We start from the raw sequence: 576,716 nt of genomic DNA, 5'->3' as shown, positions 1-576,716 counted from the left end.
ATTTCTAGCCAGCAGCAACCGAGGCCACGGAAGTCTAACCAAGAAAGACATGCAAGACGCTACGAACCATACCAAAGAAGTGTACATATAGGAAGAACACACAATTCCCCATTTTGTGGACTTACAAATGATGGCAACACCTGTTACTGTATAGCAGCCTTACAAGCTTTGAAACATTTGAATATTCAAAGACACTCACAGCGGCATCTTGTGTCTAGAAACTTGGACAATGTTTTCCAGACAATGTGTAATAACATGCCAAAGGAATCTCCCTTCTCTGTTATCCCACTTGTCAATGCCATGAACGCGAGTTTGTACAGACCTGTGTTTACCGTCTCCCAGTATGAGGATGCTGGTGAATTCTTGATGTTTATTCTGGATCATCTCCACTTCAAGGAAGGACTGTTTACGTCATGGCCATGTCAGTTTGACTGTCCAGCAGGACACAGTTCTCTTCGGATGGAGGGGGGTCAGCGTCACATTCTACATTTGACATTGCCTGAAGTTGCTGCCGATGCTACCATTGAGAAAATGTACAACAATCACTTTGCCCAATTAGATGTAGTACCGCTATTATGTGAACATCCAGTTCGCAACCGCATTTGTGGTAAACGGGGCAATGGCCTACAGATTTGCGTTGAGGGTGACCTTACTATCTTAGGCATCAACAGGCACACTGACCTCTTGAGCAATAGAAAGAATCTGATGAACATATTGCCATCACCTGTCTTCAACCAAAAAATCGCAAAAGTGATTATATGTCACAGAGGTGACAGGGTAGATGCTGGCCATTGGTAATGTTTCTTGAATGACACAGTTGGTAATACTGGGTGGTGGCTGCTTGACGACAACCATCTTCCCGTACAATCATCCCCATGGGAAAATCAGAGTGTTCTGACCCACAGCGGCTACACAATTAATTATCTTGTGTATGTGTAAAGGAAAAGTTCGGGGAACTGGAAAGGTCACGGCCAAGGATTGCGACTCACAGGATATAATGTGGTTGATTATGACTCGCAGGATATGGATTGTGACTCGCAGGATATAATACAATGGATTGTGACTTGCAGGATATAATACGATGGATTGTGAGTGTGACTTGCAGGATACTGTGATGAATTGTTACTCATCGAATATAATATGAGGGATTGTGGATAGCTAGCAGGTATGTTTCATTTAGCAACTGGACCCAATTCACTTGGCCAGAAATGTGTCAGGATCTTTTCTATATTTTGAATTCCAGCTTTTACGGTAATCAAAGGATGCCTTTGAACCGGGCCGAGGCTTAATAGACCCCGTAGACTCTATATATACATGTGGAGTGCTCAAGACAAAATATCCCAAAGATTTACCTCTTATAACTATGCATGGTATATGGGCAGTTACATACCAACAATATTATGATAACAATCTTACTCAAGATAGAACGATTTCTATAGGCATTATTGTAACTGACTGTATTCATTGCTTGAAGAGCACCACACAATAGGAATGGATAAGCAATTCAGAATGTCCATGTTTCATTTCACTTGCTGTAGTAACTGATTAGTCAGTGGCTGTTCCAGTGTTGCTTCACACTCAAAAAATGGCATTTTTCAAATGATTTTTTTGGTACTTTTTACCCAAAGGAAGGAGAATATTTCATGACAGATGTTTTCAGCTCAACCCATTCAATAAACATGACGATTTTTAGCTCATTGCTAGTATTAGTTCACTGAATTTAAGGCTCTGTTAATATTCAATCGTCTCCTAAATCAGTCAGGATAATTAGATTTCTTTATTTTCACCATATTTGATCATCATACAATGGAATACACCATCCCTGCAGAAATGAAGTGAATCAGACTTTCAGAAGCGAAAATGCATTTGATCAGATTTTCCTGCCATCACCTTTCATTGATTTTTCACTATTTTTTACATTTTTGAAGAAAAATATATTGTAACATGTCCATCATGTTCTAAGGATCAAAATAAACATTACTTGTAATACATCATCTCCAACTTGTTCTATCTCATTTGTGCAAAAACCAAAGCATGGTCGAAAATGTGAAAAACTGCAAAAACCTCTGAGAGAAAAGCTGCATTTGATTTTAGACGTCTGGCGCCTAATGGGTTAAACTATGGGAGCACACCCTCAAAATCCTTAATTTCAGATACACAAACCCTCGAAGGGCCTCTTAAGGGTTGGCAGCTCTGTTAAGTCATTATACTTCCTTGGCACATTCTCCCCCCACCCATTTCAAAGGCCACAGGGGACCTGTTTCACCTGTACTGTACTGCCATTGCAAATGCAGCTGACACTGCCTTCTACTCTCATATTATAATAAATTCTGCTTTCCTCAATAATAACATTTCTTCTTCTTCAATGCTTTCATCATTCCAAACTTCTCCTCCTCCGACTTTTACAGGGGTACAGTCATGGCAATCAAAACCCAAATACTGAGACTAAATGCCTGTTGACTGCGCTTTAAGAGAGACTAGCGCCATGCCTAGTCTCTCTTAAAGCACAGTCAACAGACACCAACCCCCTCAGACTCAGAAACCACAAACGCCCAACCCTTCCTGCTACCGGTACCTTACTTCTGGATCATTTGCCAGTACCGGTTTGTCAATATTATTGAAATTTCCAATGATAAAGAATTTCTGTAATTGTTGGTACAGCAAAAAGCAGGTACGGAAATGGTTCATTAGTGTTGGCCAAGTGGAATTTGGATACACATTTATGAAAAGGACATGGCATTGTTCACAAGAATTGGAATCTGGAAGCTGTAAGTGCAGAAAGATTGTTTCGAAAGTGTCTGTTGGATGGGTTGTTGTGTTTTTAGGGTTTGACCTCTGTGACCTTGAACAGTAGGTCAAATCAAAAACCCGTGCGACATTGACCTCATTTTTTGTCAACATGTAGTGCTGCCTTATCAGGGTCTACATACTAAATTTAAAGACAAAACATGCCACGATCGGTGAAATTTTAGGGTTTGACCTCTGTGACCTTGAACAGTAGGTCAAATCAGAAACCTGTATGAAATGTGATGTATCCTTGCTAGAGGTAACCACCATAAAAGTTTTATCAAAAACAAATCAGTAATAAGCGAGATATCACACTTTTAAGTTTTGTGTTTTAGCCCCCTGGTGGCGAAGTCAAGAATCAGACCCGAGCAAAATTCAGTGTCAGGGTACATATGACCTTGGGCATGATGTTATCAGTTTCAGGTTCATAGCACAAACAGTTAAGAAACGTGCCACTATTGGTGAAATTTGAGAGTTTGACCTCTGCGACCTTGACAAATAGGTCAAATCAAAAACCCATAATGATAGCTAGGGGTAACCACCATAAACGTTTTATCAACAAGAGGCCCAAGGGCCTGGCGCTCAGCTGAAATGGATAGGTGAAGGCAAGGGTCAAGTGTGTGTCGGTACCGTTATGAGGCAACGAAGAAGATAAAGAGTTGGTTAACAAAATGAACTTTATTGGTGCGGCAGATATTTGATGCCTTTCGGCAGATATTTGAAGCGCCTTGCGGCAGATATTTGTTGCCTTGCGGCAGATATTTGATAACGCTCTCCAGGAATGGAAAGCAGTAAAACGAGTAAGCACACCTTACTCTGAATGTGGGAACAGCAAGTGCTTTCCTGGACTTGAAATGTGCCAACGACTCCTCTTGCAATAACCAACAACAGTTAATCTGTAAAAAAAGAGAAGAGAAATTAACACTGACTGAATAAAAAAGGGTGACATAGACGGGGAAATGTACACCACCGGATACAGTCTGTGCTTGATCAGGCATCGGTCAGATGATATCCTGAACAAGGCATCTATGGAAGCAAATCCAGAAAGAGACTTAACCTTCGAAGGGCACACTTATCACTCAGTGAAAAGTCAGTCCTGGGGGTTGTTTTCCAATTCAAAATAAAAGTGTAACCTCTTTGAATTAGTCTCACAGACTGAACCATAACACTCAACAGCCAACCGTGCCCACATGATGTGAGCCGTGAGCGAGTGGTGTACCGGGTACTACATTTTGAAAATTGTCTATCGTCTACGACATGTGACAGAACAGGATCTAGTGGACTTAATGATGAGGTACTATCAAATAAGGTGTCCATCAAATGAATCATGAGGGCCTGTTGAGTTATACTCTAAGCGTGCACAGCGCAGTGTACAGACAGTACAGGATTGCAAACCAAAAACATGAGCATTGCTGCGTAAGGAAACTGCAGTGGAATTCATACTACGATGTCATAATGTGACTTTCAAAATAATTGTAAACGAACGTAAATCATAAATGGTGAGATTTGTTGCAAAATTGCCAACCACAACAACTCCGGGACCGTCCCAAAATGGTCGACGGCGAATTCTCCGGTCGCTAGCGCAGTCCATAAACAAGCATCAATTTTACCAACTTTGGGTGCAAGCTTGGTCATAAAAGTTACAGAACTGTTAGAAATACATCTAAACAACATATATATACAGTTAAAAGTGCATAAAAATCCCGTTCCAACCTCCGGGCGCTACCTTTTTTCTCCGCCACACGCCGGGCCCTACCGGTCGTTATTTAGTGCGACCGCCACCAGAGTGTTTATCACGATCTTTCGCCGTTTTAATTCGCGTTTTAGGTAGATTAATCAATTATTACATGCATGCATTATATATCACCGAAATGATAATTGCGTAGGCTATTTGAAACTAAGTTCAGATATCATTTTCGATCTTTGAATTGAATTTAGGCGAGTGATTTTTGACACCCGGTCGACATATCAGGAAAATTCACGCGAGATCGCTTGCATCATCGGCACGTTTGAAAACCGAATTTCACAAATTCCACAAATATTTATCACATACCATATGTATCACCACAAAGGTAACTCTCTAGATTATTTGAAACCAAATTCAGATACTTATTTTCACAAAAATTCGAAGCTATGCAAGCGATTTTTCAGTGGTAGAGATCGACGGAAACAAATTTCTCGCTCTAAAATGACATGAGACGAGCACCAACTTCCGCTAATTTGTGCACAAAATTTCCGGAATATTATAAAAAACTATTGATAAATCTGAATTATATAGACTCTTTTCAGTACCTAAACAAATTTCAGGTACATGGTCATGTTGATTAAAAGAGTATCAACCGATTGAACATGAGAAAGTTCACTCACCTTCATTGAAGCAGCGACTACCGCCATTTTTAAATGGTGGCATCTCTTCTATCGATCAGCCAATCAGCGGCACTGCTTGCAAAAAGTTAAGCCACCGCCAAATTTGAAATCGCCAAAATTCAGGCAATGTGCCTGCAGCACCAACTGGCGGTGAAAACTATATTAATTCCATTAAAAGTAAAAAATGAAAAAATATTTAAAAATATTCAGCCACATTTGAAAACAATATTTGCTCTGTGGACCGAGGTAAAAAGGGAAAGAAATTTAAACGCGAAATGACCTCATTCTCTTAATACAGGTCGGATCGCGCCGATTTTTCGTTTTTTGAGTTCACCTTGGGCAACTCCTAATTTAGCACCGTCAACAAAGTGGCTAGGCCTTCCCGGTCAGAAATGTCCAATTTTGTCCACAGATGGGTCCCTAGATGGATGGATTGCAGGACGGACACCATTTGAACAGCTATACTACTAGCTCCGCTGACTTTGTCAGCTGAGCTAAAAACAAATCAGTAATAAGCGAGATATCACACTTTTTAGCGATTTGACCTTTATGACATTGACACGTAAGCAAAATTGACCTCATTTTAGAGTTTGACCTCTGTGACCTTGAAAAGTACGCGACATTGACCTCATTTTTTACATATGACCTTGGCCAGGATGTGTAAGAAGTTTCAGGTTCGTAGCAAAAGTGGTTAAGAAACGTGCCACAGGATACGACGGACGACGAACGACGACGACGACGGAAACAGAGCTATCGTATAGACTCCCCTTATGGTGAGCCAAAACGAGACAAGACCACAATTGATTTTTCAAGCCTTTTAGCATCAAATACTGCGTGGGGTTGTGAATCTGAAATTTTGATATAAATTCCGGACAGTCGGGGAAGTAAATGGTGAAAAATAAACTGGTAGTTGACCACGGAAATTTTTTTATAATCGACAAATTAGACAGACATTGATATTTCCAATCTTTTCAGCCAACTGGCAGAAAAATCTCAAAACACGCCCGCTATTACCAAATTAGCAAAATCCGAAATTAATGTTTTCATCAAATAATAGAGACGCGTTGCAAACCTTCTTGGATGGGGTGAGAGAGCAGGAAAGAAATCCAAGAAGGAGAACAAGAGCTCGTCAACAAACTCTGACCGCCACTCTCCAGAATGTACCATAGGGAAGCTTCTACTTCTGATGGGAGAATTGTTTTTGTTGAACCAGCCGCAGCTCCATCGGATGATGGAAACCGTCGCTCAACAAGGGAGAGGAGACGCATATTTTATGAGACCTGAGGTCTGAATCCATAGAATCCCCATTATCTTAACATAGCCAGGCAGTAACCCGGGGCAGTAACACCCATGAAGGATTCTACTGATATTGCTGTTTAATTAATGTGCAAGTTACTAGTATTTTCTGAAATTATGAAATAAAACATGAGACTTTGATTAATTATGATCTCTTTTTATTATTAAAGTGTTCTGAGATTTGACCACTGATACAATGACAATGACCAGAAGTATTTTGCACTGTTTTCCACAGGTTATATCATTAATTGTGTTCCTTTGTACTGCCAGCTCAAAATCCTTTGGAAAACCCTGTGGAGGACCAGTACCCGTTCATTGTCCTTGGATAACAGTGTCATGACTAGCAGTCCTCTGTTTTTCAATCCCTCAGACCTCATAACATGTCATCCATTGATTGGAAATCTACAAGTTGGCCTGATGACATGTATGGGCTGACCCTTCCTTTAGGGGGTAGGGATCCAAGACTCCCTTCAATTAGGGGGTAGGGATCCAAGACTCCCTTCAATTAGGGGGGTAAGATCAAATCCTTCCTTCAAATAGGGGGTCAATTTCCTCACAAAAGCCCGCAAATAGGGGGTACAAAAAAATGCTGTTTCCTTCCATAAGGGGGCGATTTTAAAACTTGGGAACAAGCCTATGTACCCCCTTAATAAAGGGAGTGGGTAGGTATGTTACAATACCGCATTTTCCGCACTCGCGAGTTGTGCGCCACCTGTGCTGGCTGCTGACCACATGTGCACTAAGTCAGCATTGCGCATCGGTCAAAAATCCCGTTCTTGCGGTCGAACTGAACCTCTCATGAAGCAAAACATTGTTTGATGACGTAGAACACATCTTTCTCTACAGCCTCGTCTTCGAATTTTTAAAAATGGAAGCAAGGAAAATTTCCAATATTTTGACTGAAGAAAAAGTTACAAAATACACTTCAAAATCAACAATTTTCAGAAAAAACTAAGGTAAGTGGTACAATAAAGATATATACACTCGATAGATCTACCTTTTAACTATCTCTATGCTAAATTTCAGTGAATTCTATGGCTCCGAACGATCATTTCATGGGTGCGAAAAACCCGCATGCATAATTTGGGTCAGATGCATTGTATCTGGGCCGATCGATAATGACATGGAAATGAGGTCACGTGACCTCAACCGCGCTTCCTGATTGGCTTGGAGCGGTGTTTACCTAACATGTGAGCACATGGCATCTTGTGGAAGCATGACTGAATCTGCTTTTTTTCTGTTTGTACCCAACTTTCTTAATTTTTTTACAGTTTTTATCTCTTTTGATGACTTTGAAGTGAAGATTTATAGAATTTATTTTGGTTATTGGTAATGAATTCAGAGTTTATAGGGTTCATTTAAAGGTTACTATTCATTTCTTTTCTAATCTTTCTAATTCTTTTTCACTTTAGGTATTCCTTCATTATGCCACCTAAGAAGAAGAGGAAGCCTCCTCCAGTTGCCAAACCTGGCATTGCCAAGCAGTACCTCCAAGAGAACTTTGACTGTCATTCTCAGGATGGTGATACGTCAGCAAAGAATGGACATGTCCTCTTTGTCTACCTCGAGAACGAAAAGTCAACGGCAAAGACATTAGTTCAGTTGAAGGAGTTGATGCCTGCTGCTCAGATCCAGCCTCATCATGTTACAAAGCTTGTGGATCGCTCAATTAATTACTACAAACATCTCAGTAACGAAAGTGAAATGGCCAAATTTCGCGATATTTGTAATGCTGTTTTTAAATGTGGTGTGAATGACCCGAACCAAGCTGCCACTCCCATAATTGACTTGCCTGACACTGGCCCCTTCGCCTCAATATCCGTACCGATGGTTCTTGACTCACCTGAAGCAGAATTTCTTACACCTCTGAATTCTCCACAACCCTCGACTTCTAGGTCAACTGAAGACAACGAAGCTGAAGCAGTCATCCCACAATCACCTCCAACACAGAAGACAAAGACTAGACAACGTTTGAAGATGACACCACAGAAGAAACAGATGCCAGAGGCGACTTGATTGGCTGTCAGAGCTCAGAATGACACAACAAAAGCAGCATGCTGATGAGATGAAAAGTTTGAGGGAGAAGCTAAAAACACCTCTGAGAGTGACTAACCAGAAGCTTAAGCGCAAGGATGAAACAATTTCAAAGAAGAAAGTGAAAATTAAGATACTCAAAGGACAGTTGAAGGATAAAACATTATCTGTGCAGTTGGCAGAAACGAAGGCTGAGCTTGCGCGGTTACAGAAGGCACATGGTAAACTCAAGGCATATAATAAACGACAAAGGAAAGCAACTGTTCCTGTTTACAAATATAGTCTGTTGCAAGGAACGTTGAAGGAAAAGAAGGAAATTATCAAGACGCTAGAAAATGACAATATAATTCTCCAGGAAAAATGCGAAGAACAAAATTCAGAAAGTGCCAGTGTGAATTTGAAAAGTGACGGAAAGACGTATTCTTCTGATATCAGACTCCTTGTCTTCGTTTACCTGGTGAACAAGGTGCCAACAGCAAATATTTCAACAATCATCGAACAAAGTCAGATTAGATTAGGGTCGGGTGGTATAACATGTAAGTCTAGTGACATTCCAAAGCGAACTACTGTCGAGCTTATGGCACGAGAGCTTGGTGCAATTTCCGAACTACAGACGGCAGAGGCTCTTCTCGCAAACCCAAACTGCACAATTGGGTTTGACGCAACCACCCAAGAAGGGGTCCACATAAATGAAACCCATTTTAACACAGTGAAAGAGTGTTTATCTGCGGCAGTTGATGAGTTGCCAGGGGGAACAGCAGAAGACTATTCAAACCACATATGTCAAACTGTTGACACCTTGGCCAAGACATACTGTTTTTTCAACGAAGGCGCCTCTTTCCAGGAAATAAGGCAGAGACTAATTGACCACATTGCAAACTCAATGTCTGATAGATGTGCCGCAAATCATGCTGCCCTACGTATCGTCAGTGCCATCTGGGAAAAGCCATTGAATGAGATGAACTGCCATCTTCATCCCTTAGATTCCATTGCAAGTACCTGCCGTACGGCCCTAAAAAAGTTAGAGGAAGGATGGAAGATTAAAGGCAAGCTGTTCGGAAGAGATTGCTTGGCATCAAACCTGGTTCTTGCAATCAATAAGATGAGGTATAAAGATGGTAAAGGTGACCCTCGGGCCTCTGTCACCTTTTTAGATAGGAAGAAACTGCCGAGGGGAATACTGCCTCGCTACCGTGGAAATCGACTTCACGTTCTCTTTCACATTGCTGGAGTTCTAATACAAAGGAAGGAGACCTTCATGGAACTGTTCAAGACAGGTAGTGCTCTGGGTGGCCTTCGTCCCAGCGTCATGGTGGACTTTGGCAATGAAATATCACTTGCTGAGCTTCAAGTTCTTGGGCTCTTGGGTAAAAGCCTAACAGGACCGTGGATGAAGAAGTTTTACACCTCGGCAGACACTGAACTGGATCACGTTGAAGGCATCAGAATTGCAAGAGATGTGATCGCAAATCTCCAGCGCGTACTCCAGGACCCACAGCATTTGCTCACTGCCTCAACAGATTTGTTGGGTGACCCACTGACAATCGACACCACTCTTGATTCGCTTCGAGCACTACCGCTCCACGACAAGTTCCCTGAGATGTTGTCAGCTTGTGTGCAGTCCTGTATCAATGTTCTGGAGCGCCAGTATAGTCGATACTTCAGCATGGAAATCACTGAAAAGTTACGGGAAGAAACCGCTTCCACACGTCTTCATAACATTGACTCTGAAGAGATAATGGTAGCATGGCCAGCTCACCAACGTTTTCTTTTCAGCAACGTCGCGCCGTCGTAACGTAACGACGTAGGCCTATGCACAAGCGCAACGCACCTCGAGAGAAATTTCTGACACTCCAAAAAAAGTCTCAATAAAAGTAGTATACGTTCATCAAATAGTTAATTTGAAAATATCAGCAATATCTGCATTACCTAAGCTTGCTAATACTTTTTATCTGATGAAAATCTGTTCACTAATTTGTAAGTTTCAATTAGCAGAACTTGAACAATGCCCGGCGTAAAAGCTGCTTGACGTCATCTGTGTTACTTTTGCGTTATGGACGAACTTGGTCGCCAACCGTTCACTATGTCCATCTAAAAATAAATCTGGGGAATTCCGGTGGGACTGAATATTTTCAAATTTTATGACCAATCAGAGCTCATCTAGGCCTTCAGTCCGGTGCAGTCGCATTTGTTCTAGGACGTAAACTTCCGAAGTAAAGTTTTCCCCAAGTTTACCCCGTTTTCTACACTTTCCGGGAATCAAATTCAAAATGCGACGCCACACACATAAAGGTAAGAGTCAATAGATACTTCTGATCATCGTTTCAAAAAGATCTAAGCAGATTTAGCACCGTACACATCGATTGAAAGTTGACACATTTCAAAACCAAAATGTGGTCACGTGATCGTCACTCGAACTACTCTACTCGCATCGCGAGATAAGTCACGTGACGCAAGTGCTTGTTGCTTATTGGATCGACGCCATTCGCGTCACTACTCGCCTACGACTCGCCCTGTCTAAATTTAGATCAAAACAACATGGTGAACACGTGGCTATTGTTTACACTTTGGAAATCAATGTTTTGGAGTGGATTTCTGTACTTTCGCACGTTTGTTTTGAATTGTTGGTTGTGTTTGATTGATGGATACGCTCAAATTGTGAAAAGTCTTCATTCATGATGGTAATTAATGCTAGATTTAAAGGGATTCTGCATCCAAAAGTTGAACTTTGTTGAACTTCTTTTCAGTTGGATGACACTGACACACATCTTCCTGGACCCATGCCAGTGTTGGGTTGATAGGATTGTCCTTGCACCTTGGTTGCCTCTTCTCCTTCATTAATGGTCTATCACTGATAATGGTAAGTCACTGATACTAGTAGTACCTGGACCCAAGCACACAAGTAGCCAGTAGCTCCCCGGCTAAACACCTCTGCCCCAGGCACAGGTGGATGTGCCGGTGTGCTGGGGGGGGGGGGGTCCTCTACTAAGAAATACTAGTATTCATTTACCCCCTCTGTCTTTCACTTCGAGTGTACTTATTAGTTTTATAAATTTTCTTTTCAGATGGGGTAGCTTGAATTCCTCTGCTGTAGTCCTACCTATTCTGCCGAGTACTTGATTGCTAAGCACATCTTTTCTAGAACATGTAAGTAAGGAGACATTACTTTACCATCAAAACCAAATGGATCAAAACAGTAAACACAAGACTCATCATGACCTGTACACCTTTTTATTGATAAAGACATTTTGATGTTACATCAAAGTACAATTGAATTGTAGGCCTCTGTACATGTACTTGTAACACATTGATACTGATGACTAGCAAATGCGGGAGCAAATGTTTAATTCAGTTTCTTTCTTCCTGATTTTCAGAACATGTCGTTCATCCCTGATTGTGATGGTTGTACTGTTGATGGAACAGATTCAACGGTTGCCAATCCTGTTGAGTCACTGCTTGAAGAATTCGGTCCAGTAGATGCATCTTCTCTTTATCTGGGGCCATACTGTGAAGCCGCTGGTTTAAAAAAGGAGCATGTGTTGAATCGTCCAGTTGCCGCAATTTGTGAAGATGCCCTGAACAATGGTGTTTTGTTTGAATTAGCCACATTCTTTAGGCGGAACTCCGTACCAAAAAGTGAACTTGTCAATTTAGCGTTAGATTTAGGTGGCCATAGGTATACTGCCATGGTTATAAATTGACATATGGGCCATTTTCAAAAAGTTCAGCATAATAACGGTAAAGACCAAAATATATTTTTCACCTCATTTTTAAGCCAGGGAAACAGCAAAAATGGATTTTGAGGTTTGGTCACAATAATCTTAATCCTTTTCAGTTTGCTGTTCTGCCCCAGGTGTATAAACTGTTAATTACACGAAAGAAAAAAACACTTCAAAGTTCATTTGTCTTTACCATTATCATGGTGAAAAGGTTTCGGTCACTGCAATCTCCTGGTTTTCTGCATAAAAAGGAGAGAAATACTTATCAATGCAGCAGCCCATTAGAAATGTTATCTTTATTGAATGTATTTTATATGTATGGTCTTTATTATTCGAAAAAAATGTATTTATTCGTGATTTGGACTGTCTGTCTTTACCGTTATCAAGAAATTGTTGGCAGAAATTTTAGTTCATCTGTATGATCATAGAGAGTGCTGATCATTTTCCAGAAGTACCAGGATGTAGGGAGGCCATTTTGAAACTTTTTTTGTGCACAGAAAGTCAGTGTGGCAAAATTTTTAAGTTTTATGGTAAGTGTCAGACAAATAGGTTGTCTTTACCAAAATGGTAAGAAGTCATTCAAATCATCAGTGACCCCCAGGAAACAAAAAGGGGTTTGAAAAGGAGTTGTCCACGCAGGTTATAGGCCTTGAAAATATTCATAAAATTATCATACAATGACATACAGAAGATAGAAGTGTCTTTACCGTTATCATCAATGGTCTTTACCGTTATAAAATCCACTTACGGAAAAGACAAAACCCATAACGGTAAAGACAAATATGGAATTCTATCCCCCTGGCACCTACCAAGTTTACCTAGTTGGTCACCCCATGCCACTAGACTGTATATAGGCCTATGGTTAGCATTCTAGTGGAATCAATGGTGCCATTCCACCAATGGTTCTCAAACATCACACCATTCTATCTCACAAATGTTTTTACCTTTCAGTGAACAAAAATGCCTCCAAAAAAGAAGTCAAATGTTGAGGCTATGCGACGCTACAGGGAAAAAATGAAGTCTGATCCTCAGGCCCATGAAGCCTACAAGCAAAAAGAAAGAGAGAGGTATAATAGAAGAAAAGAAGCTGGAAAAATCCGAAACATAAAGAATATGAAACCAAGAGATCAACGTCGCCTCAGAAGACAATGGAAAATTGATAAAAGACTCCAGCGTCAAAAAGCCAAGGTGGGTAACCGGCTTTAAACCCCAAAATTTTTTGTTTCCTTTAACCCTCTAGCCTCCAGGTTTAGGCTGGGTTGGTATAAAAGTGAGAGATGCACAATGTTTGAAGCAGTTGCTTTCACCCCTCAGATAGGAGAAGATTTTTGTTTACACTGACAACTGAGTGGCCTGTAAATCTGATTAATCATGTATGATAGGAAAAAATATTTCATGGGCCTCTGTGATTTGGAAATGGTTTGCTATAAAGGTCCACATTAGCTTTGACTGTAGTAAAGCTAGGAATATTTTCTTGTTAATCTTCTCCAGATCAATGAAGAAGCAGATACTGCAGCTGAGGAGGCTATGGATACTCCACCTGCAACCCCTGAGCCCTTAGTATTGGAACAAGGGCTAGTGGCTTCTCATCAGAAACGAGCTGGTCGAAGAAAGGTTAGGAGGGAGGAACGAAAGGCTTACAGAACTATCGACAAACAGAAGGCCTACATAAACAATCTTGAAAAAGAATGCCATGACATGAAATTGAGATTAAGAAGGTTGAAAAGGCAGTTTCAGAGGGAAACAGGTAATGAAGGTTCTGGACTTGCAGCTGAATCTCAAAGAAATGAAAATAAAGGACTTCAATCAGAGTCTATTGAATTCTCCCCAGCCTCCAAGGCAAATGCTCTTTTAAAAGTTGGGAATAGGGAAGATGTAAGAAAACAATTAGTTTTCAGCTATACAATCTCTGCTGAATTAAGAAGTAAATTTAAAGAAGGAGCTAAGAAGCATAAGAAAGCTCATGTTCTCCACCGGGCCTTGTGTGGAAAACTGTTGAAGAAGTACAAGCTGATATCAAAGGCCAAACAACAGATTGGCTTGACAAGGTATGGAATTGAAAAGGTTGTTAAATCCACCATTGGTTCTAACAGTTCAGTCCTTGATTACAAAAGAAAACAAAGTGAAAAGCAGATAGCTAATGAAATCGAGGCATTCTTTTTAGAAGACATCAACAGTGTTCCAGCTGCTGGCAAAAAAGAAACCATCACAAGAAATCAGCAGAAAATGCAAAAGCGATATCTTGTTGACACAATGATCAATCTACACGCTAAGTTCAATGCAGAAAAGGGCAGAACTATTTCCTACACAACTTTCACAAGGCACAGACCATTTTATGTTGTTGCCCCCAAGGTCAATGAGAGGGACACTGTGAAATGCAAGCTGTGCCTAAACTGTGAGTTGAAAGCCTCCAAGCTGCATTCCATGGGAATACTGAAGTATGGGGTTCCTTACAAAGTAATGAAAGAAATTACCTGTTCCACAGCAGAAAAGTCCTGTATGTATCAGGACTGTGACAAATGTAAAGGGAAATGGGGGCAGATGTACAAGGTTGAAATTGATAATCCAAATTTGGCATCTGAGACGGTGATCTATTCAGAAGTGCAGACAGTAAGTGAAGAGAGAATTAACCCACAGGGAAACACAATTTCTGTTAGAGTGACAAAGAAAGTCGAGCAAAAGCAACAGCTCCTGAGTTATGCAGGCTCTTCGAGAAAGAACTTGCACTGCTTATGCCTCATCAGTTTAGAATTCTCCATCAGTACGAACAAATCAAACACATGAAACAGAATCTGAGGGCAGACGAGTGTGTCTTGCAAATAGATTACAGCGAAAATTACGCGTGCAAGGGTGGAATAGAAACTCAGTCTATGCACTTTGGTGGCAGTAGGAGACAAGTCTCCCTCCATACATGCCACGCAACACTCAAAGATCATGTCACAAAGTGTTACTGCACACTGAGTGCAGATCCACGCCACTGTGCGGAAGCCGTTTGGGCACATCTCACCCCGGTTTTAAATGATCTTTCTGAAAAGGGAATTAAGAGGCTTCACTTTGTTTCTGATGGCCCTACAACACAGTACAGAAACAAAACTAACTTCTATCTTGTTTCAACCCTACCATTTACAAAGTGGAACTTTGACCTGGTCACGTACAATTTCCTGGAGGCCAGTCACGGCAAAGGCCCTGCTGATGGCATTGGGGCAGCTGTAAAGAACAAGGCAGATCAGTTAGTGGCCCATGGTAAAGATATTATTGATCTCAAGCAGTTGTTGGAATCAGTGCAAAACACAATCAATATTACAATGTATGAGATAACGTCAGAGGAAATAAGCACTAATGTAGATTCCTTGAAAGATGTTTCCCTAAACCCAGTACCAGGTACTATGAAAATCCATCAGGTGATGACCTACAAGGATTTTCAGGGAAAACTCTTCCACCGCGAAATTTCATGTTTCTGCTGGTCAAAATTAGTTGGCGACGAAGTTTTTTGCTCATGCCACTCGCGGAAACAAGTTGAGTTTGATCATGGCAAGCAACAAAATAAAGCAAACCAGATTGTCTCAAAATTAGAAGCAAATCTAAATTCAGAGACAATTAGAAAATTTGAAAAGCGTTTGGCTGAAGGCTATGACATAGTCATTGAAGATTTGAATACTCTGGATGTCAATGCTCGAAATGAGTATCTTCAGTGGAAAGCGTGGAGGGCTTCCAAATTTATGGAAAATAAAGATGAGGGCATGAGCTGTGGTGATGAGATGGAATCTGATGATGACTCTGACATTGAATGGGTACCTGAAGTCGGGTTGCCTGGTAACATCTGCAAAACACCAATGTCTATAGAAGTCAACAGGTACTATGCCGTGCTGTTCTATGGTAGGGGGTTCAAAAAAGGGAAGTTTTATATTGGGCGGGCCATTGAAAAAACTGCTGATAATGCAACGTTCAAGTTCCTTGAAAGGAAATGTGGGACTTCGACCTTTGATTGGCCACGAAGAGATGACACAGAAATTGTTGATTATAGGTACATACTAGAGGAAGTCAAATTTCAAGGCCCACCGCCATTTACCCTGGATGGCGTCAAGGAAAGTGCCATAGAAAAAATGATTCAAAATTTCCAACTGTAAAGGCTTGCTATTTCATGAGCAGTCAAAATCGACGTGTTGATGTTTGAGGGTTTGACGTTTTGAAAGCTGAAAAGTATCGTGAAGGTGATGGGGACTTAAGGAAGGGTTCCCCCAATGTGCAAATTTCTGAAAATTTCTATTTGATAAGGCCTTTTATTAAGGAGGTGTCTTTATGAGGGCAATTTTGTTCACACATGTGACAATACATTTTAAAATTGACAAGGTTTCATAAAAGATAAATGAATTCTTTCTCACTGATATCCCAGTCATGCTCTATCTTCTGTCAAAGTTTCACAGCAAAATACTTGTCCTTTGATCAATTTTGAAGGCCTTGAAATCTAATAAGCAGAACATGGTAAAACAAAAGAATGGCCCAATCATTGTTTTATCAAAGATGAGGAAAATCGATACAGTGGTTGCTTTGCACAGTTTGAACTTTTCTTTGGAGTTGTAGTTTTATCAGGCTGTTTTAAAGAAGTTTAACAAAGTTTTTTTAGAATATTAATAGTTTTTAAGTTGCAATAATGGGCAAGTAGTCCCAAGATTTTTGTTTGAATCATTTAGCTCAATTTCAAATAATTTCATGCATCATTGTTGTTGGGGTATTATCTGCTCCCTGCCCAAGAGGCCAAGACTAGTCACCATAGACTAAAAAATCAGAGAGTGCAATCTTAAAGCCTAACCCACTGACGCAATTTCCCACTACGTTTTGTCGCTTCGACAGAAATGCTTTGTTGGGAGGCAGCCTGCCCAGAAATTAACAAAAGAATTTGTCACTCAATGACAGATTTTGGAGCAGTTTCGGCGATAAATTGCACCAGTGGCTTCAGGTCATATTGTTATGTGTTCAAACTGTTGGTGGACGGACAGTCAGTCAGGTCACTTGTTTATTAAAATATTATTTTTGTTATTCAGTGTTATTCAGTGAGGGTTGGTTCAACATTTTCTTTTCAGAATCTTTTTTTACATTTCCCAAAATTGTATGATGATAAAGCTATTTATTAGTACAGTACATCCACATCAAACATGTCAAATCACCCCCTCCCCAGAAGTATCTCAGTACATATTATAGTAGCCTACATGTGATGATGTTGAAAATGTTGAGCCGCCCCTTAGTTTCGCACCAAGATGTGTTATGATAGTTACATGAACTGCTGATTTTATTTTCACTAATAAAAAGTTATGTTTTGCATTTCAAGTGCATCTTTGACTTAATTCTTTACCGTTATGTCTCTTCCGTTAATGCCAAGTGCCACAGTCTTTACCATTATGTCTCATCCGTTACTGTCATGTGTCAGAGTCTTTACCGTTATGTCTTTACCATTACATGGAAAACGGTAAAGACACTGCCCAAAAATTTAGAATTCAGGTTTTGGAAAAAGTACTTAAAATCTAGCATTGCTGGTTGAGTGTCACCTTCTGCAGACCCTACTTTGTCCCATGATGCCTTCAAGGACATGAACTGAAACAAATTTTTTAAAAGTTTGTCTTTACCGTTATTATGCTGAACTTTTTGAAAATGGCCCATATATTGTACATTTAATTAGTTTAAATTCCATTTTACCTACAGAGTCTTTATTCTCCTGTTGAATACCTCCGTTTTGATACCCCACATGATATGGTTTGTAAAAAATTTAGACATCGCAGCATTTTAGCACGCAAAATGGGCGTGGCTACCAGTGTTGCCATGGTTACTTACCCCTACCCCTTTTTAAACTATGCTTCATTGACTTTGCCTATCGATGAATCTTGAAGGCATTTGAGATATTTTTTAGGAGTTGTATAGAAGATCCAATGTTCTCAAACAACCAATTTTTCAGTCAATTATGCTAATTTTCGGGGTGTTTCGGTAACCATGACAACCACATGGTAACCAAAATAAGGGGGCATCGGTGTAGAAAGTTTTGTGGAGGACAACCTGTTATGTAATAAACATGAACTAAGACTATATTTGTGTGGAAGCATCTTTATTCACTTGTAAATTTGCATGGTTATGTAATTAAATCACCTAATTAGCATAAAATATGCTAATTAGTCGTTGAAACGAAATTTATGTCGCAACGTAACCAACACGCTTGCGTTGCCGGGGAAAAATTACATAAGTATGTCAAATCTCGTTATGATCAGACAGGTCTAAATATCACTTTGAATCATCCAATGTACTATTGTCAGTGTTAACTCTGATAACCCTGTTTTGATGAAAATGACCATCTACCCAGACCAATGTCCAACGCATTAACCATTGTCCCCTTTCTTGGTTTTGTCCTAAAACCCGGGCTATTTCGGACCCTTAAAACTGGTGCTGCATAGCAATGCATGGTCCGATTTTCAAAATTTAAAGTTCTCTGTGTTCTGTATGAGGAGAGCTATCTAAGTATCTAAAATTCAAAGCATTTTGAACACATTCAAATTTTGAGCAGGCCATGCTAATAATGGGTATGTTTAGTTCAGCACAAGCAAAATCCCCCAATGCAACCCTCTGTTTCCTCTCATCGCGCATGAGGGCCTTCAAAAACAAGACTGTAGAGTACTTGGACAGCCTCCCTGATGAAACAAGGGAGATGGTGCTAAAAAAGGCAATACGACTTGGGCGTATGCAGAGGGATCACAAAAGAAGTCTGCAGAAAGAACTCCGAGATGAACTAATCAACAGGCAGAAGAAGAAACAACAAAGTAAAGATGATACCTAGAGAAGAAAAATGGAACGGTTGCTCAAGGACAAGGGCTTTGAAGAACTAAAAACTGCATATCCTGAACTGGATTATTCTAAGTCCGACCAAGTCCATCAACTGCTTGATGGAGAAGCAGTGGGAAAAATGGTGTGCCACATGTGGTCCCTTGAGCTTGAACTTGTCCCATACAATGGATTGTTAAATGAAACGGCCAGGGGCCATTGTGCTCACCGTATACATCTTTTAGTAGGCAGGATCATGCTTAGTTTAGAGGTGAATATGGTGAACACAATCAGGCATGAAGACTTTTTTTAGATGTGTATTGATGTCAAGTAATAAGACAGGGCAGTATATATAAGTTTATGATCCAACCAATAATTGTCTATGACATCAACAAGATCAATATCGTGTGATTGCTAAGAGTCCCTGCAATAAAAAATTCATCGAAAAAAAGTCATTAATAAGCGAGATATTGCACGTCCTACTTTTTCAGTTTTGACCCACTGGTGGCCAAATCAAGAATCAGATCAGGCCAAAATTCGGTGTCAGAGATTATCTAATGTAGGGGGTTACATGTACCAACTTTCAAGTTCATAGCTTCAGCAGTTAAGAAACGTGCCATAGTTACACTCTAATGGCCAATTTACGCCATTTGACCTCTGTGACCTAGAAAAGGAGGTCAAATCCAAAAATCGTAGGACATGTGGTGTATCCTTGCTAGAAGTCCCTGCCATAAAAATTTTATCGAAAACAATTCACTCAAATAAGCAAGATATTGCACTTCTTCCTTTTTCCATTATGGCCCCCTGGTGGCCGAATAAAGAATCAGATCAGGCCAAAATTCGGCATCAAAGGTTATCTGATGTAGGGGGTTATATGCACCAAGTTTCAAGTTCATAGCTTTACTGGTTAAGAAACGTGCCATAGTTTACACTCTAACGGCCAATTTACGCCATATGACCTCTGTGACCTTGAAAAGTACGTCAAATTGAAAACCCGTAAGACATGTGATGTATTCTTCCTAAGAGTACCTACCATAAAAATTTTATCGAAAACAAGTCACTTATAAGCGAGATATCACACTTTTTAGATTTCCACTTTTGGCCCCCTGGTGGCAAAGTTGAGGATCAGATCAAACTGAAATTCAGCACCAGAGGCTATGTGATATAGGGGGTTATATGTACTAAGTTTCAAGTTCATAGCTTTAGTGGTTAAGAAACGTGCCATAGTTTACACTCTAACGGCCAATTTACGCCATATGACCTCTGTGAACTTGAAAAGTAGGTCAAATTAAAAACCCGTACGATATAAGATGTATATTTGCTATGAGTACCTACAACACAAGTTTCATCGAAAACTAGTCACTAATAAGCGAGATATCACACTTTTTAGATATCAACATTTGGCCCCCTGGTGGCCAAGTTGAGAATCAGATTGGACCGAAATTCAGTGTCAGAGGTCACCTGACCTAGGGGGTGCTGTGTACAAGTTCATAGCCCTAGCGGTTAAGAAACGTGCCACTGTTTTTGAAATAGGATACGACGACGGACGACGACGACGGACGACGGACACTGCGGTATTACATAGACTCCCCTACGGTGAGCCAAAAAGCAATTCAAGAATAAGGATTACAAGGTGTTATATTGGACTCAGGAAGAGGGAATTGACAATGCAGTGGACATGAAAATGTCACCATACTCTCTTGCCATTGATCTGTTGCATGGGGATCTAGTGTTTGATTCCTGCTAAGGAAAAGACAAAAGACAATAGTGGCCTTGAAATGTTGTACCAAGTACAAGTACTTTGTGTGAGTCCTGACTGTGAATCACTTTTTTTAAATGACTGTGGTTTGGTTGAACAAAATCTAATTTTTTCAGTTGGAAGTTTCCGTATAACTGGCTGTTTGTGACTATGAAATGTTGAGACTAGTTGATTAATTAGAGTTATTAGTTTCTTATTAATTAGCTAATTAAGGCCAAGGGATTAAAGTTTGAAGTACACGTTACTAGTTCCTTGATTCAACACAATACCTGTGCTTGAAAAGCAGCTTTTAAAACTTTATTTGACAAAAAAAACGACCATTTCCGGTGAAGCGAATGATAATTAATTAACTGATTGATTAATTAATTAATTAAATAATGATGAGATTACTGTAATTGATACTTTAATGGCTTCATCACATGATATCCTGTTTGTATTCCAAGTTTCAAGTCATTATATTGAAAAGTAAGGAAGTTATGATCAGTTTACTTCTTCATCAGACCAATTAGTGATTCAATTCAGTCACACTTTTTGTTTTCTCTAATGTAAAATCAATAGAAAAACAAAGGCGTTTCTGAGAGGACTAAAAATGCCATAACTTCCTTGTTTCTCAACCAATTTTCATAATCTTGGTGCCATTGTCTTTGTTTTTCTCTGTTCTATCCATTAAAATTAGTTTAAAGTCATTTCCTGATACTTCATTTTTTTGTAACATACCTACACTGAGTAGGATGTTCAGGTCACGTGACTTTCGACGTTCCGTAAGCGCATTTTCGCGTCACGCACAGAAAATGACGAAAAAAACTTTTCACACCTCTTGAAGATCGGTTAATTTCGGTGTCTTATCGATGATGTATGAAGAAACCAGGAAGACCCAAGGTAAACAGGTATCTAATCTTTCATTGTCTCAAATTTCAATGAAATTCATCGAGTATTTGGGGAGAAATTAGAAATTACGCACAACTTGGGCCGCCGTGGCGACCATCACGTCCGCCATAACGTTATGCTAATGAAGACGGCACGGGGGCGTGGCCAACTGTCACTTGCGCGTCAAATCTTTGGCGCCTTTTCCGCAAAAGGGCATATGACCTATGTAAATTATCTATCCGGAAATGAACTCTACTGCTGAAACTCTTGCTGTTCGTCCAAAACCAGATGAAATTCCGTCAATATTTACCGATTTTAGGCATTTTCAAGATTTGACACTCCTAAACAACACCTAATTATCCCTTCTGAAATCTCATAGAAATGATAATTAAACGGATTTAGTGGTAATTGTAAGTATAAACCTCCGTTTTGATGAAAATAATTTGACATCTCCAGCGGAAACAAGAGTTTATAATTTATTTTGTAGTTCCAACTTGGCCGATGGTGGCGCATGCCCAATTTTCGTAACATCCGGGCACTTTTCCAATTAAATTAGCATTAGAAAATCAGCTGATTTCAGTCAGTTTGGGTAGGTTTATTGTATATTTTGACAATGTTTTCATTCTTGTTATCTCGTGACAGTTGACTAATGTTGTTCTTGACAGTCCTGAGACTCGAATGCTCTGTATTTAAAGGTTTTGTTGGGTAGTTTGGTGAAAATATCAATGTTTTTCTTTTCATTTCCTGGTTCATGCATTCAGCATTGCATGGTTTTAGTGACAGTGTGACAGTGTTCTGTGAGTGACCAGGCCATGTTTGGCTATAGCTGTGTGTACTATATCACCATCTGTAACTCTGAACCAATAAAGCCTTGGCGGAGATGTCTCATTGACATAAATGATATAATTGAATACCAATACCGACTAAGATAATATTCTTTATTTTGAGGTATTATTCTTCATTTTTAGGTATTATTCTTTATTTTCAGATCTGGCTGGATGAAGAGAATTGAGGCAGATTCAGCACAATGAGGGATTGTGGTTGTCAAGCAGCGAATACATTAGATGGTACTTGAGGCGTATTATCCGTTACTTTCATCTGTAATTTTCAAATGAGTTGAATAATAATGTATGAACTTGATTTATAACGCTTCTAGTCGTTCTGTGTCTGTTAATAGCCACATTTCAAACAGTTGACTGGCGTCCTTACTCTCATCCGATCATTTTGATATATTACAAGACTGGTTCGAATATTAATGGTGTTGGTAGAGTTTCACGGCCATCTTGGTTTCAACATGGCCGCCTGATGGCGGTTGCATCAAAGTGGATAAAAATAGACTGACCTCGAGCTGCATATCATACCAGTGTCTTAGTTTAAGAAACTGAAATGATATCTGCCAACATCCTTATTACTAGCAGCCATATTTCAATATTTGTCCTTGGCGGCCATCTTGGAATGCCGCCATATTGAATTCCAACCCGAAGATCCGTAATTATCAAGTTTTACAACTCCTTTGGCTTGCAATGGGAGTCAGAGCTGCAGAAAAGGTTGCCAAGTTACCTAGTTTTGGTGGCCATCTTGGATTATTGGTAGCCTGTACTAGCCATCTTGGATTTTGGCAGCCATTTTGGATTTGTTAGGACGGACATCATAATATGACTCCGTTCTATAAATTTTGCTGAAAAATATTCATAAATAAGATTCCTACAGCTAACTGATCATTTTCTCACCCCGGCAGCCATTGTTTTGAATGTTACTGAAACCCAATGTTTAAATCGCGAGTTCCGCGTGTAATTGTTTTACGGCCAATTTGAATTTCGCGCGCGTTAGTTTGAGATGCGCCCTCTTTTCCGCTCCGGAGTTGTGACGTCAGCGCTTTCGCCTTTTTGTGTGTTTTGAGAAATGTCCTTGCGGACCTTTCGTCTTTTTCGTGGGAGTTTCTCCCTTTCGTGCTCATGTTTAGGCCAAGAGCATTTATAAACGAGGTAAATGATGATGTATAGATCTCCCATGCCCCATGCTCAAACTTCTCAATATTGTAGAAGTGATAATAGAGACCAGTTATCTGTGACAAAAAATAACATTCATGGACCATGAGGATGTGATGATATGGCTTGGAGTGAGGTCAGAAAATCCATTCCTCACTTTGGCCATGTTCTCCACCGATGACCTTGACCTGTGACCTTCAAGGTCAAAGTTGACCCCCGGAATTTGAAAGGGTATTTCATTCTCTACAAGGTGGTGTATGGTTCTGGTAGGCTCCTGGGCTTCTTTCATGCCACAAATTGACTTTTCCTGCAGGACTTAGAAAAAGTGGTTTTAGCAAAAATGGGGGTAGACTGGAAGGGTTTATCCACATTTTACAGTAGACTTCATAGAGTTAAAACAATCTGCCAAAACGAGCATAAAAAGCAAATCATAAAATGTCATAACTTGCTTAATAATTGTCATAGGAAGCTGGTTCAAGTATCATTGGAAAGGTCTTTTAAAGACCTTTCCAGTGATATGCATCATCATGTTGGGATATAATAACTTTTATTTTTTTTGCCACATACCTAGATAATGGTTCAAAACACTTCTAACAGTAACAGGACACAGTGATACTCAGGTTACAAAGGAATAGAAATATACCATTGGGTTAATGAAACATTGGTAGCAAAGTAGCGAAATTGGTCATTGGATCGGCGCAATTACGCTCCCAGCGTAATGATTAGGCGGCTTGAACCGTGAACGGTCTACGAAACACCACAACATCATGACGATGCACTGAAACATCATTAAAGCAACTGTCACTGAAAGTGAAGATACCATAATGCACACATTCGTTTGCCTACAATATAAATTTGAAGGTTCATTTGATGAAAAAAATCTCTTGAGAACTCACCATTCAGGCAGAATATTACGTTTTTGCGAGTGAAATGTAACAAAATCCGAAATCATACGACCCACCGTAGACGGTAGGTAGTCTTGCGCACATCTGGGTCTCATATGCCAGTATCGAGGATCAGTAGCCATAGGTCTCGCAAGCCAGTGCGGAGAATATCTCCAGCTGAACAGGTCTGGGTAGCCCATTGTATATACTATATATAGCATGTACATCGCTGTACGTATTGGTCTAAGGTCTGGGATGCGAGGCATGTTCTGAAATCGCCACCTTTTGTACCACAAATGGTGTGAAACTGGTCCAAAATAGGATGTGTGTCTGGGTCTGGATTTGGTTGGTTAATTTGCAATATGTACCTTGTGGGATATGGCTGCAAAATCTGGCTGTCGTTCGATCGATGCGCCGATTATTCAAAATAGACTTTGATTAAAAAAAGGGGTGCAGCAGTATGTACAGTGATGGATAAAATCATTCTTCTTGGTTTACGAGTCTGGGTTTGGAGTTGTCGTCATGTGATCTTTAAGGAGCGTCTTGAAGCTTGGTATCTTCTGCTCTGACGACATGCTCAGGGAGTTTGTTCCAGTCTCGGGTGGTTTGAACGAGATAGTGGCGCCACATAACGGATTACTTTGGAACTTCTATCCCTCACGAGATCTATCGCTCACGGTTCTAGAACGTGCGGATTCTAGAGCTCGCGGTATCTATCCCTCACGACGATTCTAGGAAATGCAGATTTTAGAAATTACAGCTATACGCGCCACGAACCATACGCTTCATCGGCTTCTAGGAGTCACTTGCTTTCCCTCGCGCGTTGGTGAATATTTGCGGCAATAACCGCCCATATTCGTGGCGCGCATAGCTGTAATTTCTAAAATCTGCATTTCCTAGAATTGTCGTGAGGGATAGTAGCACTCCGTTTGGGTTCAGAGAGGACCTTGCCTGATTCACAAAGCACTCTTAGATTTCCGATCTTAGATCACTCTAAGAGCACTCATAGGGTGAACTTACGTGAAAGGTTAGGGAACCCTAAGTGTTATTCATGAAGCTATCTAAGTATTGCTGAAAGGGTGGATGTCGTCCTGGGTGCCGACAAATGGTACCCAGGTTCGAGATCGACTGGACAATAAGCACCCTGGGTGCCATTACACTAGACAAAAAGCACCTAGCTTCTTTTTGCCTGGCTTATGGATCTTAGGGACGACGTTTCTTGCAATCTCGTTTTATCTCGCGCCGTGGTACTTGCGGCATTAGCAGTGCTCGAAATAAAAATAACAGATAAACAGAAAAAAAGCGTTTAGGCCTATAGGTCATTGAAAGCACATTTCGGATATATCCCTCCTATACACCTTTTCTGACTAAATCATCCAAAATGTGCTTTCAAAGACCTTTAGGTTGCCTTTTGATTGTCTTCGAAGAGAATGAACTAAGAACTAACAGACATTAGTCGGTCAATTTGACAAATACAAGTATATGGGCGATATTGCCACAAATATTCACCAACGCGCGAGGGATAACAGTTACTCCTAGAAGCCGATGAGGCGTATAGTTCGTGGCGCGTACAGCTGTAATTTCTAAAATCTGCATTTCCTAGAATCGTCGTGAGGGATAGATACCGCGAGCTCTAGCAGGTTCTAGAACCGTGAGCGATAGATCTCGTGAGGGATAGAAGTTCCCAAAAATCCGTTATGTGGCGCCACTGTCGCATATTGACGTCGTCATGACTACTGAGCAGATAAACAGGGGAGATGAAGTGTTGAATAGGCAGATAGAGAGGGGGAAATTTTTACCCAAATAAGAAAATTGAAGCGGAGAAAGGCCAGTGGAGTTGACGGTATTACAAACGAACTTATCATTAACACCGGGGAGTATTTGATAGATTTTTATTATAATTTGTTCAACAGAATTTTGGACAGTGGATGCATACCGACAAATTGGATTAATGGCATTATAAAACCAATCTATAAGAACAAGGGTGATAGAACAAAGGGTGAGAATTACAGAGGTATTACTTTATTAAGCTGTTTAGGTAAATTGTTCACAGCTATTTTAAACAGCAGGTTAGACGAGTATGTGAATTTACACGAGGTATTAGGTGAAGAACAAACAGGTTTCAGATCAGGTTACTCTACCATGGACAATGTTTTTGTTCTGAAGTGTTTGATTGATTTGTATTTGAGTAAGGGCAAACGCTTATATGTGGTATTTATTGATTTCAAACAAGCTTTCGATAAAATATGGAGGTTAGGACTTTGGCGTAAACTTATTGGAAATGGTATAAACGGTAAAATATTGAATGTCATGGTAAATATGTATGATAAAACGAAATCGTGTGTTCAGATTAACAATAATAGATCAGATTATTTTCCGTGTTCCATAGGGGTTAGGCAGGGCGAAAATATGTCGCCACTCTTATTTGCGTTATATCTAAACGATTTTGTATTTTTTTTGAACGACCATGGTTTTAATGGTCCTTCTGATTTACATATCAATAGCCGATGTGAGTTTTTAGACAACTTGGAGATTTTTTTGAAGCTGGCAATATTATTGTATGCGGACGATATGATTCTTATGGCAGATGATCCTAACGAGTTACAAAACGCCCTGAACTTATTGCACGATTACTGTGAGGAGTGGCATCTGATGGTAAATATTAAGAAAACCAAGGCAATGATTTTTTTCTCGGGGAAAGCTTAGAGTAAATATACCGGAATTTAGATATAATGGGGGTAGGGTCGAGTTGGTAGACCATTTCACGTACTTAGGCGTAAAATTCTCATATAATGGAAATTTTGCGAGGGCAATAAAAGATAGATATAATAAAGGTATGAAAGCCATGTTTGGTGTACTGAGAGCGTGTAGAAGACTTTCTCTTACGGTCGAATTGAGTCTAGACATATTTGACAAAGTAGTCACACCAGTTTTGCTATATGGTAGTGAGGTGTGGGGTAACCAAAACACCGAGTAGCTGGATCGTGTACAAGTTAAATTTTGCAAAGATTTGCTACGATTACCGTTAAGAACTCCTACAGTAATGGTAATGGGAGAACTTGGGCGACACTCTTTGAAGATTCACATAGCCGTGCGAATGTTATCTTTTTGGAACAGACTCAGAATTGGAAAAACAGATAAATGGGCTTATATCTTTTATAACATAACTAGGGAGCATTTAGACAAGGGTTATTTAAACCAAGGCTGGTGTAAAAGTGTGAAAACTGTTCTAGACAGCTGTGGCCTCACTCAAATTTGGTATACTCCCGAGGTTTTGTCCCTACGAGAACTGAAAATTGCAGTTGAACAGATAATGAGAGACCAGTGTGAACAACTATGGAGAAACGAGGTAAATAACGATTTCAGATGTACAATTTATAGAATGTTTAAACAAAACCTGAATATGGAGCCCTATGTTAAAAAATTACCATTATATCAAACGGTCAGTATTTGTAAATTTCGTACTGGATCTATAAAATTCCCAGAAACAGTAACGAGAATGTATAGAAATGAAACTGCAGAAAATATTTGTGGTCTTTGTGACCAGGTTTGTGTAAGAGACGAACTTCATTATTTTATTACGTGTCCGTATTTCCGTCACATGCGAGTAAGGTTGTTTCCAAACTTAAAAGAAATACCTCAGGTTTTTTATCATGAATTTTTCCATCGCATTATGACTAAATGTTCCCGGGTAAACTTAGACAATATTCATAGTTTTTGTAAAGAATTCATCAGCTTGGTCCACCATATGTAAATGTTAAATCATGTAACCTCTTATACCCGAAAGGGTTTTTTGGAGAGAAATAAATTATGTTATGTTATGTTATGTTATGTTATGTTATGTTATGTTATGTTATGTTATGTTATGTTATGTTATGTTATGTCGTCGTATTGTTTTTGCTGTAAGCGACACTACTGTCAGTTGGCCTCAACACGTGGTACTTGTCACTGTCAGAAAGCGCGTACATGCGTAGGATACTTCCGTTGCAATTTTAAAAATGTGCGACCAGTCGCAGCTGTAGTAGAACAGAATAATCATTGTAAATCATAAATTGGCGAAGTAGCACGAAAATGATGATGTTGCAGTGTCGCGTACAGCAAAAATAATACGATTATGCGACAGTGGCGCCACATAACGGAAATTGTTTGAACTGCTATCGCTCACGAGATAATGGCGCTACATAACGGATTGTTTTGGAACTTCTATCCCTCACGAGATCTATCATCGCTCACGGTTCTAGAACGTGCGGATTCTAGAGCTCGCGGTATCTATCCCTCACGACGATTCTAGGAAATGCAGATTTTAGAAATTACAGCTATACGCGCCACGAACTATACGCCTCATCGGCTTCTAGGAGTCACTTGCTTTCCCTCGCGCGTTGGTGAATATTTGCGGCAATAACCGCCCATATTCGTGGCGCGCATAGCTGTAATTTCTAAAATCTGCATTTCCTAGAATTGTCGTGAGGGATAGATACCGCGAGATCTAGAATCAGCAGGTTCTAGAACCGTGAGCGATAGTTCTCGTGGGGGATAGAAGTTCCAAAAAAATCCGTTATGTGGCGACACTATCTCGTGAGCGATAGCAGTTCAAACAATTTCCGTTATGTGGCGCCACTGTCGCATATTCGTGGTGTAGAATCAGGGTTTATACTCGAGTTTATATCACAAGCCTCTGCTGGAGGCTGTCTCGGCTGCAGCTGATCGGGCTGTTGCTGGTCTAAAATCTGCACTACTTGCTGAAGCAGTAGTGCTGCCTGTTGCAGCTGCGACTGGTCGCACATTTTTAAAATTGCAACGAAAGTAGCCTACGCATGTACGCGCTTTCTGACAGTGACAAAGTACCGGTACACAAGTACCACGTGTTGAGGTCAACTGACAGTAGTGTCGCTTACAGCAAAAACAATACGACGACGTCAATATGCGACAGTGGCGCCACATAACGGATTTTTTTGGAACTTCTATCCCTCACGAGATCTATCGCTCACGGTTCTAGAACCTGCGGGTTCTAGAGCTCGCGGTATCTATCCCTCACGACGATTCTAGGAAATGCAGATTTTAGAAATTACAGCTGTACGCGCCACGAACTATACGCCTCATCGACTTCTAGGAGTAACTTGCTATCTATCCCTCGCGCGTTGGTGAATATTTGCGGCAAAAACCGCCCATACATTTCGTTCCCTACAACGAGTTTTTTAAGAGACAAGACCACTAATGAATATTCATAGGTTGGAGGGTCGAGGCCTATCAATTAGACGAGTGCATGTTTTTTACTCTCAAGTACATATTTGGAGAGGTATTGAAAAAATATTTGCTGTGGCAAGTCTACAGATATAAAGAAATTATTTGATGAAAAAATTAATTTCGAATTTTGCTAATTGGGTAATAGGGGGCGTGTTTTGAGTTTTTTCTGCCAGTTGGCTGAAAACAGTGGAAATATCAAAGTCTGTCTAATTTGTCGATTATAAAAAAATTTCCGTGGTCAATCACCAATTTCCATCGCACCAGTTACTCGCAAGACTAACCCGTATATCATATCCGAATTTCAGTTTCACTACTTGACGCATTCTTTGATGCGTCGCGGTCAAATATTGACAATTTAACTGCTAAAAGGCTTAAAAAATCAATTGTGGTCTTGTCTCCATTTACACTACATTTTGGGTCAATATAGTGAAAAATTTGAATGTGCTCTAATTCATTTAGAATATTGTATTGCTGATGATTTAAGGTCAAAACAAGCTAAAATAATGAGAAAAAAACTTAATTTGACCCAAATAAGAGTCAACCTAACCCCGGTCTAAGTTCGGTTTCATTTTTACAAGTCTTGTTGTGTTGCCATTCATTTTGTAATTTCTTTGAAACTACTTAGCCCTTGATTCTGAAAGTTGTGCCCTAAGCAGCAAAGATATTCCTAAATCACATCTTAAATTTTCAGCTCCATAGCTTGCTTATTCTGGCCAGGGCAGGTCTTTGAATTTGGTGCTGTTGGCTGCAAAATCATGACTTTTTGTCGATTTTGTCCTCTTTCGTCGCTTTGGCACAGTTGTACCACTCTGAAATGTCTCTCATTTCTCCAAAAATGTCCAGATATGACTTTCCTTTGTTGGAGAGTTGTGGGATGTCATCTACATTAGTTTGAAAAAAATCTCAAAACGTTAACCCCTGAAATGTACCTTCATTGATGTTTACAAGGTATAAAAGTGTCTTCGGCAGTGCACGGTCGAGGTGGAATGTGACAAATGTTGGTGGTGTTGGTGGACAAATAAAGACGAAAGAGTTTAGTTTGAATTCGAGTTTTGTTAAGTAAAATCGCCAATAAAACGGTAACAACGAAAGAAGAATGGAAATAAGATCATCCTTCAAAACATATTGGTAGCAGAGCCTAGTTATATGAAGATTTAACGGAAAAGAGACATTATGAAATAGACTTTTGAAGTGTTTTAAAAATGATATCGAATCGATCTGACGAAAAGTAAAATGGCCGCCAGTCCACCCGCGGCCGAAGCACGTGGCTATGTGCAGGGGGAACATGTCATGTTGTTTTTGGGAGAAAACGAGGAACCAGTGGTTGCCCACAAGGATTCCATTACCAGAATGGAGCGTGACATTTTAAGGACGCATCTGCGTCGCAGAATGGCTGCGTTGAAGCTCCAGATAGAAACGGAGACTGAAAAACTTGATAGACACATTCGTGCTCGTGATCGTGAACCTAGTCCCAGTCTTACTCGTGAACCTCGTCCTAACATCATTCGTGAACATAGTCCGGAGATCCAGCAGACTTATGATAGCCCTCGTAGGCCTACCCCTATGCCAAGTCCAAGATCAAGACCTGTGCCTGCACCAAGGCGATCATTGGCAAGACGCAACAATGTCAATGATCAGCTGTCTCCTGTGTTGGAAACGCCAAGAATGCAACTTCAATATGAGGACTGTTTGCCGCCTGTTAATCGTGCTGTGCCTGATAGTGATAATCGAGACCAGCTTGGAGGTGTTGGACTAAATGTGAATTCGTCGCAGTTTATCCCAGTTGCCACAAGCCATGAGAGGGAGGCAGCCAAGGAGTATGCAGTCACAGCAGGTTTCACTGAGGACCTTTGTAGTTCGATGGAGTGTTTAGTTAGTACGCTAAAAACCGCTTGTGACATCGCCATCAGTCCGACGAATGGAACTCATGACTCTCAGTCTGATCGTGACAAGAAATCAACGAGTGTTAGTAGTGACCACTCAGAAGTGCAGCCGCTGATAAAGCTTATAGACGCTGTTCAGTTACCCAAAGTGGAACTGGTGACATTTAGCGGTGATCCGCTGAGATACTGGACATTCATTCGTAGTTTTGACAGTGCGGTTGGCAACAAGCCCAGCATTAGTGATGACACCAAGTTGATGCAGTTGTTACAGTACTGTAGGGGCAATGCAAGACAAGTGATTGAGTGTTGCACCATGATGGACTCGAGCCAGGGGTATGTCAGGGCGCGTGCAATCTTGAAGGAGCGATTTGGCAATGAATTTGTCATAACAAAGGCATGGTTGGACAGAGTATCACTGGGGAAAGCTATACGTGCTGCTGACTCTGGCGGTCTTCAGGTGTTCGCAGATGACCTAAACAGTTGTCTGGAAGTCTTTGTTTCGATGAACAAGGTTTCAGAAATCGACACAATGAGATCGATACGCGTCATGTCCGAACGGTTACCATTACACCTACAGAACAGATGGAGACGTAAAGCGGTGGAGACTGCCCGTGTAACCGGAAATTATCCAAATATCGCAGAGTTTGTGAAGTTTGTGTCATTGGCAGCAACAGAAGCCAATGATCCGCTGTTCGGAACACCAGGACATTACAATGATAGCACCGCCAAAGAGCATAGCAATGCTAAGGAGCATAGCCATAGGAAAACAGAGAAAACAAGCGGGCGAACGCTTGTCACGCAGAACGCTGATGATTCCAGAGGTGCATCACAACGGATATGTCAGATGTGCAAGAGTGAAGATCATGCAATCTGGCACTGCACAGCTTTTAAGGAAAAGAACATTCCAGATCGATGGCAGGTGGCAAAGGATCGTAAACTTTGCTTTCGGTGCCTGTCAAGTTTTCACCTCGGAGAAAATTGTCCAAGAAGCAGCAAATGCGGGATTGGAGGATGCACTGACAGTCATAACCGTCTGTTGCATAGGAGTGAGGGACGTCAGGAACGTGGAGCTCAGCAGAAGAAGAAAGCAGGCAATAGTAAGGAGAAGGATGCACAGAAGCAAGTTGAGAAAACTGATCATCCAGGCAGTTCACATTGTATAACCATGGCAACAGGACACCGACAGCCAGTAGCCCTGAGGACAGTTCCAGTGATACTGAAATCAAAGGGACAGCGATTAAAAGTCAACGCATTACTGGATGATGCCAGTACATCGAGTTACATCAACTCTGGAGTAGCAGAAGAGCTTGGCTTTCGAGGACAGATATCAGAAGCACGAGTTAACGTTCTAAACGGGTCGACAAAAACCTTTATGACTATGCCAGTTGAAATCGGTTTGGAGAGTTTAGATAGGAAAGTTGACATTGTGTTCAATGCCAGAACTGTTGACAATATCACTGGGGATTTACGTCATGAAGATTGGAATGTTCATAGCAGTCAGTACACGCATTTGAAGAACATTGTTTTTCCGAAAGCAGGAAGGCGTTGCACTGTTGATGTGTTGATTGGGGCAGACTATCCCGAGCTTCACCTCGCGTATCAGGAGATAATCGGCAAACCGGGTGAGCCTGTTGCAAGGAAGACAGGCCTTGGATGGACATGCATTGGACCGATACCTAATGCTAATGGCAGCAGTGACTCTACGAACTTTGCTCATTCTTACTTTAGTCACACCACATCGTTTTCCGAGATGATTTCACCTGATATTGACAACACACTGCGTCGCTTCTGGGAGGTAGAAAGTGTCGTTCACAGCAAGCAGGTCATGAGTCCGGAAGAGAGCCAGGTTTTTACCAAGACGAAGGAGAGTCTCAAGGTCGTGGAAGATAGATATCAAATCGATGTTCCATGGAAGGGAGATCAGGCACCGTCCATGCCAGGTAGCCGAGAAATGGCAGAAAAGCGGCTAGTGAGCACAGAACGGAAACTGCTGAAAGACAAGGAGATAGCACAAAGTTATCAGAACGTCATCACGCAGTATCTTGAGAAAGGATACGTCAAGAAGATTCCTGATGGTGAAGATCGTACAGCAGAGGAGAACACTTGGTATTTGCCGCATTTTGCAGTCGTGAGACCAGATAAAGCCACAACGAAGACGAGAATTGTATTTGACGCCTCAGCAAAAAGTAATGGGACATCTTTGAACGACAAGATTCATCAAGGACCGAAACTTCAACTTGAACTTTTTGATGTTTTGCTGCGATTTCGCCAGAAACCGATCGCTCTAGTATGTGACATTTCCCAGATGTACTTGCAGATATCTGTCAATCCATCCCAGAGATCATACTTCCGATTTATTTGGAGAGATCTGGACCAGTCGAGGAAACAAGAGATCTATGAATTCTAGAGAGTCGTTTTTGGGATCAACTCGTCACCTTTTCAAGCACAGTTAGTCGTCCAGGAGCATGCTCGACGTCACCAGGAAGAGTTTCCATTGGCAGCTGAATCGGTATTGAACTCGACGTATATGGACGACACCATGGACAGCCTTGCTGAAATCAAAGAGGGATGTCAGCTGTATGAAGAATTGTCATCACTTTTGAAAGGAGCAGCCATGCACCCGAGAAAATGGTTGTCGAACTCATCAGCTGTACTAGCCCGTATACCGGAAACTGACAGAGCCTCAGAAATCAACCTAGAAGAAGGACAGCTGCCCTCTGTTAAAGCACTTGGAGTTCTTTGGCTTGCTGAAGAAGACGTGTTTACCTTCCACTTGACAGCCCCAGAAGAAGATTTCAAGATAACCAAGAGAAGCCTGCTGAGGAAAGTTGCTTCAATATTTGATCCGCTGGGATTGGTCTCCCCATACGTTGTCAGAGGAAAAATGCTGATGCAAGAAGTTTGGGCGAGTGGAATCGATTGGGATGATGAGGTTCCTGAAATCTTGGAGAAGAAAGCGAGAGATTGGATGACTGAGATATCTTATTTGGCAGAGGCAAAAGTACCGAGATGTATCCAACTTCAAGAGAAGGCAGTCAGCATCGAGATACATTCATTTGGAGATGCATCAGCAGATGCACATGGAGCAGCCATCTATACCAGAGTTACCTATGACAGCGGCATGGTAACTTCACGTCTGATAGCTTCAAAGACCAAAGTCGCTCCCCTTGTCGCTACCAGTATACCAAAACTCGAGATGATGGCAATTCTCAACTTACAGCTAGCCCAGTCAGTTGTAACAGCCTTAAAAGTCTCCCTTCGAGATGTCACGTTCTGGTCCGACAGCTTAAATGTCCTATGGTGGATAAGACGCCCAAGTCGAAAGTTGAAAATCTTCATAGCCAACCGAGTAGGGGAAATACAAAGCCATACAGATCCAAGTCAATGGAGGTATATCGCCACTAAACAGAATCCAGCAGATTTACCGTCAAGAGGAGTCAAAGCAGCAGATTTGGTCAGTCAGCAGCTGTGGTGGAGGGGTCCAGCGTTTCTTCTTGAACACAAGACAGAGTGGCCAGAAAACCAGTTCGAGAGAGGAGCTGAAGCAGTTGATGAAGTCAAGACAACAGAGATTGGATTGTTCACTACCGGAGCAGTCAATCTGTTAGATACACGGCTGGATCCAACACATCACTCAAGTTGGCTGCGATTAACCAGACTCCATGCATGGGTGCAACGTTTCTTGGAGAATTGCACAACATCACCAGTCTCGAGAACAAGAGGCGAACTCACAGCTGAAGAAATCCACGATGCTGAACTTTTCCTCATCAGACAAGCTCAAGTCGAATCATTCAAAGACGAGTTTACAGCCTTGAAGAACGGAAGGGAGCTTCCTAAGTCGAGTCCACTTGCTAGTCTAAAGTCAAAATTAGACAGGGATCAGATCCTACGAGTTGATGGTCGGTTGGAGTATGCAGAAAATCTGACCTTTGATGCTAAGCATCCCATAGTTCTACCAAGAAAACATCGAACAACTCAGCTGATTGTACAGGCGTACCATGAGCAGGGACACCACGTCGCTGTTACAAATCAAACACTTGCAGCACTATCGGCAAAATACTGGATAATCCGTGGTCGTGAGGAGGTCCGAGATGGTGAGGCCAACTGTAACTTCTGTAAACGTAGGAAAGCAAGAATCGTCAACCAAGTTGTGGCTCCGTTACCAAAGTCACGGGTAACTCAGCCTCTTCGAGCCTTCACTGTCACATCCGTCGATTACGCTGGGCCTTTTCTCACGAAACAGAGCAGAAGAGTTCAAACAAAGAGATGGTTGTGCCTTTTCACATGCCACGCATCCCGAGCCCTGCATTTAGAGATGGCGTACTCAATGAATACAGACTCGTTCCTTAATGCTTTCCACCGTTTTGTCAATCGAAGAGGGGTCCCACTGGAGATGACATCAGACAATGGTAGTAATTTCGTGGGTGCCAATAGAGAACTTATGGAGCTGATCACCCAACTCGATAGGGATAAGATTGTTCGAGAGACAGCCGGACAAGGAGTAAAGTGGACTTTCTTCCCCCCATTGGGTCCACATTTTGGGGGTCTTCATGAAAGTTTAGTCAAGAGTGCCAAACGAGCGATAAAAGCAATCTTAGAACGAGCCGATATCACAGATGAAGAACTGCAGACTGCCTTTACCGGAGCTGAGGCGCTTCTTAACTCGAGACCGCTCACATACCAGTCTGCAGATGCTAGGGATGAAATGCCACTCACCCCTAATCACTTTCTGCATGGCCAATGTGGGGGTCAGTTTGCACCAGAAGTCATTGATACCATCGATGGAACCCGTTTCAGCCCTGCCAGAAGATGGAGAAGAGTTCAAGATCTCCTTAAGCATTTCTGGAGACGTTGGCAGAGTGAATGGCTTCCACTGTTGCAGCACCGTCAGAAATGGAGAGATACCAAGAAAGACTTAACTGTTGGCACTGTCGTTCTCGTCGCCGACCCAGGTTCAACAAGGGGAACCTGGCCTCTTGGCCGGATAACGGAGGTATTTCCTGGAAAGGATGGTCACACCAGAGTCGCCAGAATCCAAGTTGGTGAGAAAACAATGCTCCGCCCAATCGTCCGATTGTGTCCCTTGGAGTGTTGAGGATATCGGCCCAGCAGAGTAGTCGGATGTATCGTCGAGATTTGCAGCCAGAGACACAACGAGACGCCGCTTATACTTACGATACGATGACGGGATCCTAATGATCCACTTTAGAGACACTTGAACATTAATTTCCGTGAAAAACGTGCCGATTGTGATATTACCAGTGTTCTTGGGGCCAGAATAATGTCCTTGGTAATATCCACAAGACAGGGTTGTCTACCCCTCTCTTGTATTTGTGAACTAAAGTACTACCGGGTACTTAAGACTTTTTGTGTGAGGGACTATAATTCCTTCTACATCGCCGTAGAATTGTGTTACTGCGCGGTCCGAGGACCAACTGTGTTAAAGTTGAGTATCAATAGGCTCATTGTGCACGTTTTTGTAGGACCAGCCAACAGAGGGTTAAATTGTGCCATTTTCAAGTTGTCCATTTCTTTGTGGGCAAGGGAGTTAAAAATTGAAGGGTTAAAGTGATGTTTTTCTATTTGGCATTTGTCCTCCAATAGACATGTGTTGTGAGAACTATTGATGTGTGATTGTGATTCTTTGCGCATGATTCAAATTCATTGGACGCTGAATGTGACAATCTACTAATTCTCAATTCCGCAAAATTGACTCTGTTCAGATGGACACTGGACAAATCTAGGCATTTGTTGCCATGAACTGATAACATGCATGTATTCAGAGACTTTAGTGCTTCATTGGATAGAGAGAAGTTAATTTTGTGTTTCGACTATTTTGTAGGACAACAACCTTTGGAAATCGTTTGGTCCTTTTCAAGCGTCTTTTTGGTACAAGCTAAGTTTCTTGGGGGAATTTTAAAGCAAAATTCTGGTTAGTGTGGTTGCTTCAGAATATGAGGCTTGGTTGACTTGTTTGTGACTTCCAAAGGTGTCGTTGTCCTGAAATGGTTGAGACTTGTGTTTTGCTCTAATGGGGACTAACTTTTTGAAGACATACTAGTACTGCGCACTCTCAAAGATAGTGAACTTATTGTTTGATTGGATTAGTTTTTTATAGGGTTTGTTCTTAATGCCTAATGCATGACAGTATTTTGAATACTCAGGTTCTGAGTTTTTGATTCCAGTTTAAATTGTTACAGTGTATGTGAGTATATAAACTTGAGTATTTGTTGGAATTGTTTTTGGAATGGGATAGTAGATTAAAAGGGTTCCGTTAAAATCCTAGGTATTAACGGGGAAGGGAGAATGTTTACGAGGTATAAAAGTGTCTTCGGCAGTGCACGGCCGAGGTGGAATGTGACAAATGTTGGTGGTGTTGGTGGACAAATAAAGACGAAAGAGTTTAGTTTGAATTCGAGTTTTGTTAAGTAAAATCGCCAATAAAACGGTAACAACGAAAGAAGAATGGAAATAAGATCATCCTTCAAAACAATTGAGACAAGACCACTAATGAATATTCATAGGTTGGAGGGTCGAGGCCTATCAATTAGACGAGTGCATGTTTTTTACTCTCAAGTACATATTTGGAGAGGTATTGAAAAAATATTTGCTGTGGCACGTCTACAGATATAAAGAAATTATTTGATGAAAAAATTAATTTCGAATTTTGCTAATTGGGTAATAAGCCCCCCTTTAGGAGGGGCTCTTAAGATACACGTGTGTGCGGGAGTAGATAATGTAAATGAATGATGAGAAATAAAGAGAGATTGTATATCCTACAAACAATTTTTTTTGGTATTTTTCTGAATTAACTCCGTTGAGTTTACCGATTTCTCCGCGATCTTCCGGTGGTGGTTGCTATCCCATTGGTTGAAATTAATTTAAATTAATTTAAATCTTCATGGGAATTCGCTACATCATATGCCTAAGAAATTGGCCAATTATATTAATATTTTTATCAGAGAAATATCCGTCCTAAATAATGACAGAAAAGGGTGGTTTATTTCAATTTTGTGTCGACATGATCGAGGTCACGTGACATAAAAACAAAACAATCGCACACACCCGTCCAAAAAAGGCACTTTAAGAAAAACAAATACGTTTTTCCAGCTTAAAACCACACTGACGACTAAGTTATATTGGTCTACTGCCCAAATCTGAAGTATCAAATTGAATCACAAACTAGAACTAGCTCTATTTAGCTACAGTTGCGTGAAAAATTCGGGTGAGCGACGTACCCTAGCGGCCAATAAATAAACTACTTTCAGCCGTCTGCTCCGGTCTCGTTAGGGAGTTTTCCCCAAATGTACGCGATGATGACGTGCCCCATTAACAGGACGTAACATCTATTTTAAAATGCGTTTCGAAAGTGAATGCATGAGGACAACCCATTTGTGTCGTATATCACTGGAAACGCCCGATTCCCGTGAATAAGGTCAATCACAATGTATTACATTACCAAAACAAAAATGTGTCGGAAGGAACTATATGGATGGTCCCATCGCACCCCCCCCTCCAGCAGTATGACACAGAAGGGCTAGTTGACTGTCCACCGGGGGGGGTTTGGGGGGAGCTTCCCCCCAACGCACTGGTAAAAACCTATGTCGACGGAGGGGGGTTTGGGGGGTGTCCCCCCATTGTAACAGCTGTAGTTGTTAGAGCTTGCACTTAACATATGCTCCTAGGGGGGTTCGGGGGAGCTCCCCCGACCTAAAGGGGGGCTCACTAAGTTCTTGACTTTACATATTAGGGGGCGTGTTTTGAGTTTTTTCTGCCAGTTGGCTGAAAACAGTGGAAATATCAAAGTCTGTCTAATTTGTCGATTATAAAAAAATTTCCGTGGTCAATCCCCAATTTCCATCGCACCAGTTACTCGCAAGACTAACCCGTATATCATATCCGAATTTTAGTTTCACTACTTGACGCATTCTTTGATGCGTCGCGGTCAAATATTGACAATTTAACTGCTAAAAGGCTTAAAATATCAATTGTGGTCTTGTCTCTTAAATTTAGGCACTATGGCGAGTTTGCATGGAGCGGGTAGCGAAATTTTTTTCTGCAGGATACTTCTGCCATAGTGTACATCTGACAGCCAATCAGAATTCAAGGCAAGCACGTGTCTTTGTTGACATCATCTTTCCACATGGCGCAATAATGTCAACAATGCCACGTGTTCTGATAATCTTGGAAAGAACAAGTTAGCAAATGGTTAGAGGAGTATATTAGCTAAAATATATTTATTTGCAGTATCTTAACATGTATTTTCATTGTCGAGTGGACTGTATTTATTGGACTTGTCTGTTAAGGCGCACTGTGCTCGGCAAAATAGCCGAGGTTGAATGTTTATCTGTCAACCGTGTAACTAGTTCTGCTGTATATGCATAGGTGGCGCCACCATTCAATTTTATTTTGTTTGCTTGTCAAAATGTGTTTTATACAATGGCCCTTCAACAATGTTCAAACTACCAAAATAGGCCTGATACCTTCAACAGCAGACATCGGATACACTGTCCCTTTAATAATTATCAACATTGGCAACACTGTCAGTGTCACTGCCCCTTAAAATTTCACAAATCGCGAGACATCGGATACACTGTCCCTTTAATAATTATCAACATTGGCAACACTGTCAGTGTCACTGCCCCTTAAAATTTCACAAATCAATGCATGCACTGCAATGTAGGATCAAATCAGCTGATGCCTCTTTTGTACGCATAATATCATCAATTTTACAATGAATCTGTGCAATTCATTCCTAAACACTACGACACAAACCTTGAGTTGAGCATACTTGGGGTCAGACAATTATTGTCACATTCACAGTTGAAGTGGCACTCGGCATGCGACTCGGTATCGTCCATTGTATTTGCATTATCATGCATAAATAAACAGTGTGACGTCAAAGATCGCGCCAATTGTGATTGGCTGTCAGATGTACACTGTGGCAGAAGTATCCTGCAGAAAAAAAATTCGCGAGCGGGTAACATTGCAAATACCACACGGTCACGTGACGTGTATCAGCAAATCATATTCACGGAATCTCACTTGAGGTATTCGTATTTCCCGTTTGATGACGTCATTATATAATTGGCAGAAATCCCGATATTCGTGATCTTCGGCGTGAAGATATAACAACTCGCGTTCGTCATGCGCTTCATTTCGTTGTTGTTCTCCATGATTTGAATCTGAATGATATCCTGATAATATGGCGGAACTCGGCATCAAAAACCCAATCAAGAGGCGACAGTCTTGGGCTAGTTTTCATACCCAAGCCAGTCAAGGGTGTTTTCCATCTAGCACATGTAACTGGACTACAACCCACGCCGAATGTTGTTCTGTGTTTTATTCGGAAGGGGGAGGTAAAGTACCTGACATGCCCGACTGTCACTGTGACTGTGAGGCTGGTGATGGAAAATCAGGAAGCTGTGCCACAGAGAGATGGTTCTTCAGAGAGCTGGCCAAGATTCTGTCCAAGAAAGGCCAGTGGGACAAATTGGAAACGTACATTACAAACTCTAGTGAGCTTTTTGCAGACCATCTGTGCGACCTGGATGTAAACAATGATAGTTTGGAGTGCCTTTATGAAGTGTTTGAACAGGACCAAAGACTTTTGACAGACGAAGAGCAGAGGGTGTTGAGCAGTGTCTTGAGAAAAGTCGAATTGCTTGGTCCTATCTTGGCAACAAGTCGAGCCAAAGCCCTAATCAGTGAATCAACTAAAGAATATGAAAGGTATGTATCCTATACGACACTTCATGCAATTACAAAGTTGAAAAAGTTGGCCCAGATGACGTGACGATGGTAACAATTGCCAGATTTCACATTTTAGCAGTCTTCCAATATATACCATGTTACGATATAACAGATTTCACATTTTAGCAGTCTTCCAATATATACCATGTTACGATATAACTGTATAGTGAGACCGAGTATGTCCCCCTCTATATTCAGTAGTTGGTAATAAACGTATTTGCACCAACGCTGAGTCGTCTCAATCAATACGAGCCCTATCTAGCTCACGGACTCGTAAAATGGTGACAGAAGTGGGATGGTGAAGGATCGCCAGATGGAGATTCTCTAGAGCTCGTTCGTCAGTGAAATAGCCGCCTCAAGCCCCCACACTTCGCCTCTCAAATTCTAAAAAACGTGCTCGCCTGGAAGCCGCCATTGTTAATACAGCCAACCTTGACCTAGGCTAAAAGTAATGACACTTTCGTAGTGCCTGGCACGCTAGAATGTACTTCTGAAACCTCGTCTCCAGGACTAATCGATACACTGTTTAAATGTTCACTCTATATGCGAACATGTACGAAGCTCAAGCTGAAAATGCAGTTCCTGGCAATCCTGCCCCTCCGATCATACAGAGTTCAGTTCCACTTCCCCACAAGCTAGATGTCAAGGGAATCCTTTCCCAGAACTGGAAACGTTGGAAATATGTAATTGAACTCTTATGAGATCGTCACAAATCTTAGAGTGCAAAGTAACGAATACAGAACTGCGACATTCGTCACTTGTGTCGGACCAGAGGCCCTAGAGATTTATAATTCCCTACCATTCGAGGAAGAGGAGGACAAACAGGATATAACTAAAATCATTGATTTAATGGAAAATCATTGTCTCGGTGTAACAAACACGATCTATGAACGGTACATATTCAACAACCGTGACCAAAAGTCTGGTGAAACGATAGATGAATATTGTACACAACTAAAGTCCCTCGCGCAAACTTGTGAATTTCAAAATCTCAAGGATGAACTGATCCGAGACAGAATTGTCTGTGGCATCTCGGATGATGGTGTCCGCAAGAAGCTCCTACAACAGAGCAAGCTGACATTAAAGTTGTGCATTGACATTTGCCGTGCAGCTGAGACCACTACCGCTCAAGTCAAGGCGATGAAATCTAGTGCAAGTGACTCTGTGCTTAAATTCTCAAGCAGGAAATCCTCTAAAGGTTCTTCAAGAGGTCAACATAATCGTGGAAGAGGTGGAAGCTCCAAACATGACTCTAAAACTCAAATGACTCTGAAATTTTACTGTAGATATTGTGGCTATAAACATGATAAAGACAGGAACAAGTGTCCTGCACTTCACGAAACATGTAACCTTTGCAATCGCGTTGGGCATTTCAGCCGCAAATGCCACTCTAGAAGCGCAAAAGAAAAGTCACGAAACAAGCATGTCCATGCCCTCGATGATGAAACTACCGACGAAACTGAAACTGACACGGATGAGGACATCCTATCTATCAATAACTCAAACAAGGGTTACAAGCGCAAAATATTCGCGAACATGTGTCTCGGTGAGAAGGGCGAGTGCATCACTAAATTTCAAGTTGACTGTGGTGCCACCTGCAATGTAATTAGTGAACTAGATCTGCCGCTTGGAACTAAAATTAGCCCCACCGATACGCAACTTACTACTTACAGCTACTGACACCAAACCACTAAACTGTGCACTAAAACGGAGCCACTATCCATTACCTGTGGTGGACGACTTACTGCCCAAGCTCGCCAATGTGAAGGTATATTCCGTCTTCGACGTCAAAAATGGGTACTGGCACGTAGAACTTGACGAACCATCCTCGCTTCTAACTACATTTGGGACCCCCTTTGGGCGCTTTAGGTGGTTGCGACTCCCATTCGGAGTGAAACCCGCATCTGAGATCTTTCAGCGCCACCTCGACCAGGTCATAAATGGTGCAAAAGGTGTTGAACTGATAGCTGATGACATGCTCATAACTGGAGAGGGAGACACTATAGAAGATGCTATCAAGGATCACGATCAAAACATCATTTCTCTACTCGAACGCTGCAGAGAGAACAACACAAAACTTAACTTGGACAAGCTCAAGTTCAAACTTTCAGAAGTTGATTTTAGTGGACACTTGTTCACGACGAACGGACTCAAAGCTGACCCTAAGAAGGTCGAAGCCATCGCTAACATGCCAAAACCCACAGATGTTGCTGGAGTACAGCGTCTCATTGGCATGATAAACTACCTGTCCCGATTTCTCAAAGGCTTATCAGACGCCTGTGAACCGCTCCGAGAACTAACCAAGAAAGATGCCGAATGGTTATGGACTGCAAACCACGACGCTGTCTTCGAAAAGATAAAACACTTGGCAACAACAGCTCCAGTGCTCAGATACTTTGATGTCCATGAAGACACCACCATACAATCTGATGCGTCCGACACTGGCTTGGGTGCAGCCATAATGCAAAAGGAACAACCTGTTGCCTACGCTAGCCGGGCTCTCACGTCGGCCGAGCGCAATTACGCTCAAATTGAAAAGGAGTTACTGGCCATTGTTTATGCGACAAAGAAGTTCCATCAATACACGTATGGCCGAAAGGTGATAGTTGAATCAGACCATCGCCCATTAGAATCCATCCAGAGAAAACCCCTTTTGTCAGCGCCAAAGCGATTACAACGAATGCTGCTCAGCCTTCAAGCGTACGACATCGAAATCAAGTACAAGAAAGGAAACGAAATGTTTCTAGCAGACACACTAAGCAGAGCCTATCTCCAGAGTGAAGACCACCATGACACCCGTCAGAATGTTGTTCTACAGTTCCAATCAATTCGAATGACAGACTACACACCAATCTCAAGTACAACCCTCAGAGAAATTCAACATGCCACACAGGATGATGAAGATCTCCAGGAACTCAAGTCTGTCATCCTGCAAGGGTGGCCAATCAACAAACGAGACTTGACAACTGCGTGCTCGCCCTACTTCAACATCAGAGATGAGTTGTCTGTGGAGAACAACATAATATTTCGAGGACAACAGCAATGCCTAGTTCCAAGATCTATGCGACGTAAAATCCTACAACGCCTGCATCAATCACATGATGGCATAGAAGCCTGCCGAAGAAGAGCAAGAGACTGTGTATACTGGCCTGGCATCAATGCTGAGATAGCCGCTTTGATCGAACAATGTGATACTTGCCAGACCTCCATGAGAAAGCAACAAAAGGAAACACTACAACCACACCTGATACCTGACCTCCCTTGGACAAAAGTTGGTTCAGATCTGTTTTCCATCAATCAGGAGGACTACCTTGTTTGTGTAGACTACTACAGTGATTTTTTCGAACTAGACAAGCTACAAACCAAAACAGCCAGTGAAGTGATTGAAAAGATGAAAAGCCACTTTGCACGCCATGGAATTCCTACAGAAGTAGTCTCTGATAATATTCCATACAATGCCAAAGACTTCGCCACTTTTGCCAAAACATATGGATTCAAACACACCACCATATCCCCTGGACATTCACAATCAAATGGCAAAGTAGAAAGCGCAGTGAAAATCGCGAAACGTCTGATAAAGAAATCCCTCCACTCAAGAACAGACTTACACCTATCGCTTCTACAGATTCGAAATACCCCAACAGAAGGCATGCAAAGTTCTCCAGCACAGCGCCTGTTTAGTCGTCGTACAAGGACCCAGCTACCCATAACAAACATTCAGTTAAAGCCAAAGACTCTGGAAGACGTCAACAGCAAAAAGAAGAAGAAAATCGCAAAGCAAGCCCGAATCTATGATGCAAAAGCAAAGGACCTCCCAGAATTGAAAATTGGTTACAACGTCCGCGTACGATCCATCCGACCATATCAAAAGGAATGGCAGAAAGGACAAATAGACAAGCGCAATGATAGATCGTATGAACTTCTTATGGATGATGGCACTAAGATTCGCAGGAATAGAAGATTCATTCGCGCAACCTCCGAACCGTTCACTACTAGTATCAGACCTGATCAAGACACCGAACCGCCACTTGTGTTCGATGATCATCACAACACATCAGCCCCTCCAAGCTCAGTGGACAAACCCCCATGCGAGAATCACTCTCCATCAGAGGACGCTCCCATGGAACATCCGCAGCTCCGCACAACTCGCTCTGGACGCACTGTGAGACCGCTAGACAAGTTAAACTTATAATGCGCGCCAAGAAACAACTTAAGCGTTCATCGATGACACCTTTACTTCCGCCATAAGACTAACGTCGGAGTAAAGTTATAGCCTATTTAGTATTATGATTAATATAATATACCCGCACACGTATATCCTCTGATACGTATATCCGCGCACTAAAGTCGTGTATCTACAATTTCATAGTCTATGATTATCTTTGTTTATGTGGTTACTTACCAAGGAGGATACCGCGGTGACGTCACATCACGTGATCCCGACCCATATTAGTGATCGCTATGGCCAATCAGATTCAGTCTACTGACAGCACCAGCACTGAACACATCTCCACGTCTCACTGTCTGGTGCGCTCCTGTACACAGAACACCAATAGACATGAAATATTGCAATACCTAGTATGGATTCTTCCCGTGTAAAATAAAATTTACAGAGCAGATTAACTTCCACGAATAAAAAAGACGTTTGGCGTGGCCAAAGTGCGGAAATAATGTCTCCGCTAAAATACACTACGAAATACACTAGGCAATGCACTACGCAATATACAGTAGAGATACAGTTGAGTTTGTTATTGTTTTGACTTAGAAGCCCGCCCATATCATAATATATTCATGTATTCATGAAGTATGAACTCATTTCTGTCCCATACAACTCTAAGAACAGCCAATTTCTCCTTAAATCATCACCGAAACCGCGATATCCGCAGGAAGATTTCGTTCCAGTGTCCGAAAATGCATGATCTTACAGGGGCGCTAACTCGACAAATAGAGGGGATCTATGGGGATCTATGCAAGTTTTAGGTATTACAGGTCTCGAACTTGTAAAATCTGTGAACATGCCTCCAAATCCCATTATGATAATGAAGAGATTGCCCCATATCTGGGAGACTGTTTTGAAACCATCGCTAATTTTGGAAGATCGGTGCCCGGCTATTTGGTTTAAAAAACCCTATTTTTCCCCATCAAAACAGCACTTTTCATTATTCAAATGATAGCTTATTGTCTGAAGACTTATTTCATAGCAGAAAAGTACTAATAACTCTGATTTGATGCGAAAAATCTAACTTTTTTGATGACTTGATTTTCCCTTGGCCGTGGATCGAGTTTGTTTACAATATGCAGCGCCATCTTGGAAAAGCCGTGACGTCACCGCGGTATCCTCCTTGGTTACTTACCATAACTTTCGACTAGCCGCAGATTGCGATGATTTGTTTAATTTTCTTATAACTTTGACTTTCAATATTGGTAATTAGCATTTCATTCTATTAGTAAGTGTTCTCTTACATTATAGCTAGCTTGGCCATTGGACTCCTCTAAACAAAAGGGGATGTTACGATATAACTGTATAGTGAGACCGAGTTGTGTCCCCCTCTATATTCAGTAGTTGGTAATAAACGTATTTGCACCAACGCTGAGTCGTCGCAATCAATACAAGCCCTATCTAGCTCACGGACTCGTAACATACCATTGTCTAAAACAGTACCGTTGTCGTATCCGGGCAAACTATTACTAAAAAGAAGTTGAAAAAGTTGGCCCGGATATGGTCGTATCCGGGCAAACTATTACTAAAAAGAAGTTGAAAAAGTTGGCCCGGATATGGCAATGGGCAGTTTCTGCCTGCGCCTTGCCCAACTCCTGGGTGATTTTGGGCAAAAACCCCAAAATGAAAAACATTAAAAACATCTGAATTGCGGACAAGGCGATGGCTAATTTTTGGTCAAATTCCCTCCAAATTACCGACAATAGGCAAAAAACAATGCTTTCCCACGGGCGCTTGGAGAGTCAAGTAAGCCCGACAGGTGTGATATTGGCGTAATTAATGAATGTAATTACCCCATGGCATTGTGTTTTTGTATCCTAATTAAGCCGCGGCATTTGTTTACTCATCTTTTCAACTAATCACATAGGCCTATTGTGTCAACGGACACTCATAAATCCACGTGGTTTTGTCAGTGTTGCGGCGAATATGCGTTGGTAGAGAAATTTGAAAAAATTAATCATTAATCAAAGGTGGCTGATGGACAGAAATTTAATTATGGTGTTTTTTTCACACATTCTGACATGTCAAGGAGATTTTGCAATAAAAGGGGCACCTTTTACTCGAGAGATTATTCACTTTCTAAGTTCCAAAGTAGCTCACGTCATTCAACGCAACATCACAAGCAAATACCGATGAGCCAACAGGTTTAAAGTTTCTACGCTAGATGTCGACACAGAGAAAACCAAGACCTGCAAGGCGGGAACTTCAAATCCACCTATCCGACGATTTGGCATAACCTCTCTGTTGCGGACACCTCTCTATTGCGGACACCTGGGCCCAGTCCCATGGGTGTCCGCAATAGAGAGGTTATACTGTACTTTTATGGTACTTTACTCCAAGCAAGGATTCATTACTTGTTATACCGACTTTGATTTGACGTATACTATGTACATGTTTCTTAACCAGGAGGAATATCCACCAAATATATACATTGAGTACAATGGCCCCTGATTGCAGCAGCGAGGGATACATTACCCAGATGCGATTTGTTATACTGAATATCCTCACCTCCAAGACACAGCCAGGTTTTAGCACACTGTACATTGAGAGGTACAATGGGTGAAGGGTTTATGCAGGGCGTATTAAAGCACCGGCCTGGCCCGCGATTTGCATGCGAATATAGCCAGTAGACCAGCCCCTATCAATAGAGAGGAAATGGATCGACCACAGAGTAATAAAGGGTAACACTTAGCGTTCCCTGTGTAGTGGTGAAGAGACACGTGTGCCCCAAGGATTATACGGGGTGTTTCAAAAACTACTACACTCAAAAAACCTTGACGAATATTCTTGACGAGAAATTTTAATAACCGATTTTATTAATACAACACAATGGAAAGAATAACTCTGGTATTGTTGTTCTTTAGGTTTGCGCGCTGGACAGTATAAGTAGCATACATGACAAAGGAACACCCCCTCCAAAAATGGAGGAAATTCCTAGTTATTATTTCAAATGTCACTGATCTTGCTCCATCACTGGAAGATATTCAAGCCCATCACCCTCCTCGTCATCGTTGGCTTCTACTTCATGTGCTCCGTTACCATCGCCATCTTCATCATTGCCATCACCCAATATACCGGCGGCGTGAAATCCGCTGATTACGACATTCGGGGGAACTTCATCCCATGCTGCCCCAATCAATCGTGCAACATCAAGGTGGCTAATGGGCGGGCACTGTCCATCAGCGGTGTGCGCCTCCTTCCATGCGCGCCAATTGGAACGGAGCTTACTTTTAAAACTTCCCATGACAGTCAAATCGAGAGGCTGTAAAAGCGGAGTACATTTGGGAGGTATCAGTTCAATGATACCACCTATCTCAACCACTCGCATGGCGACATCATCATTCAGGTGTACACGTGCCCTGTCCCACAGATGGATATACGGTACGTCAGACCCAACAAATGGTATAACAATCTCCTCGATGAGATCCAGCAAGACTTGAGTCCTGACCCAACCAGTTTCGGTGTGAGCGATATGGACATTTGGTGGTGGATTAGCTCTTAACTCTTCCCTTGCAGCAATTGTTGGTGTTTTAGAGGTAATGTGGCATGGCATCTTCCTTCCGTTGCTGGTTATGCCAAGGGTTACGCTACATCCAAGGCGTGTATTCCCACATGATGACTTTATGTTAACTTGGCGATTGCCTTTTGTATCGTATGTGTAATTCGGCAATGCGTCGAAAAGAGCGAATGTCTCGTCTAGGTTTGCAATGAAAGATGGTGCGGTATCTCGAACTGTGTTGTGGAATGCATTCCTAAAGTTGGTCACCACCTCATCAGCATGTTCCGGAAGTTGCTTGTCATCCTTGGTTTTCCGTCGGCATGTAATGCCGTGTCTTTTAAGGAAACCTAAACGCCATCCGTTAGATGCGGTGAAAACGGAAAGTGTCGGCTGCTCACGCAAAATAACCGCTTGACGGTCCATCCCAAGGTCATCCCACCACTCTGTGTACAACCGTAATGCCTCGTGGGATATCTGTCGTCCTGCGATGGGCGTACCTAGACCACGTTGCATCATAAACCAGTCGTACAAATTTCTTTCCATCTCCGGAAATAGCCCTGAAAATACAGAAGGCAAAAGGCATGAATTAAGCAGTGTTGCATCGCAATTTTCAATGCTTAAGGTTTCAACACCTCAAGCAAAATTGAAGAAACATTATAGCAAAAATCGGTAAGGAATTACACTAACCTATTCCTCTCTCAAAGCACGCTTGCTCAGTTCCTCTTCTCTGAGTCCTCTTGATGCTGGAGGATAACCCCCTCATCGTTTAACCAACCAAAGAACGTATACCGTGATAAGTTGTTGTCTTTTGCAAATGCAGAAGCTGAAACATTTTCATTATTTGCCTGGAGGAGTCTAAAATCTGTGAGCAGTTTGACCTTTTCATTTAATAAATAGTGCCGACGGCGTTTAGGGGCAGGCTGCGGCTCCACAACTTCTTTCTCCATCCCTTGCTCGGTTCGTGATAATGCATGTAGTCCTCGGTACGGAGGATCTTCATTTCCCAATGACAATGACAATTTGTGTTCATCCCAATACTTTGCTTTTAAAGGGGTAATAATGAAGGTCGTGTCGTCGATGCCCATTGAATTACAGAACGGGATTCCACTTCATTGGCGTGATGCAATCGATCTTCAAGCCACGAAAACCGATCTTTAATAGAGTGAATGCTCAACATGATTAGGCCCAGTTGATTTCCGATGACCCATCAATCAAAGGAATGGGTGTTTCTAATACCGGCTGTGAGTTCGGATAGAACACATGATGGTTCTTGCACACCATCCTTATCTTACAAAGTGAACCCAGACTTTTTCGATTTTTCCCAATGGCAATGATACTGATTTTGGAACTGCACTTAGGGCACACACAAAATTTCCGGCAAAGCTCATGAAGTTGACGCTCATAGACAATGAATTTCTCTTCCTCCATGAATGACAAGAGCTGGCTAGAATAGCCTCCATCACATCATAAAAACTACCACGCTTGTCATCAGTGGCTGCTTGTTTTGGGTCGGGTCGATGTAGGTGGGATCATCGGAAGATTTCTCAGACTCTGAAACATCTGAACTTCTGCAATAAAAAAATTACATCTATATGGATGTAATATAATATAACACACAGCACCAGTAGGCCCACACTACAGTGCTCAACAATTGATTTTTTTGCCCACTTGCCCCTGGGCAATCAAATTGAACAAATCCAGTTGCCCAGACAATCAATCAATCAATCAATCAATGATGGCATCTTGGCCCATGGTATGAAGAGTGCAGCTAATTTAAAGATATATCTATTTTAAGCACTTGCCTATGATAGGCTAATTGCTAATTGCCCATGGGCATGCAGGCAGGCATGATAACATTTTGACCACTTGCCCGGCAAATTCCAATTTGTCGAGCTCTGAAACAAATATCATGCTGTTATAAAGTAACACACACCTCTGGGATTGACAAAAATCTGTCTGAGTCAGTTTCAGTATGCGTGGAAGTTTGCAGTTGATTTCTTGTGGTGCTTTCCGGCTTCTGTAAGAAAAAAAGAATGAACATCATAGCATCTAATGCTGCGTTCACACTAGATGCGGATTTAAACCGTATTCCGTAGTCCGCACTTCGGAATGCGGATTAAGCCCTCATTCCGAACTAGTCGTGTTCAGACACGAATCTCACTAGTCCGTATTTACCACAGCGCCATCTACAAAAGACGAATCAAACTGCTCTAGTTAGCGGTCAAGGTCATTCATTCCAAGATGGCTGCGCCCATAGATGATAATCTGCCAAATAATCGTGAAAATGAAGGGTTCCCTATGGTTTTTGCGTTCATGCTGCAAGTAATGAGAATGAATGGGGAACATAGACGTCGGCGGCGCCTCAGACAGCGTCATTTGGCGGCTGAGCGGCGATTGCGGTGGCAGCGGCACCAAGATCAACAGCGTCTGGCTATGTTGACATTCGTGTTGGTGCACTTGCAGCAGGTGATGGTTGGCCAAAACCGCATTCCTCGTCGTATGTGGGTGAAGTATCGTTTGCGGAACTACTGGGATGAAGTATACAATGGTAATTTGTGGGAGCCAGTTGATTGGAGGGAGAACCTGCGGATGTCCAGGGAAACATTCGAAATATTATGTGTTCATCTACAGGCTGCACTTCAAAAGCAGGAAACACGAATGAGAAGGCCGATTCCTCACCATGAACGGTTAGCAGTAACTCTATGGAAACTTGCAACCCCCACTGAATACCGCACTCTTGCTCAGAAATTTGGTCTTGGACGCTCCACCGTGTGTACTATTTTCCACGAAACTTGTGAGGCTATTTGCCTGATTCTCCTTCCAATATATATCAAGTTCCCTACTGGTGAACGCCTTAATAGTACCGTACAAGGATATGAACGTCGTTGGGGTTTCCCTCAGTGTGTCGGAGCTATTGATGGAATGCACGTTCCGATCAAAGCTCCGAGGGAAAACCCAGCAGATTACTACAATCGGAAATTATACCACTCCATTGTGCTTCAAGGAGTGTGCGACTGGAGGTACCGCTTCACGGATGTGTTCTTCGGCTACGCTGGCCGTGCCCATGATGCTCGTATTTTGGCGAATTCTGGTATTTACAATATGGCTGTAACTGGACAATTGTTACCAAACCAAAATCGGGTTATTGTTGGCCAGAATGTTCCCCTCTTCATCGTCGCTGATGCAGCATATCCCCTTTTCCCTTGGCTTATGAAACCCTTTGCCCATCGAGGCATTTTAGCTGCAGCACAGCATCGGTTTAACTATAGACTCAGTCGTGCGCGAATGACTATTGAAAATACGTTTGGACGTCTGAAGGCCAGATGGAGGTGTCTTTTGAAAAAAAATGAATTTGAACTAGAAAATATTCATAGAGTTGTCATGGCATGTTGTGTTATGCACAATGTTTGTGAAATTCACAATGAACGTCTAAATGCGAACTGGAGGGAAATCCTGAGAGAATATGAGGGTGACGACCCCCTACTGATGGTTGCCCAAGAAGTTGATGCTCGTCAAATGGATGTGGCCAGAGGACATGAAATTCGTAATGCCCTAGTTGAATTCTTAGCACATTGATCTGACAATGAGGCAGAGATGTTACTTTCTGTGACGAAACTTGCTTGTCTGAAATAAATTTTGCTTGAAATTCTGTTATGCCAGTTTTGTAATTTGGGAAATACATGATTATAACATCTATATATTCTTTTTTTCCCTGACCAGATAGTCTCCTTCTGTACTGTCTCAGGTAGTGTCATGTAACACCCCGAGACAGTATCACATCATATTTTGTCACACTCGCACTGGCTAGAAGAATGAATGAAGGTAATTACGGGGTATTGCAATGTCATGATGGGTGTACACAGGTAAAGTTCCCCTCTATTTGTCAATGGGATAATTACCAGCCATGCCAGCGATGGAAGATAAATCTTAGCTCTTGATCATTCCATGGATTGGGCCCTGGCCTTGCATAGAATGACAGTCTATAGATAAAGACTACAATATTCTACTAAAATCAAATGTATTAAAAAATAAAATCTGGTTACATGTAGGATATTTCAATTGCCCCAAAGAAAAGAACATATTACAATATTCTACCATGAAATTAAATGAACCGATATTCATATAAAATAAACTCTGATTACATGTAGGCCTACTTTGCTCTACAACAGACTAGTGCAGTTATTGCACAATGTAATTTCCGCCTGAGAAACATTTGACCAGTAGAAATGGCATTGCTGGCTGTTGTCCTGCAAAAATGAAGTGTTCATCATATTTAGAAATTAAACAGTTATCCTTTTACAATGTGCCAATACAGCAGCCCCTGGTTTGCAATATCCATTCAGTTGCATTGATATACTGCATTCACCCTGTAGACACCTACCTTGGTTACCCATGAACATATTTGCCATTGTCCTCATCATTAGCATATTCTGTTCGAACTCTTGAGCACGGAGCTCCTTTTCGCGTTCCTCATCCCTTTGCCTCTGTTCTGCCTCTCTCATACGGAAGGATTCATTGGCCTCCTCTTGTTGCCTGAGGAATTGTGCCAGGATGTCACTCACTTGCTCACTGCCTTGATTACGCTTGGTCTTCTTCTGCTTCTTCCTGCTGTAGTCTACAGAATGAACACGGCAAAAGAAATTATTTAAATTTAAGGCAAACAACACTGACTTATGATACATGCTAGTATTGCAACTTGACAAATCAAAACTTCTGGTCATTCGGACATTCAAAGTGACAGCTAGGAATCCTTGGATGGGCAAAATCGTTTAACTGGGGTATCCGATGAGAACTGCTGTCCATTTGAGAGATGATCGTATACCAACCGTTAACAGAGGACTTCTCATCCTCTGAGGACTTTGTGGGATGGTTCCTTTTGGGTGTTGCGACGTAACCACTTGTGCTGCTTCCTGTGCTTTTGTTGCTGGCTCTCGAGTCTGGTCTGATGTTGGCTGGCTCATCATCAGTCATGTCAGCATCTGTTACTGCATTATTTGAGTCGTTGACTTTTGAACCTATAAGAACAACAGCAAAAAAATAAGTTGAGCTAATAGTTATCGAGACGCCTCAATAATCGCCATATAGCTTAATGTAGCTGGCGACTACCGTAAATTAATTGGACCTCGCTCATCCTGCCAACCAAAAGGAGCAAGGGTTGGGGGGGGGGGGGGTAGGCCTATGTAAGGTCATATAGGTCATGACACAAAACATGCTCCCTTCTACTACAGTACTTGTACAGCCAGCCAGTAATATTTTGGAAAGCAAGTATGCAAATGTGTGAAGTCATGGGATGCACAGCACAGCTAGCACATCAGCATGATCAGTCTAGCCTTCCAATGATGATCAGCAGTGTGATCAGCTGGTGATGGCAATTAAACTTACTCTCCATTGACAAATCGAATTCGTTGAGGTCGTCAACTTCATGTTCCTCATCTTCATCTTCTTCTTGGTGGTCATCGGGCCTTTGAAAATCGTCAGCACCCCGCACCATTGTGTCCACCACATGTCGTGGATTGTGAATGGGTCGGGTACCCATTACCTCATCCAGGATATCCCATTCTTCGTCGGTATATCCACCCGGTATTTTGCGCCCGCCTGACGTACCAGATCTCCCCATGTTGTCTCTTCTTTTTGCCCAATCCCCTTTCATCGCCTTCAACTTAATTCGACACTGGGCTTCCGTGCGTATATGGCCCTGATCCATCATCAGTTCCGCAATGCGGCTGTACACATTGGCATTTCTGTGACAGCCTTGCAATTGACCCTCAATATCTTCGTTTCTCCAGATCGTCAGGAGGGCCAATCGCTCTACCGCCGTCCATGCAGGGCCTCGCTTATTGTTACCAGCCATGATCACCTGTTATCACTCATAAATCATGTAAATCGGGGCTGAAAATTGACTGATGAAACCTCGTGCTGATCTCCAGTGGAAAAAACGGAAGGAAGTGATCTAGTTAGCAATGCGCATGCCCGTACGCTGTACTACCCGGTAAATCACGTTAATGCGCACTACGGCGTTCATACCGCAAATGTTGATGCGGATTAAGTAAGTGCGAATTAATTAATACGCATTTAAAACCGTATTTGTTAATTCGCATATAATCCGCATTAAGGGGCCTCTAGTCTGAACGCTTAATCCGGATTAAGCAATAAATTCGGTTTAAATGCGAATTAAAACGCTAGTGTGAACGCGGCATACTATGAGTAGTTACTGTATGACCATCACAAATTTCTCCATTGGGAAAAGGTAACGTACCTTGGAATATGTGTGATCATGGTCAACTTGTTCAATGGAACCATGCGACATCAGCATCTTGCCCAATGTCACCATTGCACTGACACGTCTGATGTACACGTTAACGGAAACACATCACTATCCGGTAAGGAACAAACTGCCTCTGCTGGACTGCAGGTAGTTGTATCCTGGCAAATCGAACGACAGACGCCAGTTCTAATTTTCCATGAGTCTACTGTGGCATGTGTGGTAAATGAAGGCTGCTCTGAAGATTCTGATTCACTTAATAGAGAATTAAGCATCTGAAAAAGAAAGAGTCAGCAGTCAGACTTAGTGGCTATGCCTAATAGACGGACTCCATGCCTACACTATCTACACCGATTGTTCTCTATTGAAAGGTTTGAAATTAAGACTGTTGCCAGTGTTGGCGTTGTTCATGACGGATGAGCAAACAGCTATTAGTATTAGGCTAGCCTTAGCCAATATAGCTAAAGCACATAGACTACATCAATCAATACTACCGCGCACCACAGGATCAGGACATGCTGGAGGTGTGGCAACCAGAGTCCCATCATCATCATCAACTGGCAGTGGCCTATCCCTAAAGTTTTCTTGCAGAATGAGCGTCGGGACAGCATCATCTCTGATATATGTTTTGAGGGTCGCTGCCCTCCCGTACGATGTTGCCTTCAGTTGACTCTCCGTCTCAAAACAATCAGATGTGAAATGTAGCTCGCAAACTTTGTCGTTTCGAGTCCACTTTTTCTTTTTGTAAACAAGGTCAGCTCTCCTGATTTGTTGGAACCATTTCTTCGAAAGTTCTTCATCATTCAGAGGCCATTGTTTGTAACGAATGCCAGTTGTAAAACCCGACTGGTTATTACAAAATGGGATCATGCAATGTGGCATGGCGAAAATGCATTGAAACTATGAGATAGATAAAGAATCTGTAGTCTCTAAATCTGTTAAATGATCTGTCATCTGTCAAACAAATGTCAAAACATTCATGACAATGTCGACCATTTCAACAAACATGCAACATGTGCAATGACATGACAAAGCCCCCATTGACTTATGATCGTAACTGCGCATGCGTAGTGATTGGCCGCAGACCATTTCCAAGGTACCAGGGCAGAAAAAGGTCTGGAAACGAGTAGTACTCGCCAGTCTCAAAATAACCATGAAAAAACCCCACTGCATCCATGACGTCATTCACCCGGAAGATTTGAACAAACATGGCTACCCCCACAAACTGCTTATTAAATGCAATTTTCTGCACTATCTAGGAATATTTATCATATTCTTGGTGTAGAGTATTTGTTTGTCATGTAACTTGGTATGTATTTGTTTAAAAAAATATTTGATTCTGCTGCATTAATTTATTCCCATAGCTTTCCTTTAAGATGATTGTGTAGATATTCCAGGTGCTTTAGCAACTAAGCAATGTTTAAGCTACATGAAGTGCAGTGAGCCTTAAATGTTCATTTTATTGTCACATCCAAATGCTTGAGGCGCGTGCATGTATTGGCCTGTTGACATCATTACATTTTTTTACATTTCACTTTCAGTCTTGGAAAAGTGGTTACATTCCTGAATGTCCTAAAGCAAACCCTTCTTGGAATTGATATCAGTCGACCACCAAACAAAGGGATGTTTGTGAATGTGTTTCAGCGGTATGCAGATTTATGTGGTCTGACTTTAATGTAAGTTTTCATCATTCATGTGATTATCATTTAATTTTCAATCTGGCATGCCTATCATTCCCTTACCTGTAGCTGTGTTTTTACCGTTCATGTAGCAACATGTAGATATGGGAGGGGGGGGCAGGACAACATCCTTTTGCTCCTCTGTCATATGTGGGTTGATTTGGCTGATTTACCCCCTACATGCAGTGTATTATAAGAAGAAGTTTGAAAATAAGGTATATTTTTTTGCTTTAGGATTGGAATGAAATAAATACATGAAATAGTAAACATGGTAAATACTAAAATTTTAGCAATTTGTGGATAAAATAATTTGGCAGGAAGCCTTTAAACTGGAAGTTATTTTGTCTACTCTTATCGAATACTTCATTGAAATATTTCAATGAGAACAAGTGGCGTAGGAATAGAATTTTATATATGGCGCATCCTCAATCAATCCTGAATCGAGGTCAATTGGCGTAAATGGGCCATTTTAGTGTACCTATGGCACATTTCTTTTAGAGGTAGATAGCAACCATGAAAATTTTTAAAAAAATCGTTTTTCCAAAACCAGTCCTAAAAAACCCTGACACATAATAACTTAAGATATCCAAAAGCATAAGTCATGAAAAAAACCACCATTATTTTGGGGAACCTTGTAACAATCTCCTTTAACTGGAAGTTGGGTTTTTCCACTGGAAGTAGCCCTTTAACACCCCCAAAACCCGATTTAAAACAACTGCAAACTTGGTGAATTTGACCTCCTCCAGTCTTGGTGCCCGAGTGTGCTGATTGTTTTCCGCCTCAAACACCAGACGGCAGCGCTGTACAGACGTTTCTTCCTTTCGTGGTTTATTTCTCAACTTGATAATTTTAATGCTAGATAATTCATAACAAAATAATTTTTACAGATATGGACCTGAAACTATGTCAACCAGGACCTTTTACATTGCTTTATGCAATCTATGACTGAGATTTTGTAAAAGTGACATCTTTTTAGCTCACCTCTTAGCAGAGGTGAGCTTATCCCTTACCGTGGCGTCCGTTGTCGTCGTCGTCGTCGTCGTCGTCGTCCGTCGTCGTCCGACGTCCGTTAGCAGGGCACGTTTCGTAACTGTTAGAGCTATTGAGTTGAAACTTGGGACACATGTACCCTTATGTAATGACACCTTGGAGACTAAGTTTCGGTCCGATTCATTTCATGGTTTGGCCACCAGGGGGCCAAACGTTAAAAGTGAAAATATGCAATATCTCCCTTAATAGTAGTCGGGAAATTTTGAAAAAAATATGGTAGGTACTTCTAGCAAAGGTGCATCATATATCCTCCGGGTTTTTGATTTGACCTCCTTTTCAAGGTCACAGAGGTCAAATGGTGTAAATTGGCCGTTAGGATGTAACAATGGCACGTTTCTAAACTGCAATGACTATTGATACCAAATTTGTTACACATTTACCCCTTAGTCAGGTGATCTCGGGGACTGAAGTTTGGTCCAATATGATTCACCACTTGACCACCAGGGGGCAAAATCCAAAAACCTTAAAAATGTGATTATTCCTTAACTTCTTGCCCGATTGCCACCAATTTGATATCATGGGTACATCTAACCACCATACAGTATATGTCACACAGGTTTTTAATTTGACCTTCTTGTCAAGGTCACAGAGGTCAAATGGCGTAAATTCGCCGTCAGGCCGTAACTATGGCACGTTTCTTAACTGCAATGACTATTGATCACAAATTAAGTACACATGTACCCCTTGGTCAGGTGATCTCAGGTACCGAAGTTTGGTGCAATCTGATTTGCCGTTTGGCCTCCAGGGAGGGGGCCAAATCCTAAATTCTTCAAAATGCCATTATTCCTAGTAATGACTTGCCCGATTGGCACCAATTTTATATCATAGGTACATCTAATTCTAACAACCATTCAATGTGTCACCCGGGTCTTCTTTGATTTGACCTACTTTTCAAGGTCACAGAGGTCGAATGTACTGTAAATTGGCCATTTTGGGGAAATTGTAATTGCTTGGACCTACATCAAACCTAACACTACATGACACAATACCATGCTCTTTATCCATCTTTCCTCCACATGAGGTGAGCACAATGGCCCTGGCCATTTCATTTAGTTCACCTAGGGAGCTTATGTCTTTACGTCTTCTCCGTCGTCTGTCAACAAGTGTGGCACATTTGCTCATTGTTGAGTCTAGAAAGTTGAAACCACTGGGCGTAAAAAGGCCTGCCCAATGCGAAGGGTTCCACAAATACGGTGCGGGTCGGTGCGTCACTCCGCAACGGACGAGGTTGTTGATCTGTTGTGGTAAATGCATCTTTCAGACGCGTTTTAGTATGGCGACCCGATACTGGCTTAATATGAATTATATCATCTGCTGCAAGTGTAGCGTTCGCTCGAAAAACTAATCCCGACCGACTGCATACGCCTCGTTATTGTAGTAACGTGCTTTCATTTAAATCATATTTACAGCCTAACTTACAGTAATTACTTTCTGAATTGATTCTTCAAGCGATGAGACCATTGAGGTTTGGAGTTTGCAACGATATAGTTTTTTATTCATCATACTTCCCTGATAAACGTTGATTACATGCGATCATCCTGTTTCACGTTCTGTGGTAAAAAGTTTATCAACAGCATTTTCAAAAAAGTTTTCCCCACATTTGAAGGTTTTCTTCTGTACCAGCATAAGAACAATCTTTAAGCTGAGATTTCGGCGCATCAGACCTTAGAATAGTCCATATTAAGCCCATATCGGGTCGCCATACCGAAACATGTCAGAAAGCCGCACTTACAGGATCACCAACCTCGTCCGTTGCGGAGTGGCGTACCGACCTGCACCATATTTATGGAGCTCTCCACAGGTCAAACACTAATATTTTAGCAAAGTTGGCACGTTTCATCATTGATTATCCCAGACTCTTCAAATTTGATATGTAGACACCTTTTGGGCATCCGTACATACATGTATGAACAAAAACTCAGGTCAATGTGACCTACTTTTCATATGTAAGTAGGTCAGGTCATAAAACTCAATTTCTGTCATATATCAAGAAACCTTCACATTTGGTATCTTCAAATGTGCATTATTGATTGATATGATCAAGCTTAACATAGTCCTTATAACATTTTGACCTCGACCTAGTTTCCAAGGTCAGAAAGGTCAAACTCAACTTTCACTGAAGCAGGTACGTTTCACTACTATTTGTGACAGATTTTTACGTAGACACTTATTGGGCATCTGTACAAGTTGACCCAATTATGGTCAATTGTGACCTAATTTTGACCTAGTTATCAAATTCACAGAGGTCGAACTCTAAAAGTGTCATTGATAGTGCCACATTTTGTCATACTAAAAAAGTCAATTTAACCTCCATGTCTCATTTCATCTACCACTGAATCATTCCCAGGTGAGCACAAATGTCCCCAGGACATTTCATTTTATCATAATTTTTTTAGCTCACCGTTCAGGGGAGCTTGTGTTATATGATACTGTGGCATCCATCGTCATCCGTGGTTAACTTTTGACAAAAGAGTGGCACATTTCTTAACCACTTGACCTGGAAGGTTCGTACTTGGTGTTGGTCACAGAGGTCACAGTAGGTAATAGTGACATGTTTCGTCACGGCTGGAGTTACTGACTGAAAATCTTGTACATATGTGACCCTAGGTCACTTGGCCACCTGGGGGCCAAAACTAAAAAAGGTAAAAAGTGCAATATCTCACTTATTAGTGACTTGTTTTAGATTATATGTTTATGGTAGGTTACATCATATCCTACAGGTTTTTGATTTGACTTAATTTTCAAGGTCACAGACACAGAGGTCAAATGGTGTAAATTGGGTGTTTGAATGTACAGTGGAACCTCCCTTAGCGGACACCTCTCTATTCAGGACAACCTCTCCATTAAGGACACTAGTTTTGTTCCCAAATTGGTTGTTTCCATTCAATTTGACCTCTCTAATCAGGACACCTCTCTATTAAGGACAGCATTTGTCAGTCCCGATGGTGTCCTTAGGGAGGTTCTACTGTATTTATGGTAAGTTTCTTCACCGCTGAAGCTATGAACTTTAAATTTCGTACACATGACTCCCTATGTCATGTTACCTCTGACACCGAATTTTGATCCGGTCTGATTCTCGGCTTGGCCACCATGGGGCCAAAAGTAAAAAAAGGTGAAAAGTGCAATATCTCGCTTTTTGCAATATTGGTGACTTGTTTTCGATGATTTTCTATGGTAGGTACTCCAAACAAGGATACATCACGTGTCGTACCAAATTTGGTTTGACCTATATGCCATACATGTAGGATGTTTCTTAACCAGGATTAATTTCTAACCACCAAATATCTATACGGTGAGCACAATGGCCCCTGGTCGTTTCATTAAAGCTAGTCAGCATCAGCATACAAGGCCTAGTCATCTAAATGAACTGATCAATGGAGATAATTGCTAAATAGAAGCATTGGTCAACTTCTATGAATGCTATTAGATATCCATTGGATATCTGATGCTATGCATATTAGTAGTATGAAAAAAAATACTGTTTAGAACCGGAGAGATATTGGCTTACCTTTCATTAGAAGAAAGTATTTCCAAACAATTTTTTAATAAGGTTTGATGAAAAGAAATCAGTAGAAACAATGGATTTCATTTATTAGTAAAACGTTGTCACTACAAATTATATACATATACGTTAAAACGATTGAGAAGGTTAAATGACTTCAGTTAAGCAACAAAGCATCAAAACCATGCTTTCTTAAATGTGCCACAATGACTTGCTAAGAAATACATTTATTAATTCAAAGATCCGAACAAAATAACGCAATTTTGGTAGGCTTGCAAAGTTTGCGGGAGCTTGTGGCGCTCCCGTAAATATTGAGCTGTTTGCGAGGTGCTTTGCGTAATCGCAATTTTGCGAGCCGTTCATAAATACTGCGCATACTTTGCGTTTGCATTGCGAAAGTTTTGCGTGGTCGCTAAAATTAGGGTAGGTTTAGCGATGTGTGCTTTTCATTAAAGGCCATAACTCCAGGTATTTTGCCATTTTCTGCTGTAAGACGATTTCAAAAGTGTACCTAACACTTTACACAATACAGAAAACCCAATGCAATTAGCTCCATCCATTTTGAAGATATAGCCATTTATGTGTTTGACAACTTGATTACCTAATCAGGCTAGCAACTGGCTTGTTAGAGCCAGGCGGCGGGTTCAGCAAAAGTTGTGATGTAGATCAGGCTATTGCCCTACTTGGGAGGACAAATATCAATGAATGCTCTTAAAATTGATATATGAAGTCTGTTTTTCATTGACATTCGATATACCCTATAATAAGGTAAGGTAATACAGACAAATTTATACCATTATAGTAAGAAATCAAACATCAGTCTGATCTATGTCAGTAAACTTGCCGCCTGACTTCACTTAGAAACCTAACCAAGGCTGTTACATAACATGTAAACAAAACAGTTAATCTTGCTTTATCTCTGGACTGGGTGCTTCAATTTTGATCAAACTTGATTTAATGCGGAGCTTTAAGTCTACTCTTTGAGGATCTGTACATGTCATGCAATCATAAAAGCAGGAGTCGTGGCCTTTAATATGAAAAATGGCTTTGCAATTTGCATGCTCGCAAACTTTGCGAGCCTTTCGTAAATATGGCCCCTGTTCTTAGGGTGTGCCAGTCTCGGTCAGCCCATTTTGATTAAAAAAGGTTCGATCTGCAACGCTGTACTAGGAACAAATTTTTATTGGTCTCTCACTCCCAACGCCATCCATTGCAACTGAGCCTATAACCACAGCCTAGAGCCACATGTAAATAAGAGCTCAACATTCCCAAATCGACTGACTATCACACTCCCACTGATAACGCACGTAACATAATCAATGGAAGGTATTCCAGTGTACATTTATGTGAATCTCGGTTACCCCAAAGGCATCGCAAAAGATTTTTTCAAAACTCCAACTGTTCTGCATAGTGAGAATAGGCGTACTATATTTTATCATGGCTCACAGCAGTAAAGTCACTCATCATCTTGACCCACAATGTTTTGAGATTGCTAAAGCACTCGCCCTGTGGAGCTCAATAGTGGTGACGCAAATGCATGTGAGTCAGGATGTAAAGTCTTTGGTAAAAGAATCGGCTATTTAATGCCGACGTCGGAGAAAACACTGGTCGCGGCACAAGTAAACCATATATATCAAATTAAATGCGATCAAAACTCAACAGAAAAGCTTGTGATGTCAGTGTGTATTTGGCAGTAATGTAGCCTATGATTGTTAATTTTGCCACAAGAAACGACACACTCTTGGCATATTATATAATTACTAGCATTATACCCATGGCGCAGGCACCTAAAATGTGTGATATCTCTCTTATGAGTGACACATTTTCGATAATATATCTATGGTAGGTTCTCCTTGCTAGGTTACATCACATATCCTACAGGTTTTTGATTTGACCTAATTTTCAAGGTCATATAGGTCAAATGGCGTAAATTGGCAATTTGAGTGTACACGTTTCTTAACCGCTAAAGCTATGAACTTTAAATTTGATAAACATGAATCCCTGCGGCATGCTACCTCGGACACCAAATTTCGATCTCATCTTATTCTCCACTTGGCCACCAGGAGGCCAAAATTAAAAAAGGTAAAAGTGCAATATGTTGCTTATTAGTGACTTGTTTTCGATGATATTTTTATGGTAGGTACTCCAAGCAACGATACATCACATGTCATACCAACTCTGGTTTGACCTATATACTATACATGTTGCAAGTTTCTTAACCAGGATGAATTCCTAACCACCAAATATCTACACGGTAAGCACAAGGGCCCTCAGGCGGAGGGAGGGGGGGGGGATGTTCCATAAAATGAAAAACTAAGCGATTTGTTTGGTTCAACGATGTCCAAAGAGCAATCCTGGAGAGTTTTAACTTGCTATGATGGCTGGTATTCACTTAATGGCAATACTGAGGTATCAATGGTTTTTGATATAATGTCTGGTTTCTATGGCAACCTGGTCAAAGATGGAATAGTTCTATATGTTTGAAGAAGACCCCAGAAGGTGGAATATTTTCTAAGCTTTAAGGAAAATGAATATATTTTCAATGGTTATTTTGAAATATAAAGCCAGCATAGTGATAAAACTAAGACTAAGTCCAGGTCTAAAAATCTCCCAGTTTACATGATTGCTATCTACCTTAACCACTTGAACTATGAACTTGAAATTTGGTACACATGATCCCTATGTCAGGTTACCTCTGATGCCAAATAACAGTGTGATCTGATCCTGGACTTGGCCACCAGATGGCCAAAACAGAAAAGGTAAAAAGTGCAATATATGTTGCTTTTTTTCGATGATATTTATATGGCAGGGGCATGGATACATCATATGTCTTATAAGTTTTTGATTTGACCTACTTTTCAATGTCAAAGAGGTCAAATGGCTGAGTGTAACTATGGCACGTTTCTTAATTATAATTATTGGTATCTTTATTCGATATGTAAATTACATTTACACATCTAGACAAACAAACATGATTACAAATTATGCACAGTGATACAAAAAAATGGTGCAGGTGCGACTCCACAGAATACAGGTTACAGGGTGCTACTCAGTGCACAAAAAATCAACAATGGTTTTTATATTTACATCCCCGCGGTTTGTATCTAGTAAATGGAGGAAATCCCTAATGGCACTTGACCGAACCAAAATAGCTTCTGAAGGATGAACGTATGGCACCGCGTCGATGTTCCCGATTGTAGAACGCGGTGCCCCAATTAAATTAGTAATTTATGAGATAGAGTTAGACACAGAGGACGAGCTTCCATCTAATGCCAACTGAAAAGCTATTTGAATGTAGTTATTATTTGTTTCCGATGACCTGCTCATGAAACGTAGAAATCTGTTGTGGAGAGTAGCCTCTATCGGACTTGACAAAATTAAATGTTGTAATAAGACACAGTGCGTTCTAGGATGTACAGATAAAATTCTTCTGACCGCCTTTCTCCATGCGGTATACAAAAGGTTGACAGACCTATCTCCGAGGTCCCACAGAACGGAACCATACAGGGACATACAAAACGATTGAAAAAGTTTAACCTTTGTTTCAAAATTACAGAAATGAAACCTTGACAAAAGGACATTGACCCTTCTGTTAAAATCAGATATAGACTTAAGAATATTTTTGTCTTGAGAATCTGGTCCTATGATGTTTCCTAGGTGGGTAGCAGTTCCATTAGCCCAATGTCTTGAAAGTTTGTTATTATATCACCCACTGTTTTGTTATTAGACTGAAAAAATAGGAGTTGGCATTTGGTTGGGTTGAATTTGATCATATAATCCTTTGAGAACTGAACTGCTATATCTAGCTGGGCCGACAAGGAAAACTTTGTTGGACATAAAATAATAATATCGTCAGCGTAAGCATACGCTCCTGCAAATGTAGCGCCAATATAAACCGCTAAAGCTAACAACTTGAAACTTGGTACGTATGACCCTAGGTCAGATAACCTCAGACACCAAATTTTGGTCAAATGTAATTCTCGACCTGGCCACGAAGGGATACATCACATGTCATGCTGATTTGATTTGACCTTGATATACTATATATGTACCATGTTTCTAAACCAGCATGTCTATTTGGTGAGCACAATAGCCCCTGGCCTTTTCATTCTGATTAAAAATATATGTGGTATTTTTCAGGCCTGGATCATCGTCTGAGCGCACAATGAATATTATGGGTGCCTGTGTAAAATCAAGACCAGATATGCAGTATGGAATGTACTCGGGTGATAAATTACTTGTGATAACCGTTGGTGAGGTAAGGGTCTCATTATTAGCTCACCTCTTAGCAGAGGTGAGCTTATCCCATACCGTGGCGTCCGTCGTCCGTCGTCGTCGTCGTCGTCGTCGTCGTCCGTCGTCGTCCGTCGTCCGTTAGCAGGGCACGTTTCGTAACTGTTAGAGCTATTGAGTTGAAACTTGGTACACATGTACCCTTATGTAATGACACCTTGGAGACCAAGTTTCGGTCCGATTTGTTTCATGGTTTGGCCACCAGGGGGCCAAACGTTAAAAGTGAAAATATACAATATCTCCCTTAATAGTAGTCGGGAAATTTTGAAAAAAATATGGTAGGTACTTCTAGCAAAGGTGCATCATATATCCTCCGGGTTTTTGATTTGACCTCCTTTTCAAGGTCACAGAGGTCAAATGGTGTAAATTGGCCGTTAGGATGTAACGATGGCACGTTTCTAAACTGCAATGACTATTGATACCAAATTTGGTACACATTTACCCCTTAGTCAGGTGATCTCAGGGATCGAAGTTTGGTCCAATATGATTCACCACTTGACCACCAGGAGGCAAAATCCAAAAACCTTAAAAATGTGATTATTCCTTAACTTCTTGCCCGATTGCCACCAATTTGATATCATGGGTACATCTAACCACCATACAGTATATGTCGCACAGGTTTTTAATTTGACCTTCTTGTCAAGGTCACAGAGGTCAAATGGCGTAAATTCGCCGCCAGGCCGTAACTATGGCACGTTTCTTAACTGCAATGACTATTGATCACAAATTAAGGACACATGTACCACTTGGTCAGGTGATCTCAGGTACCGAAGTTTGGTGCGATCTGATCTGACGTTTGGCCTCCAGGGAGGGGGCCAAATCCTAAATTCTTCAAAATGCCATTATTCCTAGTAATGACTTGCCTGATTTTATATCATAGGTACATCTAATTCTAACAACCATTCAATGTGTCACCTGGGTCTTCTTTGATTTGACCTACTTTTCAAGGTCACAGAGGTCGAATGTACTGTAAATTGGCCATTTTGGGGAAATTGTAATTGCTTGGACCTACATCAAACCTAACACTACATGACACAATACCATGCTCTTTATCCATCTTTCCTCCACATGAGGTGAGCACAATGGCCCTGGCCATTTCATCTTATCTATTCTAATAATACTGGAAGGGGGACGAGTCGTGCAGTTTTGTGAGTTGCACTGGTAACTCGAATGTAACTATTGGCTAACTGGCGTTAAAGTAGAAGTGCAAAAGTTCCCTCTGAAAGATTTTAAGCTCCTTTGTATTCTGAGGTATTATGGTGCAGCACTCATGCAGAGACCATGACTGGGGCAGAAGTTTGAAATGACAAGGACAAAATATTCGGGAAACAAAGCATTCAGTGTCCGGGTGACAAAGCATTCTGTGACACTTAACTATTAACGGTAATTGACTCTATACAATGAGTCGTAACATAATCCGTTAGTGTACCTTACAATCAGTCAGCCGGTCAGGGAGCGATCACAGCGCCAAATAAAGCATTTCTCTTACCACTTTCACCCTTACGGCGCCTAGCGGGAAATAGCGTCATGAAATATTTTAATTTTCGAGTCCCCCAAAAGAAAAATGTTTACGCGGGAAATGATAGACGTGTGTGACGTAAACAAACATGGCTGCATGAAAGTGATACCAAGGAGCATCTCACTGTTTATTTTCACGAAAATCTTCTTCGAATCAAAATTCAGTCTTTGATTCGAAATCTAGCGCAAGGTACATTTTCCCAGTATCGCCAAGTACGCTTCAAATATCTTTCCCTTCAATAATCCTTTGATCATGACAGCAATCAAGCTTTTCGCTATCCAAAGACAAAAGCGAAAAGAACCCAATATCAACATTTTGAGTTGGACACAGTGGTAGATTTCTAGTACGAGCCCCCAGAAGATCCCATATAATCGGTCCATTTCATCGGTTTCAACATAATTTCTGCGAGTTCAAGCTGAATTTCGTGTTGATTATGTGTGAATTGGGGAATGTGAACAGAAATATGAGGAAACACAGAAAATATGGTGTCCAGAGACTGCTGATACTCTCATACTGTATGGTGGTGGTGTACATTTTGATCATATGGAAAAAATTGTGCATAGACATTCTGACAAATTCTTCTTTGTTTGCCTCAGTAGTTGTCTCGGTGTCAAGTCGAATCATATACATGTTACCAATGGTTGATTATGTTGTTAATTTGTTCAGTCAGCAGCATGAAATGAATGATATAGATAGACGATAGCATCTAGGGAAACCACAGGCAGGAGCCAGTTTTAATTATTATCAAAAACCCAGGTACCTTACTCGGTAACTGTGCATATGGCTATGTGTTGCATTAAGTCCACCACTTGCTCCTACCGATGTCCCTCGTAAAAACTCCAGCTGCTAGCTGCCTCCATTCTGCATTTACAAGTATGACATAATGGACAGAATTCTTGACACCTTTTTACCCTCTCTAAATATCTACCTAATCTGATGACAGAGTGAAGAGAAAAAAAGTGGTTAAACTTTCTCCCTTTTCAAGATGTCCTTCTCAGGAGACCAGAGACTGAACAGCCATCATTATGTAACAAAAGGTTGTTACATTGTCCTTCCCAGACTATCCTCTTGGGACACTGAACAACTTATTTGCTGTCTGTGTCCTCCACCTGATGAGGTGTAGTGTTAGGTTGTGACATGTTACTTCTTAACCTAGTCCATCTAGTGTAGGAACTCTGGCGTGTCTTATGACCATTGCTGTAGAAAAAGCTGCTGGTAGGTTGAAATTGTTTTCATTGAGAAAGCAAATGGTCAAAGTGTCATGAATTCGTGGTTACCTGAAATTTAGCCGCTCCTGTCGTTTGAATTAAAGCAACAGTGTGGAAGAACCCTCCATCCTTGCCCTGCTCTCCAGAATAGAATTCCATGTGATAACACTGCAAGTTGGCTCTGAATACCTGATTGAGCCAATTATTGTCTCATATCTCAAACATTCCAGTGAGGGAGACAAATAAAAGATATGGCCATGGTCACATATGTGACCCCACCACGACAAATGAGTCACATGTCGCAAAGAAGATGAGCCTTACAGGCTCAGCATATACTCATACGCATTGTTCCTTTGACAAGACACTTTGCTTGGTGGTATGTCTTTAGAGTATGTATGGCTTTGAGTGTAGCATTTTTTTACCTTGAGACCAGACAGGCTGTTGGACGATTAACAAGTCTTTGGCACACTGTAGGGGAGTCTATACAACACCGCTGTGTCTCACTGTCTGTTGTGTCGTCGTCGTCCGTATCCTGTTTAAAAAACAGTGGTACATTTCTTAACTGCTAGAGCTATGAACTTTGTACACAGGTCACCCCAGTTCCGGTGACATCTGACAATGAATTTCAATCCAATCTGATTCTTTACTTGGCCACCAGGATGCCAGAAGTGGAAACCTAGTGTGATATCTCTCTTTTGAGTGACTTGTTTTCAAGAAAATTTTTATGGTTGGTTCTCCTAGCGAGGATACATCACATATCATACAGGTTTTTGATTTGACCTAATTTTCAAGGTCATATAGGTCAAATGGCGTAAATTGTCCATTTGAGTGTAACTAGGGCACGTTTCTTAACCGCTAAAGCTATGAACTTAACATTTGGTACACACGACTCCCTTTGTCATGTAACCTCTGACACTGAATTCGGTCCGATCTGATTCTTGACTTGGAGAAAAAAATACATCTTATTTGTGCCGCCAAGAATTTTTTTGCAGCAGGGGCAGCCTGTCGGTTTTCTGGTGCCCCCTCGTTCATTTTGTCGCCCCGTCAACCTGCTTAAGGTAGTTGGAAAGCCCTGTCTATTGACATAGGCCTAATTTATGTCTACTAATTGGTCTCTGTCAGAAAATCCACATGATGTCAGCAGGTGTCTTTATGACTAGTCATTGTTAGTGCCCCTGACCCAACCCGACCATAAAGGGACATTGTTAGTCCTTGGGGTTGTGACTTTTGCTGCAGCACCACCTGGGTAGCATGTGGTTGGTCTGACTAAACCAGGCACCACCTGTATTGAGACATGCCTGATGTCAAAATTATTGCCAACTGAATCACATTTGGGCTTGGAGACAATCCTGCATGGACATGACAGAATTGAGCCTTAAGTTTCTCAATTTGATTCTCTCATAGGAGAGAAAAATGAATGCCTGGCCTGTTTTTATGAAGCTCTGATACGTTGGTGTAATTTTGATAGAACTTGGTCTTCTTTGCAGTTTAAACGGTTTGGAAACATGGTTGAGGAACAAGATGTACGGATGCCACGAAGTAACAGAGGCCTACCCCAGATTAATGAGGACACTGATGAAGATCTTTCTGGACAATCCTTGTTGAAAAGATGTAAACTAAGCGACGTTAAAGAGGAAGCTGCAACGGTTACTCTTCCCAGTTTAGAAGAAGAGGCAGGAAGAAGTTCTTCAAATATTGACCCCAATTCAGCTTGTGAACTAGACAGCCAACTCTGTGGGCAGCATGCGGTTGAACTCTTGCTTGAACTCCCATTTTCTGCATTGCAAAAATTGGGCAACAAAAATTGTATGTTTGGACTGATAGTTCAAGCCACAAAGGTAATTAAACTTATGTTTAGTTGGGTTGGGTGTTGGCTGAATGAAGCATCTTTACAATGGCTGAATGGAGCATCTTTAGCCCCGTTTTGGAAAACCTTATTTTGTCAGATATCTCAGAACACTGATAACAATATTCAGGACATTTTTACTTAAGATATTTGTGACTACAGGTTAGGGTGAACAGTTTTGGCCAAATAATAATGATAAAACATTACAATCAAAAATATCATTGCAAAAACATATAGTATTTGTCGTATAAAAACTCATGTTTCAAAATCTCCATTTGTTCCAATATTTAGAATACAGGGTGTTTAACCCTTTCACTGCTACTGGCAAATTCGCCACCTGTGCTGGGCTAATTTTTTTAGGAAAAAAGAGTGATTTCAAAATGAGTGCCTCACAGGCCTAATCATCAGTCTGTCCAACTTTTCCGATGTGAAACACTTTATTTTGTAGATTTATGCAATGACAGTGCTTACAAATCTTCTTTTTGACTCACTGTAGGGGAGCCTATACAATACAATACTGCTTAGTTCCCCTGCTGGTCGAGTTCAAGTGAGCGCCATCTGGTTGTTCCTTGAAGCCCCTGATTAATTTCTGTGGATACCGGGGTAATAATATGATATCCCAAAAGCGCTTTGATCAGGCAAACATGGAATAGCGCTATATAAGACCTCAATATTATAATTATTATTATTATTATTATCATTATTTTACTGCAGTGTCCGTCATCCGTCGTCCTTATGCTGTTCCTTGTCCTGCCGATAGGATCATGAATTTGAAAGTTTGTACACAAGACCCCCTCCCCAGGTCAGGTGACCTCTGACATTGAATTTCGGTCCAATCGGATTCTTAACTTTGCCACCAGGGGGCCAAACGTTGAAACCTAAAAAGTGTGATATCTCTCTTATAAGTGTCTTGTTAGCTCACCTCTTAGCAGAGGTGAGCTTATCCCATACCGTGGCGTCCGTCGTCCGTCGTCGTCGTCGTCGTCGTCGTCGTCGTCGTCGTCGTCGTCGTCCGTCGTCCGTTAGCAGGGCACGTTTCGTAACTGTTAGAGCTATTGAGTTGAAACTTGGTACACATGTACCCTTATGTAATGACACCTTGGAGACCAAGTTTCGGTCTGATTCGTTTCATGGTTTGTCCACCAGGGGGCCAAACGTTAAAAGTGAAAATGTGCAATATCTCCCTTAATAGTAGTCGGGAAATTTTGAAAAAAATATGGTAGGTACTTCTAGCAAAGGTGCATCATATATCCTCCGGGTTTTTGATTTGACCTCCTTTTCAAGGTCACAGAGGTCAAATGGTGTAAATTGGCCGTTAGGATGTAACGATGGCACGTTTCTAAACTGCAATGACTATTGATACCAAATTTGTTACACATTTACCCCTTAGTCAGGTGATCTCAGGGACCAAAGTTTGGTCCAATATGATTCACCACTTGACCACCAGGGGGCAAAATCCAAAAACCTTAAAAATGTGATTATTCCTTAACTTCTTGCCCGATTGCCACCAATTTGATATCATGGGTACATCTAACCACCATACAGTATATGTCACACAGGTTTTCAATTTGACCTTCTTGTCAAGGTCACAGAGGTCAAATGACGTAAATTCGCCGTCAGGCCGTAACTATGGCACGTTTCTTAACTGCAATGACTATTGATCACAAATTAAGTACACATGTACCCCTTGGTCAGGTGATCTCAGGTACCGAAGTTTGGTGCGATCTGATTTGCCGTTTGGCCTCCAGGGAGGGGGCCAAATCCTAAATTCATCAAAATGCTATTATTCCTAGTAATGACTTGCCCGATTGGCACCAATTTTATATCATAGGTACATCTAATTCTAACAACCATTCAGTGTGTCACCCGGGTCTTCTTTGATTTGACCTACTTTTCAAGGTCACAGAGGTCGAATGTACTGTAAATTGGCCATTTTGGGGAAATTGTAATTGCTTGGACCTACATCAAACCTAACACTACATGACACAATACCATGCTCTTTATCCATCTTTCCTCCACATGAGGTGAGCACAATGGCCCTGGCCATTTCATTTTTTGATAAAATTTTAATGGTAAGTTCTCCTAGCAAGGGTACATAACATATCATACGGGTTTTAAATTTGACCAAATTTCAAAGTGACGGGTCAAATGTGGTAAATTAGAAGTTTGAGTGTAATTGCGGCACGTTTGTTAACTGCTAAAACATTGCCTATGAACTTGAAATTTGGTACACATGACTCCCTACGTCATGATATCACCGACACTGAATTTCGGTTCGATCTGATACTCAGCTTGGCCACCAGGGGCCAAAACTAAAAAAGGTAAAAGGTGCAATATTCGAGTGACGTGTTTTCGATGATATTGTCATGGTAGGTACTCCAAGCAAGGATACATAACATGTCTCATGAGTTTTGTTTTGACCTTCTTTTCAAGGTCAAATAGATAAAATTGTCTATTTAGTGTAACAATGGCATGTTTCCTAACCGCTGAAGCTAAGAACTTGAAACCTTGTACACATGACCCTCTAAGTCAGATAACCTCGGACAATAAATGTTGGTCCAATATGATATGCAACCAGGGGGCCAAAACTGAAAAAAAACAATTTCTCCAGACGAACATCTTTGAAAACCTTGTTATGTCAATATTTCATGAATGCTGATAGCAAAAACTATAACATTTTACAGTCAATACTTCCGATGAGACTAATCATATAATTAACGGGTTTTTGATTTGTCAGAGGTCAAACTCAAAAACGTCAGCATAGGTGGCACTTTTCGTCATTGTTTGTCCTAGACTTTTCAAATTTAATGTGACACCTATTGGGCACACTAAAATAACTCTTCAACTTTTCAGGTGTAAGCAGGTCAGGTCATAAAATGCAAGGTCGATAATATATCAAGAGACCTTCACTGTGTGACAGGGGTAAAAAAATCTGCTAGTCCGACGCTCGGGACTAGTCACTTTTTAACTTGGGTTGGGAGGAAGTGCATGAAATCTTTGAGCATCTACCAAGAAGGACGAGTGCTTTACCTTGGTAGACTGACCACTTCTAGAAACACAAATTCCACACCTCTTCGATGACTTTTGTCTAATTACTGTCTAATTAATGCATGGTGAGAACATTAAACCAAGATCATAACAATCTTGGAGAAGTCACCCTTTGGACAGGTATACAGGTATTTGGGAAGTTTCCATACATGTAATAATAAGCTCAGCCATACAAAGTACCAGCCAAATTTGCTGACATAGGCCTATTCCCTTTCAACCAGAAATGTTTAAAGCTGAACTGCATGCACAAAACCAGAGCACCTCATGCGGCACTAGTAAGAAATTCAAACAACCGAAAGGCCCTTCTGAATACGGCCTGAAACATGATAGACATCCAATGCTTCGATGTGTTCGATTTCACAAACCAGCAAGCTGTGGGACGGTGGGGACCTTCGCAGAAAATTCTGGAAGGAACAAAATAAAAAGGTCCTCTCATCGGGACTCGAACTCGAGACCTCTGGTTTTTAGCTCACCTCTTAGCAGAGGTGAGCTTATCCCATACCGTGGCGTCCGTCGTCCGTCGTCCGTCGTCGTCGTCGTCGTCGTCGTCGTCGTCGTCCGTCGTCCGTTAGCAGGGCACGTTTTGTAACTGTTAGAGCTATTGAGTTGAAGCTTGGTACACATGTACCCTTATGTAATGACACCTTGGAGACCAAGTTTCGGTCCAATTCGTTTCATGGTTTGGCCACCAGGGGGCCAAACGTTAAAAGTGAAAATATGCAATATCTCCCTTAATAGTAGTCGGGAAATTTTGAAAAAAATATGGTAGGTACTTCTAGCAAAGGTGCATCATATATCCTCCGGGTTTTTGATTTGACCTCCTTTTCAAGGTCACAGAGGTCAAATGGTGTAAATTGGCCGTTAGGATGTAACGATGGCACGTTTCTAAACTGCAATGACTATTGATACCAAATTTGGTACACATTTACCCCTTAGTCAGGTGATCTCAGGGACAGAAGTTTGGTCCAATATGATTCACCACTTGACCACCAGGGGGCAAAATCCAAAAACCTTAAAAATGTGATTATTCCTTAACTTCTTGCCCGATTGCCACCAATTTGATATCATGGGTACATCTAACCACCATACAGTATATGTCACACAGGTTTTTAATTTGACCTTCTTGTCAAGGTCACAGAGGTCAAATGGCGTAAATTCGCCGTCAGGCCGTAACTATGGCACGTTTCTTAACTGCACTGACTATTGATCACAAATTAAGTACACATGTACCCCTTGGTCAGGTGATCTCAGGTACTGAAGTTTGGTGCGATCTGATTTGCCGTTTGGCCTCCAGGGAGGGAGGGGGCCAAATCCTAAATTCTTCAAAATGCCATTATTCCTAGTAATGACTTGCCCGATTGGCACCAATTTTATATCACAGGTACATCTAATTCTAACAACCATTCAATGTGTCACCCGGGTCTTCTTTGATTTGACCTACTTTTCAAGGTCACAGAGGTCGAATGTACTGTAAATTGGCCATTTTGGGGAAATTGTAATTGCTTGGACCTACATTAAACCTAACACTACATGACACAATACCATGCTCTTTATCCATCTTTCCTCCACATGAGGTGAGCACAATGGCCCTGGCCATTTCATATTTGCCAACACTCTTATCCTCAAGGCCACTGGGCTGCTTGAAATGCCTGTTGTTTAATACGCCTTTATAGAATGTGCAAAAATTTGTGTGTAATCTTTGTTCAACATCTTTGAGCGGCTTCCAGTTGTCAACTGCAGGAAGAAAGTCATTTTTTCTTTGTTGTGCGTGATTATGTATGCGGAGTCTACGTTTTCTCTTAGCAATGTTCACCTTTGTCGTGGTATCTTCTTCTCCTACATGTACTTGAGAAAATTTCTTGTTCGTCTTGCAAAAATAAAGCATAATCGCCATACTTATAAGATATATTTGCTGGCAGCAGTTCAAGAAAGCCCCCCTAGCTCAGACGGTTGGAGCGTTCGTATTCTGAGCCCGAGTTCCCGGGTTCGAATCCCTGGAGATTTTTTATTTTTTTCTCTTCCATAATTATCCGAGACTGTCTGCATCGTCCTGCAGCTTGCTGGTTTGTGAAATCAAGCGCATCGAAGCCTTGGAGGTCTATCATGTTTCAGGCCGTATTCAGAAGGATGTTTCGATAGTTTGAATTTCTTACTATTGCCGCATGGGACGCTCTGGTTTTGTGCATGCAGTTCAGCTTTAAAGTTTAAGCTGAGATCACCCTTACCTCAGCAACTGACCAGGCATGCCTAAGTAAGGGTCATCATTATGAGCCATGCAAGCACCAACCAAGATCCATCATGCCTATGCTATTCATACAATTTCGTTCAGAAAAGACTCAAAAGACAAATTCTTCACAAATCTATGATGCATTTCAATGATATTGGTGACTTCCACAGGAACATCTTTCTGTGTGAAGAGCCAGGTCACATTCATAGTAAGTTACGAGGGAATATACTTATGTTCCCTTTTTACTTCACATTTCTGGGTATATGTGGTTTTACAGATTTTGACCTACTCAAAAGCTGATGTCGAGTACACCTGCTCGGTTCAACAGTTGAGTTTGAATTTCTTACTATTGCCGCATGGGACGCTCTGGTTTTGTGCATGCAGTTCAGCTTTAAAGTTTAAGCTGAGATCACCCTTACCTCAGCAACTGACCAGGCATGCCTAAGCAAGGGTCATCATTATGAGCCATGCAAGCACCAACCAAGATCCATCATGCCTATGCTATTCATACAATTTCGTTCAGAAAAGACTCAAAAGACAAATTCTTCACAAATCTATGATGCATTTCAATGATATTGGTGACTTCCACAGGAACATCTTTCTGTGTGAAGAGCCAGGTCACATTCATAGTAAGTTACGAGGGAATATACTTATGTTCCCTTTTTACTTCACATTTCTGGGTATATGTGGTATTACAGATTTTGACCTACTCAAAAGCTGATGTCGAGTACACCTGCTCGGTTCAACAGTTGAGGCAAAAGTCTGTGTACTTATTTGCTGTTGAGTATTCAAAATTCCATCACCGCATACAATGTCCTGAAACTTTTAAGTTTGAGATTGTACATGCAAAGACGGGAATTTACACAATCCAGCAATGCACTTCAGGATATTTTCAGCTCTTACCCCTCTTGATTTTTAATTTCAGGTTCGTATGACATGCTTGCATATGACAGAAATGCATCTACAGAAACTCCAGCAAGACACAGCTCAGTCCTTAGAAGAGGAAAAAGCAACAGTGTATTATTCCAGACCATATGATTTATTAAATCATCATGATCGGAGACATATAGATTACATCTTATTGACATTATCATACCTTTCAGATCAATGATTACTGAAAGCTGGAATTGTTATGTATTTAGGGGTGATACAACCCAGTGCTTCTCTGTATCTTTTGAGTGAGCAAATAGCTCACATGGATGGCGTTGTGTCATCCCATCTTGTCCATCGTGTGTCACTGCTTGTCCATCCGTTTGTCAACTAAGGTAGCACCTTCGCTCACTGTCAACAATCTGGTTTAGTTGTTGGAAGAGAATTGAGAACAATCCGGAGTAGAAAGTATAAAAAGCTATATTTCAGTTCACACATTTGGGTGATCAGTCCAGATCTGTTGAGTGCATGGTTATGAAATGTATGACAACAAATGTAATAATTCCGGAAGAACTCTGAAGATATACCAGCAATGGCCATTTTGGCCTCTTCAATGTCAATTGCATGGGTGGGATTACATATTATTTGAATGATGAAAACAGTTTGAATTCTATCTAAGTATGCAAAATTAAGCAGTAATTATATAGATAAATGGTCACTACAATAGAGTCTGTAGAGATAGATTGCGCATGCGCGGGGTTCGGACGCACTTTTAAAATCGATCAAGTTTCTGCGAACTAAAACATTAAAAAACCTATGAAAAACCTAAATCTGGATTCATCAAACCATCAGATCTCCAAGTCAACGATGTGAATAATTTGCTGCAGAATTTGAAAAGAAATCGGTCCAGTATTTTTCACAGTTTGCATGGATCAAGTGTCTGACAGCTCTTTCGAGGATTGTATTTTCGCGGTTCGCCATTTTGTTCTTGGTCATGTTTGTATACACTAGAAATGGTGCGGTACGTGCATAGGATTGCATTGCACGATCTTAGACATGTAAAGTTCCAAATAGGATAGGATGCTTATGTTCAATACCACATTGGCAGATCAGTAAATAGAGAAGCCTTATAGGAATTGAGGTAAGGTAGTGACTATATAATCTACTGTATGCATGCTGCTTACAATCGCTCCTGGCTTTTTTGCTGCTGCTTGACTGCTGTTTGGTAATTAAATTGTGATTTGAGCTTCAAATTTTATGGTTAGTCAGGCCAAATGCTGCACTGACTCAGTGACTGTTACTGTTTTTAGTGTTCATTGCAAAGCTAGAATATAAAATGCCACCAAAGTGCCAAGACTGTAAAGCAACCAAAGGGGTATCATATGCCCAAGGGGACCAATTTCTATGCAAAGCATGTACTGCAATACGGTTCCCTACCATGGCCAGTGCCAGTGGTGGTATACAAGGTCAGCGTAGAGGATCAAGATCTTCCATTCACCTACAAGATAAGGAAAGCTCAAAATCTGGCAATGATGAATCTGTAATTGAAAGTGAACACGTAAACTGTGGCTCTTGTAAGAACAAAGTGGAAGAAGAGCAAGATGCACTTCAGTGTGAACTGTGTGAATTTTGGCACCATGCCATTTGTGAAAATGTATCTGTAGAGAATTATGCCTTTCTAAAGAAAAACTCAAATGAGGAAAGTAGTATTCACTGGTACTGTCATAAATGCAATAAATCAGCCGGTAAACTTCTCCAGGCTTACTCTAAACTAGAAAAGAGACAAAGTGTGTTAGAACACAGCCTCACTATCATTCGAGAACAAGTAAATGAAATACCTCATAAAATTAAAGATGAAGTTAAACTACAGATAGCGGAAATGCCAAGTAGTTCAACCTTTGACAAAGATGCACAAGATGCACTGGTTTCCAAAAGTGCACGTGAGATTCAACTCCGAAGCCAGAGAGAGGACAGTATAGTGGTATTTAACGTCCCGGAGAGCGAGCAGGAGGAGACTGAACTCAGAATTGAAGAAGACCGAGAGAAGTTCAAACAAATCTGTGATGCCATTGATCAAAACGAGGTAACATTTGGTAAAATCAGGAGAACTGGCAGAAAAACCGAAGACTATCCAAAGAAAATGATAGTAGAAATAAAGGACAGTAAGGCAAAAAACCGTATACTCCGGGCAAGTGGTGCCCTCAAGGATCACCAAAACCCAGTGATGAGGAAGATCTTCATGAAGAAGAACCAGACCCCATTACAACAGAAGGAAGCCAAGGCATACTACGAAATGATGAGAGCCAAGGAGAAAGAAGAGGAGAGGAGGTAGAAAATGCACAAATTTTCAGAGACAATGTACATACACGCAGTTATAATTTATTTTCAGCACCTACTTCAGAAGTTAATTTAGATGCACGTTCAAAATTTGGATTCAAATGCCTCTCATTAAATGCAGATAGTCTAGTCAATAAAAGGCCGGAACTTGAACTGTTAATAGAAAGTACTGATGCAGACATAATCAGTGTGACCGAATTAATACCAAAAAATTAAAGATATGTAGTACAGGCGTCGGAGTTCAATATAAATGGTTTCACCTTTTACTCAAACTTAGGAAATGTTACAGGTCCCCACAGAGGAGTTGGCATTTATGTACGAAACTTCATCTCAACGGTGGAAGTTAATCTAGAGGAGAAATTTGATGAGAGTGTATGGCTTGAGATAAAATTGCGTGATAATGACACCTTACTAGTCGGATGTCTTTACAGATCTCCAAATTCTACAGAATTAGCTAATGAAAAACAGAGAAATGCGCTTCGCTCAGCTAGCAATCGTAAATATAGTAATTATCTAGTAATGGGAGATACAAACCATCCTGAGATCGACTGGACAAATATAATGTCAAATGCAAGCCCAAACCATCCAGCAAGCCGCTTCCTAGAAACCATTAGAGACTGTTTCTGGTTTCAGCATGTAACGAAACCTACTCATCATAGAGGTGAAAACCGACCAAATGTATTGGACTTAGTCTTCACAAACGAACAGGACATGATAAATGAAATCCATATGCTTCCACCATTAGGAAAAAGCCACCATTCTTGCATTAACTTTTTATACAGATGTTGTGTCCCAGGGGACCACTCCGAGTGCATGAAATCTGCTTTCACCAAGGCAGACTTTGACAGTATGAGGAGAGAGCATGCGGACATAGAATGGGATAAACATATCAGTAACCAGGGCCCGGTTGTTCAAAGCACCGCTAAGTCTTAGCGGTGCTTTAGCGGCCGCTATCTCACCGCTATCTTAGAAGCCGCTAAGTTTGGGTTGTTGGAAGCACCGTTAGGTTAAGCTGCCGCTATCTCACCGCTAAAGTTGGCGGCAGCTTAGCGGAACCCCTAGGGGTTCCGCTAAGCTGTCGCTAAGCAGCAGATTCAACAAGATGGCCGCATATCGAATGTTGTTGTACCCAAATCTTGCAAGAAAAGCCAGAACATTCAGGCATAAAGACAGTGATCTTGATATATTTGATGATAACAACCTCAGACAAAGGTATAGATTCAGTAGGGCAAGCATTGAGTACATTACTGACCTAATTAGAGACCAATTGGAGAGACCAACTAAAAGAAGTCACAGCTTGTCCCCAGAGCAGCAGGTGATGTTGGCCCTGAGGTTCTATGCCACAGGATCCTTCGTGCAGGTGATTTCCGACCTTCAAGGTTTTGACAAAGGAACAGGCAGCAGAGTTATTGTCAAAGTAACCAATGCTCTTGCTGGACTGAAGGATCGGTTCATTAAATGGCCTAATGACGAGGAGAGGGAAGTAATACACGCTGGGTTCTATGAAATGTGCCAATTCCCTAATGTGCTTGGATGTTTGAATGGCACGCACGTCAAGATACAACGTCCATCTACACCCCAATGGTACCGTGAACTGGAGAATGCTGGTCCAAGGCCTACCTATGAATCAACCTTTGTCTGCAGAAAGCAATATCACAGCATAAACACTCAAGGCATTGTGACCACAAAGGTAGGCTACAAATACAATTTATCATCCACACCATGCATGCCATCTGCCCTACATCATGATCATGTACATAATGTACTGGCCCTAGCATGTATGGCTATTCAGCAGCAAAACATCTCACATAAGATCGAGGACCAAATATCAGCTTACATTAGGTACCACTTGTGAAATAAATCAACCATTTCTCTCCATACATGAAACATGTCCCTCTTTTCAGCATCATAAAATGTTTTTAGAGTGCAAAACAACATCCTCAAGTGTCAATTCACAGTGATGCACACTGAACACAAGTTCTATGGGGAGCTATTTCCTCCAAACATTTGGGGTTACAGTGTGCTTCATAAAAAATCATGATTTATGATTTTATGTAGTTTGAAATAAAACATCCAAGCCTGCATTCACTTGGGCTGAAACAAGGTTTTGTAAACAGCTGACTGACCATGATCATCCCCCTATAGGAGGACTAAAATCTGGTCTTTTTTTCAGGGAAACTAATTAACGTTGTAGCAAGATGGCCAGGAGCAACTCATGATTCCCACATATTTAAAGAAAGCCAAATTGGGCAGCACCTGTCAGAAAACAACCAAGGCATGAGAGAAGGATATTTGTTAGGCGACTCCGGCTACCCGTGTAAGCCATTTCTGCTCACACCATACCTCAGACCGACGACACAGGCGGAAAAGCGATACAACACAGCTCAGAAGAAGACGCGAAACTCCATAGAACGTTGTTTTGGGACATTGAAGCGAAGGTTCCACTGTCTTCATGGTGAAATCCGCATGCGCCCTGAACGCACTTGCAAGATTATCATTGCTTGCTGTGTATTACACAACATTGCAATAGACAGGAGAGAGCCCCTGCTAGGGCGTCCACGGCGGGAACCACACGAAAGACATGTCTACCAGGGCCCCCACGATGGACTTGCTGTGCGCAGATTTGTGACAGAACGATTCTTTCAACAGTAGGCACAACCTCAGCAATGACCCCTGCATTTATTTTGCAACATTTTGCCAGTCGGTAAACAGCCTTTAAAGTACACTGAATATTAAAATAACAAAATCAGGGGGAGCCACTTGAATTCATTATATAAACTGTTGAGGAGGAGGAGCAACTTGTATATTCTTTAGATACTGTAAAATCAGTCAGGAGCCACTTGACAGCACGCTGAGGCCTCCACTAGCTAAGGACAGATCCCTGACTATTGACTGATATTGAAACTTATTCTAGCAGTGGAATTCTCTCACAATCATACCGGTAACTAGGTACTTGTGTATGTATAGGCAAACTTATCACCCAATTCGATGGCACTGATCACCATTTTGGAAATGAAACCTGCAACAGAATAACGAGAGACGGTGAAATGTACTTGTAATAATTATTTATGTACAACTTAAACTGGCCACTTATGCTTTGTTATAAAGCAACATTTAAATGTTTGTAAATATGAATTGAAAATATATTGAAAATAAGGAATTACAGTATTCCAAAGGCTGAATAAATATTTGACTAATTTGTACTTGTATTCACAATGTCTGACATTGAATGATAAGAGCATGAGACTGGGTCCTTTGAAGCTGTCAAATGATTTATTGGTTTAAGTCCTTTTCCAACTTCAAAATTTCCAATTTCATCTTCTTTTCATTCAATGCAGCACATGCAAGTTCCTGTTTTAGCAGGGCATGCTGCAAAGGGCAGATGCAGCGGCAGGTCTTCACTACATCAAACTCCAGTTCTGGGACACGATCGGTGGTGACTGCCTTGGTTGCCTTCCCCTTTCCCTTGTCTTTTCCTCGGCCTTTAGATTTGCCCTTTCCACTTGAATGGCGGCTCTCAATGGCAATGGCCATATTGCGTCTTTCTGCAAGAGCTTCTTGCTCTTCGTCCGAGTTGTCCGAAAATGTCGTCCCACATGCCTCTGCAATGATCTGCTGCAGTTCATCGTCTTCGTATTCATCTGAAATTAACAAATACAGATAAGAAATGGACTAAGAAATTTTTTTAAAAATCCACAAGTACTGGTAATTAGAAGAAAATACTGGTTATAAAATGCTTTGATTCAATATGCACTAAATGTGAATTATTTTACAATAGGCATCCCATAATTGACTGTGCCAATGACTAGATGGCAGCACCTTACGGACAAGCTATTTTAGTGTCATGTCAACATGGTCAAGGCCAAGGTCATATTACTTCAGACTTGAAAGTTTTGCATGTGAATGCAATGTTTTGGACAAACAAATGCTGATATTGACAGAGTCCATGGTTCACAACTGGTAAGAGGTTGTTTAATTTGTTTATAACTGTGCATAGTGCAGGTTGGATGAGGTTTTGTTGTGTTATTTTGCACAGTAAATGAACCGTAGGTGATTCAATTTCGATTTACATGGACACATGGCGCAGCACTGCAAGTTGCCATTTTCTTTCTGGGATCTTCTGGCACTGTGCCAACAATGGCCGAAAGTTGGAAAGTTTTAGCAGACGCCCTAAAAAGTGAGCAACCAATAACAAAAGCAATTGAATGAGTGATTTTTATCACCAATTCTTTTCGGGTCGGGGCCAATTGAAAAAGCACACTTTATAGTTAGACTATTCAATCATAACATTGGGTATTAATATTGAAAATCTTTCATTATCCTATACTTTTGAAGTGAAGTGAACTCAATGGATAAATGGAAAAATACAACAGCAACACCTTGGCTCACCTACCTTCAAACTGGGTTTTGATCATGACTGCTGGTTCGGGGGGATCACCGCCTCTGGCTAAAGAAGCCAAGAGCTCTGTGGCACTGGCTGTTGGAGGAGAACTTGAGGAATTCATGGCTGTTGTGGCTGTGGTGGATGGTCCAGCTGCTGCTGTTTCCATGCCCCCATGGATGCCCGTCCAGGTTGGGCAGGCACCATAGATGATCGCAATTCTCTCTGTCACCGCATCGAGTGGTTTGGGGGCTGGTCCTCCACCTGTTTTCCTGCACTCTCTTTTGTGCAGTGACACCACACTCTTTGCGTTTGATGTCATCTTCTGCCACTTATTCTTACAGGCCTTGACAGTACGGATTTTCTTGGCAAACCCGTGGGCATTTATTGTTTTGGCGATCCTGGCCCACATCTCATCCTTCTTCTGTTGTGTCACTGTATTCGAATGCTTTCCGGACAGCATCTGAACGTGTGGCTCACAACAGAGCCACTTCATTTGGTGTGAAATTAGAGTTTCTGGGCTTTTTACTTGAAATTTCCTGGCTTTGACCACCTGAAGAACTGTCACTGTCGGCCATCTTTACTACTACAGGAAATGGTGATTAGGGTGCATTGTGGGGAACTGTACCGCCAAATGCACTGCCAGCTAGCAGCACTCAAAATCAGCTTTGAACAACCTAACTTAGCGGTAGTTTAGCGGTACGCTAAGAAGCGGCCGCTAAGAGATTCTTAGCGGCCGCTAAGACTTAGCGGCCGCTAAACTAACCCGGCTTTGAACAACCGGGCCCTGGATACTAAAGATACTTGGACCTTCATGGTGAAGTGGGAGGTCAGAAAGGCAAAAAAGAATCATGAAAGGGAAATTGCAGAAAATGCTAAAAGAAACCCAAAAGCTTTCTATCAATATGCCAGATCAAAAATGAAGACAAAGTGCGGAATACCAAATCTGACGAACAGAGATGGAAACCAAACTGAAAATGATCATGAAAAGGCAGAGGTTTTAAATGATTTCTTCACCAGTGTTTTCACCATTGAGGATAAAAGCAATATACCGCCCCCTGATCTAGAGCCCATGGACCCTAATGATATAAATCTAGAACTTTTCATAACTCCAGCAGAGGTACGGAAAAAGCTTGAAGAACTCAAGGTATCTAAATCACCTGGACCAGATGGCATCCATCCGAGGGTTCTAAAGGAACTTAGTAATGAACTGGCAATACCGCTAAGTTTACTTTTCAATAAGTCATTGAATGAAGGAAAACTGCCGTCCGATTGGAAGAAGGCACAGATCACAGCCCTACATAAAAAAGGAAGTAAGTCTGACTGCGGAAATTATAGGCCGATGAGCCTAACATCAATAATATGCAAAATCATGGAGGATTTTGTAAGGACCAGGTTAAACGACCATCTAAGAGCTGCTGTATCCAAATCTCAACATGGCTTTCAAAAGGGAAGATCTTGCATTACACAGTTACTTGAATCAATGGATAGAATAACCGAAATCCTTGACAAAGGACATCCTGTAGACGTAATCTACGTAGATTTTTCAAAGGCTTTCGATTCTGTACCCCATGAGCGATTGAAAGTCAAGCTGAGAAATTATGGAATAAAAGGCAAGATTTATGATTGGGTCTGTGACTTCATTACTGACAGAAAGCAAAGAGTCATGGTAAATGGATCTGCATCGGCATGGACATCAGTTAGGAGTGGAGTCCCCCAAGGCAGTGTTCTGGGCCCAACATTGTTTGTCTACTATGTAAATGACTTACCGGAGTGTGTTGAGAACTTTTCTGAAATGTTTGCAGATGATGCCAAGATTATTGCAAGGATTCGAAGCCCTGCAGATAGTATAGGATTGCAAAGGGATTTGATCAGCCTAGATTACTGGTCACTTAAATGGCAATTAGGTTTCAACACTGATAAATGCAAACGAATGCATTATGGGCGAAATAACAATCATAAAGAATACTTCCTGACAAAAAATGGTATAAGAAATGAAATTAAAGAAACTGACATTGAAAAAGATTTAGGAGTCACCTTCGATAACAGACTTAGCTTCAGCAAGCATGTAGAAACTGTGGCAAATACAGCCACCAAAGTGGTAGGCATGATCAGGAGATCTTTCGAATACCTGGATTCGAAGATGTTTGCCATCCCATTTTAAAGCCTGGTGAGACCTCACCTAGAATATGCAAACGTTATTTGGTCGCCCCATTTGAAGAAAGACGTAACAGTGCTGGAAAATGTACAAAGACGTGCTACAAAGATGATTCCAGGTATGAGGGACAAAAGCTAGGACGAGAGATTAAAGCTCGTAGGTTTACCTAGTCTTGCATATAGAAGGTTACGAGGAGATTTGATAGAGGCGTATAAAATCTCACATGGATTTTATAATATTGAAGGAGAAAAACTACTCCGACCAGCTGATGATAAACACCTGACCAGAGGGCATTCTTTTAAACTCAACAAACCTAGAGCCAGGATGGATACACGAAAGTATTTTTTCTCAAACCGAGTCATTGACCCATGGAACAGCCTACCAAACCATATTGTTAACGCAGAGTCTCTAAATATATTTAAAAACCAGATAGATGCCCACTACAAATCTGAGTCATTTAGCCTGGACCCAAAACCAATCCTAAACCCTCGCTTCCACCCCACCGCACTCCCGCAATCAGCAGAAAAAGTTAAGAAGAAAAAACCTGCTACAGGCTAAAAAGCCTATTTGCAGTAATATGCGTATGTATGTATGTATGTAGATTTCTAAAAACATTGTCACTGATGGTCTCTCTGATTGTTCACAATTTGATCTTTATTCTTGACTATCATATCTGCTTGGTTTAGGGATTAAATGGCCAGTTCTAGTTTGATAGACCTTATCACAACTACCAGTTTCAGAGTTTTCGGCAGTGTTTTCGAGGCTGAACTTGATGTGTGATACCAGGATGTTCATCAGTTTCAGTGTCAATGATCTCCGGTTCACTCAATTGTTCATCTGTGAAATGCTCATTCGTTGCACGCACGGTTGTATGTACTCGTATACTATGTACTATAGGGCTATGAACTTGAAACTTTGTACATAGGACCCCCTAGGTCAGGCGACCTCTGACAATGAATTTCGGTCAGATCTGATTCTTGACTTGGCCACCAGGGGGCCAGAAGTGGAAACATAAAAAGTGTGTTATCTCTCTTATGAGTGACTCGTTTACGATAACGATTTTATGGTAGGTTCTCCAAGCAAGGATACATCACGTATCCTACAGGATTTGGATTTGACCTAATTTTCAAGGTCACAGAGATCAAATGGCGTAATTTGGCTGTTTGAGGGTAACTATACCACGTTTCTAAACCGCTAAAGCTATGAACTTGAATTTTGGTACACATGACTCCCTTCGTCATAGTACCACTGACACAGAATTTCGATCGGATCTAATTCTCGATTTGGCCACCAGGTGGCCAACGTTAAAAAAGGTAAAAAGTGCAATGTCTTGCTTATTAGTGACTTGTTTTCGATGAAATTCTTCTGGTAGGTTCTCCAAGCAAGGTTTCATCACATATCTTGCAGGTTTTTGATTTGACCTAATTTTCAAGGTCACAGAGGTCAAATCATCACCGTAGCTGAAGGAAAACAGACAATTGAAGAATTGTTGGAAATGTAGAGCGACGGCGGTATGATGATGAGGAAGTTGCAGTCAAGTCATCAGGACGTATTGGCGGGAATAGCCAAAGAGAATCTAGCAGTGAATCCAAGCGTCAATATTGAGGGACAACAAGATGCAATTCCAACTCAGCAGAAGGTTCTAGGATTCATTTGGATGGCTGAAGAAAACAAGTTCACGTTCAAGTCCACAGCCCCGGGACCACAAGATGCCCCTGCCACTAGGAGAGGAATCTTGAAATGCATGGCCAAGTTTTTTGACCCCTTGGGATTATTGGATCCGTACAGGATACAGGCTTGGATTATTTACTAGAGAACCTGGGTCCGGAGCCAAGAATGGGATGACCCAATCATCGAGGATTTAGCAAGAGAATGGTACGGTTGGATGGAAGACCTACATCACCTGAGAAGCGTCAAAATCGAGAGACACATTTGAATGAACAGAGATATGGTAACAGAGCTACACGTGTTTTGCGATGCATCCAAGGATGCCTTTGCAGCTGTAATCTACTCAAGAACAGAGACAACCCATAGTGTCATAGTCAGATTGGTGATGGCCAAGGCCAGACTGTCACCACTTAAAGCAATATCGATCGCCAAATTGGAGCTCTGTGGAGCAGTGGTGGGGACGAGAATAGCAGAAAAGCCAGGGAGAGCCTTAGAAAGTGGAAAGGAGGGAAAACCACTTCAAGTCACGTATTGGACAGACTCAATGAATGTGCTGTTCTGGATTACAAGGTCTGGAAAGGAGTATAAGCCGTACGTCACCAACCATGTGGGAGAAATCCAAACAAAGACCACAGCAGATCAGTGGCGTCACGTTCCAACAAAGAAGAACCCTGCGGACATAGTCAGCAGAGGAGCAAGGGTGCAAGATTTGATGGAATCCGAACTATGGTGGGAAGGGCCAAGCTTCCTCAAGGATGCAGAAGACAAGTGGCCTGTACGGAAGATTCCGATTGCAGATGAGAATGCTGAATCTGAGAAATCTTCAACCTTTGCAATTGTACCAGAACCGCCGTGGAGACCAGGTGTAAACTTCTGTTTACACCCATGTCGATGGAGTAACTTGAACCGTCTTGCTTGAAGGATCGGATTTGTAAGAAGAATCATCAAGTGGATCCTGAAGAAACCTCCACCACAGGGTGCCCAGTCCTGGACAGATGAGCTGACCACAGAAGAGTTCAAAGAAGCAGAAGACTGTCTAGTCCGTCAAGCTCAAAAAGAAGAATTTCAAGAGGAGATAACTGCAATGTCATCAGGGATTAACACAGTCAAGAAATCTAGTCCACTTGCTTCACTCAGTCCCTTCTTTGATGAGACAAGACAACTTCTACGCCTGAGATCACGCCTGGAGAAAGTAGAATACTTGAACGATGATGAAAAATACCCAGTATTTCTACCCAGAAAAGGAGACGTGACAAGATTAGTGGTTCAGAGAGCACACGATAAAATCGGCCACCCAGTAGGAAGAGAAGCAACAATCCACAAGATCAGGCAAAACTACTGGAGTACCAGAATATGTCCTTACAGACAATGGTTCCAACTTCATAGCCGGTGAGAGGGAACTTCGGGAGTTTGCTGTGGATTGGAACAAGGTGCAGACGACGATTGGTTACCAGAACAAGGGGTTAAAATGGCACTTTAACCCACCGGCTGCTCCACATTTTGGAGGCATTTTCGAAATCATGGTGAAAGCGGCCAAAAGAGCTCTGAAGACTATCATCAGCCGAGCAGACATCAATGATGAAGAATTTCATACGTTTGTTGTTGAAGCAGAAGGCCTAATTAACTCCAGGCCTCTGACGCCACCTAGCAGCGATCCAAACGATGATCTACCACTTACTCCCAACCACTTCCTTCACGGTCAGTTGGGAGGTCAGCTGGCCCCGCCTGCAGTTGATGAACTGCAGAGAATCAATCCGAGATGGCGATGGCAGAGAGTCCAAGAGCTGCTCCGGCATTTCTGGGCTCCTTGGCAGAACGAACTTTTACCGCTATTTCACAATCGTAAAAAGTGGCTGTATGAGACGAAATATCTACAAAACGACTCTCTTTGCATCCTGGTAGACGAAAAATTGCCTCGCGGACAATGGAGACTTGCCAAAGTTGCCGAAACCTACCCAGGAAGTGATGGATTGGTAAGAGCAGCGAGGGTGAAAACTACAGTCAGCGAGTTCCTGCGGCCAATCAACCGATTGAGCCCCCTCGAATTCCCGGACGACCAAGTCAGAGACTCGAAAAAACCCCGGAATATTGGCGACAGTGTGACTCTTGCTCGAGGACACGAGCTAAGCGTGCGCATCATGATATCCGAAAAGCCTTTGTATGGTAAAGACTGAATGATCAGTCATTTGATTCGAACTAGAGTGAACTTATACTTCACTGGTAAATACTGAGAAAATTTCCATTTTGTGGGGAAAATGGTCCAAAGGGACACAATTTGTCTTTGGTTAAAGGCTTGTCAAAATTGTATCAGTCATGTTCGAATTAAGTGAGTGTGCAATTCTGTCTTAATGGGCAAAACTTCCATTCAGCCAATTATTCTATGGAGGAGTTCAAAATTTTGTGAAGTGCAAAGATTTAAGTTCAGTTTGAGTTCTCTCAAACAGGACAAGGTGAAAAAGTTTGGGGTGTTTTGGGTCAATATAATTCCAAATTGTCACCAAGTCCTATTTGGGTGAAATTTCATGCACATTGCAAAGGGCCTACCGTTGGCCAAAGTTGAGAAGTGTGATTTCTCTTGACCCTGGAGGGTTAATTCTAGTGTGTTCAATCAAGGACGTGAAAATAGAGCATGTACAGGCTACATGCGATTTGGACTGAGTTCTCAGTACAGAGAACTTCTACCGTGATTTTGAAGTTAATTTGAGTTATAGTTCAGTTGAGTTAGGACTTTAGCATAGTGAAGGACACTATATCGTCTTTTCAGATTAATCAACAGCAACAAAAAAGATCAATATTGTATAATGGATCTCATCTATTTCGGGTTAGGACTAAGATTGGCGTAGGTTGACTCTGCTTGAGGTTCACTGAAGGTAAAATCCAGTTTTGGACTTGTTGATTTTAGAGGAGGGGAAATGAAGATGAGATCCAGTTGTCTTCGGCCCATCACGGCCCGTGTAGAATTGATTTGAGAGTTTGTTAGTAGAAACAACAACCATTTTTAGAAAAACACATTTTATTCGATTCCTTGACAGAAAAAGCGACAAAGAACAATAACGAAGATATATCCTCAAAAACACAGTCCCTGAAAGGGAGAAAGAGGGGACAGCACTCGAATCAAGCGAGGCACACCAGATTCCTTGTGACTGGCCTTGAGAAGGTGAGGTAGCTCATTGCTCAAACGTACCTCCAATTGGTGATGTAAGATGACACACGACTATCTGGCCAGTCTGTGGAGTTCAGAATTGTGACGGTATCATCCACTGGGTTTGCAGCACGCTATATCTAATGACTGTTGGTCAAGATGGGCATCAAAATCCACTTTGAGGTTCTCCGAGGCAACCTGAAAAAGAACAAAGCTACTTATGATTTCAATAAGCGATCCATGGTCCATGTGGTCCTCTGTTGACCAAGGACTGGACATCATTTTGTGAACTATAGATGTAGGGCGTATTTGTGCCAAGCTTGATATCTGTATAGCTCTAGCGGTTACATTATTAAGGCGAGTTAAAGCAGTTTTCTATTTTTGGCTCACCGTAAGGGGAGTCTATACGATAGCGCTGTGTCCGTCGGCGGCGGCGGCGTCGTCGTCGTCGTCGTCGTCGTCCGTCGTATCCTGTTTCAGAAACAGTGGCACGTTTCTTAACCGCTAGGGCTATGATCTTGAAACTTTGTACACAGCACCCCCTAGGTCAGGTGACCTCTGACACTACATTTCGGTCCGATCTGATTCTCAACTTGGCCTCCAGGGGGCCAAATGTCGATATCTAAAAAGTGTGATATCTCGCTTATTAGTGACTTGTTTTCGATGAAACTTTTGTTGTAGGTACTCATAGCAAATATACATCTTATTTATTTATTAAACCTCCATATACATGAAGAACACATAGTACATAAGATTACGGTAATAAATAGGATGCCTGAACACATACATAAAATCACAGTATCATTTACACAGTTAATGCCTGAGCATTAATTTGACCAAGCGATGGGAGGGTGAGTCCCTGACCCCGTAGCCCTCGTCCCGCAGGAGACAGCGCAGACTGTCAACGGCACCATCCTCCGCGCGGCGAGGGGCCAAAGAGTGAGGGACAGCCTCTCCCATCATCAGCTTTTTATGGGTTAAAACCACATGAAAGAGTTTTTGATAAAAGTGTGCCCTTTACGGAATCCATACCTTCCGATAAAAACTTAGCAAATAAAATTACATTCAAATCCCTTGCGGGGGAGTCAGTTTTAAAAATATTTCTATATAATTTGGCACAATTTCTATCAACTACTGGTTTAACTTTTGAAACATCCAGAGCTTCTAAAAGTCTAGTGTGGTGTGATCTTTTGGAGACACCACTGTTGAGTATTCAGCATATTCCAATCTAGTTAGCAAAGTCTGTATTTTAGACCTTCCCGGTGTAACAGTAGATCGTAGTCCGACGTGAGAAATAAAGCATGTGATTCCTATGATTTCATCTCCGATTATTCTAGACTCTGTTGCCCTGCCAGGCGCTACCCGCTTTACGAAACATGGTGGCAGCGGTGTTAAAGAGTCCTAGATTCTACTAAAACGAAGAAAGATGATGATGAACTGTCTTAAACTGATCAAATAAGCCCCGAACTGTCCCACTTCAACGCGGTCTGGAAATCCGCCGTGGCCTGTTTTTCCACGTACATTCGTCTGTGCATTTTGTGGGTGCATTGTACACTGGACTTCTACTGCATGAGAGATGGATGCTCCTGTTCCGCCACCACGTCCCGTGTCTGGAATTAAGCCCCCTCAACCACCAGATTTTAGTGCTGCACCCTGCATTGCTGATAACTGGCGTATCTTCAAGCAGAAGTGGAACAACTATTCAGTGATCACCAACCTGGGTGGTCATGATCGGGCGTACCAAGTGGCTCTACTGCTCCATACGCTGGGAGATGAAGGTCTCCGTGTTTACAATGGTTTCCATTTTGACACCGAGGAAGATGCCAGAACTACGGCAGAGGTCATCGGAAAATTCGACACCTATGCAATCGGTGAAGTGAATGAAACTTACGAAAGGTTTTTGTTCAACAAAAGGGACCAGAAACCAGGTAAATCGTTCGAAGCTTTCTTGGCTGTAATCAGAACTCTCATCAAAACCTGCAACTACCACATGGATTCTGTTAACTCCATCCTTCGTGATAGGCTTGTGCTAGGCATTGCAGATCTGGACACTCAAAAACTCCTTCTCCGCGAAAGAAACCTGACGCTCGACTCTGCGCTCAACATTTGTAAGGCTACCGAAAACGCAACGATTCATGGAAAAGCACTCCGTAATGACTCTATCTGACGCAACAAGAAACCGGTTCAGTTTCAACAGAGAAAATCACAGTCTCGTCCTCAAACTCCTAAGTCGCAAAATCACTCACCCGTGAATGCAATTATTGTGGTACGACTCCTGCCATGATAAAGGAACAATGCCCTGCCTGGGGCAAATCATGTGATAACTGTCATGGAAAGAATCATTTCAGAATTAAGTGTAAGAAACCCATGGTGAAGCTAGTCAGTGGGCAAACCTATGATGATTCTGAGGATGATAGCTACTATCTTGCCAACGTTAGCTCAAAACGTAAAGACATTTTGACTGCCAAAATGCAAGTGAATGGACAGTATCTTAAGTTCCAGCTTGACTCTGGTGCAGATGTCAACACAATCTGCCAACGCTTCGTCAAGAAGGAACAGGTGGTGACGTCAAGCAAGAATTTAGTGATTTGGAACGGCACGAAAGTACAACCTAAAGGAGAGACGAAACTCCCTGTTCGTAATGTCAAAACTGGGGAGACAGTGACTGTCTCGTTTGTCGTCGTACCCAATAACCTAACGTGTCTTTTAGGTTTAAACACCATACGTGATATGCGCTTGATATCTGTCAACGAGGATAGATTTGTGTCTGGGGTAAATCTCAAAACGCCGCATCCAGCTCCAGCTTTAGGTGATTTAGGGGAAGCACATCTAACGGTCAACCCTGAAATCAAACCGCGTGCACTGCCTTGTCGAAATGTTCCTGTTGCCATCAACGATGATGTGAAAAGTGAACTTGAACATTTGGTGCAACTGGGTGTGTTAGCCTCCGTGACTGAACCAACTGAATGGGTCAGCCAGATGGCTGTCGTGCGTAAGGCTAGTGGAAAACTCCGTATCTGCATCGACCCCCAGCCCCTCAACGAAGCCCTCATGAGGGAGCATTACAAAAAGCCAACGGTTGATGACGTCCTGCCAATGCTGCACGATGCCAAGGTCTTTAGCAAGCTCGACGTTAGAAATGCTTTCTGGCACGTGCGCCTGGACGAAGAATCTAGTCTGCTGACAACCATGATCACTCCTTTTGGCAGGTATAGATGGCTCCGTTTGCCATTTGGACTCAAAGTATCAAGTGAGATATTTCAGCGCAGGTTAACTGAAGTTTTAAGTGGCCTTGAGGGTACATTTACTATCGCCGATGACATCACCGTAGCCGGGTGTGGATCATCGAAGGCTGAAGCGCTGAAAGACAACGACAACAAGCTTACCAAACTCTACCAACGTTGTGATGAGCGTCATATCGTCCTGAATGACGATAAGAAGGAAATTGGGAAGCCGCAAATCCCATTTCATGGACACTTATTCACGGAATATGGTGTCAAAGCTGATTCATCCAAAGTTGAGGCTATCACAAAAATGCCCGCTCCAACTGACATTCTTGGGGTGAAAAGACTGTGTGGCATGGTCCAATATATGGCAAAGTTCCTCCCAAATCTCGCGAAAGATTTGGAACCAATCCGTGCTCTAACCCGGAAGGAAACCGAATGGAACTGGTCGCCAGCCTGTGACCAGGCATTAGCAACCGTCAAAGCTAAACTCTCCGACACTCCCGTACTGGCATATTTTGACACTAAAAAAGAGACCAAAATTCAAGTCGATAGCAGCAAAGATGGGATGGGTGCCGTACTGCTGCAAGACGGTAAACCGGTCGAATACGCATCACGTTCACTTTCAAGCTCAGAGCGTAACTGGGCTCAGATTGAGAAAGAACTGTTAGCTGTTGTTTTCGGACTTGAACGTTTTGATCAATATACCTACGGTCGGAAAGTTATCGCTGAAAATGATCATAAGCCCCTTGCCGCTATACTAAAGAAACCTCTCAGTCAGGCACCTAAACGTCTGCAAGCTCTTCTGATGAGGGTCCACCGCTATGATGTTGATTTCCATTTCCTGAAAGGAAGTGAACTGGTGATTGCGGATGCTCTTAGCCGTGCTTTCATAGACACTTGTGACATGAGGACTAGAATCATGAACATTAACTTTTCCCCCAAAATATCTGACACACAGCTAGAAGAAGTCAGAATCGCTACAGAGAATGACATGGCATTGCAATCTCTGTTACCTTTCATACTCGACGGATGGCCAGACTCCAAGCAGCTGGTACCGCCTGAAGCCAGACTGTATTTCGACATGAGGGACACTCTTAGCTATCAAGAAGGAATAATCTTGAAAGGCGAGGCCATAGTTATTCCTAGTGCTCTCAGACGCGAGATGAAAAACCGCATTCATTCTGCGCATTTGGGATACAACAGCATGATGCGACGTGCTCGAGGACTCATATTCTGGCCCGGCATGGCCCAGGATATTAAGCAGCTTGTTGAAGCTTGTGAACCGTGCCAAGAACTGCGCGCGAGAAATTCAAAGGAAACTCTAAAAGTCCAGTCTGATGGTGATTGTCCCTGGGACAAAGTCGCTGGTGATTTTTTCGAAATCGAAGGAAAAATCTACCTAGTGGTAATTGACTGTTACTCCAATTTCATTGAAGTTGACCCTATGCCAACTATCACTAGTGCTCGCACAATCGCTGTCCTCAAGAAACACTTTGCTCGCTACGGTATTCCGAGAGTTATGATTACTGATCCTGGGTCACAGCTGACCTCCAAGGAATTCCGTACATTCACCGAGGAATGGGGGATAATTCACGTAGAATCATCTCCGGGGCATCACAGTGCCAATGGCAAAGCTGAGGCAGCAGTAAAAGTGGCCAAGTACCTTCTGAAAAAGGCACAAAAGAATGGAACGGATCCAAACACTGCTCTCTTAGAACAACGCAATACTCCCCGCGAAGACACTGGATTAAGTCCAGCGGAAATGATGTTTGGTCGAAGGACAAGAACAATGATTCCTTGTTTTAAACTAAACCAACCTGCTAATGCAAGTGCTGCAATGGAGAAAAGGAGACAGCACAATAAAAGTGTGAAAACCTACCATGATAGGCGTGCCAAGGACTTGAGCAAATTGTTACCGGGTCAAACTGTGTATTTTGAACACTGCGAAAACAAACAATGGGTCCTTGGGACTGTTTTGGACATTTTAGGTGACCGTACCTATCGTGTTGAAGGGAAAACAGGTGGTGTGTATCGCAGAAATCGGGTCCAAATGAGGCCCACCTCAGTTCAGTCGCCCAAACCACCTGTCTCATTTTCAAGTGCTTATAGGCCCATAGTTACAGCTCCGCAAAGTAGGCCTATCAGCGATACCATCAGTGAAACTCCTGAGCGTGACAATGACAATGTACAAAGTGACAATCCGCCAAACAACCCAACTAATGCTTTTAGAGACACTGGTATGACACCTCCAATTACTGCCCCACCACCGCGTACTAGTGGCAGAATGCGAACCGCACCAAAGCATCTCCAGGACTATATTATATGCAAGTAATTAGTACATTGAGTTTGTGAGTTTTTGGACTATGGAGACGATTTGTGTTTTTGCTATGATCCACCGTACTATCATAGAAAAGTTGGACTGTTATATATAATTCTGTTCTTAGATTTCTGTGTGTGTTTAGAAGTTACATACTTGTAGTTTGTTAACTTGCTCTGTTTCTGCGAGTTCTTATAGTTTGTCGAAGTTTTACTTACTGGGTCTGCCCTAATGACTATGCTCTGGTAGTGTACGATGTTGGTACTCTTTAAGTGGTAATTTCCTGTTTTGTATTCTGTTTTAGTTGAATAGTGTTTTCTCTTAAAAGGGGGGATGTGGAGTATTCAGCATATTCCAATCTAGTTAGCAAAGTCTGTATTTTAGATCTACCCGGTGTAACAGTAGATCATAGTCCGACGTGAGAAATAAAGCATGTGATTCCTATGATTTCATCTCCGATTATTCTAGACTCTGTTGCCCTGCCAGGCGCTACCCGCTTTACGAAACAACCACAAAAGCCCTTAACAAGGGTACCCTGAGCACTCTCTAACTTAGTCACTGAATATTTGTCCAGGGTACTGCATTCGAGAGCAAAAGTTAAGGTAGGTTGGCACACAGATCTCCAAAGAAAGGTTTTAGTTTCAATTGATAGGCCTGGATAACACAAGCCACTCGAAGAAAGGCCAAACGCTGCTCGTCTACATGCTAAAATTCTACTATTCACGTGATCAACGCCAGTAAGGTTCGAATTAAAAAGCGTGCCAAGTAAGGTCTGTAACAATATCTAAATATAGCTCGATGACGTCACTGACGTTCCCATGTAAAACTTAGCATATCCATGATCTGTCAAGTTGCTTCCAATATTACGATTTAGTTTGATTGACATCGTCGTCTTATTCTGTCTTCAAACTCCTGCTGTGCCCCAGCCACAACTTTTTACATGGTGGCAGCGGTGAACCATGTTAAATGAATAAATAAGCTACCCAAGGAAGCCAGTTTGGTGGCAAGAAGTGGTCGGAAAGTGATCAAAAAGAACTTTTGAAAACTGATGAACTTTTGCATGTTGTGGCGCGAAATCGTCGCAGTGCATTCTGCTGTACATTGTGCTGTACATTCGTCTGTGCATCTGTGCACACGTGCTACTGGTGGTCAACCCTGCTGTCTGGACGCTGTGTGCTGTCTCTTGTGAACTGCTGAAGTTCCTCACCTCTAACCAAGATGCCTGACCCCGTAGTAGCTGCTCCTGCTGCTGACCCTTCTACCCGTGTAAGACCCCAAGTGTCGCCACCACCCCCTCTGGACATTGACCAGAAAGCCGTCGTGGAAAACTGGAAACTATGGAAACAAAGCTGGCAGAACTATCTCATAATCACTGGCTTAGACAAGGAAACCGATGAATATAAAGTTGCCCTACTCTTGCATTCGATCGGTACTGAACCCCTCAAGATCTATAATGGCATGAAATTTGCCGAAGATGGTGATGAAAAGAAACATGACGTTGTTGTGAAAAAGTTCGAGGAACATTTTGTAGGCCTTACGAAAGAATACTTCGAACGTTTCCAATTTAACCGTCGTAATCAAACCGCTGGGGAATCTGTTGAACAATATGTCAGTGAACTTAGAAATATGGCAAAAACCTGTGGATTTTGTGAATGTGGTCGCATGTCAGGAACTGGCACCCCAAAAAAGGTGGATTTGTAACATGTCGGAATTTTTTTATGGTTTAATTTTTATCTAATTCGAAAAATACAGGCTCTAATTAGGCACACAATACCTTATTTTCTTCATTTGAATGTTCTCTTTGATATGAGACCATCCCCACTAATTTTGGATGGCTAACAAAGGTTCTGGGGGTATTCAAAGAAAATAAGTTGGGGGTGGATCCGGTGGCGAGGCGGTGGAGGCGGTGGCGCCGGGTGGCGCCAGATCAGTATTTCTGCTTTGGCCTTAGTTGTTTTCATTTTACATCATTGTTTTATCATCAGTTAGCTGAAATCTTATGTTGACCAATTCAGACTTGTCAATTTCTTGGAGAAACCCGATGAGACCGTTGACAGTGGCAGTTCGATTCCAGATTGATTGTGGCGCTACTGTGACAGTTCTACCAAAACGATATCTGAAACCTGATTCAAAAATCCGCAAGGAACACGTTCATCTTCGAATGTGGAATTCGTCTGGCCTAAATGCTCTAGGCAAATGCAAAGTGAATGTTGTAAATCCAGCCACGGGACAACGGTTTCGTCTGGATTGTGTCCTTGTTGAGGAGGATTTAACTCCTCTGCTCAGTAGAAAAGCTGCTGAAAAAATGCGCCTGATTACCGTGAACTACGATTATTTCGATCAAGTGAATTCTGTATCGCCAGGAGGTGCTGCTGTCTCTAAATTCGTGAACGAGTTTCCGAATGTGTTCAATCGCAAAGTCGGTACCTTGCCTGGTAAGGTACATCTAACCTTGGAACCGAATGCTGAACCGGTCGTGAGACCACCGCATAATGTGCCTGAGGCTCTGAAGGACAGAGTCAAGTCTGAAATTGATAAAATGGCTGATCTAGGAGTTCTAGCCCCTGTGGACGAGCCCACCGATTGGGTGAGTCAAATGGCTATCGCCGAAAAACGTAATGGTAGGCTACGTATTTGCATTAACCCTATGAATCTCAATAACGCTCTGAAACATGAACACTACAAACTGCCTGTATTGGACGATGTGCTACCGAAACTTACTAACGCTCGTTTCTTCAGTACTGTTGACCTTAAAAGTGGTTTTCTACACTGTGAGCTTGACCATGAGTCTAGTCTGCTCACAACCTTCGCAACCCCGTTTGGTAATAGGTATAGATGGCGCCGCATGCCATTTGGCCTTAAGGTATCAAGTGAAATTTTTCAGAAGCGCTTGACTCAAGCACTTGAAGGGCTTGAGGGTGTCGAGATTATCTTCGACGACATTACTATCTGGGGAACTACCGCTGAGGAGCATGATGAGCGCATGAGAAAATTCTTGAAACGCTGTGATGAGCTTGGCATCGCTCTCAATCTTGAGAAATGCACGTTCTCCCTGGAAGAAATTTCATTGGTTGGACACATTGTCGGTAGGAATGGTCATCGTGTTGACCCTGAAAAGGTCAAGGCCATTACGAAAATGCCTACACCTCAATGCAAAGCTGATGTGGAACGCCTACGTGGCATGGTTAACTACTTGTCGCGCTATGTTCCAAAACTGTCTGAGGAGATGAAAATTATCTCTGATCTCACACACAAGGACACTGTATGGTTATGGACTCCTGCCCATGACAAGGCTTTTGAACGTGTCAAAACGCTTCTCTGTAAAGCCCCTGTGCTTGCATTTTTCAATGCATCCAAGGAACTTGTGATTCAAAGTGACGCTAGTGGTAAGGGCCTCGGAGCTGCCCTGCTGCAATATGGAAAGCCTATAGCTTACGCTAGTAGAGCCCTGACTGACTGTGAAACTCGATATGCGACCATCGAGAAAGAAATGCTTGCTGTTATCTTCGCGTTGGAGAAATGGTATCAGTACACATATGGTCGTAAAATAACGGTGAACTCTGATCATCGCCCGTTAGAGTCAATAATCCGCAAATCTATTGACAAGGCTCTGAAACGTCTTCAAGGCATGCTGCTACGTGCCTTAGCTTATGACATTGATATCAAGTGGATGGAAGGCCGTAAGATGGTTTTGGCTGATACGCTGAGCCGAGCCTTCCTCAAGGAGAAAGGAGGTCAAGGAATGTTCGAAACTGTAAATGCTCTTGGTTATCTGACTGTTCCGCCTGATAAAGTATCGGAAATTCGCAGTGAAACTGACAATGACGAGGCATTGAACGTTTTGAAGGCAACCATTCAGAAAGGTTGGCCAGAGGACAAATCTGCACTGCCCACATCCGCAGTACCGTATTTTGACATACGTGATGAATTGGCAGTCACAGATGGTTTGATATTCAGAGGCGAAAGACTGGTTGTGCCTAAGACATTGAGAAAGAAAATGAAAGACTACATACATATCGGACACACCGGTGTCGAAGCTTGTCTACGACGTGCACGCGAACGTATGTATTGGCCGAGTATGAACCAAGAACTGAAAGAATGGATTATACGTTGTGAAACATGTCGCGAGTTCAAAATTTCCCACCCTGACGAGACACTACAAAGCCATGATGTTCCGAGTAGAGTTTTGGAAAAAGTTGGGACTGATCTATTTTCCTACAAAGGAAAAACCAACTTGATCACTGTATGCTACTTCTCAAATTTTTGGGAAATTGATCGTCTGCATACTGAGGACTTAAAAACTGTCATAAAGAAACTGAAAGCGCATTTCGCGAGGTACGGTATCCCAGAGAAAATCGTATCTGACAACGGAGGACATTACACCTCAGACAAATTTCGCAAATTCACCAAAGATTTTGGCATCGAGCATTTCACAATCTCCGCATACAATTCGAAAGCAAACGGATAAGTCGAATCCGCCGTAAAAAGCGCAAAAAAAATGCTTCGCAAAACTGAAAAAACTGGAGAAGACCAATATCTTGCCCTTCTGAACATTAGAAACACCCCTACACAAGGTGTTGACAGTAGTCCTGTACAGCGCATGCTTGGTAGGAGAACTAGGACAATTGTACCGACAACCAGTACATTACTCAAACCGTCTCCACCACCAACCAAACACGAAATGCAACAATTGGAGCTGAATCAAAAACGTCAAGCAGTTTACTTCAACAGAACTGCTAAGGATCTACCCCCTCTCGACAAAGGAGATACTGTTAGGATAAAACCTTTCCGCCTAGGACAAAAATCGTGGAAAAAAGCTGCAGTCGTCGAACGTTTGGATAGGAGATCATATCAGATCGAGACCGAGGACGGTCAATCATTCCGAAGTAACAGAATCCATCTCAAAAGACGAAGGAAAACCCGATTGTGACCCCTCAGGACATCGACATTGGATTGGAGGACAATAATGTGCCTGCGCAAAACCGCGATGTTACCCACTCTAGCGCTGGTTCACAGGAACCACAATCCGCAGTTCGCGCGCCAGCAGATCCGCCACCTGCTGAGAAAACTACTAGATCAGGCCGAGTTGTGAAAATTCCGTCAAAATTCAAGGACTATGATTGTGACTAAAAATCATTGTTGTGACAAAATCGCTGAAATTCGATACGGCCTGGAAAGTATTAAAATTCTGATGTGGCCAACAAAATGTTAATGTTGTTTAGTGCTGAAAGTGAAAAAAGGGTGATGTTCTGGAACCTCGCCCCTTAGTGAGTGCCACTAGGAAAGTGTTTTCAAATTTCATATTTTTGATAATCGTTCTGCGCACTTGTATTGTTGTGCATTCTTTATTTTGTGTTTTCTAAAGCGTTGAAATTTATGCCAATTGGTATTCTATTATTTTCTTCCAGCAAAGACTTTGTACCATTTCTAGGACTCTATGGTATGATGTTGTTATCATGAATGCTTTGATTCTGTTGATGATCTAAAACTTTATTTGGGATAAGTTTTGGTAATTCTTGCCCTGTCTTTTACTATAAGAGAGTATTCTATATACAGAGAGCTTAGTGTTATGTTACAGTGAAACAAAGACTCTTGGACTTGTGGACTATTATGATGAAGACCATCAGCTCTCAAAAAGAGGAGGATGTAACAATATCTGAATATAGCTCGATGACGTCACTGACGTTCCCATGTCAAACTTAGCATATCCATGATCTGTCAAGTTGCTTCAAATATTACGATTTAGTTTGATTGACATCGTCGTCGTCTTATTCTGTCTTCAAACTCCTGCTGTGCCCCAGCCACAACTTTTTACAAGGTCATGCTGTCTACATTCTTAATCAAGGACTCCCCTAACCACCACCTAGGCTCGTCCTTCCAATTACGCCTGCGATGTCTTTTTCAGACCGAACGAAAATTTCCAATCATTTGAGTACCCAGCAGAAATATTTAGACCATATCCACAACTCCGTGGATATGGTCTATTGTTTTTACTGAGCCGATCGCCAGGACCCGAGGGATGTGGTTTTCGACACGTATCTCCGAAACTACCGCACGGAACGACCTGAAATTTGGTTAGGTTACGTTTCATAACCTGCTAACGAACAACGTGTACTTTATTTTTGCAGCCGTTGCTTACTTTTTTAGTTTTCGGGTGATTTTTGATGAAAATCGCCGGTTCTGAACCGTTCCGGTAATAGCACTGCCTCCCGCGTTTTTACCGATTAGGCAAGTTGCTCAACGTTGATCTGTCCCCGACCTGAACAGGTGGGAGGATACCCGCTACATGGAAGAGCCAACATACATTTCGTCTACGCATTCTAGACTGGGTAAGTGTGAATTTTTCGTGATTGTAATCGCCCTCAAATTTGTGTTGAAACACTGCATCAGACAAAATTAACTCATCAGAGGTCAAGAAAAGGATCTTAAAAATATATATTCGCTGTTAGTTTGGGTGATTATAGGGAGCACGTCCATCTTTTGAGGCAAACTTGTCATCCAAAAGTTTCCAGATCCCCGCAATGGCCGATATACATTCATCAAAAAAATTACGAATTCGGGCAAGTTTCATCAAACTATGCGCCTTAAACACCTAAGAATGTCTCAAAATCACCCAGACTCTACACATGAGATATACCTTCACTGAAAATAATTGCTGAAACCTCGCTTAACGTGTCGCGAGTGCTGAAAGCAACAGTTTTGGAGATCGTTTTTCTGTACATCCTGCTCACTCCTGTAGAAATGTACAGTAAAGCACGTATACACGTGCAGTGTAAATGGACACACGAATGTATACACACCTTCTGAAAATATTGTCAGCAAAGGTGATGAGTGTTTGTTCTGAATTATGACAATGAAATTCATAGACTATTAGCAGGTAGTCAGTGTCTGTTGGTCTGAATAATGAATGATAAAACTTCTGGTGAAGTTAAAATATTTCCTCGCTCTGTTTTACAGCCTGACGCAGTGACGGGGATGATCAGCATCTGTTCTGTTCTGCGACCGCATCAGTCACGGATATAGGAGCCTTGACCACGAGGAGCTGATGAGGCAAAGTCGTATAACCGTCTTAACCTTGACATCGGTGCAGTGCTGAATTTGCCGTCCGAAGACAAACCAGTATAATATTCCAGCCGTATTTCGTTCTTTTCACTGTAATACTTTTACTTCAAAAAGACTGAATAAATAAACCTACTGTGGCAGTTAGTTTAAAAAGATATTATTGCATTTTACGTTTTTACTCTTAGTGCTGATCGGTCATACCCCTTGGACCTGGCCGTAACCTTGCATACTGGTTGTCTCGATGCCGTTTGCTATGACCATGTATATATCTACTGGACTGGTTTGTTGCACCATGTCGAAGGAATTTTATGTAGAGATCAAGACACTTCCCTCACATCACAATCTACACCTCAAAAGAATGGTTGTAAAAATCCTTGCCATGATTCCCGGTTGCCCCTATGTTGTGACCATGCATGCATCAATGGCCTGGGATGTTGCAACCTACACTTCAAAGGAATGCGAAGTCTAAATCACATTTATTTTTTGTCCCCAGGTTGTGACTTTCCTAACAGCAATTGCAGACCATATCCCTGGTGATAGTGTTTTGTCATCTTAAAAATGAGCACCAGGACAAAGCACCAAAAACCTGCCACTTAAGATCAGATCAGAAGTTACCTACGTGGTGCCAGTACCCACAAGTGTATGATTGACACCTAGATCATTTGAAGAAAAAATTGGCAGCAGAACCATGTGTGCATGGAGGGAGGTATTATAATATAAATACTGTGGAGACGCAATGTATTATTGGTCGTCCCAACATTGGGAGCTTTCATCCCCACCAGCCATATCAGATGGCCAACTGGTTTCCCTCACTCGACCAGAAAACTCATCAAAAGATACGAAAGATGTTGAGATTCAGATTACATTTGCTTGTTGTCTGCTGGATTCTGACCATCCATATGCTGAGTTGTTGCAGTCCCAGAACCATCGCTAATTCTAGTATTTATGATGCACCTACTGTCACAACCTAATTCAGCTGGTTATTCAGGGTTATTTGCCTCTGATTTATCTGGTTATATCCTGGTGCAAACCTAATTTCTCAACATGACAAAATACTTTCACCAGGGATATGGTCTGCAATTTGCTGTTAGGCGAATTGCCCAATACTAGTTATTAGTTGTTGTAACCCGTCAACAGAAGAGGCGAACACTGTAAAAATCATCCGCATATGCGCAGCAATTAAACCGTTTATCTAAAATAGACAGGCCCTCGCCCGAATTCGATAACAATTTCAAAAGATCATTCACAAAGTAATTAAATAATATTGGCGACAAAATTCCGCCCTGTCTTATACCTCTTTTGATAAAAAACTCATCACTTTCATTGTCTAGAAATAGAACACATGCTTTAGGGGAATTATACCACGAAAATAACAACAGCCAGTGATCTTTAGGAATCTTATCCAAGAGTTTGTAAAAAAGTCCGTGGTGCCAAATGGTATCAAAACATTTCTCTGCATCGAGACTACAAACAAATACAGGCGAGCCTTTGAAGAAAAGTACTTAAATGTATTATACATATAAGAGGTGGCCATTGCAGTGCCACGATTCTGGCGGAACCCAAATTGACAGGAATGGATATGATCATCAGGGATAAGAAGAAATTCTAGCAGCTTCGACAGGACTGAACTTAAGGTAATAGGTCTATAATTAGTTACATCGTTTGGGTTTAAACATGGTTTTTTGAGAACTGGTATGATAACACCCTTAAGAAAACATTCTGGAAGAACATGCCAACTTATATCATACGGGTTTTTAATTTGACCTACTTTTCAAGGTCACAGAGGTCATAAGGCGTAAATTGGCCGTTAGAGTGTAAACTATGGCACGTTTCTTAACCACTAAAGCTATGAACTTGAAACTTGGTACATATAACCCCCTATATCACATAGCCTCTGGTGCTGAATTTCAGTTTGATCTGATTCTCAACTTTGCCACCAGGGGGCCAAAAGTGGAAATCTAAAAAGTCTGATATCTCGCTTATAAGTGACTTGTTTTCGATAAAATTTTTATGGTAGGTACTCTTAGGAAGTATACATCACATATCTTACGGGTTTTCAATTTGACCTACTTTTCAAGGTCACAGGGGTCAAACTCTAAAATTTCACCGATAGTGGCACGTTTTGTCTTTATTCGTCCTATAGTCTTTAAATTTGGTATGAAGACACCTGTTACGTAGCTCTACATGTTAACAAAAATAACAGGTCGATGTGGCGTACCTTTCAAGGTCACAGAGGTCAAATGGTGTGAATTGGCTGTTTGTGTGTAAATATGGCACGTTTCTTAACCACTAAAGCTATGAACTTTAAACTTGGTACACATGACCCCCTTGGTCCGATGACCTGTGACACTGATTTTCGGTCCGGTCTGATTCTTAACTTGGCCACCAGGGGGCCAAAACCAAAAATTTGAATAGTGCCATATCTCGCTTATTACTGATTAGTTTTTGGTAACAATTTTATGGTAGATACATCACATATGACACGGGTTTTTGATTTGACATACTTGTCAAGGTCACAGAGGTCAAATGGTGTAAATCGGTCGTTTGATTGTAACTATGGCACGTTTCTTAACCACTTAAGCTATGAACTTGAAATTTGGTACACATGACTCCCTACGTCATGTTACCTCGGACACCGAATTTTGATCTGATCTGGTACTCAACTTGGCCACCAGGAGGCCAAAACTAAAATAGGTAAAATGTGCAATATCTCGTTTATTAGTGACTTGTTTTTGATGATATTCTTATGGTACTTACTCCAAGCAACGATACATCACATGTCATACCGACTTTGGTTTGACCTTTATACTATACATGTACAATGTTTCTTAACCTGGATGAATTCCAAAGCACCAAATATCTATTCGGTGAGCACAATGGCCGCTGGCCGTTTCATTATATAATTATAATAGCCAAACAAAAAAATGACATAGGGACAAATTTCAGCGTATAAATTCATGTCACCTTGGGGCACCTTTGTACTAAGTTTGGGATCTGTAGTTAAAGGCCATATAACAAGGTTTGAAAACATGCTTGATACTCATGAAATATGTTGAGGGTTAAAAAAACAAGATCCCAGACATTAAACAAATTCTAATAATAAAGTCATTATTTAGTTATTTCAATTTTCAATTTTAAACTATTTGAATTTCCCACCACACACAACTTTAGATTAGTTCCACATGTGGCCGCTAGGGATTTTTTGATGACGTAGATCAGGTCAGTCAGAACAAAGCAAGATGGCTTCCGCATACAGTTCAGAGAGTGAGAGCAGTGAATTTGAGGATGTTTTGGTCGATACAGAAGGATATTTAAACGTTGAGCCGTACATGTTCGAGCCATTAATATCACTAGATCATAATGAGAGTGATCATTGGGACGAAAGTGATTAGAATTTGTTGTTAATCAATTTGCATGGCAGACCTGCCGATATAGCAAAGAAGACATTGATAGACGGTTGCAGATGCATAACATGTATGATTTTTGAACAGACTAATGTTGCACAATATTGTTTCGCCTCGTCAGTGTTGTATCGCCAGTTATGTCATGACGCTGAACTACTATTGAAAAGTGACGGTATTATGCACAATCATCTTGACGTGACGATATAATGCCGTGCAACGTTAGATAGGCCTCGATGTCAGATGACAATAATCTGTCATTGACAGTGGCTGTCACTGACACTGACCTGTGTCGCTGTCACCTTGCTATGGCTGGAACACAAGAAGACACTATGCGGTATCACAGGCCCCAATAGGGCCTACACATTATGTATAACAACCGACCTCAGCAGCCTCGGGCATTAAATGCAATTGACATGGTTGGAACAGCTGTTTTTAACAAGTGGCATTTAATATTCAGTTGGATGCAGATATCCGGCTTCATGTGATAATCCGTATCGATAAAGTGATCACTGCAAAGTTTGGCTGAAGGCCCAGGCTTCCAACACTCCAAACGTTTGCACTTCCGAATCCACAGCTTCCTCCTCTCTCGTTCAACTGGCTTTGGAAATTCATGAAAATGGGTCCCATCCGTCATTCGATTGTTCTTTGTGCTATCCTTGACACAATTCGGAGCCACACAATACACCATAGTGAATGAAACACATTACTTCCAGGTGTGCATAATTAATTAAGGCCCTCCTGCTTTTATGATTGCATGACATGTACAGATAACCTGATCTACATCACAACTTTTGCTGAACCCGCCGCCTGGCTCTAACAAGCCAGTTGCTAGCCTGATTAGGTAATCAAGTTGTCAAACACATAATTGGCTATATCTTCAAAATGGATGGAGCTAATTGCATTTGGTTTTCTGTATTGTATAAAGTGTTAGGTACACTTTTGAAATCGTCTTACAGCAGAAAATGGCAAAAAACCTTGATATATGGCCTTTAAAGTGGTAACAAAACGTGCTGTTATTGCCTAAAGCCACGCTGAACCATCCCCAGGCCTCAGTACAGACCAATGAACAGGTTTTCATGATGAGGAATAGTCTTCTTGCTTCATTCAGTAAATTTCAGTGAAATTATAATTACTATATATTCTTGTACATTACATCCAGCCAACTTGGTATATCTTGACCATATTCTGGACTTTATCATTGCAGTCTCTCGTGATCAAGCTGATGAAGGCAGGTTTGATCTGAAAAAAGTGAATACTGTTGCCTCTGGTCAGTGTCTTCACATCATTCTCATCAACGAACAGAAAAAGTATATATACTCTTTTGTCTCCTGATAGCTTTAATCACCTTAATATGCATTATCATGCCTTAATATGGTTCTCTGAAAATGAACAAAATAAACATACTGTCAAACTTAACTTACATTTAACACATCAAACGATCACAACCTGTCTTAGATCAATAACTCAAGAAATCACTGACAGACACTCCTGCCACCAATAGGTAACATGGAATGTTCTTGAGTTCGGGAAAACCCCTTGACTATAGATCAACCTTAATTCGTGGCGATGATGTACTGTGGTAGCACACATGAAGGCAACCATATACATGTACTTCATTCTTAGCCAGCATTTGCCACGACTGAGGAATGACGGCGTATCTTGTGTACTGCGAAATGATGACGAAGTAAAGGATGAAATCCACACAGCTGTTAAATACTCACAAATGTTATAGAATACCAACTTAGTCTAACCGGCCTATTACCACCTTGTGATCTGTTTCAACCTGAAATGAAGTATCAGAGCTTCCTAGTGGTTGTTGGGCATCATCAGTCCTTTTCTCCAACCCCATCTTCTTCAACCGCCTTTTCAGAGTCCGAAGTGACATATCAACATCACGGTATTTATTCAGGTACATTATGATTTATTCGTATTGAAAACTCGCATGAAAGTAAGCCCGTAACATGCCATCAAAATCACGAAAATTCGGCAGTGGTGCTAACAAAGTCGCCACTCTATGGCGCAATCAAACTGCGTATATCCGTCTTGTCTTCAACTTCCGTTTTGACATTTACTTCCGTTCTGAGATCAACTTCCGTTCTGAGTTAATTTGTTCTCTCCTAATTTTGTTCCGTGTTCTACTTGAATTCGTTCCGTGTTCAACTTTTGTGTGGGTAGGTTTTAATATCTGTTCCCGTTTAATTATTTCGTGTGTCCTCATTTTTGCTTTGCCTTCAACTTTTGTTGTGGATAGATTTAATTTTTTACTTTATTTTAGAATTATTTGTTCGAAGTAAATTTTTGTTCCCGTTTAATATTTTGCGACTACTTTATTTTTTTTGCCCAGCTAAAATATATTCTACATGCAAATTTTGCTTTTCGTACTCACCGAAATTTTTTACCATTGCTTTATTCTATAACTTGTTCCCGATAAAATATTTCGATCTATCAAAAATGTGTGTGAAAATATTTTTCGACCATGTTATTTTATTTTCATTATCCCTTTTTAGCTCAGCTGACAAAGTCAGCAGCTGACAAAGTCAGCTGAGCTTGTCAAATAGCTATTCGAGTGGTGTCCGTCCATCCATCCATCCATCCATCCATCCGTGGACAAAATTGGGCATTTTGTAATCATACAACCGAGGCACTTCAAATCTAGTCTTGCTTATAAACACCGCAGAAAATGTTGCTTACGGAAAAAAATTGGGCGATTCGACTCAAATTCAGCTCCCCAGGGGGCAAAATGCGTAAATGAAAAAACAATTTTTTGACGCTCTATTCCAGCAGATAAAAGCTTGAAATAAAGTTGAAAAGGTCTTCATGATACAGAAGTTTTGATACAAAATAGATTAGTGTCGATTTATATCACCAGTTGGCGGTAGTGAGCAAAACTGTTATTTGACCCCGGATGATTCCGCTTTAAATTTCCCGCCGAGGTTACCTGGAGTACCATCATCAAGAAAATGGCGGTGACCTTTTTATTTCTACCGGAGCGATGATTTTGTAAGTGACAAATTTTCTTTTTTAAGCCTTTACGGAAATGTATTTTGGTACGAAACTTCACACGTTCATAGAAAAGATCAACGAGAATGTGTTCAAATGCCCTCATAACGATGAGTTCAACGGAATTCGGTCAAAACAACCTTCGAATGGAGTCAACTTTCTTTGCGAAATTGAAGCGACGACCTCATTATTTATCGTAATTTATGCAGATCTGAGTCCAGCTGATGGGTGATGTTCTGATTTCTGTTCAAACTATTGGAAACTTCGGAAATTAGTTCTATTAGTTCTACTATTCTGCAGGAGTATATTATAGCCATTGATGTTGACAGCTAAAAGCACGAAAACTTTGTTATGACTGGGAGAGCTGGAGTCAGTATTGTTTTCGCTCAGGTTTCTCGTCCAATCACGTGACCTCTCCGATAATGCACTCTTTTCGTCCACGTTTTAGGCCAATCTTCGGCATGAACATGAAATCTAATAAGCGCAGTACTTAAATCAGATGTTTCTCTCGCCTTGAAAACATTCCTGAGTAAAATCCATTGAGATTAGCCGAGTTAATCTACTTTTTCCGTGCTTAAAATCTCTGCCGCTGAATTCTATAAATAGAAACTATTAACATCGCGGCAGTGTGGTTCCCATTGTGCGCCCTCCCACTTCAAACCATGTCAGGAAGTTTTACGGAGAGGGAGGGCGTGCGGTAAGAAGAATGGCCAAAATGACGTCACGTTTTTCTGGCCGTTTTTCTCTTGCCAGACCAGTCAAGCATTGGGAAAGCATCTTTAATTCAGACAACGTTAGAACTAGTAAAACGAATATGTTAATTTGCAGAATTAAAAGCAGATTTCACCACTAACCAGTCAAATCGGAATACGACGGCGCAAAATGTTCTCGCTTTCCTCCTGCTAAAAAACCTTGTTCCCGCACTCCTATTTTAATTTATGCCAAGGAATATGATATGATCTGTTTTCACTTGTTTGTAATTAAATGGTATTCATATAATGAGATCAATAGTAGTGTTCGTGTCAGATCCCATCGTTCAACTAGTCTTCTCTCCCCAGGTGCCTCACAGACACGGACCTTCACAGGTCCCCATACTCAAGACCAACTCTTACGATATCGCCCTCAAAACAATCCTGCAGTCATGAATTCACAGGTGCTCCTGTGAAATCTCAGTTCTAGTTTATCTATCAAACTTTATCGAGTGTTCTCGAATCGAATGGATTTGTCGATCGTCGGGGCGGATTGATATGTGGTTAGGTTGTGCGTCCAATGCGATTAGGTCATTCAGTTAGTTTGAGAAAGGTCATGATCATGAAGATGCGTGTTGTGTTATCATAACCGAAAAATAAGTTGAAGTTATTATTAGTACTACGATTCTTACATGAGTAAAAAGTAGACGTTTTAAGCAACACAATAATGTTACTCCCATAAAAAAACTGTCAATTCTCCTTACCACTCACAGAAGCCAAGCCATTGGCATTGCTGTTAAGTTATGCAGGGGCTTAATCAATTACCTGCACTCCCTGTGGGGTGAATAACATTACCTTTTGAACAGCTGGCTGTAGGGGGATGATTGGAACAGCCGGTATACCTGCTGACCTGCTGAACCCAGGTTAATGTTATTTTCAATCCACGATTGCAGGTCACCTGATTTTCGAGATTTCGCGGGAAATGAAATTGTAAACAAACGCATGTGTGCAGTTCAAATGTAAACAAAAATGTATTTTTGGTACTTTTGGTTGCTGGACTTGGGTTTTCCCGCAGTTAGGAGCTGGGGTCAAATTGGTGGTCTATTGTGCTGTTTTAGTCAGAGGTAGCCCTTGATGTCTTTTTATGTGCTCAGCTCACCACAGCTTTCAATACTTGATGTATCTGATGAGGCGCGCGGAACCTGACATGGCCTTACCAAGGAGCTGCTCACGGTGCTGAACTTCTAACTTGCCTGTCGACTAAGTGCCTTTTTGGCCGAGACATTGCTACATGTAGGAGGAGCACGCATTTTAAATTTATAGTAGTGATAGTACAGTTGGTTCGAGCCATTTGGAAGCCGACATTTGAAGGCCTATCTGGGTTCTCCTTCTTCTCCGTATAAAAAGGGGCATATTGCTGACTAAGGAACAAGGCATATTGACATTGCCTCATCATCTCTATGGGACCAATGGATACTTTTATATGCACGCATACATTATGCCATTTCAGGGTCCGAGTCTGTGGACAATTGGTTTGATTAATTTGTCTCTTCGATATTGCTCTTTATTGCATTAGATTTTCATCGCAATTCAATCTATTCAAGATATAGCCAATTTGAACCTGTCTGCGCCAAGGATAGATTGGTTCCAGATCGACTCACTAGGGATACGCAGTAGAGCACAATGTCATGAAAAACGACCCTTTGTATTGTAAATTCCAATCACCTGCAGGACAGGTCAATTTCTCTCAATAAAATTAATTTTGTTGACTCCTGTAATCTCTACCTTATTAAAAAAAAGACAGTGGTGTTAGTCCCAAACTGGTAATTTCTATTTATTTTGACCTCTGTTAAATCAGGATACCTCTCAATTACAGACAATTTTGTATCCTTGTGCTGTACAACCCAGCCTGGACATACCACAGTTGTCCATGGAGAAGTCTCATCCTCTCTGACACTTCTTTTCTGTAAAGCTACCGATACAACATACTGAACTAGGGATATCTTCCGTTGCCTCCTGTAATATTTACATACCATGGCTGATTAGTTCAATCATATTTCATCCAGCTGGCAGCTCTGCATTGGAAATTTTAGTGGTATAACGTGTTCTCTTGACCTTCAAACAGTAGTATAAAGCCGATATTTACTACTTTATACCCTCAGTCCTATGTTATTAGGTCATCCAGCTGAGCGCCAGGCCCTTGGGCCTCTTGTTATTTTTATAACTAAATATTTGTTCTGACACTTAGGAACCACCGTAGTACTCAAAGCAAGGACACATCACATGTCTTATGAGTTTTTTATTTGACCTACTTTTCAAGGTCAAAGAGGTCAAATGGCTAAAATTGGCCGTTTGAGTGTAACAATGACACAACCTGAAACTTGGTACATCATATAACCTCCGACAACGAAGTTTGGTCCATTATGATTCACAACTTTGCCACCAGGGGATACATCAAATGTCATACTGAATTCGATTCGACCTATACTCTTTATGTAGCATATTTCGTAACCAGCATGAATTCCTAACTACCAAATATCTATACGATGAGCACAATGGCACCTGGCCTTTTTTATTTGTTACATGTAAGTGTACTTGTAAACGTTGGTAGACAATGTGTGCTGGTTATGCAGATCATTCGCTTAACCTGCCTGCATGAAGGGTAGCGCGTAGGCTGCGCGAAACTTACCATCTTGTATTGCATTCAAGGATGTCAATTGTGATTGGGACTGTAAATATATTGTGATAACGAGTTATTTTAGAACTCTTCTGCCTAGCCCTTTCCAGAGGTCCTCTCGTGCCTGATATCTTTAGAATTGGCAACTTTTAAAAAACCTGATTTTGGCTATATTAAAAGGAGTACCATGCTAAACGTGCACATTTCACTATGCTCTGCGACGCGAAATAATCTTTCAGACGGTAACAACAACCGTTTTATTTACCTATTAACCCAAAATATTGAAACTCACGATCGACGTCACGACGTCTGTTTTTATAATGCGGTCAATGGGGCGACATGGATAGCGATGATATATGCTCCCTAATCAATCGGTTTTCGGACTCGGTTATACCGACATTGGTGTCTAACTTTAGGATGGAGATCATGCCAACTGTACATGAATAATTAAGTTATATTGTAGGGTTGCTGAAAAGTACTGCACTGTACTTCAAGGAGCGAGATTCCAAAACGTTGTCTCCCGCGGCGAACGGGGAATTTTGCGCAATTCTTTTGTATGTTTTGTAGTAACAAAGTCATGCTATTGTGTATCCTAATTGTTCTGCAATGAGGAGAACAACAATAGGAAGCCATGTCGAAAAATACCACCGAGTATAATTTCCCTCCAAATCGTCAATTGTTTGGCATTAATGGCAACGCCCTGGTTAACGAACTGTGCGCAAAAATGTTTTACCTGCGGCCAATGTTGCTGGCGGATCAGTCGTACCGAAGAAATTGCTACCAAAAAACGTGCGAACACCAGATTGGCTACCATCATTGATGTTCAGTTTGTGACAAGGGTGCTAACCAACATAACCCGAATTTTCCCTCACATTTGGTTCATAGTATCATCTTATGCAGCAGTGTATAGGATCACGTCACCATAACAGCCTTACCGAGAATTCAATTCATCCAAAAATAACATGGTTGATAAGATTGGAAATGAATGCTTTGTCTATTATTTCTCAATGCAAAAGCAATGGGGAAGTAGTTCTATGACATTACCTGATCATGAATGCCAACCCATCGTAGGTTTCAGAGATGAGGCTCTATTCGGCCAACACAATGATATAGGTGAAGCCAAATGATAAGCTAGGACAAGTGTGACGACCTGAGACACAGCATAGCTCTGAAATCACATCATCAGGTTTTTTGCGTAGAATTAACAAATTAAGATAACTCATGTATTATTATTACCATGCTTACATGTATCATTATTAGAATACATCCCTAATTAAGCTCCATATTGCCACTTACCTTGGTCGCTTAAGATCATTCCTTTATTCGGACTTTCACATTGAACAATTTTTTCTATACAATTTAGAGTATTTTTGAAATGCTATATGGTTCATTTCTATTGTAACACCATGTGCAAAAGCAACGTAAATGTATGTCTGTAATATGATATCCTGTAGTGTGCCATCACTATTAAGCCAACGAAAAATCGTTACTTTGTTAATGAATGCAATGTCTTTCATTACCCGTTTCCCAAGTTGTGATAATTGTTGTCACAATTGTTAGAATGCGTTTTGATTGTATTTCTTAAATCAATCAATAAGGGCAATATCACTTGAACTATATACCACCAATTCACCAAGATATCATGGTGTTTCGCTCATCAATGGAAAACACGGTGAGGATTAGATTTCTGTCTTCAGTTAAAGCAAGTATACATTAGTCTATACTTGGCTAATGGCATTATGGTAAAACATCATTCATGATTTCCTTCTCATCAAATCGCGAGTTCATTAAACACAACGAATTCACGTAGTTGTTATTTTATTATGAAACTAATCTTCTTCTTACGTTTTAGTCTATTTGAATTATTCGCCTATTATTCCTTCATAGTGGTTGAGTTAAATGTATTTATTTTGCGGTGATGTAGAGGTTGTAGTTATCATCAGGGACGTTGATGGCCATAAGAGATTTCACACGGCTACCAGTGGAACACTTTCATATCAAGCGAAATAGACATACGACATGGAGGCAGTTGAAGATTTAAAAGTAATGCGGTACCGAAAGCTAGCCAATAATGTAACTTGTATTAAGCCAAGTTTTGAAACAGTTAACCTGCGATCGAATTGCGAATGTGCTTCTGTCTGTCTTTCGATGATGATATGCGCTACTGTCAGCATATTCATAGATGGCAGCCCCTCTGTTTGTCGCATGAGCAGCAAGAAGGGGTCGTGCATGGAAAAGGACGAATTTATCAATAGGACAGGATATCATATGTTTGAACAGAAGGTAGGAGCATATTGGACAAACATATAGATTGGACTAGGAGAGAAATCGGCGTATACATGAGTTATATTCTTTAAATCAAAATTGCACGCTGACATGATACATATTCCTTGTAGACCTCCTATGTCTTAATAACAAACCGGAATACTTTCTCTTTGGTACAAAGCTGAAAAGGACAAGCCGACAGACGACCGAGCATGACAATAAATACTGAAAGAAGTTTTTCTTTTTGTTTAGAATAAGCCTGTACTGATATACAGATATCATGCGAGACCGTTCTTTCGACCTTGCATATCTGTGGTGCTGAGTTCGAACGAACGAATGGAATATGTATATGACGAGTACACTAGTTCGATAGCATTCCTTCAAATAGTTCTGCGAAAAAATGCAAGAAATATGATAAAAACTATACACCTCTATGAACTCCAAAGCGAGTATAGCTATAGACTTTTTTGTAAAACATCAAGGCCACCAGTTGAAATGTTCGAATATGCCAAAAAGTTATATGATACAAAACTGATCATTTTTGATGCTTTAAGGAACAACACAAAAAAAGTTTTCATGATTTATAAATTCCTCCACATATTTACTGGTCAATTAAACTCAATTGGCATTCCCCATGATCATCCTTGTTCAGGAATGAGCACTTTGCATAGTACGCCACATCTTTTCAAAGACAAGATGCTGATTGGATGTACTGTTGATAGGAGAAGGGGTAACTACATTAATACTGTATTCAATCTAACAAAGGGAAATGGTTCATATACACTTTCGGGTGGGGATGGATGCAGTTGGCGTGGTGATGGAACAGCTACGTTCAGCTCACATGACGGCAATATATTTGACATAGCAAAGATCGAGTCTTGTCTTTACATCCGCCTTGTCTGTCCACATTCGAAGTATAACAATAGGTACCAGAAGGAGCCGATTAAAGTGCCTTCAGGAGTAAGTACGTTATGGACAGGTTTTTTTGGCAGGCCTTCAGAATTAATGATATTTTTCTTGGATGAAGATCGCCGTTTCATTTCCTTTGTGATGTTCAGAATTCTATGCATTCCGTTTGATCCACTTAATCCCCGATACACCTTTAGCGAATTGGTCGAGACTATCATCAATAATAACTTTCTGCATAAGATAGTACTAAAAGGACATACCGTTGAAATGCAAAACAGTGGTGATTTGATTAAGCCAATCATTTCAGTTGATACAACAAGTGATCAAGGGCAGATGACGAATGTCTATAGTTACATATTGTTTAAGCTGGTTGGTTAGCTAGCTGTACATGTAGTACAGCACTGAGTACTACCAGATTTTTTACTGATGTGTCAGTGGCCCAGGTTTTAGTCAGTATTTTTCAATTTGTTCCGAAGTATTCTTATTTGAAACAGACAGTCAATCGTTTTAGTCAAAGGCGCTTATTATTAAAGCCCCCAGAATATGTGTTCACGTTGTCCAGCAACCTATCATTCAAACACTTGACATACGACCTTGTCTCACAGCCGTTGTGCTATATCGATGGCTTCATGAAAATTTTCCTTGGTAATAGTAAACGTTATCATGAAAAATATGATTGTTCATTGACTATTTTCGTAAATGTCAATATGTATAGTTAATACACATTCTAGTGCTCGGCACTTGAACTTATCTCTCTCTTTGAGAACTTCGTGACTGATTGTCCGGTTTAGTCAACAGTCATGTCAATTTTCCAACTATACGACGAATATTTATAAATAATCCATTACAGCGCACTTTTGAAGGCAAGTTCACCTAAGCGTGTAATGAGCTGAAACTTACTGTTCCTAAGGATTTACAGTTTCAATTAGTGGTGACGTCGTATTTTCTCGTTACCAGGCAGCAGAAAGCAAATATAAATAGCACTAATCAAGCAAATATTATGCGCATACCATTAGTTATTTGTTCTGCCATCACATGTCGGTCCTAAAGTTGCGGTGCTCGCCATTAAGCCATTAAAAACGATTTGTCCGAAAACCATTTTTTTGTCAATTATTAATTCCCTAAAACATAGCACTCACTCTTCATGAAGAAATCAAAATATCTTAGTTTTGTACTGGATACAAGTTATTGCATATCACTGGCATCTTGTCCATCTTCCCTGAAAACTGGTATATATAAGCCATGAGGAATTTCATTCAGCACAGTGTGAATTTCTGTTCAATCAACGCAGACTCGATTTCATGTCAATTCGGCTTAGATGCCTGCCTTCCGTAAAATGCATTTTTCCTTTTCCTTTCTTGGACATCAGTCACATGCACCAACAATAGGTCTTGTACAGCAAAAGTGATTAAAAAAACTAATATTCCGGTATAAAGCAGATGAAATACAATTACCCGACCCAATATGTGTGACAGTGTGGTGCACAACAGTAGGATGATTACCAGGGACAATTATTAGGGAAACATGGAAAAAGTATATTTTTATTATGCGAAAGGCCCCTGCTATTTAATGAAATGACAATAATTTCTTAACGGTGCGATCTTGGGAGTGCCGTCTTTACCTCGACACGAACATGCAAATATAGATTCTTATATTGGGGTTCGTATAACACCCAGACCAAGCAAATATCTAAATGGAACGTCATCCGATATCACCACTTATCAACCAAAAAGGTTTTATTTTCAGATGTTTCCAGGGGTTAATGCAGTTGATCATAAGTGTGCAAAATGATCGTTTGGGCAGAGAGGGTGGTGCTCAGGCTGTAATCATAACATTGTCAATTTAGTGTGATGTCGTTCGCATGAGGCCGTCTGGGGCAAATGGTGAGGTCATCAGCAGTTGTGTTGAAATTCATTAGGCACAATACTGAATTCACCGTGCTCAATATTCCTGATGCATCGGTCGACGTCACTAATTTCAAGTTGTTGTAAATTGCTCTGATCCTAGCAAGCCCAGTCAACGACAATTTCTTGAAGCCGTTCTTGCTATTTTGCATTTTGCGGGGGCATCCTAACGAAATGCTTCTGAAAATGACTTGTCGAACAGCATGCGTGGAAGCAGAGCTTATAATTTTATTGCATACCTTGTTATAGACAACAGCCATTTTTGTCATGATAATAAGGGTTGTCCCACGAGAGAATGCTTGTTACATTATCACAGGCAGAATGGCCTTCTTTCGATAAACGTTGAAAATATACAATACCTTGTTGAAATCCTTGCTAAGCAGGCTAAGACACTATTCAAAACGATTGCATACGGTACCAAAAAAATCCGTCCAGAATCTCGTCGAATACACTACTGGGTGTAACTTCATGGATCGCTATGTTACCTCGGACAGTGATGTTTTCCCCCGCGCCTCAGCGCGGGGAGTCTTTAAAGTTTCTTGGACGTATAGTCCGCCAGCTTTGCTTGAAAACCTCCGATTGGAATTTAGAAATGTTGCCATCAAATATTACAGCGACCCTTTCATTAGAAAAGCCCTTTGAAACTATCAATACCCTACAATTTTCAGTCAATTAGGATCATTCCTTAATTACAACTAGGTAATTATCTGTAAATACAAGTATGATGACGTCACTGCCGCCGCCACCTTTCTCGTTCGGAACTGTCCGGAACTACTCGAATAATAGTCGGAAAGTGAGAATAACGGCTCATCCGGATATTGGTGAGAGTTTATCATACACGACTACAACTGAACCTAAATGCCGCCAGCCAAACAGCAGATCCGCCGTTGCTATTGGTTTTTCTGAGATCAGATCGAAGATTGTCATGACCGGGTGTCCCCAATGTGAACTGCGCAGTTCTCCGACATTCAGCAACAAGGTTTGCGCACTGTTTTACTGCACGTCTACAGAGTTTATACATTTTGTACTATGTTGGGTATCAGATTCGAACACAACTTAGAAAGTCATCAAATTTTACCAAAACGAAACCTCTCCCAACTCAACCTTGGCACTTTTTAGATACATAATAATCATATGCCCGTCCTCAACAATGATAGGTATTTACTAATCGACCTTGGGAATTCGGACTTTGGAGCATGTTTTTATGGTGTTTACCACATAATGCCCGCCAAGCACGTTCGCAAACGAAAATCCGGCTATCACGGTATATGTCGTATGTCAGTCAGTTTGAAGGTGGCCTCGATCATCATACAATGATGTGGACCTCTAACACAATTGATACTGTTGTTGCTCATGGCCATGAATTTCATCATGAAATAATTTCACACTCTGGATCTGAGCCACACTACTAGGCCCATTTTGAACTGCCTGAGTCATTGGAAGTTTCATCTTCATGGTTGTCACCCTTCTGTGCTTCATTGTCCCCATCATCGACACAACTGGGCATCTCAGGATGGGCATGTCCAATGTCCATGGCAGATGATCATTTAAAGGACCTTCATTACCGCGGGGGTCTTTCTCAATAATGATGCACTCTGTGCATCATAAAAGAAATAACAACAGCAACCCCTCTTTTTCGGTCCCTTCTTTTTTCGTAATACATTCCCTATCTTGTTTTATGTACATGTACATTGCTTCATAACAGGTCCTGCTTTATTAGGTTCGTTTAGATTTGAAATGAATTTGCTGGCAGCTACCTTGCGCAGGACCGGAAGTCGATATTTGGTGACGTGGTTCTGTGCTTGAATATGCCTGAATATAATGTCTGTTTTGGTTTGCTGGAAGTGGTGATATCTGGCGTTTTCAAAAGCCAACTTTAGCTCGCCGGGCTACGGCATGATCGGCATGGCTTTGCAAAGCCTGTGCTCTCCAATACGCATTCACAAATAACAAAGGTAATCACACCATTCTTATTCATGCGCATGCGCAGCTAGGTGCAAAATAGGGAAATTTTCTTTGAACTTCTGCAGACCGCGATGCCAATTCAATGTCATCTAATATAACACTGACTGTATACCTTTAAGGTATACTGTCAATGTCCTATTATGTTAAAGGTATACTGATTTGTAGACTGTCCGGTATATACCAAGCACTTGATTTAATGAACGGCTCTTGTCATGTACACCCAGGTCGAAAATCCCGATTAGATTACTATAAGATTATTAGATAGGATTATGTTTAGTTTCATTTACACCCAACGTATCGCCATTATATCTTTCTCAATGTTTCCTCTTTCAATATTCTTCTGTGGTCTACAGGAAGTCCTGGCCGGTAGATTATACGAGGCGCAGAATTAAGCTGTAGTAATCAACATGATTAGTCACTCACTTTGAGAATTCCGTGATTGTCCGATGTACATTACAACGACAGTCATGCCAACTCTCAAACCAAATGACGGATATTCATCAAGAATTCCCATACACTTATTGGCAGTGTGTATACAGGACTTCTGCAAACATTTGCTAACATCGTGACGTACATACGTACGTCAGTGTTTCGAGAAGGGCTTTGATTATACTTATGATTCCAAAATGTTATCATTTTGCTGAAACTTGGTATTTATAGTATTTGGGTATGTTTGTATTTCTAATATTTGGATCAGCTGTAGACGGATTCAGAGCAGAAGGTGAACATGGCATGATCAGAGAGGTAAACACAAAAATCCAGAGTGCAACGGAAGAGCCACGGGAGCCACCTGTAACGCAGGAAGTAGTTCAGCCCATCTCATAAAATATAAGAAAGATATCCACCTCCGTCCCGGATGGAGTGAGATCTGACATCAAGAAACTGGACAAGGAGTCGACAGCAGAATTAACCTCAGTCTCTAGTAACGAGGCAATGAGGGAAGAAGAAACCCCATCGGATTGGCGAGACTGTAACTTGGCCATACTACCCAAGCCGAATAAAGATCATAAAGTTATTGAAAGGTTACAGAATAATCACAATGTCCAATGTTTGGATCAAAGTGTACGAGAAGATAGCATCTAGCAGATCAGATAAGCAAAAGATCTAGAGGAACGTGATTGCCTTGAACCTGAGGTTGGTGGACATCGCCCACATCTATCGCTGGCGGCAGTAGTCAAAAAGCTGATTTAGAATATACGTATTAATTCACAATTTAATATACATATTAATTCACGATTTAATGTCTATATCAAATCGATTTAATATATATATTAAGTCAACCAATGAGAGCATCGTTCTTAATATCTTAATTAACTCTTTTTTTATGTCGACATTCAGTCCAACAAACATTAGCTGAGAATTAAGAGTCATTCCATGGATAGATCGACCATGCAAAATCTGCAAAAAGTAATATGGTGGGGTCAACGGTTTTGGTTGAAATTTTTACTATGGATGGATATTCGGGTACACAATTTTAAAGCTTAATCCTGTCATCCCATCCCATATTTGTGAATATTAGCCATTTCCGGAGTACCCCCCCCCCCCAGCCAAGTCAAAATGCTCGTCCTTTGTTCTTATCCCCTAGGACTTCGACCCCTAACGCGCGTAAATACTGTAGTTTCATGAAAATAACACCACTTCGGGATATTCAAGGCCCGGCCTCTTCTCTCGAGTCTATTCACCAGAGGTAACCAATGAGTGACTTCGCTGGCCCTTGTGATGGCTCAGCCGAGCTGTCACGGTTACGCAAAACCACTTATTACAGCAGACCTATTGATTCGAAGTGTTGTGGGCCTACTTGTCGATGAGTGCGCATGTGGAATGACGTAAATGGTAAGGCCACTCGCCGACCGTTTATACAGGTTGTCTTATAAAACTGAAGCACCTTTAGATTGATCCAAACCCCCCCAAAACAAAACAAGTCCTTATTGAAGCTCTGAAGAAAAATCTACGAATGCTTGCATTAGTAAAGCAAAGTGCGATTCAGGCAATGATAGTAGTCACGAAATTCCGAAGAAAAACGAGGAGCTCATCCTATGTTTTTCTACAACCCTTTTTTTTAATTTAGACTCCCTAGGGCTACGTGGGAGAAAACAGAATCGAAGTTTCTAGGATCTGTGGTTTTCTTGAGTAATTCTAGGGCCTCTTAGGCCTATAAATGAAGCCCCACTGAGGGTACCCACATTGCAGACAACCTGTCCGACAATGGATGCTGTAGAGCTGCTGAGAAAACGACGCCGGCGCTACACCGTGACAGAAAAACTTGCCTACCTGAGAGACCAGAAGGAGGCACTGGTGCGCAGTATGAGAGAGTTCGCCGCCCACTAAAACATCCCCTGGGAGACGTTTAGAAGGTGGAATCTCGAGGACCTCGAGCAGAAGCAAGAACAAGGGCATGGCCGGAAGAAGACGGTGATGGAGCCCCGTGATCCGTTATGGCCACAGGTTGAGGACCAGCTTTATCAATGGCTGCAGCAGATGAGAGAGCGTCGCCTCGCAGTCTCCGTTCTCGACATTCAAGATAAGGCGTTGGTAGTGTGGCAAAGCTGGTGGAATGAGTTAGCCCAAGATGTCAGAGAAGGGATTCAGCATTGTCGCCCTCAGTTATGGGATTTCAACGCATCCATTGGCTGGGTGGAGTGCTTGATGAAGAGACGCTACGTGTCCCTACGGAAGGTGACCAAGAATACAACGACCGTCCCCGCTGATGCTGCTGCAAGGATCCAGACCTTCCGAGATGCGGTTACTGGGAGCATTGATCGTCTTTATATACAGATGCGGTTCTTCTTTAACATGGACCAAACCTTTGTCCTGTTTGATATGAGAACCATGTACACGGCCAACACCACGGGGGAGAAGGCCATAGACGTCCGATCATCCAGGTCCAATACCAAGCTGGGATACACCGTCACCCTCTGCATCGCAGCCTCTGGAGCATAGTTGCCGGCGCACATCACCTTCCCCAGAAGAGGTTTCGTCCGGATGTTTGCAGCCCACCAAGACAACCCACCAGCAGATGTAAAGATTACCCAATCGGAAACTGGTTGGATGAGGGAGGAAACGGCGCACCACTGGTTAGATGAAGTCCTATAACCCTACGTCACCGACAACGAGACCGACCAGTTCCTGTTAATCGTCGATCATTATCAGGTCCGACGGACAGAGAACTCCCGGACGAGAGTCCGCAACATGAGAGGCAGCCTGGATTACGTACCTGCTGGTTGCACATCCCTCGTGCAACCGTTAGACGTTGCAGTCATGAAGTCCTTCAAATGTCACGTACGGCGACTCCCCAATGGAAATCGTGGAAGAAGGACCACACGGACGAACGAGGAGACTGCCCTCACATCGGCCTGAGAGACGTGACCAACATCATCAGAGATGCCTGGGATGGTGTTGATGAGGACGTTATCGTCAACTGATTTGAAGCATCGTTTCGATCAAGGCCAATCGAAGCTGGACCACATGCTATCTTGGAGGAAGAAGAGGAGACTGCCGTGGATGGACCAGAGTTCGTGAATGTAGTCGAGGAGGACATTATGATGGACTTGAACTGACTGTGGGTGTTGTGAATGATTGTCGGTACGATTCTGAAAGCTGGACAATCTAATGTGTATCTTTAGCTTTGAAAAAAAATTGAATCGGGATTTGCATAGTTCTTTTTTATTCCTTTACTGATCACTTCGGACAAGACTGTACATTCAGAGGGATGTTCGGTTTTGTCTCCAGATATGTGACGGACAACTTCTCATTCTTACCAATTTCGCACTGCAAAGTATTTTTGAAAGCCCGAAGCTGGTAAGGGATGATAAGACCCGAAGACATGTTCCATTACTTCCCTGAGCAGTGCCTCACTTTGAAAGGGCAGGTCAGTCCCTAAAACCAGCAGAAGCCAATATGTCAGTTGGACTTTTTTCATGGACACCCTGTACACTATCAGCCATTAGCACTGGGACACCCTTTACACTACCAATGACGATTAGTTGAAAATGTTCTGGGACACTCAGTACAATGGCCGAAGGCGCGATCCCATTATCCCATTCATAGGAGACCTACGAATCGGTTTCAACAACCCAAACAATAAGGATTGGACTCGAAACTGAAGAATATTGGATATGAGGCCTGGACAACCCTCTCTGGAATGCCAGCCAATGATCGCCCTTCTCAACAGCTCTGTTCGCCACCCTATGAGTCAGGGGCGGCGACACCGGCTGTTAATGAAGTGGTGTTATTTTCATGAAACTACAGTATTTTTTCGATGCGAGTCTTTAACTTTTACCCTGATTTACCGGGTTTATATACCATTTCGGCCCTGACAACTAATCCAACTCCCAACAAACAGAGTTACAAAACCAAGCTTGTTGACCAAAACCCTGCCAAATTGGGCATTTTTCCGAGAAACTGCCCACTTGGTCCAGCCAAGCGAGGAAGGACCGGAGCGATCTGTCACTCAAAACACCCTTTTAGCCCCTCGCACGTACCAAAGAAGCAGTGAACTTCATATATTGATAAATCAAGCGGATAATGATACCCAAAAAGGTCTAATCCTTATAAAAACTAATCGTTTGGAAGGAAGAACTTTAATACTTGGATACGGACGAAACAGTCCATTAGCTTACAGTCTGCTGCCCAACGAGGCTTCACTATATGTTGCCGCTTTTTAACTCCTTATGACGCCTATTAGTTGCTTAAAGGAACTTCCTACTCATCATGGTGTAGTGGAAACCAATCCTATGACTAATGACCTTATTGGCCGGGTACACATTTGTCACTGTCACTGTCACATCCCTCCCGGGAAAGAGGACTCGACTTCGAGGTAAAAGTTCCTTCTGGCACCTGCATCTCCGTTTAACACATACCGCACCGCTGCAAAGCCCTGTGGTGATGGTCTATATGATGTGCTGACGCGTAGGTACTGCCTATAAATCCGATATAATAATTATGTCTACCACCGCCTCAACTGCTGGATGGAATCTCCTAATTTTTCGTATGTGCATGTAGGTTTTACCCGTTCAGCCGTTCGATATATACCCGTTCGATATTTTCAGCGCAAAATGTGTTTTTCGTGTGTTCTTGGGGGGGGGGGGAAATCCTGAGATACAGTGTTTTTGGTATGAATAGCTGGCCAGGCTAATGGTGCTGCCATCTATCTAGCCAGGCAACTGATTTATCAATCCAAGATCGCTGTGGTCGGGAGTTGGTCTAATGGTTAAGACACTGGCCTATCACGCCAGCGATCCGAGTTGCAAACCTACGGCGGTCAATTTATTTTCTCCTTATTTTTTTCTCCTCATTACTTGCCGTTATTCTTATCATTTTTTAGTGAATATACATGTATATACTGTGTAGACGCTATTTAGCCGGTTGAAGGGCTCCTGTACGAAATGCCTATTTTACGTGTAATGGACCTATGTGAAACAGACGAACCGAAACCGGCTAAATAGCATCTATACAGTATATATAAGTGAATCGCACTTTCTGTGACAAGCAAAACCTTGCAAAATAGGGCTGTTTTGATCGCGCAGTTTTTTTACTAATACGTTTAAACTATTACATTGAATTTGTTGATAGAATTCGACTAAGTTTAAAGTGCATGAGTGCCCATAAAACCAGATAAATTTTACTTTTAAGACGAAAACAACGACAATGCCTTCCCGACATGACTTACCGGCGCGCGCCGCCTGTTGTTAATAGTCACTGACACAAACTAATGTAATTGTACAGGATGTCCCAGAAAAAAGGTTATCTTGGTGAAAAGGATTAATGTGATGATGTCATGCATTGGAACGCTTTTGGCATTGCATCATAGTAAAGTGGAAGCTATGAGCTTTCCGTTGATGCCATTGTGACGCCCATGCTGCTACGCATGACTGTGCACCAAGGCCCTGAAAAGGACATGCAGATTTTACCTTGTTCCAAGTTGGGAAATTTCATCCTGATGTTATGCCAGATTATGTGGGCACAAAAGCATTCGTGTTTAAATAACCAATAACAGCTTATCCTCGTTCAGAAACATTTTATTCCCTGATCAATCCAGAATTTTACAGATTAAGCCCCGACACCCTCCACGTGGCCTCCTCCTCCTTCGATGCACAATCGACAACGTCGTGGCATGTCCTGCACAGGTCGTTGCACCATCTCCGGGTCGTTCCTTTATTGGCATCAACCTCCCGAATGATGCGAGCCCTGACGTCAGCTAGGTCCAGCACTGGAGTCTCGTAAACCTTATTCTCCAGGTGCCCCCAAAGAAAAAAATCGCAGGGGGGGGGGTCAAATCTGGTGACCAGGGGGCCATTCCACTGGCCTGTTCTGTGCAATCACTCGGTCTCCGAATAAGGCTGCCAATGCATCCTGAACTGCGCGAAGACGATGTCGACTGTGCATCGAAAGAGGAAGAGGCCAAGGCAAGGCGCGCAATGGTTATGAAAGTGGGACTGCTGACGTTTCATAACATACAACACGTCTGAACACGAATTAAGCACGAATTACAAAAGGGTGTGGCCCAGCAGGAATGCTGGCCCACAACATACATTCGGAGGTGTAAGCAGAAAATTAGTAGTGTCTTTATGTGTATTTTTCTCGGGTCGGATGAATCCCACAAACTACCCTTTTATCAAAGAACTCGCAGCAATACAAAACATGCTAGCAACCGGATAAACAGGGATCATCAGGGCCGATGTAGGCATTCTCTTTTCCTCAAATTCGGATTAAGGTGCACATCTACAGAAACCAATGGCCTTCTCCAGGGGACATTATTCTAATTGCGTTGCATTTAACCCCTTGCACCCAACCACCGTCTTGGAAGAAGACACTAGTTTGGAAGCGTCAGTTGTCGTCATGTAAATATATACCATGTAGAATGTTTCCGTAATCATTAGGCACGTTTTAAGCAAGAACAATCGACGTCGGTCAAATTTTCGTTCCATTTTCTCCCGGATTCAATCTTCCGTTGTAATGCCACCTCAAACCGCCGTTGTATGGTTTCAGTGCTGCTATGAACACGCCTCTATACTCTAGCTCTAGAGTAGGACGGAACCGCATGCTATTTGCGGATTGCTGTGATCGCTATCCACTTGGCGCCTCCTGTTGACGGAGCCCATTTATCACGGCGATGAACACTACGAGCGGACGGGAGTTGGCGTGAGAACATACTGAAATTGCAGAGACTCGTCGGGATCCGTGCTGAAATACACTCCTTAAATATTGCTGGAACTGGCAGCAAATAAAAATAATTGCTTTTAAAGATTTCATAATACTGATACTTCGTGTCGACCGGGCATTATACCAGACAATAAACTGATAAGGGACACTACTTCGAATTTTGCTGCAAATTTCTCGAGCTAATTCCAAAAAAGGGATAAGAGTTGTATCTGGTCGAATTCTTTGGTGTTGCAGAGGATCAATTCTAGAATCTTAGTCGAGGTTTTATACTGTCATATCTTTTGCATGACATAGTCAAAATCAACGGAAGAAAAGTGAAATAAGGGAAGTCGGAGTTGACGCTTGATCTACGCCAGGTGCTCTGAACACACAAAGACAACATTGCTTTTTGTTACCGGAGAGTATATACTGTGGAACGGAAACTCAAGAGGAGACACTTTTTTGAACTATCTGTCAAGGTATGTACCATATGGTTGCCATGTTTTTTTACTTCCTCTCAGGGTAGGTAGAAAGTTTAGCGTGTACTTTTACGTCAATAGTACAATGGTGTACAGGGCTCGGTTGTTCAAAACAAGTTTTGTCACTAACACTGGCGTTAATTTAACTTGGTGTTAACTCTAAGGGCTTAACTGAAGGAGATAACATCAAGTTAAGTTAACGCCAGCGTTAGTGACAAAATGTGTTTAAAACAACCCATCCAGACGTAACCAGTGATTTTCAATATACTCCCCCTATCGATATTTCATACCCCTGATAAAATCCATGCCTTTCAGTGGGGTGTTAGAAAAAAGCGCCAAATCAGAGCGTCGCTTGCGTCTGAGTATCGGAACGTTAACAACCACGTGCCCAGGAATTAGTGTTTCAAGATTCACTATCGATTGTACACGCTTTTGCACGTTCCTGCTTAGGGCCAAGGTAAATCAGATACATTTTTAAACATGGCGTCGCTTTCACAATGTGATCGGATAGAGAAGAAAATATGAGAGAAATTTCAAGTTTCAGATCTAACAGACGTGTAGAGGATGAAGAAGCTAATGATGATACTGATACCGGTAGGCCTAGTCAGAGATGTGGTCGATAGACCAGTTTCAATCCGTGAAATATAAACGGTTAGAACCGACTTAAAGTTTCGGGTTGAAAATCATTTTCCTGTTTTGCCCTTTGCCGTGGGGCTCGGCACGTCTTGCCCACATAACCTACACTTTTTACTAGAATCCCCAGACACTGCAGATATATTTCATGAAAGATTGTTCATGAAAAGATACTTCGAAAAAATGTAAACAGTCCCATGTCATGATGACAGATAAAACCATGTGGATCACGTGGAGCGCTATGAAAGATGCATTTGCATTAGTTGCTATTTTTAGATCATCCGGGTGATTTATGATAATCTTGAATTATCAAAGGTTCCTCGTTGAATCACGCCTCCCCCGCTGCAAGTTTTCTCTTTATTCGTTAATGACATAAAAAACACCTCTACAGAATGTTTAACTGCATAAAAGCGATGTATTAAGACGAACTAAAACGTTAGGAGCTACTTACTTTTATTGAACATAGCTACGCAAGGTGTGTCAAGCAATCAGAACAGCCACCCTTCCCAGCGGATTGTACTGGGTTGTCTCAGGGTTTTGTATGCGACGTAGGAGTATAGCAAAAACCTGATCTCAGGATGTGAAGAACAAAGCCCAGGACACAAACGAAACGCATGATAACAGCCCAAGACAAACATCCACACAAAATCTTGCTAACTAATTTTCTTGCTTTATTTTGCGTTAAAATGCGTTGATGCGTTTTTATCTAACCGTGTTCCTTCATTGTTAAGAAGTGACAAAAACGCCTGTTGATGATAGCTAAATGCAAACATTCTTGGACTAATTATATACTCTCAGGTTATACATTCCGCAACTTTCCTTTTTGTTTGCGCTACATGTAATTAGCTAGAAAATAATTAAAATGTAATCCGGACTACAGCGCCCCTCGTAGTCAGTCAGTGAACTACTATACCGGCATCGCATCATTGTTACAAATGTTATTGCGGTCGTCTACCTACAATACAATAAAACACTTGTAAGGCGCTCAAATCCAGCTATTAAACTGTTCGAGTGCGCCCCCTAGCGAGCAAAGTACTTCTGAAATAGGACCGTCTTTAGAGTGTTCCTGAAAGCAAGGAGTGACTGAGTGTCCCGTAGATTACAGCTTAGAGAGTTCCACAGTTGGGGAGCCAGAAAACTGAAAGCACGCCCACCAAATGATGTAGTCTTTGAACGCGGCACAGATAGGAGGTTCTTGTCAGATGATCGGAGTGACCTCGATGGGGTGTATAACTGCAAAAGATCCTGCAGGTAATCAGGGGCAATACCATTTACCGCCTTGTAGACTAGAGTTAGCACCTTGAACTCGATACGGGCACGGACGGGAGCCAGTGAAGATCTTCAGAACGGGCTGATGTGATTCCTACGTGGTGTACGGGTTATCAAACGAGCTGCATTGTTCTGGACCACTTGAATTTTGTCGGCAAGTACCTCGGATACCCCTAGTAGGAGACTATTGCAATAGTCTAGTCGTGATAACACCATGGCTTGAGTCAGTGTCCTGGTTGCTTCATTTGTGAGGAGGTGGCGAGCAAGTGCCACATTTCTGAGGTGGTAGTTGGCAGAACTGACAACAGCTCTAACATGGGAAGCCATCGACAGTGATGAGTCAAACAAGACCCCGAGGTTCCGAACGGGACCATCCGCAACATGAACATTGATCCCAGCTATGGAGAGAGACTCGAGTCCAAAGGCGCGAAGGCGCTGTAGTGTTCCGAACAGAGCAATTTCAGTTTTCGTCAGAAAGCCGGTCACTAGTCGCAGTGGTTTGGGTGAGGGAAGAGGCATCTTTAGTGTACCCAAGGGTAATTATTATGCGGGTAAGCATCTGTGTAACATTGCCTACCGCTAATGACGGCAGTCATCAATGAATTGCAAAAAAGGTTTGTCTCGAACATAGTTATTCTTACTAATGCGGCCCAGAAACGATCAATATTATTGAATCAATGTCATTGAACTTAATGTTGCACCAATTTCTGTCGGCCACACACGATTCAATCATTTCGCAAAATGATTCTGTCATTTGAACTCAAGAGTCTTGGATATCGGCAGCGATACCACGGTAGCTCTCGCCATTGTATTCACCTTGAATAAGAAGGAAAAAAAAAGAAAAAAAGACGACGACTATGGGCCAAGAATTGGTTGCTAAGAAGAAACGAATTCACCCACGAAATGCTTCTGTGTGAATTGCGTGAAATGAGCCAGAGGATGTTTGGAATTTCCTACGAATGAACCCCTAAACATTCGATGAACTGCTGTCGATGGTTGCTCCAATGATAGAAAAACAGAACAACGTTATGCGCGAGCCAATTCCCCAAATTTAACGCTTGTCGAATACGTTACGGTACTTGGCCACAGGTAACACATAATGAAGATTTGAAGTTCACCAGTGCTATCCAATGCAGACTGACACATATTGTGTCAATATTATTGCTCAGGAGTCACACATGGTGCAAAATTATTGCACAACCGCAATGCTTCAATATTACAGGTACACGATACATAATATTGCACAATATTGAATATTGCACAATAATATTGATCGTGTAAGGGCCGCATAACATCAGTTTAATCTGAATAAGGATTTTTTATTGATGACAGTAATCCTTGATACTATAAATTGCTAATAATTAGTCACGGGTCTAATATTTTTTAGTGTATTACATCGCTGATTAAACAAGTTTTAGTATCAAAAGTAATTAAACTCTGGCAATCATGTTGCACGCCGCTCCCTTGAAAATGTTATTTAGCCACCTGCACGAACGTAAATCTTAATTAGCTTTGGCCATACATGCTCCTAAAGAATATATACCGCGGAATTGCCCAACCTCTATTCATTTATGAAAATAGGCACCTGGGGGAGAGCTTGGCCTTGAATAGAGTAATCGTAATTTTCGCAAGTTTTCCCAATCATTAAAGAAGTGTTTACGAGGTTATTTTATGTTGCCAGAAGAATTACCCTGCAAAAACGATATGGTGACTGATGATGAGGATGCATGTATGAGCAAGAAACAGCTATCACAAAATTGTCTACAGTGAGTATAGTTATCGTTGCGGCAAACACTAATGTCATTACTTTCATCAGCTGAGAATGCGTGGGTTGCGATATGAATACTTACAGCGTATATAAAGGTATTAAATATTTGGCAAAGTTGTACCGGTGTAACATCTGTGGTTGTTTCCCATGTGTCAGTGTTTCCAAACAATAGGCAGCTAGAGAGACCACGACTTTTCAATAGGGGGGGTACACAGAAAAACTTGTCAATCTATTTTTGAGCGTTCCCAAACAATGAGGGGAAACACTCAAAAACAGAAACACTCAAAAACATTACACCGGCATATTGGGGAAGCTCCCACTTCCCACATCGTTTTGTACAGGCCTAACATTTTCTAAGTTCACTATTGGTCACTAATGGAAGCGGGCGATTGGTTTTGAAAGAACAGCCATAATGTCGTGGGCTAATATGACTTTTACTTGTAGGACTACCAGTATTTTTATGTACGCGCGTATTACCGTGGGGTATGTCATAATATTATACATTGATGTTCATCAATTTACATGAGTTTACCAAAGACACATTTCAGTCAGTAGATAGCACGGATGAGAATACTACGGCCTGATGCGAGTTTTGGTGATTTTCGATTGGACGATTTCGTTCTTGTTTGTGAAGCGGAGGAAGAGAACGATGTAGAGGGTTTAGAGTTTTTTGTCCGAGCCTGAAGATGAGGACTGAATTGACATGCACATGTAGAAATGCACTACGATCGATCGCGATTCAAATGGTGTTGTTCGTTTCCTAATGTTGTTTCTACCCAATGCCCAACTAAAAAGAAGTGCAATAAAGAAAGTCCTTAATTAAATTGCATTCAATTAAGGACTTTCTTTATTGTTCTTTACGGATTTCCCTTCAGGAAAAACTTAGTGAGTCATAGGGCCAGCAGTCAAGACTACATGATACAGCTATTGAAATTCATTGCGTTCCTGAACATGATCTACACAATGGACATGCCCATACAGTTAAGCCCTAAATTATTCATACCCTACGGCAAATTGAGAATTTAACGTTCTATTTTACAACAGAAAAGACTGGTGAAATTTTCGGCTGTGTTAAATTATGATCGCCCTTTCACAATTATTCATACCCTTCACTGACAAATGTGTTTGAGGTCGTTGCTGGAGTACAGTGAAGTGACCATGTGTACTTGATGATCTTCCCTTACATTATGCAATATTTTCAAGCCATATCATGCCTAGACACTATAAGTTAAGTGGACTGCTATGCATGCATTCTCATTTCCTAGTCAGGAGGGTAACCCTAGACATGGCAAAGAAGAAGGAACTGAGAGAAGATCTTCGGTCGCGCATTGCTAATGCTCACAAACAGGGGAAAGGTTACAAAGAAGTTTCAAAACAATTTGAAGTACCAGTTGCCCAGAGGCAGAGCATTATCAAGAAGTACAAGGACTTCAATACTGTAAATAACCTCAAGGGGTATGGTCGGAAGCCAGAGTTGTCACCAAGAACAGACAGAAAACTTGTGCGAAGGGCCACCATGAACCCAGGGGTAACAAAGTTGGTCATCAATACTGTGGTCTGATGAGACCAAAATGGAGCTGTTTGGGCACAGGGAAGTTGCCTTCTTTGGAGGAAAAAACGTCAAGCATACCACCCGAAGAACACATCCCAAACCGTTAAGCATGGTGGTGGAAACATCATGCTGTGGGCTGGCTTCTCTCCCAGTGGGCCTGGTAGCATTGTTAAAGTGAATGGTATCATGAGGAAGGAGCAGTATGTTGAGACCCTGGAGGGAAACATCGAACAGTCTGCAGAAACACTTCATCTTGGGCAGCATTGGACATTTCAGCAGGACAATGACCCCAAACATACTGCCGAAATTGTCAAGAAATGGTTCCAGAATAACAATGTCAATGTTCTGGATTGGCCAAGCCAGAGCCCAGACTTAAATCCGATACAGAATATTTTGACAGACCTGAAGCGAAACGTTACAGCAAGGAAACCGTCTAACCTCAAAGAACTGGAGACATTTGCGAAGGAAGAATGAGCAACATTCCCGTAAAGACCTGCAGAAACCTCTGTGTCAATTACTAGAGGCGCTTGGAGGCTGTGATTGCAAACAAAGGCTATACCGTTGACTACTGACAGAGGGTATTAATAATTCTGAACACAGATGTATCTGTAAAACTGTCAAATAAAACACAAAAAGGACTTCAGTAAATGAAATAACTCTGCAATGAATTATTTTGCAGTTCTGTCAAATTCATCAAGTCAGCTGACTGAGAAGAAAATCAACCTTGCATAAAAGTTCAGCAAAAAAAAAAAAAATAGCAGGGTATGAATAATTTAGGGCTTAACTGTAGAAGCGGCTTCACCACCTTTCAATGGGAATTTATCGCTGACGACCTAATGAGCATAATGAACGCTCATTGAAATGGTTATGGTTATCCCACTTTCAAAGTCACAAATTCGAACCTATGACAATCATAGTGGAAATGACTACACAAACCCCCTACAGAAATGTGGGAGTGGGAGTTTACCGTATATATGGTATTTTCTCGCTAAAGGTAAAACGTGTCTCAACAATACAGTCAGTCAGTTTTGAGATAAGCCCTAGGGTCCGGAGGTGGATAACTCAAATCCTAATAGCACTGCACTACGCTAATTTGCCGGTTACCTTGCAGAAACAATTCAGGCCACCCCGATACATGGTCTATTGCCTTTTATAAAGCCCGCTCGCACCTAAACCTAAATTCCCAATGTTCGCATGTTTCTTCAAAGAATAACCTGGAAAATCTTGATGACATCGACCCGCGAAACAGCTACCGACATATCTTCAGTAAGCCATTATCACACACATAACAGCAAAACAAACCGTTTTCCCTTTAAACATGTTAAATGTCACGAGCCATACCCTATGTTCAGGTATCGCTAATATCAAGCGAATATGCCCACCCATGAAAAAAGCAGTAGCGATCATTGACTTAACGAGGAACTTGATATTATGGCGAGTCAATGGGTATAACAAAGATCAACACTGCAAATTGCCGCGATAATGGCTAGTGATACTCGTTGAACCAAAATCGTTAGTTTATATTTCTACGTATAAGAGTCTTGCCGATTAGCTACGTACATTCTCCACAAGCGATCGGCCGTTGACATGTGAGGTAGTTGTATTGATAGCAAAGGGGGCTGCGCTGTCCTTTCGAGGCCATTGTAAATTGATCCATGATATCAGCTGTCTTGTTTCGTGTTTCATCCAATTGCATTTGCCTCATCCATTGTTTCACTTGCCTATAAGGACGGCGTGGGATTGCGTATTGCTGCTCTTGTCAAGTTTTTTTTGGCAATTGGCGTGCCGGATCATTTTGTTTTTATTACGAGATGTCCTGCTGATGCCAATATGTTAAGATATCAAGCATGGATACCAGGAAATATTTTTGTCTTCCTGTTGTCGCACCCCGTCATGTTAAGTCTGTTGTTGTTTGACTACGCCATAAAGCGTGGAATATACGATGGTCCTCTCATCGACCAGTTCGGCTCTTTGTTGCGTGATGAATGATTCCGTTTTGATTAATACGGTTATCCTGGTGAGGTCAATTGTGGTCAGTGATAGCTGGAAAGGATGCCAGAAGTGATTGTGCGCGTCTTGTGTACCCATATGTTATGCGCGATCCGAGGTAATCAGCGCTTTTCGTAAAAAACAAACGGCGTCGTCGAGGTAATGTTCGCAAATCTTTTGCGCAAAACTGAACAGACCGATAAGAAAAAAACATGTTAATTGACAAAAAAGACAGTAAATGGAACACCTGTTAAGTTTTTACTGTTATTGTCACCAGTACACGACAGGTTAAATGACAAAAACCAACCCTATAGCTCGTCGTGTGCGCTTATCTATTGCTTACCACTGGAGAGGCTATATCTTTTTGCGGTAAATGTTGACACATACATGTATAGTATCAGACATGGCAGGTAAGATTGAATGTGGCATCTTCCATCAAATTGTATCGCTATCTTTCAGATCAATGATGGCTAACTCTGACATGATTTGCAGTACGTTCCAATGCCTACATTCAGCAAGAAAAGTTAAAAGCAAAGACCTTCCGAAGGAGATATCTCTTATTTACTATCAATCATGTCAAGAATAAATAAAGACAAGGTTCTCATTATATTTCATCTGTATCGGCCTACCATATATAAGATATAAATCTTATTTCGTGAATAAAAATATGGCCAAACACATATTTTGACGACCTAGGTGAACGTCTGGTCAGTCTATAAATAGCGCTGGGGCCAGTCTGGCCATCCGAAAAACAGCTCTCCCGAATAACGGCTTCACGCACGAACGTTACTACTTACGTACTAGTAAATTTAAACACATTACCGAGCCGGGCCTCCGTCTGCGCAAGGATAGATTACATACGGCTGGAATTTCTGGACTTTTTGAGAGCGCATATACACCCCGGAGAATCAAATTCCTGAACTCCGGGCATTGTGTGCCAAGTCCATGTTCCGAGTCATCTGGTATTCCTGAATTTCGAGTCGCTCAATGGTTTCCTTGCAAAAATGACCCTTCCACGGCATACATGAATGGGTAGTATTTGACTTACGCATACAGTATATTCGGATCTAGAGCTTCTGGGCCTGCTATGGACTGATTTCAAGTACCATATCTCTGCTAGGGCGGCGTGACGACGCAAAAGATCGTAAAGCAAGCATTAACAACATAAGCTTTTCACTTATTGTAGCCTATCGGACGGAACCCTTGATGTCAAACTTCAACGATCGTGTTCCCTAAGATCCCCAGCTCCGAATGCGTAAGCTGAATCAGCACTTTATCGCGTCTTTAGCAGCAAGGGAGCGCTGTTTGCCTGGATCCACGATCGAGGGACTCGGAATTCAGGAATACGAGATAATTAACTCGGAACCTGGATTTGGCACGTGTAATGCCCAGAGTTCAGGAATTTGATTCTCCGGGATGATATAGGCTCGATGTAGGCTACAGATGATCTATATGTATTGAAGGTGCCTTATAGCCTAGTGGTTAACACTGTGGCCCGGTTTTGATCCCGGGGAGAACCCACTAACGATTTGTATTCTGGATGAACCGGCGTGGATTTTAGGAACTAAAATTCCTGCCCTTCAAAGTCCTTCGAATGAGACTTAAAATCGAGATTCCTTGTATCTGGTGTCTATTTTAGGGCAGGTTAAAGACTCCACCAAGTGAGAAACCTGAGTAGCTCCCTCCTTGGTCGAAGGCCCTGGGTATTTATAATCAATGATGACTGCGTCCCAGTAAATGGAAGGAAAAGAAGAAGAGGTTATACAATGAATTCTGTGGGTTGTAAACTCGCTCATGAACCATATAAACTCCGCGGCTACCATAGTTATGCACTAGCGGTATCCTCCTTGAAGTTAGTGATCAGACGTGTAATTGGCGGCTTTGTCTACCAAATAACTTATCACCTCCCACACACTTACGATGTGCAAAGTTATTCATAGTTTCCGATATGACTGTGCAAATCGGACGTCTTGATGACAGCGTTATATGCTTTTTCTCTCAGCGCATTTAGTGAATAATAAGCTGGTGCAAATATCTTCATCTGAGGCAATGCGTTACGGATGTTAAAGGAGCAGGCGCATCAGCCCTTCATTACGTTTTGATCGTCTTATGTTTTATTATAGTCACTTATATTTTGGTAGTGTTGGAAGTTTTCCAATTTTTCAACTCTTAAAGGAATGGGTGGCTTTTAACGGCAGTATGTTTGTTTTCCTTCTGGTTATCAGTAAACTATTTTTTTCTGAACGTGTTTGATGCTTTTCAAAATTCGTTTCAGCTCTTAGACAATAGAAAAACGCGTAGTTCGTTATTATGAGTTCGCACAATTCCTGGTGTGAAAGACCTTTCCAACCACGAGCGTTCACGCCGAGATCCGACTTCACGCCACCCCGTTCTTAAGACGCAACGTAATTTCTATTATCGTTGCAGTAGCGGGGTTTATCAAGCGCAATCAACGTGAAGTCGGAAAAATCGATAGTTACACCAAGTCGTCACATGGCTCCAGGAAAAGCCTAAATACTAGTGCATCACATGGAAAAGGAGTGACGTATGGAGCAACAACTCGTGTCAAATCGGAGTCAACATTTGAAAAGCGTGAAATTCAGTCAGATTTTGAATTTCCCTTTTTTGTGCAATTTGTTGAAGGAAACTACTGATAATAAATAGCTATAGGAGATGACTGGGCATCCGCCAGCTTGGTAATATTGCCCTTAATAATGCTAATGATCCTTTAAGTAGAAAAACGGTCGCTTTTATCACTCTTATAGAAATGAAGGTTCTTGTCTCTGAGCTTCTGAAAAATCTTAAATTTCTTCTCGACAAACACAAATATGCTCCCCGTAGAGGTTTTTTCGGTAGAATGAAAATCCTCAAATGTTTGTTTTGAGATTAGGTGTGTGTGTGTGTGTGTGTGTGTGAGAGGAGGGGGGATGAAGCTTGCCTTGACAAAGACGGTCGGTATAAAAGTCTTAGTTTTACATCTTATTCGAAGGACTGAGCAATTTGAGCGAAGCGCCTTGCTCAAGGACACAATGACCAAAACAGCGATGACCAAGAGCAGAAACCACGACAGCCTCATCAGCACTGCGCTCTAACCACTACGATACTGGTGTTCCTATAACATCTTTCGAGTATCAAACTACATAACAACGCACGTGAAAGGCAGTTGGATCGGTAAATACGTGGCGGTGTTACATTAGGGTGCATTGACTGAGATGTCTGTTGTTTACAGCCGACATTGTAAATTTGAGAATGCATATCATCAACCAAAGCTTGGAACCGTTGGTTGTTTAGACAGCAACATAGACCAAGATATGAACAACACTTTGTTTGCGCAGTGTATTGACGTTTTCAACGAATCGACACGAGAAGCAGATATGTTGTTGATTCATACGCATCTCTGCTATCATAACGGAGCTCTTGTCACATCGAGTATTTATTCTGATCGCACACTAGTCAAAACAGCCGGCGATGCAAAAAAGGCTTGGTACTTTGGTTAAATGACCATTGGTATTATTAAGGGCAATATTACCAAGCTGTCGGCTGTCCAGTCCCCTCCTATTCTACATCAGTAATTTCAATCAACAAATTCCACAAAAACAGAAAAAAATCAAAAACTGACTGAATCATCATGCTATTCCAATGTTGACTCCGATTCGGTACGTCGATCTCTCCAATCATGCCAATGGACCAATGCACTAGTAAGGCGCTGCATGGAGCCACAGATCTACGCTGTGGCGTCTTGCTGTCGAAATCGATTTTTCCTTGTTGCTTGGCGAATCGTGGAGAGCCCCAAATAACACTGGTGGCGGATGACGTTACTTGATATTGTTTGAACTCCAAAAAAAATACGCTCCGTGCATTCGTCATCTTTCATTCAGACAATAAGAAAAATGAGAAAGAAAAGGCGTAATGCTTCAGGCCCCTAAATCTAGGCAAAACAACACTGCCTTCATCTACCCTTCACGAGGTTACCTCAAAATACCTCAAAATAACGTCAAGGAATTCCGCCGGCTTTGGGGAGCGGGAAAGAAATTGGCACTGAAAAATATTTTGCATATTTACAAGACATATGTATTCTGCGCGGTTGAAATAAACCGCTAAAAATGTTGTTGCCAGGTTGCTATGATAAATTCCTTATGAGGTTCCCGGCCAGGAACTAGTCTTAAACCATCAGTTCTTGAAAGGTGCTTAGAATATTAAGACTATAAAAATATTTGCGGTCATACTGTAAACGAATCTTGTGTGTAATGGGAACGATTTTGAGGTAAACAAGGCTGTATTCGCTTTCCGCTTTGCACTGTGCCACACATTATTTACCAACGAAACATTGCAGTCATGTTTTAGCACTTTAAACATAGAATCTCATCTCCCACGTTGTCTAATTAAACATTTGGCCTCTTCTTGTCCGTGACCAATGAAAATGACCATGCCGGGACGGGACGCTGACTTCGAATTCTCTGATTGGTTATGGTAGACCAGACTAGATGAACTCCGCATTTAATCTGCTTTCTGACATTCCTGAATGCACCACGTATGATGATGCCATAGCTCTAACATAGTTTGTAATGTAACGATTAGCAACAAAATTCACGATTTTATGTAGGCTCAGATTCAAATTCAGTGAATTTACACTGACGATATATTTTAATTCTGTTAGTGGCACACGCACACACACAGCGGGGATTCGTTATGAAATAAATCTTCATCAATTAGGTATTCAATATAGGCTGTGCATTATATGCACAAATACCTTATCTATTTTCAAACGCAAACCGATGCAATTTTGAAGACGTAAATTCGCATTGTTAAACCTATTGCCGTTTTTACGAGAATACTTTACAATATTTTATACCACTCTCATATCTTTGATTGATACGTGCAGTACGTGATTTAGTTAGAATATATTCCTTACATTCCACACCAGACCACTGAAAGCTTGCACTGGCATCTTAACACTAAAGAGTAGTAGAGTAGAATAAAGTAGAGAGCAGAGTTGAGTTTTGAAGAACAAAATCACCGATAGTTAATTCATCCGATGCATCTTTTGTACCATGAGTACAAAGTTCTGTACAGTACTTACCCTGCTCTATCAATTCGGCTCTGAATCAGGGTGCGTTTATATAGAAACAAGGCAAAAATTACATTTTCGGTCCTCTGCCGAATAAAACATCCTTTTAGTAGGCATGCACCTTAAACTCACCTGTTTCATTTTCCTGTAACTGGTAGTTAAGAGCCCGAGGCACCCATCCAGATTTAAAGCAGAGTGGAGATGGGGCGCAATTCATTTCCCCCAGACTTACTCCCTCTAAACGTCAAACGTGTTGATTTTGTGCACCTCCTCTATGGTCCTAGTCATGATACTTTTGACCAAATAGTAATAATATGTCTATGGAATGTTTACTATTGTGAAGTAAGTGCGCTCTGAAATTTTTCATTTAAAAAACTACAGTTCGTTTTTATCATTAATCAACCAGAGACCCCCGTTAAACTAACAGAAACAGCTCTAAGGGTTAAAAGTTTATTTTTTCTCAATTTATGTACATGTACACATATAAAATACTACAAAATTGATGTGGTACGCATCCCAGACTATTGTTTCCATGTTTGAATGTCATGAAAAAACGTTTTGAATATAAGTTGAATCTTACGTACCATCTTGCTCACTGCTTTCTTGTAAGGTCCCTGACGTCATTTCAATTGTGCCAAACCTCTTGCGTGTGTAGCCCACTTTCACCGATGGCCACTCCGAGTTCCTGGTGCGAGTTTTCAAATTCACGGGACGTACACTACAGCTTATGGTATAAACATTTTATTCCGAACGACATCTTATATATATCCGTTCCTCAGACCGGTCAGCATGGCACTCTCTACAAACAGTCACCGCCTCATAATATACTAACATATTATATAATAATGAGAGTACACGACAAGAGGGCGAACCCTTTAGTAGGCCCTATTAACACCCGGAAAGCTAAATATAAACTATTTACATTTCGAGCCGATTACACATTCCCTCCTCAAGAGAAAATGGCTCCTGACATTTACCCGATATACAAAGATTTTAAAAAGAGAAGATTATACATTCATACAGCAAACTCTCAATCACGCACAACTACAAGCCATACGAGAACAAGGTCCAATCGCTGACACAAGACCCAACAGAGGAGGATCTACAAAAGATATCAGACTGCTGATTGCAACCAAACAACCCAAACCTATAAACGATTGATACTTCAATACAGAGCTGCTGAGGAAACGAAACACATATAACGTCACAGAACTACGCATCCTGCGGAAATTGTCAATCCCTTCTTGAACAAACAACAAACGTCAAACGTCTATTTACACGAACATATAAAATATACGGACTATATTGGCACCTTGTTCCATTACTATCGGAATTTCAACCAAAGTCTAGCGTAATGTTATTGATACGATATAGATTATGTATATACATGACATAAAATATAGAGTAAAGGAGAATCACAGCTGGCCGTACTTCCTCTCATCCTTCCTCCCGGAAGCTGTAACAAAAGACTTATCCTGAAAAGAACATACCTTGTCTATACACACTTTCAACTTTCCAGGCCTAAATATTCCCTAAACAACTACAATCATGAATATAGCTAGACTCGTTATAGCCGACTTCCTCGAAACATGGAGGTAGACGAGCTATATAACGGAATAAAATACTAGAATGCAAGCATATTGTAACCCAAACTCTTTCTCAGAACTTGTTGACACCATCACGACGCCACCATATACCTACACAACTGCTGCAACAAATAATGAGATAATAACAACTAGATACATATCCATCGGCTCATCGTCAGACCGAACTAATATCCAGTAGATATATATATAAAATGAGTCTATGACATATAGAATGAGATAACACATTATGCTGAGCAATACAACCATTTATTCTTTCATCAATGACAGTAACTTGTCCATTACAATGGGATTGCTCGCAACTTGCGGTTTATCAATCAGAGTCATAAAATAATCAATTTTTGATCGCCATGGTTCTACCGGGGTTGGAGGTACTGCTCCGGGTTGTTGGGAGTACAACACATAATCTCTCAAATAGGCTGGTTGCCGCCTCTCCCTCACCGGCCTTACAGGAATGGAGTCATCCGGAGGCACAGAGTCATCAGAAGACGAAACAAAGGCACTTTCTTCTGAAGGCACCTCGGCTACCGGTACCACAGACGGCTCCAGACTAGTACCACTGGATGCAGTTGCGAACGACGTAGATGAGGATGGTAAGCTAGGTTCTGCAGTAGAAAAAGAAGACAAGGATGAAGGATGAGCAGAAGAGTTGTGTTCACTATTCCCATTGCCAAGTTCTACAGCTGGTGCAGGAACTGACATCGTACTTGCTGCCGTTGCTTCAACTTCAGACCCCAACACACTATCTCCTCCAGGCTCAGCCAAAGGCTGACCAGGGGAACTTACTCTGTCTGAATAAACAACTGGCGCAGAGGAACTTTCTTCCACCGGAGGTATTACCTCTAACACAACCAGGTCCGCGTCCTCTTCATCAATCTCTGGTACATCAACTACAGGCACGTTTCGCCTCCTTGGAAGGCGGGGCTTTGGAATTGGTTTTGGCTTACATGTAGGTGTTGGCCCATCTCTGATCTCATCCACCGGCAACAACAGGTTCCGGTGGAGCACACGTACAGCACCACCTCCGGTTGGCTGCACGGTAAATACGGGGACATCTAGATTTGGTTGACCTAGAACCGTATATATATCCGAGGACCACTTGTCAGCCAGCTTCTGACGGCCACGCAAATGCACATTGCGGACCAGAACAGCATCTCCAACTTCCAGCAAAGCCGCCTTTGCCTTCAAGTCATATTGACGCTTGTTTTTGTTCGAGGCAGAACCTTGATTTTTCAAGGCAGCCTCGAACGCATAGTCTAAGCGTTCTTTAAGCGATTTAACAAATGAGCAATATGTTTCTTCAGTATTGGTCTCACCCAAACCGAATGCAACATCTACTGGTAGTCGTGGCTCACGACCAAACATAAAAAAATGTGGACTGAACCCCGTCGAATCATGTTTTGTACAATTGTACGCATGAGTCAACGACGACAAATATTGTGCCCATCGACCTTTTTTATCAAAGGAGAGCGTGCCTAACATAGATAGTAAAGTCCTATTGAACCTTTCACAAAGACCATTTCCTTGTGGATGGTAGGGAGTAGTACGAGACTTCTCCATCCCTCCCAAGACACACAGTTCCTTGATAACAGATGACTCAAAATTGCGTCCCTGGTCACTGTGAAGTCGACCAGGAAAACCAAAATGTACAATAAAATGTTCGTACAATGCTTTCGCAGTAGTACGCGCAGTTTGATTCCGAGTGGCAATAGCCAACGAGTATTTCGTAAAATGATCGGTAATGACTAGAATATTCTCACAACCCCTGGATGGTTCAACAGTGAGATAGTCCATACAGACTAGTTCCAGTGGCTGTGAAGTAGAAATATTTACCAACGAGGTTTTACCAGAAACAGGGGTTTTCCTCCGGATACATCTACCACAAGACTTTATATATTGTTCAATGCAGTCAAGATATCCAGGCCAGAAAAATCGAGTACGAACAAGATCGATCAATCTATCCGGTCCCAAATGTCCCATATCATCATGAAGTTGTTTGAAAACAGAATCATGCAGCGACACTGGCAAAACAACACGGTCTACCTCCTTGCTATCTAGTACACTTTTTTTGAATAGAATCTCATCTTTAAGATGGTATGAACTCCAATGCCTCAGCCAAGGTTTCAGCTGAGGAGTACAACCTGGTCGATTACCATTTACTAGGCATTTACGAATAATCGAAATACATGGATCAAGTTCTTGAGACCCCTTGATATCAATATTACGAATAGCAGATGAAAGTTTGTCAAAATCTACAGAGTCCCTTGTATCACCAGTGGATCCCAGAGTCTCAACCACTGATAAGTTGTTACATGAAAGACCATGTGAAATAGCCGACACAACCTCCTCCGAAAGCAAACTAGTTGTTTGTCTAGGCAACCTCGAAAGAGCATCTGCAGCTATGTTAGACTTGCCAGCAAAATATTCAATGGTAAAATCATAGCCAGACAACTCAGCTAACCAACGATGCCCTGTGGCATCTAGCTTCGCACTAGTGAGAACGTAGGTGAGAGGATTGTTATCGGTCTTTACTACAAATTTTGATCCAAACAAATAATCATGGAACTTATCCGTCACCGCCCATTTTAAACCTAGAAATTCTAATTTGTGCGGTGCGTAATTTTTCTCCGACGGTGATAAGCCACGACTAGCATAATACAATGGTTTACGACATCCATCCTGTACTTGCTACAAAATAGCACCAAGACCTTCCCCACTAGCATCTATTTCCAACTCATAAGGTAATGAATAATCAGCAAAACCGAGGACTGGCGAATTGCAAAGTAGTGAGTTCAACTTGTCAAATGCTGTTTGCTCCTTTTCCCCCCAGACCAAAGGAGGTTTGTCCTTGGTCCTCTTCCCTGATGAACCATGAAGCAAATCATTGAGGGGTTTAGCAACTCTGGCATAGTCTTTGACAAAACGACGGTTATAAGACGAGAATCCCAGATAACGTCTGAGGTCATCAACAGACGAGGGCTGCGGCCAAGTCCGGACGGCCTCGACCTTATCCGGATCCATCTCTATGCCTTGTTCTGATATTATATAACCAAGATATTTAACACGTCTCCTCAAAAATTGACACTTGGATGGCTTTAGCTTCAGATTGGCTTTAACCATCCTCTCAAAAACGAGCTCTAATCTATTCAGATTATCCTCAACAGACTTGGAAAACACAATAATATCGTCCAAGTAAACAAGACAGACATCCAATTTTATGTCACGCAATGCCAGTTCCATCAAACGTTGAAAAGTACTTGGAGCATTTGTTGCTCCGAACGGCATTACATTACACTCATAGAAACCTAACGGTCCTACTGAAAAAGCAGTTTTGAACTTATCAGATTCCTCTATCTCAACCTGCCAATAGCCCGCCTTCAAATCTAAACAAGAGAACCAAGTAGAACCGGCTATGGCATTGAGAGTTTCTTCAACCCGAGGCAAACTATAAGCATCTCGGATTGTCCGTTTATTGAGTTCCCTGAGATCCAAACAAAAACGAAGAGAATTATCTTTCTTACGCACAATCACGACAGGAGAAGCATACGAACTCATTGAGTCACGTATAACATCACAACCCAACATCTGTTTTAAATGAATACGGATATCATCATACATAGTTGGAGGAATTGTGCGGTGACGGATCTTGAATGGTTTATTATCTGATAGATCAATGCGATGTTTCAACAGGTTGGTACGACCTAAATCAGAGTAATTTTGTGAAAATGCTGTTTTCCATTTCACAAAACGAGACTGTAGATCGGACAAATTATCAGGGTCAATGTCCTCCTGAAATTTAAAAAGTTTTAAAAAATCGGTATCCGAGAGAGAACCACTGTTCTTCTCAGCCTCAGATGCATCCGGAAAAGAAGAAAGGTCTAAATCCTGCTCAGTTTCAGGAACAATCCCACTGGCTTTTTGAACATCAGTGACCTCTGAAACAAGACATTCATCGACCGCATCGATGACTGGTGGTTTAACATCCAAGTTGGCCTCAGTCAATTTACATATCACAGATCTGCCTTCAATAGATATAGGTTGAGAGGTGATATTTTGAATCACAACAGACACTTTCTTTGTCTTACCTGCAGAGGGAATCTTCTGTAATGAAGATACTAGAATTAATCCTCTTGGTAAGGACGGACAAGAATCGGTAACCACATTCATCGGACGACCGGTATTACATCGTGTAAACCCTTTAATAGAAATTTGTGCATTACTATCTACAGTGATTGGTTTACTAGTGCGAACAGTACCGATCGGATCATGTGTTATGTCATAACATTTGAGAGTGTCACGTAAAATGGTATCCTCAATCAAACTTCTGTCCTTGGACAATTCACACAGGACATTGGTGCCAAGAAGGAGAGGAACTAATGAGTTATATGCTGTATCAGCAACTACGAGTAATAGAATATCTAATGTCAACAAGTTTATTGTAAGAGATAACTCTACAAAACCTTTATAGGGGAGCTTGTCTCCAGTGGCACTCTGGATGTCCAAAATCTGAGACAATGGTTGAACATCCACTTGTGGAAAATGTCGATCGAGAAACGAAGAAGAGATAGTTGAAACAACCGACCCGGTATCAACCAAACAATCCACCTTCTGATCATTCAAAACAACAGTCGTCTCAGCAGGTTTCCCCACTAGTGCATTAGATATATTGTAAATGGTACGAGGCTTTACGGTTTTCCCCCGCGGATGCCTCCGTCCGCGGGTTCCTGCCCGTTTAAATTACCGGCCTCTTTGTTTATACGGCGATAACAAGTTGCCACCTTGTGTCCCTTTTTGTGACAATAATTGCATTTTCCAGGGAAATACGTCTTGGCTTGATTGCCATCTGCCGTCTCTGTAACAGGAATAGAAGAATAAAGTGTGTCCTTGACTTTGGCCTTTTCGCGGGCTTGAGTTTTTTTCAAGTCCGCTACTTGACCTTCCAAGGCAACAATCTTCTTCAGAATAAGGTCCATCGTCTCGACCTCCGGAGCAGTAGAACTAGCTGACAGTTGACCGATGGGCTTGGGCTTGATTACCCCAGACTCCTGCTCCACCGCTCTAGCAGACACCAATAATTTGTTAAAATCCTCCCCCTGGTCAAAATAGTGACGGACAGCCGTCTTTATCCTGTCATGCCGGAGTCCTGAAAAGAATTTTTGGCGCAAAATAGATGCGGCGTATTTGCCCGTCCTATACTCTTCATCGGGACAACGGGACAAAATCTCCCGAAGCCTACATCCCCAGGCAGTGACACCTTCGTCAGGCTCCTGGGATGCCGCATAAAACTTGGCGAGGACCTGTTCAGAAGTCAGGACTTCTCCGAACAATCTATCAAAATCTGTTATTACATCATATGGGTTGATGTCGTCTCCATACTGTAATAAACACTCAGCAGCCATACCCTTTAATGACCTCCTAATTGCCGTTAAAATCGTCTGCAGTGGAAGGCCAACATCTTGCAAGAGACCTTTAGTCTCAGCCCTCCACTGTCTATAGGATACCTCGGACTTTTTGTCGCCCGTAAAATTTGGTAAACGAGGCGTATTCACAAAATACCTCGACTCGTTCCCAGCTGAAATAGAAGACTGATTGCCGGAGTATAAACGTGAGCGTCTTCGCTCAGATCCGATGGGGGTTAAAGGCACCTGTTTAGGGGTACTATGGATGGGAAGTCCTCTTCCCTTTGTATATACATGACTTGGTGGTTTACCCTGATTATGTACACTGACCCCGGCCGGTTTTACATCTAGGCCTACCGTTGCCCCAAGAGGATTTGATCTAGGCCTATTGGTATGTGACAAAATCCCACGGCCGGTACCCCTTATAGATGGCCGTACCGTATTCCCATACGAAAATGGATGCACGATATCTTGAACTTCTATTTCCTCCCCCAACGGAGGCATTTGGTCCAAATGACCCACTCTTTCCATATCCACATATTCCTGTTCTGCCTCACCCTGATCATCAGTGCTCACACTTCTACTCAACGCATCAATGATCTGTTGGCGATCACTATGGTGTAACTGCTTCAACATGGCAGTTATATCGTGGAATGTAGCCACTCTATCCTTGCCTCCCTCGGCCATAATCGACAATTATAAAACTACGGAGTAAAAATGAATTCTATGAAATATAACACGGCTACCGAGTTGATAACTATTCAGTCAACAGGTATATAATCTCATCATCTGAAAATCTATAATGTTTTGCAAAACTGGACTGATTATATGCATTACTAGGTACGTGAGCAAGAGCTGTTGAATATCAAATTATATATGTACATATTGCGGGCCACAGGAGGTACTATGGTAGTGATTGACCTCAACAGGGATGCTGAAATTGAAACTCAAAGAAGTACTGGAATTGAAAATGTTGATCTTCAAAGAAATGCTGCAATTAAAAATTCGTAACTGATCTGTCACTATACTATAATTTGAACTATGGAAAATAATGATCAGATTATACTTAAATTTGAACTCAATGCGGCACTTTCACCCTGACTATATCAAATAAATTTGGATTGAGTCTATCACCAACTGACCGAGCCACCTTCAAAACAATTTTTATCCACCAATGAACAATTCAATAACCACTATCCAACCCTTGACCTGAACTATGCAGTCAACAATATCTCCTGTCCCTCCTAGAAATAATTGACATCCAAACAAATCAACGACTCACACTCACATTCACGCAACAGTACAAGTCAAATAAATACTGCCTTAAACCAGTCATAGTGGTCAACTTAAACCGTGCATGACATATAAACCGTCATGCAATAACATGTAACAACTTATCAAAAATTGAAAAGTACTATAAGATACCAAATAATCACCATTCAAGTTGAACCAGAACGAACCCAAAGCAATTATTCAACAACATGCAGCATGAAAACCAAATATATGCAATAAGTAAGGCAAAATATAGTTCATCTCAACAAACAGTTAAATGCATATAAATTAAAATGTTATGAAATGATATGACGGTCCCTCAATATCATATCACATCATAGCATGCAAAACAAGCGAAAAGCAAATGCATAAAAGTTTATGTCAAATTAAAGGCAAAAGTTCAAAATTATATTCAAACTAAAATGTCAAGTCAAGTGCCTGTCTAAGGTCACAACAGTCAAAACGTCCAACGTCCACTGCGCCGTCAATCGTCAAGCGTCAATTATATATCACGTCGCGAAAACAACATCACATTCACCGCCCAAAGTTCGCGAGGCGCGCGTTAAATCAATACACAGTAATGTGGGCCCACGAGCACATACCGGCAAAACTACTCGTCAAGAAAACAGCAATGACGGCGAATCCTCCAAACTAAATATGGCGGCTTGCCATATCCATGAACCAAACAACGTTCGGACAACGAACAGAAGATTACCAACACCACAACTTCAGCGACACACGTATATTGCACACAGGATCCATTACCACGACTTTGAAAGATATATATAAACACGAATCAGTCCGACTCGCAAATCACTTGCACGATCAACAAACACATTGCCCTGTCCCGAATCAACAATATCACAAAATAGTTCTCACAAACGACTGAGCCCCCAAAAGATGTAGCCCACTTTCACCGATGGCCACTCCGAGTTCCTGGTGCGAGTTTTCAAATTCACGGGACGTACACTACAGCTTATGGTATAAACATTTTATTCCGAACGACATCTTATATATATCCGTTCCTCAGACCGGTCAGCATGGCACTCTCTACAAACAGTCACCGCCTCATAATATACTAACATATTATATAATAATGAGAGTACACGACAAGAGGGCGAACCCTTTAGTAGGCCCTATTAACACCCGGAAAGCTAAATATAAACTATTTACATTTCGAGCCGATTACACGTGTTACACTTGTGGAGATCGAGACGGGGGATTCCGGAGGGGATGAATGTTAGGGGAACTATCAATCTTCCCCATCTTAAGCTTCCTGATACCCAGGCTCACATCCTCAACGCTAACCCGGTGGTTTTTATTACACCGACCCTCACAACACTTTAACAGGACGTTTTCACTCATCGACTCCGTTAATTATTCATATCAACATTATCATCTGCACTTTGCACGAAAAAGCTGTACTATTTTTTGTACGAATAAACATACATATATAAGTCACGGAATTAAACAACCTTTTGAATTTGTGAGCAAACACTTCACAAATAGCCTCTTTACCCTCGACACCATCCCTCGAACTCGGCATTACACCACCCGAACCTTTGATCTTTTCAACGTGTTTCTAAAATTCTTTATTGTTTTTACCCCTTAGAGAATAAGCCAATTTTTCAGCAGCAACTTTATCTTGTTCCCTTTTGACCCGTCTCACGGCCAAGTGATACACAGCTCTGGAGTACCGGCGAATATTCGCAACAACACCATCTCTAGGCCTACCATTGTCCTTCCAAATTTCATGTAAAAAAAGCGCTTGTCGTTTTTTCTCATTTCCATCATGATCATCATCCAAACCTGCTCTACAATTGCCATGCATATTCCCCTGGTTACAAGAAGGTATTGTCTCCAAAATAGCTGCCTCGCATGCGGACACAATATCACCATGAAATTTTTCAATTTCTCCAGAATGATTTCTACACAGATAATCTTGACACCTGAGAGCTAATTCTGGGATCTCCATAGTATAGAACTTCGCAGATAGTGCTTGCTTGTACCCATATAGTTGCTCTGGGTTGGTTTTATCCCATAACTGCTTTCTTTTCTGTCATCCCTATGCACATCGTGATCATAATTCACTTTAAAAGCCATAGCTAAACGAAAATGATCAGATGGATTGTCTGCTCTGTGAAGTGCACTGTACCGCTCAATCTTATTGAACATACTTTCCAAACAATAAAATGATCAATTAGTGATCTTTCACCGGTTATTTTACTCTCAAAAGTATATTCAGTATAACATATATTTTGTTCCTGTCCACGACCAGGCTCTCCCTTTCAATGAAATCCAATGAGGCCCGAGTATGAGCCCAGTCAGCTCTGCCAAAGTCAGTATTCCAGTCCCCTCAAATAACTATATCAGTAGCTTAATTATTTTCAAGAATGGCTGAGATTTCTTGCAACAACCCGTTTTAAACTCAAAAGAATTTCACTCTGAAGACACAAGCTTTTGACCTGAGCAGCACACACTCGTTTGGATTCCCAATGCACAGGTTTTACAACAGCGTCTGAACTCGCGTTCCAGGCGATTGGGGCACCCCCATGTGGTCTGCCAACCAACAAAGATTCCTTATCAATACCAGAAACACCATGAATATTCATACTATGTCCTAAGTCAGCGCACAGTTTATTGAGCTGCTCAACATATTGCCAGTGTTCTTGAACAAGAATAGAGTCACTATGTGCGGTCAAGTCACTCATGTACTCCTTTCTACCAGGCCCAAGTCCGTTACTATTGTATGTTGTGATTTTCAACAGGCCCATAATTGTCCACCAGGTGAAGAGCAGTTTAATGTTCACAAAAGCACCGTAACTAGCCATCACTGATTAGTACTGTCGTTATCCTCCGATCTGCAATCGCGAGGGGTATTGAATTTTCTAATGCGCACACCCTCTCGCCAATGCTCATCATCAAACAGCCTGCCAAACTGTTTCTGTTCATAACTGGGAACTTTGAAACCATCATCGGAGTCAGCACCCGAGCCATTGCAATTGTCAGGGGAGGGATCCCTTCACCTCAAGACACTTGGAGGAAGTGGGGCGGGGGGGGGGGGGGGAAGTGGGGTGGGGGGGGGGGGACGCTGAAATCCATGCCCTCCTCTGCTCCCTCTTCCCCTGCAATTAGCAGCTCTGAATTTGTACATTCTGTTGACAGACACTTCATCAGAACCTGTATTCAGGTCCCATATCGACTCACACTCTGTTACTAATGGCACGTTTTTCAGTGAATCAGCGTATGATTTACCAGTATTCTGTTCTGCTTTGATATTGTCTTATAATATCTTATGTTGTAAGCTGGATCGCGGTGATAAATAACCCTCTTGTGAATGCCCTCACAAAGGTTTATTCCGCAGTTATTGCCAACATTCTTGTTGGGAGCTGCTGAGATACGACGATCAATGTTACCATCACCGTGATGAGCAATGTAACTTCCGTTCCCCATGGCGGCCGATAGCCTAAAGTATCATCTCGACCATTAATTCGGCTTCCCCGATGCCCAACGATTTGGAAAGTGTATCGTTTACGGGCCAGTGATCAACCCCATTTTGCTATGTGGGCATTCAGCAGCAGTCTCTACTGGCCAAAGGTTTTTCTATTACTCATGTCTCGTGACATGATAAATGGATATATTATTGTGGTATGGAATGATCTGCATGTGTTCCCTTGAAGCACAATATCAAGGATGGCGAATTCATTCATTATTTGAATTTATTTGGACAACCATATATCATGTTTATCCACAGGTTGTCAGTAAATATTACGATGTGCATATGTCGGGTAGGCCCAATCACGTGCCCAACTTTAAGAAGCTAAAGGCTTCGTGGATACTTTTAGTAGCTTTTCACGGGGTACGATTACGGGCAAAATAACCACCACTCAGAACACCATGATTTTCATTAGCATCTTTCAGACCGATATTTGGGCCCACCCGATATGACATGGCGCACAATAAAACAATGATAAAAATATCATTTTACTTCTTGATGTGAATAGTGCTCTTACCATTTCAATAAGGAAGCTATCCATTTTCAAAAGATTTATTCTCGAGCGACGAACCACTGCTCTACCCTTGGCACATTCGTGGATATTTGTAGCAGCTTTTCACGGGGTACGATTACAGGCAAAATAATCACCAGTCAGAACACCATGATTTTTATTAGCATCTTTCAGACCGATATTTGGGCCCACCCGATATGACATGGCGCATGATAAAACAATGATAAAAATATCATTTTACTTGTTGATGCGAATAGTGCTCTTACCATTTCAATGAGGAAGCTATCCATTGTCAAAAGATTTATTCTCGAGCGACGAACCACTGCTCCGCCCTTGAGACATTATTTTGTGGTTCTTGTTAGAACAAAAAGAGGCTCTTAATACACTCATCATATCATTCGAATAGTCTGCCGTTCATCATAGACAATGCTAACGAACTTTTATAGGAAATCTTACAATGGCCTTGCCCGGATTTTTATCCTAACAACACCGGCAATGTCAACTGTCTCTGGACTATGCAGACACATATAAAAATGATTTGCAAATCCTCTAACGCCAATCTCTATAACATAGGCCGAATAGGGAAATAACCTTGATCAGACAAGCAGAGAACGTCTGGTGAATGCTTTTGTTACTTCCCGATTGGACTGCAATAGTGCCATTGGGTGATTTCAAAGTTAGTTTTTAGATTTAGTTTTAAAACTAAATGGAACACTAAAACCCTTGATTAAACCATCATTGAAATGAAGAGGGTTAAATTTTCATCCTATTTCAAAGTCGGTGTTTGTTGGTTTTAGCTTTATGTCTGGTATTTAGCTCAAAACTAAGGGATGGTTTTAGTGTTAAAAACTAACACCGGGACTAAAACTAAAACTCTCCACAACACCAGAAATGAAATCAGTTCTGGTGTTTGTTTTGACACTCAGATTTAGCATTATCCTATTATTTCAAATTAGGTTTTAGTGTCACACTGAAACCAATTGGAACACCAAGGTCTGATCTTAATCCCAGCTCGGTGTTATATTTGGAAGATTTGTAGTGCATTTTGTATTACCAATAAAACTAACACCTTAAGCATCAACACCGAGTGGATTTCAAAGTTGGTGTTGGTGTTAAGAAGGAAAAAACATCATGTTGTTCCTCCCATTTCAAGGAGTAGTTGCTGGTATTTTGAACGCTGATGGGAATGATGATGGACGTGAAAGAAGACGACCAAATTTGTATTTCTGACAACTGTTTTTAATGTTTTGACACTTTTTATTTGAGGCGTCTGCTAAAATTCTTGTCAGGCAAGATCGGAAGCGGTTACAATAGGGAAACAACAGTAACAACGACAACAACATGCCATCTTGGCGTTAGTTTTACCTGCAGAATAAAACCTCTTCTTAGCTTCAGCCCAGGTTTTAGGTGTTCAGATAAAACCAGGTGTTGGTGTTAAACTAAAACCTCGAATTGATCTTATCAAGACATAGGTTTTTAGAGGTAGAAATTAAGAATTAAACTGACACCAACACTCAACACTAAAACCAAAACCAACTTTGAAATCACCCATTCTTTATGGTCTTCCAAAGACGGCCATCGCGCCACTGCAGCGTGTACAAAACACCGCGGCTCGAATTGTGTGCAGGAAGAAGAAGTTCGACCGCATTAAGCCAACACTGAACAAGTTTCATTGGCTTCCAGTCTCTGCACGGATTGAGTTTAAAGTCATCTTGCAGGTATTCAAGTGTTTGAGGCATTTCGCGCCATTATGTCTACAAGAACTTATTTACACAAAGGAGGTAACGCGAACAACACGATCTAGTTCGTCAGGCCTACGTGAGAAACGAACCAGGACAAATTTTGGTAACCGCAGCTTCGCTGCTAGTGGACCGCGGCTATCATGGAACCAGCTTTCAAAAGTCACTCAGGACTCAGAAAACATTGACATTTTCAAAGCACATCTGAAAAAACACTTATCCAAAAGATCGTATGCCATTGGAGAGGGAGCGCTTTGAGCGAGAACTATAGTGTCACGGAATTGCGCTGTATAAAAGACTCATTATTATTATCATCATTATTATTATTATCAAAAAATAGGAGTGACAATGTCAGATCGAGACAGCTGCCATTACTGCTGTCATATGATAAGACTATCTTTAGCCCAGATATGTTGTAATAGACTGGTATGATAAATTTCTGAATGGGTGCCGTGTCTTCGTGACACGGGATGAAGCATCTCTCAAAGCATTTTCAACGAACCATCGATTCTGAAGATGGCTTTAAAATTTATCATATTGCAAAATGAACTAGCAATTTTAACAAAATATTAATTGCAAGCGCATCATTCTGATAAACAACACAGAACCAAACTTTAACGTTTCTTCAGGGACATGTTTTATCGTTTTGTGCTTTAGATGACGATAGTGAGACAGCTGTTTTACGAGTTGTGATGAGTTGTAATTAATCTCGGTGCCGTCTAAAGCACGAACGCTTTTAATTGTGGCATTAATTCCGTGACCTCGTATTTTATCTCGATTTAAAAGCCGTCTTAAGCGAAACAGGAAATGTAAATTTGTTGCTGACAAGAAATGGAAACTTATGTTTCCCATTCTTTTGAAGAACCACTGTTCGTTGACGACATGGCTGATGTTTATTTTGGAACTTGCTATATATACATACCTATAGTTAAAGCTGCTATACCGGTGTAGAAGTTTGAAATGTCATAGGATAGAATGCCCGCGGAAAGAATAGCATTATTTTCTGCCTTTTTATCTCCGAGAAACTAATGGCCTTTACATGTACATATAGAATGGTTTACGGTAATCTGTCATATAACAATATGCCCGGATACATTTACCAGAGGGACATTTTGTTATTTCTCAGGAACGAACATAAGGCCAAGATATGCCCAGTATTTTTTAAGGATCACCCTGCAACCCAAAACTAATCATCTCACTTAGTCATGTACTGTAGTATTCAATTGTCACAGCATGACAATAACACAATAACTCACACTCAGATACTAACAATACCAATAACGACAAAGGAGGCAGCTGCGCCACGAACCCATAGGGACCATTGATATTCTGGTGATTGCAACTTGGAGACCACAATTGCCTTATTTATGACCTAACCGAATTGTTGGGATGATTTATGGTTTCCGGAATCCTTATAAACGGACGGTGAAGTGAGCCTCAGCAAAGTCGTATATTTCATACGCACTGAATTTTACAAAAAACGCTATCAGTATTTGTAAGCATGACCACTGGTCATTGGCTTCTGACGCTTCAAATAGTTCTTACAAATTTTATCTTTTATGAGGTTGGGATAAACATGTAAACAATTATAGTAAATTACATGTATATGTAAAGTCCTCTTCTCTTTCTTTAGTTTTGGTGGTGTTGTTTGTGGCAAGTTTGTTGACATTGTCCTATTCAATTTGATGAACACAAAGTTTCTGTTACAAAAGCCGATCAAAAGTCAGCCATCTCAGAACATAAATTTTGATTGACAATCCTGACTACCAAAAAATCAATGTTAACAAACTTGCCACAAACACTACTTCACCACAACTTGAAGTAAATTAACTGAGGCAATCAACACCAAAAAAAACAAAACCGAGCTTGAATAGAGACCAGGGATTAATGATCCCCAAAGCATACATTGTATGACCAACTACGAGATGTCCTAAAAACCGAAACCGAGCTTGAATATACATGCTTCCCGAAATTGATGGCTTGCATTGGAACTAACTTTTTCCCCCTTGTCCGTCATTAAAGGCATTCAAGTGTGTTGGTCAACCATGACTATCTCCTTTGTCCCTCCACCATAACGCCCAGTTTCCCCTTATGACATCACTATTTCGGACACTCAGCGCCCCATTCCTGAAAAGGTGTATAGAGACCAGGGATTAATGATCCCCAAAGCATTGTATAACCAACTACGGGATGTCCTCGTGAATACTGGTAGCCTATCCTGTCTGTACTATAAACGTAGGACCATACCTTTCGAAGGTCCACAAAAGGGTACCAGTAGGACTAAAGGCCTTCATACACTACAAGACAAAAGTAGAAATCAGCTGCTACAAAAGTCACCTTTGACAAAAGACATTCTGGTGACATTCCACAGAAGTCGAACTTTCTCCACACACTGATAGACATGTGGACGTGCAAAACGCAACTGCGACATATGTTTCCAGGTGACACTCGACAATAGTCAATAATGTAGCACACATTTGCTACAAAATGATCCCGACAGGCCACAGAAATCACCATTTGCCACAAATATTTTGTGACTTTCCACAGTTGTTGACTGGTCACTACACATTCATGACATTCCACGTCAATAATGACCAAAACTCTTCTACACCGACGTCACACTTCATAACCATGGCAGACACCGAACTGGTCGCATCGGTATGTCCGTCTCTCATTGTCATCATTCGGCGAAGACGAACCAGACGAATGCGATTTTCTTGATTGCGTCATTTGCTGTTAGCATAAACAACGGCGGGTATTAAAACAGTACAAGCACTCAAGTATAATCAACATGAATGAGATTTACCTTTTTGTCTCAGAATCTTTGGGCTATAGGACTGTAGCCTGTGTACCACGCAAAGGGAAGTGGCTCCGCGTGCGATTTGCTCTGTCCTCATTGTAATTTAAACGACCAACTTAGATTCATAAGTAGTGGATGAATTTCAATCCAAATCACAGGGTTTACATCCAATTTTCTTGTATTGTCTTCCAAGCAAATAATATTAAACTGGATATTAATATATTTTGTTCATTTATTTCTTGGGTAAACGTGTATTGAAATTGGTCGGGGCATATTTACCAACATTACCGATGTGAACCTTACCGGTGACGTCCAATTCAGTAGCGATTTCGGCTATCTTTTTCCTCTTTTCGTTCCTATCGTGGTACAGAGAGGACTTGACGTTGAAAGGACATTCTTGCATCCCCCAAAGATCACAAAATCTTGATGTTTTTTTCTAAATACAACGTAGCCATCTTCCTGCCCCATGAGCAACAGGTCTCCAAAAATTGAACATATTCAATTCAGCTGTCCACAGCTTTCCACAGGCTTTCCACAGGCTTTCCACAGGGGTAAACATGCCCACAAAGGTCACTGAGTGAATACACACTGAATGACTTTTGTAAAAGATGACTCAAGAGTTTGAAGCTGGCACGGCCACCTGAAACACGGTCACAATAGTCGTAATCATCTACACAAATATTGACTTTTGTGGTTAACGTTATACAACTTTCAACAAGACGGGACGTATGGATACTTCGTAACAAAAGTTCCAATCGTATACACATTGCAACATTTTTTTGGAAATAAGCCACAAAATGACTTTTGTCATGCAGTGTATGGAGGCCTTAAGTAGGCCCTGGTCTCGCCTTTATTGTGACTTGTCATGTACAATCTGCAAAGTGCCGCTTCCCATACCGCTCTGGAACATTGACTAACAAAACATTAGAAATATATGGTGTGGTTTACATATCTTTAGCCAATGACTGTGACGACCCGTTCATACAATAACATTTAAAGTGCAAGACGTAGCGGTCAGACGAAAAATAAATTATTTCAGTTCCATGAGGTAACTATAGGTGGCGCAGAGAGAATTTCGGCTCTATAGGAGGACAAATAAAAACCGACGATCACAACACATTGACTCTCGTTCCTAAATTATCTTGTATCTTATTGATACATTACGATGTACACTACTTGGTTTGTATGCGCGAGCTTGTAAATAACCATCAGCTAGCACATTGCGAATTTTGGGTTTGATGAAGAAACATGGCGGAAGAAAGAGTTTTACTTCCATCTCTGCAAGGTTCGTCGAAGTGTGAGGAGCGTCCCCCATGTCAATTGCGACGAAGAGGACGACCGCCAGGAGATGGTCAGAAGAGGAGGGATAGAGAAGGGCAGAGGGTTTATTAAGGCGAGGTTGGGCCTATTTTCAAGAGCAGACTGGCGGAATCCGGTTACCCTAGTGCCAGTGCATTTGTCCAACACCTTTTAGACGTTCATCATGTTCATGATCAGAAGTTTAGCCGTGATCGTGATGGTGTTTGCAAGCTTTGCAGATCGCAGAATCGATCTAAGTAAGTATAATGAATATTCAGTCGCTCAGTAACGGTGTATCCGCCACTGTTCATGGAGTATAAAGAGCTAATTATAATACAGTGGAACCTCCCTTCAATCAATCAATCAATCAAATTTACATTTCTAAGCGTAATTTCCACTCAGGAAATTGAATGTCCAAATGCGCCCCCCCCCCCCCCACACACACGCAGCCACTGAAGTATTTCCTGTAGGCCCTATAGAAGTGTCTTTAGTCCTTTTCTAAAACGATATAATGAGTCACTGTTTCTGAGGTCCATGTTAAGTGCATTCCACAGAGTTGGTGCTAGATTCTGAAATGCACCACCTCCAAAGTTAGCAGACTTGAAACGCGGAGTACACAGCAGGTCCTTTTCCGCCGACCTAAGAGCACGGGCTGATCGATACATGTTCAGCAGTTCTGCTATGTATACCGGGGCCTGCCCATGAAGACATTTGTACACAGTTGTCAGCACCTTGAACTCCACACGAGCTTTGATTGGCAGCCAGTGAAGGTTCATGAGGACGGGTGATATGTGGTCGCGCTTACGAGTACGTGTTACAAGACGAGCGGCATTGTTTTGGACCATCTGCATCTTCGAAGCAGATTCTTTTGACATGTTTAGCAGGAATCAATTACAGTAATCTAACCTAGATATGACTAGTGATTGCACTAGAGTTTTCGCTGCTTCCTTAGTCATCCTATCTCTTGCATGTGACACATGAGGAAGAATGTTCAGGAGTTTTGTGCAATTTTTTCTATTTTGTGCAATATTTCTGTTTTGTTTTGTTTCTTGTTTTTGTGTTTTTGTTGTTGTTACTGTTGTTGATATACCTAGTTCTTTTGTAATATTCTAGCAAAAGAGGAAACAAAGAAATACTCCGCCCCAAATTATTACAATGGTTTGAATGGGGATGGGCCAATACGTCAGGTATTATTCTTTTATCAATGACATGGGTCAATGGAGTCGCATGTGTAATAATCTTGCTTTGATCTTGGCTGACATTGACAGGGAAAGGAAATCAACATCACTGGTTATAGTGGGCCCATATTTTCTAATAAAAAATACCCTATTGTGTCGTTTCTTCAGAATTGATATTGAGGTTTTAGAATCCCTCCGCCATTGTAATGAATGGGGGTGGAGCCTCATTCCTTGTATTCGAGGTACAGTGTATATTATATACTAGTGTATGTGCTTAGAACTATGATGATTGAGAACGACCTGAGAAGCCAAGAGGAAACGTTTACGTTAAAACAAAGGTTTAAGAAGAGGAGTATCCATATAATTTACTAACAGTTCTTCTTAGCTAGTTATAAACGAAATGATAGCTCAAACCACAAAACGATTCTTGTAAAAGTTTGGCCGATGCTAACCGCGTCCGTCTCAGAGAGAATTTTGCATGACTAGCTTTTTGGCCTACTCTTTACATTCACCGCAAAAATGTTCCATCCATCTCATTTCTTGTGGCGTAAAAACTGCTCAGTCATCTAGATTCGGTGGGCACAATTGGTAGCGTTCTTATCAGAAACATATGGTATAAAATCATACAGTAATGACTCGTGCATCGATTTGAGACTGTTTCATTCATACTTCTTTTGATACTGACGGAGGCCGGGGATTATCTTACATTGTAGTTATGTGTATTTGTTTTGAGCAGGCGATATTCCTTTTTAGCGCAAATATCGTCTGCATTGGGATCTGGGGACTTCGGTCGCGGATCGTATTTCGGTCAAACACAGTGGCTTACAGCACAATGTCAGAAGTTTCTCCTAATTTCGGTAAATTGCTCATGATCAGAGAACTCAACTTTTTTGAACGTGTATAATTAAGGTTTAGCGATTCGGCCAATAGAGATCCACAGGGAGACAACTTATTCATATTTTCTCATTATATCGCGGTTTGTGTTTTTCAGGGAGATGAATCAATGTTTAAATTAGAGGCTATTATCAGATAATAAAACACGTTACCTTTATTTCTCTCGGCGTGAGAATTGATGTATACACAATACTTAACATAACATTTTCTTAAATAAAGAAGAAATGTAGAACTTAGGTTGTATTGGTTATGTTGATCCCCTGACATACCGGATGACCACTTGCCAAAGTTGGAGACGGAAACATTAATAGCGAAATTGCGAAGATTAAGAACCATCCGATCCGTCTCTTGATACGATCGCTTCTCAAAGAAAACGGTATTTTCACAGGAGCACACTATGATTTGGCTCGTCATCATTCTCTACACGCCGAAGAGTGTTGAATAACGAAATGAAATCTAGCAACTTTTTTAAGAACAACTTTTGTGTGAGCGTCATAGTTATGCAAATCGACTGACCCTCTGCTATTCAACTTTACTGCCGCCATTAGACATGTTAGATTATACGTGATGTGCGATCGCTGCTCAAAGTGGCAAAAGCAACATAAATTGCGCAACTGTGAACAGATCACGATCATTGAGCTTTGTTGGATGCGAATGATTGATATCATGATGTGCCTGCATTTACTACGATTCCAAGGCAATTTGCAAGGTTACATCTGTTTCTTCCATCCGTTATTGACGGCGGGGCGTTTAAATTTGGCGTTATCTCGCATTTTGACGACCCGGGGGATTTCTGTGAAACTGAGATAATCATCGCTGCAAGTCATCCCCTTATTTCTTATAGGTTAGACTAACAGATCGTGTATACAGACGAAAACATAGTAGAACTTTATGTAAAATTTCAGAAAACATCTTAAATTTGGTGTATATTTACGAGGGCGGATCAATACATAAGTTTTGGCAACAGGGCATTCATTTCAATAGAGGTTACCACAAACTTTGACAACACGTTTACTCCAATGATGCAACTTTCATGAGCTTTTAAAAAGAATCATTAAGTATGTGTTGATTCGATTATTAAAGCCAAGAGTTGTATCGGTGAGTAAAAAAAAAAGTTAAATATCAGTTGTGCAAATATCGGTCTGATGGGAACCGTCGTTATACAATCTATAAATCATTTATAACTCACACAACGTAGTGAGTGTAATGGTTACGTATGTGTATAAAGTGTAAACAAAATTCATATATCCATCATGTCCATCGAATCTGAAAAAATTTGTGCAGACCCATGACAGTTCCGGTTCCGGTACAGTTTGTTGCATTCCATACGGGCCGCGCTGGCCGATCCTGCTTTCACGACGCACCGCAACCACAGTTACCATGATTCCCGTTGTTGACGCAATTATTTCATGACGTCATGAGCCATTGACCAATCACGCAAGTAGATTTATTCACACCGGCGCCACTGTCTTGAAGTGTATCTAAAAATCGTCTGCTAGAACATACAGGACAACAACGTCGGCGGAGACAGTTGTGACATTTCATTGCAGACGAAGTAAACGTCCTCTTCTTCTCGATTTACGTACTTTACTTCAAAAAGTCAGTTTTAACACTACTGCACAAATATGGAGTGGTCATAATGTTCCATTTGGATAGAGATTTGACGGACTGATTTGGAAATTCATTCCAACCATGCAACTGTTTCAGAAATGAGAAAAAGCTTCTGGGTGTCATGACATGCATGGTGTGTCTTGCCTATGCATTTTTGTACTCAGGCATGTCAGAGGGTTTTCAATTTTCATATCATTGAAGAAATAATTCATTCCAATCTACAAGTATATCAATCACATCATTTATTTAAAAATCGTCTGCTAGGACATACAGGACAACGTCGGTGGAGACAGTTGTGACATTTCAATTTTCATTGCATAGAGATTTGACGGACTGATTTGGAAATTCCATTCCAACCATGCAACTGTTTCAGAAATGAGAAAAAGCTCCTGGGTGTCATGACATGCATTCAATTATTATTTCACCACAAAGAGCTGCTTCTTCCAGCAGATATGAGACAGCTACCGGGGCGGGGACTATTTCTTTATGGGGCCTTATTGTTCAACGTCTCCAAGGAATTCTATTTTTAGAGTCCAATGGGGGGGGGGGCCTTCCCCCCAATGTACTGACTAAAATCTGTCACTTTCAGAGAACGGGGGAGGGGGTTTGGGGGACTCATCCCCCAATGTACTGGCTATATATGTCAGAAGGACAGTTGTGTGAGTTCACTAGAGATTGCTCTTTACATATTAACTAGACCAGTGTTTGGCGTAATTTGCCCATTTTTTAAACGCTTCAGCTATGTGTCGAATCCATATTTTCAGCGCAAAATATAGTTTACGGGGTTTACCATCTGAAGGACGGTGCTGCTATCTGCGAGATAAAGATGAAACCCCCGGTACGGTACCATCGGAACCTGCCCCCAGCTAATTATATTTCACTACAACAGAGAAAATGTTCCACAGTTTGGTGCATTTCTGAGAAAATATTCATACAATTTAATTACAACGTAATACGGAATAATTTATCGCCTCAACACACTAGGATTGCAGTGTTTATTCTAGTGTCTACGATGTGTACATAAAGTTACTGATGGAGGCCACTACCATGACTTCTGGAGGCCACTTCAGCGTGTGTCTTCTTCCATCCGACTACTGTACTCACCGCATTTGGTGTCCCTTTGTTAAGTGACCGACAATAGAACCTAATCCATGACGCATAATAACCCTCCACGTACAGCGTCCAAATACTCAACGTTTGCAAATTAGATCTAACTGTGACCCCCCCCCCCCCGCACAATCGAGTATTTGCTAGTACAATATTGATGACACGTCCACAATGTCGTGAATTTTGGTCGAATTCTTTTAGGACGGCAATCGTCAGTCAGTACGGTTGAGCCTGAATTCGTGTTATGCAATGAAAAAATCGAGATACACTTTAAAGTTTCGACAATTGACTATGATTACCAGGTATTTCTAGTGTCTCATGTCTCACGCTACTGGTAAATTTGGACAAATTTTGCTAAAAAGTATTCGGTCGCAAAATGGCGCCTTGTCAAAAACATACTGTCATCAGAAAACTTAGTTAATATATTGCAATGTTTCAGTCTGTAATTTTCATTAAAAGTGTGCTCTGGTATCATGTTACTTAATACACCTGACAGGAAATTGTAGTAGTTACTTAAGAATTATGGAATTGTGCATATAAAATATGTTGTACAAAAGCCAAATGCTGACAAAACCAGCCTGTTTTGGTCATAGTTCAACTGCAACACAAGGGGTTAACGGATAACGATAAAACCTCGAAATTCATGCGAAAGTTACATAAGAATTGTATCATTTCAGCATGATGCGATGTCCGGTTTTGCCTCGACAGCAAAACGTGTCAAAACTTATTGATACACGTCATATACGCCCACAACTGACTAACTGATGCATGATTATAGGCCTATGCGAAATTAGAAAACATCGTTCCCCAAGTAAGAAATTGTGAATTTGATTACCCGATACACGTTACGTGAGCGGGCAACAATTCGCTGCGTTATCCTTGGCCCGGAAAAGCAATGTTACACACCTTTGGCTGCCTAAATTTGAACGAAATTCATTTTGCGCAGGCAACATTTCACTATTTTTCCGAGGCCCGACAAATACTATACGATAAAATAATTAACCTCTCAATGAAATAACCTCTGAAGGCAGCAAGGCAGCAAGGCAACAAGTTGCTATTTTTTCTTTGGCCCCGCAACATTCGTATATATGATTGTTCATTTTTTAAATATTTTGTTAACCACAATTTTTTGTTCATTGATTGGTGGTTTTGGCACGATGTCAAACATTGTACCCTTAAATTGTCGGATATGATATGATTCCACATGCAAACCCTCGGCTCCAATCCGCCTCAGTCAATAGCCGTGTTTCCTCGATCTGGGTGACATCTTTAATGCCCGGTCTACACCAGCAAACATGAACCAACAATTGTTGGCCAACATCGTGTTGGGCCTTGTTGCAGAGGCATGTTTGCTATTGTTTGCCAGTGTGGACGGGTCGAAAACAAGTGAAAATATCAGCAAACTTGTTGGCCAATGTTGGCCATTGTTAGGCCATGCACCTTCTGAAAAACATGTTGGTTGGTGTTGGGCAATCAGCAGCCAATCAGGGAACAGATTTGGATCATGTGATGGAGCTACTGGGGCAAAATGGCAGCCTCAATGAAATATAGAGAATGGCAATTTCAAGAAATTGAACATTTAATTTCGGAATACGAAAAGCTTCATCCATCCGCAGGAAATTCTTGAGGCTTTTGGGGTCTGAGGCCCTTAACTCTTGAAGGAGGCAGTGATAGGCCCCATGCATGCTTTTTCCACAAGTATGGCTTTTATCAGTTGCGGCGGCGACGGGGGTTAATCACAACTGAAAGAATTGCTGCTGAAGCACCTAGGCATGCTTTCTTCCTGTGGTTCTCCATTGTTTTAAAGAAAAATGGAGAGAAATGACTGATTTTCCCTACAAATTGCCCTCAAATTCATGCCAAACACGGCCAAACTTAGCCAAACTTGTTTGGCAATGTTTGCCTGTGTTTGATAGTGTGGACGGGTCCACAAACATTCGCCAACATGATGTTGGCTCATGTTGGCCAACAATTGTTGGCGAATGTTTGCCAGTGTAGACCAGGCTTAAGGTAAAAAACCGGCCTGCAGCTTGTAGTGGCACCTCTTCCAATTTTACAGCCTGTAATTCAGTGCACTTAATCTAAAACAATGCCTCTGAGAGACAATTCATGACTTGTAGCCCCTGACTAAAATTTAAAATTGCATGCTTTTTTATGTATGAGAACATTTTTTCACAGGTTTATGGTCTTTATTGGTAACAAAGCTTTCAATATTATTTCAATCTAGGTTGACGACGAGATTTTGCTGGTATCAAACGATATTTATTGAATACATTAAGTGACGTCCGATGCAATCACTTACCAACAATTTAAACAATATCGTCGCAAGTCAGACTGATTTTAAACTGGTGTAAAAACACAAAGTTCTATCTATCACCTCTGTTGTACATTACACCTTGTGTCAGACAACAGCTTGTGATATTCTGAATTGACTGACAGTCTTGTCGTGCGCCATTAAAAACTGTAGTTTCAGTTAATTGGTCATGTATCAACCCAAACTATAGCTGGCACCACTTAATAGTAATGCACTGTACCAGGAGAAATGCTGCTATCTAGTCAATGGTGTGGCTTTAACTAGAGACATCAGTAACTTTGAAAATATTAACATTATTTCGAAATAATTTTAGATAAACTAGTATGAAACCACAAATGTATCATTGTTGGTACATAAAGGGTTAACATTTTATCTAAATCAGATAGATTTATGATCAAATAATATAATTCGGGTATACGAACAAAAAAATTGAGCTGTTTATAGGGGCTACAAATACCCCGAACTAACGGGCTATATATACCCCGAGGGTACCTTGGTCAGAAAAGTGTATCTGAAGAATTTACTTTTAGTAATGACATCAAATGCCGCATCTCTACACGCAATACTGATCACCTGAACCAAATTTCAAATGTATCAATGCTCTGCAAGTGTGGAAAATTCAGACCTGTAAAAAGTTCGATCCCAACTTTTTTTGTGCATGTGTCTGATTTGTTAACTTCATAAGCTCTTACATAACATGTTGTATAATCCAAAACTATTTATGTTGTGATACTGAAGAGTCACCTCTTTCATATCCATGCTCGGGTTGGCTGAATGATCCATGGTTACCGGAATATGGATCAAAAACATTGCCAGGGCTACAATTAGTCGTTCATGTCGTTGGCACCATTTTTATAGATCGATACTTGGTTCAATTGCTCCAACGAGCATATTTGGACTATTTTCTTCGCGTGACTCCCTTATAGCTGAGAAGCAAGACACAAAACACAGAAATAACTGGCATTTCTGAGAAGAAAGGAGACCCACTCAAGCAGGTAATTTATAGGAATTGGTGACAGGAGGTCGATATTGCGCATAAAAACGTCTCAATCATGACAATGGACATAATCCCTAATGGTACTTCATAAGCTGGCATTAAACCTCGTCTCGCGTTACTTTCGGAGGTCTTGGAGATCTAGAACGGGGAGTGTCTTGTTCATGGTTTCACCACTTCATTTAGCGCGGAACCAGTGTTTATACTAAGGCGGATATTACTATCTTTTAATTGTTGTGAAGATTCGCAACAATCTAAAACTGCTGAAATGTTCCAAACAACAGTGCTTTACTCGTGCGTATAAATATAATCGTTGTCAAAAAGTAAATCAGCAACGGATTCTCATTTCTGACCACTATTCATGCTTCCCGAAATTGGTGGCTTGCATTGGAACTAACTTTTTCCCCCTTGTACGTCATTAAAGGCATTCAAGTGTGTTGGTCAACCATGACTATCTCCTTTGTCCCTCCACCATAAGGCCTAGTTTCCCCTTACGACATCACTATTTCGGACACTCAGCGCCCCATTTCTGGAAAGGTGTATAATTTGAAGCGGATTGATCTCCAATAATGCGTTGTCGTCCAAATAACAGACCGTCTTTTCTGTTGGCTGGAATCTTGTCTATGCAGCATATTATACAATGTTGTAATGACTATTTGGTAATGAATAATAAATCTATTCCATGCAACTACTGGCCTTATGTGGCGTTGTATTTGTTGCATCTCATGGTCTGGTGACTCTGTCTTCGGCTAGATTGAGGTATCCTCCACTTGAATTGGATGGTTTGCTTACAATGCAACCGCCACCAGGTTCAAGGCACATAGGGTTCAGGCCTTTAAACTACATTCGGAGGAAATGCGATGTAAATGTTAGATGTTTCTCAAGGACATGAAAAAAAGTAGTGGTGACCATTGTCATGTCTGTAGGGAGTCAACAGACCCGTTCAACTTAATCATGACCCAGGTAGTCTGTTTGCATCATTGGCAAAAATGACAAAAAGTAAAGTCCGATAACTCGCTAATAGCTATTGTTCGTTTAGAGCTTGTACGTTTATACATACTGTGAAAGAAATATTCACAAGTCTTTGTTTCGTTGTTTGACTGCTGCAGGAGCCAAGCAGTCGGCCAATTACCGCTTTACTCAGCCACTTCTTGTAAAGTTTTTACTGTTGCTTTTATTTTTTCCACAGTCATGACAGTACTCTATCAGGTTGTATCTAGATAACCACTATCGGGGTATTTACAAGGCAGATTCTTCCAGTTTCACGAATGCAAGGTAATGTATTGTGTCGGTAGCCTAACAATACTCATGAAGAAACATGGCAGCTTGGGGTGATCTATTTCAGCTGGACTATAATGATAATGTACATGTATTAGTGTCAAGTTGAAATAAAATCGGCGCCGTTGGAATTTCACGTCGCCCTCACCCTAGAACAATGGCCTCGAACTCAAGGGGGTCGATTTGAGCCATCCTCATCAGGAACGGTCCGCCTAGAACGCCTGGATTCAGTATGTTGTACGGTTTGTATGGTGCGAGATAACCCTGTACGCCATCTAACATGCCAGATATCGCAATTTGAATTTACTAAACAGGCGTGAAGCATAATCTGAATGTGTGCGGGACGCTTAACCACGATGATCTCATCCGAAGTCCGCCGTGCTATACCTCTAGCTTTTGCCATCACACCTTTCATAAAAAGACGCAAATTTCCCGACAATAGTAGCACTCTATCAACCGTTTGATAACCCAAAAAAAGGTACGTAGTATCGGAGCAAGACGTACTTGACAAGGTAAGATATGCCCTTTTTTGTGTTATCTTAATCATCAAAACAATCAGCCTCATGCGTGCACTTATCTTACCCAAGGAACGAAGTGATTGTGTAAAGTTCTCACAAGAATATTGCCGCCAACGTTATAAACTGAACGAAATGCTAATTCTGTGTCATTCCTGACGTCACCAGAGATGTGCACAGGGCTACTAGAACGACAGAGCTGTAGTATTACCTAAGAGAGCGTTTTGGATTAGACTCGGGGCAAGAGCACAATTTTCATTTTCGAGCATTTCGGAGCACATGAAACCCTGGACACAATGGGGTGACCCCATAAAAATGCCATGCCCAAATTCTGGAGCATGATTTCTTCAACCTGGCGACGCGAACTCGTCATCTGTTGACAAAATGTCCAGATAACGCAAGTCTTGCTCACATACTTCAGATAAATAGGACCAAACGGATCCAAATTTGTTCCTAACCATGATATTCGACACGATCTTGAACAACTTGTTCGACCATTCAGAGAACCATCAGCCTCTATTTTTAAACTCTTGTTCATACAATACAGACCTTTCGGACTTATGGTACTTCGGACTTATGGGACGTCGAACTTATGGGATGTCGGACTTGTGGGATGTCGGACTTGTGGAGGGGAATCTTTCCAGATTCGTCAGAATCTGTTTGCGCCGCTAATAAATCTCTTCATCAAGACGTTAGTATACTTATACCGATTATATTCTGGTCAAAAATGAAGTTAATATTCCATTTATTATCCTTGCAATTGATATGCACTATTGGGCTGCTAAAATATTCCATCAATTATATTTTGTAACCAAAGGACATGGCTTTCTAATCAAAAACATAGTCGAGATTCAGGCAGTGATGATCAATCGCTCTTAGCATTGGTATGCCACATTGGCAACTGCAGAATTTTGAAAGAAAAAATACACGTTATTTTGATTAACTACATGCAATATCTATCGATATTTCCTTCTTTTATATGGGTATCTCATGATACTTGCGGGTTGTGTGGTGGCGGAATCGCGTCTCAGAAGATCTGAAAAGCAATGATAACGACATGAAATGAGTGCACTACAATTATTTAAACGGAATTCTGCAAATAGAACAAGCCATGCACCCACTGCAGTCATCTTATGATACTGTAAACATGGTTAACGACACAATATTCGCACGCGTTTATTTCGACTGTTGAGTGTTTAACCAGTAGTTTGCGCACCAGCGCCCCAGTTGACGCGGATAAAACCATCAAGAATGAATTATAACACAGATATTAATACTTGGCCAGGAATGTCGACTCATTGCGAAACACGGACAGTTTCCCAATTGCTATGAATTATTATCCTCATCTCGACATTATATTGTCAATATATCCAGGAAATCCTATAGAATATAACGTTCGCTTTTTTGCATATTTATAAAGCAGCGTTGCCATTACTAGTAATGCAAATATTCATCAGGACGGACAGTCGAGTGATGACTGAGTCCTGTCCCAAGCATGCGAAGTGGCCTGTTAATACCAGGGAGGATTTTCTCTTGGACAGCTGGTAAGCCGTTTCTATTAAAGGGTAACTCGTGTCAAATTTCACCATATAATGTTTTAGTTGTTTTTGACAAATGACTACGTCACTTTCTTATAAATCGGTAAGGTTTTCGAATCGAAATGCACATTTTGATAGAAATCGATGGTTTTAATCCCGCCCGGACGGCTCGCTTTGGTCTCGTTAGGGAGTTTGATTCTGCAGGATGTTAAATCGGGCATTTTATTTCTTTAAATAAATCATAAGCGTCGCATTTGCTCCTATCTCTGTTCACCATCCTAACAGGCAATATTGCCAATTGGGCCGGACAATCACGAAAACCCCCAAATAAAATACATTTCTTCCTGAATAATTCTTACAGTAACCATTCTCCCATGAAAGACAGTTGCTTCCGCTACACAAAAATCAAAAAAAATCGAGGGTCAACCATTGAACTTTTGAGATATGTTGAATTTTGCACAAATCAGCGAAAAATGCATCAACTGGCACTGGACGGCATTTCAACACGGGGCCGACGCACATCCCAAGTTCAGTGTACACATACGTCGGCAACAACAGTAAAATGCGTAGTTTCTTGTCAGCCGCCTATTGAGTAGCGCTCTAGGTTTCAGAAACTCCAAAAAAACATGTCTTTGCCAAAACAACTGCTGAATCAACACTGACATACTGTGAGGACCGCGAAATCAATGATTTTAGGAACGCGTGAATAAAAAAAAAACACTCCCTAATGAGACCTTTGATGCCGTTGAAATCGCGCTACGCCGACGACGTTTTCGTTAATGACGTCAGAACATGAACATTTTCGCGGTCGCGGTGGTTTACATTCCCGCGAAAAAAATATCTCATTCGTTTATTTACAACTGCCATTGACCATTGACATTCCATCCTGTCCTTACACAATACAAGTATATACACGATAAGAACTGAAGATTATGGAGAAGAAGAAGAAAAGGGTTGTCGGGTGGCGTTGTGCTGCGATGTTTTGCGGCAACACCAGCAAATCTGAAGGTGTTGGGGTTTTCCACTGGCCTGACCCTATCAAAGAACCGGGCCGTCACCATGAAGTTCGAGTCAAGAGGTCACCAGCCGGTGGTTCATCTTCTCCTCCTGATGCTTCGCCGGAACACAACTTCGAGAACCAACTCCAAATTCGTCTGCCGTTGGGGGTCTTCCAACACATTTGGAAAAATCTCGAAGTAACGAAGAAAGAGAGGGGACGGCACCTCCCCCCCCCCAAGTCCAAAGTCCTAGTCATTTCATCATAAATTTCCTAAGTCCAACCAGGAAATTCCATCGCTGACGTCATAATAAAGGTATTCCTAAAACTATTTTTAGACCTCATTTAATATTCATTATATTTTCCTGAGCGTACGCGAACTACTGCGGATATAGCTTCTTCCTTGAGCGAATTGGAAAATACTCGACGGTCTGACTTGTTCATGTTGTGTCGTCATGAGGTCACGTGACTAAGTGCGGGTTTTTCAAAACGTCTTCGGCAGTTGGCCAGTCTGACGCGATTAAAACAGCGATTTTATGATAAATCTAATCAAAAATGGAAAATTTGAGCTTTACATTTGTGATCAACAATTAAAAACGGACGTATTTCCGCAAAGTTGTAAATCACATCATAGTATCACTTTAAACATTTGATAATGAGTCCATATTCATAAAACCCTGCTAAACTAGCTGCCAACTAGGCCTTAGCAGACTGTCAAATGCCTAGTTGGCTGCTCCATAGTCTGCTGCTATTTTTCTGATAAGAATATTGCCAGGTAGTTGTCAACTAAGATTTTGTTAGCTGTTAGCTAGGCATTTGGCCTTTGTCCCAAACCACATAACACAAGGCGCGTTAGTATCTTTCAATAGGGGATGGCATGTGAGCATTTTGTGTGTGCCTTTCGGCTTAATATCAACATCTAAAATAATTTGAAACTCCGCATTAGATGGACCGATTTTGATTCCGATTGCGGCATTTGGTTGGGATTGTCTATTATTTCCCTATTGGCTTTTTTTAATGTTGCAGGGTTTGCTAGTTTGATTTTGAGAATTAAAAAGCCTCCAAAATAAAAAAGATATACCCGGTTGATTAAATTTTGTTTTGTCCACGTTTTCGAGTTTGCTTGAAACTAGAGTTCTTATTTAATGTTCGTGATATTGTATAGAAATTATTATAATTTTGACATTTTGATATTCTTTGTTATTATAGGATTTTTCAATGTCATTGAATACTAGAGGGGTAACATGAGCATACGTAAAAAAATCAAATCAAAATATCACCTGGAGAGGCAGAAACATATCAAAAATGTTATGATTACGATGATATAATATTTCGCTTAAAATTTCAAGATATCAACATGTAATAATGCTCAAATTTATGGAATAAGTGTGTCATGAGGCGATTGAACAGAACAGTTGCGTTGAAAAATCTTGAACAAAAATTATTTTGATATTTTAATATATCACAAAAATAAATGTGTCTCTGAAGCCTGCTCTTTTCTCATCACACGATGCAATTTTGGTAGCTCCTGAATTCATATTGCCTCTGACTCCAATTCAGAGATGACAAAATTAATTGCCAACCAGTGAATTTAGAGGTACCCCAGAGCACCTCTAAAGTCAGCAGACAACTTAGCACCAAACTGAGCTTAAAGAGGTTGAATAGCGCCTCCAGAAGCAAGCAACAGCGCCACCCGTAGCAGAAACAAGAACTGCTTAGTGACGTCATGGTTTCCAATACGGCATCTCGTTTGCATATTTTTACAACCTTATTTACTACGAGTTATAAATATGCCAGTAGCACGTGGATCATGCCGGGCGGCGCTGTCAGGTGTTTCCACTATGGGTTACATAATCGGCTACAAAGAGGCCAGTGTTCTAGTAAATGAAGTTAGCAATGATAGCGAAAGAATGTTAGTGTATGTTACGCAGTCAATAGCGATAGTAGTGAGTTGGAGAGAGGAGAAAATGGAAAATGGAGAGAATAGTAGTATGGATTTCGAGTCGCCGGTGGATTCTGGGCCGGTGGAGAGCGAGGCCCCTGATCCGAACAGTACAGAAGAAATGGAGCAGCATATTATCCAAGACTTGTTTGACAACCATGACGACTCAAGATATTTGCCAGAATTGCGGGCAATGAACATGAGTGAAGAGGAGATGGGGCCATTCCAGCCAAGTGACCTGTCACTGCTGATGGCGAATGTCGGAGCCTCTAGAGACGCTGGTCTCGTCAGTCAACCTGATGCGTTTATCCGCGAGCGAATCGACGAGACGCGGCATTTTTCAAGCATCCGAATGGTACCTTACAGATCCGCAAGGGGCGCATTACCGAAAATGTTGCAAAAATCAATAACGTGATCGTAATATTGTCATATTTTTCAAGATGAGAGTATGTAAATGACACGCAAACGGTAAACCAATGAAAGGCCATTATCTATTGAACCTTACAAGTGATTTGGGGGCCTTGAAACTCCTTATATTTATCAATGAAACCTTATTCCCGCCTAAGGTTTTGACCGGGCCGTGCAAAACTCCCCTTTTTTTCCCGGGCACTTCCCTTTAATAATAATAATAAAATGGAACTTCTATAGCGCTAAATCCAGGATAAATATTCCCGCTTAAAGCGCTTTACACTAAAAAAAAAAAAATCTAATTTGATGGAAAGGCACTCCTGAACAGAAAGGGTTTCAAGAGTGCCTTAAATTCCCTGATGTCAGTGCAAGAAGTCAGTCTCGGGGGCAAACTTATTCCATAGCCTGGGTGCCGCGGATGCAAAAGCACGTTCAGCATAACCTGAACCGAGTGGCTTCGGTTGAATCAACCGGGTATGGGATGATGAACGAAGCACCCGAGACTGACCCCTAACACTGATGAGATTCTTCAGGTAAACAGGTGCCAGCCCGTGTATGGCCTTAAAGGTCAGCACTAGTACCTTAAAGTCAATGCGTTGTGAGACAGGAAGCCAGTGCAGATCCTGAAGAATTGGGTGATATGCTCTGACCTCCTGCTCCTTGTAACGAGTCGGGATGCAGAGTTATGCACTTTCTGCAATTTCGAGATGAAATTGGCTGGTAGGCCCATTAACAGAGACTTGAAGAAATCCAGGCGAGATATGTTATTAGGAGCTGTGTATACTGCCTGGCAGAAGATTTTGATAGGATCGCCTGATTCGACTGATGTTGTGGATCCCGAGATTCGCATTTCGAACAATGTTTGAAATATGTTGCCTGAAGTTAAGGTACTTGTCTAAAATTACCCCCAGGTTCCTTGCTGAGTCTGCGGGATCCACAACACAATCAACCACTTTGATACCTGAGATGCTAGGCACATCTTTCATGTATGGGGATCTGATAACGATGAACTCAGTTTTCTCATTGTTACACAGCAGCCTATTCTCTAACAACCATGCACTGACCTTCAAAATGCAGTCACCCATGGATAATGTCCCTGCACCAAGTGAGTGTTGCTAATATGCAAGTTGCAAGTTGCAATTAGGAAATGCAAGTTGCAAGTTGGAAATGCAAGTTGCAAGTTGTAAGACGAAAATGCAAGTTGCAAGTTGAAAATGCAAGTTGCAAGTTCGAAATGCAAGTTGCAAGTTCGAAATGCAAGTTGCAAGTGGGAAATGCAAGTTGCAAGTTGGAAATGCAAGTTGCAAGTTGCGCAAGTTACAAATATATTTTCATCAAAATTACAAAGATCCCTTCACAAAGTTCAACCGTGTAGTGCGATATCTATTCATGCATGTTTACTGTCGTTCGCAAGTACGATTCATCTAATACATGCGTTTTTGTCCTGATAGCAATTTTGCTCAAAGGTCAATGCTGTTTAGAGAGCATGGCCTGGTCAATTCATAAGTTTGATTGTACATTGTATTTTGATTGTATACCGGTAGCTATATATCATGCCAAGGCTACTATTATCTCGATCAATCTCATGTCATGCATGTTGCCTGACTATGCCTACTGGACATTTTTAGCATAGACTATATTGGGTTGTTCACTTTCCAACGTTTTCACTAGGTTGCTAAGAGTACTCTTTTCCTTAGACCCCCCTCATAAAGAGTAGGCCCCCTACAGTAAAAAATGTTGATTTTAGAGTTCTAGATTCTAGAGTTTACAGTGAGCTTGACCACACACATCCCCGGCTCCCAAGAGCGCATACTTTAAAATTCCACTTAGCTGACACATTCTAATCTAACTGAGTCCAACTATAGGGTAGGGTAGATGAGCAATGCAAAGAACAGCCCAGGTCAAAAGGATCAGATCTGATTTTGCCCTAGGCTCTTCCGTTGTCGCATTGTCAAATTGTCCGAACGCCTCAATTCCAAGGGCCAAATTCATGCATGCAAGTATGATTGATAAAGCTGCCGATCGGTTAGGGCCTATTAAAAGAGTGTGTTGACTTTTTGGTCAAATGATAACTGGTGTAAAGGTTTTAAGTGTCCTGGGTGAAGTGTCCTATGAACAATAGCTTGGCATTGATATAGAGTTAGGTTTGGGATCAAATAGATTTTGTAATATTCAAAATACATGCATGCTGTATTTTGGACGAAAGCGCGACAAAGGCAACAAATCGCGTCCGTGGGTATAAGCCTTTACTGTAGTTTTAAGTCTAATTTTAAGTTCTTTGGCACTATCCTAGAATTTTTCCCACGTTCCGGTTATGGGTGGTTTCTAGAGAGTTGAAGTTGGATGCTGTCTAGATAAATGATTTAAGAAAGCCAGGAATTCCATTGCATATTTCAATATTGGGTTTCTTGATCTGTTTTCATCACATTTTGTGCATATTACGTAAGCCCTATAGTATTTTTAGCATAAATTACCTTTTTGGGAAGCCCAACCAATTTTTGGCTCCTATGGGCAATGATCAAAACTGATGCTAAACACACTCAAGGTCAAGATTTCTATATCCTTAAAACATTAATCATGTATATGCGTGGTTGCACGTGATTTGGAGTAGTGGGATAGATACCCTGCCAGAGCCACTGTGTAGTTAACTGTGAACTGGCCGAATTGCCAAGTGTAGCGCTGGTTGTAGCATTCCTTGATTTCTACTGAAGGTTTGTGGAGAGACTGGGTGTAAAGAGCTGAGAGGGGAAAATCATTGATTTTGCATGGTTGGGATCAAGAATTTTACGTCGACTTAGGGATTTTGGCGACTAAGAGATGGCAAGTTAGAAAGTTAGAAATTATAATTTCATACTGTACCTATTATAATAATCCTTCTTATGTCTCAACGTTCATGCTTCAATGGTGTCAGCATACAGAGTGTTTCATAAAAAAATAGTTCTGCATTATTATATGATGATTCAATAAAGTTAAGTAAACATTTTTTTCTAACTTTTTGTTGATGCATTCAATCCTGAATAGAAATCAAAAGACTTCCTGTTACTTTAAATCGAGGAACCAGTTTCTTCACTGGAATCATATTGAAGATCCAAGGAATTTACTCTAAAGGGAAACTGAAAAATGATTATTTGCATGATTTTGTTCAGTCCGTGTTCAGTAGACTCAATAATTCAGTCTGGGGTCACCGCAAAACCCACTCTATCCCCTGTTTGTGTGAGTAGGTGCGAGGATAGACGACTGGATTAACGGGTAGTGTTCAGATGCTGAAAGTTGCCAGCTGCCTTGATTAGGAGGGTGAACTGCATGCCAGAGTCACAGAATAAGGCGTCAATGGCCATCTTATAATCCAGATATGCATCATACGCCAATCTTGTTGATAATATGGTGTACATACTATACGATAGATTGATTTGACCAAGCCTGCTAGACTTTTTTAAACACGAGAGCACAGTATCAACCCCCAATCAAGTTGACACGTTGGGAAAGTTTCATGAGCACAGGTCCATTGGTATTTCCGCATAGTCCCATAGTCTATTCTTTTAATAGTATAGATAGATGGAGAACACAACATAGAAAATAACCCAGTACATGTTCACCTCACAATGACCATGGAATAGAAAATGGAATAGACACGTCAATATTTAAATGTGGGTTTAACGAGTTTACTGAAGAAACCCAATACTGGCCTACCAGATCTTTTCCTGCCATTTGGTTCCTTAAACAATCTATAGACAGTCTACCTCGAGTAGGCCTACCAGTAACATGGCATAAGCAATCTACTTTGAGTACTACATTGCATAAGATTTTCAATTTGATTGATTGAAACTTGCAACTTGCATTTTCAACTTGCAACTTGCATTTTCAACTTGCAACTTGCATTTTCAACTTGCAACTTGCATTTTCAACTTGCAACTTGCATTTTCAACTTGCAACTTGCATTTTCAACTTGCAACTTGCATTTTCAACTTGCAACTTGCATTTTCAACTTGCAACTTGCATTTTCAAGAAAACCGTATACAAAGGGGTCCTCCCATTCCAGTTGTTCAATGAAACGGACAGTTCTAAAAATCCCGAAAGTCAAATGTAGTTGGGATAGTGTCAGAAGATTCTCCCCTAGTGCAACACTTGGAACTGTGCTCATAGACTGGAACATTCCAGGGATTTAGAACTGTCATCGAAGAAGGTGCATCGTAGTATGTGCAGTGCATAGGGCATTGAATACTAACTCCACAACAGTATTCAATCTCTCCGCCAGGTGGAGATGCTCCAATATCAAACACTGCCGGTGTAATGTTTTTGAGTGTTTCTGTTTTTGAGTGTTTCCCCCCATTGTTTGGGAACTCTCAAAAATAGATTGACAAGTTTTTCTGTGTATCCCCCCTATTGAAAAGTCGTGGTCTCTCTAGCTGCCTATTGTTTGGAAACACCGACACATGGGAAACAACCACAGATGTAACACCGGCGTTGCGAAACTTCCATTTTGAATGACGACAAGGCCAGTCTAAAAATAGATTTCGCCAATTCACACGAACACTCACAACCCCAAACTTGCCTCAAATGGGCTGCCAGAACTTCTTCTAATCTTTCAAAAAATAAGTTACGATCATAAAATCATACTGAGCTGGTCCGAAACTTTCGAAAATACACAATTGTCACCGCCTCATGATAGCTTACTCGTAAATCCTGATCACAAAAGGACGAAATTCATCTTAAACTTCCGCGCCGGAACTACTTTTCAAGATGGCAGCCACTCATCGATATATACTAGAGGGTACTTTGAGCACCGAAAAAGCACTCTCTAGTGTTAAGTTTGCATTGAATACAGTCCTCAAGGCTATTGAGCACACAACACTGCGGGGGGGGGGGTTAAGTGCAAGAAAGCATCGTGAAGTGGCAAGACCTATGGAACAGAAGTGAGACAGGCTGATGGCTGGTCTATTTGTTTGCCTCTGGAAAAGGGTATATACATTTTTTGTAACTTGCATTTTCAACCTGCAACTTGCATTTTCAACTTGCAACTTGCATTTCCTACTTGCAACTTGCATTTCGAACTTGCAACTTTCATTTTCAACTTGTAACTTGCATTTTTAACTTGCAACTTTCATTTTCAACTTGCAACTTGCAACTTGCAGAAAAGAAACCCTCGCACCAAGTTGGCTCATGTCAAAACCAAGTAGCACTGTGCATCGTCAGCATAGAAATGGAAACCGCAGTGAGGAGTCAGTATGTCACTGAGGGGGTTTGTGTAAAGGGTGAACAAGAGTGGCCCCAGGACCGAACCCTGGGGCACCCCAAAATCAACACTGATTGGGGTAGAGCAGGCCTTCCCGATTTTCACACACTGAGTCCTCCCTGACGGATACGACTGAATCCATTTAAGAGCCAGACCATTGACCCCAGCAGCTGCAAGTCGAGCTTAGCGGGGTGTTTATGAATAATACAGAAGTACTTCGTATCCAACTGCGCTTAGTTGGCAGCTAGGGTCAAAAATAGTTGCCAACTAGGCTTAGCAGGCTTTTATGAATATGGGCCCTATGACCATATTCGAATTCGAGGTTACATGTACATTATGCTATTTTTAAACAGCAGCATTTTAGATACATGGATCTGAAATTTTAATCAAACATTTGAAATATCGGATTCAGTGTAATATTCGATATTGATCGACCGACAGCAATTATGGTAAAGGGTAATACTCCATTTTCAAGTACGTTTGGTAATTCAATAAAAGTAATCGTCCGATCGAGTTAAACTCAATTTTATTTGTGTTACGAACTTTGCCAACCGCTCTTTTTTGCAGTGTTTGAGCTGCAAACCTCAGAATTGCATTGCATCTGCCAAATATCTATATTCACTGTGAATCGGTAATTTTTCGCGACTATTTATTCGCGATTTACGAACATTTCCTCAAGAGTGATCGAGAAATGAACTGTAAAGTGCGGAAAATGCCCACTTCGTCATGGGTGTCAATCTACACAAAAAATACAACAAACCTTTTCGTTTACCAGATTTAATGAAGTAAAAAATCACGTTTTGTCACGAGCAACGATAATCGATGAAAAAAAGTTTGTGCAGTTTGTTTCAGATCCGCGAACATAATACGAATATAATTTGAATTTGCCGGGTCATTCCCGGGAAAGGCAAGCATGCGTTAATGTATATTTGACTCGTCAGCTGGCTTGAAAACGTGTTGATAAAAAAGAATGCCGGTAATATGTAAACAAAAAAGTGGTAGTTATCGGATTATTCAGAAAAAAACTGCCTTTCGTTTGAAGTTGAAAGTAATAGGAAAGTGCAATCTACGATATCTACGACTATTGACTAGCAAAGAAGGTCAAAACCTATCAATTAAAGTTGCCATATTTCCAATACAAAACCGAAATAACCTAGTACGTATGCATTTTCCTATTACTTTAGACTTATTACAACATGTAAAAAGAAGCTGGGTGCTGTTTGTCCAGTGTAATGGCACCCAGGGTGCTAATTGTCCAGTCGATCTCGAACCTGGTACCATTTGTCGGCAGTGGGCTTCGGTACACCTAATGCTGGTCAGTTCTAGTCTAATGCACTTACTTCTGTTCTGTCATGTCAATTACATGCCTACACATTGGGTGATATGAATAAAGACTAGCAAATGCTTTTACTCCGGTTTTGTACAGGAAGGCCTATTGTAAATGTACATGGAGATTTAGATAAAAGCATTTGCTAGTCTTTATTCATATCACCCATTGGCTACAGTGTGCAGTAAGTAGGTAGTGCATAGGATATGCTACAAAGACAATTCCATAGACACTGGCAAGGCCCATGATAGTGGCAGACAGCATAGGACACTATGAACGAGATGCCACACAGTTCTGGAGAAAATGACCTAGGCCTGATACATTGTAATAGCTAATCTGTATCGCTCTATCTGTACCACTGAGTGACAGGCTTGCTTGTCCCTGCCCTCTGCCCAAGGATGCACGCCTCGCACTTAACAATAGGCCTATAAGCAGCAGTCTGATTTCATATGAATTCCACTTGACTGCAGGCCATTTCGGAACGCATCCTTGGGCCAGTACCAGTGCCAGCGTGCCAGTTCCAGTAATTAAACCAAACCGTGTGTGCACAACTCATGCATTATTTACAGAGATTAATAAGCAATGTACGTTACTTTTGATCTAGGGCACATCTGTGAGAATATTTTCATTCTACACCGAATGAGAATATACACTAGAATCCCAGATATAAGGTCTGGTAGGCATGGCCTGGCCTAAGTCATAGCTCCTCCCAGAAATGCCATTCAAATGATAATACTACACTATTTCACCATGGGTAGCCAAGTTGAATGCCTTGTAAAAATTTGAACATGTCAATGACCAGTTTTACTTCATGAATGATTGACACGCTCTTCAGGCTACAGTATCCTATTGATTAGGCAATAGGTGGTGATCACTATACAATGCTTGATCAATAGCTACTCATCTTTCTTGGACCAATTATAGATCAGGCATACACCGTGGTGGCTGCCTCATTGTTAGGAGTTTGATTCCTCATTCTTTGATTTATTGCTTTGCGTTGACTTTAAAGCAACATGCTTTGGTAAAATTAATGCTTCCATTTCATTGGTAAAAAACGTTTAGTTAGGAAGGGCTTAAAACAACATCTACATGGAAGGAGACGTACAGATCAGTACAAATCGAAGACTCAATGATGGCGGAAGGTGGGTCACCTGCCCGCCGCCGAAGCTATACAGTTAAAGAAAAACGTCAACATCTAACTGACTTCGAAAATGTCCTGGCTGCTGGAACGGTACAGACTGTTCGTGAATATGCCGAACACTATCGGATACCATTCGATACATTCCGAAAGTGGGAACCGCAACGAGCAAAGTTTGAAGAAGCTGCAACGGACCACAAGAAAGCTCGCCGTAGACTACGGGATGATCATGATGGTTACTGGCCCGAAATTGAACACATGCTACACGGGTGGTTTCTTGTCGAAAGGGCCAAAGGACTAACAGTTTCATGTTTAGAGATACAGGAGAAAGCCACCCATCTCTTTAACGAATGGTGGGATAATCTGCCACAGGAAGAAAGGGACCGTCTCATCCAGACAAGACCAGAACATGTGCGCTTTCAAGCGTCGGTGGGATGGTGTGATCGCTTCAAGGAGAGGAAAAGGATTTCCTTTCGTAAGAAAAATAAAAACAGCACGCTTATCCCAGCCGATGCTCAAGCTCGCATCACCGTTCTACGAGATGAATTAAACGCTCTTGTTGTTGTATATCACCTAAGGCCAGAGGAGCTATTCAATATGGACCAGACTTTTGTATTGTTTGATTGTCCTTGCCTCTACACCTGTAGCACGCGTGGTGAAATGAACATTGATGTACGTACTTCCAGAACAAACGTCAAATTAGGATGTACAGTCACGTTATGCATCTCGAGAGCGGGAGACAAGCTCAAGGCCCACATAACATTTCCTCGCAGAGGGTTTGTCGGACAGCTGGCAGAGCTAGAAGCAATGGACCTTCCAGATAATGTTGTTGTTACCTCATCTCAAACTGGATGGATGCGCCTTGAAACTGCTCTGCACTGGATGACAGAAATCTTTGAACCACACGTTGAAGAGAATAGACAGAATGAGAACTTTGTACTTCTTGTCGACAGATACCGGGTGCATCGGTCAGAGGACTTCGGTATGGCAGTAACAAACCTTGGGGGTATCCTGCAATTCGTCCCTGCAGGCTGCACGTCACTGGCTCAGCCTTTGGATATCGCCGTCATGTACTCCTTCAAGTCAAAGATTAGAAGGCATTGGAAAAGGTGGAAAAAGGAGAGGACGGGCATGGATGGCCAATGCGATCCTATCAGACTACGAGATGTAGTAGCGATCATCAGCAACGCTTGGACTGATGTTTCACCGGATCGACCACGCCGTGGATTTGAGGTCCTGTTGGATCGCGACAGGGCAGCAGAGGAAGCAGAGCCAGTGGACGCTGATCACCACGACGCTTATGAGAATAACAATGATGGTGATGCAGTGTTGTTTGTGGGCATGCCAGCCCACAGTGACAGTGATGAGAATGGTAACGACGAGTAACTGATCATGTGAACGTTCCTATTGAAACCATGAGGATTACGCACTTCTGTTTGACTGCAGTAGCTTTAAGGATTTTAAGAGCGCCGCAACTAGTGTTTCAGTGGAGTCTTGAGGATTACTCACTTCTGTTTGACTGCAGTAGCTTTAAGGATTTTAAGAGCGCCGCAACTAGTGTTTCAGTGGAGTCTTGAGGATTACTCACTTCTGTTTGACTGCAGTAGCTTAGGATTTTAAGAGCGCAACTATTGTTTTTGTTTAAGAAAGACAGGGCACAGTGGGGCGTTGTCAATTTGAACCATTTTCTATTCAACATGTTTATGTACATGACAGAGATAGCCATGGATGTTTTAAGATTTATGGAAGACGAGAATGTTAGTGGAACATTGACGATTAACCGCTTTCTACTTGGTTAGGATGCCGCAAGGATTTTAAGAGTTGTTTCTTGAAAGTCAAGATGCTAGATATTGCTAAATGCTGACTGTATAACTTTAAGGTTTATGCACATAAATGTACAGTATAACTAGACTGTGGCGAATGGGATTTGATGGACGAAACAAAGTTGTCGTTCTTCTAATGCGAGTTTATTAACAGTGCATTGCATTCTGAAATGTGCAGAACAGTCAGTCAATAAAATGATATAAATCTTACATAATATATAAAAGGCAATGAATAGAAATTAATTTACATACAATCTGATCTATTCATATTATGATATTTAAGATAAACGTACCTGAAGGTTTACGACTTATATTGTTTCGGAACTTTGAAAATGGAAAATACAAATGTGCGGTGTTCTCTGATGACGGATGAATTGAAATTAAAACGTGCCGCTGCTGCGGATGACGCGCACTGTTGAGGAAAGCGTCATCGATGACGCGCGCTGCTGAGGATGCGGAGGCGCAATATGATGGCGCGTTAATTACATGTATGGCGCGAAACAGTTCAGAACAACCCTCCGGGGCCAACAATAATGAGATACATTGTATTGATAATAATTATGCGGAGTCCATTTCCAAGATCACACAGCACTTCTAAACACTGCGTTTCTTTTCACTAGATTTGGTCCTGACCTTTACGTTTCGGACAATATTGTCATCACCGGGGTATACTTCGATTATCTGAGCAACATCCCACTTTCCCCGTGGAATGTTCTGATCTGTCAAGAGAACCACGTCTCCAACCGCAAGTTGACGTTTAGCATTCTGCCATTTGGCACGGCGCATGAGAGTAGAGAGGTACTCCTTGACAAATCGCTTCCAAAACTTCGTGGCAAGAGCTTGCACAAACTCGAAGCGTTTGTGCAGATTTTTCGATTCTACAAACGGCCCTTGTGGAATTTCTGTTGAAGCTCGTCCTATCAGCAGATGGTTAGGAGTGAGTGGACGGAAATCATTGGCATCATCGCTTCCGTATCCAATGGGTCTTGAGTTAACCAGGCATTCGACTTCACTGAAAACAGTTGACATTTCATTCCATGTAAGCGTCTGATCACCCACAGTAACTCTAAGTGCGCTCTTGATCTGCTTGATTAAGCTCTCGTAAAAGCCACCTTGATGGGGACTCAAAGGCGTAATGAATCTCCAGTTGATATCATGAAGAACTGCAAATTCTTCCAACTGCTTGCGTCCCTCTTTGGTAAGTTTCCTGAGTTCCTTCTCAGCTCCAATGAAGTTGGTGCCGTTATCCGATATTAATGTCTTTGGCCATCCGCGACGCGAAGCAAATCTGCGAACTGCTTGGAGGAACGATTGAGTCGACAAACTTTCCACTATTTCCAGATGAATAGCGCGAGCAGTGGCGCAAGTGAATATCGCGCCCCACGCCTCCATTTTACTGTTGCGACCATATCTCAACATGAACGGGCCGAAGAGATCCACTCCAGTAGTTGTAAATGGCGGTGCGAACAATCGGAGACGACTGGCAGGTAGATCACCCATTAGGGTGCTATGTGGTGGCTGTCTCAGCTTCCGGCAAATCACACAATTCCTCACGGTTTCTCTTGCGAGGTTACGACCTTTGAGAATCCAGTATTTGCTCCTACTCTCGCAGAGAGTACGCTCCGAACCGGGATGCATCAACCGACTGTGGACATCTTCCATCACCAACCTAGATATGTGCCCTGAGGCGGGAAGTAACACAGGGTGGATCTTGTCATAAGGTAGGCTCGCTTTTCTAAGTCGACCGCCTTACTCTGACTACTCCATCTTTCACGAAGGGAGCAAGATCGAGACATCTCGCTTCCCAATTTCCCAGGTCTCTCTGAGCTTGAACAATCCAATAGTTCTCTGCTGCTCTAATCTCTTCTGGTACAAGTGTGCCCTCTCTTGACTCAGCTCGATCCTGTATCCTACACTTCAAGTTGTGGACAAACCGAAGACAGAGTGCGGTTACTCTCAAAAGCTTTCCCCATGTCGAAAACTTCTGGCATTCAATCGGCGAGACAACTTTCATTGCTGTGCAGACTGGCTTTGGCTTCTTTCTTTCCTTGTCTTCTGGAGGTACTGAGATCTCTACCTTTGATGGCCAATCCTCCTTTGGACTCAGAAGAAAGGAAGGTCCACTCATCCAACGTCTATGGCAAGCCGTTCGTCCAATAATTAAGAAAACCTAGTTTTTTTGAAAAAAACATGGTTTTCTTCTTAAAAAACATAGTTTTCTTCAAGAAAACCTAGTTTTTTAACAAGAAAACATGGTTTTCTTGAAGAAAAGTATGTTTTATTGAAGAAAACCAGGTTTTCTTCCATGAAACTTGGTTTTTTAAAAAATAACTTATTCTTTTTGCATAAAGTGTAGGTTCCATGATTTCTCTTCAAAACCAAGTTTCGAAAAAAGAAAAAAACTATGTTTTTATCCAGCCATTTGACTAATAATTAAAACAACCATGTTTTTATCATAAAAACCTGGTTTTCTTCCAAAAGAACCTAGTTTCGTTGAAGAAAACAAAGAAAACCATGTTTTTTAACAAGAAAACGTAGTTTCGAAAGAAGAAAACCTGGTTTCGAAACAACCCAGTCTTTTTACCCCGTCCCCTCAGCACGCGCGTGACCTTGGGGCGAGATTGGCGATCCACCAAATCATTTAAAAACCGAGCACAAAGTGAGAAAGAAAACTTACTATTGATTGTGACATTCGATCTCTCCTGTCAAAATGCTCCTGTCATGCATTCAACATGTGCGATCGACGAGCTCACTGCGCATGCAGAGTAAGCGTAAATCCGTAGCCCGGGTTGCTAACCCGGGTAAGCAAAATCTAACCTCTCCCCTGCCATGCTCAGGCCAAACAGGGACGACATAAAAAGACTAGGTTATGAAAAATAACCTGGTCTTTTTCATTAAAAACTTGGTTTTGAAAAAGAATTGCATATAACGTAGTTTTCTTCAAGAAAACCATGTTTTCTTCCATGAAACTAGGTTTTCTTCGAAGAAGCATAGGTTGATTTAAAAAACCAAGTTATCTTGTTAAAAAACCAGGTTTTTTAAAAGAAAACTAGGTTTTTTTAAATCAACCTATGCTTCTTCGAAGAAAACCTAGTTTCGTGAAAGAAAACATGGTTTTCTTGAAGAAAACTATGTTTTTTAAGAAGAAAACAAGGTTTTCTTCAATAAAACTAGGTTTTCTTAATTATTTGACGAACGGCTTGCCATAAACGTCCGACCATTTCCGAAGCTTCCAGTCCACGAGACAGGTCATCAGCCGGGTTTTGTTCTGTTGGGACGTGATTCCAAAGCTCTGGCTCCCATGTCGATTGTATTTCGGCCACTCGTACTCCAACAAATGGCTTCAAATCGATGGAATTGGATTTAATCCAGTGAAGAACTATCTTCGAGTCTGACCAGAGGTGAACTTCTGGCTTTTCGCGAAGCTCCGTGTGAATCGTCTTTGCTAGACGAGAAGTGACTAACGCCGCCATCAGTTCCAATCTTGGAATAGTGGTTTGACGTAGAGGGGCAACGCGTGCCTTTGCGGCGTAGAGGCGGACGCTTGTAGGACCAGTGAGAGTATTCCAACGCATGTATGCCACGGCACCATATGCTGTGAAGCTTGCATCTCCAAATACGTGCAACTCTGATGATCCACCAATTGCACCTTTCGGCTTTACGCATCTTGGTAGTTGTACTTTTTCAAGCTCCTTGAAGTCTTGGAACAGCTTTGTCCATAGTTCTGTGTAGTCCGGGGGTAGTTCATCATTCCATCCTAAGTTATCTAACCTCCAAATGGCTTGCATCGCAACTTTGGCTCTTATGGTTACAGGTGTTGCCAGCCCAAGGGGATCAAAGAGCATGGACAACCTTGACAAAACTGATCGTTTCGTGATTGTCTGCATCTGCTTCTCTTTCACTTTGAACGTTATCACATCTGCCACTGGGTCCCATAAAACTCCAAGTGTCTTGACGTCCTCTCCACTGAGATTGATGTTTGGGGCAGACTGTTGGTCGTTACTCGTTGTCTTCTGAACAGATGACGGGGCAGAGCAGTACCATTCTTTCACCTTGAATTTCCAATCATTCAAGCTCTCGTCTATGTCCATCATTCGCGTGGTGGCATCTTCAGTGGATGGGCAGGAGTGAATCAGATCATCCATGTATCGATCATTTCGCAGAATCCAGGCGGCCTCGGGATGAATGTCCTGGAACTTCTCTGCAATCTCAAGTATAACGAAGCTCGCCATATCAGGCGATGGCTTATCACCGAAAGTGACTCGAGTCATACGATAGACATCTGGCTCCCTCGTACTATCCAAGTTCCTCCACAGAAAGCGATGTACTTCTGTGTCCTCAGGTTTCAGTTTGACTTGAAGGAACATTTTAGAAATGTCATCCACGATTGCGACAAGATCCTCGCGGAAACGAATGAGAACAGCCAGTAGATTCCCCATCAAATTTGGTCCTTTGAGGAGGAAAGAATTCAACGAAACACCTTCGAAGAGGCAGGCGGGATCGAAGACTACACGCAACGGGGTACTTATTTTCTCAGGTCTGTAGATTCCATGATGAGGGAGGTAATAGAGAGGTCCAGTAACTGGTTCATCTTCATCGACCTGGACGGCCCATCCATTCTCTAGGTATTGAGAAATGACTTTGTCATACATGACAGCCTTCTCTGGAGTCTTGGCCAGACTTCTTTCCAATGAGGCGAGACGTTTTTCGGCTAGGACACGGTTATCTGGCAAGAGTGAAGGATCCTTCTTCCAAGGTAAACCAATGACATAGCGGTCACCATCTTTATGGCAAGAGCTAGCAAACATGTCCATGGCCTTCTTGTCCTCTCTAGACATCATATCCTCCGGGCAATCACAATTTGGTGCTCTTACACCTATCGTCTCAAAGTTGTACAATCGACTCACATCAGGGTTCTCCTTCCTCACAAAACTGATGGACGTAATGGAGTCGACAGATTTATCTGGGCCGATAACAAACCATCCTAGCATGGTCCTTTTTCCAACTGGCTCGAACGGTAATCCTTGTCTGATCTCCTGTTCTACGTGCAAATGGCTGTATTGTATTCCAAGGATGAGGTCAACTGGGCCTGCCTTGTGAGTGAACTTCAGATCCGAGAGATGACTGAACGAGGATAACCATGGTCGGATGCTGACAATCGTGCGATTTATCTCGTGAGCTTCTATTTCATGCTCCTCACCTCCTGTCAATGGCGCAATCCAAAACTTTAGACGTCGGCTGTTGGTCTGGTTGAGCTGGTCTCCTCCTCCTCCTCCCTCTTCCTTACCCTGCAGTCCCAAAGCCCTGGCGAAGTCCTTCCGAATGATGGTGGTAGCTGCTCCACTGTCAATGAGAACATTACCTTCTCGGATTCTGCCATCCTCTGATCGGAACTTGACGCGCACAACTGGTAAGATCCCATCTCGATCTAGGGTTGAAACTGCACCACTGGTAGGGGGATCTGTATGGATGAGAGGGTGGTGAGTCTTACTGCAGTTGTTCTTTCCACACTTCTTCTTGGAATTACATTCTCCAAATCGATGACCGCGATTAAGACAACCAAAACACAGACGTTGGTCCTTGACTATTTTCAACCGATCGGCGACGGAGGAATCTGAGAACATAGGACATTCTGATACGCGATGATCAGATTCGCAAACATAGCATTTTCGCGGTTTCTTAGGCCCGGAGAACTGAGCGGAATGAACACCTTTGCGGTCCACTTTGGTAACTTTACCATCCGATTTGTCACAAGCAAGGTCGCCGAAATCCGGGTCGAAATCCGCCTTAACACGTTTTCGCACGAAATCGCTGATATGCGCAAGATTTGGCAAGGTATCACGCTCGCGTAGTATCGCTGCGGTGGTTTTCCATTTATGGATCATGTGGTCTGGTAGGCGCCTAACTATCTGACGGAGGCTTTCGGAAGCATGTACATCGGCGAGATAATTTATGCGGTTGAGCGTAGCTAAGCAGTTTACAATGTCAAGCGAAAAGTCGCGAATAGCTTTACGATCAAGAACTTTGGGCCCCTTTACAAGCCTGTCAATGCAACCACGGGCAATTATACTCTTGGAGCCAAATTGCTCTTTTAACATCTTTAAGGCTGTATGGTACATCATACCACTTGTGCCTTGCCCTACAATAGCTCGTTCAGCTTCATCAGTTAAATGCATTCTAAGCTGCATCATACGAGAATCGTCAGTGAGATGCCTTTTATCATGAATATGGATCTTGAACGAGTCAATGAAATCGACATAGTTCAGTGAGTTACCATTAAACTTGCTAAGCTGACGAGTGGGTACATCTCTACTTGCTTCTAATCTATACAGGGCATCAGCGACAGACACTTCTCTTGAACTGATAGGAAAGCTAGTTTCCTGAAACTCGATCAATTGATCAACCCATGAATCAAATGCATGGTGTGGGCCTGACATAGAAATATTGGGCCTACTAGTAGTGACACCAGTGCTAGAATCAAAGTTTACAACATTCACACTGATATTTGATATGTTTGAATCAACATTTTCAAGACTTGTACTTGTAGAACTTGCATCACTAACCACATCACTGCCCTGGACAATCGGGCTATCACGACTTGCATCTTGGACCGCGACTTTTGCAGTCTGGCCACCGGTATTGGTCTCTGCTGACCGTTCCTCTGTCACTGGCTGTGTGACCTGGTGATCGCTGGGTGATGAACAGACATAGTTTTCAGTCTTTTCTACAAAGTCATAAAACGAATCCGTTATCTGTTCTTCCCAGTCACTCAATCTATCCTCGTCGACCCCGGGATAGGAAAACATATCTGCATTCACAGAGCAGACCTCGGTAAAATCCTGCTTCAGGACTACCATCTCTTTTTCTAATCTTGACTTAGAAATATCATTACCTGCCATCTTTCCAGACAGCCTGTTTATAGTTCTCATGACCTTACCGCGCAAGACCTTACGTCTGGCCTTAAGATCCTCTAGGGTAGCTCTGGGAGCTCTCTTGGCGCATGCTTCGCCTCCTGTGGCACATTCATTGCCCTCATTGCTCTCTGGACGAGCCACCTCATCAACACCGTCGACACCCATTGTTGCATCCACCTTCCTTCAGTACTTTGTGGCGAATGGGATTTGATGGACGAAACAAAGTTGTCGTTCTTCTAATGCGTGTTTATTAACAGTGCATTGCATTCTGAAATGTGCAGAACAGTCAGTCAATAAAATGATATAAATCTTACAAAATATATAAAAGGCAATGAATAGAAATTAATTTACATACAATCTGATCTATTCATATTATGATATTTAAGATAAACGCACCTGAAGGTTTACGACCTTTATTGTTTCGGAACTTTGAAAATGGAAAATACAAATGTGCGGTGTTCTCTGATGACGGATGAATCGAAATTAAAACGTGCCGCTGCTGCGGATGACGCGCACTGTTGAGGAAAGCGTCATCGATGACGCGCGCTGCTGAGGATGCGGAGGCGCAATATGATGGCGCGTTAATTGCATGTATGGCGCGAAACAGTTCAGAACATAGACGTTTCAGAGTGCATCTAAATGTACCTCGGCTAATTCATGCTGCTGAAGCCTATTGTTATTGAGTGTGATTTAACTCAAGAGTTAATTTATTCTGCATTAAGGCAGTCATGTAACAATCAAAGGTGAAATGACATGTCTCTTACAAATTGTTTTAATGTACATGTATCTGGTCTGTAAGACTTAGAACCTTTATAGATGAACTTATACTTTTATTTAAAATCTTATTTCTAATCATTTAGCTTTGTAATCCAATTGCACTCTGTTATTGGTTTACAGACAATGGGTGATATGAATAAAGACTAGCAAATGCTATTACTCCGGTTTTGTACAGGAAGGCCTAGTGCAAATGTACATGGAGATTTAGATAAAAGCATTTGCTAGTCTTTATTCATATCACCCAATGTCTAGGGTGTTAAAAACTTTACCTTCACTTCACATCCTCTCCCTGGAAGGGGTTAAGTTTAGAAACTTTTATCGCATAAAGTATGATACAGGTAACTGAAGAAAAGAAACTGGCACCAGAAGAAGTGTGAACTAGGAGCTGAAGCATTTGTGTTGGTAATGCCCCCCACCCCCCATGAGCACCCACCTCGGATGGAGCAATCCCTCCACTCAACCACCCAGTAACATAGGCTATCCTTTTACTTGGGAGGTACATGGTGTACAACCTTTACCAACAGGAAATTCAGCTCATAGTTGTAAAGTTCCATTCATTTGCATCTTATCAGTTCTTACACAAGATCAAAGTTTGAGGAGACCCCTTACAGTCACTTGATGAGACTGAGACATGCGTAGCCGGCAATGGATCTTTCCCTACCCTTCCCCTTGGTGCAATGGATCACTCTAAGTCTGTTCAGAGGGGCGTAGTTAGAGGGGGTGGGGATGGCAAATCCCCCTCCAAAAAAACTAACTAATACACTCCCTGTTTATGGGTGTGCAGCCCTTAAGATGTGGAAGCTAGTGGAAGTGGAACCTAGTGGAAGTCGCAGCGGATGTGGATTTACACACTCACTCAGCAGCTAAGCACTTGTTCTAGGAGAAAGGGACTCTAACAGGAATGTGGCAGGAGAAAGTTACTGGCGAGTCCCTCAAGTCATCATGTCCACGAAGTAAACTTTCAGGGTGAAATGTTTGCCTAGGTATGTCTCTGACAACATCAGAGAATTAAAATCCACTTGACCTCCACGATTCATCAACATTGTGGTCACGGTTGTACTGTAATGCATTAGGCCTATTACGTCCAACGATCTAAGACAACTCATTACCGATCACAAAAGTGTTTACCAGCGCTATTCAAAGACAGCAGCTCCCCCTTGTATTCTGCAATTTGGACAATATGACAGCGCGTGAATGAAAAAAGCCTGATCTGATTTAGACTTGGCCAGTTGACATGTAGAATTCAAGACTGTGACCAGGTGATCGCAGCACTTCATTGCTGCTGCCTATTGGTCAACGGCTTTGTTCACCCCCTTCATGTTGTCAGCTTATCCACCCTTCAGCAATAGCACTATTAAGAGTATTATTCGTGGGAGGAGCTATTATTGAGGCCTGGTCAAACCCACCAGACCTTATATCTGGGATTCTAGTCTATATTAGGTATAAACCATAGTTTCTTTATTACAATCTAAATCTCGCATTCCTATATAAAAATTGATGTAGAGATACATTTCTAAAGAAACTAGCGCCTAGTGCGAAAATATTGTGGAAATAAATTGGAATGAATAGCAAGCTGTACTGCTCATAGATTAGTGGTCATTGACTATCTAAAACACTTCTTGATATCAACAAGGAAAGAAATACACAGCTGTGGAGTCATGGAGTAGAGATCAGGAGAATCGACAACATTTTACCTTTGCTTTGGCTTTGACGATTCGCCTCTTGAGAAAAAAAAACGACCATAGTTAAAAGCTGACATGCATACATAAAACCCCTAACGGTCAGGTTTAGAAAACACAAACGCCCGACTACCAAACAATCAACTGCAGTTGAAACATGATAGACACCCAGCGACTGGTCTCACTTCACTGTGCAAACAACAAGTTCATTGCCGAAAAAGGTCACAGAGACGCTCTCGTGTAAAAAAAAGAAATATATTTGCAGAGCGGGTTCGAACTCGGAACCCTCGCCACTTGATCCTTGTCGTCCTCTCCACTAGGCCATGAAGCCGTTTTTGTAAATGAACATATGTTTCAGTTTTGGATTGAGAGAATGGCGTCTTTTGTGCCATCTGTACAATTTTCAGTTTCAAAGTGACCTTTAAAGCTTGCCCTTTTACAATTATTGGCAAAGTGAATTCATAAGATACATAATCAGGAGATGAACAGGACACCCTGCAATGATTATAGGAGCACGCACCTATTTTTTGAGCTTTAAAGATGCAAAACAATTTCCCGCTTTGCTAGTATTAAAACCGTGCGTTTATTGGCGAACTGTCTGATGAGGTGGCGTTCAATTTCAAACAATGGTCGCGCGAGGTCAGAATGATATATGAATTGATGCTCACATCCAGTGCTCTTTTGGTGAAAACGGTACCGCCGCTGCGGCCAGCTCGTAGTCTATCCGCGTCATTTCTAAGGGCGTTTGAAACATGGCGGACGTGCGTTAGTATTTTCTAACTTGGCCGTTAGGGATTTTATGCATGCATGTCAGCATTAAGTCATTATTTCAAAAAATGTCTGCATTGAAGCAGGTTTTATTACACTAGTCGATAAAAACTAAACTTTTGGAGAGTTAATTTCTGGTGAGTGTTCTGTAGAACTACTAAAAACATTCAATTTCCGCATGTGTCTTCGATAAAAATCGATTTTCTGATGAGGTAACCGGTTAATTTAACACTCTGCGATGTATAAATGTCATGATTGGAACATTATCGAGGGGTTCCTCTGCTAACGTACACATTTCTGCTTGTAAAATATTATTGGTAATGACTTAAAGCAAATTCGCAGACACTCAATGAGCTATGGTGGGGTCAATTAGGTATCTGTTTTCGGCAGAAATTCTCATTTCGATTTGTCAACAGACAATGTGCAAGTAAACATGTTTTCTGATGAATAAATATTCTGTTATGAATATGAAATGCTGGTCAATCGCACGAACTCGTAAATAAAGTGATCGGTTCGATAAGAAGCAACATTGCATTATGTATTTTATGCGGGATTTCTCCCTCGAGGTGTTAGGAAAACATATCGGAACTTATATTATACGGCTTATTCTCCGTCACCAGGCTACTTTCAATGGGTCTAAGAAAGTCAAATAAGATCTTGTGTTAATTTAGTGCCAACGTCGAGTAACGTCAAAATTCCAATCGCATCCAGTATATTTACTGAAGGTAATCTCAGAGCGCATTGGATGGATGGTTACATATGCACATATAATATTATTTTCATAAAGAAACATTATTCATTGGTATGCACAATTGGATTGTACCAATTTGCTCCTACCCTTAGTTGCTATGAAAGGCGGAACGATATTTCTACTCAGATATTTGTCCCCTTTGAGCCATTTATGGTTTGTTGTCAGCTTGACTCGCACTCTGATGACATTCACCCAGTTGGTCTAGTTTCGCTTGCATATATCCTCTGATGAATTTTCGGCGATAAACGTCTCTGGAATTGAAGAGGTTTCTGGAGAGGTCATCAATCAACAAACAATCTCGACCTGCCTCCATGGGTCGTGTCAGAACACATACGCCGCCCCCCCCTCCCCCGAACGAGTGGACCAGCCTCGACCCTCCCCGCCACTACATCAAGTCATGTGTTTACTCATCATGCTCATGACGAGGTTTAATATCCAGCCAAACATGGCGCAGACAAGTGCAGTTACATGTAGTTTGTTATCCATCAATAGAAGAAACTATGGGGTCGAAAATACGAATCAAATTTTAATTGATTGGGGCTGCTTATAGCAGAAATGAAGTGAAAAATGGTTGAACTTTAAGTTGGCTTAATATGTAACCTGTGCGATAAATAATAATAATATTGTAGTGCTTATATAGCACTTCTCAGAACGATTGCTGTTAAAGCGCTACTCCCCATAAAACTTCCTGAATAACCAGGTCTTTAACCCATTTTTGAATGTTGCAGTGGACTCCTGGGAAGTTATGTTTTGTGGCAGCTCATTCCACAAGCGGGCAGCACCGACAGAGAAACACCTGTCACCATAGGCGGGTTTGGTGCGCTTTACATGCAGTTTGTTACTGCTTGTGGAACGAGTCTGCCTTGGACCAGATTGAAACTTAACTAGCTCATTGAGGTACACAGGAGCTCTTCCCTGCACTACCTTGTGTGTTGTGGTGAGCAGTTTGTATTCAATACGCATTTTGACTGGGAGCCAATGCAGAGAGTGCAGAACCGGCGAGATGTGGTCACGTTTGCGTGTTCGTGAGATAACTCTAGCAGCAGCATTCTGCACCCTCTGCAGTGGGGCTACAGATTTTTTTAGGAAGGGCATAGAGCAGGGCGTTGTTATAATCCAGTTTAGAGATGACGAGTGCCTGAACCAATTTCTTGGTGGTATCCACATCAAGGTATTTGCGGATACGGCCAATGCTGTGCAGGTTGGCAAAGGCACTTTGACACACCTTCTTCACATGGACTGACATGGTCATGTGGTTGTCGAACCAAGCACCAAGATCCCGCACAGCATCGACTCTTGGCAATATCTCACCATCCACCTTGATATGAGTGATAGATGGTGATCTTCTGGCAGAGAAGACAGACATGAATTCAGTTTTGGAGCCATTGAAACACAAGTTGTTTTCAATAAGCCAATTCAAGCGATCAATTACATGAAACAAAGGTTACTGCATTTTATGTTTTGTGTTTTATTCATTCACAGTCATGACAAAACACAAAGACCATGGAAGATTTAACGTGCAGAACAAAATGCATTATATACAAGACTTATTATAATTTTTGCCATTATGGTATACGTAAAACTTTCTGAATCGGTGTCAGAAAATGCCATCAACATTAATTATAGTTACGTTCATTGTTTTAATGCCCAGCTGCACTATATGAAGACTTTGGACGACCAGACAACACCGAGAGTCAACATCATTATATGTTGACACTACACCAATCTCAGAGGTTTGGTTATATCATAGTAAACAGTAGTAATGCTCATTTAAAAGTCGGGCGTCTGTAAAACAAGTAATAAGAAATTAAGAAATGAAATAGAAATACAGCCCTGTGGCGGATTCTGGCCTGCATATATTGGGTTGAATGAAAACCAGAACTCAAGCGGGTCAGCGATTTCTGGTCTGCAGTCTCCTGTAAGACAGACGGCTGGTGTGGAATTGGCCCATTCTCGGTATACAAGTAATGCAAAAAAGAAAGAAAGAAATATGGACATACTAGGGCAGAGATAGAGCTTATTTAGTTGTGGTAAATACATGGCTGGGATGGATCAAAGTGAAAATTTTCTTAATTGTTGGTTGATTCTAAATCTACAGAGTCATCTGGCCATCACAGAAATATGCTTTGTGACAATATATTTAAGAAAATGTGGTCTCACTGGTCAGTAGAACTCGTATTTGATAGGGCCATATCAATGCCCGAGTGACGATGTTTTGACGGATATGCTGTATAAGAATCATTTTTTTCTCAGGCATTTGGTATTTGAATGCTGTAAAGTGTATCATGATATTGGTAAAGGGTTCTTCTTAACACATACAAAATTTGGTGAGGGTTGATTGGCCCTTGGGTGATTTTTAAAAAAAACCTATAAACAGCAATGTAAAGGAAATTACACAATGTCTAATACAGGGCTCTGGCCTGATGGAGGACCACGTGCATAAGGTGTGCTGAATTGATTCGGTGCGTACCGTGTTTCATGGTCGATTAATGACTTCTCAAGGTTGGATGTTAGGCCCACTGACTCAGTAAACAGTCAGCCGAGCAGAGCAGTCAGCATTGCTGTAAAATAGGCTATTAGGGGCAGGTGATCATGCCTCACATTTCTCAGTCATGCCATGATCATGGGCATGTAATGTAGCATGTGTAGAATGCATGCTGGCATGCACACGTATGTAATGTAGCCTCAAATACCTTCTTTGGTGAAGCGATAATCATACATGTACGTGATAGACGCACACGTATGTAATGTAGCCTCAAATACCTTCTTTGGTGAACCTATAATCATATATGTACGTGATAGACAAACAATAGAACACGGCCCAGGTGCCGTCTATGCTAATTTCACTTTCTATAAACACCTATTTCCATTTCGTTTCTATTTCATTTCTTATTTTTTGTTTTACAGACGCCAAATAGAGTCAACCAGCCGGCAACCATCAAATATTATGTTAGCATCATCCCTGCATATTTGATTAATTAGGCAGTGGTTCACCCCTGACATGACGTTAGGGCACGCATTACTCTTTGGGGAGTGATCGGTCAACCACAACAGCGACCCAACACAATCACAATGGTCGTGATAACGGTTTCCCGCTTCATGTAATAAACCGTTGAATGCTGATTTACGTACTAGCACTGCAATGCATTAGCAGCAGTGCGTCTTGCATGCCATTTCATTACTTAAGACGTGTACGTTTGACTTAAGGTTGTTTTTTCACGTTCTTTCTCCATTAAATGAGTTTCTCGCAAAGCAGTTATTATTGTAGGATATTTTTCTCAATTTAATCGTTGGCAGCGAACCACTGATAAGGTACCGGCAAGTTTTGTGTTTACGCTCTTCTGGGATGGTGAAAACGTGATTAGTCGACCCCATTACATATTCGCTACAGTACGAGTTATCCCGGTAAACAGCCTGCTACACTGAATATCCAGTTGCGCCAGGAAATATTCAACAGCGTGTCCAAATGCCTTTTCTCCTGATTGATATACAGACATGTCTAAAGTACAGATGTTGTTGGAAATAAGCTACAGTAATCATTACAGGTAAATCTCACTGTTTCCCAAATTGTTGGTCGATCCATCTTTAATATACGATGAATCTAAAGCTGGCAGGCACTGGACATCCTTATAATGTAACCAAACATACTTTTGGTTTCCCATGCTGAAAAGGACCAAAATTACTAAAAAAAAGGGTGTAAAAGCGTGTGATGACTCTGGCACGTTCACACGAACATGAAGAAAAGTACACTTTCTTTGAAACCGATGAGAAACGCTAAAGGTTATATTGTTCGTTGCCGATTGTGATCTTTTATTCTTTTATATAAGGCAAGGTTATGTTTATCACTACAGGGTGGCCCAGAATTATTTTCCCTCACACAATGAATACACAATGGAATTATATTGTCCAAGGGAAAATAATTCTGGGCCACCTTGTAGAAGTCTACTCGGTCACCTGACATGTGCGCAAGGTTGTTTAGATTCACGTCGAAATCGTTGACAACAGCGTTCGCCAGTGCTTACATGGAGGCAAAGCCGCCTTATATTTGATGGAAATATTGATATGCACTTTATAGTTTCGATGGCTGGCCAGTGATTTTACGGGTCTTGCAAATAATGAATGTTTTAAATGCCTCAATGTGAGGGTCGTCCAAGTCCGTAAACCATGTTTGAACATTAACTAGACCAGACGTATTGATCATCCTTCGTAATACTGTAGGTTAGGCTCACACAATCCTCACAATGGACGAACGTCATACTCGAGGTACTTGCCAATTTCGCAAAGCTTGAATATAGCGATTAACGGATATTTTGCCGAATGGTCATTTTATGAAAACAGCCACGAGGTGACAGATGAAGTAACAACGTTTCAAGTAGCGGTCCGTAGTTCAGGAACGACTCAAGTACTGATTTGCTAAGTGCTTTCTAAACGTTCTGTCATAACTACATGTATACAATGTTGTTACGGCCCTGGCATCGAGCGTCCAAGAACTGAACGACGTACATTTCGCTTCCTGCGAATTATGGCGTGTTGTTCAGCCAGGTAACTATACCAAAGATTGTAACAAGGACGATCACAGAAGAATCATCATTATTCGGTTGACTGTAGTTTCCGGAGTCTTGAAAAGCCGGAAAGTAGATGGAGAGATGGAAAGTAGTGGAAAGTTACGGAAAGTATTAAATTGTAGGAGTATTTCAAACGAATTTGCAACATTCTTTACATCACAATGAACAAAGAAATCATAGGCGTGATCCTAGCTGGCCACTTTGCGTCTAGTGTCAATATATATAATACACTCGAAATCCCTTCCTCTACTGCCCTCCAATCCACCTCGAGTCGCCTTCTACATGAATTCAAGGCTCCTGCCGTGATTTATAAGAAACACGGTAGATGGCAGGAGTGGGTTAGGAATCGATTCGCGGCCCTGAAGGGGATCTGGAATTGAGCGCAAATGTATCTTTCCATGTGATTCGTTTCCCAGGGGGATAACCATAAACTTACCGACGCTGTTTTATAAGTTTTAGCGCTCATGTTGACAAAGCGCCCATATTAGTATCGTTTGAGAGGCAAATTCGATCGCTCAAACTCAATTCCGAATCGACGGCCTGTTTTCCCTAGACCACTATGTCTGCCGCTGACAGCATGGACAGGAACATGAACAGTAACAGCTCACCCCCAAAATCGCCGGGTTTTTACCGGCGATTTTATGCGAAGTATCGCCAAGAAAACAGGTAATGGTGTAATATAAATATTTTTGAATAGATTCCCAGTAACCATAAAACCATTCATAATTTTAATGCAATTAACTGCAAGACATAACGTCTTTAATAATACGCAGGCAGGGTTATGTGCTTCCCGTTCATCCCAAAACAGGCAGCCCCTGGAATCACTGTCACAAATCACTGTGTTTCCCCATCTCTTGCACCTAAAATGCTTCTTTGAGTATAGGATTACCCAAACTTTTCCGGGAATCCCAAATTCGAACCAATCTCCTAGTCACGGAAAAGACCGATGGCCAAAAATTTGCATGATATGGTGCATGCGTGTTAGATGGGCTACCAGAGATCGTGAATGTAGACAAAAGAGCGAGCGCGTAAATTCGTCGATAAAGTTGATAAATCAAGGGGATTTTGTTTGAAAACACCCGGCGTGTAGTCATACAATACTTCACGTTATGTAGAATGAAAAACAAACGATGAATTCACGTTTTCCGATGGGAGTAAGCCGTGGAAGAGCGGCTCCAATGTGCGCACAAGTGTCAAGTGGTAATGCATCGATGTGGATCTAGTCCATTGTGCATGTACTAATAATTATGTAAATTCGGGAATTTCCGAAAATGCAAACTGCAAAAGGTCTATGCATAATTTCATCTGCTATTCCATATTTTATGATAAACTTTCCAACTTTCCAGCTTTCCATCTACTTTCCAGCTTTCCATGATTCCGGAGTCTACAGACTACACATACCTCATTATTGCCGTAGGGTTGAAAAACACAGAGAGCAATCCAGAAGTATTAAGGTAACAGGAAGGGGTGGGCGTTTGTGGTTTCTGAGTGTGAGGGGGTAAATGGTGTCTGTTGACTGTGCTTTATGCCTAGTCTCTCTTAAAGCACAGTCAACAGACATGTGGTTTCAGTATTAGGTCTTTCATTGTAGCAATGCGAAAATGTAAGTAATTTTGGTTAGGTCCATCCTTTGTTATGACCAAGTATCTTCTAGTGTAACTCAACCACTCACTCTCTTGATTACGGCGGCCGCCTCAGCGCCGCCACGCGGGGCCTAATGGTATTAGGCTAAGTAGCTTCGCGCGATATGCACCATTCTGGGAAAACTCAATGAGGAAGTATGCTCATTAGCATAATCTATTCTTAGCTCCAGCTTGATGTAATCTTGCGCAGTGTTTCTTCGGGCCAGATACATTGTGGTGGAAAACGCCTAGTACAAAGAACGCCTGGCTTGCGCCAGACTAATAAGTGAAGAAGGTCTGGCTGCGCGAGACGTCTGTAACAAAAATGACCATTACAGAGACACTGGAACGTAGGCATATACTTTTTACAATTAAAAATGCTCTACACATGCAATAGAAGAACCATGCCGTCCCGAGCTTCGCGTGATATGGACCATTCTGGGAAAACTCAATGAGGAAGGTATGCTCATTAGGATAATCTATTATCAGCCCCTACTCGAGGTAATCTTGCGCAGTGTTGCTTCTGCCCATATGCATTGTGCTGGAAAACGTCTCGTACAAAGAAGGTATGGCATGCGCCAGACTAATAAGTGAACAACTTCTGGCTGCGCGAAATTACTGTGATAAAAATGACCTTTGCAGAGACTCTGTGACGTAGACATAATTTTTTACAATTGAAAATGCTCTCAAAAGACGATATGGAATGATTTTTTAGTAACATTTCCTGAACTATATACCTTCTAATTATCACTTTACATAAATAGGTCGGCGTTAGGTCGCGTGCTTTTCTTTCCTCGTGACAATATACAGCAAAGTAGTTACAACCCCACAATCGCGCTATAAGTCCATAATAAGGCCACGGTGACCCGTTATAAATGTTTCGCCAGCTTCGCTATTTTGCCGCTACGCGGCGCGTTGACTCCTTGCGTCCAGACTTACAGTAAGTCGATTGATCACGTCCTATCTACAGTATAAGCGCGGAAGATTGAGACTGGGACGACTTCTTGCAGTGATCGTGGCGGGCATTCCGAAGGTGTCCACAGGCATAAACGGAGTATGTTCGTTGCATATCGGAATGAGATAAGAATCGCTTGCAAGAAGAGGCTGGAACATAATCAACGGATCTACGAGTGTGTCATTTTTAGTACCTTCAAAGCCATCAGATAAAATGAAGGACTAGTCTTTTGTGGTCTTAACGTTACGGAGTGACAGGTGAAATAAACCAACTGATTTTCGTTCTTTAAAATGTAATTGCAGGTCGTGTGGCCAACATGGAATAAAAATGCACTGAAAATATTAAGCGAGGATGTGTATCAACTGACACATAACCGAGCCTTCTTTGACGACAACGTAGGGTAAGAGGATAAAATCATTTTTAAACAAAAATAATCCAACTACGCATATTATGTTAGCTACGTGACACTCCGGCTCAAACCAATCACATGTTATGTCTCATCGTGAGTGTTTGGCAGGCCTTTAGTGTACTTTGCATTTTATAGGTGACTCGCAAGAAATGATTTTGACATTTGGGTGGCATTTCGGATAAGTCATACAGGAGATATTTATTTCTTTGCTGAAACTCGCTATTACGCACACTTTCGGAGAAATGTGGATTAAGAAATGCATGTATGTTCCTTTTGAAAATTGAGATAAAGCGTTTTGAATCATTGGATAACATCTGGTCCATCACGTTTACAGGCCCCTTAGAACCAATTCGAACAATTCATATCGATCCTCCCAAGATGGAGCCTATTGTTCCGTGAGCCTTATCCCTGAACAGATAGTCGACCATTACAATGGGGTATCAACTCTCGGACAGTGGGCGAGTTAGATCAAACGATCTACACACAACACTCGATATGACCAACACTGGTCAAACTAAATAGTTATAGAGTCGTTATTTTTCTGTCAATTTTAAATTAAAAAAAGCTATTCTTTAGAAAAAGACACATCATTTTAATTGCAATGAATCCAACATTTTCAAGCCTATCTCAAACAAAATTAAGAATCATGATGAAAAAAACCCAATCAGAACTTATTATTCATTGATATCATTCAATTACTTGATATCTAAGTAGTAGTTATATTACCCTTCAATTTCGGTTCGGTTTGTTATCCACCCGATATAAGCAATTTCTTTCTTATCAATTTTGTTTAGTGGAATTTTGGTACCAAACAAGATGACAAGCATGGCTTATCATGCCAGGCTATGTAATGATAAGCACTCAGGGGTCCCCGGAGCGACGAGTTCTCGTCAAAAGGAGCTATTTTCCCTTGATTTTGCCATGTCTGGTATATCGCTGACCACACTTTCGCTATATAAACCGTATCATTTCTGTCCGTCCAGCTGCGCATGTAATTCCAAATTTTCTCTGTCAGTTAGTGTAATAACAGTTGACAAACCGTAAGTTTTAGCGAGAATTTCCTCATTTCTTTATGATGCTGAAATTGTCGGCCATGGTGTCCGTATACGGCTAGATCTCACTAATTCCGTTCCCCCTCGATCTAGCTTTGCCTTGATATCCGGATACGGCATGAGCGAATCGAGGAGTTGGGATATATGTTGTTGACCGATTTGGCGGCAACTCACCCCTCGGGGATACCTGCTTTACTGGTTAGTGTGAAGTTAAGTACGGACAGTCGGCGCAAAACTCAAATTATCTTTTACTTAGTGGTCATAATTTGAGTTTTGAACAATCCTACAGACTTCACGATGCGACATATTCGTTTCAGATTTGGATTCACACATCGAGGCATAGTGCGTGAGGGTGCTAACTATCCGTTCTTTTCTAAAAATACATTCCATTCCATTCCAAAAGGCCTCGGTTTACAATGTTCTGAATATTGCTTATTTCCGCCCAAATATTTTGGAAAAGCGATCGTGGGGATCTGGAATGCACAGATGGCTATATTTTACAAAAATAATTTCTCAAATACATGTATATCCATCCATAAAAGAGAAAACTTAAAACAAAAATCTCGCGTGCCGATCGCAAGTTATAGCTCACGGCCGTTAGACAACATTGCCCCTTTACAATATATTTGATCACATGATTCATGTGGAGGCTACGACCTGATTGGATGATCTGCGACATGACGCTGAAGTGGTGATTTGCATAGTATTTCCCTTGACAAACTTTGAATGCCTTATTTAGGATTATTCATGAGAGTCACCCAAACGGGAAGTGAATAATAATAAGGTTATCTTCCAGGAATAATAGCCATGTCATCATTACTTCTTAATATTAACTACTTAATATTTCGCCATGGTATCATTTTTAAAGTAGGTAAGATCGGTTCATTTTCAAACAATTCTCACGAGTGTATAAGAACCAATATCGAGGGACTCTTATGAACCAAAAATACCACCTAACAAGGTTCTACTTACGTAAATAGAAAATTTTAAAGTGAAAAATCGCGAGCCCGGTGTAACATCTGTGGTTGTTTCCCATGTGTCAGTGTTTCCAAACAATAGGCAGCTAGAGAGACCATGACTTTTCAATAGGGGGAAACACAGAAAAACTTGTCAATCTATATTTTAGCGTTTCCAAACAATGAGGGGAAACACTCAAAAATAGAAACACTCAAAAACATTACACCGGGTCTCCAGTGTTTGGTTATTCAACCCATCGTTGTCGCGGTGATCGGCAAGCTATTTATAGTAACAGTGGAAAGCGGTTTTTCCCAAAAGTAAAAAATCACCGACCTAAGGGCCGTGAGCTTTGTTATTGTAATTCACGTCTTTCCCTCCACTGCCTTTAGCTGTTCGGATATTCTTTGGTCACTTGCGTTCACTTCTGGTCAAACCAGGTCAACGGGCCTATCTGTGATTGACCGACCATGAAAGCCAAAAATGGAGTTATTTGTCGACGATAAAACGTGCCGGTTTAGCAGTCAAAAATGTCCTTTTGGAAAATGCGTCCACCGTGTTGTGTTTCTGACAGATTAAGAAATATGGTTCAATAGAGACCACGAAGCAAGGGACGTCAGCAGAAGTCAGTTTGGTATTACGCCCCGATCACTATTTTACAGACCCGACTGCATCCACAACGAGTACCAAAGATACAGTTTTGTAACCTTTTTGTAACAGGGTAAAAAACTGTTACCTTTCAGGTAACATTGGCTGTGGGTATCTGGTAAGGCTACCTCCGAGTTTATTTTCACCAAATTTGTGCGCATGTATTTACAGCTTGATATTATGATAGGGATATCGTAATGGTTGAACGAGCGTAGCAATTACATGTAGTTGCATTTCAAATTCCAATGTTTATATTAAATCATCATATTACAGATGTATTAAACCACAGCGGAGGTGATGGTCTTCCACAAGCAGTTTCCCAACCCTGCTGCGAGAAGTTGATACCAGGTTTCTTCACAGGGCCTTTAACAGTTATGTCATGTTGACTGACCAAAGATAGGTCCTTTCGGAAACTTTTTGTTATGTCAGACAGTGCTCTCAGTGAATAGGACTGGTTCTATTTTGCAATAAACTTCCAGCAAGTATTCAATGCATTGGTCATTTGGCGCATATGCATAGCTACCAGCAACATGGAAGCAAGCAAAGAATGGAGTCGGAACGACACGTTCCAACTGATAGCTGTATATGAGGGCAACCCGTGCCTATGGGATGTGCAATCTAATCTCTACAGAGACAGGGGAAAGAAGGCGTTGGCATGGAAAGAAATTGGGGCAGTTGTGGAGAGAGATGTTACAGAATGCCAACGGAAGATACACAACCTCCGCAATCAGTACACAGCTGAGATAAAGAAGATGGGGAAAAAGAAGTCAGGGCAAGGCACTGATGAAAACTACGTGTCTAAATGGCCGTTCTTTCAAGTGCTAATGTTCATTAAGGGAGGAATGGCAGGAAGAAATTCAACAACTAATTTGGTAAGCGCTGCATTTTTATTTCGTATTTTTTCATACATCGTGTTTGCTCTTGCTTCTGAAACTGTCATCATTTAGCATCATTACATCAATCCATACTGCCAAGGAACTTCTCCTTGTGGAGATAGGAAGTAATCCCGCAATTCATCTCTGATTGCTGTAGCAGTGAGCGCATGGTGATTTCCAGCTAATTGCTCAATGGGAAGCAGGTTATCACTGGGCATACCCTCTTTTCGCCAAGAACCAGGTATGCGTGTACCTTCATTATCCTGATCGAAAGTACCAGGCGGAGCATACCTGCTACGACAGGAGGTTTTCTTTGATATCATGAAGTTGTGTAATGCGCACGAAGCCAACACTATTGTTTCCGTTTCTTCCGGCCCTACTGGTATTGGCTTTCGAAAGACTCGAAAAAAGCTGGACAGCAGTCCGAAAGCATTTTCGACAATTCTTCTCGCCCTTGACAACCTGTAGTTGAAAATACGCATCGCTCCCGGGATATTACGTAACGGGTACGGTTTCATTATGTTTTCACGAAGTGGAAATGCATCATCAGCTACTATAACGTACGGTACCTTGCTGTTTCGTCCTGGGAGAACTTCCGGGGGCGGTAAATGAAGTGTTTTGTTTTCGAGACCCAAAGCCAATGAGCATTTCGCGAAAACTCCTCCGTCTGCGACCCTGCCATTACATCCAACATCAATGAACGAAAATTTGTATTCGCCATCCACCATTGCCATAAGCACTATACTGTGGAATCCTTTGTAATTGTAGTAGTAACTTCCGGATGACCGCGGAGCTTGCATCGTAACGTGCTTACCATCGAGTGCACCAATACATCTGGGGAAGTTCCACCTTTCCTCAAACTCACGTGCAAGGTTCAGCCATTGCTCAGTATCCGCAGGAAACTGGAAGGAATGGAATGAAATGTCTAGTTACTTCACTTATTGCGTAAAAATATCTATTTTCAGACTCCAAAACAGAATGCCCCGGCTGAAGGGAATGAAGAGGCTATTCCAGTGGAAAACAATGATAACCAGATTGACGATGACCCTGACGAAATTACCCCGCCACCCCCACACCCGGAAGTTCGTAAATCTGCCAGAAAACGGAAAAGGAAAACTACTGAGAATGAAATTCTGCAAAAGGCCTGTGCTGTCATGTCACAAGAAACAGATGAATTTGACACGTTTGGTACGTTCGTAGCATCCGATTTGAGAGGATTGAAAAATGAATCGAAGAGAAGGAAACTGAAACGTAAGATTCAAAGGATGATTCTGGAAATGACAGAGAATTCAGATGATGACCAACAGAGCCAGATGACTACACCTCCAAGCACGTCCCGAAGCTCAACGACCAGCATGATGCTTCAAGGATTCAACTATCAGCCGGGTACAAATTACAGTGGTGAAAATATGCCATCGTTTGGCATGCAGTAATTCAGCCTTCCATCGTGTTACCCCTGAAATTTGTATAGGACATTATCAATTTGACATCCAATATTTTTCAAAACATTTGGTAGGCCAGCAGTGTGTGCTGCTAACTTTAAACGCTTCAGTTAATTTTGATTTTTATGATTACCTTCAAGTTTTCATCTTTAAGAACTTCGTGTATGGCTCTGCAAACCTCCGGGACGATTCGAGATATGGTTATTTCAGAAACGCGGTATAAGTACATCAAGCTACAGAATGAGTCCCCTGCAATGATAAAAATCATTTTAGACTCTACTAGACAATCACATATTCGAAAACAAGACAAATATACTAGTATTGCACATGTTAAACATTCAGCGTATTTCTGTTTGCAATATGAAATAAAACTTATTTTTTTGTAAATTTTCAACGGTTTCAACTTGTCTTTTCTTTAAAAAGCCTTACCTGTTGCCAAAAAACGTATGGTGAGCGACAATCTTTCCCTCACCGAAATGGCCTGTCTCAGTGGAGTGTCCTGCTTGTGGATAATGGGCCCAACCAGTATTGCCAACTCTTCGAAATCAGCTGCTGTCATGCGCAGGAAATTTCGAAGATGCTTCGGATCTTCAAGGAGTAATTCCTGCTGAAGAGCATGATAGGCCCCATAGGTTTCTCTTCTCATCAGCCACCTGTGAACCCAGATCTTGTGTTTCCTCTTCGGTTTCCTCTTCTTTTGTAGAATAATGTACACCGCAGCCGCGGCTGCTACCTCCGCTCTCTTTGAAGGCAACATACTAAATGACCTTTCCCAATAGGCCTAACTCGCACGTGGAGGGATCAATGACCGTCCGATGGCTGTTTTCAGACAGTTTTACTCTCACGTGGAAGAAGCTACGAAAACATTCTCTCAAGAGAAACTCGCGATAGCTAGAAATCCTCTCTCAGATAGGAACTATCAGAACAATTTTCTCGCACGTGGATGAATCAAATACATTTATGTCGACAGTCACTGAGAGAAAATGTCGAAACTTTCTCTCACGTGGAATGTCGCCTTAATTCAGATGTATAGAATAATAATTAACATAACAAAGGAATACATTACATCATTAAGTCTTATTGAAGTTATACACTTTCCCATGGATGACATTCCGTGCACTGTAGTGCACCAAGCTGATTGTTGTGATCATCTTGTGCCCAGCATGGTTTGACATCAGCCAGCTCAACAACAATATCAGGTAATCTACGGAATACTACGGAAATATTTTCCCATTCTTTGACAGTTAATGTTATACCTTTCTTGGTGGGTTTGGACACTGCATCGTGTAAACGTCACGCAGCACCTGGATATTTTTTACTCACGCCGCTGTCCAAGCCTGTGTTAAAGGTCAGTCTCAGACGTCCTCGTTGCCTGGCAATTAGGGTAGGAATACATATCGTCTGCTGAACGTCTTGATCTTATGCTTATTATCAAAACATTCCTTATGCGAGTCTTTGTTGAGATGACACGTTGATTCTCTAAAGGTAAACTCCTCGCAAGTATTGTTGCTTTGCCCGCAAATGTGTCCGCATTCGAGTCGTGAGCGAGCTGGGATATACGTCACTAACTCTGTCAATATATCCCGTAGTTTACGTTTAACGAAGAGAAGATTTGAGGCTGTTTTGGTAAAATGACAGAAAGAAAGAAAGAGGAATCATTGTGCAATAATTGTAATACTGTGCAAGCCTTTATTTATCAAAACATGTGTTTAATGATACAATGTAACGCTATTTGGCAGCATTTATGTAGCCTATTATTTCCAGTACTTTTTACTATTAGAACTTTAGACAAGTCATCGACTAATGATAACCGATTTCGTGACTACCGTCACACGACGCGCAAGTACTTTACACAAGATAGGCCTACCATTAGTGCCTCATAACCATGCTTATTAGAGAGCATTTCACACCAAAGCCTATCACTTATTTTCAATACATCAGAAAAACGTAGCGTATAGCTATGCCCGCTAAAAGGTAACTAAGCGCACGACAATTGCTTGCTATCATCGTTGAAAATCATCCGTCACCCATGACTCTTGATTACAATGAAATCACTCTCACGAATAAAAGGCTTTGGGCGCCGTTGAAACACTCTCTAAATCGCGCCTGTTGGTTTTTCTCTCACCCTTGCTTTCCCAGAAGATGCTGCCGACTTGCCTGGGCCTGAGGATGTATGGAAACACCATCAACCTGGCCATCGAACCAACGAAAAAGCAATTGTCTCCACATGCATCGCTTCCTAGTGTTATGGGGTTTGAATGTTTCGCATAAAAAGCCTGACCGCCTTGTGTGTCCTGTTCTTTTCCGTTGATATAAATACGGAAAATATCTCTCAGGCGGTCTGCTGTAACTGCTACAGAGACCCATTCTTTACGCCCGAAGGTGTTGTTTTGGACTGCTGTTAAATGTTTCGTCCCTAGCAGTTTCTCGACATTGCAATCTCGATTCCATTTGACTCCGACCTGATGATTATGTGTGAGCCAAAGAGCAAAAAACGAACACTTGTGTAAACAATCAAAAATATACGCCTTACGGTCCAGACATCGTACACTGATGAAGATAGCGAAGGAAATTTGCGTAAACCGGTCTATGTCGATGGGCGACATTTGAACCCAGTGCTTGCGTTCGTAAAGTGAAAGGACAGTTCCGAACTGTGAAGACCTAATGTATTCAGCCCCATGAGTTATGCTTGAATGCAGAAGATAGAACGTAGAAAGATAAATTGAGAATCGAGCTTTCTTCCCCTGTCCACCATTGTCGGTGAGGCATTGTTAGTAGCTTCGCTGCATTCCGCTTCAAAGAAACGACAGTTTAAAGATTGGGTCATAGGACAATGTTATTAATGCAGGGATAAGTTTACTTTAAAAACTGTCCCTTCATCAGCACCAAATGGGACACTCTATTTAAAGGAATGACCGAGCTATCTTACCTTACTCCTTTATCTGTCCCGTCAAGTCGGTAACCAAACATGCCAAATGCTGCAGAATATTGAGCTCGCATCTTCTTTTTTTTTCAGGACAAGGCGGACTATTCATTTACTCTGCTTATTCTTCTCATATGTTTTTTGTAAACTTTCTGAAAGTGCTTGCTTTACCATTTGTTTCAACCATTAGACGGTAGAAACATGCACACACATATGGCAAGCCGTTCGTCCAATAAATAATAAAACCTAGTTATCTTGAAAAGAACCTGGTTTTCTTCTTTAAAAACCTGGTTTCATGGAAGAAAACCATGTTTTTTTTTCAATGAAACTAAGTTTTTAAAGAAGAAAACATGGTTTTCTTCCCGAAAAAGGGTGTTTTCAACAAGAAAACTAGGTTTTCTTCCATAAAACTAGGTTTTTTAAAAATAACTTATTCTTTTTAGATAAAGTGTAGTTCCATGATTTCTCTTCAAAACCAAGTTTCGAAAAAAGAAAAAAACATGTTTTCATCCAGCCATTTAATAATTAAAACAACCTAGTTTTTTTCATAAAAACCTGGTTTTCTTCCAAAAAAAAAATAGTTTCGTTGAAGAAACCATGGTTTTTTTCCATGAAACTTGTTTTTTTTAAGAAGAAAACTTAGTTTCGAAAGAAGAAAACTTGGTTTCGAAACAACCTAGTCTTTTAACCTCAGCACTCACGTGGCTCCTTTGGGGCGAGATTGGCGATCCACGTTAGTTTTCCCGGGTTGTGCGGCCTTTGGTACGACTGTTCCTTTCCCTCTCACGATAAAATTCTATTATCAATTTCATGATTGCGGCTCTGCAAAAATTGTCGTCATAAATTGTTGAATCATAAGCTCAAAATACATCGTCAAGAACATACCATGCATTCCGCTTCATTGCGTATTTGTACTTGTAGAACGTAATGGGGCGTGCGTGCTAGGTCTGAGGAAATCCGTTTACCCAAGTTGCTAACCAGGGTAAGCAAAGTCCAACCTCTCCCCTGCCATGCTTTGGCCAGTCCGGGACGAGGTAAAAAGACTAGGTTTTGAAAATAACCTGGTCTTTTTCATTAAAAACTTGGTTTTGAAAAAGAAATGCATATAACCTTGTTTTATTCCACAAAACATAGTTTTCTTCCATGAAACTAGGTTTTCTTGGACGAAGCATAGGTTGATTTTAAAAACCAAGTTATCTTGTTAAAAAAAATTTTTTTTTAAAGAAAACTAGGTTTTTTTTAATCAACTTGTTCTTCTTGCAAGAAAACATAGTTTCATGGATGGTTTTCTTCCATGAAACTAAGTTTTTTAAGAAGAAAACCAGTTTTTTTCTCAATAAAACCTGGTTTTCTTAATTATTAGACAGACGGCTTGCCATACAAACATGGTAGAAACATGCACACACGGCCTGGCGCGGGATTCCTTTTGCACCTCCTGTGGTATACGCCGACATAGGACCGCGGTCAAACTTCACGTCCGCCCAATAGCATGACAATAACATCATTACCAGTGTCATCGTAGTCGGGTTAATCCAGAAGGAAAAAAGACCTCTGCACCGAGGGCTTACTTTCGACTACTCGGGGTTACAATCGGAATAGCGTGATAATAACGTGGATTCGCTGGTCCTTCTAAAACCATATTCAATTGCCGATCTATCAGCGTTGTATGCGTCGGGATTCATCCTCCGAAGGTTGAGGCTTTTTAGGATTGTCGCACAAAGCTGTGATAATTCAGCATGTGTAGCAAAACAGTGAACCACATGTAATACTAGGTCAGCAGCTTACGGTTGAGGCACTTAGAGGGATATGTGCTGCGATAGAAACCACAGATGAAAGCGAACGCAGAAACGACGAAGTACAGACAGCTTTTGCAGTAATGTACATGCGTTCTCCAATTATATAATGTGATTATGTAAGCGACGCGATCGACTGAGTAACGGGAATACATGACTATCAGAATAGACCTGATCGAAATCGGGCGTCAAGTAAAAATCATACAATAGTGTGATGGTTTTTCACCACTATGCTGGGGCTGTGTACATGTTGTAAAACAAAAACAGGAGAACACAAAAGGTCTATTGACAAGCCTTTTGTCAGGGAGCAGATCAGTTCTCTCTCATGTGGTTCGAAACAATGCACGTAAACTCTGCATATTCGTTTGTCCAATCTTCCAAGGGGAAACAATTAAACCGTCTCATCAGCACAAACAGGGATAGGTTGTGCAGTTGCTAAAATTGAGAGTTGTAATTTGATCTAAATTGCTATGACAAAATACTACTATATTTTTTCTCCTGAAAACGCTGCCAAAGTGAGTTTTTCGGTTTTATGTTTTTTATGGGTTGACCATAGGCACCATCGATTTGGCTAGAATTTGAAAGCCTAAAAGCAATTAAAACCCTTTCTAAATGAAGTGAATATACCAACTTCAAGGATGGGCGTCTGTACTCTATGTTTTCTGGATAACAATGAACTGGATCACACTCATGAAATTCGCAGTTACCTCGTTTTGACCGAGTTCTAATGGCTTTAGGATTTCAGGTTCGTCCCGGGCCTTATGGTCAACCCTTTTAGGCCTACGCAATTCGTTAAAAACTTTCTATTTGTAATTGATTTAAAAAATGTCCAATTGTAAAAATACATACATTCTGAATTCTGTGCACTCGCGCCAGCCGATTTATGTCGTAGCATAATTCACGAGATCCGAGGTTTTGATTGGTTGATGTATGCCGCATCCAATTCCGATTTATGCCGTGGCATAATTCAGAATACTGTGCACTCGCGCCAGTCAATTCGCAATTATGGTGCACCATAAATTGACCAATCAAAACCTCGGATCTCGTGAATAATGCCGCGGCATAATGCTGAACTGTGGTGTTGGTCTATTTGGCAAAAGCAGTCGACCAATCAGATAACCGGGAATTGTGGACGGAAGTGTCATTTATGGAGGACGGAAGTGAGAATTGTGGACACGATTTGTGGGTTGATGTTATTTTCAACACACGATTGCAGAATCATGCGATCTATGAGATTTCGCGGAAAAGAAATTATATAAAAACGCACGTGCGAAGCTCAAATGTCAACAAATGCACGTGGATTACTTAACCTGGGTTCTCTCTATTCCTTCTGATTGCATGCGTTCCTTGATCTCAAGCCCTTCATAGTCCTGATATTCTTAACTACCCTAAAATACTTCCCTGGAGATCTTTGGAGATTTGCGTTTTTTACAATTTCATTTCCGGCGAAATCTCAAAGATCACATGACCTGCAATCGTGTATTGAAAATTACATCAACCCACAAATCACGTGCAGAATTCTCACCTCCATAAATGACGCTTCCGTCCACAATTGCAATTTATGCCTCGGCATAATTCACGAGATCCGATGTTTTGATTGGTTGATTTATATGGTGCACTACAATTCCGATATTCTGAATTCTGTCCACTCGCGCCAGTCATATACGTGGCTAATAGACCAACGACAACAACATGAGTAGAGCATGTGGATGATGACCAGCCTTGGACACCGCAGAGAGGAGTATATGAGATCACCTGTCTTAGAAGATCTTTTATCAGTTTCACGGACATTTTGTCTAGTTTAAACAAAAAAGACAACAAATTAGCGTCACATGTTCCCGAGTTCTTCAAATACATGCTGGGGTGATATGCATAAAAACTAGTAAATATTTCTTATTTAAAATTTGCAGTATTTACGGCCATCAGTATGCATAAAGCTGAAGTTAAACATTAAGAGTGTTTACTATCAGCTGAAGCATGAGATATTTATTACCTTGTCTAGTGTTTACTCAAAAAGTAGTAAATACTTCAATCGGAATGCATAAAATAAAGTAAATACTACATATTATGTAGCAAATACTTCAAAATCCTAAAGTAGCCCAAGACCAACCTTGGAAGTAAAGCACAACGGACAAACGTCTTTAAATGGCAGCGTGCAATAATGAACGTTTTGAAGAAGATGAAGAAGATGAAGAATGTCCTTACCAATATCTCGTCATATCAATGCAACCTGGTTTCAGGTTTCACGAAGAAAATGTCATTTGGATGTAACTGCTTTTTCGGGGAAGTAAGAAGTATTAACTGTTAAGTTTTATGTTTATCGTTCATAGACTACTTCGAAATAAATAACAAAATGGTCGAACTGCCGAACAATAGTTAAAAACATCATCAGTTAGCTTATAAGTAAGTAAAGTTTGAAAGGGCCAGCCATCTCTCGGCTGATGAGACACTCTTTACTTCCAAACTCCTATCTCTAATAATAATAATAATAATAATATTCATTAACCTCCTAAAAGGGGAACATCAGAATGAAAATACAATGGTTACAAAATGTACAGGTGGTAAAGTGACGGAGATTAAAATGCCCGAACCAAGAGCTTAACCATCCGGCGCTCATCAGAATCCACAATGTTGTACCTGTCGATGAAAATGAGGGACTTCAGTGAGTCAGTAACCCATCCTCGGCGATTGACAAAGCCCTATAACGTGACATAGTGAACGGGGTTTGCTAAAAGAAGCTACAACAGTACGAGCTAGTCCCTTGTTTACAATGGTACTTAAAAGCATGCCTTTAATACATCCAAATCCGGCTAAAAACCTCGGTAAAAGAAATGCTTTTAAAATACGAGCTGGAGACTCGTTTTAAAATGCGATTAAAAAAAGGGAAATTATTCCATTTATATCTACAGCAGATACCGGTTTGATATTGAGGGGCGCCAACAGCTTACTTTTGTGGCTCCTCTTTGGCTGACCTTAAATACGCTTAAAATGATTACTTTGAAAGTTATCTAAAAGTTCAAATCTGTCGCACATATATTCACACTTGAACGCCCATAAGCTGCAATAGGGCTAACTGCAGATTTCCAAAGATACTGTTTAGCTTCTGAAGAAGGCCCAGGATAGCAAAGGCCTATATTGGAAATGCTGAAGGCACTGCAGTTAGCGGCCGAAAACCGGTTCTCATCAACAAGAACGGTAGAAGTCAAGGCACTGCAAAATTTGACACCCAGTATATCAATCCTATTCTTGTAGTAATAGTATCAACGCCGAGCGCCATGTGGGATGGCCGATATGTTGTTACCAAGCGTTATACATTTAGTTTTAGCAAGGCCAAACACAAATCGCCATTTCTTGGCATAAGCTGCACAGATATCCATCAAACCCTGAAGACCTGGGACACAGGCCGCTAGCAGAGTGGTGTCGTCAGCATACGCGAAGGTGTTAAATAAGATATGGACAAGCCTCAGACGGTGGCTGAATTAGAGAGTTCTTGAAGAAGGTCATCGGGGAACATAGTGAAAAATATAGGGGGAAGAAGCTAACCTGACGGATACCCCTAGTAACACCGAACACATCACTAACCATATATTCCACGTTATCACAGCCTTCAGGCTAGTCTACCATACATATAAAATCAACCAGTGGTTGAAGGTGATACGTGGCAAAAGCTTATAAAAGAGACCATCATGTCATACTCTATCAAAGCACTTTTCGGCATCACGACTGCCTGCATATACTGGACTAGATTTAGAATTGAATTAGTGACAGTGTCATCAAATAATGTGCATGCTTGGTCTATACCGAGGCCCTCCCTGAACCCAAACTGTGTGATACCGAAACTGTCACAATCAGGCTTAAGCATTAACTCCAGCAGTTTAGAATAACAGGTGCTCACAGTGATTCGTCGATAGTTTGCAGGGTTATTAGGGTATAAGGTAGGTTTCTTTAAAATCGGAACAATGGCCCCAAACATCATTTCGGCCCCAACAACATGCCAAGTAAGCATAACACTAAAAACTTTACTCAAGAATCACAAACGGGCGACCATTTTAGTCCTGCTCCAGGTCAGACATACTCGATTTAACAAAAACGACAAGGGATGGTTGAGAGAACGGATCAAAAGTGGGGCAGACAGTGGCCAGGGCATCCGGAATATTAGAATATCAAGTTTCATTTAGACACATTACATCACACTCCTGGAGCCTATTGGCAATGTACGAAACACTAAACTTGAATCCATGACAATTGAATGATTCGCAGTGGATAGTAACGCCCTTATTTGCTCAAGCCTCTCGAGTATCCTTCGCATGCGTCACCGAGCCGATATCCACTTTCTAATGCCAGGCGCCTCGCGAGAAGATAGTTGGTACCCTATATTTAACGAGCTGGATAATCAACCGGCCGCATCGGAAAGAGGTTACCAGCGGTTCTCGAACCTTCGACCTTCCGTTCACGAGGTGGACGCATTGACCACTAGGCCATCGAGATATAACCTCTGTCCAGGCTTCTGAATAGGCGGGCAACAACAACAAGTAAGTACTAGTCTAGTAGAAGCAATAACTTGGAAGTAAAAGGTAAATATTATTCATATACGAAATATACCTTTTACCTATACTACATATGGTACGTACAAAATACGGAGTAGCATGTACGGATAATGCTCCCAACACATTGCAATAGGATACCAACACAATGAATAGAAAACATGCTCGATTTTCAATGAACTTGGTGGCCACTTCACGAACAGTGAATAATAAATACCATATCAGTATTTGGTGCATCCTTGCACGTATGTTTGAACGATGCACCAACATTTCTCCAAAATCAATTTGACAACATCAACGTATTTCTCTAGAGATAGAAAGACATTATAGTGGAGATCAGGTGTCGGAATTAGGAAGTCCTAATTTTGTTGTTCTGAACTTGGCTAAATTATTTGTTTCTTGAACGTATCAACGTTTTCTTAATTTTTAAGATAAATAAAAAAGCAAATTAAAGCAAAGTTCCATGTCATAATGAGAATCTATGTTGATTACGTATGTCGTCCATCCTGCAGTTACAGACTGAAACGATTGTCAATGTTACCGCTTGATCACAAAAGTCGAGACATTTTGCAGGTTTTCCAGATTTTTTTCGTTTTTTTGCCACGAACGCAATATTTAACCTGCTATAAAACTCGCTCTAGTCGGTCAAAATTGAAAGATATGAATATCCCATTAGATAACATTAAATGTAACCATATGATACCATTCTATTAGTCCAAAATGCACCAACAGCATTTTAGCATACTAAACTGCTAAAAACAAAAACATTGTGAAATACTGGAGACAAAGAACGCATTCCGCAAATTATTTTCAAATCAATGACATCGCTACTACTCAAAACTATCGGAAAGTAAAAGTCGAAACATGACACTTTTCATACCAATGTTGTCTTTGTATCTATATCTAACTAGCTTTATTAAAATCAGTAATGGTTATGTTCAGCTGATCGAAAAGTGTGTTCAAATTGCGGAGTCCGAAGGAGACCAACTTCTGGATGACCAGGGGAACGGGAATATTCCAATCCTTGACAGCTTCACACCTACCACTGAAGATGAGGTTAGGAAGCTTGTCCTGTCGCTCCCGTCCAAGAGTTGTACGCAGGATCCTATTCCCACAACCCTATTGAAGGACTGCATAGGTTCTCTTCTGCCGGTGCTTGTTGCCATTATCAATAAATCTCTTCAGCAAGGCCATCTTCCCACTGCGCTAAAATTTGCCCTTGTGAAACCGTTACTGAAAAAACCATCGCTGGGTAAGGATGAGCTCGGCAATTATAGACCGGTCTCAAACATGACATACCTGTCCAAGCTTATCGAAAGGATCATCGCGGTACGTCTCAGGGATCATATGTCATCGAACCAGTTATTTGATCCTAATCAGTCCGCTTATAGACAGGGACATAGTACGGAAACGGTCCTTCTTAAAGTTACGGATGAGATCCTTACATCCCTGGGTGTTGGGGATGAAGTGCTTTTAGTACTTCTTGATCTCTCAGCCGCATTTGATACGGTTGACCACGCCCTACTTTTGGATCGACTACGAAATAGGATTGGATTGACTGAATCTGCATTCGATTGGTTTAAATCCTACCTTGAGGACAGACAGCTCTCGGTGACAATCTGTGGTGTTTTTTCTGATCGTGTTTCATTGGAATTTGGCGTTCCACAAGGTTCAGTTCTCGGCCCGGTCCTATTTACAATCTACACAATTCCTCTAGGCGACGTGATGCACAGGTGCAGTATTCCGTATCAGCTGTTTGTTGATGACAATCAGCTGTTGAAGTCGGCTCGCCGTGGTGACGAGTCCCAATGTACAGCGTTGGTTACAAGCATGGAGGATGGTATTAGGAATATAAAAACGTGGCTTTCAAAAAACATGCTTGCCCTTAATGCGCCAAAGACCGACATGGCTAACTTTGTCAGCGCCAGGGGATCGGGCTCTATACCGGGGATCAACATTGACGGTGTCTGGATTCAGTGTTCCAAGTGTGTTAAGGATTTGGGGGCATGGTTGGAAGGGGACATGAGCATGCGCATGCAGGTAAAAATGACTTGCAAAGCCGCCGTCGCCAGTCTTTATAAGATCGGCCGCATTAGGAAATTCTTGGACAAACGCAGTGCTGAAAGGCTGGTCCAAGCCTTCATTACATCAAGGCTTGATTCCAACAATGGAATTCTATACGGTCTGCCTGATACGACTCTTGCACCGTTGCAACGGGTGCAAAATATGGCAGCAAGGCTGATATGTCGCGCAAAGAAATTTGACCATGTAACGCCCTTACTCAAGGAGCTACACTGGCTTCCCATCAAAGCCAGGATTGAATTCAAAGTTCTGTGTGTGATCCACAAGTCACTAAATGGTGTCGGACCGGAGTACTTCAATGACCTCCTCCTGGAAACAGAAGGTCGCACTCGGTCAGCCACTTTCAAGACCCTTCAGGTCAAGCGGACCAGATCGAGGTACGGTGACCGCAGCTTTTCAAGGTGCGGCCCGTACCTCTGGAATAAACTTTCACTTGAACTGAGGTCCCAGCCAGAGACAATGTTCAAAAAACAATTAAAAACTCTGCTTTTTAATCGATTCTTCGGGGAGGTGGCGCTTTGAGCGTGGTGCTACCACGGAAAGGCGCCCTATAAGTGTAGCATTCATTCATTCATTCATTCAAATTCCAGTTGTGTGGGGTTAGCCTGGGTCAACGCGTGGCCCGGGAGAGATATGTCCCAACACGCGTCTTTCGGAACGGGCGGTGGATTCGATGTTAAAACCATACGTTCCCTAGTTGCCTGACTCTTTATTTGAAAGACTGTGATTCTAAAAACATTTCAGAAAGACCACTCAAACGTTAAAATCTGCTATTCTTTATCAACGCACTGTACTAGCATCGAATTGTTTGATTATCTTGAGAAAAACTAGCCATTTTACTCTTCCGCCTTGGCGACCACAACGCAATTGTCATCGGAATAAAAGGACTACGTACTCCCCCAATGGAGACCCTTTCAGGTTAGAGAGCAAATTATATAGGCAGATGGTTTGTGATAATATGGTAAATTTGATAATGTTTTCGCTCGAATTCATAAGAAATTTAAATATGTTGCACAGAAATGATGAAATTTTGTTTGGACGCTGTGTTTTCAGTTTGAAATCGTCAAGTGTGCGTGTGACATTTTCCCGTGAAGTTGATTATTGTAATCCTAGGGTCGACCGAATCGAAACTCCGATAGCGAAGCTGGCAAAAGTGACCCTAACAACGCCTATCAACAGATAGTGTGCCAGCGCTGGTAAAATGGCAGAATCCAAACGCTGTTAGTGCCCTGTTAGACTATGCCACCGGTAGGCTATCAGTATCGAAAGCTATCGTGATGGTAGGCCCATTTCCTGGACCGAGGTTAAAGGCCATATATCAAGTTTTTTTGCCATTTTCTGCTGTAAGACGATTTCAAAAGTGTACCTAACACTTTATACAATACAGAAAACCAAATGCAATTAGCTCCATCCATTTTGAAGATATAGCCAATTATGTGTTTGACAACTTGATTACCTAATCAGGCTAGCAACTGGCTTGTTAGAGCCAGGCGGCGGGTTCAGCAAAAGTTGTGATGTAGATCAGGTTATCTGTACATGTCATGCAATTGTCATCGGAATAAAAGGACTACGTACTCCCCCAATGGAGACCCTTTCAGGTTAGATAGCAAATTATATAGGCAGATGGTTTGTGATAATATGGTAAATTTGATAATGTTTTCGCTCGAATTCATAAGAAATTTAAATATGTTGCACAGAAATGATGAAATTTTGTTTGGACGCTGTGTTTTCAGTTTGAAATCGTCAGGTGTGCGTGTGACATTTTCCCGTGAAGTTGATTATTGTCATCCTAGGGTCGACCGAATCGAAACTCCGATAGCGAAGCTGGCAAAAGTGACCCTAACAACGCCTATCAACAGATAGTGTGCCAGCGCTGGTAAAATGGCAGAATCCAAACGCTGTTAGTGCCCTGTTAGACTATGCCACCGGTAGGCTATCAGTATCGAAAGCTATCGTGATGGTAGGCCCATTTCCTGGACCGAGGTTAAAGGCCATATATCAAGTTTTTTTGCCATTTTCTGCTGTAAGACGATTTCAAAAGTGTACCTAACACTTTATACAATACAGAAAACCAAATGCAATTAGCTCCATCCATTTTGAAGATATAGCCAATTATGTGTTTGACAACTTGATTACCTAATCAGGCTAGCAACTGGCGTGTTAGAGCCAGGCGGCGGGTTCAGCAAAAGTTGTGATGTAGATCAGGTTATCTGTACATGTCATGCAATCATAAAAGCAGGAGGGTCTTAATTAATTATGCACACCTGGAAGTAATGTGTTTCATTCACTATGGTGTATTGTGTGGCTCCGAATTGTGTCAAGGATAGCACAAAAAACAATCGAATGACGGATGGGACCCATTTTCATGAATTTCCAAAGCCAGTTGAACGAGAGAGGAGGAAGCTGTGGATTCGGAAGTGCAAACGTTTGGAGTGTTGGAAGCCTGGGCCTTCGGCCAAACTTTGCAGTGATCACTTTATCGATACGGATTATCACATGAAGCCGGATATTTGCATCCAACTGAATATTAAATGCCACTTGTTAAAAACAGCTGTTCCAACCATGTCAATTGCATTTAATGCCCGAGGCTGCTGAGGTCGGTTGTTTTACATAATGTGTATAGGCCCTATTGGGGCCTGTGATACCACATAGTGTCTTCTTGTGTTCCAGCCATAGCAAGGTGACAGCGACACAGGTCAGTGTCAGTGACAGCCACTGTCAATGACAGATTATTGTCATCTGACATCTAGGCCTATCTAACGTTGCACGGCATTATATCGTCACGTCAAGATGATTGTGCATAATACCGTCACTTTTCAATAGTAGTTCAGCGTCATGACATAACTGGCGATACAACACAGACGAGGCGAAACAATATTGTGCAACATTAGTCTGTTCAAAAATCATACAAGTTATGCATCTGCAACCGTCTATCAATGTCTTCTTTGCTATATCGGCAGGTCTGCCATGCAAATTGATTAACCACAAATTCTAATCACTTTCGTCCGAATGATCACTCTCATTATGATCTAGTGATATTAATGGCTCGAACATGTACGGCTCAACGTTTAAATATCCTTCTGTATCGACCAAAACATCCTCAAATCCACTGCTCTCACTCTCTGAACTGTATGCGGAAGCCATCTTGCTTTGTTCTGACTGACCTGATCTACGTCATCAAAAATCCCTAGCGGTCACATGTGGAACTAATCTAAAGTTGTGTGTGGTGGGAAATTCAAATAGTTTAAAATTGAAAATTGAAATAACTAAATAATGACTTTATTATTAGAATTTTTTTAATGTCTGGGATCTTGTTTTTTTAACCCTCAACATATTTCATGAGTATCAAGCATGTTTTCAAACCTTGATATATGGCCTTTAAGGTCTAATAAATCGATCGACAGGAAATCTCTTATAGCTCCTTGTAAGTTGCGCAACTGGCATAATCTGATGTCATTGCGTGCGCGGCGTTCATGGTCTGGTGCTCAAACTTCCACCTGCACTTCTATTTGCGAAGTGATGGAGAAGACTTCAGACTTAGAACCGCTGGAGGATCGACGAAATCTGAAGAGCCTCACGCAGAGCTAGAAAATAAGACGACTCCCCAACCATCTCCTACATGGCAAGCTCCTTGAAGGCACTAGAAACAGACTCAAGCGACAAAGTCAATCCACATTGCCAGAGAACTGCAGAAACTCTTGGACAACATCATACCGAATTATGATGGCATACACGCTGCGGAGACCTTAGATTCAGGAAAATGGTCAAAAGAGGATTTTAACCTTGAAATCAGGCTAAACATCGCAGGACTTTCGAGGAAAGAGAATCAATTACCAGCTGTCCAACAAGCCCTTGCAAAGGAACTGATTGACAGACAATACCAACGTGACCACTGGATCCATGCATACACCGACGGTTCAGCTGTCAATGCCATTCATGACGGGGGAAGTGGAGTGTACATCCAATTTCCAGATGCAACACCAAATGGCATGCTCTGCACTCACTTCAAGGCAGAGGTGGGGGTGTCTGCTATCACTACAGCAGCCCAACACTTGTCCGAGTCCAAAGCTAAGTGTGACAATGTTGTCATTCTAACGGATTCCATGTCCACTACACAAGCCCTAGTACCTAAGATCTCAGACAACATCATCGACACGCTCAAGGTCAGCCACTCAAACCTCTCAAAGAACAGCAGATTTGTGATACAATGGATAACTGCACACTGTGGCATCCCAGGAAATGACAGAGCTGATCTACTTGCCGAAGATGGAGGCCAACAACATCAGGAAGAATCCTGTACCTCCTACCGGGCAGCAAAGACAGGCCTACAAGAACACCTGGCAAGAGAGAAGAGGGGACATCAGATGCAGCACTCTCCTAGATATGGACAAAAAAGAGGCGACCACCATCCTTCGTCCAATGACCAGCCATTGCAGACTAAAAGCCCACCTCATGAACATGGCTGAGTCCGGAAGGTGCCAGTGCGACACATCTGATCAGACAGCAGATCATGCATTCCAGAATTGCTCATTTTGGGATACTGAGAGATTGGCCAAATGGCCATACGGTGTATCATTGGAGACCAAGCTCTAGGGATGAAGGGAGGAACTAGATACGAAAGCCAGGTTTGTAAAAGACATAAGGCCTGGTTGAGTAGTATAGCCATAAATAGTACATCGAACGCTAAGAAGAAGACATACTTCTGCTCTGTTTATTGGTTGTGCGCCATGGCAAAGTCTTAGACGAAACGAAATCATTCGATCGATCGACAACTCTGAGGCAATTTGTATCAAGTGGGACCAATATGTGTCTCCCACCTTTAGGGTTTCAAATGGCGTAAAACAGGGCGGTGTTTTATCACCAACCCTGTGATCAATTTGTACATAGGAGAGCTTCTGGCTGGGTTGCAGATGACAGGTATCGGCTAGGTCACATCGACCGGTATCATTGGTCACATCTTTTGTGGGGCATTTGCTAACGCGGATGATGTTATAATCCCTGCACCATCGCTTTTAGCTTTGCGGACAATGGATCAGGGTTTGTGACAAATTCTCCATCAAGTATAGTATAAAATTCAATGCCACGAAGAGTAAATTGCTTGTATTTGGGATGCAAAGGGTTGACGAAATCACGGTGTTTTTGATGGTATTGCTATGAAACCAACTGCTCAGGAAACTCTCATCAGAATTCCTATAGGTCGGAATGCAGAAAGAGGCCGAATAGAAAAGGGTATTAATGATTTATATTCACGGACTAATATTATCGTTGCACAGTTCAAGAGCGCTGTAGCTGAAGTAAGGTACAATCTCATTGTGTGGTTTTGAAATGTGGGATCTGTGCAAACCTCATATTCAATCAGTGTATATAGCATGGAGAAAATGTGTCCGACGGGTTATGTGCGTACCTCCACGGACTCATTGCAACTTGATTCCGGTTATAATTGATGATTGTGATATACAAATTACCCTTGAAAAGCGTGCTATGAATTTTGTCAACTCTCTAGCAGCATCGTCTAGTCAGTACTTGAAATTGGGTTGGCGGCTAGTCCTTGCAGGGAGGAAGGAAGTTAATGATGCATGTGAGGAGTGACCCAAAGGGCTCTGGTATGAAAAAGCCGATAAGAAATCGGAGGAGCAGGGGGACAGGGCTTGGTTTACACCAATAACACTGCCCTGTATTTGACTTAGCATGGAGATTCGAAGTTCCAGATTGTATAAAAACACTCAAATATGCGAATTTCGATCAGGAAATGTTGCATTTAATATAGTATTTTTTATTTGTGAAAAATTTTTATTTGAAAAATGTTTATATTATTGATGATAATCAAGCGCAGTTTCGATGGTGTATAGCTCTCGCCTGTGAAGTATGCACTTCACGATATATAGACGTAATCGAAATGACTAACAACCTGCAGCCCCCGCCACATTCCTCGGTGTGCGTCCTTGTCATAAACGTGCTTCAATTTTGTCCTCGAGCACGGCAGAAAAGTTGACTTCAGAAGACGATACCGCTTTGACACTTCCTCTCAGTATATTCGTCGAAGGGGTCGGTATACAATAGATTCTAAACGTTCTCAATATGCCCCTGTCCCGTAATGCCCATCGCCACCCCAATTCAGCCCTCCACTTCCCCTAAAGTGATCATCAGGGAGTCCACTAACAGTGCGCTTAAGGCGGTCCCTACCGCCTTTGATGACATGGCTTACCAGCGCCTATCATTGACGTCACTGATAGCCTAAGAAAGGTACTATTCGGTGATCCTAATAACAGCGCCTGTACATGTGGCTACATGAGTATCTATTTGGGAATAGTGCCTATTGGCACTTGGCCTATCCCTCCGATAGGCATTGATAACGCTATCAGAGTTTGAGTCGGTCGGCCCTGGTATGGATCGGAGGCGGTGAAACGCCGTTGTCCAGTCAGCTGGATGTTCAGAATGTGGAGTGGACACTCAGTGTTTGTCTTTGTCTCGTTACGGAGAGTAACGACTGAGATAATGCCCTAGGAAGCAGATATCCGATCATTACAATGCTACTCTGTGGGACGCCATTTGTCTTGATTTGTCATATCATTGCCCTAATCAGTGCTTACTTGAGAGGTTGAAAATGGAGACTCTTTATGTCGCTATTGTCTGGTTCTTTGATTTTCTTGCCGTTGTCTATTGCTGCAGATAGAATAATGCATTTGTAGCCCTGTTTGCACTAGGTCAGGAAATTGGGAATGGTTTTGTCAGCCAATAGTGATATCAAGAATTCATCAAGACTAAGAATGTGGAACTTCAAAATTAAAGAAAGTCTAGTTTTTTTTCGAAAGGATGGGTAAAAGTTTCCTGAAATGTTATTGGTGCATTATAAAGATATTACCAGGACGAACCAAATGATACCTTATTCAGCTCTGAACTCCTAAATACAAAGGATGTAGAGAGCATTTTGTCTAACAGACACAATATATTATTTAATTTCCTGTGCTATATAATGGAGTGATGGCGGGCATTCTCTGTCTTTAGAGTGGGTTTTAGAATCTCGTTAAAATACCATTTCCTTATTAGCCTAATAATCGCTACTAAACGAGTTACACTATTTGAGGCATGTATTTCGTGACAAATATCGAGCAACAAAGACCAATAGTAGTGATAGCCATTGAATAGAAGACGAATTCTCTTGCAAACCCCCCTTTTGGCTTAATTTGAGCCTAGTGCCAGTTAAGATGCTGTAGTATTGGTTCCAAATTCTTAGTCTTTATTTGTTCTTGGTAATATGGGCACAGTAATGAAAAGCCGTATCGTGGACACAGCAATTAATTGCAGTAGCTTCTATCATGTTAAAGGGTCGAGCATTTTATCGTGTATTTTTGTAGCCATGGTATGTAAATAAGAACTCGGCTCTATTAATGACACTTTTATTGAATTTAAATCGTCATGAGCCCAGAATACAGCTTAGTCGGTTGTGCAACTGTCCGAATGTATATAGCGACAAACTAGAGTAGCCAACGCTGGATTAATTTAGAGTCAGTATAGAGTAGTTTGTTGTACAATTCTGGCCTACAACAGTTTTCTGAAACTGCAAGTCCATCTTCATCAATTCTTCTTAGCGCTAGATTTACTATGAATTGCTATACTACACAACCAAGCCTTATGTCTTTTATAAACCAAGCTGCCGTCTCTTGTTCCTCCCTTGATCCCCAGAGCTTGGTCTTCAATGATGCACCGTATAGCCATGTGGACAATCTCTCAGTATCCCAGAATGAGCAATTCTGGAGTACATTCTCTGGTGTCTTGACCAAGGAATGGTATGTATTCGCGACGCTAAATGTCACTGCTTCATCAGGATGTTAAGCGAAATTACGAACAGGTACAGGGCCTTATTTTGCTTGGATAACATGACTTCCCGCACAAGTAAGATTCACTTTTGACAGATCAATATCAAGCTCGATTTGGTTGTATGTCTTTTTATCAGTTGCTTAACAGTGCCATGGCGATTTCATGAATGTTGAATTAAACCATGGAACTCACAAGAACTACATAAGCCTGTATCTAAGTGATTTGCAATGTTTTTGCTCATTTGTGAATAAAATAATACACTTGGAAAGTATTTTACCTACTAGTAATTATATCCGCCCTTTCTTCGAACTCCTACTTAATTCAACTGATGTCGATTAGCTTGTTAGTCAGAGTAGAGTAGTGGAACTTATTACAATTTCCGTCCACGCTTGGTTATTTATGTTATCGTAGTTATCTAGAGGAAACAGTTTCCGTGTCGACCGTGGTGGATTCGCCTGTATAAGGGGACATTCTTATTGATTTGACTTGGATGCAGTGTGACAGTGCTGAGCTGGCCAGCAGTCTGAGTCTAGCACCTCACTGAAAAGATACAGGATCGAGGCATTCTAAATATACACGTTGCTGTTACCGGTAATGATATTTGGTGATTCACGACTTTTGAGTTCCACAGTATTTTGCAGTGTGTTTTCCTAATTTTGGTCACGTCATTGGTCATTGTAGAAACCAAGAAGAAGACAGAATTTAGAACACGACAATACGAGTAAGAACAGGACAGAAAAAGGAAAAGAAGAGTCAAGATTCTCCTAGATTATCTTGTCATCCGTTAGGTAAGAAAAACCTCTTGAACATCTTCATTCCTTCCATACTCTAAAACAGGTTTCTATGAAAAAGTAATGCAATGTATAATAATCTCAGTGTGCTTTGTTCTACCTCTTGATGTTTTCATTGTGTAGCTCAGATTGGTCACGGTAGAGTAGTGTAAATTATTTGCAAGGTATAACGTCCCATTTCATAACAAATATACATCTAGTAGTTGGTGCTCTACTAGACAGATGCGTTGAATTCTATTATTGAAGTGTGTCTGCAAACGATGGCACTATACTCAGATAAACTTATAAATATTCGAAGTCGCCAAAATGGGTGTTTTCCATCTGACAGGAAACTACTGACGCGTGTTCTTGGAGGTATTATTAAGAAGTATAGTTGATACCGTCTCGTAGCAGTCATATTTTCACTGTGAACGTAACATCGTCACTGGAATGCATTGTTGAAACGATGAGCTGGTAGTGTTTCAGTGACGCAAAATGTCGACATACATGTACGTCATGACGTGCATGCAATATATAATGTTACAATATTCCTTTTTCGCTAAGATATGTTTAATACCGTGCATGGGTAAGCAATGTTAGGTTCATGTCCGGTTACTTCTTTTAAGTCCTCAGTGATCCAAATAATGACAATTAGACTGATGCATGCGATTTTTATTTATTGACCTATCTACACTGAACGAAAAAGAAACATCATGGCTTGAGCTAGCTATAGTTAGTGCTAACATTTCCAAAAAACTGCTGATTTATCTATTTACCGATAGTGCATGATGTATCGCAGGGATTCAACGCGAAGATGTAGGAAAAACAATGTTAGTTATACATGTATATTCAAATAACACATAGTAAACACTATATCCTATATGATAATTACCAGTAGCTGCGTTCCACCTCACATAAAATTATAAACATTGATATTGTAGTTTAATTCCTAAAATGTTATGCTTATTAGGTTAATGAATTGCTACGATCTATTCAGAAAGTCACTTAATGGAGCAACATTCATAAAACGAGCATAGCGTTTAAAACGGTTAGTATTTTCTAATGAGATATACGCTACGCGTCTTTTTTACACACCATGAAACAGGATCGCAAGGGAAAGAAGGGCAATTAAGACTGGAGGACGATAGGCAATTGAGACTGGAGGACGAAAAGACATCATTAACAGCCATCATGCGACCATGCAGCAATAAAATCAAAATTCAATAAATTCCGACCAGTATGCAGATACGGACATAACATTTGTGAATGAACTATAAAAAGCTACATGAAACTCAACTTGGTATGATGCATGGAACATTGCCAACACATCTCTCGATACATGTTCTTAGAGAACACTTTCTTCGAGTTTGAAGTTTCCGCGGGCACCATGTAAACGTTGATCAAGTCTCTGCAAGAGAAAAGATAAACATTCTTTGAGAGACTTTTCAAACACTCAAACATGTAGTCCGATTTTCAATGGGTTGTCGCTAGAGAGACGTCCTTGGCATTCGATTATAAAAAAGAAGCCTCATTTAAATGCATGAGTAAAAAATCAGCCCAACACTTGTGTCAACATTCACATACTAATTATCCGTTGCTGTGTGTGTACATAGAAAGTTTTATTCTATACATAATAAATAATAAGACAGAAATCTATGAAATATACCCGCTATGTTAAAAAAAGTGTTAGCTTGGGTACTTGATTTTTTTAGTTTCACTTCTTATGAGTCACCATGAGAAGGAACGTCCTCGACTTTTTCCAAGAAATGCGCTCTTGCATGCATAGTGTCTTGAATGACACCAACATATGATTTGCTCATCCAATTACAAAATTAGTTCGAAAAAGTGTCAAAACAAAAAGTCGATAATTAACTACTATGCAGCATAGGTTACACATTACAGCGGCGAAAACTGGCGAAGGCGAAAACCTCGTTGACCCTTAAATGAAGGTAGTGGTTAAAACTATCTTAGTTTGAAGTTGAATGGTATTTTCCATTTAGGTATAATTTTTCTAAAATTGAGGATAAGGTGTGTTAAAAATGAAGAAAATGATAAAGTTTCAGTCCAGTTGGCTTACTTATGTGGTTTTGAGGCTCCATTCAACCCGCCGTGGTGAAAAAGCTGACTCGCGGGTTAAAAGCCGTCAAAAATACAAGTTCAGACCCCAAACCCTGAAATTATCATGCATAACGTACAACGAAAATTTCATGGTTTGACAGGCTAGGATAGGTCTATTTGGCTTTGAAAGCGTTCCTCCCGGATTACGTCTCGAATAAAGTGATGAGCATGTAGAAAGTACCGTTTTAAAGGGAAAATGGCTTAAAGCTTTATTACAGGTACGTGGCCCGTGTACGGAATGAGGACCATAACCTTGACCTTTGTACTTCTGACATTGACCCCGTTGACCCAACGGGTCAAACTATCTAATATGTGTGTAGAGGTTTATTACATGCAGTTACGTGACAATTAGCCAGTGTGCGTAACTTGGACCATGACGTTCACTTTTGATCGTATAACCTTGACCTATGGTTCGACTCCTTACGGGCACTCTGGGGGTCAAACTAAATAATGTGTGTGTAAAGGCCAAGGACCTGGGACGAGTAGTGGAACAAACAGCCACAAAGACCGACAGACAGACTGTTCTAAAAGTATGGAGTGATGATAGATTTTACCCGCGCGATGGATTTGTCAGTTGTCTGCTTGTACTTTAATCATTGTTTTCATGTGCACTTGGAGGACGCGATACAGACATACATTTTTTCGTGAAAATGGCCCAATTGTAACTGCAAAATATTGATCACAAATTAAAACTCCAGACGAGTCCATCTTGACACTCAATGGGTGATATGAATAAAGACTAGCAAATGCTTTTACTTCAATTTTGTACAGAAAGACCTAGTGTATATGTACATGAAGTTTTAGATAAAAGCATTTGCTAGTCTTTATTCATATCACCCAATGTCTTGACATTACTAAGCGCGTCTAATACCTTGACGAAAAGCACAGCATGCATTTGTATGAATTCTATCTCAAGCTGAAGTTGATCGGCTATTACTTACTCATAACCACGGTGGTCAAGGTGCACGATTCACACAGTGTGTAGCAATGACTTATGACCTTCCTATTAAATCTGATGTACGCAAGGATCGATATCGCTCAAGTTTTTGTAAATTTCTCGTTCCTGCATTATTAGATTTCTTTCCCTGCCTATATTAGAGAGTGCATATCAGTGAACACACTCCGTGAGGCCATTTTCACGATTGAACAGAAAACACTGCTGTAACATCGAACATTTATTGATTTGTGGACTTCTCACAAACGTTCAAATATGAGATGTGATCATTGACTTACGGCCTCCATGATTTACACTGTGCATCATAAGTATGTTCGGATGCTGCACTGTATCATTAATTGGCGATCAAGCACCAAGGAGGATACCGCGGTGACGTCACGGCTTTTCCAAGATGGCGCTGCATATTGTAAACACACTCGATCCACGGCCAAGGGAAAATCAAGTCATCAAAAAAGTTAGATTTTTCGCATCAAATCAGAGTTATTAGTACTTTTCTGCTATGAAATAAGTCTTCAGACAATAAGCTATCATTTGAATAATGAAAAGTGCTGTTTCGATGGGGAAAAATAGGGTTTTTAAACCAAATAGCCGGGCACCGATCTTCCAAAATTAGCGATGGTTTCAAAACAGTCTCCCAGATATGGGGCAATCTCTTCATTATCATAATGGGATTTGGAGTCATGTTTACAGATTTTACAAGTTCGAGACCTGTAATACCTAAAACTCGCATAGATCCCCATAGATCCCCTCTATTTGTCGAGTTAGCGCCCATGTAAGATCATGCATTTTCGGACACTAGAACGAAATCTTCCTGCGGATATCGCGGTTTCGGTGATGATTTAAGGAGAAATTGACTGTTCTTAGAGTTGTATGGGACAGAAATGAGTTCATACTTTATGAATACATGAATATATTATGATATGGGCGGGCTTCTAAGTCAAAACAATAACAAACTCAACTGCATCTCTACTGTAAATTGCGTAGTGCATTGCCTAGTGTATTTCGTAGTGTATTTTAGCGGAGACATTATTTCCGCACTTTGGCCACGCCAAACGTCTTTTTTATTCGTGGAAGTTAATCTGCTCTGTAAATTTTATTTTACACAGGAAGAATCCATACTAGGTATTGCAATATTTCATGTCTATTGGTGTTTTTGTGTACAGGAGCGCACCAGACAGTGAGACGTGGAGATGTGTTCAGTGCTGGTGCTGTCAGTAGACTGAATCTGATTGGCCATAGCGATCACTAATATGGGTCGGGATCACGTGATGTGACGTCACCGCGGTATCCTCCTTGATCAAGCACCTAGTTTATGAGGAATCTACGAAAGCCCAGAAGGCTCATTCGACAAAACTTACTTCGACAAAACTCACTTCAACAAAACTTGACTTCGACAAAACTCACTTCAACAAATACTTCGACAAAAATTGATTTCGACAAAACTCACATCGCCAAAATTCACTTCGCCAAAATTCACTTCCACAAAATCGACCAATCAAATCGTGTTTTACATACCTATCTATTTGTTTTACATAGGTAGACCAGAGGTCGGTATTTAGGTCATAGTAGCTATCATGGCGGCCAAGGATCCACCCAACACGAGGGTATCAGTCTCTGATGAGCAAAACTCGTTCGTATTTATTTTCCGAAACTACGAGTCACTAAAGGTTGAAGAACTTGGTAAGTACACTACTTATAAATGAGTTTTATAAGTAAGGACCTGGCCTAACGGCCTGCAGTAATTGTAAGACTCTGTCATCACTGTAAAATCACGGCCCGGATATCTGTTTGTATGTATCATGATATGCTACCATACACATAAAGCATCTGTCTATATAATATACATTCGAACAAGAAGTGTAGTGAAGCAAAAAATAAATACGAACGAGTTTTGCTCATCAGAGATTTTGTTGAAGTGAGTTTTGTCGAAGTCAATTTTGGCGAAGTGAGTTTGGTCGAAATCAATTTTGTTGAAGTCTTTGTTGAAGTGAGTTTTGTCGAAGTCGAGTTTTGTTGAAGTGAGTTAAGTCGAAGTCAAGTTTTGTTGAAGTGTGTTTTGTCGAAGTAAGTTTTGTCGACTGAGCCTTCTGGGCTTTCGTAGGTATCGCCTTCAGAATGTGAAGTAACGAAAATTTACGCAGGTCTACAAATATCGGTGTACGCCGATCTACGCAAAAAGCACGAAAGTGAACGCATGCAGGCATGATGATCAACTACCTCTTTCAAAACAAAGTCACATTTGCCTATCAATACTCCACCGAAAACCACTTAAAATGCAAATATCATATTAAATGATATAATCTAAAACATTCTGAAGGGTGTCAGTGACGATTTATTGAAAAAATAGATTTTCGGTCAAGTTTCTTATCAATTAACTGTCGGACGGAAAAAAAACTTGGGAAGTCGAAATATTGTCTGGAAATGAGCAGTGTTGTAACGAAACTTCACACGCACTGTCTAGATGAACGGGTGCCGTATCCCCTCTCTCAAAAGGTATAAGGTATTTTGGCACATGCCCAAAACGTTTTTCCCTCAACTGCGCCGAGTCACATTTACAGGTGACAGCTGAGAAGGACGAAACATCAAGTGAAAGTTCCACCGCAAGGATCCCGTTAAGGCCAATGTCCGCCAGGAAGTGCACCGTGGCCTAGTGGATACGGCATTGGTCACAGACCCCGGCGTTCCCGGTTCGAATCTCACTTTATCCTTTTTTTAATTTTCTGCCCGTGATTCTCCTTAATGTTGCGATAATATTTCTTCATTTGTCATTAAATAAACCAGATAATCATGAATATCTCCATATCTAAAAAAGTTAGATTTAGAAGTTCTTTTCCACCACATTTCATGTTTTTGACACGTACATGGACAGTAAATACTCGAAATATACTAGTACATGTATGCGTGTATTAAAAATATAACCTACTAGTTATAGTTCCGTACTCATACTTCACTATACCACGTGTGGCTAGAGATACTGGAATTGTGGGCGCGCATGCGCAAAATAAACCCCTAGATTTTGCATTTTGACCTAGTGATATGGGTCGGTAAGGTGACAAAAAGTGTGTGGTTAAAGGGCAACAGGCTAACAATAGAGTTACTGAATCAAGGAGCGAAGTCTCGCTGCTGCACCCGGGTTATCACCAAGACCTTTAGACGACTGATAAACAATGAAGAACCACTTTCCATAAATCCATTGAGAAGCTTTCGCTTTAAGCTGGACAAAGTACCGTCGTCTTAAAGGGGAAGAATACGTTTGAAGTGTGCCCCTTACTAGTTTTTTTAACATGGTTGTTCCGTACACTGGAAAACGTGTGCATCAGTATTTTTGTCAGTGTTGATCAGTGTACGTCTTGATTTGATGTGCCAGTTTGGTATTCTAATATCATCCTAATGGTAGGAAAGAAGATAGCAGCAGATAGTTTGGTCTTTCGAATAGTCCATGGCCAGATATTATCGAGACTTCGATTGCAGGGATGATTTCTAGCGGGCAATTACATGATTTACCATGTGAATCGCGGCATTAGGCTAATTACAATAATACGCCTTTTTCAAATAACGCAATAACGTTAAATTGGTGAAACACGTGAAAATGAACTTGTTCTCACAATTGCGGTAGTTTCCAAGGCGAAAAAAGGTGCGGATTGTGCAGAGTTCATGAAAAATGACTTTCACCTGAATGTTCGTCTGCTCGCCGAAAAAAGTCATGGATCATTGTTACGCACTGTGTAAATCGTGTACGTTCATGACCACCATGTAAACGGCATCGCTGTACACAAAATGGTAACAGGTTAGCCACTGACCTTCGCTATTGCTCGATCAGCAGTCTGATATCTCAGCAAGTATAGCATTTTTGTGTGTCATTCAATAACCGCAATATGCTTTGTGTTGAAACTTACGCAGTGTCAAGAGAAGATTAAAAGGGCAAACCCTGTGAAGTTTTTTTTAACTCGAGTCGTATTAACAGCGCAGTGGCCATGGGAAGTGAAGTCTGTGTGTGATCGAAAAAAACGGGTTCCCATATGCTGCTTTGCTTACCGCATGGAGCATTGCATACGACAGAGTCGGCTCTCATTTGGATGAGGTGCACCGTGAAGTGATCGAGGCGCGCGATGTACAGCAAAATGACATGTACAGGCGTAGGTAACGGAGGCAATAGCTAAAAGTTCAGTATTCACAAGTCGGGCCGCGTCTCGTATCGAGGGGCAACAACCAACAGTTCCACTTGAACATGTTGAGGGCGACCACTTAATTATGCTAAATATGTAGTACTTGAAATGAGAATCAGTTGTATCGTGAAATACCCAGTATATAGAACTAATAACAAGGCTCCCTAAAACGAATTCACTTCAACACATTTTATGCTAGACAATTTTTGAATCAGCATGACTCAAAACAGGGGTTGACTAGGTAACCGGTAAAACACCGACCGACCGACTGAAAGGAGTTTCGAGGTGTCATATTTAGCGTGTTGAATGAATGAATGAATGAATATAAGAATTTCTATAGCGCCTGAATTAAAAGAAAAACTTAAATTCTCAGGCGCTTTACAAATCAAAACACTCCCTGAAAAGGTGCTGTTTCATGAGAGTTTTGAAAATGTCTATGGAACCAGCAAGCCTGATGTTGGAAGGTAGCTGGTTCCATAGAACCGGTGATGACTTGTAAAAAGAACGGTCACCAAAGGTTTTGCACTTAGTGCGAGGGACCACCAAAGTTGGAGCAATAACAGAGCGGAGATGGTAGGTGGAATGGTGCCTCAGTCTGACCATATCACACAGGTACGCAGGTGCGACTCCATGTATTGCCTTATATGTAAATAAAAGCACTTTGAAAACAATCCTGTATTTAACAGGAAGCCAATGGGGTCGCATGAGAACCGGTGTGATACGATCAAACCGCGGCACCAGACACACAACGCGAGCTGCAGCATTAAGTGCACGCTGCAGTCTGGAGAGTTGATGTGTAGAAATGCCATATAGAAGGGAATTACAATAATCAATGTGAGAAGTGACAGAGGCATGAACAAGAGTGGTGGTTGACTCAGGACTGAGGAACCGTCAAATTTGGCGGATCTTATAAAGACCCAGGAAAGCCTTGGAGCAGACCCTACTAACATGGGTTTCCATAGACATGTTTTTGTCAAAGTAAACACCAAGGTTTCGTACCGATTCGACAGGTGAAATTGAGGCCTTCCCCACTCTGATTGGACCCATATCTACCTTCTGGAGCATTTGTCTGGAACCGATAAAATTACTGTGTTCAATTACTTTCGCCGCGCTTAATTACTCACGCTAACGTTAGGGTATATACATGTACAAATTGAAGCAAGTAATCGAACGATCTCGCGCTTACTGTGAGTATTACCACACGGTAAAGTCTTCTGCTTTGCGGGAAATACGAATCATAACAAAGGAATCATCATCATCATTATCATCATCATCATCATCATCATCATCATCATCATCATCATCATCATCATCATCGTCATCATCATCATCATCATCATCATCATCATCATACTATAATTTTAGGACCGTTTGTCTGTCTGTTTGTTCCACTACTCCTCCCAGGTCCTTGGCCCTATTTCCACCAAACTTGGCATGTGGATGCAAGCGGACCCAAGGATTGCCCGTGGGTCCGTTTCAGCAAAAGTCAAGGGCATTGGGTCTAAGGTCAGATTTCCATATATATCTTTTGAGTCCCTATGCAATTTGGCGCGTCTACATGTATGCAGGTCAACCCCACGATTGCAGACCGGGGGTAAAATTTGGCGAAAGTCAAGTTCAGTGGGGTCAAAGGTCAAACTTGAATATCTGACCTTAGGCCCGACTTTGACGAAAACGTATCAAGGTACATTCAGATTGACCCCACGATTTTCTGGGAACTGGGGTGCTGCTGTCAGACTCAATGGCGCTGGGCACTATGAAAGGCGAATGGGATGCGGTAAGTGTCGGTCGGTCGGTCGGTCGGTCGGCCTTTTTCCGGTAACCAGTTGACTATAAACCATCAACCTCGTTTACCCAGGAGTCATTGCGCGCTCCTATGGTCAATTGCACTACCCCTGGTATCATGTTGAGCTAAAACATCTTTGATCGGGCAACGAATAACGGTTGACATGCAGATAAGATGCAAATAATGTTTTGACACTTGGCGTATTTATGGCATATTGAATCCGCAAAAAGGGCGACTTATCAGTATATATAACCATTTACCCTGATGCGATCACAAATCAATTGACGGCATAATAGATCTTCATGGACACGGATGATATGAGCTAATGCTGATATAAAAAATTAATTGCCTCTACAAGAAAATTGCGTCATTTAGTCGAGCCATGCGGGCACTCCGAGCAAAATAGAACCGAAGTAGCACGTGTTATAATACCTAATCGCGCGAGCACTGTGAAAATATAATTTCAAAATCACTTTTGATAATTTATTTTTATATCTAAGTATAAGGCCTCTTCATTTGTATACATCCTGAGATAATTGGTAAATTTTACAATTATTTGATCGGCTACAAACGGTTTTTGGTCATGTTGAAACAGTGCTGACCCGTAGTGCCCGAATAGACGGGTCATAGGTCGAATTTTACAACGACATCCCCCTGATTCTGGCGGTGACGAGTGATATGACGTACACTAGTATCCAGGGTCTAGTGGTGCTGTCACCAAGCGCTGATATCTCGGAAGACCAAGAGATAGCAAGCCTTTGATGATGTGAGCTCTCCCAGAGGGCGTAGACCTTGACCTGCAGTGTGCCGATAGGAGGTCACAAAGAGTCAAGTCCAGGTAGGAAATCGAAGAAATCGAGTGTTTTGTGTAAATAAATATATTGAAGTATTTTCATGAGAAACTTATGTGAGGTATGTATAAACTTGAAAACAGGGAACCGTGTACGGTGGAAGAACTTACGTTGGTTATGGTTTATGCAAAGAGTATCGATTTTGGAAAGAATATTATTAATTTGATTGAATGCAAGTGGATTCGGAGAATGAGCGTGTTCGCAGGAAAAATGTGAGGAAAAGTCTCTCGTTTAGGGAGTGAGCCCCGTTTTAGTATCCAACTGCCGCGCATGCGTCGTAAGATAGGTAGATCCCGATCCGTCATTACTGACCAATCAGGGAACGCCAAATCATTTAGTAATCGCCACGACCTGACCGAAAAAGAACATGTCACCCCTTATGCCAACAGCATCTGTGACCAGGGTCTATTTTCGCGTCCCGGCGGTGCCAAAAATGACGACAATAATCCTGAAGCGAGCGCAACAGCTGTAGGTTATGGTTACATTAGAGTCGCGTCCACTACATAAAACGCCGGTGTTGGTCCGGAGTTTTTGCGCTTACACCTGTTAATTTTCCCCTCGAAAACGCCGGTGCTAGAAAACGCCGGTGTTTTCTTGTCACCGCGATGGATTCAGGGCTAAATGGGAGCTAATTTAAGCACGGCGTTTTATGTAGTGTAATCACAAAAACGTTAGTTAGTTCCTACACTCGGCGACATGCGGCGTGGTTACCACTGCGCATGCGCTGCAATTTCGTGTCGGTCAATCGCGACTCCAACAATAACAAAATATTGGAGAGGTCTGCAGGAATTTCGTATAGACCACGCCATCTGTCGCCGTGTTCAGTAACTGCTTCAATGTAGTGGAAGTCCTCGCCGTGTCTTCTTCGGGCTTTTTCTGGTTCGGAGTATCCCCGGGGTTTAAAAACGCCGGGGTTTTCCATGTAGTGGACGTACTACTATAGTTGACCCATCGTTGTCCAACTGAACCTAAATCATACCTATTAACTAATCATTTCAATTTAAAACTAAGGATATCTTTTGTCATTAAATATAAGATTGATCAATCGATTAACCCCAAAAAGGGACGGCTTGGGTTCTCAGCGAAGTCAGAATCAATAGACTTAATCGACCAAATATAATCTAATCATACCGCAACTCCTACACAAAGGGAGGGTCACACTCTAACAATTTTTCCATCTGACCCCGACGCCGAGTTCCCAAATCATACCTTCTCGTATATAAAAGGGTGGAAATAATAGTTATCCTACAAAGCTAACCAAAGTAATATCCACCAAATGGTTAACCATCTAGGTTTCCGGATAAGTAAATAAATAAATAAATTGAATTTCAAGCCGTCTGTTACAGTGCAGCCATTTTGAATGCTAATCAAATAGACCCCGGATGTAGAGGTTGATATACCATTACTGGTAAGCAAGGAATCGCTCAGGATACGAGCTTTTGTTTGTGATTAACTGCAACTGGACCAAAGCACATTGATAGACAGCCTTATACAGCTCGAATTAAAGAAGCTCTCTCTATATATATATATGTCATTACACATTCTAAAACATCATGGTTGCAACGACGAATTGTTTTTAATGTACACTTCTGCCCCCGATTTCGCCGCAGTGCTTTTGGCATGTTTCGTGCGTTAATGTACAATCAAACGAAGCTAATCTGTTTGAGGTATTCATGTTAGACATTTCTACCGACTGATGGTATTGGCTTAAGGAATTGATACCGAACTGGAGGTATTGGTTGTCTCACCCAAACCGCGAGGCTTGAGCTAAAATGCAGACAAAAACCGTGGGGTAGCCGAGGTTTTGACCAATATTTTTAGCTCCACCCGAGCGGTTTGGGTGAGACAATCAATCACAGGGGCAGCGGTAGCGCAGTGGTAGAGAGTCGGCCTCATGATCAGGAGGTCGTGGGTTCGACTCCCGGCCGAATCACTGCTTAGTTCCCCTACTGGTCGAGTTCAAGTGAGCACCTTCTGGTTGCTCCTTGAAACCCCTGATTGATTTCTGTGAAGACCGGGGTAATAATATGATATCCCAAAGCGCTTTGAGCCAGAACTTTTGTGTCGCGGAATTGCGCTATATAAAAGACTCATTATTATTATTATTATTAATCAATATCGACAGTGAGGTACCAATTTATATTCTAAAACATCTCAAATTGAATATCGAATAATGTGGTTTGAAATACTTTTAAAATGCTTCCACATTTTGCACCAATCCAAGCGGTTTGGGTTAGTGAGGTTTCGCAACCATCCGGTTAGGCCGTACGACGACGTTTATCTATTGTTCGGGTGAACTCACACAATAGATAAACGTCGTCGTAGGGCCTAACCTGGTGGTTGCGAAACCTCACAAGCTCGCTCATGTTAACCTGTCATTTCGCCCAAACCGTCCTCGCTCGGGTTAGCTTACATTTTAGTTCCACCCACTTGGTGTTTGGCGAGACAACCACTTGTTTGATATATATTCCATAGTTATATTCTGCGTGCGGTGGGCAAGTTTTTATTTTGTAATCTAGGTATTGGCGTGTACGTGAGTCACGTTGATTTCCCCAAGTGTTATGGTAGACATTGAAATATCGATGGGAATATGCCGTCAGTGATGGTTATTGTATCTATCTTAAACCGTAGTTCTTCTCTGTCTAATTCGGTGCCGTGGTCATGATTCTTTATCAAATCGGAGTCTTTCAATGAATTCATCGAAAGACTCTGATCAAATAGAGGAAATGGAACGAATTACATTGTTATATGGATCGGAACAGAAAAAAGCTGGACATATATTTTTTGCGAAATTTTAAGAATAGGGTGTTGATAAAAAGTTGATAAAAAGTTGAGAGATAGAAATTCAAAATAAAATCTTACCTGTACGTTAACACACAACTTATTATAGTCTATGTGAGGTTTACTTTACGTTGAATTTACGGTGGGCGCCCAACATCAAATCTATGTTGGGCGAACATTACATGTTATGTTGGGCAAAATTGCCTGTCTACTCGCATATGTATACAGGTTTTAGCTTCGGGGAGCGAGGTTGAGTGCTTCTGGCAAGAGAGAGCCTCTTTTTTCATAATTGCAGGCCGAACGATTGCAGCTATTGATCAAACAGGTCTTAGTTACAACTACAAGTAATGTTGGATTTCAGCCCTGATTTCAGGATTACAGATTAAACATTTACCACAAAGGTACTAAACTAGACATCATCCCGTGACTTCGTCCTGGAGAATCAGTTCCCCAGATTGCCGAGAATCGTGTCAAGCCTTCCAACTTACAAAGCAACTTACCTTGCAAAGCAACTGCTTGGGCCCTTGGAGAAAATGTGCCAAAAGGTGCAGTCATTGTTACGTTTTCTGAAATAAACAGTCGTGTCCATTCTGCAAACATGGATAATTAATAAAACATCATAATGCGCTGAATTTCGTAGAAAATTTACCAGTGGTTTTTGTGGTGCACGAACAAATCAATCCATGTGTATTTTCCAATTTGTTTGTTTACCTAGAACAAACGGGTGGTCCATTTTTCTCTCCATGTGATGCAAAGTATGCGTGAAGAACATACCAGGTGAACACAACACTTTTTCGTTAAAAGTCCCCGAACAAGACAGTTTTTCAAACTTTATTGAATAACTAAACCCTTTTCCCCACTGTACAAACGACCATGCTATACCATCGACGCTATGGGCTATAGTACACTTCCGCGAAAGAGAATTATAGAATACAATAACCTAACACAATAGAAAAAGGAAATGTATATATCCCGAGTATCTGGACTGATGATGTGCTCTAGCCGTTCTTGAGTAATTGCCACTTTTCGATGAATGGACTCCTTATACTATATGTGCTCACATTTCTACTAGTTTCAGCAACCGCGCGTGTCTCTCACTCTGTGTTCACTCTATGATAATGAGGTAGACATAATTATGAAAGCCATCACGTAACCTTTTGGAACGGGTGTTAGCCCAGAAGAAGGACGTATATAAATATAATCATCGTATTGGGCTCGCAACTGATTTTCATCGATTACCGTGTTGACACTGGTTATTCATACAAGGAGCCAGGGTGTGTAGGGAGGGGCCTAAATTTCAGTTTTGCTTTCAATGTGAAAGTGCGTTTCGCCACGTTTTCTACAGTCACGAATAATAATTCAAAATACAGATGTCATCAAACATTCATAAATAAAGACTGTTGACAACGTACCAACCATCCCCATTCCCGCCTCCACCCCACCCCTCGGGTTTCTAGATGCACCGCTCCCGTCGTCATTCTTCGAGAATGTCAAATCAATATATTTGAAGAAATATGAAAAAACAATTATACATCCGCTGAATCGAAACCGGGCCCCGGTGGAGGGTATGATGTGTTTACGACTGAGCCATCGCGATCGTAACCAATGAAAGGATATGTCTCAAACAGGAATTTGTACTCGACGCACCGTCATACTGGGTGTCCCAAAAAGAATCCATACATCAGTACCTACTTGTACAATTTGCCGTGGCATGTAGGCCTAGTAATTGGATTAATGTCGAAACGTCATTGGATTAATGTCGGTAGCTCTGGCAAATGTCGTTGCATTTCTTGCGAATTCATGGCCAAGAAGATGCGCCTCCGCAAAATCATCCAGATAATGTATTCTCTCATTCAAAGAATACGCGTAATGGCGCCGGCGAGGGCGAATGGGCATGTCATCCCTGTCATCGGCAGGGGCGCGGTCATCTGAGTCTTCCTCATGATCCCTGTTTTCCGTTACATGGCAGCAGGTATAAAAACACTAACAGCAGGAAAACTGTCCTCTAACTGCAGCAAAACGACATTAATCCGAGGACGTTTCGCCATTGGTTAGCCCATTTGAGGAGGAGCTGCGGGGATGAACAGCGGTGAGTGCCCATGGTCAACTGTCCTGGTATGTTTCATTGCTAAAATGCTCAGTTGTGGATACCTGTCGTAAAGAAATGTTCCTTCTGTAACGTTTTGCTGCATCGTCACAATCACCTTAAATGTCGACGTCACCACGCAAATCATGTTCAGTGTCAAATGATTACTTCATGTTTCTGTGACAGTAACATCGTAAAATGTCATCAAAATAATAACCAATAGTCAAGAACCTGATAAAAAGCAAGTTATTAAATCTTGCTTAGTTCAGTGTTTTACGCATACCTGATCATCCCGGGATTCATGTTGTTATAATAGGCGGTTTCTCTAGGTACCATCACTCCTACTCTATAAACCGTAATATGGACTTAGAGACACATTACTAGGCCTACCTGCTGCGGCAAATTATACTAGCAGGTACTGTATACCGGTGAAATAAAAAAATCATATTTTTTCTGTTAACGATATATCCGGCGGATTAAAAGCTAGTCTGGGTTAGTGAGGTGGTCATTTGAACTGACGGCTCGCCGCTTATTCAATCAATGCATGATTGTATGTGGGGTGGCATTCTAGTAGGTGCGCAGCATTCTGTGTCACGATGTGACATTGGGTGTTTCCGTTTCTGAATATTTCCACTCAGTGTTAGGGAAGGTTGAACAGAGACTGACGTGATTTTCTGTATCTACTCGTATTGAAAAATCATGGTGTCGCTAGCTGTCCATTGTATCGAAACACTGAAATATGGGAAACAACCACATATGCTTATACTCACCGTACATGCTTCTCAGATTTGTCCTTTGGACAGGGAATGCGCCGATACTTTAAATAGAAATGTTAGTCCCTTTAATTGTCAAATACCACCGAGGCCACAAAAAGTATAACCTTTGATAATTAGTATGAAACAAGAGCAGTGATAATCGACTTGAAGATGCAATATTTCATAGAAAAACTTCTGTTGCTGAAGATTTACAATTGACATCTTCAGCAAATATATGTCATGTTTCTTGATCTGCATTCACGAGATATATTGGTTATCGAGGTGGACCCTTGATATACGATACTACCGCGGTACTCCTTCGCCGCAATCAACTGAGTATGCTCAGCAAAATCATCTTCATTTCATCCATTATTTAGTGAAATGACACAATATTATTTTTCATTAATCCAATTTCATACTTGAATCCTAAGGAGTTCGTTAGAGCGAGTTGCATGATAGTGCCAATTAAGTATATATGTTCCATGATTTGTGATGTACGCCAGGCCGGTTTCATTTGACGCAAAAGACCCTGTTGGGGAGACCGTTGTAGTAATATGTAGGAAAATAACGGAATGCTTCAGAAAGTTAATCTGTTGTTTCCTTTCAACATATTCTAACATTTCTCTACGCCTTTCGACGTTATCCTGTATGGACATGTAATAATGACAGTGAGGCACCTATAGAGTAGCGCTGAAATGATAGAGTTCTTCGCTATAATGTTGGAAAATGTGTGAAAATCCTTCAACGAAGGAGGAATAAATAATCCCGTCATTTTTCCACATTCTGCGATGTAGGAAAATGTCTTGATTCAGCAAAGTTGGGTGAACTTCGTCTTATTCCTACATGTTCAAACATTTTATACTAATGAGGGATTAGCATGTTTCCAACATTTTCCTACCGACCAAGGATTAGTGAGACTGGTACAAAAGATTTCCAACATTTGCTGTTAATAATGTTAAATCCTGAATTCGTATAGAAGAAGAGTTACCTGATCAAAAGGCAATGATGGCAATATCACTTCAGGCCAACTTCAAATTACTTTGAGTCGAGCATTTCGATTGGCCACCCATTTATATGAATGTGCGTCTGACGGATTTCCCAGACCTTTGGGCCGCTGGTGAAAGGATGAGGAGACTTTAGAATTGATGTTCACCGCCGGTAAGACGGCATGTATTCATCGCCCTGGAGCACTCAATCAGCAAAAAGGTCGTTGGAATCGCGCATTGACTGGTTAAAACTTAATGTAGTGTAGCCCCGATTCCGGGGATCCATTATAGCGCCCATGTACATGTATAGCCCATAATATGGATTGCATGATAGCTGCCTACCAAAATAAACTCTGCGTTTTTTAGAGGAGATGAAGGCCAACATAGAGTTACCAAAGCCTCAAACCTTAATACATACGTCATGGCATATTGTACATATCCTCATGATTTGTGCAAAGCTAGCAAAAGCAGCATTGCTTTTCTAAAGAACCGCCATTTTTTTTATATAAGTCCGAGGTACCTCTTCCCAAGTTTCTCAACTCAATTTGCTTCAGGTTTGCGCTGAATGTTCTTCCATCATAAAGAAATACATGTAGCGTCAATTCTGCGTAGTAATCACGTATTGTAACTTGGAAATTATCAATTTTACCCACTTGCCGATTATTTAGCTTAATCGGAAGTGGACTATAGCCAATAGCACCGCTATTATAGCCCGATAGTTTGTACACCTTGTTTTCCATTCTCGACATTCTTGCGAATCGACTCTCCAGGGTGGTTATATGTAACATAGCCCTCCCCCGATCCCCCTAAGAATATAGAGAAATATTAAATGACCCTGCCAGTTGTTTTTAATTTCGTTATGCGGTGTTGCGAGAGGTCGACATTACAACTTTAATAAGACCCCTCCTGTTTTACCTGTCGAGTTTTTTTACAAATGACCAAGTAGGATTTGCATCGTATATCTTTCCACTGGTACGTTTCTTTCAGCAAGTTTTAAAATTAAGTTAACCCGCGGTAGAAACCTGATTCAATCTTCCGGACAGGTATCTGAACCGAAAACTACCACCAACTGCTTATAAGCAATAACACTGCCAGTTAGTTGCTACTTGTGCGATAAATACTACTTACTAACTCTTCACCAGTCAGGAGTAAAAAGAAAAACATCCGACATTAATGATACAACTTTTTTGGTGAGTACCTCTTTGTCATTTAATTTGATATAACTTCTAACATGTCTAAGAGAAGTCCGCCTCTCTGGGAGAAAGTATCATACAATGCCAGCAGGAGAGGTATCCATTTTGGCGATGCATCGTCACTATGTTTCCCCGAATCTTCCGTAATTCCTGTCGTGCTGTAACTGCGATCAATCCAGGAAACCATAGGCTTATACCTTTTGCAATAGTATAGTATCAAATATCACTAAGATATTTATACTGCACCATTATGACTGTCTAAAATGATATAATGGTGGAAGAGATAGTCGCAAACCACAACTACATGTATACACAATCATATTGCGTTATCTTACCAATAAATAAGCAAGTGCGTCTGGAACGGCTATGATGGAATTATGACTAAGGAGACCTCACTGGTAATTAACTAAACGGAACTGTATGGGCATTTATATACTACACATATTTGACTCGGTAAATTAATAAGACCAGGGCCTGCTTGTTCAAAAAGAGTTTTGTCACTAACGCTGGCGTTGATTTAACTTTGTGTTAGGTCTAACGGCTTAACTGAAGGAGATAACGCCAAGTTAAAGTCACGCCAGTGTTCGTGACAAAAATTGTTTTGAGCAACCAGGCCCGGGTCGTAATCTGGACCTGTCTAAATTTGCTTTTCGTGCACACTATCCAACGTAGTCTCCTCCAAACAAACGTGGTATATGTACGATTGACATCTGGCCTTTATATCGTGGGCATTCTACGATTAATGAACAGCCAATCAGGAGTCCGTTATAGTGAAGGAGGTTAGGTTGTTGATCTTTTGTTTTAATATATGGTCACTGCCCGCTTGTCCCCGCTCCCCGGGCGCCCGCCCGCCCGCCCCCCCCCCCCTCCGATTCCACCCTACCATATAGACCCTGCATTTAGGCCCTACCCTTTTTAGTGCAGGCAATGCTTTGAATTACCGAACATCTGCCTTTGACGTCCCCGTTATGCGCTCCGACCGTGCGCCCCGACCAGTACGAACCGCCGGTGTAAAAGTAGAAAATGTCCCCTGGAAAAAGTGTCCGGCCCTATTGTATTCTGCTAATATGTAAAGTCAAGAACTTAGTGAGCCCCCCTTTAGGTCGGGGGAGCTCCCCCGAACCCCCCTACGAGCATATGTTAAGTGCAAGCTCTAACAACTACAGCTGTTACAATGGGGGGACACCCCCCAAACCCCCCTCCGTCGACATAGGTTTTTACCAGTGCGTTGGGGGGAAGCTCCCCCCAAACCCCCCCCCCCCCCCCCGGTGGACAGTCAACTAGCCCTTCTGTGTCATACTGCTGGAGGGGGGGGGGGGTGCGATGGTACCATCCATATAGTTCCTTCCGACACATTTTTGTTTTGGTAATGTAATACATTGTGATTGACCTTATTCACGGGAATCGGGCGTTTCCAGTGATATACGACACAAATGGGTTGTCCTCATGCATTCACTTTCGAAACGCATTTTAAAATAGATGTTACGTCCTGTTAATGGGGCACGTCATCATCGCGTACATTTGGGAAAAACTCCCTAACGAGACCGGAGCAGACGGCTGAAAGTAGTTTAATTATTAGCCGCTAGGGTACAGAATGTACGTCGCTCACCCGAATTTTTCACGCAACTATAGCTAAATAGAGCTAGTTCTAGTTTGTGATTCAATTTGATACTTCAGATTTGGGCAGTAGACCAATATAACTTAGTCGTCAGTGTGGTTTTAAGCTGGAAAAACGTATTTGTTTTTCTTAAAGTGCCTTTTTTGGACGGGTGTGTGCGATTGTTTTGTTTTTATGTCACGTGACCTCGATCATGTCGACACAAAATTGAAATAAACCACCCTTTTCTGTCATTATTTAGGACGGATATTTCTCTGATAAAAATATTAATATAATTGGCCAATTTCTTAGGCATATGATGTAGCGAATTCCCATGAAGATTTAAATTAATTTCAACCAATGGGATAGCAACCACCACCGGAAGATCGCGGAGAAATCGGTAAACTCAACGGAGTTAATTCAGAAAAATACCAAAAAAAATTGTTTGTAGGATATACAATATTTACTCTCTTTATTTCTCATCAAATCAGTATATACTCCCACACACACGTGTATCTTAAGAGCCCCTCCTAAAGGGGGGCTTAATATGTAAAGTCAAGGACTTAGTGAGCCCCCCTTTAGGTCGGGGGAGCTCCCCCGAACCCCCCTACGAGCATATGTTAAGTGCAAGCTCTAACAACTACAGCTGTTACAATGGGGGGACACCCCCCAAACCCCCCTCCGTCGACATAGGTTTTTACCAGTGCGTTGGGGGGAAGCTCCCCCCAAACCCCCCCCCCCCCCCCGGTGGACAGTCAACTAGCCCTTCTGTGTCATACTGCTGGAGGGGGGGGTGCGATGGGACCATCCATATAGTTCCTTCCGACACATTTTTGTTTTGGTAATGTAATACATTGTGATTGTCCTTATTCACGGGAATCGGGCGTTTCCAGTGATATACGACACTTAAATGGATTGTCCTCATGCATTCACGTCCTGTTAATGGGGCACGTCATCATCGCGTACATTTGGGAAAAACTCCCTAACGAGACCGGAGCAGACGGCTGAAAGTAGTTTAATTATTGGCCGCTAGGGTGCAGAATGTACGTCGCTCACCCGAATTTTTCACGCAACTATAGCTAAATAGAGCTAGTTCTAGTTTGTGATTCATTTTGATACTTCAGATTTGGGTAGTAGACCAAAATAACTTAGTCGTCAGTGTGGTTTTAAGCTGGAAAAACGTATTTGTTTTTCTTAAAGTGCCTTTTTTGGACGGGTGTATGCGATTGTTTTGTTTTTATGTCACGTGACCTCGACCACCATGTCGACACAAAATTGAAATAAACCACCCTTTTCTGTCATTATTTAGGACGGATATTTCTCTAATAAAAATATTAATATAATTGGCCAATTTCTTAGGCATATGATGTAGCGAATTCCCATGAAGATTTAAATTAATTTAAATTAATTTCAATCAATGGGATAGCAACCACCACCGGAAGATCGCGGAGAAATCGGTAAACTCAACGGAGTTAATTCAGAAAAATACCAAAAAAAATTGTTTGAAGGATATACAATATTTACTCTCTTTATTTCTCATCAAATCAGTATATACTCCCACACACACGTGTATCTTAAGAGCCCCTCCTAAAGGGGGGCTTATAATAATAATATTTTTATGGTCCTATTATCGGGTCTATCGAGACCATGACTGACAATGCAATAGCTCAGAGATTGAAGCGCATAATAGAATCCTTTGTTTCCCGGACATTCTATCCTAGGACATTTTAAACTTCTACACCGGTCTAGTGTGATCGTTATTGTAGTCCTCTGAAGATATCAGCCCGAGTCAGCTTGCCAGCACAAGGAAAATAGTGGAAGAGTACCCTCCCCTGATCCCCACCCATAAACGTGCCCGCCCACGGACCCCAACCACCACCACGCCTTTGGCTGCACATTGATTTTTTTACTCTCTCCGCCTCACGTTTGATTGGAAATGCCCCCAAGCTCAGGATGATAGGCCTACTTTTTCCTATTCCGCTGGGTGATGAGTCAACCGAACGTAATCACGACGCCAACGGAGGTTCTTCGAATGCATTGCGAAAGTGACGAAATCAGCGCCTCTAGTCTCAAGATTGCGAAATGCTCCAATTCATTTGTCGTAATATATCGCTTACCATCGGGACGAAATGGATTCTACCAGTAACAATAATGATACAGGTAATAGCATGGTTAATGAAGATTTAGCAGGTATCAATATTATTGTGAAGTTTTCTTTACATAATCGACATTGGCGGCGTTTGGCCAACCAAACCAGCCAGCCCCTTTCGGTACAGCCTGCATACAATGTCAATAACATAGGCCTATGCACATGATGCATCGAATGTAACTGAAATGAAATGCATGAACAGCAGGGCAGCTGCTGTGCAGACTGACAGAGGTATAAAGGGCTAAACTTTAGAATCCCCGATCGGAAATGACGTAGTTTGATCGCATTCAACTATAAATCCATTGAACAGTGGTGCTTGGTTGGTCAACCGATGACCTTTTTTTGGGGTGTGATCGGGGATTCTAAACTCGTTCCGTATAAAGTTATTTATGGACCCTTGACATTTAATAATAAGCGGAATCTTGATTTGTTTGCTTGTTTCACCTATAGGAGATGGGTAGGCCTATTACTATTATTGGTATTATTGTTAATGTTATGTTAGGTGAGCACACTCACTGACAGTGACACTCACACTCACGGGCCATCATGGCCATGGCCATGCAGACGCAGTGACAGTGTGGGCTATTATAAACTGTGAGATGCAAACTTGTGATATCGCGATATGGGTAGGTAATCATTAAGTGCATCTCACGGTTTATATTATAAGCCCACAGTGTGACGACAATCACAATTGAATAATGTCGATGCCAAAATCATGAAATGCGAGTATCGTATAGCGAGGCTATAGTTTTGTCCAAGTTTGTTACGAACTGACTACGGGTACGGCAGCCGTATCCCCAATATGAAATTGAATTAAATGCCGAATTTTCATCGTTTACTGAACTTGAAAAGGCAAAAAGAATATATGAAGATGTAAACTTTTGCAAGATGTATACTCGGAGGTCTCGAACGATCGAGAAGTGCCTGAAACGGACGCCGAAGCGGCACTTTAATCCACAACTGCAGTTTGGCGAGCTGCCGTACGAATAGCCAAAAAATGTTCAGATACGGCTGCCGTACTATAAAAACCTAAACGGCAGTGGCAGTGACGTAACCGGAGGTGAATGCTTTTGCGCATGCTCAGATCACTGCCGTACGAATAGCCAAAAAATGTTCAGATACGGCTGCCGTACCCGTATCCTCGGCCAAGTTGTTATGTAAACTTGGAAATCTGGACTTTTACTACAGCAAATACATTACAGTCATAGGCTTACTCTGAAAAGGTTCCCTTCAAACTTGGTACATGTACAAACAAAATTGGCATTTGGATTGTGAAAAAAAAGGATGCAACTGTGACTCTTTCCCATTTCCCTCTCTCTGCAACCAAACAATGGAGAGAATAAAGTTTTAATCCTTCTCGTATTGTTCTGGACACTCTCCACGCATGCGAGGAGTTTGGTCAGGGTCTTTCTCGAAACTGTCTATTGTACTGCCACATCGTGAGAAGATGATGGTATGGTACAAATGTAGATAGCCATGGTATCTAGCACTGCATTTACAGAAGCTTAGCAGCCCACCCGGCCTTCATGTAGGCCTACCGGTACATTGATTTAGTTAATGAATTATGAGTGACTTCCTCACGCACGCTGTTATTGTAACTGAACCACTGAGGACCAGGAATGCTTATTAAAAGTGGACCCACAATGATTATGATGACAGTACAGTACTGCCACTTTTTAAAGGGTAATTAAATTAGCGCCATGTCTGCATGACAGAAATAGTAAAATGGGGATACAAAGCAGACCTGGCGATATATTATCGTGCAATGGCGTGCATAAGCTGATTTAGAAATTTGGAACCATAAGCTGATTTAGAAATTTAATTTGCGGAGCAAAAACAAACAGTTATGTGATATTTCCATTGAAATAATGGACTCCTCGGAGTGCATGATGCAATGAGATTACAAAGAAACATTCAGCCAAATGTTCAGTTGTTGAAAGGTTTAATGAGGAACTGACCCCTGTATCCTCATATCCAATCGGGGGGGGGGGGGGGGACAATTTGGTCGCATGGCCATCAGAATGAAATGTAATTGACTTATTTTGCAGGAGACTATTGCGCAGCTGAGAGAATAGACAACTACGACCCCAAAAACAACACGTATTACATAAAGTGGCAAGGATATGATGCGTCCCACAACTCATGGGTAAAAGCGGAAGACGTAACTTCTCCTCTCATCTCTTCTTACAAAGAAAAATTAGGTAAATCATGATTGAAAGGATTATGGCTGTGTGCTCTATGCAGTTGATGTTGTAGTGGTTGTGAGTCAGGCTGATGCAGCAGTTTCTTAGAGGTAGTGCCCAATTCAAACAACTGTAGCTTATCACATAATTATCGTTTATCAGAATTGTGGAGTCAAAAGGAAGGATTGACAATCAATTTATTGAAATTCCTTCAGATGATACATTAAAAGATGTCATAAAACTCACCTGTCCATTCAAAAGGCTTTTGTATTGCAATTACAGAACGGTTTCTATTCAATAAAAACACTTCGCTGGTGAGAAAATTGTTGGGAACACTTCAAAGCAGTGGAAGTCTTTGGTTCAAAGGCATCTCAAACCAGTATGAGGTTGCAGCATGAATGCAGTGTAATTGAGATTTGCTTGTTTTCTTCGCCTTAATTCCATATATTTTGGTAGTGTACCCTTGAAGAAAATGATATGATGTCGTGTGATACTAATATCTGCATAATAGTGGTTCTTTTAATTTCCTCTATTTTAGGTTTCGGAACGCACAAGAAGTGATGCACCTCATGTCTTTCGATTGTTGAACAAATTTATGTGAATTTGTGCAAATCCTCCTGCCTGTGTTTTTTTGTTCAGTGGAATTCACGTATTTCGGTATTCCTTCTTCACCTCCACGCATTATTCATTCTGACATAAACTCACATGATCACTTTTGATGAAAGATTACATAATGGATAATATTGAATTCGTGCAAATATTGTACAATGTAAACTTATCATATCTTTCAAAGGTCTCATTAAAAGTAAATGTAAGTTACATGTACATGTACTGTGGAATTATTGTTTTTTCAGACAATCTGTGGCTGTTGTATACATGTATCATTCAATAAACGTGGCATTTTTCATATTATTAGATACATATATAGTCTTGCCTTTATCTTTGCTACCTCCCAGCGACTTGACTACATGTATTATAAGGGACCATCTCAAAAGTATTTTGAAGCCTAAAAGACTACGGGTAAGTCATTTAGTCTTTTTGAGTGTGGTCACACCCAAGACTAAGTGACTTGAGTCATTTTTGCTTCAAAAAACATGTACCTGTGAGATGGTCCCTGAATTCATACCTTGAGACAATATCCAGACCGGCACTTAATACTGAGTTTCTCTTGAATTGGCATCCATAGAGAAGTCTGGCTACATGTGCTAGGATTGCAAATTACAGCGTACTTAACATGTACATTGGACTTGGAGCCTCCCTCGGTGGATACCTCTCTAATAAGGACACTGGTGCTGAATTGGTTTGGGTGGAATTCCACAACCAGGACGCCTTTCAATTGCAGACGATATTGGAGTGTCCTAACAGCAAGGTAACACTTTACTTAGACAACGTCACGTCCAACAAGAATACACCTGCCACATACGGAAATACTGCCTTTGAAGACGTCATTCAGAATGTTTGGGTTACTTAAGGATTTGTCACACCCACCCAGAATATACACAAGATGTCATTGAAAATGCTTAAAAAAATGTCACATCCAACCTGAATACGCCGAACGTATGGAAATACCGTCTCTGAAGACATTATCCAGCATGGTCGGTTTACTTTCGACACAATGTCACATCCAACCTGAATATGCCTGATCGATCGTATGGAAATACCGTCTCTGAAGACGTCATCCAGAATGGTCGGATTACTTTCGACACAATGTCACATCCAACCTGAATACGCCTGATCGTATGGAAATACCGTCTCTGAAGACGTCATCCAGAATGGTCGGTTTACTTTCGACACAATGTCACATTCAACCTGAATACGCCTGATCGATCGTATGGAAATACCGTCTCTGAAGACGTCATCCAGAATGGTCGGATTACTTTCGACACAATGTCACATCCAACCTGAATACGCCTGATCGTATGGAAATACCGTCTCTGAAGACATCATCCAGAATGGTCGGTTTACTTTCGACACAATGTCACATTCAACCTGAATACGCCTGATCGAATGGAAATACGGTCTCTGAAGACGTCATCCAGAATGGTCGGATTACTTTTGACACAATGTCACATCCAACCTGAATACGCCTGATCGTATGGAAATAATGACTCTGATAATGTCATTCAGAAGAGTTGGGTTTACCTACGTATGATATAATGTCACTTCCAACCAAAATACTGCAGCTGCATATGGTATGTAATTCAGAATGATGGCTTACTTGAGACAATGTCACATCCAACCAGAATACACCTACCGCATACTGAACCACAGTCTTTGAAGATGTCATTCAGAGTAGTTTGATTTTTCTCAGTAATCCAACAGCCCGCTACATGTATACGTGTACATGCAGGACAATACAATGGTCAGTCACTTCAAAGCGTGGCCTTCAGGGGATGGCACAAGGACAAGGGCAACTTGAATACACAACCTTTCTCAGTCAAGATGAGGCAGATGCTACTTGACCATACACATCTTTGACACCTGTCTGCTCATTTCCGGCAAAAATTAATGGTTCTTTATACATGTAGGCAGCCTGATAGTATCAGCTGTGTTCACCCAAGGTGAGCAACAATGAAAACAAGTGCATGTATTTTGATGCAAGAATCATTTAATTGCTGCTGAAATTCACATTCAGCCAGTAATACAAATCTGCTTATACATAATTGGTGGATTCACAATATATCAGATTACACAAAAGGCATTTTCCAAGGTCCCTAGTGGTCCGGCAATAATTCTAAGTCGTTTTGGGAGTTGCAGGACATCAGCCTAGCCCCCTGCGGTCAGATAAAAAAATTAACCAGCAGCAGGTACCCCCCTCATGATTAAGTTCGTCCCGAGGGCCGGAACATCGCTGTATCGTCGAACAGTTGGCAGATTCCTGAGCGCCAGACGAGCAAAAAAACTCTCACTGAACAGTTTTGCCTCAGTTGACACTTTTTGCCATACGACGTCATTTTAGGGTCGTCACAACACCTGATTTGTGGCGTAGTTTCCCAATAAACTGCATTGGAAGTTCGAACTTTCACTACAAAAAGTCACCTTATTCACAAACATGCTTCTTGAGAACCTCTGCAAGGGCCTTAAGAGATGCCACAGAGTTCCGAAAACGTTAGCATCTCGTGGCATACTTTGTTAGCTTCGAGTGACATTTGGGGACACTATACCCTTTTAGGCAAACTTAGATCAAATCAAGTCGAAAAAGATCGGGATTTCTGAAATAAATCCGGCTTCAAAGGGTTAATTACACGTACTCAATGCCAATGTCATCACAATCCTCCTCCTCAGAGCTAGACGCATCCTCCTCCGAATTTGATTCTTCACCACCAGGTTGCACCTCCCCTTCCTCAAAATCCACCACGATCTCTATGTCAGTGTCTATACATTCAAATACATCTGTTGCTTCTAGGAGAAGGTCTGTGTAGAATTCCTTTGATTCCAGCAGCAACTTCACCAATCCATGGTTTTCTTAAATAGAAGGAGAGCTGGACATTAAAATTCTGAAGTCATCAACAAAGGCAATGCACATACATCTGCAAACCAATAGTTTATGTCTGTCCAGTTAGATTAATGAAAGGCATTCAGTTTGAATTAATTCAAAGTAGGGCGTAGTACATTTGTATTAGTAAACTGAACCTGAGCTGGGAAAGAACGAAGTTGCAATCAGATCCAGATCAGCATCCACAGCCCAGATTAATTCAGAGGTAGTGCCACAGCAAGACAAGTACATGTATGCATCAACCTCCACAAATGTTGGGTAAAAATAATTGCATGGCCACTACCTTGGTTTTTGATGGCCTCATTGTTCACGGTGTTGATTCCGTCTTCCAAGGTGTTGATTTTTTTCTTGAAGAAAAGAGCAGTTGATACCATCTCTTGAATGAGCACAGGCAATTCCTCGATGTACCTGGTCATGTGTTCATGTATATCAACTATTTTCTTCTTCAAAGCAAATGTTTCTCCCTTGTTCCCTGAATTGAAGAAACAAATATTAGGACTACAGGCTAAAAGTTTCTTGCTCCATCCCTCCTACATGTACATACGAAACGCTGGTAAAAATACATGCTGGATATGTCAGAAATGTGACTATAAGATTGAGGCGCAACTTAACATTTCACTTGCAACCAATGCTACATTGCAACCAAACTGTGTTAAATGTACAAGGTAGAATGTACTTTACATCACTTGAAGACCAATGTACCAGTAAGCCTAGAGCAAAATGCCGACCCAGGCTTTAAACCTCAAATTGCTTGATAAACAACAGCTGGATCAATTTCTCTGAACAATCGAAAATGACTGCAGGACATTACCACTTGGAGTTATTTGTGTCCTGGACTTTGTGTTACATGTACTAAGTGAAGTTTGTGGGTAAATGAATATGAAGTGAATGCCAACCTGCAGGATTATGCCAAGGCAACAAATAGTCCTCTTGCGTGACTTCGTCCACAGAAACATGACAGTCTGCTTTTGAATTGTACAGTGTAACACAATGCTGAAGTTGCTTTCTCTCCTTTTCAAGACGCTTTCGTAGAGAAGCCCAACTCTTTGAAGCATCTGAAATGAAAATGATAAACTTTTAAACTGATCTATATAGCAGTGAACTCGACATGCATCGTAACTGCACAAACTGCTAATATGAAGAAAGCCCCTTTAATACTGTCGTGTTAATTGCTATCTTTCAAATCATGTCATGTTATTTAAACCAATGAACTTTATAAGAATCTGAAAAGAATGAAAGTGTGTATATAATCAAATTGAAAAACTCCCGAAGATAGGGCAGAGGCTGGAAAACCTGGTCAACAAACTGGGTTGACCATGGCACAAGGAAAACCGTGGTGTTCTTGCAGCTTCTATCTTCAGCTCCAGACTCTGAATCACATTCTAGAGAACAAGTTGTGTTTTGATTAAAGAGCTGTGTTCCTTCAGTTATTTTTAGTGCCTGTTACATGTACACTTTGAAAACAAATTTATCTCCTATAAATATATCATACCTGATAACAGCTGACGACGCACATGAGACACAAATTGCACATGATGAACTATGTTTTCCCATTTTCCTAAGTATTGACCTCAATACTGGCTCCCGCACCTCCTCCCAACTCTCCTCTTGTCTTTGCTTCCGGTCAGCATGCGCAACAAAATGCCTTTCTTCCATTCAGATTCAGTGCCTGGCACTTCAGTACTATTGGAAGCCCGAATCCCATTCAGAAGCTCCATAAGTTCAACTCTCACTGTAAATTAAAAGTGCATTGATAAATACTACCGAGAAAGAAAAAAAAAGTTCCTAAGTGTTGATTCGAAAATACCATTATTTGCCTTAATCAGCAGCCAGTGTTGCCCAATTAACCTTTAAAAAAGAATAAATCATTTGCAAACTATAACCTGACTTGTGATCAACACAAAATTCAAAATTTAGATGAATCAGTTAACGTCGTTTGACCTCTGCAGCCGTAAAAAGTATGGTAGGTCAAATCGGAAACTTACTCCTTATAAAATACACAACTTGATTTGTGTCTTGGAATAGAGCCAACTAGCTGATGAATAAAAAGACCTTAAAGTTAAAAGACAAATCACAAACCTTGCTGGAACACTTGAAAATCGAAAGGTGCATCGATTTCTACTTCATGATTACTTGGTAGCAATTCCTCAGGAAAGTCCTTTAGTTTCTCTGGAAAAACAAGCAATTTTGAAATTAAGGCCAAATGCAGATTACACCAGAAAAGATGCAATTTCTTCCATGGAATTTCTTACATAATGAAATGGCCAGGGCCATTGTGCTCACCTCATGTGGAGGAAAGATGGATAAAGAGCATGGTATTGTGTCATGTAGTGTTAGGTTTGATGTAGGTCCAAGCAATTACAATTTCCCCAAAATGGCCAATTTACAGTACATTCGACCTATGTGACCTTGAAAAGTAGGTCAAATCAAAGAAGACCCGGGTGACACATTGAATGGTTGTTAGAATTAGATGTACCTATGATATAAAATTGGTGCCAATCGGGCAAGTCATTACTAGAAATAATGGCATTTTGAAGAATTTAGGATTTGGCCTCCTCCCTGGAGGCCAAACGGCAAATCAGATCGCACCAAACTTCAGTACCTGCGATCACCTGGCCAAGGGGTACATGTGTACTTAATTTGTGATCAATAGTCATTGCAGTTAAGAAACGTGCCATAGTTACGGCCTGACGGCGAATTTACGCCATTTGACCTCTGTGACCTTGACAAGAAGGTCAAATTAAAAACCTGTGTGACATATACTGTATGGTGGTTAGATGTACCCATGATATCAAATTGGTGGCAATCGGGCAAGAAGTTAAGGAATAATCACATTTTTAAGGTTTTTGGATTTTGCCACCTGGTGGTCAAGTGGTGAATCATATTGGACCAAACTTCGGTCCCTGAGATCACCTGACAAAGGGGTAAATGTGTACCAAATTTGGTATCAATAGTCATTGCAGTTTAGAAACGTGCCATCGTTACATCCTAATGGCCAATTTACACCATTTGACCTCTGTGACCTTGAAAAGGAGGTCAAATCAAAAACCCGGAGGATATATGATGCACCTTTGCTAGAAGTACCTACCATATTTTTTTCAAAATTTCCCGACTACTATTAAGGGAGATATTGCATATTTTCACTTTTAACGTTTGGCCCCCTGGTGGCCAAACCATGAAACGAATCGGACCGAAACTTGGTCTCCAAGGTGTCATTACATAAGGGTACATGTGTACCAAGTTTCAACTCAATAGCTCTAACAGTTACGAAACGTGCCCTGCTAACGGACGACGGACGACGACGACGACGACGACGACGACGGACGACGGACGCCACGGTATGGGATAAGCTCACCTCTGCTAAGAGGTGAGCTAAAAAGGGTGGAAAAGACTAATTTTTCTGGTTTTATTCTAAAGATTGGTGAGAAATTTTAACGAGGTATAGCAGTGATAGGGTTGGATTTGTAGGCATAAACCATTTGTCCAGAACATATAATTATCAGTTAATTGCACAAATGTAAGACTAGTCTAGCAGCAATATTTTTCCATGTATAAAGCCTAATTGAATATTGATGGCTCAGACGAGGTGAAGGCATTTGTCAACCAAAAACAATCTACCTGTCGTTGAGGTTTTCTTCCCTTTTCTTTCTCTTCTGGGAACTGATGGACCATCTATAGCACCATTGATGTCCCTGGATGGAGCCTTCACATATGGCTTTAAGTTCTTTTTAGGATAGGTTTTCCTCTTTTCCCTGCGATAGGAGGCAGCCAACTCTTTGATTCGTGCATAATGCCCTGCATTCTCGCAAGAAGGATTATCACCATTACCATTGGATGATGCTGAAAAACAAACACATAAAGTGACAAATACTAATAGTCAAAACTATGACTTAGCCTAGACAAAATACAGCCTCCATGCAGGCAACACTCGATTTATGATTTTAACAAACACGAAATACTTTTCTACTGAGTTTTGTAACACCATGATTCTATCCAAATGGGCCATTGTGCGCTAGAGTGACAGGCCTTTTAATTACGTGGAGACCTCTACACCCTGTATTTTTTTAGCCTATTTTGGGGGACATGTTTTTTTGCTTTTTGGCTTAATTTGGGGACATTTCATCACGCCAATTTGCCTGAACAGCGATGTCATAAATCAAAGTTAGTGACTGATATCACCACATACACCTGAAAAATCATAATTTTAGGGGAAAACTTTAAAATGAGGCCATTTGGATGAGATTTGGTTATGTTAGGGGTCAAAAAACGCTTCAGGGGGTCATATTTAAAAAAAAAAGAAAAAAAAGACCTAATTTGGGGACATCCTGTACGGTGTAGGAATCATGTAATTGAGAGGCCTGAGTGACCTTATACAGTCCTTCGTAACTGGGAGTGCTGACCTGCCAGATTTCGGTCTCATGTTCACGGGCTTAGCGCCTTCGTTGCTCAAGAAATAGGCAAAGAACCCCCCCCCCCACTGCGATATCAGGCTACGCCCCTGAACGTTCATGTGATACATGTTCTATGTTATTTTCGAATTGGTCAATCACTGTGCATGAGGTGACTTGTGACAAGACATCACATGGAAATAATTAATGCGATGACAGGGTAATCGGCCTGGGAAATATTGAAACGCCACAATATTTGAGGCCACAATTCATGAATTACCTCTTTTGGCAGAATGGCAGGCACGCCGGTCTAAGTCAATGAATGTGAAATTTTGAATTTATGGTTAGGGCCAGGGGGGCGGCCTGCCCGCCCGGCAAGCGTGGCCACACAGGGTAGGCTAGGCCTGGGGGGTGGGCATGGTGGGGGGGGGGGGGACTATCCCTACCATTACATCAATCATGAATGTGTATGTCAATGATGACAAATAATGATGAAGATGTCCACGCATCGAGCATTTACATACATTTACGGCAGCAGCATGGGGATGCATCTCATTTATCAGGTGGTAGGCCTAGCTAGGCACGTGCCCTGCTGGGCCTGGGCCGGGGCTGGGCGACGGCCATGCTTTTTTCTCAGATCGATTTAGGACAATTAGCCTAGGTGACAAAAAAACAACACCTTGGCGACCATCTGGCTATACTTACCACCAAATTCCATGGTCAGGATATTTGATGCGGTCCTAACTATGACATGGTCTACGTTTCATAGCCTACCGGTACTTCAAACCGTAAATAGCAATGGAATTGAGCAAAACTGAAACACTACAACACCATGAACACCATCCGATAAATCGAATGTCGCACGTTCTGTATCCCGCGAGATCTCGAAACTACTGCGCACAGGCGCGAGAAATTATATAATAGCTCAATTGCCCCCTACCCCTTCAATTCAGCTCAGGCCCCCTCGACTAACTACCTCCACCCCCCCCCCCCCCCAAATGTAAAATGATATCGTTTTTAGATTTGCTGTCGGTGTAGTCGGGGTTTGTTTGTCAGTCAAGGGGGCAACCGAACGGGGGGGGGGGGGGGAGTTTCACGTGCCTGTGCTGCTGTTTTAGTAGCGGCAGAGGCAGTGGCTAAAAAAGTAGCACGAGAAACGAGGATGAGCTGATATAGTTCTCCAGTAAAATGGGTTGCCGCAAATATTGACAACTTTAAAACTGTCGAAAACTTGCGTGAAGATTTATCAGAATAATTGAAGAGTCATGAAACTATATGATTACTACAAACCTAATGCAAATCTAAAACATTCATACGGGCTGGTTTTGCGAATAGATGGATACCTTTGTTTACAAAATGATGTCACTCTGACGTCACGCATAACTTAAAAGATACTTCGTTGCTATAGTTCATCATTATCCCACTGTAGCGCAATGTCTGTTTAGTTCCACCCCTAGCTGAAAGGTGGGGCAGCCTGATTTGGATCGTGGGATATGTACGTTATAAGCCACTAATACCAATCGTAGATATACCACTATTGTTTGCGGAGAATGCACTGCACTATCATAAGTTGGTAGGAGGAGAATGCAAACAAATGACACAACGACATTTGTCGCTGGCTAATTAATGTTTATAAAGTTTTTCTGTCCAGCAATGCAAAACGCCGGTGGAACACATGGGTCGACCTGCCAATATTCGAGTGTTTCCATAAAAGCCATGACTGTTCCATATCGAGGTAAACGTTTCAATATTTACTTCAGCATTCCAAACAATGATGGGAGACACTCAGAAACGGGAACACTTAATATCGTACCCCGGTCTAGATTTTCCGTAAAGCCGGGTCTGATATGGCCCTTCTCTCGTGTTGAGAGTTAAGTTAGCCCTTATAAATACCGCGTTAAACTGGAGACCATATCATAATTAGTATAAACGCCACTAACCCGGTCCAGGCACGGTAATTTCTCATTGTGTAATTGCTCGCAGATATCTTCCACCGGTGATTAATCTTTCTTGTTTAAGTAATTTTAAAATTCAATCGTTGTCTGTTCATGATCAAACTACTCAAACTGACGGACAATGCGAAGACTTATTAGACATAATTATTGATAAGCTGGATGGGTATTGGACAATTCAGTCGCCGGTTTCAGTCAGACGCTTGATAAGACCAAAGACGATACATATACACGAATTAAAGGCTACAAAGTCGTTTCTGTTCTTTTCTAAAACACGCTTTGGGACAAAACGGTATCGGTCACATGACCCATCAAATACATTCCGCATATCAGAAACTTAAACTCTTCGTTAGTGTAATCATGGACAGAATTAAAAACAAAGCCAAGCCAAGCCAAGGTCAATTTTCTATTGTACGATCTGAGGTCCAGTAAATCGTTTTGTAAATATTTAATGAGCGCGTATATCAGTCAATAATCGGGCTTGACGCTTTTAGCTCAGGGATAAAAGTATCAAACCTGATCAGATAGTTTGGTACGGCTACATACTTCGTAAGTGAGGTGTAATCAACTTCTTTACGCGAATGATTTAATCCGGTGTTGAGTCAAGCATACGCCCACTAGCACGCAAAGGAAAATATACGTTTATCGCTTGATCCCAAAACTATGTCAAACATGTTCGGCCTCGTCTACTTTTACCTCGAACACCATGTAGCATGTTGACTGATAAGACAGATATAGGGTAACCCACGAATAATCGCCTTGCTTCAACATATACGCACCACCGAGAGAAATCAATAATCGTGCACATTTCACAACGGAGCTTCTTAAAGTGGTCGTATCCCAATAACCAAAAATGTGAATTTCCCTGCAAAAGATCCGTATGGGCGAGGGGTCCCATCAAAACTACTATTTCGCCACAGCTACACAGGATGATGAAAGGAGGTCATGTGTCAATCATCTGTGCCCTGTGACGGAGGTGAATTGTATTGCCGCTCTTCCGGCACCTTAATTAAAGAAATGAGAAGTTGATGAGAGATGATATCCTGCTCCTGAAATACTCAAAGCAACATAACCAACCAGTAGTTTGTTTTCCAACAAAGCTGCAACCAATTTTGCAGGAATTTAGCGGGTTTCCTTCTCATCTCAAATTAGCAGGTAAAGTAACGAACTGACTCATGGTCAGTTTGTCCAAGGCCATCCTGAACTTGGCGTCCATATCATTCGGCACTCACTCGAAGTAACCCGAACAAAGGTAGTATTCCAGGGGTTGGGAAAATTACCATAATTATTCTGACATGCTAGCAAGGGTGATTTTATAGTGGAGCTCCGGAAAGTTCGGAAAGTCATCCTTCTGGCTTTCAAATCGACCTTGAACAAATCAGGTTCTTGAGTTTGCAAATAGAACTTGACATAAATCATCAGTGTACAATGTGTTATCGGTTAAATGGCTTGTCAGCAGCTGTACCGAGGATTCCTGCACCTGTTGGAATGTTAAAAAACATAATTTGAGACATAGCATAATCCTCACGCTTGTAAGAATCCATCAATGTAACAAGAAATGTACACTTTTACTAATGTTTCTTTGTTATGTACGTTTTCATGTGATAGTGCAAACCATTATTAGAAGGACCCAACTAGAGCAATTTCTACCCGCCGGTCAGAATTAGGATATGGTTCGGTTTTGGTTCTATAGAGATCAAATACATTCTGAACCTCAGATTAAAAGCGCGAGATACATGTAGGATGCATTTTTCATTCTACATCCAGCAAAATGCAGGGTTTTTTTTACCAAAGAAACCTTTGATCCATTTCATAAGGCATTTGATGAGCCTTACCGGTGTAGGAGTAGAAAATGCTCCCCAGGAAAAAGTGTACGGTTCATTTGAACGGAATAAAGGTTATGGTTCCAGAGGCCATGATAGTTGATACTTTAGAGATTTATTTGTTTCCCGGACATTCTATCCTAGGACATTACAAACCTCAACACCGGTGTGACAGCGGATATAGTCCCCCTGGAGTCATAGTCCGGTATCATTGTATTTGACCAATTAAGCAGCATGATCTATTGTACCGCTAACCCTAACCAAAGCATTTAGCAATGCGGGCTTTTGTTACACGGACTATCAGCCCTAGGACTACTATCCCCGCCACACCGGCATTGGATCGTTATCGCTCATGCCAGATATGCTGCGTAGTTCGTGGATCTAAGTACAGATGTCTCAGATGGCGACTCAATGCATCCGCAACGGTCATTGTGAACACTGCACCCCCCCCCCCCCCCCCCATCAATGATAGACGCAGATCGGCGTCGAATGACGTCGATCCCTTTGGAGTTCCAAATTGTTCTACCGATCAATTCCTGTCGAACAGTTTAGAGAATCATGTTGACAAATCGTCGGTAAATAGCGTGGACCAAAAATCTTGCTCTAGCTCTTGCGTTGGCCTATCGAAATTGTACGCGGGTCGATTTTCTCTCGATCGTATATGTGAAATGTCGACGTGCTTGCGAACAATGAAAATTACAAAATTATCGCTTCAAAATATAACGCCACTCTCCCAGAAAGAGTTCAGATTTTAAGAAAGAGATTACGGTATCGCCTGCTTGATTTTAATATGTATCTCCGAGATTTAACTTTCTCAACATTGACGCTGCACTGAAATGACAGTTATGACAGTGATCTTATGATGTTCACCACGTTTGCTGGGATGATCTAGGGTGAACCCTGCCTGCCCTCACAAGAATAGAGATTAGTTGATTTCGCGATGAAAAATGGCATTCTGGTGATACGTGTTGTTTCCTTAGCTCGAAAAATCGGTTGTAGCTTTCACTAGATATATGTGCAAAGTAATTGCGAAAAATACATACCTTTAAAATCTACGTATTTTGCTTTTGCGCCAGCTGATGAGGCAAACCAACATACATGTACATGACAGGCCAAGTGGTCATATACCAACCACTCATTGCTTTCGCGTTACAGACATAGCAATGAAAATAATGTCCAACGCACCAACACCAACATTTGTGACCTGGACTGTATTGAAAATGATGAAAAAGCCGACTAGGTATATTCGACAATACCATTTTTTCTAGTCGACAGAAAGGCGGCGGATAGAAAATAAACGTGCGAGTGTGTGCGTGTCTGTGCGTGAGGGGAGGGGTGTTAGTGTTTACATTGACGGCTGTGTTACTCGAAACGATAAAGACTGTTTATCGGAATAAAGAAAGCTTTAATAAACGTATTAACGCGTCAAGAGCTGCGCGATATGGATTGCGCTACGAAAAACACTTGTTTTGACAAGCTCAAGTGCAACAGTTTGAAATGTTTTCATAACCTACAAGCGTGTCAAGATATCTCAACAGTCATTGTTTACAAACAATATCCTCCTCATCATCTCAATGAGTTGGCAATCGTACTACGCCATGTGGCGTCGCTCTGTGGAACTTCTCATTCTTGGGTCTGGATCAGAGCTGCATGTTTCTCGCATCTTCGGTAGTAAGCAGTGCTTTGTTATTTGGGATTATTAGTGGTGTGCACACTGCACGGTTGTAATTGGATATTCTTTAGGTAGGTCGCTTTTTTTTTCTCATCACTCTCGTACGGGGTTACACATATGTCTGTTCAAGTAATATCTGATGTACAACCAGCCTTAATTGTCTAGGATTTTATAGGCACCACCGAGCCATGTCGATTTAACGGAATCGACGGATCAACGGAATCAACGGAAACTGGTCTGTAACCGATACAACCTGGTTCCCATCATGTATCTGTATCAGTTGGGGGGTTATACTGCGGGGAATCCCGTTTGGGGAAATACCCGATTGGTTCAAGGTCTTCACACGAGATGGAAGGACGAATTCGCTGGTGTTGATCATACAAAAACCCTTTGAAGGTGGGCGGCCAGGAATTTCTTCAATTTTCTTTTCTCCCTGAACTTATTGTTCTAGGTTTAGTTAATAAATAGGCCTAGGTTGGTATCGCTCAAAACCAGACTCTGTGCTCGCCTCGAAGTGCTCGTTATAGGAGCGTAGGTACATGTATTGCATGAATGACGTGAGGGGCTTGGTTACAGTCTAGGCTAATATTAGGGCTTAGGCCTAGAGGTTTTTGTCACGTGCAAGGTACGGTATAGTGACTCATTGAGAAGAAACAGGTCTAGGGCAATCCCCCCCCCCCCCGCCCGCATTCGTTCCACTGTCCCCTATGACTTTTACCCATGGACAATTTCCATTCAGGCTATCACCCCTTCATCAACTGCTTCCCATGGCCTAAATGTACATTACTTCCCCTGACTTCTGCCGCATATTTTAGTATCCCTTGATCATACAAACCTTCTCTACTTACATGAAAATCGTGAAAAAAAATCGATGACCAAACAAACCGATCTGTTCTGACTGAAGAATGGGGATTCCCAGAAACAACCTCGTATGCCGGTAATATAGACTGTAAAAAGTATATAGGTAGGACGTGGAACAAGTCCACGAAAACAGAACCTCGCAGACCTGTTTTTTTTGGTCGTTTTCTGTTCATGTGCAGTTACTTTATATAACCAATACGCGACCCCCCCCCCCCTTCCCCACGCAATACTCTAAAAAGTACGCCTATTCGATTACTTTTGAAAGTAGTATTTACTTTAGGTCCAGGTATATCAATTACATGTAATGACTAGGTTAATAAACATAGTCACCCTTGCAGACGAGTTATACATCAAGAATCCTCAGCAGACATGATATGTAGATATTACGAATCATGTCTGGTCATTGCCATGGTAATGATTGGCCTACAAATTAACTGAAACTGTAAACTGAAAAAAAAATCTGCGAAAATAAACACCCACGAAAATTTCACAGTTTACAAGTGCATTATTTAGTTTTTGCTTTCCGACACTGCGTCCTCCGGGTTAAAAGTACATGTGTATTTTTTGAACAGATAAAACAAACACGTTTAGAGACATATATTTATTGTAGGATAGGCAACAAAATCTCCAACATCTCTCTTTAATATATTACCCTTAACCTGCCTTGTTTACATAGTGGGGCTGATGAATACCTTGTGGATAGTATCTAGAATTTCTCAACGCAAGTAAGACGCGTAGTATAACTGCAATGGTATTCCACGGCATCCCGGGCGTGTTATAGTTATAATGTTCTACCTGAATGGAGTGTAGTTCTGTCATTTTGCATGGTGACGTAATAAGGCATGATCTACAGAGACCCAATACTATCAAAACTTTAAAAAGCATATTGTAAGTAAATAATTAGTTGTCCCGGTCACCTTATCCTACATACATATTTTCTTTCTTTTATATTGGATTCCGATATGATACTATTCAAAGGGCCCTTGGTGCGGTGAGTAATGACACCGACCGAGTTCAAGGTTATTCTCTTTTGAGGACTTTAAATCAGCGCAATGATCGGCAAATGTTTTAGGATAGAATTTCAAAATTTTGTACCAGGTTGAACATTGAACGTTGTGACTTATATTTTGGGTGACACCCTGAAGTTCGGATATACACGTAGATATCCTATCAGCAGCTTAAAGGTGAAACGCTTTTATTAAAATGTGCTGTACTGAAATAAAGTTTTGATAGTTTCATGCCTATATTTTAATTACCTTGTCACAGGTATGAGCTTTTAGTAAACATGTTAATATCCAATTTTAAAATATAAGCATGAAACTATAAAAAAACACTTTGTTCAGTACAACACAATGTACATCATCAGTTTGTTCTTCCTGCACCACCTGGAATGTTTGAATTTTCTACCTGCCATAACTTGAAGACGGGTAGTTCGATATTTATGAAGTTTTCACCGCTGTTTTTGTTATCCGATCCCCTAAGTTAAAAAGTGTTGCAGGTGACCTTTAAGCCACTATGTTGTGTAAGTTGGCAATACGGCCGTACCTACAAATATCGACAGTAAATTATTCATCCAGGGAAGCGTTTCCAAAATTGGTTTGCGCTGCCGCCTCATTGTGCTAGACTGGCATATGGTTAATCTTTCTAAAAAAACACCCCTAAATTATCTTTACGACCGGGTTGCTAAATGATGCAGGAGTTTACCGCACACAGCTGTGATTTACTGATGCTTGACTTGTTGTTTACCTTACTTTTATCGTTCCTACAATATACACTTTTTTTCCAATTAGAAGATCTTCAATGTTCTTGTCATCATTGTATCTAGGATGGTCATAGTCATATATTCGTGCACTGTCCAACTTGCTTCCTCCGTACTAAATAAAGCATACTTATTTAACTGACATGTCGATCATTTTTAGAAACCTTTAGAGTAAGACTCGAAAATGTTCTAACATAGATGTATAGTGTACTACCATGAAAAGTATTCAAGTACCAATGATAGGCAGATCCGCAACACCTACTAGGAGCTAAGATCGACGAAGTTTGTTAATGTGTCTTTGTCGACGATTTTTTTTTAATTTCCCGATTTCTCCTACAAAAAAGGATAAAAGATGATTTTATGAGTGTTGCAGTCATAAATCAGCACATAACTAAGTCTTGATCACACCACCCAACTTCGTTATTCGTTTCGTGCTTCGTCGTTTGGGTTGTGATATACCTGCCTGATATTGTTTCATGTGCAATATGTATCGCAATCTAAGGGTTGCAGAGAAATTCTTTGACGCTATATCCTGGTTTGATTGTTGTTTCCCGTCCGGCAATTAGTCTATGGCTTTTGTTAACTCTTATGTTTTCAATGGATATATTTTGCTGCACATGTACAGCGACACGAGATGAAAAGCTGTCAGCGACAATTATGAAATAACAGTTTTGGTATCTCTTCAGTGTCTCTTCTAAAATTGTCAGTTTAGTACGGTTTATAATGCTTTAGAGTTGGAGAAGGAGGGAAAAAACGTCGATTAAGGGGTTGTTGATGGACAAATGATACTGGTCGAAATCGATTGTTGATGGACACCAATAACTGTAAATCGTAGTTCTAAAATTGTTAGGGAGGGATAGGAGGTTGCATGGTAGGGTTGTTTTACCACAGCAGTTAATTATTGCTCTTATGTCTTGACGATACTAACAATCGGAAGGGGGTAAATGCCATATCTGGATTGCTCTTTAGGTGATAACATAGACATTCTATGGCATTTGATGTAGTTGCACTTGTGCAAGCTGTTGAGGTGGTCTCATGAAAATTGAGTTGGAGAATGTTTACCGTACATAATTATATTCAATTTCACAACAAATTTATTGAATTAGACATTTTAGACGACGGTTTCATTTACACTAAAACAGAAGCTACCTGTAGGATGAAACAACCTTGCTTACCGGCATCATTAGCAGTTTTGACATTTCAATGTTCCATCATGTGTTTTTGATTCCTTCGAATACGTGCTTCGTATGCAATGACCACCGCTGCGTGGAATGTCACATGAGAGTGCAAGAAAAAGTATTAGTATGTATTCTACTGTGTAGCTCATTTCTGCCGCACTGAATTCTAATTACAATTCTGCCCTTTGCTCTTCAGTTCCTGATATATACACATTGTAGCAATGTAGCAATCCAGAAGTATTAAGGTAGCAGGAAGGGTTGGGCGTTTGTGGTTTCTGAGTCTGAGGGGGTTGGTGTCTGTTGACTGTGCTTTAAGAGAGACTAGGCATGGCGCCAGTCTCTCTTAAAGCACATTAAACAGGTATTTGGTCTCAGTATTTGGGTAAGTACAGAATCAAGCCAGCTCAGAGAGCAATGATTGAACGATGCTGTGGACAAGTCCAAGGAGGCTTGTGGTATTCGACTCGATGACTCGACGACGCGATGGCTCGATGACGCGATCGTTGCTATGGATTTTGCTAAAATACGGAATCCCATGATCCTGGTCTCCGGGCTACCGCTCCAATGAGGTTTTAGCTCGGCCTTCCCATACCCAGCTACGGTATGTGGAAGGATGTGCCCCCCCCCCCCCCCCACCCAGCCATGGCCACTGAAGATTGGTCCCCGCGGTTGATTTTGATCACTCACACAACGTTACAAATACACTGTATATAAAGTGTAAACAAAATTCATATACCCATCATGTCCATCGAATCTGAAAAATAATGTGCAGGCCCATGACAATTCTGGTTCCGGTACAGTTTGTCGCCTTCCATATGGGCCGCGCGTTGGCCGATCCTGCATTCACGACGCACCGCACCCACAGTTACCACGTCGGACGTGATTCCCATTGTTTCCTTCCTCGTGACGCAATTATTTCATGACGTCATGAGCCATTGACCATTCACGCAAGTACATTTATTCACACCGGCGCCACTGAAGTGCGGATGTGGGACATCATGTATTTAAAAATCGTCTGCTAGGACATTCAGGACAACGTCGGCGGAGACAGTTGTGACATTTCATTGCAGACAAAGCAAACGTCCTCTTCTTCTCGATTTACGTAATTTACTTCAAAAAAGTCAGTTTTACCACTAATATGTAAAGAGCAAGCTCTAGTGAACTCACACAACTGTTTGACATGGGGGACCCCCCCCCCCCCCCCACCCCCGTCCTTCCGACATATTTGGGGGATGAGTCCCCCAAACCCCCTCCCCCGTTCTCTCTCTGAAAGTGACAGGTTTTAGTCAGTACATTGGGGGGAAGCCCCCCCCCGACCCCCCCCCCCCCATTAGACTCTCTAAAGATAGAATTCCTTGGAGACGCTGAACAATAAGGCCCCATAAAGAAATAGTCCCCGCCCCGGTAGCTGTCTCATATCTGCTGACAGAAGCAGCTCTTTGTGGTGAAATTATAATTGAATTTACCACCTGCTAGCCTAGATATTTGTGTATGTTTCTTCACCAGTTATTTAATAACGAATTTTTGTAGCTTATATATTCGTAATTGTTTTAAATGCGTTTCATGTTCAGGTGTCTTAATTTGACAATTTGGCGATAATAACTCACACAACGTAGTGAGTGTAATGGTTACGTATGTATATAAAGTGTAAACAAAATTCATATATCCATCATGTCCATCGAATCTGAAAAAAAAGTGCAGACCCATGACAGTTCCGGTTCCGGTACAGTTTGTTGCATTCCATACGGGCCGCGCTTGCCGATCCTGCTTTCACGACGCACCGCAACCACAGTTACCATGATTCCCGTTGTTGACGCAATTATTTCATGACGTCATGAGCCATTGACCAATCACGCAAGTAGATTTATTCACACCATCGCCACTGTCTTGAAGTGTATCTAAAAATCGTCTGCTGGAACATACAGGACAACAACGTCGGCGGAGACAGTTGTGACATTTCATTGCAGACGAAGTAAACGTCCTCTTCTTCTCGATTTACGTACTTTACTTCAACAAGTCAGTTTTAACACTACTGCACAAATATAGAGTGGTCTTAAAGTTCCATTTGGATAGAGATTTGACGGACTGATTTGGAAATTCATTCCAACGATGCAACTTTCAGAAATGAGAAAAAGCTCCTGGGTGTCATGACATGCATGATGTGTCTTGCCTCTGCATTTTTGTACTCAGATATGTCGGAGGGTTTTCAACTTTCATATCATTGAAGAAATAATTCATTCCAATCTACAAGTATATCAATCACATTATTTATTTAAAAATCGTCTGCTAGGACATACAGGACAACGTCGGTGGAGACAGTAGTTGTGACATTTCAATTTTCATTGCATAGAGATTTGACGGACTGATTTTGAAATTCATTCCAACCATGCAACTGTTTCAGAAATGAGAAAAAGCTCCTGGGTGTCATGACATGCATTCAATTATTATTTCACCACAAAGAGCTGCTTCTTTCAGCAGATATGAGACAGCTACCGGGGCGGGGACTATTTCTTTATGGGGCCTTATTGTTTAGCGTCTTCAAGGAATTCTATTTTTAGAGTCCAATGGGGGGGGGGGGGGCTTCCCGGCAATGTACTGACTAAAACCTGTCACTTTCAGAGAACGGGGGAAGGGGTTTGGGGGACTCATCCCCCAATGTACTGGCTATATATGTCAGAAGGACAGTTGTGTGAGTTCACTAGAGATTGCTCTTTACATATTATCCCACACCCGCACTTTAGTGGCGCCGGTATGAATAAATCTACTTGCGTGAATGGTCAATGGCTCATGACGACATGAAATAATTGCGTCACGAGGAAGGAAACAATGGGAATCACGTCCGACGTGGTAACTGTGGGTGCGGTGCGTCGTGAATGCAGGATCGGCCAACGCGCGGCCCATATGGAATGCGACAAACTGCACCGGAACCAGAATTGTCATTGGTCTGCACAAATTTTTTCAGATTCGATGGCCATGATGGATATATGAATTTTGTTTACACTTTACTTACAGTGTATACGTAACCATTACACTCACTACGTTGTGTGAGTTACTAAATCCAGATCCAGTCACGTGATTTCTAGTAACTGCCAAACTCGACCCAGGGCCGGAACTGTGAAGTAATGATGTAGGTCACGTGGTCAGAGTGCAGGAGTTACCGTACCGCCTGGCTATCCGATTTGGCATCTACCGTTCCTGAACGACATCAGCGCCTCTAGTGTTGCCATTCTTGATTTTGGCGCCAAACGAATACAAAAAAACGCGTTAAAACAATTAAGAATATATCAGCTACAAAAATTCGTTATTAACTAACTGGTGAAGAAACATACACAAATATCTAGGCTAGCAGGAGGAAAATTCAATTATTATTTCACCACAAAGAGCTGCTTCTGTCCGCAGATATGAGACAGCTACCGGGGCGGGGACTATTTCTTTATGGGGCCTTATTGTTCAGAGTCTCCAAGGAATTCTATTTTTAGAGTCCAATGGGGGGGGGGGGGGGGGGGGGGTGGGCCTTCCCCCCAATGTACTGACTAAAACCTGTCACTTTCAGAGAACGGGGAGGGGGCATAGGGGACTCATCCCCCTATGTACTGGCTAAATATGTGTCAGAAGGACGAGGGTGTGGGGGGCTCCCCCATGTCAAACAGTTGTGTGCTCGCTCTTTACATATTATTAAAAGGACTCGAGGAAGTTTCATAGCATGCAAAATGACCGGAGATTTAATTGACACACGAGCTTCTAGTGGCCAATGTCAGATGTCATGTGGTGTTGTGTTTTCTCATTTGGTTTTGCCGGTTTGGACATTTCCACTTCTGCCGTGCTGAACGGATATCCAGAGCCAACCTTGTCTCCAGGAACTCGCGTGTCATTTTAAGATTGGAATTTCTGCTTGTAAAGAACCTGGGTAAGAGGTTGATCTGAACCAGCTATATTTAGCTGTATTCACGGTAAGATACCAGTGGCTTGCACAGCAACATGGCGCATGGTTTTATCAAAAATGCGAACTTGTGGGGAACGAAAAATGGTCGGATTAGATACGGTGAAAACAGCTGGAAAGGGGTTGGTAATGATCGGTTCTTTTTTATTTTCCTCCACTTATGATTCTATGTATAAATTAGAGTCCAAGCAGTGATATTCTTTAAAAAAATTCCAACTTGATCGCGTCATCGAGTCATCGCGTCGTCGAGTCATCGAGTCGAATACCACAAGCCGTCCAAGGATACTGCATCAGTCACGACCAGCATATTCAATGTTCAGTTCCAACCTGTACCAGTCCAATGCACGCCTGTCATGGTCAGCCAACAGTGGTCAGCTTAGCGCGATATGGAACATTCTTCCGAAACTCAAACGAGGGAAGTCTGCTCATTAGCATATCTCGCGCACTGCTCCTTCTGGTCAAACATCGTAGTGAAATCGTAATGGAAAACGTCTGGCTTTGCGCCAGACCAATAAGTGAAGAACTAATAGGTAAATAACTTCTACTTGCGCGAGACTGCTGTGATAAAATTATCATTGCAGAGACTCCGGTGACGTACACATATATTTTTTACAATCAAAAATGCCCTCAAAAGACGACATGGAATGATTATTTTATTGATATTTCCTACTATATACCTTCCAATTATCACTTTATACAAATAGATCGGCGTTAGGTCGCATGCTTTTCTTTCCTGGTGACACTATAAAGCAAAATAGTTGCAACCCCGTAAATGCGCTATAAGTCCAATAATAAGTGGCGGTGACCCGTTATAAATGTTTCGCCAGCTTCGCTTTTTTGCTGCTACGCGGCGCTTTGGGCCCTTGCGTCCAGTAGTGTACAGTGCATGGTAGACTGTACTACGTACATATGTATCGATACAGCCAATTGGCGCGGTTCAAGTGGGACTATATAGAGCGAGGAAACATTTTAAATAATCCTTTCCATTTGGTTCGAGAATCATGGTAAGTTACTACGTACTGGAATGAATATTTGTTACGCGTTGTGAGTACAAAATGTTGGAGGCAGGGAGGGTGGGGGAGGCTTGGGTACCACGCACAGCCATTCCTCAGGACCGTCTTCTCAGTATCAGACAAGTTTAACTAGCGGTTAAGCGTGCTCCGTTTGGGGCATGGAGTGTTCGGTAAAGCTGCTTAATATTTGTGGGTTGAGTGCCGGATTGGGATGCCGATTCACCGTCGATGTGCGTATATCCATCTTTCAAAGAGTACGTGTAAAGTAGAATATCTGCGTGATCAGAACAGCCAAGTTTTGGCCTTTGCTTTTTACAGCGTGAAATGCGATTCACTAGTGTATGTATATATTCACTTAAAAACGATAAGAATCACGGAAAAAATAGGAAAGAAATTATATTCACTTGAAAATGATAAGAATCACGAGAAAAACGGGAACAAAATTGAACACTGCGCGCGTGCGGGTTTCGAACTTGGGTCGGTGACGTGTTAGGCCAGTCTTCATCCTTTTAGACCACCGGAATTCCTGGAACTACTGGGGCTATCACGCATTTATAACTCAGGTGCCGGACTTGGATGGCAGATGGCAGAGCCGTTTCCCTGGCCAACTATTCATACGAAAAAAAATACACGATCTCAGGATGTTCATTCGAAAAAACACCCTAAAAACACATTTTGCGCTAAAAATATGGATTGGAGACGTAGCTGAATGGCTTCACGGGTAAAATCTACATGCACACACGAAAAATTAGGAGATTCCATCCAGCGGTTAAGGCGGTGGTAGACATAAAGAGGCGTTTTCCAGTTCTAGTATTGATATATAGATTAGCATAATCGAGTACATATGATTGAACCCAATCCTGTCCCATCTTATTCCCAACCTTTTGATCTCGCAAAGTCAAGCAAATATCCATGAGCTCCGACGTGATCGCATAGTATCGGGGTAATCAAGGACCTTACGATGACGTCACAATGGTGTCCCTCGAGCTCTAAGTGACATCTATCAGCACAACGGTTATTGTTGTTGGGATACGATAAAGATAACGAGGAAACAATAGTTACTCTACTTCTCAAGCCAACATATTTATTTCTCATTTGGGCATCTACATTGTGATTTGGCTGTCATTGCAACAGTACGTATTTTCAAACATGCATGGTTTCCTCACTTGAACATAGATGTCAGGCAGCTGGCGACTTGGCCGAGGCTTAGTGGCAGACGACAAACCCGTCCGATTGGCATCGGCACTCTTGGCCCCACTGATCGTAAGTCTTGTAAAAAGTCCACTTCTCGACGTAGTCAACCTCGACATGGGTCTTACAATTGCCAGCTGAAATGGTAAGAAACATGCCATTAGAGAGGCTGCCACCGAAACCAATCGATCCACTCTTGTAAAAATGGAACTTTCGAGCGGCCCAGTCAAATCCGCAACGGTGGGTATAAAAACATTACCAAAAATAGTTACATACACCCTTTGAAATAAAGTTTTTTAAAGAAGCTTTAAGGATTGGCCGCCCAGCTCAAGTATGCACCCCGTAGCGGTACTTCAGCAGAATGAAAAACCCTTTGTGGCTTTTTAGAATCTCAAAAACGATGAGTATTTTTTCATTTTACCGGTAAACAACTACCTATAAGGTTTTTCAAAAGCAATCCAAATTAAAGGATTTTGCACTCCTGATTTTATAAAATGATTCAAGCACATTTATTCCTTTAACATAAGAACAGCCTGGAGGCAGTATATCAGGATATACAATGTAATTACACTTGCCGTTACATGTGACGTTAAATCTATTTGATTTCATAATGTCGGCTGAAATGAAACAATACGGATTTAGTGTCGCCTGGTGTGACAGAAATCAAACACGCACTTTTAACCACGAGGTGTGGGGCAAAATGACGTACATTATACCACGTAACTTGGCGTTCATTTACCCATTCGCTGATGAAATCTTTGACTGGAGTTATCATTTGTCAGTATGTTTACCATCTTGATGAGCCCCTCCGAAGCAATGACTTCCTCTTCCGAAACTCCTGACTTATGAACAGAAAGCACAAGGAGTATCAATTTTTTTCTAAAACGCCTCTTACTTTGTCATAGATTTAAGGAATAATGAACCGAGTGTGTGCCTTTTGCTCATTTGATACCAACAAAAAGAGGTCCTATTTGACGCACAAAAACATTTGTGGTAAAAACGAGGCTAATGCATCATCCATTATCAAAATGAACAGTTGTAACCAAGGTGCTTTAGAACTACATACCATCATCCACTGGTTTACAGCCATATCCTTTATTTTCTACACATCGCTCAATTGTACACTTTCGACCCACTGGAAGAGAATCAAATGCGACAATCTTAAAGGGGCACACCGTTCGTAATTACTTGTGGTCAGTTAAATAGAAATCCAATAATACACAATGCCGCAGTGCAGTTATTATGAATACGAATTTGTTGAAAATTGGTATTTATAGTACTAGTATATCTGTCTACATAAAACCAATGCTGAACATTATATTCAGTATGTATTTATGCAATTGAAAGTACACAATGTATTCACATTCAATTACAAATTCAACATTTTTGTCGAGCGGCGTAGGCCTATAAGACCTTAACATGGTCGTACACTCTTAGAAATAAGGTTGTGAAAAAAAGGTCTAATGCTGTCACCCAACACAAATAATAGGAGTTTACTGGTCCCCCCCCCCTCCTTCTCCACCACCGACACCGACACCAACACCATCTTTCGACTCTCCGCACAGCAGTGCTTGGAAGGAAGAACGGAGAAGGCCTTAGAGATCCCGTTTGATGGTGTCTCGAATGACGTGTAACATATTTTTTGATTTAGACTCTTCTTTCATCATGCAGAAATTCAAGTTTGAAATATCCCAGAATAGGATATCCGGGGTCAAATTTTTTTATCATTGCCCCGATAGAACCATGTACCGTAATCAGTCATCTAAACACATTAGGACTGGACACTTTTTCCAAGGGGTCATTTTCTACTTCAACACCGCTTCAAAAGTGCGTCCAGGCAAATAAAAGGGGGTGGGGGTGTAAACGAGATGTTTTAGTTATGGTTTCTGGAGAACAAATATTGTTGCTGTTGATTTTTCCTACCTGTACGCGAGGTGGTCGCTTCGTCGGGATACGGGGTGGTTGTTTCGTCTGTATACCAAGTGCTCAAAGGTGTAGAGTAAGAGAGGCACACGGAGGGCCCAAATATGCCAACCAAGAGAATAGTAGCAAGAACAAACTGAATATTCATTTTTTTGCTTGACTGAACTGGAACGATATAAATATGGACTGATAAGGTTCATGTTGAATGTTGATTTCACACAATGTCATTCTTTTCTATATCTATACACCTATAATGTGAATTAGAAGAGATTGGTTCCCGTCCTAGCTACACAAGGAGAGGAAAAGCCGAGATTTCAGAAACCCACCTTGGTGAAGACCGGCTTTTGTCGGAGCTGCACAAAAGGAGGAATTCAGCCAAGTTTTCAGGAACCCACCTTTGGGAAAAGTTAATGTCGTAGGGGGACGATGGCAGTGAAACAGCACCATGTCTTTAGTTACCAGCCGAAATTAAAATAGGTCATAATTAAGAGTAATTTATTCATCAGATAACTTTTGGTTTCCATAAATTTGCAAATTAGCAGAAGGTCATTTTGTGCGTACACGTATTGCGTTTGCGTACCATTACCAGATTTAGATAGCAAATGTTGTTGTTAAGCGTAGGAAGTCAACTTCTCAGTCTGCATCCAGTCAGTTCTACCGCCGTGCTCCAACCAACTTGTGATGTGTCCTGTGATTGCTCTGTCACTTCATATGATATGTGTGGGAAATTATCTCTAAGCTCAAGCGCGGCAAATCTGCCGGTACAGACAATGTCACTGCGGAACATTTACAGTATGGTATGTCCGACGAACTCTGTCAAGTGTTAACTTCGCTATTCTCAACCATGTTGCGTTTGCATGTTGTTGGGGCCGATATGCGCATAGGCACTATTGTTTCCTAATCTAAAGCCTAATATTGTTGCTAACTTTCGTTCAATTACCATAAGTACTACTTATTCCAAGATGTTCGTACTTTTACTGATTCCTAAGGTTGTTGGGGCCGATATGCGCATAGACACTATTGTTTCCTAATCTAAAACCTAATATTGTTGCTAACTATCGTTCAATTACCATAAGTACTACTTATTCCAAGATGTTCGTACTTTTAGTGATTACTAAGCTTGACAATCGTAGCAATACACAATTTGGTTTCAGTGAATCTCTTGGAATTGACACTGCCTGTTCTTTTATTCACGATGTCGCAACATATTTTAATCCAAAAGGGAGTTTTTACCTGCTGCCTCGATGCAGAAAAATGTTTTGATCGAGTCTGGCATGCAGGGCTATTTTATAAACTTTTACCACGAATTCCGCTGTGCCATTGGTTAATTTATGCGATTGGTACTCCAAACTGAAGGCAAATGCGACATGGCATGGAGTGGAGACTACTACTTTCGTGATTACTAAAGGCATCAGCCAGGGGAGTGTTCTTTCACCCATATTTTTCACTGTGTTTATTGATGACTTGGTGTGTGATCTTTTGCGAATACTGAATGTGGTGTCAGGATAGCTGAACATCCTCTTAAATACATAGCATACGCCGACGATATAAATTTAATTGCGGCTAGTGTTCCCGGACTGCAAGTGCTTCTTGACAATGTTTCAGTTAATCTAAGAAGTGGCGCTTCGTTTTTTGAATCGTCAAAACAAATGCTATAGTTTTGGGGGAGTGTTCATTGAAACCACCCCCCTCTTTATGCCTTAGTGATGACACTATTGCTATCACTAACAGTTTAGAAATCATTGGTGTTAACTTAAGAAGCGATATGAAACCTGTGACCCACAGAACAGGATCTCTGCCGCACGGCGCAGAGCTTTCGGTCTATTGAGCTCCGGTTTCTCCTCTCCCGGCTTCTCGTCTGAGGTTAAAATTCATTTGTGGAAAATGGCCGTGTGCCCTTTTCTAGTTTATGGATGTGCGACGCTTCACATCGCCTCCCTGGTTTCCTCTCAGGGGTCTTGTATCAAACTTATTTTTGGTATCCCTAAGCGCAGCCATGACACCAAACTTGTGAATGCTGCTGGTATATTAAGTGTCAACGATGTTATTCATGACCAACAGGTTTCGGTATTTTACCGTATTTTTAAAAGGTGCTCCCCTGTGATGAGGGACCCGAATATAGCGTTGTTATCTAATCATCTATCTGTTGGGGTTGTTGTAAAATGTACCCATTATGGACTCTATTCTAAAACTTGGTTCTCATCATCACATACAGCTGCTCTCACATTTCAGCGAGGCAAGTCAGGCTTTAATACCCCAGATGGGTTACTGATTCACTACGGTCCTTAATTTTCAGTGAATCTTATAACAAACCAGACTCTACTGAGAGGACCCTCGCCAAATTACTCACCAAAGCTTTTTAATATCACGTGCACTTTATACAAATATCAGTACTGTATTATGTGCAATATGTATTATCTATTTTGTGCATTATCTATGTCATTGATGTATTTAATTTGTATATTCTTCTCCTTTTAGGAGGTTTTATTAAATAAATAAATAAAATGGACTGCCACAAATAGCATGTCCATGCTTCTGCACATTTGTGTCCAAGCCCTGTGCAACTTTAAGATTGTGAAGGACAAGCACCGAGTCAGTAAGAGCCCAAAACTTGCGCTCAGTAATTGCCCATAACTAGTTAGAGGCTTTTCCCACTTATTAACGGTTTCTCAAATTTTTTCATGATTAATCTGACATTTCTCCGACATTGTCCGACTTTCCTCTGACTTTGCCCAAAAAGTCGGATTTCCAGAAAACCTGTGAAAAATAGTAGGGGTTCCCAAATATAGGTCAAGGGCCTTAATTGATTGCGGTTAATGAGGTGTGATGCAAACGCCCATAGTGACCCTAGGTGTGAATACTAATTAGCTCATCTCCTTGGACTCTTTGCATGTCACACATGGGTGCATCTGGCCGGGTCTGCCCACTCCATGTTCAAGCAGAGGAGCCTTTTACAAAAATGGTCCTAACTTGATAAAGCATAACAAACAAAGCCTAACAAATAAAGACTTTTTTGATGTACTGAACTGTATAATTTACATGCATAATACAGTTACCATTGGTAAAATAGTTGTTATTAAACTGCTTGAATTGTACGCCATACTCAAATCTATTTGTAAAATAGGAACCAGAAAGTATGTTGCAGCAGAAAAAGGACATTTAACTGATCCTTACATCGCAATGCAAAAAGTTCAATCGTGCATGGTGGTGTAAAAAGGAGGACTCACATATTGCATTGGCTGCTAAATTTAATGATTATGCAATAAGGTATGGCTCTTGAAGTTCCAATTTGATGGTGCATTCTAGAAAATCTCAAATCTAAAATGCTCACAAAAAATTCATGTTTCACAGTTAAAATGTGATTTTCATGGTTTACAGTTGCAATGTGTGCAATGTTATAAAAATGCCAAAATAATAGTGTTGAACTTTATAAAAAGGTATTTGTGCTAAAATGTTATCAGTTGTGTGTAAATAACTTATACATGTTCCTGATCACGACTTAATATGACAATATTTTTTTTATATACATGAAACAGTATTGTCTTTGTTTCTTTCCATTTATAGAATTAGGCCTATTTTATAAACGTCTCCCTGTGTGAACATGGAGTGGGCAGACCCAGATGCACTCATGTGTGACATGCAAAGGGTCCAAGGAGATGAGCTAATTACTATTTACACTTAGGGTCACACGGGGTGTTTGCATCACACCTCATTAATCACATTCAGCAGAGACATGTAATCTTTAATAGCCTATTTTGGGAAGCCCTATAATTTTTAACAGGTTTTCTGGAAATCCGACCTTTTGGACAAAGTCGGAGCAAAGTTGGACAATATCGGGGAAACGTTGGATAAATGAGGAAAAAGTTGGAGAAACCGTTAATTAGTCGGAAAACGCCTCCTACTAGTGCATGCTAATGCACAAGCATGTCTATGCTTCGGCGGGCAGAAAATGCATGCTGCATACCGTCTGCAGACTGGGGGTTTTCTCATGAGTCAATAGAATCTAAGATCTGGAATTAGGGGACCATCTCAACAGTTGCCATGTGATTTTCACACTAAAAAATAAGAGGCCATTTCAGGTATATGCCAAACGGTAGAACAAAGATTATCTAGGCCGTTGTGCAAACAGGCTTTGCGATACACCACGAGTTGGGGTGTAGGCCTAAATTCCTTTAACTGTGAACCAAGTGCATCCACTGGCACGCTACATGCATGTGTGACTCGCACGGATTTAGCACGTAGGGCCTACATGATGCTAATCAGCTAGGATGTATCTTGTGACCAGGACTGTAGTAATAAACATTTGCCTGAAAACATTTTTTATTTGGCCTAACAACACCTGTTTAGAATGTCAAAGAGGCCGGTATTTTCACTTAACATCAAGAGACAGAGGAGAACTGTCAAGGTGGGTGTTTGATATACAATGGTTTTCTGTTCCCTGGGTTTCTTCATTCTGTTATCTTTAATTATATTTACCCATGTCATTCAGCACTTTTTTATGAAATGCTGCCTTTGAAACGAACCCAACCTTGCCGGCCAATCAACCAGGCGCACGAGGCGCACGAGGCACAACAGGCCGATACAATATACATGTTCTGTATTAAGTACGTCATCTGTCATGCACACCCAAAAAAAATCTTCCTGCAAGATGATTCACAGGTAATTCAAATATAAGAAAACAAACTTTGAAAAAAAGTTGGCGCAAAGCAACTACTGATATGTTCCCCTAATTCCAAACCTTAGATTTTATTGACTCATGAGAAAACCCCCAGTCTGCAGACGGTATGCAGCATGCATTTTCTGCCCGCCGGTCTATGCTTATGCACATTTGTTAGCCTGTACTGAGAAGGGTTAGTCTAACATTTGAGCACACTAACTGTCCATGTTTATGCACAAGCATGTCCATGCAAATTCTGTGCAGAAACGTGTCAACGTGCAATAAACTACACTGCAAAGCATATAGCAATGTACTGAAAGGAGTGTCATACCAAAGGCGTCCCAATGATCTTAACTTTTGTCTTTCTATCATGTCTTTTGCATTTCATGCATGTCATGGGATGTCAAATTTCGTGGTACCATTTATTTTCAGCACAAAACTATTGACCATTTTACAAGTTTAAGGCCTAAAGGCGAGTAAAGGATTATAGAGGATGCAAGCTCACAGACTCATATGGTAGATGTGTAGGTATCGTGATAAAGTATTGAAGAAGCAACAATGCAGTGCAGTAAACCTGCTTATAGTAGTTGGAAATCTCCCCCCCCCCCCAAAAAAAACAACCCACTACAAGATTAGAAGATCCAACCACTTTCAGGCGAAAGTCTTCAACCACGTATTAGTGACGGAGATTAGTTATCATAGATATATCCATGTGGTTCCATCCACGGATCTATGACAGTGAATCCCCAAAATAGATCCATGGATGGAACCCATGATCTTAACTACCATGGGTCCATCATTGATCCAAGGATGGAATCCGTTGCAATTTTTTGGCGAGCCATCAACGAATTTATATCAAAATTGATGAACGATTCTTATTTTCAAGGACTTTGAAGACTGTTGTTCAAATGGGTTTCCACTTTCCTTGCATACGTTCAACTTGTACGACCCGACGTGGTCATTGGGCCTGCAACGGAACTCCGATCAGTGGGATCGTTAATGGGGCATCAGTGGGACTAACATCGGCCATTATAGAATATATGATGGGATCCGCTGTTAAAACGTTCCAAAAAAATCAATATCAAAGATCCATCCATGTGTCCATCAATGATCCAAGGATGGACTCTTTTGCCTGTGTGTAAATGCACATAGGCAGCAAAATACAAACCCATTTTACAGCCTTCAGAATTCTGGAAAATATGAATAGTTCACCAGTGCTGATATAAATTATTTGATGGCGCGTCAAAACAATTTATAATGGATTCCAACCATTGATCAATGATGAGCGCATGGAAGAAACGATCATGTGGTTTCATCCATGGATCTATTATGGGTCCATGGTAGAAACGATCAAATGGTTTCATAAAATCCATAAATCTATTATGGGCCCATGGTAGATACGACGATGTGGTTTCATCCATGGATGTTTTATTGCCCATCATGCATACCATGGTAGATACAACCAATGTGGTTCTAAGCATGGATGGGCCCAGGGTAGTAGATACGACCTTGTGTTCCATCTCTGGATCTATGATGTAGAGTCTCCGTCATCGATTCATGGATGGAACCACATGGATGGGTCTAGATCTATGATGGGGATTCTCCATCATGGATCCATGGAACATTGATGATTAGTCCCCAACGTACATGTATATCCATTGATGGATACGTTTGCCTGTATTGTGGAGAGGGAAACACTTTGGTACATTAGGGAGGGATTGTAAAGTGTGGCACACTCTCAAATATTATCAACGAATTGGAATTATCCGTGTCGTTAGACTTTGCCAGCTGACGCAAACTGCTGAATTTGCACTGCCCTCAAATGTTCCAAATCGATACGTCCTTCAGGTCGAAACGTCCACGGGCAATGAACGTGTCCATCTTAGATTCTGTCAAATTGTGTCAACAATACGGAATAGATAAATCATATTTTGTTATCGTGTGGACGAGCTTTTCTTTGCACAAAACCAAAACTAAGGCGTTTCTTGGCCTAAATTTTAGCTCCACTCTTGCAGTGTTTGGTGAGGCAACCAATACCTCCAGTTCTGTGTCAAGTAAGCCACCATTCCGCCTACGCTTCATTCGTCTGGAATAGAACAGGCCTTCAGTCCACTAAACATGCCACAAAAACGGTGACATTATGGTGACTGATTGAAGGGGTAGGGGTATAAGGGAGATGAGGCCATATTTTGTAGGGAGCAGGTACTGTAGCCTCGAGGCGTCTAAAAACAATTTTTGTGTGGAACGAAAAATGGCGCCTCTCCAGGGCCAATGGGTTAGTGCTGCCCTGAAAAACAGCTGGGCAAAGTGTGAGCGGGTTTTGAAGAGAAACTGAGAACGCACGTCGACTGCTTCATTTTTATTGAATGCTGGCGTGGTCTGCTTGAAGAGCATTTAAAGATGATTTGAGACAGCTGCCATTCGGAGTAGAACTATTCTATTCTTCCATTTACCTGTCCCACTACCAAACCAATTAATATTTTAAGTCCAATGTTGAGGAAAATAGGATGGGAGTATGGTCAAAATAGTAATGTCCTGGTTGAATAGATTGTTATTGTCGGTGTCCATGCACTGAGAACACATGCTAAAATAGTTCTGGCACGCCTAATGGAAAATGCATAGGAAGTATCACTAAAGTTGGCTTTTCGGGCAGGGTGTTAGAATAATCCCGACACCAGACTTCTGCACAATTCTATATATGTCAAGGTATTTGCAGACGAAAAATGAAGCGATTCGGATGGAAATTAGATGTAATCATAGATTGAAAATGTTGGTAAATGTGTATGTTTAGCTCATAGCCTGTAGTGTAAATTCTTAAGAAATCGTGATTTAGGGACTTTTCTAGCTGCGCTAGCCCTGAAACTATTCATTTAATATGAATTCCTGACTTCAGACATGGTTGATCCATAGTACTCTTTGCATTATATATTCCCATGATTTTAGCTTTATGGGATAAAAATGCTTGTTGCCATAGAGGGGTTGAAAATTGGGTGATTTCCAAAATAATTTCCCACAAATATGCGAAAAATATTTCTTTTCAATTAGAATTAATCAAAATTTAGCAAAGCGTCAATAAGTAACTACTTGTGACAATCAGTTTGGCGCCTTTGCATATGCAGATGATAGTATAATTTTAGCGCCGTCATTATTCGGGCTAAGAAAAATGTGGAAGGTTGCAAGTTAGTTTTCGTTTGAGTATAAATTTTGTTTAACGCTTCAAAATGCACATTTCTTGTTTTGGGGTATAATGATCCTCCGTCCCAGGTGGTATTTCAAGGTAATGCAGTCCGATTATCGCATGAGGAAATTCATTTAGGGATACTCCTCGGTCAAGACGTACGACGTAGACGGATACAACTGTGTACAAATGATCTCTATAAACGAACGAACATATTAATGTCTCAGTTTAGAGTAGCGAACCAGAGCACAAGATATAGATTGTTTAAGACCTTTTGTATGTCATTATATGGGTACCAATAAGTGGACCTGACAAAACCGAATACGGAAGACCTTTACACGGCATGGCGTAAATGCATTATACAGATATTGTGTCTCTCATATCGTACTGTCTGATTCAAGAATGTTGTATTCAAATACAATTGGAAAAGAGAATGGTGAAATTCATAAATGGCATGTTGGTTGCCAAAAACAAGTACACCCGTAAATGTATCCAGTTAATAGCTGCAGGCAGCAGTTCACAAATAGGGAAAAAGTTTACTTACATTACTCAGAAAAGCTATTGGAATAGGTATAATTTTCCACCTTTAGGATATATGTTGAATAAGTGTCATGCAAAACTGCCATGTCAAACCAGCGTGGGCTTTTCAAATTAGGGAACTTTTGGAAATAAGGGACCAGGTGAACAATTCTTTTTCAACTGCAGAAATAAAGGTACTTTTAGATTTCTTGTGCACTGTGTGATTTAGTAACTATGTATATTTAAGATGTATTTACAAGGATTCCTCGTAAGGATGTGTATAGGGTGATTAACGGTTTGTTCATTTGTCTGCACCCGCACAAAATGTTTCATGCACTTGCACAGATTTTCTGTACTTAGTACGAATAAACTTATACTATAAAAACCCTACATTTTATTGTCTGTCATGCATCAATGTACAAGAGACTAAATTGCCCAGTTAATTCACCCCTTTCCCATCTCAAACAATAGGAATGATCTAGTCGCCCTCTATTCAAAAATTGACCTCTGTCTGAGTTTGAGAGTCCGAATGCCTCGGTTTAAGTGTAGACTGTGTTTTAACTTTTGTTGATTGGATATCGAAATCTGTTTTTGTATGAGCCGGAACGTTGTGCGGTGGATTTTCAGGAAATGTTAAATGTAAATGTGTGTGTGTTTATTCGTCGAGAAATAGTTCTGACACATGTGGTGCATTTACAGATTTGTGCTGGGTGCTAGGTGCTTGTTTACAACGATCTATTTACATATCCGTGAAAAATCAAGGTTCAAAGAATTTAACTAGTGCACAGAAAATCAATCATTTCTGTTAATTCCCTATGATTAAACGCCGCATCCCCTACGTCTCGCATGACCATCAATTCGCTAATCTGTTCCGCTAACCTATTTTGCCCGTTCTTATCATTCACTATATAAAAAACCCTCAACATATCTCCCCAGCTGTCCACATTGTTCCTATCTAACCCATATTTTGCATACAACATGTTGACACTTCTCCCCCGTGAAGATTCACTCCCCTGACACACAAGTTTAAAACACAAGCTGACAAATACATTCTTAGATGAAGACATACCACCCATAAAATTCATTAACCGTTTTTCTAGTTCAATTTCAATACAAAAGTCGTGAACAATGCACGGCAGTAAATCATTGTGAGTCCTGTATGGTAGATTTAAAACCCGTCGCAGACACTTCCGCCACGCAACAAACAATTCCTCCATATAAGGCTTAGACAAGTCCAGAAGCTGGGAACCATATAAAGACATACAAAAACTTTTGAAAAGTGCGTACCTTACATGCGCATGGGCAAATCTGAACTGTGCCATTAACATGTTAGTTCTTTTGTACAAGTCATTTATTAAAAGCTCTACTCTTCTCCGATCAACACGAGGACCCAAAATAATACCGAGGTGTTCTTCCTCCATAGATATGAGTATCTGTGTGCCCTCAAAAAACAATGCCCTTGGTGGATCATCTAACCCAAAAACTAAAAATCTACTTTTTGATGCATTGAACGAAATATTAAAGTCAATTGAAAAACAACTTGCTGTACTCAACATTTTCTTCAACCCACGTAATGAGGGTGCAAGCATGATTAGGTCGTCTGCGAAGGCAAAGACGCCACAAAAGAGGTTACCAACATGGCACCCAAAACCAGCCTTCTTTAAATTCGCCACTAACTCATCTATGTAAATACCAAAGAGTACAGGAGACAATACACCACCTTGTTTCACACCATTAGAGACAGCAAATTCTGCTGAGACACATTCCCCCCATTGAACTCTCACCCGTTGTTGGGTGTATAAAGATGCCAGAAACCTTGCCGCAAACGGGCACAACCCTTTTTTAGTCAAAAGACGGAATAACTTTACAAAATGCACGCAATCAAAAGCCCGGCTAGCGTCCAGCATGACACAATATACTGCTGTGTTACAGCTTTTATAATAATTAATGACCTCATTTACAATTGAACTGCACGCCGCCGTAGAAACACCAGTCTTAAAACCAAATTGAGCATCCGAGGTCTGTAAAACCTTCTCATACTTTTTTAAGAAAATGTTGTCCATAATTTTTCCGATGATGCTACTTAAAGAGATACCACGATAATTATCTGAGACATTTAAAGACTTTCTGCTGTTCTTCGGAATTGGAATAACTCTGGTTTGAACGAAACCACGGGGACAATAACCATGACTCATCATGGAACTCAATAAAAGTGACAAATACACATTCAACCTTTGACTCCCATTGATAAAAAGATCTGACATTATTTTAGGATTACTATCCGTCTTTCCGCGCTTTAATCGCCTGATCCCACCAACTACCTCTTGGAATGAAATACCATGACTGGCATCACAATTACCATCCCGACAACCACTGGCGATTCCTAAATCCAGATCCCTCTTCAAGTCATTCATCTCATTTACATTGTACGACACCGAGTTATACAAACTTTTGAATTTTTCGCCAAAGAGATTACATGTAGCGTCCATGCCACTAACTCCGTCCATGCTATTTGGTTGCATAGCTCTTGTTCCCTTAACCTTCTTCACATTCTTCCAAAACTCATTTTTATCATTATTTCCGAGTGACTCGGCTAACTTATTAGCTGCAACCCTATCATGATTTGTCTTGTTTCGTTTAACTGATAGATGATACAAGGCCCTTGTATGGCGCCTTATGTCAGCGATCACCCCCAGCCGCGGCCTACCATTCTCCTTCCAGAGATTATGCCAGAACATAGCTCGTTGCCTATACTCTTTCACCTCATCGGTCCACCCGGCTCTGCCCTGGTCCTCACGTACCCCACTTTTCACATGTTTTAGAGGTATAGATTCCTCCCCAGCCGAAATGCACGCCGCAATGATCTCCTCATGAAGCCGATCAATTACCTCATTGTGCATGACACAGAATGGATCGCCGCAGCGTGTCAGGTCATCCGGGATAGCAATAACTCTCAGGTTTTCATCTAAAGCCTCTTTGTATCTCATAATGTCCTCAGGTCCTGCTTTATCCCAGTCTAGTATTTGCCTAGACTCATTTCTTACGTCCTTATTTTCATATCCCAAGACCTGAACATCAGTACTCAATATCATAGAAAGGCTGGAGTGATCTGAGGGGTTGTCAGCCCTATGCAGAGCAGTGTACTGCTCGATCCTATTAAAAACATTTTCTGAGATTATAAAATGATCCAAAAGGGATCTTGCGCCTGTGATCTTACTCTCAAATGTATATTCTACATTACATACGGCATGCGTTCTTCCACAGAACAGACTCTCCCTCTCCAAAAAGTTCAACAACGCCCTAGTATTATCTGACCCGGCCCTGCTGAAGTCGGTATTCCAATCCCCTCCAATAATAACATCATTAACATTTGACATTTCTATAATTGCAGAGATCTCTTGCAGGACACCATTAAAAATGTCAATATCTTGCCCATCAGTAGGCATGTACACATTTATCAACAACATTTCATTTTGTAAACCAGGGCTATCAACCTGCACAGCGCATACCCTCTTTGATTCCCATTGAATTGGTTTAACACATGCATCACTATGAGCGTTCCACGCGATTGCAGCGCCATCGTGAGGCCTGCCAACCAACAAAGATTCACTTGCCATACCAGTGACACCATGAATATTAATGGTACTCCCAATTTCACTACCAAGTTTCTTAAGTTGCTCATTATACAACCAATGTTCCTGTATGAAGAGGAAATCCGCATCCTTACTAAGGTCTCTTAAATATTCATGTCTACCAGGCCCAGTACCATTACTGTTGTAAGTAGTGCATTTCAAAGTGTTCACAAGTGTAGCCAGAGTTATTGTCAGTAAAAGAATTAGGGACCTACTTATCATCAACACCTTGCTGTCCGTTTTGTTCGCGACTTTTAGACGGAACGACATACTTGCGGACCGTGACGCCCTCCGGCCACATATCCTCACTCATGAGTTTCGGGTAGTCTGTTTTCCCGACAGTTATCCTAAATGAACAGTATGCTGAATCTGGGTGTGATAAACGTTTAACAGCACGCACATTTATGTCCTGTTCTTTGACATATTCCTCGAGATCAGACTCAACTGTGCCTTTTCTCAATCGGTACACAAACACATCCCTGGCAGGCTCTGGACCTGCTATAAGTTTATCACTGCACTTAGCTTTCCCAACGATTGCGCGACGCCTATTCATTTCACGTTTCTTTTCTCGCTGCACTTCATATCTGCCCTTTTCGAAGACATCACTGTCACCGTCAGAGCTCCTGTACTGATTTTCTGATTTACTGCATCCCCTAAGACGCAGCACATTTTTGTGAATAGGTGCGGATACGCCGCCGGACCGGGAGTCCTGCGATAGACCTTGATTGTCGTCTTTCCCACGGAAAGACTCGGACGGCAAGGTTGATGCGGCCTTGGCGTACGACTTTCCTACAGGCAGCTCTTTTGTCTCCATCCTCGTTCCGGACGGATACATGATGTGAGGCCAGCCACGACTGCCTCCCCGACGACCACGGTGACCCCTGCTACCGATACTAGCTCGCGCATTAACCAATGACATACTGCACTGCGGTGGCATATAAGAACTGTATGCGCCATTTGCTTTGGGATTCTCAGTACACGTCTCCGTCTCGCTCGATTGTATTTCACTTTCGACACACACTGCCTCCCTATCGAAGTTTGCTTTATAAGTCTTTGGTCTTTATAATCTTTGGTATCGGAACCTGCCCAACCGTCGTCAAAATATTCGTCTGCTGCCTCCTCAAATTTAACTTGCGTTGCCTGTGGGCTTTACCTAGATCGAGTTTCTTCTAGAACTGATCCAAAAGACGACGGATATTTCTCATCGGTTATACCGCTCTCGGTTCGAAAATGTTCTAAAAAAAGGACTGAATTGACGGGACGTTGCTTGGGCGTCCAATGTTTGACTGGTTCGGATAGTTCTGGCTCATAAATTGTACGGTTACGCAGATCGTGTCGTATCTGCGGCATGCGGATATGTGCAAATTGTTAAAATGATATTATAACAAAAAGAGAGTTTGGAATTGAAGACATGAACATATGAACCTGGTTAAGCCGACAACGATCCCGTTAATTTACTGGAAGGAAAATTCCAGGCTCCATTGTGCACACCTTTAGAGAAATAGACCACTACCGACTTCATTCGCCACCCAATGATAGCCTGCACTCAAGTTTCAGCATAAAAACTCTATTCTACCATGAACTCAAGTGTCCTGGGTATCTCTATTAACCACAGGAGACCTGGTGCTGTAGACCGTTGGCTAAACTCAAGCACAGACTACCCTAGGAGAGAATGAAGACGGAAAGCAGTAGTGGGCTAAATCAGTTTATTACTTACGGTTCAAGATGATTCGAAGAGTTTACATGGAAGGTGGGTCGAAAAGGTGTCACGAAAACAGCGTGCCCCTAGTTTTTATAAGTTCTGAAATTGACACGCCAATCAAGGAGCGGACGTGATCATCTGATATCAGATAATATTAGATGTCTGGACCTTGAGCCAACATGTGTTATTTTAACAGCTTGATGTAATCTTAGGACATATCAAATGGCGAAGCGGCGGACAACAAGATAAGGCATGTTATTGTCAAACACCGAATTAACCCTATGAATACCGTGAAGCATATATTTTCAGGACTTCACGGTACATTACCCTACTCCATCATGATCATAGGAAGAATACAATAAAAACTCTTTTTTTTGTTGGAAGACATAGTAATTAGAGTTGGGAACGGTATTTATGGCAGTAGTGCGTGGAAGGCTCATAAGTGCATTTACAGGTTGTCGTATTATCCCATTGTGAACCTGATGCTGATAGGCTTTTTACAATATGTCTTTCACATAATCTCAAATCCCGAACTTTTTTCAATACAGTATGTTGAGATATCATCAACTTGAACAATGATGATCTTCCACAAAGAGTAATTTGATCCAGAAGTATTAAGGTAGCAGCAAGGGGTCGGCGTTCGTGGTTTCTGAGTGTGAGGGGGTATATTGGTGTATGTTGACTGCTTTAAGAGAGACTTGGCATAATGCCAGTCTCTCTTAAAGCACAGTCAACAGACATGTGGTTTCAGTATTAGGTCTTTCATTGATGTAAGCAATTTTGGTTAGGTCCGTAATAACATAGAGTGACTCAACCACTCTCCTGATTACAGCGCCCGCCTCAGCGCCATTACGCGGGGCCTGATCGTATTAGGCTAAGTAGCTTCGCGCGATATGCAACATTCTGGAAAAACTTAATGTGGAAGTATGCTCATTAGCATAATCTATTCTTAGCTCCAGCTCGAGGTAATCTTGCGCAGTGTTTCTTCGGCGCAGTTACATTGTGGTGAAAAAGGTCTAGTACAATGAACGCTTGGCTTGCGCCAGACTAATAAGTGAAGAACTTCTGGCTGCGCGAGACAACTGTGATAAAAATGACCATTGCAGAGACTCTGTGTCGTTGGCATATACTTTTTACACTTAAAAATGCTCTCAAAAGACGATAAGGAATGATTATTTAGTAACATTTCCTGAACTATATACCTTCTTCATATCACTTTACTGAAATAGGTTGGCGTAAGGTCGCGTGTTGTTCTTTCCTCAAAATAGTTAGAACCCCATAATCGCGCTATAAGTCCACAATGAGATCACGGTGACCCGTTATAAATGTTTCGCCAGCTTCGCAATTTTGCCGCTACGCGTGCAAAGAATAATGACTTTCTCTACACCCAAGGAGCACTGATCTGGAGTTGGAGCTCTTGGCTTTTCTTTCTTTATCATCTTGTCGTTAATAGCTTGCACTGCATCGATTTCATCGTCAACCGACCAGGCGTCCTCCTCTGTAAATAGCTCTATCATTGTTATCCCTAAGGACCAAACATCCGCTTCCAGGGTCGCCTTCGCACCCTCCAGAAGACATTCGGGGGCCATGTACGCAGGGGAACCAGCGCCAATACCCGTCATGGTTGTGGTTACTGCTGTTAGCGATTTCACTCGGCTATAAGCCTGAGATCGCATATCTTTGTCGTGATCAAGCATCCACTTCTTATCAATATATTTGCTGGCTTGATGTAATTGTGGATAACTGGCGGTACTAGATGATGCAGATATGCAAAACCTTGTGCTATCATTCGTCCGACGTCTAATTTATCGGCTTTCTTCAAGCCCATCCGCTGCTTCGTTGCATCGTCGAATATGATATCCTCCATTTTAACCCCGTCTTTATATTCGTTCACTAGATATACAGTACCTGGTTCTTTTCCCTCACCCAAAAACTGCACAACGTTAGGGTGCCTTATCTTAGCATTTATAGTTGCCTCGCTTTCTACCATTCGCAATACCTGTTTTGCTCGGTACACGTTTCCAAATGATCCACTTCTGAAGGGCCCTGACCTGTCAATATCCAAACCGTCCATCTTTATCTCCGGTATACATGTATCTCCTAAGGAATTGCACTGCCGCATTCCATTACAGGTTTCTTTGAGTTGGCTATGTTTTGCTTCGGGCTTCGTTGCCACGGACTTTCCCTATGCAGTAATACTTGCCTGGGTCCTTAACAAATATAATATTGCATGCTTGTCCGCTTTCAAATCGTTCCCCATCCTTGAACCACGTTAACGCCAAGTGGTCTGTTTCTATATGTTTGCTAACTATAACTTCAATCACTAACATGTCATTGGTATATCCCCAGATTTCAGTCGGCTGGAGCAGGATTAGTTCATCAATATGTTCATTGCTTTCTTTTGTATGGGCTGGGAAGCGGCATAGTTACTGAAATGGGGGTTCATCTGCGAAGACTACATCAAGAAACACAAGAAGCACATGGTCATGGCTTTTCTGCACTTGTCCCTGATACTGGAGCTCTTCTTGCGGGACTTCATCTCTCAGCTCTTATTCCTGATGCTGGAGCTCTTCTTGCGGGGCTTCATCTCTCGGCTCTTGTTCCTGATGCTGGATCTCTTCTTGCGGGGCTTCGTCTCTCGGCTCTTGTTCCTGATGCTGGAGCTCTTCTTGCGGGGCTTCGTCTCTCGGCTCCTGTTCCTGATGCTGGAGCTCTTCTTGCGGGGCTTCGTCTCTCAGCTCTTGTTCCTGATGCTTGAGCTCTTCTTGCGGGGCTTCATCTCTCAGCTCTAGGTCCTGATGCTGGAGCTCTTCTTGCGGGGCTTCGTCTCTCGGCCCTTTTTCCTGATGCTGGAGCTCTTCTAGCGGGGCTTCGTCTCTCGGCTCTTGTTCCTGATGCTGGAGCTCTTCTTGCGGGGCTTCGTCTCTCGGCTCTTTTTCCTGATGCTGGAGCTCTTCTTGCGGGGCTTCGTCTCTCGGCTCTTGTTCCTAATGCTTGAGCTCTTCTTGCGGGGCTTCATCTCTCAGCTCTAGGTCCTGATGCCGGAGCTCTTCTTGCGGGGCTTCATCTCTCAGCTCTAGGTCCTGATGCTTAAGCTCTTCTTGCGGGGCTTCGTCTCTTGGGTCTTGTTCCTGATGCTTGAGCTCTTCTTGCGGGGCTTCGTCTCTCGGTTCTTGTTCCTGATGCTGGAGCTCTTCTTGCGGGCTTCGTCTCTCGGCTCTTGTTCCTGATGCTTGAGCTCTTCTTGCGGGGCTTTATCTCTCAGCTCTAGGTCCTAATGCTGGAGCTCTTCTTGCGGGGCTTCGTCTCTTGGCTCTTGTTCCTGATGCTTGAGCTCTTCTTGCGGGGCTTTATCTCTCAGCTCTAGGTCCTAATGCTGGAGCTCTTCTTGCGGGGCTTCGTCTCTTGGCTCTTGTTCCTGATGCTTGAGCTCTTCTTGCGGGGCTTCATCTCTCAGCTCTAGGTCCTGATACTGGAGATCTTCTTGCAGGACTTCGTCTCTCGGCTCTTGTTCCTGATGCTGGAGCTCTTCTTGCAGGGCATCGGCTCTCGTCTCTTGTTCCTGATGCTTGAGCTCTTCTTGCGGGGCTTCATCTCTCAGCTCTAGGTCGTGATGCTGGAGCTCTTTATGCAGGGCATCGGCTCTCAGCTCCTGTTCCTGATGCTGGAGCTCTTCTTGCGGGGCATCGGCTCTCGGCTCTTGTTCCTGATGCTGGAACTCTTCTTGCGGGGCTTCGTCTCTTGGCTCTTGTTCCTGATGCTGGATCACTTCTTGCGAAGCTAAGTCTCTCGGTTCTTCTCCTGATGCTGGAGCTCTTCTTGCGGGGCATCGGCTCTCGGCTCTTCTTCCTGATGCTGGAGCTCTACTTGCGGTGTTTCGTCTCTCGGCTCTCGTTCCTGATGTTGAACTCTTCGTCATCAAATAAAGTGTGCTCTTTGATGAGTACAAACTAATTGCCCTAAGGTAGCTATCGAATAGACATGTATTTCCATTGGCAACGGTAGAATCCTTCATGCTCTTTCCAGAGAAATCTCCCAACTGCACCTCCATATCGGACAATTTTCCAAGGGATGAATTCCCTTCAAGGAAAAACTTGCTCTCTCCGATTTTTCTGACATCGTTCGACCAAAGTTTTAGAGATGGAATGTCAATTTTTCTGATCCCGCCACCATCTTTCTGGTAGATTTGCTTGTACGACTTTTTTGGCTGCGATAGTGCATCCATCCTATACGGAGCCTTGTTTGCTTGGTACGCGATCCTTTGGCATCCATCCGTTGTGCATTCGCATGTTCCTGGGGGGAAAATATGTGAATCAGTATTTTACGTCGTTTAAAGGGGGAGTCCTGCGAGAAAATCATTATATTCTGCAGACAGATGATATTAGATGGCTATCACAATTACCACCTACACATGAAGTGCATAATAATGCTTTTCTGAAGGCCATCTAAAGTGAAAGTACAATGAGAATTATCTTGCAGGATTCCCCATTGACAATGAGGATGGATGCATCGATTATAATTATCATCTAGAGAAGTTCAGCGGCTCCTAATCAAAAGACATTTCGTCAAATGCATTCATGACACTCAGACTGACACATCATTTCGTACAGTCCCTGCTTTTAGTACATGTTTTATTACGGCTTTAGAGCATTGCCTTGTTGCGTGTCACCACAGGAGTACGATCATATTTTTGGTACATGTTCTATACCCAGTTTACACTCTTACAATTGCCACTTGAATCATCACCTTGGGCCAAGTCATCGAAGTATTTATAAATGTCATGTTACTGATATGGACTGTACCTACCTCTGAATGAGGGCGTTTTCTTGATTTGGTTTTCTGTTCCTTTATGTTATTGATTAGCTCCTTGATTCTCCGTTCCTTTTTTGCTTGAGCGCTGTCTTCACTTCGAGCTGAAATGATAAACAGAACGGGGACATATTGAAACCAACGATTTAGGCATGTACCATATTAGAAATTAGTCTCATTAATATCCCACCTCAAAACATTGTATTTATTTTTTTTACCTCATTCAATAAATATCGGTATTATTTTCAGAACAAAACGTTTCCTGCTGAATGTGTCGACGTACTAAGTACCAAGCTGTTATTTAGAAAAGCAAAGCCCTCAGTACGCTAGGTGAAACCATTCCATGGTGTACACCGAAAGTTTACAACGGTCATTTCGGTTCGGAATGTCAAACGTAAGATCATATAGGCCTATCACGAAAGTTGTTTCAAATAAACTGGTGTACTTGAAAACGGTGTTCTTGGAGAAACAAATCTGAAGACTTTATGCACAACTTTATACCTTTAACAACAAAATATGGCCTCCCCTCCTTCATCCAGCAATCAAGTGGCATATCAAATCTCCCATCGATGATGGAGACATGATCTTCTCGGCATCCCCTTCGTCCACATAATTGAGGGCAAGGAAGGGTTGAGCTGGAATAAACATAACATTTCAAGTATTATCGTCAATGATAATAAATGAGTGCTGATATTGAAGTAATGTATTAATTGTCCCGCTGTCGATAACGTACGATGAAAATATGTCATGAAGTAAAAATGTATTTCCAAGCTCGGTTGAAATAATGACATTGGGTACCCGGCTAGCCGGTGAAATAGGATACGAGTTTCATTCACTGGGTAACCGACAGCTGGGTAAAGAGTCGCTCTCTTATGAAAAATTAGACGAATTCTTCCACAACACAGCCTGGCCCCAAAAACACACATAGGCTCTCTAGCACTTTTCGTCCTAAATCGTCCGAAATCTGCATGAAAAACACGTTTTTAGGTGAGGTGGATGGGGGCAGTAATCCACCCCTGCCCCCTCTGAATACAGCTCTAGAGGTCGTGGCTTTTGTTACTACTAGTATATAGGCCTACTCCACGGCAGACGCCAAGAGGAAGAAATCGGCTACAAATTATTAGCTATGAGGCCTGATGTGTTTCTATTGGCCCAGTGCACAGGGGATCCTATTACACATACACACGCTGGCGTTGTCCATGGACTGAACTGCATGATTTGGCTTATACTGTGGTATCGCAAATACATGTAGGAGCCTACTAGGGCTGAAAGGGTGGATGTCGTCCTGGGTGCCGACAAATGGTACCCAGGTTCGAGATCGACTGGATAATAAGCACCCTGGGTGCCATTACACTAGACAAACAGCACCCAGCCTCTTTTTGCCTGGCTTACGGATCTTAGGGACGAGGACGTTTCTTGCAATCTCGTTTTATCTCGCGCCGTTGTACATATCGACTGATTGTCAAGAAAAATACGCAGCAAATCCATTCATTTTGTCATCACACAATTTTTTCATTCTCTGAATTATATCCCTCCTACATACCTTTTCTGAATAAATCATCCGAAATGTGCTTTCAAAGACCTATAGGCCTAAACGCTTTTTTTCTGTTTATCTGTTCTTTTTATTTCGCGCACTGCTAATGCCGCAAGTACCACGGCGCGAGATAAAACGAGATTGCAAGAAACGTCCTCGTCCCTAAGATCCGTAAGCTAGGCAAAACGATGTCTAGTGTAATGGCACCCAGGGTGCTTATTGTCTAGTCGATCTCGAACCTGGGTACCATTTGTCGGCACCCAGGACGACATCCACCCTTTCAGCATCAGTACGGCCGTGAACGACCTACTTTAGCCAATGCCCAGGATACCGCATATGGCATACCGCATATAAGCATATCGGTCATTCTACTCCGCCAGTTCAAAATCAACTTTTTTTGCAATTTCAAAGGGCAAAATTAAATTTTAGTGCAAGTTTAACGAATCGGAACGTGACAGTGTGGTAATAAACTAACGAGGAGTAAGGATAGATACGGTATAGAGGGAAATTAACGAACTTTTGAAGTGACTAAAAACCTGTCGGACATTTGCCTGTGCTATGCACTGAGTGTACAGGTAATATACACACTCTGCACTGTAGGGTCCTTTACATTGACTATAGACACTTCATATTAGTATTGTGCGTCACACCTAGTGAATAGTATGAAGGTGTGTGCAGGATTACCGAATGGGCCTTGTCCTCACGAGGACGAGGACAAGGGGCCGATCGAATGGAGGTTGTGCGACCTATGGCTGTGTGCAAAGTGCAATAAGTCCCGCTTCCCTGAGCACGGAGGGTCAGTGACGGGGGGCAATAAGAAGAAGCCGCTAGATCTCTCGGGGCTGTTGAAGCTAAAGGACAGTGCTGACTTTGTTGATGTGTTCATTCAGTCTATCGAGACTACGTTTCAATATAACCAGAATTCCGTACGGGAGGCTTTGACTACACTAGAACTGAACACTCTGACGGAGATTCGGAAAGTGATGTGTAAGGCCTGTATTGGCCTTTTTCTGCAACTTAAGGGAAAACGGCTCATAAATAGGCAGGTGAAACATAAACTTGTTGAGGATATATTTCATCTGGGTTACAGCGTGGTGAACCAGATACCCTCTAAGGAACTTGATAAGATCTACAAAGGGGATACGGTCTGCGCTTCTGAGGAACAGCCCGTTATCCAACTTGCGGACTTGATATCGGAACTAACAGACTTAAAACAGAGAGTCGGTCAGCTGGAGGTTGAGGCCAGAAACTTGAGAGAAGACAATAGGCGTTTAGAGCAGGCACTCAGAGATAGCAACCTCAATCCTGCAGATGTGGACGAGGAGGTTACTGAAATTGTCTCTACTGTCCCTGGTCTACCAGTGGAGACTTGCGAAGATTCCTCTTCTACACCCAGGACTGTGATTACGACCGCGGAGACTGGTATACCCAGGTCGACAATCCGTGGAGAGAACGATAAGCATTCCGAAGAAGTTATTTGTGAAACTTTTAACTGTCACGGGTTTAAAGCTAGTGCACCCTATATAGCCGAGAGGCTTCAGAACTGCTCTGTCATGTGTTTGTGCGAAACGTGGCTAACGCCCAGTGAACTGTCTTCGATTCCGGATGCCCTTGCTACGGTGGACTCGCGCTTTGAGCCATCATCCTATGTGGTGTTTGCGAAATCAAGCATGACGGACGTGGTGCAGCATCACTCTGGCCGCCCATATGGTGGGGTAGCTGTGATATGCAAGAAACTCCCAGGTCTCTCCTGGCAAGATATTACTGTTGACAATGATAGAATTATCGCTGTGTCACTGAACAACCGAGCTGGTATACGGCAGACTATTGTGAACACCTATATACCCTATTTTGAGGGGCCCGGAGCAAGCCTAGCCCCCTTTATTGAGTGTCTAGACGGGCTGCAGTCGTGTCTGGATAAATATGGTCCTATTTCTCCTATTTGAATATGTGGTGACTTTAACGCCCAGTTGCCTCATGGTGAACCCTTTCGCGTCATTGGTACAGAACTAGAGGCTTCTCCAGGCAGTCAAAGCTACTGTATGACTTCATCACCTCGAATGACCTCACAGCAGCTGACATAGGAACGCCGCAGTCAGTAAAGTACACGTATTCTTGTATTAAACGTGGTGTATACACCTGGATTGATCATGTGTTGACGCCTAGATTGCGCGATCGTGCCGCTGGAAGATGGGAATGTGAGTGATCATCTCCCCTTGCAGTTTTCCTTTAACGTCCACGTTGATGATTCTGGAACGCCAGAACGCTGTAAGCATAGTGGCCAAACGGGCCGCTGTAACTGGAAAGTGCCGTCCAATAGTCTCAAATATCGATCGATTCTTGAGGACAAGCTAAAATTTGTTAATGTATGCGCTCCTAGTCATCCGGACAGAAAGTCGGCGCAACAGTACGTTGATAGCATGTTTGCTGTCCTCAACGATAGCATTCACACCGCAGCTCGAGAGTCAAAATGCTGTGCGACTAGCGCATTTCGTCCTAAGGCTCATTGGTCTGCAGACCTGAGCTATCTCCGCGATATCAAGTCATTCTGGTGGAGGCTGTGGGTGATCAACGATAGGCCTAGAGACGGTGCCGTGTTTGTTTGTTGGAAACATGCTTAGAAACAATTCCGCAAAGCGTCTAGAGTAGCCATCCAGAATGTGTGTAATAAGACCATTCGGACATTGAATGGGCTTTTCCGCTCCGGAGACAGTGGAAAGTGCAAACTTATGCTAAAAACTGCTCATCTACACTCACTGCCAATGAGTTTGGGTCTCATTACAGTGTTATAATGACTGACACTTTAGATCTGGATGAGGAACAAACTGAGATCAGTAACTATGTCAGAAATGAATTTCGTTCACACTGCAATAACTATTTTGAATGCGAAATATCTAAATTTCAAGTAGAAGCAGCTATTTTGTCTCTGAAAAAGGGTAAGGCAGCTGGTGTTGATTTAATCAGTTCAGAACATCTGCAGTACGGACTCTCACCAGTTCTCTGTAGCTTTCTTGGTCAAATTATTACTGTGATGCTTAGCTGGCATGTTGTAGGTGCTGACATGCTAACTGGATCTATTGTACCAGTGTTAAAGAAGCCTACTTTGGACCCTAATATACTGGATAATTACCGTCCAATGACTGTGAGCACTTGCTATTCTAAACTGCTGGAATGTCTCATCAAACCTGACTGTGATAATTGCTGTGAAACTCAGTTTGGGTTCAGGCCTGGCCTTGGCACTGATCAGGCATGTGCTTTCTTACATGATACTGTAGCTTATTTCAATTCCAATTCAAGTCCTGTTTATGCCTGTAGCTTGGATGCGGAAAAATGCTTTGACAGGATCTGGCATGATGGTCTCATGTTCAAGTTATTCCGCTCAATTACTGGCTAATTCTGTATGAAAGGTATTCCCGCCTGAGGGCGCTGGTTGTATGGAACGGTCAACACAATACTGTCACCTCTCCTTTTCATAATGTTCACTGATGATCTACTTAAGGAACTCTCCAACTCTGGCTTGGACTGCGGGTATCCCAGTATCTATTTAATAATTTTGCATATGCTGATGACGTTAATCTGATGGCCTTAAGTGCCCCAGGGTTACAGGGACTAATCGACATTTGTTCACGATACGCCAAAATGTGGCGGTTCGTCTTTGGTTTTAAGAAGACACGTTGTATAATATTTGGTAAAGAGATCTTATCCAAGACTCCAGTTTGGTACTTGGATGGCAATGTAATTTCTGTAGATGACGAGGTAGACATTCTCGGTGTTAAGTTCTGTACAAGCCTGTTATCATCATCTCATGTAGAGCAGAGGGTCTCTGCTGCTCAACGTAGAGCTTTCAGTCTGTTAAGTGCAGGTTTCAGTTATCCCGGCCTATGCTCAGCCGCAAAAGTGTATTTATGGAAAACCGCTATTCTACCTATTGCAATCTCTTGATGTTCTAGCGTGCATATGAACAAACACGAAATGTCTATTTTAAACAGTTTTCAGAGTAATAATTTTAAACGGGTGCTCGGCTTACCGAAGCGATCACACCATAGCAAGCTTCTTAAGGCCATTTCTGTTAATCCTGTCTCCACTGTGATCCTCAATAGTAAGCTTTTACTTTTTAACCGTATTTTTAAACGCCCGTCCCCGGCCAGTGCTCTTAATGCTGCTCTTTTGGCTGAATTTTTAGCTGGGCGGGGTTGTACTGTTGGCACACTGTTACACGATGTTTCTCAAAATGTGTCGCCTGTTATTCTTGCGTTGTCGGACCGGCCCCGCTCGCTCTGCCCCGTTGACGTGGCCTCTGTCGGCGAGGATGGCGTAGTTGACTCTCTTAGGTCTCTCCTCCTTGACGACAGATACTGCTCCCCGGGGTCGCGTGAGAGGGGGCTGGTCAAACTTTTGGTGCGAGCTTTTTAATGTGCTTTTATATATCTGTTTAACTGTATCAACTGTATTGTTCTCCTGTTTGGAGGTTTTAAATAAATAAATAAAAAGTAAAATAAGCACCCTGGGTGCCATTACACTAGACAAACAGCACCCAGCTTCTTTTTGCCTGGCTTACGGATCTTAGGGACGAGGACGTTTCTTGCAATCTCGTTTTATCTCGCGCCGTGGTACTTGTGGCGAAATAAAAAGAACAGATAAACAGAAAAAAACGCGTTTAGGCCTATAGGTTCTTTATCTCTCTCCCCTTAAAGACGAATACCCCGTTTGAATAAGATGGAATTGATGAAAGAAAGGTTTTTAGAGCGCGGTTGGAAACAGGGACGGTCGCTATCTTGCAAAATGATGGTTATCGTGACACGTGACCTCCGTGAGCGTGGGGCCAACTTCGGCTGTAGGTATAGGAAAAGTGTAGAAGAAGAAGCTGGGGGCTGTTTGTCTAGTGTAATGGCACCCAGGGTGCTTATTGTCCAGTCGATCTCGAACCTGGGTACCATTTGTCGGCACCCAGGACGACATCCACCCTTTCAGCGGTACTGATGCTAGATGCGAAGGCACATATATTAACAGATAGGCCCAATCTAGGCTATATCAGTATGGGCTACAAGCAAACATGCCTCAGTCTGGCAGCAGTACCACAACATCTAACCCCTTACCTAGATTTTCCACAGAAAAGATACCTTGTTGTATCGCAAAGGTGTAATTAACGCCTGCATCGTCCTCCGATATAGTTATTCGGGTCATTTTTTTGTAAGAAGCATTTTCATTGACTCTACCAAGTTTTGAATTTCACACCAAGTTTTGAATTTTGAATTTTGAATTTCGCATGAGCCTTCTGGGCTTTCGTACACAACAGAGTGTGCTAGGCCTGCCATTGCTGGTAATGATCCTCCACATAATGTATTACAAATATTGACCTGATAAGGCGAACATTCATCAGACCAAGGCTACAGTAGGTAGCCATTCTTATTTTTATTTCAACTTCGGTGCGGGATTTTTTTTCATTCATGGTAAACTTTCACAAACTAATTCCGTTCTCACCGATTGTTCTCTGTTGACATTTCAAATTCCATACATGCCGTGAAGCATAACACATCAATGTCCGAGATGCGTTATGATTTTGGCATTACTACATGTGGTATCATCAGAAAAAGTTGAACACATTGATTGACAAAACATTGGAGTGTGGATTTACAAACGGCTATCAGCCAATGTAGTGAAAGAAAAAAATAACCCACTGAGTCATACCCAACAAAGTATGTTATCAAATTCTTGAGAGGGAAAGAGGTGATCCTAAATGTGGCATCTTCTAAATGGCAACCTGCAGTCTCATGTGTTGCATGTAGCCTTTGTGTTGTCTTCGGCCCTACTGCCATTGAATGGAGCAGTTCACAGCAGCATCAGAAATGGCGATTGTCTTATAACGTCCCACGTACACAACCTTTAATTCAATAAAACCATAGATAGACTAAAAGCGCATATTACACAGCGTTATAGAATTCTGTGTATATCCCAAGTTGAACATTCATAAGACATTCGAAACTGATGAACCATGCCAGAACAAATTACTACGTACTAATAATGCCATTCATGTGGTTCACAATCTCTGATATCATTGATAAGTAAGCTGATATCGATCGGAATAACCCCCCCCCCCCCCATAGCTCGCCAATTAGCCACAATTAGCCGTTAACCTTGTGACCATTGATCATTTGGGTAATGAAGGTTGTTGGAACTCGATAGATTGGTGATTAGGCATCATGTCCAGGCTAATTGGGCAGTGATGGATTACACAAGGGGCGCGGCTGTAATGACATCATTAGAGCATGGGTAGGGGAACGGGATGCTATTAAAGTGACTGGATATTACGGTAGTTCGGGTGGTTGAAAACAGTGTATAAATGAAATAATGCGGTTATTCCATCTCATGCACTCTCCTCGATATCGACAGAATACCTCTCAATGATTTACCAATTAGTCTACATTGTATACCATGTGCAGTGTATGCATAAAAGTTATTGGCTAATGATCCTTGAGTTCTGCGCGCCAAGAGTCGATGGACGATGATTGCTGACAATCGATGAGAGAGCAATGTGGCTAATGCTCTTTCTATATGTAAGAAAAAATTACTAATGACGATCAAGATTGATTATGTACGGATTCACTAATTGGTGCCCTGTGAGGAGGTGGTGATCTTAATAGAACCAGGTTGTGCTAGTCTTACAAACAAAGAAATGCGAGATACCAAGGTGTGTCATAAAGTCCGGTGCAAATCAATTTAAACGCGACTCACGTTTATAATATATTAAGCCGTATTTAGTTGTACCAGAGTTTTTATTTAAGACTCTCTGGTTGAACAAGGAATTGGAGAATTCGTAAAAGAAAACAGTCGATATACAGTGGAATCTCCCTTAGCGGACACCTCTCTATTAAGGACAACCTCTCTATTAGGGACACTAGTTTTAGTCCCAAATTTGTTGTTTCCATTCAATTTGACCTTTCTTATCAGGACACCTCTCTATTATGGACGGCACTTGTCAGTCCCGAAGGTGTCCTCAATTGAGAGGTTCTACTGTACAATATACAATTACCTTCTTCGTCGTTCGTATAGACGAGAGCTCTTCGTAGTGAGGGCTGCTAAACCATCCTATTAGCCGATGGCCGAGGATCAAATCAACCTCGAGTCCCAGGGTCAATGCGCATCCGACAATTTACATAAATGTCGATGACGTAACTCGATTTATTGGCATTCGATGATAAACATGAAAACTAAGATTTTGCAACTGGTAGTCATATGAACATCAATCCAATCCAATCCTCTGTATTCTGGGGGTGACGCAGCATGTGACGTAGGGGCGTTACCAGGGGCTACGGTGCAGCCACAAGTTGTCCCCGGAAATAGAGGTTGGGATCAAATCCAAGTGACTGGGAAGTGGAACGAGATATCGCGAATGATTCCTCACCGGTTTCACTCACCAAATGGGCTATAGAATCAACCGAATAACAATCAGTACACAAAGTCTGACCAGCTTGTCCTGTGTGCCAGACACGATTATCGGAGTGGTGTGACTTCGTATGCCATGTTGCATGCCAGGGTTAAGAGTGGAGATAAGGAATAATTTATCCCAAGCACACAGTATGTGAAGGAGTTAATTCTATTGAGCGAGAGGGCGATACTCGCATTGCTACACGCGAGAAAATTACTGGGCAGAGGATGCCCCAAGCGGCATTCTGTCGTAAGCACCAAATTAATTAACATGCAACGCCTACTAGCCTAGCCAAATTAGTACGAGAAGTTTAGACGTTCAAATTGTCCATATGGCACCCACCTTGGGATAAATCTTGTTGTCCAGTGGTAGATTTCCAATCACTGCGTTGGGACGGTCACGGCCGAGTGTAAATATCTTGAATTTTGAGTAAGAAGAAAGTGTACCACGGAAAGCGACAACTGTACATATGATTTTTGAGGTCAAGTTTTTTGTATTGATGGATTCCAAACCAGGCGCCATCTTGGTTTTCAACAGAGCCCGGTATAGAGTGATAAAGGGAAATGTACCAATTAAAAAATACCACATAATATGTTCACCCAGAGTCAGTCATTCAAATAAAGATCACATAGAAATCAGTGAATTTCTAGCTAGCGTTTGCTTTAAGGTCGATCTGTATAGTCAAAGAGTTTCCCCCAAGGCAAGCACATTCCAAGCTATTCATTGAAGTTTAACATAATGAATCATAATTGTCTAGACTCTTCGCCGATTTGCGCATATTATTTCGAAACGCACTCTGGTGGGCACGTGTTAGTATTATACAAATCGACGTATGATAACGTTTCAAAATGTCAAGCAGTTTTTTTCCACTTTTATAAAACATTTTGAAAATTTCGTAAAATGGAAATATGCTGTTAACCTACTTAGAGCTTGTCTGTAGAACCGCGAATTTTGGGTTTTCGAGTAGATTTCCGCGAAATTTCCGAAATAGAGAAATTAATGTGGAGTAAAAGCTATTCTAATTTTGCCTATGATTAACAAAGAACTTTTTAAATAATCGTCGGTTGTACGGACATGCGCTAGGAATGGCTGCGTCCTTTCCAACAGAGTATGCTTCGATGCGACATGTTGACATAAAATTGACCAAGGTGATTGTTTGATCTTCCTAGAAAATACATTTTCCCGGGTAATTCAGAAATACGATTCACTTATTTAGGGGGAATTTTCACTTCGATGCTTCATGTCGTACCGTATCAATTTTTTAAAATCATTGTTATCAATGAATTATCACGAGTTGAAGTTGGGCTGTTTTGCGCCACGCATGGGTATATATCAACCTTTAAACGGAGCATTTGTAATGGCTATGTTCAGCTGATCGGAGAATTGTGCGGAATTGGCTTGGGTACCCCCGACCAGAGAGAGCTCCGTCCCAACGCTGAAACCATACGTTCGTAGTTGCCGGATTCTTGACACGAAATACGTTTCATTCAGTTACTGGCCTCGGTCATGTATTGCTAGGCTTTTATTTTAAAAATGTAATGAAAAGATAAATTTACCAAATTGACAAAACTATTTGCATATTTAAAACTAATCAACGCCAATACATCACCCCCATTTCCTCTGTTTATCATCAGGAAGGTCTCCAATTCTTAAATTCCTCAAAAATGCATAATTTGATATCTCGATTATGAGATTCCGTTACAGCATCAAAATTGACAAACCAAAAATGTTGGCCCATTCCAACTTGATGATAAACCGAAGAACTTAAACCTCTGTTTTGAGCGATATGTTGGGCGATATGTTGGCGCTGATTAAAGGTAATGAAAAGATACAGTAACTTTACATGAAAGCCGAACCGTATCAGTGCGGAGGTCTACGGTGGCTAGGAAAGGACATGGCGATTTTTTTACCAACTCAGGCGACCGACTTTCGATGGCATCCACCTTGAATTCACCAGCCTCGTTTTCGTTAGTCAGGCGCCAGAGATAAAAAATAAACGTTGTCATTGAAGAAAGAAAACATCACCATGCCCTTTCCCCAGCCAACGTAGAGGTCAGTGGTTGAATAGTGTATACACTTTCGTTCGAAGATTTTATGTACTACTGGACGCCCTCGCGCGATGTACACACTACGGCGTCTGTAGAAAATACCCCCAGTGCTCAAATCGAAAGCGAGGCAATGGGTATATTCAGTAGAAGATCCAAATGCACATCACGAACATTCTCGAGAGCTCTGCTTCGGTCTTACTCTGAATGTGTATTGGACCCGTCAGTTTTTAGGGGTCAACAATATATACTACTATCTTGGCTTGAACTTATAGCAATTAGAATTTTAAGAACCAAGAGAATGTCAATTTAAAGGCTGGGAGTCTGCTGGGAAACCATGCCTTGGCATTTCACTTCATTTTGAAGAAGTCATTCACTTTTGAAGAAGTCATGAAATGCTTTGATTTCAAGTTCCAGCCAAAAATGCCCACGGTCAACCCCATTAATAGAGTGTTCGATTTATAGCGCCGTGCCCGAGTAAGTATCGGATCTAGCGCCTTGAAGCGCATGCCCAAGCCAGAACGCTCTCGGGCCAACCCACTGAATTTAGTGTAAAATGACCAGACTCACGACCGGGTGTGCGTCTACAAAAACTACTCACTAACCTTACCATTTTTTCACATCAATTTCTTCCAACAGTTCTTCTAGGTTTGCCAAAGGACTATAGCCCGATGCTTTTGTGTATATCGCAAAGCCAGCATTTACAGGATGATCGTCTGCCATCTTTTTTTCAAAAGTCATGTGCGGCGGCCATTTTATGTCGAAGTAACCCACTCCAGAGGGTCGCCCACTACCAACTAGAACGTGCGCTAGTAATCGAACAGACAATCATGACAGTGGCCGATCCTGGTTCCTCGAGGTCATCCGGATATACTCCTAGTGACAGCTTGGTTTGTAAAATAGTTTACCGTCCCGGCTAATCAAACCTCCATATCGCCGTCTGCCGAGCATACCGTAGTCACTCTTTATATACACCCCCAAATTAGTTTTCTCCGAGGGCAAATAATTTCCAACTGCAAGCAACCATTTTTGTAAAAGTATGCTTGCATCGGGTTTGAGGGATTCACATTCACTCCGACTAGCTATTTGACAAGATTTGTTCAATTAGAGTTTGTCGATTCAACTGTGAACAAAGCAGTCTTTCTGGATCATTGAATGCGAGTGCGATTTTCGCCTTGTACTACTGAATGAAATACCTTTCATGATTAGACGATTCATAGACATTATCGGGTGCCGTATTGACAAATTTCCGATGGGGTGCATACAAAATATGGGACAGGTGTGCAAGGGATAGTAGTCCTTGGGCTGATAGTCCGTGTAACAATAGCCCGCAACAATAGCCCGCATTGCTAAATGTTTTGGTTAGGGTTAGCGGTATAATAGATCATGCTGCTTAATTGGTCAAATACAATGCTACCAGACCGACTCCAGGGGGACTATATCCGCCGAGACACCGGAATGGAAAATGCCAGTTTGGAGATCTGAATAGCTCGAGTATTTTCCCGAGATCGAGACTACAGAAGTGCATAAGCGAGACAAAACGATAGAGGGGCAACTTGGGGACGAGATTGATGGACATGTTCGATGGACTGAAGTACCACAGCTTGGGTTGGAGACCCGCCACCGAGACAGTTGGAATGGGTGGATGAAGAATTTAGTTGGGGCAACATCCGATCACATCCAACAAAAATCCAGAAATTACATTACAAAAAAGACAAATACGAAAAATGTATTCCTTAGATACTTTTATTGACTCATATACCAGGTCGCTTTAGCAACCACTTTAGCCGGTTCAGATAGTACTAACATTTCTTGTTGCAGTTGGTGTTATGAACATTACACGTTCCGATGCATTGACGCCTGAATAATTTTGGGTCAGCCGGGGGAGTTTTATACTGGCACTTGATGCAGTTTGCGTAGTCGTTGTCACATTTGATCGCGCAGCTGCTTTTCCCCCCGTCGCCAAAAATCCAAAGGGCATCCGTGCAGCCCATCACGACAACCAGAGCAATAAGTACACAGGCAGCCTGCAACACAAGCAATAAGAATTAGTATGCTAGTATGATCTATGATCGATAACTGACTTGACAGAGAACGAGTTTTGAACCTGGTTTATTAACAACACACAACCATGCAAGTCCCTACCTGCTCAGATTTCATTCACTTGGTGCAGAACCGCCCCCAGTGCAATATGTATTGAACAAGCCAAGGCCGCTTCTCGTACCGATTGGATCAAACCTGCCGGTCTTCAAATAGTAAGCCGATTGAGAAGTGGTTGAAATTAGGAGTGAACTTATCACCCGTGATCTTACCACTATACTTTATAATTCTATAAATTACGATAGGCAACGAATATTCATTAATGAAACAAATCTTATTGATACTAAAATGAAGTGCTGGCGGGCGCCTGTCATTCTGATCCCCTACTATGAAATCGACGGAAACACGAAGGAGCAGAATATGATGGCATAACCATTCGACAAATCCGTGATGCCCTCCGACCGTCTATCTCGATTGAACAATGTTCAATGGTATCAAACGGCAATGCGCATATCATCAGGGGGGGGGGGCTCGTCTTGCATTTTCAGAAACTTTTGACTAATCCACCTTGATTATAATCGTCCTACGTGTGTACCAAATGTAAGCCAGGGCAATTGTTACACTTCAGTAATCCAAACACAAGGGGTTAACCCGACAAAGGTCTGCGTCATTCTGGTATGGTCTAGTCAAATTTGTTAGGATTCTTAGCTCCTTAATTGTTGTGGCCTTGCATCACAGAACACAACCTGAAGCTTTCGTGTCAATTTCTGCCGCGATTTCTTCAAAAACTGCGCTTACCAGCCATTTTGACATCATTTAAAATCCAGTTTTTCGACAACACAGTCGAGAGGAACGATACCGAAATGTTTGTCGAATTAACCCCTTGCGTTTGGAATATTTGTGTGTGGCATAACCGGCAAAACAGCGATTCCCCGATTCCCCTAAAAAAGCGCGGCAATTGGAGAAAGAACTTTGAAAAACGTGGCATCCAGCAAGGCGACGCGAGAAACCTACAATCGTTACATAGGCCACATTCGAACGAAAGTCGGCCAGCGGCACAATGCACAGCGACATACAAAGCATACAATGGCTATTATCCACTGGCCGACTTTCAAATGTGGTCGTATTCGTACGACCTAGATGGAAGTTTTGTTATACCAAATATACGACATATGGCTCTACGTAGTTACAAGGAGAAGAAATAAAGTAAATGGGGGCATTTCCATACACGATAGTTCGAAGTTTCATTTCATATGTTCCACTGTGTTCTAAAAGTCGTAAAATGTAGGGACAATAAATAATTTCGACTTGCCCCCAATTACAAAAAAAGGCAAGTCACCCTAGGTTAGAAAAGGAAACTAACCTACCTTCATTTTCAGGGTTCAATTCTGCGACAGCCGAATGCAACTGAAAAGACGATAGAGATAATCTAGTTCATTACGAATGGCAATCGGACCCTAGAAAAGGGCGGGATTCAACAACTCCATCAAAATGTAAGCCGTACAATCAAAATGTAAGCCACTGCAAAAATATTTAGGCCCAGAAATTTCAAAACGGTCTATCGAACACTTCCCCCTTGCACAAGAACAGACGAGGACCATGGCACCGGTATGCAACAACGTGGCGAGGGTCAGTGATCAAACTGAAGTGCGACCGAGAAAGGCTTCGATGTATTGGAGTTAACCGCTTCCGCAAAGCCTAGAAAAAGACTAGGTCGCTCGGAAGGAAGCGGCGGGGACCCATAAATCGGAGCAAATTATCTGACCAATACGTGCAAGTCGTCGCAACAAAATTCGAACAGAAATTCTGTAAAATGAATATACGAGAGTAAACTTACCAGAAATACAAAGTCTTGTCGTTACGTCTTCTCCGAGGATGAGGCGAATGTGGTCTATAGTGAGGACTTGATCACCTTATATACCCACTGGTAGGGTCCAACTGGTAGTCAGATTGGGGGAGTACAACTCGTCCCCATTGCACCACCTCGATTATACCCATCTGTGTATGCCTGTATTTCTGCCGCGATTTACTGTACATCGAACCTAACCGACACATGTAGCTTGAACGAAACATTTGGGGGGAGATTGAGTGTCAGGCTATTGTTTGGCAGATGGTTGAATCCAAAACCCTTTCATAAGTTCATTACTCCGGTTTATTACACTCCGTTGACATCCGATACAAACGTGCAGTGATTATCCTTTACTCGTCACCATGTCAGTTTCTCATAGAAAGCATGCCGTGCTCATCCTGTTGGCCGGTATTAAATCCTCAATCCCTCCTTGTCTTTTTCCAGAACATGATAACGGTCGAGACTAGAGCCTTTGAATCAAAATTATTTATAATTTTAGAAATATATAATGAGCTTATTATCTTGCATTAATCTGTATCAGCAGGAAGCTCACATTCACCCCGTGGAATCAGCTGCACCCTCTCCGAGCATGTCCAACCTCTGCGAGTCAGGGCCAACCATCTCTCCGAAAAAATCCAGCCACCAACTGAAGACTACCTCTATAAACAAGGCCCTCGCAGCGAAATGAGAGCTTTCCCATTTTGACGAGGCTATGCCAGGACCACCAAGGAGTTAGGTTAAGGTTTTCAAACTGATGTTGCATTTCTGGTTCCGCCGTTTCAGCTGTTACAGTTGCGCGTGAGAGAGAAATCGAAGAATACTTTTGAACTATAACAGCTCAAACACTGAAGCAAGAGTTGCAACATCGGTTTGAAGGCCTCATCATGACTCCTTCGGTGTCCTGGCATAGCCTCGCCACAGTGAGGAAGCTGTAAGATGGATAAACGGTCCAAACGAGGACTTTGTTTACAGTCCGTGGCTGGATTTACTCGGCGAGGTGCTGGGCCAATTCTCGGAGTGGCGGGAGATGATCGGAGATGTTGCAACTGATTCCACAGGTTGACATTGGTTTTGAGAAACTTGAATTATTGTTGATCCACTCGAAGTGAGGTTTGTACGTACCCCTACATTCAGCATGTATACTTTCACACCCTACCCAGATACATTTTGTATAGCACTTATTCAAGGTTACATAACATGACAGGAACATTTAAAGTAATTTCCTAGTTATAAAAAGCTTGTGCCAGTGATATACTAAGCTATACTATTACGTCAAATGCACCTACCACTCGGGGGGGGGGGGGGGGGGTTTCTGAAAGAATCTCCCTTACAGGGACTGCTCTTTATGAGAGTAAACCATCATCCGAGTCCACATTTCCCTTAGGACTAAGTCGGTTGCAGCAATTGAACGATGATTGATTCTCGCCGTTACTGCCTGCCATGGTTTTCGCCGAAGGTATGTCCCTAATAGAACACTTTTCACAGGAATAAGCTTCTAAAACTTAGTTGCCTCAGGCATGACAGGAGATATTAGCAACGAGGGAATCGTTTCATAGATATTGGCCCCAGATATTTGTTAAAACGCGTACTAAACTTTTCTTTTGCACACGATAATGGAATTCAAAAATATGTTGCGTATGAGAGATTGCCAGGGAATCCTGACATGGGCAACAACATGTCAGTGGGATAGCTACATGTATATGTAGATTGTGTTATCAACCAGACCTTAAATTGCTTTAACCCTGTCAGATTTCAGATTGTTGTCGGGCATTTTTGTAAAATTAACTCAATTTTTCACAACCATGACAATGACCGAACGCTCACCACATACACGTCATGGTCAGTTGCTATGTTTTGTAGTAGAGAGTTTAAGATCTACAACTTGTAGCAAAACTTAAACGTATACTTATATACATCCGCTTCCGGCGGACTTGAGAAAACCCAAACTTATGTAATGAAATATTCGTACAATAATGTAACATGCATGCGGGTTCGATTCCACCAGTGCCTTGCAGCTCGCCTTACAATCGCGCGATATTTTGGCAAGCAATAACCCGAGAAATATGAATTATCATACAAATTGTCGTTCGATGCCATATAGCGAGCTTTCGCACCGCACGGTTAATCAAGCCGACTATATTTAGTTATGTGTATCTGTTACTGGTAAGACGGTTCGTTTTGACCCGTTTCGCAAATTAAGCCGGTGTGAAAGTAAAAAGTGTCCCCCTAGAAAAAGTGTCCGGGCCTATTGTATTCTGACAGATTATGGCATATGGTTCTGCAGAGGCAATGACCGTCAATAGCTCAGCGCATAATATAATCCTTTGTTCCCGGACATTTTATCCTAGGACATTTTAAACTTCTACACCGGTCAGGCCTAGCCGGATAGTACCATTGTTGACGACCATGCTTTTGTACCTACCAGGTCGATTAGTCTCTTAAGTTACGTCAATTTGATATACTGGCTTAATCAATTTCTTTCTTTTTTTGTTACGGATTTAATCTGCTCTGAAGAATGTGATCGAAAGGAACATGAATGAGACATGGGGTTGGTCATACCGGTGTAAAAAGAATGGACGTCCTAGGAATGCAGGACCCCATACAATAGCTGTGTATTGTCAACGAATGTGGTTAATGGTTTGGTTAGGTTTAGCCACATAATCTTCAACAAAGGAACTCGGCGACTCTATTCACTTTAACAAAAGGACCGGATTTAGATTCCGGGGTGAATTGCATTTCTTTTACACCGGTGGTTCATAGCACTCGTTACCCTCCTGTAATCGCGGATAACGAGAAGAGCGCAAGTTTTCGATTTCCTTCAGCCTGACGTGACAACTTGATTGGAAACGGCAAATACCAATAAGGCCATTTTGATAAGAGAAGAAGTCACATGTATCAACCTATTACGTCTACATCAACATAAGCAAAAACGGATTAGTTCAAACAAACCATTAACTCAAAATACCAGAAATACAGCCTTTCTTTCGGCAGCTGTAGATCAGGCACCAGTCTACCGATTCAGACGATTCTTGTACCAATGAGCTGCATTTCCTCTTTTCTACCCAATGGCATTATTTATTAGTCTTTCAATTAAACAATTCATCACCATGTTGCATTGTTTGTACAGCTGTTTTTACAACTTAGCCAAATTTTGAGGCAATGGTCCTGTTGTGTTCTTTTATCCCTCTATGTGCCGCTGGTGTACACACACATGAATAAATAATGAGTGTTGCAATGGTAGAGCTTAGGCCAATCGTGGGTAGTAATATGGAAATTAGCAATAATAGCTCACTGTGTTTAAAAATAGGATTTACTTTGATTAGTTTCCTTTTGTACTTCCAACAACAAGGTTACAAGTAATACATGTGAAAACTTTGTAGTGTGTGCATGTAGTACAATCCTCCAAAAACTGCGACCACCAGGTAGGGCTGAAAAGTGGCAATTTCATTGAAAAGAAAAATTAAGGAAATCCAAGTTAGAGGTTTTTTGAACTAATCTGTTTTTGACACAAGCGATTAAGAGCGTTTCCCGACGAAGATACGAATTGTTTTTCGTGGGCAACGCGGCGTAAAATAACAAGTGCCTTGGAAGGAACTCTCCGAATCACTTATGTGGGTATGGGCCTTTTACGTCCTCTCCCATCCGATGTAATATAGAAACAGATATTATTATATCATGAATGACAATAAAATTTTCATTAAACTGCAAGCCAGTCTTGTATTCTTTGACATATTATAGTTACCGTCCCGTTGTGACAGGGTGAAAGTCACGTTTTAACGTGACCCCATTTGTAAAGAAACGTCAAACAGGGGTGCCAAATAAGATATTCAATTTCACACTATGCAAGACATTCGTTTCACAGGCCATAAATCCCTGAAAATCTGTGAACAATAGGGTAGGACTATTAAGACGTGGGACCCATAATTACTTTCGCACCATAGTAAATGGGACGATCCTGGAAAAGAACAAATGTAGGGAGACAGTTATTTCCAGAGATGTTTTCCTTACACCGCTATCTGAATGAAAATTTCTGTCCCGTGGCGCAGCCAACGCAACAAGCCAGGGAGAACGTGTTTGGACGGTTAGAGCTTACATTTCAACGGCAAAATGTGGCATTTACAGCTTCAACGATCATAGAAAAGATAATAGCAAATGCAAGATATAAAGGGTATGAGGAATCTCTTTCCAAAAAAGCTTGATATCATTCCGACTTGCAAGGCCTTAGATGATTTCTGTAAGCGTTTTCAACAAACGCGTACGAAGCTTGGTGGACGTCGAAAATTAGATTGCGACTGATGGGAACATGTGCACACGTCACAAGAGCACCCGGAATGATTACCTACCGGTAGTCGATCACTTAATCGATCACCTGCGAAATGCCCAGTCTTGTCAAAGTTAACATGCCTTTTAACACGGATAGGCCATTCACTACAAGAGGAAAATATAACATCAATTGAATACAAAACATCAAATAATTATGTCTCATTGTTTGAATGAAGAAAACCTAAACGAAAACGCTGTGTGAACGACGACTCACTGGTTACATGCAAGACTGAAACATACTCTAGTTTTATTATCCGTTTTTTACATACGCGTTATGAGCTGCTTGCGTATAGACTATCCGAAAAAACCTGTATGTACGCGTCACTCGAGCGCATATTTTGATGACATAAATGTCGTCGTTTGGCTATACCGTACCGGTGCGAAAGCTCACTACTTAGAGTAACAGGACGAAATAGATACTAGGTAAATACTTCTGTTTGTGATAAAAGAACTTTTATCAATCTAAAACACCAAGCTGATGAATCTTCTTGGATCTATAAATATGTATATTTCAACAAACTACATCTGGATGGACAATAAGTTGGCGACACCAAGTTGTCCAATGGTGATGACGTTACCGGCTATGCCATCTTCGCCTTTGTGTCGATTTCGATTAATCTACGAATTTACGATTCCATGTATACACCAGCCCTTATACTTTTGAGCTACATTTCGAAGGCACACTGTTGATCAAACTCATTTTCCTACCAGAACCCTTCTCTAGACCACCCTAAAATCTGATGCGAATATTTTTGAAATCAGGGTGGAATATACAGAAGAAAAAGCTTATTTTGGTGGCGGTTCGTTTCATTTCCGTTTTAACCCACTTGCGTCGTATTTGTTGCTCTCCGCGTATAGAAACACGATTGTGTAATAGACTCGGCGCCGGTTGATGACGATGACAGGACAGAAGCATGAATGAATCTTGTAATGGGTTTTGTATTCAGCTGAGGCTCGCATAGAATTTGACGGATTGAACGCAGAAAAGGACCCCCAAAACCGGCCTTTTGTCTTCCCCTGTGGTTATCTGTTGGCGTCTGTAATTAGATATGAGCTATAATTTCCGGGTGTCTATAAACCGAAGACCAAAGACCGAAGACCGAAGATCGAAGATGGAAGACCCCCCCAAAACTATAAAACGAAGATCCCCCCAACTATAAAAGGAAGACCCTAATGTCAACTATAAAACGAAGATCCCCCAACTATAAAAGGAAGACCCTAATGTCAACTATAAAACGAAGATCCCCCCAACTAGAAAAGGAAGACCCTAATGTCAACTATAAAACGAAGATCCCCCCATCTATAAAAGGAAGACCCTAATGTCAACTATAAAACGAAGATCCCCCCAACTATAAAAGGAAGACCCTGATGTCAACTATAAAACGAAGATCCCCCCAACTAGAAAAGGAAGACCCTAATGTCAACTATAAAACGAAGATCCCCCATCTATAAAAGGAAGACCCTAATGTCAACTATAAAACGAAGATCCCCCCAACTATAAAAGGAAGACCCTAATGTCAACTATAAAACGAAGATCCCCCCAACTATAAAAGGAAGACCCTAATGTCAACTATAAAACGAAGATCCCCCCATCTATAAAAGGAAGACCCTAATGTCAACTATAAAACGAAGATCCCCCAACTATAAAAGGAAGACCCTGATGTCAACTATAAAACGAAGATCCCCCCAACTAGAAAAGGAAGACCCTAATGTCAACTATAAAACGAAGATCCCCCATCTATAAAAGGAAGACCCTGGTGGTTTTAGACCCTCAAGTTCAGTTACTGCAGACTTGCACGTCATAACACGTGACTGAGCATCTGTATTTCAACAAGCAAGCTAGCCTGAGTGCGGCGTAGTGACATAGGAGCCTATGACGATACACACACATGCACATAGAAACAGCTTCTGGACGAAGCTGAGGGCTGGCTATGATGAGTACAGTGAGAAACTAGGTCATATTGGAGCACGGCTGCATGGTAACAGGTACGGGGCTCCCCGCCTTATGTAAACTGTGCCACTAAGCTGCTAAGGCTAGACACGACTGGTGTAGTACCCGGTACACTTACTTTCTCAAATCATTAATGTAGCATGGACCGAAAATGAAAACAAACTGTGCAGTAACTGAACATGAGAATGAAAACCATCAGGGTCTTCCTTTTATAGATGGGGGGATCTTCGTTTTATAGTTGACATTAGGGTCTTCCTTTTATAGATGGGGGGATCTTCGTTTTATAGTTGACATTAGGGTCTTCCTTTTATAGTTGGGGGATCTTCGTTTTATAGTTGACATTAGGGTCTTCCTTTTATAGATGGGGGGATCTTCGTTTTATAGTTGACATTAGGGTCTTCCTTTTAAAGTTGGGGGGATCTTCGTTTTATAGTTGACATTAGGGTCTTCCTTTTATAGTTGGGGGATCTTCGTTTTATAGTTGACATTAGGGTCTTCCTTTTATAGTTGGGGGGATCTTCGTTTTATAGTTTTGGGTGGGTCTTCTATCTTCGGTTTATAGACACCCATAATTTCCTTACTTATTGAAGCCGTGTTTATCTCAGTAGTGATCATGAGTCAACAGCCAGAGCATTTTAATCCAGGCTGGAAGATTCGACTTATGTACAACTTATGTTGGGAAAAAAATCGGTCTCGTATTTGATGATGTATTTGGCAAAAACTATGCGTATACTGTACATATACGTTTTGCTTTAGGTTGCAGATCTCAAACTCTCCATTATGGCTCAGTTAGGGCTTTAATTCCCGTGGCAGAATTCCAGTTCTTATAGTCGCGTATCACTAGAGGCAACAGAAAAAAGGGAAGAAACCCTGACACTGAAAACGACAAGCATTCGAATTCCAAAAAAAACCCAGCTCTTTGATGCCGCAAACCGAGTATGCTCGGTTTTGTGTTTTGGACACTGTAGAAATGAATGTAGTTATCAGAATGGATCACAGATATCACTGTTGTTTCACTATATGTTCTGGGCTTATGCTATTTCAATTTTGGGACTACAGATGATATACTTTAGGAGCAGCAAGTGTTGAAATCGAGGGTGACGGCCGCGGGGGGGGGGGGGCAAAAATAGGGGTCGCTGTGAAAAAAGTGAATAACTGAGGAAATAGTCATGGGACTTATCTATTTACCAGTTGTTTTGTAACTGTAACATATGTGTAGAGAGATCTGATCTGAGGCAAGTTGGACGACTTTCAATCCATCTGTGTGAATGAATTGGCCTGTTTTTGCTGAAAAGGGGTCTCAGCCAATTCGCGGGTGATTTTCAAGGGGGCGGAAAATATAGATTTTCCGAATATAGCAACTCAAAGATGAATAGAGCGATTTTGAAAAACAAAATTGCAAATTAAAGAGTAAATCAGTATCTCTCCATATCTGAAAAGTAAAATTACATTTGGTTATTAATTCTTTTTAAAAAAATCCTGCAAAAAGGCTATTTTTCTGAACTATGGCGCAGCGTCAAAGAGCTAGAAACTCTGGTTTCATTGATCTAATATACCTCGGTTTCCTCGAACTAGGACCACTTCATTATCACGAAATCAACACAAAGTCAAAATCCAACATGACGCAATGACTGCCCTCGGGCTGATGGTTGCTAAACGTTTTGTTGTCAAAACAAAACATTTTATTGCGTTACGTAGATTTAAAAAAAGGACGTATATTTTTGGGTCTGTCTTAAATCGGTGGAACTAGAGTTATTATTCAAGTTCATTCAGGTCCCAGTAAGCTATTCGAGACCATTATCCTCCCTGGTTATACTGAACACGAATTGAAACACGGCTCGATACTGATTATCCTCTCGCAAACAGGGTCTACAGAACGACTCAATCCTGGGGCCACTGTACGGGAGTATTCGGCAGTCTTCAGTATGTATCGGTGAAATGGCCTGATAAGTCAGGATGGGTACTGATCTGCTCGTTCATATTTACAAGTGACTTGTCATAATCAGCAATTATCATTTTCAGGAATCAATACAGTGTGTCAATGTGGAGCAGTCCGGCGACACATATTACCAACGGCTATTGTTTATGCGAGTCACTGCGACAGTCGGGTGGTATAGCCTGAATATTGCCACCTATGAGGGACATCATTCAGTCCCTCTAACAATTGCAGTGGCGTACCGGCCAACAAAAGACGAATGTTACAAACCATAAAGTATCATAAACTCGTTATTCAAATCCTTCTGGTGTCACGATATAATGTTAGCTCTAATATCATATAAATACACAAAGCATCTTGCTTGCGTGAACATTCTTGCACAACAGCTAACTTTGCGACTTAACAGCAAAATTATACAATGGAAAGTGCAATGTACTATGAATGTAGTACAATCCATCTCGAACGTATAAAGAAGATGCACTGGTGTCGAGATCTATGCCCAAGGATGCTATTAATTGTCATCACAGTCTAACAAGTCTGGAATTCATCTGCTTGATTTATCTTGCTACGGACAAAGCTAATTATTCCCAATTGCCTTGAGATCATAGTTTGTCGTACAGTTGGTATAATATGTACATGTAGTGTATTTCGATGAGACTAATCGAGAAACAATAGGAAGTCAGCCTTGACGCAAGGGCCCAACGCGCCGCGTAGCGGCAAAAAAGCGAAGCTGGCGAAACATTTATAACGGGTCACCGTCACTTATTATTGGACTTATAGCGCATTTACGGGGTTGCAACTATTTTGCTTTATAGTGTCACCAGGAAAGAAAAGCATGCGACCTAACGCCAATCTATTTGTATAAAGTGATAATTGGAAGGTATATAGTAGGAAATATCAATAAAATAATCATTCCATGTCGTCTTTTGAGGGCATTTTTGATTGTAAAAAATATATGTGTACGTCACCGTAGTCTCTGCAATGATAATTTTATCAGAGCAGTCTCGCGCAAGTAGAAGTTCTTTACCTATTAGTTCTTCACTTATTAGTCTCAACGTCTGGCGCAAAGCCAGACGTTTTCCATTACGATTTCACTACGATGTTTGACAAGAAGGAGCAGTGCGCGAGATATGCTAATGAGCAGACTTCCCTCGCTTGAGTTTCTGAAGAATGTTCCATATCGCGCTAAGCTCATCACTACTGATTATGACAGGCGTGCAACGGTAGGTATCTGCTCCCCAACTTCCACCCTAATACGGTACAATAAGTTACCATTTGATGGGAATGGGACAATGCCCTCACTGTGTATGGAGTCATAGGGATAAGAAGACATTATTCATTAGTGTTGGTACAAGTGATTTTGCCCAAAAAGCATGCGCATTCAAAAAACAAAATATGCAAGGTTACGGTATCACGTACATGACCATGACGACGTGCAGAAATTGCATTGGCCAGTGCATACCCTATGGCTATATACTAGTAAACATGGTAAACATGAACAACATCATTATTCATCGGCAGTTCATTTTACTCCGAGCTTTTCCTGAAACATATAGCCATGATGATTAGGCCTACCATGTACCATGACCAATAACAGCACTAGATCATGTAGATGTCAACAAGTTCACATGAACCGTATAATCCCGCATGGCGCATGTGGGGCATGCGTCTAAACCAAAGCCCCAAAATCACTTGTTTTGGTCTATTTCACTTGTGTTTCCCCCGTCTCCCAGTCCATAATACATTTACAGTTTACAATCCCCGATCATGGCCCAACAAAAGGTCATCGGTTGACTAAAGGAACACAACTGTTCAATGGATTTATAGTTGAATGCGATCAAACTACGTCTTTTCAATCGTGGATTGTAAATTTAACCCCATGGGCCTAGGGAAGGCCCTATAACAATACTTTCGACACAGTTATTATCTCCGCTGCCTCCACCATGTTACACACAGTGCTCACTGCTGATTCTAAAATGCGCCACCTAGTCAAAACAGGACATATGTTCTTCTAGGAATAGATCTCTTTCCAATATTTCGTCATTCCACTATCGTCATCACCTCATCATACTTTCATTGTCATTACAGGCACACATCCACAGAGCACTCTTCAAATCATCTACACAGTGGTTATCCAACTAGGATTATAAAGGTAATTTCTTAGCCCCGCACAGTGGGTTTCAGTCTTGATAAAGGGGCACTATTGCTAGCAGCTAGGTAGGCAAGATAAAGTTAGCCGAAGTAGCCGATAGGGGTCTCTCACCCCTCAAAGTCCGTCACAACTATTCAAGCTTGTACAAGGAATACATGCAGCGCTGACTCTAACAAGACCCAATGGGAATGTCGCACAGTCATCTGTCAAAAACAAGACCTATGTTGTAGTATGATCTCTTGCCAATATTTAATAATTGCACTATCGTCATCACCTCATCATTCTTCATTGACATTACAGGCACACATTGACATAGACCACTGTTGCAATCAACGACACAGTCGCTATCCAAGTAGCATTATAGAGGTAATTATCATTATCATTCATACCTCATTAGCATGTGAACCAATCGCGTCGCGTCCTTTGCGATCACGGCAAAGCCTCATGGAATAATGTCTTTCACCGTTGAATAATTTTTCATATTCCATGCCTACAACTTCAATTTCTTCATATTCCATGGCTAGAAGTTCAATACTGATATAATATCCAAGATAAAGTTACAAGAAGTAGTCAATAGGGGTCTCTCACCTCTCACTATTCACGCTTGTATGAGGAATACATTCAATGCTGAATCTAACAACACCCAGTGCCCTTACTCTGTATATTAGTCACTGGAAGATGGCCCATTTCACTCCTTGCTTCTACTTCACCTATAGTCTCATTGCAAACGCCTCAGTTCTATGATATCACATTCACTTTCAGCTGTCATGCAACGCAACAACTGTGCTATCTGCCATCGCACATCAACGAAGAAGTGCAGCCGCCCACATTCCACCTCACGTCTGTCCGACCAGCTGCAATCCTCGAGGACGCCCCACTGTACCACGATTTCACTACGATGTTTGACAAGAAGGAGCAGTGCGCGAGATAGGCTAATGAGCAGACTTCCCTCGCTTGAGTTTCGGAAGAATGTTCCATATCGCGCTAAGCTGACCACTGCTGACCATGACAGGCGTGCATTGGACTGGTACAGGTTGGAACTGAACATTGAATATGCTGGTGGTGACGCTTTCTGATGAGAAGTTGGTCGTGACTGATGCAGTATCCTTGGACTTGTCCACAGCATCGTTCAATCATTGCTCTCTGAGCTGCCTTGATTCTGTACTTACCCAAATACTAAGACCAAATGCCTCTTGACTGTGCTTTAAGAGAGACTGGCGCCACGCCTAGAGATATGACTGACCCCTATTGGCAAATTTGTATGACTTTATCTTGCCTACCTAGCTGCTGCCTATAGTCTCCCTTTAACTGCGGAACACTTCAAAGTCGATAAAATGCCATGTTCCACCTTTTAATGTGTTCAGACCGCCATTTTCAAACTAATCAAGTCAGGACACTGCCTTCTAGTCTCATAATAAATTTTGCTTTCCTCAATAATAACATTTCTTCTTCTTCAATGCTTTCATCATTCCAAACTTCTCCTCCTCTGACTTTTACAGGGGTACAGTCATGGCAATCAAAACCCAAATACTGAGACCAAATGCCTGTTGACTGTGCTTTAAGAGAGACTGGCGCCATGCCTAGTCTCTCTTAAAGCACAGTCAACAGACACCAACCCCCTCAGACTCAGAAACCACAAACGCCCAACCCTTCCTGCTACCTTAATACTTCTGGGTTTCGCAACAGTTGGCAACAACTACAACCCCGTTGGCTTCGAGGGTCGTAGTCAGTGATGCTGAGGAGAGATACGGCCTAAAATTCACCAAGGCAAAAAATCCCATCACGAATTTGAAACTTGGGAAAGTGAATCCCCAACAATGCAATGCACAGCGCGCGTGTAAGTGCTTACCAAAGAACGAAAAAAAAATGTATGCTCTAGATTTCTGCCCTAGTTCACTTCAGACTAACAAGGCTAATACACGGTCACAATATACACTGTAATAAAAAGGAAAATATCAAAAAGTCTCTAAGATTTCCAAAAGAAATACTTCATTTTCTCTCAAACTGATTTATTCGCATCAACACTAGACATTGTGAGATTTTAGAATCAATGTAAGACTAGTCCGTGTATAATTCATTAGCTCATTCAGACATGTAGGCCATCCTCCATAAAAGTGCAAAACAAAACGGCTAGGCTATGCGTCAATTATAAAGCGAGCTAAAAGCTTAAAGGCCTACGCCGTGCGTTAGAAATTTTGAATTTGTAATTAAATTTGAAAATGTCGAATTGCGGAAACACGTACTAAATATAAATTTCAACATTATCATTGTGTAGATAGATCAAAAATACAATGAATACCAAGTTTAAACAAATGTATACACATAACTGCACAACGGCATTGTGTATTGGTTGATTTCTATTTAAACCGGACCACAAGTAATTACGAACGGCGTACCCATGTAAAATGTAAAAGGCTAGCTGCTGCCAATATATCGGAACCCTGCATGCGTATTTCCTGCTCACAATTTCTGAACGCCGAAACAATTACAAGACATTTGCAACTCTTCTAGGGATCTGCATTGTGCCTCGAGCAGCTCTATCATGTCTATAGAGCTGCCAAAACGATCAGAAGCATTCAATACGGTCGTTGTGGCATTCTCGTTTATTGGCCTTTTGCATACTGGTAAACTGAATTCGTTGATATGAGAAGTAAAATGTGACTTTGCAACCATTCTGACCTGTTGCCACACGAAATAAAGTATGATAGGGTAATCAATCAAATTTTGATGCTGTTTGGTAACCTTTTCTTGACGTCGTTGACCACTCTACGGCGGTATTGTATCAAACCCGACTCAATTGTAGCTAGGTTAACGGCTTTGAAAGCGGACCAGGTGGTAGCCTGAATAATGATTTTTGTTGTGCAATATTCATTATCTGCGAAAGGAAAAATGATCTCATCAGTTCGAATTTGATTTATTGAGTTCTTTTGACGATAATGTTTTTGCGACCGGTGCATAATTCTCCGGGAGAATAAATATGACAACATATGGCCCCTAATTACTGGCTTTTGGACTTAGTTCGTGTATAACCAAGCGTTGGTTTATTCGGCCAAGGACTCTCAACGTAGATACTGATCACTTCGAAGAGCGTATGTTGTGTTTGTGAGGATGTTTGAAACAATGAAGTCATGTAGTTATGTTTCCAAGTGATGAGAGCTTTGAATAGGGGATCGAATTTGATAACACGCTGGTTTATATTTACCAGGTAGTAAAGTCTTAGTTAATCACACCAGATTTATTTATGTTCAAAAAAACATACAAGTATCAAATAAAATTTGACATGCATTACGTTTACAGTCCTTTGAATATAACAACAATTCGTACAGCTCTAAAACACCATTTGGAGCGGTATTAATTTTCAAGATTTTGTCTTATAATCCCCAGATAAGCAAATCAGTTGTGCGATCGTCCAGTCACGAAAGAAAAAAAAGGGTACATAATTTTGGTGCGACATTTTTGGAAACTAGACATTTCACCTACAAATGATTGTATTTTTCTATGAATTAAATTTAAAATTGACTGAAAAGTAACGAATTTATAATTATTTAGTTTGACCAGTGTTGGTCATATCGCGCGCTGTCCATCGTTTGGTCTAACCCGCCCACTGTCCGAGAGTTGATATCCCATTGTAATGCTCGACGATCTGTTCAGGGATTAGGCTCACGGAATGATAGGCCCAATCTTGGGAGGACCTGAATTGTTCGAATTTGGTTCTCAGGGGCCTGTAAAAGTCATTCGTAGTTTTAGTCATCATTATTTATTGCTCTGGACATCACCCGATGTCGGTTAGTTCGACCGCGTGTTAAAAATCAAAATTAAAATGTGGCGCTGATGACACCACGCCGTTGTAGACATTTTTTAAATGAATGTTTGATCTCAAATTGTCTCTCGCGGGGGTATTTTGGTTAAAAAAAAGTCATAACTGATTAGAGGAGTCACGAAGCCTAATTTATCTAGTTGGTGAAGTAGTACCAGTATAACTAATTACGTTAAGTGATTGACCATCTGCCCAATGTTAGCAAGAAATTTGCATATCGGAAACAGAAGTCGACATGCAGTAAAAGCCATTTGTGTTTTTATGACGCCTGTAAGTTCATGGCTGAACCAATGACCCTAAAATATTTCTGTTCCAAGGGCAAGTCATTCACAGGAAAACGTTGCGACTCGACACTCAATGATTGATGCAACATATGCTGCACAGTAAATGTTTGGAAAGATATGACATCAACTTCGGCGTGAAGGCAAACCAAGAAATACCTTTTCCAATAACGTTCTCTCTTTCCCTCGAGCGGTTAGCATGAACTGAAGCGTCAAATTGAGTTTGTACTGGCATTTGTAGCAGAAAAAAGTGCGAAAGGACCCAGCAAAAGAACTTGATAGACGCGTTGTCGACAGCATCGCGGCACCGAATTGCCGGCCGCCTTTAGAAAGCAAATGACTTGGATGGCACGCAGTAATGCTAAATCAATTGACGTTGATGCAGTTATTTGATATGATTTCATTCACGACATGTCTTAACGTTTTTGTGTTCAGTGACTGACTCGTCACTGATGGAAGAAGGACGATAATTAACATTGCTGCTTATTCTGCTGAGCATTCTGCCCACGCACTAGAGATTTTGTTAAACCTACTCCCAAATCGGGTGCGAAATATGCAGTCACGCTCGGTCTTGATCTCGAAATTGTTTGCCACCCATTACTACAGATAACTGTTTTTAATTTAGAGCGTTCGTAAGAAATCGAATTGAGACACGTTTTGGTGATGAAAAGAAACAGCTAATCAATGGACCAATATAGCCCTGCCAATTAAAATGCGCCTATGAGAAGGCAGAAAAGAATGCCTTATTTTGTCCAATTCAAAACTCTTGCGCGTCTTTCCACGTTTTGTCTATTTGGAGGTAAAGTCCTACCAGAAAGTAAATGTCCACAGGTCTTTTTAAGTATCACAGAGATAGAATAAGATATGAATGCGGTTTTCAGCAGAGAATGGTATCTTTAGTTGGTCATGTATCTGTTTTATTTGGGCCCAGCTAATCCTGTCTCTTCATTATTTAACAGGTAATTTTGAAAATATAAACTCGAATATGAGCTATAATATGAGTGAATTTTATTGTGATTGCATAGCCCTTGGTCAACTCAGCTCATACATGCGAGATTGGGGGTCTTTATCAAAGGTAAGAGGTTATGAATAATATTATGATGTGGGCAGGTTTAGGGGCCTACTAGTTTTTGCTGGCATGGTGGTTTAAGAGCAGAGTCTTGAATATATATGTAGGCATATTATGCCCATATCTGTACATCGACCTTCAGTGCAAGGTGGGTGCAAAACTGGTTCCTTTCAAACCTCACTATTAAGCCCATTGGAAATAAAATCACCATTAACTCATAAAGTATCTAGGCGATTTTTATTCAAAATGCTAGCTTGCCCGAGCAATGAACCTTATTCACGCATTGTTACGGTTTTTGGCAGAGAAAAGTCAACATGTTTGCTTATTCCTTGCACCAACATTTCTTGTGTTTTGTGAACCTGAAAGACCGTTTTCATTTATTCAATATTTGTAACTGACCCCAGAATGATAGTGATATACAGTAAGGTCACAGTTTATTGGTCTTCCCCTGGAAATTTTCTAAGTACCAATTTGGAGCCCACAAAAGGGAAAATAGGAAACGTGGCGTGCATAACTCACAGCTAGCTGTTACGGTCTATTCAATTTCTCATTCAAAACGAATACAATCCTCTTTTGTCAGCAAGTGATGTGTGGACTGCATGCCCGTGATTGTGTAATACAATAATTCTTGCTCTTAGGTTTGTAGGACAATGCCGTCATAATATTGAAAATAATTTAACTGGTAATAAGGCTTCACCTTGTAGTCCTAACTGACATTGTCTTTACACAATCAGGCCGAGTCACATCCAGCAGGCATTTGGTTTAAGTGTGCAGTTAAGTAAAGGTGTTTGAACACTCTGGACATTGTGTAGTGATCAAAGTTGTACATGTAGCCATGTTCACAAAGAGATCTTCATTGCATCTGGCAATGCTTTGTTTTTACACTCATGGGCTTTTTAACCTCATACTCAAAAGCAATGGACCCAATCCCTTATGACGATTATTTTGACACTGAGATGACCACCGATGAAGAGACAGCAATGAATGATGATGATGATGATGATGATGATGATGATGGTGATGGTAGCGATGGTGAAAATGGGACTGATGGATGGTGATGGTAGCGATGGTGAAAATGGTACTGATGGAGATGGTAGCGATGGTGAAAATGGGACCAATGGTGATGGTAGGCGATGGTGAAAATCGGACTGATGGTGATGATGAAACAAATGCAGTAAATCCCCATTACGCTGTCCTTCCTCGCAGACACAATAGCTACACTGTTGAGACGAGGTAAATCATGTTTTGGACTGTGAAACTGCCACTGAGCAGCGAACAGTTTTAAACGTTGCACAGTATGCACAAAAACTTCGTTTGTCGGTGACATCACTAAGGCGATGGATAGCCAACAGGGAAACGTTAATGCAGCAAAGTGAACACGACGCATTTCGTCGCAGTATTAGAGACGATCATGATGGCTGCTGGCCTCAGATGGAAGAGGCAGCGCACAATAGATTTTTAGATTGTCGGCGACGAGCCCTACCAGTGTCCCGGGCAGACCTCCAAACGACAGCAGAGGAGGAATTCAGACAGTGGTGGCAGCAACTTGACGAACAGCAGCGGATTGAATATCGTTTACGCAGACCAGAACGATCTGATTTTCGTGCCACCGTTGGTTGGCTGAACCACTTCATGAATTTCAAGCGTATTACTTTTCGAAGAAAGACAAGGAACACTGCAGCCCCTCCTTCAGATGCCATTCAGCGTGTTCAACGATTTCAGCAGGGCGTGCGTGAAACTGTAAATGTGTACTGAATCTGTAAAAATCATGTTAACGCGATGTATAACATGAATGAGACGTTCGTGCAACTTGACTTCCCGCCACTCTACACAACATCCACCAGAGGGGCAAGGAATGTGGGTATTAGAGCATCAAGGGGAAATCTAAATTCGGGCTGCACAATAGCTTTAACAATATGCAGCAATGGTGTAAAAAGACCGCTCATGTTGTTTTTCGTGAGCCAGGATTTGTCCGTGAAATTCGTACTCTTGAGGATATTCCGCAGAATCTTCGTGTAACATCATCTCGGTCTGGTTGGGAGTACCATGACACTCTACAGCATTGGCTGCAGGAGGTGTTCTTTCCCTTCATGTGCGAAATGCAGCCAGATGTAAGGCTCATGCTGCTGGACCAGTTTCGCCCTCACATGGCGGAAGACTTTTGTGACCCAATCGTTGAAGCAGGTGTCCTAATAGACAACATCCCTGCGCGGTGCACTTCATAATCGCAGCCGTTTATGGTAGGCCGTAGGGGACATTAATGCCGATTTAAGTTCTAGAACATAATTATTTATTGTCTAGACCATAAATCAGCCTATCACAGTGCAGGAATTTAGTTCTAGCACGTTAATCAACCAACCAGTGACAAGGAATAATGGTCTAGAACATAAATCAGCCTATCACAGTGCAGGAATTTAGTTCTAGCACGTTAATCAACCAATCGCTGACCAGGAATTTAGTTCTAGCACGTTAATTAACCAATCGCTGACCAGGAATAATGGTCGAGCACATAAATCAGCCTATCACGGTGCAGGAATTTAGTTCTAGCACGTTAATCAACCAATCGCTGAACAGGAATTATGGTCTAGCACATAAATCAGCCAATTGCAACCATCGTTTCAAAAAATTGTCTACTTCGGATATCTTCGTGATTTTCCGGGCGCACTCGTGGTGTGTTATCTGCTGCCATATTGGATTAAATTGTCAAAACTTTTCAGTTCACCAAATCTCAGCCTGTAAATTATGAAATGGCGCGCCGCCTGAATGATATTCACCAATTTTACGATAATAATACGGAAATATGAAATGTTTGAAACGATGGTTGCCATTGGCTGATTTATGTTCTAGACCGTAATGAATTTATGTCCAACACGGCCCTCATGCCAATCACCATAGCTATTTTTGTGCTAGACCATTATTCCTGGTCAGCGATTGGTTGATTAACATGCTAGAACTAAATTCCTGCACTGTGATAGGCTGATTTATGTGCTAGACCATTATTCCTGGTCACCGATTGGTTGATTAACGTGCTAGAACTAAATTCCTGCTCTGTGATAGGCTGATTTACGTGCTAGACAATAAATAATTATGTTCTAGAACTTAAATCGGCATTAATGTCCCCTACGGCCTACCATAGCCGTTCGATTTAACAATAACGCGAGCTTTCAAAAGTGCAGTGAGACGACACTAGTAAAATCGGGAGCAGCATCACACTGATGAGAATGGTGTCTGCCAAAAAATTACATTCGCAGAAGTCTTAGTCATTTTCAGCCAGGCATGGGAGGATGTTCCTCCAGAATCAGCAGCTAGAGCCTTTCAGGTGGCTGGATTGAACCCTGATAATGCTGGACACTTAAGGAACATAGCAAATCAACTCCTTGAGAATGCTGAAGAGGAACCAAATGAGGGAATTGCTTTTGTTGACAATGATGACGATGAACCAGAGCAAATGGAATAACTTTGATTTTTTGAATCAGTCATTGTATTGTATCAATAAACCTATTAGTAGCAGTTCACATTATTTCTTGTGTTTCTTGTGTTTTGATTGTCAGGTCTTTCTTTAAGCTTTTCATGTTTCTCTTCATTACAAGGTGGGCACGTTTTGTGGGCCAGGAGAGGAACACGTGACTCTGTTAGATAAGGCTTAGAATCCATCTTGACAGAATCTGATGTACTTTGAGCTCTTGCAATATAAGACTGCCGACACTAACATTGACTAATGCAGCAACTGTTCAGAAGTAGCACAAATTTTCTCTCAGCCTGTTTCAAACATCAGGGGATTTAAGTACCCTGGATTGGCAAATACATAATGTAGTTACGTGAACACCGCTTAGAATATTTCCAGGGAAGACCAATAAACTGTGACCTTCCTGTAAATTAGCAATCAGCATTCTTTATTTCATTTCATATTTTAGATTTCGGACTTGTTAAAGTGTTAGAAAAATTCACCCTAGTCACATTCACCCTTGTCGCATGTTCTTTACAAAGAACACAGATTAGCCTTGATTTTTCATGACATTGAAAATTGCTTTTGTTGGTTCAATCAGCCATAGTAGAGTTGTCCGCTGAAGGGAACAGTTCTAAAATTCTAAAATCCCAGGTCAGGGTATGTCATAATAATGAAGACAGTTTTGTAATAGGTCTTGTCCACAGAATGTAAGCCTGTTAGTGCTCTTTTAAGATTTTACCAGTGATATAGGCATACAAAATCAAAGTAATCCACATTGCAGAGGAAAACAATTAAATCTTGAAGGAAAAAGATAAATTTTGGTCGAGTCTGTCTGCAGTTGGGCAAAATGAATATCTGAATGTTGTTGGCCATGGGTTGCGCAGTCATCCGACATGATAATTCTAACTGCTGCTCTAGTTGCTGGGGACATTCAGTTTGGGACATTTAGAGTGGATGCATCATCTGCCCTTCCATCATATCCAGACAAGGGCAAATTTCAGCCGGGTGTTATTAGGTGTAAATTCCCCCGCGTAAATCAGCCCTGCGTGCGGGAAAAGGGCAGCAATCTCGCGAAGAAGGACCCCATATCCCTTCGAACGTCATTCGATCATCCCTCCCAGCAATTGGGTTTGTTGTGAAATGCAACAGTTCTAGAGCTGTTGAACTGTGCCATAAGATTTTGGACTGTTCTGACAATTCTGTCACTCTTCCAACCAACATCACATTTCAATGGTTAGCTGGCCTTATTATAAACCTCAATTATAAACCGACACACCTGCATGAAAGGGGTCTTATCCACCGAATACTACATGCAAACACTTCAACGTTTTCACATGTATTACTTGTAACCTTGATGTTGAGAAGTACAAAGGAAACTAATCAAAGTAGATTCTATTTTAAACACTGAGCTATCTATACTATAATGGGCGTTGTGGCCGCTATTTAGGAGGTAATTTTTGTTTCAAAATTGGGCCTTGGAAATGCGTCGAATTCTTGCAACCTTTGGCTTCGTAGGTCTGGATCATACGTGAGAGTGTCACTGAGGGTGTCATACGTCGAATATCTTCGTGGTTTTAGAATAAATAAAAACTTTTTAGAGAGCACGTCAACTGGAGAGCTCCGCTCATTCTCAAAAGCATACACAAACTTCACGCATATTCTCCCTGCCACATCAGTATTAGCTTCCAGCACGTATGTTGTGCTATACAACCTGGTCCATGGTGCAGGGTATTAGCAGGGAGATTAATGATTAGCCTATTCTATTTTAGTTCTATTCGAGAAACACTGACCTGAGTGGTGAGGCAAATTCTGCAGAGTGGCCTACCGGAACATGCAGTCAGGGTATCAATAAACAGTTATGCCAGGATGGACAAAATATGTACAGTGGCCAGCGCTTGCTCTTTGTTTTACTCTTTACTGACTGATGTTGTCAGTTTGAATTGCGTTCTGCATCTCTCCATGCACCTGGCTTTGGTCCGACAGTGGCATTGGGTGCGGGAGTGGGTAGGTGATATGCCTAAATATGTGAGGGCCTTATTTGGAACAGGACCTGCTGTCACTGGTCTCAATGCATTGTGCAAAATAGCGTACTCCAATCAATCTATTGGGGGTTGCATGTAGATAGCAGCAATAAGTCCCTAAATGCAGTTCATTTCGTGTTTAACCTTTAATAAAACTTCAGTAACATTAGATCTATAATGTAGTTCAATCATCGTGCCCATTTAACTATTGTATATTACATTTCAACTTTGCCCGCTCCATGGGTATATGCTAGTTATTACTAATTTCCATATTACTACCCACCCACTTGATTGGCCTAAGCTCTACCTACCATGGCAACACTCATTACTTATTCATGCATGTGTACACTAGCGGCGCCTAGGAGGATAAAAGAACATAACAGGACCATTGTCTCAAAGTTGGGATCAGTGGTAAAAACAGCTGTACATACAATGCATCCTGGGGATGAATCGCTTAACGGAAAGACTAAGAAGTAAATGAAATTGGACAGTCGAGAAAAAATGCAGCTCAGTGGTACAAGAATCGTCTGAATCGGTCGCTGCTGCCTGATCTACAGCTGCCGAAAGAAAAGCTATATTTCTGGTTTTTAAGTTAAAGGTTTTTGGAAAAAATCCGTATTTGGTAGAATGTGTATTCAGTACATACTCAGTAGAAGGTCCAAATGCACATCACGAACATCTCAGAGAGCCTTACTCGGGCGCTCCTATCTTGGCTAGACATTGAAATCATCAAGCAATCAAAACTTTAAGAATGTAAAGTGAATACCAATACAATTTCAAGGGCGTGAGTCAGTTCTTGGTTTTCTAGGAAAGAGACTCCCACCCTTGGCATTCACTTGTTTTATAGAAGTTATAAAATGCTTTAGAGTTTCAAGTTCCAGCCAAAATGGTGGTGCCTATGGCAGCCTCTACATCCGGGGTCTACTTGATAAGCAATTCAAAATGGCTGCACCATAGACACTGGACACACCCTATGTCATATGCCGCGTCACCATCAGCATCTTAGGGTGACGTAGTATGTTTGACCTATGACAAATCTATTTGGGCACTACGTGTCAGTACCGTTTCAACACGACCAAAAACCGTTTGTAGCCGACCAAATAATTGTCAAATTGAGCAATTATCTCTAAGTGTATACAGATAAAGAAGCCTTATACTTGAATATATAAAAATGAATTATCTATATGGATTTCTTAAATAATATTCTCACACTGGCGACTCCTTGTACTCGCGCTTGGCATTGGTAATACATGTACGTGCTTCTTCAGTCGTTTTTGCTCCGATCGAGTGCCAGACTGAAAGACGCAATTTTCGTGTAGAGGCAATTAATGCTTTATATCAGCATTAGCTCATCCGTCTCTATAAAATTCTATCATGCCGTCAATTGATTTGTGATCGCATTAAGGTAATTATTGGTTTGTAGATGACCGATTGGCCTCCCTTTTCGCCGATTCAATATGCCATGTGTCAAAACATTATTTACATATTATTTGCATGTCAAACGTTTGTTGACCAATCAATTATGTTTTAGTTTTAAAATGTGACCAGGGGTCGTGCAGGCGTCCATAGCAGCGCGCAATGACCCCTGGGTAAACGAAGTTGTGCCTATGGTCCACCCTAAATAAAAACCTACACGATTATGCTTGGCTGGCGAATGCGACAAGCGAGAATAGTAACGTGAAGGAAAAAAGGTTTCCCCTACTCGACAGTGGACGATCCTGGTTTCCACGTACAGGTCATCAGGATATCGTCCCAAGTGCCAATATTGTTTGTCAAGTATCGATGATAGTAGTTCATGGGACTCGAGAAGTGCATATAAGTGACGCAAGTCTTTCGAGGGCCAACTTGGTGATGAGATTGACGGACGTGGTTTCATATTTAACTCGAACAACACACATACTGAAGCTCACAGCTTCCCGGGGTTGGAGACGGGCCACTCCCGAGGATAGTTTGAATGGGTGGATGAAGAATTTAGACTACGGAGAACCAAGTTGGGGCAACATCCGATCACATCCTACAAAATCGAGAAATTACATTACAAAAAAGACAAATATAAAAAATGTATTCCTTAGATACTTTTATTGACCCATATACGAGGTCGCTTTAGCAACCACTTTAGCCTGTTCAGATAGTACTAACATTTCTTGTTGCAGTTGGTGCTATGAACATTACACGTTCTGATACATTGACGCTTGAATAATTTTGGGTCAGCCGGGGTAGTTGTATGCTGGCACTTGATGCAGCTGGCGCAGTCGTTGTCACATGTGATTGCGCAGCTGCTTTTCCCCCTGTCGCCCAAAATCCAAAGGGCATCCGTGCAGCTCTAAACGACAACAAGCGCCATTAGGATACAGGTAGTCTGCAAGATAAAAACACTATTAACACGCTTGTGTGATCGATAACAAGAGCACGAGCTTTGAACCGGGTATATAAACGAACACATAACTAAATTTATTGAAGTCCAACATCCTTAATATAATGTCTCTTCTACGACAGCGGGAACCACCGGACAACCAGGAAACCGCGTGGGTATCGATGGCTTTGCATTGATTTTCATGCAAGTTAAATATAAAGGCTTGGCAGTTTTAACTGACCGCAAATCGACATTTAATCTATAAATTATGGAGGGAAATATGACATCTTATGCATCAGTTGTATACAGAAGGATTTCTTCCAGTTTGTGAATATGACCACTCGTGGTTTGTCGCTGAGGTCGGCAGGCATAATCGCCTTCATAATATAATTTTTAATGAATCATTCTCATATGATAAATGTTGTAATTGTCAGTTGTTGGAGTGGACTTCATTCCAGCCAAGAATTGGGTGAAAATGTGAGAGATTTGATTTGATGTTATTCATAGCCATTCTGCACTTCTTTCTGAAGGAATTTGCCAAAAAATCCCAATTGACCATCGAGAAGGATTTTGACGTCTTTCTGCTAAAACAACCAATTTATTTTCCTACGGTTTAGATTTTTGAAGCAACCAAACAAAATTAACTCGGTCGTGGTTAATTGTGTTTAGGACAATAATTGGAATAAGGGACAGAATTTGGATTGTGATGCTATCAAAGTACAAGGGCGGTTTTTTGTCTGAAACTTTCATAACTAACACCATGCATGGCTCAAGACAATAGTTATTGTAAAAGAGTGGATTATTTTAATTATTGTCCTTTAAACACAAAGCCCCTTTTATTACACAATACATTTATTTTAGGCGATCATAGGCGTAATTTTAGTTATAGCAGTTTATTTCTCTGAATTTGACAGTTTCGTAGACCCATCAACCGGCTCAAGTTATTATGTCTTGCTTTAATAGTTCCTAGTTCATCGTAATACACATACCTGATTATCCCGGGATTCATGTTGTTATGATAGGCTGTTTCTCTACGTACCATCACTCCTACTCTATAAACCATAATATGGACTTAGAAAAATTACCAGGCCTACCTGCCGCGGCAAATTATACAATCAGGTACTGTATGTATAGTGCCTTTTAGATGAAACTTGTAGAGAAACAACAGGAAGATGTTGGTTTCACAACAACCAGAAACAAATATCAGAACCCTGCTCACAGATTTCTTGCTCACAATTTTGAAACGTCGAAAAAAACAAAATGCGGTTTTGCAACTCATCTCCGATCGCTGTATGTCTGGTCGTTGTGGATTTTTTCAGTTTATTGGGCTTGGCATACCATTGATATGAGAAATAAAATGTCTCTTTCACATTGCACTTCCTGGCATGTGACTTTGCAACTATCTTTACCAGTTGCCACACCAAATAATGTGTTGTTTCTTTCCTGCAATTACTTTTTGTAATAATAAAGAAGGAGTAGCGCCGCGGTATATAGTTCGATTGACAGAAGTGTCGATATGCAAACTATTATATGTACATGTAGTCCATAGGTAGAATAAGTTATATTTTGTTGCAATTTATTTATCGTTTGTGACACTATACTATTATAGGATTGATTCTTTTGTCAATCATGATATTTTCATTAGCATTTATCTTCTGGGTTGGTCTCTAACATTTTGTTAATCTGAGTCCGTCGGGGAATTGCCTATCATCCATTACATTTGGATGATCTGGAAAATCTAAACAAATTTTCTTGCCGCGAGCGGTTTGCGGTAAGGTTCTGAAATAGAGAGCTTAGGCCTTTATGGCCACATGCAGACTCCTTCCGATACCATCAACACACAAAAAAATAACAATCTATTACATAAATGAACCGAAGATTAAACCATTTTACTGCATAAAAAGCGTTTAAGCGTACCTAAACTTTCAACTCTATCAAGAACCTTCTTCTGATGAGTGTGACGTCACTTCTCTTTCGGACTTACGCATGCCCGAAAGCAGATTGTCCCCGATTTCTGGAAGTTGATATCGTCCCCCATCCCTGTCAAGGGAGGGTTTGAGAGTCTTAATCTTCATAGCTGCCTTTACGCTACGTTTAAACCAGTCTAGTTCCTGGTCCAATATTTTCACATTGTCCAGGTTGATGTTGTGTCCCTTGTCGGATGAAGTGCAGCTAGGCCTGCGATGCTCCAATAATCTAGCTTTCAAAGTCCGCTCGGTTTCCCCCACATAATATGCCTCACAGGGGTCATTGTCACTTCCTTCACATTTTATCAGATACACCAGTCCACACCACTCCTTGGGGTGAGTGGGGTCCTTGGGCCGCACCAACAACTGACGCAAAGTGTTAGTGGGCTTGAAGCGCACCTGTACACCATATACTTTCTGAAAACCCGACGTAGGTTTTCCGAGACATTCGGTACAAAAGGTAGTGTGATGTGGGTGACCGGTTTTCTCTTAGTCCCCGCATCACCAGAGTAGTCCTTGGATCTTGCTTTGGACCGTAGCCTAGCTGCACGTCATCCGAGGTTTTGCAACATATTCATAATCACCATAAGGGACACAACATCAACCTGGGCAATGTGAAAATATTGGACCAGGATCCGGACTGGTTTAACGTGGCGTGAAGGAAGCTATGCAGATTAGGACTCTCAAACCCTCCCTCAACAGGGATGGGAGAAGATATCAACTTCCGAAAATATGGGAGAATCTGCTTTCGGGCATGCGTGAGACATGTCCGGAAGAGAAGTGACGCCACATTCTGATGAAGGTTTTTGATAGAGTTGAAAGCTTAGGTACGCTTAAACTCCTTTATGGAATAAAATAGTTTAATCTTCGGTTCATTTATTTACTAGCTGCATATATGAAACTTTTTAATGTAATCTACTACATATATACTGCATGATCACTTAAAAGAGCGTGCAGGATGTTCCGTCTGTGAATTCGATTACCTGTCACAAAAGTGAATCCAAGCAGGGATCACAATCAAATAACAATGATAGTTAAGCTACCATTAGCATCTCATCAAGAAGACATTAGTCAGCGACATAGTTGCGCTTGATTTACACCATGTAAACCGCCTGGTCGGAATTAGACGAAAGCCCTGTGGCTAAAAACGATCTACGTTAAATAGGTGACCACTTGCTCCATGCGTAAAAGCGTAAGCAAATGATGGTCGGCAGCCGCTGATTGACGACCTTATGAACTGCAACAAATAAAGGACAATATCAAATTAAGCCAGCAAGATATTAGATGTTATCAAATCATTCAAAACTTAAGTTCAATGTAGTACGGCTGATTTTTTTACATTTTCATGTGATCGTAGTCGACGCGCAAGGACGTCATGAATAGCAAGGAGGACATTATGAAAGTTAAACTGGAAGTCAGTACCTCAGACAAGCAAAAAAATGTGTTTCCTAGAGTCGTGTCCTCGTTATGTAAATCTGCATGCCGAACAAACTCGAACACTGAAAGGCTGCAAGACAAGTTGTAATAACGGCACTGATCACCTTATTATTAGTTCGCCTGTCATCAAAGCTGGTATGTTCTGGCCTTAATCGTTGGGCCTAATGATGATTGCATAGTTAAGCCACCGATACCATATGCCATCCGTGCTGTTATCACCATTAGCCAAAGTTTGTTGCAAGACTTGTCGGGAGAGAGGCGAGCAAATTGGGAAAAGCAAAGACAATGGTCCATATGAATAAAAACTAGCATTTCCATGGAAGGAAATCCTATAAGTAGAGACAGTATTTGCTAAAAGTAGAAGATTATGCTTGTTTTCTTATGAATAATGTGGACGTTTCACCTCAAATACTTAGCTAAAAATCTTCAAGCAATTGCTTGAAGGTCAGTCCCGATGTCATATTTCTTATGAACGGTCGGTGCTGGTAATCTATTTCATCTTGTGGTTTTGGTATTGTTAGTAGGGGTAAAGCATCAAGAACTTCAGGGCTTTTCCCTTGGTACTTATAAATGACCAAGTTTTTGAGTTATTTGTGTGGGAGAGGAGCACCCAACTGACCCTGGTATTCGAACATGGGGTCAAGAGGGGGGTCAAGAGGTCTCCTGATGAAAAGATGTTGGCGAAAGTGCTAAGTGTTCTGTCCTCGTTGAAACACTCTCTCGTGTCTTCATCATCCGACTCATCTGTCATCTAACTGGGGAAATCCTGCGCGCATCCGTTTAGTAATTTGCCACGTTATACATCATAGAGCCTCTACTGCTAAGGGAGAGCCCCTTTGCAATTGTTAAGGAATGATTACTTTGATAGAAAAATTGGTCCACCACCTAGCAAGACCAAAACCGGAGTTCTCGCAGATTATGAAGAAACACTTAACATTTGGTCTTTCGTGCTTGAAGACCCATCTCGAGTGCCTCCGAATAAATTGTAAAATGCTATGACATCATCCGCTACACGTAGCCCAATAAAATCTACACGAAGTGGCTTTCATGGCAAATACAATTTTCGTGATTAAAAAAGCATAGAATTCGGAAGATGACACACTTCTTACTTCAACTTTCTAGCCACCTCAAGAGCAACCTTGAAAAATCGAAGCATTTCCTATCCAGGGAAAAGCATATGCTATGCTTTATTGATATGAAGACAATAAATTACCATAGATTGCATTTATGTACATTATTTGTATACCTATAATGGTATGAACATTCGCCAACTTGACCTAGTACTTGCAAGTATTCCTCAAACATATATCTTGGTGGGCTGTTAATGGTATTCCCCACGCACACACGCACGCACACTCACATATTCTGTTTCTTCAATAGATTTTGTAGTGAAATCACATGATTCATCATATACAAGTGGTTACTACATCTTCGAAACGGACAACTTCAGTTCATATATAATATAACGGCAAGTACATAGTCCCACCATGTTCGCAGATTCTATTGAAATCCCATCGGAATGTCACATCACAGTAGAAATTGCAAAAAGGACTCTATATGGAACACGGTTTTAGACTTTCGGATAAATTTTCAGGGCAAAGTTGTTTCAGTTAACAGTCAAGGAGGATACCGCGGTGACGTCACGGCTTTTCCAAGATGGGGCTGCATATTGTAAACAAACTCGATCCGCGACCAAGGGAAAATCAAGTCATCAAACAAAGTTAGATTTTTCGCTTCAAATCAGAGTTATTAGTACTTTTCTGCTATGAAATAAGTCTTCAGACAATAAGTTATCATTTGAATAATGAAAAGTGCTGTTTTGATGGGGAAAAATAGGGTTTTTAAAACCAAATAGCCGGGCACCGATCTTCCAAAATTATCGATGGTTTCAAAACAGTCTCCCAGATATGGGGCAATCTCTTCATTATCATAATGGGATTTGGAGGCATGTTTACAGATTTTACTAGTTCGAGACCTGTAGGACCTAAAACTCTCATAGATCCCCATAGATCCCCTCTATTTGTCGAGTTAGCGCCCCTGTAAGATCATGCATTTTCGGACACTAGAACGAAATCTTCCTGCGGATATCGCTGTTTCGGTGATGATTAAAGGAGAAATTGACTGTTCTTAGAGTTGTATGGGACAGAAATGAGTTCATACTTCATGAATACATGAATATATTATGATATGGGCGGGCTTCTAAGTCAAAACAATAACAAACTCAACTGCATCTCTACCGTGTATCGCGTAGTGCATTGCCTAGTGTATTTCGTAGTGTATTTTAGCGGAGACATTATTTCCGCACTATGGCCACGCCAAACGTCTTTTTTATTCGTGGAAGTTAATCTGCTCTGTAAATTTTAATTTACACAGGAAGAATTCATACTAGGTATTGCAATATTTCATGTCTATTGGTGTTTTTGTGTACAGGAGCGCACCAGACAGTGGGACGTGGAGATGTGTTCTGTGCTGGTGCTGTCAGTAGACTGAATCTGATTGGCCATAGCGATCACCAATATGGGATGTGATCACGTGATATGACGTCACCGCGGTATCCTCCTTGGTTAACAGTATATAATCAGCATTTTTGTAGGACCAGTATATATTGTTTTTTGAAGCGGCAAATAACGGCCAAATTATAATCAATATGAAATACAAATGTTTCTTTCTTTTGGTTATTCTTTCCAATAAATACGGCACGCCCCCCCCCCCCCCCTCCCCGAATATTAAGCAGCTTTACCGAACACGACATGTGTCATTGCCCCAAACTCTGTGCGGAGCAAGGGTAATTGCTAGTGTCAGATTTAATATGCAATCATCGAAGATTTTTCGTTGCACCACCACACGGTGCAGCAGTAGATCTTATTCAACTGGGGGAAGATCAGTGGCGTAGTGTTCCAGTCTTTACATACGTTGCTGGATTGCCAACCAGTGCGTACCTTGTCCAGAGATTATCAAGGATTTACGTAACCATAAGTTACAAAAATAACACGTTTTTATTCATCGGAAGAAGACCAGAGCGCATGCTCCAACGGAACAGGAATTAGCATGGGTACATAATTATGTTGCAATAACAATAGTTTGCATGACTAAGTGTAGATGTCAGCACTGATGTAAAACTGTAAAGTCGTACAAGAGACGTACAACAGACTACTAGTACAGTAGGGCACCGAGCTTATATGAGCACCGAGCTCATGAGGTTGTTGAAGTGATTCTCATAAGGATCACCGCTGTTTCGTCTTTGTGTCCTTCTAGTCTCTCCACCCAGGAGTAAATGGGTACCTAGCTGGCAGAGTTGGCACACTATAAATGCTAGTCCTAAGCGCTGTATAGCTGCAGCTCGGACCTGTAATACTCCCAGAGAGTAGAGCTTGACCCGCGAATGCACAGGCCAATAGCTAGTGGTAATAATGTGAAGCGCTTTGCGCGACTGAAACCAGTTGGATTTAGCGCTATATAAGCATCATAATTATTTATTTAATTAATCAAGGAATTGTCAGACCATGAATCGAAATGTTGGTACCTCTATTCTGAATTTTGAACATTAACCAACGGATGGTATCTTTTTGCATAACGCATTGACTCCAGCGTATTCTGAATTAAAGGAATTCCAAATAAACCTTGCTTATACCACCAGAGTCTTGACTCAGCCTATACTTCATTCCTGAACGGCAGGTATCCAAGCTCTGGTGAGTTGTCGCAGATATGGGGCAGCGTGCCAATGCATTCGAACATCGTGGTGTCATGTACCTCCAAATAGTGCAATAAGCGCTTTGTTGGGATCGGCCGCTAGAGAGTTTTTATTTGGGCAAGATAGCGCATAGGGTCCTTCCCTCTCATATCAGGCACACACCCGTCCTAGAATGTCTGAGCAAGCCCACTACGTACAGGTGACGTGGTGAATATTATATCTATCTACCTACCTCAAATGCAATTGAAAATCTTCTCACTTGTAGTCAGTTGGAAATTTGTTGTCACGTCACAGCAAGAATTCATAAAGACTAGTCTTTATTTTAATTCTTGGTCACAGGTATACTGAGATAAAATTTATGGTGATCCCGTCACACACCGACTGGTGCTGCATTTTAAAATGAAATGGCCAAGGCCGTTGTGCTCACCGTATAGATATTTGGTGGTTAGGAATTCATCCTGGTTAAGAAACATGCTACTTGTATAGTATATAGGTCAAACCAAAGTCGATACGACATGTGATGTATCGTTGCTTGGAGTAACTACAATACAAATATCATCGAAAACAAGTCACTAATAAGCAAGATACTGCACTTTTTCCCTTTTTAAATTTTGGCCTCCTGGTGGCCAAGTCGAGAATCAGATCGGATCGAAATTCGGTGTCCAAGGTTACATGACGTACGGAGAAATGTGTACCAAATTTCAAGTTCATAGCGTTAGCGGTTAAGAAACGTGCCATAGTTACAATCAAACGGCGAATTTACACCATTTGACCTCTGTGACCTTGAAAACTTGGTCAAATCAAAAACCCGTATGTTATGTGATGTATCCTTGCTAGGAGTACCAACCATAAAAAATTTATCGAAAACGGGTCACTCATAAGAGAGATATCAAACTTTTTAGGTTTCCACTTCTGGCCCCCTGGTAGCCAAGTTAAGAATCAGATCAGACTGAAATTCATCGTCAGAGGTCGCTTGACTAGAGGGGTCTTGTGTACAAAGATTTAAGTTCATAGCCCTAGAAACGGGCCACGTCGACGGACGAAGGACACTGCGGTATTGTACAGACTCACCAAGACGTTGAGCCAAAAAGCATCGTTTCGTGGCAAAATTCATGCAACATGGGAATCTATGCCCAATCTGATTGGTAAAACAAATATACAATACACCATTTGACCTTTGTGACCTTGAAACTTGGTCAAATCAAAAACCCGCATGATATGTGATGTATCCTTGCTATGAGTACCAACCATAAATTTTTTATCGAAAACGGGTCACTCATAAGAGAGATATCACACTTTTTTGGTTTCCACTTCTGGCCCCCTGGTGGCCAAGTTAAGAATCAGATCAGACTGAAATTCATTGTCAAAGGTCGCTTGGCGAGAGGGGTCCTGTGTACAAAGTTTCAAGTTCATAGCCCTAGAAAAGGGCCACGTCGACGGACGAAGTACACTGCGGTAATGTACAGACTCACCTAGACGTTGAGCAAAAAAGCATCGTTTCGAGGCAAAATTCATGCAACATGGGAATCTATGCCTAATCTGATTGGTAAAACAAATATAATTCAAAACTTTGTTCATTTTACTGGATCCACTCGCAAATAAGATCCTAAGCCCGACAATACCCAATTTGTACCACCGCCTCGATCGGTAAAGTTTAGACAGCAGAACACAGTGGTAAGCCTTTCGCAGCCATACAAGGGTTGAGATATCTATTCAAGAGTTAGCAACGTAATCGATATGAATGGTCATGACTCTACAGCGGAACTTTTCATATTGCAATTAAAGACCAATTGGAAGAAATGAAGACAAGATATCCCACCCCATTTATGGCTGCGAAAGGCCTACTATTATGCCCGGCTGTTTAGGCTCGACCAATCGAGGCGGGAGTAGAAATTGGGTATTGTCGGGCTTGGGATCTTATTGGTGAGTGGATGCTTTAGAGTAATTAGCAAAGCTGTTATTTTAACTACAGTATAAGTTGCACCCATGCTGTATGAATATTGCCTCGAAATGATGCACTTTAAGAAAATGCAGCACCAGTCGATTCTAATGGCAAGTCACGTTGATTTATAGCTGCTGTTCCTCACAAAAACATACGAACGTGTATATCAATCTAATTTCTAACTGATTATCGATCTAAATTTATCAGTAGTGGGACACAAAAATCTTCGAGATCAAAACCAAGCAAGGGTGTGAGCCGAGTACTCAGCAGAATAACAAGCTATGGTAATTATCGTCCTTCTTCCATCGGTCAGTGACGAGTCTGTCACTGCATGAACACAAAAATACTAAAACATGTCGTGATCGAATGAAATCAAGTCAAAAACTGCATCAACGTCAATTGAGTTAGCGTTTCTGCACGCCATCCAAGTCATTTGTTTTCCTAAAGGCGGCCGGCAATACGCGGATCGGTGCCGCGATGTCGACAACGCGTCTATCAAGTTCTTTCACTGGGTCTTTTCAGCCTTTTTTCTGCTACATTGCCAGTACAAACTCAATTTGACGCTTCATTTCATGCAAACCGCTCAAGGGAACGAGACAGCGTTACTGGAAAAAAGCGTTTTCTTGGTTTGTCTTCACGCTGAAGTTGATTTTATATCTTCCTGAACATTAACTGTGTTGCATATGTCGCATCAATCATAGTGTCAAGACACAATGTTTTACTGTGAAGAACTTACCCTTGGAACAGAAACATCGGTTTTTCAGCCATGAACCTACAGCCGTAATCAGAACTCAAGGAGAAATCGCAAATCCCTGGGGTACTTTGTCTCCTAATACCTGGAGCATAAAGCGATTATTTTGACCAACTTCATACACCTCATACTGACAAAGTTCTTATTTCAAATGTGCATCATTTCAGGAAAATGTCGTCGACATTTAGCCTCCTGCTTCCGATATGCAACTTTCTTGCTGATGAGGATGGACAGGTGGTCAATGAACGGATAACGCAATTAGTCAAGACTGGTCCTATTTCACCAATTAGATGAATTATTTACACTTCATGAATCCATCAATGAGTTATAATTAGTAAATTTTTCAAACAAAATACTCCCGCGGGAGACGGTTTGGGCTCAATACGGTTCTCTAACAGCGTCAACAGCGTCACATTTTCAATTTTTATTGCACGGTTGCATAAACTAACCAACTAGCCGACATTGGCTGAGACCATCTGTGTCCAGACCATAATGAGAAACTATGTTTGCGTGATCCTTCTTAATCAGGACTACTTTGCATTTTCATTAACTTCATAATCACCGGACAACGAACTCGATAAATTAGGTTCGACATAAGGAGAAATTACTTCCTGTCGCAGATTATGAATATTGCATTTACCTATCCCAATCAATATCTCCGCCATGGTATGATGTCAACAAATTGCCTATAGATAATAAACTACATACTGGATCCACTCACCAATAAGATCCGAAGCCCGACAATGCCCGATTTGTACCACCGCCTCGATGGGGTGGGATAACTATTCAAGGGTTAAGAACGTAATCGTCATGAATAGTCATGGTTTTACAGAAACGCCAATTGGAAGAAACGAAGACAAGATATCCCACCCCTTTTATGGCTGCCGAAGACCTACTATTATGCCCGGTTGTTTAGGCTCTACCCGTCGAGGCGGTATCAGAAATCGGGTATTGTGGGGCTTCGGATCTTATTGGTGAGTGGATCCAGTATTATATGATAATATTTGATATTATGTTGTTTTGAACATGTTGCCTGATGTGATCGACTAAATTCACCACATGTACCTGGTACTAATATAAACCACCTGATTGTTAAATCGGTAGCATTCACTATCTACATGTACATGACTGCATTGTTTAAAACATCCTCACATACAGACTGCACACTCTTCCAAAGTGGTCAGTATGAATTACTACTTGTCGTTTTAGTATATTGTGAAAGAAGTTGTTACTTTTTTACATGTTTAATTGGGGGGGGGGGGGGGGGGGTGAGGGAGTATTATCAGACCATTGATCCAATGTCATGTGTTATGATAGACTGGGTGTGATCGGCATTTTTCCATTCTTTCTCCATTCAAATTGAACAATTAGGTGTCTGTTTGGCCTTACCCCTTTGGAAAAACATGTCTCATTTTCACCATGGTAAATCCACAGTTCACCGTGGTAAAAGTACGGCTTAAAATACGACTTCAGAAATGGCTTTCTAAAGCACTATTATATAATAACAATTTGATTATTAAAACGTTTATTGACAGATACAATATGTTTGTGTTTTGTCAATCTGGTCATTTTCGCAAATCAACCTTTAGAGAATCTCTCATCATGCCATTGTGGCACCACTGAGTTCAAGTCCTTCTCGTTCTTGTAGTAAAGTTATTACTTGAAATTGGGTTGGTGGCTAGTCCTTGCAGGGAGCAAACCGCCATTAAGCAACAGTATCAATCACTTGTGTACTAAGTACAATATCAACAAACATGCTCTTGCAGCAGATTTGATACTTCACTTTGGTACCCAAATCGAGGAACGAGTGAAACAGGTTGGAACACAGATTAGGAAACTTTTGAATCTGAGAGACTATGGACACGACCTCCTAACCCGCGCAGAAACCAGTGAGATCATTGAGCTCCTCTGCGTGTATTGAAAACTCCCAATATCTAAATGTTATTATTGACGCTCTCAGTGTATTAGTATTGGTGTATCAAATCAGTAAGTTGTATAATTATATGTTTCACCTCAGTATCACATGTTAAGCACACTGCACGCTAGCACCTTCACACATACACTAGTGCAAATGTACTTCTAGTCACATACGAAGTAAACATAAATATTGACCTCCCTAATGCCATTGATGAGTGTTTTATGACTATGACTGTCAATTTCATTCACATATTGGAAGGAGGCTCAAACATATTTTATCTGACTTATCTGGCACGCAAATTAAAAGACAATGAATTCCTTTCAGATTATACATCAACGCTCATCAAAATCCTCCGCCCACACGCCGGCAACGGTAGTGCCCTTCTCCCCAAAATGACACGCCTGTTCTCAGCACGTCGTTCGACAACTCTCCACGTGATGGGTCTGCTGTAAAAGGCGGGAATATACCTTACACTAACATAAACGGAAATAAAAACATCTGTCGAATTCTCCCGCAAGAAGAATGAGAAGGTCATATGACATAGGGAATTCCTCAAAGTCCATCAACACATGCGCAATGAACACCACCACTTACCACAGAATTAAGGGGACCAATTATGATCAGTTAACAAGCTGCAATTGATTAACATGATTACGAACCTCATACTTGATTGCCATTTTTGTTGCTTCTTTCCAGCCCACTCGGTGTTTTCTACGGACTACTCCGTAGTTCCTTAAAAGACGGCGAAACGTGTTTTTAGAGATCCCGATTTCCGTCCCATAAACAATTTCTAGGTTATTTTTTCACTGCGGAGTGGCACTCCAGCGCCTCACGAGAAGTCTGATTTTTCAAAAAGGAATTTATTAGTATCTATCTATGATCATTGTGGAGACATCGTGCACGAATTACCAACATGGCAATGGGCTCTGCAAACCATTGATAGTGGCAGGCATACGCTCAGTAAATATATTCGATCGTGCAACAGGGAACTGTAAAGAACATAGTAGACGTACTGATGAAACGAAATGTGGGTTCTTAAAATGTACCATATACTAATTCATGTTCCTTACAGTAGGCCATGCTGAAAGTTTATCATAAATAAATTGGTCTTTTCACGACAAAGTCACAGCCAGAATGCACGTTCACTTTTCGTGGCGAAAAGTTGTGTACTTTATGTTCCTTTAATGGCTGTGCACTTCAATTAGTTCAGTCACTGTACTGGAAGACATGCGTATCAGAGATGATTGAAAAAAATGCGTATTAGAGATGATTGAAAAAAAAGGGTTGTCTTCCTGAATCATCAAAAACGTGTAGCCATTGCGCTATAGTGTGACAGGCTTTTATGACTCCGGGTTGGGTGCATGTAGTCCAAGAATAATGGTGTACGACCGTATAGTTTTGATGGTATAGCAATGTATCATAGCAATCGTCAAATAAAATAAAATGGTAGATGAGGTTTGCTTTGCATTGACTCTAGTTTCAAAGAAATGTGTCTGAGGGCGATGGGAGACCACTGGGGAGAACGCCTAAGATGGAATACTCCAAATTGCAAGACCGTTGTCTACGACCAATGGCTTAAAGAGCCAATCATTCTTTTTGCCGCAAGACATCCAGCGCGCACTAAGATTTGTTTCATGTCTCATCAGCAATTACAAGGTAGAAGCTTTATATTATCCTTTTCCCACTAGTATCACATCGGTCACCTCCGGTTGTCCGCAAGAAAAATACGATAATGCCTTTGATCCCAGTTCGACAAATGGAATAGTATTTATGCGTTCAAACTAAAATGCCCAGGGAATTTTGAAGTGGTCTCATGAGGCTGGTATGTCTTTCACTGATTATATGAATCATTCCGAACATTCCGGAGACGTGCAAGAGGGTATACCTTTTGTCATTCGGAACAACGGGTGACGACATGATAGAGTGGCATGTCTTGATGGCGGTGTGGCATGTCATGCGCAATATACGATGATGCTGAAGGCAGGTTTTGAATGATAACGATGAGACAAACATCACTTCTGTATTTTAATGTGGATCGACATTGAGGCAGAAGACTCATGTATTTGTATAATCAGCAACGAACTTTCGAGGATTCTCCACGTCTCCCTGTCAGTGCTGACCACCTCTCCGAGTAAACGCAGTCAAGGCTGCTAAAGGTGACTTGTGTATGGACTGTAAACCCAACTGGAGACTTTCCCTGTGGTATGGCTATGTTATGGGGTTTTCTGATTGCTGTGGCGAAAAAAGCTAACATAGGATGTAATGCTCTGATTTTTCCCGTGTATGCGCAACTTTGTCCGTTCAAAGGTTAAAGTCTGCATGAGATGCAACATCAGTTTGAAAACCTGTGAATTGCTCGTTCGGTGTTAGGCGTAACCTCATATCACATTGACGTTACTGCAAATTATTTAAGCCTATACAGGGGTCCAGTCCAGTTAAGGGCTACCCTCAAATCTAAGGCTAGGTTCACCTGTTGAGTATTTTTGCCTTGACACGGTGAGGTATTTTGTTTGGCACGGCTATTAGCAGCTAATTCACTAACAGAACTGATTAAATCGATTGCTCGTTCATGATCAAATCATTATCATTGGTCGGCACGGCAATTAGCAGCTAATTCACAAACACAACTCGTTAAATCGATAGGTCGTTCACATCATTATCATTGTTTTAAGCCAATAATTTGTACGGATTTTATTACGACGGATAAATTATGTATTTATCACGAGATGAAATACGGGAAACTCCCACTTACCATATCGTTTCATGGGTGTAGGACAAATTTTCTGAGTCCGATGTTTCCCGATTTCTGTGGGGGTATGTGTAGTCATTTGAATGCTGATGAATTGAACAGGACGTAATAGCCATATTCTAGTAGATGAGATGTTACCGGCATATCCCGAATGTGACACAACTTGCTAAGTAATGTACTGCCACTATTATTGTCATAGTTTCGCAATTGTGCCTTTGAAAGTGGGATAAACATAACCATTTCAATGAGCGTTCATTATGCTCATTAGGTCGTTTGCAATAAGTTTCTATTGAAAGGTGGTGAAGCCGCTTCTACATGGCATGTCCATAGCGCAGATCATGCTCAGGAACGCAATGCATTTCAATAGTTGTATCATGTAGTCTTGGCTGCAGGCCCTATGACTTACTGAGTTTTTCCTGAAGGGACGTAAAAAAAATAAAGAAAGTTCTTGATTTAATGCAGTTTCATTGGGGACTTTCTTTGTTGCACTTCTTTATAGTTGGGCATTGGGTAGAATCAACATTACGAAACGAACAACACCGATTGCATCGCGATTGATTGTAGTGCATTTCTACGTTGTGCATGTCAATTCAGTCCTCATCTTCAGGCTGGGACAAAAACTCTAAACCCTCTACATCGTTCTCTTCCTCCGCTTCACAAACAAGAGCGAAAATTGTCAAAACGAAAATCACCAAAACTCGCATCAGGCCTAGTATTCTCATTCGTGCTGTCTACTCTCTGCAAAGCAAAGCTGTCTGAAACCTGTCTGTCTCTGGTAAACTCATGTAAATTGATGAACACCAATGTATAATATTATGACATCCCCCATGGTTTAATGCGCGCGTACATAAAAAGACTCGTAGCCCTACACGTATAGTCATATTAGCCCACGACATTATGGCTGTTCTTTTAAAACCACCCGCCCGCTACTATGAGTGACCAAGTGTGAACTTATGAAATGCTGTCGAGACCAGAAGAGCAAGCGCATCAGCCGTCACTTGCCTTTGTATTCTTGTGTTGCTGCTAGGGACGACCGTTTTTTAGCAGTTCATGTCTACCACATCAGTTGATCATTCAAGATGAAATCTCTTTCATGTTTTAAACAAAAAAAATTATGCGATAAAGAATTACCGCACGAGCTAGGATGCAATCTGCGGTTGCACTAATCGTAACCGGAAAGCCCTTTTACAACTTCCCGTCATATTGATTGCTTTCTTTTGTTATGACATTACGTTGAAATTCTCCCACTGTTGGCTTTCGGCGTTAAGTCGTTGCCTGAAACTTACATTCACGTCATTAGAGATTTTTGGCCGAAAAATATTTTTGAACAAAAAATCACAAATAATTTTAATCAACATTTTCTTGGTATTTCTGGGAATAGATGTGGTATAATGATATGAAAATGTGTCGTATACTCGTTAATTTTCCCCGACCTTCGGTCTCGAGCTTTCTGAGGCAGGAGAAGAAAAAAAATCGTGCGATATGGTGACTCGGATCAAACACTCGGGCAGTTATTCTTTTTTTATCGCATGATGTCGGCGTTGATCATCGTGGCACATGTTTCCGATTGTATCTCGTCCTCGGCCATGACCTTGACACCGTACATGTAGATTCCATTGAGACAAGGCCTGGAACTTCAAGTTGTAGAAACTATAAAATGCATTCCTAACAGCCTCCCCATTCACTCATAACTTCTATAAATTAACCACGACATTTGCGTGCCATCATTCAAGTAAATCGTCTCCATACGGTCATTTGAAACATTGCAGAAGCTATAAGAAATTAATCCGTAGAGTGCCCAGCCTGTGCTCACGAGAGGTAATCCGTACTGATGGATTTGTTATCATGTTGCGTGAATAATTAATCCAGACGCTGTCACCATAATGGCGCCACTTGAAATGCACTGACGGTGAATACTCTGCATGCTGTGACTGATAGGCAGAAGACTAGTGTGCATTGGCAAGTTCCAAATGAATTGCTCTGCAAATTGGTCCCGGTAAAAAGTATATGCAGAAACTTGCAAACGATGTTCAATGTGCCGGTTATCCACCAAAAATTGTAATTTTTTCGGAAAGTGTTGGACGCTTTTAGGAGTAAAACTCTGAAGTAGTAAAAAATCGCGTTGTTTGCTATTTTTAGCACGAATAACAAGCTCGCGAAACTTTTGGACCTCTCGAGTTCACGCCGAGGGCAAAACTTGACAGATCCATCGCGAACGTCGTTGGGTCACGCACCTGTAATAAACGTTTAAGTCATATTTCAGTTAAATTGGCACAATCCACAAGGGTATTATCGCCCCAGAAACCGTATTGGGCGATTTTAATGTCAGTAAGGAGGAAACCGGGGAACCCGGAGGAAGGATTAAAGACTCTTCAATGCATTTTAAAAGAGATAGAGTGCAGTGCAAAGTCTATATTGCAGACTAGCGCTGATCGTAGTGAAAATTATTTAACTTGAGAACTTAACTGAAAAAAACCTCATGGTCAGTTCATTGACAGGCGTTCATGTGACATGTATGCATTGTTACCCAGATGCCTGCTTACATAACCAACGACCTTTGATGTGCCCTACTCGAAACTGCAAGGACATAGCAATCGAAGCTTATGATACTGCTGCATTAAGTTTCTCAACAACTTGTTGCCATGATGATGGTTTCTCAATAGTTTCCCGAATGATCCAGTCGGACAAGGTCTTTGTCAAGTCGCGCTTTTCTACTCGTCGAGGCAACGTTAAGTGTCCAGGACCGTCATTATTAGCTTCTTATATTCGGAGTAGTTTTTCTTACATGTATGATATTAGTTCAGATCTATCAACTTGCACAAAATGCGAACTTTATACTCGCAATCATCTTCTGCTCAGTATGATAGGTGTCTTCAGAGCATGCAGTCGTATTGCTTTTGAGGACATGGGTCAACATATCATCCCATGCACTGACATGATTGATGAGTATGTTACACTCTTAAGCACAAACGCTATAAGTAAACGATGTGGTCCTCTCGGCACACACCAAACAGAGCGCACACTCAGCCTGACCAACAAGTATTCTTCAGCGGTCAATCTACATGTCATTGGTGTCTTCAGATTCGTGGTATTGCTTTCTACTAAATACGATGTAGAAGAAATGATTTTGTCGTTGGCAAGGTTCGCATATCTGTCAGTGCTAACTGGCTCTGCAAGCAATTGAAAGGATTAGATACCAGATCAAATTTGATCCGTATATATACCACTTCGATATTATTACTGTATATACAATTTGTACTCAAGTACGAAATAAAAGAAAAAGAAAAGGAAATTTGAAACCCGAAATCCTAAATCAGGCGGTTTCTGCCCACTTTTCAATTATCAAGCAAGTTCTGTATCAAATAGCATTCCGCGAAGTTACTATTTATAGCTCACAAGGTCATTTGCATAAGATATTGATGACGTTTTAGTCACGTGACATTGACACTTATTTCTACGCATTTGAGCTTATTTCAAAGTCAATTATCTTTGACCCTGCATTGTTTTTAGCATGAATGATACCATAGAGTCAGAGAGAGAAATATTCAGAACAATTATGTAGTATTTCCAACACTCGGACATGTGCCAGATTGAATCTAACTGCCCTAGTTAGAAAGCCTGAATCCATTACGAAACCGCATGTTTGTCCGATATTGCCTGTAATTCAGCGATGGGGAATTAGAGGGCAGCAGCTGCAGTGACCTTATCTTCGCGGAATGCTATTATCAACACCTCGAAAAAGCACAATAAAGAAGCTTGTCTCGAATCCCTTGTTCTATAAATCCAGCAATAAGGAGGTTGTCGAATATCGAATTTTGCATTGGTAAGAGCTCCATCTCATCAGCTCACTGTGGCTTTTGAACTTTTAGTGGAAAAACTTCAAACATAACTCTTCCTGATTTCAATCAAACAAGGCTCATAAAATGGAGGTTTATTGAAGCAATTATGTTTGAATCTGTAGGACTAGATTTACTGCGCATGTTGTACGATGAAATTGAATCGGTTTTCTAAAGCGATAACTCAGACCACAGATTGGTCTCTCAAAACATTTGCAACTTGATATAAATAATGCTTTTAGAGTTAAAATTGCTGTCATTTTGCGATTGTAAAAATCCATCATTTGGGGAAAGATTAGTCTTTATTCCGAATTAGTTTCAAAGCAAATGAATGACGTCTTAATAACGCAGCGTTCCGAGTCCCCGATGATATCCAATGTTGCACTGCGGCCATCGTTAGAAGCAGCTCACATTCTGTCCCGCCTAAAGCAATTTTATAACCTACATGAAACATGACGACAGGTTACCAGTGGGACGTTTTTAGAGATGTGGGAATATCACCGCTGTGATTTTTTTCAACTTATTAGTTACCAATACACGCTATTCTTTAATCAGATTAATTTAATTTGTTCTCGCTCTTTAATCTACTTTCTAATTAACCAAGCAGTAAGGCTACTCGAAGGCATCTTTTTTCGTTGAACGCAAGATCTTGGGAAATAGATAAGCTGGTTATCATTAAAATCAAACCATACATCAATGATTTTTTTGCACTTTAGAACGGGGTCATCCCGATCATCATCATTGGAGGAGGATGTATTGCTTTAAATTACAGTAGAATCTCCATATCAAGGACACCCTTGGGGCTGATAAGTGCTGTCCTTAATACAGAGTTGTCCTGATTAGAGAGCTCAAATTGAATGGAATTATCCAATTTGGGACCAAAAGTAGTGTCCTTAATAGAGAGATTGTTCTTAATAGAGAGGTGTCCGCTAAGGGAGGTTTCACTGTATAAACTTCAGTTTTGGAACCCCTTGCGGAGATCAAATCAAGTAATTTTGAAAAGCATTAGTTTGCAAAACGTGGCAATTTCGTACTTCGTCTTTATAGCTCTTCGTTAGGCTAGCGAAACCTGCATATTGTTAATGTTAATACCGCGATTCGTCCCAACTCCTGACATGCCTGAAGAAGGTATTTGGGCCAATTCTGATGTTAAAAATAATTACCTGATGCTATATGGGCGTCCTCTTTAACAGCCATGCACCTTCTAATCATCGTCAATGCATTGTTTTGGAATATTTTTCTCAGGTGGAAACTGATTTGTATCGAATCATAACCACACCACACCAGAAGATGCGCCCCATCCGTCCATTAGAGGCAATAACGGTTCTCTTTTTTTTTCTTGGCGTCTCACCGTCCCAGACTAAGGCAATACATCTTGGAGTAGAAAAAAACCTAATTGAATAATTAGCTCGGGAACTAGACAGGTATACCAGACACGTACCTCATAAGGAACTAATTACAAATTACAGTATTAGTACATCCAATTAAAGGTCCCTGTGGCTTGTATCACTAATATCCTTGGTAAACAAGCTCCAAGCATTATTCGAAGTTTATTCTGCCCGTGTCAAGTTCCAAGCAAACTATACCAATCGGTTGCAAAATAAGAACGTACACAAGTGATTTTAAAATGCATGTATTTATCATATTCATCACTGTGTGCTTTGAGCGATTAAGCTCTTGTGGCTTGACTGCTCGATGTAAGTCAGGTTTCCAACGTCAACATCTCTGTTGATATTAATGAAGCTTTAAGGATCTCTCCGACACACCAATTACCAATGTATGCCCGTTAAATAATCAAAAGAGCTCCGAGTTTTCGCCCGCCAGGCAAACGTTCTACAGACGACTTTTTCTCCATCTACTTGTCCTAATGCTTACTATACATGCTTCCCGAAATTGGTGGCTTGCATTGGAACTAACTTTTTTCCCCTTGTCCTCATTAAAGGCATTCAAGTGTGTTGGTCAACCATGACTATCTCCTTTGTCACTCCACCATAAGGCATAGTTTCCCCTTATGACATCACTATTTCGGACACTCAGCGCCCCATTTCTGGAAAGGTGGATAGAGCAATGCGTATCTTGTTTTGTAGTTGGGTCTTAATTTTGTAGAATGGGAATCTTTGATTTGAAGTCGGGTCATACAGGTTTTCGGTTTCGGGTCTTTGTTTTGTAGTCGCCCGCCGTGTAACCAACCGTAAGCATGGTTTATGATATAAGTATTTGCATATAGATGGGTGTTTTTGAAATTACGGTCATCCAGGCATGAACAATATTTTGTGTCTGTATATTTCATCACTTTATTGAGCTATATTTGGCTGTGCATAGATATTAAATAAGCCAGAATGACAGAAATACCGATGAAAGGCATTGCGACAGCGACGATCATGACGCTGTTGAAGATGATTACGACAATAGCACATGCAAATAAATTGTTGTTGAAGTTTTCATGATATTGCAGCATTGTTCATAGTCGCTGATTGCTTGTCTGAGTAGGATGAACGTCTTCTGGGAAACATAAAACATTTCAATGGATGTTCATTCCTGGATTCCCACTTATGTGTCACTCTGCCACAATTAAAGTAACTAGCCGTCGGATAACAATATGACCAGGCGCAGGTGCGGTGCGAAATGTTAGCGGGCAACAAGTCATAAAGTTGCCACCTGAAGATGTCTAGATAGCCGTGATACATCTTGGTAGTCGCAAATGGTGGTGTCAGGAAGCCATCTTTCGTCATACTTACAATTGATCCTCGGTTGTGAGGATGGCAGTAAGCCATGTGTGGATGTAGCAGGAATCCCTCTGTCCTCGATCATACTTCGAGCCTGTTACACGTATAGTTGGCCAGTGAAGGATTTCCTGCTTAATTTTCCGATGACAAGATACAATTAAGCTCAAAATTATTCACACTCCTTAAATTTGAATAGTATCGATGATATGGCCTTACACCAAATTGGTTGCTATTAGTCTCCAGACCATCCTCAACTTCCTGATTGAAAACTTTTGAAATATTTCAAAATATCACGCAAAATATCGTAATCTCAAAATATTGTGAAAAACCTACTTTTTCCGATGTCGATAAATCATGAAAAATTACTGGAATATGAATTTGCAGAGAATTGAAAAAAAGGAAAGAAACCGTTCAAAAGTCTCTTTTCATTTCCGTGATATTTGATAATATCAAAAATATTGAAAATCTCAAACTTTTTATATTTCAAGAGATTTTGGGTACATCTTGTAGCCCTTGATCAAATAGCCGACACAGGCAAAGTTTGACGTCTCCATCATTACGTTTACAGCCCCCAGAAGTTAAAAGCCTTCGTACAGCTCTAAAACGCCTTTTGGAGCGGTATGAAGCATCAAGATTTTGTCATATAATCCTCAGGTGAACAAGACAGTTGTGTGATCGTCCAGTCACGAAAGAAAAAAAAAGGTACAAAATTTGCTGCGAGGATTTTGGAAACTAGACAATACACCTACATATGTATTTTTCTAACATATAGCTTTTTAAGATTTAAAATTGACTGAAAAATAACTAGTTAATAACTACATGTACTTAGTTTTACCAGTGTTGGTCGTATGGCGGGCTGTTACTCGTTTGATCTATCTCGCCCACTGTCCGAGAGCTCTACTATCTGTTTAGAGATTAGGCTCACGGAACAATCACGGTGAACAATAGGCCAAATCTTTGGAGGACCTGATAATAAATGTAATAATCAATTTTCCTCACCGATATATTCCACACAGAAGAGCTCAAATCATGTTTCATTGAGGTTTGATAAGCTCATTGATAGTCAATATCACGAAAATGAGGCGAGATTTTTTTTAACTGCCTTGACGATCCATCTTAGGACACTTCATAATTTCAGAGCCAAGTCTTTTTCCATAAATATTTTTGGGTTAAGAAATCTTGAACTTTCATGATATTTGATTATTGATATTTTCATGATAATTTGAAATGCTTTGAAAAACTTTTGTTAGAATGGAGATGTGACATTTGCAAGATGATATGCCACATAGCGACAGCCGAAAACTGCTTATTTTGAGTATATGAATAATTTTTAACCTAATTGTACAACAGTCGGCGAAGATATAGTATGCAATATTGTTTGTGTTTCTTTGCCGTAAACCACAAGTTGAAAGCAGTGTGACATATGAAATATATGTTGATAAGTGTGGCATTCCATCGTTGTGATTTGCGTCACAATACGAATCAGGAAAAGGCCTTTTATTTTACCGAGCAGCGTGCAAGTCATCGAAAGTGCTTGGAAGAGCTGGGATGACTTATTATTTGGCATCTAAAAAGAGTAAAATGTATGGTAACATGGACATTTATATGGAATCATAAAATGCTCTAAAATGTCATTGGTTGGGTTCAGAAAGTTGGGCTTAAGCATTGAAATCGAGCATTTATCTTTGACAATACTCGAGATATGACTTGAAACGAATTTTTCGAGTTAGGGGCAAAATAATGTCATTTTAGCGGCCATCTTGAAATTCGATGTGGCGCTCATCTGGCCTCGATTTCGATTTTTCCATTCGATTGGTTAGACCTAAAAATTAACCTAGGAGTAGGCGTTGGAATTATATTTCTAAATGCTGTACATTTCGAGATACAGGCACAAACGTGTCAATTTTTGCGGCCATTTAAAAATATAAGATGGCCGCCAAAATGTTGTTGCATTTGATTTGTTGGGTTTAGAAAGCTTGGTGCAGGCATTGAAATCGAGGATTTATCTATCATAATACTCGAGATACAGGTTAAAACTCATTTTGGGCGGCCATCTTGAAATCCAATATGGCGACCACCTAGCCTTGATTTCGACAGTTTAATTCGATTCTGCAGACTCAAAAACCTGCCGGTGGGCGTTGGAATCAAGTGCCTCACTGCAGTATAATTCGAGATATGGGCGAAAAAGTGTCATTTTTGCGTCCATTTGAAATCAAAGATGACCGTCGTTATGCCATTACAAAAGTTTGGCAACAGGCGGTTTTTAAGTTCTAAGGTTACTTCTGACAACTCCTGAAATTTTCAATTACTGTACCCGAAAGACGCATATAAATTACTTCAGCCGACGGTCATTGGGCATCTAAAAAGAGTAAAATGCCTGGTAACATGGACATTTATATGGAATCATAAAATGCTCTTAATTTCGAGATGAATTGGGTTACGCTGCGATTCGCTAACACTGACAGGACACAATTTCTTGTGCAAATTTCTATGATCAGGTGTTGACAATCATGCTTGAAGAAGAATACTACGACACGACCTCAGTGGCATTTCTTTGACAGTTAAACAACACAGTATGTTCAACATTACTGAAAATCGTTCTCCTTTCCCAGGACAGCACAGCTCGGCAAGTCGGAATGCCTGCCAGATTCTCGGCATGCTGACTTGATTCTCCAGCGTGATTTTGCTTCTAATGCATCTCTGAATTTCATCACCTTTCCCAGAATAGAAAATAGAACAGTCAGCACATTATTTCTTCCGAATATATCTAACACGCGCCATAACAGTCGCCCGATGGTGTTTGAGATCACTTAATGTAAGCCCTGGAGGATCACAACTATTTCGAGAGCTGAATTCTGAGAAAACAATGTTTCTCTCCTCGTCGACTTTCTGTCTATCAGAAAAGTAGGGAGTAGTGAATACCCGTCGGCTTCTTCATCATATTTGAATATTCTACATACAGAGTTCATGAAATCAGTGAATAATTTGCGGAAATTGTGGTAAAACCCCAATATTTCATGACAATTCATGGGTTAAAGTGTAGAATCCTGTCCTACAGAAAAAAGTCAAGTATAATGTCTGTCGTCTGACGGATTGGTTACATGTTTATATTAACCGCTGCATAATCCCTGCGTGGTGTTATGTGGCAACGCTTATTAATAGCTGATGTTCTCACTTCTACATGTGAAGACATACATCATAAGAAATATATCATAATGGTAGTTAATGGTATATGCTAAGAAGAAATTTATAACATTCTTGGCGCACTGATTTGATTTATCATCCCATTATTGGTTGGTAGAAACACCCGGAGTCATCAGTTCATCACATTATATGTATCATAAGACCCAGTAAATATGATAAAGCAATGCAATTCATCAAATGAGACAATTTTCATAGGAGAAGCAAACTGTTATTGTCCCTTACAGCAATTAACTGTCGACTGTGTCTGCCTGGTACCAACAGTCATTGCGTATTTTTAAAGTGCAACCGGATAAGGGAATGGGCTAGTACTTTAGCTGACGAAATATGTTAGCACAATTTGCCGGGCGTGTTGAATTGCTTCCAAGATTACGAATATTTACTGCTAATGATCGAAGAAATATGAATAGTGAAGTGTTTCTGCAAAGTGTAGTTGAGGCAAAACGATTTGAAAAATGTCTTTCAATTATGTTATCCTTATACAGTTGGACATACATGTATAATAGTTTCAACAAATAGCTGTTAAAAACCACTAGCATCGGTGTCCGAACCAGTGCGATTTAACGCAGACCCATTGTCACTTGTCGTAACCAAGCCATTTTTCAATTTACAGATCATTTCTTCATATTAGATGTTCTGTCGGGAGAGTCCATACATCCTTTGGTTGTTTCGCAACGAGGAATTACAAAAAAATACAGTTATACTAAATAATCCGTGTATCAGACTTCATCAAGGGACATTATTTCATTTGCAATCGACGTCGTTACATTCACGGAGCACAAGAGGTACGTTACAACACTTCAGAATGTACTTAAAAACTATCTTCTCTAATCAAACCTTCATTACTTAATACGCTAAGCGTTGGTGTGAGTAGGTGAGGTTCAGAGAGACCAGGCCCTGTTTTGTTTATGACCACCAAGAGTTTACATTCGGAAACTAACTAATCAGTAAATATGATATCAAGATACTTATTTCTAAGAACGGAAGTTGTACGAAAGCCCAGAAGGCTCATTCCAAATTCCAAATTCCAAATGCGAAATTCCAAATTCCAAATTCCAAATTCCAAATAACCACGTGACATTAGCCTAGTACCGCCGGCCACCGTCTGAGGCGGTGTGGTATGAACGGACGGAGGCGCGGTTACGCTGACCGTCTATAAATAGATAATGACGTCACACCACTGGTAAGACTGATAATAGATGCTTTTTTCGCTTTTATAACGCAGTTCTTCATGAATGATTAAATGATTGTTTTTCACAAAGCCCAATCAAAATGAACTGATGACAAAATGGATGAACAGCTGACGTTTGTTTAGCGCCGTCCTTTGATAATGGAGAGTTGGTCATAATGATACGTAAAAAACATTATCTCTAAAATTATTCTTTGAAAAATACTTTGGTAAATATTACTTTGTTAAATATACACTTACATAAGAAAATTATTAACAAGCAATACCCATGCACTCATCTCCATATAATACGATTTTGATATAAGCTATAAGGACGGTTAGAAATTAACGGATTTTAGGGGGGCAGAGACACGCTGGATTGGGTGTAACCTGGCCTCCTTCCGTCCATACCACAGCGCTTCAGTCGGTAACCAGCGGTACCAGGCTGAGGTCACGTGATTATGTCGAATTTGGAATTTGGAATTTCGCATTTCGAATTTGGAATTTGGAATTTCGCATTTCGAATTTGGAATGTGTGTTTATCCAGCCCAGGCATCAGATAGATAGGTAATTAGCACTGATAAGATGTGTAAAATTACATTTCATCTAAATTAAGATTTTTTTTACATTGAGGGGATGCACATTGGCTATCTGATGAGAGTAAGACTGAATTTGAAATTTAGAATTTGGAATTTCGCATTTGGAATTTGGAATTTCGCATTTGGAATTTGGAATTTCGCATTTGGAATTTGGGATTTGGAATGAGCCTTCTGGGCTTTCGTAAAGTTGTCCACCTACGCAAGAGGCAGCAATAGGACAGTCGAATGTATTATTTACAACTTGCCACCGAGCCAGCGAAACAATAAACTTGGAATAAGTATGTTTTTCATTACACTATGACAATACGCAGTTTACCCTCCATCCACGCACAATAAGAACTTAAGATCCTGAATCTGTCCGATCCAATTATAGGCTCTAGCAACTCAAGCGGAATCAATCATCTCTTGGATTCCGGAAGAAAATGCTTTCCTGTTCATTTACAAAACATAAACATGATACAGATATTTATCAGTAACAGAACATTAAAACTAAATTTAAGAAAAATACAATTATCTTTACAAACTTCATTTCGTCAGCCACATTTGATGCTATAAATAGACTTCCAAATTAAGCGAATTTCAAAAGGTAATGTTTCAGATTTCCTTTTGAATATTTAACTAACGCTTTCTGTAACCTAAGAGCCGAGTATCCGATGTGAGTATATTGCTAGCAAGTTCCAAATGGAATGGTCCTCAGGCAATAAGAAGTGGAATTTTATTTTCTGCAATATGCTTGTTTTAGTAATTTACCAAATTAACAGACATATTTGTAAATCATGTGTGCTTCTTAGTTATGAATATGACCACTATACGTTGTTCTCACACTATCCTTTGTCATATTTGTTCACCCACTTTAAATTAGAGAAGGCACAGTTTTTTTGTTATCTAAGGTCAAACCCTGCTTAAATCACATTTTGTTTTGTCGATGGACAAAACCAAAGCTGTCACCAGTCACATTATATATGGTGGTAGTCTTGTCAATGACGAAGCTCCTCTATTCATTGGAGATTTTGTTCATGAAGCATTCCTAAGCTCCTGATTTGGTCCGCAAACATCTCCCTGGTGATGGCACTCTAGTGAATCCAGCATTTACATGGCAATATTTGGGATGTTGTTTTTCTGAGTCTCACAGACAGGATAACTAGAATGGCATCCCAGGATACGTTCCTGTCATCAGCTCAATACATATTAATGGGCTATTTATCCAGCTGTCGACAAATAAATTTGACCATACTTAGTAGTTTCCTGAGCTGCATGTTATCAAAAGGGATTTCCGATGTCATGAAGGTTGAACGAGGGTTGACCTGAGCTGCATGCTATCAAAAGGGATTTCTGATGTCATGAAGGTTGAACGAGGGTTGTCCTTTAACTATATTTTTGATGAAAAAGTTAAATGACCATCGATCCCACGGCCTTACCGCTTGGCGGTTCCCCTGTCCTACCAGCCAACCAGTTCTTGACTCGTCCATCATCCGAGAAAGTTAGACTTCCTTTTCAATTCTATGTTATATCTACTGTCCAATAAACTGTTTAGTGATTCGAAGATGGAACCCAAGCGGAGACCCCAAAAATCCCCATGGATCGAGTCCGTTTCAATATTTATATAGCAGTCCTCTCGGGCCGATAGTCCAGTAGACGTATATAGCTGAATTTAGAAATTTGAGACGAATGCTTTAGCAGAGGTAGGACCACGTTGTCCTCGTTGGCTAAATCATCGATAACGATACTCACTGCACGGGAATCTCTGCACGTTCTATAATGTGAATCAAATGTAGCACAATCAGGTAGTCAATGTAACCCGGAACGAAAAAAAACGAAACGAAATGTCAACAAAAAAGCGGACATTTCTTCCAATTCACATCAAATTTCTGATTATCCACATTGGAGTTCGTAGTTGACACGTACATGCGCTGCTTTATGTAGGACAAAGTTTGACCAGCGTTTGACCAACAATACAACTATCATCCATAGTTCCGAATTTCCCTACGACATATATCGCCGATTCTACTTTAGACGGGTGCATTGCCTTGGTTATTTTCGATGCAGCTTCGAGCGCACTTTGTATAACTCTTTGATTTAGAAGATTGTTGCCAATAAAGCATACAGTTCTTACTATTTACAAATGTTACTGTCAATCTCTTTCTTTTTTTTTCAAATTCTTACGTCTTATATGAATTGAAAATCTTAAACTCAGCGACTGTACAAACAAGTACTGTGGGTTACGAAGAACATGTCAGTTATATCGCTTTTCAAAAAAGTAAATAATAAAATATCTTGAGAAGAAAACTTGCTTCTTCTTGTTGAAAAAAACGCGATTTGTTTATCATTGGCATCACTTGACCACTCGACTCGGAAATGGGTGCATAGCCAAGTGTTATGTCAAAGAGATCGGATTGAATAAATGGAATTTTCTAGCGGTTTAAGTGGTTTGCACGGTCGAATAATAGGACCATACATTTGACTTTCCTTATTGAGTGGATTCAGATGACACTGCCATCATCGTTCAAGATTGATTAATGGTTTCTCACAGGCTCTCAATCCGCATTTGTTTTGGTCCCGTGATGTCGACTAAAAGTATATGTGAACTGAGTATGGACAATTGTTTCAATCATTTGATGCATTTGAGGTTGGCCTGGAATCAGCCCGGTTTTGCAAAACTAACATTATCATCGGCAAGACACATCGCCTCCCAAAAACAAGCGAGGTTTAGCGATATGGCCAATACAACTATCTCATCATAACATGATAATTGGACATACTTCTGCGAGGCTCCCGGGGAACACAATCTCCTGGCCGGGTTACAAGTTGCGCGCCGAGATCGAGATCATCCATCTTAAGATATGACGCAGTGTATATATATATTTATTTATTAAAGTGTCACCATTACGTACAATAATGCCAGCCTATGAAGGCTTACGAGACACTATAACATCATCAAACTCTTTTAAATCATGGCTGCTGCCTCTTCATTGACAACCATCCCGGCCCCACCGACTTATTCCCAACTTGACTCTCCCAAGCCCAAACACCGCTGACCCACCCAAGAACCGACCCCGAGCCCCCAGCTCAGAATCGGCCCCCCGAGTAAAAATAAGAAAGCGCGCGACAAGGGCAGCAGTGGCAGAGTCCGAGAGAAGCAAGCAGAGTTGACTGCGTCTGTCCGGTAGAGCCTGGATGTCAATACCGGTCCGTGTCAAAATATTTCGAAAGAGGTCCATCCTTTCGTTTACATAATTAGGACAGTCCAACAGATAGTGGTATTCATCCTCAATAGAGCCGAGGTCACAATTACGGCACAGTCTCTGTTCAAGCGGAATACCGCGGTATCTACCAAGTTCTATGTTAAGCGGAAGGTTCCATTTCTGATTCTCGCCAACGCAGGAATATCTCTCTACCGGCGTGGGTATTTTCAGCGATCCTGGAGGTTTTCAATAACATTCAAAACTTTATCTGATTCGAATTTCTCGAGATTGTCTACAGTTTCACTATTGTCAACAATGGCTTCTTCATGTCTGGGATGAAGTTTGATCACGTGCGATCTCACAACAGTCAGTCATCTCAGGGGAGGTTGTGAGATTGGAACAACGTCCGACTTGTTGTTAAGAAGCTATTGTGGACGGTGAAACTGTAGATGGGATCAAGTGAATTCAAATCCTGTAAATATATCGAACTTTCTGAGGTTATCCTGGTCGCTTCGCACTTTTAGGTCATGCTCATTGTCTCCAGTAACAACGTGGTATCCTTTAAGATATTGCGAATCAGCTCCACTCTTCTCCTCTCTGCCTTTAGACTCAACACGAAACGACGGAGCATGCGGGGCTATTTCTGAACCCGTCTTGGTTTTTGAAATGGCTAAAATTGTGGAAATTGGTTTCAGCTGACATTTGGAGAACATTTAAAGAACCCCTTAAATTATTGACGTCATTGTGATTCACTGAGCAAAAGCTGTACCACCTCAGACGCATCCAAGCAGAGTTATATAACACTAACGTGACTATAAGTCGCCCTCACTACGTACAGGGTGGCGCAGAATTATCTTCCAACACACAATGGATACACACTAGAATTCCATTGTGCAAGGGAAAATAATTCTGGGCCACCCTGTAGAATGTGCTCGTGCAGAGTATTCTGTGTATAGAACACATGCCTCACATGATTATTCATTTCTGTTTTGTTCTATTTTTAATATTGAGGGGTAAGAGCGGTGGCGCGACAGGGTTGAAGGAAATCTTTGAAGGTAGTGAGTCCCGTGTCCGTCTAGAAGGTTGGCTAATTCCATATTGTGTCTTCTTCTAGTCTGTACGAGATTCTAGCACTGCCCATCAGTGGGAATAGTCTTATTATCAGATCGTAATTTGACTTGTTGATATCTGTAAGCAATGCTCCAGTGGAAATCTTATTTTACCAGATGAGGTTGGAGGAGTCGTCAAACATGGCAAATATTATTGACTACGAGGCTGCTTTATGGTGATTAACAGAACGGCTGAGCTCTCAACGCCCTCAGCCATGAGAGCGATCGAATATGAACTGCACAAACATGCAGGCGAACGATCAATCGTCATTCCGCTAGTGGGTGCCCATTATAGCACACGGATGGGAAACTAAGGAATACCCTCTTATACAATGGTTCGCCCATCGGACATCAACGTCAGAATATCTAACGTGTTGAAACCGTGTGATCTTTTGACTTTAATTGCCTCTCGTAAATTGGTGCACCTGCTCCTCTGAAGAAATTAATGCCTGGTTTGCTCAGCCTTGGTGACACTGTACAGCCGCGGGAGCCGTTCCTTAAATAGAGCCAATTCCAAGCTTCCATAGAAACTAATTTCAACAGTACTATTTCCAAACATTGCAAAAATACCTTTTTGGGTAAAGTAGGAAATTTGGCTTTCAAGTACATGTATAACTATATACATGTGTATCCGTTGTGAAAGGTCCATTTTGTAATTAAATTACTTTTTTAGTATCGTAACAATATCAATTCAGACGATCTTAGGGATTAAAAGGAAGATTTTGGGGGTTAGGATTAGTGTCAGGGAATGGTTAGTGATAAAGGTTTATAGTGTTAGGGTTATGTTAATGCCAAAAAGTGAGAATAACTGCGGCCGTAAAATTTGCCAATTGTTAGCAAAGTTGCATTAGAGACTACCGTAAACAATAGCCGCAGCCTGATATAATTTACTGAGGTGAATTGTTTCTACGGGCAGAACTACGAGAAACGGCCTATTTGTACTGATAAAATGTAATGCTTATTCAATATTGTCGTAGAAAATTGACAATGTACAAGAAATCAATTGACGGATTTGCCAAAAATAAAAATATGAGTGTGACTAGAATCTTTCAATAGAATCCTTTCTATAATCATTTCTTAAACGTAGGCCAGTTGCTGCTGGCGTTGAGACTAAACTGCGCATAGGTACATACACATAGGAATAAGGATAATAGAGTGCAGTATATCCGTATATAATCGACCTTCTCTACAAATTGAATTCCTTCCTTCGGGCAGTCACTACATTCGCATTCGCAAACGCATTTGCTCGGCTTCCGGTTACCTAAACTTTTAGTGTAGAATAATAGGATGGTTGGACCCTTAAGCCAAATGACATGAGGACGTTAAAGTAAAACATTTTTAAAATGACATGACTGGAGGAACTAGCTTAAAGACTGCAATTAATGCTCTGTGAACAGGCATTGTTTATTATACCGAAAATACATTAATGGAGTTAGAGAGCTATTGGCTCAATGCTACTGCCTAAGGGAATCGAGTGTCAAGATAAGTACTTGTGGGAAAGGATATTTTAATTTTACCCTGAAAATCCCCAGTACGAGACAAGACCACTAATGAATATTCATAGGTTGGAGGGTCCAGGCCTATCTATTAGACGAGTGCATGTTTTTTACTCTCAAGTACATATTTGGAGAGGTATTGAAAAAATATTTGTTGTGGCAAGTCTACAGATATAAAGAAATTATTTGATGAAAAAATTAATTTCGAATTTTGCTAATTGGGTAATAGGGGGCGTGTTTTGAGTTTTTTCTGCCAGTTGGCTGAAAAGAGTGGAAATATCAAAGTCTGTCTAATTTGTCGATTAAAAAAAAATTTCCGTGGTCAATCACCATTTTATTTTTCACCATTTACTTGCCCGACTGTCCGGAATAACATAATCTAAATTTCAGATTCACAACACCACGCGTTCTTTGATGCGTCGCGGTCAAACATTGACAATTTAACTGCTAAAAGGCTTAAAAAATCAATTGTGGTCTTGTCTCTATTTACACTACATTTTGGGTCAATATAGTGAAAAATTTGAATGTGCTCAAATCACTCTAATTCATTTAGAATATTGTATTGCTGATGATTTAAGGTCAAAACAAGCTAAAATAATGAGAAAAAAACTTAATTTGACCCAAATAAGAGTCAACCTAACCCCGGTCTAAGTTCGGTTTCATTTTTACAAGTCTTGTTGTGTTGCCATTCATTTTGTAATTTCTTTGAAACTACTTAGGCCTTGATTCTAAAAGTTGTGCCCTAAGCAGCAAAGATATTACTAAATCACATCCTAAAGTTTCAGCTCCATAGCTTGCTTATTCTGGCCAGGGCAGGTCTTTGAATTTGGTGCTGTTGGGTGCAAAATCATGACTTTTTGTCGATTTTGTCCTCTTTCGTCGCTTTGGCACAGTTGTACCACTCTTTGAAATGTCTCTCATTTCTCCAAAAATGTCCAGATATGACTTTCCTTTGTTGGAGAGTTGTGGGATGTCATGTACATTAGTTTGAAAAAAATCTCAAAATGTTAACCCCTGAAATGTACCTTCATTGAGACAAGACCACTAATGAATATTCATAGGTTGGAGGGTCCAGGCCTATCTATTAGACGAGTGCATGTTTTTTACTCTCAAGTACATATTTGGAGAGGTATTGAAAAAATATTTGTTGTGGCAAGTCTACAGATATAAAGAAATTATTTGATGAAAAAATTAATTTCGAATTTTGCTAATTGGGTAATAGGGGGCGTGTTTTGAGTTTTTTCTGCCAGTTGGCTGAAAAGAGTGGAAATATCAAAGTCTGTCTAATTTGTCGATTAAAAAAAAATTTCCGTGGTCAATCACCATTTTATTTTTCACCATTTACTTGCCCGACTGTCCGGAATAACATAATCTAAATTTCAGATTCACAACACCACGCGTTCTTTGATGCGTCGCGGTCAAACATTGACAATTTAACTGCTAAAAGGCTTAAAAAATCAATTGTGGTCTTGTCTCTATTTACACTACATTTTGGGTCAATATAGTGAAAAATTTGAATGTGCTCAAATCACTCTAATTCATTTAGAATATTGTATTGCTGATGATTTAAGGTCAATACAAGCTAAAATAATGAGAAAAAAACTTAATTTGACCCAAATAAGAGTCAACCTAACCCCGGTCTAAGTTCGGTTTCATTTTTACAAGTCTTGTTGTGTTGCCATTCATTTTGTAATTTCTTTGAAACTACTTAGGCCTTGATTCTAAAAGTTGTGCCCTAAGCAGCAAAGATATTACTAAATCACATCCTAAAGTTTCAGCTCCATAGCTTGCTTATTCTGGCCAGGGCAGGTCTTTGAATTTGGTGCTGTTGGGTGCAAAATCATGACTTTTTGTCGATTTTGTCCTCTTTCGTCGCTTTGGCACAGTTGTACCACTCTTTGAAATGTCTCTCATTTCTCCAAAAATGTCCAGATATGACTTTCCTTTGTTGGAGAGTTGTGGGATGTCATGTACATTAGTTTGAAAAAAATCTCAAAATGTTAACCCCTGAAATGTACCTTCATTGAGACAAGACCACTAATGAATATTCATAGGTTGGAGGGTCCAGGCCTATCTATTAGACGAGTGCATGTTTTTTACTCTCAAGTACATATTTGGAGAGGTATTGAAAAAATATTTGTTGTGGCAAGTCTACAGATATAAAGAAATTATTTGATGAAAAAATTAATTTCGAATTTTGCTAATTGGGTAATAGGGGGCGTGTTTTGAGTTTTTTCTGCCAGTTGGCTGAAAAGAGTGGAAATATCAAAGTCTGTCTAATTTGTCGATTAAAAAAAAATTTCCGTGGTCAATCACCATTTTATTTTTCACCATTTACTTGCCCGACTGTCCGGAATAACATAATCTAAATTTCAGATTCACAACACCACGCGTTCTTTGATGCGTCGCGGTCAAACATTGACAATTTAACTGCTAAAAGGCTTAAAAAATCAATTGTGGTCTTGTCTCGTACACGATCGTATTATCATCACCCATAACCTCGGCAAACGGTATCCTCAAAACTCTATGTCTTGATGCATAAAAACAAGGTGTTTCACTAAATTCGAAGTTGCATTTAACGAATCTGTATATTATTTCGTCTATAAGAACACGAGATCAAATATGGCATTGATTTACTGATACTTATCTTGTGATTAGAGTTGGGGGATTTTGGTGGATTATGTTCAAGGATTCCATAACAGCAACTTAGGTGATTTTAATGTTCCAAATACATTGTACTTATTTGTCAAAACTTATGTAAACGTCGCTTTGTCATTCCGCGCCGATAATTTTGTAGGGAGATCACTGTTCAGCGTCGAAAGCACTTAAACGAATTATGAAAGATCTTACCGGTACATAGATTATTCTTCAAATATTTGACAACTATAGTCGTTTTCACTGTACTGCACAGTGTTATGAACTCATTAGTTCTGAATTCAAAATTTTGAACGCTGAGAGTGGATTGATTAATCATCGAGAAAGACGCAATGACATTATCTGGAATACCCTTCAGCCTGGATAGACCCGTGCATTCAGAGAGAAATTCGTATCATCATGAAAACCACCGTATGCGCTAGTTTTATTGCATATGCCAGCATCTCGTGATTAACGATGGGTAGTGCTATTTCATGGTAGTCGGAATGACAGTGTTCAAGATCGCAGGCATTATGTTTACATGCCTTTATTGGCCTAGCCGCGACCGACCCCAAGAAGCGCGTTTCATGATGATCAGTAGTATATAAAGCGTTGCCTTGATGTCCCTCAGATAAACCGTTCAGTTTGTGTATCTTCGGCACTCTTCCGCCAATGTTTTGATAAAAGAAATTCCTAAATTGATTGAAAGTAACGGCTTGAGAGCAATTCAGCACTGGCCTCCTTTTTTACTTTTGTCTGAATTCATTTACCTTTTATGATGAGCCTGGTGAAGATAGCCACATATTCTTAAACAACTGGGTTTAGAATGAACCGCCCATTGCAGTGTAAATGCATTATGCGCCAACGAAGGCTCGTTTTGAATTCAGCGGTTCTGGTTAGGCAACCATAACCGCTTGGGTTGGTGCAAAATAAAGGAGACATTTCAAAATCATTTAAAACCACATTATTCGTTATCTAATTTGATATGTTTTAGAATAGAAATTGATACCTCACTGTCGGTATTGATTGTCTGACCCAAAACGCTCGTGCGGAGCTAAAACGTTCCATCTTCATGCAAAAATAGTCAAATTGAGCTAGCACCAACATTATTGTGTTTTCCAGCCTTGTATATAGCAGTTTGTATGTAATAACCCGCTCGTTTTAACTAAGGAACAACCCCAACAGCGACGTTTGTGATAGTCAAAACCCAGTTGGCCAATAACTCAAAGGAACATGGGTAGCATCATGGGTATTCAGATGTAATTCTATCAACACAGTTGGCCTTGGCCCAGTGGTTTTAAGCGCGTTTGGCTCAGTTCCAGTCCCTGCGCGAATTATTATTTTGATAAGAAAATAAAGATTTCGAATGAGAGGGTTTGCATTTTATGTTTACTTGGTAATTGTGTATGTCCATGTGGACAAATAAATCAAAGATATTTTCCCTGGGTGCTTTCAAGCTGGCGGAAATTGCTGATTCTTTGATGTCTTGCTGACCTTCACCTAGCCTTGTCAATTGCCACAATGGAGCTATAATTCCTCCCAGGGAGACTTTTATCATGTCAGGTTGCGCCAAAACGCGTCAGTTTCTTTTGATAAGAAGCGACGTGGAATTAACTCACCAATTATGACAATTTGGAGGAACGGGCATCGCCAGAGGGATCAGGGACATGCGATTGTATGATGAACGCGGATAAAGGCAATAATTGTGCGCTTGCAGAATCCACGTTTGGCATCGCCCTTGCAACAGTTTCATGCATTGGCTGCGGATGTAGATCGGCGTCGACTTCGGTGTTAAAGAGAAAACCAGACAGAGTATAAATTTTGTATGAAAAGTTCCTTGAACGAAGTTATAAGAGTACCATTGTTCATGTCCGATTTCGCCACTTCCCTTGAGATCACTGATGGCGATTTCCTCACGACTCCGTCCCACGTGCGCGATAAGTTGAAATGTGTCAATCGTTAGTCTGAGCTGCTAGTTTTTTGTACACATCAATAAAGTGGACAAAAACATGATGTTCACCCCCGAGTTAATCATCCCGTTAATTCGAATGCAGTGAATAGGTTAAACTTCCTAATGATAAGGTATGGATGAGGCATGTTAGCAAGACGGATCAGATAAAGGTCTTGACTTATATGAAGTCGCGAGCCTTCTTTCCGCAAATTAGAATTGTATACAAAAAAGTTTCTTTAGTTTTTGACACTCAAATGAGAATGTATACAAAAAAGTTTCTTTAGTTTTTGACACTCGGCGACATATCAACAATACCGGTAATAGAAGAAGACAGAGACTGTTTAAAAATGCATCGCCAATGGTTTGCCAAGTTCCCTACAGAAGTATTAGGGGAAAAGTTATATAGTGTCGGCTGTACGCGCAGCAATTCCTCTTACAGGGTATCAGGTGACAAGAAATATCACCACTCTTCGTAAAAAAACATTCACCCGCAACATGGACCAAAAATACAGAAACTCCTTTAAGTTCTTCATACAGCAATAATATCATGACCCCTTGTTTGCTTGCCTGGGTATAAAAATATAGGAACATTTGGTCAGTTTGCGTTATTGCTTCGAACAGCCCGAACTGCATGGAACTACAAAGAAAAAAAACTGTTTTGTTTCCTTGAAAGGCATCGGAATGGATCAAACCGAAATATTATAAAAACTATCGGCAGGACGAGGTCTAAAAACCTCACGACAGTTGGTAATGTTGATGTGCCTGTATTATAAATAATTCAAGCTGCAGTCGTCTCGGAGTGGTGGTATGATGAATCGTCACATATTACGGTCACAGTTGAATTGGAGATGAACTTGTCTATGCAGTTGGTCGATACTTGCCGAAAACTTGAAAGACATAGGGGATTATTTCTGATTTGTTTAGTGGCTATCACACTTCGTCAGACGACTCGTTATCCTTCTGTTAATCTGGCTCTGACTAAAAGTGCAACATTGACAAACATTGTATTTGCAGGAAAATTCCAACCAGTTGAGCAGAGTGCTCACCAAAATATTTCGTAGCGAGATTACTGCGAGTGACATACGCAGTGAATGATGCAGTTCCCTTCCCTCTTTCGAACCCTTGCGCATCCGTACCACATCCATAACCATGAATGCGACTCCCAATATACCCTTGGATAATTCGATAGGATCGATACCAAACATCAGTCTGCTCATACCTGACCAAAATAATCATATACAAACCAATTGTCATCGAAAAGCCGGCCAATTCGCGAGCTCCATATAATCCAGGCTCAAAGTTAGTCAAATTCCTCAGCATTACATCGAATTCCAACTGTGGTGATGTCTGGAACCATAATCAGAATAATGAAATTAAATTTCTAAGTCGGTCTTTGATCGAATTCAAAGACTGTCTTTAAAATCCGAGACGTTTTCGCATACTGCTGATTCAGCTTTGATTGTGTCGTAATTATTTAAATCAAGTGCAGATCGCCGTAAAAGGGTTAGGAGAAGTAAGGGCCGTCATGACACTGATTTTTCTTCAGATTGATAGGAATGGTCTGAAAATTCTTGATGAGATATTAAAGCCAGAAGATAGTTTCTACAATTACAAGAGTTGGCGACAGCATTCCTTTAAGATGAGCGCAAAAGTATTCAGCGGGAGTAAGGTAAAAACTCCATTCTCCAAGCGAGCAGATATGGAATGACGTCATCTGGTTCCGTCGGTTGCGCAGAAGTGCGGAAAGAAACGAACGTAACAACACGGTACATATAAGCGAGTTTGATGGCAATGTTGGGCTAATCTTGGCATATCTTTGAAAGGAACAGGAAGAATTAGAAAGTTAGACAATTCCAGATACCTGTGTTCTGTGTTGATCTTTCCTAAAAATTCAATATGGTAAACTTGGAATTATTTGTGCGCTCTTTTGCAGACTGGCTCGTAAAATTGCAATTAACGTTGGCTTTATACCTTTGATACCCAATTATACAGCGCTTTGACAACCCTGTAACAGTATTTTGGTGTTGATGTTCTTTTCGTGGCCATATATTTTTGCGATCATAAGTCAAGTTGTGACACCTTCGAAAAATCTTAATTTCTCTAATGTACAATATTCAAAAACTTTTAATGCCCATCCTCAGGTCTGTTTTATTGGTTGGGATAGAAAATAAGGCATGGCATGGGTGGATATGACTGTCTCGGAGCTAGTCAATCAGTATAACACCCTTCACAAATATTATCTGAGTTAGTATATAATTTGGATCTTTCGTCCAAGGGACTATTATTCCAGCTGGTAGTCCAACTGAGAATTCACCTTGTACTTAATTAACACGTCCTTCTCCTGTATACATCAATAGTGTATGTATTCGAAATTGAATTCTCCGGGGCGCTAAGGTCAATAGCAGACACGGCAGGTGGTATCGAATGTCGGGATCGACAGTCGGAAGTATTATTGTGATACAAGCAATATCACAAGACATCTGCCGATGAGGTGTTGAGTTGGCCACTGGACAGAAATATAATATTTACGGAGGCAGAAACTTCCGAATCTTATGTTCTTATGTTTCATTTGCCGACATGATTTTTTTTAGATGCGACTTTCGTTTTGATCGTTTATATCGGTAGATGGCAGAGAAAGCTATGTCGTAGCTGCAGGTGTATATTTGTACGCCGCTCACCACAACCGACGATCCAGCATGGATGTTTCCAGTGTGGCGATTGACATGACAGACTATGCATTTTAAGTTGTTTTGCTCGATATCGCCTCATAATAATTGGAGGCGATAGACTCGGTCATGTTTACTTTGGTAACAGTGAACCTCCGGTCGCTGCGTCATCTCTTACCGTAGTAGTATAAGGCACCTCCCATTCCCACTGTGTTCCGAAAAGTTGAACCAAAAGTAACAACTTACAATGCGAAGTCTCATTGTCTCGTGAATCATCGCACTTGTTCCTGCGGGACATACTAGAGATTGGTATTTCAGTTACACAATTTCCATGCTCCATTATAAAGTTTAAAACGACGCCTTCGGCCCGGCCCGAACGCCATGATACTAGAAAAAACGGGTTTTCAGCAGAGAATGGTCTATTTAATTGCATAATCTGTTTTATTTGGATGCACCTAATTCCATTCCTTCATTTTGTAACAGACATTTCAAAAAAGGTCCAAAAATCACTTTTTTATTTCATGTGCCTTTTCAAAATGCACATTTTTGCTTCGGATTTTTATTTTATGATTTTAATCTCATCCATTATCTCTGATAAAGACCCCTAATCCTTCATGTATGAGCTGAGTTGGCCAAGGGCCATGCGATTACGGTGTATTCCTGTTCCGCCTATTCCTGTTCCGCCTATTCCTGTTTCGCCTAATTCCTTATTCGCCTATTCCTGATTCGCCTACTTCCTGTTTCGCCTAATTCCTGTTTCGCCTATTCCTGTTTCGCCTATTCAAATGTATTGCTAACCTCCCCACAGACGTACGAATATGAACCGTCCCTTACTATAGTGTTAAAGGCTATCATTAAGAATAAAGTCTGAAATAATGGATTTAGCGACATGTCAATTATTTCAGTATTATTCGGAATAACTTTGGAAAATTATACATAGCTTACATTGGCCTGTGTTTTAGCTTATTTTAAAAGGCAAGAAATAAAATAGTAAGAAAGTTTTACCCTTTCATTAGATTTGAGAAAGGTTTCTTGGGCCTGCATTTTATATTGTGGATTCTCTTTCTTTTGTCTTAGTCAGTAACTGGCTTCGTAATAGAAATAATACCTATAGCTACATTGTTCTTTACTATGACATGGGTTTTACAGCTGATTTTGATCAAATAATTATGAGAATGTACAGTATTATGTATTTTTATCAAAAAGTCATGAATTCCTGTTTTTATAAAATAAGCGACTGCTTTACTCTACTTAATCTAATAGTTTTTACTGTGTGTCAGTATGGTCATATGGTCAAATAAGTCCCGGACTGTCCCCGCTTTCAAGGTGACTCCTTCGAAACGGTCATGGCATGGTTTGTTAACAAAGTTGATGGCATTTGATTAGTCAAATTGTCATCACATCGTTAACATCATCCAATTGTCCCCTCACATAAAATGGACATGCATCCCTAAGGTTCCCCCTGGGGGAGTCGATTTATTGTAGGGGTACTGGAAAGTAGGCGAAACATGAAGTAGGCGAAACAGGTATAGGCGAAACAGGAAATAGGCGAAACAGGAAATAGGCCAAACAGAAATAGGCCAAACAGGAATAGGCGGAACAGGAATAGGCGAAACAGGAATAGGCGAAACAGGAATTTTGTAGGCGAAACAGGAATAGGCGAAACAGGAATAAGCGAAACAGGCATAAACAATTAACTCATATTAGATTTCCTATTATGAAGATGATCGACCATATTCAATGGGTTTCTAAGTAATCAAAAAATTAAATACGGTTGAATCATTGGCATGTTACTTTTGTTTGGGAATCACTTGCAACAGACAGCCTTTGAACAACACTTTGCTTATAATAGTAATTGAACAATCAATTGTGTTGAATGGCCCTCATTCATAAAGACCCTGATTGACTGCATTGTTGACCATGAGGGGAGTTTTCAAAGGTCACCAGTTGTCTAAAAAAAACAATCACCTGTAGCGAGCTAAAAGTAGTCTTCGAAATGAAAAATTTAGCAGGAATTTTCTAAATAAAGCGAAAAAAACCTTTGTTGCATCATAGTTCACCCATAAATTGTGAAAAAGAACGAAAATAAAATAAAATAAAAAAGTTAGTTTTTGAACATTTTTGAAATTGCCTGTTACATAATGAAAAGACAGGATTAGCTGGGCCCAAATACAACAGATACATGATCAACTAGATATACCATTATCTTCTGAAAACCGCATTCAATTATCTTATGCTATCTCAGCTGTGATATTTTAAAAAACCTATGGACATTTACTTTCTGGAAGGACTGTACATTGTAGGCCACGCGTTGCCTTATTTGAAAAGTCCTCGCTTAATTCTCTGATGTTGTCCTTTATACTCGAGGTAAGCACGTATTTGAGGGTAAATTTGCTGTTGTTGTTGAATATCATCTTGCCCCATTGGGTGTTGTGGTTCATGGTTGCCTATCACCATATTTTCGTTATGCCTCGAACTCGTTTGCCAAATCAATATGTCTCATAATCAAACCATCATTAGTTTTCCTAAGCATACTAACACTGTACCATCTGGTCATACATGAGGTTATGAAGGTAATATTGATTTTATTGGGTCACGTTTGAACGCATCCCACGTGTCTTAGACAGTCCCTGCGGGAATCCTGTGGCTGGTTGTTCGCAATATTCCGGCCAATGCAGTGATCACGACGGTCTCCTTTATTTTGTCCCTCACTGTGTATTATTTATAGTGACTGTTTATCTAATTTCTGATTGTCATTTCATTAGTACTTGTATAAGTATGGCGTCTTCGGTGTGTCTGGTGACGCCCCGACGTTTTTTCTTCATTTATGCGACCACCTCTTGCGATAGGAGGCTAATGTCGCATGTTGGGAAAATGATGAAAAGTTGAGAAAACAAACATTTAGAATTTTTTCTTGGGGGGGGGGGAGGGAATTCTTCAATGACTTTCCAGAATAATTTCAAATATGTCTAGATCTAGAGGTGTTACCAACCACCAAATCCATGAAAAATAGCTGTAGATAAGTCGCTCCTTCAAATTCTTGTTTTATATAACATTAAAATATTCTTTGGACCGATTTTCTCAAATTCTAACTTTAGAGCTAAAGTGATTCCGAAATCCATATCTCAGTCCATCCTCTACTGATCAATAGAGTCATGTATCATCCAGCATTTCAAAGACTTTGCACTGAGGCCAGATCTGGATCCAATACTTTTTCCCAACAGCCTTCCTTTGCCAGCGTAGTCTTCCATTCCAGAGTGGATAAACTTGAGAGAGAATGACCACATTGGACAACGGTACACCATAAACGTGACCGTACTTACCATAAACACATTTTCTGTAGCAGACGATGTATGTTTCAAACTGACCGTCTCGTAAGGCCGTACTCCAGTTACAACGTCCAAGATACCCCTAAACCACATTATTGGGAATACGCATTAACAATGAGGAGAGTGGGATTATTCTCTCACTTCTAGTAGGTAAAAATATAATGGTGAACTATATTTCAACTAGCATATTCACATGCCTTATCAAAGACCAAACTTTACTTACAAAATTATCGGTTTTCCATCAAATCAACCCTGATATACTTTTAGTAAGTCAGTGGAACGTTATATTATTCATTTTGAAGGTGTGGGAGTCTCATTAACCAGCCGGAGGTTGCCAGCTCCTCTTTGGTATGTGTAAAACTGCCTGCGAAATGATCTGAGGTGTGGTCGTTTTGATTAGTGATATTTAGGCCTGTTGGATTAATTATGAGGCGATGCTTGATAATGCATGGCCAAACAGTTGGCCACAGCATTACTGTGCTCACCTGGCTTAAGCCCCCATATTGCCAATACGCGCGCTATATCCGCCCACATACAGGATAACAGGATTCGTAAAACCACCAACATGAATCGAGACGAAGAGGTCTGATGCAGACTAAGTCACGTGTGGGATCAGAGTCTGTCCGCTACGACATCTAGCGGTCAGACTAACTTCTGAAGAAGAATGGTGTAACCATTTGAAACGTCATGTTGACGAATAAATTGTGTAAAAACTAACTTTTTTATCGGTACCATTCACGATCAGATGAACGTTTTGGCAGAAACAACATTTTTTTCCCAAAGAATAAACCCATCAAACAGATTTTCTATTTCACTTAATGCCAAGTAGGAGTACACTTTCGTTGTGGTCGGTTGTTAATGGAGTGCACCGAGCCGTTGTTAATGGCCGTACTCTTAGCATATCGATATTTGTACCTAATTATCCCACGAATCGAAGACGTGTTTGACATTTACAATGTACTACTTGAATAAGAGAAGCCGAAGGCCTGACGATTCCTCCGAATATTAAAGACGTTTTTCGACAGAGAGGTTGAGATCAGGGACTCATCACGGACCCTTATACGTAAACGGATAGAAATGTACACAACATTTTTCATCTTCTACAGAGTTTTATCCGTATTCGTACAAGGATCCTTGATAAGTCGCTGTTCTCATCCTCGCCAAGGGTGGGGCGGGTCTCTTGCGCCTATCTAGTAATACTAATACAGATTAAATCATGAAAGAATCACAATTATATAATAGTACCGGATGAACGTACGAATGGGGAAGACGCATTCATGAGTCGAACAGGCGACGTGTCATGTGAGATGAGAATTGAGATAACCGCCATTATTGAATGTATATGAGCCTTTAACATGTTTAAACCTTTCTCCAGTTTGAACCAGTTGGTAGATTAAAGGACCATTGGCATTATTAAGGGCAATATATCGCAGCTGTCGGCTGCCCAGTCACCCGCTATTCTACATCAGTAGTTTCCATCAACAAATTGCACAAAAAAACCCGAAAAATTCCGAGTCTGACTGAATTATTGGGCTTTTCCGATGTTGACTCCGATATGACCCGAGTTAGCTCTCCACGCATCGACTCTTTCCACGTGGAACGATGCACCAGTAAGGCGTTTCCTTGAGCTAGAATCATGGTGCTGATATCGATTTTTCCGACGTCACGTGATGGCGCTTGATTACCCCGCACTGCGACGAAAAATGGAAATGACGTTGATAGTGGGGCGACGTAAACTCGGATCTCGGCGTGCACTCACGTGGTGGGAAAGGTCTTTCGCTCCAGGACTTGCGCGAGCTGAAAATAACGAATGACGCGTTTTTCTATTATCTAATATAAGAACTGAAACAAAATTGGAAAAGCACCAAACACATGCAGAAAAGTAGTTTACTGACGAACCAGAAGAAGAAACATACTGCAATAAAAAGCCGACTATTGCTTTAAATATTCGAACCGTCCGGGAACATTGAAGGGGTCGTAATGGTTGTTACCTGGACGTGATTGGTTTTAAAAAAACTTCGCCCAGGTGGCGCCACTAGTTCTGTACGTGAGAAAAACTTGTGCTCGTTCGTCCTACCGTCTTCACTGTGAATGGTTCTCACCATTGTAAAGAGTCACGCTCATTCATGAAACAGAACATTATTTGATTTGATTTGTTTTTGACTTGCTGTACACGTTGACCGGTTTATGTCCACGCTCTTTAAAATGAATTGGATTGAAATGGTGGGTGTGGGGGGGGGGGGGGGGGCGAATCATCCAGTAATGTTATGGCATTGTCATACAACAAGTGCCCCATACTTTTTAATTATTAACCGAACTTGAATGACAATTTTAACTTAATCCCAATAAACTGAAGCCACGTCTTCCCAAACACAGCACAGCCTGTGGTAGTTTTGCCCGATTACCCATCATCCATTCAACATTATACTATCCGCTTGAATTCATACTCATCCAGGATTATCAGGCCATTTTACTCGATACATACTTACACACTCGGAAACATGCTTAAGAATCGAGGAGCCAAGTGGTAGGCGTGCTCCTCTGAGTGATTGGAAACACAACGGAGGCTTGAACCAGATTTTCAGACAAGTTCAAAAGAAAACGCATTTTACAGAAACCTTTTCATTAATCTGAACACAAATTTACTGGATATGACAATATATTCAAATCAATTGGTTAAATCAAATCACCGGCGCACCCAAAATGACGAAGATTGTTTTGGTTTATCGTATTTTCTGCAGAGTGGGGGCGGATCGATGTGCTATCACAATCAAGAAAGCCGCACAAGAGATTTCTGAATGAAGCTTTGTGTCGTTGTTTGGTGCTTATGTTGCCCTTTGAAAAGGAAAGTCTCTGTCTAATCCCTTTTAGGATGCTTGTTGGAATTGAACAGAAGCCAGCATCCACGTATCAAGTGTTGTTGTTTTTTTTCTGGTACAAAATCTAAATATGTGGTTAGTTATAATAGTGGTGCTGATAAAATGATACCAAACAGATGCAAAGCAGATACTTCACGTATAAAACGATGCTGCTGCATATTCTGTTCACATGCCGAAGATAAAATTTTACTTTCCTTTTCCATTTGCTCTTCTACTCAATATTCTTCACATGTGTTGGTAGACTCCTTCAATCACTTCGCAAGAAGTATATATGAGACATGTTCCTTTTTGGCTCACCGTAGGGGAGTCTATACAACACCGCAGTGTCCGTCGTCCGTCGTCGTCGTCGTATCCTATTTCTAAAACAGTGGCACGTTTCTTAACCGCTAGGGCTATGGACTCAAAACGTTGTATGCATGACCCCCTAGGTCAGATGACATTCGACACTGAATTTCGGTCCGGTCTGATTCTTGACTTGGCCACTAGGGGGCCAAAACTGAAAACATAAATAGTGTGATATCTCACTTATTAGTGATTTGTTTTTGATGACATTTTTATGGTAGGTTCTCCTAGCAAGAATACATCACATATCATATGAGTTTTTGATTTGACCTGCTTTTCAAAGTCACGGAGGTCAAATGGCATAAATTGGTCGTTTGCGTGTAACTATGGCACGTTTCTTAACCACTAGAGCTATGAACTTGAAATTTGGTACACATGACTCCCTACGTCATGTTACCTCGGACACCGAATTTCGATCTGATCTGGTACTCGGCCACCAGGAGGCCAAAACTAAAATAAGTAAAAAGTGCAATATCACGTTTATTAGTGACTTGTTTTTGATGATATTCTTATGGTACTTACTCCAAGCACGATACATCACATGTCATACCGACTTTGGTTTGACCTATATACTATACATGTACAATGTTTCTTAACCTGGATGAATTCCAAAGCACCAAATATCTATACGGTGAGCACAATGGCCCCTGGCCGTTTCATTCTTCTAACTCCATGAGTCAAAAGGCTGCGTTCCAAACTACCCTACGGCTGTTTAATTTAGTCTGTTAATGTTGGTATGAATCATAAGCCGCAATGCATGACAGCAAATAAGATAAGCGCTTTGTTTCTTCCTTTCTGAACATCCATGTGAAATTCACTTGAAATTGAGTTTTAAGTAGCAAGATCTTCGGGCATCATTTTCTTGATCTGAGTCTTCTGGCAAATTCCTTTAAAGGCAAAAAATACGCATAAGAAATCGATCGCATCGCAGGATATTCTTCTTTTGTGACTCCAAGCACTGCTGCAACAACACCAAATTATTTTTCTCATGACGACCGACATATTCTATAGAATACTTTGTTTATGTACTTGCCAACTGATCCAACCGTTTAACATGCAACCTATCCCCATCCGTTTTTCCAGTAGAACATTTTCTACTTCTACACCAGCAGTGTAATTGCGGCTATTTATGGTCAGCACCAACAGCCGAGGCGAGGCAGAGGGAAATGAGCTCACATTGGCGTCTGCCCGCGCATCGTGGGGTCGAGAAAGGGCTGGAATTCTAGTGTATTTAGTCCTTGCGTGAACTGTTTTCAGGATAGCTGTTTGGAGTATGGTCCAACTATCTGACCGATATTTCTAGGGATGACCTCGTGGTAACCAGGTGCGTACCCTATGGGTTATATAATTGACCAATCACAGCGCGTAATATGATTTGTAACGTCAGAAAGTATCACGTGTAAATTATGAAATGTAAAATGTTTTTTCTATCGTGTCATTAATAACACATAAGACCTGTGCAATAAGACCTTACGCGTCACCCGTAAAATCATCTTCTCAGCTCGATCAATATATACTGATAGCTATTGCACGATCGAGGCATCGGGAAATGTTTCGTTCTTCGTACATTGTCGTTCTGAGTTATTCGTAAGGGTTGCGAAACCTGCCTAATGTCATGGCATACGAAGCACGACTACCATGCTCGCTCAACTATGGTTCTTTAATCCCCTAGCAACTGACGATGTAGCTAATAGCGCACTGGTGTTCTTCTTTCTGATAATTAATGGCACAGTTAAAGAGCGTAAAAAGTATCGTTTACTCGACAAGTGCTTTCATTGTTATCTCCAAGATACGCCTTAATTTTGCAAGTTCATCTTGTTAAGAGTTTAGTGTAACTGGTTTTTCAACGGCTCATCACATTTATGAGGCGACACGTTGATGTTTCCAGTGTGAAACTAAACATACCTCATCAAGGATGTTCCTGTTAGCAATAATTAACAAATACTAAGACTGTGTAAGCACCGTATCTGGCGCTAGGAACGAAATTTTGAGAATAGGGGATTTTTACAAGATGATTCGACTCCTGTCTAATGTTTTATCGCTAGCATTAGCTGGTTGTTGCTGGATTTCTCTCACAGCCAGAATACATGCCTAAAAAAAGTAAACTAGAGCAGTGGTTATAATATGTCCGAGAGTGGACCGCCATTTAGAAGATAAAAACATCAGATGTTTTTGATTTCCGAAGTTCCAATTTTTTTGCTTAGCTTTATAAATTCTTGCTGACAGCGATAATTCTTACACTTACCGGATCAACGCTATACATACCAGCGCCATCTGGTTATAAACCCAAAGCGTTACACTTCAAGGGTAGTTGGTAAAACCTAGACGCAGATTTTGGACGCTTGACACTGGACGCATCATTGGCATTTGATTGGATTGCATCACCTGCATTCAATAAATCTCGCCTCCAGTCATATGTATTGCAATGGGCCTTATCGAATTGACGAAACGGTTTGGGACAATTAAAAGTGCGGTCGATTTTCGTCTGTGCCGCAGAAATGTTCAACCTGGTGTTATGACTGCGGTAGGTGATGAGGCTTACCTTAAGGCATTTATCACAGAGTGGAACCGAAGAATCCAGCCGTGAATAAATCGCCATATCCCATCACAGTTGACCCACACGGGTCACCTTGATGAACGCGTTGGTCACCCAATGTGTACAGGATTTTAAAAATCCATCAGAATCGAACCAATAACCACAACAAAGCACGATACCACCAGCAAGAATGTGTATAACATTGCCAAGTTCATCAACATATAGACGTGTGCAAATCTATTTTCTCATTCGGATAAGAACAATCACATCAAATCATCAACCGCCCCGAAAGTTTGACGTTCCAGTCATAATCCAGTCCAGTCCGTTCCGTAAAATCGATGATGCCGTCGCGCCACCTGATGCCAGTGCACGAGTGTAGACAATAATAGAGGAAGTTCAATAAGGGATGGTCGTCTCATGTTACAGTGCAAGTTATTGAGGTCAACGCTATAAACCTTTGTTGATGCTGTGTGGTTGGAAGTTTGTTCACGTGATGAGGTTACCAAATCAAATAAACTAGTCATCTTGAACTGGAGGCGAGATTCGTGTTATCCAGGCAGTGCAACCCGATGATACATAACTTAGCGTCCAGCGTCCAAGTCTGCGTCCAGGTTTTACCAACTACCCACTGGAAGCGGTCACTCACTCATCACATTTTCTTTGTCAGTGACATTTGTCAGTGACCTCAGGGCGTTTGAGGCCACGCTAATTGGGGTAGGTCTCTGGTGCCCCTACAAACACAAGCCCGGGGTCTCTTCTGTTGTAGGCGAAGTGTTGCTTTATTCGATCTTAAAATTTTCATTGCGATAATATATTTATATGTAATAAAACTGTTTAAATGCAGTAGAACCTCATACATCCAATAATATATATTTTGTATGCAATAAGTAAATTTTGGTTTCTTGAACATAACACATTTTAAAGTTCTTGAGTAAAATTTATATGTGCGAAAGTATTTTTATGTGAAATAAATTGCATTCTGGGAAGGGAGTGACGTCATGGATGTAAACAGTGCTGCACGTGCTTCACCATGTGTTTGTGAACAAAGACTGACCTTGTGAAAAACGATGTTGGCCAACATTCCTGTATCACTGCTTACAAGTGCAGTGTTGCACGCGGAGACACACTGGGTGATAGTCCGGAAGGGGTGGTTGTAGTGGTGGTGGGGCTATGGCAGATTTAGGACGCAAGGCAAGGGACTGTGAGATGAGTGTATGGGCACCCTGTTAGGTCACTTGTAAATATTAGAAGGGCAATGGAACACGTACAGAGGAATAGTCTTTATCATTGGCAATTAGGCCCCTTGCCCTGCCCAGCTCCTCAAAATGTTATTAACTGCAGTTTTCCCTAATATTGTAGACCTGTACCCCTCCAAAATGATCTATGATCACCATTGAAACAGTCCTTAACGCTTTTAAGTCATGATGTCGCCTCCTTTCCCAAGTTATCGTACATATAAAATGTTTTCGCACATATAAAAATGCGAATGTTTAAAATGTTTAAAAGACCATAATTTCATTATCGCATAAAAAAAAATCGCAGACAATTTGTTTTTTAAGTTGCATAGAAAACGTGTTATCAAATGGAAAAACATCATTGGACATGAAAATTTTAAGATCGAATATGCAACACTTCGCCTGCCTTACTCTTCATCCAACTCTTTTGCAATAGTATCTTGACATGTAGTATTTGCTATGCAGTGATTTCTAATGTATCTAGTTTTATGTCAACGACTCCCGTTTTGGTAAAGAGCACTGACAGAGACTAAACTGCCCTGGAGCGTGACATTGAGTGCCTTTTTATTTTTGCCCCTCGTGACCCATTAACATGCTTAAGAAATCTTGAGGACGCATGCAAAGAAACGAGAGTTTGATGAATCCGAATAGCCTATCCCATGTTCCAAATTAGGAGGCAGTGGGACAGCACAGAAATGTGTCAGTAAAAGATGTCTAAAAAACAACAGGTTGATTAATAGACTTTCACCCAAAACTATCGTCTATCGAGGAAAGTGTGATCTTACATTTTTTTGTAACGCAATGGAGAATGGTGTTGCAGTGTAGTTTGATTTTAGGTTTTTTTTCTGTCCATCGGGCTAACCGAATTACCGCTGGGATTTCTTTTCATTACAAAACTACAGGCTCCTGCTGCTGACACAGCAGATATCACGTATGTTTACGAAAAAAATTATAGATTGAAACTGACTTCATTTAAGCGGGTACATTGTATACCATCCGTTTCTATTTGAACTCATTTAATCTCTTATCAACAATAATCGAAATGGAAATTGTTGCCATTGGTGTTACCGGCCATGCCGGATGCAAATTGCGTGCATGGTGTTCGTTGATTGCATTTATTTCCTGTTGTGAGAAGATTTGAATAATACGTTCTGGAACCCTCTGATTTAATAGCTGTCTATTGACGGGACGATTTTTGATAAACAAAACAAGCGACGCGGCTGATACCACTTTCAAACGTCATTGGTCAAGCTGCGATTTAATGATTTATACACTTGATTGATCCACTCGGAAACCTATAGGAGTCGCAAATGTGATTGGTCGAGCTAGGAACCTGATTGGTTTAGCTGGTAACCAAGGACTCCAAAACTTGATGGTGCAGCTGGTAACTAAGGGCTCGGAAAACCTAATAGGTCCGGATATCCGGAGCAAAGTTATTTACGCTGGTTATCAACAACCTTGGCATTGATACTGAGATACGCACCCTCTCTCTCACAGATAAAGTTTAAGGCTTTCATTGGCTATGATATGATATGAGCTATTTTAATATTTGAACCTGTAATATAACTGGATTATGGATTGCAACCAGAAATGCGTCAGGCATGCCAGGACAATGCAGGATGGAGCCCGTGCGGTTTGAGAGGGTTGACCAGTATTCTAGGACATAGAAAGTCATGATTCAAAATAATCGGTATCATCAAGAATAAATAAAGACTAAGAATTTGGAACCAATACTACAGCATCTTAACTAGCAATAAGTTCCAAATGTTGACAATAAGGGGCTTTTGCAATCTTTTCAATGGCTATCACTACTATTGGCTGTTTGTTGCTTGATTTTTGTCACAAAATACATGCCTCAAATAGTGCAACTCGTTTAGTAGCGACTATTAGGCAAATAAGGAACAATGGTATTTAAACGAGGTCCTAAAACCCATCTTAGAAAAAAAAATGCCCACCATCACGCAATAGCACGGGAAATTAAACAATCCATTTTGTCTCTTATACAAAATTATCTGTATCGCCTTTATTTAGGAGTTCAGAGCTGAATAAGGTATCATTTTGTTCGTCTTGGTAATTTCTTTACAATGAATCAATAACATTTAATATCTGAGTTCAGTAAACCTTTACCCACCCTTTTGAAGGAAATTTAATTTAATTTAATTCAATTTCTGAAGTTCCAAATTCTGATATGAATTCTTGATATCATAAATTTGTTACATCTTAATTGGTAGTATTATTTTACTGATCACGTAAACAGCCCGGTGCAAATCTATTGTTGATGAGAGACATAGGCATCAATCGACCAACTACAACTTGAAAGCAACTCCACGAATCACTCATTGCCAAGCAACGACAAACGAACTGCATTAATGCAAAAACCCGAAGAAATAACATCTTTACGATGCCATTAATTTCAATTCACTCTTCGCAGTAAAGAAATGGCAGAAATAAATTCGTGCAGTAATATTTCACGTAAGCCGATCGATGATTTTCTACCTTGAGTGTTCTGCTGAATGGAAATGAATTAAGGGAAATAATTAGAGCGAGTGAATAATGCACTGCTTGTAACGATCATTAAGAATGCTTTGAATGCAACAATATAGAATTTAATCATACTTTCTCCGCCTGTTTATACTCGACCTTTCTATTGTTTCTTGGTGCCATTTCTTTAATAATGGATATTGCTGTTCCGCAGAAGACCTGGCTGTGCTGACTCTGCTGATACTATAAGTTGACGCTGTTATCATTTTGAATAGGTGGATGACCCGCGTACACAGGTTTTTGCAGTTTGTTTTGCTTCAAGTCTATTATCTATATCCGGTCTGTTACCAGTTGCATTAGTTCTTCCTTTTTTTCTTCCAAAATCGTAGTAGTGCCAATAGTTTTGATAAGCTTTTTGCACTGCATTTTCTTATGCGTTATTCGTTTTATTTTTTGCAGGTGAGTCAACCCCTTCTTTCATTTTACTACCACGTACTTACTCACTCAAGATCAGGTAAGTTACCAGTGATCTCATTTCACTTCGTAGAATCCATGTAACATATTTCTAAGCAATCCATCATTGCTGTGTGGCGTCGAATGAAACAGGACACTTGTCCAAACTATTATGGTTACAATGCACCAAATGATGTTCCGTCAGTTTTACCTCCGGCAAGTGCACTCTTACTTGCTTAGGTCATCAGGATGAGAAATGAAGGACGGCCTTTGTGTACTGGAAAAAATATGTTTGCAGTAAACTCTTTGAAAACATGGCTTAAGGTGATCGAAGAGTATCATTTCAATGGAAGGCAATAACATAACCAAAGTAACGACGCGTGTAGCATCATGAACTGACTGCCTGGTTCCCTTTGACCTACCGAGTGTTCGCTGTCGTCTCTAATCTAGATATTGGGGTCTTAGACTCCGGCTTGAGTCTTGGCACATTCACCGAAATCCGATCCAGAGAGTTGCATGTTTCCCAAAGGAAAAATCCCAGGGTAAACTCGCAGTGAGAATTTTATAAGATTGTTGTTTTAGATCTTATCCAGTTTCATGTCTGGGACGATTACAGGCCGTTAGTCCGAAGGTCCGCTAGCCTGAAGACCCGCTAGTCCGAAGGCCCGCTAGTCCGAAAATAAAAAAGCCCACTAGTCCGAATATTTCTTTTAAAGGACGGTGTATTATTATTTTCAGATTGACCGGCCTTTTCCCTGATTTCGGAATTACAGCGGGTCTGTTTCTTCAATTTCGGATTAGCGGGTCTCTTCCCTGATTTCGGACTAGCAGACAATCGGACTAGCGGGATCTTTTTAAAAATGAATTTCATATATGTGTACTTTCACTTTCGGACTAGCGGTTTTCGGACCAGCGGGCCTACGGACTAGGGGACGATCACCGTCTGGGATAAAGTATCATACCAGAATTGTACACGCACACGTTTGGAATTAATTACAGAGTCAGAATTATAGATACATGTACACAGAACCAGAAAACAAATCTATCAACTTGATGCAGGAAGGTCAGTCGTGTGTCCCACATCATTTCATTGAACGACTCCTTGGGAATAATGAAAAAAGCTATCACAGGACCATGATGAATCGTATTTATTCTGGACCATGTTCGCCAAGGCCCCGAACGCTTCATACCATTAGTACATGTCCCAGACGCGGGACAAAGTTTGACAACGATGTATGTTTATGATTATCCTTAGCGACCTTGGAAGTTGTCCCTGGGGTAGTTGGTTAGAATCAATAGTGAGATAGACGTTGTAAGATTTATTTGGAATGAGAACTTAATCCTTCCTATATGTCAGTTTTGCCTCAGAAATGTTGCTTGAATGATGTTATGTATTAAGTAGGCCATACTATTGCATTGTGGCCGGGACAATCAGTGAATTCTAATGATCGATACTTGAATACTCTGTTTTCTCACGTATACCGAAGGGATAAATACCTCGCATACCTAATACAAAGGTTAGGCCTAGTGAATTGGACTGATTGGCTCAGATCGTTGCGCAGACTTGCCAGAGACACCTAATACTTGCAGTCCACTACCATTGGTCGGTGGGATTTTAAATGAATTGAATGGGTCGTATTACCAGACAATCGTGTTTGGGCTTTATTCATGACGTGGCCGAGGTGGAGCAAATGGACTTTGCCCATTCATCACGTGGGCAAAGAAAACCGCCCCGCATGTGGTGAATCCTATTGCGTACCTCACCCAATGTGTTGACACTGTTATTTTGTATTAGTGGTGAAGGGAGACGGTATACGTGAGATAACAGTTAATATACCTCAAGTCACATAATTACCCGTTGTTGTCCATATCTATGACATTGGGCTTTATAAAACTGTTAGCATGTTTGATGCTGCGGTCAGCTCAGTTAAACTTGATTTTTTTCTTTGTATCTATCAATAATGAACTGACTGAAGATTTTTTTGTGTGTTTATTACCACTGAATGGCTGCCTTTTATGACACGCAATTTTTCTGCGGTTCACATGACCAAGCAACAATTTTTACGAAAGGGCAAACTAACTAATAAAAACCCCAAATCCACTTCTCATTTAATCTTGTACAAAGACACCAGCGCAAAACTTCAAAAAGGCTTCATTTGTCTGGACACAGTGAGTGTTATTATAAGATGGTAAATGTATAAATTATCTGCGCCGTCTTTAGAATTTACACTCTTTTAGAATTTACCAGTACCATCCATTTAATTTCTATACATCGTCGCGGGCAATATGACTTTTTCTTGCCAGAAGAATGTGATACCACGCCATTTCGATGGACAGAAAAAACAATATATTGCTTGAGGAAAATAGTTTTGGCACTTGATTCTTAACCAGTTGTCGCCAATGCTGGTCGTTGCCCAGATGTGCGTTACTTCTTTATTGATGGCCCCCTAGCTATCCTTCATTGCATTCACTATCATACTTCATTGTGTCTGGCAAAATGATAAGATAAAAGCAAAACGAGCCTTTCATACCTCATAAATAAAAAGACGATTTAGCAGTTGATTTTATGCCCTAATTGCTAAATACATTTTAGAACATACTGCCTGTTTTGGTTCTTTGTGGATTCAATGCATGTAATCATGGTGATGATGGCAACTAATTACTGTCACATGTAGTTTTAAAGGTGAACGTTGAGAACAAACCTGAAGTCGCTGTGGACAGTCTAAAACTGAAGACAATATTATCAAGTAAATTCGAATCCAAAGAATAGATTGAACCTTCTTAACAGCATGGCCGTATTAAACGAAAAAAAATATGGCATATTCAAGGGACGCCCTTTGATGAAATACGTTTATGCTTTCTGCACGATGTGACAATGTTGAATCCAAAAAAATGCTTGCTTTGTCACGAAAAAAAGATCAATTAAAACTAAGTCGTAAAAAAATCTAACCAGAAGTTAGCAACACAGCGGCCTGGATAAAACGTTTACGAATTGACTACATTCCACAGATGAAGGCAATGATGTCGAACAAGTTGGAGGTGTAAATTAAATCATTGCCTCTAAGACATTTACCACATGGAAAACTGGCAGCTTTTTAGTCTTCGCCGTCTTGAAAATACTTCCGGGTATCCCTTTACATGTTAACTATGTTAACCCTAAAGCCTGGTCTACACTAACAAAACGAAACAATAATTGTTGTAAACATTTACCAAACACAGAGGTTCGACGTCCAAATTATGAAACAATTCTGACAATTTAAAGGCAAGCCATTTGGTCCAGCTTGTGAATCACATGAATACCATCTATTCTGATGATAGGCTGGTTACGTCAAACTTCATCGAACATGTTTTCAAGAATGAACATGATATGTCCAAAATTTTTTCAAGTTTAGCCACTGTTTGCTGGTGTTTTGAACACGTCCAAATTTACGAGCACGTAAAAATCTACTTTTATTTACGGCAAACCCGACCAAACACGAAGTTCACAGATGTTTGCAAACAAACTTTGCTAATGTAGACAAGGCATTGATTTCATGAATAATTCAGCTCATATCGAAAGGGGTAGACATATTGTAAGAGGGGAATCAGTTATAATTTGCGTTATCGCATGGCCGATGTAACGGCAGATGTGGATATGTAGCCAATTATTTTGAGGTTCCTTTGCGGAGTTGGCAATATTGGCAGGTGCAAACAAAAATACTACGCTTAGCACTCGTTCAAAGTGATATATTGCTGCTTAGTTGTTGTACGAGGACCTACGCAACATAAACCAAAAGTTTCTAATAGTTATTCAGGCACACAAACCTATGAATAAAAAAACGTTTGGTTTACCAAGAAAGCGCCTTGTTTCATGAATCAACACCTGCAGTAGTTGTGATTATCACTTGATGAACAACGGTGAACCATGCACTTGATCGATGTATTGTATTAGTTAAGATGATACGAGCATTCATGCAGCGCAAATGATATTGGTCGCATATAGGGGCTGAACATACAGGGGAAGAGTACTTGGTTATTAAGGGACTCCCACTGCGAAGGCGCCCAAGCCCCAATCATTACTACACAGAGCACACACATTACAGAAACCACTGAGATATTAGATACCAGTGTTATATTCGATCATATGTCAAATTTTGTGCTCGATTGTAACATATTTTTGTTGAGGACATACTGTATTATTGTGTTTGATCATTAATTTGCGCTGTCGGACCGGCGCAAGATTGTATAATATATCAGTGAGAATGCATACTAGAGGCTGGAAAGTCAAGCGAAGCAAACGACTTAGACCTGAAACATATCAGGAACTCGAAGTAAAAGGAAAATTTTGTTTAAGATGTTTAGGTCAAACGGCGATCAAGATATCATTCACATGATTCTATAAAACTGGACCAATGAGATCGACCGAAAGCCAATTACCACAAAGACTCCGATCTACCGGCAATAACTATCAATAGCAATTGCTTCTGATTTGGAACCATATTGTGTTTGATCCCGATCATCTGCGCTGTCGCAGTGGCGCAATGATAACATCGGTGACAATCTCGATGAGGTCCCGGGTTCGATTTCTGCATGACTGGAAATGAGCGACATTGCTTCCCATTGGCTGAATACAGTAAGGAGAATATGGAGCCGATTGGTAATTGAAAATTCATTACAGCATTACAAAAATAGTATCAAATTGCGTCCACAACCACTTTTTTTTAAAGATCCAGATCGTATGGAGCCTTAAATTGCATAGCCAATAATTATTTGATACAACTTATTTTGTTGAAATTATTTGTGAGTTTTGTGCACTTTTAACAGTTTGGCAAGACCACCGAGCTGCATACAACCAAGGAATTTACTGTGTATAGTGGGCTGACCTAAGGTCGAAAATCACCTCTCTTCTCGAAATCAGAGCAAAGTCATTAGCATCCCCAGATCAATTTTCAAAGTTGAAATACTGCAGGATTTATGTATCAAATTAGCTACTACGAACGATATAAGACCTTTTTGCACTTTTTCTATAAAAAAGAGACAAAATTACTCACTCAGAATGACGTTATTCCCACTGGGAACGAGTTTTTGATACTAAAAATCCATGAAAATCCGAAGTTTTTTGCCTTTTTTCATCAAGTTTACTTGCCGTCACCATTTTCTAGCTAAATCATGTGACAAAAGCTTAAAACCTTGACCCCATTTACCTTAGAAGTGTTCAGAACCTGTACATTCAACACTAAAAACCTCGACTCCAGGTCAACAGCGTTGTTAGTACAGGCCGCCGCTAGATGGCGAGATCGCTTGGTGGGGCCGTCTCCACAGTGGTGAACTGCTCACAGAAAAGGACAATTTTATGCTATAAAGACAAAGCCGGAATCAATGCAAATACCACCCTAGCAAATGGAATTAAATGGACAACACTTCCAGATACATACACGTTCGCTCGGTTCTGCAATAGCGTGGTTTCAGTGTTGGAGGAGCGTGTAACGTTGCCGCGATGATACCGCCCCCGAAACAACAGCGCGGGCATGACGTCAACGCATAGCGCTGCCATCTGTTAGGAACTGAAGGAACTATTTCACAATGTCGCTCATTTCCAGTGATGGGTCGGCCCCGGTATACTCACTGCATGTGATGTAGAGGGACTCTGTTTGACAGCGTAGTGTCCTCTGAGTTGCCATCTTCCTTCTTAACAGCAACTCGACCAATAAAGCTATTTTTGAGCCAATAATGAGCAAATTTTGTCCATGTTCTCTGGACTCAATATAATGTTGTCGTGGTGTCTGATGGCTTTTGTGTACGATGTTTTTAGGATCTATTTTGAGTATCCCTACGCGTTGCAAGTAAATGCACATGGGCCGGGGTTGTGTTCAACATTGAAAAATGAGAAAGGACTGCAACCTGTCTCAGGTCTGCCCTTATGTTATTCTTCCCGACCAATGATTTTTGGCAGTGGGTCAATCAATTTACGCAAATCTGACAACAACAGGCGGACTCTTTCTAGATTATGGTTGACATCTGCTCCCCGTAATTGCTGGGTCTACTTCACCGGAATATATCGAATGCAACTATCGCAAGACACCTGTACCTTTTCCTATGATAAATTTTGTCCTAGAGGAACTTTTTAGTGTGTATCAGTCACATTGACACTTGCTCTCGTCAATTACCGGAAATAGCCTATATAGGTGTAATGATGAAGGAGCTCAGTTTGTATTAGCTTTTCTCAACCTTCAAATTACCAAAGGAATTATTATTCCTGGATTGCCCATCTGGTGGTTTCTACTAAGACTCAGAATAAAATGTTTGAAACATAACAAAATTAAGACGAAATATAACGTAATGTACATTGTTCAACCAACACTGTCGACTTTAAAAGCCAATTATCTGTCGAAATGACGCATTAAATTGCAAATCGTAGTGTTACGTCATGTAAACGTTTATGTTGTTACGAACCGTTTCTAGCGCGAGGTTTAGGGCTGTTGGTTCCTCCTCGTTATTTACCGATCCCGTGGACCGTATTCATTAAGCCTTCGTAACTTTGTCACGAAGAACGATTTACGTGGCTCTTAGTAAGACTTTAGTAACAGCCGAGTAAGCCACGACGTATTATTCACAAAGCATTATTAACGTATTACTACCGCGTTACTTACTAAACCTCTCGTAACACCCTATAGTCGTGAACGCGCTTGAGCTGAACAGTCATGGAATTGTTATGTAATCCACTTGCGCACGACCTCATTGTCTAAAACGAATATTTATACAGTGACTGGACTATACGTCGTTTTGGAGATATTTGTCACACTGTTAACATGGAGAGTCAGAAATCGAGGAGCAAGACCGTTAGCCAGCAACGTGAGGAGGCAAAGGGGAATCGCCGGAAGGCCAATTTCTCGCCAAGTGAAATTATGAAGTTAGTTGATCTAGTCGAATTGAATTGGTCCGTGATTAACCACAAATTCTCCGCAGTCGTAACGCTTAAGAGGAAGGCCGACACGTGGACAGAAATAACAAGAAAAATCAACAGTGTTGGAAAAGTCCTAAGGACTACCAAAGCGGTTCATCACAAATGGGATGTCTTGAAGTCGAAGGCAAAGCACAACGGTGATGAACCGAGCCTCCATCGACTTTTCCATCTTCCAAACGTATACGTTCAATGATACTTCGAACTCGCCTGTGGTGAACGTTGTATCGTCTGTCGGCTGCATCTGCCGGGCGGGAAACTGGTGTCATGAGGCAGGGTCTGAGTGGATAGGCACTGTCACCTAGTAGGCATCCTTTATCATTAAGTAGTCTACGTTCCATATTTACTTTCAAGTTGCAGTTTGACCAAATAAACGCATCGTGTGTGGCACCTGGCCATCGGGCAACGATATTTGTGAATTTCATATCATGAGAACAAATACCCTGCACATTTATCGCATGGCACTGTTTCCTGCACACGTATGATGCCTCGTTTACGGATGGGCACTTTACTGGAATAAGGGATCCATCTATGCAACCGATGACATTTGGAATCCGGTGCCGTTCTGTGTAAAACCCCTCCTTTTCACGTTCTTGCTCGTCAGCCGTTCGAGGAAATGTTATAAACTGCCGTGCTTTGCGTTCTAAAGCGGCTGCAACTCTGGTGACAATCCTTGATATTGTAGGTTGACTCAAGCCACTTGCCATGTCGCCATTGGCAAGCTGCAAACTTCCGGTAGCGAAAAATCGGAGCGCAACGCAAACTTGGAGAGATGCTAGTACGGCATGGGAGCGCAAGGTGTCCGGGGCAATTTCGTACTCCAACAGGTCGATGACTTCAAGAAGGACTGGTCTAGTCATCCAGTAGCGCTGATACAAATCTAATGCATCATAGACGTCAAAAGGCTGCAATCAGTCTCTAAACACACGCTGCCTTCGTAAAGCCCGTCTGGCTTCTACATCTAACAAGATTAACGCCGCTGCCATGATCGCTGCATGTAAAAGTGTCGCCAACTGTCTAAGAAACGCTACGAATCCCAAAACACCCCACGTAACACTAGTAACGACTTACGAAATCGATTGAAGTTACAAGTGCTTCATGAATATGACGGAACTCGCTAAGAACGACCTACGAGTACGTAAACGCTTAGGCCTAAGAAGGCTTCATGAATAAGGCCTCCGATTTCCATTTGGTTAGGGCGTCCGCCTCGTGAACGGATGGTCGAAGGTTCGAGCCCCGATGGCATTACTGTTTTGACCATACTCCGTCCCCATTTTCCTCAACATCGGGCTTAGAATAATATTTATGAGTACAGGTTAATGGAAGAATAGTGTATTTGTAATTTGAAGACATTTCGATATTGTGGTTACATGTAGCGGATGTCCGCTGGCTTGGCCTGTCTCGTAGATAAGGAAATGTCCATGCGGTCTGAATGTCCGAGTTCTTGCGGTCGGTTGGTTTAGCCACCAGCTTGTTAAAAATTGGGAACAATCTTATGCCTGTCATTAGATATAGAAGTTAAGTAAAGAGGGTCTCGATCATAAGCCTAAATCTGGCCGGTCCGGACATCATGGATGACGCTTTTAATAATAAACAAACTTTACTTTTCACAATGTCATTGCGAGTTTGTTCATGGTTGCGCCTAGGAGGGCGCCTGGGAGTTCCTTTAGCACTAAGGGAGACGTTAAGTCCACCTTTAGCTGAATTTCATTTCAAGAAGCAACCTAAAACTCTTGCTACGTGTTCAGTACAGTCAGACCGCGAGGACATTTCCTTATCTACGAGACAGGCCAGGCCAGCAGACACACAATATCGAAATGTCTTCAAACTAAATATACTCTATTCTTCCATTTACCTGTACCTATGAATACTATTTTTTAGTCCAATGTTGAGGAAACTCGGATGGGAGTATGGTCAAAAGAGTAATGCCTTGGTTGAATAGATTATCATAGTCGGTGTCCATGCAGTCCAGGTTTTACCAACTGCATGTGTTCCGCTCTAATTACCGATTAGCGCCATCTTAAGATTGCGCTGCGCATTCTTAGGATCGTTTAATTGCGCGGCAATCTCGAGATCGCGCAAGGGTGAGCGTGCGCTTTTTGCCGATTGCGCATTTTAGAGATGATGATACTTTTACATGTTCAGCTTTGCATTGCCATTGGTAGCTTAATTTTTCACCTAATTTTTTGCTACACCAACAGTCACATTACTGTCATGTGACTGTCTATGGGATGCTGAAAGTAAATTAATTTAATACCGGCCAAAGTTGACTGTCGAGTGGTTGATTTGTATTTTGTACCTCAGGCCATACCTAAGGCCATGGAGGTATTATTAACAACTTTGAGTCGAGACAAGAAGTATTACGTATTGCCCCAAACATAACCCAGACTTCCAACAGCGGGAGTCAATGCATGTTTAAACAGGGTATAGTAGACATGTCCATTCGAGGGTTCGTGTTACCAATCGTCTGGGGAAATTGATTTCACCTCCGCAACCTGAAGGGCCGGAATAAGTGGCAGTCTATATTTTGGAGTATCCTTGGAGTATTGCTTGCATATAAATTGTCTACATGTATGTTCTTGGCTATCTTGGCAGTATTATTCTGCTTTGGAGGAGAAATTGATACATGAGTATATGAATCCCAACGCTTTCGTCAAGCGTATCAATAGGCAACTTTCGCAGGCCTTATGAAACGGCTAAATCGAAGGTTCAATTAAGTTCATGCATGACAATTAATGTCGAATGATCATGTTTTAAAAATGTCCCGTATAATGAATAATTATCAACGAGTGTCGTCGAAAATGAATGTCCACAGGGTGACTTTATGACCGAATTAGTCGTTCGTAGCTCGTACAGATTCCTAATTCTTCAGAAAAATAGGTGCTCGAGAGCTGCAATTCGGGAGAGGCAAAGCAGCAGTACTTTGTTTGTATAAGAAAACGAGCCGCAAAACTACCGTCGCCCCAAAACTACCGTCCCCCCTGCATGTCTGGGACGTGACGTTAAATTTTGTCTCGCTTGCCCTTGCGGCCGACCCCAGAATCGATCCCTCATCACCGGGGCACTATCCGAGTACATCCGTTTCTGTTTAGTGGTCACTCAAGTGCTGTGACGATTGTGATCAGGGACGACACTGCATGACAATCACCCGTCTACTTGTCTCGCGACTATATCTGTTGCATCATGTTCGTCAAGGATCTATATCGGTCCGATCTCGAAACAATTTGGCCAAAGTAGAAATGCAACAGCCGTGGATGGCATGCCATCGGTTGCAGGTTGGAACCAATTACCTGCAATACTGGTCATACCTCCGTGCAGCGATAATCTTTGGGCGGATTCGTGCATTATTGGCAACGCCTGGCGCCGTGGTTAGAAACGCCATTACGGTGTCTTTGAATTATACCTAATACCCAGATATACGACGACACTGGCAATGACGTTCGCGTTGCAAGGTGGTGTACACATACGTGAATACCAGTTCCTCGCGTCAGGAGTTGTGCATTCTTAAACTAACGAATAATTTGTTTTTCTCCTAAAATGAAAAAAAAAGGAAACATGTCAAACATGAAACTAGAGAAGATAAAGGATATTGAATGTATAATCCCTTGTTCTTTAACTTTGACAGGTCAACATTCTAATAAAAATCGCCCTAAATCTGTGGCCAGTTAGAAAGTAGATATAGAAATTTATGAATGAATTCATACCAGATATGGCATACAGGGAACCAAGTGTCATAGTCATCTTGTCAAGGTCAAGGTCCCACACGACCACAGATAGGTTGACCAGAATGGAGGGTAGCTCTATGACGAAAAAACAAGCCACTAGCAATACAATTCTCTTGGTGATGTAGTTTGTTTGACCGCCCCGTTTTTCTGATTTCTTTGAGGCAGTCAGGCCACAGCTTTTCGTTCGTAAAACGTGCACCATTCTGATCCCCGTGAAACCGAGAGAGAGTAGGGGTATGAAAAATAAGACAATGTAAAAGAGTGCGCTTATATAAATCGACCTAAAATATACATTGAACTCGACTAGCTTGCTGTGAACCGACAGAGGTCTAACACGGTTAACACATGGGTCATATACGAACTTAGTATCGCAGTACCAGAATTTTGGGAAATTGTAACAGAGAGAAAAAATAAGAATGGACAAAATCGCTTTTTTGCAGTTCTTGATCGTGCAGAGAAAAGTTGCCTTTAAAGGCATGCAAACTGCAACGTATCGCTCAGCTGCTACAAATACCATTACGTATGTTGAAACTGTCTTCCAAAACCACGTTACTGTCCAAAGGTATCCGCGGGCAAGCTGAAAGAATTCGTAGTAAACTTCCAGATGTTCCGTGTACGTGTATACTGCTGGTAGCGAGTATGTGATGCAGTATGTTATGAGGACCCAGTTGTCAGATATTGCCAGCGCTTTGAGCAGAAATGATGTCGAACCCTTCATCTCACGATGTAGAACGACGATTGATAAAGAGTTACCAATGATGCCGGATACGACGTAGAATAGCATGAATGGCACATAGAGGATGAACAACACTAAATTGTTGGCTATTGCCATATTCGTCACCTTGTACAGGCATTGAAGTGTAGCGTACGTTGTGATTTTACTATCCATTCTTAGATGTGTTCGATTAAGATACACGGAAAATGACTACAGCCGAAAGTACCAGAAAATGAATACAGTCAAGGATGATTAAAATAAAACTCTGTTGTATATTTCGAACATGCATGTACCACACCTGTTGAAGTACATAGATTGAATAAATAACTTAGCAGTTAAAAATGGGATGTATTAAGAGAGCTAGGATGAGACAGTGGTTGTCTTCAAGTGACTAGTTTATGCAGTTACAGGGGTCTGAGCTTGGTGTTTAAAATGCGATAATCATATATATATCACCAATAATGGATTAGACATATCTTTAATCTATTACTTGATAATACTCATAATTGCCGCGTGAATAATTCGAAATATTGGGATATCAGCGACCCATATCGGTGACTTCCGGTAGCTAGATCTTGCTCCTATCGTCTACCTTTAACGAATCCGGATAAAAGAAACATACAATGACATGACCACATTTTTATCGAGTCCGGCTTTGTCGACGTTACTCTTACTGTATGATAGTTCCAAGTGCAAGAGATTTTCAGTCATCCACTCTGTGGAGGAATATCCTTCATGCAGTTGTAGTTGACGTGCCTGTTCACGTAATCGTAAACGCCATGGTCAGTTTCAAGTAATTGCTGGATGGATAACGAGAAAACTAGTGGAATGGGCTCAGAGAATGTTTTAATCATTAATGCTTGTCAAATCAAATGAAAAGCATAAAATCGTTCTAACATTTAACAATACAGCGAATATTCATAACTCACAAAGGTAACCGATCCATCTTTTTTTCCTTCATTATTACAGCATAGATATCGTGTTCCAATCCCAGGGTTTATCAAATAACGGCTAAGTGAAATTGCAATACACTGGTAGTATAATGGTCTGCATATAATAGTCCCATTTACTCGGTGCGGGTTCGATCCGGATCGAGACCTGTTGGGTCCAACACGCACCGTGTAAATGGAATTTTAACTAGCCCGAACCGACCTTAACCTGCATTAAGCGAACCGACCCTGGCGCCTATATCATAAAGATTTTAAATGGGGTTCCATTATGGTACTTTAATGGAAGGATTTAAGTCCACGGTAATGGCACTCCATTAAATCGTTTCATAAAGCGGTTTTATCGTGCCATTCCATTAACATTAGTGGACCGTCGATTCTACGGTGTACTACTTTGAGCATACATTAAAATGTGTTCGAACGCCGCGTCGTGTTTGACACATTGTGTTATGATGATTAAGTGCAAAGTAAAGAAGTGTTACCAAATCATCAGTTTATCTATTTAGGCTCTTATCTCTGTTATGCAGCTTCACGTGTAAACGTGTTTCTGCCAGCTATAAAAGGCCTCAGGCGAACCACTGTGTCATCTGTCCTCTGTCAACTGTGTCCTGTGCCTAGTCGCTGTCGAGACGTTGTACTTGTAACAACATGCCGAGACCACGAGGGAAGAATTGGACTGAGGTCGAAATGAATATTCTGATTGAATATTATTCCGATCATTATTCGATTTTGACTGCCCAATTTTGCCCATCTAACACACTTGACAAAAAAAAACGACTATACGATGTAAGTACACTGTTTTAAAAGTTGTCCATTAATTTGTAATTCATTAAAAAAATATACCGGCACCGTATAGTGTCCCGAATACTGTCGCCAGTTCAACTACCCTTCCAAATAAGTTAAAAATTGAAACTTCAATGACAGCATCCAAGAAACTCATTCTGTAAGATATGCTGGATCATGCGGCTCATGTTGGATTGATGCACTTTTACAGTTCCTTTGATTATGTGCTTTCAGGCTCTACATGCCGCCATCAACGTGGAGGGCAACAATAGGGACATAGACAACATAAAGTCAAAGTGGAGCAATGAAATGACGAGGGTGAAGAAGGCGTTAACATCCGCACTGTCAAAGGCCAAGGGAGCACGGACAAAGACCGGAGGAGGAAAAGCCGAAGTGCAAATAAATGACCTTATCGATAATTTCTCAGCTCGAGACAAGAAAATCACCCTGCTGATCCCCCCTAAGATGTACTGCGGTAGGTAAGCATATCATTATTTGACAGTTATCCTTCTTTTCCCACTCATCGTAACTTGTCACTCAAGCAGAACATATCAGGAATACAGGATGACGTTGGGTTTACAGTTAAATTTGAGTTCCATGATTGATTGCAAAATTTAGATTTACATGTATTGGTACATGCTGCCTCCGAAGAATGATTTAGTTATGCGCAAAAATGGCCGAGTCATTTAACGTGCCGAGGCACATGAGCACTGACTACAATAGGATTTCTTAGTTGCAGCACCCATATAAGTAACAAGAAACTTTAATTTTTCAGGAATTGATAATGCCCCTGGTGACAACTTACAGTTCGGGCCCTCGAAACTTAAGCGACCAATGTGTGACGATACATCTGATGATGACTCAGCGATGGCTGTTGAGGTACCGACCGTAAAAAAGAAATCGCCCAGTGCATGTTGCTCAAAGGCACCCCCCTTGAGAAGAAACGATATCTCGCTTCTAAAGGTGAGGCAGACGTTAATGATCCAATCCTTAAGATTGAGATGGAAAGGCTGGAAGTTGAAAAAGAGACTTAGGTTGGCATTAGAGGAGCAGCGTCTGGCCCTGGAAGTGTCTAAGACACCGTTTAATCAATTTTATATCCCACAGTACGGAGATTCGTCCTCGGTATTAGGGGTAGTAGCTTCTCCACAGGGTTATACGTCTTCTGTTTTAGTCGCTTCACAACCGTCATGCCAATACACAAGTTAGTTTATGAATTTGTTGTGCATCTGTTGCTGTGATTAAGGGTTGGCTATAGGCACCACCATTTTGGCTAGAACTTGAAATCTTAGAGCAATTAGAACTCCCATCATTTCATGGATGGGATGCAGTTCTTTGTTTTCCAGTGAACTGTGTCCCATCCTTGAAATTGGTATTCACATCATTTTGAAGGAGTTCGAATTGCTCTAAGATTTCAAGATGAGCCAAAATGGTGATGCCTATAGCCAACCCTTAAAGATTTAAATGATGCTCGGACTTTCAAAACTGCCAAGTCTTTAAATGTTCAAGACAATTAACTGAATTTATTGTGCCTCGTTTGTATATTTCGTACACCTCGACAGTCCATCTCTACGGTCACTGATGTAATTATAGAAATAAAACAAGTTTCCTGTATCAACACCAGTTGCCATTTTATTCAATAAGACTGTCATTTATCATGACGTCACCTTCGTGTGTCCGATAATCAGCGGAGAGTGTCTATGGTATCCTGGCGTATCTGATTTCCTGTCATATCACGGTACCTTTCAGGAAAATCATCATCTCCGTCATCGCTATCGCTTTCGGAATCATCCGAATCATCGGAATCCTCTACAATTGATATATTGCTTCGGACTGCGATGTTGTGGAGAACACAGCAAGCTTGAATTATCAAGCAGGCTTTGTCAGGGGAATATTGCATTTCCTTACGCAGGCATCTAAAACGTTGCTTTAAAACACCGTTGCACCTCTCAATCACGTTCCTAGCTTTGATCTCCCTCCTTTGGTAGCGCCTTTCTTCGATGGATTGAGCAGCTCCATTTGCAAGAGGTGTCAGCAACCATCTTTTTGAAGGATAACCAGAATCCCCAAGCAACCATCCGTTTGGTGGGTTGCGTTCAAATGTTGTATATCATTGGCTAAATCCCGACAAATATCAACACAAATAGCTTTAGGAAATCGATACCGCTTCAAGAAAAGGTATTCCGGCATTGAATCAAGGGGGTTAAATCGATCCCGAAATAATCGTTCTCGATGTATTGCCCGCCTCCGACGTCCTTGGATCAAGCGCAACATTCCGTCTCTACTCCTGTCGAACTCCGGCAGCCAAATGACCGACTAAAGGTACTCCAACCTTCCATTAGATTTGTGGCTGCCCTATTAGTAAAAACCAGGATAAAAGCACTACCTGAAACGCTGCTTAATGTTACCATTAACCTAGATATTTTAAAAGCACCTTCTTGATATGCCCTGCTCGTAAAGTGACCCTCATTAAGATGCCATTAGCCCTAATGGAACAATATTAGGCTTTATGATATAGGCGCCTGGTTTTACCAACTGCATGTACCCTTAATATTACCAAGAATTCATAAAGACTAGTCTTTATTTTATTTTTGACGATACCAATGTTCCTTTTACACATCCATCTATGCTGCTCAGTCTCGCATGTGCTAAGACAACTTTGAGTCGACACAAGAAGTATTACGTATTGCCTGAAACATAACCCAGACTTCCAATAGCGGGAGCCAATGCATGTTTAAACAGGGTATAGTAGACATGTCCATTCGAAGGTTCGTGTTACCACTCGTCTGGGGAAATTGATTTCACCTTCGCAACCTGAAGGGCCGGAATAAGTTGCAGTCTAGATTTTGGAGTATCCTTGGAGTATTGCTTGCATATAAATTGTCTACTTGTATGTTCTTGGCTATCTTGGCAGTACTATTCTGCTTTGGAGGAGAAATTGATACATGAGTATATGAATCCCAACGCTTTCGTCAAGCGTATCAATAGGCAACTTTCGCAGGCCTTATGAAACGGCTAAATCGAAGGTTCAATTAAGTTCATGCATGACAATTAATGTCGAATGATCATGTTTTAAAAATGTCCCGTATAATGAATAATTATCAACAAGTGTCGTCGAAAATGAATGTCCACAGGGTGACTTTATGACCGAATTAGTCGTTCGTAGCTCGTACAGATTCCTAATTCTTCAGAAAAATAGGTGCTCGAAAGCTGCAATTCGGGAGAGGCAAAGCAGCAGTATTTTGTTTGTACATGTATAAGAAAACGAGCCGCAAAACTACCGTCGCCCCAAAACTACCGTCCCCCCTGGACGTCTGGGACGTGACGTTAAATTTTGTCTCGCTTGCCCTTGCGGCCGACCCCAGAATCGATCCCTCATCACCGGGGCACTATCCGAGTACATCCGTTTCTGTTAAGCGGTCATTCAAGTGCTGTGACGATTGTGATCAGGGACGACACTGCATGACAATCACCCGTCTACTTGTCTCGCGACTATATCTGTTGCATCATGTTCGTCAAGGATCTATATCAGTCCGATCTCGAAACAATTTGGCCAAAGTAGAAATGCAACAGCCGTGGATGGCATGCCATCGGTTGCAGGTTGGTACCAGTTACCTGCAATACTGGCCATACCTCCGTGCAGCGATAATCTTTGGTCGGATTCGTGCATTATTGGCAACGCCCGGCGCCGTGGTTAGAAACGGCATTACGGTGTCTTTGAACTATACCTAATACGCAGATATACGACGACACTGGCAATGACGTTCGCGTTGCAAGGTGGTGTACACATACGTGAATACCAGTTCCTCGCGTCAGGAGTTGTGCATTCTTAAACTAACGAATAATTTGTTTTTCTCCTAAAATGAAAAAAAATTGGAAACATGCCAAACATGAAACTAGAGAAGATAAAGGATATTGAATGTATAATCCCTTGTTCTTTAACTTTGACAGGTCAACATTCTAATAAAAGTCATCCTAAATCTGTGGCCAGTTAGAAAGTAGATATAGAAATTTATGAATGAATTCATACCCGATATTGCATACAGGGAACCAAGTGTCATAGTAATCTTGTCAAGGTCAAGGTCCCACACGACCACAGATAGGTTGACCAGAGTGGATGGTAGCTCTATGATGAAAAAACAAGCCACTAGCAATACAATTCTCTTGGTGATGTAGTTTGTTTGACCGCCCCGTTTTTCTGATTTCCCTGAGGCAGTCAGGCCACAGCTTTTCGTTCGTAAAACGTGCACCATTCTGATCCCCGTGAAACCGAGAGAGAGTAGGGGTATGAAAAATAAGACAATGTAAAATAGTGCGTTTATATAGATCGATTCAAAATATACATTGAACTCGACTAGCTTGCTGTGAACCGACAGAGGTCTAACACGGTTAACACATGGGTCATATACGAACTTAGTATCGCAGTACCAGAATTTTGGGAAATTGTAACAGAGAGAGAAAATAAGAATGGACAAAATCGCTTTTTTGCAGTTCTTGATCGTGCAGAGAGAAGTTGCCTTTAAAGGCATGCAAACTGCAACGTATCGCTCAGCTGCTACAAATACCATTACGTATGTTGAAACTGTCTTCCAAAACCACGTTAATGTCCAAAGATATCCGCGGGCAAGCTGAAAGAATTCGTAGTAAACCACCAGATGTCCCGTGTACGTGTATACTGCTGGTAGCGAGTACGTGATGCAGTATGTTATGAGGACCCAGTTGTCAGATATTGCCAGCGCTTTAAGCAGAAATGATGTCGAACCCTTCATCTCACGATGTAGAACGACGATTGATAAAGAGTTACCAATGATGCCGGATACGACGTAGAATAGCATGAATGGCACATAGAGGATGAACAACACTAAATTGTTTGCTATCGCCATATTCGTCACCTTGTACAGGCATTGAAGTGTAGCGTGCGTTGTGATTTTACTATCCATTCTCAGATGTGTTCGATTAAGATACACGCAAAATGACTACAGCCGAAAGTACCAGAAAGTGAATACAGTCAAGGATGATTAAAATAAAACTCTGTTGTATATTTCGAACATGCATGTACCACACCTGTTGAAGTACATAGATTGAATAAATAACTTAGCAGTTAAAAATGGGATGTATTAGGAGAGCTAGGATGAGACAGTGGTTGTCTTCAAGTGACTCGTTTATGCAGTTATAGGGGTCTGAGCTTGGTGTTTTAAATGCGATAATCATATATATATATCACCAATAATGGATTAGACATATCTTTAATCTATTACTTGATAATACTCATAATTGCCGCGTGAATAATTCGAAATATTGGGATATCAGCGACCCATATCGGTGACTTCCGGTAGCTAGATCTTGCTCCTATCGTCTACCTTTAACGAATCCGGATAAAAGAAACATACAATGACATGACCACATTTTTATCGAGTCCGGCTTTGTCGACGTTACTCTTACTGTATGATAGTTCCAAGTGCAAGAGATTTTCAGTCATCCACTCTGTGGAGGAATATCCTTCATGCAGTTGTAGTTGACGTGCCTGTTCACGTAATCGTAAACGCCATGGTCAGTTTCAAGTAATTGCTGGATGGATAACGAGAAAACTAGTGGAATGGGCTCAGAGAAATTTTTTAATCATTAATGCTTGTCAAATCAAATGAAAAGCATAAAATCGTTCTAACATTTAACAATGCAGCGAATATTCATAACTCACAAAGGTAACCGAACCATCTTTTTTTCCTTCATTATTACAGCATAGATATCGTGTTCCAATCCCAGGGTTTATCAAATAACGGCTAAGTGAAATTGCAATACACTGGTAGTATAATGGTCTGCATATAATAGTCCCATTTACTCGGTGCGGGTTCGATCCGGATCGAGACCTGTTGGGTCCAACACGCACCGTGTAAAAGGAATTTTAACTAGCCCGAACCGACCTTAACCGGTGTAACATCTGTGGTTGTTTCCCATGTGTCAGTGTTTCCAAACAATAGGCAGCTAGAGAGACCACGACTTTTCAATAGGGGGGATACACAGAAAAACGTGTCAATCTATTTTTGAGCGTTCCCAAACAATGAGGGGAAACACTCAAAAACAGAAACACTCAAAAACATTACACCGGCATTAAGCGAACCGACCCTGGACTCGCCAAATAGCGCAGTCTCTGGTCAGTTCGGGAGAATTAGGCCGGTTAAGTTGGGTTCGCGCTGTCGTGTAAATGCAAACCGACCAGGTCGGTTTGAATCTCTCTGTGTTTTATGTATACATTGTATAGCGATGAGTCGTGTTATACATTTAAACTGTAGCAGTAACTTTTTATTGCGCTGCTGGAAGAAAAGTGCAGTGTCGAATAATGCCAAGACTGAACCAATGAAATGTGGTCATGATCGAATTCATGAAATGGGATCATGTTCCATACACCGCGTAACACTAGTAGGAGGCTTTTCCCGACTTATTAACGGTTTTCTAACTTTTTCTCGATTTCTCCGACATTTCTCCGACAATGTCCGACTTTTCCCCGACCCGAGTTACACCAAAGGTAGGATTTCCAGAAAACCTGTTAGAAATACTAGGTCTTCCCAAAGTAGGCAATTAAAGATCAAAGGCCTTTGTGAAATGGGGTAAATGAGAGGTGACGCAAACTTCCAAAGTGACACTAGTTGTGAATACAAATTATTTCCTCCCATTTGGACCCTCTGCGCGTCACACATGAGTGCATCTGGCTTGGGCCACTCCATGTTAAAGCAGGGGGACTTTGTATGTAATACCAGATGAAATACAGAAATGGCTTGTGTTTGCAATTTAAGTTCAAAGTTACAAATTAATGGCTAGAAATGATGTTTTGCCATTGAATGCTATACGGTTATTTCATGTAGGAAATAACATTATTCCTAAACTGGAAGTAAAATTATTAATAAAATCTATTTTGCAAATAGATTTGAGCATGGTGAACAATTCAAGATTTTTAAAAATGTAAACAACTGTTTTTTTGGTATTCAGCAATCATGTAGGTATTGGATTGTATTATGCAAATAGATACTGTAAATATTTTGTAAATTACACAGTTCAGTATATCAAAATTATACTTAATTCATATGAGGCTTTGTTTCTTAATGCTATCGAAATAGGCCTTTTTTCGAAAAGTCTCCCCTGCTTAACATTGAGTGGCCCAATCCAGATGCACTAATTTGTGACATGCAAAGGGTCCAAGGATAGGAGCTAATTAGTATTCATACTTAGGGTTACTCTGGGTGTTTGCATCGCACCTCATTAACGCCATTCCATTGAAGCATTTGACCTTGAATGGCCTACTTTGGGAAGACCTAGTTTTTTTCACAGGTTTTATGAAAATCCGACCTTTTGGACGAAGTCGAAGAAAAGTCGAACAATGTCGGAGAATGTCGGATAAATCAGAAAAAAGTTAGAGAAACCGTTAATAAGTCGCAAAAATCCTCCCACTAGTGCATGCAGGTAGTGCGGTCACACTGCTCACATGTGTTTTAACTATGTGATGGCATTACAGTTATATAATGCACCAATCTTGCGATTAATTCTCTTCATAACAAGTTTTGCCACTAACGTTAAGTCTAATGGACTGGCGCCTATATCATAAAGCATAATAAAATATAGTTTCATTGGTGCTAATGGCATCCTGATGACGGTCACTTTAAGAGTAGGGCATATCAAGAAGGTACCTTTAAAATATCTAGGTTATTGGTAACATTAAGCAGCATTTCAGGTAGTGCTTTTATCCTGTCTTTTACTAATAGGACAGCCTTAAATCTAATGGAAGGTTGGGGTTCCTTTAGCCGACTCAAATACTGGATTTTCGATGCGAGGGTCAGCATCTGAATCGTTGAGACTATCGTTGTCACCTGAGAAACGGTTTACATATTGTTAACAGCAGTTGTACGGCTAAAAGACGTAAAAAGCGGCCATCTGAGTGTATCTTGGTGTGGGGTGAGTCGGGGCAGGCAAAGGTAGGCCTGTTGTCATACTCGGGTAGACTGTTTAATAGTATTCATCTTGGTCAGTTATAGACGGTACAGGGACGAATTCACAAAATACGTCTGATGATATAACTGAATACATTTCAGTTGGTTCCAAATAATTGATTAAGTCGTTACCTAAATCATTCTACAATATATTTTTTTTAATTAAATTTACTAGTAATTAAATTAGCCAAAAAATATCATTGATCTATTTATTAGTTTCATTATTGACATTCTAGATGGAATATAATTAAACTAGAACCAGCGTAGCGTTGCCCACAACATCAGGATGATTTATTTTCCTTTGTCATTTTCGATTTCTTTGCAGTCTATGCCCACAAATTACATCTTGTTCAAAGTTTGTTTGTATTTGGTTAATAATAACTCAGCGCTTGCATTTCTATTCCAACCGTCTGTGCCTTGCTATCCTTAATCTCAGACAGGGTCGTTTTGATACAGAGTTCACCACAAAGTATCAAAATGTCTGTCACCAAATTTCTGTCGCACTGAGATTTTTCATCTATCGGTTGCTTCGTTTAAAACTAACAGAGGGTGGTAATTTCACGTTAAAATATCGTGGTAGACGGGTTCATGTTTAGTATCAATACGTACGCTTGCTACTTGCCTACAGCCATAGCGCCAGGGTAGTCTGAACCACTCGATTTTACATCGATGAATCATTCTTTCAAGCTGTAGCATTTTACAAACAAAAGTTCATTCATTTTCCTACATCAAGATCCGCTAATTACGGAACAAGCACAGATTTTGATGCATTCTCATAATGGAACACCTTAGATTCGAAGGGCTGCTAAAGTTAATGGAATGACACGATAAAAACGCTATATGAAATAATGAGGTGACATTACCGTGGACTTAAATCCTTCCATTAAAGTACCACAATGGAACCTCATTATAAAAATCTAAGTGAGCCCTCCTTCGTGCTTTATGTCGGGGGAGTTCCCCAAGCTGATAGTTTTGCGCAGTGCAATAAAGGGGAACTCCACTCCCCACAACCCCGCCTTGTTGGGACCCTCCATAATTCCTCCCGTTTTTTTTTGTTTTGGTAGTACTTGTTATGGTAGTGAGTGAAAGCAGATGTAATAATTCGGGGGACACCCCCGCTCCCCATTTGGGCCTTGCGGCCAGGCAGATTGTTCACCATTCCTTCCCTAAGTTTTCAAAAGTAGTTCATGACCTAACCCCTTCTCCTGTGCAGGAATAGTAGTGTGAGCAGGTCCTAAATATGCTTGAATAAAATCGTTCAAAATAGGTTTTTAGCTGCTTGCAGCGTCCAACTCCAGAAATCGTCATCTGTCTCTAACTTGCAGACAATTTTCAGCTCCATTATAGCCATTTGTTAGTGGGTAACGCTGTGCACTGTTATTGCCAACATCAACTTTGTGGCTTGGAAAAATTTCCAGTTTAGTGTCTGCAACAATTATTTCCGACATGTTAGTCTTAAATTGGAAACTGTTTCATCAATCTCTGATCGCATCTCCGAAAATTAAATGTTCAATTATGTGCAATCTAAATTAAACTAAATTAAAGAAGCCAATTATGGTATTATTAGCTGCGGAAAAAAATAGATAATGATGTTATAACAAGCGTGGAAACCTTGGTGTCTATAATGTTTTGTAACACATTTTAGGTTTGCTTCAGAATCTAGCTAGTTTCACTGAACTAGAAAAAGACCAACGAATTAGATTTCGTTCCAGTAATCCATTCCACATTTAGCGCTGCCCAGAGCAATGCATTACTAAAGCATGTGCAGATATGATATTCAAGCACATTCTCTCTGACAGCATTAGCGACCATGTTGAAAAGCCACTGTACATCATTAATGCATTGCGCCATGTATTGTTGATTCGTATGAACTTTGGTTACTGAATTAAAAAGACTTACGTCGTTTGAAATTAACACGTTTAAATTGAGAAGTTTAAAGGCCATGACTCCTGCTTTTATGATTGCATGACATGTACAAATCCTCAAACACTGGACTTAAAGCTCCGCATTAAATCAAGTTTGATCAAAATTGAAGAACCCTTACAGCAGGAAATGGCAAAATACCTGGAGTTATGGCCTTTAAATAGCTAGTCCAACCATGTGTAATGCGGCCCATACACGATCAATATCATTGTGCAATATTCAATTAAATTGAAGACATTAAAACCTTTTGATTTTCAATGACGTTTGTCCAAATTCCTATATACTCTGTCTCATTTTCACGCAATTCACGCAGTATTATTTCGTGGGTGAATTCATTTCTTCTTGGCAACCATTTCTTGGCTCATATTCGTCGGGTTTTTTTTCTTTTTATTCAAGGTGAACACAATGGCGAGAGCTACCGTGGTATCGCTGTCGATATCCATGACTGCTTCAGACGACGTCTTGAGTTTCGTGTGTGGCTGACGGAAATTGGTGCAATATTAAGTTCAATAATATTGATTCAATGATATTGATCTTGTATGGACCGCATTAATGTTCCGCTTCAAGACATGCATTGAACTTCTTGTAATAAAGAATTGAGCGAATCCAGCACATTCGGCAAAATTGGCGGCAAATTTAAGCAGGGGCAAAACGACATCATGGATAAATTGCATTCTGGTCTTGCGCGTGTAGATGAGTGGAGTACAACCAAAATGGTGGACACGGGAAGTTTTTTTTTTCGATTTTGGGGGGTTTTGGTCGCGTTTTCCTCATCAATGGTGAGGATTTTTGATCAATATTAAACTGGGGGGCTTATGATATGTGTTCTGTATACTTCCAACAATCACTCCCAAATACTTCGTTTCAGGAACGCTGCGAATAATATGCCAGAGAGGAAACGACCTAGCGGTGGCCCCAAATGAGGTCGCAGCCATTGTAGAGTTGTTGATATTGTCTTCATTCTGACGTTTGTCTGGTCGTTTTTTGACTGGGGATGATGGTCAAGCGACTGTCACCTTTTCCAAATATACCATGGCTTTGAAGGCCAATCAAAGTTAACGATATATAGACCCCGCCGAATACCTCGTACTGAGTATTTCTGTAATTTCTGAATCCGACCTGAATTCGTTCGTAATGTCAGCATAAATTCCGCATATATATAGCTCGAAGTTCTTCGGTGTTGCTCTATGTAGCAGGAGCCCAGCAACACACAAGCACATGAAAAAGGCTCATGCAAAAATTGCCGCTCCGTTGGCAGTGACGATGGAGCAGACGTGAGCGTCGTGGGGGCTTTGCTGAGTGCCGGCGGGAAAGATTGCTGTTGGCCATCCCGGCTTTGATAAACTCCACACCACACCACAAGCTTGCTCTGATGTAGTATCCAAAGCGGTTTGTAGACCAGGGAAAGAGCCCCGAGGACCGCCACTGTTATTCCCGTCAGAATTATCAATCAAGGAGAGATATCAATCTCTTTTGACAAGCATGATCGATTCGCCATTTTCAACATTCCACAACCACCGGATGTGATCGGGGACGACACTGACCATCACCCGTCAACTTGTCTCGCGACTATGTGCATCTTGTTCACCACGAATCTATCTCGGTCCGATCTCAAAATATTTTGGCCAAACCAACCTTAGGTCGAAACGCAACAGCCTTGGATTTTGATTCGCGTGTTTGCATCTGATGTGATCTGATCACCTCTTAGGTCAAGGTTAGGGTTGCATCCAAGTCGCCTTCAGCCTTTGGTGTATCTGTTCGATGCAGGTGAGTGATTGGACGTCGTCCTGATAGGTACTTTGTCCTCAGTTTGAGTTCATCCAAGTTTTGATACTGCTCTCAGGGTCCTTTGGAACAAACTGCACTAAGCGCTTCGAGCAGAGACAAACCTTGACAAGTTAAAATGACAGTTAAAACGTTGCTTTTTAAAGAGTAAAGAGGAGCGCTTTGAGCGTGGTATTTACCGCGGAAAGGCGCCATTTATAAATTACATTAATTATTTTTTTCATTTTATGGCGGGGGGGTCGCAAAAAGCAAGTGTATTAATTATCAATGTTTTGGGTTTGCAGGCGACATTAGCATTTCGCCAGGTCGATTGATCCTGTGGAGGGACCAAAGGTTCTCTTCAATTGACTCGTGGCATCTCAACTCTCTTCCTTATCTGAAATGTAGTGTATTACCAATAATGGTCCATTAACCTGTCTTCCAAGGGTGAGAACTGGAAAATGGATAAAGCGCCGAACTAATAATCAACGGGTCATTGGTTTGATTCACGGAAGGACCGAAACTATCTAATATGTGTGTCGTTGGACATAAAAACACGTACTACTTGCTTCTGTAAAATCTGGGTTCTAATTTGGTAGTGTGAACTATAACAGTGTGATTCCCTCATTAATCTAGGACAAGGAGCAATCTTCAATCTCAACATACCCGATTAGCACTTCCACTTAGGCGATTGACCAGCTGACTAGCCTTGAACTGATCCACCATATGAATCATGTAAAAACTGCTTGTTACACCACTTTGATCATAGTCTTAAACCACATGAACATAGTATATCATATACAATGTTCTATGAGCTTTAAGATAATCATATTTTAGATGATTATAGCAATTAGCGTCCTTTCTTTCAGTCGTATATCTGATCTGATATCTGGATGTTCCATAAGATGTTACTTAGCCCCGCTTATTGATGATGTACAACTCCGGTTCGATTCTTGTATCCCACAATCAACCCAGTCTAACTTTGGTTTAATTTTTATATTCCCGAATCCTCCAAAAATATGTTTTTTTAAACGGAGGCAAAATCCAGGTTTTCGACGCGAATGTCTTTCGCTGCAGCAATAGCCTATTCTTTAACTATTTCAAGAAATGTTGGTATTTTGCAACAAGCACATCGTCCGGTCAACTACATGTAGTCACAATATGTGCTTGTTTGTTCCAGTGTGTTTTGTGTCGTCTAATAACCCATGTACGTGTAGTATTATCAATAACGCCGGGAAATGCACTCACAACAATAAGTTGGCTTGACTAATTCTCTTATTAACGGGTTTCACGAATCTTGGGACAAAATTCTACGAAGATTTTTATGAGTGTCCGTCAAGGCGAGAGTTAGAAGGCCTATGTACACGATGCCATATAAGTTCTGGTGTCCAGTTGTCAATCATTACCAGCATCTAGATAACTCTCTTCAGAATATAACAACGATTGATAACGAGTTACACAAGTTGCCGGACGTAGTAGATAAGAGAATGGTTAACGCTAAATCGTTGGCTGTCTCCACAATTATATTCATAACGTTATGCCAAATACCAATGGCGTCATCAGGGGCATTATTAACAAGTTGTTAACATGGCTACCCATTTACCATCCCCTCTACACTATTATAATTAGTCTCTATCGACAATATTTTTGGAAAATCATAATCTGACTGAATTATCTGGCTATATCGATTTTAATCCCGACTGGAGCCGAGTGAGCCCTCCGTGCAGCGATCATCTTTGTGCAGATCCGTGCATTGGCAACGCGCAGCGCCGAGGCGAGGACGACATATTGGCAATTAATGACGTTCGCGTTTAAGGTTCTTGTACACAGAGAGGAGGTGTGAATACCAGTTTCTCGCGTCATCAGGAGTTGTGCGTGCAAAAACAAACGAACAACTTGGTTCTTTTTCTAGTACTGACAATGAAACAAAATTGGAAAAATGTCAAGATATTCCATTGTTTTTTAACTCTGGCAGGTCAACATTCTGATCAAAATGGTCCTAAATTTGTGGCCAGTAAGAAAGTAAATATAGAAATTGATGAATGAATTCATACCCGATATGGCATACAGGGAACCAAGTGTCATAGTAATCTTGTCAAGGTCAAGGTCCCACACGACCACAGATAGGTTGACCAGAGTGGAGGGTAGCTCTATGATGAAAAAACAGGCCACTAGTAAGACAATTCTCTTGGTGATGTAGTTTGTTTGACCGCCCCGCTTTTCTGGTTCCTTTGAAGCAGTCAGGCCGCTGTTCATAGTTCGTAGAACGTGCACCATTCTGATCCCCGTGAAACCGAGAGAGAGTAGGGGTATGAAAAATAAGACAATGTAAAATAGTGCGTTTATATAGATCGATTCAAAATATACATTGAACTCGGCTAGCTTGCTGTAAACGGACAGAGGTCTAACACGGTTAACACATGGGTCATATACGAACTGGGTATCGCAGTACTAGAATTTTGGGAAATTGTAACAGAGAGAGAAAATTAGGATGGACGAAATCGCTTTTTTGCAGTTCTTGATCGTGCAGAGAGAAGTTGCCTTTAAAGGCATGCAAACTGCAACATATCGCTCAGCTGCTACAAATATCATGACGTATGTTGAAACTGTCTTCCAGTACCACGTTAATGTCCACAGATATCCGCGGGCAAGCTGAAAGAATTCGTAGTAAACTTCCAGATGTCCCGTGTACGTGTATACCGCTGGTAGCGAGTACGTGATGCCGTATGTTAGGAGGACCCAGTTGTCAGATATTGCCAGCGCTTTGAGCAGAAATGATGTCGAACCCTTCATCTCACGATTCAGAACGACGATTGATAAAGAGTTACCAATGATGCCGGATGCGACGTAGAATAACATGAATGGCACGTACAGGATGAATAATACTATATCTTTGGCTGTCATCATATTCGTCACCCTGTAAAGGCACTCAAGTGTAGCCTGCGTTGTGATTTTACTATCCATTCTGACACCTTAGATTGATATACACGTAAAATTACCGCAGCTAAAAGTATTAGAAAGTGAAATCAGTCAAAGATGATTAGAATAAAATCTGTTTTACTCCAAAACCTCGAATTATTTTAAATCATTCGAGGTTTTGGAGTATAACAGATTAATAGGACATACATGTACCACACGTGTTGAAGTGCAAAGGTGGAATAAATACCCGAACAGTTAAAAGGGGGAATGTTATAGGCAGGAACCCGGACGACAAATTAGTCGTCTTCAAGTGACTAGTTTGCGCAGGCAGGAGCCCGAGTTGGGTGTTTAAAACGCGATAATTATATATACATTACCAGGTGTGGATTATATAGCGATACCTTTAATCCACTACTTGATATTACCAGAATCTTTCATCAAATATCTATATTGAAAGACTCTGGCGTGAATAGTTTCGTGACCAGTTGAGCATGTAATATGTCCAGGCTCTTTTCAACAATGTAGGCGGTCATACATTAGCATTGCATAAACGCTCAGGCCAATCCGGAGGATAGGCCCGCAGTGTGTGATCTTGTCTCTGCTGCTCATTGAAGAAATTGTGTCAATTACTTTTGATTGGTCAGAATACCAGAATGATGAACAGCCGGTTACGTCAAATATGTCCGTGGAAAAGGCAGTATACAGGGTAGCGCTGAAAAAACGTTTACCTGTTTTTAAAGAAATGAGGCCTTATTCAATAACTGTTGCTGATTTCAAGGCCAAGATCTTTTAAATACTGGCTGAGTATGTAATGTCACTCAGACAGCGCAAGCCTCACGTGACCGCGGCGGTGGAACGTGATGGAAACTTCCTTATTCTGCTTGACCGTTACAGGGTTTACCAGGCGGAACAATTTGGACTATCTGCGACAGAATTAGGTGGAATCCTTCAATTTATCCCGGCTGGCTGCGCCATTAGACCTAACTGTAACTTCTCGTTCGAGGCAGTTTTTGTCTGAGCCACCTTGTACGTGTTATCCAATATGCTTCACGTACCATGTAGGCCTAACAGTTGCCCAAGCTGGTGTAATTCAGCAATATATTTCATAAATAGAATGTCGTCTTCATTTCCTAATTGTCCGAGTAGAAAACTCGGGTCCATATCAATGAAGTGGCTGGTCAATGGCACACGGATCTGAGCCGTTTCAATGACCCGTCGATCCTACGATTACCATCTTTATTGCTGAACTAGCCAATATCCAGACAGAATTCGCGCTTGAAGACATGCCTCCATTCATGAATGCAGTATTATAATCGTGGGTTGGGGCATAGCGCATGGCCAACGGACTGGTCGTTTAAAACCGAGAATAGAGTATATCAGAGACCTATATCGGTGACTTCCGGTGGCTAGATCTTGCGCCCATCCTTTAACGAATTCGGATAAAACAAACGTACAATGACATGACCCGCATTTTTTTCATTAACTCCTGCATTGTCGACGTTACACTTACTGTATGATATAGTTCCAAGTGCAAGAGATGTTCAGTCATCCACTCTAGATCTGTGCAGGGATATCCTTCATGCAGTTGTAGTTAACGTACTCGTTCCCGTCACCGAAGTGAAACAACGCCGTGGTCAGGTTCAAGTAATCGCTGGATGGATGACAGGGAAATAGTCGAATAGGCCCAGAGAATGTTTTTGTCATTGATGTTTGTCTAACCAAATCAAAAGCTCACAAGCTTTCTAAACATTTAACAATACAGGAAACATTCATAACTAAGGCTGATGTTACATAGGAATGAGCTACTCACGCCACATTTTTCATCGACTCACGGCTCATTTTCACGTGTCACTCCTCATTTGTCACGAGTGACCGCGGCGGTTTACATACAGATCATTTTTCGCTCGTTCATTTGTCACTTGGATTTTCTCGGCGACGCACATGGACTCAGAAGAAGAAGAGATGGCAGCCATGCTGCTCCTGATGGAGAATAGAAAACGAAAGCGGAGGCGACGGACGAGAACAATGTGGTACATAAAAGTGCTGCATTTTTGCATTTTTTGTTTCTCATTTCCAATCGAAATTAGCTATTGTATCAATGTGTAAACTAATGAAAATGCCGAAAAGTAGCTTTTCTCACAGTTTCGAAGGCGATATCACTACAAATGCACATGGACGTCCACTTTCTTTGCCAGCTCATTTCACAAAGAATGAACATGTCCATTCATCGCCTCACGCGTGAAATGACATGAAATGACGTGAGGCGACGAATGCGGGCAAAACTTACAAAATTCACTTCAATGAGAACAGGTCAATAGGTTTTCCAATGTCCATTCATCAGCTCACGAATGACAAGTGACAAATCAGTCGTGAGTCGATGAAACGTGAGGTCTATGTAACTTCAGCCTTACAAACGCAATCGATCCATATTTTTATTTCTTTATTATTACAGCATATATATCGTGTTCCAATCCCATGGTTAATCAAACAACGGCCAGCCTGAAATTGGAATACCCTGGTAGTATAATGGCCTTCGCATACACACGTTCCGTCACTGTATCAATTACATCCATTACAAAACCGTCAGTAGTAAGTTTATATATTTTGCTCGGAGACGCCAAGAATGGCATGACCGCCGGTTTTTTTCTTTGTTCGTTTTAATTTTTTGCAAGTGGGGCCACAGGTAAACCCTCCACTCTTCACCACCATGCCGTCATAATATAAATAAGATGATTAATCGCACGGCATTTTAGTTGGCGGCTTTCCGCCAGCTCTCGATACGTTCGCGTCGCATAAACGACATGTTCCCGTCACAATCCCGACACGATCCCGTCAATGATATTGCGCGAATTTGCGCTCACCGCATCATGATATTGGAAAAATGTACCGAGACATATTGTCGATTAGGATTTTAGGGGAGCCCAAAACGTATCTGAATGACCGTCGCTGAAGTTGTTTCGAGAATGTATCAACGACGTGATAGAGCCGGGGGTCACATGCAAAACTCACTCATAGGCCTACTGATTGACCGGCCTTTTTCTTTGACGATTTTGCAGAAAGATATTCCTGATATGAGCACACATTTTAAAAACAGTCAACTGTTTTCTTCAAGACTCTGACAACCATAACGTCATAATCGTTTCCTCTTGTTTTTTCCTGCCAAAAGTCTGGGAAATGTTTTTCATTGCTCTGCCCATACAACGTAGGTATCACCTCCACAAGTAAACCTTATCTAAAGGTACTCCGTTAGATTGACCAAACTCGTTATATCCGAAAACTTCATCACTGTCCGGTGTGCAGCTGGCTGCTCAAGCTTGAATGTGGCTCAGATGAATGCGATACTTCTGCACCGTGGCCAATGTTCTCGTTTGACAACGAACCTGACCTGTAAAATTCGTAGCCTATGACACAGCTTGTTAATGCCTACTCCGTTTGTTCAACAATTTAAAAATTGAATTTTAGATAATTTATAATCGTTTAAATTGTATTTCAATAATGCCATTGTGTTGACTGATATACAAAATACTGTTAACTCGCGTGCATTATAACAACAATACTGCGGCAAAGCGATTTTTTCTTTACCTGAGCCACAAGAAAATGCAAAGAATTCGAACGGCGTAGGACGATTTAAGCTGGTTTAATTAGCCCAGTGGGAAGACTTTAGCGTTGTCCGCACATCTTAAGATAGTGGAACTCTATTGTAAACAAAGCGTGAGGTTTTTGTGAGAAATATTCCCCCCCCCCCCCCGGAAGAGTTTGGATACGTACAAGGACTAAACATGCATTTACTTGGCATCTGGGTATAGAATCAATATTATTCTTAAGTAAGACCTTGTCTTCGTGGGTTAAGGCAATGTTTTGTGAACTGAACCTCCATATTGTTTGTTTTTAATTTGGGGGCCCATGATGATAGTAGACGCTTTTCAAACAACGTTCCTATCAACAATCCTCGATATCTATTTTCAACGATAACCGCTTGGGTTTGTGCAAAATGTGAAAGCTTTTAAAACGTGGCCAAAACGTCAGCTGTGCCTCAGTTTTGGTCAGCATTTTAGCTGCACCCGAGCGGTTTTGGTGAGACAACCAATACTTCCAGTTCGGTATCAATTCCTTAAATCACAGGATCGGATCCGGACGACCTCAAATGGTAGAAATACTTAAATAATCCGAAAAGGTAAATACATGTAGGCCACACTACTTCTAAAGCGTCTCTAAGAAACCTGTATGAACCTTGCTCCAAAATACAAGTAGCCTACCACACGCGGTGTATCTCGAAAAGGCTTTTTACGCCTCCTCGTTGCGCATGAATAATCATCATTGTACGTAAACAAGATTTCGTCATGATGAATTCAATTCGGTAATCAATTCCGGCCTATATTCTGTTGTTGTTTTTTATGGCAGACTAATAGTCCTAAACCGTTCAAGCCCAGTCCATTCCGTCAATTAAATAAGGCCCACTGTGGTTCATATTGCTTGGGGCGAGATTTATTGAATGCAGGGGATCTGCAAAACTTAGCGTTCGTTAGCATCCAAAATCTGCGTTTAAGTTTTACCATCTAGCTATGACTACAAGGGATCTTGAAACAACGAATGATGGATTCTGTGAAACTCAAAGATTCCTTGAATCAATGTTGATATATTTTTTTCTAAAGGATAATTTGAGTGTGGGGGGGGGGGGGGGGGCAATTCCCCGGCGGGGGGGGGGCAATTTTACGTGGGAAATTTGACTGGGGGAAATAATTGACCGGTGGCGGGGGGGGGGGGATTGTCCTAGAACCGGTAAAAACGCTTCTTTGACCGTCCTAATTGAGATTGGCGATTGACATTTTCCCTCATAAGGGATCGACTACGCATATCTGTGATAAACTATGCAATATACACAGCGCACCATGTATCCACCTGCCCCGTTCAGTTCTACTTGAGGCGTTAATTCTGCAATATGAAATGACATCTTGCTCTGTTGGTAATATTATCCCGGTAATTGCCAAGGCGACATCTGGCCAACTGAATGTAAGAAACATGCAAATGAATAATCCTAAGCGCCGTTTTATTTTCAAAAATTGTTCAGGCTGACATTGAAAGTTGGCCATCTCATTCCAAACCAATATTCTAATTTCACCATAACCACTTTGCACGGAGGAACAACTACGGGCGAAGGAATTCTCCCTCTGATATCAAATTCGGCAAACTGCAATAGTCGAGGAGCAGCACTCCCTGCATAGCAGCATTGAAGGCTCCATCCTGGCAAAACCAGTGGTTTTCTATACATGTATATGCCTGTCAATATTCAATAGATGACGAAGGAATACTAAAAGCCTGTAAATCTCAGGATGCGGGGAGCCCCCGATTCGTTGACACAAGAAAAGCTCAAGTCGCCAAATGCGCTCTCATACAGGTAGTGCGGTTACACCGGCGTTGCGAAAACACGGAACGGAACGGAATAATGTTACGGAATATGGTCTGCAGACGCCCCGTAATGATCATGCCAGTTGTCGTTGTTGTCGTTACAGTAAACCCCGGGTGATGGCCCGGTGCTAAGCGCCCAAAAAACTGACAATTGTCGGCAAGATTGATGAAAACACAACAAAATTATAACTTTGGTCAACGTTTGTTGTGTCTCATCACACTTTTCTTGGCTATGTAGCACCAGAGCTAGAGTAGAACAATGTGGGCCTGGCAAAATCATCTCCGGACTCCCTCTAAGTGCTCCCCGCGGAGGAATACCTTATCGATCAATACTCATTTGCATACACATTTGCATAGAGTGTACCAGTTCCAGGAACCGGGTAGCCGGGGTATGAATAATGAAGAGAAAAATACAAGATTACTTCCTAATGTGTTTCACTTTATATTTAGATGGAAGAGGGATGCGAAAATACCTTTTAAGCGGGCAAAATCTTGCCTTTTTACGTAGTTATAAACTACAGACCGGATTTTCACCCTATTCCGTAACATTATTCCGTTCCGTGTTTTCGCAACGCCGGGTTACACTGCTCACATGTGTTTTAACTAATGTGATGGCCTTACAGTTTTATGATGCACCAAGCTGGTGATTAATTCTCTTCATAACAAGTTTTGCCACTTACGTTAAGCCTAATGGACTGAATTTTATCACTTAACTGCTGGCCAAGTTGGCTCAATACCGTAGTTAGTGACAAAACGTGTTTTTAACAATCCGGGGCCAGGCTACCGGCGCGGTACTTACAAACTCGTCTGACAATCTTTTTGTGAGACACTATGTCAAGTCACAGACTTAGTGAGCCCTCCTTCATGCTTTATGTCGGGGGAGTTCCCCCGAACCCCCCTATGATAGCTGATAGTTTTCCCCACTGCAATGGAGTAAACCCCCCTCCCCCGTTGTCGTGACCCTCCATGTTTCCTTCTGTCACGTCTGTTTTGTTTTTGTATTACTTGTTCTGGTAGTGAGTGAAAGCAGATGTAATAATTCGGGGGAACACCTCCACTCCCCCTTTGGGTCTTGGCCAGGGAGATTGTCTACCATTCCTTCCCTAAGTTTTCAAAAGTAGTTCATGGTTCAACCCCTTCTCCTGTGCAGTAATAGTAGTGTGATGAGCAGCTCCTAAATACGCTTGAATAAAATCGTTCAAAATAGTTTTTTGGCTCCAACGACTCAGAGTCAGATCAGACCAGCAACATGGCTGACGTGGTCACGACTCCAGCCCGTACCTCCACTCGGCCATAGCAAACGGCTTACTGGACTTTGCGCAACGAAACGAAACGAGCGAAATGGGGGAGCGACCATTATGTTTTACCCCGGTACGTCAAGTTCGATACATGGTGTCAGTCACCAGTATGGATGTGTTTTCCATTATGAATACGTGTTTTTAAAAATCAAAATCATGAATTTCCTTTCCATTAGAAGAAAACGATGACGACGTTTCAGGTTAGGAGCCTAAGTTTTGTGGTCCCAATTGCCAAATTAACCCCTCGTTGGCTGAAAAGTCGATTCACCGGTCACAAATGGTCGAAAATGACCCCCAAAACTTCAGACCCCCAACCTGGCAATTATCACGGTCAGCCCACAACAAAACTTCTATGGTTTGAAGATCTAACCCCGGGCTGTATTATCTGCCGGAAATTGATTTTCATCGGCACGTCTGGGAAATATCTATGGGGCGCTAAATTTGACCGAGTCAACTTTTTAATGCATTAGCAATTTGATAATAAATGTAGTGTGTACCCGTAACCGCTTGAGGTCTGGACTTAAAACTTTGTTTACAAATTCACACCAAATTTCGTTTCAAAATTATTCTTTGTTTGGCACCAGGGGGCGTAATGCAAAAAAACATGAAACAGACGATACGGCCCGTAGTTTTGTTGATACGAATCGTTTCCTGTATGGCCGTTACAAGCCGTTGTCTGAATATGATGTGAACCTGTTTACCGTTCAATGCTGCTCCCTGTGACGCTGTACCCGTAAATGTTCAATGAAAAACATGCTGATAATGACTTACACGGCTTGTTCGCATCGTAAACATAGTGGTACCCGGGTTAACTGTCTTTGCGTTTGGCCTAATTTTACAACGATTACTCCCCATGTAACCACGATCTAGGATGGACAGGCTGTGTATTATGAATAGGAAAAGTCACGGCTAAAGGCTAAACTTTAGAATTACCGATCGGATGTTCCTCCGCACTATATAAGTTGTGAATCGGTTTAAAGGGTTAGGGTTAGTGTTACTTATTCATTATTCGGTATTCATTCGCGCCTTGGACCTATACTTCCGATCGGGAATTCTAAAGTCGTTCCTAAGTCACCTTAGGACCGTTGCGTAGAATTCTTTTTTGGCGAAATATTGCGCAAAGTCCAGTAAGCCAAATCACACAGCCCGCGCAAAACGGGCAAGTGTCCCTCTTGTCCTAGAATCCACTACTCTGGACATTATCGTCAGCACAGTCACGGACAGAAGCTACCAGGCAGAAATTCTTGTCAACTGCAAAAGTAACAATCTCATTGCATCACCTGCACAAAATGCAAATTACAACATGTTGGACAAACCAGCCGCCATTTCAAACAACCAGACCACCACGGCCTCGAAGACATTGAAATACACGTACTTGATCTGTCTTTAATTTGCAGACAATTTTTAACTCCATTATAATCATTTGTTGGTGGGTTACGCTGTGCACAGTAATTGCCAACATTGAATTTGTGACTGGGAAAAATTTCCAATTCAGTGTTCTGCATTAATCGACAACAATTATTTCCGAAATATAAGTCTTAAATTGGAACCTGTTTCATCAATCTCTAAACGGACCACCGAAAATTCATTGTTCACTTCAGGGCAATATAAACAAGAAAAATAAATTATGGTATTATTAGCTGCGGAAAAAATAGATAATGATGTTATAACAAGCGTGGAAATCTTGGCGTCTATAATGTTTTGTAACAAATTTTAATCATAATAAAGATGTCAGTTTGATTTTGAGAATCTATAGATCCATGCACTTGTTTGGGAACAACGTTTACATAACGTAGTGTTGGCCGTCGTCACGTCACATTACAGTTATGCAAATCGTCAGAGCTGCAATGCATCGTGACGTGACGATGGCCAACACTATGTAAACGTTGTTCCCAATCAAGTGCATGAATCGGCTTATTATAAAACGCGAGATACGAAATCGCGAGATCGCGGGATGAGTTATCATTCTTTATTGCCCCAAGGTTTTCTGTCTGGCTGGTATATGACAAGCACCATTCCCGACGCTGCCGTGAACATCTTTATTGGGGCCGAAGACAGAACAAAGGCATAGGTTTATGTGCGGTTTGCGGCGGCTGTTATAAAACGCGGATTCCGCGGAAATCCGCGGAAAAATCTAACTTGGCTACAGGGTGGCTACCTGAACCGCAGGTGAGAGTTTTTCATATTAGTAGTGTGCATTGTTGTGCGCATGAAGTACTCCTGGTGATAAGGTCTTTGGGAATCCCCGTTATATGGTGCGCTGTATGCGCCGTAAATCACAAGCACCTTGTAGTTTGAAATAAACTTATACTCTAGACGGGCCGCGAAGTAAGTTTTTGTGATTGCTTAAAATAGACTACAATGTGCAGTCGCATATGGTTGGTTAGGTTCGGTTGGTTAGGTTGATTGTCCTAAAAAAATTTCGTAGACCAGAATTCAGTTCATCATCGACTTATATTTGAAGTAGGCATATACCGTAACGTACATCAATCCGGGCAACAGTCACACTTGAAAGCAGCCTCGTAATGTGTTCCGTTAGGGAAGGAACCACGGTGGTGTCGAAGATAACATGCAAAGTTTATCAACACCAAGAAAAAAAGCAAGAGGGAAGAGTCGATCGGAATGGCATGAATGGCGCTCCAGAGGATTAAAATCTGACCGATGAAATGTGCAGATAACTGGTAGTTCTTGCCTCCGATTTATGATTTATGTTGTTATTTGTATAATATAATTATCATTAAATATTATGCGCGTATTTACTGGCGGCTTTGTGATTTTTCCGCGGATTTCCGCGGAATCCGCGTTTTATAACAGCCGGGTTTGCGGCAGGCCTTGTACACTTCCATATTTGGAATATTTTATGCGAATTTGAGTATGTTGTTGCATAACAAGAGGTGTCGGCTTTCTTTCCTCCGATAGGAGAGTAAAATAGCTTCAGTTTGACGGCAGCTATGGAATCTGAAAATTCAACAGGGAAAAATCGGCCTCCACAGAATTGGTTTGTACCAGTTTACCTGAATTGACAAGAAAGCATCCTTATCGAAGGGGAATCAGAATAAGGATATCTCCCTACTGCAGCCTAGGTCTCATGAATGTTTGCCTTTTCAGCTTCCATATTTCCAGTTCATTCTTTGGCGCATGGTACTCTCACCGAGGTTGGCATCTCGCGATTACGCATTCCGCATCTCGCGGTCTATAATAAGCCGCATGAATCTTTAGTTTCACTGAACTGGAAAAGCTTTGCTGAGTGCCGGCGGGAATGATTGCTGTTGTCCATCCCGGCTCATGATAAATTCCACACCGCACCACAAGCTTGCTCTGATGTAGTATCAAAAGCGGTTGGTAGGCTAGAGAAAGAGCCCCGAGGACCGCCACTGTTATTCCCGTCATAATTATCAGTCAAGGAGAGATATCAATCACTTTGGACAAACATGATCGAGTCGCCATTTTCGACATTCAACGGCCATCGGCTGTGATCGGGGACGACACTGACCGTCATCCGTCAACTTGTCTCGCGAATATGTGCATCTTGTTCACCACGAATCTATCTTGGTTCTATCTTGAAATATTTTGACGAAACCGACCATAAGTCGAAACGCAACAGCCTTCGATGTTGATGCTCGTATTTGCATCTGATGTGATCTTATCACCTCTTAGGTCAAGGTAAGGTTGCTTCCAAGTCGCCTCCATCCTGATTTGGTGCATCTGTTCGATGCAGGTGAGTGATTGGACGTCGTCCAGATAGGTTCATTGTCCTCAGTTTGAGTTCATCCAAGTTTTGATACTGCTCTCAGGGTCCTTTGGAACAAACTGCACTAAGCGCTTCGAGCAGACACAAACCTTGACAAGTTAAAGCGACATTTAAAACGTTGCTTTTTGAAGAGTAGAGAGGAGCGCTTTGAGCGTGGTATTTACCGCGGAAAGGCGCCATTTATATAAATGACACTAATTATATTTTTCATTTCATGGTGGGGGGGGGGGGGGGGTCGTAGAATGCGGCAAAAGGCAAGTGTATTAATGTTTTGGGCTGGCAGGCCACATTAGAACTCCGCCAGGTCGATTGATGCTGTGGAGGGCCCGAAGTTCTCTTCCATTGACTGGTGGCATCTCAGCTGTCTTCCTTATCTGAAATGGAGTGTATTACCAATAGTGGTCCATTAACCTGTCTTCCAAGGGTAAGATCTGGAAAATGGATAGAGCGCCGAAATGATATCTAACGGGTCATTGGTTTGATTCTCGGAAAGACCGAAACTATTTAGTCTGTGTGTCGTTGGACATAAAAACAAGTACTTCTTGCTTCTGTAAACTCTTGACGCAGGGACCCAATGCGCTGCATAGCTGCAAAACACTTATAACGGGTCACCGTGGCCTTTTTATGGACTTATAACGCGATTCTGGGGTTGTAACTATTTTGCTGCATATTGTCACGAAGAAAGAAAAGCACGCAACCTAACGCCGACCTATTTATGTAAAGTGACAATTAGAAGGTATATAGTTCAGGAAATGTTAATAAATAATCATTCCTTATCGTCTTTTGAGAGCATTTTTAATTATAAAAAGATATGCTTACGTCACAGAGTCTCTGTAATGGTCATCTTTATCACAATAGTCTCGCGCAGCCAGAAGTTCTTCACTTAATAGTCTGGCGCATTGCAGACTTTCTTTGTACGAGACGTTTTCCAGCACGATGTATGTGGGCAGAAGCAACACTGCGCAAGATTACCTAGAGCAGGGGCTTATAATAGATTATGCTAATGAGCATACCTTCCTTATTTAGTTTTCTCAAAATTTTCCATATCGTGCAAAGCTCGGGACGGCATGGTTGTCTGTTGATTGTGCTTTACGAGAGACAGTCAACAGACACTCCTATACCCCTAACACTCGGATTAACCACAAACGCCCATCCCTTCCTGCTACCTTAATACTTCTAGGTTGTAATTTGAACCATACCAGTGTGATTCCCTCATTAGAGTAGTGGAAGGAGCAATCTTTAATCTCAATATACCCGATGAGCACTTCCACTTAGGCGATTGACCAGCTGACTAGCCTTGAACTGATCCTGCTTGTTACATCACTTTGATCATAGTCTTAAACCACATGAACATAGTACATGTATATCATATACAATGTTCTATGGGCTTTAAGATAATCATATTTTAGATGAGTATAGCAATTAGCGTCCTTTCTTTCAGTCGTATATCTGATCTGATATATTGATGTTCCATAAGATGTTACTTAGCCCCGCTTATTTATGATGTAAAACTCCGGTTCGATTCTTGTATCCCACAATCTACCCAGTCTAACTTTGGTTTAATTCTTATATTCCCGAATCCTCCAAAAATATGTTTTTTTAACGGAGGCAAAATCCAGGCTTTCGACGCGAATGTCTTTCGCTGCAGCAATAGGCCTAGCCTATTCTTTAACTATTTCCGAAATGTTGCAATTGGTATTTTGCAACAAGCACGCCGTCCGGTCAAATACATGTAGTCACAATATGTGTTTGTTTGTTCCAGTGTGTTTTGTGTCGTCTAATAACCCATGTAGTATTATCAATAACGCCGGGAAATGCACTCACAATAAGTTAGGTGTCTCTTATTAACGGGTTTCACGAATCTTAGGACAAAATCCTTATTTTGATCCTTGTGATTTTTATGAGTTTTGGTCAAGGGTGTTTCCTGTCCGTGTTACAGCTGTAAGAGTTAGTAGGCCTATGCACATGATGCCGTATAAGTTCTGGTGTACAGTTGTCAATCATTGCCAGCATCTAGATAACTCTCTTCATAATATAACAACGATTGATAACGAGTTACACACGTTGCCGGACGAAGTAGATAACAGAATGGTTAACGCTAATTCGTTGGCTGTCTCCACATTAATAATCATAACTTTAAGTTAAACACTAATGACGTCATAAAAGGGCATTATTAAAAAGTTGTTAACAAGCTGCCCAATCCTCCAAAAATATTACTTTTAACGGAGGCAAAATCCGTAGAGAGTATTAAGAGTATTAAGGTAGCCGGAAGGGTTGAGCGTTTGTGGTTTCTGAGTCTGAGGGGGTTGGTGTCTGTTGACTGTGCTTTAAGAGAGACTAGGCATGGCGCCAGTCTCTCTTAAAGCACAGTCAACAGGCATTTGGTCTCAGTATTTGGGATTTGATTGCCATGACTGTACCCCTGTAAAAGTCGGAGGAGGAGAAGTTTGGAATGATGAAAGCATTGAAGAAGAAATGTTATTATTGAGGAAAGCAAAATTTATTATGAGACCATACAAGGCAGTGTCAGCTGCATTTGCAATGGCAGTACAGTACATGTAGGTGGAACAGGTCCCCTGTGGCCTTTGAAATGGGTGGGGGGAGAATGTGCCAATGAAGTATAATGACTTAACAGAGCTGCCAACCCTTAAGAGGCCCTTCGAGGGTTTGTGCATCTGAAATTAAGGATTTTGAGGGTGTGCTCCCATAGTTTAAGGAGCGAATTCTCTGACCTAAAGATGCCACGGATTTTGGTGGGATTTGGGGGAAAATAAGGAGTGGGTCGTGAAAATCCTTAAGGGTTGGCAGCCGTGACTTGATTATTTTGAAAATGGCGGTCTGAAGACATTAAAAGGTGGAACATGGCATTTTATCGGCTTTGAAGTGTTCCGCAGTTAAAGGGGGACTATAGGCAGCAGCTAGGTAGGCAAGATGAAGCCACTGTGTCGTTGAGTGGAAGAGTGCTCTGTCGACGTGTGCCTGTAATGTCAATGAAAGTATGATGAGGTGATGACGATAGTGGAATGACGAAATATTGGAAAGAGATCTATTCCTAGAAGAACATAAGTCGTGTTTTGACTAGGTGGCGCATTTTAGAATCAGCAGTGAGCACTGCGTGTAACATGGTGGAGGCAGCGGAGATAATAACTGTGTCGAAAGAATTGTTATAGGGCCTTCCCTAGGCCCATGGGGTTGAATTTACAATCCCCGATTGGAAAGACGTAGTTTGATCGCATTCAACTATAAATCCATTGAACAGTTGTGTTCCTTTAGTCAACCGATGACGTTTTTTTTGGGCCATGATCGGGGATTGTAAACTCTAAATGTATTATGGACTGGAAGACAGGGGAAACACAAGTGAAATAGACCAAAACAAGTGATTTTGGGGCTTTGGTTTAGACGCATGCGCCACATGCGCCATGCGGGATTATACGGTTCATGTTGTTGAAATCTACATGATCTAGTGCTGTTATTGGTAATGGTACATGGTAGGCCTAATCATCATGCCTATATGTTTCAGGAAAAGCTCGGAGTAAAATGAACTGGCGATGAATAATGATGTTGTTCATGCACGTCGTCATGGTCATGTACGTGATACCTTGCGCATCTTGTTCTTTGCATGCGCATGCTTTTTGGGCAAAATCACTTGCACCAACACTAATGAATAATGTCTTCTTATCCCTATGACTCCATACACAGTGAGGGCATTGTCCCATTCCCATCAAATGGTGACTCTGAGTACCGTATTAGGGTGGCAGTTGGGGAGCAGAAACCTACCACACGCCTGTCATGGTCAGCAGTGGTCAGCTTAGCGCGATATGGAACATTCTTCCGAAACTCAAGCGAGGGAAGTCTGCTCATTAGCGTATCTCGCGCACTGCTCCTTCTGGTCAAACATCGTAGTGAAATCGTAATGGAAAATGTCTGGCTTTGCGCCAGACTAATAGGTGAAGAACTAATAGGTAAAGAACTTCTACTTGCGCGAGACTGCTGTGATAAAATTCTCATTGCAGAGACTCCGGTTACGTACGCATATATTTTTTACAATCAAAAATACCCTCAAAAGACGACATGGAATGATTATTTTATTGATATTTCCTACTATGTACCTTCCAATTATCACTTTATACAAATAGATCGGCGTTAGGTCGCATGCTTTTCTTTCCTGGTGACACTATAAAGCAAAATAGTTGCAACCCCGTAAATGCGCTATAAGTCCAATAATAAGTGACGGTGACCCGTTATAAATGTTTTGCCAGCTTCGCTTTTCTGCCGCTACGCGGCGCGTTGGGCCCTTGCGTCCAGGCTTTCGACGCGAATGTCTTTCGCTGCATCAATAGTCTATTCTGTATTTCACAAAATGTTGGTATTTTACAACAAGCACTTCGTCCGGTCAAATACATGTAGTCACAATATGTGTTTGTTTGTTCCAGTGTGTTTTGTGTCGTCTGATAAAACCATGTAGTAATATCAATAACGCCGGGAACGCACTCACAATAAGTAGGCTTTGACTTGTCTGCTAATTCTTTTAATTGGTTTCACGAGTTTTGGGACAAAATTCTATGATTGGAGTTTCAGTCAACGGTGTTTCGTGTCCGTGTTACAGCTGAGACTTAGTTGGCCTATATGCCTGATGCCACAAGTTCTGGGGTCCAGTAGTCCACAATAGATTGCCAACGTCCACAGAACTATTTTAGAATGACGATTGATAAACAGTTACCCATGTTGCCGGATATGTACATTGTACATAACCGAATGACTAAAAATAAATAATTGGCTGCCTCCAAATTCAGTCATAACTTTCTGTAGGCTCCAACACCAATGGCGTTATTATGGGCATTATTACCAAGTAATGTTGTCGCCTCCCAGTTACCTTCGACTCAACAGTAGTAGTCTCTATCAATAAATTACAAAAAAGTGGGGGACAAATCATAATCTGACTGAATTATCTGGCAATTTCGATTATAATCCCGACACCATCTGTGCCGCGGTCATCTTTATGCGGATCCGTGCATTGACAACGAGCTGCACCGAGGCGATCAGGAACGGCATCGAGAAGTCAAAGAGAGAAGCCTTATAACCCCGATACTCTGACGACACTGGCAAGAGTGGGTACACACAAACAAGAGGCGGGACTAGTTTCTCTCGTCAGAAGTTTTACTTGCTAAACTAACGAAGCACTTGTATTCTAACGCAATGAAACGAAATTGGAAAATATCAAAAGTGAAACTGAAGAAGAACAAGTGTGTTGAAGGGATAATATCTTGTTCTTTAACTTGGGCAGGTCAGCATTCTGATTAAAATCGCCCTAAATCTGTGCCCAGTAAGAAAGTAGACATAGAAATTTATGAATGAATTCATACCAGATATGGCATACAGGGAACCAACTGTCATAGTCATGTTGTCATTGTCAAGATCCAACACGAGCACAGATAGGTTGACCAGTATGGAGGGTAGCTCTATGATGAAGAAACAGACCAACAGCAATACAATTCGCTTAGTGATGTAGTTTGTTTGACCGCCCCGTTTTTCTGATTCCTCTGAAGAAGTCAGGCCACAGCTTTTCGTTCGTAGAACGTGCACCATTCTGATCCCCGTGAAACCGAGAGAGAGTAAAGGTATAAAAAATAAGACAATGTAAAATAGTGCGTTTATATAGATCGAGATAAAATATATATTGAACTGAGCTAGCTTGCTGTAAACCGACAAAGGTCTTACACGGTTAACACAAGGGTCATTTACGAACTTAGTATCGCAGTACCAGAATATTGGGAAATTGTAACAGAGAGAGAAAATTAGGGTGGACAAAATCGCTTTCTTGCAGTTCTTGATCGTGCAGAGAGAAGTTGCCTTTAAAGGCATGCAAACTGCAACATATCTCTCAGCTGCCACTAGAATCATGACGTATGTTGAAACAGTCTTCCAGTACCACGTTAATGTCCAAAGATATCCGCGGGCAAGCTGGAAGAACTCGTAGTAAACCACCAGATGTCCCGTGTACGTGTATATTGCTGGTAGCGAGTACGTGATGCAGTATGTTATGAGAACCAAGTTGTCAGATATTGCCAGCGCTTTGAGCAGAAATGATGTCGAACCCTTCATCTCACGATTCAGAACGACGATTGATAAAGAGTTACCAATGATGCCGGATACGACGTAGAATAACATGAATGGCACGTACAGGATGAATAATATTATATCTTTGACTGTCGTCATATTTGTCACCCTGTAAAGGCACTCCAGTGTAGCCTGCGTTGTGATTTTACTATCCATTCTGATGCCTTAGATTGATATACACCTAAATTACCGCAGCCAAAAGTATTAGAGAGTGAAATCAGTCAAAGATGATTAGAATAAAATCTGTTATATATATAGGACATACATATACCCACGTGTTGAAGTGCAAAGATGGAATAAATACCCGAACAGTTAAAAGGGGGAATGTTATATGCAGGAGCCTGGGTGACAAATTAGTCGTCTTCAAGTGAATAGTTTGCGCAGGCAGGAGGATGGATCGATGAAGAGAAAACAGTTGAATGATAGAAACTCAGAGAATGCTGTAGTCAGAGCTTGCCAAATCTTATCATAAGCTTACATGCGTTGTAAAGCTTTCGATACAGCGAATATACATAATTGGCACAGGTAACCGATTCGACTCTGTATTGATTTATTGTTACAGAATTACTATCATATATATCGTGTTCCAACACCAAAGTTTATCAAATAATAACGGCCTGATTGAAATTGGATTATACTAGTAATGTACTACTTGTGGCAAAAAACCCGTAAAATACACACCATTAAGTGAAATATTGGTTAATTCTTGGTGTTATTCGAGACTGCATTTTTCTCCCAGCACAATAAAAAGTTACTGGAAGCAGTATTGTGCTGGATGTCATAAAATTTTGATACAGTGACTGCAGCATTATATCACTGCTGACCACCACCACCCTTCAAAACCATTAACCGTCGTAATAAAAAAAGGATGATTAATCGCAAATTTCAGTGGACTTTCTTTGCGAATCGGGACATTGGGATTGGCGACAAAAATAGGTTCTGTCAAAAACTAATCTTCTTGCCCTTATGCGGTTACCCACAATTCCGATCGCGGCTCCGACCAGATGAACGCGATAATTCTAAAGCGTGGCTAATGTTTTTTTGACGACGAACTTGAGCTGTAATGAAATGGCGGCTTATAATAAACCGTGAGATATCAGTTTAGCTGCTACTAGCCCCTGTCATAGATTATCGCTAAATTCCCTGAAAGTCAGTCGTTTGTTTGGACATAGTTCCATGTAGCCTTTGTATTTTCTTCGGCCCCACTTTCATTTAATGGAGAAGTTCATGGCAGCATTGGATTTGGTAATTGTCATTTAGAAAATCGTCGGGCAGAAAAGGCTTATCATGAACCGCGAGATGAGAAATCGCGAAATCGCGAGATGAGTTATGTAGTCAATATTTTTTCCCTCAAGATTTTCTACTTCATCTCTTGACCATGACAATCACCATTTTCGATGCTGCCGTGACCTTCTCCATTCAATGGTAGTGGGGCCGAAGACAATTCAAAAATTACATGCAGCTATGTCCAAACACACGGTGACCAACTTTCAGGGAATTTAGCGATAATTTCTGACAGGGGATCGTAGCAGCTAGACTCCATTTCTCAATTCCTCCTCCTAAATCGGATGAGGGGGCGCCCCCCCCCCCCTTCCCTCTTCTGCCCTAAGACGCAAACTCTTTTGAAGAGGCCACAACTTATTTTACTTGCATTCTACCGCGAGGAGCAAGACATGCAATACAACCTTGTGCAAGAGCTTGAAAACATCCGTAGTTGGGTATGACTCATGCAGTGGGGTTATTTTTACTTCATCGTATGCAATCGGCCGAAAGCTGTTTGTCAAGCCACACTCGCGGGGATTTCGAATGTTTTGTCAATCTATGTGTTCAGCTTTTTCTGATGATACCACTAATGCCTTATCATACACAAGCAAATCATTAACACATCTCAGACACTCAATTAAGAGAGTAGCTTCACGACAAGTGTGGAATCTCACTGAAATGTCGACAGAAAAATATCGGCGAGAACGGAATTGGTTTGTGATGACAGTACCATGAATGAAAAGAAATCCCGCATCGAAGTATAAATCTATAGCCTCGGTCTCATGATGAATGGTCGTATTTTCAGGTTCCCATACTTGCAATACATTTTGTGGCGGGTAGTACTCCCACCGAGGTTGGCATCTCGCGATCTCGCGGTTTATAATAAGCCATAATGATTACTCAAATTTCTCATCTCGCGGTTTATAATAAGCCGAAATGACGTGGTGTTGTAAAACTTGACAACATGTCTGAACTATGTATGCCATAGCAATGCCTACTCCGCCCGTTTAACACTTCAAAAGTTGAATTTGAATTAAAAACTTCTAAGGTTTTAAACATATACGTGAATATAATATTTTAGTAACGCCGTCCGTTGTGTCCACTGAAATACAAAATGCTGATCCCGGCAAGAGCGACACCAAGTTTGATAGTTAACACTTTCACATGCCGATCTACCGGCGTTGTGCGTACATGTATATTACTCTGTTTCCTCACGTATACCGTCTTTGGGCGCCATATTCAAGAGGCCCGAAGGGATGAATACCTCCAATGCCTAATACAAAGGTAAGGCCTAGTGGATTGGGCTGATTGGCTCAGATCGTGGCGCAGACCTATTACCAGAGACATCCACTACTTGCTGTCCACTACCATTGGTGGATGGGATTTTAAATGAATTGAATGGGTTGTATTACCAGACAATCGTGTTTGGGCTTTATTCATGGCGTGACAGAGGCGGAGCAAATGGACATTGCCCATTCATCACGTGGGCAAAGAAAAACCGCCCCGCATGTGGTGAACCCAATTGCGTACCTCACCCAATGTATGGAAACTGTTATTTTTTATTAGCGGTATAGGAAGACGGTATACGTGAGGAAACAGAGTATATCCATCCTTCAAGGAACATCTTGACCCTCAATGTATTGAGCTTTACAGAGCCTTGACGAAAAGTACAGCATGCGTTTATATGCAGTCTACTTCAAGCTGAAGTTGATCGGCTATTACTCACTCATAAACGGCATCGCTGTACACACAATGGTAACAAGTTAGCGTGATGCCACTGAGGCTGAAAGGGTTGATGTCGTCCTGGGTGCCGACAAATGGTACCTAGGTTCGAGATCGACTGGACAATATGCACCCTCGGTGCTATTGCACTAGACAAACAGCACCCAGCTTCTTCTTCTACACTTGTTCTACACCTACAACCGAGGTTGGCCCCACGCTCACGAAGGTCACGTGTCACGATAACCAGCCATATCGACTGATTGTCAAGAAAAATACGCAGCAAATCCATTCATTTTGTCATCACACAATTTTTCATTCTCTGAATATGTCCCTCCTATATACCTTTTCTGAATAAATCATCCGAAATGTGCTTTCAAAGACCTATAGGCCTAATCGCGTTTTTTTCTGTTTATCTGTTCTTTTTATTTCGCGCACTGCTAATGCCGCAAGTACCACGGCGCGAGATAAAACGAGATTGCAAGAAACGTCCTCGTCCCTAAGATCCGTAAGGCAAAAAGAAGCTTGGTGCTATTTGTCTAGTGTAATGGCACCCAGGGTGCTTATTGTCCAGTCGATCTCGAACCTGGGTACCATTATTTTGTCGGCACCCAGGACGACATCCACCCTTTCAGCGCCACTGAGCATCGCTATTATTGCTCGATCTCGGTATGTGCAGCGTTTTTGTGTCTCATTAAAAAACAACAACTTACGCAGTGTCGAGAGAAGATTAAAGGGTTATTTTGAAATCCAACTCATATTAACAGCGCAGTGGCCATGGAAAGTGAAGTCTGTGTGATCAAAAAACGGGTTCACCATATGCTGCTTTATTAACCGCATAGAGATAGTGTACATTGCTTATGGCATAATCAGCTCAAATTTGGGTGAGGTGCATCCTAAAGTTAGTGAGGCGCGCGATTTACAGACAAATTTACACGTATTTCTTCAGTGGTATGGGCGGAGGTAATGGAGGAAATGCCGCTATAAGTTCAGCATGTCAAGGAAAGGAGGCGACTCTATTATTGGTATTCACCTGCCGTGCTCTAGATATCGCTCAACTATTATTTGGAAAGATATGCGTACACGCATATATGTTGGCCTTGCGCTCACCAAGAATAGAAGATAATGGAATCGATCAAGAACGGGACTATACATGCGACTGACTTTCCATGGTAAGACCAATTTCAAAGACAAAATTAACCTTGCGGACTATGTTGGTCGAAATCCTTCATATCAGTGATTACAGCCCTTACATGTATAATCAAACATGTACTACCGGTCACCTACTTCTGCTAAAACATGTATACTGTATATAAGGTTAAGTGGAACAATTTTACCCCCAGTACAAGTTCAGCCTATGATAATACATCAATGTGTACTGCTAGCTGATTTCTACACTACCTGTAATGGGCTGTAATATTGGGGCTCTAATTGTATTTTGGGAGATCAGTTGCGTCGTGATTAGAGCACCGAGCTCATAATCAGGAGGTCGTGGGTTCGATTATCTAAAGGTTCACCACTGTTTCGTCTTTGTGTCATTGAGAAAGGGACTATACCATATACTTGCTTCGCTCCACCCAGGAGTAAATAAGGGTAGTTGTAAAACAAGAAACACATAAACGAAACACAGAAACACAGACCTGGTGCATCTCTTGCAGCATTATCTAGGCCGAGGCTGCTGCCTGTCATAAAACCAGCAGCGCTCCTGCGGCAGTAGTTGCCCTGATGAACCCCCTCGACAGTAAACAAAACCAACCTGCTTACTTGGCTATAACAAACACCATGCGGATGCAAATGGTGCGAAAGCGGGTGTAACAAAAGCAGGTACTCAGTCAGAACCAAACACGCCCCAGTGCCGAAATTAAAACATTTCCGACACTGTAATTGATCAATTGCCGCCATCTTGGATGTCAGCATCCCGAGATTCAGGGTTTTGACAATCCTACGTCATAAACTGTGTCGTCAGTTCAGACTTTACATCTTATTCAGGCTGAATTAATGCCACTTTCTCTCATAAAACGTTTTATTTTATCAAAAAATAGCAAAATAATATGATCTTTATAAATAAAATTCCACACTTACTAGTGAGTTTTATACGCTGATTGTATTGATAACTACATACGCAGCGTAGGGCAGCGATCAAGAAATTGTCAACAAATGATATTGACCAAAACACGACACCACCATCTGTAGGCTGAACTTCGACCCTAATTTGCATATGATAATGAAGGCAAATCTACCTTGAACGACATTAACATAAAGCAGATCTCGAGAAAGACAGATTTTAAGAATAGAACCCATGAACGAACACTACGCCACCAAGACATTTCACTGCACCACCATTTGCAACAACAGGCTGTAGGAATCGAACCTACCAAAGCACTAGACCACCATCTCAAAAGCCTGCACTCCTTTCGTGCCCTGATGGAGTCATCCTCAGAGTTTACTTAATGACGATAACAACGACTTGGTTATGGAAAGTATCGAGGTGCCGCCTATGCCTGCGCCCGATCAATTCCAACTTTTATGAAAACCCGTTTCTTTTTCTTTTCTGTATTTCGTTCCTGCGTTTCTGTTTCGTTTCTGTGTTTCTTGTTTTATAACTACCCAGTAAATAAGTTCGTAGTTGACAGAGATAGCAAACTATAAATGTTAGTCCTAAGCGCTGTATAGCTGAGCTCGGACCTGTGATACTCCCAGAGAGCAGACCTTGAATCACGAATGTACAGGCCAATAACAATGGGTAATAATGTGAAGCGATTTGAGCGACTGAAACCAGTTGGATTTAGCACTATATAAGGTAGAATGGGGTAATTGTAGCCTGCCTATGATATTGCTTGATATCCCCATGAATCAAATAATGCAGGGGCTACAAACAAACCGGGGCTGCAATTAACCCATTCTACCTTACTTAGTAAGTCTCATCATTATTATTATTATCACGACTTTACCTAACATGCCTAACCACACCATTTCAGTCGGTCGATTTTTGGTGGGGCCAGGGGAGCCCTCGCTCTTTTCGTCGAAACGCAACGATTTTTCATTGCGTCATTCCCCCACAGGAAGCATTTAACAAGAGTCTTCATGACAGTCTAGCTCATATTAGTATCAAAACCTATTACTTGATCACTCCTAAAATAATAGACAAATTACTATGCGGTTTGCGCAGGGTTGTCACAAATCTTGTTGACCATATGAACATTATGAGCACAATGAAATACGTTCTCAAAACAACTTTTTATTTAGGCCGGAACACTTCCTAAAAATCAGTAGTATCAGCAAAATAAGACTGCGTGGGGTGTTTTAATGCGGATGTCTTATCTGAGTTCCGAGCTATCATGTTTTGTCTGCACAAATACCAGCATACGATAGATACATAGATACTATGTCTATTGACCTGATCCCCGCCCCTTAAATCCGAACATCCCAACATCTACTATGCCATTGTACAGGGCCAAGTGTAAACAAGCAAAGACTAATTCTTTAATCCTTATATATTTAGTACTGGACAATAACAATTAAAACCTCGTTCAAAAAAAGAAGAAACATAGTCACCCGAATTATAAGCGTACGTTTATCAGGGTTTTGTTACTGACACCGTGATGTAACTGGACATCTCACTTATTACACTCCTACGCCTGTTGTATAGATGTCTTCTAGCAAGATAAATAGAGCAAATCTATGTTTAATCTTGGTGGTAGTTTATAACTTTGAGAAAATAATCGTGTATGACCAACCCCATCACCTTGGGAGAGTGGCCGTGGTCTGAGCTTCCAGTGGCCGGAGAATGTTAAACGTCAGCACAAAAAGGAATTATCATGGATGGACTTTCAACAAGAAAAAGTATGTTATTTCATAACTAGTGTATGGTATCAACATGAAAACACCCGAGACTTTTTTATTTTTTGCTGTACTGCAACCATTGATTTTCCAAATTGATGACAACATAGACTGTAATTCTAATTTTTGAATGTTCTAAGTTTTTGAGCATTCGAACTACCTTTAAATTTTTTTCAGCCAATATCTCGCCCATGCAGTCGAGATTTTTCAACGAAATGTGATTTCGCCAAAAAAACCTAAAGGGTTGACCGAAAAACCTTTCAAGGTTTTCAAATGCTCATGAACCTTTAATTTCTAAGGGTGTAGTCCACTCTTGAGAATCAACAGGTTCGGCTGGGACATGCTCGTGTTGATGCTGCTTTGCAGACGAAACTAATTCTCCGCGATGTTAAAGGAGCAATATAGGCAGCAGCTAGGCAGGCAAAATAGAAAGTTACAAAAAGCCATCAGGGGTCTCTCACATCTCACTGTAAGTCGAAACGATTCACACTTGTACGAGAAATATATATATTGCTGAATCTGACATGACCCAGAGCCGTTACTGTGTATAATAGTCACCTGAAGATGGCCAAATTAGCCCCTCGATCTGCTCTTGCCTACAGTCCCCCTTTGATGTAGTCTTACGAGTATTATTACTTCAAATGAGTTACCGGTATGCATTTTTGTTTCAGACAGTCAGCCTTCGTTTAGTAGAGGACAACAGGACTGACGTTTCTCTGATGCTTAATGCGATCTGCGCGTAGCCATCCTGACCTGTCTATGGAAAATATCTGAGACATTGAACTTATTTGCACCTCAGTGCGTACTTTCAGTAGCCGTGGTCGTCTAATCTCAGGGCCTCAACTCGACCATGATGAGAAATATTCTACGATGCAACTTCGAAGCAGCAGGCCTACTCCTCGCCCTTCTCTCGTGCTTCTTTTTCTCGTGGCATTCTGTGCTGGTCAAGGTCACCCAAATCCATCCCTTGGTGCTGACAATGTTCAGAATGTTCTTCCAAGGGCTCTACGTTGTGCCCACCATCATCTACCGTGATGAGACATTCTTTGGTAATCCCGAGGACAGGAAATTTCTTTGGGCACGTGCAGTTCTCGGCGCTACAGGAATTAGTCTCATTTACTATGCGTACCACAACATGGCAATAGGGGACGCTAGTGTCATCATTTTCGCCGCGCCTGTTTTTACCTCTATTACCGCCTGTGTATTCCTCCGCGAGAAATGTGGTATTTTCGAGACTGTCTGTGTCTTTTTGACTTTCGCCGGAGTCGTTTTAATCGCCTGTCCACCTTGGTTGTTCGAGGGTGTCGCCCCCGGAGGACAGACCAAGCGGGACATTCTTGCACCGATTGCCGCATTCGGTGCCATGGTAATTATATCCATTGTTTACGTGATACTTCGAAAATTCCGTCACATACATTACTCCACCATACTTTTCACCTACTCCCTCTGGGGAGTTTTACAGTCTGGTGTTCTCGTCTTTATACTGGACGTTTGGTCAATACCAAACTGTCTCCTTGGAAATATATCCATTGTCGCGATCGGCGCTTTGGCTAATCTTGGACAGATCTGTATGACCAAAGCACTGCAGTTAGAAAGTGCTGGCGGTGTTGGTATAGTTAGGACTATGGATATAGTATTCGTTTATATTTGGCAATGGTTAGTTTTAGACGAGTCTCCAAGGCTTATCAGTACATTAGGAGCGTCTGTCGTCATTTTGGCCGTCATTGCGACTGGTATTAAAAAGGTCGTGATAAATTTGGAGAAAGCTCGAATCCAACAAAGTAAGACATTGAGATTGGCGGCAAAAATAGTTTCAGCCTAAAAAGATTCTTCTTACCCTCATATAATGCCTACCCGCTTTCCCTCTTTATCCTACCCGAACATTGTACCAATAATGTCAAAGTGCACGTACATGTAGAAGACAACCCAGAGTGACAGTTAACCATTCTGCCTGATGATGACCGACTATGTTTAACTTCTCTGATATTGACGTCTAATAAAGACATTTCGAAATCTGGACATATCCACTGCCGAGAGGCTCATCGGACTTTTTTTTATAATGGGTGGGCCAGGCCGGGTCGAGGCACAAGAATGGAGCTGTGACGTTTTTAAGTGTTTTTTTGTTTCCGAGTGTTTTCCCGCGTTGTTTAATGAGAACGCTCACACGTTTTTCTCCGTTTCCCCGTATTGAAATTCATCTTGACCTGTTTGTTGTAAGGAAACACTGAAATAAGAGGACAGCGAATCCCGTTACACCGATATAGCAAATTGAATGTTTTTTTGCAGGGGTAACCAAATCACCGGCTGTCCACAAATTGATCTAATTCAGATTCTGCGATTTCCCCCAATACCCCACGAACACGAGGCCATTTCATCAATTGCCTGAAAAATCAAGGTTTACCGTTTTCCATTGTGTTTAAAGTGTAAGCTACGACATGCTTTAGCACAGTCACTTTGTCCCTACACTGACATTGGCCTATTTAGGCATACATCGTTCATTCAACATGTGTTCATGCTACACATATCTGGATATCCAACAAGACTTGCAGGTATTGGGATCAATAATTTCGAATGAGAACCAATGATTGTCATTATTAACACACTAGCTATATACCGGTGGCGCAGGCAGGTTCAAATGGGCTATACCTTGAATTGCCTGCGCCAAAAGATTGAATTGCAATGAAAATATAATGCAATAGCAAAGGAGCCATATCGAAGAGACAGATTAAACCAACCATTTGTCCACAGACTCGCTCGGACCCTGTGGCGTGATGTATGCGTGCATATAAAAGTATATCAATTGGTCCGATATAGATGATGAGGCAATGTGAATATGCCTTGTTCCTTAATCAGCAATAGACCCCTTTTTATAAGGAGATGATCGGAAGAAGGATAACTCGCATGTCAGTTTCCAAATGGCTCGAACCAATTGCACTATCACTACTATAACTTTAAAATGCGTGCTCCTCCTACATGTAGCAATGTCTCGGGCAAAGTACTTAGTCGACAGGCAAGCTAGACGTTCAGCACCGTGAGCAGCTCCTTGATAAGGCCATCCCAAGATCAGTGTGCCTCTTCAGATACATCAAGTATTGAAAGCGTGAAAGCGTGAAAGTGGTGAGCACATAGACAGACCATGGTCAACTTCATTTGAAAATCCCTTCATAATCAAGGGCTATCTCTGGCTAACACAGCACCCACAAACAATAGACCACCAATTTGACCCCCCAGTTCCCAAGTCCAGCAACCACTCAAGTACATTTTTGTTTACATTTGAACTGCACACATGCGTTTGTTTACAATTTCATTTCCCGCGAAATCTCAAAGATCAGGTGCCCTGCAATCGTGTATTGAAAATAACATTAAGCTGGGTTCAGCAGGTCAGCAAGTACAGGCTGTTCCAATCATCCCCCTACATCCAGCTGTTCAACAGATAATGTACATGGTCGCCCCACAGGGAGTGCAGGTAATTGACTGAGCCCCTGCATAACTAAACATCAATGACTTGCCTTCTGTGAGTGGTAAGGAGAATTGACAGTGTCCGATTAAAAATCCCTCATTACTGCTCCGCTGAAGTAAATTTCCGAAAATAAACAAAAGTTTGAATCAGGATAACATATCATCTACAAACGTGCAAAATTTCAAGACGAAACACTACCTCCAAATGGCATTTCATCGAGCCGCCTTATAGAAAATCGAACCGAATTATCACGCTTTTCCAATGTTGACTCCGATTTGACCCGAGTTAGCTCTCCATACGTCGACATGTTTAGCACAGTCTTTCCACGTGGATCAATGCACTAGTAAGTCGTTTCCTAGAGCCATGGATCTACCCTGTGACATCTTGGTGCTGATTTCTTTTTTCCGACGTCACGTTGATGGCGCTTGATTACCCCGCAACTTCGATGACGCACATGGAAATGGCGTTGCGTCCTAATAGCGGGGTGACGTGAACTGGATCTCGGCGCGCACTCACGTGGCGGGAAAGGTCTTTCGCCCCAGGACTTCTGCGTACTAGAAATAACGATTTACGTGTTTTTCTACTGTATCTGAAGAGCTGAAAAAAAAATTGGAAAAGGATCAAACACGTTTAGAAAAATAGTATACTGATGAACCAGATAGGAAGAACGAACGTACTGCAATAAAAAACGGACAATTCTTTTAAGACTCTTTGGCCACTTCTTGACCGACTGACAATGCCTCTGAGAGTGTTGGGACTGCCTCGGTACCTTTCGCGATGAACGATGTGCGGCCCGGGCCGTGTCATACATCTACCAGAAACGACACAAACAGGTGATTGTATGACACTCGTCTCATGATACTGTCCTGTACAATAATTGTGACAACAAGGATTGGTTCTGTTACATGTTTCCCTTCATTATCTCAGCCTAACCCTGCAACAATACTAGTGTACGGCCATGCATAACGTTGCCGGAATCGTCTGAATATGCTGCAATTAGCAAAAAAAATGTTTTTTTCTTCAAAAAATGAAAACGGGGAGCGCCATGAAGGATAAAGAATGCAAGGGAAAGGTTTTGGTGTTTTGGGGAACTGGACTCATTGTGGTTCGCCGAGCATGTTGTGGAGAAACTCTTTGGCTACGAGGTGACCAGGACCAATCGGACAGTGAAAAGTTTAATCACAATGTCAAGTTCATTGGATGTGACAGAGACTGGCGAATGATGAGAACAAGTTGTCCAAAATTGATGCGGTGCATCCAGTATACATATTTTTGATAGTGTTGTTGTTGATGTAAGCGGTGTGGATTATCATCACTTGCGTGACCCAAACGCAGCTCTGCGGAATCGCACTAAGTGTATGTGTCTATTAATTCTGAGGAGGAGGGGTTGATAGAACAATTATATTCACCCAAAGGGGAAAATACGAACCACATCAAAAACCCTCATGTGTTAAGCCTTCATGCTGAAATGACTAATGTCACAAAACGACTTACAAGGTTTCATCTGAACTCTGTTGACAAAATCATGAATGTATACTATTACCACTTGACGGTCCAGCTAAATTGATTCTCCGGTTATCGACATGTCAGCGCGCGGGCAGCTGGAAGTGAGCCTCTTGAATGAAGGACCGATGTCATGGATATTGCTGCTATATGAGTTCGATTGCATGAGATCAGAACAATTATGTCATCCAATGGAACTAAATCCGCATGGTGCATACCACTCGATATACATAGCCAATTCGCAATATATCGACTAACGTTGGGCGCTGAATTAAAATCCAATTTGAAAATTCTCACGTCTCTAGCATCGGTTTGGGCTATAGTATTTTTGCCATTTTTGAAGACGTAAATATTGAATCGCCACGCCTATTTTAATGTAGGTCCCTCAGACGATTGTCAATGTCACATCGATCTCTGCTGAATCATATCAGATGGTCAAGATGTAACATCAGTACATATTGCGGTCGAGAACATTTACCCTATATTTGATTTATGAGAGTTAACTATTCCTGACCAATTCAATGGTACATTTGTAGTGTAGAGTCAAGAAAGAAGCAGCCTGTACGTCAACATCTAAGAAGCTCTGCTATGGGTTAAGGGTTCACTTTCGCCTTAGTTTTATCATAAAGAATATTATTTACCATCGTATCAAGGTCGTGCTATACATGACAGCTTCTGATTTCGTCACAAAGTGCACGTAATGTAGGGGGCGGAGCCTCATTCCTTGTATTCGAGCTTTTAGAGTGTATATACCAGGTAATATGTTGGCGCCACATGGCGATATTATCACAACTAACACAACCACCGCAACATAACTGCCCATTTCAGGACAATTTTCAATATATTCCTTTTATTTCCCTTTGAAGACAATGGGTCCACTATAAAAAGGCCAATCTACCAAGATGACTGGACTTTGCGCAAAGAAAGCAACGAGCGCAATGGGGAGCGACCATTATGTTTTAATTCCACAATTTTGTCTTCCTAAAATAAAATTGGGGCTAACACGGCCACAAAATAGCCGTACCTCCCTGTGGATGGTGTAATGCTTGATCATAGGTTCGACTCTTGGGATTAACTCCTCAAGTACTTAAGCCATGGGTTTGAATCTAGATATTTACTCCTCAATGTGATGGTGTAGTGCGTTGGTCATAGGTGCAATTCTTGATAGTTTCTCCTTCCAATGTAGTGCTTCGGTCATGGTTTGAAATTTACTCTTTGGTGTGTCGCGGGTCTCAGCCCCCTGTTTACCTCAATATGTAACATACCTTCCATTCGTCACGCTGGCGCCACCTATACATCCCCATGTCACAAGATAATAGTCCCAGTGGTTTGCAATTGTAGCTCCTCTTTTTGAAATGAATGAATATAAGAATTTCTATAGCGCCTGAATTAAAAGAAAAACTTAAATTCTCAGGCGCTTTACAAAGCAAAACACTCCCTGAAAAGGTGTTGTTTCAGGAGAGTTTTGAAAATGTCTATGGAACCAGCAAGCCTGATGTTGGAAGGTAGCTGGTTCCATAGAACCGGTGATGACTTGTAAAAAGAACGGTCACCAAAGGTTTTGCACTTAGTGCGAGGGACCACCAAAGTTGGAGCAATAACAGAGCGGAGATGGTAGGTGGAATGGTGCCTCAGTCTGACCATATCACACAGGGACCATAGCGTCAAATATATGCACAGTTAGATGCTGGTGCCACCTATCGATCATCTGAACCAGCCAAACTCATAACCTAAACTAACCTAATGTGAAAAGATAATTGTCCCGTCAACTGCCGGTGAGTCACCTGTAACTAAAAGTAGTTTTCAATCGCTTCGGCTGCCAGTCCATAATATAAAACCTTATGTGTAACCTTATGTGTACTGGAATTCATGTATGCTAGCTTGATCGACTCCAGCTTGCGCTTCGCCTTATTTTGCAATGATAACTCCCCATGTAACCACGATCCTAGGATGACCAGGCTGTGTATTGTATATAGGAATATACACCACCTAGGGACCGTTGCGCTTGTTGCGTTGCGTTATTTTCTTTCCGCAAAGCCCAGTATGCCAATCGATCAAATACCGTACGGTAGATGACTCAAATTATACATACTCTTCAGAGAAGATACTTTTCTCTCAGGTCGAATACCTCTGTCATATCATCCGCATAAATAATAAATAATGAATATACAATTTGCATATGTGTCTTTTTATCTGTTGTGCAAAGTTGGGATTGTGATACTCGGATCACTGGTTACTGAGCAGCACTAGTATTTAAAACATACAAGCAAAATAAAGATTGATCTCAAGCTAAATATTGCGTGTTGCACATGCCCATGTTTGGTCTTTTTGTCATTAAGTTATAATCGGAGCAGGTGCTGTAATGTTGACAACTAATGAACTTCTTAGAACGTGGTATGCTTCCATTAGCCATTTTTAAGATCGACGAGGCTTGTTATACCGAGTCGAGCTCTAAGCATGTGTCGTTTTTATTTTAATGGTCGGGGTCCGGAACACGTTGAAAATCGGTGTCGTACAATGATGCCACGTTTGCACACCATTATGTCGAGTAAACTGAAAGTTGTTGTCTGGATGTACAAAAACCATCACAATTTGATCTACTTTCTGGGCTTTTGATGTCCGCTGCCCACATTGAATTCTTATTTTGTCCATTATATGGACGCTGATAGCTCAGTAAAATTATTTTTCACTGTGGGTATTTCTGATGAGAAGACATGACATAATACCCGGGTTTTTGAGTTGACCTACTTTCGAAGGTCACATATGTCATATTCGAAAGATTTACCAAAAGTGGCACGTTTCGTCATTATTTGTCCTGGTCTCTTCAAATGTATTGATATAGACAACCATTAGACAACCACGCTGATAAAGAATTTTGTCAATGCGAGCTACGTTTCAAACATAAGTAGGTCAAGGTAATAAAATCCTAGGTGGGTCATATCTCATAATGAAACCCTCACTGTGTCATCTTGCAAATCAGGCCATTCCTTAATCACATCCGAGGTAAAACATAGTGGCTGAAGTATTTTGACTCTCACCCGATTTCCAAAGTCTCGGAGGCCAAACTCAATGATAATTTCACCGACAGTGGCACGTTTTTTCAGTCCCACACTCTCAAGCGTTGATATGAATCCACATCTAGGTCTGATCAATATGACCTACTTCCCAAATGTCACTGAGGTGAAGCCTTGACATTTAACCAAGTATGGAATAATCTATACTTGATTTCACTGATAGTGCAACGTTTTGTTATAACTAGTCATCATCAAAACTAATTGTACACGGTGATTATCTCTAAAAAGAATATTGCACTTGACCTATTCTTGGTCACATTGGTCGAAACTTGTAATGGTAGGAGTCCATATTCACCTCAAAACAATAAAAGCATCCCACTGGTCAAATACAAGAAACTTTTTAGAGGCAGCAAACACTTGTTTAGTCACACCTAAAACACCCCAATGGTTGAATACAGGAAACCGTTTAAGAGTAGTAGCAAACACTAGCCACACCCAAACGAATGAAAAATATGTCCTAAGAATTGATTTTGTTGTCAGCAAAGTAAGTAATACGCTGCAAGGGTGTTCATATCTTCTTGTAAAATAGGGATTATAATACAGGCATGACTTTTACCTCGAGTCATTTTAATTCACCTCTGTCACCAGTTCGAATGGTGAAGACAGTCAACCAGTCATACTCGTGAGATTAAAGGTCGTATTTATTCGATGACGAAATTGCTGAGGCATGTTTGAGTGGTCGTGATACATTCACGGAGAGCGATTGGTGTTTGTGGAAGAGAAGCCTCCTCATCTGTTATTCCGGAGTGATCAAAGGATATCAATAGCGGATTAAATACGTCGGAAGCAGCGAAACTTCCTCGTGAGCGAATACTGTGGTAAGTCCCGCTACAAGTCATGCCAGTGTGATCAAACACTCTGTCAATGACGGGAATCACTTGGTCGTAAATACGTCATCATACCGTTGCAATACCTTTGCCAAGAACGAATAATGCCCTTGAGATTACCTTGGTTCTCGTCACGCAAACCAACGTACAACAGTACGTGCTCCATCCTCTGAGCATGACCAGAACTACAATTATTTGAGTTCGTCGTTTCATCCCTGCTTGCATGATGGGACTCTATGGCTATAGATATAGTATGTCATTTGGTTGTGATAAGAGTCACCTGTGTCACGCGATTATTTTTAGGTCAGAATATTGCACTTCAAACATTTTAGTTGAAAAACGAAGTACTTTTTAAAATGTTTCACGCCCAGTTACAGTAGGACATGGCTGTGGCAAACTCTTGTTCTCATTAACATTGTATATTGAACGTGACAATGAATTGACGTGATAATGAATTGACAACAATGGCAGTGATATTACATGTACTTATTACTGTCTATGTATGGAGAACACAGGGCCTGTACACAATGCATTGTTTAACATGGTGAGTGTTGAGTTCTTTAGGGATTTGAAGATGATTGCTTTTTCGATAATAATTACAGTTTCATCAGCCTTGGTAATGCCAGCTCACCTTTTTATGTCCCTATCTCAAATGACTAATGATACAAATAGCCATTAAAGGTGTTCCGAGAAATCACAATTCCATTGAATCCGCACCATTTATTACCTCCAAGAATAAATAACTAGATGCGTGTGTGTCTTTTCCAGTTATTATTTTTTAGGTTGTTTCCATCGGGCGGATTGGCCCCCATCAAGACTATTTTGGAAACATTTTCTGCCGATTTTCCCTCTTACTGAGACATAATTTTTCGTTTTCTCCGACGTTCGCTCTGCACTTGAGGCAGTATTTTCTCTAGGCAGTATTCCTCCTCCAAGGCGGGATGAGGGTTTATGCGTATCACTAAAATACGGTTAATGCGCCAATTGGATTTTGGCCTAGTGAATCCGACTTCGGCGAGAGGTTGAGTCCATGCAAGCTACTGCCAAGGAACCGGTTTTTAGTCTCATTCGAAGGACTGTGAAGAACCAGGAATTTTAGTTCCTTGAAAAGTCACGCCGGAAATACAATCCTGGGTTCTCCCCGGGATCGAACCTGGGCTATATTGCGTGGTAGCCAGCAGAGTTAACCACTAGGCTATGACGCTACCCCTATTTACTGACATTCTGAACCAGAGGAAAATTGTTAGCTGTTAGATTTTCATATGTGTTTCCTATACAGAAATTGATCGTTATTGTGCACTTGCAGATTTAATGCAGCAATAATTTGTGTACCAGGATCGACGACTCACTCTGTTAATATGTTTTCTCCACGAAATCGGTCCCCAATTCCATGTTTCCAACAGGTGATCAGTATGACTTTTTTTGTGGGTTCAGCACCACAAAATTGCATGGTACAGTGCTTAGCAATGCAGTATGCCACTTTCCATATGCAACACCAGACCAGTAAGGTACGATCTCGTTTCTGAAATTTTGTTCATGATGCCTGCAAAAACAACCCAACCCCTGCAAAAACACCTTTAATCATCACATTAGTTGCCCGTAACCTTGCAGTTAAACGAATTCAAGCCGAGCCCAATAGTCTTAATAACAGCGACTCAAACAAACAGGCGAGGTCAAATAAACGTATGAGAAACCTCAATAGCCGAACATTCTCGGCGCCCTTTTTTAAGGGCAGTAAGCCATTTTTCATATGAAAATTTAACGCCATGGCCAAAAGCTATATGATCTCGTTTCTAAAATATTGTTGATGTCTGCAACAACAACAGGCCGAACATGATTATTTTCGTATTATGAGCACAGGGTTTTCTGAACGTTTTTTTTTCTTGTCGAAAGACACCAATAAGATATCCCCGGAATAAACTGCAATGTCATTGCAATAATTCAGTGTGGCTTGAGGTCGATCTACATTATAGTCAAGGGATTTTCCCCAAGGCAAGCACTTTCCAAGCTACCCATTGGAGTGTAGCATATTGAATCATAATTCCCGAGACTCTGTTCGCCGATTTTTGGCAGAGTCAGCATTGGAGGAACTTTAATTGATGCTCGTTCTCAGTGGCTGCGTCCTTTCCAACAGAGTATGCTTCGATGCGACATAGCATGTTGACATAAAATTGATCAAGGTGATTTTTTTACCTTCCCAAAAAAGTCATTTTTCTGGGTAATCCAGAAATACGATCCATTCAATTAGGGGAAAAGTTCACTTAGATGCATCATACGTAACGTACCGTACCACATATTTTTTAAATCATTGTTATCAATAAATTGTCGTTGCGCCACGCATAGGAATAGATCGACCTTAAACATGCACTCTCTTAACGTTTGTCGACCCTGCAATGATTCAAATCAAAGTCTCCGCTGGGACTATAGAAATGCGGTTATGGTGAAATTAATGCGAGCAGTTTATAAAATACGGAGATACGTATCGCCATTTGGGGATATTCAAGATCATAATCGGTTAATAATTATTCATCGATTTTATAACGTAGTCTTTTCATGCACGGATGTACATGTGTCACGAAATTTCACTGACAAAAATGTTTTTTGCCTGCAGTTCTGATGGGGCTGAGAGAAATATAATCGCGGGCGAAAATAAATAATTTCTCTCAAATTTAGTTTATATCATTATATCATCACATTTTACCATAAACAAGGCCATGTGAGATCGCGAGATAACGCATGAAAAACCAACTTGGGCAATAAATGATGCAAAGTATCTCTATATCTTGTGATAAACGCAAACGTACTTATTAGGACCGTTTTATCCATCTCTCCGAAATACGTCATCATGTGAGTCTATCACACGAGAAGAATTTTATTAAATATTTTATCAGAGACTTGATGAAGTTAATCATTTGAACATTTTTCACAGATACAGTGTAGCTAGAAAATTTAATTGGTCGTTCAAAGGTGAGCGAATAAAGCAGTCCCTCTACCTCTGCCGTGGCTAGAAATTCCGCGTCGGGTTTGGCTTGTAATAAGTCTCTTAATTGTTGTTATTTTTTATCGGGTATCATTCTTATTTCATTCGTTTGCTAAAACATTCATAAAAATGATTTTAATATTGGGTGCTGTATCCGATTTGTTTTTCCATGGCCAACATATCTCACGTCGAATTCGGCAGTTGTTGCAGATGGCAATTAACTCCCATATTTATATTGAATTTTGGTTACTATTTTGGGCTGTCGGAGTTGCACACTGAAGACATCACAGCGCCCCGGTGTGTCACCTTCTCAGGTCACGGTTTCGATTCTGAGTCAATCTCTTTATACTCATACGATGGACAGTGCAACAACTCTCTTCGACAGTTCGACAGTTCCTCAGATCCAGCGCCTCTTGTTTCCTCCTACATTACACATTACAATCGCCCAATACTGTTCATATAGCAAGGATTACATTTCTCTGTGTGTGAATATGAACCAACAACCAACAGAATGGTTCGACCAACACAATTCGTCAGTGGTATCGGGAGGCCCAGGAAAATCGTCTAGCCATCAATAGTCGAAAACTCTACCACGTGGACGTTTTTCTCATGGATGGTCACCCAATGATTTACATAATTTGTCGTAAATCTACTTGCTGAATACCACAGCCCTCGAGTAGTGGCTTCCAAGTGTAAGTTAAACCTCGACCCTCTGAAAAATTGTACTTGGATCAGTGCTTATCTCGTTGAAACCATAGATTTCCCTGGCGACAAGTTCGAGAGATGATTTCAATATGGCTGCGAGCTTAAAGCGACAAATCCTGGGAAGATTTGGCATCGACGCAGTAATGACTGGATCAAATTGATTGAATTGCATATTTCATTTTCTTCAAGCAAACCAAAAAGAATGACGCATCTAGATCTGAAAGATCACCCTGCAGATTCAGTAACCCACGGCAGCGGTCAAGTCGAAATTCATCCACTCCCCCGACTTGCTATCTTGCTGAAACCAACAACTTTATCAGTGATGACTTCGACAACCCGCAGTGTGTTCCCGCTATTCAAATGCACTAATTGCTCAAATGATGCCACAACTCTGCCAAAACCTCGAGCCCTCAGTGCTGTGATCACATCTTTTAATGAAAGGTTTCGACATAACAATGTAATTCTGAAAGAAAGCTACATGTCTGAATCGTGTGAGTGGATGTCATTTTGACTCGGGTATGAAGATTGCATGTTAAATGCCACTGCAGTTGGTAACTCATTCGCCAAAACTAACTGAAGGTATGCTTCACGTCTTGGATAGATTTCAATTACCACTGCATTACTTCCGCTTCGTTTTAAGTCCTTATCGTGAATGGTACATGTAGCTAGGCGTCCCGGGAAGCTTCTGTTTTCCCGGAGAAGATCCATTCAATGATCCGAGGAGATATGGCTTTATGATCAATCAAGGAGGCATATTGGGAACTTAATATCTTCCCATTCTGTAGTATCTTCTCAGTGAATGGGCATAAACACATGATCAGAATATGGGAAATGAGAGGATTCCAGTTCAATAATCATAAAATGTCCATCATGCAAGAAAGGATTATTGATGATACCAGATCGATAGGCTAGTACTGCTAAAAATTGCTTTGATCCAAGCTGAGCAACACAGCTGCGTCTTTGGCCGATACGCGGTTCAGATAGCGTTTTGACACGCAATGTCTTTGATATTATTTTTACTTTATGCCGCGCTTCACAAGCCATAAGGTAATCCTATCAGTTTGTGGAGGGGAAGTCAATCCTTGGGTGAACACGTCGAATCCTGACCCTGAAAAAATATTCTCTCGGGGGCAAATTGGCATCGAATGTATGGGGGCAGAAACTAAGAAAAGCCATGCACCACGATATACAGCTTGGTTAACAGCTGCGACGGAGACATGACGTAACATGCACAGAGAAGTATTTTTTTCTTTTCCGTCCAAAAATAAAGACTTTGCCGGCATTTTGAAACTAACTGGAGATGAGGGAATAGGCGGAGAGTTTTATCTGCCTTTTAGATCATGCCGGAGTGGCTGCCCACGTTAATTTCGCCGTGCACTCCATCAATAACAAAGATGAACCCTCATGTCGGTGGAGTCAAAAATGTTATCTAGCCATACCATATGCACAATTGCCAACTCAGTAACACTCACACGCACGGGGATGATGCAAGTCTGCTTTAGTAATGAACGGTGAACACGGTTGAGCAACAATAATGACGTTTTACCTTTAGTAGCGTGCTCCGAGAGAATCATTTCAATGAATCTACATTGTAAAGGATGGTCCATTTGGGAGGTAAAATATCCCTCAGTTGATGAGGGACGATCACCGGAGCAAGGCTTCATTGAGCTCGGTGAAGTCGCACGCTCCCGACAAAGCAATAGGACTCAACGAGAAGTGATAATTCTGTTGGGTCACTATCACGCTTGCCATGCTATCAGATTATAAACAAGGCGTGTGGGGAATTCGATATAAACTAGCTGATAACTTATCTCCCCCTGTCGATCGCTCACCAGTGTCATGATCAGTATATGATCTTGGGACAAACGCACGTTGGGACTGGCCTATATACGATATGCGATTAAATGCAAAACGTACACGCGAAAAAATATGCAATGTGCTGAAAATTGTCCAGATAGACTGAGAATGCAGAAAAGAACCAACTCAAGCACAGTGGCAGTCTGACTACTGTTCCAAGTAAATGCATATTATGAGGGAGTCATCCATCATAATAGACTTTATGCTGGGATACACCGGTTTGACATGCGCTGAACTGCTAACCTCAATATTTGAGGACATCGTTTATATTCTCATCACTCTTCGATGTATGCAAATTAGTTCTTTGTCTTAGGGAGACATCACGCGATTGTCTCCCCACTCGCCAAAATATTCTGAAGCGAAAGCAACTCTACAACCTGGACTTTTTACGATGTGAAGTTGCAATGTAACCAGAGCAACAATTTATTAGAAAATAATTGATTGATAAATAATTAAGTCCATTCAGGTGTCAATGTACTTTCTGAGAATGAATCCAAACGTGGTATTGCCTTATATATTAGGTACAAAAATAAGAAATCAATTATAGGGACTAAATGTGACACAATTTCTTTTCGATCAACTTTGATTTTATTAATGAATCAAGCTTGTGTGCGACACTACACGCCGTGTCTCCTTCCTGACTGAGTCACGCTCTGGTGATCATGTCCCTCCGTCGAACAACGGTATGGTCATCTAATCACTCGTCCATTCGTTAGTGCCATTGAAATTAACTTCTGGTAAGGTTAGGTACGGTTATACGTAACATTGTTATCTTGGGCGGTCAGGAAATAAGTATTTACATTGCAATATTGAGACCTTGAGAAGTACACGATACATGTAGTTTCGCAAGCTTGACTCATTAAAATCACTGTTGATCCAACTAGGTCTTCGAAAACAGGACTCCCATCTTACTGCAATATCGAAAACGATGTGTGACTTCATTCGGGAATCGGATAAAATATCATGATACTTAATAATCAATGAGGAAACTAATTCGCTCCCGACGCTAATTAATTACACTTCTTCAGGTCTCCACTCTGAAACGTAACGCTCGAATTAAATATTAATTCATAAAATCGTATCAATCACCCGAATTCTGCCCCAATGGGAGAATTGTTGATGGTTCTGAATAAAAAAAACAATTATTTCGCTCAAGGTGAACCTGCATTCAAACTATTTACCTCAAACATGTCAAAGAGGTGCGCAGTTCGTATTCAACGGTGGGTCAGGAGAGAGAAATGCACTTGCGCAATGCCGTACTGTAGATATCACGCAAGCAACTTTGCTGAAACTTGGTAAACAGTATTTTTTGCTGTCTACCCAACGGCAATGTTAGATTAACGAACGGAGAGAAGGTATTTAAGGCAGCGCTGCCAGTGTAAAGTTATTTACCACTACACAGCGGGAACCGACTGCATGTGCTGTGAAACGCGCGTGCTTTTTCAAACCGCATAATGGTTTCCCACAGTATTAGTTCAATATTTCCTGTACGATAAAGATTTTTTCAAAACTCCAACTGTTTTGCATAGTGAGAAAGTTATATTTCATCATGGCACGCAGCAGTAATATTTAATATCTACCTGTTCGCCGAAAATTGGAAATGTTTCAGAAACTTTAAAAACCTGGCGGTCAGCCAATGCTATAGCGTGTACAGTACATACGTTATTGAGCAATTTATAATGTGGGTCTTTGTCAGTCGATTTGGGGGCTATTGAGCTCTTATCTCCACGTGCTTGTGCCTTGCTTTACCGATATCCAAAGAAAAACAATGTTTTTTTGTTTGCCAAAGTTGCATTGCTTGGGCGGTAAAATGGGACAAAACAAACTAAAAATCCCGAAGAAGAAGAATGTTCATGAAAACCTCGTTCAATGGCTCCAGGCCTTTAAATCTGCATTTTGGGCGGGGTAGGAGCGAAGCATACAAGTACCAGTTTTACCATTATAAAAAAGTCGAGTTACTGCATTTTACCATTGCAAATGGAGTTAATGCCGTTTACCATTGTATTATTATCTCGAGGGTGGTGTTACTGCCCAGCCCCGTGCGGAAATCTCAGAAAATATCGCATCTGTGGAGATAAGCACTATTTCAGGAGATGCAGCATCATAAGTAGTGCCAGAAATGCCCAAAAGGTGGATTTGGCCAAAAAGTGGAGTTACTGCCTTTTGCCATAGCTGCTCTTTACAAGGCATTCTCTGAAGCAAACAAGAAAATCGACCAAAAAAAATTGTTTCCTTTTGTAATTGAATACAAACAATTCTACCTTCACGATCTTTCACTCTGAGATACTAAAAAACAGGATTTTTGGTGCGCCTGCCCCAAAAAAATAACCTGTCGATAAAATTGACGTTTAGTATACTATACCAAAAACGTATATTACACCAAACGTTACAAGTCGCCCTTACATGGACTTCCTTGGGAACAGAATTGTTATAACGTGTCATCCTAGTTATCAATCTTCAAAAACTAATTTCATTTTAAAATTGCAACGTCAAAGAAGGGAAAATAGCCAAAATCAAATTGCCTGCCATCTTGATGGGTAAATACCGCCTGTGTACGGCATCGGAGTTCATTCACCCGCTCCCACATTCGCCCGCAGCCGACAGATTCCCAATGCACGAACTTTAATCAGACTATTAAGAAAATGTATTTTCTAATCAACTTTCTTTCCTTTTCATACCGATTTAACAGAAATGTTTTTTACAGATTGATGATAGCTTTAATTGGTGTTGAGTAACCCGGGGAATAGAAATAAGCTGAGTGTTCTAATCACGTTAATGACGGAGGCCACGTGGGAATCCCGGCGTTATGACTGGATAAATCAGTGCCTTCGTTGATTAAACAAGGAAATGAGTTTCAAGGGTAATCGTCGGGGGGCTTTTCAACAGTAATGATATGTGTTCTTTTTGCCGAGTTTTTCTTCATCCAACTTCTGCGACACTCTCAGCAAACACGTCTTTTAAATGCTGTTATTACTATTCATATTATACTGCACAACCACGTGGTCAAAGGCACTAAGAGTAAAATCCAATTACGATCATGGTAATTGCATGACCCGCCCGGTAACAGAAAATCCCATCCGTCGTTAGTTGCTGAATAATACAATAACTTTTTAGGGTGGGTTAATAAGCGAAAAAGCGAAGTTACCCCAACTTATACCATGTCTCTCTTTAAAGGAATTGGCGGCTTTTGATTTTAATAGGTTTATTCTTCTCTTGTTTCATATAGCAAACTATACCTCTTAGTGTTTTTGACGATTTTTAAATTTAGTTTTTACTCTTAGGTCTAAGAAAACATGATTTTTGATCGTCTTCGCCTTCAAAGGGTCAACGAATTCCTAACGCGCCAATTTCTTTCCCGCTCCTCGAAGCCGGCGGAATTCCGTGACGTCAAATTGAGTTCACTGAGAGCAGGGCGGAGATGATAAACTAACATTTTCTTTATGGGGCCCTATGTCTGATCCGGTGATCTCGAAGAAAACAAAATATCCTCTTCGCAAAGTCGTTTATACTCGCGGTAGTAAAAAAATCATTCGCGTAAAAGTTCTGGCTTCATTATCTGTTTGAAAACAGCATGGGTTTATCATCCACGTTGAGTGATCTGAACGATGCTGAATGATGGCTAGGAGGCCTTAGTATTTGTTAGAAGGTGATTTTAGTGTGAAAAGAGAAGGGCTTCTATAGATAACATAAAGACGTACGTACACCTCATCGTACTTTGAGTGTGTGAATTATCATTTGTGTTATCTAATAATGACATGCATACCTGCTCAAAATTCATATTGCGAGTACATACTACGGTCTTCCAATTATTATGATATTTTCATTGTTTTTGGGGGGGGGGGGTGTGATCACGTCTCGAGCATCCCGCTTTGAAAGAGACTACAATGTTTTCTAACTGTCGCGACCAATATACGCACCCGATTGACATGATCGATGTTTTCCAATATACCGAGTTGAAGAATGAGGTCTATGCTCGATGCTACGACTGGGCCATCCTGACCCTCATGCGTTTGCGGCACCACAATATCGAGATCCACAAACTATGACGGATTCCTTCGATTTTTCCTGTTTTCTTGGCACGCTCTCAGCACGTGCTCCAATCACAGCGCTGATTTAGAAAAATAAAGAGGGCAAAGATGGACGCTGATCGCACGTTGTCCAACCTCGTCGCCTGTTTTGTAACGGTCCAAGTAATGCAATTGTTAGTATTTTTTTAGAATCCGTTTAATGGGTACAGGGTTGTAAGCAGAAATTCGCTCTCCTGGGATAGCCAAGACAAAAAACAGCTTTAACTTCACAAATTCTAAAGTACTTTTCATCTACCTGTTTCCCCTGCGCCATGGCAAAACATGAATTACTCACCATTTAAATTTAAATTGTGAAATGCCAGAAACACTCAGAAACGGATATTACTGCAGCCGAGACCCTTCCGTAAGAGATGCTCTGATTGGTCTAAAGTTAAAGCTACTTGCATGGGTATTGACTTAACTATCGCTGTAGCAGAACTATACCGAGGGCGGGGGACCAGACAAAAACAGCTTCTGAGGCGGAAAATGTCAAGGTTTGGAGGAGTGATTTAGCGATCTCAAACCATTGCGGGTCATGATGCGATTAGACGTATATGGGGTCGATCCTTGCGGATTGTTTACAATTTAACAATTATGGCAAATCGGCCGATGCACATGTGTATTCAGCATAGCCTTACGGAATAATCGGCATCAAAACATGTACTCAGAACTTTTTTTCATAAGGCTGAATCTGAGGGAAAAGTCTATCAAATTGTGACTGCCGTCATATTAAAGGCCGAACCATCCTCGAGGAAATTGAACAAAACGACACTGTCGCCAACGCGTCAGCGTTGGATTGTGGTTCTGCTCAGGGCATGCATATCCAGTTTGCGAGATACTGTCGAGTTGAATCATACGTTTGCCTTTTCCTTCAACATTATCACTTTCTATTTTGATGAACCTTGTTTGGGCAATAATCTATTGTGACATATTCATGTTGGCTTTTAAACAACTCAATCACGTTGCATCAGCGCGCATAGTCAGATGACATGTAGAGAAACGAAACTATACGTTTTTACTGTCGTCATGGTCGCAGTCGAGTTTTTCGGTTTCTATTTAATTCTGCAAGTTTGATTTATTTTCGCATCAATTATTGATCCTTCGTTCAATCTGCGCGAGAGGAAAGAAATGACTCCAAACATGTTGAGGTCGACATCATTTCAATTTAATTTCTTTTGACATATTACATGTACTTTTAAAATTTTAAATATTTCGGTTTTTACACTGGCATGGACAAGACGCTAGCTCCTCTAGTGAAGCTACAGACAATCATGGCTTGCGGGTACTAGAATCGTGGTCAAAATAAATTCCATTAGCAACTGTTAGCAGGTGCGGATCCGAGGGAGATGGGCGCAACAGACGCCCCCCCCCTCTAATTATGAAAAATCTTACTTTGAAATTCACCATGAAATTTTGGAAAACGCCAGCAATTTTGATGAGAAATGGCCGGATCCGCCCCTGGTATGGGGCACTGGAGCGCGACGAATTTGTTTTTCTTGATGATTTGCTTCGTAACCGAACATAACTTTCTTACTCAACTGGAACAGATTGCCGCGCCACATAAAATATCAACCTGAACATTTCATTGAGAATAAATTGTCGCGAAATAAACCGTAAAGGGCGGAACATTCATATTCAATGGCACCGTTAATGTAAACAAATGCAAATGGTTACTGAAAATGAGAAAATTCCGCTTTATCGCAAAGCCGGGATCAATGAAAAAAAAGTGAACGAAAAAAACATTCACGCAATGCACTAATATTTTACTGAAGAGCACGAATAAAACTTTCTCAACTTGATGAGGCTGAATTTATATGTTTAATGTTCGATTGACTCTTTTTTTCTAAAGAACTTCGAACTTTATATGAAATCTTTTTTGTCTGCCGGCTTTATACCCTGTTAAAATGTAATGAATGAGCCTTCCTAGCTCCGCAATTCGCACTTCCCCCAAGACAACAGAAATTAGTGGCAACCGGCCATGTTAATTACACAAACTAGCAGAGGCAAGTCCCTGTTCACTTGTTCGATAAACTAGCGGACCAGTACCGACGACTTGCATGCGATTGCCAGGTATTGCAAGCAATTATCATTAAACACCTAATGTTCTAGCCAGCCCAGCTATCCACCAGGCCAAATGTGATATATTTATGTATTCACTGGTACGATGATCATGCGTCACGATGTAATATTTTTTAAAGCAGGGCCTAATGTATATATTTCCCACCAACCGATGATTCATGATTGGGGTAGCGTTCTAATACATGATGGAATGATGCAATGCCGGTGCACTACGAGAACCTCTCTGGAATACATGAGCGAGTGATGCCTATATAAATGATCTTTGAATATTGGAAACCACTCGTCACCGTGGTGATTGAATTCCCCAGATTACCAAGCATCTTTATCAGGCCTTCCAACATAGGGAGCAGACTGCCCAGGATAGTGCCCCTTGACGCCTGGGAGAATGGCCACCTCACAAAAAAAACATCCAAATATTGTGTCAACAAGCAGGATGAACTGTATGAAATGTATGGGGGATGTCCGCTCGTTGGTGCCCGAACAAAATCTATCCATGCATATTTTATATTTGTTCGCTTTCCATCGGACAAACCAGCAGTGCATTTTTCTCTTCATTTGATGCAAATCATCCTTGAAGAACCTTATCACCAGATGAAAACAACAATATTTCGTTGAAAGACCAAACAACGCAGTTTTTCTAAGTTTATTAAATAAACTTTCCTTTCCCAGGACAGGCAAGCTCGGTAAACTGGAAGGCCTGATAAGATACTGGGTAATTTGGAGAATTATTGATTCTCCAGGGTGGGTGTTCGCGTGTAATTCGCAATCTCTCTATTTGTTATCTTTACTGCCACCTGGCAATAACATTTATAACCATAATAGTATTCCGAGCTGGCTTGCAAATGACTGAGTCAATGCAATTCGGCTTCCATGTCAAGATCCTAGTTTTTAATTTCTCTCTTTCCTAAACATGTTTCTCCTACTTTAAAAAACCATATTTAAACCTAAATTATATACTGAGCTTGGATATTGCAGAACAATGTGTTTTTCCCGATTCAGAGAGTCAAAGTGCAAGAAGTTGGCATTTTATATGGCAAGTTATTTAACTCGGTCTAAGGTCACCACTGTACCGCGCCAATCCGGTATTCAACGATACGCATGGAATTTCTCCGAAGTTTATGGATCATTCTCATACGGATGTTATGTTAGGTCACTAATCGGATAAAGGTTTTTGAAAAATATAACATACGTTTTTGTTTTCTTATTTGTGATTATCAGCAAAAGTTTAACCTGTTTAAAATGCTAATGAACGGGACTAAGAAAACTCAAACGTGCATGATCAGACACTGTATCCACATTCATCAATGTTACGCGAACTTTTTACCATATTGCAATGGTTCAAAGGATTAATGAAACTACCAAGGCATTGGTTTCCTTAGTTACAATAACAATAAAACACACGGATAACTCTCTGTTTCGAGAAAATGAGCGATACGATTTAGCATTCCCTAGAGAACACGGCAATGATATATGGCTGCCGCAGCACCGACTCGATGCACTCAGCCTTGAAACTTTATTACGAAACGCGGTGTATGAGAAAATTGCCGAGGTCTTGGAGGATTCGGTATCTACCAGTTACTTATGTTGTTGTACCTTGACCAACACGGTTGTCTTTCCGCGCTTTTATTTCTTCCTAGTTGTTATAGTGGCGTCGGTTATTTACTAGGGCATAAATCATAAACTTAAGAACAGCAGAAGGGAATTGTTGTAACGATTGCATGGGGAGTACACCTTGTGTATTGAAGGCAAATTAATGGATTAGTTGGAAATATTGCCAATTGTTTTCATGAGCACATCTTAGAAAGACCTCTTTTATTTGAACACATAAGTTTTGAGTCAAATGTGTCATCAAATGACAAGGGCCACATCAAGGATGATAAGCAGACCGATACCTATCAATATTTTTCAGCTTTCATTATAAAGTTTTGTGCCTTTGTTTTTATTCACTGATCGCGTGACGATAACCGTAAACAGTTAATATTGCCGGTACGGCCCAACATGTCCCCACTGACTAATCCAGTTTGGCTTAATTAACACAGTGAATTAATTTTCAAATATAGACTGAAGTCGAGCCGCACCGACAATACGTTGGCAGCTGGGCTGCATGGTTAGTGTGCCCTACCAGATCCCGGATCTAGCATTTGCTAATGGCTGAGTTTAGTTTTTTTGATATCACTACTGTAGCAGAGCACCAGTTGCTTCTAATCAAAGTAAATTGACGAGGTAAATTAACTCCGTATTTTTACATGAAAAAAGCATCGATTACACAAGGTGTCTTGCGTTCAGTACTCCCTACTAACAACCATTCAGTTGTTAAAAAGAGCGACTTTTACTTGACTATTATACTCTTTATGGGAACCTGCCACTGTGGTTGAATGAGATGTATAGGTAATTCCCTTGTGACTTAGAACGTCTCTAACTGTTATTTAAAAGTTGAATTAAGCTACTAAACTCATCAGGAAACGGATATTTGGGGGCTAATGAATGCATTAATCAACTTATCTACGTCGCTCTGTCACTTGGGGTGCATTACAAATGTACTAGGGGTCAAGACGTTAACTGTAGCTCTTCTATAATTTCTCACAATCATGTCGAAAGCTCTCGATGCCAGGTAGAGACCGAAGGTTTCATTAAAGCACTAACTGATTCTTCGCAAGTTTTTTTTTACCCCTCCACAAGCGTTCACACAATCTCCACGTTCAGCCAATAATCATTAGGTCAGGATTCACCTTGTATTCAAGTGCTTCTTCTTCGTGGTCACTCCTTCGACAGTCAGCACTGTTCGTCGGATGTACTCAGTCGTACACACTAATTCCACCCTGTCCCCGTACATTTCATACAGTTCATCCTGCTTGTTGACACAATATTTGGGCAGGGCTAGCTTGTCTGAGATCTTCATGCAATATGGGCTGAAATACATGGCTCGTTGTCAAAATTGCTGATGACGGGAATGCTGGGCCAGCGATGTGCCGAAAGGTGGCGCCTTGTACCACGGAATTTCGCATTTTGTATATCAACACTCAATGGCAGTATTGACGATGAAACTATAAGAATAGGTGGAAGATTCACTGCCTTGGACAGGTTTCACATTGAAAGCGGCTACTGCATGGCCGGGGTTTATTGTTTCATATAGCATTCCTTTTCATCTTTGGTGACTTTTTTAGGAGGTTTCCCATTGTTCATAAAAAAAAAGTACAAAGTCTTGATGAATTCTTGATAACATGTATACTTATACTATAGCCAATGTGTCCGGAATGGTGAGTTTTCTCATAGTCCTCACTGAAAATGATTGAAATAAACCTATATGTATACTAAGTCAAGATTTACTGTTGGTAGATTTTTCTTATCATCTGTCAGAAGAAGATTCGTTCAAGATTAAGACTCTAATCGAAACGTTATCTGCGTATTTTAATCAACTTCGGTTGGAGGCAGGGCCGTAGCTAGAGGGTAGATGTAAAGAGGTATATGCCCCCCAAAGAGTAAGCAAAGAACATGTTTTTCGTGCAGATTCTGTCCGATTTTCACTCTAGCTAAGGACAAAGAAAGTGGACCCCCCTCCACACGCACGCCCGCACACACACCAAAGGGCCAGAGCTACGGGCCTGGGGTTGAGGGGCAGGTAGTTTTTGTTTCTGATTTGTTCTACAGCATCAATGATAGAAACAACAACGAACAAACCGACATTAGCATCAGTTTTCTTTCACCAATCTCCGCGGTGTGGTATCTGTCATAAATCCAAACTAACGTGATTAAGGTGGAGCTCATACAGGAAATGAACACCGATTGATCAAACGATAAGTAAACTTCCGCCGGAAACAAGTCGGCCGGAAGAAAGGATTGCTACACTTGATTTTCAAGAGTTATATTTGTATGGTTGTTCAGGTTGGAAGGGTTCATTAGTCGCTATATTTGTCGTTAGTTATAAAAGGATGACACAGAACGGAAGAGTACTAGCAACAAATTTAGTGGCTGAGTTGGCCAGCCATATTGGAGGGGATGTGTGTGGTGTCGGTTGCCAATAATGGCGCGGCAGAATATCTCTAGGACAAAATATTATGATTTTGTATGAATATTTAATGTTTTTGACCGCATTACGAAGTCTGTTCTAATGAGGCGTCAGTGTAATAGTCGACCATGGCTGAGGCGTTTTGGTCGATAATTTGGGGCAATTTTAGTACAGATAGCGACCCGCCAGTTCAAAGTCAACTATTTAAGCCATTCGGTATCTCCTTGGGAAGCCGTTAACATGTATGCAAAGATTTGATACAGTGATGTGATCGTAAGAAAAGAAAGGATGGCTAATTATGGTTGAAAAGAAGTTGCGCTGACGGCAGTTTGAGTGATATATTATACACGTTACCATATTTAACTGCAATAGTCAGGTGGAGCTCAGAGTCCACTCCAAACCGGTGGCGCTTTGGCCGGTCTGGGCCTGTATTTTAGCTCCACCCACCGAAACTCGTCTATTTCAGGAACCCAGCAAGCGGATGTTTAGTCCAATACTATCCCGCCACAGAGTTGATAAGTTGTACGCACAAAACATGCTGAAAATTACCTTCGGCTTTGGATCCTCTTATTTGTCGTTATTATACGTTGTTGTGATTAGGTTTGACTGTACACACAGGGGACATGAATTGTTTGGGCACAATATCGCAGTCCTTTGGACCAACCAACCTCGAGAGTAAACCTCGTTCGTAGACTGCGATGGTGTCTTCCCATTTCGCCAACTTCCAATTCGCCATTTTTCCATTTCGCCAGTTCCCATTTCGCCAATGAATATTATATTTTGCTTCAACCGCCTGTACGAAATGGACCATTCCATTCTTTTTTCGCTGATCCTGATTTTTCCCATCTTCTTAGTTGGATGGTTTCCCTTTGTGATTTTGGAAAGTTACGAATAAAGGATTGTAAAAAATTTCATGTTTTTCCAGTTTGTTCCTCTTTTGTTTCGAGGTCAATGATATCCTTTCTGGGCACATTCACTTCATTCTCTCGCAAGGAGGCGCGTGGTTTACCAGGTTGGTTCAAATCTTCCAGAATTGTTATTCTAAACGGATATTGATATTGTTTTAATTATCTTAACGATCATTCGAATTAGAAATTTAACGCATAGTTGGTTTTATGGTCGAACTCGAAGTGGGTTAAAAGTATTGGTGAAAATTGACTTGTATATAATAGCTGACATGGAAGAATCCATTTTTGAAGAGGGTGAAATAGAAGATGGCGAAATGGGAAAGTGGCGAAATGGAAAACTGGTGAAATGGCAAACTGGCGAAATGGCAATTTTTAGTGGCGAAATGGCAATTGGCGAAGTGGGAAATGGCGAAATGGGAATAAACCACTGCGATATTGCAATGCATCTCGATGAAAGACCGAGACCTCTGCAAAAACAGGCGCTTAGTATTTTACTTGCAAACCAATGTTTCATAGAACAATCAATGACCTAATATTGGAAGGGCCAGGCCGGCGGCTTGTGTTATTTGCTTGAAATGATTTGAAAATCCCCTGCGAGTAATTTAGAAACACCAGCATATTTTTCATGACCTATTGGTTTTTTCATGATGCGTGGTATGGCATATTCAATATAAGCTTATTAGCTGGAGCATGGCACTTCTCAAAACACTCTGCTTCCTGGTCTTGGCTGATAAACTGAGACTGTCATTCTGTTGACATACGACAGCACTAAAACCATTTCTAAAATTAATTTCCTCTTTCAAGTCAGGCAGGATATTCAAGATCTATATTACGGATATTGTGGTGAAAATCCAATATGCTGCTTTAAACGCCATTTCCGCGCGCATTATCTTTATCAATCTAACGTGTGCATAGGTATTGTTATCTGTCAGCATGAATTCTGTAGACATGATATAGACTTGGAATATGATTAAGTCTCTCATTCACCGCAAAGTTATACTGATTAAAATGTCATAGCCTCATTTTAGCGAATGTATTGAGGAATATTGAAAGCACTACAAGTGTAATTTAGAAAAACAAGGTAACTATTTTAATTCATGTCTTCGGAACAAAAAATGCTCAAAACATAAAGTTACCCGGAGGGAATTGATCTCGATACACTAGAATCAATTCAGTCAAAATTCAGCAATGCCCCAAAGTAGAATTTGTCTTCGGGTTTCACTCTCTGAATCAATAAAAGTGCCAAATTCTACATCTCGTCATTTGGAAATAAGCCATTCACATTGCCTCAAATTTTTGTAGACTTCAAATCACGACAAATTTGCTTTTGGAATTTGGTGAATAGCCGATGGGGGTATGATCGTCCATTCGGTCAAGCCTCTTAATCCCATATCTTCTGCTAGTTTCTTAGCCCAAAAAATTAAAAATTGACTAATAATATTAACTTCAATAACACACTTTGGATTGATTTAGTTCGGAGCCTCAGTTTGAAAAAACCACGGACAGGTTTGGAAGACACTGACACAATTACTCTTTTGATATTTGAATACACCCGGGCGGAAAATACCTATCCCCTGGAGGACGTTTGTTTCATTACTTTCATTGTCTGTGAAAGCTCGTGTTTTCCGTCGGAGCGCATTTAACATCATGCCACAACAAGTCCCTCTGGAGAAGAATGTCGTCGCCAAGTCTGCTGTATTACATTAGACGCATTAGAGACGCACTCAGCCAAACCCAGAAAACGAGTATTCGTGACTTAATCGATTTTCAATTTTCAGGTGCATTTATCTGCCTCAGTTCGTGTGTTGATTATCAGAACCAACATCGATCTGTCTGAGAGAAAAACACTCAAAATCTCTCCCTAGGACAATGAAATAATCAATACCACACACACCAATACACGTGCGAAACAGCTGCGTGCTGTGGGCCCGAGGTTCGAAAGATTCCTCGGAATAATACCACAATCACAACCAAGTCGCTCACATTTATGTCTCGGTAGCGAAAGGAGTTACAGTGTTTCTCCCTTTTTTCATTCACAGGATGTGAGGAAAATATGCGTTAGACGATTATGCCGTACTCGGCTAATGGACACAGTGTGCCACAGCTCCCGGGTACGCGCGTTTGCCTACTCATCATCTGGTTAACTCTAAGGTAAGCTTTAACTCTTGTTTCCAACTAATCTCGATTTGTGTGATGCGGAGAAGCCTTGTAGTGATACCGATCGTTGGATCTGAATGATTGTGATTGCGATAGAGAATGCCAATGAGGCAGTTCTAATAGCACCACTTGGGTTAGTTCCGGTGAATTTACCAATCATTTAAAGTGTCGACCATTGTATCCATGGCCTGCTCATTTGCTACGGGCCAATAAAATCTCTATTTTGGGGTTAGTTCCGGTCAAATGGCGAATGATTGGGATGGTACTTAAAAGGGAAAATAGTATGTTGTACATGCACTCCGTCTCAGTTAAACCGCCGGTGATACCAGATCATAGTGCTCTTTTTCCGTTTCGAGAGAATGTTGACAAAAAAACACAATGAGAAACGACAGTTAAGGCGGTTCTTATTAAAGCAGCGACATTTGGGTTAATTTTAGATGCAAAACTTAAACACGCTACTAATACGAAATGGTTATTAGCATCTCGAGATGAAGTTGCTGATGCAAGCAATTGGTCATGTGCTATTTCTACATTGCGAGAGCATCTTGGCCAAAAATACAATGAGGCTAATGACAAATGCGTTAGGACATCCAAGTTCAATGCTTCATCATGACAATGGCTTAGTGGTCATTTCAGCGAGTGTCACGGGGCTTGTAGATGTTACCGCTTGTAGCTGGTAGGTGGGGAATCTCTCCTGGGGACTGCTTCCGTTATGTTATATAGTGAGAGGGCCCGTCACAGACCAGAATCATGCAGCTAGAAGTTACTCGAGGAGACGACGTTTGTGTTGCAACCGTGTTTATTTTACCACCTCTAATTTGCTTAGACATTTACATAACTCTATATTGCTTCGTTCGAAAACCCGCATCACAGCGTATCATTTGCGACAACGTGACTGGCCATCATAAAATTATTAATTAAGAGACTAAACTGGCTATTTAAAATAATCGTTTTGCTTATTGAACTAATCGGAATAATTGAACTGATGTTACAATTGATTCTAGGAAGATCATTAAAAGTTATTCTACAAATATCATGCCACAGCTTTTTATACTAATTGTAAAAGTTAATTATGTCTGAACTGTCTGCTCTTTTGGAACTTCAAATATTGGTAAACTTTCAAATATTGATAGACTTTAGGTATTGATACTGTAGTCAAATATTGATACTGTCGCCCATCAATCTGTCATGATGCGCTATGATACTACATTACACGAGTTGTCGCCAAATTAAGCCATAACCACTCAAAACTCCTCGATTTGCCTATGCCAGGAGAGATACTACGGCATAGAGCTTGATCCAGTTATGCCAGCACGTGGCAGAATATCCATAATGTACAACTGCATTAATTTTACATACATGTACATGTACATAAAAAAGTGCGATATCTCGCTGCTAGCAATAGCGAAGTGGGAAATCATCATTGAAACCCACAAGAACATGAGCAGATGTGGGTTTTTTAGCACAAGCCTATAAGCCAAGAAAAAACACGGGTTATATTAACAAGAGTGCGGTCCGAGTCCCAGAGTAACTAAAGATCGTAGTCGAATCGCGAGTCAGTGTGGAGGAGGTGGAATAGCTCGAACATGTCGAACGGGCTGCCGCCCGCTCTTTTTTGGCAAATCTGCTTGACTGCTTTATGGTATGTGCCAATGTCACAATGTTCACGAAAACGACACTTGACTTCTTCCGGAATTTCCCTAACTGTTGTTTGTTGTCCGTACAATCATGCTAATGTTCATTGGGACCACTTGACGACGACGATTCAGCAAATCCTCATTTTTATGTGATCGCGGTCCTGCGGGAAAAAACGATGACAACATTGGTAATTTGGAAGTATCCGTGATTGTTACTAGAAAACATAAAATTCATTTGATAGTCCATTAATCATCATTTGATAAGAAACATTTATTTGATACAGAACACTATTTATTAATAGTCATGTCATATCAACTCTTTCGACGTTTTTGTTACGCTAGTATAAAATGCTGCTATTGCATTGGAAATTTAGATCCATTTAACACTCCGCGGTCGTTGTATATGTTATAGGGATAGACCTTAGATTCTCCTAAAGCATCGACACAGTGATACATTGTTAATAGCTGGTGGATAGTCCTTGCTAAAGTCATATAAATGAACTAGGAAGGTGACCAGGTATTTTTCAAATATGGTAAGTGAACTTTAGATTCATAAAGAAGTTGTTTTTAGTGATTTCGTTAATGTTGAACCCGTCACAATTATAAGCACGCTTTACTGTTGTTGGAACCGTAACGGTCAATCAAACCAATTTTAAGTCATCACCTTATTGTTGTCAGTAAAACGCGATTTCCAGTGCTATTTAAATGAATGTATTTTATTTCCCTGTTAAACACTTGGTCTACATCATAACCCCTATATGGGGTGTAGGATTTTTGCATTCTTCTGCTCATATTTTGCTTATTTGTGGTCCGATCAAAACACATGCAAATAAAAGAGAATTGAATTTTTAGGAACGATTTTATTAACTCAGTATGAACATAAATAATGCTAGATACTAGTACTGTTAGTGTTGCATGAATGAACTAAATAACAAAGGACTTGGTGGCCCCACTATACCTTCGTACTTGCGAAACCTTCCAATCGTCATTATTTGTTATGCTCTTGCCTCGTACTAAACGAAACGATTTCTTCTTTAATTATTCTTTGCCGTTCGTGTGTGCCGTTAGACAACGTTACGATTAGCGTGTTGCCATTTGGGTAAAGACTAAAATCCGGACAAACAAACAATCAATTCAACCAATGATTTCTCTGCGACAGACAAAAATACTAGTATATACAAATTGAAACAATAAAAAGTCAACAGTCGACATCTCATCGACTCCTTTTTAAATTTTTTAATGATAATCTTCGTCAGAGTTAGCAAATTGGACAAAGGGTTTAATTTTTTTGGTGCTGAATATCTTGCAGCTGTACTCATTGATTACTGCATGTATGAAAACCACGATAGAAAGAAAAACACCCCTAGACATTTTGCGTATTCACGATTTGAAATTGTGATACGAAATTCTTATGGAAGTGACTATTTGGCAAGCCCGGCTTACCAAACAGCGACTTTTTCTTGTCCTGAATGGAGAGCCCTCCGATTGGCTAATGTGTTGTAAAGTCTCCAGCTCGCCAAACAGGGTAGATTTTTTACCTGTTTGGCAAGCCCGGCTGGCCGAACAGGGTGGCTTTTTAGTGCTGTTTGGCAAGCGGCTCTCCAAACAGGACAAAAAAAGATGCCTGTTCGGCGAGCGGCTTGCCAAATAGACCCGGCCAATTCTTATATCAACTATATTTTTACCTTGACAATTCAATCATGAGATTTTGGTGAATAACATACTGATATTTCACCCATAGTCATTCAGCCGTAATACTTCAAGAGTTGCGCATGACTTACATGTGTTCATTTACTTTTGGCCGAGACAGTACAAAAATCTCCTTCTGACTCGATCATTCGGCATTGCATTAAGCCACATTCGATAAGAAAGTAAATGCGATATGACGTTTGCGGTGTAAGCTTACATTCCTTTTCGATTACATTTCTTATAACAGATGCTGATTTTCTTTTCAATGTTTAAACTCATAGTGAAACAGTCAGGTGACTAGAATCAGATATCAGATTCTTTGATATCAATTTCACTTAAATTTTAAATTCAAACATACACCAAGGTAGGAAACACTAGTGTAGGAAGATCACACACATCTAACCGTACGGCAAACGGTCACTGAAATTGTAACTCTCTCTCAAGCTATTTATTCAATCAATGGGAGGATGGCCGTCTGTTATAGTCATTGTAAAATAGGTTCCACAGCATTTTGAAAGGTCAGGATCTGACACTAATTCCAGGACTTCGAATGATATGTCTGGCAAGTGAGGGTTCACCTTATTGTTTCATTCAGGCTGTGACTGTAAGTAGCTTTCCAGTAACATGATGAAGGGGGTCGACGGATACTAAGCTCTTCCTATCTTTCTTGTCAACTTGGACCCGGCGGTTAGAAATAAACTGTTCGCCCAAAATTCGACACAAAATAAATAATGAACCATCTATGTGTGGATTGGTGCCTGTGGGGGGGGGGGGGGGGGTACAGGGTTCATAAAAGCTAAAAGCTAAATAATAACGACTATTTACGGTCATATTTGGTTTTATCAGACTAAAAAATGAGATGCTGTTTGTTGTCGTAACACATGAACGAATTGAGGCCGGGATATTACCTCAAATATTGAATTTATTTTCACAGTGAATGATTATAATATTTCAAAATGATACTGAAAGGGGGACGACTTAATTCATTGCCATTAGTCTCCCTTATTATTTGGTCACCTTTTCCCGCTCTTCAAACAAGTACTTCTCCACGGGTCCACTACTAGTAATCAAATGATACTAGTAAATGCGTTTACTGAAGACTTTATGTATACACCAGGCATCGTAGTAAAATAATTTTTCCGTGTCTTCATTGTTGTTTATCACCAAATGTACAGTATTGGCAATTCCAATTCAAGCTGTTGCCGTGTTTGTGTTGCTGAAATACATGGTATTTTCTCAATTCATGTTTTATTGCCAGACTATACGTGCTGGCAGGTACATGTACATGCGGATTTTATGAGTGTCAGGTTATCAGATACAACGTATTTCAAATGACAATGTTTTTAAATGACGATTGGTTTTTGCGGATTTCAATTTGATTGAAGTACTAATTGAAAAGGTATACTTACCTCTGACGATTTGGGGTAAGGCAGCTTTGGGCTCCAAGATGTATAAGCTGACCAATTGGTGTCGCTTTCAACGAATATTGAGTCTTCGATCTGCTACAAATTGTGTGTGCGCCTGGGTGGGTGTGCTTGGGTGGTGGGGCTGGTGATGTGTGTGTGCCTGCAGGGGGTGGCCGGGGGTGTTTCGTTTATTCTGCATCAGCATTTCATTATAGCCTGTATATATAACAGGCTTCTGACACTAAAGCGAAATGCGTATTCTACTGAAACAAGACTCATTACCATGTATTAAGTTACTGCTGACATTCAGCGGAAAATGCATTTTATTTTGTATCGTTGCATGTACCAGTCGCCTGATAAAAGTTGCAATAAGACACGCCTAAATTCCATCGATTCGTGTTTTAGTGGTCCGTGTGTAGGTTGGCTCTCATGGATAATCTCTTGATATGTGCATATTGTACAATACATGTAATTGTACTGTCATTACTCCATGTTATTAAGCTGACTTATAGTCGTTTAAACCTATAACAGACAAACTAATAAATGCATATGTCTGTATTTTAGTCAAGTTACCCGACAATCTATTGTTAATTTGTGAGGCTATCATTAGCTAATTCTCATAGTTGTCTCCATCTTATAGCTCATTCATCTCAGGCACCATGTGAGCTGTCATGTATACAACGCAACACCGTGCACTATTGGCTTCAACGGCCTCCTTCGTTTGTTTACATCGGTGGTCGTAACACGCTACTGCCGTGCCGGTACCAGAGAAAAGTTTCCGTTTTGGCCGATTTGTGAATATTAAACAAAACCCTTACCTTGTAGTATCATATGACAGACCAAGTGGACAAAAACTCTAAGTGAAGTCACTTTATGAATTAATACCGCGCAGGCGGGTCAATGACGGGTCTTCAGGGTAGAGCACAAATGTAGACCCAGACCTGAAGCGCTTTGAAAGAAAGATTGCCGCAGAATTTTAGCTCCACCCGACGGTCTCAATGTTTGTATGGAGACTCCGCAGTTATCATACCCGTAAATATTTTAGTGATATGTCTGCTACGAGTCAATATTGAAAACCTGCAAGTAGTTTCTCCGACCGTCTGAATGATCTTTATTGGGGAACTCACAAACAATGGACTCGACTTGTTCTAGTTCTCGGAGTCGGGGCCGATCTTAACCTCCATGATACGTAACCTCTCGAATGATTGCCATGACCACCCATTGAACCTCTCAGTTTTTGGTTCACCGTAGGGGAGTCTATAAAATACCGCAGTGTCCGTCGTTCTTCGTCGTCGTCGTCTGTTTCCAGTTTAAAAAACAGTGGCACATGCTAGGTCTATGAACTTCAAACTTTGTACCCAGGCCCCCCCCCCCCCCCCAGGTCAGACTTATGACACTGAGTTTCGGTCCTATCTGATTATTAACCTGGCCACCAGGGGGCTAAAAGTGGAAACCTGAAAAAGTGTGATATCGTCTTATAAGTGACTAGTTTTCAATAAAACATTTTAATAGGTTCTTCTAGCGAGGATACATCACATATCATACGGGTTTTTGATTTGGCTTACTGGACTTTGCGCAATATTTCGCCAAAAAAAGTCTTCTACGCAACGGTCCCTAGGTGACTTTTCCTATACATAATACACAGCCTGTCCATCCTAGATCGTGGTTAGATGGGGAGAAATCGTTGTAAAATTAGGCCAAACGCAAAGACAGTTGACCCGGGTACCACTATGTTTACAATGCGAACAAGCCGTGTAAGTCCTTATCAGCATTTTTTTCATTGAACATTTGCGGGTACAGCGTCACAGGGAGCAGCATTGAACGGTAAACAGGTTCACATCATATTCAGACAACGGCTTGTAACGGCCATACAGGAAACGATTCGTATCAAAAACCGACGATCACAACTATTCGCTTGCTGAGAGTATACATTACGCGCATACATTACATTCAGACATTTGAGCTTCCAAACTTTAAGAAATAACAGGTCATGTGCGAATTTGGCATGTAATTTTGGTAATTCACATGAGGCGGTTACGGGTACACACTACATTTATTATCAAATTGATAATGCATTAAAAAGTTGAATTGGTCAAGTTTAGCGCCCCATAGATTTTTCCCAGACGTGCCGATGAAAATCAATTTCCGGCAGATAATACAGCCCGGGGTTAGATCTTCAAACCATAGAAATTTTGTTGTGGGCTGACCGTGATAATTACCAGGTGGGGGTCTGAAGTTTTGGGAGTCATTTTCGACCATTTGTGACCGGTGAATCGACTTTTCAGCCAACGAGGGGTTAATTTGGCCATTGGGACCACAAAACTAAGGCTCCTAAACTGAAACGTCGTCATCGTTTTCTTCTAATGGAAAGGAAATTCATGATTTTGATTTTTAAAAACACGTATTCATAATGGAAAACACATCCATATTGGTGACTGACACCATGTATCGAACTTGACGTACCGGGGTAAAACATAATGGTCGCTCCCCCATTTCGCTCGTTTCGTTTCGTTGCGCAATATCCAGTAAGCCTTTTAATTTGAACTAATTTTCAAGGCCACATAGGGCAAATGGCGTCAATTGGCCGTTTGAGTGTAATTATAGCACGTTTCCTACCCGTTAAGGCTATGAACTTGAAATTCGGTAGACTAAACTACCTATATCATATAACCTCTGACACCGAATTTCGGCACGATCTGATTCTCGACTTGAGCACCTGGGGGCAACTTGTTTTCGATGATATTTTTATGGTAGGTTCTTGACTCTCAAGAAGGATACATCACATATCTATCCTACGGGTTATATTGATTTGACCTACTTTTCAAGGTCAAAGTGGTCAAATGGCTCAAATTGGCCATTTGAGTCAGTGTAACAATGGCTCGTTTCTTAACTGCTAAAGCTAGCAATTTGAAACTTGGTTCACATGACCCTCCAGCTACGTCAGATATCCTCTGACACCAAATGTCTGTCCAATATGAGTCTCCAGGGGGCCAAAACTGAAAACCTAAAAAGTGCGATTTCTTGTTTATTAGTGACTTGTTTTCAGTTATATTTTTGTGCTAGGTACTCCAAGCAAGGATTCATCACATGTCATACCGATGTTGATTTGACCTATATAAAATACATTGAGCATGTTTCTTAACCAGTATTCCTATAACCACCAAATATCAATGTGTTGAGCACAATGGTCCCTGGCCTTTTCATTTTACTTTGGATTTGTTATCGCCCGACTTCCAGTTTTCCTTAGTCGTGGATAAACATGCACTATCACAGCCTACGAAAGATTTATTGTGTTAATAAAAGTTGCTTCATCCGCCTTAATGCAATCGGCCATTCATTGCATTGTCTTCGAGGGCTATATATCGAGGGCTTCATTGATTGACGACAACCTAGTATTGTGTTTCGAAGCGAACAAGAAGACATATGTTTTAGTCTCATATTAATCATTGCACATCCATTATTTTCTAATCTAAATATGATGCAAATAATGTGGCCATGTTTCTCATCCGAACATGCTGGTATTGTTAAGGATGTGATTTATAGTGTCATATTCTAAAATACCTGGATTTAGAACGAACCGCACTTTACAGTGTAAATGCACTATGGGCAAACGAAACCTCGTTTTGAATTAAGTGGTAATTGTTTGGCAACCATAACAGCCTGTCAAAAAGCATTTAAAACCACCTTTTTGTTGTTTGATTTGATGTATTTTAGAATAGAAATTGAAACCTCACTGTCGGTATTGATTGTCTCACCAAAACCGCTCGGGTGGAGCTGAAATGTTGGCTATAACCTCGGCTCTACCTCGGCTTGGTCTACATTTTAGCTCCACCCTCGCGGTTTGGTGAGACAACCAATACCTCTAGTTTGGTATCAATTCCTTAAACATATTTGAAGTGGGTGCCAGTTCACAATGCTGTTGTGCGAATGTTACAACAAAGTTGTCACTTCATAGGATAGAAAATGAGGAAAAAAAATTCTGTTTTGGATATAACTGAGCAACATTAAAAAACATCACTGCAATTACTGACTCTGCCGGCTGAGGTGAAATGGTCTGAGTAATAGACAACAAACTGATAGGTGTAACCTCGTAAACATGCAATGCCAGCTCAACGTCAGAACAGGGTGTCGAGCTCAAACCAGAAATATGTGTATTTTCGCCGACTTCCAGTTCAGGGCCACAAACTCTTGTGTCCTTGATGAGCAAGAGACGTATCTTTCCCTCACCAATCACGTATGTGCCCATGCAGTTTCAGGATCACATACATGAGAGCGCCTTTCTATTTCCTGCGCGGGATCATGTCAAACCGAATCATATTTGATTTGCTTTCATCAGGTCTCCGTTGGGAATACGGTGGAATCGTGTCCGTGTAAACAATTAATAATCAGACATTGTAACTCAACGATCCGAGTTTAATCATCGAAATTGCCTATTAAAAATCGTTTGTATTAATTCCTTATGGAAATGTGTCGATAATTTCATACTCGTGATGAGCCTGTACGTGTAGTCAAGGATCTCTGTTCGAGACCTATTGATACCTGCTACTATTGTGTTGGTAACCATGATTAAATTTATTGGATTTCTTTTCTAACGCACTTCAGCCCACCGCGATGCTGCTTCAATGTTCCTCTTTTTGTTGTATGGTCGCCAGTTTGACTGCATGTCTACGGAAGAATACATTCAAATATTTTACATTTTACAAATTATTTAAAAGTGGGCGTACGAGGTGACATTATTTAGTAATCCCCAATGACACAATTCTCTATGACGGCAAAAATCCACTTTCTGAGGTCTTTGGTGATCTCATTGTTCTTGTATGCTGCAGAATCGTGAACCTTGAACACCGAGATCGAGAAACGGATCAACGCATTTGAACTGCATTGCTACAGGAGACTACTCGACATCCACTATACATCCTACATCACCAACACACAAGTGAAAGAACGGGTCACCGAGTTCATCGGGCATCATGACAGCCTCCTAACCCTTGCTAAGAAGAAAAAGCTGAGGTGGTTCGGCCATGTCACGAGAGCCAAGGAAACACTAGCAAATACCATCTTGCAGGACACAGTGGAGGGTAGCCGCCGACGCGGCCGTCCAAAGAGAATTTGGATGGATGACGTGACGCATTTGGACTGGAAGAAAGACCAGTGACCTGATCCGCCTCCGTGTTGTGTACCTTCGTTAAGAGCTTAGGGTCGCCCCAATGGCCGCATGGCTACCGGACATTTTGCTAAATTAGAGTCATTCAAAAGATCGATTCAAAAGTAAACAAAGCAGTCTTGTCGATCTTTGAATGCGAGCGTGCGTATTGCCTAAATCTACCGTATTACTGAATCAAATGCCAATTCTTGTGTAAGATGTCAATTTCTTAGTTAATGTTCGGAGATCCTAAGGGAGGCATCAATTGTTCGTGGTCAGGCGATTTCCTGGCGTAAAAAGAGATTTTCTGGAGCTCTATTGAAAAATCATCGCTGGGTGCGTATAAAATCTGGCATTAGCAGCTCGTCAGAATGGGAATTGCTCGTCAGTTTGAAGATCTGAATAGCTGGGTGAAAAGTTTTTATTTCTTGAAAAGAAACGTCGTAAAAACAATGATGTTGAAGTACAACAACATTCGACCTTGTTTACCCAGGGGTCATTGCGCGCTCCTATGGTCACTTGCACTGCCCCTGGTATCATCATGTTGAGGTCAAACATATTTGATTGGTCAACGAATAACGTTTGACATGCAAATAAGATGTAAATAATTGTTTGACACTTGGCACATTCACGGCATATTAAATCGGCGAAAAGGGCGGCATTATCAGTCTACATTACAATTTACCCCAAATGCGATCTCAAATCAACTGACGGCATAATAGAAGTTCATGCACATGGATAATATATGAAACTAATGCTGCTATAAAAAAATGATTGCTTCTACACGAAAATTCCGTCATTTAGTCGGGCCATGCGGGCATTCCGAGCGAAATAGAACCGAGGAAGCACGTGTTACAAATGCTGATCGCGCGAGCACTGTGAAAATATTATTTCAAAATCCCTTTTGGTAATTTATTTTTATATTTAAGTATAAGGGTTCTTTTTCTGTATTCATCCTGATATAATTGCTCAATTTTACAATTATTTGGTCGGCTACAAACAGTTGTGGTCATGATGAAACAGTGCTGACACGTAGTGCCCGAATAGACGGATCATAGGTCAAACATGCTAGGTCACCCCGAGATTCTGGCGGTGACGAGCGATATGACGTACGCGAGTATCCAGGGTCTAGTGGTGCAGCGATTTTGAGTGCTAATCAAGTAGACCTCGGATGTAGAGGTTGGGCAAAATTTAAAATATAAGATTCTTGAGTGTGTCCATGTTGATATCTTACACTGGTTCTGAAATTATATACCTCTTCTTGTTGATAATCAACCCTTGCTTTTGTCTTCAGTTTGTGCTGACTTTGACATTGTAAGCTCAGAACACGGCTACCCTCCCAAGTTTTTGTAATTGGTCACACAGAATTATTTCCACAGAATAAAACATCTTACCAGCAAGATTAAACAAAGATTATTCGATATCAGTTCCTGCTCAAAGACATCTATTCAACAGCCATCTGAGTGTAACAAGTGATCATGACATGTCCAGAAATATCACGATTATAACTATGCCGCTTTATCCAGTTCGTGCGGAAACTTTCATTTCAAGCTAATTAGGGGCCGTTGAAGGAGCATGGTTGCGATGCTGTTGAATAACTGCCACTTTTATCAATTTTCAATATAAACGGAATGAAATAGATTTTTAACAAGACGAAGTCAAATGGGCAAAGAGCTACATATAGGCTAAGACAACACGCTCAACTGTGGGATAGATCGAGGTGTCGGACTACACTCGAGTGAAGCCGTTTTTTACTGCAATGTTGCACCATATGGCGAATTCAGCTCGATCCAGCGTTAATTGTAGTGAATCATTCCTGAAATGGCTGCGCTGTTATAGCCAATTACTAGACATACCAGTACAAAAAGGTCTAGTTCTGACTACCTGTTCGCCGGGTTATATAGTAGGGTTGTTAGTGTGCATATCGGTCTTATACTTATTTCTGCCCTTAACTCAGGAAGGATAACGGGCATAGCAAGTCAACATTCTGTATACACGTGTACATACATTTTCGTGATTTGAAAAAAATGAATGCTGGGATTTTCATTAAACTTTGCAAAAGTGTAGTCCCATATCTTGTCAATGTCATAAGTAGTTGTTATTATTCAAAATAAAAATGCCCAAAATCATGTATGCAAACCAAATAACTATAATATCCCAGGGCGTTTTAAGCATGTTATCAGCCCATACTTTATCGCGGTAAAGAGCTACACATCTCGATCTTCTCCAGATAGAAGTAGCGTCTTCAGAAGGTTCTGTATCATCTCGTACTGGTATCATGCCAGCAGAAACAAAGGGAATGTTAGTTTGATCGCATTTTGCTACCTAATAATGCTCGCAATATTTTGCAACAGAGTTGTTGAAGACTCTGATTGCAGATCAGATAGCTTTCGTGGAGGGTGGCACAGTGTATGTTTACAACTGCACCATTAATAATGTTATTAATTCGTCTCTATTTCATCTGCTGTGTATATTTTGTGTTAAATGATACAGTCTTGATGTCCATTAGACTGTTTTACTACGGGTCAAAGTATGTGAGCATGGGTGAGTAACGGCCTGACTTAACTCCCCTGCAGTTTCGAATCGCTCATTCCGTCGATTAACCAGTGCCACAGAAACTTGTCAGAAACGGTAATATTATCATCTCGGTGGCGTTCAGTGACGGTAGATCAACGGTCAGAGTAGATGTTATGGCGGGAATTCTAGAAGCACGTGTAGTATCAGTCACATGACTCCTACGTCATTGGCTGGTAAGACATGGCGTGAGGTGTCAAAGTTGAGACAAGACCACTAATGAATATTCATAGGTTGGAGGGTCGAGGCCTATCAATTAGACGAGTGCATGTTTTTAACTCTCAAGTACATATTTGGAGAGGTATTGAAAAAAATATTTGCTGTGGCAAGTCTACAGATATAAAGAAATTATTTGATGAAAAAATTAATTTCGAATTTTGCTAATTGGGTAATAGGGGGCGTGTTTTGAGTTTTTTCTGCCAGTTGGCTGAAAAGAGTGGAAATATCAAAGTCTGTCTAATTTGTCGATTATCAAAAAATGTCCGTGGTCAATCACCAGTTTATTTTTCACCATTTACTTGCCTGACTGTCCGGAATAACATAATCTAAATTTCAGATTCACAACCGCACGCATTATTTGATGCGTCGCGGTCAAACATTGACAATTTAACTGCTAAAAGGCTTAAAAAATCAATTGTGGTCTTGTCTCAGTTAGAGAAGAATGATGAGTTTTCCCTAGTCGTGAATGATTTATTGACTGTTGAGAATATAATAATAAGAAGCTACGCGATAGATACCACTACAAAGTATGTGGAGTCAACATGAAGATTCAGCAAAAATCAAAGCAACTGTTAGTCAGTTCACATTCGCTTTCACGATTCTTCGTTTGCAATGCCTCATTTTAAGTGAATATTTCAATAATTAATTCAGGCAGTTGGAAAGTTTTTTTAATGCTCCATCAGACAATTATCATATGATCATGACTGGAAAAATAACTTTACGCAATATTCTTTTAGCAAAGAAATATGTAGTTTGGCCATCGCTCTTGGCGTGTTGTTTGAACCTTTGACTTGCGGTTGTGATATAACATTATATACTAACTGGTCTGGTGTCGTATCCCATTGCTGACTGGAATTAACTACGAATTCCCTTCTGGATTGATGCAGCTGCATAATCACGCGGGTTTCAAAGGAAACCTGTGGCGAAAGGTGTACATATAAATGGGGGGTTTTGGGTGGTCTGGTAAAAACGTTTGGCAGGATACGTTCTAATTCATAATTTGAGCAGTAATAAACTTTATTTTTTTCTGCCATGAATAGTATCAGGTCGTATCAAACAATCTAAGTAAGACCAGCACCCACGATTCTGACGAGCGTCAAACATTTGGTAGTGTTTGTTAAATATAACATTTCAGTCAGCACGTAGTCAATGCTGGTTGTGATATACTGTCGTCATCGTGGCAGGACCTTTTCAATCATACTTGATATTAACAAAAATGTAAACTCTAACTTCACGAATGGCATCCCAGCCACCGGGGGTCTCGGCGATAATCCAATAATTGGAGATTGTTTAATCACTGTCAAATTTACTCGCCAAAACAATGTAAGGTCAGCTCTGGAAACCAGACTCTCTCGGCAGCTGTAATTGATCTTCAAAGGGGCAGGCGTTCGTTGAAAGATATTTACTGTTTGCAAACTATCTATTCAGGGGGATCAGTGGCATAGAGGTTAGAGAAGCGGGCTCATTATCAGGAGGTCGTGGGTTCAATTCTCGGAAGGATCACCACTGTTTCATCTTTGTGCCCTTGAGCAAGGCACTTAACCCTACATGCACTTGCTGCTCTCCAACCAGGAGCAAATGGGTGCCTAGCTGGAAGTGACGGAAAACTACGAATGTTAGTCGTGAGCGCTGGATAGCGGCTTCTCCCATGTACCGATCATGAATGTAGAGGCCAATAGCTCGGTGAAGTAATGTGAAGCGCTTTGAGCGACTGAAACCAGTTTGATTAAGTGCTACATTGTAGATAAGTCTTTTGATTATTTTATAGAATATCATTACACTTTTCTAAACAAGGCGACGCCAAAAGGCAGTAATAATGCACGCTACATGCATGCATGCTCGCGAGTTATCTATATGCAGTTCGGACGTGTATCAATTTTCCCAAACGCAGCATGTTAATATCGTGTATGTGTAAACTCAGCTGGTCATATGAAAATATTGAAAAGTTGGTGTATCGTTTTAATTATCGCTAAAAAGTCAAAATCGGCTTTTTTGGTACCGGTGTAGAAGTTTAAAATGTCCTAGGATAGAATGCCCGGGAAACAAAGGATTCTATTATGCACTTCAATCTCTAAGCTACTGACGGTCAGGGTCTCTATAGAACCATATTGCAGAATACAATAGGGTCGGACACTTTTTCCAGGGGGGGGGGGCATATAGCTCTAACGCTTTATCGGATATACATTGTACCTATCTACCAAGTTTAATCGTCGGAGTAACACATAATCCATCAATCTATCTTGCTATATCCAGTCAGTATGCAAGTCCCGGGCATTATTCGGCCAGAATTCTAGATCTCTTTGTGACTGTTCCAGCCAAACTATGCAATATTGCACAATAATAACATAACAGGCGGATCTTTTTATCCTATCCATCAGTCTAGCTGTGGCTGGACTGCTCAATGTTAGTCTAGAGTTCAGAAAGTCATGTCCCAGACGATGATATGTGCTAAACCAAAACATAATATCTCAATGTTTGAAGTAATGATTTCCACCCCACTGTATGCGTGTTCAATAATCAGAAGGTACCCACATTTTAGCCAGGTGTAAAAGGAATTGACGTTAGGAATGCAGGACCCCATACAATAGCTGTGTATTGTCAACGAATGTGGTTAATGGTTTGGTTAGGATTAGCTACATAATCTTCAACAAAGGAACTCGGCGACTCTATTCACTTTAACAAAAGGACCGGACTAAGATTCCGGGGGGACTTGCATTTTTTTTACATCGGCACGCAAATGATCATGATCGAATTACTTTTTTCTCAACTAGTCCCCAAGCTGTGATTGTATGCAGTCTGTATAGGAGGTGACGAATACATCAATTGGTTTGGCATTAGAAGAGCGCAACTCAATTGACTGAAACTCGCCATTCACCAAACACTCTCTGGGCCTGCAACATTAGTGGTTACTTAGAAATTATTAAATTTCGCTGTACATGTATTGTGACAATAGGGAGTTTCCGCATTGCCCTAGCACTACGATTACGATTTACGATTTTTCTAAAATAATTGAGCACATTACATGCACGACTACAAATAATTCGACTTTGTAAATCGTAATTTAAGCACCGAGTACCAAAACAGCGCATTGGTCAACATTTGGTATTTTGAGAAAATCAAGACAAACTGGTTTTATTAACTTCTTATAAAGAAGAGTATGCAATGCTGGTGTGATCGCCTGCAACCTGGCACCAGTTGTTTTCAATTATACTAATCCATACCCTTCAGACGGATTATGGCGGTAAAAAAGGTCCAATCAGCGCGTCGTTCGCATCTAATCTCGAAAAGTTTTAAGCCACGTGCCCAGGAATTACAGTTTCAATATACACCACAAATTTTACACTTCGCTGCATTAACTTGCTTGAGCCCAAAGAAGCAATGGTACCCAACGCCATGAAACCTGGATTTCCGTTAGTTGCTATTTTTAGAACATTTGGTTATGCATGTAGGCTTGAATTTTCGAAGGCTCTTTACTGAATCGCGAGTCCCCCGCTGCAAGTTTAGTTGTATTTCCTAATAAAGAGACACTCAAAAATCAACAGACTGTTTAACAGGATAAAATTGATGTAGCATAAAGAATCAAAATGTAAGGAACTTTTAAGATTTTATTAAAACATGTCTTTACGGTATTATACCGCAAATCTGAACATAAAGTACATTTTGTATGCGAGGTATGTTAGATGATCGGAACACCACCCTTCCCAGTGGATTTTACTGCTTTTTCTAAGGGCTTTGTATACGACGTAGTAAAATAAAAAATACGAGTAAAAAAAACCTGATCTCAGGTTGGATAACTTGTGGTAACCTGATCTTCTCGCTGTTGTTAAAACTCCTACCGACTTACTATTACCCTTCGGAGAAACAAAGAAATGTACAAAACAAAATCGGGTCTTGACTCTGCGGTTTTAGCTCAATATGGTTGGTGATGGGGACTTGGTGTTGTTTTGCAAGTAAAAAATAGCCCATGTTGTGCTTGATAATGGTCTTAACTCAGTTTCATCAAAAGTGTGGCGTGTGCAGTATTTATACTCAGAGCATGCTTCAGTTGGTGAGTGATGCTGGACCTCACCCTCACTTTGATATACATCTTGCAACCAAAGATGAAGTACGATGAACGAAGTTCTAATGGGGCCTTCAATTCTATGCGAACTTCATGACATGACGAGGGGACAACCGTAAATCGGCTTTCGCTATGATATGCTTATATAACACAGATGTTTTATAACACACAGTTTACCCTTTTCAGATCATAACCGTTTTAATATGTATATCGTTACTGATTTTTGTTTCAGGAAACCTATCATGACATGCCATGTTTCACTCATATTATTCATTGTTATCTATACAGAATCTTTATGCACAGTATTGCACATCAATACATCAGCGTTATTGTTATATCACTTTTATATAGATGTATTGCAATTGCAGATTCTTTGTACTTTTATCATCAATTCCTATATTCATTGTTATTAGAAAATATGTTGCTAATTTCAGAATTGTGCCTGCTGTGGCAGAATGTTATGACTAAGCCTATGACTCTTTGAACAGCAGAGTTATGGGGGTTGGTTCAATGTCTGGCACTGGCTATCTGGCACTGGCCAAAGGGTGCATCCCAAAATGGTCTGCAGTCCACTGAAATACATATGAAATCAGACTGCTGTCAGTATATCAGTGCCAGTTCCAGCCTGCTAGTGCCAGGTATATTGAACCAACTCGAGTTATGGTTTCAAATCATAAACTGTACAGGGTACTTTATATCAGGAAAATGTCGTGATTCTGATTATCTATGATGACAATTGAAGATGTTATATATAAATATAGCACCTCGATTCAAAACATTTGATGTATTTTTGGTTCTCCTGGATCCACTAAGTTATTCCGTTGATCGGTAGGACTGAAGCGGATCTCATGAGGAACACAAGATACGCAATTATTATTCTGAATCTGGACGTTTTCTGGTGTAGAATTTTTCTGGCAATTTGTGTGTACTTTGTTTTTCTTAACAACCCGTTTAAATAAACACCACATGTTCATGTTGCAGCGGACCAGATGTCGGGAGTTGTGGTCTTCAAGCGTGAGTTTCCTCATAGATCCATTTTATATCACCTACTGCAAATCTGAAAGTTTTTGCCAACTGTTGGATTTCGCTGAGACAACTCTAGTTTCACCAAGTGTAGATTTCATCCAAACTTGGTTTCACTTGGATCTAAGGTTGCTTCATTATTTATTTAGGGGATGACCGCCCATAGGCCAAAGTTGTATTAGCCATCGGGCAACGTAACTAAAAAAACGCGAACTAAAAGACCCTAAATGATCGTTCTAAAAGGAAAACGACATGTTAAAGTTGAAGACCCTGAAAACTATCAGGTTTGCAGTGGACCTATCATCATTAGACTATCCTTTTATAGTATATGCGTATGCGCAATTATACTAATGCACGTATAAAAACGATGTGTTGTCCAGGACCATCATTATAGATGGTTATGATATCACGGTTCTCTCGTACGGTGGCATGGATTTTCTCTTTCATTGGAAGTTTACAACTCTCACTAGCGAGGACCCGCTGATCGAAAGAACAAACTTTCGTGTACAACGTATTCTAATAAAAAGGTTCCATAGAGACCATGACCGTCATATTTACCTCAGAAATTAACTGTGCATAATCAAATCTCTTGTTCCCCGCCGCGGACACTCCTATCTAAACTAGACTTTACTTGTTTCGGTTTTTTTCCCATCTTATACGTATTGATCTTCGTGTGGTATGATGATTACGCTTTAAAATATTGTGACCCGCTCTCTGTTAGGTAGAATTCTTAAAAATAATCTGAGTTATTTGTACTGGCTTATTAATATTCTGCCCAAAGTTATCTTTGAAATGATGTCTGATACTTGAGGATCTGTTGATGGATGGGCTGAGATATGGACTTCAGAATATCACTTTATGAAGCAAAAAGTACAATGTCGAAGTCTTGTCCAAAAAATGGATATTTATGGATAAGCATTGGAGTGAGCAATTTATTTGCTGTATTTCATGGTTTTAGTGACCTCGAAACACTGGACATTTAGAAATGTTGAAATGACCCAGGAAAGTCAAGACATCTTTTTTCAAAAAACATTTTTTTTTCTCTCTCTCCTCTCTCCCTTTATCATCCCTCTTCCCTGTGTATATGCGACTTCCGGTTCGCCTCCTTTTGCCAGAGCGGGTCGTACTTATAAATCGACAAACAAATTCCTAACAACCTAAATGCCTTTGGTTATGATATAAAGAGTATCAAGAATAGTTTCTTCGAGTGCAGGCTGGCTTGCTTTGCCTATATAGAAAACATCTGTAATAATGCCTTACACGTTTAGCTGTCCCCTTGTCATCTTAAATGTGCACATTGCTGAAACCCAAACTAGGCAGTTCAATTTCACAAGATATTTGCTGTTCTACTTCATTTTTCAATGTTTTCTTATTCCCTATTTACTATCAATCATTGCTTCGTGCTTCAACCAATCCTTCCCAATTAAATTTGTGCATGATATGTCACGTGTCGAAATACTTTATTACATTATGCGCTATGTCTACGATTTCTTTGATGCTATCCGTCAGTCATTCCTTTCCTTGCTTCTTCAAATTACAGCCATTAAAGTCGTGTCAATGTACCCTAAATATAATCCACATTGCCTCTATCTGTAGACTAGTGCGATTCATTTGGCAGGAATGACTTACTAAATTTGAAGGGCCCATATAACCTGGGTATAGACACCTATTTTGTTTTGTTACGATGCATATACGTATAGTTATAGCCACTTAATCGAATTTCAGTAATGGCGGACCTAATTTGCATATTTTAAGAAATGCCCAACGATTATCAGGTGGCACTATCTTGAATCGTGATGTGCATTATCCAGACTATTGAAAACAGCAAAGAAAAAAAAACTTCATCCGGCATTTCCAGGTTCAGGGAAATATCAGTCTTTGGCTCCCGGACTAATATGGTAGACATTATGCGACCTGAAACCGCTTAGAAGTTTTTGGGTCGTAAAAAACACTCACTGTGACTCCAGTAAAAAAGCCAGTCCAGTTCTGCTTACTATTTAAAATGCATGGCCGCGCATATGCAGCTTTTTTTTTAATCTTTGGAACTCTTGGCAGGGAAATACGGCATCGTATCTTACTTTGTCTTTGATGTTCGTGATTTATACAAGTACTGTGACAATAAAAATTCGTTAAATGGAATTGGATTTAATAAAGAACTAAACGTACGGTTCTGAGCAAATGGTAAAAATGTCAAACTTGGAACTAAATCCGCATTAAGCATATTTGAAGAGCTCAATGTATTACTTGCTATGTACGACGTATCTAGTCTCTAGCGCGATATTTATGGTACACACAATTTTAATTACGAAGCTAAGTACGAAAAATCCAAGTCCTCACAGCCACTGCTCGGGGCGTGTTGAAAAACGGACGCTACGGCAGTGTAATACGAATTTGTTTTTACTGATTTGTCGCCACCATTTTAGAAGTTGCAGCGTCGCAAATATAATAAGATTGTGCAATGGATTGAAAAAACTAGGTTTTGAGCGACACTTCCAAGAGGATTGGACGTTGATCAGCCAAAAAAATCAGTAATGGTGTACGTATACTGTGGTCATTTTCTGGGATAACTAATTATTCAGAATTCAGAATCAGGATTTCAGAATTTGTGAAATTGGCGAAACGTCGCCTTTAAATCAATTTTCATGGTCTTGGTTTTTGCGTGCGACTCCTTTTCACTTGCGAATACAAAAGTGGGTTGACTTTTTTTTAAGTTAGAGAATATACGATTGTATGAATGGCGTGCGGCGGGCGTAGTGTATTTTCTCACTCCATACAGTCTAGCAAGGTATTCCTGGCTTCTCTACAAGCAGTAGTTCTTGTCCTCTCTTGAAGGTTGTCCTGGCTCTTGTGCACTAGCTATAGCTTCTAAATATCCTACATACTAATTCTATTATACAAGTGTCTAACTAACATAACTCACCCACTCTAAGCCCATTCAGGATAGGCCATTGTTACCATTGTAAGATCCATTCCTGATCGTGGTTTGGTCAGTTTCAGATTAACCAATTAAAAAAGCGTTATCAACGAGTTTGGAGAGCTCTGGACAGGAAAATAATTTGCTTACTGGACGTTGCGCAAACGATGCAACTAACGTATCTGGTATCGTGGTTACTTGGGGAGTAACCATTGCAAAAGTAGGCCAAACAGTAAACACATGACTCCAGCACACACAGGTCGTAACTGGACGCAAGGGCCCAACGCGCCGCGTAGCGGCAAAAAAGCGAAGCTGGCGAAACATTTATAACGGGTCACCGTCACTTATTATTGGACTTATAGCGCATTTACGGGGTTGCAACTATTTTGCTTTATAGTGTCACCAGGAAAGAAAAGCATGCGACCTAACGCCAATCTATTTGTATAAAGTGATAATTGGAAGGTATATAGTAGGAAATATCAATAAAATAATCATTCCATGTCGTCTTTTGAGGGCATTTTTGATTGTAAAAAATATATGTGTACGTCACCGTAGTCTCTGCAATGATAATTTTATCAGAGCAGTCTCGCGCAAGTAGAAGTTCTTTACCTATTAGTTCTTCACTTATTAGTCTCAACGTCTGGCGCAAAGCCAGACGTTTTCCATTACGATTTCACTACGATGTTTGACAAGAAGGAGCAGTGCGCGAGATATGCTAATGAGCAGACTTCCCTCGCTTGAGTTTCTGAAGAATGTTCCATATCGCGCTAAGCTCATCACTACTGATTATGACAGGCGTGCAACGGTAGGTATCTGCTCCCCAACTTCCACCCTAATACGGTACAATAAGTTACCATTTGATGGGAATGGGACAATGCCCTCACTGTGTATGGAGTCATAGGGATAAGAAGACATTATTCATTAGTGTTGGTACAAGTGATTTTGCCCAAAAAGCATGCGCATTCAAAAAACAAAATATGCAAGGTTACGGTATCACGTACATGACCATGACGACGTGCAGAAATTGCATTGGCCAGTGCATACCCTATGGCTATATACTAGTAAACATGGTAAACATGAACAACATCATTATTCATCGGCAGTTCATTTTACTCCGAGCTTTTCCTGAAACATATAGCCATGATGATTAGGCCTACCATGTACCATGACCAATAACAGCACTAGATCATGTAGATGTCAACAAGTTCACATGAACCGTATAATCCCGCATGGCGCATGTGGGGCATGCGTCTAAACCAAAGCCCCAAAATCACTTGTTTTGGTCTATTTCACTTGTGTTTCCCCCGTCTCCCAGTCCATAATACATTTACAGTTTACAATCCCCGATCATGGCCCAACAAAAGGTCATCGGTTGACTAAAGGAACACAACTGTTCAATGGATTTATAGTTGAATGCGATCAAACTACGTCTTTTCAATCGTGGATTGTAAATTTAACCCCATGGGCCTAGGGAAGGCCCTATAACAATACTTTCGACACAGTTATTATCTCCGCTGCCTCCACCATGTTACACACAGTGCTCACTGCTGATTCTAAAATGCGCCACCTAGTCAAAACAGGACATATGTTCTTCTAGGAATAGATCTCTTTCCAATATTTCGTCATTCCACTATCGTCATCACCTCATCATACTTTCATTGTCATTACAGGCACACATCCACAGAGCACTCTTCAAATCATCTACACAGTGGTTATCCAACTAGGATTATAAAGGTAATTTCTTAGCCCCGCACAGTGGGTTTCAGTCTTGATAAAGGGGCACTATTGCTAGCAGCTAGGTAGGCAAGATAAAGTTAGCCGAAGTAGCCGATAGGGGTCTCTCACCCCTCAAAGTCCGTCACAACTATTCAAGCTTGTACAAGGAATACATGCAGCGCTGACTCTAACAAGACCCAATGGGAATGTCGCACAGTCATCTGTCAAAAACAAGACCTATGTTGTAGTATGATCTCTTGCCAATATTTAATAATTGCACTATCGTCATCACCTCATCATTCTTCATTGACATTACAGGCACACATTGACATAGACCACTGTTGCAATCAACGACACAGTCGCTATCCAAGTAGCATTATAGAGGTAATTATCATTATCATTCATACCTCATTAGCATGTGAACCAATCGCGTCGCGTCCTTTGCGATCACGGCAAAGCCTCATGGAATAATGTCTTTCACCGTTGAATAATTTTTCATATTCCATGCCTACAACTTCAATTTCTTCATATTCCATGGCTAGAAGTTCAATACTGATATAATATCCAAGATAAAGTTACAAGAAGTAGTCAATAGGGGTCTCTCACCTCTCACTATTCACGCTTGTATGAGGAATACATTCAATGCTGAATCTAACAACACCCAGTGCCCTTACTCTGTATATTAGTCACTGGAAGATGGCCCATTTCACTCCTTGCTTCTACTTCACCTATAGTCTCATTGCAAACGCCTCAGTTCTATGATATCACATTCACTTTCAGCTGTCATGCAACGCAACAACTGTGCTATCTGCCATCGCACATCAACGAAGAAGTGCAGCCGCCCACATTCCACCTCACGTCTGTCCGACCAGCTGCAATCCTCGAGGACGCCCCACTGTACCACGATTTCACTACGATGTTTGACAAGAAGGAGCAGTGCGCGAGATAGGCTAATGAGCAGACTTCCCTCGCTTGAGTTTCGGAAGAATGTTCCATATCGCGCTAAGCTGACCACTGCTGACCATGACAGGCGTGCATTGGACTGGTACAGGTTGGAACTGAACATTGAATATGCTGGTGGTGACGCTTTCTGATGAGAAGTTGGTCGTGACTGATGCAGTATCCTTGGACTTGTCCACAGCATCGTTCAATCATTGCTCTCTGAGCTGCCTTGATTCTGTACTTACCCAAATACTAAGACCAAATGCCTCTTGACTGTGCTTTAAGAGAGACTGGCGCCACGCCTAGAGATATGACTGACCCCTATTGGCAAATTTGTATGACTTTATCTTGCCTACCTAGCTGCTGCCTATAGTCTCCCTTTAACTGCGGAACACTTCAAAGTCGATAAAATGCCATGTTCCACCTTTTAATGTGTTCAGACCGCCATTTTCAAACTAATCAAGTCAGGACACTGCCTTCTAGTCTCATAATAAATTTTGCTTTCCTCAATAATAACATTTCTTCTTCTTCAATGCTTTCATCATTCCAAACTTCTCCTCCTCTGACTTTTACAGGGGTACAGTCATGGCAATCAAAACCCAAATACTGAGACCAAATGCCTGTTGACTGTGCTTTAAGAGAGACTGGCGCCATGCCTAGTCTCTCTTAAAGCACAGTCAACAGACACCAACCCCCTCAGACTCAGAAACCACAAACGCCCAACCCTTCCTGCTACCTTAATACTTCTGGATATTTACATTGACTGGTTCCAGTGAGATTGCACATGTTCTCAACGTAAAATTTCGAGGACAAAAAACTCAAACAAAAGCCGTAACGACAGCCTATTTTTATATAAAAGATTGAAATAGTTGTCAGTTGGCTTCCTCAAGGTGATGAGTAGATGTGTATGGAAATTTTTTTTCACCGTCCTTGTTAATCTTGAAGTTTTAAGGCATAAAGGTGAACTTTTTCAAATGTGCGTTAAAATACAGGGTGTCTCATACATTGTGCTGTATCAGTCTATGCATGACTGTATGTCTAGACGACGTTGAAACTTGGCCAGATGTATTTTAGAAGTGACAGGCTATTCAGAAATGTATAGGTTTGTGTGAGAGTAAGGTACTGCCAAGCCTACAGCCGCTGGAACAGGAGTATGCATGAAATAACGTCGAGTCATTTTTGGAGGCAGGTAGGCCTGGCCTCTGCACCGGCTGGTGAGACCACAAGCCATCACACGTACAGAACTCCAGCACACATAGGGTTTTATAAAATCTTGACTGGCAGCCGAAACGAATGTATGCAAATGATGGCAATAGTTAGTTAGTTACAGGTGATTCACTGGCAGTTAAAGGGACTATTATCTTGTCATAATAGGGTAGTTTAGAATATGAATTTAACTTAGTCCAAGGGGAAGGATAGGTGGCGCCAGCATCTAACTGAGCATTCATTTGCCTTTATGGTCATAGATAGTGGGCGCTCACAGTGCTACTCATTGAAGGGACTATTCTTGTGACATTAGGGTAGTCTGGAATATGATTTTAGGATGGTTCATTCAGATTGATAGATGGCGCCAGCATCTAACTGATCATATATTTGCCGCTATGGTCAAATATAGAGGGGCTACAAGTGCAATCAGGACTATTATCTTGTGACATGGGAATGGATAGGAGCCGCCAGCGCGGCATATGGAAGGTAAGTTTATACATATTGAGGTAAATCTCAAGATCGAAACCATGACCAAAGCACCACACAACCCGATTGAGGGGTAAATACCATGACTAGCAAACTGAACCCCATTGAGGAGTACATCTCCAGAGAACCCTAGACCAAAACACTATATTATACAAAATATACGGAGGTAATCTGTCGCCGTGTTGAACCCAAGTTAATTTGTGTTTTTGTGAGAAAAAACTTTCAGGGTCAAAAATAATGGTCGCTCCCCCGTTTCGCTCGTTGCATTGCGTCGCGCAAAGTCCAGTAAGCCCAAACGATTCCATGTATAGATCATTATTTGGCAAGAAACTTTACGCAATTAAACCTAATAATGAACTTCAGATTCTAAATTTTGTAATACAGTTTTTAGCTCGCAAAAAAGACAAAGTTTATTTTACGCTTCGTTCTTCTTGTTTGCTTGGAAGTGTTTTTCAAACCGAATTCAAGCCATGTTCCTTGCAAATAATTACAGTCGTAATTGCCATTGACAGGACAGATTTTACCCGTGGATGGGATGCCATATAGATCTTAGATAAATCTATTGATGATGCGGATCTGTCTAGTAAGCTTCCATTGGCTTGGTAATGTCACCCTGTGACGGAATGACTTACCATGATTGCATGCGCAGTGGATAGGATTGAATCCATAGTGTCAGCTTATCGGTCTGTAAAGCTGATTTGGGTTGTCAACGAGATCTCCCGCCGTGTTAATGTTAGATGTTGCCTTTATTTCCATCATTATGGATGTAGAAAAATAATGAATTGCTCGATTACGCTGTTTGTAACATCGTTCATTTAGCGTATTTCGGAAAGCGCTCACGCTATGGCAGTTGCAAAAAGTGCAGTAGGAACCTTCTAATCAATTTTTTTTTATCAGACGGCAAACTGGTAAGCTGCTGAATAGCTTGATTTCAGTTCGGTGGTGTACCGCGTGCTTGCCGTTGTGGTTCAAGTTTCGAATACAGAAACAACCCAAGCGGTGAATCGGCGCGGATGTCTTAGTAAACAGTTGCGTGAAGGAAGTAGAAATTGCGCGCCCCGGACAGTCTATCCTAAGACATTTCAAACTTTACACCGTCCTTTAACATGGCTTCATAATTTTGACTGAACAACCGCAAGTTCACGGTGCATGGTCATCTTCTCACCAATATCTATGCAAGAATCGCCATGTTTTATCACACGATATCATTATCGTTGCTTTTCTGCATGACGTGTTTTATTCTTGATTGATCACCACCCATTAGCAACACAATGTGACGACTGTGCTTTTGGTGTGATAACACGTCGAGCTTTTTGTCGCACAAAACTCCGTTTACGTTGCAAGCGAGATGATGTGAAGGAAAACATGCGAAATGGACAAAATTGATCATCGTTTCTACTCCAAAGTACGGGGGGGGGGGGTACTTTCAAATGTCAAATATGTGATACTTTTCACAAATATGGTGAACCATTTAGATATTGTACCTATTATTTTAATACACAAGCATATAATTCAGTCACCCATTGGATGTACATCTTAAATCCAATGAATATTAAGATCTGGATATCGAACCGAGGTGGGCTTACAGGAAATGAATATGGGATATCCTTATATCAGAATATGGGTCTTCCGGGGAACGATAATGGTTCCTTCGGTTCTCATCTAGGTTCGCAATTAGGATCTTCCTCGCTTCCGCTGTATACATGGTATATGTCCATTCGCTATCCTATTCATATCACAAATGTACAATACATTTGCCGGTGTAATCTGATAAGAAATGAAGGATAACTATCAGCACGGTTTCCATCAGCAACATACACACATCAGTGTACCTTCTTGTGGTCAACCAATCCTATCCTCTGAAAATCTGCGACTGTATAAAAGTTCGTTATTTCAAAGGGGGTGGCCGGGGCTCTAATTATGAATTTGAGAAGGTTTTGATGAGTTAGTTACACTAAACGAACCCCTAACTGCCAGTTAGTACAGTCTTCGTTTTTGTTTGTGCACCACTTCCAAGCACCTATTTTTCCTGGCCATTGCTATCTTTAATTTGGTTAATGTAGATTGTACTACACGTAATTCTATTAATTGATTTCATCTTGCGGTAAGAATGATAGAAATCAATTTTATTGCAGGGCTACGGAAGTGCAGTCCAGAACTAGCCGCTCAAGTTGGCACAGGTAGGACCTCAACTCATCTGTCGATAGATTGGATTGGGACCTATTTCGTTTGTCATGTTTCTAGTGACAAACTCTGTCTCTAGTTTTATTGCCCAAACTCCCAATCGAATACCAGCACCGCTCGTTGGAGTATTGTAACATCGCACCTGATCTGATCGATGAGGCTCATATTTCCTGCCCAATTTACCGTTACATGCCATATCAATTCGAAGAAAATACGTTGCCTTCCTCCCCTGAGAGGGAGTTTTTAATTTCCCATCAATTATGAAAGTTGTCTCATTTGGCATTTGTCCCTTGTATCCAGTGTAAAGATTGGTGTGATAGAATACATGAATTATAATTTGCTTGGCTTCACTCAGTAAAACACAATAGAGTCAGCCCACCGGTACCTTAATCACCAGAAAGACAAGAATCCCCGATTTGTGTATTCTTCGCCTGCTCGGAACTCCCCAATTCGACTATGCCATGGAGAAACCACGGCGGATATCGAGATGGGCCGACACGGGGTCAAATGCACATCATAAAAAGGTTTGATTTCGCTTATCTTGGCGATTGTTAAGGGGTAACCAATTGTCAGAGTAAACAGGGAGTTCGTTGATGAAATCAGCAAAGACATCCAGATGTGTGCTTTTTGCGCAAACCTCCTTTAAAAAAATTAAAGATAGCGGCAAATCGAAAATCGAGCAGTGGCGAACATGTCTCGAAATGTCATGGACATGAGTTTGCGCAGCAGAAAGCACCGACGATTGCCAAAAGTAGCGAAACTCGCTAAACGGTGATCTTTGCCTGACTGATGCGCTTCAGACCGACATTTTACCCCTTTCATAACAGCCTCCACGACAAAAGTCTATATCGTGTTCCGATGAAGCAGAACCAAGCGGAACAACTCACAATGCGTTGTCTCTCAGATGAATCGCCACATTGATATCAGAAAATCTACATTCAGTAAAACTGCAAATTCCTTGAGGGCTCTGATGTTTGCTTCCCGGAAAAAAACAGGACAAAACACATTTTGTTTAGACAAAGCTCTCGGTGGTGCTAGAGGTTACTTCGGTGATGGCATTTGCTGTTATCACTCACACACTTCATTGTTTTTTCTCAACGTTTCCATTAGTCTAGACAAATAAAGTCAAACCGGTAGGCGACAGTTTGGATGGCAAATCAAAATCCATTTGCCTGTAGGATATACATGTATGACCCTTCTAGCAATCACAATGGTAAACATGATGAAAATGTCACTTTACAAGTCATTGCACTTATGGCTGTGAAATTGTAGCAATATTTGTGTTGACTCAGACTCACTAGCTAGGCAGATAAGACCTGCGATTGGTCACCGATATTGCCATCACATCAGTTTAAAAAAAGGTTTGAGAGCTGAACGTCAACCAAAATTATTTGTTCTGTAAACAATATTGAGCATCGTGTAAAGTGATGGAAGGAAACCAGCGATGTCAGAGCCTCTATTATCATATGATCGAAGACTTGCCCCTACTGGGAGTCCAACCTATGAATGAAGAGTTGGCTGGCGCAGTCTTACCGCTGCACAACTGATGTGACAGCAAGGTTGGTGTTATTCATCCGGACTCTCTTGCGTTTGCGTTACCACTACTATCGAGCTCCACAAACCCATGATGGGTTCCATCGATTTACCCGTCTTCTCGGCACAGCGCTGATATGAAAACTTAAAAGAGGGCAAAGGTCAACGCCAATCGCAGGTGGTCAACCTCGTCACTTTTTTGGCAACGGTCCAACTAATGCAAGTGTTAGTGCATTTTTAGCATCCGTTTAATGGGCACATGGTTGTAGGCAGAAATTCGTTCTCCTGGGATATCCAAAAATGAAATGGCCAGGGCCATTGTGCTCACCTCATGTGGAGGAAAGATGGATAAAGAGCATGGTCTTGTGTCATGTAGTGTTAGGTTTGATGTAGGTCCAAGCAATTACAATTTCCCCAAAATGGCCAATTTACAGTACATGCGACCTCTGTGACCTTGAAAAGTAGGTCAAATCAAAGAAGATCCGGGTGACACATTGAATGGTTGTTAGAATTAGATGTACCTATGATATAAAATTGGTGCCAATCGGGCAAGTCATTACTAGGAATAATGGCATTTTGAAGAATTTAGGATTTGGCCCCCTCCCTGGAGGCCAAACGGCAAATCAGATCGCACCAAACTTCGGTACCTGAGATCACCTGACCAAGGGGTACATGTGTACTTAATTTGTGATCAATAGTCATTGCAGTTAAGAAACGTGCCATAGTTACGGCCCGACGGCGAATTTACGCCATTTGACCTCTGTGACCTTGACAAGAAGGTCAAATTAAAAACCTGTGTGACATATACTGTATGGTGGTTAGATGTACCCATGATATCAAATTGGTGGCAATCGGGCAAGAAGTTAAGGAATAATCACATTTTTAAGGTTTTTGGATTTTGCCCCCTGGTGGTCAAGTGGTGAATCATATTGGACCAAACTTCGGTCCCTGAGATCACCTGACTAAGGGGTAAATGTGTACCAAATTTGGTATCAATAGTCATTGCAGTTTAGAAACGTGCCATCGTTACATCCAAACGGCCAATTTACACCATTTGACCTCTGTGACCTTGAAAAGGAGGTCAAATCAAAAACCCGGAGGATATATGATGCACCTTTGCTAGAAGTACCTACCATATTTTTTTCAAAATTTCCCGACTACTATTAAGGGAGATATTGCATATTTTCACTTTTAACGTTTGGCCCCCTGGTGGCCAAACCATGAAACGAATCGGACCGAAACTTGGCCTCCCAGGTGTCATTACATAAGGGTACATGTGTACCAAGTTTCAACTCAATAGCTCTAACAGTTACGAAACGTGCCCTGCTAACGGACGACGGACGACGACGACGACGACGACGACGACGACGACGACGACGACGACGACGACGACGGACGACGGACGCCACGGTATGGGATAAGCTCACCTCTGCTAAGAGGTGAGCTAACTAGCTTTAACTCCACAAATTCTAAAGTACTTTTCATCTACCTGTGTCTCTTGCGCCATGGCAAAACTTGAATTATCTCCATTTTAAATCGTATTGTCGTGGATATTAATCATATTGTCGGATACTACTGCAGTTGCCGAGATCGTTCCGAAGAGATCTTCTGGGTCCAAAATCGAGGCTACTTGCCTGGGCCACAAACAGCTTCTGGGGCGGAAAATGTCAAGGGTTTGGGTGAGTGATTTAGCGATCTCAAAACATTGTGGGTCAAGATGGGTGTTATTGTTAGCCTATATATCAAGAGACACTCAAGAGTATCCATCCTCGATCCTTGAGACATGTTAAAGGGGAGTTGTTGCCTTTTGGTCTTAGCGGGCAAAAGACGCCCCTGCCCCCCCCCCCCTCCACCCCAACCCCGCTAGCTATCCCCCCCTTAACTCTAACGTTGTACATTAGTCTCTGATGACACTGGCTGCAAAGGATATCGATGTTCGTTGTCATGATGAAAGTCGTTAGCCAGACTTGAATATGCCAGATGTTTTATCACTAATCTGTAATGTGGCCTTGCCAAACCAGCGAAACAATGATGTGAAATACCATGGTATCACCCTGCGTCTACTAATTTTCGTGCGTTTGGCGAAGCAATACACAAAAATAGCATGTGTAGTCTGTACCTTTTAGCATTTAACGCATGAGCTTAAGTCGTCAATAATCATGTCTACGCATCCATTATAACAAAGCCTGATAAAATATCTGATGAATAAAGCTTACTGGAAAAAGCCGTAAAGGCAGATGTTGTTGCTTTCCCTATAAAAACATTGTAACTCTGATCAGATTTTGTCTGGATATGCGCCATGATATACCGCGGCGGAATTTCCTTTGACTTGAGCCTTTTCTTGTGACAGAGGTCGTTTGGAAGCGATACGATCTGAACATAAGCCTATATCTTACAATTGATACAGTTTGTTTATCTCAGTAACCGTTCTGAGTGTGTGATTTTACCCATATTGCTTTGAACTGATCGAGAGCCAAAACGGCAGAAGTACAGATTGATTCAATGCATCGGCGGTTGGCAATGTTACCAGGTGTTACCGTGTGATTGGGTTTTGTAAACACATTTTTGACATTTTCTATATCAGATTTTCCCCATTGAGAAAAAAAAATGTTCTCATTCACGTACCTTACATGTCGATGTAACATCTGTTCCGCGTATATCAATACTTTCATAAAATAGACAGCTAGAGAGACCGCGTCTTTCCATAGGGCCGCAACACAGAAAATGTGTCGATCTGTGATCAGGGAAATCAGAAACGGAATCACTCAAAAACTTTACAGCTGTATTAGAGCAAAAAAATTCAGCGAAATAGATCTGTTGGGATTAGCTTCATCTGATGTATTTTCAAACTCCCTCCATTCTTTTTCGGCATGGGACCAGACACCTGTCGGCGTACACGATGGTAGTCATCATCACGAGTCGTAATTTGACGCTACAGTATTCATGTCCTCGGAATTAGAGAGATAAAATTTGCATTCGATATCTTCTCAGGACGTTGAAACGATTAGATAGTGTTCTATATCAGTTTTCATGATCAGTATCTCTACGTCTTGGAAAGCTTTTCAAAGTACTCCGCTAAATTTATGTGCATACACATATACGGCGGAGACCGTCGGTTATGTCATGCCGGTTTTCGACTTTACGAACACCTTCAAGGCATCAAAATTCATCTTCTTCGGTGGATTAAAATTGGTTACTTATAAAAGCTGAAATGAAATGGCCGAAGTGGTCGAAATGGCCGAAATGGTTGGAATCATGGAAATCATCGAAATGGCAGAAATAGGTGTCCTAGAGCTGTGAGGAAATAATCGATGCTGTTGTGAACTATAGACATAATATAATTAATCTCAGTACCTTGTTCAAGCCGTGCACCGCGCCACGGTTTCACGATAGCATGACAGGGATAGTCTGGTTCCTCTGACCAACGGCAGATGGCGTCACGAATACAAGTCAGTCAGAGGACCGAAAGGAAAATCGTCATTGTTATTATTGAACGAAGTTATGGCACGCCAAAGCGGAAAGTGTTCAAGAAATTAAATCAAGGTGTATTCAAATTCTTTAACAAATCATCAAAACTTGCGATTAACTAAAACATGTACATGTACAATGACCAGTAGCATTGGCAAAATAAAATTCCATCTCAAGTCACAGTTTTGACTGTGAAATTGTCGAAATTAAGTCTTTATTAAAGGGACTCGAAAGGCATAACATTTTGTGGCACGTTCCTATTCTGAAAGGCGCCCGTACTTTCCCATGCCCGAAGGAAGGATTATATAGCCTAATAACATTAAGCCCCGCGTGGTGGCGCTGAGGCAGCCACTGCAGATGGCCTAATTCTAAACGATTTTATTTGTGTTATCTGTGACAGAATTCCGGACAGAATTTATCTTCGGCTAGGTTATAAGGACGCAAAAAATGCTAACTGTTATTTTTTCATGGAGTAGTCATTTTCAATCACGAATTACACAAATTCGTTCGTTAGTATGCACTAGCAGATTTAATACAAGCAAAATATTTCATGTTTGAAAATCTGTAATATACGTTGTCCCTACGTATAAGCTCCCACTTGGTGGCCAGTGCGTAACCACTATTGGTCGATTACGGGCCACTCTCTGTAATGTTATGCAAGAGAGTAGTTGAGTCACTCTACATACCAGGCACTGAAAAACCTTTGCAAGAAGGATTGCGGAACTTTCCTGTGCCACAAAATGTATGTCTTAGAGTCATTTTAACTAATTTTGACGGCTCCCGATGTCATTTTGGCAAAGGCACATTGTAACAAAATGCCATGAAAATATAATGTCCATGCCATTACTGTTGTGGCAGTTGGAAAATAAAAATCTTCAGCTTCATGCTATTTCTGACTATGCATCGCATGTAGCCCTGACGCAGTGCACGGCATAAACAAAGGTAGGCTAAAAAGATTAGTATTTGGCGGTTGCAACCATTAGTTGATTATACTATGTCTCTAGTTCACAACAACATCGATTATTTCCCCGCAGCTCCCTGTATTGACGCATGTTTCAGCCATTTTGATGATTTCGACGATTTCGGCCATTTCGGCTATAATTTCGGCTTTTATAACTATAAGTAAATGTAGGCTATGTCGGGGCTCAAGAAATTAAAAAAATACATATTTGTGGCTAAAGTGAACTTCAGCATGTTATGTGAATTGCGACATTTTTGCACTAAAAATTACATGGAAAAGATACAAACAATCGCACGATCGTCATCCACTTTGTTTTCAACAATGTCGGCTTTTAAGCATGAAGTGTAGGGCAGAAATCGATAAATCTTGCTGATCTGATGTGATATACGTACACTGTACTGTACCGGGTGCTGGTTGCGGGATCAGTCAACCGACCACCCCGCCATCTTACGACATATTATAGAACCAAGGTAAACACACTGGTTTGTGATTCGTAAATTGGGTTACCGTTAGCTTACAAAAGAAAATGTCCGTCCTCATGGTAAATCATGTGTGGTAAATTTTTTTAACCAAATAATGAACACTCCCTAACCGGAAGTAGTAGACCTCGTTCCCGATTTCCAATTGCATGCATTTCATCGTGTTTCTGAATAGGCATAGAAATAGGTACCACTTTTTTGGTTTCCCCATATTCATTGCGCTAAGCGTAATATTGCGCTAAGTACTGTAAGCTTTTTCTAATAACTAGTACATGTATCAGGCTACTGATTTTGATATTTGTATGTCCTGTCTCTGCTTCCATTGTTTACTGTGGCGCTATTCTTACTTCGCAACATCTTGCATATTATCGACTTTTATCACAGGAGGTATTGTTGTAAAACTAAAGACGAATAAAAAAAATATCATGACACAACAAAAGAAAGTGCATTGAAAACCCGCCACCAAAGATGATGAGAGATGGGAAACGCCACTACAATCCTTGCGTAAACATCTGATATAAAGCCGTTATTGATACTGCCGTAACGAAAGTACCGCACAAACACTTGTGAAAATGGCACGACTGCAATGGGTTCGATATAACATACCTTTACCTTTCATAACTAACAGCGCGATTCGACAGTTGATCACGATTTTAACATTTGGGGTGACTTTTTCATCAGGTTAATTCTCTGGGCGATTGAGTAATATAAAGGAATTCGCTGTCCAAAACGACGTTCGTTGGTATGGGTCTTTCTGAGGCACGCGTCGGACCGATTTTACTTCCTAAGTATCAATAACATCGTCGGAATTTGCCGCGAAAGATCACGATCATTTGCCATGGAGTGACTTCTTCTCTATTCATCGCCTCGTGAATTGGTTATTGACAAAACGATCATATCGAAAATAGGTCAAGAAAAGTGATGATTTAGACTAGTGGTCGCTTTTACATTATGTAGTCAAGAAACTGTTGGCAGATCAACACCTCACACACCAATTTCGATATTGGAGACAAAAAATAAGCAACATCACCATACAGTCCATGTGACGACAAGTGTCCAGCGCTTACATTGTATTATGATCGCCAATTGAAAAACTTGACGCAGTCCTTCCTACTGAAAGCTACCAAGGTCGAAAATCATAAGATTCTTATAAGATTCCTTGCTCAGTCCTCACGTACATGAACATCCTTTACAAGATTCTTGTAACATTTCTATCTTAACTAAGAATCTTAAAAATATTGTGAATATTGTAAACACAATACACAAAACTGAACAAGATAACATGTTCAAGATATCCAGTCGTGGCTCAAAATTTTTATTTAGACTAGCTGAACGTAGTAAAAATAATTAAATTTGTGGGACCTCTCAAGCAGTTTGTTGACTGGAGTCAGTAATGTTATGCAAGGTTATGCAATGTTACTCAGATGACCAGCTCGCATAATCAACTACCCGACGGAAACTCGAAACTGCTAAGATTTATCAATGAAAGCTTATTCCCGCCGTCGGTTTTAACCGGGCCGTTCAAAATTCCCCATCGCGTTTCGCGATAGGTTTCCTTTAACTAACAATCACATAAGAATCTTATGAGAGATTTCAAAACAACAGTCGTCTTTTCCGATCTGAATTAATTGTAAGTATAGATCACCCACGAAGATAAACAGTGTCGCGAGTCTTCATAATTTGTTTGGACCACAACTATGACCTCTAACCAAAACTAAATGCTGTACTCCCGCCCCTCCCATACATCAGCGCTCTTCTCATTTTATAATTAGGTTTGTCGTTATAAATGTTATATGTTGTATAGTAGCATAATGTTGTTCTAGTGCGGTTTGTGTTGTTGTTTTGAAAAGGCGTACATGTAAGCATTTTTACCGCCGCGTTTATAACCAGCCATTATCGATTTTACCAGTCTTTCAAAAGACTCTGATTTTACATATCGAAATTATTTTTTTTTAAATTTCATCTCTCTAACTTTCTTCTTATTGTGATTTAAAGTCTTTCTACATGTATGTGCTAGTAGCAAGTAGCGTCGACAATGCCAAGACAGCGAATTAAGACTAAGAATGTGAAGCTTCGAAAATAAAAGGGCGACCCGAATCGCCCTGAGCTTAGATAATACGTTTTATTAATTAAACACCAAGACAAAAAATTAAACCTTGATTATGTCGCCCTGAACTCCTACGGATAACACCGTACAAATCCAGCGAGTTTTGAGGAAGTGACGGGGTCGTATTTGCCATGTTTCGGGCGTGGCAGTGGGTACTCGTATAGGATCTTGCAAGAAGAGTTCAAGAACCTCGTTAAAAGGTTACCTGAAACGCTTTTATTAAAATATTAACTTGGGGTATAAATATAGGGCATAACATATGAAACACAAGTGTGAAAACCGAATAAAAATCAAACTACTCATCTCAAATCTATAGCAGTATGTAATTCAAACATTCCAGTTGGTGCAGGAAAAACATATTGATGATGCACATTGTGCTGTACTGAAATAAAGATTTGATAGTTCCATGCTTATATTTTGATTACATTGTCACAGGTATGAGCTTTTAGCAAACATGTTGATACCCAATTTTAAGATATAGGCATGAAGCTATAAAAAAACTTTATTTCAGTACAATGTACATCATCCGTTTCTTCTTCTCCTGCACCACTTGGAATGTTTGAATTTTCTACCTGCCATGACTTGAAGTTGGGTAGTTCGATATTTATGCTGGTTTTCACCACCATTTGTTATCTTATGCCCTATTATTTTCCACTAAGTTAAAAAGTATTGCAGGTGACTTTTAAATACCACGTCGCTATTCTTTTTGACTGATAAGCACACCTTACTATAGTCTGCATATTTGTGGAATGCATTTTTTGACACAAATCAAGCAAAAAACAGCCAACAGTGGCGAAATCTTTTGATAGGAACCGAATTATGCCGTAAATATAAACACCTAATCTATGGTCAAAATTTTATACCTGCATGTAGGCCTAGTAGTCCGAGAGACACATGTAAAGATGCTCTTGGACTAGTATTTACTCCACATTCTTAATCTTAACGACTGATACTATTTAATGCATTTTGTGTTTCCTCGATCACTTAGTATTTCAGTCAAAATCACTATTTATTGACATCCGTCCTGCTTCGCGTTAGTGACGCGCAACGTCCGCGCGATTTATGCGCAGAGTTGCGCGCCAGTGAGGCACTAGTGACGCGCTAATCTCGCTATGTTTCAGGTAAATTACGCACAACCTACATGTACGCTCGACTTACGCGCGACCTATGCGCTGGGTAGCGCGTCAACCACGCGATTCACTGGATGTCAATTGTGATTTTAACTGTACATATACGAATGCTCATATAAACCTGTAATTTTGTAACGAGATAAACACTTATTTTCAGAGTCACCAATCTATCCATTGCTCTCTCCCCGCGACTAACACTTTCAACTTATTCGTGATTTTCCTCTGATTTTTCAGTGAACTTGGAAACAGCCAAGCAGCATTGCCTTCAGAACACTTAAAAGAGAAACTACACGACAGACATTATGATAAATTCGTCCATCCGACAAAGGAAAACGGTAAGTCTTTGCCTTTTCTTTTAAGGCGTCTAAGAAACGAAACAGAAACGAGTTACAATTTCTGAGGTTAGTTCCATCGGCAATTCGACATTTGCGATGGTAACTGCAAGTCAATGCAAGTAGTAGTCAGGGAGTATTCGCAAATCTCCCGAAACACCAACCTAAACGCCTTTGAAATGGTTCGACCTCATAACTATGTCGAACAATGGGATAGGCGATCGTGTTGCCGTTTAGGGGGCTTTGCGAACCCCCCCCCCCCCCAAAAAAACGTGTCCCGCCGCCGTTGTGGTTATTTAGAGACACATCACCTTCAATACCCCCTGAGACTGAAATCACAAAATGATATTTTTGTTCCCGGACACTTTATCATGAGACAAATTTCCCTACCGCTCTAACTGTCCTCATTAGAAACCGTACCACAAGTGATGAAACACAATTAGAGCACAGTTAGAATGGCAGTCTTGAATGTAATATTTTAGTTTGTTCGGTACGCACTCGTTATTAATGATATTACATGTACCTACTTTGACCGAAACTAAAATTGAACTAGCCGAATCACTGACTAAGGTAACCATAATCAATCATGAAGTCTTGAAATAAACTGTGCCTGCAAAAAAACGTGCGGTGACTAAGAAAATGGGAATGGTTTTGTTGGTTAAGGAATAACCAGCATAAGTTTCAACGTTTGAATTCAAATGATACTATACAACAGTGCCGAATCAGTAAAGGTATGTGCATTGCTTGAACTATTAAAAAAAACTGTCTCCGTCCTGTTGCACCAGCAAAAACTCTCCGTGGGCCTCCTTTTCTGAGCCAAGTCAAACCACTTCTAAACTTCTACATTCAACCTACAGCTAAATCGTTTCAGCGAAGCTACACCTGGACACCCTATATGCCAGGAGCCATGGACAGGCTTTTAGATCAATGCTGATGCCTTTACTGTTTGAACTAAAAGAGTGGGAATTCATGCTATGATTCTCCCGAATGCCACATATTTTGTTCGAACGCTTACGCCTAAGATGCAGCCTGGCATTGGCACTGAGATCCAGCACAAAATCTATATTTAGACTAGCTGAACAGAGTAAAAGTAACTACGTGTACGATGTAAATTGGTGATTACCTCGGATGCGGTTCATTGATTGGAGTCAGTAATGTTATGCAACGTTATGTAATGTTACCCAGCTTACATAATAAACTACCTGTGGGGAACTCAAAACTGCTGAGATGTATCAATTGAAGCTTTGTCCCTCCTTAGGTTTTTAACCGAGCCGTTCAACCTCCCCCCCCCTTTGTTTAAGCGTTTTGTGATAGGTTCCCTTTAATCGGGTGACGCCCTAGCATGGCCTCGTCAAAGTGAGGGAAGCTGTGAGTTGGGTGTGTGCGGTCCGTTCAAGGGCCCGGTTAAGAGGTTACCTTTTCACTGGATTTTCTCGGAGAGTGGTAGGTCTTGACTCGGAGATATGGGAGACCTTTCAAGGTGCTGCTGATGATTTCTACCACAGGGTGGTCTCTCGGGATGTGGACTGTGGCGTAGCGTTCATAAAGGGCCAACTTGGGCATAAGACTTGTTTATAGTTTTCCGTACAAAACTGGCTTCCTGCAGGACTGCTCCAAATAGGATCACTAAAAAATCAACGAATTGCCTGAATTTGCGAGCCAAGTCAAAAACTGTCTCGCAACACAGTGGCTCCGAGGTCTGCACCCCCACGCCGAGGTCTGCAGACTACCTTTGCCAAAATGAAATGGTAACATATCATATCCCAAATAGAGCTGAAATTAAATACATGTACTTTCTCTTTCTAAAATCGTATGGTCACTCAAAATATACAATATTTTTTAGTAATTAGTGAGGCATGAAGTTTGGGTGTTATTTTCACACGTTTCTTAAACAAGATGATGCTTGGAAGAAAAAAAAACGATCACATCTCAATTTTGGATTTATTTTGTTGGGCCACTCCCGCCCGTCTTTGTGGTTGTTATTTTCATTCCACGATTGCAGGTCACCTGATCTTTGAGATTTCGCGGGAAATGAAATTGTAAACAAACGCACGTGCGCAGTTCCAATGTCAACCAAAATGCACCAGATGATTGCTGGACTTGGGTTTTCCCGGTGTTTTGAAAAGGGTTTCTTAAAAGGGACTATAGGTAGGAGCTGGGAGGTTATATTGGTGGTCTTAATTTTACTAATATGTACAGTTAGGGGGACGGGAACTGTGTTCGCCGTGCGTTTACTGACATACGCAAGCATCTGAGAATTACAGTGAGGGGGACAATTTTGAGCGCACTGTACATTTTTACGATTATTTGCATGGGGGGGGGGGGGGGGGTATGTGGGGACGTATCTAAAGAAAGTGCGGCCCCTTAGTAATAAACATAGGACAACCAAGAGGCAAATGCGACCAGAGACTGATGCGCCTACTAAAAATATAACCTTATAAAGGTACTGTACGGTATTTGTATGGTATTGTAGGGTAAATGAGGGGGTAATTTTAGCCGGGGCAAATTTCCCCCTCATTTACCTTACAATACCCTAAAAATACCTTAAAGTACCTTAACCAAGGGTAATTTTGTTAGTAGGATCGAAGTGGGATATCTCTACTCTTTCTGATTGCATGTGTTCCTTGAAATTTCAAGCGCTTCTCAGTCCTGATACATGTAGCCCTTAACAACCTCAATACAAGAGGCAAATACATTGCCGGTGCATCAGACCAGTCAAGGTGTCAAATGCATGCAACCTGACGAATTCCTGCATGAAATTCCCGGGAAAATCCATACCCGTCTTGGTATTGAAATGCGATGTGTGGACCACGTGCGTTTATTTACATAACGTGACCTGCAATCGTGGATTGAAGATAACCTTTGCAAAGGTATAATCTACAGACCGGGCGTAGATGGGCGTCGGGTGTCGGGCTTGATTCTTTCATTTCATCATAAGCCCAACTCAGATGGCGCTGTTATCTCAATGAAGAACCTGCACAACAAAACCTGTCAATGGGGGCCCTGCAGGCAAGTGGACCATGGTTGTAATGAGAAAGGGTCAATGATTTTTGAATATTTCATCCCTTAATTACTCTACATGGGGAAATAGCACTAATAGTGTTGTTTTATTGGTCCTTAATTCTATTTTGATGAGTTTGATGAGGAGAAAATCAACAAAACTTAATTTTAATGGAAAACGCACTGGAAGTGTACCATTCAGTACTGGCGCTGCCATCTGGATTCTAAGTTCTTCAGGTTCCTCATTTCAGAAAAATTGCAGACTCTGCCCATTGCACGCATTAGACGAAATTACGGAATTTTACAATCTGATGGAGTGGTTCATGATCAAGTGCGATTAATTATGTTGTTTCTCACCACTCAAAGAGAGTAAAAGAACACTCGACGTGCTACTTGTTGTACTGCTGCTCCGGCGGGCAGAAAATGCATGCTGGGATCGGTCTGCAGACCGGGGATATGATTCTCAAGAGTCAGGAGAATTCAGTTTATGAATTTAAGGGCTTAAAGGAACCACCTCAACAGTTGCTTTATGCCCAATATGTTTAAGATCATTATTTCAATAACCTGTGGATTATCTCAACAGAAAGTTGTTTACAGGTCTGAATAATGGTTTCTCGCACGACACGCGGGTCAGGGGGAGTTGAAAGAGGATGAACAGCTTGTGATTAATAATACTTTTAAACATGTTCAATGCCGTACATTTTCATTGTAATGTATGACTGTATACATATATATATATCTAATCCCGACGAGGAGAAAATGCATGCTGATCTCGGTATGCAGGGAGACCAGGGACTTTCTCAAGAGTCAATAGAATTTAGGTTATTATCTTAAGGGACCATCTCAGCAGTTGTATTGTGGTTTGATTTGATGAAATCTAAGGAAAATATTCAAGCAATATTCATGAATACATGTAGATATGTATTTTATGCCCACCACCATCAGTCCTCTTGAAATCAAAAGGAAAATTGCCTTGACCTGACTACTTATTTGGAAGACTCTTGACTTAAAATTTTCTACTGGGAAATCATCAGGTTTTTCTCTTTATCTTTCTAGATACTGCGACGATAGTACGTGTAGGGTTATATATCAATGGCATCAGCTCGATTGACGAGATTAACATGGTAAGAAATAAATCACGGTCTCTCAGTGGCTCGATCATGACTGTGATTCATTTACACGGGGGGAAATTATAGAAATGCCAAGAGGTGAAGATTATATTCCGGTCCATTAGGGGCAGCAAGATGTTATTGTCATTGATTTTGACCATTCGGCCACCGGCAAGGCTGATCGAGAGGTATTGTCGTTCTCTGGAGCGTGTGTGTTTCCGTATGACGGTCCATTCCTCTGTGTCCGTCCATCAAGACGACATTGGTACAACGGGCTGCTAAAGAAGTGTTGCAACTACTGACCATTCTAAATGAGAATAGAGAATAATTTGAAAACAATTTGTACTTCTTTGGTAAGTTGCTTATTACTGGCTCGTATAAAATAAGAATGAAAAAAGTACAGAAAAAAGTTGCATTGATTGGTCTTTAGATTGCCGATGAAACATCTTTGTTTGTTCCGATATTTCAGTGTTCTCGTACAGTACTAGAGAGCTAGAGAGACCATTCCGTTTTAATAGGGGGAAACACAAAAAAAGTTTCTGCCTATGCCTATCGTTCAATGTTCCCAAACTCTAAGGGTAAACACCCTAGAATGGAAACACACAAACACGTTACACGGGATCCGATCACTGATTTACTATTGAGCTATCGTGGTTCAGTGTTTTTTGGGCACTGTGTGATACAATTTATAGCCAGCAGAGATTTCACGGTAATTTCATACTCCATTTAATCATTTTAATGTGAGTTGGACGAGTTAGCATTTTACGGTCTCTGATCAAATAGGCGTCAGACACCCTGAAATGCTATTGAACTCTCGTCGGACGAGTGATAGTCAGTAATTAGATAATTGTCCTTGATTTGTTGACTTGTGACAATCGATCCCGATTTAAAGGGAGTCAATGTCTACTTAGGTCATTAATCTGGTATAATGTTTGACGAATACAATGGATGGAACCAATCACTATATTGCAGCATCTTGCATCGTTTGTTCCCCTGAACCTTTTCTAGTGGATAACATTTCATATTACACTGGTCTTGTCCCATTGTTAGATTCAGTGGTGTTTAATCATAATTTCTCTTCATCCCATTTGGTCTCATGAGGACAAAGTCGCAATACATCTAGAAATCCGGGATAAGATCGGTTTAATTAATGATGTTTTCTCCCGTGCAGCAAATGGTGGAGGATGTATATTTACGTCAAGAATGGATGGATGCCAGGCTGAAGGATCTCTTCAATGGCACCATGTCCATCCACGGGGACCTCATTGATGACTTCTGGCAACCGGACCCCTACTTCCCCTCGGCGAAGTCGGTGAAGATTCACACGGTCTTGTCCCAGACCAGGGCCATGTATCTCGAGAGGAACGGCAGGATCACGTTTAGCATACGGTACATACTCCTTTCTTTTCAGGGTACTTTAAAGGGACAACCTGGGCATGAGAAATGTGGGTTTTTCTTACAAAAATGGTTCCAGTAGGACCGCAATATCACCAAACAGGATCATCGACCATCATTTTTTGGTTGGGTTAGGAAATCCGAGGCCAAACTTCGGGGGCATAGCAAGCTTTTTGGGCGGGGAGGGGGAGGGGGCAAAATGTACACACGTTTTGAAATTCTTCGGCTTTATTCATGGTCACAACACATTTTTGGTGACCTACGCGGGCATTTCCTACTCCCCCTGTCCCCTGCTCCCCTCCCCCTCCTACGCCCCTGCAAAAGTCATTAGGCGAGCAATTCTCTTCATGCAAATAACAGCCTCTTAGCAATAAGATGTTAACAGATGCTTCGAAGTGCCCCACTGCATTTCCAGCTGAAATAAAACATGGTTTCCCCGCGTGCTGAAGTGACGTTAAAAACGACACCTGGAAGAAACACGTTAACTTGACCTTTACTTTGTTTAATTTTGTTCCAGACTCAGCATCGAGTTAGCGTGTCCCATGCAGTTCGAAAATTATCCGATGGATGACCAGAAGTGTTCATTGTACATAGAAAGTTGTAAGTAGACGATTGTATTTTGCTATGCTCGCGTTTTAGCTGGAAGACAAATCTGTCTCAATGGTATTGTTGTCCTGGCGAGTGAGACCGCAGTGATTTCAGTTCCTTGTGCAAAGGATAGATGTCGATACCTGCGCATGTAGTCAATCCCATTGACTCCGTGGTTATCTTAACCTGTTGCTGAAGCAAAATAATCTTAGTCCAAATTTCAGCGAGTGGGAATCGAGGTTTATCAGTGGGTTTATCAATGTATAAAAATGCTTGAAGTCAAAATGTATTTTTGGCAAGAAAAACTGTAAATCAGCAGGAAACACACACATTTGTTCCGTTTGAAGCACTTTAATTATGACCTATCGTACGATAGGGATCGGATTTTTAAGTTGAATTGCCCTCATTATGTCAAAATGAACTTTTTATTGCTTACATTTTGTATTTATACAGGGGCTTGATACTTCTCCGTAATCTCTAGCTCGACATTTGACTTTAGCATTATTTCTTGTGTTCTATATCTATGACGGCACTCTAGGTCCATTTAGCTACAAAATTAAGAACTTTGTATTTGTTGATCTATCGAATAATATTGTAAACCACATCCATGTCAAATCTATCTGAAAAATATATCTCGGCGAGAAAAATGCCGACACAAGAAATACATAATTCAGCGATATCAGTTCATTTAGCTTAGGATAGGTGGCAATGGATGCTAAGTCATACCCGAGCAGCTACTATCCCACCACTGGTCAAAAATCCAGATAAGATTATAACAAGATTCTTAAGATTTTATTCAATTTTGCATGCATGTTGGCCAGAAAGACCCTGACTGACTGCATTGCTGACTATGGACGGGTGTTCTCAAAGGTACCAGCTGTATGAAAAAAACAATCACCTGTAGCGAGCTTAAACTAATCTTCAAAATGAAATAATTTAGCACGAACTTTTGGACATTTTTTAAATTGCCTGTTACATAATGAAGAGACAGGATTAATTGGGTCCAAATACAACAGATACATGACCAACTAGATATACCATTCTCTGCTGAAAACCGCATTCATGTCTTATTCTATCTCTGTGATATTTAAAAAAACCTGTGGACATTTACTTTCTGGAAGGACTGTACACGCAATCTTATAAAGGCCAGTTTATACTCGCTCGCCAACCCACAGTTTCGGTTTGGTAAGCGAGTAGTCCGCGCACTACGCCGACTTGAGCGGACCAATCGTCCGACTAAAACCGCAATGCTCGCGCTTTCGTCCAGGCAATGACGGATCCGGCTAGCGTGTTTCGGACGCGTTTTTGTTACGCTTCAATTCCTCTTATACATGTAAAAGTTTCCATTTCATCTTTTTGCCTCCAGGGTCACCGCTTCGACCACCTTCAACAGACTTTTTCAGCTTTGTGTACTTATCTCTCAGGTATTTCCACCTCTCTTCCATGTCTTTCCAGTGACGGTCTGTCATCAAATTGATGACCAATGGACACCCAGCTCCCCTCGCATCTGCCATGATCCCTGTACTCGGACAGAGAGCTATTGTAGAGCTTTGGATATTTCCGAACCTCTTCGATCAAACGTTCATCTTCAGTAGTAGAAACAGGTTGTTTCTTCCTCGAAGACATGGCGATAAATGTAGACTTCGCGGAAAAAGTTCAATCTGGGTTATGTCCAACGGATTACAAACGTTTCAGGTGTAAAGCGCAAAAAATGCGAGTTGTCAGCTTTTCTCCGTGTTCCGCATGTCACATTTCACTGGTTACGCATGGGTCTTAAGCTAGATTTACATGTATACGTTGAAACGGATGCGTGATACGTTTCCATTTCCAGCATCCGAGTTTCCGATACACATTTATACGTAATATCGAGCGCTTTATTAAGGGCAAAACTTTTCTATAGATTCCCATGCATTAAAGCATTTTTTTGAATCGTGGTAATCAGCATGCTTCGGATTGTACAGGAACGGACGATCTCGGACAGCGTTCACCAAGTCCTCCACGAAATTTTTCTTCAACCCTGTCTTCCTCGGCATGGTTTCGTAGACAAGGGTCGACTTCAAGGAAAGTATATCCCAAAATGACGTCATTTCAAAGGAATTTCTATCCGTTCACGTACCTGATAGCACGGATGCGTTGGATTCGACCAACGTATGCGCTTAAACGCACCCGTTTTATGCAGTTGTCGGAGATATGTGAATGCGCAAAATGGTTAAGCATGTGTTGAAAAATTTTCGTTGGACGGATGCGTTAAACGCATACGATATACGGGCTATAAAACGTATAAATGTAAATCTAGCTTTAGGCGAGAGAGCGGCGACTAAAATTTCCGTTCCGCATGTGGGTCGGCGAGCGAGTATAAACTGACCTTAAGAATTTTATCTGTGATTTTAACCTGGGAATCTTTGTACACAATGTCATTTCATTTAACTTTCATTTATAAGCGTTTATGCTATTCATTGTAAATTTTCCCTTCTTATCTAAGGAGGAATAAACAAATATATATATCCAGAGGGGTCAGGGGTGCGACGCATCCTCTATTTTCCAAGTGACCTTAGGATATAAATATTTGATCGTTAATGGCCCTTGTTTTTAGGTAAACGACCCAGGCTACGCCTCTGGAGATTTGCGTAGAAAATCAACAAGTTGATGGCATATTTAGAAAAGTCAAAGCCTTTATGACCTGCGTGGACTGGTGTAAGATCCCCAGGGCTATTAAGGCTTTGCTACAGCGCTGGTTGTTCAGGATGTTTATTGCACTTATATTATACAAGCTAAAAAATCCATTTTTCTTTGATATTGCAGATTCCTTGCCCAGTACAGACCTTGTATATATGTGGTTTGAGGACAAACCTGTTTTATATAACAAGAAGATGGAGTTACCGAAGTTTCTGATGGAGGGAGATCCAACCATCAGTAACTATACCAACACAGGCGCATACAGACCAGGTAAAGGATATATTATTCTAATCTGCAGACGAACGATCTTTTTAAGGCCTGTTTCCATATCCTCGATTTTACACATTAAGAGATGAACAGGTAACACATCCCACTTCTATGTTCCATTGGCTACTAGAATTTTACATTTCCAATGGTGGTCATTACTAAGAGGTGGTATACATAAATGTCTGACCGATCAGGCTTTATATTGGGCCAATTATTGGTATATTTGACCTTCCAATATTAATAGTGGGTGGTATTACCAAGTTTACAAGGACTAGCCTCTTAAAGTGTAAAAGAGAGTAGTTCGTATCACACACAGCGCCATTGTTTGTTGGAAACGTGATGTGAATTAAACAAAGGCATGATATGTGACACGTTGCGAAATTCGTATAATGTGGAAGCAGGCTTTTAGGTTCCTTTCAGGAACTTTCGCAGTTTAGAAAACATAGGGCATGCTATGAAACAGCTGAGGAAACGCATTGTGATTCAACCTTTTATTGTACAAGGAAGATCAGTGGCGTATAGCGGTTAGATCACCGGGCTCATAATCAGGAGGTCGTGGGTTCGATTCTCAGAAGAATCACCGCTGTTTCGTCATTGTGTCCTTTAGCAAGGCACTTTACCCTACCAACCAAGGAGTAAATGGGTAACTAGCTGGCAGCAATTGCAAACTATGAATGTTAGTCCTGAGCGCTGTATTTAGCTGCAGCATCTACTCTACTCCCAGAGAGCAGAGCTTGAATCAGACCAATAGCTAGGAATCATAATGTGAAGCGCTTTGAGCGACTGAAACCTGTTGAATTTAGCGCTGTATAAGTCTCTTCATTATCATTATTATTACATGAATCAACGATTTTGTGTCCGAAAAGGAGGAATTTATACGTGGTGAAATTAAAAGTTGAGTATTTTTAAACAAATTTTCAGGCAACTGGAGTGGAATCCAAATGGACGTGCATCTCCATCGACAGTTCATCTACTACCTTATTCAGCTGTACATCCCCAGTGCCCTGGTGGTCATAGTGTCATGGGTGTCCTTCTGGCTAGATGTCGAGTCTGCCCCTGCCAGAGTCTCGTTGGGCGTGCTAACAGTTCTTACCATAACAACACAGAGTGCAAATGCCAACTCGTCAATGCCACAGGTACAAAAAAAATTACAAATGTACTTGTGATTACGGGTAGTGGATGCTACGGTGGACACCAACAGGTGGCACCAGCGTATAACCAGTGCAACGACGGTTAAAGTTCGGGAAGACGGGATTTGCATACGGGATGTCGTTTTGCTCGAGGGATGGGTGCCCCCCCCAAAAAAAGAAAAAAATTTTGCAGTCCGTTTTCGCTGGCACCCCGACCCTTTCACTGTTATTCTCAGTGTAACTTTTCATTGTAATGGTTATCATTTGCCTTGTATCAATTTAAAACGGTTTAATAACTGGATAATTTACCTTTATAATCCTAATACAACACCGCATGTTTTATTAGTGGCAGTGGCATTGTTCTACCTGTGTGATTTGGACGTGGTTGCTTGCAGTTGGAAGCCGGTCTGTCCAACCACGATAGAGGGCTACTCCGTTCATAATCGCGTGTGGGCCAGGAAAACAGATACTGTATTCAGTTATACACAGTCGTGTAGATACTAACTTGATTTTGGTACCGGGATAGTTGTATATCTGTGGCAAGGCTGAAATTTATATCAAGTTCTATATATATATGTATTTATACGTGATAGGAAATTTTCAAATTCGATTACAAATTCCAAATGGTTATTGAGCCGTGTATTATAGGCCTTTTGTAAAAATACAAGATTGATATGAGGTGTTTGGGAAAGGCGTCATATTGACTTCGGTAGTCTTGTACATTGTAGTCCCTCTTGCCAATTTATCAAATTAACCGTAGGTTCATTTCAACTGGTTTTTAGGTATCCTACATCAAAGCGATGGATGTCTGGCTTGCTGCTTGCCTAGGTTTTGTGTTTAGTGCGCTGCTGGAATACGCATTGGCCACAACCATCGTCCGAAAACGCAAGAGGTCCGTTTCTAATCAGCTAGGAAATGCGTGTAAGGTAAGTTAAGGGCACGCTTACTTAAGTTGTGGAAAGTTGCTTTAAGGATCTAACCATGGCTAGCCACCCGTACTAAACGCTGACTGTTACTTGGGTATTGCACTGTTGTGGCAGAGACAAAACGTCAGTTTTGTCCTAGTTTTGACATCATTCGATACGTGTACATAATCCATGTGACAACTAGCGCCGCCTATTGAGATGTCAATACCCTATTTGAATTAAGCATGTTCCAAGACGGCTTTATTGCAGAGTTTAAAAAATCTTGATGTGCTCATGTTTCATTTGTTAACAATTTGTTGATAGCATAAATGATAATTGTGTATCTTCCTGTAAGTTAGCTGCGAATACAATAAAGGTACAATAAGAGTTCACATGGCCAAATAAGCCAGCGTGAAGCATCGATCTTGTGGTGCATCAGTCTCTTCAAGGTTTTGGCCCATGTTCCGATGGAACAGTATGGCACTTGACCGCCATAATGCACTATCATCGTTCAAATCGATTACTCATCAAAACTCTTAATGAATTGTTTTAGGATCTCATATCCGCCAATTTCAAGCTTGTTGAGGGAGCCTCAGCCAACGGTTTCAACAGCTTAAGTAACGATGACCCTAACGAGGCGGGCATAGGGGAAATAAGGAGGCCCCCGCCTGCAGAGATCGGCGCTCGGAGGGTGGACTTCGTATCGCGGATACTCTTCCCAGCCGCCTTTATCATTTTCAATGGGATCTACTGGATGCTTTACGTCTATATTCTGACAGAGCGTAGCACTGGACACTCTCACGGGTTTGGCTGAATTATTCTTGGGAGGAACGCGGCTCAATGTTTGTACAAGTACTGAACTCTTCCATGTAACCGAAATGTAAACTGCTCAATTGGAATAGTGTGTGATTTATGATATTGTGATGTGACCCTGATCTTTACAGGAACCGGAGGTCTGAAAACGCTTGAAATTCAGACTTGACGTTGTGTTTTGTTCCAACTGGATTTCCTTATTGAACCTTACTATGGATGCCAGGGATTTCTATTTTGCCATGTGTATGTGTGAGAGAAAAGAAACAGACCTGGCCAGTGGCAGTAGGCCTGCCAGCAAAAAAATAAGAGCGTCATGGTTATGGAAAATGGAAGATGTGGTGTCCGTTGCCACTATTGCAGCCGATATACAAAGCCGGTGGAATTTGAGCCAAGTCATTCATGGAATATTCTAGTACAAGTTGACAAAGATGTCGTCAATGGTGTTGTATTTCACATTCTTGATCAAAATATTATTCAAGTAGTGCGTTATAGTAGTGACAATTTTGCTCTTAGTAGTTCACACCACACCTTCCTATTTGTACGTTTGGGCACAGGAACTAAGTGTTAGATTAGAAATATTAACAGCACAGTTGAAATAATTATCGTGGACTGTAATAATGCACTAAATAGATGTGGATAAATTCACAAAGGACGGTCATTTCGATTCGAGATATGTGTCATTTAAGTTTGCCTGAGCTAACCATTTCTTTTGATAATCAAATATTTCACGGAGCCTTCGCCATAGTGGCACCGCGAAATGAAATGAGTCGTCCATCTTGAAAAAATTAGGAAATTAATGTGCGCTTAAAGGGACAACTTGGACGTGAGATATATTGGTGTTTCATACAAAAAATGGCTTCCAGCAGGACCGCAAAATCACCAAATAGGATCATTGAAAAATCGGTGTACTGCAATAAACAATGCACTTGAACGGGGTGTAACCATAGGCCTGCCTGAAATTCAGAAGCCATGACCGAAACTGGCTCGTAACACTGACGAAAATCGTTATTAAAGATCAACATTGGTGAGATACGACTAGTGGCGGCGCATGGTGTCAAGCAGGGGTCTACCCTCCTGGTCAGATAAATCCCACGCCCAAGTTGTTCCTAAGCAGTACTGCTGTACGCTTGAAAAGTCCTATACGAACCTACATATCATTTTTTGTCAAGTTTTTAGCATCATGACATGTTTTGCTATGAAATTACTAAATCAGGTAGTTAAAGAATGGGTATTCTCTTTTAAACACACATCGCTCTAAATGTGCTTGTAAGTTCTGAATTAATCATTTCAACTCGAGAGTAGTGGCCCTGTGATATCGGATGTATACCGGCCGTCTGAGGGTTCAAAGTGGTACACATAAAATGGCTGTGGCCAATGGTACAGTGTTGCATTACATGAAGACTATGTTATGGTTATGCAGGGGTTGCTAGTGCACATACTATTAACGCGGGGACGATGAACGTTTCACTGGTTGAAGGTTATGGCCAACTGTTATTTCCTGCAATATAGCAAGTGTACCCCATTGGCCACATTGGAAGTGAATGATTCAAAGACCGGGTTTTTCAATGACAAGTCCTTGATCCGGATATTTTCTGGAGGAGGATAGCGTACACATATACCGCGAAGAGCTAAGACGACTCGGCTACAATCTTCTGGTTCAACCAACGATATCGACCCACTCGACATTTTTAAAGGTGGTCTTATCACGTCATGAGTCAATATTAAGGCTGTCGTGCTAGTGGAGGCGTGAGTTATCCTGTGAGATGTGTGAATGTGAGCCAGAGCACAGGCACGTCAAAAATCAGAGCTATTGAATTATCATTATCTCTCATTGAAACGCGCATGTTGGCGCCATCTGGCCGTGAAGAGTGGCACTACCCTATCCCGGTGTCGAGTTACGAATACTTGAATGTCGAATTTATCGCGCCCATCCGGTTATGCGCCGATACGGACGGACTCTCTTATTGATATTCGGATGGTACCCATACAAACAACTATAATTTTTCTAATCTGTTTTTCAGAACAAACACCTTGAAACACAGTTTTAGTTTTGCTGTGGATAGTGGCTTTAAGGGCGGGGGATGTGAACACGCATGTTCAGATAGTCTTCTCGTATTTTGGCATATCGAGATGGGTGCAGCACAGTCAGCAACTGCTATCAGCAAATTTGAGCGCTTTCAATGGTACTCTCAATACCCAAACGAAACGAGATGGAAAATAATCAAAAAACTTGTCGAATTTGCCTTTGAATATCAGTTCATAATTAGTATCAGCTGTCAGCATCAAACATATCAATTTGCAGTCCTAATTTAAGTCTTCATGCCCTTGGAATAAATTTGCACGGAAAGGTTGGAAAACAATTTCCGAGATATCTTGAAAGTAGACGGAAGTGTTCCATGATGTGTGCGGGAACACACAGTTATGGGCTTTGGCGTTCCTGTCCAGCAATCACCGGAGTCAAAGCCAGTAATAAAGTATGCTCACGACACCCAGAATTTTCCGTACGTGTCGTTATAGGTTCCTAGGAAAGTTTATAAATACGTTTACCAACCATTTGCGCACACTTTTTGATGTACATGTATATCTTTAGCTACCTCTACACGGGCATGGCAGGAAATCTGTAGATATCACAAATGCTTGACAATGATTACTTTGAGATACATCTAGATCTCCTGTTTATGATGTATGACACGAAAGGCAGGATCAAACTAAATACGAGTAAAGCATCATCATGCGGATGGACAGATTGGCATTCTGTACATTCATTTACAAAACTGACCAGCAAGTTTGGGGCAAGAAATCAATTGGTCAAAGTATTCAAAATGGATTCCCCTTTTCGGCACCGTGACTTTATGGGTCGTATTTATAGGAAGGGGAGGGGCATGTGCTATTGCCCGAAAGACACGGTATATTAGCAGTGTTGCTAGATAGAGTTAACTGCGGGTCTTAGATACGTCAAAAATGTACAAACATACATGTACCGTAAGGCACTGTTTGTGTATACTTTTCGGCTGTATGGAGCGCCTCCTTCCCTCTGCAACGGTCGTTTGTATTAACCAGCCAGTAACTCCCTCTAACCCTGGAACACACAGAGATAAATCCGCGAGATCATGCTGCAAAGGTCTTTGTAATTATCAAAACACCTACATTTTCTGTCGTCGATGAAAGGCACGATGCTTCAAAACAAAACGTTCGTTTTTCTATAAATGATATACGTGTACTAGTATCAAGATACCTCTGCGACACGATGTCGTGGATATTTACCTCTCTGTGTTCTCTCAGCAACAGTAATGGTGAAACTGCGCAAAGTTGGTTTAAAGGAATCGATACCTCATTGTCGGTATTGATTGTCTCACCCAAACCGCGAGGGTGGAGCTAAGATGTAGACCAAAACCGAGATGTAGCCGAGGTTTTTGTCCAATATTTTAGCTCAACCCGAGCGGTTTGGGTGAGACAATCAATACCGACAGTAAGGTATCAATTTCTATTCTAAACATCTCTCAAATTATATATCGAATAATGTGATTTGAAATGCTTCCACTTTTTGCACCAACCCAAGCGGTTTGGGTTGTCTCCCCAAAACCGCTGTGGTGAAAACGAGGCTATATACATTATCCATTATAGAAATGAAATGGTATCACTCGGGTGTTTTCGAAATTTGAATAAGGAATTGTGATATGTCTTTGGGCCTTGTTGGCCTCAAATAAAGAATGTGTTTGTTCGTACGTTGTGTTGAAGTTTTCTCTTTTCCAAATAATAAGAGAAAAAAGTATCTTTGGAGGAATGATGTATGCACATTCTCATTTTCAAGATTGATGAAAGAATGTTTCCGCCCGGTTTCGAACCAATAAGCTTCTGAGTGTTAAGCAGATGGGATAACCAATTAATGGCTTCAAATACATTTCACAGCTGTGGAAGGCGCTCTAGCACGATTCCATCAGCTGAAAAGCAGATAAAAATAACTTCTGGTTGATGCTGATTTTGACCCAGGCTCAAAGATATGTATCGACCAGGATTTCCTGGATTTGTTCTTTTAAGATTGGGCGATCAGTTGGCTAGAGCGAGTCAGCAACACAATCCAAGTAGTGAATAGCTTGTGTGGTGTACCGATATCGTCACCACTATCGTCTTAATTATGCTTAATTGGCTAAAAGGAAAAGGGCATAGCAATTGTTACCTTCATTAAAATAAAAAGAGACTTGTTTCAAAAATAACAAAAGCTTGCCCCTCTTTTAAAATTTATCACCGGCAAGTATAAACACATTTTGGCTGCTTTCAAGCCTATCAAATTACCAAAACAAACCCGAACAGACAATGCATTGTCGAGTGACTGAGCTGATTAATCTGGAACGTCGACGTTCCCCTAGAAAAGTCCAGCAGTCGATTCGAACAATCCTCCGCACGTTGTGGCCCTGCCACTGGTGACCCCCTCTGTCACCTTTGGATCCCCTGTGCAGAGCCAGGGCTAAACCAACGCCATATCCACTGCATGAACAACAGGTGTCCAAACTGGTACTAGCTTGAAAGAAGTACCGTGGAAGTGGAAAAGGAAAAAATACCGATTTGCCAAGAAGCTATCGCATCACCACTGGCAGAGCCCGCGGAAGTGATTGCTGCCCCACACGCGGCATTTATAGTTCGCCATAAAATCACCTGAAAGCACACCAAAAAGTGTCAGGTTTTATTTACAAAGACCCTGTTTGGTTTTTTTGGATAAAATAACCCGTTTTATGAAAGACGATGCATTTATTAGACCCGAACAAAAACTAACAATTTGAACTGGTCGCGACGTATCAAAACCAAGAATCTCAGGATGCCGTCATTAAAGATGGCGTCATTCGATCAATTCCAGTGTCTGAAATTTATTTTAAATTTTGTCACTGTGCGAGTTTGAACAGGTGGCGTCAGGTTATCACGATAAACGGAGGATACACAAAATAATTTGTAGGATTTTAAAACCCGGTATTTTCCTTTGAAGCAGCCCTTTTCATCTAATTGAAGTTCATTCAGGTGTAGCAATATAGGTATGGTCCTGGTTTTGTCACCAATTAAGTCCAAGAGCTTAGTGATGATATCTTGATCGTTTTGTATTGCTCTTGTGATACTTTAGAATATATGACCAAATGACTTAATTTGAAAAACGTACTTCTTTTTGAGTTTAGCTGCGAATGTCTTCGTCTCTCCATTTCGAAACCAACAAATGTCAACAATTTAACAGCGTCTAAAATCTTAAGCCAAATTTATATTCTTTATTATAATAAATATCTGAAAAGAGGTAGATCGAACTCAAGATACCAAACACCATTTTTATTTACCCACTTCATCTGGTGCATTGTGCGACGTCACCTGCCTCAGAAGCCCGGGAGCCCTTTATCAGAAAGTATCTACCCCTTGCCCCCAGCCACCAAATAATTGTAGTTAAACTCGGGTTTATTTTGTTAGGTGTAAAATAAAATTCCCGTTTCGGAGTTTTGTTACACGTACGAGAACTTATCGTAGCGCAATCAATGTTCTCAAAATTGTAATCCGGGACGTTTCTTTACATAATTTTCTCACCTGCCGTGTGACGTTATAACAAACAGAGATATTGAAGTCTATTGGCGATACTCTGGCTAGTATAAAACGACATTTAAGGTAAACAACAGTTACATAAACCTATCAAGAAATCAATTTTTGAATAGGTTTAATGATATTTTTCTCTTTCATTTTTACACCTGCATGTCCTGTGAACGATAATAAAGTCCTTATCTGAGAATGTTATAACGTGAGTTATAGGACAACAACAAAAATTAAGACCAATTTGAAGACATAACACAAAGTAATTTATCGGCCTGAAATCAATGTTTCAAATTGTTTAAGATATTCAAATGGAATTTTTCACTTTCAAATTGAAGTTGATGTCGACTGCGTATATTCGGTTGTGTTTGTAAAACGACAATAGAAGAAAATACACCGACTTATCAAGTTGAAATCAATGCCTTGTTTTGTATACGGCGCTTTCCTCCAGCAATTTCGTTTATCTTTCGGCAGGTGAGCTATTTCTTTTGCTGGCAGAATGGGGTCACCAAAATCTCTCTTTGATAAGCAATTACTTGTATATGTTTTTTCAGGCAGTGACAAAACAGGGGTCGGCAAGGAAACTCAATTTCGGGATTCATCGGGAGTATCATTTTGTGAAATCCCATCCGACGGTTGGTCACTATCGTGTGGAGGGGTTGCAGTCCAGGAAAGACATTGCATAGATAGTAGGATTCCCTTGGATGCGAAGATCCTTCATTCTGATAAGTCGCATGAACAGGACAGCAGGGTAGTCATCACACCACAGTTTCCTAGAATTGCCAGGTTAACGTTATTAAAAGAATAGTGTGCGGATTTTTCATTGGCAGCTGTTCCTATTCGGGTTCTTGTCCTTTCAATATCGTTTTGAGGCAGGTTTCGCAAGCCTTACGAAACGATACAAATAACGAAGTACATTTAGGAATGCAAAATAAAGTGTATTTTTATCGACGATTTAAACCATTTCTTCGATTCCGTCTAGATCTAAGTATAAAAATTAATACGACTCGAGTGTCACGCAAAAGAATTCGCAGACGACGAATTGATTACCATAAATGACACGTTTGACACTAAACACATTTGTACATCGTACTTCGTTCGTACGGATTTCGAAATTAAAGGCACATTCTCGAAGGGATTCAGCTTGCCTCACTCGTCTTGTCAGAGACGAAGTCGGTTCATCTCTTGATTAGATAATCCTATGTTGACTACAATAAGTGCTTGAAATTCCTAACAGTGGCAAGGCCAAGACTACCTTGGCTAGTTATGTTGTGAACGTCAATTTGCTTTAGTTGATAAAAGCAATCCTCAGAAAAATGTATATCTTTTTTTCTCAAAGATAGTTTTCTCTGCCAACGCGATATCCCTAAGCAATTAGTTAAGGACAGACTTAGTGTCACCCTAGCAATGATGGGAACGCGCGGCAGGCCCGGGGCAGCACCCGGCGGGCCGCACCCCGGGCTCGAGTAACGAGAAATGGACACTCGGCATACGCTGTGTTTCCGAAGGCAAAACAAACTTTCCCCGAGGGATGAATCTGGCAGACTGAAACGCCTAGGGGCTGAGCCGATAGGTAGTGGCCAGTGGCCCGGGGAAGAACAGCCGTTATTTGACATAAAAACGTAGGCTATCGACATTGGAACGCCGGTTCGTTCGCTCATATCAATCTGATAGTCAACATAAGTAATTGTGTCGGAGTGGGGACGAGCGCACGAGCAATTACCCACCAAACTGAAGATGGATGCTCGCATGAGTTTCAAGTACGTTTAACATCTCCGATAAGGCGGCACCTGCGTTTGGGTGCAACATGCCGACGTTCTTAGGACACGGAAAGCGGCCTCCATTCAATTCACCATAAGAAAACAACACCGTGTCTTTAACAATCTTTGTTAGCATAAGAGGCCGAGTAACGTTGCGATTACCGGTCGGACACAACCTGATTTCGCATCCAAAACATATTGGAAAATGCCTCCGAGGGAACGATGGCATTTTTATTGAACTGAAAATTGATCGTAATTACACTTGTTAAGTGGCCGCTGGTCGTTTCTTGGCCAATGTCACGCGTTCGTGCACTAACATTTTGCCTGGGTTGTGTGGGCCGGCGGCTTTGTTTCTAGACTTAATGCGTTGTTAGGGAGCAGCGGAAACAAGAAATGAAGAGGTCTTCGAAGGAGATTACATCTTTGAAGTCCGGTCAACCCAGACAATGTACGAAGTCGAACAAATGGACTTCACACCCACCGTATTTTATAACTTTTTAATTGGTAATTACTGCTCTAGCATATCAAGATTGACAATATCATGTAGTACTATGATTTTTGCAATTAACAAGCTTTAAGAAAATCCAGTCAAGACGTCACTGCATGCCACTTGTTCACCGTTGTGAATCAACTGACACTGGTTCATCATATAAACCATGATGTATGTTTAGAAGGAATCATCATTGTCTCGCTCAGAGACCGACGACAGTATTTTCGTTTTGCGCGACGTTTGATTCCGCGGGAATCAGTGTGACAGGGGACATATTCCCTTTTAATCAAGGTCCAACTAATTGTTCAAGAATTAATGACCCGGGAAGGCATATGCCTTAGATAACTATTGTACGATAGATTCTTATATTTCTCTAGACCACCTTAGATACCTCGTACATCTCGAGAAATAATTTTGAAACCGCTGATTCTGTCACACGAGCCATTTTCCAAACACACTGATCATTAAAAAATGACGACACATCACTTTGCATAGGGACAGATCTGATGCCTGTAACAACAAGATTAGTGTCCCTCGATCGGACGCACCTTACCCAGGTCAATGTGATTCTTACTTTAAAATGGCTCATTCAGTTTCGTCAAAAGCTCATTACTTCAAATAGTTTCGTTTACATGTACATGTGGATGACGGTACATTAGTTGCAGAACCTGGATTTTCAATCTGGGTGCCTTTCTTATCATCATAATTTTTTTCTAATCCTAAGGGACTCTTATGTCGCGGTGTTTGTGATGGTTGTGACAACATCAACATGTGATACCAGCTTATAGATGTAACCTAGTTATGTCCTTGCCCATGTACAGTATGTTTCAAAAAAAAGGAAACCGAGATTAATTTGTTGATTTCTTTAACATGGCTAAATATTTTGGAAATTGGCAACCACCATTTAAATGCATTACCTATGGTGTTCTCTTTCTTATGACACCAAGAAATTAAACTTACTCTCACAGATGACTTAACACGAAGCAATTCAATCAACCATGTTAGAACTGCGGTAAACCTGGTGCAAGACCAGTTCTGACATGGTTGATTGAACTGCTTCGTGCTCAGTCATCTGTGACAGTAACTTAAATATCTTGGTGTCATAAGAAAGAAGACATCATTAGGTAATAAATGGTGGTTGCCAATTTTCAAAATATTTAGCCATTTTTAAGAAATGACCAAATTAATATCGGTTTCTTTTTTTAAAACACACTGTGTACTGTTTGTCTATGCCATTTTAGTCTACAAGTCTGCATTATCATGAATACACTCCGAAAGAATTTGGCACCCCTGGTAGTGAAGTCGAACAAGCTGATACCATGTTCCGTCTTGGGGACACAAGAGCCCCTTTTAGTCGCGCAAATGGTATAAAAGCGTGGCAATCTCCAACAACGCCTTCTATATTACGTCCCTGTCTCACTCCACAGCTACAGACAGGCATTGACAGGCGACGCCCGAGGGCTGATGCTGCAAGCGAATCATTTCTTGCTTGACCTTCACTTAAACATAACCTTGTGTATTTAAAAGCCAAAACTATTCTCAAACAACCGTGTGACATCTGATTACATAAAGGATGACTATCGTAAGCGCGAAATTACAGCTTCAAATGAATAGTGTCAAAGGTTTTATAGTTGGGGGCCTTCCCTGGTAACTTGAGAAAGTGTTCCCTTTTATCGAAATGCCACGCTCCATCCCATGCCCTTTCTAGTACGACACTTAACTGTTGAATCAGTGTAATGAATTCACGCCCTGGCACTTGTTGTGCTCGGCTGGACAACACCCCATTGCATAAATTAATGTTCAGATTTGAAATTTCAAGGTCGTGGTAGTTAATTTATGAAATGTCATTTGAATTGCTTTTCAACTGTGTTGAGTCTTTAAATGAAAAGATTGATTGGCCGGAAAAATCTTTATATCAAAAGGACAGTCTCTGTGCATATCAGACAGAGATATATTGCCTTTTACAGATTTAAGGCCGGATTCCACTATGATATCAGTTTACTGTCGGGGTTATGCCGCTTTCACATGAAATGTGGCAGTTACCACAGCCGAGTAAATAAATAACAACGAAATTAACTGAACCAGACCGAAGGACAACTATCCTTGAAGAATACACTGTCATCTCATCCGAAGACAAACTGTGTGTTATAAAAAGTCTTTTGAAAAAGATGTTGCATCGATAAATAATACCACCTCCATTCATCAGATACAGTCCAAATATTGCATATATTAACATTATCAAATATTTTGTTTAAGTAATCATTATCGTGTCAATAAGTTCACGAACTATCTCCAAGCACGTTCCCAAGCCAGCGCAGATATTTGCATTGTCTTCATGGAACAAGAACAGTACGGAAATGCATATATGTCGGAACAATACGTGGTTGGTATTTTCAGACAACCTTAGCCGTGCTGGTCGGCAATCATTCCACCTTCCATTTAAAGATGTTTATAAATGTCTAGAAATTAAGATATATTTTAAATAAGTCCCGATATATTTGGTCGAAATAGATGTAATTTTTTATAATGTTTTCATGCACTTCTTTGCAAAGGGCTACACGATTCGTGGAAGGCGACAAGAGTGAAAAGGCAACACACTATCGGCAAGCAATCTGAGATTTGAATATAATTTGAGTGAGGTGTTACCATAGCAAATTACTACTGTAGTGTGTATTTGACGTCAGAATCAGTATTTTTGAGCGGGAAAGAAAGGATAAGCGAATTTTACCAGGCCGTATACTGGAAATTTAGGTTTTTTTCTTCATTAGTTTGGCTGATCAACGTACATGTGGTATACCTCCTCCTGGAATGATTGTTACGTTTGAATTCAACTCCAGTAAGGTGAAGCCATCGGACTTTTGCACGCAAATGACTTGTAGACTGCAAGAAGGGCAAGTGAACCATTTCAAGGCTGCCCTGTCATTTGGTTGGCAATGGCTCCATCAACCAAATCGTAGTTTGCTGCCTGACCAATAAAAAACAACTGTACCTTTTAACCTCAATTTTCTTTTCCAAAATACGTGGAGAATGTATTTCCCATGATTATGTTGATAACATCTTTATTGTTTCACTCACACACTCCATGCCAATCCTACCACCCTCACGGCATTCTCTAGTCATAATGAGTTCCTACAGGGCCTAAGGTTACAAGTTCCGGCACCAAGGGCCATACAATCACAGCATTAAACACCTCATAATTGCCACAGGTAATTGCTTGTACCCCTTACAAACTCCCCTATGACTTTCGAAGGGGACGCTGCGCGCGACAACAGGTAGAGTTCCGGGAAGTGGGACGCCTTGCAGCGCGCGCAGAAATGCCCGGACTCTGGTCCCGAGTTGACGAAATACTGACACGAGCTTCCTTTCATTTTTAAACAACGGGTCCACCTCTTCCACGTGATATAGCAGGACTTGGGCACTGCGCATTCATGGCTTTAGTGTGGGAAAGTGGTGCACCAAGTCAACTATTGAAAGTTAAATAACCCTTGCCGTGTATGATCGCGGGCGGTCTCACTCAGTCTCACTCCAGTGAATGCCTTATCATCAATAGGCTACAGAACTGTGTTTATGGACTATTCATCAATGTTTTAATTGAAACATACCCGCAGTCAGCATATTTGGTACCTAATGGTGTCAGCCTGCTTGTCATGATGACATTTAAACTATTAGTCAATATTGCTTTTCGTACGAATGTGCACTTGTCCTCGATCTTTTTATGGTTCGATGAAGGGTACACTTTATCTAGTTTGTTTTGTCTAGTAAGACACGTGTTTTGAAAGTTCAAGTTAGAACACTTTTTTCGTAGAGCACAATGGTCTTCAATTGCTCCTTTAGTCTCTTTACTTCAGTTTCCGGAAATTATTTTTGGGTATCTGGCAACTTTCGTACACGAAATAGAATGGGACAAGAAATGATTCGAGAATTATGGTGGGTGGAAAGTGTTAGTTCGACCGTGAATTGATGTGATTGGGAACGTTAAAAGTGAATGCCCTTCGACCAAGGGAATCAGCGTAAGTTAGTCTTACTCATGATACGCCGCGTGACATACAAATGTTGAGGGAGATAATAAGGAGGTTAAAATCAGGAACTTATCACGGATCCGTACGCAAACGAATATAAATGTACACAAAACTCGTACTCTTTCTACACACAATTTAGTAAAGTTCTGATCATGATTGGCGCTTTTAAAAAATTCCGATTAAAAGACTTGTATGTACTACTAACACGAGGGAAATGATGTATAAAAGCAAACTATGATAATCACGTTGCGCAAGCCAGCTGATCGGGGCCTTCCAGTATAGGTGGAGAGGTCGTTCCCCGCGGTTGCATTGCCAAAACTGCGCACAGAGAGGACGACATCAAGGACCCAAGGCGTTGCTGCGACGCTCCGAGATACAGCCCTCATTATGTCATAACATTCTCCGATCAGTGCCATAATGACAGGGCCAGGAACGCGAGCGAAAGTACAAGTCAAACATGGCGGTGAGGCAAGTGGCCAACATTGGCGAGAAGTGGGTGACTGTTTGTTCAGTATTGTTGCGTACGCGCGTTTCTCTTGGCTTGACCATCCTTGTTGGTTTATTTGCTGTTTTGTCGTCAGATAACAATGTGCTTTACTGGCGAATTTAGCCAGTTATTGCACATTAATTGCGATGCTATCTGCTCAGGTGTGCTTTTGGTCTCTTTTCTGAGAAACTTTCATGAAAGGATAGCGTTTGACAGGAGCAAGTGGCAAATGGAAATTGTCAAATCAGTGATTATGTGTTTATGAACGTGGCGGAAAAGATTGCTTTCACACGTGGTCTTGACAAAACATGACAACCAAATTTCGCAAGTGCCCTTCTTTGAACTTGTGATCGATAGAAAACATTCATTTGTTCATTGTTCCATAATGTCTCAAAAGGTAGAAAACAGTTATGTCTTTGTTTCGACTTCTTTGATATCCTCTCACAATCTACATCGTTAATCGTTAATGTACCAGAAAGCACGTGCCGTGGTTTTTTATGTTCCACTATATCATAGCTTTGGTCAAAAATGGTCAGGACTAAGAATTTTGCGGCATTCCTTGTCAAATATTGACAGGATGAGTCGCGACAAGATAGTGGGTACTAAACAGAGAAACAAGCAATTTCCTTTCTAGCGTCCTCCCCCAAAGTTAGAAATCACTGTACATTTTCTCAGTAAAAAAAGTATCCTCATATGTTTCCTCATATTCTTTGATGTTAGTAACAAGGTCGATGTTCTAAATATCCATTTTTCTCCTCATGCTTCTCGCATGTCCGATTTAAAATGTACCAGAGATATTTATCTGTCTAGTTGCACACCACACACAATTTACTATTTAAAAGTGATTTTTTAAAGTCACAATGTACCCAACCCCTGCCAGAACAATCCTGGCAGAATAACCATGTAGAAATTATGGCAAACACTTTTTGTGGACCACCCTGTATGTGAAAAGAACTCTCTAAACTCATCACTACTGTCGATACCGAATAATATAATTTTAATACCTTTGGTGTAAATACGTTTTAGGATTCTTTCTTTTCTCAGTAACTTGATGGTCTAAAAATGATGTATAGACTATTAAAAGTTACTGGTGATTATCCCCATTAACTCCCATCGTATGAAACTTTGACTGGGATCATACCTGACGAACGGGAATCATTCCATTACAAATAACCATCAACGTAGTTTTTGTTCGAGACGTTTTGAAATCAATTTCGCTCTATATTTCGACACTTACTGCGAAATATTCTTAAGAATGCAGGAACTGTTAACGAATTGCATCACCACACACCCTCAGTCGAAAACCAACGGATGACGAGATAATGTCATGGAAAGGATCAGCTATTTGGCCAAGGTACTAATTCGACTGCCATTGATACAAATCATGATCTAACGGTGATCTTGTGTAATATTTGATATGAAACATATATTAATACTCTCAGCACGTTGCTCTACATATCCGTGTCACAAACAAGTAAAGTATTCGTTCAGGAGCCATACAACTTCAGGGGACCTCGGTGATCACGCGACGTACTCCACAATTTATTGACTAATGATGTTCCATCATCTTGCTATAGAAACCTGTTGTTGCTGGTGGGCAAACTTACACTTCCGACTGACGTGCTTCTTATGCGAGAAGTCGGATGGTAACATCCGATAAAGTGGGACTAATTTCAAATTCACTGTCATATCTTGGAAAATAAGATGCAGGCAAAAGAAACCGAACACCATATTAAAACAATTATCTTCAAAAGGTGATGACTCAATTATCCTGGTGTATGATGTGTCTTCATTATCTGTCATTTTCTATTCATATTTTCCCCATTATCTATTCAATATGGCGCGGACACTGGGTCGTTGTCGTAAGCCACGTGACCGGGGCTAATCCCCCTATAGTTTGAACAGTCAACTAGAGTCATACAAACTATAGGTTACAGGGCCAGGAGTTGAACTTTCTCTGAACTGATAGATAAAATGGATAGTGTTTGTATTGATGCGAGGGCTTCTTTTCATGATTGTCCACACGAGTGTCAAAAGTGATGACAGAATACAAAATGTTCGGCTTTTCGGCTTTATTCATTTTAGGAGTGCAAGTATTTCATATCATGATGCGAAACGAAGAGACTACTCACTGAAAAAAATTCGAACGTAAAGAACGATTATTTAATTACCCGTGCTCTTGCGTGATGGTTGGCATCATTTGTCTCAGAGGGGTTTTAGAACTTTGTTAAAATACCATTTCCTTATTAGCCTAATAATCGCTACTAAACGAGTTACACTATTTGAGGCATGCATTTTGTGACAAAAATCAAGCAAGAATCAGCCAATAGAAGTGATAGCCATTGAATAGATGACGAATTTAAGCCATTAATGTGTGGTGTGTGTAATTTCGCAACTGATTCTGCTCTTTAGTGAATTAAGATGGTTGTATAATTGTCGAGAGTACATGTACAGTAGTATAGAAGACACATTTTCGAAACAAAAACAAGATGAAATTTCATCAATTGATCAAGAAATCGTCGCTGAAAATGACACTAATTTACCACCTGAAACGTACGGATGGAAAATAAACCGATTCGACTGCTCTGGCCTAGTCAGATCGGAGGGAAGAAGGACGGGGGCTAAAACCCGCCAACTGCGGATCATTGCCGGACTAGAAACCACCCACGTGGGAATCAATAGAAAATGATAAGGTTAGCCAAAGTGATATTTTATGTAGTATTTTTTTCCATGATAGGAACAATTACTTCATTAACACCAGAGAAACGTGAAGGTGGGGCCATATTTTCTCACATTCACCAGATGCTTAGTATAGCACAAAACGAGTCCGTCACGCCATTGACGTGCCCCCCTTAGTTCGGGCGCCGGAGGCGACCTCCAGGGGGTCAGTGGGTGCCCCGGGAAAAAACCCAAGGCACGCGGCAAATTGATGCAATCCACCTGGACTATTAGAAACGTCATTAAAAGGAAAATAGATTTTGAAAACAAGCTAATGTCGCCGTTGATCAGAAACAATTTTTTCTATCAAAAATGACACGGACTTTCCCATTGTTACCTACTTTATATGATCATTTTAATAACGTCATTGATCGTTTAAGTAGGAGGAGTCGTATTTATCAAAAATATCAGAATGAACGAAAAAGTGATGTTCATGAAATTGAGATGATGACAAAAAAACTCGCAGAGAACGATTGATTGAAAAAAGTACATTAGCACATTTAAACACTGTGTCGTATTGTGATGAGGCTGGAAGAGTAATTTGTTCAGCGTGATTTCGTTTAGGTATAACCTGCCACAAAAACGTTCAGTCTGTATATATGGACAAAGACTGCTTCTGCTGGTATAAAAAACGTATCACTTCAAAGATGTCTTGGTTCATCCGGTATAAAAATGTTCGTCTACCTCTATAAGTTGACTAAAGAGTGACCAAACAGAAGACCACGTCATTGCATTCCATCTTGTTGCAACCTCCTTGTTCAACAACATTGGGCGGTGGCGTACTGGTTTGGTTTCGACTCTCAAACCAACGGTGTGGGTTCAAACGCACGTCTTGGTGCCTCTTTTACGGTCCTTCGCATGTCAAACTCGGGTGTTTGCTTAAATGTCAACTGCCTCTGATACCCAGAGTGCTTCCGCAGTGAAGATGATATAGCGACAGTTTTGCGCTCTGGGACGTACCATTAGATAGTGAAAAAGTGCTATAAACATGATAAAAGCCCGCAATTATTAACATGTGGCAGCAGGCAATATTTGATATTTCTGTATGCAATTCATCCCATTTTTCAAGCAAAAGCAGCAGTTTTAGAATTCCTGTCAAAATGGCCAATCAACAGCCCCATTTCTGTTTCTTCGATGCTATTTGTCAACAGAATTAGACCAGTCAGAAGGGAGAAATAGAGTGCTTAACCATAGACTCTAGTATGTCAAAGTGCTTTTCGCAATAACCTTTCCATTGAAAAGCGCTATTATGACTGTAAGGAATCGAACTTAGACTTTTATACATGTATTCATGTACTTGCATTGTGACAGTATTTCCAAAAGCATAGACTGAAGTGATGGCGGTTTAACGTCAAGGTGAACATGCTCGATGAGCACCGGTCGAGCCGAGTTGCTGTTCGAATTCCCTAGTAACGGGTTCAGCTATAATGACCACTACAAGAATCCTAACCCCACAAGGGATCTCCTCTATTTGCATAACGAACAAGACAAGTGTGTTTAGAACCCGAAGGCCGTCTTTAATTACACTATACATATGCTGGTATTTATACATCAACATTTTAAGGATTCAGTACAAATATGTTTCCATGGTATATCACTAGCAAATTGTGCCAATTAGTGTGGCACTGCTCTCGAGTGGCGTAAAATTGGTTTGATTTGATTTGAAGTTGGCTCGACGTGTCGCGATCTTGAGATTTGAATACCCTTATTACTACTTGAAGTCCTCTTCTCGAATCGCCCACTCGAAATCCGTGTTACCTATGGATTATTCCAGGAAAAAATGAAATCACGAACTCGGAACTCGATTCATTTTGCAGCTCCTGGTGTCATTGTGAAGCCGTTTTGTTGTCATAAAAATTGAACGCTTTCCAGAAAGAGCTTATCATTGAATGTTTCGAAGACTGACGTGATATCAATCAAAAAGCGCTGACAAAAACTTTTGCTGCAAGAGAGAACTTATTCTACAGCAGTTTGGATTACGGAATGTGACATCAGGTGTCCCAGTTCCGTGTTTCTGTTAAGCCGTATTGCAGAGCTGCCAATATTGCAATAGCAGTCTGCGGACGAAGTCGTTTGTCCACAGAACTGCGATATTTTGCCAAAACAACTTCTGTAAACCTGCGCGGATACCGTTGCAACTGATCACAATGGCTTAGCGATATACTCTCCTTTCGTCTTCCTAAGGTCTATTCCAAATATTTAGGCCCAAACCCCAAGTTGCCAATACAATAATTATAATAAACCATTTACTGTCTTATTGAGCATTTCTATCCAATGGCTGAACTGCCGCTGCATGCACCGGTCGCGACGGTCGACAGTATAAAGTAGACAGGCCCTGTCATCAAAGGGGTCGATTTCATAATGGCCAACACAGTCAATCGGATCAATTCGGCCTGCACGCAGAGATCCACACATTGCCTGGTTTTATCCAATCATTTTCCAGAGGGCGTTTGCCCTGTATGTTGTATGTGGCTTTATGAAGGTACGAAGAAAGACGAAAGGAGATTATCAAATAAGTCATAAAAATATACAAGCCCGTTGGCTTCGAGGGTCGCAGCTAGTGAGGCTGATGATGGCTGAGGAGAGATAAAAAAAGGCCAACACGGACTAAAACTCACCATGGCCAAAAATCCCATCACGAGGTTGAAACTGGGGAAGGGGAATCCGCAACGATGCAATGCACAGAGTGTTAAGTACGTATCACCGTACGAAAAGATTTCTCTGCCCTAGTTTACTGTACACTACCAAGGCTCATACATGGTCACAATGTATTCTGTAATAAAACCTCTAAGATTTCCAATAGAAATACTTCATTTCTCAAACTGAGTTATTCGCATCTACACTGGACATTGTGAGGTCAGAATAGTCCGTGTACAATTCATTAGCTCAATTATTAGACATATGTAGACCTCCTCCACAAAAATGCAAAACAAAACGGCTAGGCTATGCGTCAATTATAAAGGGAGCTAAAAGCTAGCTGCTCCCAATACATGTACACACTTACATGTAGTAATAAAATGACTATTTCGACGGTAATCATGGACTTTAAATCATCTTTTTTTATGAAAACAACATGTTTTGGGGTTTTATTCACCGATTGTGCTTTAAGTGGCGGGTTTGATTACTTGCAATATCCAAGTACCTCTGTCACACGCAGCCATTGAGTGAAGATTCCGTCAAATTGCACCGGAGATGATGAGAGTTTTAACAGCGAAAAGGCAATATGCAGTCGGATACGCTGCTCCGAGTGCCGTCTTACAAGATGATGGAGTTGTCAGTCGTTTATATGTGTTGGTCATTCTAATAGTGTCGAAGAATTATAAGTGCACTGCAGTTTGAGAAATTTCAGGGACACTTCTGTAAACCACGGAATTTTTGAGTCTTTTGATTTTTAGTTGATATCATGTAGACTATAAATCCAAATGTTAACTGTAAAAATGTATAGACACATCGAATTCATTCTATTGAATAGTACCGCTGCTTCACCAAGCCATAAAGGGACCCTTTTAGAAATAGCAACCCCTTAGTCACAAGGACCCTTACCATTGTTGACTGTTACAGGTACCCTATTGAAACTCCATCTGCACTCCGAACCCCAGGCAGCAGTAGCTTTCAGCACGCCATCCGCCACGGGTACCCCTGCTAGCCATTGTAAGGGAAGCAGGTCCTCACCACGGAAAGTGTTGCCCTCGGTCATCGACCATTTATGGTCAAAAGTTGTGCCTAATTATTTGAGGGGTTTAATTAGAAAAATGTTGGTTGCACCTGTAGATCTGGGGTCACGTCTGGTTTTAATAATTAATTGGATTTTATCGTTGGGACCTCTGACATTTTCAAGTGGAGGGCACTTATTTCGTACCTGCTCGATCCCTGTCCAACCTAACGGTGGTCGCTTTTCATATAAGTTTGTGCATCAATGATAAAATGATAGTGGTTAAAGTAAGGGGAAACGTCTGTCGGCTTGAATATGGAACGAACTAAATTGATACTTGAATCACGGGTGTGCCATACATCCGTGCTTGAATCATAAGAATTGTTCACATCTTAAGAATACCAGGCATTGCACTGAATGCGAAAAAACCAACCGGTTTAAGAAATCTGTCGACACGTGGTTGAAATTTAACTGACCAAATAAAAGAGAACAGGGTGTAATTTTTAACTTTATAGTCGATAAACAGACGAGAAAAAAGACAAACATAAAATAAACGCAGTATTTTGGTGGCCATTGATATTGAGTGGAACATTGTTTAATAGCGAACACCTTTGTTAGTTTGACACCATCACACAGAAAAGACTTGGGTTTCAAACTGGTCATCTTCATTTAATTTGACTTTTGTCGTGTCCGTAATCGATAGACCCTTCTATTAAGGACATCATTGGTCAGTCACATGGGTGTCCTTGATAAAATAAAGTAATACATTCATTTGATAAAGTTCTATTCTCCTTCTACTTCTAATTCTGTTAGACCCTAGCTAGTTTATTGCCGTAATCAACATTAACTTGTGCTCATGATGTTAGAATCTTTATTTAGACGCTGACGGGCTAGAAGTCATCGGATAGGATAGTGGATGTTCCGCAACGAATATGCATTGAATTTGAAACCAAAACATCACTAGAATAGTCAAATCTGTCACATTTCTTCTTCCTTGCCTGAAGTCACCAATTAGCCCTATCTTCTTCTCGGTAGGACCCATTAAACAATACTGATCGCATCCGCATAATATTTCACAAGGTATTTCCCGCAAAGTCATTATTTCGTTCGCCGTATCGAATGTTGAACACAGCATATGTTCCCGTGATCTCTCGAACTTGCAAATTTACCATCTTGAGAAGGAAGCTTTGAGGAGAGGTGCTGTAATTATCAAAACAATGGGGCTATTTACCGGGACAGTTCCCTTTGGCATCCGAGAAATGTAACTTTCCTAATGCCAGGTTAGCGCAGGTTGTTATCTTATTCTGTGCGGATCGGATTCTGCGGTGGGGTACACGATGTTCGATTCTTGCTCGGAGAATAAATATTTGGCTAAAAGGCACCGAGAAGACAAAGGCGACGGGTAAACGACATCACAATAAAACATGAAACTCAGCCCGCGAATTAATTGAACGCGTTTAAAAGCCACCGTAGCAGAGTCACCGCGAGGTGATCCGATACTTTCGGTGAGCAGCGAAACATATGTTACAAAATTATTGCTTCGGCATAGCTCCTTAACGTACCGGAGGAATCAATTAAGACCTTACGGAGCATTTACGCGGTGGGTGCCCAATTTCCAGCGTCTGTCGTAGTGTTTGCGGCTCCTCTTCCCCTGGGCTTAGGAGTAGCTTAACCGTCCAATAGCACGCGGGAATATTTTCGGATGATACCTAAGATGTTTTAGATTTGCTTTTCATGGTGGAAATATGCGACAGACGGTGCTCACGACCCGCTGGCTGCCGCTGGTGCTTTACTGACAACTCCACGCAGGGGTGAAGAAGGCGAACGCGTGAAATTGGCGAGAGTGTTCCCTTGACTATTATGAAGGATCCTCTCGTTCACAACCCAACCCGAACCAAGAATACCCTGCAGAGGAGGCGTGAGGACTTAAGGTCGGTGTTGTATCATACTGCGCTAATCAGGTTCCGATCTAATGAAATGTTCGGCTTCGGGCGCTTGTCCATCGGGCCTCTGCTCCGGGGTACATCCCGGGACAGGTCGATCACGGAGACCTGGCAAGGGGCTGCTTCATCCACGTGCAGAACTCTTCACGTAACCGTGAGAATCCTACAAAGGTCCTCCCCCTCCAAATGGATAGTCAAATTTTCGCGTCAGCCTTTAGCTATTTGATACCCTAAGGGCGGCAATTTAAAACCTAATGACTAATCAACCACGAAGGATAGGCACGAAGGATCAGACAACTTGGCATTTGAGCATATGTCAATCCATCGCACTTCAATTCTACTTCGAGAAGTATTTGTTTACGGGTTGCGTAATTTCGAAATGGACTTTATTAGATACATCTATTTCCTCAGTCGATATTGCCACTGCCAGTGTACTGACTTATGGGCAAAGATGGGCTTTACAAGCACCAAAATTTCAATATCATATAATACTAAGTGTATGATCTATTTAGTAGGTAATACATATGTGCAGTGAAAAAGCGCATATTAACAGAAAGCATTTTTTTTTAGATTACTTGAGTGACCACATTTCTTTCTTTGATCAAAATGATCATCTCTGCTTGATATGCAAACTGTGTTTTTCTCATGACAATTAACAATAGACCGTTTCTGAGGATGGGACTTTTAACCTTATATGCCTTTCTATCGAGCCATATGCTTCACATGGTCATACCTAGTGTGAGACTTGCTTGAGCGCCCAGCAAACGAGCGGCTCAGATCGCATGCGACCTTACCCGCAGACAAGAGAACCTTTTGCGCACTTAGCAGCGATTGTAATCCCAGGTAGGTGCAGTTTGAATCGCTCCTTTGCGCGGCCCATTTAATAGTGTGATGTAACTACTTGGTTTTTACCAAATTTCAATTTCTCATTCAATTCCTAATATTTGCATTATCCTTTAAACAGTTGGTAATTTACATGTCGTAACAGCACGAAATTACAGAGATCAAAAGAAGAAATTATTTTATGGACAATATTCTACTTTAAACAGCGTCGAAAACGAATCGAGCAATTAGAAGAAATATTAATTAACAAAAGACGCCAGAGAAATATTAAGTGATAGTTCTTTATTCATCCCAATTAGTTGATAGCCAATTTCATCCGATCAAGTTTCATACCTTTTAATTTCCAGCCGGTCCAAATCATTTGGGAATCGCTAATTTAACACCAACTGTTTCTGAAGTCATTCAAGTAAAATATCATCAATTTGGTCCATCTTGTTCATAATTTCTCACGCCTCTGGTGTCCAATTTACCGTAGTGCCATCTTCGATACCAGAATGTGTTATATTCGCCGCGAAAACCGTGATTAAACCAGTTTATTTTACCCACACAAGATGGCGAGTGACACGAAAGCCTAGAAGGTCCAAGGATAATGACCAACCTAAGCGAAAATTACTTTGAGAGTGCGACTTTCTGCTTCCCTCCCGAGTCGGCTGACTTTGTAGCGTTGGGACCCGGTGTCCGTAATTACCCTCCTTTTCAGATAGTTAATTTGGCATAATTGTAGTTTTGGTGATCGGGATTCAGTTTACGGCAAGGGATGGCCCACGACGTGCTGCTTTTATTTCGGTGCCAGGCCCCCACCATTATGGCTAACTTCTTCCCATTAACTCCCAAGTTGGACCCGGAGACTAATATTTTCAAGCTGTGCGCGTGAAATGACCATCAAGAATTACTAGTATCGTGTGTCCGTCTATTTGAAACTTGACCATTCTTCTTCGGTTGTCCACTCTGACCTCCCTCTTCTCCATTTCCAGTGTGGTCAGTTTGGCTGACCTCACTCTCTGGGACACGTGGTGGTTCAGTAACTTCCCATGACTGTCACCACACAGTAAAAGCGACGTCAAATGTGATCTTAGCTTTCTTTTCTTCTTAGATTTGAATTGTTATATAGCTAAATTACAGAACCATGTCTCTGTCTCCAATACACCTGCAGTTGGCTGTCGTCTCTCCTTCGTCACCCAACATCATTCATGTATGAATTCATGAAGTAAAAAAAATAAGAAAAGTTCCAAGAGGAAAGAATGATTTTAGCTATATAAAGGATTTCATGCATGACTCCTTTTTATGCGTTGTTGACTCTAATACAGCATTTTCAAAGAATGTGTTACGAATAGTGTTTGCTCACAGCATTTTATTCTTGACGACTGCTGTAAAAATTAATTAGTCGACTGAATAATGATGATATCAGTATTGAAATAAGGAACTTTTTCCCAAATGAGTGCAACGTACTATATGCTCCAGGATTTACAATGTCACTTACAAATGTATGTTGGTCATTCACTATTGTGTCGTTATGCATGACACGGAGTTTGAACTCACTCCGGTGTTTAAGTTCTGTACCTGTTTTTACTAAACAGTGTTCATTAAGTAGACTATTCACTTTTGTCATCACTTTTCATGTGATCACAATCAAACTTTCACTTGAAATATCGGGTTTCATTTTCGGTTCCAGACATCTGATGATTCCCACGACTTCGGTTATTACCGTCTATTTAGTAAAAACAAGTATATGTCGTGTCTAAAACCAGTACGCAACAACCCTCTTGTTGGACGAACACGCGCCCCATACAATCGTCACAATTCCAAACCTCTTCCTTACAATTTTAACATGTTTTAAAAGCGTTTAACAATATCTGTTTCTGAACATGCACGCGTAAATCAAACAGAGAATACCTTAGCAATGAAACTTAAGCGATCCAAATGACAAATACTGCCATGGTGGCTATTTCGTTATCTGAGGCAACCAACATATGCCCAAGGTCGACCCGTATGACCAGACCATTAATTACTTCCGATGAGAGTATCCGCAACTCACAAGCCCTATGCCTGCATTACTAAAAATACTATTGACAACAGCATTTGCACTATTTTAACTTTTGTTAACAGGGTGGATTATTCTTTCTTGAAAGCAGGTTGGTTGTTTCAAAACGGAGCAAAATCTGGCCTGAAATTTATCTTTTTTGAAGGACAAATAATGGATGTAGCATTGATGACGAATTGTGTACAAATCTTTCATACCCACCATGTTTTGTTACGACCCGTCGTAGATGACAATTACAATTTGACGCATATGACAATGACAATTCTATTTTCACAGATTGTGATTTTTTACAATTACTTCGATAAAATGGTTGAATTAGTGACGGTGGACTTCCTGCCAGAATATGAACTAATGCGATGGGTGGAGTCGTTTCAAAGGTGCGTGTCACTCATAAAATGTTCCAGTCTGTTAATGCTACACCAATTTGAACCACAATCGAGTTTTTAAAGTGAACTATAAAATGCAACATTGTGAATGCGATAAATTCAACTGTATTATTTGTTATCATTTGTTATTATTTTGTGATTTTGATGCCTTTTATTTTGTTGCGCCCGGTTCGGGATGTCGACAGTTAATGTATGTCGACCTTCTTCAATTTGCTGTTGGGCTTAGACCTATTCAAACTCAATGTTTATTCGTTTTGTCACTAGACGGCATTGCATGGGAAAAGATACGGGTGCATACTGTAGTAAGTAAATCAGGCCACCTTGTTGTCGGCGGTTATTTGTTGATTTTGATAAGAATACGCTACCAAATCAATTCAGTTAAGAATCTTCTAATTCTAATACTCAACGGAATATGCAAATAATGTCGCAAATATTGATATAATTGCGTCGAAAGGCATGTTGCTAAGGTCGTGACATCATGGTAAAACATGGGTTCAAGCCAATAAGACAGATTCTCAGCAATAATGTGTCGTAGAAGTGGGCCTGAAGTGGGACGAGAGTAGTTCTTCAGTCGATGCTGGTAGGTCACTAATTGTAATACAATGTTACTCAAATGATATTCGCAATGGTCCTTGAGTTGAGAGTGCCGGCATGGAGTGAGAGTGTCATTGAAAAGGGACTCTCTATTCATGTATTGACATGTATTGGCACGTGTCAGGTCAAGTAGAAGCTGGCTGTGGTGTGATGCGTGTCTTGAGGACACCTCCAACTCCTTCAATGGCTTTTGCGCATTCCCCAGGTGCGGTTCTTAGCAACCGCAGGGTTTTGGCGAAGGTATGCTCGGTCAGCGTCCTGAAACAAGAATTCGGTAGATGGAAGCCAGGGCAACAAACTGTACTATCTTATTATTTATTTCACGAGAAAATAAAACTGCGGAGTTTTGGTGATTTAACACAGAAAATATAGCCGTTGAACAATACGTAATATTGAACTTCAAATTCAAAATACCCAAAAATGCTTACGCTATTCTTCCAAACTGCCGAACATTATCACCAGGAATGAGCCATTTGAAGGTAGTTATCGACAACTTTAATTTCCCTAATATTTTATGCGTTTTGTGTCCAGTGGCATTTTCTAGTGAAATGGACTATTGGTTGAAATGATAGGGATCCCACTGAATTTTCTAATTTTTCGGGGAGAATTTCGTTTCTGCTTAGGGAAACAGCCGTCTATGCCATAGTTTTGCTACATTTGCAAGACACATGCATCGCCAAGTGCCGTCAAATGTAATGATCCCTTACTATCTCTGCCAACCACATCGTCAGTCGCAGGATGAGTTGTGATTCTGAAAATGCTGTGGGTGAAAAAACTAACTTTAGATTTGTGAATCACAGAGTCGTCAGCGTAATTGAGTACGCTATACTCCGGACGACCTCCAGTTGATCCATATTGCCAACACCAGCCACGCCAGTTTACAAGTTAAACTGCTCACTTGGCCTGCGACTATGCCTTCACGCGTTCATACAAAATTCGGAGAGTCACTACAAACATTGTTGTACTCTCTGGCATCACTACTGTTAAGTTGTTGCACACACTTTTGGATAAACTTGAGGATCGGCCCAAGTATAGTGGAAAATTCAAGGCCAGGAGGGACAAGTTTCACCATCCTTTGCTAAATTCCGCAAGGCGTAGATCAGTCGACTGTTGCTCTATCAATTAGGGTCAAATCAGCATGATCCTATTGGAGGGTCCCTGTGTCTGGTTGCTCAAAAAGTGCCGTTCGTGCGTGATTACTCCTACAGTGTCCATTTCTATATGTCAAGCAACCAGCCTGGTGAACTTTAATGTCAAACCTTTGGATAGAAACAAAAATTACGCCAAGCCTTTGAATGAGTGTCAGACCCTGCCTTTGTTTTTAGGTGAAAATGTAAAAGGCAGCTTCAACATCAATCGCTGGCCGAAGCAAAAAACATGGTCAAAACAGCACGGTCATCTTGGAGTGTCCTGCGTATGCGGTTTCTAAAAAGGTGCCGAAATGTTCCCCGACTGTTCGTTTACTTGTGTCCAGTCGCGGTGCTCATCCCTGATTCCTTTCGACTGGATCATTCAATGATCTTAGATTAAAGGCCAATGAACAACAAACGAATTGGATGGAGTGTCCGCGGCGCACCGGACCTGAGGGCCAGTCCGAGAGAGTGACATATGAAGTAAATGTATCAAAGTATCAAAATTAGTCTTTGAATGAATGGTTATGTTGGAGGTGTACGTGCCCGAACAAGTTTTCACAAAGAAAGAGCTTTTCATAAGTAGGTGATCACACATTTGAGACATATTTTCACACCAGTTGTGTTGCAATCTCATGCGACCTGTAATCTACGTCGATGGAGGCTAATGCAATTTGGGGAATGGGGGTACACGATAGGATATTTTACCATCATAACCTTTAATTATTTCGCATTATTTGCCGATTCCTGACATATGTGACAAGCTGGATACCAAACAGGGTAAAATCTAAGAAAGGGTAGGCGAAGGGGTGCTCGGCCCACGGGTTGACCTTGGTCTTTGACTTTCATGTTTTCATACGGAAAGGACAAATGAATGGTCAATTATGAAGCGGGCAAAAGAAAACTCCACAGCGTGTATCACAATTAACAATTCTCCATTTCCGGGTAATTAGATTCATAAAAATCGTAATGATTATTATGACCAGTCGTCAAAATCACCTGCAGGTGAAATAACCATTATGGTAGAGTTATTCAAGTCTCGGTGTATTTTTCATTTCTCTTTCTGTTTTTGTTAGGATTGGGGTCAAGGATAGAAAGTTATTGATAACCTTTGTTGATTAGTCATTTCATATTCTTGTTTGTTCTGGCTCATTCAATTTGCATTCATAGAAATTATTGAATGTCTTTAATTACCGTTCGTTTGGCTTATTTGAAGCAGCGTTGATTTGAAAAAGTGAGTACCGCGGGCATATATCTGATTCAAAATCGACTGAAGTATACCCGCAAGATTCAAGTTAAAAGCAATGGAACATTAGTGGTGACCATGACGTTTGTAGCTGTAAAGTGTGTTTGTTTCACCGTAGAGTATCACCTTCTGGAATATTCAAAAGCCATATATAATACTAGGACATTCGTTGGTTCTCGGCATGCCCTATACCATGTATATGATTTTACGGCGAAATAAAAGCGGAACATTGTTGGTTTCAGTTTTTTATCACTATCTTTCAGTTTTTCCTGGTCAATGTAAAATATTTTTCCCTCGAGATGAGGGTCGTCCGCAGCCCCGTCGCCTCGTCTACGCTTATGCGTATTTATCAGTATGTCCTACCGATTATGGCGGATCTAAGTTATAACATGGAACATCAAACGTTAGTTTGTCATTTCGGTCGTACTTCCCCGTCGTATTCGGTGAATAGTTGTGAAACAATGCTCACTGAAAGTATATTCATACGTCCATGACGCATTGGTTTGTTGCCGTTTGTTCATACCCTTCTTACATACCTTTCTCGAACCTGTATTCCTTATTTTTATGACAGATTTAAAGCGATGTAAGACAGTTGGAGGTCGATGATGCACTCTCTTTTGCACTGTTTACTATATGGGAGATGTAAAATATAACGCCATTGAATAGCGCCATGATAACCGGTTAACCTGTGTCACTATGTCCAAATTATTCATCCCTCGATCTTGAAGGGCAGCATCGGGACTTGCTGCCCCTCGCGACGAATATTGATGGTCTGACTGTAATCACCTACCAGTTTGTTGAAGACAAGTGTCCGCTCTCACAAAATAGACCACCATTGTCCGCGGCGTTAGTGTTTGCATTGGTGGGAGCTTAAACAGTTTAGCTTCGTCCCCGACAGGTTAGAGACCCCCGTCATCGCAACCGCTTCGCCATTGTCAACTATGACAATGTTATTTTCTTTTAATTAAATCTTCCTGAATGGATTTCCAATAAAATTATCCATTGCTTTTGCTAGCTTAATGAATAATTACAAATAAGATAGTGGCCACTCGGGACAATAATGATATACACAGGGCGTGAATACACGTACACTCATTACCTCAAATGGTAATGAAAAGATGTTCATAAAAATGGCGCGCGTTAATGGTGGTGGCTCGGAATGAATAAAAAGATAATTTAGGCTTATCAAGAGTTGCTTTAATGAGGTCTAATGATGATATTCCGAGCTTTTATTGCCTTTCACGGTGTGTAGACTCGGGAAGACACCGATGATTAGGCGATGCTACCCACCGGTTTGACCTGGCCCCTTATTGGTTTCGAGACAGTCTTGACAGTGTCCCGTACGTTAGGAGTGAATAAAATAACTGTCCCTATTCATGTCTTTTGAGCCGAGGGCGTTTCTCGGACGCGGTGTTGTTTCTAGGGGCGTCGCCATGCTCTGCTGGATGCCATAGTGTTTCATGATATGGTCAGTTAGATAAGGAAGGATATACCTACTTAAATGGGGGCCTGTGAGAGTATCAAATTAGTTGTATTCAGATGACTGATATCATGAATTAATGATTCATGCTAGAGGCCTAGACCGTGTTTGTTTAGGCGATAAATATATGTTTTATCCAAGCATGAGTAGTAAGCAAGTACGGCTAAATAGGAGAGATCCCTATCGGCGACTACGTGTAACTCAATCTGACCTACCTAGGCCTTATTCGGTTTCTGTTCTCTCCTCGTTCATACTCATTCATACAGAGTGATGATGGATACAACAAAATAACCAGAAGATTTCACCGAGGTTCGTCGATTAATAAAGCGTACAGAGCGGAATATATCTAAATACAATAGACTACCTCAATGTAAACAAATGCATAGTGTATGAACATACAAAAAATAGTTTGTTCCTATGGTTACTCAAAAATCAGAAAATCCACCCAGATCATCCAAAAAAAGACTTCAAAGAAATCCGCCCTGTAGCTCGAACTCCACGGCCCGAAATGATGCGGTGAAAACATGATTGGCGAATGGACCTCAGTGAAATGAATTAGAAATGCGCCTTTTTCCAGAAATGAGCCAGCCTTCAACTGATGGAGTAATGGCTGTTATCCATTGAGCAACGCTGCTATTTGACAATTGAAGTTGCAATCTCCCTATATTTTGAAAAGGAAATAATACCGGTGAAATTACGACATCTTGAAAAAAACTGTTCCGACCATTTTATAATTTCCGCACCCTGGGTTTAAAATACATTACCAATGTGATTTTTTCATGGGAATGAACGGAAGTTACAGATTGAGTAATGCCACGGGTAATTTTGCCAGAAAGGACATAATACTAAACGATAAAAACATGGTGAATAGTTGAGCTTTTTTAAACCAAAATGATGCGAGAAGACCAGCGTTCCACAACAATATCTAACAAATAGATGGCAATTATTATTTGTTGGCAATAAAGCTTGATGTGATATCCCAATCATTGACAATGGACCTGACCCAGTAACGCCAGTACCAGGTGCTGGTTGATACCATGACACTTAATGACACATTCAATCGCTGGTAGTTTTGCTACTCGCGAAAACTTTGCAGGAATATCAATTCATTTGATGTTATTCATTTCATGCAATTCTTTAATTAGTATATTTTAATTTGAAATCACCATGTTAAATGTGATTGTACAGTTTGGTTTAGGTTTTCGTTACCATTTTGGGGACGCGGTCATCAAATTGACTTTATGCTCACTGTGCCTTTCGGCCAAGGCGGGGGATTCCACGCAAGCTACTCATGTTTCTCAGTTGGTGGGGTCGAGGGCATAGTGCAACCGCATTGACATGGTACTGTACGTTGTTTGCTCCTTAACACTTTTTTGTTGTATGTGACTTGCTAAATTCTGCCTAAATTAACTGGGAATACAAAATTAATCCCCTCATATATGACTTTATCAACAGGTTAAAGCGCTAACCGATGATAAAACCGTTGCGAATATTCGTGTTTTTCAACCATTATGATGTTAAGACCATAGCAATATTAACCAAACGGCGGCAATTATGATACGATGGCAATTAGCTCAATCGGTTAGTGATAATGCACCTGACCCAGTTTCAGGTGTTGGCTGGTACCATTATTGGCATAATCGCTGGAGGTTTCGCTCCTCAAAACGTTTGCGGAAAGATCGATTCATTTGATGATACCATGCAAACACAAGTCATGAAATAATCATTTCAAAGTCTTATCAACTGTTACTACACACAGATTGGAACTAATAATTTTCGCCATCTTGGAGCATGTTCAACAAAATTAATCGTTTTTCACTGCTTTACCGTTGACACACAAAACCAGTGAGGCAAATTAGACTGTTATACGAGTAGCGTGAATTTAAAAAAAAGATGAAATCCTGTAAAAACAGTATCTTTCACCAAGACCAGTCGTCCGCTGAGCTACCTCAGAATTGGTCAGTGGGGACGGCTGGAGTGATGGGTCATCAACCGGTCACAACACGGGGGAGGGTCCTCTGGCCCCTGACATCAAGCCCGCGGGGAAGGCCACAATTGTAGCACTTTGGGTAAGGGTCTCTCATTTCAATGTTCTACCGTCTGTTAATTAATAGAATGATATTTATTGAATTGTAAGGGAATTGATCGTTATTCACATGTCGACGCGTTCGTGTTTACTTTGTTGTGTTTGTATCTATGTCAACTCAAATTTGCCAGTCTGTTATTCATGAACTATAATGAACCGTGAACAATAATGAAATATATCAAAAACCAGAAGGACTGATGGCCATGCGATTGGTATTCTGTAAACAGCATTTCGATATCCCTACTTCGGCCATCAGAAGAAATATTTTTATTTTACACTCAAAGGTCTGACTCCAGCAGCGGTTTACCATCACCATTCGGTCGGCTGCATTAACAGGCTTTGTGGTCGGTGACAATTGGCGAGTCAACAACTTATATCGTAATCCAGCGTCTGTGAAAGTCACCCTAACAAACTAACTCGAAACATTCTAAACAATTTGGGTGGTGTATCTTTTTTAATCGTCCCTCTGCTGGCGTAAAATAGATCTAAGCTCCCAGGGGGGGAAGTCCGGGGAATTATTTATTCTTTACGGAACGACCATTAAGCTGGCAACCTTTATAGACCATAAGGATTTACAAGTTGGTATCTTAAAAAGACTTAGGATTTGCGTAGGACAGCCTGGCAGTTATGATTAACATAAATAGAGTAAGGATGTACATAGTTGGCATCGTAAAGGACAGTGAGGCTTCACATACCTGGCAAGGTAAAAGACTGTACGGATTTAAATCGTTTTCTTTCGCGGTAATTTTTTTATCCAGCAAATTTCAGATTCTAATAAAGGTGCTCATACGTGTAGTCGTAAGGCATCATTTCCCTTTTATTTCACATAGCAACGCCAAAAAATGACAAAACTTACGGAATTGGTCATCAATATTTTAGACCTTGGGCCGAAAATCGGTGTGATCTATCACTGCCTTAGACCATTATAGAGAAAAGTCGATGTCCGGGCGGAATCACCAATGGCATGCTTTTAGTCGAGTGCACTACACCTTCGCATCAGCCCTATTTGCCCACGACCCATGCCATAGCCCGAAGCATCACTTTAAACAAAACCCTAATAAAAAACGGCAAACTACCCAATAAAATAGGCATAAACGAGTCTCCTGTCTTCATCAAAAGGTGTAGTCTCTGATAATGAGGACTGCTTCCTTTAACAACTTCTACCCCTCTCATTTCACGCATAGCCTAAAGTTATGAGGGAGCGAAAATGATAAGTAACCCACTTCATCACCGATATTTGTTTCTTGTGACTCTGATGAACACCTTGGATGATTTACGGAAATTAATGAGTAGGACTTCTGCTCATTATTTGATTTGTTTTTGGAGTCATTGAATAAATGCCATGGTTATTTAGTATTCATATGTGGCGAAGCAGCTGGGCGCACTCGCAGGCCATCCCATGCGTAACGCCAATCTGTGCGCTATGCACACGTCCCAACTCTCGGAAAGGGACATCAATTTTTATAACAACAGCGACATCCGACTTTGATTAAAGGCATTAAATTATCGCCTGCTCCTAAAAATGTATTTTTTGTCTCATTTCCATTTACCTGTCGCCATAATGGCAAATATCCGCTGGCACTATTCTGCGCGGGATTTGAAGACGCGACCTCTGTTCGTCCGCCAGCGCGGCCGTCCCCCCTTCATCTTTGCTCCATTGACGGTGGTCTCCGCTTGCACGAACCAGGACACGCAAGGCGGCGCCTCAACCGTGATTGATTCGTCGCTTTCGGTCCCAAGGATGGAGGATGATGCGACTCGGGATGCTACCGGGCCGCATGGATGATGGTGCACCAAGCATGCCGGAGCTGTTTCAATGACTTCGTACACAGCGCGATCAAATAAGTGCTAACGCCCAATAACTTGCTGTGGAAAGGCAACTAAACTGATCCGCTGCGAAATTTGACGCTGTTTCTTTCCCATATCATCGTTTTATAAAGCCCTCTGTGACGCACCGTATAGAGCTTCATACGCGTACAGGTACATGTATGCTTATAATTTCATTGTACTTGGAAATTACAACATGAAACGCACATTTTTAGACAGCCTTGGGAAATTCGTGCCTAAAACTGTTTCTCTGTAGCTGGTACTGTGGGCATGCACGCCTCTCACATTTTGGTTCTGACACACCTTGCTTTATTATATAATATTTTATCAACTGACTCTTCCTAAATTTCATTATACACACAAAAACCAGCAGAACCTGTCACCTGTGGTATTTTGCGCTAGAAGGATCACGTCCCTATCGACAGGAGGCACTAACTCCTGATGTTATCTTTCGGATGTTCCGCCCCACAAAGATATAACATGTCCCATTGTTTAAGCAATTTTCCCCGGAGTTGTTTGCCTAGTGTCCTGACGTCCCAGTGCCTGATGAATTAACTGCGGTGCTGCAGCAGGTGATGGACAATGGTCAAAACTTGTGTCCACAGTAGGGCATCAGGCACTCATTCAGGGTGCAACAGACACAGCTAGACTCTTTCATCAAAAATGTTTAATGTGGTGAATTAACTTGTTTTTATTATAGTCGTTTTTGAAGCTATATGACGTGGTTTTTCATGTCGCTGAGGCGTGGGTTCAGTGGCCGGTCAGTTTTTGCAAGCCGTGTTGATTTAGGGGTGTCCCTTATCAAAATTGTCGTACGACTCTTTTTGCAAGGGTTATCTTCCCAGGGTCGACGCTTTTTATTTAGGGCTGCCAAGAGGTTTATTCATTTCCATTTGTAATGACTAGAAAAGAAGGTTAATGGGATCATATTGAAATGTATATGATAATATTATTACACAATGGAACCTCCCTTAGCGGACACCTCTCTGAAGGACAACCTTTCTAATAAGGCCCCTTGTTTTGGTCCCGGAGTGGTTGTTTCCATTCAATTTGAACTCTCTATTCAGGACACCTCGCTATTAAGGACAACACTTGTCAGAGAGGTTCTACTACACGATATTGAAAATACAATTTCGATTTTTCAAATAACTAGAGTTTGAACTTTGACAATTATTCTTCTGAAGTAATTGAGTATTCTCCATGTGGTCCCCCATCCCGCTTAGGGTCTGGATGAACCCCATCCGCGTTCCCGATTTCTCAGTGATAGTTTTGTCGAGCCATATCCAGCTCGAGAATCTAAATGGGGTATTTTTGCAGATTTATACATGAATTAAGGAGAAAGGTCATTTCCAGCCGGCCAGGAGAAACTTTAGATAAGGGGATGGTTCAAGATGGGGTGGTGGGGGGGGGGGGGGTCAAACCCAAGGGTCTAATCCGAGATAGGGTGCATTTTACAATTTCCCTATTTTGATGAGTCCTTGAAATGGGGGTAAAAAAAGTGACGAAAAAAACGCGAAAATGGGGGGGGAAAGGTTACAGTCATCCCTGAGATAGGGGTTTTCTTTGAAAGTAAGGTACAAACTTCAAAAGGCGATTATGAGTTGGGAAGAGGGCGGGGTGGGGCTATGGTGATTGTATATATAGATCTGACTTATTTATAAATGGTTCCATTTTAAGAATTGGTGGTTTCCATGTAAGAATTCGAAATTAAAATATCACCCACTCTATGCAGAATCAATTCCCGGCCTGTTTGCTGAGAATCCTATCAGGCTGGCCAACTTGCCGAGCTGGGTGTCCAGTGAAAAGAGAATATTTTCAATTATGTTGGACAAACTGTGCAAAATCTGGTAATGACTGAAGTTCTTCAAAGATGATTTGCATTACACACAGATAGATATCACTGCCGGTTTTTCCTGTTAATCATAGCCAATTGCCCAGCATGCATAAAATAATAAAATAATTTGGTGCTTGGTGCATTGTCCAATGTCCCAGATGGACCTTAGTTTTTTAAGGTCAAAGTTGAAGTTTTGGGTCTATATTCTGATATCAACTAAACTGTAATATGGTTGTCATCCGCCTTTACACTTTAACGCCGTTGTAAAAGAAATGCAAGTCCCCCGGAATCTAAGTCCGGTCCTTTTGTTAAAGTGAATAGAGTCGCAGAGTTCCTTTGTTGAAGATTATGTAGCTAACCCTAACCAAACCATTAACCACATTCGTTGACAATACACAGCTATTGTATGGCGTCCTGCATTCCCAGGACGTCCATTCCTTTTACGTCGGTCTGTCCAGAAACCTTTCAGTAGATCTCAGATGAGCTGCTCAAGCAACGCTACAATCTGATCACTTCTGAATAATTTAGAATAAATTCACCAATTAGCGATTATTTTGGCTGTGTCTTTTTTCGGTTAAATGATTGAATGTAAAAAGAAAGGTGAGTTACTGAAGTAAATTACACGACGGATAAGTAATACTGGATCCACTCACCAATAAGATCCCAAGCCCGACAATACCCGTTTTCTACTACCGCCTCGATCGGTAGGGCCTAAACAACCGGGCATAATAGTTGACAATTGGGGTGGGATATCTTGTCATCGTGTCATCCAATTGTTCTTTAATTGTAATACGAAAAGTTCCGCTGTAGAGAGTCATGACTATTCATGACGATTACGTTGTAAATTCTTCAATATATATCCCAACCCTTTTATGGCTGTGAAAAGCCTACTATTGTGTTCGGCTGTTTAGGCTCTACCCATCGGTGGTACAAATCGGGTATTGTCGGGCTTGGGATCTTATTGGTGAGTGGATCCAGTAAAATGCAAAATGTACCTACTTTTAAAGCTGCGGCTGGGCATGTGTATTCAATTGAACAAAATTATTCAGATAACATAGAAACGCAACGATATGCATAACCTTGAATTGATGAATAACAAATTAGAACTCGATAGTCAACTCTGACACGAGTCTAACAGCATTCAAAACGAAACCCTATCCTGTAAAAAAATTAAAAGATATTGCTAACGTCTTTGAAAAAAATCGCTGGGCGATAAACCCGGAGGTGGACATTATTTTTTTCTTGTTGCCTTCAAAGTTCGATGGCTCCGATAACCTGTTGCCCTAGCTGAGCCGCCGTCCGGTGTCTTTATCTGGACCAGAGTGGGCGCTCCGCTAAGGAAACCGACCTGTAGGACAATGATAAAAGATTCGAGAAAATCTCCCCCCTGAAATTAGACCTTCGCCCCGCTGGCGTATTTAATTTTTCAAAGACGTTTTGGTGCAATTGTGAAAACAAATTATCTAAAGATAATTTACATGTTTCTCAACGCGATACTCGATGCTATGTAATTATCATTGTTCGCCCAATTAGCATAATTAGTACCTATCTTTCCCAGTTGCAGTTTCTCACCAATGTTTCAGTGATCTTCGTCGTTGTTGTCGTGTGCGCCTCAAATGAACTCGTGCCGGCCATGCCGGGTCGCCATCACTATTTTCAATCCATTGAAACAAAATAAAACCTTCATGCGAGACAAGACGCTAAGGCGACGCCGCGCAGTGCCTGTCGGAAAAGCATTTCACTTCAGAGCATCAGTCTTTACGATAAACATGTTCAAATCTTTGGCGTAGGATCACGACATTTGCATAGTTATCACTTTGACCAATTGTCCCAATGTAAAATTCATAACTTGCCATTCTATGATCGCTTCTTGCCCAGGGTCAGGTGTCAGTACGGGGTCCACTGGTTCATGTCTGACACATTGATGGATTGACTCAAACCACATTTCCAAATCGACAAAGAAAAACCAGACTCGTGAATTTGAAATCACGGAAACCTCATTTAGTTTTTTTATAATTAATTTTAAAAAAATCAAATTACTTTTTTGTGAATGTGATTAACAATACTTGATTAAAATGCGGTTCGCCGATGGGGAAAATGCGACCGTCTGTTTTGACGGACCCGCGTTGACACGGCACTCGTACCCAATATGTCGCCGAGAAAGTGGCTTTTGGTCAGCATAATTTAACCACGCTTGGAGTATTCTGTGAATGAATTAAACGATTTGAAAAGTCACTTGAAAAGAGTCAAGTGACTTATTTCATACGGCTGGCTAGTTTTTCGGCTACGATGGTTGTATTTGGTATTCAAATCTTGAACAGTTGAACTTTGCCAAATGTCGAAGTATCAGGCATGTAAGGGATCACAGTCACTTCACAATTGAATTAAAATAGGCGTCATCTGACTGATTTAGTGTATGGCAGGTGAATGTTAGGCCTACTCCTTGCCATGTACTTTGCCGAATGAATATGGACCCTTTTTATGGACCTGTGTGTATTGGTGGCCTCCTGGCTACTAGTCCAGGCTGGGGGAATTCCCTTTTACCTTTGTCAGTTGACTGATGCTTACAATACAGAGGTCCCGAGCTCAATCACCAGCAGGACTTTTCCTCTCTGACACGTGTATGCTAACAAAGTCTTTACCAAATCCAAATTCGATGAAGAAGTTATACTCTTTATTTTGTTAGTTCTTCGTGAGAGTTAATATAGGTCAGTGGTGATTGGCGGCCACATCACGGCGTTTTTCTGTCCCCAGGTACTTACGCTAACAGGCAACTACAATGCCGGAATGCTCATTTATGAAGACTTGGAGATTTTCTCGCCAATCATATAATTTAAAATATATGACATGTGTATTACATTCATCTGTGGAAGTTTCATGTTTATGTCTCCAGGACAAAGGGTCCAAATCCACCGAGAAAGAATGTTAAACTGTAGAGTCAAATTTTGCGCCGTGGCGGAGTCTCGTATGTCGAAAACTCTGGCGTCACGAAGCCGACGGTCAGTACCTTTGTGAGAGTATAAGTTTTAAGATTTCCGCGCAACGAACTTCTTTTTTGGCTGTATTGCGGTTGTTGAAAGAGATACGCTCGGGTAAGCGGTAGCTAGGAACAGCAAGTTTAGCAATATATTTGACCCATGCACAAGTTTTGGATATACTCCGCCGACGCAGACTCCATTACACCGACGGAAGGTTACGGACGAAGTACCTCATTGTTCAAAATGGTCTTACATTGAGTACCATGGTGGTTTTTTCAGCAACAATTTAACATTCAAACATATATCAAATTTAGAATCAAAATTCGCGCGTGCTTCATAGTTCATTTTAATGATGTACCACAGTAACCTCATTCAAGTTTTTGAAGTCACTCTTGTCGGACATGGCCAGCAATTGAATAGTGTCAGGTGTTATTTGATATTAGTGACATATTGAGGAGATGCCCAGCACGTCAGGCACCCTCCCACACGTTTAACAACCGAATCCTTTGTAGCCTAACAGTTTAAATCGAATTGTAAAAATGTATTACATTTTTAACAATTAACAGAAAAAGCTGAATGCGATGTTTAAGAATTCTTTCAAGACGTACATTGATAATAACGCATTCATCATTTTACTTTTTGAAATAACTGCCACAGACGAGCTCCTTTAAAGCAACTCAGCATCAATTGGTCCAGCCCTGAAGTGGAACTGATAAAGAGTCACAGAAACTGGCATCTGATGGACACCAACTGTAAACTTATCAAATGGACGATTTAAACTCAATTGTGGAATTTAGAGTTTTATTATCGAATTACACAGTTACATCTTATAATCTTTCGAAGCAGTCACAACTAACTCATTGTCCGGCGACATTTACATTGTCCACGACATCGTTTAGCACTTTATTCAAAACCTTATCGAGAGTCGGATCTAAATTTGAAATTTCAAGGTCAGTTTTGGTAATTGGTGATTCTCTCGTTCCAATGCAAGTCACCCGAAGTGACATCTCCTATCGGACTCTTAAGTCCAGGTACAAGGAGGCAGGTGGTATCTTAGATAATTATCATTATCAAGTCTGTTAAAACCCTTGTAATGTATTATTTCGTTTTGATTTGAAGGTTGTTCAATGTCCTTCACAGTTGACAATGAAATCATCGCGGAGGCTGTCCGGTTGTACAATAGGTGTCCAAATTGGCCTTTCTCGTTGTGAGAGATGATGCAAGATTTCGGCAGATGCTTGCAATCCGAGCCCGCAATCTTCTCAAATAGATACCCTCGAGTCCTCGAACGGACATTTCGCTCGCGCAATTTAGTCCTCGGTTGGTGAGAAAGTCCCCGATTGTCCATCCTAACTTAGCAGTGTCTTTTGATAGGAGTGACTTGACGAAAAGACTTGTTGAGTTCAGATCTGAATGGCATCTTGATTATATGCGTATGCAGATCGTGTCGTGAGTTTGTAGGATGCTATCTAATAATGAATTCAGCAGTAATGGTCAAATGTATGTTGTTGCTGTCCTTGTATTGTGAACTTTGTATTGTAAGCCTTGTAGTAAAATGGTACTTTAAATACATGGTTGCTCGGGCAACTTGGTCAAGAGAGCTGCAACTGCTTTATTTCTAGATCAGCCGCGTACAAGTGTTGGCTGTGAAGCTCCACTCATCGCAAAGTCACCACTCCTTTCGTTTTAAATCGAGCTTCAAGACCTGGCAACTTTCTCTCAATAATATTGATTTCTTGCCAGAGTTATTAATCTCTGAAATATTCTCGCCCATTATCTGTCGCGGATTTGTATAACGCAATTCTGGCTGTTTTTCATATGAGATTTTTGACAATCCCGTAATAGTTATTTCAATTAGAATGTTTTTTTCTTTCGGAAACCAATATTTTTTCACGTTCTCGTGTACAGAACCCTCTAGTCTTTACGTTAATGGCCTTGACATTCGCCAGTGTTTCGTCTCCGAATGAAAGTGATAGACAGATCAACCTCCACAATTTCCCTGGAACCCAATATTTGACGATAGACCATGTAATAATCGAAGAAAGTGAACACCCAGATGGGGGTATCACGTGGTGACCAATTAAATTCTTACCCACTAATTTTAATTATCAATTAGCCTGGATGATATAGCGCCAACATTCACAGGACACCAGACAACCATTTACCTGCCAATATCATTTTAGAGAAGATGGTGTTTAATTACATAATGTTTCTTAAATATTACGACCCTGTCATTTTTCTCTGACTCCTGTAATGCGAGAGGGTTTTAGCCACGGCGTCAACGTCGTTCCGTCCGATGTCCTCATGGCAAATAATGAATGACGAGTCATATAAATTCGCTTGGCTTGACACTTGGAATATGGTTCTTATTCGTCCGTGAAATTAATAATTAAAACATTTTGAAAACATTATTGTATGCTGGTGATATTTGGTACGATGTCCATTGTGCTTTAAATGTAATTAAGGGCAATATTTGGAGAAGACAGACTTTAGATTTCAACTTAACTTTGCGAATATCGCAAGGTTTCTTGAAAGGAAGCGGTACCGATGGCACCAATCCCCCTGGAACGAAGAGGATGCTGGAACCAGCTTTGTTTAGCAGGTGGATGGGGTGTTAGTCCCGGGCCATTTAGCCGCGACTCCTGCAGTTTCATAGTAGCTTGACCAGCCGGGGATACCCCTTGGACATAAAACGGACAACAAGCAAGGACAACATTCTGGACGCGTGGGCGCTGCGACCAAGGCCGCGGACATATGGCCAAGATCAAGTTTTTTGAAAACGGCTCAAAATAATTCAGGCAAGGTCAATTAGAGGCGTAACCAAAATTTCATAAAAATTTAATATTCAATTTGGCACACTTTAGGATGCTAAAGGCGTTAAGTTTCCTGGACAATGTTATCTCACCAGGGGGCGTGGACTGTTCCTCCTCTCCAAATATTTGTAACGCGGCCATTTCGAGCACATTACTACGCGTGTAGTGTTTAATGAATAAAACATTTAGCTTCTTTATTTTGGGAATTATTGAATCGATTGAACAACTTATGCTGCTTAAAGAATGAATTAAAAACAGATTTTTGTGATTATTTGCATTCTTTTATATTGTCAAATGTTCAACACTTGTAATTTGTGTAGTTATTAGTCAGACACCTATTGCTGTCAAATTAGTTGTTACATGAGATGAAATGAACTTCGGGATTTAAAGAGGCAATACTGTATTGTTCCCGAAGTATATCCTAGAACATCAGTGCTACTGGAATATTTCAAACAAGTTCCACTCGAGGTGTGGTCCTCGAAGAAGCGAATGATATCCCCAAGGCTTTCTCTAAAACAGACATAATATTCAAGCATTCTACTCTTCCAGTATTCGCTTCGGTTAGTCCACTGCACATACGTTGTGATCGCGCAGTGTAATCGAATTAAAAACGGACGCGGCTTTCGATTCGTACTCACTTTTGGGATGAAAGTATAAAAACCTCATCTTATTTCAAAGAGAACAATTTATTTTGACCGTGTCGCAAATTTTCGCGTGACTAGAGAGCCTAAAAGTCTCATAATTCTGAAATGAATATAGTTCCCGCCATGAGCAAGGAGGATGCCCCCAAGGCGATGCGGAACTTTCTGACATGGTGGCACTTACTGAGTGCAATGATCAACGCTGGCTGAAGTATTGTGTTTCAGTTGAACTTATCATTTATTCCGCGGATCTACCAAAATTACAAAGTCGACACCAATTGATAATTCGGAATCCGTTCCTTTCCAAGCAGATGTGAGTGGCTAGTCAATATTATGCACAACAAAACTAAAACCTTTTTTGACGATATTTACCCTAAAAAAACATCATTCCGATTGGACACAGAACTATCCATCCATATCACCCATTGTGGAATTTCCCTCTATATCTGGGTATGATACTGGGGTGGGCGCGGTACAGCCGCACCTCGCTCAAGCTCCAGACTCCGCAGGCGCGGATGCCATGAGTGCAGGTCTCTGACATCACGTTCGTAAAAGTTCACGTTCTTCTAGGGTAAAAACGTTGGGCAACCTCGGTCATCCAGAAAATAACCACCGAAATCTTCGCCTGACTTTTGTGGGTTTATCTTAATTGGGCCCCTTGTATGGATTCTGGACGCAGTTGTAGCGGTCATGTCCCTGCTATATCTAAGAAAAAGATAATAAAAAGCCTACCTGACTCTGGGTTTCCTCTTATCACGGCCTACCCTACACACCTTTCCACCACGTATTTCCCATGAACGCCCCTCTTATTCACTACCCTACTATAATCACACCTCATCCTCATCCTCATCCTCGCCCCTATACTATCTTGGACTAACCACCACCACTGCCACTACAATACGACTTTGGCCTACCAAGGCCATGGCGGTTCATCGGAATGTGCAGAATCTGTGGAAACCTTGCGGAAACAGCTTCAAAAAAGTTATGATGATATTGATTCTACATGTAATACATGTAGAATAAATGTTATAACATTCGCCCCTTTTTGTCTTCTCAAACCACGGTCGATGTTGAAATGGTCCGAGAAAAAATGCAGACCATATTTTATGCATGCATCGTTAGGGCGCAATTTGATGCATACCTTACCATGGTCCCTCAAGTCTCGAACACTGTAAGATCGATCTACTTTCAAATTTCCAGACTGGCAAAAGTTCACAGACGCCTACATGATGTAACATTTGCTCGGGTGGTAATGCCCTCATTACTTCTCGACTGGATTTCCAAAACTCCCTTCTCTTGGGCTTGCCTAACTGTGAAATTTTCGCCTGCAGAAGGTCCAAAATTCTGCAGCGAGACTTGCAACGGGAAGCAGGAGGAGGGAACACATTACACCTATTTAAAAAAATCTTCATTGGCTGCCTGTGAGACGGCGCATTGAATACAAGGGTCTCCTTGTGACGCACAATGTCCTCCACCAGGAGAGCGGCCCAAGCTATTTGCAGGAGTTCCTCAGGCTGCAGATCCCGGTTCGGGGGCTACGATCCTCTGCTGAACTCCGACCTTTGGCCATTCCTCGTACGTAAGTGGGCTGTATAGGGCCCTTTCCCTTGGGGCTCTGGCTCCCAATTGGGTGGGGGGGGAAGGGGAAGGGGCTAATTTTATCATTGTATCTTATCCCTATTGTTTTATATGTACAGTGCCTAGAAAGAAAATACATTTTAGCACTTTCATTGAATTTATTATTATTATTATTATTATGCTAGGTTGTTTCCTACATGTATTTACTTGATAATCGCGGCTTATACAATTTGATACTTATGGAATATAACCAAAATTTATCATATTTTTGATACCGATATTCCCATAATGTAGGCTGTTTCACTTCTGCATTGTTTCCGCAGGTCCAGGTAAATCGCCAGGGTGCCACCCTCGAGTTCTTCGTTATCACGCAACGTGCAATGTACTCGAAGCCCCAAATCTTCCCAGCGCCTAGCATATGCACTTATCTATATCTAACTACAGCGCCCTCTAACAGACAAACTTTCCTTTTCAATAAAATGTGCCGGTGTGGTAGAAAAAACGTGGAACAATGGGTAAAACTGTAAGCTTTTAGCTGCACAAACAAACTGAATCATGGAGTTGAGCGCTTTTCAAGGGATTCTGACAATAGTTACACCGACCCGGCAGCTTCAGGTACCCCGGCTACTCATCCTTTAACCCCACGACCAACACACCTTTTTTCTTTTCTCAGTAAAAAAAAAAATATATATATGGAAGATTTTACAGCTCGAACACAGATGTTGACCTACATGTATACTACTGTAAAGACGACAGTGAGAGAAAAAGAAGCGGGCCGGGAACGGGCTCGGTAGCAAAAATGAGAGCTATCAAGTAGCCCCCTAATGGACGGACCCGTTTCGGAGACGGTAGGCTCTGTTGCCACTGTCGGACATCCATCATACCTGTGCGCCGCTCTGACAGCTCACTTGGATACAAGGGGAAAAAAACTTCTTGGTTCCCCAACCATTTATCGCCGCCAACAAGTATAGCACAACTTTTGTTCTAAAAGCAGTTGGCATACCTACGTCAGTGGTTGTCTCAAAAAGCCCGCCCCGGAGCAAACTCGTCGGTCCGGGGTGTGCATCTTTGCTCTCTAATTCTCAAGTCCTAAAAGCCTCAGGTCAGCACATACCTGGGATATTTGGTTGGAATCGCCCGTCCCAAACACCCGGCCCAGTCGGACAATCGGCAGAGCTGCGCACGAGCGTCCACCCCGCTGTGAAAATGAGCCGAAAAAAGTTCTTGTCCACGGGGGCTGTAAAAGCTAGTTTTGTTGTTGTTGTCCGAGCGTTAGGCGACTTGTTTGTAAACGCCTTGTTAATTCTAAATACAGGGGGTAATGTATTTTCTGTTTGTGAGGGGCACTTTTTCCATCCCAGATCGTTTACATGTAAATCAATTGAATGACAAGTTGATATGAGAAAAGAATCACCAGGAAGACCATGTATGATAACATCGGAAGAACATTAAAAAACATCCCCATAAAACATGTTAAAGGGATTAGAATATAATATCGGGTGCCTTTTACAGCGCGAACATTTGAGTGGAAGTATGTACAACGTAGTTGATTTGAGCATACGTTTGTTAACCTGCTGATAGAGGATCCCTGACAAAAGAAATTATGCTGCAATATGACGTAACACCCAAACGTTCGTGGTGGTCATCTTTGGAACATGACGTTTGTGGCGCGACCGTTGGCGCGTGGACAAAAAGGTAACTTTAGTCAAGGACGTAAGATTTAGGTTGTCCCTTGTTTGGTGTTCTCACTCAACAGTCTGTTTTCTCATTAATGGTATTATTACAGGCTCTTTTGTTTTGTAAACGCATTCAAAAACTAGCATGCGAAGTGAGAGTACACCGAGAAAAAAAGGCGAAAGTCGTTTGCGCTCTTTCCCTGTCCCAAAGAAAACGCGCGCCTGTTGCGGACGCTTTACAACAGCGCATACTCACATGCTAATTTGCATCACAATGGCATGCGTAGTAAGACAACTTGCGCCAGCCGCGCAGTGTACCACGGGAAGGAAAAGTTTTGCCGTTGTTCTTTTGTTGGACTTGCACAGCGTGTTGGGGAAATCAACTTGATCTTCTGATAAAAAGTAACCGTGGGAGGAGTGATTATGGGAATATCGCGAAGGGAAAAAAGTCAGTCTCTCAATTGGTGTACTTACCGTCAACTTGGTGAGAATTATTGAGAAAAGGTTTGGGGAACACGAGCGAAAAACGCCTCTATTATCACAATTGTTGAACCATCATGACTTTGTCAGTGCCATTCGGAATAATTTATCCATAATTATTTCTAAGTACATCTGTTCTCTAAATACTCAATAGCCAATATCGTATTGAAACACGGCCAATGATGAGCGGATGAATATTATTCTTCATGTAATGATGGCAATAACAATGGAAGAGGCTAATATGTTTGTCTCATATCGGGACGAACCGTCTGTCAGAGTTTGCCTCCAACATATGCAGAGAGGAGGGGGTCGTAGGTGCCAAGCGATTTTTTTCTCATCATTTTTTGAATCATAGGTAACTATTATTCTGGCGGTGTCGCATTTCGATTGTATCTGGGCATCTGCCACTGAACCGGTCCAAGGCGCTTGTGGGAGTTTTTATGATGTTTTCGGCGAGGTTCACAGCCCAATAAGTCCTGAATAACACACTTCTAAACATCGTCTGGGCGACAACCGCAATGACCCTTTACATTGACTGAATTATCAAGACACTGCAATGAATTATTTAGCTAAATATTGAATAAGTTCCCGAGTTGATTCATGATTATCAGGAGGCGGTAGATTACGTGTCTCATGATTTATCTGCCTACTGTTTGGCCAGCAGCTGACGGGGGAATCTCGGTTGCGACGTGACTAGCTCTGGGTCGCTTACACCTTGTCTGAGGATAAACCTGTCAGACGAAACGGGGCGTATGTCAGGGAGAAAGCGCACCTTCTGTTGGGCATGATCTCTCGCAGGTGATCAAGAGCATATAAAACAGTTTCAATGGGCCAGAAACGACTCTACCCGGTCTGGACGTTGGCTGTTGCGCGTGCGGGGTCCGTTTGTAAAAAAGCTCCAATCCTACTTGCCCTATCAGTAACAAGAATCGGAAAATCTTCAACAAACGTATAGAATGACAAAGACACACATTTGCGCTACAAACACAATCAGCAGGTCCCCTCATCTGTCTCCCAGGGACGCACATGCACGCGTTTCCCGGACCCACGTGCCCCTACCCCACTCGTTCTGTCATCACAGACCCATTCTTATTGTAATCCTAGTCACATATACCTTCTTTTCTGAATATTTCTATCATATTCTGTCACCAACCAAGACGAAAACGTCCCAAATAAATGAAATTTTTTGAAAGGCCATGGTCCTAAATGGGTGTGCACGTGGCCAAAGAGCGCAAAAAGTTTGCTGCAGAAAGACCAAGTTTTAAATATGTTCCCATCGGGTTGGACATCTGCCGTTTGCCAGAAAAGCAAGGTATTAATTGTTCTTTGTTATTCACAATTGTTGGTTTTCTTTACACAAAACACAATGCAGCTTTTCATGTTTAAAGTATATTTCCAGCGCGCCCCGTTCATTTACATAAATTATCTGGGCAGAGAGAGCAGGTTGTTCGTCTGGAGTCAAGAACCTTTGTCTGTCTGGTCGGGAGAGGCACGTAACTTGTCGAATTAGGCAAAACTCGCCCAATATTCGGCATAAAATACAACGCGCATCGCGTTTAGGAGCTGAAACACGTCTAAAAATGCGCTCTTCAAGTGCGCATTTCCCGCGGTATTTTCGGCGGGAAATAAGTTTCAAAAAGAACAATGGCGTCTCGGCAGCGTGCTCGAGTGCTCTGGCGGGACAAAGCGAGCTTTTGAAAGTCAATACGCTTTTCTCTTACAATTAGAAAAAAATAGCACTGCAAGGTGCTCTATTCTCATTGTATAGACCCTTTAATTTGCATTATTGCCAATAAAATTTGTCTTAACGTCTTTTTTTCACGTGATAATCAAAGGAAGACGTGAAAAAGTCATTTTGACAGGTTGGGTGATTTCTATACGATGAAATCGTATCGCCACTTGAAGCGCGTTTTTCCGATTTGGTCGGCGGCTTTGTCGTGACTTTCTTAGTTGATGATTTGCTTTTTTACCTTGTTGGTAGCCCCAGGTTATAAGATAAGCCCACTCTGGGGTAACTAAGGCCCGAGTGAATGTTGCACCTCCCCCAGACAGGGCGGTCTGGAGACCAAGATCGGTTACATCGTCCGTCGCAGGGTGCAGCCAAATCCACTAGGAAAGCGTTTTTTTACAACAGCTGCCCCGTCTTAAGACAGTTTAACAACTTTCTTTTCCCTGATACGATTTAGTTGAGATCAAAAGCTCTGCACCTGCACTGTCTTGCGTAATTATGATGAAATTAAATCGAGTTTCAGTGATGAAACCTTTATCGTCCGTAGGTCGAAATTACCCGGCGGACCGCCAACTCAAATCCCCCGCGAAAAGAACTGACACATGTTAAATATCCAGGACCCGTTGCCGCCCTGGCCCGAGAGTCTTATTTTCGGCTAAGAGAATGATTTAAAGTTGCCAAGGAGGACCCATGTGAGGAAATAAGAAAGTCCTAATTTGGTAATTAGGGCGCAGTGAAGACCTCTTGCGATGACCGCATAATGCGCGCAATGCGGGTACTAGAGAATACAGGGAGAGTTAATTTATTGGCCTTGCGAGCGCGGGAACGATGTTCTTATTTTATCTGCTGCAGCGCAATGCTGATTTAGCCTCCTTTGATTCTGCCCGGTCATAACCATGAATTTATGGGTATTTGTTCTGCTATCATTGCCATTTTGACGTAAACATATTGTTTTCATCTTGATTTAGTGGTTTTGAAGTCACGATATCACAACCTCGTTTGTGATATTCTTTAAACGCTTTATTAAGAAAGCCGCATTTCCAGAATATAGTGTGACAAATCAATTGCCATTTTATTTGTAGTTCCTTATTGTTGTTGCATTACAATATGGCCTATTTTATGATGCCACAGCGTGTGCCATGTTGATTACCAACTGCGTTAATACTCTATAATTATCAATAACACGGAAATTAACGTAAACTAATTGTGGCGGTCGCAAGAAGGGAAGGCTCTTTACGTTTTTTTACCGCTTTCATTATCCCACAGTTAAAAGAAGTCAGGCCTAGTTCAATACACGGTGTGTTGTCCCAAACAAACCTGCTCCACAGATGCCTAAATTGTTCTACAGTCTTATTAGAGGGTCATCAGGGCAAATCTTAGTCACATCGACCCCCATGAAATGGCTTCCATTGGGTCGACATGCCAAAACCGAGGAGAGCGAATCAACCTTATACTTTCTCACATGTCGCACATATTGTTGAGGTAACTACTCGTCTAGATGTCAACAACAGGACTTAGAATATAATATGCGTAAAGGCTTCAGATCGATGAGCCACTTCTGCTGTTATCTCAATTCAAAAACAAAACTTCGACAACAAGAAACACGCGCTTCTCGTTCGGTGTTGTGAAGAGTTTCTTGTTTGTATTTGCCCAGTCCGCAGTTCCGACAACCGTCCTCATGGGCCCACTTGCAGTAGTTAGACGCCAGGTGATCGGATGCTTCTGATACGAAAATAAGGCACAAACCAGATTGTTGAAACTGAAGTTTGCCGATTCTCCAACGGTACATGAAAGGATCACTTTCTTCGCCAGTGGCGATGTCCGCTCGTCCGTGCAGACCACTTGTCGATTCGGCCGCAGTATTAGTGCAGTTGGACACCTGATGATCCGCCTGAACCGGACTCTTTATCCACCTCGAAGATGCCGCTATTGCGGAAAAAAATCAGAGGTTGACGAATGCTAAATCGTGGCAGGGGATATTTAATGCCATGTTACTTGCCTTTAGAGTGCAAATAATTTTAAAATGCTCGTAAAAAGACACGCGCGCTACCACTGGACAGCCTTTAATTTGGAAATTACACCCACTAAAGCTGCAAGCCATAAATAAACAAACTCCGCTGGAAGCTTGGACTCCAAGATAATCACTTCTTATTACCTGAAGAGCAACAATAGAATGGATGCATTCCTTCGTTTTGATCAGTTGCCACGCGTAGTTCAAAGATGCGGTGCAACACGTTGATGCTATTACTGCAATACGTTCTGGTCCTTACTGAAGCCGTGGCTAACCTTTTACGACCACGGGGCTCCTGGGTTCGGTCCCCTCTGTCCGCGTGAGACTCTGGGCAAGTCTTTTTGCCTGAGATGCCCGGCCTTACTCAGATGGGCAAGCTTATCGCTCGGAGATGCTCGCGCTGCAGCGCTGACTTGACACCTCATCTTCCTGAAAGGTTTCATAATACACCGGTGTAAAAGTGTCAGTGAAGATGGATGATAGCCCCTAACTGCTGTTGATATCAGACTATGAACCCAAAACTTTTAAAACTATGAACTTTAAATAGCAAAAACTTAGTTCCCTTGAAAAGTAGTATGTTTTTGGTCAATTTAAAGCTGGCTTATCAAAACAGGTTCTCTTTATACATGACCAAGACAAATACGTTTTAAGTTATAAAATAACTTTAAAATTATTTCGCACGACCAGCGCTTTACCAAACTTTGTACACTTTCACCGCCCGAAAAAGTGGATCTTCACAATTCCTGCTTCAAAGTCTGACGCAGATCAGTTTAGCTAAATTCGTCCTGATGGACATGTAGAAAATTCGCAAACAGTTCCATTCAGGAACGACTTCATGATGCATCAAATTTGAATATGCTTTGACACCGACTGGGGCGCGAGAACTGTACTGCTTGTACTAAATTCGTTTTAAAGTGTCTTTATCTCCCATTTCCCATTAAATATTCCATAAAAAACAAATACCGTTGGCTGTGAAAATGTATTAGACTTGTTCCATCCACAACAGACAGACCGCGGCCTAGATGAGCACAATGACAACCCGACCCAGCGAAAGACATAACAAGTCGTCCTCAGCATAGTGTTGCACGGGAGGAGAACCTGCGGTCCTTTGAGAACAAAGTCACGATCAGAATGCAGGGAGGAGTTTAAATCAATCTTCCATATCTAAAAGCCACATTCATGATTATATTAGGGAGACACCGTGTTTGCTATAAAGGCAGTGATGCAACTGTACGTATAAACATGAACTATTTTACCACACAGAGCACCGAAACGTTTTTAAATGATTTAACGTTCGAAAACATTGCTGACCATTTTGAGTTTAAACTAAGAGAGCATGCTCTTCACGATTTTCTTATCCAGTGAAATTACACGTCTAAACTTGATTTTGGGGACGTTCGTTAGTGAGATTAGCGATTCGCATGAAACAGAAATCTTGTGATATAACAAGTTCACATGATGGTTGAAACAGAAGTCCCAATTCTGTGACAATCAGTTGTTTCGAATTTGGTGCATTTTTTCTTCAAACCAGTCAAGCGTGACTGATGGCCCCCGATCTATTCATTACTTCATGCGAATGAATGAAAAAGTGCGTCGCGTGCGATATAAATGCTTCTTTTCAAACCATTTATAGATTTTTCGATGGACTGTTAATTGTGAGAATTCATTTATTTCTAACATACGTTTGGCGATGATAACTCGTGCATATGATAGCAGTTCTATTGTCTTCTTAACTATTATTCTACCTCCGAACCCACAGACAGTTGGACCAGGGGATGCGTTGATGAGGCGAGCGTGGCTTCAGCCACAATCTGTGACAGGATGAAAAATGGTACATAAAAGTGAAATTGAGTTATTACATTTAAATTTGTTGAATTTCCTAAGGTACATATACGTTGCTATGAAAGCTTGCTGGGTAATAATGAAATGAGAGTTTGCCGAAAAGATAGTTACCGTGCTCTCTTCAACCACTTCCTTATTGATTCTTCTACGCCCATACACATTTACAAAAAAAGAAGTAGACTTGTTTTGAAATTGAATAGCACGTTGCAAAGAAAGCGGGCCGACAAAGGAGAAAAAAATGTTTGACTAATTTAGAGTAAGGTCAGATAATAATTAATTTTCCACAACTTTCTCAGGCTCAAATAATACTAAACATATGATCGTTTAAAATTTCATCGGGCGTCACAGCCATTCGCCCACTGGACTTCTGTTTTATCCTTAATTTCCTAGATGTACTTCCCACATTTCTTTTAAAAAGATGTTTATCTTCCTTTTCCTTTTTTCTTCTTTTTCTCTTTCTCCTTATCGTCCCTTCTCTCACCCTCCTTCCCATCCCTTTCCTCTCCTGCTTCTGTCCCATCCTTCCTCCTCCTGCTCCTCTCTTTCATATCCTTCTCTTACTGTTCCACCCCTTCTCCTCTCCTCCTTCTCCTCACTTCCATTACCTACCCCCTTCCCCCATCCCTTTCTTCCTTCCTGCTCCACCCCACATCTCCCTTCTCTCTCCCACCTCCTCTTGCACTCCTGCCCCTGTCCTCCTCTTCCATCTCCTCTTTTCCTTCTCCTGCTCTTACTGCCCCACCCTTGCTCCTCCTATTCCCTTCCTCCATCTACCCCTCCTTTCTCCATTCCTTTCTTCCTGCCCCACCCCACATCCTCCTTCTCTCCCCTTCCTCCTCTTGCACTCCAGGCCCTCCTCTTTCATCTCCTCTTTTCCTTCTCCTGCTCTTACTGCCCCACCCTTCCTCCTCCTATTCCCTTCCTCTATCTACCCCTCCTTTCTCCATTCCTTTCTTCCTGCCCCACCCCACATCCCCTTTCTCTCCCCTTCCTCCTCTTGCACTCCAGGCCCTCCTCTTCCATCTCCTCTTTTCCTTCTCCTGCTCTTACTGCCCCACCCTTCCTCCACCTATTCCCTTCCTCCATCTACCCCTCCTTTCTCCATTCCTTTCTTCCTGCCCACCCCACACCCTTTTCTCTCCCCTTCCTCCTTTTACACTCCAGGCCCTCCTCTTCCATCTCCTCTTTTCCTACTCCTGCTCTTACTGCCCCACCCTTCCTCCTCCTATTCCCTTCCTCCATCTACGTCTCCTTTCTCCATTCCTTTCTTCCTGCCCCACTCCACACCCTCCTTCTCTCCCCTTCCTCCTCTTGCACTCTAGGCCCTCCTCTTCCATCTCCTCTATTCCTTCTCCTGCTCTTACTGCCCCACCCTTCCTCCTCCTATTTCCTTCCTCCATCTACCCCTCCTTTCTCCATTCCTTTCTTCCTGCACCACCCCACATCCCCTTTATCTCCCATTCTTCCTCTTGCACTCCAGGCCCTCCTCTTTCATTTCCTCTTTTCCTTCTCCTGCTCTTACTGTCCCACCCTTCCTCCTCCTACTCCCTTTCTCAACCTGCCCTCCTTTCTCCATTCCTTTCTTCCTGCCCCACCCCACATCCTCCTTCTCTCCCCTTCCTCCTCTTGCACTCCAGGCCCTACTCTTCCATCTCCTCTTTTCCTTCTCCTGCTCTTACTGTCCCATCCTTCCTCCTCCTACTCCCTTTCTCAACCTGCCCCTCCTTTCTCCATTCCTTTCTTCCTGCCCCACCCCACATCCCCTTTCTCTCCCCTTCCTCCTCTTCAATCTCCTGCTCTTACTGCCCACCCCACATCCCCTTTCTCTCCTCCTCTTTTTCATCCTGATCTTCCTGCACATGCCCTCCTCCTTCTTCCTCGTCCTCTATCTTCAATGAAGAGAAATTTGAAGGAAAAAAATCGGTTTGCATTTTGCTGCGTCCTGTTTTCGTTGAGTATAGTTGCACATTAATGACAACAAAAGGAAGAAGGAACATTAAAGGTGTTTGTAGGCAGATACCAGGTCGGTCTGGTTTAAACGATGACGCTAATAGTTTTCTCTCCCATCCAACAGCAGAACGAAATCCTTCACATTGTACGAGGAATACATTGAACAGTACGAACTTAATGCTGAATCAAACACAGCCGAGTCCCTTAATTTGGTAAGTAGCATGGACATTCCCCATTTAACCAACAAAAGTTTAATTTGTTTGATTCGTGTTAATCTTTATTTTTCAGTGACTTGCCCTATTGACCAGCATACATTTCTGAAAGCACAAAGTTTGGCAACGAAATGTTTTAAGACTTTGAATAGTGCATATATGACTATGAAACAACATCACCACGCCTGCTCGGAGCAATATTAAAACTAACTGAACAAATTTAGTTGTGGCTATAGAAACTGTGAAAAGCGATGTTTTGATAAGGAAATTTCGAAAAAGCTTTGTAAGAAAATGACAGGAACTTAATGAAGATACTGTAATCTTGGTCTGATCGATCACCCCTGGGACTTTATAGGTCTCTGACCTCCCGTCATCCCATCAATCCCGGGAGGCACAGTCACTGACCCACGTCCTGCGGAGATTTAATTAGATTGCGTAGAAAAAACCGCCATGTTTTTGTTGTCAACGTCCTGAGCGACATGTTGCATCTTAATCAATGGCGGTTTGTGAGTCTTGGTACCAGGATGCAATGCATTGTTGACAATGGATGATGTCATCTCAAGTGATGGAGTACCTCTTCTTTTCATGTTTAACATCCAACAGATTTCTATCAGGCATATGCCGATTCCCATGCCAACATTGTTTCTATATATTAATACGTGCGACAGTGTTGGTATGCGGGTTTTCCATGTTAGGATCAGGGTCATTAAAAATTCGACTCGATTAAAAATAATCTACTCAAACTTCGGTGCGAATTCACCATTGATGATGTCATTGGCGCCAAAAACTTCTTCTAAAACCTTTTTAAATACCAACCATTCAGATATTAAATCAGCAACAAACAGTGTTTATGAAATCACTCGTGAATATATATGATTTAGACGGTACGCAATTTAATGACAAAAAAGAATAGAGGAAACCTTGTCGTATTTCCCATCAGTGGCTGACCCGGTTTCACGCACATCCGACCCCACCGATTGATAGTGTGGTCTGTCGCCTCATCGCTTAGCTCTCATCCAACACTCAAAGAAATCTAAAAAGGTTTTTTAGCCACCACAAAATATATGCCCAACTTTAGAGACAGGTCTTTAGTGAAGACATCTGGTTCTTTGAGAATCTGAAAGAAAATATTGGAGGGTCGATGAAAATCATCTGCCAGTTGACCTAAAACCTGATGATTTTCAAAACCTCAAAAAGTCATTATCTTTAAAGACTGCACACTCTTAGAAATAAAGATTTTAGGTTATGAAAAACCGGAAACGGTATTTCGGCCGACACAAATAAGCCATCCTTTAGGGTTTTTTGTGACAATTTTAAACCTTTTTTGAGTTTTAGAAAAAGAACTCCAGGTTAATTTCGTTTCACTAAAAACGGTACCAATGTCCGAAAAAGATTTTCTGAAGTTCATCTTTTTTTTAAGAGCGCAAGTTGTATCTCGGTACTAGGGTCGGTTTTATTCGACAAGCATTCCCGGCCCTCGATCAATCTACTCTAGTAAATTCGTGGTGAACCATAATGCAATATGCTGATGAGTTACACTGTGAGAACTGGTTTCATGGGCCCTGTCCAGACCGTCATCTTCTGCAGCTGTGTTATCTTATTTCGCACTCGTCAAAATGTGATAGATTTACCGTGCACCAATAGTATTTTGACTAAATATACCCTGGTTCACCGACCTAAGACGGTTTTCGACTATTCAAGTCTGATCAACATGCACATGGCAGTTCGATGTCACCTTCCATGTTCGATTCAATGGGTTGACGGCATCAAGTCACGACGTTCTGTTTCGGCTTGTTTTTGTTTTGATTTCGTAGTAATTCATCAACAGGTCTTAGATCAAAGAAACTGGAGAATATTTAGTCATAATACTCTTGCTCCAGGACCTGTTCAGGTCGGTGAACACCATGGTCCTAAAGAAGCTCAGGGAACGTCCAAAGGTTATGTAAGGGAACCGCGTCTAATATGATTACAAAACAACACCAGCCTTCTACCGATCCATGTAGAAGAAGCAGTTCTGATTCTCAGTCAAGATATCACCCCGATTATATCTTGACGTCTCACCTCGGACAATCCGTTTCTGCGACTGTCCCACGCACGTCACCAATTTTGACATCTCGCATTGACGTGGCTAATTCCGCGCCATATGGGCAATACTGACGCAGAGAGGCTAGCCCAGATGTTAAGAGCAGAGCCTGCAAACCTTATTTTACGCAATTATCTGCTATGACACTTCAGAGTTTATAATGAAACATAAATAGCGTTGTTCTTCGCTAAAAATCTAACGCGGATTAGGATACAATTGGCATATCGAGAAAGAGTCTTACGGTTTTCTATTATAAAATCTGGCATAACAAAATGGGGTCATTGACTTTAATTGTGTTTAACTAAAATGGTGACAGATTTGTTCCGGTAACCCGATATGGTCTGGTTTGTAAATTTCACAATGGAGTCGTATCTTTCATCCGCTGAAATCGTTATCATTGATTGGGGATTGTTGTATGTATTCGAAAAGTGGGTTAAGTCACAAAGGATTGGTCACCAGTATACTGTATTTGAACAATTTCGCTGTCAATCCATCGATCCTTGTCGAAGGGATCGTCATTCCGTATTCCAGCTGCCATAAAGGGGAGATTTTAGTCTTTCCGGACCACTTTTAGCAGTGCAGTAGTGCCGTGCTAGAGTATCGAACCACGTATCGAGTGCTGAACTCACGATCTCCTTGTAATGAGCCTCTTGTCCCAGCAACCATTCCTTGCTCTTCCCTCATTTTTTTCTCATTAACGGAGAACACTGAAACCAGCAGACGGTCGTCGTTTTGAAATATAACTCGATTTACCCAACCACAGCTTACGTCTGCCAAAAACCCATCGAAGTGTCTTAACGATAGTAGACACGCAATGTCCTCATCTTACAAGAAACAGCCGCAATTTCGAAGCCTATTCTTTTGGCCAAATGTCAACCGCGCCTGCAAACCCCTTCTGCCCCTTGTCAACCCGTTGATGAGATCATGCGCGGCTCGTGGACCCTTTCACTTGCCTTCGGGTGGTCTGCATTGAAAGGAAGTTCAAAATAGGAAACAAAACACATATTACACTCCAGCCATAAAATCATGTTTAACAAGATTTTAAGATTCCAATGATTACGGAAACCTAGGAAAAACATTTTACGCAGGATATTTAATGAATTTACTTACCTACAGATCGAGAATTGGAGGGGGGGTCGGGTCAATTGTGATTAGCATATCGCGTCAGGGACAGAAACTTGCAATCAGGGAAACGTTTCTCAGAATTTCCAATTAAACTTTCTTCAAACACTACACTCCCGTTAAAATGAAATAACACTGAACACTAACGAACACAAGAATCTCGTAATTGCGTGGGGTTTGAGGGTCTTTTTTATACTCATGAGTTCTGTATCGTGAGGGTCTTGAAAGGCAATTTGGGTTCCCCTGCCCAAAGAACCACCAGCTGCTGAGGGGGCGTCAAGGGAGGGTCGGGAATTAAATCGATGAGGTCCTTTCTTGGCTCTCGGGATAAGGTAGATGAAAGGATAGGGACAAGAAGGGCAGGCAGGGTGAAATCGAGCGCGTAAACATGGCCGCGAGATATAATTTCAGTGGCGTTGCCCCTTGTTACACTGATGGTTATCGTGACAGCATGTCTTGGCTAAATAAGGCAGACTTACTAGATTGAGTCTTGGGAAGACATGCTGGATGAGTGGGATGCAGCACTTTTTGCAATATGTACAAAAGTCATTAAACTATTCCCATGATGCCCAGGAGTAAAAAAGTCATCGTGTCAAAACGTCCCAAGCAAAAGCCAACACGTCATCGCTTTTAAATTCTGTCCAACTTCAGTCTACCATCAGAAATACATATGTTATTTTGCTATCATGTATACTGGTAGTAGACTGGTATCAATTTCGGCAAGCTTACGAAGTGAAGTAAATGTAAGCAAAGACAGACGTTGTGTCAAAAAAACAAAGAACAGCCTGTGTTTTTTATTCGACCGATAACAATCTTTAGCTCGAGTACGTTTTGAGTAGACACCAATAACGACTTCCAGTAAATCCCGTTATGAAAGTATATACCCATGTGAGATAGAGAGGTCGATTAGGCTTCATCCGGGATCTCCGATTTCTCCAACCCATGAGCGTAGCTAGCTTTCTGGTCATGAGATGGGGAGGGGGGGGGGGAGAGACAAAAGGCTAAGGGGGGGGGGGGGCAAAATCAAAATGACCCCTTTGATTAAGGGCCAAAATCAGGGTTAATCACGATGACCTCTGAGGCGGCATTGGTCCCCTCGCTCAGTCCGTGGTTTACTTTTCATTTTAAGGGTGTCAGGATCGTTAGCAAGTTAATAAGACGGAGAAAGAATTATCACAATAGGTGATGGATATGCGTAATATAATGATAGGCCTTCAAGTGGAGAAAGCTTCATCTGTGTTGGTTTATCGTCTGCAGTTTACGTATATGGGGAGATGACAACCCATTGGCTTTCTTTTGACCTATATGACCCTATTCTCAGGTTGAAAGATATATAGAGATGCAGTGTTCCTCTTCTTCTTCAGAATTCGCTCTGCACTCGGAGATGACATACGTATCTAGGGAGAATTCCTCCTCCAACCTTGTCCAAGGCGTTTTGTCATGCAACTACGGTTAGGCGCCAATTGGGCTTATTGGCCTAGTGACTCCGACTTTGGTCAGCAGTAGTATTACTAATTAAACGCAGCGGCTTAAATAGGACAAAGGTATGGAAAAGACATGGCCTTACATCGTCTTTCAGTTTGTTAAGGGCCACTAAAAAGCCGCTAGTAAAAGCATTTCTCTACATTAGTATCTGCGAAAAATGTAACATACCGATATTTGTCTGAAAACAAGTTTGAAGATGTGTGTTATTGGAGGGCGGTGATGGATTACGTTGAACTAAGTAATCAATCATCTCACATGCTTCTATTTGATAATCGCACTTCAATCCAGAATAAATTGCCTTCTTTTAAGTTAAAAAATCCTAGAAGGATACAGTAAAGCCATCCATCTTAAGGTCTGGCAGCTTCTAGCATGTCTATGAATTAACTAAACCAGTGCCATCACGCTTTTTCGATCCTCTTAAATGGTAACAAAGTTCATTCACATCCACACATTGTTGTTATTTAATTACTATCGTCCGCCTAGTGCGTTTTATGATGATAATTAAGATGCCAATTAACAACGTGAGAAGATAATATTCTGGCAATATAACAATTGATGATGAGCTCCAAGTTCCTCAACTAGCTCCTTCAGGGCGTTGGTAGGCAGGGCACCAACCCATCGCCGGAGTGACTTTCATTCAAATTATGCATGTTGAACAACAAGTGACGAACAGAGATTGACGCTGGGTCTTCGGACCATTAGGCACAGCGATAGCGTTATGATAAGATGGAAGACAATTAAAATGGCGGTCAGTAAAGTCATGATGGACAATGGGCGGGGTGTGCGGCAGCTGACATCAAGGATGACACGGTTCCTGTCCGTGAGGGTAAATAGTTTAAATAAAGATGAGGATGCGCCGCTGTATATGTGACGCTGACGTGACCATCCCTCGGGTCGTCCGTAAACGGAGAACACAATCTGGATTCCAGTTTGTTGGCGTGGTTTGCAAATTTTATAATGTTATAATAAGAAATACATCAGATTGCGCATACTTAAAAGACATCTCCCCGGGCCCCAAAAGGTATTTCATGTATTATAGGGAAATGAAAACCCTCTTGATGTAGCTGATCTTAAAGATTTTTTTCATTTTTCCTTTTTAGGGGTAGGAGGGGGAGGTAAATATTTGGTTTTGCCGATAAAATTTCAATGTTTCTCAGATACTCAAAACCCTTTAGTGCTATGATTGTGGTTACATGGCATATTCCCTTGCTTTTCTTGAGATGTTCCCCTGCCTTTTGCACTGACCGTGAAAAGGCTGGAGTTGTAGGAACAATATGATCACGTTAATCAGATTCATGTAAAGTGCACAAAGAAGGGCAAGGCCTTAAAAAATGTATCAACGACGGTGTGTACGTAAAATTAGAGCTGTGTTTAAAATTTGAGTACGATGTTTTTAGAGGAAGTCCTGGGCGAATAAATGTATATCTTATTCAAATTGATTGACTTAAGAGGTGATCAGAGTGCTTCTAATTTTGGCGGCAGCAGTCAACGCCCGCAGACTCCATAACCGAATCCTAGATGTCCTGTACAGCTATTATGCACCTATAAAGAACAAATTTTAGGAACAGCATAGACTATATCTAGCGAGCTAGACATTATTCAACAAATTTTAATTCTAGGGAAGGACGGCAACTTGACACATTTTAAGAGGCAACCATTAAATTACCAATAAGGATCACACCCTACAAGGAAGGGTCCGAAATTAACCCATGAAAAGTCGTCCGGAAAATATGATAATTTTGCTTTGAATATTTAATTGAGCTTATCACGCTAATGATATAAAAATGATCTTACCAAGAATATAGTAACCAGATATAGAGTAGTCTCTAACGACACACACGATTAAGAGAAGTATGCTGCATAATATGACATATAGGCAATACCAAGAGACTATTTAAGAGAAAAATAATTACAGGCAAAATCTTTCAATAATGATTAACGCATATCGCATATCGCATGGTAAAATTTGATTAATGTGTTCCTGGTCAGAAATAAGATGATGAATGTATTTTGTGGATTTGATTAACCTAAAGAAGATGTCAGGCAGACCAAGACTGCAGAGCGCCGTCTATGGGTCATTACCTTCACATAGAACGCACCACCAAAGTCAGCTGCGTGATTAATGATGGTTAATTTATCAAAATGCTACAAGGATACGTCAGAATCCCGTGTCATCTCACGAGGGCTTATCCGAGATTTAGATCTCCAAGGTCAGTTTTAATTGTTCCTTTTTAAGTTAACAGAAGAATGATATTATACCGTGAAGAATTAGTCTTTCCCTTTTGTCAAGTTGAAACGGTTACCAAGATGGGCTTGTCTGTCTACGGGAAAAGACCAACTGATACAACATAATTGTTGAAATGATTACTGTTGCATTTGTTTGGTGGGAAGGTGGGCAAAGAAGTCAAAGGATATCGTGATAATGAGATTTGATGGAGCTGATGATATTTTGTATTATTGTTGGCCATGGTTTCAGTAACTGTAACAATAGCACCGACGAGTTGAAAAACCTGAGTATTATTTTTGGGCCAGATAGATTTCAAGGAGTCTCGAAAACGAGGAATAACGAGGAATGGCACGATTTTTGGTCTGCAATTCATTTTTTCCAGTACTGTGATCTCACCAACCTGACAGAGGATTAAAGAGTAAAGTTGCGACTTTGAACATCGAGATTATAAATGCAATATTACCTCGATTGGAAAAAGAATAATTGGACAAGTAGGACCAGTGTAGAAGTTTAAAATGTCATGGGAAATGATTCTATCATGCGCTTTTCTCTTAGCTATTGACGGGCATGGCATACATTGCACCATAAACCGCAATCCGAATACAATAGGGCCGGTCACTTTTCCGGTGGGACATTTTCCACTTATACACCGGTGTGGATTTTTCACATTGTCGTTTTCTCCTAGAATTTGAATTAAGACGTTATATGAAGTCAGTCCTTAGGGTTATTGAGGATTCGTTCTTTTCTAGATTCCTTATATTAAAATGTATATGACTTAAATTAGTTTGCGTTCGTTTTTAATGGTAATGTAAACAAACCGTCATCTCGAATTTGAGGCGAAAGTGAGTAAAACATTCAAAATATCCAAGTAACATGCTGCCAATGAAATGATGGAATTATAAAACTTTGATAGAAAAGTTTATGGAATTGACAGGAGGAAATTTCCTGCGATTATCGTAGTTTCAGTATACTGGATAACACTTAAAATCGGCGTTGATGTATATGGAGGAGACGCTTTATTGAGTACATTGTATTACAATTTGAAACGTGAAGTGCTCAAGGTCCTTAAGGATCTTGAATAACAATATCATTAGCACCATCATCATTATCATCATCATCACCATCATTATCATGTCACAACGTATCTTTTACGGATCTTTATCAAAAATCTCTTCGAAGAACGTGGTTTTAATGAAGTAAGAATGGTGAAATGTTCAAGTGTATCATTAATTCGTTACTGTTAATTTGCTCGCACTAATGTTGAAACGTTTCAACGTTTAAAGGCTGGTAACGTAATAGTCTTCTAAAACTATTAGGATCATCATATTCCTCTTTCATGAATAATGCAACTCAGAAATTCAAGAAATCACCTTGACAAGAAACCAATGCAAGAAATTAGGAAAGGCTAATTTCATACGCCATCAAAGGTCTTTAAGAAATTACGTGAAACATTATCCAGTATTTGGAGGGTTGGCCACCAGTTTGCCCTTGACTTGTGCACTGAACCCACGGAGGTGTGCATGCATAATCTGCCGGGGTGCCCTGGGCTAGGTCCTTGGGTACCCATCTTAGCCTGGGGAGTGTCCCAGGTACCCGACTCACCTCGACGTAATCGGATAGCTTTACATGGTTGCTTGGGCATCAGGACGGGATGGAGGCAATTGTTTGGGTCATCCCTAGTTTGCATACCTTTGTGTCACAGGTAGTTAGTGAAACATAATGCGTTTTCTTCTTTCGCGGGAAACACACCGGTTTGAGCACTTGGCGCGCATGTAGTTATTGCTATTCTATTGTTCATGACATGAAAGACTGTTTTGAATATGAAATTATGGTTATTTGTGGAACAATTCCTACAATCGTGGCGCTAATGATACCATTGGATTACAAATATCGAACACAAAACAGCAATTTTATGTTGAAGATTATTTGTAACATTACTAAAATCTTATTCAGATTAAGGATGAATTTCGGTATATCAGTCCGTGCCATTCTCTGGCTGTTATTTCAAATAAGAAAAGGCCAAATGACATTTACCCAGTTAGGCTTTTAGGGAACAGGCATCATGAAAGTCACTACTGCGTATGTATCTTTCTAACAATGCATCTTAGTCAAATCTTAGTCAAATCTTGCTTATCGTAATTAAAAAAACTTGGACCTTTCTTTTAAGGTGAATATAAATGAATCCTTGTGATATTTCACACAACAAATTTCTAAACATAATTATCGTTTGTTCAAATTTTGACCAAAATATATCAAGTTTTTTTAGGTAACCAGATTTTCCTCACTTCCCGTCAGATGGTGTACGATGTTCTGGTCCCAAGAGGCAATCCAACCCTAATGCTTTGAAAAAGGATGTCTTCAGGATACCTCTACTAAGAAAAGGGATATTGCGCTACATCTATAACATTCGTTGCCATGCGAGGAAGTCGCGTCAGACAGAGGTGTTACCTTGAACCGCGAGCCTTTATACCAACTAAAACCCGAGGGGAACTCTCGCTTGTTCGGAAACTTCCAGACATCCGCAACAGTGAGACTTTCATTCACCCGAAACAAGTGTCAAGGTCCGTCCTCAAACAATGGTGACTTAACTTTAACCAGCTAGAGGCGTTAGCTAATTCTGTAAATGATCGCAGCTCGGGTCAGATCTTATTCCTCGAGGTACAACTGAATGTTTAGCCACTTAGGTTTAACAAATGAATGCAACAGAGAGAAATCACGCCGGATGGATAGACGCATTCTCGTAATGAAGATTTTATCGACTGGCCTCTTTTGATAAAATGTCCCTATTACAACAAAGAGGTTGATATTTCAATCGCAGTGATTCTCCGTGTTCGTTCAGCCGCGAACTGATGGCCCGACTTTAAGCTTTGTAAGATTACGAAAGCGTGCCGAAGACGTGGAATACAAGTCTTGGCGGAGGAATCCATTGCACATCACGTGGCAATAAACTGTGTTTGATATCCCCAGCGGAATGATCAGCTAGTATACAATATAGACTGGTAGACTCCCCCGGGATAGGGATCACCTACACTTGAGCGGGCTAGACTGCGACATACCAAGGCCTCTTCACAGTCGCCCACCCCAGCTCCCTCGATTCACAGCGCAGCTTCCCCCAAGAAATATCTCAAAACACCAAATAACATTTCACGGTTAATCTACCATCCTCAGGTGGCCATTCAGAGAGGATTGTGTTCGGATACATTCGGCTAGCCTCGGGTGCAGTGACGTCATGTTCGGCAATAGAATTATAAGTCAGGATGTCAATATCTTGAGCTTGGCTATTGTATTTTATTGCTGTTTCGTTACCCATTATTGCATAGCTTAGACAAAGGGTCGCCTGGTATCAAACGACGCCGACCGTCCGTCGAATTTGATCGCTTCAAATGTTTGTGGAGAATTCAATCAGCTTTTCATTGATATTGACTAAAACACGTGCTGGTTGTTAATTAAGCAGGGAGCAAATTTATTAATTACAGTTAATAAGTCAGGAAGTGGGTCTGCCTTACCTTCTTTGGAGTTCAATAGCACTATAACTAACCCCTGCCTGGAGATATTCACACCGTATCTAACACTGCAACAACTGATAGAGACAGTTAAACATTGCCGATACAAAAGAGATAGCCATCTAAAACTGCGAACCGAACCTCGTTTATGTAATCGAAAAGAAACTGTATGTCAAGGACCAAGACAGGTTGGGAGTTTTGGTTTATTAGGGTATTACTAGTATCAATAAATGTCTTTGTTTGGTCTTTATGGTCGTGACTGGAGGATATGGGTGATGTCATTACCGAGAAAGTAATAACACAAAGTTAATAGCCAGCATCTTTTAGAACTCCAGGAAATTGATCTCTTTACGCTTGACGCCATGCAATACATTCAGAGACAACTCTTCCTCTTTGGCAGAGATTATACATGTAGCTTACTTGTTGCCGCTGTGAAAAACTGGACACCATCTTCAATACTAATCTAATTGTTATTTCGAAACGCGGTCTTAAAGAGCAGGAACCAGATCAGATTAAGTTACACGACGTTGCAAGTAGGGGTCTGGCCTATCTCACAGTACATCAATACTATTCATGATTATATAGAATATGACAATCGCTGAATCAAATACAACCAGATGCCTCTTTCTGAAGACACTAGTCACATGAAGAATACCAATTTGACCCACTAGCTTGTACCTATAGTCTCCCGTTAACATAGCTTGATAGCTTTCAACAAGAGGCCTTCGGTATCGTACCGACATGTTATTTTGGTGAGGGCGTGGCGATGATCTCCTCAGAAAATACTACAGTTTTGGTAAGTGTTGTTGTACGATAACGGTCTGCAAATTGAGTTCTGAGGTCTGCATTGAGTTCAAGATTCTCATCATAGCGTTCCAATGCCTACACGTCCAGGCCCCAGCATACCTCGTGGAACTCTTAGCGCCATACAACCCGACGCGTACGCTTACGTCTGCGAAAAAAAAACGGTCTCGCAACGCCAAGGTTCTGAGGCTCCAGTTTTGGCGGGAGAGCTTTTATTTCAGCAGCTCAAGTGTTGTGGAATTCCCTTTATCAAAGCGTACGCCAGATGGACACACTTGATATATTCAGGAAAGGCCTAAAGACGGAACTATTCAGGAGGCACTTTATCGTGCGAAAAAACAGTTTACTCACTCGTAGTGGCGAGGGGGGGGGAGGCTTTTGAACATTTGTAAAGTGGAAATAGCGCGATATAAATGTAACTTTACATAGTTTACCTACTTACTTACAAATTCGCCGGGTGGTATCATCAACAAGAGTGGCGATCAGTTTCATTACCCAAGCCAGCAAATGGGTGGCCAACAAACACCGAGTGTATCTCAAGCACCTGTAATAGGTTTGAAAAGCTGCCATGCCAAAATATAAGACCACAACAATATATAAAAGAGCTCCAAATATTGTAAAAATCGCCCAAAACGGGCAAACAAGGTTGTCAAGAGGTGTCCTGATTTTTCGAGTTTGCCCTTAACGAGAAAGCCCGGCGAGAGAGGAGGATAGCCTTGACCGGTCAAGTCTTTCTCCCTAAGTTTGCCGCCTTCATTCTACTTATTCGCCCAATGGGGGTACTTCACGTTTTATATGGGCAATGTTCCCACGGAAGGATATTTTGCGACAAAACATTCCAATTTTGAAAATGGGACATTCCCGTTTTATTAACCATAATGTGTAAGTTTGGCATGTAGAAAATATATTTTAATTTAAGGATGAGTATAGGTGTGTGTGGGGGGGGGGGGGGGGGGGGTCGAAAGATAAATTAAAGGTCAGGATATGTTCTATTATCTTGTTGGCCAAACTGCCTTTGCATTGCAGAGAAAGGTATTATGTACCGCGGTCACCGAACAACTAACAACTCAGAAGCCTATTGTATAGGGCAGTGCACTTGGCTTTCCTTATGCATTTTCCTTTAGCCTCATTATTGTTTTTTTCTTTTGAAATGAAAAAAAATGAAACTTGACACGCTTGAACACATAATGTGCAGGCGTTCATCGTGTTCATGTGGAAGTTCTATGAATAAAAAAAGAGAAAAGTGTATTTTTTTCAAAATTATCATCCACTTCTTTATTCAACAATATAACTCTTGAATATGAATACTTGCATATAATACAAAATAAATAGCATATTTACGAATTAAACATTTAACCCTGAAGCCAAATGTATTGTGATTGCATAATGTATACATCAACGCTGAGCACACTTTCTTTCTTGAAATGTTTACAATCAGACACTATTGCCAGAGCCCACGTCATATTTATCGTGAACCCGCCGACTATGAAAAGTGCGTGACATGTCATTGTCACATGATCAGACCTTTTTTTAAATATCCAGAGACAGATATTTCATCAGCATTAACAAAACAATTAATGAAAACTCTGCAAACGAATCCACCAGAGACACACGTAATCTGAATGTCGATCTTTGTACAGCCTAACCTCTCAGTCTATTAAGGACACCCTCGGGACTGACGAATGCTGTCCTTAATAGAGAGGTGTCCTGATTAGAGAGGTCAAATTGAATGGAAACAACCAATTTGGGACCAAAACTTGTGTCCTTAATAGAGAGGTTGTCCTTGATAGAGAGGTGTCCGCTAAGGGAGGTTCCACTGTAGTTCTTTGCCTAGACCTTGGTGCGAGCGGGCTTTGACCGTTGGGCTAGGTCTGAGTTCTTTTAACAACGAGTTCAGTCAGGCGCAGAACAACGTAAATACTGTTGGCAGTATGCTTCGGTGAACGACTAAAAAATTGCAGCACCTGCAACGAATTGTACAAAGTACATCGACATACTTTCGTAACAATTGAGGTTCAAGTGTATAAGGCAACTTGGTACTGGAATATATTGAAATCTTTAAATGCATAGACTGGATATTACATGAATAACAGTGATTGAGCAATAATTAGATGCAAAAAAAACCAAAGAAAAATGCTGAAGTGCTAAGGTGGACACCGAAAATATCTCGGAACTTATTCAAAGACACGCAGGAGTCATTTCCTTTATGTACATTTTGTCAGCTGCATGTCGTCGTTACTATTTGCATTGCTTCTCGTTCGTGCATTGGCTGAATTGATAACTCAGGAATGCGCAATATTCAAGTATCTACGGAAAAAAATGCTTCTTTCGTATTAAAAAGAAATGAGCGCCAGTGTACCTACTTTTTGTGGAGTTTCGCCATGAAGAAACTGCATACGTTGGCGAGTTATAAAGACTAAATTTCAACTTCCGTCTGAACCGAACTGTTGTAAAAAATCAATTAAAATGATTTCTTCGAAGATTGTGTCTGGCAGTTAT

The 576,716-nt window shown here is 41.2% G+C and overlaps 13 protein-coding genes and 3 long non-coding RNA genes across 26 annotated transcripts; 9 read left to right on the top strand and 7 right to left on the bottom strand.

Moving 5' to 3' along the window:
• Positions 1-30,979: 30,979 nt before the first annotated feature.
• LOC135493581 (uncharacterized) lies at positions 30,980-34,036 on the top strand. The gene has a single exon (XM_064781004.1). The coding sequence runs from the start codon at positions 30,980-30,982 to the stop codon at positions 34,034-34,036; it is 3,057 nt and encodes a 1,018-aa protein (XP_064637074.1).
• Positions 34,037-34,168: 132 nt separating this feature from the next.
• Positions 34,169-36,724, top strand: LOC135493580 (uncharacterized). Its single transcript, XM_064781003.1, has one exon. It carries the CDS (start codon positions 34,169-34,171, stop codon positions 36,722-36,724), a length of 2,556 nt encoding a protein of 851 aa, XP_064637073.1.
• A 4,053-nt stretch (positions 36,725-40,777) lies between these two features.
• On the top strand, positions 40,778-78,791 carry LOC135493879 (uncharacterized). Its single transcript, XM_064781520.1, has 5 exons — positions 40,778-41,361; positions 56,904-57,038; positions 65,734-65,851; positions 70,101-70,451; positions 76,660-78,791. The coding sequence occupies exons 1-5, from the start codon at positions 40,835-40,837 to the stop codon at positions 76,843-76,845; spliced, it is 1,317 nt and encodes a 438-aa protein (XP_064637590.1). The 5' UTR covers positions 40,778-40,834; the 3' UTR covers positions 76,846-78,791.
• A 9,877-nt stretch (positions 78,792-88,668) lies between these two features.
• Positions 88,669-89,322, top strand: LOC135493578 (uncharacterized). Its single transcript, XM_064781000.1, has one exon. It carries the CDS (start codon positions 88,669-88,671, stop codon positions 89,320-89,322), a length of 654 nt encoding a protein of 217 aa, XP_064637070.1.
• Positions 89,323-92,657: 3,335 nt separating this feature from the next.
• Positions 92,658-95,849, top strand: LOC135493577 (uncharacterized protein K02A2.6-like). The gene has a single exon (XM_064780999.1). It carries the CDS (start codon positions 92,658-92,660, stop codon positions 95,847-95,849), a length of 3,192 nt encoding a protein of 1,063 aa, XP_064637069.1.
• A 2,026-nt stretch (positions 95,850-97,875) lies between these two features.
• On the top strand, positions 97,876-100,302 carry LOC135493576 (uncharacterized protein K02A2.6-like). The gene has a single exon (XM_064780997.1). The coding sequence runs from the start codon at positions 97,876-97,878 to the stop codon at positions 100,300-100,302; it is 2,427 nt and encodes an 808-aa protein (XP_064637067.1).
• A 26,454-nt stretch (positions 100,303-126,756) lies between these two features.
• On the top strand, positions 126,757-514,710 carry LOC135493600 (glycine receptor subunit alpha-2-like). Of its 10 annotated transcripts, XM_064781058.1 has the most exons (14): positions 126,757-127,328; positions 200,358-200,455; positions 225,277-225,383; positions 461,782-461,893; positions 479,609-479,641; positions 489,050-489,094; positions 499,011-499,111; positions 503,165-503,232; positions 504,389-504,606; positions 505,130-505,212; positions 508,003-508,146; positions 509,065-509,279; positions 510,056-510,199; positions 510,732-514,710. In XM_064781058.1, the coding sequence occupies exons 4-14, from the start codon at positions 461,811-461,813 to the stop codon at positions 510,990-510,992; spliced, it is 1,395 nt and encodes a 464-aa protein (XP_064637128.1). In that variant the 5' UTR covers positions 126,757-127,328; positions 200,358-200,455; positions 225,277-225,383; positions 461,782-461,810; the 3' UTR covers positions 510,993-514,710. The 10 variants fall into 10 exon arrangements, with proteins under 10 accessions (XP_064637128.1, XP_064637133.1, XP_064637136.1 ...); XM_064781063.1 differs by lacking the exon at positions 200,358-200,455; XM_064781066.1 differs by lacking the exon at positions 479,609-479,641.
• LOC135493570 (uncharacterized) lies at positions 182,619-183,686 on the bottom strand. The gene has a single exon (XM_064780980.1). It carries the CDS (start codon positions 183,684-183,686, stop codon positions 182,619-182,621), a length of 1,068 nt encoding a protein of 355 aa, XP_064637050.1.
• LOC135493569 (uncharacterized) lies at positions 185,195-189,103 on the bottom strand. Its single transcript, XM_064780979.1, has one exon. It carries the CDS (start codon positions 189,101-189,103, stop codon positions 185,195-185,197), a length of 3,909 nt encoding a protein of 1,302 aa, XP_064637049.1.
• On the top strand, positions 203,649-205,426 carry LOC135493565 (uncharacterized). The gene is made up of 2 exons (XM_064780973.1): positions 203,649-203,990; positions 204,959-205,426. The coding sequence occupies exons 1-2, from the start codon at positions 203,649-203,651 to the stop codon at positions 205,424-205,426; spliced, it is 810 nt and encodes a 269-aa protein (XP_064637043.1).
• On the bottom strand, positions 251,571-254,182 carry LOC135493789 (uncharacterized). The gene is made up of 4 exons (XR_010448294.1): positions 253,960-254,182; positions 253,364-253,522; positions 252,751-252,939; positions 251,571-252,436 (listed from the first exon to the last, which is right to left on the bottom strand). It is a non-coding gene; the product is annotated as an uncharacterized LOC135493789 (long non-coding RNA).
• Positions 254,356-257,687, bottom strand: LOC135493954 (uncharacterized). Its single transcript, XM_064781641.1, has 3 exons — positions 257,561-257,687; positions 256,086-256,307; positions 254,356-254,636 (listed from the first exon to the last, which is right to left on the bottom strand). The coding sequence occupies exons 1-3, from the start codon at positions 257,571-257,573 to the stop codon at positions 254,539-254,541; spliced, it is 333 nt and encodes a 110-aa protein (XP_064637711.1). The 5' UTR covers positions 257,574-257,687; the 3' UTR covers positions 254,356-254,538.
• On the bottom strand, positions 272,112-287,955 carry LOC135493829 (uncharacterized). Of its 2 annotated transcripts, none has more exons than XM_064781415.1 (5): positions 287,871-287,955; positions 274,168-274,332; positions 273,311-273,379; positions 272,814-272,861; positions 272,112-272,381 (listed from the first exon to the last, which is right to left on the bottom strand). In XM_064781415.1, exons 2-5 carry the CDS (start codon positions 274,313-274,315, stop codon positions 272,260-272,262), a joined length of 387 nt encoding a protein of 128 aa, XP_064637485.1. In that variant the 5' UTR covers positions 274,316-274,332; positions 287,871-287,955; the 3' UTR covers positions 272,112-272,259. The 2 variants fall into 2 exon arrangements, with proteins under 2 accessions (XP_064637485.1, XP_064637486.1); XM_064781416.1 differs by having other exon boundaries at positions 272,820-272,861.
• LOC135493802 (uncharacterized) lies at positions 305,400-307,669 on the bottom strand. Its single transcript, XR_010448295.1, has 3 exons — positions 307,547-307,669; positions 307,077-307,116; positions 305,400-305,696 (listed from the first exon to the last, which is right to left on the bottom strand). It is a non-coding gene; the product is annotated as an uncharacterized LOC135493802 (long non-coding RNA).
• LOC135493488 (uncharacterized) lies at positions 408,490-412,979 on the bottom strand. The gene is made up of 2 exons (XR_010448254.1): positions 411,611-412,979; positions 408,490-410,967 (listed from the first exon to the last, which is right to left on the bottom strand). It is a non-coding gene; the product is annotated as an uncharacterized LOC135493488 (long non-coding RNA).
• On the top strand, positions 431,484-436,325 carry LOC135493768 (solute carrier family 35 member G1-like). The gene is made up of 2 exons (XM_064781319.1): positions 431,484-431,608; positions 434,948-436,325. Exon 2 carries the CDS (start codon positions 435,127-435,129, stop codon positions 436,096-436,098), a length of 972 nt encoding a protein of 323 aa, XP_064637389.1. The 5' UTR covers positions 431,484-431,608; positions 434,948-435,126; the 3' UTR covers positions 436,099-436,325.
• Positions 514,711-576,716: the final 62,006 nt, after the last annotated feature.

The sequence above is a fragment of the Lineus longissimus genome, chromosome 9 (assembly GCF_910592395.1).
Source record: "Lineus longissimus chromosome 9, tnLinLong1.2, whole genome shotgun sequence".
Taxonomy (NCBI): Eukaryota; Metazoa; Nemertea; class Pilidiophora; order Heteronemertea; family Lineidae; genus Lineus; species Lineus longissimus.
This window is presented reverse-complemented; position numbering and strand designations above follow the sequence as displayed.

What these genes read in the sequence shown, in the direction of transcription:
- LOC135493581 (XM_064781004.1), top strand. Translation starts at nt 30,980, where the DNA reads ATGGCCGCCAGTCCACCCGCGGCCGAAGCACGTGGCTATGTGCAGGGG.
- LOC135493580 (XM_064781003.1), top strand. Translation starts at nt 34,169, where the DNA reads ATGGACAGCCTTGCTGAAATCAAAGAGGGATGTCAGCTGTATGAAGAA.
- LOC135493879 (XM_064781520.1), top strand. Translation starts at nt 40,835, where the DNA reads ATGGCGGAACTCGGCATCAAAAACCCAATCAAGAGGCGACAGTCTTGG. An exon ending in TTATGTGGTCTGACTTTAAT is followed by an intron (nt 57,039 to 65,733) that starts GTAAGTTTTCAT and finishes GGTATTTTTCAG; the next exon opens with GCCTGGATCATCGTCTGAGC. An exon ending in TTGTGATAACCGTTGGTGAG is followed by an intron (nt 65,852 to 70,100) that starts GTAAGGGTCTCA and finishes TCTTCTTTGCAG; the next exon opens with TTTAAACGGTTTGGAAACAT.
- LOC135493578 (XM_064781000.1), top strand. Translation starts at nt 88,669, where the DNA reads ATGGTGAAAGCGGCCAAAAGAGCTCTGAAGACTATCATCAGCCGAGCA.
- LOC135493577 (XM_064780999.1), top strand. Translation starts at nt 92,658, where the DNA reads ATGGTGAAGCTAGTCAGTGGGCAAACCTATGATGATTCTGAGGATGAT.
- LOC135493576 (XM_064780997.1), top strand. Translation starts at nt 97,876, where the DNA reads ATGAGACCGTTGACAGTGGCAGTTCGATTCCAGATTGATTGTGGCGCT.
- LOC135493570 (XM_064780980.1), bottom strand. Translation starts at nt 183,686, where the DNA reads ATGGAAGATGTCCACAGTCGGTTGATGCATCCCGGTTCGGAGCGTACT.
- LOC135493569 (XM_064780979.1), bottom strand. Translation starts at nt 189,103, where the DNA reads ATGGGTGTCGACGGTGTTGATGAGGTGGCTCGTCCAGAGAGCAATGAG.
- LOC135493565 (XM_064780973.1), top strand. Translation starts at nt 203,649, where the DNA reads ATGGAAGCAAGCAAAGAATGGAGTCGGAACGACACGTTCCAACTGATA. An exon ending in GAAATTCAACAACTAATTTG is followed by an intron (nt 203,991 to 204,958) that starts GTAAGCGCTGCA and finishes ATCTATTTTCAG; the next exon opens with ACTCCAAAACAGAATGCCCC.
- LOC135493954 (XM_064781641.1), bottom strand. An exon ending in GAAGAAAACCTCAACGACAG is followed by an intron (nt 254,637 to 256,085) that starts GTAGATTGTTTT and finishes TTGTTTTTCCAG; the next exon opens with AGAAACTAAAGGACTTTCCT.
- LOC135493829 (XM_064781415.1), bottom strand. Translation starts at nt 274,315, where the DNA reads ATGAATATTCAGTTTGTTCTTGCTACTATTCTCTTGGTTGGCATATTT. An exon ending in AGCGACCACCTCGCGTACAG is followed by an intron (nt 273,380 to 274,167) that starts GTAGGAAAAATC and finishes ATTCTCTTCCAG; the next exon opens with TGGGTCGAAAGTGTACAATT. An exon ending in CTGTAAACCAGTGGATGATG is followed by an intron (nt 272,862 to 273,310) that starts GTATGTAGTTCT and finishes GTTTCATTTCAG; the next exon opens with CCGACATTATGAAATCAAAT.
- LOC135493768 (XM_064781319.1), top strand. Translation starts at nt 435,127, where the DNA reads ATGATGAGAAATATTCTACGATGCAACTTCGAAGCAGCAGGCCTACTC.
- LOC135493600 (XM_064781063.1), top strand. Translation starts at nt 461,811, where the DNA reads ATGCCGTACTCGGCTAATGGACACAGTGTGCCACAGCTCCCGGGTACG. An exon ending in CGATTGACGAGATTAACATG is followed by an intron (nt 503,233 to 504,388) that starts GTAAGAAATAAA and finishes TCTCCCGTGCAG; the next exon opens with CAAATGGTGGAGGATGTATA. An exon ending in CCAACTCGTCAATGCCACAG is followed by an intron (nt 509,280 to 510,055) that starts GTACAAAAAAAA and finishes ACTGGTTTTTAG; the next exon opens with GTATCCTACATCAAAGCGAT.